The sequence below is a fragment of the Neofelis nebulosa genome, chromosome 6, assembly GCF_028018385.1.
Source record: "Neofelis nebulosa isolate mNeoNeb1 chromosome 6, mNeoNeb1.pri, whole genome shotgun sequence".
Lineage (NCBI taxonomy): Eukaryota > Metazoa > Chordata > Mammalia > Carnivora > Felidae > Neofelis > Neofelis nebulosa.
The window spans coordinates 15865070-16441785 of NC_080787.1; the positions used below are offsets into that span (position 1 = coordinate 15865070).

General features: G+C 45.2%; 2 protein-coding genes, 3 long non-coding RNA genes, 1 other non-coding gene and 1 pseudogene across 16 annotated transcripts; 3 read left to right on the plus strand and 4 right to left on the minus strand.

Moving 5' to 3' along the window:
- Positions 1 to 18139: 18139 nt before the first annotated feature.
- On the minus strand, positions 18140 to 19325 carry LOC131515315 (uncharacterized). The gene is made up of 2 exons (XR_009263554.1): positions 18922 to 19325; positions 18140 to 18809 (listed from the first exon to the last, which is right to left on the minus strand). It is a non-coding gene; the product is annotated as an uncharacterized LOC131515315 (long non-coding RNA).
- Positions 19326 to 19715: 390 nt separating this feature from the next.
- Positions 19716 to 438756, plus strand: ATXN1 (ataxin 1). Of its 9 annotated transcripts, none has more exons than XM_058736063.1 (9): positions 19716 to 19948; positions 28023 to 28137; positions 128896 to 129017; positions 181674 to 181802; positions 237430 to 237490; positions 276824 to 276949; positions 321553 to 321633; positions 412235 to 414281; positions 430852 to 438756. In XM_058736063.1, the coding sequence occupies exons 8-9, from the start codon at positions 412395 to 412397 to the stop codon at positions 431380 to 431382; spliced, it is 2418 nt and encodes an 805-aa protein (XP_058592046.1). In that variant the 5' UTR covers positions 19716 to 19948; positions 28023 to 28137; positions 128896 to 129017; positions 181674 to 181802; positions 237430 to 237490; positions 276824 to 276949; positions 321553 to 321633; positions 412235 to 412394; the 3' UTR covers positions 431383 to 438756. The 9 variants fall into 9 exon arrangements, with proteins under 9 accessions (XP_058592046.1, XP_058592044.1, XP_058592047.1 ...); XM_058736061.1 differs by lacking the exon at positions 321553 to 321633 and adding an exon at positions 27276 to 27322 and having other exon boundaries at positions 19717 to 19948; XM_058736062.1 differs by lacking the exons at positions 19716 to 19948; positions 321553 to 321633 and adding exons at positions 20788 to 21198; positions 27276 to 27322.
- On the minus strand, positions 168192 to 171306 carry LOC131515316 (uncharacterized). The gene is made up of 2 exons (XR_009263555.1): positions 171177 to 171306; positions 168192 to 170532 (listed from the first exon to the last, which is right to left on the minus strand). It is a non-coding gene; the product is annotated as an uncharacterized LOC131515316 (long non-coding RNA).
- LOC131515314 (peptidyl-prolyl cis-trans isomerase A-like) lies at positions 193583 to 195320 on the plus strand (annotated as a pseudogene).
- Positions 427644 to 427769, plus strand: LOC131515625 (small nucleolar RNA SNORA40). Its single transcript, XR_009263679.1, has one exon. It is a non-coding gene; the product is annotated as a small nucleolar RNA SNORA40 (small nucleolar RNA).
- On the minus strand, positions 433833 to 485520 carry GMPR (guanosine monophosphate reductase). 3 transcript variants are annotated; one of them, XR_009263553.1, is made up of 10 exons: positions 485348 to 485520; positions 477204 to 477323; positions 474452 to 474535; positions 471398 to 471571; positions 461380 to 461461; positions 457746 to 457852; positions 448051 to 448093; positions 445687 to 445846; positions 442740 to 445255; positions 442122 to 442260 (listed from the first exon to the last, which is right to left on the minus strand). XR_009263553.1 is itself a non-coding variant. In XM_058736068.1 (9 exons), exons 1-9 carry the CDS (start codon positions 485432 to 485434, stop codon positions 434757 to 434759), a joined length of 948 nt encoding a protein of 315 aa, XP_058592051.1. In that variant the 5' UTR covers positions 485435 to 485520; the 3' UTR covers positions 433833 to 434756. The 3 variants fall into 3 exon arrangements, 2 of the variants coding, with proteins under 2 accessions (XP_058592051.1, XP_058592050.1); XM_058736068.1 differs by lacking the exons at positions 442122 to 442260; positions 442740 to 445255 and adding an exon at positions 433833 to 434847; XM_058736067.1 differs by lacking the exon at positions 442740 to 445255 and having other exon boundaries at positions 441729 to 442260; positions 485348 to 485517.
- Positions 485521 to 556631: 71111 nt separating this feature from the next.
- On the minus strand, positions 556632 to 567304 carry LOC131513412 (uncharacterized). The gene is made up of 4 exons (XR_009262568.1): positions 567193 to 567304; positions 561930 to 561974; positions 561694 to 561849; positions 556632 to 556975 (listed from the first exon to the last, which is right to left on the minus strand). It is a non-coding gene; the product is annotated as an uncharacterized LOC131513412 (long non-coding RNA).
- Between the last annotated feature and the right edge of the window lie 9412 nt (positions 567305 to 576716).

The window sequence follows — 576716 nt, forward strand, 5'->3', positions numbered from 1 at the left end:
GATTTTCTACACCAAATATGTACTCGTTTCGTGATAAAAAATAAGCCAAAACAACCCAAAAACCAAAAAACCCCTAATGCTTTGAAAAAAGGGAAATATCTACTAAAAGGTTTTAACAAATCAGAATGGCCTCACATATTTATTTTATATCCTTATTCCCTAAAAATAGATCTGTATATAGTCTCCACTGGATAGTTTCCATTTCCAGCAATAAGGGGTCACTATTTCCTGGCTTACACTGGAAACTAATCATATAATATAGGGCTGGTTATTTAAGCTCTCTCAGTGTTTCAACCTACCAAATGGTGAGAGTAATAGCTTCCCAGCTCACCTTGGAGGATTTGTTGTTAGAATCGTACAAGATAGGGGCGCCTGGGTGGCTCAGTGGGTGAAGCATCCCGCTTTGGATCAGGTCATAATCTCCTGATTCGTGGGTTTGAGCCCCAAGGCAGGCTCTGTGCTGACAGCTCAAATCCTGAAGCCTGCTTCAGATTCTGTGTCTCCCTCACTCTCTGCTCCTTCCTTGCTCTCTTTCTCTCTCTCCCAAAAATAAAGAAAGGTTAAAAAAAAATTTTTTTTAGGGAATTGTACAAGATAGTAAGTGAACGTGCTTAACCAAGTTTCGAAAACTATACACGTGCATACTGCTCTTCGGTCAGTATTTGAAACGGAGCAGTTACAGATTTTAGAACTTTGTACCGACCCATGTTAGTGTGGCTGGATTACTGAAGCCACTTGTGCTCAACAGGTAAAGAGAGCATGCCTCCTTTATATCACCGCTGCACTCCCCGTGGCCCATCTCCTTACACAGTTTCCCATGTATTCAATGACTACACTTACTGAGCGCCAATAGGCACCAGGGCCAGAGTCACGACGGTGAAAGAGACACTGTCCTTGTGCTCATGAAGCTTACAGATAAGCAGAGGATTTGTGGACAAGGAAAGAGGAAATTTCAACATAGGGCGACAAATGCTGGGACGTGGTGAGTCCAGAGTGCCATGAGCTCTCGTGGGGCCACTACCCAGGTTCGGATGGTCACAGAATGGTTCTTTAGCCACGTAACAGGTAAAATCATGAAAAGGGTGAAGAATGGTGGAGGGGACTGGAGACGGGGGGAAGGGGGAGGGAAACATGTTCCAGGCACAGGGTAGAGCCCTTGAACTGCCCCCCAGAGGTCGAGGAAAAGCAACGGAACTACTTTGGGCTTAAAACAAAACACACCCTAGATCATTTTGAAAATCTGCTTCCTAATGTTGCCTAGGCCAGGCTCAGCATGGGCTCAGCATGACATGTTTTGTGGTAAGTTGTAGGATGACCCCTCCTCTGCCTCAAGCCTCCAGACCACTCCCCTGCTGGCCTTTAACCCCCACCCCCCTCCACTGCCTGGCCTTTCCTTTTGAAAAGATAGCACTCTGAAGAGGTGGAAAGAGGCTTTTCTCTTTTGAAGCAGCAGCATTATTAACAGAGAAGGAAAAGTCTCCCATGAGCTACAGCAAAATCCTGCAGATTGGTTTATGAATCAATGTAGCTTAGGCTAAAGCAACCTAATTTCCTGAAAGCCACTCCGTGGCTTTAGGCTTCCAAAGGGGCATAAAGCTTGTATGATATTTACTCTTAGTTAAAATTAAGTGGAAATGGCCCAAAACAAAACGAAACAAAATAAAAAAACAAAAAAACAAAAACAGAAAAAACAACCCTGAAAAGGAATTCTTCTGGGAGGTCATATCATTAAAAACAAAAATAAGGTCTACAAAGAAATATGGAAAAAAACGCATATATTGGATTAAAGAAGGTTTGGCATTATACACATTAAAATGTTAAATTATTAACTATCTCAGAGTAATTGGGTTTCATGTGACTTTTATATCTTTTTTTTATTGTGAAATATAACACACATTTGGGAAAGTGCATGATATATAAAAGTTTAATTTAGGGGCGCCTGGGTGGCTCAGTCGGTTGAGTGCCCGACTTCAGCTCAGGTCATGATCTCACAATTCGTGAGTTCGAGCCCCGCATTGGGCTCTGTGCTGGCAGCTCAGAGCCTGGAGCCTGCTTGGGATTCTGCGTCTCCCTCTTTCTCTGCCCCTTCCCCTCTCTGTCTCTCAAAAATGAATAAACATTAAAAAAATTTAAAAAAAAGTTTAATTTAGTAAATTCTTGTAAAGTGAACGCTCACATGACTGCTACTCAGGTTAAGAAATAGAACATAGCCCAGAAGCCCTCTCTCCATCGCTTCCCACTCTCAACCCGCCCTCTTCCCAAGAGGCCACTGTTGCCCTTAGGTTTATGATAATCTCTTTTTTTGTGTGTCTTTTTTTTAGTTTCACCACCTAAGTATGTATCACTCAATACTATAAATACTGTAAAATTAACTGTATCTTTTAATGTTTTTTTGAGCTTTAGATACATGGGAGAACATATATATATATATCTCAACACTGTTTCAACTTGTGGAATGTACTGACTATATACATTTTTTTAAATTATTTTTATTATTATTATTTTTTTGCCTCTGGCTTCTATCTCTTAACCTTAAGTTTCTCAATTTTATCCATGCTGCTGACAGTACTGTGGTGAACCCATCTTCAATGCTATTTGGTATTCCAAGGTTAGATGTACGCACTGTATTTGTTCACTCTACTGTTGATGGGCAGTCTGGCTTGTTTTCAGTTTGGGGCTATTAGGAATAGGGAGTTGCTATTCTTCAGGTATCCACGTGCCCGTATTACATGGGTAATACATGGGTATACATCCATGGGTGGGAATCTGGGTCACCAGATACGCATATCGCTAACTTTCATAGATAATGCCGAACAGTTATCCAAGAACAGCAGCAGCAATCAACCTTCCCGGTAGCAGTGTGTGAGAGTTCCTCCTGCCCTGCACTCAAGTTTTATGTAATTTTTTCCTTTAGCTTATCTGAATTTTCTCTTTTTCTCTATAATAAATATCTATATGTGTTTAATTAGCAAAATGGCTTAATTAGGCAAAATGCTATTCTAATAGCTCTTAAACTTGTGCTTCCCAATGAGGGTGTTATTTTTCTAACGTGATAGATAAGATTTGTGTGTGTTCTTTTTATCTTTTTAACGTTTTTATTTTATTTTTGAGAGAGAGACAGAGTGCAAATGGGGGAGGGACAGAGGGAGAGGGGGACACAGAATCTGAAGCAGGCTCCAGGCTGAGCTGTCAGCACAGAGCCTGGTGTGGGGCTCGAACTCATGGAGTGTGAGATCATGACCTGAGCCAAAGTCAGACGCTTAATGACTGAGCCACCCAGGCGCCCCTCAGTTCTGTGTGTTTTTGACCATCGTGCGGATGGAACAATCCAGTATACATTATTTTGTGTCTAGCCTCTTTTTTCCCCCCATCATTGTGAAATTCATCCATGCCGTTATGTGTAAGCGTAACTTTGTTCATTTTCTTCCTTTCTCATCACAAGGAAGAGATACTGACCTAAAGGATCTGATCTTTCAACACTGTTTCAACTTGTGGAATGTACTGACCAATGCCACGCGTGGATTAGAACACTTTAGGGCCGTTTGTGTTTTTGTTGTTTCCACAAACAAAGATTATAGAAAGATTATAGGTTAGAAAGATTATACGGAGGGTGAGTGTGATACCTGTAGAGCTACACCGATCTCTGTAATAATGTAACAATTCCACTCGGAATCGTCTCTCGGTGATAATGAACGTGTTCTCTCCCTTCTTGTCCACCTAAAATGCAAAACTGCATCACATCCCCAGGCTCCACACTTTTATGTAAAATAGAGCTGTCACAGGATTTTACTGAACAGTTGATTTATTTCCGAGGATCATGAGAGTCCAAGGATCAAACTGGCATGTGGCCACAGGAAGAGCCCTTGACCTAAAAGCAGGGACAACTTCAAAGCTGTGTTGGTACATAATGGAACACGGCACTTTTAGCATGAATCATAGCCTCAAAACTTTCTAGGGGAAAAAAAAATCCTAAAACTGTCCTCCAAAAGGAAAGGTGAAATCAACAGTTTATATTTTTTTACTCTTCCAAATAAGCAATGCTAAACCCTTCTACAAAAGCAATTGCTTAAATCTAGCATCCAGGACCCCATTTTCTTCCTTTCTTTTTTTCCTTTCTTTCTCTCTTCCTTCCTTCCCTCCTTCCTTCCTTCCTTCCTTCCTTCCTTCCTTCCTTCCTTCTTTCCTTTCTTTTCTTTCTTTCTTTCCTTCCTTCCTTCCTTCTTTCCTTCCTTCTTTCCTTCTTTCTTCTTTTCTTTCTTTTCTTCCTTCTTTCCTTTCTTTTCTTTTCTTTTCCTTTCTTCTTTTCTTCCTTTCTTTCTTTCTTTCTTTCTTTCTTTCTTTCTTTCTTTCTTTCTTTCTTTCTTTCTTTCTTTCTTTCTTTCTTTCCTCCAGAGCAAAGTGTCAGCTGAGCTTGAACTCTTAGAGTGGGATCTTGTATGAATCTATGTTTTCAAGATAGCCAAACAGGCTCTCTGATAGTAGCTCTCTGAAAGGCTGTGTGTGAATGCGTAGTCAATGTAATTTTTCTTCTTCTTTTTTTTTTCTTCAGGCCTTGAGATGTAATTATTACAGCTTCAAATGTCCCTAGTGATATTAGCTAGATAATCAAATTTGGATCACAGGAATGAAACCACCTAGCGTGTGCTTTCATTACTGCTCTCCTCAAAATAATTCACTGAAGATAATTCTGCCCTCCCCCCCCCCCCAAAAATATGTCAGTAGACCATGGACATAGCCAGCAAATGTAGCAAGAAAGTTCAAAATGGTCAAACTGATTCTCAAAACAAAGAATGCCATGTTTGAACACAACAGGTAAAACATTTTTCCATCACAAAAGTCGAACAAAACATTGCTGAAATCAGGTGCAAAAAATGACATATCAAGAATGCTGAGTAGAATTGCAAAATTTAGGAGACCTCATTGCCAACCCCGATAATGACGAGCTTACTGACTAACTTTCTAAAAGAACAGGAGAGGATAACATTTCTTCAATAGCTGATTGAGGACTACGTTTTTATTAGTGAACTACGTAGGTACCCATTGGTAAAAATACCTATGAGTGTAGAAGTCATTTTTAATAAGAATACGGTTAATCTTGTAGAAACTTAAACTATTTGAAATCAAGATTTCATCAAATTGAACAGTGCTAACATGCTTTTTTATGCTTGCCTTCACGAAGGAGATAAAAAACCCCTTTCCTACTCTTGCCCCCACCCCTACTTCCCATTCCTTTCTCCGGTTGAGGCTCCGAGAGAAATTCTTAGACCAGGAAGGCACTGGGTAGAAAGTTATTGTTCTCTTTTGCCAATGCTTTTTAATCCCTATCAACCGATCTCCTCTGCTATTTCATAAAAAGAGGATCCCAGCTATGCCAAATCATGTGATGGCTATATAATCTCAACACGATCCACGGGGGTTTAAGGACAGAAATTAACAAATGTATTTCAGCTTGAAACCTTACCCGGAAAGAATATCAACTAGTTTCCCAAACATAAATAGACCAGGGATTCCATCGTCTTGCTTTATAAGAACCCAAGAGTGAGGATTACCATGAGAAAGGTTTGCTAGAATTGGATTTTGCTTGTCACAGAAACGTCCACCTTCTGCGGCCGCTCAAGTAGAACGAGCATTGAACTGAGAAATCAATGTCTCAGGTTCCAGGACTGCATTTGCCACCAACTAGTTGTGTAATCTTTGCCAATTTCCTGCAATTCTTTGGCCCAGAGTCCTGTCTATAAAATGAAAAAATTGAACTAGATTCTGTAAGTATCCTTCCAGCTCTAATAATATGGTATTGTATAAGTTATATTTCCAGATGATGATTAAGTAATAGAACACTCTTTTCACATTATTCTACATCCAGTTGGGCTCATCAACACCTTTTCTGTTTTGCGGATGCACTGAGAGACGGTGCTGGGATTGGAAACCTAACTCAGTCCTGGTACCCACTCTCGGGTCACTTCTCAGATGCAGAGTCAGCTGAATATGTTCAGCATCTGATCTCCTTCCGTTTGTCTTAGAGCAATCCGTTATCCTAACGGGTCCTTCTTCAGGCATTGGAATTCCCCTGATGTTCTATGGGCACATTATAATATCAACGTGAAGAGTTTGAGAAAGGCTAGGTGTGGAACTCTGGGCTGCCATATACGTTTTTGTGGCTCCTTGGAGGACTTGGGATCCCTAAATAAATGGATCTCACTCCTTTTAACCTTTGAGAGTTAGCATAGGGCTAATGTCTACTCTAAGCGTTGTAACTAGAGCTCAGAGGACAATCTGAAATGGTAAGTTTTAAAGCATTAGCCCTGAGACCTGACACGCGAGAGGATTTTCCCGCACTCTGAACCACAGCGGATGCCCCGTGCGGAGCTGCAAACGGGGAGCAAATCCACTCAATCCCTACTCAGAGCCCTTCCTGTTTTGTCAGCCAGCATGGTTTCCTAAATCTCAAATTACAGCAGAACTGTTCTGCAATTCCATGCCTAGCTATTTCGGGAGCCTAACACAGCAGGACAAATGTGCACAAGTCCACACAGTATGACAGAAGAATTAAAAATGTATTTACCATCTGTTGGTAGTTTCCTTGCGGGGCTTTTTTTCTTTTCCTCTACTGCAGCCACAAATAGGGTCTTCCTTCCTTCCATGCTCAGAGAGCAGAGTTCTCTCTTCACATGTTTGGAAAGGCAAGGCTTTTTTTTTTTTTTTTCCTTCCCTTCTTTCAAATTCCCCCAGAGTGTTGAACTCTGGGACTATTTCAGGGTCTAGAGCATTTCTTTTCCTTCATATAGAAAGTGGAATGAGTCTGGGAAGAGTTCATAGTGTTTCACATCCTTTATTTTATTTTATTTTATTTTTTTATGGCCAGGTCACTTTCAGATCCGACCCTTGAGTTCTAGGCATGAGCTAGAAAGCTCTGAGGTAGAACACATAAAGTCAAACATGGGCTAACTGAAAGGAAGCTAAGTCCTTACATTAAGCTTGGGAAGTCATGGTGGTCCTTTAGAATCTATTAATCCTGATCATGACAGGATGTGCCGGATGGGAACCAACATTTCTAATAGGACCTAGGAATGTGACCATGGACTTCAGTGAGATCCATTTGCGGCCATGTGGTAGCATAGGTAAACATCGTAAGCTGGAGTATCGTTTTGTTAGTTGGGAAACTAGCTAGCTTTGATCCGAAGCCATTTGGTTAATGTAGGAATGCTCAATTCTCAATAAAAATCACTAGCTTTAATTTCTGAGGTATACATATTATTCGCTCAAAAATAAAATCTAATAAATAGAGATTGGGGAGCGCCTGGGTGGCTCAGTCGGTTAAGCCTCCGGCTCTTGGTTTTGGCTCAGGTCATGACCTCACAGTTCCGTAGGTTCAAGCCCCACATTGGGCTCTGCACTGACAGTGTGGAGTCTGCTTGGGATTCTTTCTCCCTCTCTCTCTGCCTTTCTCTCTCGCTCTCTGTCTCTCTCTCTCAAAATAAATAAACTACAAAAATAAATAAATAGAGATTGGTATTAAAAGTGTGGTCTTAGTCAAAATATTGCAATGAGGTATTATGACTCTAACTGTTCTATTTCACTCAGGTAATGATTTGTGAAAAATTCTCAGGCTGCATAGGTGGGCAACTTCACCTTGAAACCGGTGCTCGGTGACCTTGGACTTTGGGCAGGTCCCTTAAACTTCAAGCCTCAGTTTAATCACCTACAAAATGGGAATCATGGGGCGCCTGGGTGGCTCAGTCGGTTGAGCGTCCGACTTCGGTTCAGGTCATGATCTCACGGCTTGTGAGTTCAAGCCCCACGTCGGGCTCTGTGCTGATAGCTCAGAGTCTGGAGCCTGCTTCGGATTCTGGGTCTCTCTCTCTCTCTGCCCCTCGCCCGCTCATGCTCTGTCTCTCTCACTCTCAAAAATAAACGTTTAAAAAAAAATTTAAAAACAAAAACCAAAAAAACCAAAATGGGAATCATGATCTTTACCTGATGGGATTAGATGAGATGACATTTACAAAGCTCTTACCATGTTGCCCAGCATAGAATAAGAACTTGATAAATGGTCATTTTTATTATGATTATTAGAAACCGTAGCTATGCTACTATTTTTCTCAAAATAGTTTCTCAAAACTTGCTGTCAGTTTCATACGTTCTCTTCAGTTCTGTTTTTGAATTTTTTTGTTTTTTGAATTTCTTCATGAATCCAAGCCTGATTTTGAAATTCAGCTCATTCTGACTTAGCTTTATGGGCTATATCAGATATAATTAAGTCAAAGATCAAGTAAATAGAATATGTACCGTAGCTTGGCATTTGTTTTGGGTTAGCTTCTAATGACATAATTGTTTTTGTTGGGCCTTATACGGCTTTGTACGTAGTAGGTCTTGAAAAATATTGCTTCATTAATTCATTTAACAGCTGATACATCTTTGATGAACATCTATTGTGTGCCAGGCACTGTTCTGGGCATGTGGGTTTTATCAGTGAATAAGACAGACAAAAATCCCTGATCTCCTGACAGTGAACAAAAATAAAAAAATTTAAAAAAAGGAAATGACACAGACCGTTTTAAGGTAATGCTTTTATGGGATAATAGAGGAGGCAAAATGGATCAGGAAAGTCAGAGGGTATAATTTTAAGTCGGGTGGGTCACATTAGGCTTCTCTGGACGCTTGTGTTTTTCTTTAAGAAAAAAGCACTGAAGAAGGTGAAGAAGTAAGCCATGTGGAGATTCAAGGAAAAGCATCTCAAGCAGAGGGACCAGCGAGCCGAAAGGCCCCGAGGCAGGAGAGTGCCTGGCTTATTTGAGGACCAGTGAAGACGACAATGAGGGTGGAGCCCTGGGAGCAAGGAGAGAGTGATAGGATACAGGATCTGAAAGATTGAGGGTGTCCTGATTGTGTGGGGCATCGGGGGCCATGGGAGGACTTTGGCTGCAAGGGGAGTAGAGTAGAGCCATTGGACGCTTCTGGGCCGCATCGTGGCATCACGTGACGCAATCTCGTGGGCCATGGGAGGACTTTGGCTGCAAGGGGAGTAGAGTAGAGCCATTGGACGCTTCTGGGCCGCATCGTGGCATCACGTGATGCAATCAGTTATGGTGCAGGCTGGTAATGGCAGAAGCAGACAGACAACTTGGTGCAATAATTCTAGTGAAGTTTGGTGGTGTTTTCGCTTGAAGGGTAGCAGTCCGAGTGCTGAGAAATGATTCGATTCTGGATATATTTTGAAGGTAGAGCCAATTGGATTTGGGGGCAGATTAGGTGCGGGGTATGAAAGAAAGACGGGACTCGAGATGCTTTTGGACCCCAACAGGTGGAAGGATGGAGTTGACCATTTACTGAGGTTTGGATGCAAGAACTGTAGCCCACACCTCGTGGCGACTCTGAGAACAGATAATTCTGGGCTTATGCTTCAGGCCTCCTATCTGCTGGGGAAAACTGCTTGAAATAAATGAGCTTCCAGTCTTTCTTTGAAAAGATGAGAATCAGAGAGACTGAGGTTTTCATAAGCGCTTTTATAACACTGCAATGAACAGTCAAAAAAAAAAAAAGCAGTCAAAAAAATAAAAGCAAGTAACAGTGTTTTGGTCGTATTTACTTAAAGCCAATTAATTAATTATTTACTGAATGTGAATTAACAATTAATTTGGTTTTTTAAACTTCTCCTCACCCTACTCCACACACAGGAATACACTTTTTTTTTTTTTTTTTTTTGAGAGAGAGAGAGACAGAGAGACAGAGAGAGCAGGAGGGGCAGAGAACGAGGGAGGGAGAGAGAATCTGAAGCAAGTTCCGCACTGTCAGCACAGAGCCTGATGTGGGGCTCCTTCCCAGGAACGGTGAGATCATGATCTGAGCCACAATCGAGAGTCGGATGCTTAACAGACTGAAGTAACCCTTCTGTAGCAGGAAGCTGTTGGTACATTCTGGAACCTGGCAGAGCGAGCTAAGGAAGCCCGTGGAAGACTTGAGCAGAGGCCCACTGGGGAGCACACTGTGCTGCCTCAGACCCCTGGGGACCTCTGTGCCTGGGGCCAAGAGCCAGCCTTCTCTGCGATGATGGGCAGGTCGTTCTGGAACTCTCCTGACAACTCTCCTATCCCATTGGACCCTTCAGACCTCCGGGGACCTCTGTGCCTGGGGCCAAGAGCCAGCCTTCTCTGCGATGATGGGCAGGTCGTTCTGGAACTCTCCTGACAACTCGCCTATCCCATTGGACCCTCTGTTTATTGGTACAGTCATGAGGAAAAGACAACCATACATCCAGAACTGATTACCTGTATCTACACAAGAAAGAGATACGACCACAGAGGTAAATAAAGAGAAGAAAAAGAACATAACAAACCTGGAATCATGGATCTCAGAAAGGGGATGTCTTAGTTTCCTGTGGGTGCTGTAACAAATGACTACACATTGGGTGGCATGAAACAAGAGAAATTGATTCTCTCATAGTTCTGGAAGCTCGATGTCCAAAGTCAAAGTGTCTGCAGGTGTCTGCAAGGTGATGCTCCCCCTGGGGCTCTAGGGAAGGGTCCTTCCTTGTCTCTTCTAGCTTCTGGTGCTTGCTGGCAATTCTTGCCTTTCCTTGGCTTATGGCAGGCTAACACCAGTCTCCACCTCTGTCTTTGCTTGGCCTTCTTCTCTGTGTCTACTCCGTGTGTCCGTGTTTCTCCTATTCTTATAAGGACAGCAGTCTTACTGGGTTTAGGGATCACCCTAACCCAGCAAGACCTCACTTAAACTAATTACATCCGCGACCCCATTTGCAAATACAGCCACATTCACGGATACTGGGGTGAGGACTTCAGTACATCTCTTTGGGGGGATATAATCCAACCTGCAACAGAGGGCAATGGGAGCCCACATAAAGAACTGACCCGCGGGGAGATGTCACATTAGTGGAGGAATGGACAAAAAGAAAACAGTTGCATGCTGAAAATTATAAGCAGAGGTCAGATGGGTTTGGGAATAACAGGAAGTGTTCAGATAAGAGACGCTCTCACTTAGGATACTCTTTCCATCTGTGCATATGGCCCTGGTGGGTTTTTTTTTTGTTGTTGTTTTGTTTTTTTTTTTTCTCTGTCAGAGTTTTAAAAAAATATTGTATAAATAAAAAGAATAAGAAAATAGCACTTCTCTGACTCACACATTGGGCAGGACACAGACTCTTGTGATAATCAGGAAAGACTTCACAGAAGTGTTGATGCTTGGGCAGGATCTCAGAGTATGTAGATAAATCACCATGCAAAGAAGGGGTGCAGGGAGGAGAGAGGGCCTCCCATGCAGACACAGAACACATGCAAAAGCACAGTGTGATTTCAGTGTTCCTCTCTTTACCTCCGTAAGCAGGGTGAAAAGCCTTTAAAGGCAAGGCTGAGAGTGTCTACTTAATCTGCATTACTCAGAAACAGTTATTAAAAAAAATGAAGGGGTAAAATGCTTCTGGTTTTAATAAATGCACAAATAAACACCCAATAACCTGGAAGAACACTAGGAGAATATAGAGGGAGGAGTCAATTATTGGACACATTTGCCAAAACACAAATCTGGAAACCCCACCCTCAGCCAGATCTGGAGAAATCAAAGGGCTGAATGTGGTATAAATTCCTCTGCCCTGATTGCATAAGGAGATCTGCCAACATTTTTTTCTCTGATATATTCCTTTCTGCAGAAAGGGCTGAACCGGGTTCTTAAAAACCTGATCATGAACTGAGATAGGCAATTCTGAATCACCACCATGATCTAGGAAATTTAACTCCTCGCTGATCTTCCCAGATAAGCACCCAAGCTCCTTGCTTCTGACATCTGCATCGGGATCTGGCTGGGATTCTGTCATAGAGCGACTCCCCTTTTTTGGCATAAGAATGTACAGGATGCCAGGAAAGTTCACACGGGGTCACCTAAGTCTCTTTAAATGCATGATGATTCATGGCTGGGGGTGGGGGAGAGAGGACAGTGAGGGGGAAGGAAGTGCTGAGCCGGGAGGCGGAGCGCCGTAATTATGAAATTGACTGCAGAAAACGCTAGCTCTGGGAGTGATGGGATCACGTGTTCTTACTATTGGTATTGAGGCTACAACTTTTAAGCCAGGGGCTGGGGGGAAGGGCCGCGAAACAGATCAGGTCACCTGCTTGGCGTTCAGGAGAGAAGCATCAGATGCCTGGCATGTTTATTAGAACTGCAATGTATTAATTTCTCTTTCTCTCTGACAGAGGAGAAAGGCTCTCTGATGACAGTACAGTTAGCAGAATAAAAATCTGGCTGTAGTGGGATGAGGGAACAATTTGTCTTCTTGTACTTGATTTACTCGCACTCTGGCTGACAGGGCCTTCCATTCTGTGCATTCGTTTCCTACTTAAAAAGGGATTGTTTGTAATTTACAGTTGAAGGTTGAGTGCTATTATTCTGCCCTGTCAGGAAGCGTCTGTGGCAGTGGTTTTCCTTCTATGTCTGTGCCACAGACACCAAGCAAATCTGCGTCTTCAGGCTCCAGTCTTGAGAGCGCCCCGAAATCTGCCAACAGTCAGGCTTGCAGAGGGCCTGGCAGAAAAGGGTTCTGCAGACAGCAGACAGCCCTCGGCGAAGTCCCCCCGCTCTGGCAGGCCAGTTTCCTCCGCGAACTCTGGTTATTTGTGTCAAAAAGCAAAGTTTGCCAAAGCAGTCTTCTCTAACCCTGCCTTTCTGCAAGGGGGTGAACTTGGTAAGACCCTCATGAAAGAATTTTCTTAAACTCGGACCCTCATTTGGGTCCGTTTCCCGTTGCCCGTGTTGACTCAAAAATAGAGCGAGAGAACTTAATAGCTAGTGTATTTTGATGTCGTGACGTTGGAATAACAGAGAGCTTCCATAACAATTTGATGTTTATTTTTTTTAGCCTGTTGCCCATGATCTTATTTTGAAGGCATTCTAACTAAGCTTAACATGTACAACCCATCAACTGGCACTACCTTAAATTCAAACAGTGGCGGTTTGGGGCTTTGATTTTAATTTGGAAAATGTATTTCTTTTGAGGAAACAAGATGCCAAGTGGTTAATGAAATGCTTTTAATAGATTTCCAAGTGCTCCCAGCCAACAGCAAACAAAGTTCAACTCACTCATTGCAAGTCTTAAAATGTTCGTTTTCTTTTCGTATTACAAGAGCTGTGTTCTTTCGATGATTAAAGACCATAAATTCTGATTTTTCGTAGGTCACTGCGTTACATTCAATCTTGGTCAGAGTTACAGTGATGAAAATTTATCTAGGCCTTGCTTGCAAAATAAATAATAGTGGCTAAAAATCATCTCATTTCCTTTTGACATACTCTATTGTGCTGAATGTATTAGAAAGTGTTTTTTTTTTTTTTATGAAATAGATTTCCTTTTGGTGGCCTTGATTTTTTTTTTCAAGTTAAGCAACAATTATGTAATTGTCATTATCAATACCCATCTGTCACTAGAAGGTATCAACCCCATTTAGCGAAACCATCTAACCTCCACAGCAAAACCAGCTAGAACTCTAGAATCCTTGTATTTTCTTTTTTTTTTTTTCAACTTTTTTTTTTTTTTTTTTTTTTATTTACTTTTGGGACAGAGAGAGACAGAGCATGAACGGGGGAGGGGCAGAGAGAGAGGGAGACACAGAATCGGAAACAGGCTCCAGGCTCCGAGCCATCAGCCCAGAGCCTGACGCGGGGGTCGAACTCACAGACCGCGAGATCGTGACCTGGCTGAAGTCGGACGCTTAACCGACTGCGCCACCCAGGCGCCCCTAGAATCCTTGTATTTTCTAAAACAGAGCATAAGCTTCTCCCACGGTGGCAAAGTAACTGAGATCCTCCCAGAAAAGACCAAAGACCTAGTCACAGGTGAGCCTAACAAATTTTGGTCTTGCAGGCCCATACTAGATCGGTCTACCAGTGAGATCACGGCTTGCTCTCAGGGGTCATTTTAACCGGGGATAAGATCCGTGTGTTATATAATACAGTGCAAGGGGGACACCTCTGGAAGGTAGAAAATAATTATTGACTACACTACTACCGAGAGTCATGCCGGAATCCTAATGTCTCCAATTGTGGGTTCTTAGAACTAATTCCTGTACCTCTGTAGTCCTATTATCTCTTACTCGTGCTGTCCATTTGGAAATACAACATGCACTCCATCCACATGCATAGTTTCAAATTTTATGGTAACTACATTACAAAGAAAAAAAGAAACATGTGAAATTAATTATAACGCTGTATTTTATTTAATCTAATATATACAGAATATTTTCATTCCAACATTTAATCAACACGTAAGTATTGAGGTGTATCTATGCGTGTGCATGCATGTATATGCGTGTGTATGTGCACGTACATAGTAAGGCTTTTAAACTCAAGGTATATTTCATACTTACAACATATCTCGATCTGAACTATTCAAGTCCTGAATAGCCACACTGGATAGTGGCTACAATTTGGAGGGCGGACCCGTACTGGGGCATTTGTTTTTATTTCTAATTGGAGACAGAATCTTATTTAAAATTGCCTAATGTGTGTACTGTTAAGTTACAAACTGCCGGCAGATGTGTAATACAGAGGGCTTAATTTCCCTCTTGACTATTGGTGATGTCATCTGCATTGCCCCAAACCAGTCCTGCTACAGTTTGGTGGAAAGTCAAAAAAGATGATTCAGGATCTTTCAGAGTCTCTGCTATGCACAGAGCCCAGTGACTTTAGTTTGGGTGTGGTGAGCTGACCTCAGAGTCTATTGTGTGAGCAGTTTTCACTTTTGTTTTTAGTTTATTTTACTTTTCCGGTCGCCCCAGCTTTTTGTTTCGGAGTGCAATCTAAGGAAGGCGTATTCGTTCTGCAAGTACACTCTGATTTGCTCAGATTTTAAAATGACACATGTAGGATCACACCCTCCCTATAACAGCATGGTCAAAGGTCTGTCAGTGTTTCCATTAAAAAGTCAAACTTTCCAGGATTTATTACATAGCCATAACAAATGGCTCCAGGCAGAAACTTGGCAAATCCTTCTTTAACGTAGGAGGAGAGGCTTTTTAACAATTTTTGAAAAGGAAAAAAATAAATGTTTACCATTTATATTTACTCATGTGAGTTTTTGACAGGAAAGACATTCGGATAAAATGCACATCGTATCTTTGTTTATACAAATTTGAAATATTAATATTAGCTTGTAAGTCAAAGAGTTATGCAAACTGCCCTCCCCCTTTGCCAAATTTTTAAGACTTTAGTATTTGATTCTCACATTTGTGAGTCTGACGAGTATAATGATGTGGGGAGGTGGTGGACCAGTTGACTCTGAGACTTGACGTTTCATCGTGGTAAAAATGGACAGTTTCAAAAGATAAGATTTGTTATGGTGGGAATTCCTTGCAGAGATTTCTTACTCATCTATATTCTCATATACAGGGCCTGATTATTGTAGATGTGCAATAAATCACTGCCGGGCAAATGAATGATCAATACATAAAAAGCAGCTAGAGAATTAAAACAGAGTCTCTGTTCATAAGTGTCTTATTTAAATATTCGCCTATTAAATATTCACTCTCTAGTAACTTGGGAAAATCTTTAAAACTACAAAAAACATGCTGCCAGATCTTTAATGTCTCTGTGTTCTCCCTTATTTTTGAACACCTCAGTGGATCATTATAGCAATTAAATGACAAACGCCACGAACGCACAAGCTGTTGCCACAACTTTTTTGAGGCTTGGCTTTCTCATGTCTTATCCACCGCCCAGGAGTGTTTGAAGATGCGACACAGAAGGCTGTGGGACGTATGAAATGCTGTATAGATGTAATTGAAATGTAAGTACTTACCAGTGCAAACATTAAGGACAGTTCCCTCCCCAAATTACTGTGAAAGTAAAACATGGTGAAAAGTGCACATCCTTTTACCAACATATTTGCTTCTGGATGAAACCGATTTATCTGAAGTAGTGTTGGGTTAACGGACGTTTTTAAAACAAACAGGAGCTATTCTTAGAGTTACCTTATTCTGTCTTGCACTATTTTTTCCCTAGTTTTACGGAGAAGTAATTGACATACATCAGTGTGTAAGTTTAAGGGGCATCACATGATGGTTTGAGTTGCATATATTGTGAAATGGTCATGTTTATCTTTATTTTTGACTGGAGAAAACCTAGGGGAATTTTTCGAGGTATGACTTTTGAAGTCCACTTTAAAAAAAAAAAAACAAAGTCTCAAACTCAAAATAAGTGTATCTGTATTCTATTTAACTTCCAACCTGTTCAATTATTTAGTTGTTATAACCTGGTAAGCTGTTTGCATTTGCTTGGCTTTGTTTTGTTTTGTTATGAACTATGGAAGAGGTTACTTCCGATGAAAACATATACTACACTTTAAAATCCTTTACCATTTGGAGGGTTTGTATGCTTGTTTTATTAAGCACTCTTGTGCTCCCTCTGCTGCCGTGAAGAAAACCTTCATATTCAAGACCCCAGGACACTCCTCAGAGTATCCACTTGGCAATGATCATGCAGACATTTGCATTCTATTGGGGCTTTTCTGAAATACGGTACCATGTGGCCAAAGCATTAAATGTAATAATGTTTCGTTAAAAAGTGCAAATTAGTTAAAAGGGGAGGGAACAAAAGAGGAATAAATAGAAGAATTATGTTCTGTGTCTGTGGGCCAATTCACCTAGACAGAGCCCTGTGGTACAGACGGCGTTCTTCATATTACACTGTGCTTAGGAATCATCAGGGTTGCTGGTTAAAAGGCAGATTGCAATTCAGTAGGTCTGGGGTGGAACTCTCATACTGAATTTCCAAAAAGCTCCCGGATGCTGCCACGGCTCTGAAGATGAGGCTTTTCGAAGCAAAATGTAATACATAATTATAGGATATCGTATTTACCCAATAGCCTACTTTAAGCCCTCAAAAGTAGATACTATCAAAACAATGAAGTAGATATAGGGGATAAAAATGATTTTCCACGGTGTTTGAGCAATGCAGAACACAGAGTAGGGGTAAGGCTCAGCAGGCCTTACCTCACGATTTCCTTTAATTTTGAAATGTGACTTAAGCTTATATGAATACAATAGCAGATAGATGAACAGGACCATAGTAATATATACTTGCTACTAACTTCTTGAAAGCCCTGCTCTTTCCCTGAGGTTTTATCTCCATCAGAAAATCTTGTTTATAAAGAGTCAGTTATTTGTGATTGTACATTTAATAGTTGGCCGTCTGAAAAGAAAACATTCCAACACTAAAGGTAATGAAACTATATCGTGAGAATACCATTTAAGCGAGACCTTGCAGGTAGGAACAGTTAAAGACTTTCATGGCAGTTTATGGCTTTAATCTTAATGGCTAAGAAAGGAAATGACACATTTCTTATTAATTGTCTTTACTGTTTGGGTAATATACATATTTAGCCTCCTTAAGGGAACATTTAAATTAATTGACTAACTCTAATCTGAGTTATGTGTTTTAATTTGTTTAAGGTTGTTAAAATAACTTAAATTAACTGCCTGTGTCAATGTAATAATTAAAATATTAGCTGTTTTTGGCTGAAAATACTCTCAATGGAAGATGTCTAAAAATAGAGTGGAGGTGGATCGGGCAGTCAGAATAAAAACACCTCGGGTAAGCCAAAAACATGGCAACCAATATTTTCTGTTACAAAAATATTTTAGATGAAGTTAGTTTTTATGAAAGCTGTCTCAAACAGAAACGAGGAGCGGAAGCTCTGTTTATTCGCAGGCCAGTAATAATAATATATCTGCAGCACAAAGCATACGTCTCTTCGGTGCTGAACCAACTGCTTCTGATCCTTTCAGGAGCCCACTCTGCCAAGCAGGGGGAGGGAGGAGCTATTCCCCACTTACTTCTGAGATACTAGCCTTCACCTTGACAATGCTTGTCAACAACAAAACACCAGGAAGAGCCTTTTCAGGAAACTGATTTTAACTGTCCACTAGAGGCTGTAATGAGACCAACAATGCCACTTTCGACCAACCTGGGGTTTAAACTGTAACAAGCATTGCTTTTTAAATGGAGAAAAAAAAAAAAAAAAAGAAAAAGAAAAAGTTGTAGAAACGAGTAAGAGTGAACAGTAGTCTTATTTAAATAGCCACGTATATGTGCATGATATTTCAAAATGCGAGAAAAAAATTATTTCCGGGGCTCCACACCTTCCTAGTTGTTAGCAGGCTTATTTTTATTTCTGGAGCACGTTGGCTCCAAGATACAGTTGTTTCAAAGCTGACACATTTCTCTGGGTGATTCTGTACCCTGCTTCGGTTGGTGACTAACCGTTAGGTCATAAGTAAACTCAGCCAAAGGTTTCTCAGATACAGCTTACAGTCAATAGTGGTGGCTTGCAGAGAGAAACTTACGTGGAAAGATCGTGTTTCTAGACACTTGGTTCTAAGCACCTGAAAGAGGTCAAATGCTGCCCCGACACCTACTGGTCTTCCAGAATTATCTGCAGCAGGGAGAACGCCGCACTGAGCTCCCTTCCGCGTGGATGTGCCTTCTCTTTCTCCAGGTGCCACACCTGTTGGCAAGGTGCACCTTTCCACATAAGATTTCCTCCCCAGGATGCTAGCACCCATTGGTGGTACACGCGGAGGGGGCGGGGTGGTGGGCAGTGGAGAACCGCGCTTGAAAATTGAGCGCAGAGGAAGTTCTTCAGCGTGGATTCACCAGAACTGCCATTTGATGCTCGGTTTGCTTTCTGTATCTCCTGCACTGGTTACCTCATTTCCGATTAAATTAATGATCCCGAATTAGCTGCGAGTGGAGCGCGCGGGTCGTCTTCCAAGGCGGGAGCTGGGTACTCCAGTACCCAAGGCAGATTTGCAGACCTGCAGAAAACGAAAAGGAGGTGGCGGGTGGGGGGGGGGGGGCAGGGAGGGCACCCGCTTTCCCTGGCAGGGAAGGTGACGGTGCACATGCGGGGGAGGGGACCCTTCAAACTTTCCTGAGTTGCACGCCGAGGCAATCCCCGCAGCCCCGTGGTCCTGGTTCCGGAACGAAACCGGCTCGGAGGGCTAACGTGCACGGCGATCCGAGTTAGTCCTCTTGGACGATTCCCGGCGCGCCTGGGACGAAGGGCACGTCGGGATCAGACTCGCCCCCCCTCCCATTCCTCCCCCCTGGGGTACTTCGCTGGCTCGGAGCTGAAGCCCGACACCCCTCGGAGAGTCCTCCAGGGCGCCCCGAGTTGCACCCCGCTGTCGCTCGGTCCCCTCCAACTAGGTGCAGAGGCCCGGGGAGGCGCGCGAGGACCGACCGGTCACCGCTAAAATTACCTCATCGCTTCAGCTCCCCGCCCCTTTCCCAAACCTGGAAGAAGCGTCCCCTCCGGCCTAAACGCACCCCCCCCCGCCCTTCTTCCCCTCCCCCCCCCAGCTGCCGAGCCGGTTCGGGCCACGCGCCGCCTCCCGGGGGGCCGCGGAGCCCCGGCAGCGCGCAGCCAAGGGTTAAGGGCGCCGGCCGGCCGGCCGCCGCGCCGTGCGCTCTCGGTGCTCGGAGCGGCTCGCCCTGCCGCCCGCCAGAGGGTGCCCCCCCACCCCCAAGTCGGATCCTTGAGCTGCGGCGGCGGCAGCCAACTGCTCCATATTTGGCTTCTATTACACATTTACATACTGGAGCGAGCGAGCGAGCGAGCGCGAGAGAGCGCGAGGGAGGGAGGGCGGACGGGCGGAGGGAGGAGGGAGGGGAGGGGAGCAGGGGGGGGAGGAGGAGGAGGAGGAGGACGAGGAGGAGGAGGACGAGGAGGAGGAGGAGGAGGAGGAGGAGGAGGAGGAGGAGGAGAGAGCAGAGTATACCGCAGACATCATTTCTACTACAGTGGCGGAGCCGTACAGGACCTGTTTCACTGCAGGGGGATCCAAAACGAGCCCCGCGGAGCAGCCACCAGAGCTACAGCAGCCGCAAGACACTGTTTCTCTCCCTCTGCCCCCCCTTCCCCACGCAACCCCAGATCCATTTACACTTTACAGTAAGTGGCTATTTTTTTCTCCTCTGATTCTTTCTCCCCCCTCCCCCATCCCCTTCGCCCCTTATTTAGATTAAAATTTACCCCTACCGCTGCTCTCCCGAGAGGGGCAAAAGCAACAACCAGCAAACAAACCCCAAACCCCAGTCGCCGGCACAGAAAACAGCTGGAAGAGGAGAGAAGGGAAATCGACGCGTCGTGTTGTGTTGTGTTGTGTGTGTGTGTGTGTGTGTGTACATACAACCTTCTCCCGCTCCAGCCTCCCGGGCCGACACCCCTGCTCGGGGCGCAGGGACTGACGGCAGGGGGCTGCCGGGCCGGTGGGCGCCCGCCAGGCGAGGGGGCGCGCCCGGGTTGGGGGTGCGGGCGCGGGCGCGGGCGGGGAGAGCGGCGGCGGCGCCCCGCTCCGGCGGCTGCTGGTCCGGCCGCGAGTGCGGAGAACCGTGTCCCCCTCCCTCGAGGTGGCGTAGGGGTAGGCGGCGGCGGCGGCGGCGGCGGCGGCGGCGGCCGGGGGTCGCGCTGCCCTCCTCTCCCGCCGCACCCTCCCCAGCCCTCTCCCCTCGGAGGGCGGCGGAGCGAGTGGGTCTGCAGGAGGGTTGGGCTCCCCCCTCCCCCGCCGCGGGTGGCCGCCCGGGCCTCGGAGCCCGGGGCGGGGGGTCTCCCTGGCGGAGGCTGGCCTCGCCGGGTGCGCGGCTACGGGCCGGGACTCTGCGCGCGGCCGGGCGCCGGGCGGTGGGAGCGCGGGGGGCGCGGAGGGGTGGGCTCGGGGGGAAGCCGACGCGCGGGTGCCGGGCGCGCGGCTGGAGTGGCGGCGGCGGCCCTGCTGCCGCCGCCGCCGCCACCGCCGCCCTGTTGGTGCGGCCGCTTCCTGATCATGTGCGGCGGCCGCCGCCCGGAGCCGCGAGCCCGCGAGCGCCCCAGCCCGGAGCCGGCGCCCCCGCCAGCGCCCGCGCGGCAGGAGCGGAGGAGCGGCGGCGGGCGCTGCCCCGCCGGCGCCGGGAGTGAGCGGCTGCGCGGCTGCTGGGAGGGTGAATGAAGCCAGGAGGAGGGGAAGGAGGAGGCGGCGGCGGCGGAGGAGGCGCTGCGGGGATTGGGATGCGCCCTGGAGCCCCGCTGCTCGTTCACTCTGGGCCGGGCCGGAGACTCCACCACTCCCGCGGCCGCCGCCGCCGCCGCCTCCTACGTGGTTCCAGCGCTGCGAGCAGGCCGGTCCCGCAGGGGGCAGGGAAGGGGCCGGCCGGGCGGAGCGAGAGGTGAGGCGGCGGCGGAGCGCGGCGTGAGTGTGAGTGAGTGAGTGCGTGCGTGTGTGAGTGAGTGTGTGTGTGTGTGTGTGTGTGTGTGTGTGTGTGTGCGTGCGCGCGCGGAAGGGGGGCGGCGAGGCCCGTCGCGGTGGGGAGCGGCCCCTCGGTGGCCACTTGGCTGACTCTGCGGCGCCCCGACCCCTCCCCAGCCCTACCCCCACCCCACCCCACCCCACCCCACCCCCAGCCCTCAGGCCTCCTTCCTAAACTCCGGGGCTTGTGCTTTCATTTTATTTCCGACCACGTAGGGGGCTGACTGGGAGCGATGGAACAATTCAGGTTTTTCTAGGGAGACTGAGCGAGGACCTTAGTGGGGGGGGGGGGGGTGGAAGTAGGGTGGTGGTGGAGATCTTGCCAGAAAGCAAAACAAAACCAAAAAAAAAAAAAAAAAATTCAGTGTCCAAGGACCGTAGGGTCCGGTTCAACCCCGTGGCCGTTCTGTTTTGTTTTGCTTTCTTAGTATATAATCCTGCAGATAAGAGGGTAATATAAATACTTCGGGAGATTGAGAAATTGCTGAAGAGTAGTAAGGGCAAAGAAAAAAAAAAGCCAGTCGGAAGCTGGTTATATAATGCGCGATGTGGCTAACGAGAACGGCAAGCTATTTTTATTTTGTTTACCGTATGCTGTGCAGTAGGGACTCCTCCAAACTGGTGCCGTCCCCGAAGAGATTCTGAGCTTCCCTGTGCGAGCCACAAGATACAATTAGCAAAAATTGGAAGACCCTATTGCGCCCACAGAATAAAAACTACTGGCTTAGAGTGGCATACGCCCTGCACATCCTTTCCTACGTGCACGGGAATGTGTATATGCAAATAAGTTCCTCCTCTGGCAATCTAGTAGTCACATCTCAATGACATTTGTGTTTTGTAATGCAGGCTGTTCTTAATATTTAAACGTTGTCGTTACATATCGTGCAGAGCAGTGGGTAGTTACTTGATGGTTATTTTTAGGCACAGCTCGTTACTTTTCCAACGGTGTTGGTTAAGCCTTTTCTGTTTGGAAGGAGCCCTGCAGTTCCTAGAAGCCCCCGTTAAGCCCACCCTGTGGTGTATTTGTAGTTTGATACTTGGGCTTTTTTTTTTTTTTTTTTTTGAGTGTGGCATGAAGCCCATGCTTGAGGAAACCACCCAAGAGAAGGTTGAGAAAATCCTGCACATGAACTCTTGGAAGGGGATTGCACCACAAGAGCTAATGCTGTGGCATTTAATCTCCTCTGATTGCCCTCCAACTGTGCATGCATCAGTCAATATTTTAGCAGCTCCGCAGACAAATGGGCTTGAAAGCCACCTTCTAGGACCGGCAGAGGTTGAAGGGCTCCCCTGAACCTCCCGCCCGCCTGTCTTTCTCATCATGTAGATACGTGTCAGCGGTATAGGTTTTCCCTGCACTTACTCCGGCCCTGATCACTCCTGTAATTAGATCGGGCTGCCATGGCAACAGACAGTGTTCCTCGTCCATTCAGGTGGGTTTGTCTTGTGCCTGGACTATACTCCAAGTGTTTTATGCCCAGTATTTGTGCTGCTCAAGTCAGAGGAGAGGCTTCACTATTTCAGTTGCTGCTGCTTTCAGTCCTTTGGACGGGCGACACTGAATGAGGCTTCTAAGCTACTCAACTTTTATAAAGGAGACCAACAAGCTGTTCTTGCCCGGTGCAGGATGGAAATGCATCTCCCCAGACAGTGAAAGGAACCTGGCACTCCTGCTGATGTTTATTGTGAACAGATCAACAAGTATTTGGTACTTGTGAGAAACCTTCCAGAGTTTCTAAAGCGACATTTCTTTTGCAGTCTGGTGCCTTTGGCCTTGCAGGCCCTTAACCCCTTCAGGTGTGAAAGCACCTACAGGACTGGTTTTCTGAAGGATTTAACTCTGCACAAGTGATTGATTTAGGAAGCATATCCACATGGTCACGTTTCAGAACTTTACTGTTAGAAGAGCCATTATAATAACAAGAAATGGTACTGACTGCAGGAGCCATTCTGAATGTATGCATTTTTTTTTTTGAATGTATACATTTTTAATTTGGACCTCTTAGCCATCCAGGATCTTTTACATCTGTGAGAGTAAGTTCAAAGGTTTTTCTCTCCGGTGAGAGATGATACAGGCCTGTAGCCAGTAGACTGACCACGGGTGGTGCTTTTGCACAATAAACAGCTTGTACTGTATTTTGAGATATAATTTAATGAGCGTTTAATAATTCAGAGAGCAGTAGTTTACTCTTTGCATTAGGACACTACCTCGTTAAGTCCGCGAGGCAGAGAAAAATAACAGAGAAAAAGGAAAGAAAAGTAGCTTTGGTTGCTGAAGCTTTCTGTTCCTCAGGAAATCCACCTAAGCGGGAGTATTTTAATAACCCTGCTATTTGGAAGAAAAAGTAATTGAGAATAATAGTGTCTTGATTTGGTTGTGATCCTGCCAGTGGGTTTAGAGTTTTACAGCCCCATAGCTAAATTGGTAAACCCTTACTTTCCCCTGGGGTAGGATTCATTCCCCCCGGGGGGGTGGGGGGGGAGGTTTACGACTCTCTCCCCGTTTAGTGGGTTTATGCCGTGGGTAACTTGATTGTGGCCTGTTCAGATCAAGTGTTGCTGTGGTTAAAAGGAGCTATTTTTTTTCTAGGCTGTAAATAGATGGGAAGCAAGGATAGGAAATAAGGTCCAGAAGTTTGAGTTTTACATGCTTTGGAGGTCCTAGGTTATATTTGCAGCATACAGAAGATCTCTTCACTTGCAGTAAAATGTGAATGCAGTTTTGAATGCTAAAATAAGTATGAAAAATGTTGCTTGATTGGGAACTGTGAAAGTCAATATTTTCCTGTCTGGATTTCGTTTTAAGAGGGTTTGGGTAACAGAAGTGATACTTTGTCGGAAATATTATAGCTAGGCTCCCGGGCCTCTGAATTGTCTTTCAGTCTTAAAGAAAGATTCAAGACAAACTCTTTAACCACCAGATTGTATATCAAGTGCCTGTAGATGGCCTTACATTTCAATGGCTGTGAGTCTTGGGCAAGGCCAGCCTTATGAGAGTAGTGAAACATTAGTAAACACATTTCAGTGACTCCTGTATTTATTGTCATTATAGAGTATAAGGATCTACATTCCTTTTGTGTAATATGCCTTTATTTATTTATTTATTTATTTCCATTCTGAAATGTCAAGTGGAGTTTACTTTTGCAGTTACCTTGAATGGCAGTTGGCTGATTACTAACACACTGTAACAGCGGCTCATTTTGTTTCCTGTTAGAAGTTAGTCAATAAACATATTTTATTAAAACCCTGAAAATGAGCGTAAGGGTGAATGTTAATTCTTTCAACTACAGTTGTGTGTAAGGAACGACACGGTTTAGACTCTGAACAACTTAAAAATCTTGCATATGTGATGGAGCACAGGGCGAGAGACAGGATATCATTTTTGGGGTGGCCCTAACTAAGTTGATTTCCATTGCTTTTTCTTTTCAGAGTTATTCAGTAATTTGAATGATTGGCTTCTGTGAGAGATTCAGATTTGTACAAGCTTAACTGCTTCAAAGAATGGATTTAATTCCGGTCATACTTTCAAGGTTACCAGAAGCAGGCCCTCCTTATTTTGTTAAAAGCATTGAAAATAAATGAATTGTAGAAATCTCAGCAGAGATAATAATTTCTGTCCTAGGGCATTACCCACAGGACTGCTCATTTTTAACAATGAATTTTGCAGTCCGCAGTTCTGCTGTTCACATTTTAGTTTCATCTAATTCAGTTCAATAAAATGCTCATTCAAAATTTCTTTAAGGGACGATATAATAGTGAGCATGTTGATTGCTGACTTAGAGAATTAAATTTTTTTTAAGTTTATTTATTTATTTTGAGAGAGAGGGAGAGAAAGAGAGACGGAGGGAGAGAGCACAAGCAGAGGAGGGGCAGTGAGAGAAGGAGAGAGAGAGAATTCCAAGCAGGCTGTGCACTGACAGTGTGGAGACCGATGCGGGGGTTGAACCCAGGAAGCGTGGGATAATGACGTGAGCTGAAACCCGTAGTCCGACCCGTTACCAGCTGAGCCACCCTGGTGCCCCTGGGGAATATTTTTAAATGTTGGCTGAAAGACTTGTAATTGGATCAGGGTTTTGAGGAAATATGTATAAATGCTTAAAATTGCAGGAGTAAGAAAAAGATTTTAGGTAAATAATCTTTATTTGTGGAGGCAGTTTGTAAAATCTTATCCCTGTTTCATAAATGATGTATTGTTGTCTTTATCAGTGTAGTAATATGTTTTGTAATCCTGATAGACATGAACTTGTCAGGCTAGTGTATTATCAATGTTTGTAGTGCAGATTAGCGTCCCAAATGTACTAAAACATGTTTAGAACTATCGCAGACAAAAGAGCGACAAGCATTGTATTTTCTTTGATACGTTCGATGTTAGCAGAAACGTCTCATTGATTTTTCTATAACTTTTAATGCATATCATTTGCGGAGTAATGAAAATGCAGTGGTAATTGCCATAATGTAAGCAAAAATGCTATATCCTACCTGAAAATGACTTGTCGGAAAATTCATTGTAGTGTGATCAGAATTTGAGACTTAAGGGGGCAGAGGTTCCCCTGATCATGCTCTTTTGATTCAGGCTAAGAGGAACTCTTATTTATTTATATATTATTTCTTCTTTACTATCACATCAGTTTTATTCAGGCCGTCTTTCTTAGCAGTCTTCCGCTATTCGTGGAACTGTGCTAGGTGGTTCTGCTGTGCTTTTAAAATACGAAGTGTTCTATTTTTAGTGTGTGTTGTAGAAAACGTGCTATAGGTTATTTCTTTCTTTATTATTTTTTTGTATTTTGTTTGTATGTTTTTGCAGTGAATGCACTCTGCCTTGCTGTTGTTCTTGTGTTTCTTCCCTCTGAGGGAACAGCAAGTCATGTTAACTCTGTTAGCTACTCTAACTTGTGCAGCACCACAAATACTTGGGAAAGAAGTAGGCATACCAGTGTGAGGGTAAATTAATATTTTACAGCCTTTGCATCATGTTTGACTGTTCTGTGCACTTCAGCAGAATAGGAGGAGACTGTAATTTGGACTCTATAAAACCTTATCTGCCAGGTGATATGTAAATAGGACTGTGTGCACACACAGATACACCAGCAAACACTCACTGTTAGCTCATCAAGCGAGTGCTCTCTGCAAATCCACGGTGCCTGCGTCTTGCTCAGAAATGATTATCCAGTAGGTTGATGCTTCATTTGAGAGGTTACTAGAAAGAAACAAGAAAGCAGGTACTGTGTAAGAGGAAATCGAATTTGGTGAGCTTCTCTTGAACTTGGCCACCATTTATATGTGTCACGCAGCAGGCTTCTTGGTGGAGGGACAGACTTAGTGGAGTCGTGTAAGGATTTCAAAGATACTGGAATCTAGAACAGCTTACCTACTTTCTCTGCACTCACGGATTACGTGTGGAGAGACCAATGGCTAGAAAACTTCTTTTGCATTATCAGTCCCAGGCATGCAATAGACGCTTAAATAAATACTTGGTGAACGGCCTGGTTAGAAGGAAGAAGGCTTTGGCTACTGTTCATTACTTTGAAACGTGTTGGAAAGTGATCGAGATTAGTTTCCTTTCCAGCTGGGCCGCCCTCTTAAAAATAGTGAGTGTGTGTGGATGAGAATAGTCATGGCTACCGAGATGTGTTGCCATCCAAGGATAATTGGCTCATTTACCTGTTTACGGATTATTCACGTTGGAGATTGTATTCATAACTCCAGAATAGTTTCTTTCTGACATCCAATATAATCCTGGGCTTTCTCCCTACTTCTGTTACCTGGCGTGGGCTTAGGAAACCCAAACTAAATTTAAAATTAGCCCAAACAGCTAATCAGAGAGGGAAAGTCTGCCCAGCAATGACCAGTTTGGGGGTTAGTTTACAACTGTGCTACTGATTCTTTCTACTTAATGTGGACCATTGGGGATGATCAGTATTTGAAAACAGTATTTTCATAGGGCTGCAAACTCTGTGAGCAGATCAAGTCCTCAACTTCTTCCATTTCTATGCTTAGGTCTTTACCTCACAAAAACTACAAGCACCAGGCTCCCTGATGGAAAGGTATATGGAAGATTCATTCATTCTTTCATTCATCCATTCACACATTCACTCATTCATTACACGGTGGATTAATTTTTACTTAACCACGTGCCAGGCATTGTGGCAACTGAAAATGGAATAGACCTATAGTCAATAAGTAAATAATTTCAAGTTCAGCGGAAAGTCTCGCGGAACACGTGCATACTTGTACAGTGTTTTCTGCATTTGATACATTTTTCTATCCCATTAGACCAGTATGCTGATAACTGTGCTGTCCCATGACTGTCCTTCTAATTGCATGTTGATAGTAATATATGTCATATTAAAATTAGACTTTGGCTCGATTACTATTCAATTCATGCCCATTTCACCAGTTATCGCTGTGATGACCAGCATGTGTTTATCAGATGATTGGTTAGGATCATTAGAGAAGAGAATGCCAGTTCGTGGCTCAAATGGGGCGACCAAGCTCTTAATTTGATTGAAGGGATGACCTTTTTGTGGGTTGGCCTCCCTCCGAGCCCTGTTGGATAAAACCAGACCTGCCGTTCGGACTGGCTGGTAACCGTAGTTTCCATAACACGAAAATGCAAACATTTGATGTCCTTGAGGGTCTGGGTTTCGGTGTACAGACAGTTTAAAGTGGAACTGTTTTTTTTGAAGCCGTCTGTTCTGCTTTTCATTGTGGATTTCTTCTCCCGCACCCCCTCGACCACCGCAGGAGCATCGTGCAGAAAGTCGCCAGGCCGGTCGGTGCAAGCTGGGGATCTGTGTGTCATCCTCGTAAGACCGTCTCCTGCTCCACGGCCACTCAAGGGAAGTGCATCCCATGTCAGGTGAGAGTTTTTGCTACGCTCATCTAGGTACCATCTGAGGATAAGGTCTGACCCGGAAAGTCACCTCGTACCCACGCTTTTGCATGCTGTAGACTGTTTGCCGTAACTGCCTTTGCACACTAGATCCAGAGGGAGGTTGAGAAATTGCCACGAGAGTTTTTAAAAACTTGGCTTCAATATCTCTCCTGTTGGTTTAATTTATGTGGTTCCCGAAGAAGTCCACATTTGAGTTGGAGCTGGTTGACCGTTGTGTGGTAGGCTTGAGTCCCATCGTCTTTGTCGTCCCCTTTACATAATGTGATGAGACTGTTTTTCTACCCAACTGTTACCTTCAGTCACGGTTTTTGTGGTACAGCGATTCAGGTGTGGGGAGACAGAGGCCCATTTGTTCAGCGGCAGCCAGGATTTGTCGAATCTTGAATTTCTTTGTGTCTGTTTGGATTTTACAACTTCCTGATTGCCTCACGTACAGTAAATTTTTCTGGCCTGGAGAGTCATGCCGACACAGGGTGTAAACAGCGTTGATGACTCATGGTTCTGTATTGAAGAGAGGACAAGAGGATCCTGCCTAAACAAAATCGGGAGACGTGGAAGTTAGACAGAAGTTGGGGCAAGAGGGCTTTGAGAGCACTGGTGGCTGCAACCAGAGGAGATTATGACATAGATCTCGTCTTTCTGTTTACTTTGGGAACACTCCTGCTGGACTCTTTCAGAGGTTCCCAAGCCTGGCTGGGCAATGGAATCACCTGGAGTGTTTAAAAAGAGGGGGGAAAAAGGATTGGGGCTCCACCTCCTGAATCCGAATGAACCTTAATGGTCTCTCGGAATCATAGTGATGCTCTGCATGTTTGAGAACTTCTGGATGAGGTGGTCTCTGGGCAGCTCTTCCCGGTCACGTGCCATTTGCTTACCAGGCAGGACACGGGTCTGTTGTTCCTATATACCTCACGTATCCAAATCTGGATGTGCAACTGATTTGTTAGGAGGTGGATATTTGCTTTACCAAAATGTTCATTTTAAAAATGATTCACCAGGAGCACCTGGGTGGCTTTGTCGGTTAAGTGCCCGACTTGGGCTCAGGTCATGATCTCACGGTTTGTGAGGTCGAGCCCCGCGTCGAGCTCTGTGCTGACAGCTCGGAGCCCGGAGCCTGCTTCAGACTCTGTGTCTCCCTCTCTCTCTGCCCCTTCCCTGCTCACGCACTCTCTCTTTCTCTCTCTCTCTCTCTCTCTCTCTATCTCTCTCTCTCTCTGTCTCAAAAATAAATAAACGTTAAAAATAATTAGAAAAGAAAATGATTCACCAGCTTTCTTTAAATAAAGAGCTCCCCCCTCTACACCTAAGATCCAGTTTTTAAGCTGCGGATAAATTTCGTGGCATCTGGGATAAGAGCACCGGCTCCAGAAGCAGCCTGCCTGCCTGTGGAACTGCCATTGTGTCCTGGAAAGCCCTAGAACCTTTCTGTGCCTCAGTGTCTTCGTGTATAAGGTGGAGATAAGATTAGAACTGTTTTCTAGGGCTGCTGTAAGAATGGAATGAAATACGCATTTGCTGGGTAGGATAGTGCGTAGCTTATGGTTTGTGATCTGTGAACCTAAGTTATCTTTGCATACGTGCTGCCGAAGCGAGCTCTGCACATAAGTTTTATCTTTGTGATCCTGTAACTTTTGTCTCGACAGGATGATTGTAATGTTCTTGTTTTCTGATGGTTGCTCCTGGACCGTACATGACTAGGAACAAGTAAATACACTTGTACCTTGATCTTTGGACCAACGCTGTAGACATTTGCAGCTTTGCAAAGCAAACGAGCCTTTTATTTATTTTTCTGAATTTTGTGTCAGCCCCACCCTGTTGCTGCAATAGAATGCACACGTATTGTTTTTATACTGTCGCAGGGTGAACTGAGAAGTTGCATGCACAGATGAAGTGATTTGTGGTCTGAGTAAAAATGAACAAAAACCTGAGTCGCAGAAAGGGTCGTCAGTAAGGTCCTCTTGGGGGATGGGGCAGAAGGAGGGAGGCAGTTATCCCAAACACTGTATCCTTGAGAAATACAAACGGGGTCCTTTACATTTTATTGGCTGCGGTCCAGGGAGGGGTTGTTTCAAAGGAAATAGAATAATACAAACCCCCCCCCCCCACCCCAGAGTTATGTGCAAAGCTAAGCCTCTTAAGGTCTGCAAGTGTCAGCTGCATGGAAAGGGGTGAGATGCCTCACCACTGCTTTATCTCTTTGGGGTATTATCATTTGATATGCTAGGCAGAGAATCCTCACCTTCAAGTTTTGGGGAGAAGTAGTTTGATTGCATACGTGGTTAAAACACATGCACATTTTTTTTTTAATGTGCGATGTCTACAAGAGAATTTTATTGTGGAAAAAAAAAAAAACGGGCATCAGGAAGTCCCAGCTATTGGTCAGTATGTGCAGCTGAGAAGACACCGAGGTTTTTATAGTATATTAAGCAAGTCCAAGTGTCTTATGAATACGTATTGTATTACCAACATAGTGCAGAGTCACCTTGAGTTTTAAGCGGCTGACATTTTCTGTGATTGCATTGAAAGGAAGCTTAGAAGCATTATCTAAACATTTTGCATAAAAAACGGCCCCTTTATAATCCTCACAATTGATGGCTGAACCCAAGAAGGGGCACAGGACCATTCGTGCGGTATTCTGTTATATTCATTAAGTTGTTTTTGTTTTTTAATTAAAACCTAGGCTGCAAGCATTTCTGGTTCTGCTTCCTTTGTGCATGTGATACAGCTGGTTATGACCTCGCTGGTTCCCAGGCGCTCTCTGTGTAAAGAAATGATTCATTCATTCATTCACTGCATCTTTTTTTAAACTACTACCCGGTGCTGCGGGAATGAAAACGAGTAGGAGCTTCCAGAACGAGGCTGCCTTCTTCGGGGTCAGGTAGGGGCGAGGAGAAATGCCCGGCAAGACCTAACGAAAGCAGAATGGGGTGTCTTGCCCTTAACCGGGGTTACGTGCTGATATGGAAGGAGTTCACAGTGACGCCGAGTGGGCTGGCGAGGAAAGACCGGGAGGAGGAGGGCTCGTCGGAGTTCAGCTCTTGAAGGCTGGCCAGCATTTCTGTGGGGAGAGGCGGCTGGAGCAGGGGAAGACCCGTGCAAGTGCCTGGGACGTCACTGACGAGGCCATTCTGGCCGAAGCACAGGTGCGGGGGGGTGGGGGGGCGTCTGCGTTGTAGACAGGGCGGGGGTAAAATTGCCGGGAGAAGTCAGGTCTGGAAAGAAGCTTGGAGGAGCCGCAGAGCCGACTTTGTGATCGGGAGTTCTTGCGCCCGCAGGAAGTTTGCCAGGCGGGAAGCGAGGAGGACCGTGTTTCGGGGCTGCCATCAGCAGGCGTGAAGTGCACGTGGGAAGAGGCGGGAGGCAGCGGCACGTGGGTGCAGCACGGCCTTCGGGTGCTTGGCCTTGAAACCCGAGGGGAAAGGAAGGCTGGTGACAGGCGGCAGGGCGCCTGGGGGGATAATGGGGTCCTCTCCCTGGAATCTCAGACGCCTTGCCGAGGACTGAACTGCAGCTCAATGAAACCATGTTCAAACCTTTCTTCCTTTAAGACCTTAAGGAAGGAAGGAAGGAAGGAAGGAAGGAAGGAAGGAAGGAAGGAGGGAAGGGGAGGGAGGGAAGGAAAGGAAGGGAAGGGAGGGAAAGAAGGAAGGAAGGAGGGAAAGAAAGAGGGAAGGAAGAAAGGAAAGAAAGAGAGAGAAACCTGAGCTAATTTTAGCTAAATCTAATGTGTGTATGACAATGAATGCCGCTTTTGAAATTCAGTGCACGCGGCATCTCTTTTCATTTACACAAACGACCCTTCTATTTTCCTCTAAACAGTTTTATTAAGATTTTCAGTGAAGCCCTGTACGTACTGAAAACAATTCCAGCATTTCTTTTGATCTTTCCCACCGTCGATTTATTTATTCATCTCATGTGATAGGCGGAAACCACATTGCTCCATCCACCCAGCTCTGGAGCACTTGTTCACCCGTGGAAAGTCATCTACTGTACTTTGTTTGATAAATCACATTAATATGGGTGTGTTTTGTAACTTTCAAGGCTTTCCGGGAGGCTTTATGTGGACTCTTCTAAATGTGACACACACGCACGCACGCACGCACGCACGCAAGGCACAGCTTTCTGAGCAATTTGGCTTCCCATTTATACGTTATAGAAAATGAAGAAAGACAGAGCAAGTGAGCTTTGACTCCGGGATGAAAAGATGCTAAGAAGACATGGCTGGAGATGATCTGGTTGCAGTTCTGTTAGTGGGCAGTCGGTTTTAATATAATTAGAGAAGACTAGAGGATCATTCAAGATGTTTTTCTTTGACCTGAGTTATTTAGATGGGTTGTCTCTATTCCCCAGACTAGCTCACAATGAGGCAGTGAGTTTCCTACCTTCCATAAAAGACAAGAAGGTTAGGACAGGAGTGAGAGGGCTGGAGAAAACCACTTCAGGGGCAGATCATTCTGTCTGCACATCTTTAATGAGCATCTAATATGTGACAGGCATTATGCCAGCTGGGCTCTGAAAGAAATATAGAGATGCTGAGCCGTTCCCACTTACTGTGTATTAACTCATCTCATCCTTACTGCAGTCCTTGGAGGTAGGTACTGTTATTATCCATTATGTGAATGAGGAAATCAAGGCACCGAGAGGAGAAGTAATCTGCCCAGGGTTGATTAGCTGTTAAGTGGTGAAGTCATGCTTGGATTCCACCCTGTACTCTTCTTTTTTTGTTTGTTTTTAAGTTTATTGATTTATTTTGAGACAGCGCAAGCCGGGGAGTGCGACAGAGACAGAGGGAGAGAGGGCGGGGGAGGGAGAGACTATCCTAAACAGACTGCTTGCTGTTAGCACAGAGCCCAATGCAGGGCTCGATCCCACGAACTGTGAGATCATGACCTGAACTGAGATCAAGAGTCGGATGCTTAACCGACTGAGCCACCCAGGCGCCCCCCACCCTGTACTCTTAACTGCAGCCATGCATTGACTCTTAAGCCCTGAGCCCTGTGTGTAGAAGAAGCTTACAGTTGAGTCTAGAAGGGAGGGCGTCTCTTTAATATTTAAAAAATCACGATAGGGCTGTAGCATCTTCCGCGAGGTCCAGGTCAGGGAAGGGTTCCTGCGTGCTGAGCGTTCCATTTGGATGTCTGGATGCTGGCCTGTCAGCTCAGTGTTGCCCCCAGGCCATCCTGGAGGTGTTACCGTGTTTTTTTTTCACTCGTCCTCATACCTCCCTGAAGTTCCTACGCACTTTGAATAATTATTAATTGAAAAGAGCGATGGCAGCGGCACCAGGCTTATCTGTGTCGCAGGGGATTGGCTTGAGCTGGGCTTCAAATGCGGTTCAGCGTTAAGAGTCCCAGTGAGACGATGAACTTTTGACTCTTCCAAAAGCTTCCCTGGGTCATGGCTCAGCTTGCAAGATTTGGCAGATACAAAGTATTCATCTCTGCAGTTTGCTAGGTGGTGGGCTGGCACTGGATGTAAGCTCTAAGAGCAAAACGGGCGGTGAAAGGAGGTCATGCTTTCGTCCGGGTGGCCGTCAGGAAGCCCCGGGTCTCCTGTCCCCTCCTGTCCGTGCCCCTCCCAATCTCTCATTTTTTTCTCCTCATCTGGACAGGTGGATGAATCTTAACCGACCCACGTCAGAAGGATAGAGAAAGGATAAAGATCACTTTTGTCTTAGCCCGCTTAGGGGAGACCGGTCTGTCTCTTACGTTGAATGAAAATTACAGGACTTAAAAAAAAAAAATGCCTTGAGAGGCAACGTCTCTCGCTTTATAGATGCACGGAACGCAGAGGACTTGGGATTTACTATCCGTGCATTCGCCTGGCAGCCCCAGCCCACATCCCAGCTGTAATCATACGTGATGCATTTTTATTTACAGATTAGGAGGCTCTGACGCTGACATATGACTAACCGAGAAGCTCCTCCCTCCAGCACTAGTATGTCAACTGCTTCAGAGAACTAATTGCTTGGCAATTCCCCTTTGGTAATTCCCTCTTTATTTTCTGATGAGTTACTTAACAGTGATGGGCTTGTAGAGCAGAGCGTGGAGTTTAATGTGTGCTCCAGAAACTCCACTGTAGGCCTGGGGGATATGTTTTTTGAATTCTGTTTAGCTTTGCTGAAGGAACACTGAAACCATTATATGGCCTGTTAATATTTCACTCAATACGAGGTTAAGACGCCGAGCGGTGTGAAATTTTCCAAAAGAAATCAAAACCAGGCCCCTTTTCAAAATGTGCCCCTGTGCGTTTGAAAATTATTAAAAAGGAACTTAATATTTACAGAATGCTTAATGCTCTTTCAAAAATGTGATTTGAAATGGAATGGCTTTCCAGTCTAAGGCAGGGTGCGTGTGGTACGGGGAAAGGCAGAAGGACCGCTAGTTTGGGGACCGAGTTGCCGCCGTTTCCTGACCTGCCCCAAGGTGACTTGGGATGCTCAATCTACCTTGCTGGGCCTCAGTTTCCCCATCTGCAGTAAACAGGGCGGTGAACAACCTGATGGCTCAGGTCCCTTCTCTAACGCTGGGCAGTTCCCCGCATAGATTTTATTGTAATTCTTCCTCTTGGCTCCCCTAAGACCTTTGCTCTGTCAAACATCGTTTGCTGTTGTTTGACGTTGTTAGGTTTCGGATTTAATTAGAATTTACATCTTTAGCGATTATCGTGTCATTATTTATAGAATGAGTCATACGTGGTGCCTACAACCATTTGTCACCCTATCTATGTTGGTTTCATACCTTGATACTTCCTCTGTTCCTTTTTACTGTTCTTGCTTCCCCGCTTCTGGAGTGGGGGCTGCGTTGTAAGCGGAAAGAAACTTTCAGCTGATTGTGGAATTGGTTTCCGCAGGCAGAGCGCAGAAAACTCTGCTCTCTCTGTAGTAATGTCAAGGGTCATAGTCTGCTCTTAATTTGCAAGTAGAACTCCTTTTGATGTCATTTGGTTTTTACCTGCACGTGCAGGCTTGTGTCTGAAGGTAATTCCTTTTCTGTTCTGCATCAGCTTTCCCAATCAGTGTGGGCCGCATTACCTTATCTTACTGGTTAATTTATAAGCAGTTCGTAGGATACCTCTGGATTCGTTACAGTTTAACCAGTTTCTTTAGGCCGCTAGAACAAAGAGAAGAGGGGACACAGCAGAGTCTTTGGTAGTTTTGTTTGTTACGTAGGCAGAGAGGCAGGGAAGAAAAGAGTTCTTAGGGTGGTTGCAAGCGAGGGCTTTGGAAAAAGGGAGGTTGAGATTTGAGTTCGGGCTCTGGCTCCTTAGGCGTGGGGGCCAGGCCACATTGCTTAAATCTGTGATCCTCAGTGCCCTCATCTGTAAAATGGGCATGTAAGACGTTGCCATCTATCTTAGAGGATTGTTGGAAGGATCCAATGAGCATTTTCCCACACATATTGCATATGGTAGCATCTCAATGCATAATGAAAAGAAAGAAGAGGAAGGCATAGAATTTAATAACTGGGGGGGGGGGGGGATGAAAGCAAAATGAAGAGCTGTGTGTTTGGAGGTACTCCGGCTAGCAGGAGCCCCTCCGAGCCCCCTCGTGGTCAGGATTTGAATCCCACACAGGCCTTTAAAACTTGGGAAGGTCTGAGTACCCCAACTCGGGCAGATGTTCCCCACGGTTTGATCTGCTCCACGGAAGAGGGTGTTTGCTCCTTTGTGATTATTGATAGAAATACTACGTTTTAAACATCCATTGCCTATATACGTCGGACCAATAAAAGAAAACCAATAAAAGCAAAAGTTCCCTTTTATCCCACCAGTTCATAAATCATCCTCACCTCAATGTGTTGTTTTCTCGTTCTGGATTATATTTAACACATAACTTTCCTCAGCTTTGCTTTTGTTTTCATTTAGCGTAAACATTCTCATTCGTATCCTACACTTTGCAACGATCCCTGGCAAGGATCGTGTGCTACTCTGTCAAATTGTTTTATCTTAATTGAAGTTCCATATTACGTGTGGACATTTGCCTTGTTTCTAGTTATTTACTGTTATAAAGCAGCTGTGCATATCTTTGTACACATACGTTGTTACTTGGGATGCAGTCACATCAGAAGGTAAACTACCTTCGTTGGGGGGAGAGGCTCTGAGTTGCTTTCTAGAAGGCCTGGACCAGTATGCATTGTTACTAATGATACAGGAATGTGTCTTGCTCCAATTTCATTTTCTGTGGGACCTGCTCTTTTTTGGATACTTCAGCAGGCTTCTTGGTTTTGAACTTTGTATTCCTTTGGTCCCTCTCAGAGATAGCATGTTTCTTTACTCATTTCCATATATGTTAATTTACTAATTTTCTTTTACACAGTTAACCAGTGGAAGTCTTGGTGTTTTCTTTCTTTCTTTCTTTTTTTTTTTTTTTTTTACGTTTATTTATTTTGGAGACAGAGAGAGACAGAGCATGAACGGGGGAGGGTCAGAGAGAGAGGGAGACACAGAATCCGAAACAGGCTCCAGGCTCTGAGCCGTCAGCACAGAGCCCGATGCGGGGCTCGAACTCACGGACCACGAGATGATGACCTGAGTCGGAGTCAGATGCCCAACCGACGGAGCCACCCAGGCGCCCCACTCTTGGTGTTTTCTAATCTGTGTATGAACTCTTCATGTGTTGTAGATGTCGGTCCTTCCTCTGTGGCCATCTTCGCACTCTGCTTTTCTTTTCCTTCCGTCGAATTACTTTTCTTTGTGTGGAAGTTCAAGTTTTTATATGACATCTCTCGTCTCTTCTGTGATCGTACCCGGGGCCACCTGGAAGGGGAGCTCATGTTGTGCACCGGCAGGCCAGCGGCACTGCTGGGAACTGTGCTCCCTCCCTTGGGCCTGAGCTGTCAGTCGGGAGTTTTGGGCCTGGTGAAACGGAGCCATTATCAAAGATCCTGGGTTGGGGTTCTTCAAACCTTTTGCTCATTTAGCCTACAGGCCCCCATGTTGAGGAGGGGGCTCATTGGTTGGAGGGCTGATTTTCGTCCACGTGAGACTAGAGAGGCTCCCTGCTACCCTGCTTCCTTCCTGTTTCCACTCTTCCCCGGAGAGAGCTCTTGGGGCAGGTGGCTGCAAATGGTTTTCTCGGTATCGAGCTTTGGGAAGTCTGGTCTCAAGGTCTGAACTTGGGCTAGTGGCTCGGCAGGGATGTGATATATGCCCTACGTGGCCTCTCTAGATGTCCTCTTGTGCTGATCCAACCCATTTTCCTCTCTGGAGCCAAGATGCACGTTTCTCCCAACTAGAGGTCTGTTTGCATCTGTTTTCCTTCTCTCCTCCCTGGTTGTTCGTGGCGCTCGGGATGAGTCCAGAGCCTGTAGCCTGGCGCTGCAAGCTGGGGGACCTCGCTCGTCTCTAGCCCCCGCATCTGCTGCCCCCATTCACTTCTTTTTAGTCCCACAGCATTGCTTGCCTAGAAGCACCTTTCTCTCCTGTGTCCCAGCTTTTAGTCATGCTGCCCCCTTCCTTGACATCTGCCTGCTCACTCCTGTCTTTCTGGCTAAGTTCCCCTAATTCCTAAGTCTCAACCGAGTCTTTTCCCCAGGGAGCCCTGGGACTAGGTTATGTGCTGACAATCTGGGCTCCCAGCACCCTGTTCTCCCAGCCCTTTCATAACACTTTGTCCTCCTCTTTCCCAGCTCCGTGACAGCAAGGACCGCCCCCCCCCCACCCCCCCGCCGCCAATTCTTGGCATTTGGGATCTCGCAGGCCTGCAGTGAATATATAAGCATTTCCCCTATAATATGGGTTTCTCGGATCCAAACTGGATGTGATTCCATCTATTAAGATATACCATGACTTATCCGTGGAACCAGCATGGAGTCTAGAGGACAAAGTTGTGGACAGAGTTTGCTGGAGTGGCTCTGTCCATCGCAACAAGGGATGATAAAGGTGACAAAAACGTGTAAGAAGGCTGTGTGTGCTAAGGAGAAAGAAAGAATTAAGAAAGGCCGGATGATGACTTTTCCAGAACAAAAACTATGTGGAATAGAAGGCTGGATTGGCTCAGTGTATCTAAATTTCATCGTACTACACAGATCACCACACAAGATGCTATTATTATTGAAAATCAACGTAGGCAAAAATTGCTTTGTTTTTTAACGTCTAAAACTGTCTTTCTTTGTATTGAAAAAATTCCTATTGAATTTCGATGATGTAAGGATTCTTAGAAACACAGCTAGCGGGTGTTGAATGAATGAATGAATTTGAGATTCGCCTCCCTAACACCTGTTCTCTGGCCTTAAGTCCTCTTGTGACCCCAGTCTCCCAACTCAGGTGGAAGCTCCTGGGGAGGAGATGATTTTACCTGGAAGAGAGTGGTTCTGGAATCCTAAACAAGGTTGGTCAAATTGAGGTAGACCACCACACAGATTGGGGAACCCCGTACCCTCTGTGTAACCCACCCGTGATGGGGTTGGAGAGCAGTCTGCCCATGGTATCTGTGCCCCTTTGAGTTGGCTGGCCAGATGGCCATCGCCTCCTCCCTCTTGCATACGAGCTCATCCAGAAGTTGCCTGCTGGTGGTGGGTGAGGCCACCCTTCCTGGGTAGAAGGTCATTTGTGGTCATTGATGTGTGGGACTGTATACTTCTGACAGAGGTCCCGACAGATGTGGACAAGCTATAGAAACTGAAGCGTGGCTGCCTCATGTGATGGGGCGCCCCTACAAGGACATGCCCCAAAGCCCTTTTTACCTTGCTTTGCTCTGGAAAGTTCCAAGGGGGTGCAGAAGAGACTCTGGATGAATTTTGTTTCGATTGCTTTTTTCTTTTCACAGCTCCGTGTTCAGTTCACCTCTGGGTCTTTCCTGGTGCCTGCAGCCCACTGTGACCCCAAGCTGCAGCTTTTGGTGGGGGCGGGGGGAGGAGGGGAGCGACAGCCTTTATAGAAGGAGCTGGGAAAACAATGTTTCCTTTTGCTGCATCTGGTGCTCTGACCCTGACCTGCCACTTTTCATAAGATTAGCAGTTTTGTTTGTTTGTTTTTCCTAAGAGGTCATAGGCCCTTAAGACAAGTTTATTGTCTTATTGGTAGGAGAAAAGATGATCTGGTTATTGATTCAAAAATCTTCTTCCATAAAACCTGGCTTTCTTTTGAGTTTGAACGAAGTATGGAGACAGCTTGGAAGGCCCAATCTTGCTGTTTTATTTTTGCTTTGCTGTTCTAATGAAACGTCTGTAACCCTTTGTATCTCTCGCTGCTCCTCAGAAGGAACAGGTTGTATTTTTTCCCCCATTTCGGTGTCCTCCAAATGAACAGTTACTATGGAAAAAAATCAATAGGGTGCCTGGGTGGCTCAGTTGGTTAAACGTCGACTTGGGCTCAGGTCATAAACTCGTGGTTTGTGAGTTCGAGCCCAGCCTGGCGCTCCGTGCTGACAGCTCAGAGCCTGGAGCCTGCTTCGGATTCTGTGACTCCAGTCTCTCTGCCCCTCCCCCCTCCCCTTGCTTGTGCTCTGTCTCTCCCTCTCAAAAAATAAATACATGTTAAAAAAATAAATAAGTAAAAATTAAAAAAAAAATTAAAAATCAATAAAATCAATTGATTTTATTAGGGAGGGAGACTCATTTCTTTTTTGTCCCTCCCTTCAAGCTTCAGATCCATTTTTGTCATCCTGGAGATCAGAATAGGCCAATGGGGAGGAAGAAGAATGTTAAAATGAAGGAGTCTTTGGAGTGCCTTGGGTGGCTCAGTCGGTTAAGTGTTGGACTTTGGCTCAGGTCATGATCTCACGGTTCGTGAGTTCGAGCCCTGCATCCGGCTCTGTGCTGACAGCTCGGAGCCCGGAGCCTGCTTCAGATTCTGTGTCTCCTTCTCTCTCTGCCCCTCCCCCTGTAGCACTCCGTGTCGTTCTCCCTCTCAAAAATAAATAAACATTAAAAAATTAAAAAAAAATGAAGGAGTCTTTATGAGGGCAACTTTGAAGCACAAGTCTCACCAGTAGTATAGGAGGCTTCTTCAAACAGAACGATGCAGCTCATTTCTTATTTAGGTCCTGGAGAGAGGGTTATTAATCTATGGAAATGAACAAACACTAGCTGTTTGCTATTCTGCTGTGCAGAGAACATTCGGTGACCTGACCAATCTCAGGGTTTCGGTCTCTAAACGGTGCACTTTTTACTCTTTGCCCTGAAGGCTCAGGAAACAATTTCCTTTTTTTAACTTTTCCATTTTAAACGTGCAGGGTGTTCAAAGACTTCACCGGGATGAAAAGTCCTGTGTTTTCCTGTTTCTCTTGTAGGACTAGTCAAAACTACCCTTTTGTCTTGGGGATGTTTTGCAGCCTGAGCCTCTGTTTTACTAAATACAGCCTTACAAAAGCACAATCATGTGGACCACGCACCGTGGCTAGTGTGCCGTGGGGTCTGCTGCAGCTGGTAAATCACCTATCACGGAATTCGGGGGCGCCTCGGGTAAATCGTTTCACTGGACCGTCATAATGACTCCTTGAGTGGAGACGATCATCTTCAGTTTCCCGGGGAGGAAGCAGAATGCGAGAGGTCGACCGAGGTGCTGGGTGCTGGTGGTCGGAGCCCATGTGGGCTGTGCCGTGACCCTGGCATCCGGACTTGGAATTCAGCTCTGTTTACCGTCACCTTGCACAGTCAAGACACCCCAGGACTTATGCAGTTGTGTCCCTGAATTTGTAGTCTGAAAAGACATAACTTTGCTTACTGATGCGGCCCGATAGAGCAGTTTTGAGACGGCAGTGAGAAGTTAGAAGAGTCTGGGCCCTTGAATATATGCAGCCCTGATCCTAAGACGTTGTATCGTAAATTTAGATGTTAGATGTTTTTACAGTGCCTGAACCTAAACTTGATGGACAGAGAGTGCTGTTTCCTTTTGTAGCCACTGGACCTTTAAAGCTAAGCTTCTAGAGCTGTGTTTCCTTTAACGCATCCGTGTCGGCAAGGGTAGAAACGTCAGGAAGTCAAACCGATCTCGTATATGGAATCTTCAAAACGATGCCCTCTTCTCTGAGAATGGATGGGGGGCCGTTGCACTCAGATCACTTCTGTCCCCGAAGGTGCCTACTGTCTTTCTGCGGGACGTCACCGAGAGGGTAGGAGGAAGCTCACGCAGCCCCCTGTGATTCAGATTTGTACGTCCTAGGCTGAACAGAGCCAGCGCAGGACATTGAATTAGTTCCATGACGAGGATCTACTGTCCTACGACCTGTAGAGGTTAATCATGCAGTAAAAATCATCATCCGTCTCTTGGTGCCAGGAGCGTATAGAATCACTGTGGTGAAGCCTTTTCCTTCTTTGCAGAAGTAATTTGGTGCCCGATGGCCATGCTGTTGGTTTCAGAAATACCTCGAGTGTGATTCACTTGGAGACCGTACTGAAGCTAGATTTTGTATGCGGAATCCTCACGAGTGGTCTTGCAAACATGACAGAGGGCGTCTCTCTTTTAGGCATCCCCTCCTCAGTCTCTTTACAGCTTTTTCCTAGGAGTCAAGGTGATAGAGCCTGGCGGGGGAGTTTTGCTTGGTGTTGGAGTAGCTAAGAATGTTTCTCTCTAACAGGTCACAGAGAGTGCTGGTGGACATCTCTTCTTGCCCCAAGATCTTCGTTGGAAGTCCACGGGACTTGGTGTCTTTGCCGTTCAAAGTAGATATGAGCTCGCCAGGAGGCATAATGCGTCACCATTTTATTCTGGGCCACCCTAAAGGATGACACCCAGCTTCAGAGACCTCCTCTCGGACATCATCCCTGAGCACCAGTGTTTTAGCTCTCTCCCATTGTCTGAAATCCGTTTCCGACCGATTCTGAGCTGGCTCAGGCTTAGTCATTAAATGGCTAGGACAGTGTTGAATATCTTCCCCCATCAGCTTGCAGCTATATACCTTCTGTCACTCCAGACCCACAACCGCCTCTTGAGCTCGTGTTGAGTCTTTACACAGATCTGCTCAAAAACAGGCACCGATCCATTCTTTCTAGCTTGGCGTTAACCCCCAGGCGTAGTCCTGGGGTTACCTGGAGTGGAGGCAACGGAGGACAAATTCATCTTGAACGGACGTGTCCGTGCTAGCCTCTAGTCTGTCTCCCTAGCTTTTAAATACTCGAGCGATTGGTTTTGCGTACAAACGTGTGGGTTGTTGGATTGGAATGATTTTCTCCCTGGATTTCTGGTTCTTACCTAAGCAGATATAAAGAGACGGTCTGTCGTTGACTTAAGTAGCCCATTTAAAAAAGTTATAGGCACTTAAGAATGGTAGAGAATAAAAATGTAGGTTTAAAAAAAATTTTTTTTTAAATGGTAATGCAGCCAAAAGGTGGCTAGGAATGTTTTTTTGCCATGAAAGAGTCAAAACTGAAAACTTGCAACAAAGACAAAAGTAGGATAGAAACAGTGCGAACAGAATCTGACCAATATATGCCCCTTGTTCGAGTTCAGCCCATGGAATGTTATGTAGGACAAAAGGAATGGAAGAGATATTTCAGTAACATTTTGTTCTCTGTCAAGAACCTTCTGAAATATAAATCTGCTGTGTATTGGAGAATGGAAAAGCAATTGATTCAAGTTGAATAGCTTTCATTTAACTAGAATATCCCACAGAAAGCTGTTCTTGTTCTGACAACCATATTTTTGCTTTTCTTGACTTAAAGAAAATTGAATTCGTGTTTACATATTTTATATGGTTGTTTTATGGACAAAGACACAGGTCAAATCCCATCTCAACACAGTGGCTATTGTTGCAGCAAATAGAAATATTTCTAAGTGAGATAAAACATTTCTATGCCATGGCCCGTGGCCCATAGTAATAAATACCAGGTTGATATTATGAAACCATTTGCAACTATAAATAATTCACTCATAGATGTGCTTTTTTTTTTTAATTTTTAAAAATGTTTTTATTTATTTTTGAGACAGAGAGAGACAGAGCATGAGCAGGGGAGGGGCAGAGAGAGAGGGAGACACAGAATCTGAAGCAGGCTCCAGGCTCTGAGCTGTCAGCACAGAGCCCGACCGGGGCTTGAACCCACGGACTGTGAGATCATGACCTGAGCTGAAGTCAGACGCTCAACTGACTGAGCCACCCAGGCGCCCCAGATGTGCTTTTTTTAAAAAAAAAAATTGTTTTTTTTCACTTCTAGTCTCTTGCCAACACATATATGCATACATATACTCTTACCTATATGCATAGTAGAGAAGGAGGAATATGAATATATATTAACAGGAATTAACTTTATTTTGGACTTTCTAGAACAGACCACCCTCTTTTTGTTTCTCCTCATGATGGCTCCCTGAATTGCTTCCAACAGTGAAATTTCCTAATTGTTCACAACTATGGATGTGTCCTTCTGGGGTCTTGCTGTGTCATTCAACCCCACTGAAAGCTGGTAGCTGGTGTTAGTGATTTAGGAAGCTGAACTTCAGAATTAGGACTTCCCTCCCCCACAAAGGATGTTCTTTTTTTTTTAATTCCCCATTTCTAGACCTTCTCAAGGAGAAATTAGGTGCTTGTTGTTCTGTTTTGTTTTGTTTCAATTCCCAGGCCATTCTGGCATTGATCCTGCACTCATTATAAATGTAATTTTTTAGTTGTTTTTTTAATGTTTATTTATTTTTGAGAGAGAGAGAGAGAGAGAGAGAGAGAGAGAGAGAGAGACAGGGTGCAAGCTGCGGGGGAGGGGCAGAGAGAAAGAGGGAGACACAGAATCTGAAGCAGGCTCCAGGCTCTGAGTGGTCAGCACAGAGCCCGATGCGGGGCTCGAACTCACGGACTGTGAGATCATGACCTGAGGGAAGTCGGACACTTAACCCACTGAGCCATCCAGGCAGCCCTGTAAATGTAATTTTTAGCAATAACTGTTAACTCTTGAAGTACTTTGGCTCTCTGTGGCCTATGGTTCAGTGGCATCTGATGTTTTCCCAAGTGCATCAAAGACTTAAATACAGAACGCCTTAAAATTTTAAGGGTATTGATCAAAAAGAAAGCTTCTCTAGGTATAAAAGTTTGTTAGGTCTTAATTCTCTTCTGCCTTCACGATTCTTAACTGGATGCCTTATGTTGTGTTTCCTTTCTGTGTTTGTACTAGTTTGCTATTTGGGTTTATTATTTTCTATTTGGAAACAGTTTTTTTTTTTTTAATACACAGTTCTTAAAAATATAAAACACTTCTAATCTGCTCATTCTTACCTCAGCTATCTTTTCTGTCTTATGGCTGGACCATTGCTTCTCTTTCTACTTCTCTTCTGGGATTTTTATCTTGCTCAGCACTTCTAGTGTGCGATTCTGAATTCTATGGTTAGAGTTTCCTGACCACCTCCTCCTTGTATCTGAGTCCATTTCCTGTGCTTAAAGCTTTGGCATTTCATTCACCGTCCTCGTAGTCAAAACTGAAACTTTCAGTGCTAATAAGATGAGTCCTTGCAACACAACTCATTTCTTCCTTTCTATTTCTCACTCCGTTGTTACTTCTCTAAGATGAGAATATATTTGTCATCAGGAACTTCATTTTGGTGTCCCTTCCTAAATACCTCCTGGGTTTTTTTTTTTTTCTGTTTTACTGTTACCCTCTGCAGTTTCGAACTGCGGCACGCATCAACAGGTCTTTGACAAATTAGTTGTCCCTGTGCATAGTTTACAGTATTACACTAGGTGTTTAAAAATAATTAAGCTTCTCTCCGTGTTCTTTGCTGTGGGTCAGGAATCGACTTCCTTTGCCATCCAACACAGGAGTTAATCACAAACGGGTCCTCTGAACCAAATAATTAAAAATAGAGCAAAGTTTCTGAACCAGGCAGTTGGCAGAAAAGTCTGTATTTCCATCTGTGTACAGTTAGGAAAATATTTCATGATGTTCAAATAGCGTCAGCTTTGCTCTCTTGTGTGTGAGAGTGTATGTGTGTGACTGCGTGTAATTCATTGCTCTGAAGGTTTGGCTGTTAGCTCATCATATATATATATATGTGTGTGTGTGTGTATATATATATGTGTGTGTGTGTGTGTGTGTGTGTGTGTATATATATATATATATATATATATATATATGTCACTGGCAAGAAACAGGCAAGCAAATCCAGGTGTCTTGTGTATACTTTTTTTTTTTTTTTTTTTAAGTTGTAGGTTTCTGTGAAGGAGGAATGTTCTGGCTTTTCTTTTTAATGAAAGTTTTCTCTTAGCACGTGACTCAGAAAATTAGAGAGCGTTACATTTTGACTTTGAAGTCTTTTTGCCTTCTGATTCTTGTCTTTTGACTTCCTACTTACAAAGAACCTCTGCTAATGACTTTTAGGAGCTGTTCTTAGATATGTACGCGAATCTGTTTCAGTGTGGAATGTGACAGGAGTTCCTGCTCTCCGGAAAGGGATTTAGGCCTGGGAGTATACATCACCCTCATAAACACTTTATGACATAGGGACAGACATGTGAGTGATTGATTTTGAGAGAAATCTAACTCTTCAACTTGGATTTTCCTTTGTTCTTACCGGGAATCCGTATCTCATTAAACACGTTGAGTTTTGGCCGGTTCTGCAGCTATGATATGCCTTTAAAAATAGAGTTTTTGTTTATAAGGTTTTAATTGCTGTGTAATATAAAGACTATTTCCCTCTGGTATTTTTCTATTGTAACTATCTCTTTTTATTCCTGGAAAATTCTTATGTTTAGGTTGATTTTTTTTTTTCTCCCAGGAGAGCCACTGTATTAAATAACAACTAATGCCTAAAAAATACACCAATGGGAGATTCAAAATTATTAAAAGGAAAAAAAAGGAAATGTCTTAATTTCATCCCTTTGGCTCTGAAACATACATATTTCTCAGTCACCAATTTCTTTATGCTTCTAGAAACTCAGAGCCTTGGCATATGCTTAATACTATGATAATAAATGAAGCAGTGAGATTGACAGCTGTGGTTTGATCATGTTTGCATTAATTGAAATGAAGGAAGATCTTCCATAAACTTCATTAGTAAAGTAGCAGTGAGGGGCGCCTGGGTGGCTCAGTCGGTTAAGCGTCTGACTTTGGCTCGGGTCACGATCTCACGGTTTGTGAGTTCGAGCCCCATGTCGGGCTCTGTGCTGACAGCCGGGAGGAGCCTGCTTTGGATTCTGTGTCTCCCTCTCGCTGTCCCTCTCCTGCTCTCTCTCTCTCTCTCTCTCTCTCTCTCTCAAAAATAAATAAACATTAAAAAAAATTTAAGTAACAGTGAATTCTTGAGTTTAGCTGTAAAGATCCACAGAAGTTGGTAATCGTTTGATCATTTAGACACTTTGTCATTCATGATGTTGGAGGGACCATATGCATCATTTTACGATCGTCATTTTATGATCATTTTACGATCAACTTAATCTTGTTCATTTCTTGTAAACCTACTGTGTGCGTGGCACTGTTTTAAGAAGGAACAGTTAAATTGTAGCCTGTGGCTTCAAACAAATTAATCTGTGATTTCCTTTCAGTATTACTTGGAGGGGGGGGTTAACTTGGGGGGGACAGCTTTCAAAGAGATTTAAATGGATCTTGCTAATTGTTATTCTTTGTCACTGTAAGATATTAGGATTTAACTTCTTTTGTGAACTCCGGATACACGTAAAAGTGAATGATAGATGTCTTTAAACTTGAAAGTTAATGTTGGGGCGCCTTGGTGGCTCAGTTAGTTGAGCTTCCAACTTTTGATTTTGGCTCAGATCGTGATCTCACGGTTTGTGGGATCGAGCCCCACGTCGAGCTCTGCGCTGATGGCACGGAGCCTGCTTGGGATTCTCTCTCTCTCTCTCTCTCTCTCTCTCTCTCTCTCTCTCCCCCCCCCCCCCCATGTCTCAAAATAAATAAATAAACACTTAAAAATATTTAAAAAAAAAGCTTACAAGTTAATGTTGGGTTGGTCTTCTCTTATATGACTTGGCTAACACTGCTGATGCATTTGACTCCTCTGAAGCCATACCTGGATACTCAGGTTGCTCCCACTTCCCTTGTGGGTCGGCTAAATCTGTTTTCCTCATTCATTTGGGCATCTTCTACACGGACATAAGGAATTCGAGTGAAACCGCTTCTGATTGTCGATACCAATACATTATTGATAAACAGATGAATGATTTACTCAGTAAATCATCCAGTGAACAGAAATGCGTTTACCAGATTCATGATCGAAAACACACGAAACAGTGTATGCACTCGATGGAGATCGCTGAGCAGAGAACGGATTCTTTTATGGATAATCGTGGCTGGCTGGCAGGCACACTGAGGATTTAGGCTGTATTAGTCATTGTGCTAATCAGTTAATCCTCACGGTGAACCTCGGGGGGTAGTTCTTATCTCCACTTTATAGGTAAGGTAACGGGGTTAGTAGCTTGCCCAAGGTCAGAGAACTAGTAAGTGGGAGGACTGGGATTCAACTCATACCGTCTTAACTTCAGCCTCTGTGCTGTTGACAAGTTCTACTTTACTGCCTACCACCCATGACGTTGTGGGACTTACAAAATTGTGTTTGTAAGCCTTGAGTATATACAGAAGCATCCTCACGAAACAGGTGAAGTATTGAAAAAGTAAGGATTCGGTGAGCACTCAAGTAACTCTCTACCTGAGTTTAAAAATTACCATGAATTTGGGGCACTTGGGTGGCTCAGTTAAGTGTCAGACTCTTGGTTTCAGCTCGGGTCATGATCCAGTGGTTTGTGAGTTCGAGCCCTGTATCAGGCTCTGTCTGTGCTGACAGCACGGAGCCTGCTTGGGATTTTCTCTCTCTCTCTCTCTCTCTGCTCCTTCCCTGCTCGTGTGTTTGCTCTCTCTCTCTCTCTCTCTCTCTCTCAAAATGCATAAATAAACTTAAGAAAAATTTACCATGAATTTGATGACCTCCATATGGGTCCCTCCCCTAGCCCGTCACCTCCCCACCCCCTGCCGCAGCAAATTTTCCCTAAAGAGAAGCAACGTTTTAAAATATTTCTAACAAAAGTGCACCAGAAAATGCAACCATGCCGGATGATTATTCTTCCTTCCTCGTTCTTCTCTCTCTTCCCTGCTCTGCCATCCCTCTTACTTCTTCCCCCTTTTCTTGCCTTGCTGTCTTGGAGCATAAAGAGGAACCAAGCCAGACCTGCAGAAGAAGGTTCGGGAGAGTGTTCTCTGCTGGGCTTCCAGGCAGAGGTGTCATGGCTGCTGTTGGGGATTCTTGCTGAGATGATCATCTCTTTGTCGTGCTCGAGTGACACACATCTGCCTCCGAGCAAGATGTGCTTTGGAGGGCCCGTGACAAAGACACCAGCACACCACGGGAGGGGGTGATTTAATAAGACTCTGCTGGCAGATTGCTAAAATGCTTCTCGGGGTCATAATTCACAAACACTAGCTCTGTAGACGTGTGGTTCCTTGATGGTGTGAATCTTAAAATAGCAGTACATTTTCGGTAACCCGTGTGAGGGCACGTCATGACACCATCAAACACTATCGACTGGAACATGTGTAGATAGTATAGCCTTGTTGTCCCTTAATGCTTCAATGCAGCCTTTCAGCCAGTAGAAATACCTGGGATAGTATGCAAGAATCAGAATGGGTTCTGGCCTGGTGGGAACAGTATAATTCTTTTCATCAGTTGGAAAATAGAGTCTAATAACTAACTATGTTAAAAAAATGAGCCAGGAGATTTTTTGGTTTTTTTGTTTGTTTGTTTGTAAGTCATACTCGGTTGCATGAGTAATTTTCCAAGGACTGGACGGTTCTGTAGGAGGAGGTGGTAATTGAATGCAGTCTTAGCTCTTAAGGATTTTAGAATTAATGTTACTTTTAGGCTAGTCTTGGGTAATTATAAAAATCTGGAATGAATTTATTTTTTAATATATTTTTACAAAATTATTAAATTTTTTTTTAATGTTTATCTATTTTTGAGAGACAGAGTGTGAGCAGGGGAGGGGCAGAGAGAGAAGACAGACACAGAATCTGAAGAAGGCTCTAGGCTCTGAGCTGTCGGCACAGAGCCCAACATGGGGCTTGAACCCACAAACCGTGAGATCATGACCTGAGCTGAAGTCAGACGCTTAACTGACTGAGCCACCCAGGCGCCCCTGCAATGAATTTAAAAAGCTGAAAAAGAACCCCATCTAGCTAAAGATAAAAATGCTTATAAAGGCACGTGCAAAAATCTGCATGTAATTATTTGCACATATACATTTATATGTTTGTATTAATCTTTTTCTAGTGCAGCACGCATGTGTATGTATAAATATAGTATAACAATATACTATAGTGAAACATATGATATAATATAGGATTACAGTAGGCACCCTCTATAGAACTAGGGTTAGAAGAGCCTTTTATGGACCAGCTGTTTGATTTAGAGCTTTATCATTTGTAGTGACATTTTCCGTGGTCATGTTTTTGGCTTGAAATAATCAGCACTTACAGTAATGAGGCTGAAGTGTGAGTGTCTGTCTAATGTTCTGCCTCTTACCGTTTTGCGCAGAGACAGATCTATGTTGAAAGATACGTATGTGCCTGTTAAGAAGCTTCGAATACGAAGTGAAGAAGCTACAGATGACACTTCGTCGCAGTTCTGTACATTGTCTCAAAAAACACGCCTTAAAAATTTGGAAACTAGAAAAATCTTGGCAAATGCAGCCTAAGAGTGTAGCTGATTTAAAAGCTGCTTTTGAGTGTTCTGGGTACTGTTCTGTGACAGCTCTTACTGTAGGAATTGGCACCAGCAAGGAAAATTTACAGTTTAATACTTTAGAGCAAATAATTGCTTAAGATGCTTTAAATAGCACAGGAAATGTATCGAGTGTTTACTTGACATTTGTTATATTGAACACTAATACTGAAACAGATTCTTTGACCACAGAGAATGCCAGTGTAGGTGGGGTGGGGGTAGATGGGAGACAGAGGCAGGCAAAAACCAGCCAGCATGATTATCTAAAAATTAAATGGCAGATGAGTTTTTCACGATAGAGAGATACCAGGAGAGAGGGAAAAAAAAAAAAAAAAAAAGCTCATTTGTTCAATCAAGTAGTCTTCAAGTATGGTAGCAGAAAGCAAAATGAAACAACTCCCAGAGGTTAGATTTCTCTTGGTTTAAAGGCACGAATCTTGCCACAGCCGCCTCCACCAGGGGTCAAAGCCTCCCAAGCTATTGGTTGGTCTGGTTTATTTTTTAAGGTCCTGAAAGCCAGAGGAATGACCTCTCTTTTTATAAAAAAAGAAAAAAAAACACAAAAAACCAAAACCTCTCTTGTTATCTGTTTAACCTGCACATGCTTGTGAATGTTTTTTTTTTTTTTTTTTTTTAATGACAGCTTTAGCCCTCTCCTTTCTCAGTGCTGCTCAGTACTTGTGATGTTTTCCTCCCTGAATGCATCTCGCCCTCCAGAGTCCTCTCTTCACCCTTGCCAGGCACTCAGTTTATGCGGGTCTCAGAATGGAGTCTCTTGTAGTGAGGCTCTTAGGCGCAGGACGTTTCTTTTTTGCTCAGACTGTTTACCATGCGTTGTGATTCAGCTGTATCTAATGGGAAAAAATAGGGTATATTTTAGGCTCCTAAACCCTCTCCCATTCATATGTATTTGAGTCAGTTATACACTGTTTTAAAGGGGGTTTTAAATGCGTATGTAAAAAACGAATTGGCCTGTGTGATAGGTCCAGGAATGTGAAATTGTGCAATATTAATGAAATTTGTAAAAGCTTCTTCCTTCTATCTTGTCAACATGAGCTGCTTTTAAACACTCCAGGGAATTTTGAAAATAGCAATCAGAAGTCAAAACTTCACCAGGCAGGATGGCCCAGCACCCAGAACACTCGGGGCAGCAAAGAGGTTATATTTATGGCTTTTCCACCGACTTGAGATTTGACCTTGAATAAATCATGTTTAACTTCTCTATGCTTCAATTAACTTCTGAAAGATATGTGTGGTTGTGTATAGCCAGTGGGGAGGCAATCACCGAAGTTCACAAAAAAGGAAAACTTGGAGGAGATTTTTATTGGAAAAGAGCAGCGAGCATGAATGTGAGCCTTGCAGGGTGCTGTTCACAAAAGTCTTAGTACACATGGCTCCTAAGGAAGGTAGGAGGTTTCTTATAGTGGTCTTCCTGTATTTTGTAGAATTAAAAAATATGTATAGGCATTGTTTTACCCTCTAACTCAGAAAGCTTTGTGTTCATACACCCTTTTCTCTAAGTTCCCCCCATGAAAGGGATTTTTATTTACCATGTTGTAATTCAGATTATAATCGAGCAGTAACACAGTTCACTTGATTACACAGAGCCATTTCATTTTATTTTTTTTAAAAGGAATTCTAAGGTCCTATTCATTTAAAAGTTCACTTCTTTTAGTCTGTTCCTACCCCTGAGATCATCTAACTGGCTTTTCATTTACTGGGGAAGAAAAGAAGAAAAATAACCAACACTGATGAAGTCCCCGATATGTGCCGAACACACTGCTAAGCGCTTGGTCCTTAAGTATTCCGTGTGATTTATACTCAAAGGGCCTGTCTCCCCTTCCGGGTGCATCAGGGCCTGACTGCCAGGGCCAGAATCCATAGGAGACATTAAAATATAGCCATTGCGATGGATAATCAAAAGGAGGTGCTTTTTTGGTTGAAGGTACCCAGAGTGCCACATGGTCACACGAGGCAGTGGGATCTCAGAGAACCAGTAGCTGACAGGTGGTCCCCTCCCCCCCCAACCCCCCCCCCCCCCCGCCACTTGCTGACCTTCCCAGCATCAGGTGGCAGTGAGCTTACATAACAGCGCTAAACCACATCACCCTGGTCAAGCCACTGTAGTTATTGCCTCATTTGAGTTACGTTGTTGTAAAAAGGACTTAGGTCCCAGAAGTCGAAGTGCCTCAAATTTGAAGGAAAGACCACGAGCTTTCAACGCTTACTAAGATCCTGACTCCGGAGTCGGAGATGGTGTTTGGGGTGAGTAAATCTACAGCCCACAGCTCCCCGTATAGGGGAGAGAACGTTTCAGAGTAAGCCAGAGAAAGACTATAGGTTTAACACAGCACCCGTGACTCACTTTCTCTTTGCTCTCTCTGTCCAGCTGTTATTCATTTACTGCTAACCCCACAGGAAGGTTCCTTTTGATGTTTTCCTCTGGCTGCTTTGCAAAAAATATAAACACACAACTTGGGAGAATAGGGCGAGAGAGAGAGGAGACAGAGGTCACAACTTTTAATCCTGGTTCTACTGATAACGAATTCTGTGACCAGATACTTTGCACAGCACGGGAAGATGTCTTTGAAATGCATTCTCGGTTGCCAGATGGCAGCCATCACTCAGGAGAAGGGCTTGTCTCAGAGTTTCTCAGACGGCCGCCATGTTGGATTGCTGAGGTACCTAAGGAACCATCCATTTGGATCAGCTCTTACAGACTTTTGGAAGTAACTCTGGAGGTGTGACAGCAGCCTGCAGAATCTTTAGCAATTACAACTGATTTGTCAGAAAGAGAACCAGAAGGAATCAGAGCCCTGTGATGGGGGATGAGGTCCTAAGCTATTCCGAAGCTGCTATCCAAGCTTGTTGGGAGCTTATGCTGTGTGGTCGGTTGTAGTTGGGTTTGCCAGAGTTGTGATATCTCCTTAATTTGAATACCAGCCCTGCCATTTACAAGCTTGGCCTGCTCACTTACTCTCTCTGCCTCAGTTTTTTTCCTCTGGAAAGTGGGGATCGTAACCTGGTCAGGATCAAATAAGTCAATACGTGCACTCTATGCACTTGGCAGCTGGTAAATGCTGTTCATGCTTTACCCTATCATTATGTTTTTCTTCTCCTTTAGAGTTTTCTAATTTGTTTGTGTAGCATTTAGGGCAAGATACCAGGCATTTGGAAGATGGCAGACGTAGGGTTGGTGAGAGGCTGCCCGAGGGTTGCAGAGAGCGTGGGCTAATCCTGGTGTCTACCCCAGGTCTCCAACGTTGTCTGTACATATGTTTCTGAACACCAGGCTTGCTCATATTATTCCCTGAGCCCTCCACCTTCACCTCTCAGTGTTCTGTTCCACTGTGGACATCTGGCATGAGCCTCCCCTTTTCCAGGACAGAACAGTGTCCCCAGCTGCTTCAGCCCAAGCCAGTCTGCCTCCCTACTGCCCTTAGTTTTATCACGGCAGTTATTGCCTTGCTTGGTTACTCAGATGTCTTGCTTCCCATGTGACTGGAGGTTCTTGCCACCTCTCGGCACCCAGGGCGGTGAGGCAGAAAGAGCAAGGGGCAGGGACCAGGGGGCGGGGGTGGGGGGGATGGTGGTGATGAGGACGCACTCTCCTCTCTCCAATGCACTCATCGTGCTCGAGGCATTCGGTCCCTAATCCTCAGAGCCTGCTCAGGTAAAATCAGGGGCTGGACCTTGAGCTTCTTCCCTCGCAGCTTCATTTTAGAGTACTAAATGGTGAATAACGACGTGTCAAATAAATCAACGAATGCCCTTTCTCAGGCTGTGCCATTATGATGGCTGGGGTTATTTTCAGACCCAATAGCATCTCTGCTTGGTGAATGGAGGAAATGGTCTATATGATGAACTTTTCACTTCCATTGGACGGAGGTTTTGTTAATTTTGATCCTTTCAGGGTCTGAATTTGTATCCACGTCGGACTTAAATACAGTCATTTGTCTATGAGAAAAGATTCTCTGTGCTAAAAAGTAGCACAGAGAATATCACAGACTACTAAATGTTAAGAGTACATAATAAGAAAGGGAAAGAGTACCTAGAAGTCACTTTAGAAGTTCTTGTTTGAGGGGCCCCTTGGTGGCTCAGTTGGTTGGACATCTGACTCTTGATTTTGGCTCAGGTCGTGAACTCACAGTTCATGGGTTCGAGCCCTGCATTGGGATTCTCTCTCTCCCCCTCTCTCTGCCACCCCCCCCCCCAATTAGTTTTTCTGTCTCTCAAAATAAGCAAAAAGAAAAGTTCTTGTTTGCATGCTTCCTAGTATATTTCATATATTAGACCACATATATAATTATATAATATTAATATATAAGCTCTCATAGTCTAATCATTAAATAATTCGTTAATCATTTTGAAGTTTTCCTCTAGGTAGTTAACAGATTTAAATTTTTATTTCTTTTTAAAAGTTCATAATTTGGACTTGTTTTCTTAGTCATGTTAGGTGTCTTGTCTGAACCAAATGTGCCGAGCACATTATTTTTTGGTATATTAGGGGAATTCATATATATATATATAGTGGTTGAAATGTTCAGCATCCTGTCTTTGGAATTACTTGGATGTTTCATTTATTCCTTTTTTCTCATATCTTTAAAAAAATTTTTTTACATTTATTTATTTTTGAGAAAGAGAGAGAGAGAGAGAGAGAGAGAGAGAGAGATTGACAGAGCATGAGTGGGGGAGGGGCAGAGAGAGAGGGAGACACAGAATCCAAAGAAGGCTCCAGGCTCCAAGCTGTCAGCACAGAGCCCGACGCAGGGCTCGAACCCACAGACTGTGAGATGGTGACCTGAGCTGAAGTTGGAGCCCAGCTGCTGAGCCACCCAGGTGCCCCTCCTTTTTTCTAATAGCTATGCCCAGATTCAAAATTGCTTGTTCTTTTATCATATTTAAAGTGTCTGTTTACTTTATGGTTTTACAGATATTTGAAAATTTTAAACAATTGTGAAAGACTTTGAACTTACTGATCATAATTTACCGGGAACAGAGGGAGGGAGGGAAGGAGGAGAAAGAGAGAGATGGAACAGAATTTGGCCACTTATTTATGTTTGTAACCATTTTTGTACATATTATAACATCAGAGCAGTGGCTTCGTAATTGAGAAAAATTTGGGGGAATAAACCACTGTTTTTTTCAAACTATTACTACTTCCTGGAAGAGATAGCTTTTGAAATATTATTTGTTATACTAGTTCAAACCAAGGAGGGAGTATGTTCACTGTCTAATTAGGCTCCATATGGCTTGAACTCTTGGGACATCTACCTGAAATAGGACCCTGTTAAGAAATTATTCTGTGTCATACATAATCAGGTTCAGGAGGTCTTAGAAATTTGCATTTTAGAATGATAATTGGCATCATCCTCAAAGACAAGTTCCACAAACTTAGATGTTTTCAGTTTAGCAGCAACACCAAGATATATATGGAATCTTTTATTTTAAAAAAGGGTTCCATGTGATCAGCAGTTGAAGAAAATGTATTTAAAAAAATTTTTAATGTCTATTTTTGAGAGAGAGAGAGAGACAGAGTATGAGTAGGGGAGGAACAGAGAGAGAGGGAGACACAGAATCCGAAGCAGCTCCAGGCTCTGAGCTGACAGCACAGAGCCCAACGTGGGGCTTGAACTCACAAACCGTGAGATCATGACCTGAGCCGAAGTCAGGCACTTAACCGACTGAGCCACCCAGGCACCCCTGAAGAAAAGATTTTTTAAATATTAGTGGGACTCCCCCCCCACTTTTTGTGGTTCACAGAGTATAAGAAGGTTCTTTTTAGTATTTCATTTTAATCCAGTGATTCAAGTTTTTTATGTTATGACCAGAAGGAAAAACGTATGTGGGGAGGAGGCCTTGGAGGAACACGAGGTCAGGAGGGTACAGAAACATCAGCTGCCTTTATTTACCAAATATTTACCAATCATTTGTATTTGCTCCTTGTTTACTTGGATCTGAGTTGATAAAAATAAGGTCTGTATTTATTGAGTTTTCTGTCTTAGAAATGCTTAGGCTTCACTTTGGTGGGGTTTTTTTTTTTCCTTCTTTTAAAATGGTGCAGAAAAATGTCGCAATAAATGTAGTCCATTTGTAGGGATGGTTCCCTCCCTTATCTGGGCAGAAATACCGTTAGAAGAGAGAATGTGGGAGTAGGTACTGGCCAAATATGTACACTGGGTGCAAGTGATGATTGACCTCATTGATCGGAGAAAGGAAGAAAAATAGTTTAAAACGATTTGTCACAGGATATTTCAACTAAGATGTTTTTCTGAATGCGGATTCTGATTTGAAAACTGGACTGAGCTGTGGTTTGTTTCTTCTGAACAAATTTGCCTTGAATTGAAGGGGGAGAGTGTTTCTTAAGCCTCCGTATCTTTAGGCAGTGAGTCATTTCCATGCTGTGGAGACATTTTCTAGCCTTTCTTGCCGTGTAGTTCATGCGTTTCTCTGGATGTTTTGACTCCTTAAGAAACTCGCAATAACAAATTAACAATCACACTCCTCTGGAATGAAAACATGGGGTAGTGGAGTAAGAAATAGCAGATCTGGAAATCTGAATAAACAGAAATACTCAGCTTTCATACTCAGGCTCTAAAGAAGGAGTCCGGTGTTGTCCAGGTACTAGCAAGATACAACATTTAAAGCAATAAAACAAAACAGAACCAAAAACCAAAAACCAAAGAAAACCCCCCAAACCCTACAAGAATGTGCTGTCTGTCTTCATTATCCAAGAGGCTGCGATACAAAACCGTACGGCACTTTTACTCTTCAAAATTTCATCCGTAATTCTTATTTGTAGTCATCTGACCTTCCTTCCCTCCCTGTGGACCCTACATTAGTCAACACATTGGTCTCAATAAAATGAGCTGTATTGGGTTGGGAACCCCACCTCGGCCTGGACTTCTCCATTTCCTCTAGCACCTGGGCCCAGGCCTTGGTGGGAAGGACTTGAATCAGCACAGCTGAGAGACAGTGCTTCCCGAGCTGAGCATTGCACATCCATGTATCGGCCGGGTCTGTCCCATTCGCTGTCCCATTGGAATTTTTAGATCGGAGCCAGGTAGTAAACAGACCGCTCCAGTGGCTGCTTCTGCCCTATTGATGTGGTTCCTTGTTCCGGTCGTGTGGATGGAGTAAACTTTACAACCTCCCAGCGCGAACCCTTGGTCTGCTAAGAGGCCTCTGTCAGGAAAGATGCGGTCACTCTTTTCATCACCGTACATGCTTGGAAAAAAACTTTGATGCCCACAGAATCCGAAAGCCTTGGGGCTCCGGATTTCGCATTCGCCAGGAAGGCAATTGAAGCGCTTACTGAGATTTCATGGACTTTCTGTCGATTCTCAACTCCCGGGTTGGGGCTCGGAATTTCGTTTTTCCTCCTCACCTGTTTCAGATTCTCATGAAGTTTGTCCATACTTGGCCTTGAGTCAGCTGAAAGGGAGTGCCGTTCATTTTGTGCTCAGGACAATGAAGCTCTTTCCTCACCTGTCTGGAATAGCTGATTGGGCTAAACTTCTAGTCTGAGGCCTGTGAGTCAGACAGAGGCAAAGATTTAAATGTTATTAACATGAGAAAAATCTTTTGAACGTGAAGTCATCGTGCTTGAGGTTACTTTGAACTCTCCTCGTAGTCTTTTTTATGATTTGTACCAGAATCAACATGCTTCGGTTTTATGCTAAAAAACACCGTGGAGTAAAAATGGACACAAACTGGAAATTACATGATGGCCAGAAACTTTCATATTAGAGAAATGTTAATACTGCAATAAATATTTAGTGAAGCTGCTTGACTCATGAGCAGTTTCTTTTAATGGTTTTTGGGTTCAGGAATTTTGTTTTATTTTACTTTTATTTTTTTAATTTCCATCCAAGTTAGTTAGCATCTAGTGCAACAATGATTTCAGGAGTAGATTCCTTAGTGCCGCTGACCCATTTAGCCCATCCCCCCTCCCAGACCCCCTCCAGTAACCCTCTGTTCATTCTCCCTATGTAAGAGTCTCTTATGTTTTGTCCCCCTCCCTGTTTTTATATTATTTTTGCTTCCCTTCCCTTGTGTTCATCTGTTCTGTGTCTTCAAGTTGGGTTCAGGAATTTTTAAGTCAGATGCTTTGTAATTTAAATTAATTTCTAAGCAAGGAAGTACACTATGTCATTAATTAAAAATACATACATATAGTTAGAAGTTAAAATTGTGTAATTATCTTAATGCTCCAGAGCATCTTTTCTGACTACACATTGGAACTTATTCTGTTGAATGCAGGGATTTGTCCAGAAAAGCTTAAGGAAATTCAGCCTACGCAGGAAAATTTGCTAGATTTATAAATAAAAGGTTTGGCTAAAGGGATGATACATGACACAATTTTATTTTATCTATAAAAGATCGTATTTGAGTGTTTTTCTCTTGGCCCTTCTTTTAGGATTAAGTAATAATTTGGTTGCTCTAGAGCAGTAAGATTTTTGTAAACTGTGGGTAATTGAACTCATTTTAGCTGCATCAGGGTAGACTACCTTTTAACGAATCCCCAAAAGGTATCTTTTTTATAAAGTGCAAATGTCCCCAGAGATAGCACATGTGAGATGCTGAAGTAGGAAAGAAAGATAATATAAGTATGCCATCTGTTTCTTGAAGGAATGACCTCTTCTATATTGAAAAGTAATGTTAAAGAATTCAAAGTTTCGAATTTTTAGTGGAAATCACTTATACATCATGGCACTGACTTTTAATCCTTAGCAGAATTCTTCTTTATTTCTAAGAAGCTTACATAAATGTTTATATAAATGTAGCCTTAAATATTTTAACATGTCTTCTTCTTCTTCTTCTTCTTTTTTTTTTTTTTTTGAGAACAGAGAGAGACAGAGCATGAGCAGGGGAGAGGCACAGAGAGAAAGGAAGATAGATACAGAATCCGAAGCAGGCTTCAGGCTCTGAGCTGTCAGCATGGAGCCTGACGTGGGGCTCCAACTCATGAACCGTCTGATTGTGACCTGAGCCAAAGTCGGACACTCAACCGAATGAGCCACCCGGGTGCCCCTAACCTTAAATATTTTAAATGTAGCATACCAGCATTATTTAAAGACAACATTATGCATGATAATGCACAATGTTTTTACATAAAAACACTTTATACTTTCTTTGGAAGAAAAATCTTCCTTTTTTTTTTTTAAGGAAAAAAAAAAAAAAGCTCCTGAACATAACGCCTTTTGGAGCAGAGTAGGAAACTCGTATCGTGCTGTGTACATGGAATGAGGGAAGTAACAGTGTCTGCTCGGCTTTAGCAAGTTAGATGCTTCAACTTCCTCAAGAAGCTGAGTTACAGAACCTACATTCTTTTTTTTTTTTTTTTTAACGTGTTATTTATTTTTGAGACAGGGAGAGACAGAGCATGAACAGGGGAGGGTCAGAGAGAGGGAGGCACAGAATCCGAAACAGGCTCCAGGCTCTGAGCTGTCAGCACAGAGCCCGACGCGGGGCTCGAACTCACGGACCGCGAGATCATGACCTGAGCCGAAGTCGGCCACCCAACCGACTGAGCCACCCAGGCGCCCCGAGAACCTACATTCTTATTGCAGAAGTATGATTAGTGTTTGGTGAGGCTGATATAGAGTCAGGTGTGGTAACGGTAATGACTCAGAGGCTTTGTCATTTGACGTATTTTCTCTGTGTAATTTTAGACTTTTCCTGTTATTTTGGAATTTTTTTTCATTATTTACTAGGGGTTCAGCACCCACAGAGCCAAGAAAAGCAATTGTTACAGGGCTCAGCGTACAGAATCAGTTTTGTTGAACAAAAAGGGAGAAACAAAAAATCTTGTTTTTAATTAGGCTTATCCATTTAAATGTATTATTTTTCCTCATCACTCCACACACGCCCAACATAAAAGTACATTTTGGATTTAAAAGAGAACAGAAGGGGCGCCTGGGTGGCTCAGTCGGTTAAGCGTCCGACTTCAGCTCAGGTCACCATCTCGCGGTCCGCGAGTTCGAGCCCCGCGTCGGGCTCTGGGCTGACGGCTCAGAGCCTGGAGCCTGCTTCCGATTCTGTGTCTCCCTCTCTCTCTGCCCCTCCCCCGTTCATGCTCTGTCTCTCTCTGTCTCAAAAATAAATAAACCTTAAAAAAAAAAAATTAAAAAAATAAATAAATAAAAGAGAACAGAAGAGGGGCGCCTGGGTGGCTCAGTCGGTTGAGCCTCCGACTTCGGCTCGCGGTCCATGAGTTCGAGCCCCGCGTCGGGCTCTGTGCTGACCGCTCGGAGCCCGGAGCCTGCTTCCGATTGTGGGTCTCCCTCTCTCTGCTCCTCCCCTGCTCATGCTCTGTCTCTCTCTCTCTCTCAAAAATAAACATTTAAAAAATACTAAATAAAAAAAAAAAATAAAAGAGAACAAGACGTTTTAGTAAAATGGAAAGTTCAAGATTCTTTGTTTCTTGTACCTTCCCCAGCCATTCCCGCCGGTTGGAGCCTGGGCCCGTGGGGGGTGCCGGGCAGCCGCGGTTGATAAAGGCACATCCCCTCCCTGGTTCACAGCGTGCAGACAGTAGGGAGAATCCCTAACGGGAGCCTGGGATCCTTACCACCCGTCTTGCGTTCCCCCCACCTCAGCTGGCGCGGCCTGGTTCGTGGGGTGACCGGGGGAGGGGGCCGTGTGACGGAGCTCGTTTGCCTGACGCCCTGCTAAGGTGGTCGGGAGTCTTCACTCCTGCTCACGGGGCTCTTGGAGCTCCCGTGGCTCCACGGTGACCGACTCACAACACAGAGTGACGTCACACGGGCGTGTGTTTTTCTGGGGAGACGGGTGCCGCTTTCGTCAGATCCCCAAAGGATTGTGTGTCCCTCAGAAGGTCAGTAAGAAGCTCTCGTTTACAATGAAGAGAGATACACAGCCCTTTGTGGAGAGGATATTAAGGCTGAGGTACAGAGAACAGGCCATAGGCTACCTTTTTTGTTCTATCAAAACGGCCCACGGCAGGGTCACACCAAGCTGGCCCCGCACGCACCCCCGGTAGGTACTTAAACCAATTTGTGTATTTTGAAATAATGGGAAAAGCCACGTCTCAGGGTTCGTAGCATCTGCCTTTTGAGCCGACGAGATGCCGCACCCTTGTTCGCCGTAGCTTCGCGTTTTTCTTGTATTGGAAATTGCCCAGTGTGAGACAAATGAGCCGCATTTGGGAAAATGTGTGCGTGACCGAGTGAAGACGGCAATAGCAATCTTCAGAGAACTGGCTTCTAGTTTACATTCGTATTAAGAACTGTGCGGAGCCAGAAGACTTAACATGGTATGGAAATAAGGATCTGGTTATCCGCTCGATGTGTCAAGCACAACCCTCCTGTACCTTTACGTTCGCACAACACTTGACAGTTTGCAAAACTGAACTTAGATGTACAGCTGATAAGGGCAGATGTTCCTTGTCTGGATTCTAGCTGTTCTCACCACGCCGGCCCCGTACCTGGCCTGCCCCATATCTGCAGAAATCTTTTGTTGGGCAAATTGCCTCGGTAGCTTCTCAGAGCAGTCCTGGGGACATAGACACAGCGACTTTTAGCGTTCCTCCCTACAGACTCAGAGAGGGCAGATATTTACCTGAGGTCACAAGGCTGGTGGGGAAGGCATTGAAACTTCTCCTTTACACAGTGCTTTACCTTGATCTAGATAATGAAAGTGGAAAAGCCACCTTTTGATGAACTGAGTTTTCATAGAAGAGAATCAGGGAGTGCTTGTAACCCTCAGATATTCTCAAAAACAATAGGAGCCTGCTTGGCTAAACAGGGAGAAAAGCTGAAGGTAATATGTCTTGTTGGTGTTATCAAGTCAGGCTTTTTTTTTTTTTAACGTTTATTTGTTTTTGAGAGATGAGAGAGACTGAACAGGAGGAGGGGAAGAGGCAGAGAGAGAGGGAGACACAGAATCCGAAGCAGGCTCCAGGCTCTGAGCTGTCAGCACAGAGCCCGACGCGGGGCTCGAACCCACGAACCGCGAGATCATGACCTGAGCAGAAGTCAGTTGCTCAACCGACAGAGCCACCCAGGCGCCCCAAGTCAGGCTTTTATAATTAGTGGAAGAAAAGGAAGATTGTTTATTCATTCCCATCCAACCAGATACTTATTGACTGGCCCTACGCTGGGCCAAGCGTAGTTGTATGCACTGGGGTTATAACAGGGAACAGATGTTGTATAGGTCCCTGCCCTCAGAGAGCTTACCTCCTCACTGGGGACACTGACCACAGAGTAAGCCTGTGTATTTCCAGAGAAACAAAGAGAACAAGGTATGGTAGGGGAGAGAGAATGATGGTGACAGGGAGGCGGATTGTTTGGGTAGGATGTGGCATTTGTTCAGAGGCTGTGACTTATGATGTACAGAAGCCAGCACTGGAAGATTGGGATGGTGAGAGAGGGGTGAGACATGAGAATCCGGAGAAGAGCCTTCCCTGTTGAGAGAATGGCCAGGCTAAGGCCTTGAGGTCAGAAAGAGACTTTGAGTCTGGAGCTAGAAGCAGAAGGTCTTGGATTTCGTTCTAGATGGGATGGGAGAATTCGTTTCCTTGGGCAGCCCTAACAAATTTGTCACAAACTTGGTGGCTTAAAACGGCAGAAATTTGTCCTGTCGTTGTTCCAAAGAGCACAAGTCAGAAATCAGGATGTCTACAGGGCCGTACTCCCTCTGAAGACCCCAGGGGAGAGTCTGTCCTTCCCTGGTCCATCTTCCTGTGTCTCCAACATTGCTTGACTATTGGGAGTATCACTCCAGTCTCTGCCTCTTGTCTTCACATGGCCTCTTCCTCTGTGTCTGTGCCCTGGTTTTTTGTTTGTTTGTTTGTTTGTTTGTTTGTTTATTTCTTTGTTTGTTTCTGTCTCTTTTGAGGACACTGGTCATTGGACTTAGGGCCCATGCAGGTAACCCGGGATGATCTCATCTCAAGATCCTTAACCCTATTATGGGTTCTAGGATGTCTGTCTGCAATCCACCTTTCAGGAACCACTGAGTTCCCTAATGGCTCCCACGACAGGAACCACTGAAGGTGTTTAAGCAGAGGGAGGATGGCATCTACTGTATTTTAAAAGGATGGCCCTGGTGATATGGGGAAATGGTTACAGGCAATGAAGAATCCACCAGGGTGACCGTCTGGGAAGCTATCTCAGTGATCCAGGCAGGGGCAGCGATGGAAAGAAATGGGCAGATTTCTGTCTGCATCACGGGTGACACAGAGGGAGTTTGTCGATGGAGTAAATAGCAAGGAAGGAAAAGAGAAAGGTGCAGGGGGGCAGTGCCTTCTACCCAGAAGGGCGAAAGCTGGTTTAGGACCAGGTTGGTGCAGCAGTGGTGACATCCGGAGTTCTGTTTTGGACATGCGAACTGTGAGCAATGGAGATGTATTTGGACATATGTAGCAAGATGCAAGTTTGAGCTTTGTCCGCCTAGACATGGTTAGCGTCTGACGCCCTCACTTCCACCTCCCTAAGGGGAGGGTTTTCATGGAGCGGAGACGGTGACTCAGTCCATTAGTATGACCATCACAGACTGATGACCACCCGGTATTTCGATCAGGGCCAGAAGAAGAAGGCAAGCCAGTAAGACGGGGCCATGAGGAGAATCTGGCTCAGCTCTCGCCGGCTGTCATAAAGGCCGTGTGTGGTTGGCTGTTATTTCGTAAATATCATCGTTTCCTTTGAAATCTTATATTCTAAGCCCGGCAGGCCTGATTGGCAGAGTCACAGATTTTTCTGGTTTGGGATGATGTGCTTATTCTTAAAGCCATCCTCATTTATTAACCTACATTCATTTTTTTTTTTTTTAATTTCAGTGCTCCAATCATTAATTATTTCTCTTGACGGTTTTTGACAGCCTGCTACTACATTTAGCTGTTTAGCGTGAATGCAAAAGGTGATCTCTCAATTTGCACAAATGGAGTAAAGTTGCTCTTTTTATCCTGTGCTTTGGGGGAATCTGGAAATACAGGTGTGTTTACTCTGCCCTGGGGGAGTTTTTGAGGTAGGAATACTTAATACTTTTCTATATGAGAAGATAGAGAGCTGCAGGGCACTAAAATTTTCTGTTGTGTGGCGTTTTGCTGATGTTGTAAAATTCACTTGAAAGGCTGGATTTCTCTTAATTGGAATTGATAATGTGAGGTCAGCCACAAAATTTGTACTCGTGGTGTCCCAGGCACTGCGATAAATGGGATGGGAGATTATACCCAGTCCTTAAGAAGTAGAGTGGACAGCGGGGAAAAAAATACCCCCCAAACCAAAACAAAACCAAAAAACCCAAAAAAAACACCACCTCTAAAATGATGATGCCTAGAAATACGTAGAAAAGGAGAGTTTTATCTTGCTATGTACATGCACTTAACGATGGTCCTGCCTGGAAATCCCAAGTGACAGATGAGGAACAAAAGTGCACGATTATCCTCATATAGATACATCACATGCACACACGTATGTGGGCACGTTACGGTCAAGGGCAAACCTATCTAAAGACCAAACAGCAGGGGGAAATGTTCTTTCTCACCCAAATCGCAGTGTTAAACCCCTTCGCAGTTCTCTGCGTTTACGTCTTGATAACTTACCAGCGAGCACATAATATTTAATTCCTGGTTGGATTGTGCAACCAGACAGTCCATTTCCAGAGAAACAGTGCGAAATGTGGAAGTAAGCGTTTTCCTTGAGAACTAGCAGCTTCCTTGCTCCAAGCGGTTCTTCTGTGAGTATGAGAATGACCTCTAGGGTAGAAGTTCTGGAACAGAGGGAGGAGAGCAGATTGGGTCACAGTTCACAGGAAAGGAGGGGCTTGGTTCTTCCTCGCAGAGTCTGCCCTTAGCTCTGATGGCCCTCCTCGGGCTGGGGGCGTTGGGCCTCACACATCCTGGCATGATTTAGGGAATCAGGTAGTGACCTTCTCGTGCCCTCTCTTTCATTTTGCCCCGGGCATATTAATAGAAAAAAAAAAATTCACTGTTACATTTTTGTGGCTAAAACTTTTCCAACTCCCGTACTGAGCCTTTGTTTTTCAGCTTAGTAGGACAAAAGGGCTAGCATTTTCTGGACATCATTAAGCCTTCACCATGCTTTAGGTTTCTTTCAAAAAAAAAAAAAAGAACGTAAACTCGATTGCACCCGATTGTGGCAGCTGTACCGGGCACTGCTGTTGGCTCTTACTAACTTCGCTCTGGTTTTTAGATGACTTCTTTAAATCTGGTGCTGGTTTCCAGTCCACATCCACTCACAGGGACGCAGACGTGAAACTTTGTCCCGAAGCATTGAGTTCTTTGGCCTGTTGTCCCAGGAGGCACTGGGGAAATCCGTCGAAAACGAGCAGACATGGAAGGGGTGTGTTAGTCGCCGCAGAGGGCCGCCCGGATCTCCCCGCCCTGGTGGCCACCTCGGCCCTTCAGCCCAGAGATGGTTGCAGGTCTGTGTCCAGGCCTCGCCACGCCGGACTCAGGGAGCTACGTCACGGGAGCCTGGCGTGGCGTGACTGTGCCAGGGAGTTAATTCACAACGCAAGACGTCATTTACATATTCTTAGGTCTACTTGATCAGCACATTCTGTGTCCACGTCCGGCCACGTGGGAATGTAAATAAATCCTAGCTGGAAGCTGCTTTATGGATTCATCCTGAGAAATTGCTACCTGGATGCAGGCAGCAGTCGTGTCTCGGCACACGATGTTTCCTGAAGGGATATCGCGTGGAGGCAAGTGGTCGCTTGGTGAGCGGGGAGTCGAACAAGGGAGCGTGGTGTTACTGCTGAGTGGCCCCACGCTGGCACAGCCTGGTGCTCTGCTCATGGCAGGAGAAGCCTGGTGTCTAACGGGATCAGAAACGCTGATCAATGGCTACAAGTCCCAGGAGACCTCTCGGCAGGGTGGCCTTGCCAGTGAAGCCGGCTCCCTCCCCCCAACAACCTTGGCATTAGCTTTAATGACTATACGTCCCTTTTGAGGACACTGTCTTTTGATCGGCTGCTGTCCAGGGCCCTGGGGGTAGGGGTGGTAATGGTGGGGATGTTGCTTTTCTTTTTTCAGTTGGCTTTGTGCACATTCTAATCCACTACATCTTGTTCTTGCTGTAAACCTCTGACTAGGCCATCCCTTTTCCCCATTTCCAGGTTCCCAGCGGGGAAGGAATAAGTCCCTTGGTGACTTTAGGATAAACATTCCACAAGTTATCCCTTCAGATCAAGCGCTGTGAGTGGCTTAGCAATATGGAGGCATTTGTCCAGAGCAGGGGTAGGCACGCTATGGCCTGCTGGCCAAATCCAGCCTGCCAGCTGTTTTTGTAAATAAAGTTTTATTGGAACGCAGCCATGCCCATTCATTGATCTGCCGTCTACGGGTGCTTTCGCACTACAACCACAGCCCTGAGTTGAGTAGTTGCGAAAGAGGCTGGAGGCCAGCACAGCCTGAAACACTTACTCTTGGGTCCTTTTCAGAACATGTTTGCCAACCCTGGTCTGTAGAATTTGCAAGTCATAATTGCTGCAAGTAGGAACTAGAAGGAACCCCCCCCCCCCGCCTGCTGCCCCCCCCCCCCCCCATTCAGTAAACAGATGGAGGGATCAGAGAAAGAATGTGACTTGCCTTAAGGTCACAGAGCTGGTTAGTGGGAGAGCTAGAAGCTGAATTCAAACCTTCTGGTTCCTAGTGTGAGTTTTTGGCCCCTACTTTTGGAGGAGGAACACTGTGAGCTTTACCGTTTACAAGCCATCAGCCATTACAACATAACGAAATTTAGCTTCTTTCGCAGCTGGCCCTGCCTTCCAAACTGACTTCACCAGATAAAATCACCAGCCAGGCTGGCATTGATATTCATTTATTAATCTTACAAATAATACCTCCCAGATCTAGGAACAGAGATAAGGGCTAGGGACATGGATGAATGAATAATGCCTTTACCCACAGGAAGTGTGGATGAGAATGGTCAGATAATTTGCACGTTGTTTTTTGCAGGGTGTTCTGATAGGGCCGTGCACAAAACAAGGCTGTGATCATGTAGAGGAAGGATGGTGTTAATTTGGCCCTAAGGAGGTAGTGGTGTTGTCAGAGTGGCTTCAAAGAATTAGAGATGTTTGAGCTGGGAGTCTTGCAGGCAGAGAAAGGCGGTAGAAATGGCCTGGGGCCCTCTAGGCATGAAGTTTGGGACTACTTGTCGACCATAGTGAGAGAGTTGGAAAGGTGGATTGGGGCCAAATTGTGGAGCCCATGGCATTTCGTGATAAGGATGTGTAGTTTACATTCTGGAAGTTTCTGACCTATAGATTCCAGAACACGTGGGCAACCACAGTTCTTATAAAAGAGGGCCATCTTGAACAGCATCTTTAGATTTAATAATTAATACCACAAATATAGAAACAGCTTTCTCCCCAATATATGTAGCTGGCTGATACTATGATTCATCAACCAAAAACTCATTTGAAGTGTTATAAACTATAAATTTACACTATTTATTAATAAGTTGATAAATAATTATTATTAAATAACTTTATAATTCATTATAAATAAATAAATACTTCATTGATACTATTATAAATCAATAGCATCTTTTTGCTTATTGGATATTTTCTTGATCAGTAGATACCGAATAAAAATAGATATTGACTAAAAGTAATTGCCCGAAGTGTCCAAAATTGTTGATTAAAAAATAATGTTAGGAACTGCCGCTATTGACAGTCAGGAAATTTTTTGAGTAAGTGAATGGCCCAGGTTCCAGAGTCAAGCTGCTACAAATTTTATTGGCTGTGTGACTTTGAGTATCAAGTTGTTTAATCTCTGCAAGCTTTAGAGTCTTTCCCTCTAAGGGCAACATTTGCCTTTTCAGATTGGTACAGAGATACCATAAATGTAGGAAAAGCCTGTAGCGAGAGGTTGGTGCCGAGCGATGCTTACTGGTTTTGGTGGTATGGGCAGATGTGCCTTAGATCTGACCCAATATGGAGGATGAGTCGACAGCGGGGAGTTGTAAGACCTTTTCGTTCTCCAAGTGAGAAATAATGGAGGCCTGGATTAGGGCAGAGGAGGGGGCCTGGAGAGGATGGGAAAGTGTACATCCACCTTGGGCAATGATGTGGAAAGCGAAAGAAGCCACGTCTGTTCATACCTAAAGCAAGGGGCCGGGCAGAGATTAGAGTTTAGCGAAACCTAATGGCATGACTTCCTGGCACCATATCCTGTGAATTATCTGGCAAGTGCCATGGCTCTTAATTCCTGGAATTGATCTAGATAAGAATTCACCCAGGGTAAATTTCTTTTATTAGCTTAATGAATTAATGAACTCCTCCCTGGAACATGTTGAAACTGAAATTAGCACAGAAGTACCTCCTTTCATTAGGATTTAGCAGAGCCCTGCCATTTAGCCTATACCCATACTAGAACTTCCAAAAGAACGTATCCAAGGCAATGTGTGGCATATTCCAATTTTGAAAAAAATGAACTGAAATTTGCATATTAAATATTTAAGCGCCTATGCTTGGAAAAAGTCAGACAGCATAAGTGTTAAGTGTCATCTGAGAGATTTTTATTTCCTTCTTTGTCATTTCTGTATTTTCCAAAATGAATATATGTATTTTTAATAAGTGCTAAAAAGGAAACCAACAACAGAAAGGAACAGATCAGAAGGGCTTCAGGGAATTTGCTGTTCCTGTCTTTTTGAGTGGCTGTTTACAAATGCTAGTGGTAATGGGTGCCTTCCCAACTGTGTCTCAATTCAGTCAGATGGTGTTCTATATCTAGGGATATGGGGGCTCGCTCATAAAGGTGGGTGGCAGTGAGAAATTAGACTGGCAGTCATACGTGCCGATGGGGCCAGTCGGAATTTGACTATTACATTTTATTGAATTATTTTTGATGTGAAATTCGAGTCCAGGCTAAGACGTAGGAAATTTGTTATTTACCATCGTTTCTCAGTCTGCAGATTCTCACACGCGTGGGTGTTTGCGCACATGCATGGGCATACACCGCCGAGGTGCCGAAACGTTCACCATGAGCAGCAAGAACACAGATCCAGAAATCAGGAAATGGGGGTCTGGTCTCAGCTCTGTTACTTGGTTTTGTAACAGGCTTGACTAAGTCACTAGCCTCCCTGAGCCCAGATTCTTCATGTGTGAGTGAGGAATAATCGGTAAGAGTTCTGACCACCTCACAGGGGTATTTTGGAAATCCATTTTGAACGGATTATAAAATGCCATGCATGTGAGTTGTTTTCAGTGCTGGCTTGGCTGCTCGTCAGCGTTGTGGTTATGGACACGTGACAGCAGCTCTCTGGACCCCAGTGCGATAAACTCCAGATGACCTTGCTGTCCATCCAGCACAGAGATGTGGGGTTCAGAGATGGTGGGTCAGAAAGGCTTGCCCTGGGGGCAAGTGGTTTCCTAACTGAGCAGGCGTCAGAATCACCTGGAGGGCTTGTGCTACCACGGATCCCTGCCTCCCCCCTCAGGGTTTCTGATTTTATAGAGTGAGGCCTGAGAATATGCGTTTTTTAAGTAGGCAGAGTCCAGTGTGGAACTTGAACTCAGGACCCTGAGATCGAGACCCGAGCTGAGATCAAGAGTCAGACAGTTAACCGACTGACCCACTTGATCTCACCCAGGAGCCCCGAGAATATGCATTTCTAACACATCCCCCATGATACTGGTGCTGCTGTCCCAGAGGCCACACTTGAAGGGTGAGGGCGGGTAGCGGGCAGGTGGGAGAACTGTACACACTGTGAAAAAGCACATCACTGAATTACTCAGTATTCACTACCCCCTCCCATGCACGCACACCAAAATCACCCAAACTGGATGTTTTCGGAGATTTCGTTCCTTTTCCTGAATGTTTGGTTCTCTCATGATACCTCAGCCTGTGGAAACACAAAGTGACTTTTGGATCAAGCGGTTCTCGCCTCTGTAACCCTACGTAACATCGGCAAACTTACTACCCCCCATCAGCTCAGAACGCGGAGACGATTGTATTCATACGTGTGTGTGCACCAGAGGCCAGTGATGTCTTTGGCGCTGTTCTCCTTTTTAAAAATGCAGTGAGTAAGCTAATTTTGTAGGAATGTCTCAGAAAGCTATTCCTGTAAACCCAGCATTGTTAAGCTGAGATAGAGGAAGCAGCACTGATTAGCGCAGTGTAGACGACTAATCGTGTAGACGACCCTCCAGATTCAGAAGGTTTGGACAGGAACCCTCTGACTCATCCCTTATGGGTCTGGTGTGTGGTAAAGTTTAATTTTCTCCCGTGGCATCTCTTTTTTCAGCCAGGGTTAATACTTCTATGTGATTCTTTCACTGGAGGGGATGAGTAAGCAGGGGAGAGTTGGCATTCATTGCTTCATCAACTGTGTGTGTGAGTCATCTCCCGCTTGTCTTATTAATTCAACTGGAAGGAGGGGAAATGTTATCTCTGGTTCCTGAGGCCAGTTTGGGCTTCAGTTAACTAGGAGACTCCCTCGAGGGACTCGTGATCGTAGGTTCATTCACTTACTAAGGGAATGAATAGATTGTGAATCTCATTACTGTCGCATGTATACATAAGTGATATAAATGGCAAACTACGGTAACATCGAGATGTTTATTGATGATCAGGCGCCACAGACAGGATGTTAGCTCCGGGAGGGTATTCTATGAAAGGTGGTGGACTTAAAAAAAAAAAAAAAAAAAAAAAAAGGATGAGTTCAGATTCATACCTTTACTGAATGCCTCTCTTCTTGCTTCTGATTTGATTAACGGAGTTATTGAGGGAAGAAGAGGACCGTTTCCAAATAAAATAGCCTCGGATCCTTGTTTGGATTTAATGTGGTAGCCGGGCTATTTTGAAACACAGTTATATGTTTCTTAGTTTCTACTTCTAATGCTCAGTTCACTCGTGTCTTCCTGTTTGGCTTGTACCTTCCCCTTCTGACTCAGTTTTCTCTGTTTCTCTTCTTACTCTGCCAGACCACTATTGTGCCTCTGCCTTTGGCTTTTCTCGCTTACCGGCTCCCTTGTATGGCCTTTTTTACTGAAGCATGTCTCTGTTCACTGTTTCTTTATCCCCAGGCAGACCTTCCAGATGGAAGCTTCCTCTTCCTTTTAATGAATACATTTCATTTTGATTCGGGAAGAATTTACATACACTGAAATACAACATCTATCTTTTTGTTGTTGTTGTTGTTGTTGTTGTTGTTGTTGTTGTTGTTGTTTTTAAAGTTTATTTATTTTTGAGACAGGGAGAGACAGGGCATGAACAGGGGAGGGTCAGAGAGAGGGAGACACAGAATCTGAAGTGGGCTGCAGGCTCTGGGCTGTCAGCACAGAGCCCTACGCGGGGTCAAACTCACGGACCGCGAGATCATGACCTGAGCTGAAGTCAGCTGCTTAACCGACTGAGCCACCCAGGCGCCCCTACAACATCTATCTTAAAGGTGCAGTTCAATGAGTTTTGATAAATGGGTACCTCTGCTTAGCACCCCAATCTGGATGTAGGATGGTTCCATCACTCCAGAGAGTCTTTATTCCTCCTTCCTGTCAGTTCCCGTGGCCCCGTATCCAGCCTCTGACTTCTTATACCATAATGAGTTTTGTCTGTTCTCAAACTCCATACAAATGGAATCATTCGGTGTGTGTTTTCTTGTAAATGCCTTCTTTTGTTCAACGCATTTTTGAGATTCACCCTCATTGTTGCATGCATCAAGACTTCATTATTTTTTAAAATGCTGGCCAGTATTCCACTGTGTGTGGATGCTACAGTTTATCCATCCACCTGTTCACAGACATGTGGGTTGTTTTCACATTTTGACTATTTTGAAGAGAACAGCTATAAATGCTCTCGTACAAGTCCTTTTGTGGATATATGTTTTTATTTCTCTTTGGAGTGGATTAAGTGGGACATAGGGTAAGGTGTGTAACTTTATAAGAAACTTCTCATGAAGCAAGTGGTTGTAGCAATTGTATGCTCCCTCCAGAAGGGTGTCAAAGTCCCAGTCACTCCGAATCCTACCAATATTTATTGTTCTCGTTCTTTTTAATTTTAGCTATTCTAGTGGCTACATGAAGTATCACATGGTTTTAATTGCATTTCCTGATGGCTAATGATGTTGAGCACCCCCCTTTTTTTTAAATATACTTTTTGGCCATATGTTTAGTGTCTGTTCCAGTCCCTTGACCGTTTAAAAAAATTGAGTTGGTTGCCTTTTTTTTTGGATGTGTAAGAGTTCTATATATATCCTGGATATAAGTCCTTTGTCTGATATATATATGACCACATATCCCCCCCAGTGTTATCTCTGGTTCCTTTTTTCATTTTTTAACTGCATTTTTGGATAAGGAGTTTTTAATATTAATGAATTGTAATATATAATCTATTAAGATACATATATTTTTTCTATGTCTTTATAGCTTTTTGCTTACCCTCTGGTTACTAAGATATTCTACTGTTTTCTTCCAGAAGCTTTTAAATTTAGCCTTACTATTTAAATGTATGACCTATCTCAAATTAGTTTTAATGTATGGTGTGAGGTAGGGATCAAGATTCAAAATTGTTTGCATACATTTATTGGAATGTATGAAACAGTTATGGAAAATATTTTCTGTCCTCATCAAATTGCCTTTGTTAGAACTCAAGTGACCGTCTTTGTTTTGTTTCAAGACTCTTCAATTCCATTGATCCACATGCTGTACTAATGTCAGTACTGTACTGACTTGATTAAAATAGCTTTGTTGCAAGGCTGCAGTGTGAGTCCTCTAACTTTGTTCTTTTTCAAGATTATTTTGGGCGTTCTAGCTTTTTAGAATTCCGTATACATTTTAGCATTGACTTGGAATTAAAAAAATGCTTTTTAAGTGCACTTTTGGTGATGGGCACAGGGTATAACACTGTATGTTAACTAACTGGAATTAAAATAAGAACTTAAAAACCAAACAAAATAAAACAAATTGTACAGCTAACAACAAATTCTTTTAGAAGTTTGTTTGGATTGCATTGAACTATGAGAAATCAACTTGAGGACAATTGACCTGTTAACAATTTTGAGAACTTCCAATCTGAAAATATACTATATCTCTCTGTGCTTTTATTTATTAATTTCTCTCAGTAACATTTCCCCATTTTTGCAGAGGCATTGAATGGTTTTTTTTTTTAGTAAAATTTAACTGTATTTTATGTTTTTTGATGCTATAATAAATTTATTTTTTATAGAATCTCATTTTCCAAATTTTTAATGTTTAGATAAGAAATACAACTGATTTTTGTTAATTGACCTTGTATCTTATGGACTGCTAAATTCACTTACTAGTGAGGGCACATAACCATGTTCCTTATCTTAAGGGGAAAGCATTCACCCTTTCACCATTAACTGTGATGTTAACTCTGAGTTTTTCATAGTTGTCCTTGATTGGCTTGAAGACGTTTCCTTCTATTCCTGATTTTCTGAGGGATGTTTATTTATTTGTTGCTATCAGCAAAGGATTTTGAATTTCATGTAGTTCTTTTTTTGCATCTAATAAGATGTCCTATATAGCTTTTCTCCTCTATATGGTGAATTACGTTGATTGATTTTAAATGTTAAACTAACCTTCAGTTTCTGGGATCAGAAAAAGTTACTGATAGTTATCACTATTCTTTTTCCCTATTCTTTTAATATCTTATTATGTATATTTACAACTGGGACCATTAAGAATATTTATCCCTATGGGGCACCCGGGTGGCTCAGTCGGTTAAGTGTCCCACTTTGGCTCAGGTCATGATCTTGTGGTTTGTGAGATGAAGACTCGCATTGGGCTCACGTTGGGCTCGCGTCGGGCTCTGTGCTGACAGCTCGGAGCCTGGCGTTTGCTTCGGATTCTGTGTCTCCCTCTCTCTCTGCCCCTCTCCCCACTCGTGCTCTGTGTCTCTTTCTCTCTCTCAAAAATAAATAAACATTTTTAAGAAAGATTAAAAAAAGAATATTTATCTCTAATTTTCTTCCTTGTATAGTATTTACTAGGTTTATTAAGTGTTGGTGTTACGTTGGTCTCATAAAATGTGTGGCAGACTATTGCTGTCTTCACCATTTTCTAAAATAATTTTTTGTGATATTTTATTTCTTTTTAAAAAGATGTGCAGTTCAGTAGTGAAACCATTGGGCCTGGAGTTTTCTTTGTGCAAAGGTTCTAAAAGTATGACACTGTGATTAAAAATATACAGGAAAGTGTTCTTTTTTCTTTTGGTGAACAGTTCTCTGAGTTGTAACACATACGTAGAGTTGTATACCTTCCACCACAGTCAGGATACACAACGGTTGTATCATGGTGTGCCACGGATTTTGATAATGAATTCAGTTTCTTCACAGAGAGCAAACTGTCCACATTTTTAATTTATGCTTTGTTATATTTTGGTAAATCATGTTTTCCGTTTGTCAAGAAATTATTCCTTTCATCTAAGTTATCAAATTTATTGCCATAAAGTTATTTAGAATGTTTCCTCACTATTTCATGTCTGTAGGATCCCTGAAAATCCCTGAAAGGATCCCCCTTTTCACTTCTCATATTGATTTTTTTTTTTTCTTTTTACTTTAGTGATTAGTCTGGCTGGAAGTTAATCAATTTTATTAATCTTTTCAAAGAATGAACTGCTGCTTGTTTTCAGATTCCTTGATTTCTGCTCTCATCTTAATTTTTTCCTTCTTTGTCCATCCTGTGGGTTTAATTTGCTCTCCTCTTCCTAGATGACTGATTCGAAAATTTTTTTTCTTTTCTGTTAGTAGGTCATTCCTCTTTTAGGATTATCATGTCTACCTAATGAATATACCCTTTAATTATGATAAAATGGTCCTTTACCTCTGGCAATTCTCCTTGTTACAAGTCTGCTGATACGGATGTGACCACAATAGCTGTAGGCTGTTCAGATGTCAAGCACCCATTTGTGGTGAATCCTCCTGGCTTAACTACATGGCACAGATTTAGGTATATAATAAATACTTTCATCGTTACATAACTCAATATAGACGTTCCCCGACTTAAGATGGTTTGACTTACGATTTTTCAGCTTTATATGAGAGCAAAAGTGATACGCATTTCGCAGAAACCGCAGTTTGAATTTTGAATTTTGATCTTTCCCCGGACTAGGATATACAGTGTGATCCTCCTCTCCTCTGATGCAGGCCGGGCTCTGTCGGCCATGTGATCACAAGGGCAGACGGCTGATACACTGACGAGCATTCTGTACCCATACGGTTCTTCTGTTTCTCCCTTTCGGTATAGTACATAAGCGTTCTGAGCACGTTTAAGGTAGGCTAGGCTGAGCTATGAAGTTCGGCAGGTTATGCCTATTAAATGCATTTTCGAATAAGGATATTTTCAACTTAAAGTGGGTTTATGAGGACATAGCCTCATTGTGAATCAAGGAGTATCTGTATTTTGTTATTTTCGTTTTATTTCCTTCAGGTTTTTTTTAATAGTAAGTATTTTTAATTTCCAGAAATAGGGAGAATTTTTAAAATCTCCTTTTTTTTTTTATTTTTAAAATTTTCTCCATGGGTGTTACTTTATTTTCTTTAATGTTTATTTATTTATTTTGAGAGAGACAGAGAGAGAGAGAGAGAGACACAGAGAGAGAGAGAGAGAGAGAGAGAGAGAGAGCGCCAGTAGGGGAGGGGCAGAGAGAGAGGATCCCAGGCAGGCTCCGTGCTGTCAGTGCAGAGCCCAATGCAGGGCTCGAACCCACAAACTGTGACATCATGACCTGAGCTGAAATCGAGAGTTGAGAGTCGGATGCTTGACTGACTGAGTCACTGAGTATTGCTTTAAATATTTTGAGGCCGTTTTGTTGGATGCATATATATTCGTGACCGTAAGACCTTTTTTATTAATTGTTCCTTTTGCCAGTATATAATGTCCTTTGTGGTCATTTATAATGTTGTTTTTTTTTACCTTATATTCCATTTATTTGATAATAAAAGTGCGACCCTGGATCTTGTGTGTATCTCGCTCATATTTTTTAGTTCCTTATTTTCATCTTTGTTTTACACTTCATTTTAAATGGATCACTGTTTTCCCCCCACATATTGTATATAGTTTGGATGCAGTATTACTGTTACTTGAGTAGTGACTTTATACCCAATTATAATTACTTTTATTAATAAGACTTTTTTTTTTTAGCTTTGTCTAATGTTTTCTACGTGCCATTTATTTTTGCTGCTGCTGCTTCTTTTTTTAACCCTTTCCTTCCTTCCTTTGGCTAGAGTGAATTTTCTTTGGCTAATTTAAAAGAAGATATTTTATATTATTCGTATAATTATTCTTACTTTTATCTTAACCTAAACTTAGCTTTCTCTAAGACTTACCAGTGACTTCACTGTTCCCCCAGTTACTCCCCACCTCATAACCATTAGACCTCTCCTGTCTCAGACTGCTGTTTTTCCCAATTTCTACCCTTCTGAGTTTCTCCAAGAGTTCCCCTGACTACTAGTGTTTGTTAATGGCCAACACTCTGAGATGGGTATCAGTCTGCAGCCTGTGCAACTCCCCCAGCTTGTTTGAAACCAGAAGTGACTTGACTTGATCTTTAAGAAAGTTAATGCTTCTGGCAAAGTGAAGGGTAGATTTCATTGGAGTAACATCGGAGGCAGAGGTACCTCTAGGGGTCTTCTGCAGTAGTGCAGAAGAGTTTATGATAGTGGAAGTTCCGTGGAAGGATCGATGTGTTTGTACTTGAGGCGTGTGGGAGAAAGAAGTCGATGGAGCTAAGCCTGAGTGGTAAATATGTTACATTTCTTTATTTTTCAAGTTCCAGTCACACGATTTTTTTTTTAATGTTTATTTATTTTTGAGACAGAGAGAGACAGAGCATGAATGGGGGAGGGGCAGAGAGAGAGGGAGACCCAGAATTGGAGGCAGGCTCCAGGCTCTGAGCCGTCAGCCCAGAGCCTGACGCGGGGCTCGAACTCGCGGACCGCGAGATCGTGACCTGAGCTGAAGTCGGACGCTTAACCGACTGAGCCACCCAGGCGCCCCTTCAGTCACACGATTTCATACGAAAGTTTTGCTGGCAGGGTTAAGTGAGGTAAAACGTGTAGACGACATGACATATCCTGGTATAGAAATGATCATGTAAAAACTGGACGGCTGATTTCCACATTTCTGTCTCAATGGCTGTATGAATGGGCGTAGGAAGGCGGCAGGTGCTCTAGAAGTGTTTTTGTTGTTTTTGCATTGGAGAGCAGGGGATAATATAATTCTTTTATTTGTATTCCTTGTCATTTTGAATTTGAATTGCCGATGAGACATCTAGGTAGCAGATAATTGGGTATATCCGTCTGGAGCTGATAGAAGACAGGGTTTTGAGAGTAGTTAGTAAACTATAGGGGGCCTTCTAGCAAGACGTGACAGGGGGAGAAAGAGAAGAGATCCTTGGAAAAACATTTGTAGAATGGATTTGGAGGAAGAAGATCCATCAGAGAAAATTAGGAGGCCTTGAATCTTTTTTTTTTTTTCAAAGATTTATTTATTTTCGAGAGAGAGAGAAGGGGCAGAGAGAGAGAGGGGGGGGACAGAAGATCCAAAGTAGGCTTCACGCCATCAGCACAGAGCCCAGTGCTGGGCTCAGACTCTCGAGCCATGAGATCATAACCTGAGCCGAAGTCAGACGCTCAACTGACTGAGCCACCCAGGTGCCACTAGGAGGCCTGGATTTTTGTCCCCTTTCTGACACTTAACTAGTTTCCTTAACCTTTTAAGAAACAATCTTTTCAGGGGCTTCTCTCTCTCTCTCTCTCTCTCTCTCTCTGAGCTGTTCTCTCTCTCTTCCATTCTCCCTCCCTCTCTCTCTCCCTCCCCCTTCCTCTCCCCTCCCCCTTCCCATGTTCCCTTCCTCCATTCTTCATTAATTTCACAAATATTTCATGAATACCTGCATAGAACACAGAACCCCAGAGAAGGAGCACCTAAATCAGACTGGGGAAAAGGGAGTCAGAGCAGGCTTTCAGAGCACATGCCCTTCAAACTAAGCTTTTGAGAACGAGGAGTGATTTAGACAGCCTGTGCAAAGAGAGACCGGAAACAAAGTGCAGAATGGTGTATGGACAGACAGAAGGAGTAACAAGCAGATCAGTGAGGCAGGCCTGACAGCGCTGGAGAGGTTCAAGGGCTAGGTCAGGAGGGGCCTTGTGTGCAAACACGGGACCCTGGATTTTATCCGGAATGTAATGCAAACCCCCAAATCCACTGGAGGACCAGAGACACGGCTGTGAAAAGTCACATGTGTGGTTTAGAAACCTCATTTTTCCAGTGCTGTGCATGTGGCATGATAAGGGAGCAGGTGGTGGGCAGGGAGACCAAAGAGGAAACAGTTCTAGAAATTCAGGTGACAGAGGAATGTTTATTTAACGACCGCGGAGCACCTGCTCCATGCTAATCGCCGGCCTGTGTGCCGGGGATCCCGCGTGGGCCAGGACACTCAGGCCCCTTATTCTCAGGAAGCTTGTGGTGACCGTGGAGATGACAGGCGTATAAGAGGAAGCAGATTGGAGGGATGTTAATGAGGTAAGATGTAAGGACCCGAAGGTGAATCAGACCTTGGAGGTGAGTGAGAGGGCAGGGCCTTCTGGTTTGGAGAGCTGGGTGGACCGCGGCACCACTCGGTGCCCTGGGGAGCCCGGCAGAAGAGCTGAGTGGGGCTTCCAGGTGGAGGTGTCCAGCGTGTGCTTGGATAAACAGCTCTGGACCTCAGAAGGGGCCTCTGCGGCTTCTTTGTGTACTAGATGGAAGGATTGAACTAGTTGCTTCACTTACTTGATTTTCTTCCCTTCCATGCCTGCATTTCAGCGTCTGCGTCTGACAGGTGTTTCACTAAAGACCAGACTTCCTTCTACATCTCCGCAGAACCTCATACGGGGCTGGGCAAGATGGTCGAGTTTACTGATTGTTTTAGGTGGATCTGGAAGCCAGTGCTGTCGATTTCATTACTCACTGCTGGTCCTTGCTTTCCCCTTACCCTTCTAGTCGCTACCTCGACTTTGGCTTGCTGTGTAAATTGCTGTGGGTAGTTGTGCCATGGTCTGTCTATCACACGCACTCTGAGGGCTTTGGTCCACTCTGCGCATTTTATAGAGAGAAGAGACCCAGAGGGTTCGTGAGGCTTCCAGCGTGCTGGTGGAGCTAGGATTAGATCTCTTAATTCACTGGTCCCTTTGGTACTGCCTTCCCTCCCCCTTGCAGAGTGAGTTCTTAGGTATATATTTGTGCAGGAGTTTGGAGATGACTAAGCCTGTGTATGTGGCTTTGAGACTTCATGTCAAGATTGCCAAGAAGCATTGGATTCCGTTAGCTGTGACGTAGGCAGGCGGCCGTCCTTGGTGCCACAAGTTGGATTGGGGCAGCTCTCTGCCCACACGCCCTTGTTTGGGGTGGCCTCGGGAGGCTGTCAGGAATCCTTTTACCCCAGGTGTAGAGTCCTACTGTGCTGTGACTTCAAAGCAAAAGCAAAAAGTGCAGAAATGACCTGCCGGAGTGTGAGAAACACTTCTTGCTGGTTAAGAGTTTCAAGTGCGAGAGAAAGAGACGTGTTGAAAGGACATTTACTTTCATCAGCTCAGAACATCTGCTTTTTATTCTTTAAAAGGAAGCAACACCTCAAATTACAGCAGTCCCTAGGCAGGCAAGCACTTGAGATTTTGATCTGTGCAGATTCTTCGAGGGGGTGCCTCCCAGAGCTTTTAGGAGTGATTTGTAGCACTTGACAGATTTTGGAGGATGACAGACAGGTTTTGGGGGGAAGGGGAGAGGGCAGCGAAGACAGGGGAGGAACCGCTCTGTGAAACAGCAAACGAGCCTTTTCTCTCCTACCTGGGTAGAAGTACAGGCTGTGCTCGGCAGACCCCGGAGACCACATTAAAATCGGAAATGAAAACTAAACGCCATGTTTTTTTTTTTTTAATAATTATTATTTTTAATGCAGTGCCCACCTCCAGAGCATTCCTCCAGCGTGGGCTGCATCGTAATTTCCCCTTTTATATAGATTTCTTTTTTTTTTTTTTTTTTTTTTTTTATTGTGCTGAAATATACATGGCATAAAACTCGGCCACGTTAACTGTTGCTGTTGTGGGGTTCCGGGACATCAAAGCCATTCACAGTGGTGGATGTCACAGCTGTCCTACATTTGTTCTTTTTATTTTTTATTTATTTATTTTTCCCGTGGGTAATTATTTTATTTTTTTTTATGAATATAATTTATTGTCAGATTGGCTTACAAACAACACCCAGTGCTCATCCCAACAAGTGCCCTCCTCAATGCCCGTCACCCATTTTCCCTCTGTTCTTTTTGATTTGAGAGGTGCAGGTTTCCCAAATTAAGCACCTTAGGAGGCAAAGAAGCATCACCCCTAACCCCAGAGCCCATCGTAACATAGAATGGAGCTGGTAGGTGCCAAGGGTTTTTTCTTATTCACGTGCTTTTGTTCAAACCTAGCTGTGATACTGTTCTAGGAGGCTGTAATGTGAATTTCAGAGTTGTAAGGGAATTTGAAGATGGTTCACTCCATTCCCCTGTTTTTAGATTAAGAAATGAATAGCCCAGAGGGACAATGGCTTGCTTAGCTGGGTCCAGAGCCCAGGTGCTCTGTCCCCTGAGACCACTGCCCTGGGCTAGTCGGTCTTTAGTTTCAAAATGTGGTATAAAAAATTCATTGGCGGTTTATTTTTAGGGTAATCTCTCTCTCTCTTTCTCTCTCTCTCTCTTTCTCTTTCTCTGTGTGGTTTCTGTGTCTGGATTTTTTTTTTTTTTTTAATGGCGTCTTCAAACAGGAATTTGTTTTAAGCAAGAAAATCACAACCTTATTGTTTACCAGCCGTGACCTTAGACGCTGACATTCACTCCTGTCCTGCCTGTGTTCGGATATCACTATACCCAGGATCTTCCTTCTTTCTCCCCCACCCCCGTTTCTTCTGCTGATTGTAGTAAAACCAAAGTTTAAAGGTGATCCTTGTTTTTCCCCAGTTGGGCTTTTCCAGACAGTTGCTCTTGCTTCTTAAGATCTGTTTCCCACTTAGGGAAATTAGGTGAAAACTTGAGGAAGCAGAGCCTTGCAGTTAAAAACAGAATGTCTGTTTACCACTGCACACCCTCGGGGCCGGCCTGCCTGTTCCGTCTCCTCTCCAGCCTCTCCTGCCTCCCAGGGCCCACCCGCAGGCAGTTCTCACCTCCTCCTGCCCACATCGGAGGTCTGTGGGAGGTGGTTAGGAAGCCGGAGGACTGACGGGGAACGGGGAACTCGGGGGGAGCTGGGGTAAATTGTTTGGGTCGGCCATGTAAGCCTTGTGCTGCTGTGTAAATGGCCACGATTCAGGCGTTATCTCGGGACTTCTGCTGGGCACCAGACAACCCGATCTCCTGGTAAGGTTAAACTTGGCCCTCCCCTCCCTCCCGCCCTCTTTGATCAGCCGGGAATGGCCCCGGGGAGGGAGGGCAGGAGGGAGGGGGAGGCCAGAGCACAGCGAGATGTGCACTCGGCAGAAACATAATAACCACACAGGCGGAACAGGGAGTGTTTTCTCAGTCTGTACCCCAGATACAGAGGAAGAAGTCCATTCCCGAATCCTTGCCCGAGCTCATTCTTAAAGGGTACCTTTAAGACACCTTCGCTGTCAAGAGCCTGCCCAGACCATCAGCTTGGCCGGCAGCCGCGGGGAAAGTCCGAGAAGACCCCGGGATTGGGAGAGAGAGGCTAAAAATTAAAAAGCATGCACTGTCTGCCACGTGTGTTTCGTAAAAATGTAATTGAAGAAGACAAGAGTAAGCTCCCACTGCTGCCTAATAGCTTATTTTTTTGACTGAGAAGAACGTTTCTTTTCATTCAGCAGATCATTTTAGGTGTCATTCAGTTTATTTTAAGCAGTGTGTTTCATCCTGAGCAGATTAAGAATTTTATTTTTTTAAACTCTGGACTGTGTTGCTTCCTACTGGGAACTCTTTTTTTTTTTTTTTTTTTTTTTAAACACCGACGAACAAAATCTATGCGGTCAGGTACTGAATTTTTGCATGTTTGTCTTCTAAGAGGCAACACAGTTGATTCTTCAAAATCATGTGAACCTGACATTTCACTTGGGGAAGTCGAAGGAAGTCGGCGAGGTCTCACGTTCGTTCATGAAAAGACGTGCCTCTTTTTCTCCTTATCACCTTTTAGTATCTGTCCTGCTGGCTGGCGGGCTGTGGTCTGGCTTAGCTCTCTCCCTGGAAGTCACATTGTGCTCCAGAACCCTGTTTACTGTGACCCACAAACAGTTCCCAGGCTTCGCAGCGAGGAGCCAGAGGTAAAGCCATCAAAAAGCAAAACGGTGGTTCAGCCCTCCCCGAAATCCACCTGGAATGAGTCTCTGAATTCAGTTAGACCTGTTTGCTCTCCTTTTGTGTCCTGACTCGCTCCTAACTTGCAGCGCCCTGCTCCCCTTTTTATTTTCACTTTTATCATTTGAGTAGTAACGGACGGGGAAGTAGTTACTCAATTTGTAAAACGTTGGGTGGTGAGGTCACAGATGCCGAGATTAGCCTGTAGTTTGTAACCGTTTCAGACAGACGACAGCAAGATCTTGCCTGTGTATTTCCGAGCTGTTTTCAGAGGACAGCAAGATCTTGGCCTGTGTATTTCGGAGCCGTTTTGTTGGTCTTTTAAACGAAGTGGTAACAGGGAAGAACAGAGAGGTTGCTTTCTGCCATGGTGCTGCTGAATCCTTGAACACAACCCATCAGCAAATCCAGATGCATTTCAGCAGGCATGGAATATTTCTTGTCTAGTGGTGAACTGAACATTGCGTAGAAGAAAACAGAAAGGGGACTTTTTTTTTCTGGAAGTAAAGATCAGGTACTAATTTCTGGACAGACCTTCTGTTGCACGAGTTAAATATTCATTCCTCTCCGGTTGTATTTTCTTGGTGTATTTGAGCTTTCCTGCCATTTTTTGTTGTTTTTTTTTTAATTTGCTTCGTTGAAAAAAAAAAAGGCAGTATGGATCACCGTATTTTGTTTTATTAAGCTGGAAGGACAATCATAGAATCTGAATTTTAGAGTTGAAAGGGTTGTAATCTAACTGAATGTTCTAATTTTACAGATGAGAAATCTGAGGCATAGTGAGGTTAAGTGACCAACCTTACAACACACAGCTTGTTTGTGTGAGGGCTGGGATAAAAACCCAGCTCTCCAGAGACTCCTACTTTACTGTTTTTCTTCACTGGGCATAAGTTTTTAGCTCCAGCTAGGATCTTTTTCTATTATTGGGATTATTTCTGAAATGGCTGGGTCTTGAAAATGTATTATTTCAATCTCCTTGTTCTTATACTTCAAGAAGAGGAACAACAACAAAACCTCCCTCCATGAAATCTCATTACCACGTAACGTGGAGAGTGTATGCACACATGCCAAAACGGTCTTTAATGATTGTCAGTGTGCCCTATCTGGAAGTTTTAATCTTCTTTAGAACAAGGTTTATCTGTTTAAGAAAAGCCCAGGGGTGTGTTAAGTGTGGATGGAGAACAATGAAGCATTACCTCCTAGGTCTTGGGGGACAGAGAGGGAGAGGTGGAGGGAGGGGCGTCAAGCACGTTCTTACTCCCATGGTCCATGAAAGTTGCTCAAATAATTTATCAGTGACACCCTTCTTCACTGCAAGGCACTAATGACCGAGTGATGTGTGTAGACTTGGAGGTTCCGGGCCCTGTTCAAATAAATCACGAACATAGTCCATTTCCAGCGCAGATGAAAAGTTAATCCCGTGGAGGCAGAAGTGGTTACTATTCCCCCTGCCCCATTACCTCTGTGACATTGTCTCTCGCGGTGCCTTGGGGAGAGATGATTGGAAGGGGCAAACACTGTCTCCTGGTGCTCGTAGCCATAGGAAGTCATGAAGGGTAAGATGTATGTGCAGGGTGGGCACTACGTGCTCAGGAAGGGACCTCCTTCTGTCGCCTGGCCAGAGCTCCCGAGGGCCCCGTGGGTCTCCTCCTAGTAGCTGGGGCACCGAGTGCCAGAGTGCCGTGGTTTTGGATTGGTGACAACAATACCCATTGCCTATAAGGACATGATTATTTATTTGTCCTTAGGTGTTAGGAAGATGTTGTTTGATCTCCATTGGGCTTTGTTAGAAGTGTATTAGAAAGTCCCAGGGCAGAAATGTTTGGTCCCTTTGGTGGAGGTAAGTCACTTACTCACTACATGAGTAAATTGAAAACATGTTTTTTTTTTTTAATGTTTATTTATTTTGGGGGGGAGGGGCAGAGAGAGGGGGAGACACAGAACTGAAACAGGCTTCAGGCTCTGAGCTGTCAGCACAGAGCCCAGCATGGGGCCCGAACTCATGAGCCATGAGGTTGTGACCTGAGCCAAAGTCAGACACTCAACTGACTGAGCCACCCAGGTGCTCCCAAAACATTTGAGGATTAAGCCTAGTGAGAGTTTTGTATCTACTATGAGAGATTTGGGGGAGTTGGGGGCAACTACAGGGGGAAAAACATAAAAAAAAAGGAATTTTTAAAAAGGGAAAAAATTAGGCTTAGCTCTTCAATTTAAATTTTTTTTTTTCAACATTTTAAATTTATTTTTGGGACAGAGAGAGACAGAGCATGAACGGGGGAGGGACAGAGAGAGAGGGAGACACAGAATCGGAAACAGGCTCCAGGCTCCGAGCCATCAGCCCAGAGCCTGACGCGGGGCTCGAACTCACGGACCGCGAGATCGTGACCTGGCTGAAGTCGGACGCTTAACCAACTGCGCCACCCAGGCGCCCCTAGGCTTAGCTCTTCAGAGACCACAAAAAAATTTAAAAGACTTAAGTGCAAAAAAAAAAAAAAAAAAAAAAAAAAGAGGGGAAAAATGGTATTAAATAGCCATATTCTAAATAGCACCACAGTAACTGGGATCTGAAGAGAATGGAAAGCAGGGAAGGTCTTAGGGAAGTCCAAGGGGAGATTGTAACAGTTTGGGAACATCCTTGTACGTGGAATTATTTTGCCCTTAATATGTGATACTGTGTTAACAGTATGCTGAGGAATTTTCCCAATTAGCAATCCAAAATGGAATCACCTCACATACGTATATGCTGTCGGTGAGATCCAGTTAAAAGAAAACGTGTGGGTGGGTGGGTGGGTGCATCCTTCTTCCCGCTCCCTCCTCGTCCTGCTGCGGGTGTAAAGTGCGGGTGCACTTTAATACGATGCAGGTGTGGGTGCTATACAGGTGCCCCTCTGTGCAGTGTCTTAGAAAGGAGTCACCAAGTTCGGAATTTCCTTAAAATTCGTACTAACAGAGGTATCCTCTCCATACAGCAAAGATGTTAAAGAGACTTTAAGAGCTGAGAGTGTATTGCACTAACGATGTCCCTCGTCTCCCCTCTCTTAGCTTTTAGGGTGAAAACTACCTTTCCCTTGAATATGAGAAGGAGAGAAACCCCTTTTCCACTGTTCCTACGACAGAGGTTTCAAAACTCCCTTGGTTTACCTAAAACTAGGAGCTTCATGACAGGCTGACCTCTGACCAATAGATTAGAAGGCAGATTTCTTTCTTTCATTCACGTGTTCCTTTCCACTAAAGAATGCGACACTGGGGCGCCTGGGTGGCTCAGTCGGTTGAGCGTCCGGCTTCGGCTCAGGTCACGATCTCGCGGTCCGTGAGTTCGAGCCCCACGTCGGGCTCTGTGCTGACTGCTCAGAGCCTGGAGCCTGTTTCACATGCTGTGTCTCCCTCTCTCTCTGACCCTCCCCCGTTCATCCTCTGTCTCTCTCTGTCTCAAAAATAAATAAACAGTAAAAAAAAAAAAATTAAAAAAAAATAAAAAAAATTAAAAAAAAGAATGCGACACTGTAATTCCTTTGAGTTCCTTAATGATTATTCACTTTTATTTCCTCATGTTTCTCTAGTAGAGATTTAAATATTTAATTTTGTATACTCCTGGAATTAACTGCTTTCAGAGGGTATACGTAGTCAGCATATTTAAATGCATCCGGTGCGGACCTTGTTAGAAGGAAGAAAAAAAAAAAACCCAACCACCTCAACATTGTCAGGAAGAAATTATTGTAAAATGAGGTATAAGGTTTCCTAAATAGAGTACAGGATAGTGGACATTAATGTAACCTTTTTCTTGGAGATTTATTGTCATTTCTCTGAAATGATTGCACTGATGTAGTACGTTACGATGCCCCAGAAGCTCGTGATTCTTCCTGATGTCACGGCCTCTGTCCCATTCACTTTTCTTGGTTGCCGTGTCTTTAGAGCTCCTTTTATTTGCCTGTCTGATCTGTTGTAAACTTAAGGGAAACCAGAGAACCAAGCTTATAAAATTACTAGCCTGGATTGGGTACCTGAATTCTCACCTATTGCTTTCCCCACGCACCACCTTGGCCCATGGTGGTCACGGCCACATTCTGGATGCTGAAGGCTGTGCCAGGCAGGGAGGAATAGGATGTTATTATGTAAAGTAAGGGCTGCCAGTGTGCGTGACGGTTTTTATTTAGTAACAGCCCAAATCGGCATTGGATAAAATAATAAAAATAAATAGGATCCCTTCTGTGCTTTAAACTAATCTTGGTTCAAGTTGAATCTGTAACAAGACGGTGGTCTAGGACTTCAGGGTTTACTACGAGACTGAATGGGAGACCTGTTGGGGGTAGACCAGAAGTTTCAGAAGCAGTCTTCATCCCAGACAGGGGATTGCCTGGCTGGCATGTCAGGGTTCGTGGGTAGAAACTCCTGGGGTACCTGTGCCTTCCTCTCCCTTCAGCTCCATTATCCCAGAAGGCAGGGGAGAGGTGACGATCTGAAGAGCATGGGTGTGCGGCTCTCCCACTTTGCTTCTTCCAGCCGGGAGAGGAGCTGGGCAATTTTATGCACGCACCACAACACTCACTGGGCTCACAATGTAGGTAAGAGGACAGAGTAATAAATTATTCCGTGTGCGTAAGTGTGTGCGTGTGTGTGTGTGTGTGTGTGTGTGTGTGTGTGTGTGTGTGAGAAACATATTTCCCCCCAAAGTGGATACAGAATGAGTATAAATCTGACCTTAGGAACTCAAAATATTTTTTTATAGAAATAGCGTATGCCATAGCTGGGTCCCAGGAAAGCCCACCAAGCCCCATGGTCCCTCAGGGCCATGTCCATCCACTTGGATGTAGTCTGCATAGATCCTTGGTGCCAAAGGCCCTTCAGCTGATGGCACATGGTTATGAAGAATGGCCACTGTGGCTTAGAGAATAACAGTGAACAACGTGAGTAGAAGCGGTTTGTTATTCAACTGGTAAAATGAGTGAGGCTAGCAAAGGACCTGATGGGAAGTGAAATCACTTACTGAAGTGGTTCCCAAGGACCCAAATAAGAACTAAGAGCAGAAGGGAAGTTAAAGGTAAAGAGAATTAAGAGTTCTGCCACTGGAGGAAGAACATTCTAACATCAGGGCTGCCTTAAAAATAGAACAAGCCGATTGATGAGGTAATGAAACCTCCATCACCTGAGATGTTCAAGCACAGGTGAGAGGCCTCTCTCAGGAGGAATTCTCCAGAAGGAAGCCATATATTGAATGGAGGGTTAGAGTTCACAACCAGTCCTTTTTCTCCTAACACTGATATATGGTGTTCAAGACTCGCATTTGTGAGGTAATGTAACAGCATTGAAATAATTTTAACAAAGGCAAGTAGCCATAGTTTCACAACCCTAATACAGTATAACTTTATTATTTTTTTTTTATTTTTTTAAGCTTTATTTATTTTTGAGAGAGAGAGAGAGTGTGTGTGTGTGAGCGGGGGAGGAACAGAGAGAGAAAGAGAGAGAGAGAGAGAGAGAGAGAGACACAGAATTCGAAGCAGGCTCCAGGCTCTGAGCTGTCAACACAGAGCCTGACACGGGGCTCGAACCCACGAACTGTGAGATCATGACCTGAGCCGAAGTTGGACGCTTAACTGATTCAGCCACCCAGGCGCCCCAGAATAGCTTTATTTTTGTATTGGATGCCTCATTGCCTACACCTAATTTCTTTGAAACAAGAGGCAAAACTTAATAAACACAATGTCATTTTACCACTCTAAAGAGTGTAATATTCACCATTACTGATCTGTTTTCACACTTCTAAGTGCTATAATAATACATATAAATGATATATTCACATTATTGCTGTTCAAGTGTTTAAATTCATTATTAGCAAAATCAAAATCATTCGAAACATGTAGCAATCTTACATAGTTTACATTTTTCATTGTTTTAAGATTTTGACAGTAATATTTCTGCACATTGGTGGTCCTCGAGGACTAGGCAGGGCAAGGTTCTTTTGACTTTTATAATTAGCATGCTGGATTCCCAGTTTTTCCTGCCCTAGGGTGGGCTGTGTCTTACAGTAAATTCTGCTAAAGGGTGATTGGAGTTTGGACAGGGAGAGCAGGCTTCCGGTTACCAGAGAGAGCCTGTGACTTACTGTCTGTGCTTTTCCTAGGTCACCAATTTTCACAGAATCTGAGTATAATTAAATACACTTTATAATAAACTAGGCTGAATATAATTTAATCTTTCCCTGAAGGTACTTCGGAGTCTCGGAGTGCTCTGGGGTCATGGTGAACATCAATTACCTTCTCACGGTGGGTGTGCAGAAGGAGGCAGATAATAGAGTTCCATCCGATTGAGTCCTGGATGACCAGACATTTGTTCTGTTATCACAGGGAGTCCAATGTCAAGACTTTGGAAGATGCTTAATGTTAAATTCTCAGGCAGGAGAGGATGTGCTAAAGATGAGCTCGTTGGTTTTGAGAGGTTGAAAGTTGACGATAATCATCCCCATGGATGTGGTAGTTTAGATAGAGCACTCTTTAGTGTCTGAAGCTCTCTCACATAACTCGTCACCCATTATTTGATTCTTACGACAATTCTAGGAAGGAAACATGGCATCTGGCATCCCATTTTTACAGTTTCAGTGACTTGGCCAAGATCCCCATAGTATGTAGGTGGCTGTGGCCACTTGAGTCCAGAATTCAGTGTCCTTGTAAGCATTCCAAAGGATACTAAAACTTTGTGCAGTGTAATATTTTTGAGTGCCTACTGTGTTCTCTGTGATGTATTTGTTAGCTCATTTAATTTTCACAAAAGCCCTACGTGTAGGTGGATATTGGTTCTTTGAATATTATTATGGCTCCCATGTTTAGAGATGAGGACTCTGACACACATAGGTGAGGGCATGCAACTATGATGGCGAGCTGAGATTTGAACCCAGGAGCTTGGGGCTGCGTGGCCCAGGCTCTCCCTTTCATGCCACACTGCCACTCTGTGCAGATCCACTAGTGTGGGCTCAGTCGAGAGGAAGCACCTAATACAGTGCTTGTTCCACGGCCTTTAGTTTTAAAAATAGTTTCTATTATTATTATTATTATTATTATTATTATTATTATATTCACAGTAGCCAAAACCATATTAAAGTTTTTAAAGAACAAGCTATCATATTTGTTTCCCTTTACGTGAACATGTGTGTATTAATTAGATATACTGTCTTTCTGAGTCATTAAAATAGGCAACTGTGATCATTATATTTGTTAATATTATTATACCCAGCTGCACTTGTCTTGACTTACAACTGCACAGCATTAGAGAGCCAGCAAGTTGTCTGAGAACCCAAAATAATGATCCATATTATTTGTCGTATAGTTCCTTTGTGACGGTGATAAAATAGAAGCTCGAACTTAAAGGTGGGAAGAGCAGGGTTGCTGTCGATGGTTGCCAGCAGGCCCATGATACAAACTGCACAGAGCTCCTTAGAAAATACACGGTGACCCCTTTTACTCCGTCTGAACACACAGCGCCTACAGCTTCCGTTTGTCCTCCACTCCAGCCACACTTGCTTGGTTTTGATCTGTTTGTGCAAGGTAATCCTCTCCGTGATTATTTACCATCCTTCACTGTGCTTTCTTGACCGTGAGCTTCAGGCCGGAAGCTCTTTCTAATGCAGGAACTCTATTGGCGTCCCCGTGGTACCTACTTCATAGATGTAACTGGCAGTAACTGCTTAGTAGGTGCTTTATACTTTTAACATACCTCATTTTTATTATAGATACCCCCCCATCTTTTAACATTTTTTTTTTTTTTTTTACATTTTAAATGGGCATTTTTTCACAGCACTGCATCTGTACTTAGGAGCTACGACATCTCTCTTCCTCTTGTCTCATAGGAGTTTATAGTCCTTCTTTCAGTGAATTTTACAGAGTACTCACTTTGTGCCACATACTCTGTAGGTTGAGGGAACGTAATAACGAGCAAAAGCAGACAGGGTTCCTGCGCTCGGGGAGCTTTTCCACTCTACTTGAGGATGGCCATGAGGAAAAGAGCAGATAATGATTTGGGACTGTAACGCCTACTGGGACATTCCCACCAGACATCACCATCATCACTATGGAACATTCCAAGGGTGCATCCCATTTTTTCAGTGCATTCAATTGGAATGAAAGACACGGGTAGTGTCTGCAAACACTCCAGTAGGTTGTAATTTGAGTCTCTTTGTCTCCCTTCTTCCCTTCCCTCATTCTTTTGTCTCATTCTTAGTTTTGAAAGCTTAGTCGCTATTTCCTAGACCTTTCCTAATACATCATTTGGGCGACCCAAAGGCAGGACCCATGGGTTGTTTGAACTGGGCCAGCGCCATCTACAAAGGTGGTGGGAGAGAGGATGCCACTTTGTGTAACCAGGTCTTCCTTGAGCTCTAACCAAATTTGTGTTGAGTTCAATCTTTCTGGACAAGTCACTCTCTTTGCGTCTCCATTTTCTCATTATTAGGATAAGGAGCTGAAACAGAAAGATTTGCTAAGGTTCCTGCCAGTTCTGCAGTTCTGTGAGTCACCTGTTCCTGAAAAGTTGAGTGTACTTATTTCAATAAATGGGAATATATTTTCCAAGGAGCCTTGAAATCTATTTTCCAATTATCCTCTCCCCTGGTTTATAACTTATCATCGATGTGTTGTGGCTTCTAACACTGTTGCTGCTCTAAGCCCATCAAGAGGTTAATTACCTGTGAAGAATGAGATGCTGCTGGAAAGCTGTAAAACGTTTGAGAGAACTTTGGAGCTAATCTCTTTGGTAATGTGAATGAATAAATGCCCTTCATGTATCCAGTTTCTGGGAGGAGGCATAGCGGTATTGGACATATGTACTGGACAAAGTCAAGTTGCGGTAAGAATTGAGTATGGAAGATCGTGGTCAAGCACATCAAGGATCATCTTCTTCCTCTCAGAAGTTATTCAGTTGGAGCACAAATAATGCTTTTAAAAAACAACCAGATCCTTCCATGTTCCCTTAGGCATCCTGAATAGTACCATTTTTTTTTTAATGTTTATTTATTTTTGAGACAAGAGAGACAGAGCATGAATGGGGGAGGGGCAGAGAGAGAGGGAGACACAGAATCTGAAACAGGCTCCAGGCTCCAGCTGTCAGCACAGAGCCCGACGCGGGGCTTGAACTCACGGACCATGAGATCATGACCTGAGCCGAAGTCGGACGCTTAACCGACTGAGCCACCCAGGCGCCCCATTTTTTGTTTGTTTTATCTTGCTCTCCTGTAGTGGGTAAAAACTCTAAACGAGGAAACAGATGAGGAATTTATTTAAAAATTTTTTTAATGGCCAACCCGGTTCATCTTCTTTTCTAGTCTTCTCCATCTGGAATAGAACAGCTCCAGGCCCCAAACTTGCTTTCCTGTGACTTCAGCAGACCTCATGCATTGCAGTTCCATAGCACTGCCTGGCGCTCAAGCTTTGTCTTAAAGAATGAGTATTGTCTTGATTTGCTCTAAAATATGCCAGACAGGAAATGCCCACTGCATATAGGGAGGGTCGTGTGTTTCAACACACACACACACACACACACACACACACACACACACACCACACACACACACACACACACACACACACACACATCACTAAGCACATCTATTCCCCGTATTTCCTTTCAGTAAAGCACCTAGAAAAAAGAGAAAGCTGTCTAACCAGCTTTTGGTGGTTGTCAGGGATATCATTAGTGGGAATCTCAAGATACTAAATTTAATTTTATGAAGTACTTTATTGGTAGTTTTGGAAGGGCATTACTTTTTAGGTAACCCCATTTGTCACTGAACGGGAGGGAAGCAGAGTGGATGCCACCCAGAATATTTTGTGGAAAGCAGACCTATAAAGAATTCCCTCTTTTCCCCATTACCCTTATATTTTTGGTTTGCTGTGTTATGTTGCATCCAGCTGGCCATATTCCATCCAACGGGATGTTACAACTCGGGAAAAATTCTCAGCCTTCAGTGTTAAACAGTACTTTAGCTGGTGCTCTATGGAGAAGGCCAGAGTTGGGGCTTTTGGCCCGTCATCGATAAAGACGTCTCCAGCTAGGGAAGCCTTGAACTGTTAACTTGGTAATCCTTGCACCAGCTTGCCTCTGGAGCCGAGCTTAGAGCCTTTATTCTTTCTGTGACTTCAGAGCTGTTTCAAGAATTCTTTCTTCATTTACTTGGCACTAAACATGCGTTTCTCAGGTTATAGGGAAGGATAGACTCCCAAGAGACAGACGTTGCGTTTCTTTTCAACAAGAAGGTTTTTTAAGTAAAGCTAATAAATGATATGTCTCATTGTCGTGGAAATTAATCAGTATTTTCCCCCCTCCTGTCTTGATACTTTTTACTTTAGATAGCCACTGTGATATAGTCTACACGAATCCCCGGAGCTTGAAAATGAATTTAAGAGCTAATGTTATTAGAAAGTTCTCAAGTCAGTGATATAGGAACCCAGGGACACGTAATCCACAAGAGGTCCCTTGGTGAACTGGGTTTTCAAGGACAGTTGTTAAAGTGGCCGTATGAAAGTACAGTTTCATTTTAAAGTGGCCGTATGAAAGTACAGTTTATATTTTGTTTGGTGAGGATTTCTGGTGGAGAATTTTTTTTTTTTTTTTTTTTTTGGTCTCCTGGTTGCTATGGCAATACTGACTTAACAGAGTTTTGGTGACCTCTCCAAGTACCAAATAAAGTTATGATAAAGGCATGAAAATATCAAGGAAATCATATGTGTCCTAAATACAAATATCTAGATTAAATTTGTATTCATCTTCCTCATGGTGTTTGTTATCGTGTGTGTGTGTGTGTGTGTGTGTGTGTTTCTTCTTTTATTCTAGGCTGCCTGAGGAAAAATGCTGATTCATAGTGTCATTGTCTTTTGTTTTCCCAGGGAAATTCTGGGTCTGTTTCTGAGTTCATTTTTGTACAGCCCCGAGTTCAATCTCTGTAGATAAATCTTTATTTTTTTTCCCTCTTACAGGCACAAGGCATTTTGCTTTGTTTATGTTAATAAATGTCAGGCTAGTCCCAAAGAATTAGAAGAAATGCCAATCATCTCCTAGGACTCTTGAGCATGCTTTTTTCTGCCCCCCCACCCCCATTTCTTAATATATTGAACTTTTTAGAGTTTACAGTTTAGTAGGAGTATGAAGGTGATATCAGAGATTCTAAGATTTTACTGAGAGTATCTAGAAGGTCTTGTCCTTACTGATCGAGAGCACATCTACCAGTTAGCCCCTTGTGGAAATTTTCTCATCCCCAAAGTAGAAAGTTTAATTTTGGAAGAGAAGAAGTTTTTCAGATATGTTATATAGATTTTGCTACAGTGAGGTGAAGGGCACTTTCAGTTGAAAGTACGTGTCCCTATATCCTACACTAGCCAGCAGACAACTTGACTTCCTGGTTGTAATTACATGCCAATGGCTTGGTGGCTGTATTGTTTTAGAAACTGAGTTCATCATGGACTCACTGAGCATGTGCCCTGATTGTTCCCATGAAGATTGTAATTCCATCCAAGGCTTACAGTGTCATCGTAGAAACTAGATGGAATTATAGCCCCGTGCACATTTGGGGAGGCTGTGTTATTTATGGAAATAGTTTATAAAGTTAAATAATTTTGTAAGTATCCTGAAAGTACTTGGGACTTAGAAGCATCATCTTGGCCACATGGAAGGTTCTCGGTAAATATTTGTTGTTTATCTGGTTGACTTCGTCTTTAAATAAATTACATTAAAAAAAAAAAGTCTGGGGACGCTGTGCTTGTATTTTAGGACTTAAAAAAAAATCTCGCCTTAAAATGCTTGTAAGGCCTCCTGCTTGTTAATTGATGGAAAAATTGGCTTCCTGTATGAATATATTTTTTAAGCTTTTTTTGTTTCTAGCCTAGAGTGCAAAATCAAGCGGTTCTAGTGGCCAAGGATCTTTATTTCAGAGAAGTCTGCCTGTCCGAAGTAATTTCATTTTACGTAAACGTCTCTTTTCTACATAATGTTCATAAACCTGTGTCTCGCATGCCTTTGAGGTGGACCCCTAGGAAGTGAATAATTATACAACCAGAAACTTTGGCTGTCTGTTGGAATATTGGATGGATGCCTTTCTTACTGGTCTTAATTAGGGAAAGAACTGTTAAGATAATTCACTAATTCATGGTGTGTTACCAGATTTGAAATGGCCTCTGTTTTTTCACGCCTCTGGACATACTACTTCAGAAAAGTCTAAGGTTGGAAGTTGAGAAAGATACATCATATATTTCAGAATCTGATACGGTTTTTGAGTTGTAGGCGCCATGTTATATATTCTGGGATGCTTATATATACTCTGTGTAGCAAATGATTACTGAAAATGGTAGTGCCTGTGCCATCATGCCCTGCAAGATAACAGTACCAAGAAACGAAAAGTCAACCTATTTTGGGTATTCTTTTCAATTTGCATGTTTGGGGAATTTGCACGCGTGTAATGGAAGATTCTTCAAAGGTAAAGAAATTTCAATTCAGGAAATTCTGTATTATGATATTGTTTTAATTACCAGAAATACATAAAATTTATAGAAGATTGTATTAATCGTCTACCTCTTATGAATGTACTTATCCATGGAAGCATTCTAAGAGTTTGTATGTAGAACAGAGCTGACCAATAGTCAGGTAGAGGTCAAGCCGCTGCTTTCCGCTCTTTCTTAAAGAGTTTGTTGAAAAGGAAAACACCCTTGCCTTGTGAAATTATCCTGTTGTTTGAGGGCTTAGTAACACTTGGAGAATGTTTTAGCTTTTAACAGTTTAAAGGGTGAACAGTGACTGGGCCCTGTGTTTCCCAATTAATTTTGATGCAGACTCTAAGTTTTTCTTTCTTTCTTTCTTTCTTTCTTTCTTTCTTTCTTTCTTTCTTTCTTTCTTTCTTTCTTTCTCTCTCTCTCTCTCTCTCTCTCTCTCTCTCTCTCTTTCTTTTTCTTTCTTTCTTTCTTTCTTTCTTTCTTTCTTTCTTTCTTTCTCCCTCTTTCTTTCTTTCTCCCTCTCTCCCTCTTTCTTTCTCTCTCTCCCTCTTTCTTTCTCTCTCTCCCTGTTTCTTTCTTTCATCGCCTGTAAACATTTTATATGAGCTATATACCTTAGGCTCAGATTTAACTAGACAGTGATACACCTTACAGTTAACAACAAAAAGAGCAGTATTCTCTCCTTGAGCTTCTCACAGGGAGTCAGTCCTGCTGGATCTTGTAGAAGAAGTCGACTTTAAAAGCGGTGAGCTTTTTTGTGCGTGGTGTGGGTGTAGCAGCAATATTGTGCATTGCTTTCAGCAGGGTCTGTGGGTGGGGAAACTGCCTGTGGTGCCCTCACTGTTACTCATTCAGTTGTTCCTCACCAGAAAAGGGGAAACCCAGCACCCGTACCCACTCATTCTCAATAACAGGGCTGGGGGATGGTGAGGTGGAGAGCCACTGTCATTCGGCAAAAGCCTGCGTTGTAGAGTTTATCTTACGATCCTTTTATATTCGAGCGACTGTACAAATGGCACTGGGAAGGACATGGAGTGCCATAGGGAACAGAATTAACAGTGAGTGCACCGACCCGTTCACCCGACATCGACGGTGGACGCAGTTAAGTTCTTTCCATGTAAGGAGCGATTCTTGGAGGGGCGTCTGGGTGGCCCAGTCGGTTAAGCGCCTGACTCTTGATTTAGGCCCAGGTCATGATCTTGCAGTTCGTGAGACTGAGCCCTGTGTCAGGCTCTGTGATGACAGCACTTGGAGCCTGCTTGGGATTCTTTTCTCTCTCTCCTTCTCTGCCCTGCTCGTGATCAATCTCTCTCTCTCTCTCTCTCTCTCTCTCTCTCTTAAAAATAAATGAATAAGTAAGCTTAAAAAAAAAAAGTGATTCCTGGAGCCAGAGGTTGAAGGGTAGTTGTTCAGGACTCTCTTTCTCCCTTGTTCTCTGCCCTGCTCGTGAGCTCTGTCTCTGTTTGTCTCTCTCAAAAATAAATAAACTTAAAAAAAAAAAAGAAGTGATTCCTGGAGCCAGAGTTTGAAGGGTAGTTGTGCGTTTGTGTGTGTGTGTGCGTGTGTGTATGTTATTTATAGAAGTTAACAAATACTTTGTTCATTGACCATTTCCTTGGTCAGAAGATTTCATTCAGTGCACTTCTCCTTTGCTTTCTATGAGACCTCTATCACCTCTAGAATATGAAGGTGAATGAATGAAGAATCTGTAATTTGTTTTTTTATAAAACACCCCTAATTTAAGAAAGGTGACACTTGGGGACACCTGGGTGGCTCGGTCGGCTAAGCGTCCGACTCTTGGTTTCAGCTCAGGTCATGATCTCACGGTTCGTAAGTTTAAGCCCCACATCAGGCTCTGTGCTGACAGTTCTCTCAAAATAAATTAAAAAAAAAAAAACTTTAAAAAAAGAAGAAAAAACCTCAACCTTAAAAAGAAAAGGGTGACACTTAACTTGCGTCTACTACTAAAAATTTATAGGTTATGTAATAAATTCAAAGACATTGAATTATATAGCCATAGGAAGTCATTATCTGTAACAGCAGAGCCTAAGTGGCTAAAGCTTTACTGCATACCCAATACTGACTACAGGTCACGAACGTCACGGGCATCTGGCGACACCAGGCACTGCGTCGAGGTCAGGCTTGTCCTTAACTGCTGTGTGGCCTTTGGCAAGTAACCCAACTTCTCTGGGCCTTAGGAAACATGAGGAAGTTGCATTATATCCGTGGTTTCCAGACGTGGCTTCAGAACCCCTGGGAAGTTCTAGACTCTCCACCAGGTGTCTCCCGAATTAGCCCAGGGCTTGGGGGTGGGGAGGGAGGTTGAAGCCCAGGAAACTGTGTTATAGTAGGCTCCTAGGCATTTCCAGTTCATGGGACCCCTAAATCAACTGATCTTTAAGGCCATTTCCAACTCTTACATTTCAGCCAATCCCTCGAAAAGAAATGGTCGTTGGTCAGCAGGAAGCAATCCAATAAGCCGAGTCTCTACGAAAGAGCACTTTCAGATGGGAGGGGGGTATGGTTTTGGTCATTTCCAAGGGCTGCTGCTTGTTTACTGTCAGAGAACTCGAAGGTCTTTCCAGAGGCATGGAGAGGAGAGCAGCGCAAAGGTTACTTCTCTCTCCCATCTCTCCTTGAGAGACACTAGGACACAGGAATGAAGGAAGTTCCTGGAGTGGAGGGTGACCTCTGGAGTCTTCATGTGATCAGTCATGGGCTGAATTTGTTGACCCCGTGGTCTGCGTCAGAGTAACAGACAAACGATGAAAGATGCGGCCCCCCCCCCCCCCCCCCCGTCAGCATGCCAGACCAAGGAGGGGCTGGGAGCAGTGTACCGGGAACCCTGTCCCTGCTGGCGGCTATGACAGCTCGTCGGCACCCAGATGCACGGCCCGGTACCCCTGCAGCCTGGGCGCAGACAACATCTCAAGGGGAAGGGGACGGGGAGCAGGGGAAGAGAGCAAGGTTGCAGGGACCCGAAACGGTAACATCCATGGTGGCAGCGGAGCCTTTTGCCAAGAAGAAAATTCTCTGGCACTAGATGCCAAGCATGTTTGTACTAGAACGGGGTTCAAAAATTCAGACAGAACGCTGTCTGTTTTTAAGGACTCTCGTGAAAGGTTTGTTTGTCCCAAGCCTACATCCAAGAGTCTGCCTGTCACAAAGAGTGTCAGGGAGCCCCCGGACCCTGCCGACTAAAATCTCCAAAAACATGCGAGGCAGAGGACGTGGGTCTTCAGCTGTCTGATGAGGAATGAGCAGTCTGTCTCCTGAGCGTCTCTGCCTTCCGAACACGAAGGAGGGCTCCGCGTCACAGGTGCCTGCAGGACGGTCAACAGAGGAGGAGAGTCGCGATAACCTTCAAGGCACTGATGCTGAGAAACTGCCCTCTTTCTCCTAACACCCGCGATTAGTTTTTGGAAGGCTGTCAGTGGAGGAACCCAGGGCCGCGAAGCCGGAAAGCAGCTGTGCCCCGATGCCTGCGGGGCGCTGGCCCGTGGGGGACCGCGTCCGCCCTCCACCCTGTCTGCGTCCAAGGTGAAGACCGCGGCATCTTGCTTGCGCCCGGACTCACATGCGCACCTCCAGATCTGCACTCGGAACACACAAGGACGTGGTTGGTTGCGTGACAGAAGGAATCCTTTTTGGTAAAGAATTTTTTTTTTTTCCTTTGCAAGAGCCGTATGGAAGAGAGCAGAGGGAAGGATGCCTTTCCACTGGCGCTTTGGAAACCTGGAGCTCATCAGCTTTCTGGTTGGTTTTGGCTGTCAGGGTTCCTTATGCCAGAGCCACTGCGAGCCAGGTTCCTGAGCTGCCTCCTGACCCGTGTTGGCAGCCTCTTAAAAATAACTGTCATTCCAAGTTCAGCTAAAATGTATAACCCAACAAATAAATACATATAAAGCTTATGAATAGAAGCTGCAAAGTGAGAATTAACGGACCGGAGAGTAACAGCCTTGCCATGAAAAATACTATAAAACACTCTTCGGAAGGTTGTTGCTTGTGTTATTACTTGTACAGTAAATGGAGAGCCCTTGACCCATTTCCCGTGATCCGTGATTTCCCGTTTCTCTGCCTGGAGGCTTCGAGTAGCTGACCCCTTGCAGACTGAAAACAAAAACAAAAACAAAAACAAAAACAAAAACAAAAACTTCGCCACTGGTGTGGCCCAGGCCGTGTGCGGGAAAGCGGCTCAGCGTCCTGCTGAAGGAAAGGAAGTGGCACGTTTACATCATCCCTTCTTTTCCTTCTAGAGATGTCCTGTCTTAGTGTGAATGGGAAATCCTCAAATACACGATCGCATGATTTTTGCTGATCGCGACTGTGAAAAATGAGACCAAGCAGCTGAGAGGAGAAGGCAGGCTCTTCCCGTGGGACCCGATGTTCACCGCGTTCAGACACGGATGTCGTCAGGCGTGAGGGACCCTCTGAAGAACGAGCAGCTCGCCGACACCGATTCCACAGTCCGTTGTTCTTTACCTTTGGTGGTTGTGTTCGATCAAGGCTCTTACCAGCGTTCCCATCAGAGAGGAGAGAAGACATCGAAACCTGTGCGATGGGGACTCGTTTTGTTGCCCAGAGCAGCTTTCATTTTCAGGGCTCGTCTGGGTTCGGAAGAGTAGATGTTGGTGCTTTCCTCGTTCCTCCTTCTCCCCCTCCCCTCCCCGCCCCCGCTGCAGCTTCTGTTATCTGCCATGCATATATTTCATTTGGCATTTAAGGGCACGGTTCTGAAAACTGCTGACAAATAATCTCCATTTCACATTTTGCTGCCACTGTGGTCTCACTGCAAATGCTCTCTGCGTGTTCTTGGGAAGTTGTATAATTGCAGGTGCTCTAGTTTGCTGTGCGGTATGCTTTGGTGACTAATGGCCTAATCAGGACTCGAAAAATATATAAACAGTTCAACAGAAGCAATTGATTCACTGAGCTCTTTTCATCTGGACAAGGGTGAGCTAATGGGAATTAGAAAGACGGAGGTGTGCAGCCTTTGATGCGTTGCTGCGAGAGCGTTCCCACAGACCCCGAGCATTATTTCTGCTCACTGATGCCGTGTGTCCCTTTTCATATGCATGAGCCTGCAGCCGTCCTAATTGGCTCTTACTTGGTATTCCCTGATGTGGATGTTGTACGCCTTACAACTTTTTCCCTTTCCTCTAAACACTCCTGAGTGTGACAGCTTTGGGGAGGAAGCCTGTCTCCTCTTGGGTGTCCCCTGTGTGGGCACACCCTGGGCGTGGTTTCTTAGGATAGGCCATCAGGCAGGACCCCGTGGCTTACCTGGGCACGTTTGCTGTTGACGCAGATTCTTGTTCTCTCGTCCTCAGTGGCCCTTTTCCTTCCAAAACGTCCCGCCAAGATGCACAGGGTTGGGGCAGGGACTGAGTATTCCAGGGAGGACCCAGGCGTCTCCCAGGAGCACTGTCCGGTCGAGGAGTGATAGTGGACATACTCTCACGTCTTCTTTCCTTTGGAATGTGTTAGATGTCCCCTAAGTTCTGTATCGCATCCCCTGCCCAGTCTTTTCACGTGCGGAATTTTCTGTCTCTTAGCTTGACCACTCATCTGATGTCTCAGTGTTTGACGACATCGCTCAGCCCCCTAGAAGCTAGCCTCTCATTGACGTAATAACTCAGAGCATCCGAAAAGGAATCATTAGTGACGGGTTTTCTCGAATAAGACACACGCCTGTTCATTCATAAAGGAAAAAATGAAAGAGTTCTTTCACACGTCCTGTGTCCCACATTCATGGTTCATGTTTGAACTTCTTTCTGGCTGTTTAGGGATTACAGGCTGACAGGCTTCTTTATGTACTGTAGTGAGAGGCCACTCGTCGGTATTATGTTTTGTTTGTTTCATTTTAAGTTGTAAACTGTTGGAGCATAAGACAGTAACCAGTTTTCCATGCCTTCCGGGACTTTGTCGTCCTTCACTCCCTGTCTTGGGTGACGTGGCCTCACCCTTGTGTTGAAACTGCTCTGGGCCTTTCTTCCTCAGAGGATCGGGTGAATGGACCTACACAGTTTGATGTTTGTATCGTAACTTGTGAGCTCTGCCGGAGGAATGTGTGTTTTGGAAAAGTATAGCGGTTGAGAATTTCTTTTGGAGCTCAGCACACTGTGGGTTGGGAAGGGAAAAGAAAGGGAAGGGATTAGAGGAATGTTTGGGCGGCTGATGGGCCTTTGGGGGGGGCTCTTGAAAGCAATAGATGTCAAGGTCATCACCTTGACCCAAGGCTGCCTGCAGCTGTGCTCCCTGACCCGCCACATGGGCCATTTTGGGGGCTGCTCTCGCCAGCAAAGCTGGGTTCAGAGCAGGGAGGCAGGACAGCATCCTCCCATACTTCTTAAAATGCTGCTTACTTTGTTAGGGCTTTATTATGTGTATTATTTTTAATTTTTTTTTTTACATAACAGCTGGATTACAATTTTTTTAAAGGAGTTATTTTTAAAGTTACTCTTAATACCTCTACATTAAGAACTCAAGATATGAAGCCACTTCAACTACCACAATAATAAATGTATTAATATGCATTAAGGTTAAAGAAGCTTAATATTACAACAGAACGGAGCAAAGTCTGCTGGAAAGCACTGATGCTTTAGTGTTCTTTGCCTAATCCTTGCATTTAATTTCAGAGATGGAATGCCGATTTTAAACGAGGGTGGTTAGGGGGCCTGGGTGGCTCAGTTGGTTAAGTGTCCGACTTCGACTCAGGTCATGATCTCGCGGTTTGTGGGTTTGAGCCCCCGCATCGGGCTCTGTGCCGACAGCTGAGGGCCTGGAACCTGCTTCGGATTCTGTGTCTCCCTCTCTCTCTGTTCCTCACTCACACACACACACACACACACATACACTCTCTCTCAAAGTAAGTAAAGATTAAAAAAAATTAAAAATAAAAGAGGGATGGTTGGATCTTCAGACATTTCTGTGCGGACCTCCAGCGAGCTCTTCCTGTTGGACTCCAGTGTGCGTGAGAGTTACTATAAAGAGTTGTGTGCACAAGATCATGTTTGCAGTGTCTTACAGGAAAGTTAAGGGATTCTCAGTTAATTCCGATTCTATGTGACTTTTGCTTAACTTGTGAACTTAACCTTCCACATAAAAACTGTATTCGACTGTTTTTTCCTCCTCTCTCCTTTCGACTTTCCTTTCCTTCTTCCCTCCCTCCTTTTTGGTGGAGTAAATCCTACAGATTTGTGTGTGTGTGTGTGTGTGTGTGTGTGTGAAATTAAAATAGTGGTTATATTCAAATCAGAAAATGACTAGTATACTGAATATTCAGATCTCTTAGAAGAGAAATAAATAATCCAAGTGTTCTGTAAAAGTTGATCTAAATTCCCCACCTGTGTTCCTCCTCAGCTTTCTGTCTTCGGTTTCCCATTTTTAGCTGGAAAAGAATACCAGCCAAAAGACAGCCAGGTTCTCTGTGCCACAAAGCATATCAAACCATCTGTAGATAAGAGAGTAACATTTTGGCCTAAGAGCCACCTTCTAGTATAAGATAGGATAAACATGATAATAACTGATACAGCATAGAAAAGGGCCTTGTTAGTAAGAATTTGAAAATAAGATTTTCCCTGAATAACCAAAGATATTTGGTAGTTGATTAAGACCTATGTGATATAAACAATTATCTTTTCTCAAAAATGGAAAGACATGAAAGCCGGATTAGGAAGAAGGAAGGCAAGGGAAAGATACATTGCAAGTTATTGCCAGAATTTAGAAACACGAACAAGCAAACAACATTTTGGCTCAAACAGCAGGTCTTTTTAGACAAACAGCCATGGATGTGTCAAAGTGGCAAGAAGAAAAATATCTCATGACGCAGCGAGCACTTTCAGACTACCATTGAGTTTTTAAAAAATTTCACAGACAGTTTAGAGGGAATCGTAAATACAGAATATAGGTCGCGGCGATGGATGAAAACAGAATGAATTAAGAGCAGTACTAGCAAATTGTGAACAGTTATATCCAAATTTCCTTGTCATTTGCTCACCTTGGCAATTAGCCAGCCGCTCACAGCTCGGAGCCTGGAGCCTGCTTCGGATTCTGTGTCTCCCTCTCTCTCTGCCCCCCCCACCCCCACACTTACACTCTGTCTCTCTCTGTCTCTCAAAAATGAATTAATGTTAAAAAAAATTTTTTTAAAGGCGGAGACTCCTTCCCCCCCCCATACATCCCTAAGTAATACCTCTGTTTGAGCTTGGAACCCTCCACTTGCAAAGTTCATGGTCATTTCCCAGCCCCCACCACATTCTCCTTGATTCACACCTTATTGTTTGTTTACACATCTGCCTCCCTGACTAAGGGTGGACAGCTTCTTTAAGGACAAGGGCAGACTCTGGTTCGTTTTTACACTTCCCATGGTGCTCTGCGCACTATGGCCACTCAAACATTAGTCATTGATTTTTAAAATACTTCTAGCTGGTCAGTGAAAAGAAAAGAAAATAGCAAAATGAGATAAATACTCAGATCTAAAATGTGACAAAATATTGTAGAGGGGGCTTGAACACAGGACAAAAGGGACATGATATTCCAGATATTGTGATGGAATAGAAGATCAGTCATTGATGCTGGTGTAAAACTTCTCTTTGTCAGCTGAGTGTTCCAGAATGGAGGCCAGTGGTATAGCTAAATTTGTTGGGGAGATGTTTCCAATCAAAAAGAATCATGCTGCAATTCTTTCATTACCATGAGAAATCCATGATAGAAAATACAATTTTTGACCGGGGAATCAGGGTAAGAAACCCAAACTGATATTCTTTTTACAGAAAACATATCCATTCTGCCACTTCTACTGTTTTTTCTTTTATAGCTGTGGCTCACCCTTTGCAATTGTCTGTTGTCCCACCACTAGATGGAGAGTGCGGGGACCATATTTTATTCACATATATTCTCAGGGTCTAGCACAGAGTAGGCACCCAGCAGCTGTTGAATGAAGAAATAAGGTGTTTCAATTTCCCTAACAACTAAAAGGATATATAAAACCAGTGCTAAGACCCACAAGAGTTGGTTTCCTATGCTGGTAATTGTGGGTTTGGAAATAAGGAGCTACTTTATACATTATTTTTATAGAAGTGTGTCGTATACCTGAGTAACTTTCAAAGTAAAAATTTATAGTTGTGGGGTATTAAATCTGGCAAGGACTTAAAACCTGTAGCTGAATCCACTTAAGAGCATTCCCCGGCTCTTCTCAACTAGCCATATAAAAGCGGGGAGTGTGGGTAGTTTCAGCAGATTGCAAGCTCACCCACACTTGCTACTTTATCACTGCGGTGCTGGAGTCATTACTGGTTTGATGAGCGTAGCCTGGTTGGAGACAGAGGCTCCGTGCTGTTACCTGTCTCGATGTTTTCATTCATAATGCAGCACTTTGGAAGTTGGTTTTGCATATTAGGGATAATGCTTAACGATGTCCAAGTTTCTTTACTCCCCACCCCTATCCCATCATTCGCGTCCCTGGCGCTGTGCTGCACCCCCGTTTTAAATAGCATATAATGTTCATCTCTCCCTGAAAACTCTTTCCCTGCCCCTTCTCTCCTCTTATGTGCTGCTTGCCATGAATGCTTGAATTTCACATCTTGGAAACGAGTGGAAAATGCACCTGTGGTTACCAGCGTTGACTGCCATAAGGCCAGTATCATTACAAAAAAGTGGGGGTAGAATCCATAAGAAGTATGGTATTTGGTTCAGGACCTTGGCTCTTAGATCTTTAGAGTCCTGTGATATTTGCAGGCTTTATAAGAACATTGTATACCTGGAGGAAGGCCTCTGAGAGAAAAATGTGGAATTCTAGTCTTAGGATTGATATGGCAGTAGTTGATGGAAGATTAATCTACAAAGATTGTAGTTAAGTTGATTGGTTACTCGTAGGTACCAGGGATGTGTCTGCTAACATTCCTGGAAGAACATTCTGTAAAGTCACCAATCTGTGCAGCTCAGTCACCTCCATTGAGACTTCACAGGGCTCAGTGTGGCTGTGGCTTTCGATCAGACTAATAGTTAATGATCCTTTGAATTTAACATCCCGTGTTGGAAGCTGGTAGTTGTGTTTCAGATTCCGGGAAGAACAGGAGCTGTGTTTCCCATTTACTGTTTTGTTATTTTGGAATTGAAATGCTCAAGTCTGAGCAGACTTAAGAATTCCATAAAGCAGGGTCTTTTAACATCTTTGTTTGACTCATTTTCTTAGGACTAGCAGAGGACATTATCTGTTTCTCTGGTAGACTGGCTTCCTATTCCAGGACAATGGCTGTTTCCCAAGATCTGACTCCAAAACATCTGTCCTGTCATCAATCAGGCTTCTAGTCATCTCCTATTTGATTTACACCGTGTTAAACCTTCTGATGGAAAGGACTTTTATTAATGAGGTTTAGGTAATAAAGTTGCACAGGGCTTTAGAAAGTTACTGGTAACAGTCGCGTAGCAAGCTTTTTCTAGCGGCAGAATGGATTGTGAGCTCACTGGCAGGGTTGGGTTGTGGGTCATCGTGGAACAGCCATGTTTCCGTTGACTGTGGCTGGGAATAAGTGTGGTGGGGCCATTAAAAAAGCCTGTGGTTGAGTTTTGACTTCGAACTGTTTTAAAATGCCAAACAGACTGAATTCATGGGAAACTGGTTTGAATGAGACCAGCTGCGATGTAAGAATATATCTGCATCCATGCTGGAGTCTTCTCTCTCCACCGGAGGGACCGATGGAGACAGCTGCCGAGCACTAGGTAAACAGACGTATGCGTGGGACCAGTGGATCCCAGCCGGGGGCCATTTCTCCCTACCTCCGAGGACACTTGGCGATGTCTGCAGCCATCTTGGGTTGTCGTAAGTGGGGCGGGGGGTGGTTCTATTGGCATCAAGTGGGTAGAGGGCAGGGATACTGCTCAGTACCCTGCTGTGCACAGAACAGTCCCCACAACAAAAGAATTATCTGGCCCCAAATGTCAGTAGTGCTGGAGCTCAGAAACCCTGGCTTCGACCCTCTCCTCTTTGTAGTTTTCAAGGTGATAAACCAGTCTGTCACGGTCGACGGTGGGAAGAGAAGCCACGGGTGAGAATGGGAAGAGCGGAGTAAGGGCAGAAGTGGGTAAAGGAAATGTTTGAAACTATTTGGACCATAGGTCTGTTGTGCCCGAGGGAATATTTGGGATTCTGTCTTTACGTGTATGGGAAGACTGAAAGTGTATGGGCCGCTGGGCCATGGCCTTAGGGTTAGAGGTAATCTGAGTGTTTTGTTTTGTTTTGTTTTGTTCTGTTTTCTTCCAAGAGCCTGCATTCGTTTTTATGGCTAGTGCAACAAATTAGCATAAGCTTGTGGCTTAAAACAACACAGATTTATTATCTTACAGTTTTGTAGATCAGAAATCCAACCCAGGTCTCCCCAGGCTAACGTCAAAGCATCGGCAGGGCTCAGTTCCTTATGGTGAATCCACATCATTGCCCTTTTCGGTTCGGAGGGGCCTCTTGTAATTCCTTGGCTTGTGACCTTTTCTCCATCTTCAAAGCCGGCAACACGGCCTCTCCCTGGACTGTCTCCTGCGGTCACCTCTCCCTTTGCTCTGTTCTTCTGCCTCCCTCTTCTGCTCCTGGGAACCCTTGTGATAGCACTGGGCCCACCTGTATAATCCGGGGCGTTCACCCCAAGATTCTGAAGTGCATCACATCCGTGACATTCTTTTTGTCCGTGGAAGGTAACATTCACACGTTACAGACATCAGTATGTGGACATTTTTTGGTGGGGCATTATTAAGCCTATCACAGAACCCAAAGCATTTTAACAGCACCGGATTTTGCTGACTCAAGCTAGATGTGTAGAAAAGGAGGAATTATGGGGCGTCTGGGTGACTCAGTCGGTTAAGCGTCCGACTCTTGGCTTTGGCTCAGGCTCTGACCTCACGGTTCGTGAGATCAAGCCTGGGGTCCGGCTCCTTGCTGGCAGCATGGAGCTTGCTTGGGATTCTCTCTCTTTCTCTCTCTCTCTCTCTCTCTCTCTCTCTCTCTCTCTCAAAATAAATAAATAAGCCAAAAAAAAAAAAAAAAAAAAAAGAGGAATTATGAGAATTGCTTGAAATAAAGTAGTCCCCCCAGGAGCAGATGGCCCTCCTCTGGCCTGTCTTCGGAAGGTCAGCATTTGCCTCACGCTGCATCGCAGTTTCGATGTCATTGACCTCACTGCATCTCATCACACGGGCATTTTATCATCTCACGTCATCACGGGAAGAAGGGTGGGTGCAAACCGATAAGGCATTTTGAGAGAGAGACCACATCACATAACTCTTATTACAGTATATGGTTATAGTCATTCTATTGTTAGTTGTTGTTGCTCTTACTGTGCCTGATTTATAAATGAAACTTGATTAGAAGACACGGTTTTAAGATGGCGGGATAGGAAGACCCTGAACTTACCTCCTCCCACGGACACAAAAAATACACAGCTACATCTATAATTTTTTTTTCCAAAAAGCACTTGAGAGTTAGGTGAACAGTCCCTCTGCAACAAAACACAAAAGAGACACATGGAGCAGGGTAGGAGAGGCAGAGGCACAGCCCAGTTGGGACCCCAGCCCGGACATGGTGACCATAGAAGCTAGAAGGACCCCCAGTTGTGAACGCTCGCTTGAAGACCAAAGGGATTGTGCCCCGCATCAAGCATGCTGACCTTGAGGGCTGGATCCAGAAACACAAGCCCCCTAAGCTTCGGGTTTTGAAACTCAGTGGGGATTAAGGCCAGGAGAATTATAGAACTCTAAGGAATGGAGATCTTGTTCTTTAAGGGCTCATGTGCAAACCCACTTTCCCAGAGATTCAGCACGAAATCCACAGACTGAAAAGCACTTAGACCATGAGTGAAGGAGACCCACATACATTAAAGCTGCTCCTGGAGAGGCAAGATCCTGCAGGGACTATATGGGGGCGGGGGGATGGAACTGTTGACGGATGATAGTTTTGCAACGTCGTTCTATCTTGCCGGTGAAAGAGCCAACAGGCACCATTTTTGACACCCTTTGTTTGGCCTGCCAGAACTGGAGGGTGTGCTGTACCCACGCTGCAACATAACCAAGCTGGCATGACTGCCCCGTGCCCTGCCTACCCCACACAGCACCAGAGCTTCAGCAGGGCTAGTCTCACACCCTGAGCCCGACCCAACCTGTGCAGCCGCTGAGCCTAAACCAGGTGGGATAAGTGCCCCAAGCCCTGGTCTCCCCATGTAGTAGGTGTGCCACAGTTGGGCTGGCGGGCACCCTGAGCCCTACCCTCCCTTTACAGCAACCAAGCCATAATCAACCTGGATGGCCACTCTGAGCCTGGCCCACCTAGCACAGAGACAGAACGTCAAATGGACAGGCAAGTGGCTTGAACTCTCCTTTCCCTGCACAGTGGCTCAGCCACCGTTGGGTCAGGCGAGTGCCCCAAGCCCTGTCCTCCCTTTGCAGTGGGTGGGTCATAGTTGAGCTGGTGAGTGCCAAGCCCCACGTTCCCCATGCAGCAGCCATGGCGCTGTCACAATCAGGATGACCATAGAGCACCTGGCTCTGGTAGCCAGGGAAGATTGAGCCTTGGGGCCACATGGAACATTCACTACACAAGACCACTCCACAACTGAAGGAGGTAGTTAACTCTCCTGATACACAAAGACCAATAGAGGGATAGGCAAAACGAAGAGACAGAGGAATGTGTTCCAATCTAAAGAACAAGGCAAATCCCCAGAAAAAGACCTTAATGAAGTGGAAGTAAGCAGTCTACCTGATAAGGAGTTCAAAGTCATGGTCATAGAGATGCTCACTTATCTCAGAAGAAGAATAGATGAACACCACAAGAACTTCAATGAAGGGATAGAAAATATAAGCAAGTACCAAACAGAAGTTGTAACGGAACTGAAAAATACACTAGAGGGTTCAACAATAGAATGGATGAAATAGAAGCATGGATCAGTAAGCTGGAAGACGAAGCAATGAGAAATACCCAGGCAGAATGAAAATGAAAATGAGTAGCAAAATGAAAAAAGAATGAAAGAAATGGGGATATCTTAAGAGACCTCTGGGACATGATTAAATAGAATAACATTTGCATTATAGGAGTTCCAAAGGGAGAAGAAAGAGAGAAAGGGCCAGAATAATTATTTGAAGAAATAATGGCTGAAGACTTCCCTAATATGAGGAAAGAAACAGACATTCAGGTTCGGGAAGCCCAGAGAATTCCAAATAATATGAATACAAACAGAAACACACCAACACACATTAAAATAGTAAAAGTGAAGAATAAAGAGAGAATCTTAAAAACAGGAATAAAAGCAAAGTATTATACAAAAAGGAAACCCCATAAGACTATCAGCAGATTTTTTTTTGGCAGAAACTTTACAGGTCAGAAGGGAATGGTGTGACATATTCCAAGTACAAAAAGGAAAAAAATTGTTAAAACTCGAAATCTCTACTGAGCAAGATTATCACTCAGAATTGAAGGAGAGGTTAGGAGTTTTCAAGATAAGCAAAAGCTAAAGGAGTTCATCACTACTAAATCAGCCTTAGAAGAAATATTAAAGGGACTTCTCTGATCTAAAAAGAAAAGGCACTAATCATTAGTAATAAGTAAGAAAACATACTAACGTAAAAATCTTACAGGAGAAGGTAAATACAAAATAAAAGTAGTGGATCAACCACTTATAAAGTAAGTATGAAGGGTAAAGACAAAAGTAGCAAAATTAATTAAAAATACAATAATAATTAAGGGATACATAAAATAAAAAGGTGTAAAATGTGTCATCAAAAATGTAAAATAATGGGGAGGTAAAAATATAAAACTTTGGAATGTGTTCACACTTAAGTTACTGTCAACTTAAAAGAGACTATTACATAAATAAAATGTACTGTAATCACAAAGAAAAAACTTATATGAAATACACAAAAGCAAAAAAAAAAAAAAAAAAGGCATCTAAACATAACACCAAAGGAAACAATCAAACCACAAGGAAGAGAAGGAGAAAGGAACAGAACGACAGAAGCAACCAGAAAACAGTAATCAAAATGGCAGTTAAGTGTGTACTTTCCAATAATTACTCTAAATGTAAATGAACTAAATTCTCTAATCAAAAGACATAGAGTGGCTGCACGGATAAACAAACAAGACCCTTCTGTGTGCCACTTATGAAAGACTCACTTCAAATGTAAAGACACACACAGACTAAAAGTGAAGGAATGGATATGCCATGCAAAAGGAATTGGAAAGAAAGCTGAGGTAGTTAACACTTTTATCAGACAAAATAGACTTTGAAACAAAGACTGTAACAAAAGACAAATAAGGGTATTACATAGGATAAAGGGGTCAGAGTCCAAAAAAGCTGAGAAATCATTTGTAAACATTTATGCACCCAACATAGAAGCATCTAAATATATTAAGCAAATATTAACAGAAGTAATGGGAGAAATAGACAGCAATATAATAATTGTAGTGGACTTTAATACCCATTTACATTAATACATAGATCATCCAAACAAAACAGAAATAAAGAAACCTTGACCTTAAACGATACGTTGTATCAGGTGGATGGACTTAATAGAATATTCTATCCAAAAACAGCAGAATACAGATTCTTTTCAAGTGCACATGGAACATTCTCCAGGATAGATCACACGGTAGGGCACAATATAAGTCTCAATAAATTTAAGAAGATTAAAATCATAATCAGGTGTCTTCTCTGACTACAATGTATGAAACTAGAAATTAATTATAAGAAGAAAACTGGAAAAAACACAGGATTGACAACACACTATGAAACAATCAATGGGTGAACAAGGAAATCAAAGAGGAAGTCAAAAAATACTCTAGACAAATGAAAACGGAAACACAACATTCCAAAATCTTTGGGATAGAGCAAAAGCAGTTCTAAGAGGGATCCTGTAGTGATATAGGCCTACATCGAGAAACAAGAAAAATCTCAAATAGACAATCTAATGTTATAGTTAAAGAAATAGAAAAAGAAGGACAAAGGATCATGGACCACGACCAAATGGGATTTATTATAGGGATGTAAGGATGATTTAACATCTACAAATCAATCAACATGATAGACCACATTTATAAAACACAGGATAAAAATTATATGATAATCTCAATAGACGTAGAAAAAACATTTGACAAAATCCAGCATTCTTTTAGGATACAAACTGTCACCAAAGCAAGCGTAGAGGCAATGTACCTCAAAAAAATATGACACACCCATAGCTAATATCATACTGTATGGTGAAAAGCTGAAAGCTTTTTCTCTAAGAATAGGAACAAGACAAGGTTTCCTACTCTAGTCACTTTTATTCAACATAATATTAGAAATCTTGGTCACAGCAATTAGGCAATAAATTAGCAATTAGGCAAAAAAAAAAAAAAAAGAAATAAAAAGCATCCAAATTAAAAAGAAGAGAAAACTGTTGCTGTTTACAGATGACATGATACTATGCATAGAGAACCCTAAAGCCTCCATCAAAAAACTTTTAGAACTAATACATGAATTTAGTAAAGTTACAGGGCACAAAATTAATGTACAGATGTCTGTTGTGTTTCTGTATGTTATAGAAACATATGTGTTCTATATGTTAATAATGAACTATCAGAAAGAGCAATTAAAACAATCCCATTTACGATTGCATAAAAAAGAATACAATACCTAGGAATAAATTTAACCAAAGAGGTGAAAGATCTGTACTCTAAAACCTATAAGACATTGGTGAAAGAAATTAGAGATGACACAAATAAATGGAAAGATACACTGTGCTAATGGATTGGGAGAATTAATATTGTTAAAATGTCTATACTACCCAAAGCAATCTATAGATTCAGTACAATTTCTAACAAAATACCAATGGCATTTTTCACAGAACTAGAACAAAAATCCTAAAATGTGTATGGAACCAAAAAAGACCTCGAATAAACTAAGCGATCTTGAGAAAGGAGAACAAAGCTGGAGGCATTACACTCCCTCTGATTTCAAACTATACCTCAAAGCTACAGAAATCACAACAGTATGGTACTGACACAAAAACAGACATACAGGCCAATGGAACAGATAAGAGAGCTCAGAAATAACCCCCCACTTATATAGTGAATTAATCTACAACAAAGGAGGCAAGAACCTATCTGGGGAAAAGACAGTCTCTTGAATAAATGGTGTTGGGGAAACTGGACAGTTACATGCAAGAGAATGAAAGGAGACCATTTTCCATGCCATATACAAACTCAAATTTAAGACTTAAATGTAAGAGCTACAATCTTAAAACTTCCAGAAGAAAACATAGACAGTTAAGCTCTTTGGCATTGGTCTCAGCAATATGTTGTGGCTCTGTCTCCTCAGGCAAGGGCAACAAAACCAAAAATAAACAAATGGGACTACATCAAACAAAAGCTTTTGCACGGAGAAGGAAACCATCAACAAGACAAAAAGGCAACCTATCGAATGAGAGAAGGTACTTGCAAATGGTGTCTCTGATAAGGGGTTGATATCCAAAATATGTGAAAAACTCATGTAGCTCAGTAACAAAAAAAGCAAACAACCTGATCAAAAAATGGGCAGGAGACCTGAATAGACATTTTCCCAATGAAGACAACCAGATTGCCAACAGATGCATGAAAAGATGCTCAGTGCCACTAATCATTTTAGGGAAATGCAAATCAGAGCCACAATGAGATACCATCTCACACCTGTCAGAATGGCTATTATCAAAAATGCAAGAAGTAACAAGTATTGGCAAAGATGTGGAGAAAAGAGAACGGTCGTGCAGTGTTGGTGGAAATGTACATTGCCGTATCCACTTCGGGAAACAGTGTGGAGGTTCCTCAGAAAATGAAAAATAGAACCATAGGGTCCAGCCATTCCACTTCTGGGTATTTATCCAAAGAAAACAAAAACACTAATAAGAAAAGATATTTTTACCCCTGTGTCCACTGCAGCATTATTTACAATAGCCGAGGCACGGAAACAACCCATGTGCCCATCAATGGATGAATGGATAAAGGATATATGCATGCAGGGGGATATTATTCAACCATAAAAAAGAATGGAATCTTGCCATTTGTGACAGCATGGATGGATGTAGAGGCTATTCTGCTAAGTGAAATAAATCAGACCAAGAAAGACAAATACAGTATGGTTTCACTTCTTTCAAAAACTTTTTTTTAGTATGATTTCACTTGTATGTAGAATCTAAAAAACAAAGTGAACAAATACAGAAAACAAATAGATAAAGAGAACAAAGTGGTGGTTATCAGAGGGGAGGGATGTGGGCAGATGGTTGAAATAGGTGAAGGGGATTAAGAGGTACAGGCTTTCAGTTATAAAATAAATAAGTCACAGGTATGTAACGTACGTCATAGAGAATATAGTCAATAATATTGAAATAACTTTGTGTTGCGACAGATGATGTCTAGACCTGTCGTGGTGATCATTTCCTCAAGTAGGAAAATATTGCATCAAGGGGCGCCTGGGTGGCTCAGTCGGTTGAGCGTCCGACTTTAGCTCAGGTCATGATCTCTTGGTCTGTGAGTTCGAGCCCCGCGTGTTGGGCTCTGTGCTGACAGCTCGGAGCCTGGAGCCTGCTTTGGATTCTGTGTCTCCCTCTCTCTCTACCCCTCCCCTGCTCATGCTCTGTGTCTCTCTGTCTCTCAATAATAAATAAATGTTAAAGAACCCCCTCATCCTCTGTCATCTCTCCCTGTCAAAACTACATAAACATTAAAAAAAATTTGAAAAAATATTGCATCACTGTCTTGTACAACTGAAAGTAATGTAATATGTTAATTATAACTCAGTGAAAAATAAGCTTTATCATCGGCATATACACATAGGAAAAAAAACGTATATGTAGAGTTTGACACTGTCTGAGGTTTTAGGCATCCAGTGGGGGGCTAGCAACGTATCCTCCATGGAAAAGGGGGGTGGGACTACTGAAATCCTCTTTTTAGTGGTATAATTTCAGTGCTTTTGAAACAATTTTTCTTTTAGCCAGTGTAGTGTGACACAGAAGATTTGGACAATGTTGAAAAGTAATTGTTTAAATTGGTAAAGACACGGGGCGCCTGGGTGGCTCAGTCGGTTAGGGCGCCTGGGTGGCTCAGTCGGTTAAGTATCTGACTTCAGCTCAGGTCATGATCCTGCGGTCCGTGGGTTCAAGCACCACATCAGGCTTTGTGTGGACAGCTCAGAGCCTGGAACCTGCTTCGGATTCTGTCTCCCTCTGTCTCTGCTCCTCCCCTGTTTGCGCTCTGCCTCTTTCTGTCTGTCAAAACTAAATAAACGTTAAAAAAATATTTTAAATTGGCAAAGACACCGTGCAGTGAAAGAAGAGGAGTGGGGGATGGGTGGGGAAGGGTATGACAGACAGGCAAGGGGTTTGAACACTTACATGTACAGGTAGTTATCGCTTGGGGGTAAGGAGAGGACCTGTTAAAAATTCAGATTCCTGGGCCCAAGGAACCTGATTAAGTGGGTCAGGGGTAGGTCTGGGGGTTGCATTTTTAATAAGCACTCTCCTGTGATGCATTTGACATAAAAGGTTCTTGGATCACATTTTGAGAAACACAATGTGAATAACTGTTTTAAAGCAAATATGTATTTTAACAATTCAGTGCAAAATTAAATTGTTGCATAATATTGATGTTAGAGGACAGAGTAAATATTTGAAATCCATGACATTCTTGTCACTTCAGTTATATTGGGGGGGCATGTGATTTGTTTTTTGCATGTCCAAATCCTTATTGTATTAAGCTGTATTCATATTCAAGATACATAGCGATTTTGACCTTTCATTGTTAAGACTGTCATCCTTTCTGTGTGATTAATTGTTAAGTGTTGATCTAAACACCATTTTGGCTTACTAATATTTTTTTGTTTTGTTTTTTAGTATTTACATTTTTTTGAGAGAGAAACAGAGTGCAAGCAGGGGAGGGTCAGAGAGAGAGGGAGACACGGAATCCGGAGCAGGCTCCAGGCTCTGAGCTGTCCACACAGAGCCTGATGTGGGACTCGAACTCATGAACCATGAAATCACGACCTGAGCTGAAGTCGGACACTTAACCGACAAAGCCACCCATGCGCCCCTGGCTTACTAGTGTTTAACAAAAACTAATGACTCTTGAGAATGTCAATGAGTCTCTGAGTCCTTTTTGAATCCGTTACAACCAGGCTATCATTAGGAGGTTGTTTGGAGATAACATTTGTGCATTTCTTTTTTTTTTTTTTTTTTTTTTATTAAAAAAATTTTTTTTTTAACGTTTATTTATTTTTGAGACAGAGAGAGACAGAGCATGAACGGGGGAGGAGCAGAGAGAGAGGGAGACACAGAATCGGAAGCAGGCTCCAGGCTCCGAGCCATCGACCCAGAGCCCGACGCGGGGCTCGAACTCACGGACCGTGAGATCATGACCTGAGCCGAAGTCGGACGCGTGACCGACCGAGCCACCCAGGCGCCCCAACATTTGTGCATTTCTTAACACCCAGCAGTTACTCTGTAGATGTTAGCTCTCGGGACAAACTGATTCGTTTGACCTTTTCCTGGGACTTTCGTTTTAGGTATGAAAACATGAGTTTACAATGCCAATCCATCTAATCCTGAAGGCCCACCGTCTCTGTGGATCCTTCCCTGAGACCCTCTCCCACATAAAATGGTTTCCTCTTCTAAATTTCCAGAGCTTTTCTCGGATTCTCTTACCCTACTGCAAAGAGGCGGTGTCATTTGTGTATATACTGTCTTCCCACATGGACGATACCCTTCCCGAGGGCATGATCCATATCAGATACTTTTCTGCTCTACTTCAGACAAGCGTTTGGCAGAATTTCCTTCCAAAGCACCCATAAGAGAAATGTGTTATGACTTGACTAACATCGAGACAATGATGGCATCGTCTTACAGTTTTTCGGATATTCTCACTGGTTTTAGATATTTAAAACTGTGCAGTGACTTCTTGTAGAACCAAATTGAAGATTAGTTTTCTACTCAGCTTTTTAAAGCTAATCGTGTCATGATCTCAAACATTAGCTGGAGTACATCCACTCAGATGAGGGTGGTTTGTAATCTAGATGATACGCTCCGCATGTAACATCCAAATGAAATCGTAGACTTGAGTTGCTGGCATGTGGTTGTGGTGAGAAGCAGTTGTTATATATTACTTGGTAGAATTCATATTCATATCTTGTCAGTTTACAGTGAGCCAGAGATTTAAAATAACATTTGTTTCTGTTTTAGTAACTGCTCAAAAAAAAATTTTTTTTTAATGTTTATTTATTTTTCGAGAGAGAGATTGACAGAGTGTGAGCAGGGGAAGGGCAGAGAGAGAGAGAGGAAGACACAGAATCCGAAGCAGGCTCCAGGCTCCGAGCTGTCAGCACAGAGCCCGACGCGGGGCTCAAACCCACGAACCGTGAGATCATGACCTGAGCCGAAGTCGGACCCTCAACCGACTGAGCCACCCGGGCGCCCCAGTAACTGCTTTAAAAAAAAATCCCAGATCATTATATTTTTCTTTTCTTTAACTTGCCTTCTGGTAGTGTTTTTAATACATGGCCTTTCAAGCCGTCATGAAACGTGTCAATGCAGCTTGGCAATGGGTTAACAGGACGTGCTTCTAGGATTATTCTTAATGATTAAAAATAAAATTGATTTAAAAAAAAAAAAACCTGACCCCAAATACAGATGAACCAAGAAAACCCAGAAAACAACAACAACAAAATATCTGTGAATGAAATGTTGGTTCTTGGTCTTCACATTCTCCACATGTTTTCTCCAGATCTCTCTCTCTTTTTTTTTTTTTTTTCAGTTTTTCATTTTGTAAAATTTATTTATTTAAATTTGAGTTAGTTGACTTACAGTGTAATATTGGTTTCAGGAGCAGAATCCAGTGATTCGTGTCTTACATACAACAGCCAGTGCTCCTCCCAGCAAGTGCCCTGCTTAATGCCCATCCCCCATCTAGCCCATGCCCCACCCTCCTCCCCTCCAGCAGCCCTCAGTTTGTTCTGTGTATTTAGAAGTGTCTTATGGTTTGTCTCCCTCCCTGTTTTTATCTTATTTTTCCTTCCCTTCTCTTACGTTCATCTGTTTTGTATCTTAAATTCCACATATGAGTGAAGTCAGAGGATATTTATCTTTCTCTGACTTATTTCACTTAGCATAACACACTCTGGTTCCCTCCACGTTGTTGCAAATGGCAAGAATTCATTCTTTTTAATCACCCAGTAGTATTCCATTGGATGTATAAACCACATCTTCTTTATCCATTCGTCCGTCGATGGACATTTGGGCTCTTTCCAGACTTTGGCTATTGTTGATAGCGCTGCTGAAAACATTGGGGTGCACCTGCCCCTTCAAATCAGCATTTTTGTATCTTTTGGATAAACACCTAGTAGCGCCATTGCTGGGTCATAGGGTAGTTCTGTTTTAATTTTTTTGAGGAACCTCCACGCTGTTTTCCGGAATGGCCGCACCAGTTTGCATTCCAGAGGAGTGGGAAGGGAGGGACTCCAGTAGTGTGACCAGGAAGTAGAATTGACAGGATTTGGAACCAGCTCACTTGTGAAATATGGGGGAAGGCAAAGTGCTGAATCTGGAGTTCTCCGTTTGGGCAACTCAGTGATGTCAGGGGACCAGGAACAGGCTCAGTGGATCCCTAAGAGTGACGGGACCTCAGAGTCTTTCTCACCACCCACCACTGCTTTACTGCTTTTCTTTTTGATCCGTAACTTACCCCTTCTTGGTTGGGAGTCAAAGCCAGTGGCTCCTTCGGCTTCACTTGGGTGGTCTGAGGGTCAGCTGCTCAGGGCTGTGTGGACACCACCAACGTGAACGTGGAGGGAGGCAAAAAGGAAGTGTCAGTTTAGAGCTGTCCCAGTGTATAATGTGAAAGACAGTTTAAAATTCTTGCCAGCCTCGGGGGCGCCTGGGTGGCTCAGTCGGTTGAGTGTCCCACTTCGGCTCAGTTCACGATCTCGAGGTTCACGAGTTGGAGCCCCACGTCGGGCTCTGTGCCGACAGCTCAGAGCCTGGAGCCTGCTTCGGATTCTGTGTCTCCCTCTCTCTCTGCCCCTCCCCTTCTCACGCTCTATCTCTCTTTCAAAAATAAATTTAAAAAAAACATTAAAAATTCTACAAGTTTTTCCCAACCTAAGATTGCTCACTTCAGATTTCAAGAGCATTGGGAGAAGTGCTCACCAAATGAGAACATCAGCCCTTTTTTTTTTTTTTTTTTTTTTTTTTGTGGAGCAGCACACTGAGGGGTCTACCAAGACAGAAAAAGAGGACAGAAGAGGACAGTGCTTCATAAACTATAATTACTTAAATGCTGCCCTAAGTAAATATTTAAAATATACTAAAATGGCAACATCAGGAAATATGACTAAGAAGTCAGTCGGCCACACACCCTTTTCCCCACCTTTGTGGTTGTTGAAAATTTCCACCAAGAATGATAAAAAGTGTGAAGATCGGGGCTGTTAAGTTTCAGAGGAAGGCCAAAATTTGCATGGTTCTGTTAATCCAGTGATGGAGCTCACAAATGGAAACCCAATATTTAAGTTAGATAACTAAAGATGAACCATTACAGTGGCTTCCTGTTCTTGACTTCTGTGCAGAGGTTTGGGCATGGTGAAAACAAACAAAAAAAAAAACAAAAAGAAAAAAACAAAAACCAAATCAGGCCTGATCCTAACCCTATCACTTGCATATATACACAGCGTCCAATTTTGGGGGTTGGAGGGATTTTTTGGGTTTGAGAGAAAGGGCGGTTTTGGAGGAGAATGAAATGCCTTGTAAGGCTGACATCGTATAGAAGGATTACCAGGTGTTATTGTGACCTGATATTAGATCATTGCATCCATACAAAGTACGTAGCATAATTTTGCCAAGAGTAATTACGGTGCCGAGAGAATGAGTTGGAATCTCCCATACTCTGTAGTCTGTGGACCACAGACGTATTCATTCAAAAGCTCCATGCCAGTTTGGGTACTCATATTGAAAGCAGAGATACAGAATACTTCAATGGGACCCGAAAGTGCACGTAATGGATGTCGTTAAGAATGGCTGAGCCTGGGGTGCCTGGGTGGCTCAGTCGGTTAAGCGTCCGACTTCGGCCCAGGTCATGATCTTGCAGTTTGTGAGTTCGAGCCCCGCGTCGGGCTCTGTGCTGACAGCTCGGAGCCTGGAGCCTGCTTCGGATTCTGTGTCTTTGCCTCTCTCTCTCTCTCTCTCTCTCTCTCTCTCTCTCTCTCTCTCTGTCTCAAAAAGAAAGATTAGGGGCACCTGGGTGGCTTGGTTGGTTAAGCATCCGACTTCGGCTCAGGTCATGATCTCACGGTCCGTGAGTTCGAGCCCCGCGTGGGGCTCTGTGCTGACAGCTCAGAGCCTGGAGCCTGTTTCAGATTCTGTGTCTCCCTCTCTCTCTGCCCCTCCCCTGTTCATTCTCTGTCTCTCTTGTCTCAAAAAAAAAAAAAAAAAAAATCTCATTCTCTCTGTCTCAAAAATAAATAAATGTTAAAAAAAAAATTAAAAAAAAAAGGATTAAAATAAAAAAAAAGAATGGCTGAGCCTTTAGAAAGGGCAAGACGCAATCAATGGATTTCTGGGTGTACCCCAAATCCGCCTTTTTTTTTTTTTTGACAAGTTAGTATACTATCCTGCTTTCTTCTAAAATCAATTCACATTAGGATGGACCTAATTCTGTCTACTGTGAGAATGTCACAAATAAACTGGCATGGAGTTTTCAGTGAACACCATCGATTGCCGTGCAGACTACTCTTTTTCTCTTTAAAAAATACCTAAAATTTCTGGCTGAATGACACTGCTAATTTTGTCTAATCTTGGGACCGAAGGATCTAAAGACGTTTAAAAATAAAACGGACATAAAATTACACTCGTATGTTCTTCAGTCTCCACCCGATCACGAAAAATACAAGCAAGCCTGATACGTTGTGTTCGGCACTCGGGAAGTGCTGTGAGCTTCTCCAGAAGTTCTTGAGAGCATTCGCCATCTGCTTCTAGGTGTGCAAGACGAGAGTCATACTGGTGAAGCCGTATTCCCCGCTGTGAGGGAGTACACAAGTAAGCCCGTGTGGGTGGGGTTTCCTGCCCAAGACACTTGGAGGAAAGAGGGCTGGAGTAGTTCTGGAAGGGCAGCTGTCTTGAACTGGGAGTTGGAAAATGACTAACACTGATCTAGGAAGGTATTCAGTATGTTTTCAGTGATTCTGGGGTAGCAGAAGGAAAGCCATTGAGGTTAGAGACGTAATGGCCAGAGGTGCATGGTGACCCAGGGTTGCTAAGGATTTAGAAAGCACTTGAAAAAGGTGATTAATACAGACATACATCAGGTATTTCGTGTCTGGGTCTGGACCACTGCAGTAAAGCAAATGTCACCATAAAATGAGTCAGATGGGGGCGCCTGGGTGGGTCAGTCCGTTAAGTGTCCCTCCGCCTTCTGCTCAGGTCATGATATCAAGGTTCATGAGTTCGAGCCCCCCTTCGGGCTCTGTGCTGACAGCTCGGAGCCTGGAGCCTGCTTCGGATTCTGTGTCCCCCTCTCTCTTTGGCCCTTCCCCACTCTCACACTGTCTCTCTCTCAAAAATAAATAAATGTTAAAAAACAACCTAAAGAAATAAATAAGGAGTCAGATGAATTTGTGGGTTCCTAGTACATAACAGTTTATACTATACTGTCGACTATTGAGTGTGCAATGGCATCTCACCTCAAAAACAGTATGTATATCTTAATTTAAAAATACTGCCTTGCTAAAAAATGCTAACCATCATCTGAGCTTTCAGGGACCACAGATCATCCTAACAGACATAATAATAATGAAAACATTTGAAAGATAGGAGAATTCCCAACATGTGACACGGAGATACGACACCCAACAAATACTGCTGGAAAAACAGCGCCGATAGACGTGCTTGAGGCAGGGTTACCGCCAACCTTCAGTTGGTAAAAAATAAAATATCTGATCGGAGCCCTATAGCGAAGTACAGTAAAACGAGGTCTGCCTGCATTTTCTCCTTGCCTTATTGTGGTGCCTTAGAGATGACTGGCATTTTCATTGCCTCTGTTTTCATAGATGTGCTTTCAGAGGAATAAAGAGAGGACACGGGCTGAAGGGACCTCGGGTTTTCTTCACAGAGCATCGTTACGGGTGCTGTGTCCTCATGACTTTTTAAGAATCAGCCGAGCGGACTTCAAGCATCCAACATACGTGGCTTTTGAGTGAGACTTCTTTTTTCCGCGGGATAATGTGGACAGTGTGCTTTGGGAGGTGGAAGGCTGTTCCTGTTATACACATTCATTGGTGTGGGCTCCGAACTAATTCATCGAGCAGCTACTCACTTTGAAACAGGAAAATGAAGAAGGCATTTCATGATTTTTTTTTTTTTTTTTTGGAATCACGGCCAGAGGAAGAATCTGGATTCCTAAACCGTGACCGTGAGCTGGAAACGAGGAGTTAAGTAAGAGAGAATCGTTGGCGTCAGACAGAAGTTGGGAGTCCTGAATCTGTTAGCTAGTTAGTTTGCACGTTGAGTACATTACTTCACTCCATTCACCTATATTTCTTCATTTATTACAAATAGAATAACGGGGGGTGGGGGGCACCTGGGCAGCTCAGTCAGTCGGGTGTCCAAATCTTGATTTCGGCTCAGGGCACGATCTCACAGTCCGTGGGATGGAGCCCCACGTCAGGCTCTAGACCACAGCGTGGAGCCTGCTTGGGATTCTCTCCCTCTCTCCCTGTCTCTCGGCCCCTCCCCCTGCTCACTCTCCCTGTCTCAAAATAAGTAAACTTGAGAATAAAAGATAGTCTCAAAATAGAAAACAGAGGTGTCTACCACTGAGGGGGATTTTAAGGCTACAAGGAGATAATGTAATTTGAGGGCTTAACATTCAAATATTAGCTATTATTATTATTATTATTATTATTATCATTACATGTGTACGTTAACACCCAAAGATAGCCAGTGTTCTTTAGTCATTCTTAATAAGTAGTTAATGGTTTATAATTACATACTTACTTTGTTAGCTGATTTCATGCAACAGGCCTTTCTGAATCTTTCTCAGGGCACTTAGAAAGTTCATTGCCTTCAGCGAAAGTAGAGCCTTACTAGATTATTAAGACCTGGATTATTAAAAGAAAGCATTTGCTGGGGCACCTGGGTGGCTCAGTCGGTTCAGCATCTGACCTCAGCTCAGGTCATGATCTCAAGGTTCGTGAGTCTGAGCCCCACGTCGGGCTCTGTGCTCACAGCTCAGAGCCTGGAGCCTGCTTTGCTTCGGATTCTGTGTCTCCCTCTCTCTCTGCCCCTCCCCTGCTCGCACACTCGTGTGCATGCTCTCCCTCCCTCTCTCTCTCTCTCTCTCTCTCTCTTCTCAAAAATAAATAAACATTTAAAAAGATGTTTATTTAGGGGCACCTGGCTCTGTGCTGATAGCTCAGAGCCTGGAGCCTGCTTCAGATTCTGTGTCTCCCTGTCTCTCTCTGCTCCTTCCCCCCACTCAACCTCTATCTCTCTCTCAAAAATAAATAAATAAACTTAAAAAAAAAGCATTTGCTAAAGAAGTCTAAAGTGTACACCTTTCACACAGTCTTACCTGGAAGAATCCAAGTAAACAGGTGTTTTCTTTTTTTTTTTTTTAATTTTTTTTAACGTTTTATTTATTTTTGAGACAGGGAGAGACAGAGCATGAACAGGGGAGGGTCAGAGAGAGGGAGACACAGAATCTGAAACAGGCTCCAGGCTCCGAGCTGTCAGCACAGAGCCCGACGCGGGGCTCGAACTCCCGGACCGCGAGATCGTGACCTGAGCCAAGGTCGGACGCTTAACCGACTGAGCCACCCAGGCGCCCCACAGGTGTTTTCTTGACAGTGTGCCCTTTCCTCCTGGCCCTTCGGAGTTCATGTCATGGCCACAGCCAGCCTATACTTCAAGCAAACACTATAGCACAAGAAATTGAATGCATAGGCACATTTGAAAACTTAACTTTTCTCCATTAAGCCAGATATTGGAGAGATTTGCAGAAGTTCAAATCATTGTCACTCTTCTTAATAACCTTTTTGTCTTGGAAAATGTAGTTGCTTTTTATGAAGAGACGCTATTTTATGTAACATGCAGTGGGTCTGTTATCATTTGTAGCCAATGAGTGAATTTTAACATAGTTCAAAACTGTTTTAATTTGTAACACAGCGGATATTGTTCAATATCATCTGCCTCGTTAAAAGCTCTTTGGGGTCCTCAATACATTTTAGGGGTGCAAAGGGGACTTGGGACCAAAAGTTTGAGAACCACTGGCTTGGCATATTGGGTCCTAGGGTGCATTTGGGTCAGTGTGCATCTGCCAGTTGCTTACGTCCCCTGGGAAAATTGTCCTGTGGTCAAATGTGTTTGGGGCCAAGATGCATGCTGCTCTGAGACTTACAATACATATCAATAGACCGAAGCCCCTCAAAGTGTTTCCCAAATGTATCTGAATCTTTTTAGTCCGCGTTTTATTTTTAGTATAGCATGACATTTCACCATGGAATATATCGTCCCATTGAACACACCGGCCAATACATGTGATATACCACCCTCTCCCCATTTCTTAAACATAAAAAGCAAGATTCATCAAGTACTTTCCTTCAAATCCATGTGTTACTTAGAGGAAGGCCCATGAAAGTTTACTAATTGATCTCACCGACTCTCTTTTTAAAAAGAAAAACCACGCATCCTTCATCACTTTATACTATTTGGCTTATAATCGGCAAAGCTGACGTCACGGTGCAAATTCATATGTTTGCACAGGTGTTTGAGACATTTTTGTCTGTTGATCGGTAGCATCTGCTCTTTGTGTCACAAGACAGAGTCATGCCATTTCCACACAAACTGTCCAAATTGCAGCCTAGCCGGGGACCTGTCGCTACTGTTTGGTATTTTTAAATGGATATATATCCATATCCATATATATATATATATATATATGGATATGGATATATATATATGGATATATATGGATATATATATCCATCTATCTATATAGATAGATGGATATATCTATATAGATAGATAGATCTATCTATACCATATATCTATATAGATAGATAGATAGATAGATGGATATATATATACACACACCTGTGCTGATACATCATATGTCTTTCTAAAACATAGTCGCTCTTTGTAACAGAAAGGTTTATAAGTGGCAGGTGTTTTTTTTTTTTTAATTTCTTATGATTCTTTCTTTCTAGTTCTTTGGTTTCCATTGGTTGTGGGCATAATTGTAACAGCTAAAACAAGAGAAAAGCCTTCCACAGTGTGGATGAGGAACATGTTCCTGGCTGCACTTGATGGACATTGTCCTCCTAAAAAATAAGGACGCTACAATAACCAGCAACAGTTCCTTTCTGACAACAGTGACGTTCTAAATTTGTAACGACACAGAGGTGCAGAAGTCACGTCTTTCACTTTCTGTATTTCATGTCTGTGTTGGGGGAAGAATGGAAAAGTCTTAATTTGTTGTAACCATTAAAAGGATGATAGTTACTGTATATTGTGTAGTTCAAAAGCTTTTGTTCTTTATGTTTTGGCCTTGCCAGTTCCTACTTAGAAACTTAGTATTTGTTGAATCCTTGGTGACTCTCTATTGGCAACTGAAAATTGATTGTCCCTTATTCTGTAAAAAAAAAAAAAAAAAATTCAGGCAGAAATACCGTGGCTGTCTTATCCAGCGTCTTGGTGTTTTCTTAGCACTGAGCAGTTTTAGCGAGAGGTCTTTAAATGTGCAAAAGGACATTCAGTCTATCGGAATTTATATTAGAGCATTTTGTAAACTATGCTGGAAATTCTCTCATAGTTAAATTAACCAGATTAACCAGACTGAAACTGAAGAACCAGATGAAGGTTACTCTTCAAATGGCAAGGGGCCACCTTTCCATCTTCTTTGACGGCTCAGTATATATCATTAAGGTATTTGGGGGATTGAAAATAGAATCACAGAACTACGTGACAGGGTAAGAAGTTTGGTAAAGATGCACTTGGCCATTGTTTGTATAAACTCTATGATGTTAACACTTCCTGCAAGGGAGAGTCATATTTTAGGTATGCACATACGAAGTGGAAAAGGTTATCCTCGAGGGGTCCGGTCATGCATCCACAGAGAGCTTCAGCTCTGGAGTCAGATGGCCCGCGTTGGAGGCTCACCTCCGTCACATTATGTGTGGTGTTGGGCAGGCGATGTAACTTCCTTGCAACTGTTTCTCCAACTGTAAAAAGTCATATAAAATTCATGGAACAGCGTCTTAACACATTATGACTGCATTAGTTATCTACTGCTGTGTTATAAATTACCCTGCAACTTGGGCGTTTCAAATAACAAATACTTACTATCTCACAGTTTCTGTGAGTAGGAACCAAGGCACAGCTTTGATCCGTGTCTGTGGCTTGGGGCCCCCATAAGGTTGCAGTCAAGCCATTAATTAGCCCAGGCTGCAGCCTCATCTGAAGGATGGGATGGGGGTGAGGCTGGGATCTGCCTCCAAGCTCATTCGTACAGATGCTAGCAGACCACATGGGCCCCTCCACAGGCTGGCCTCACAGCCTGGCATTGGTGGGTGACCCAGGAGAGAATGTATGAGGACATTCAAGATGGATGCCAGTCGTGTAGTCACCTCATCTTGGAAATGGCACCTGTTACCTTTGCCAGCCTCTGCTTGCTAGACGAGAGTGACTCAATCCAGTCCATACTCAAGGGGAGGGTATTTTAGACTTCCGTATCCTACCATCTACTTGTATCTAAGGATGTCTAATAGGCATCTTAAACCTAACATGCAAAAATGGAGTCCCCGGCACCTGCTTTTCCCACGATCTTTTCTGTTTGGTGAATGGCAACTCTGTTCTTACAGATGATCTGGTCAAAAATTTGAACTATCCTCCTTAACTCTTTTCTTGCTCTTATACCCCTTGTCAACTTGACTTTCAAAATATATCCAGGATCTCACCAGTTCTCACTACCTCCTCCCCCAGTTCACGTGTTGGGTGTCTCACCTGAAGTTTTGCAGTAGCCTACCTGGGCTCCCTGTCTTCAGCATTGTCCCCTTAGGGCCTGTTCTTCACAGCAGACAGAATGATCCCTTAAACATAAGGCAGAGCATTAGACTACTCCATTCACAATTCTCTAGTGTCTTCTCCTGTCACTCGGAGTAAAAAGCCAAAGTCTATGCAATGGCCCACAAGGCCTCTTGTGATTATCAAATTATTTTTCTGTATTTAATTGTATAAAATGATGTTTGTATAATAAATACCCATATACATATGTCTGTGAAAGCACATATTTGTATGTTTAATTGCTTAATTTATCTAGAATCTATTTTCTGAATCATGTAAGATGGGGATATGACTCTTTCCAAATAATGAGCTAATTTTCCTGGCACTATATATTGAATAGAACACCCATTCCCCACTGGCATGGTATTCCACCACGAACCTGGTAGGTTTTTTTCCCCATGCAGTCTAATTGTTGAATTTTAGAATAGTGATATTCCTAACAGGTCCTATAAGATACAATTTAGAGATTTCATTTGATGTGGGATACTCAAATACATATAAAAACCACTTGAATTCTAGTTGGGCATTAATTATGGAGAACAGTTACTTGTGTCCTTTTATATGAGAGATAAGGAACTAATTCTACCTGGGAGATTGTGACTTAAATTGAAAAATCCAGTTAGCTGCAAAACTCAGATGAAAAGAAAGGGGAAAAAAAAATCCTCATTGCTTTTAGGCCACTGTTTCTGACACATGTTGATATACTTTGCTGTCGCTGCTTAGAGCTGTTGAGAAAATTATCACAAAAATGCTTATTGAATTTCAGACCCTGTAAAGGATATCATCTGGATTGAGATCCTTGTTTATCCAGGTAACTTTCAGCATGCAGGCGTACCTGTGAATGCTGTAGTCCCCTGGTGTTCTTTTCTTCTGTCTAGACTTTTGGTCTTATCTCTGTTTATAGCTTCCACTGGCGAACAAGAATGGGTATGCAAAGGAGATTAAACTGTTTTGTTGGTTGTTTTGTGGTGTTTTGTTGGTTATTAGCATTAGCCGCCCTGCTGAAGAGTTTGCTGGAAGATGGAAGTATGTTGAAATTCTCGCTTGAAAGGAAGTGTATAGAATGTTCAGTGGTTTCCTTTTGACAAAAACGGTCTCATACCTGGTGCACGGTGTGTCATTGAGGGTCGACTATAAATCACAAAACGAATTGCTTCAACTCCTTCACATCTACAGAGATAAGAGTGGGAAATCGTGTCACTGAGATCCGTCCTTGTCCCTCCCTTTTTCTTCCTCCTCCACAAGACGTGTGACTTGCCCCGTGGGGACTTGCCCCTTGGCTCTGGCAGCCAAGGAAGGGCCCTGAGCTAATGAGGGAGCCGTGCTTCCTCTCCTGGGTGATTTTACTACCACCTGGTGCCAAGATAGAATCCAGAAGCGAATGTCTTTCTTTAGGCAGAAACAGCACAGAGGAAGAGAGAGAAAGAGGGCCGAGAGAAAATAGAGAGCTTCTGGTAAACTTTGAACCAACACCATACGTGGCAGTCAGTGAGCAGTGGGCACGAGTGATTTCCGCCCAGAGTCTGGTCAAGGCGCAGATGAACCTGCTGTGTGCTCTCGGCCTCCCTGGGCCGGCAGCTTCGTTTGCGGAAGAATCTTGAACTCGACGACAGAGACCCCTCCGGGTCGAAACCGCCGAGCTGGAGAGCTGGTAACAAATGAAAGAAAGGCAGTAATTTATTTTTAGTAAAAGAAGATTGATACCAATAACTCACAGTGGGCTTGCCTAAATCCTCCTCTTCCCTTTCCAATGCTGTTTTTACCCAAACGGTAAGCTAAAGACAGTTTGTCGTGCTCTGAACTTCCTGGCTTGTGTTGATTTGTTAGCAATATGTTGCTGTTACACATTTGAGTGGGAGCTGAGTTACATTGCATGAAAAAGCTGCTCTAGAGGCTAATAAAAATCGTGACAACCCCACTTTCGGTGGGTATTGATAGCATCAAGAAAATAAAAAAGACTTTGCCATTTTCAGGCAGTCACTCTTCCAACTAGACTGAAAATATAATGGGCTTCAACTCAACTCGCTCGTTTAAACATTACCCCAGAGCAGCTTTCTCTTCCTCCTCAAAAGTTCTGAGTGCCTACACGAATTTAACCACAGACAGACACAACCCCCTCCCCCCAAAAGGTCTTTTCGAACACGTTGAGTATTTTATCAAGCAATGGCTTCAGAAGGCTCTCAAGGAATCGGTAATTCACGCAGTCACCTTGTGAGACAGGAAAGTATATATCCGCTACCTTACAGCTGGGTCATCGGATAGTGACCTGGCAGTGGCCGCGGGACCTTTGCAAACACGTGGAGTTTGGAGTCACAAGTGGGTTGCAGTCATCCTGGTGAGAGAACTGGATGGTGGTCTTGCTGTGTGTTTGCAAAACAGATGAGGAAGAGCTCCTAAAGGGCTAGAAAAGGCTGCAGACGGTTTTGGAAGGCCGTTTCCAGTCTCAAATGGCCAATGTCAAAAAAAACCAGCAGTGGGGGGGGGGTACTTGTTAGAGCATGGGAGGAGCTCGAACAAAACCCCGTGACAGGTGACTGTTATAAGTCACAAGGCAGAAGAGGACTCTCCGAAGCCACCTTGTCACACACGGTTCTCATGTGTATGCTTTGTTGGCACCTCTGAGGAGGGGTAGAGAGGCATGCGCATTTTAACCATTCGTTTCATATTTAGCGTGTAAAGTAAATGCCGTTTTCCAGCTTGGGCGGGGGGCAGTTCTTGATCAAGTTGTATCGAGACTCGGCATGAACACCCATGGATTAAATTACCTGTTTCCGGTGCAAAATAGAAAGTTTCCTCTTTCTGACCCTGTCTCTTTTTTGTTGTTGTTGTTCAGTCCTAATCACCCTGTGTTTAAAGATGTTAATGTTGGCTCAGTGAGTCTGAGTCTTTAATGGGCAGAATCAGATGACTTTTGATTTGACACGAAACTTTCTCCCCTTTCTATCCTTGATAACTGCCCATCAGTTATCTCTAATTATTAAACGTAAGGAATCCTTCTGTATATATTTATTTCAGTTAGTAAACTTGCAATTCTGCAAGCACGTTGCCGGTGGTTTATATCCCAGCTTTCAAAATACGCTACCTATCCGACAGGTGTTCCGTTTTCTTTCTCCCTTCTCCCTTCCCACCTCTAGTATTTCAGGGTACCGTATGTAGATCAGTCGTGTGATAGCTTCGTTCTGATCATGAACATGCTTGTTTGAGGTTATAAAGAATACATCTGAGAGAGGTCAGGGATTTCCCCCTGAATATCAACTAACTGCTTGAAGTGGCATTTTTCATTCTGACTTGTTTTGTTTTCTTTTCCTGTAGCATACTGGAGCAAAATGAAAGAGTTTATTCTGAGGCCTCTGATGCACTGCTTCCCCAGGCCATGAGGAAGAAAGAGTGGACTTCAGCCTGTATGAATGGTCTTGAAACACGAATGGTTGTGGGTGAGTCTTCCAAAGGACTTGGCATTCGTTAGCTTTAGATGTCATCAACCATCGTTTATTCGGTGGCTCAGGACATTTTTTTTTAAGGGCATGGCTGTTCCTCCACAACCCAAGCAACAGGATGTTTGAGAGAATGTTGATGAAGAGTCCAGAGAGCAACGAAATTTACTCAGTGTGTTTCTGAAATTTGCAGAGTAGTGGGATCTGAGGACAATGCATTTGTGGTTAGAGAAGACCGAAACAAACAAACAAACAACTGTACACACAAACAACCAACAGACTACACCTTCTAGACATTCCTTTTAGCTGAGAGCATAAGGAATTAAGCACACCCGAGACCCTCGATTCACTCTGAAGGCAGATTTGTTACCCCGTAGTGGAGTATCGGGATGGGCAAGGTGAGAAGTGCTGGGAGTTTCCGTCTTGCTCAGTAAATAGTTACTGAGCACCTTTTAAAAACCGTACGTGGAGCCCTGAATGACAGCCTTGGTCTGGAGGTAGAATTCATATGCTCCAAACTGTTAGCAAACAGCAGATAAGTTCCCAACGAGACACAAAAATATTGTCGTTTTTCCAAGGAAGGTTGATCAGCCTCATTGGTTGTAGTTCTTGGGCACGGTCCTCACACGGAAGCTACTTCTGCACATCTATCTTGGTGACCTTGGACAACTTACTCGTCCTCGTGGAATGAGTCACCTGTAAAAATGCCAGTGCACGCCTTCATGGTCTCTTGCAGCTCTAAAATCCCACAGCTGACTCTAGTGAAATTAACGAAATAATTAGACCCTTGGGTTCTCGCTCAGCCAAATCAATTGTGAGCCCTTGGCAAGTAATCTTTGGCAGGGCTGGTGCTCGCTGGACGGGCCAGTGTGGAGAAGAGGGGCCAGGCACTTGGTGGAGGGAGGGCCCTTCTCCCTCCTTCCCCCTACGATCTTGCGAACCAACCCTTTGGTCAGAGAGGCCTTGCGGTGTCTGTGGTTAGTAATGTCTTGCGGCATTAAAGACAACGTGGCACGTTTTTATATGAATGTAATGCAATGTGATATAATACAGTATAGTATGATGTAATGTCGTCCTTTATTTTTCTGTCGTGGATCTCCCTCTTCCTTCTCTGTTGGCTGTCACTATCTTACGGGTTATCTGCCAGTCTCTGAACCCCACGAAGCCCCAAACTTTCTCTTACGTTGAACAGGATTGATTATTTTTCTTTCTTACTGAACATCCCTGTTCTGAACAGAGCTCTGAATGACACTTTAGATGATGCTCACATATCACTCTTGTTAGCAGCCTGCTGTCTGCTTCAGAGTGGTGCATTATTTGGGTTTCATAACAGCATTTTTTCCCCCCTCTGACAAATGTTAAATTACGAAGTGCAGGAAACCACATGAATGCGGTGGGATGAAAATGTGAACACAGTGTTATCTGGAAACGCCAGTGTTATGATTCTTTCTCCTGGTGACAGTCTCCTCCCTGCACTCAACGTATAAAGCCTATTTACCTGTTTGGTGGCCGCCTTCTAACTCCTGTCTTTCTCTTCACTAATACTGTGTGCCACCGGTCCCCGTGTCACACTGAGTCGGGAAGTTTGTTTAAGACGACTGCCTGGGGCTGTCTCTTTCTCTCCAGGTCCTGCCTGACCACTGAGCCCGGCTCACATTCACAAAGCCTTCCCAGAATGCTCTGGCCTCTATGAGCTCCTATAACATTTAGAACTTGCACCATTAAAAAAAAAAAAAATGTATGGCTACCTATTGCTTTGTGGGTGTTTGCTGTCACCCCATCTGGGTTGCAGGCTGCTGGAGGGCAGGGATCACATCCGAGCCCACAGTTTCTCAAAGGTGGTCTAGCCCCAGGACCTCCTGCAGCAGAATCACCTGGGCATACAAAGCAGCAGATTCAGCAACACCAGGCTCGATGAGTCAGAATTTCTGGGGATGTCGAGCCCGAGAAACTCACCGCAGACAACTCTAGAGCGCACAGAGGTTTGTGAAAACTGCCTGAGTTTACCTCTTCATCCTCCCCCTGTACCTACCTCCTCACGCGCGGCATAGGGTCTAGATCTGAGCACATCACAGATACCTGGGACGTATGTGCTTGCTGATCTAAACAGCATCCTGCTGTGATGGTTGCACTCGCTCTTCAGTCGCCCTAGCCTTTTTGGGATGTGAAGTCTGCATATTCTCTGAACCCTTAGAAACCTCGTTTTGGCTAAATGTGTAGTCCCCTAGGTCAGAGGCTCTTCCGGAAGCCTTCTTTTTATATCTCCTCTTCACGCAGTGATCCTGCCTGTCCCTATTCATGGAGCAGCCCCTGCCCACGTGCAGCCCAGCAGTAACGTCAACTCTGGGGACAGGGACCGGAGTGTCAGGGCAGGAGACAGAGCTGAGGTGGGAGCAGCGCTGGGCTGACCTTGATCGCTTTATCCTCGGATCCCAAGGCCACGCCTGCTGCCCTTGGCAGTATGTTTTGAATGCTATTTCTTTCAGCTGTTAGGGCTCGGAGGTTGTCCACTTTGGTGGCAGGAGAGCGATCCCATTGCTGAAAGCAATAAAGTTAAGCTGCAGTGGACAGACATCAAAGCAGCCCCGGTGCCAGCAGCAGATTCAGAATTTGAATCTGATGACAACAGACTGCGTGGTGACACAGGCCCCCTCCTTCCCTTCTCCGCTTGCTCCAGCAAGGGCGAGCCTGGCAGAGGAGATTGGCTTCTAGTGCAACTCCCGATGCCCTTGCTGGTGGGTCCGGCCCTGGGACGAGATCTGACAGAAACCCAACCAAAGAGCTCTTGGAAGCCCAGCCAGCCTGTAAGGGAACCAGTGGGCTAATCGGGAAATGTACTAGCTGTGAACACAATCACTACCAGAGCGCCTGGGTGGCTCAGTCGGTTGAGCGTCCGACTTCGTCTCCGGTCATGATCTCGCAATTGACGAGTTCGAGCCCCACATCAGGCTCTGTGCTGACAGCTCGGAGCCTGGAGCCTGCTTCGGATTCTGGGTCTCCCTCTGTCTCTGCCCCTCCCCTGCTCATGCTGTCTCTCTCTATCTCAAAAATAAATAAAACATTAAAAAAAATTTAACACAACCACTACCATTCAAAATTTTTTTTAACATTTTCTTTAATATGTTTTAAGCTTTATTTACTTATTTTGAGAGGGGGTGTAGAGAGGGAGGGAGAGAAGAATCCCAGGAAGGCTCCACGCTGTCAACGCAGAGCCTGACGTGAGGCTTGAACTCACAAACCGTGAGATCGTGACCTGAGCCGAGATCAAGAGTCGGACGCTCAACCGACTGAGCCACCCAGGTGCCCCAAACCTTTTTTTTTTTTTTTTGTGCAACTTTTTGTATGTTTTCACTCTTGCTTAGTCACACACAGTGTTACTTAAGAGAAGTTGTACCAATCTTGAATTACATTTGTGTTGCAAGGCACATTCAGGCACAGTGACAGGATGCGTCTTCTCCCACGTGTCTGAATAATTTTGCTGATGGGGGGTTTGGAGAGCAAGAAGGTATAACAGGATGGGTTGGGAATGGGTTTTTTTCCTCATTTTCAGCTAAGGGGAGAAAAGAGAGCACAGGTTTCCGAAGCAATACTGAGAGCAAAAGAGGCTTTGGCTCACGTGCTTGGTCGAAATCTGCCTAGATGTCCTCTCTGTAGCCTCTTCCGGTTCAGTGGGGGTGAAGCCTGCCTCTGTGATGCAGGAGCCAGGTGCACAGGCCATCGGTCACGGGAGAGAAACATGCAGGTGTTGACATCAGTGTCTTGAGACTTCATTAAAGGTTTTGAAGTGGAGGAATGACGAGGGGCAAAATTAAAGAAATTATAAGACATACAATTTTAGTGAACTACCAAAGGCATTGCTATTTTGGAGGTCCTTAACAGTGCGTGGAATTTTTCCTGATGAGTAGTCATCCGTGGTTGGGAAAGAGGAGCGCTGGTTCTAAAAGAACGTTTGACTACATCACTTGTGTTGTTTACCACGAGGCATTCTCGAGAACTGCAGATTTTCCAAATGGCTTCCTAAATCATCGGCGCTGCTTTTGCAAGGCAGATATAAACAGGGAACAGTCAGTCCAGTACCCTCCCTGAAGACCATCACTGGAAAGCTCTTTAAAGGCTTTCTAGCCTAGAGAAGTTAGACAGCCGTCATGCACCCAAGCTGATGTTCTCTGTAAAGCAGTACTAAGCATGCCTTCCGGGTGATGTGTTATAACCCTCTCTTCTTGCTGATAACTATCATGGGCTCATTGTACCAGTCCTTCAGAGAAGCGGTGTGGTTTTGTATAACTGAGTGAAACCACACCAGTTCAGGAAATGCAGTGAATTGCCTTATAATAGGCATCATCAAAACAGATGGTGATTAACTTGGAAGGTACCCTTCCTTGGTGACAGTTTGAAAGCTTTGAAAAGAGGTGTTTGCGGTGCATCAAAAGAAATTAGGATTAAACTGCCACATTTGCACACGGTTGGCGTGAAAACTGAAAAGAAACTCATCAGAGTTCCTTACTGCACAGGCTTTCCCTGAAGGCATCCTCACATCGTGGCTTCATTATCCATTCCACTCTAATGACTAACGTTGCTCTCTCTTCCTCCCTGGAGTTTAAGACCATTGGCTTCCAACTTCCTCCCAGATGGCTCTGGTTGGGTGTCATAGGTACCTCCAACTTGAGTCTACACCCCCTCCTGTCTCTGCCCCGTCTCCCTTTATGGGTTCCTTGTTTAAAGAAACAGGATCAGCGACCAGCCAGTCATTGATGCTGGACGCCATCTCCTCTTCCAACGCTTCGGCCCTTGACCACCTGCTAGAGTTTTACCTCTTGCTTATTACTTCACGGTCTTCCCACTCTTCTCCATTCCTCTGCTCTTGTTCTGTTGCTGTCGTTACCATCGCTTGCCCGACCGCTGCAGGCACTGCCCAGAGACTACATTTGCCTTAGGTCTTTCTTCCTGTATTCCATTCATCCTACTGTTTTGAGACTTTCCTTCCCAAAGATAAGGGTCTGGTTGAATCACTCTCATTCCTAAAAACCCTTGACAGCCTGCGCAAGTATGGATCCTTTCATGTTAAGGATCGAACTCAGACTTCAAACTTGTGTTTATGATCGATTACATGTCGATGCGCATTGATTACAAAATCATGATGAAATGTGTGCCTGTGCCTGTCAACAAAGCCTGGAAGTAAGGAAAGCAAAAATTAAGATGTTTGTAGGATTAGAGCGGTTGGTACTTTTCTTTAGAAATAATACTCCTCTGGTGTTTTCCATCGCAATGAATGAATATGATGAAGTAAAAGGAAAGATTTAAAGGATTTTGTTAGCTTCCCTTTCCCTACAAGATAAAATGGTGACTTAACTGCATGACATTCAAGATCCCTGGGAATTCATTACCAAGTCACCATCGAAATCTCGTCCCTCCCTCCCATCTCCCCACATGACACTTCTTGCCTTTCTAAATATACTGCGTACTTTAGCAGCCATGACTTTTTCATGTTGATTCTTCTGCCTGAAATTCTGTTTCTCTCCCCAGTGAACATCATTCACTGATGCCTGATGGGAATGTCCTCTCTTCCTATGTGAGCTCTGTGGATGGCAGTTCTTTGATTTTGCAGCCATCTCTGTGGATGACCCACAAGGGTGGAGATTGGTCTATTTTAAACCTTGTATTCTAAGTAGTGAATCCATTCCTGTGCACAGTATGGCTTAATAAATATTTACCAAAGGTAAAAAGAGACAACTCATTTAGAAGTATACAAGTAGGGGGTACCTGGGTGGCTGAGTCGTTGAAGTCTGACTCTTGATCTCAGCTCGGGTCTTGGGGTCGTGAGGTCAAGCTCCGGGTTGGTCTCCTTGCAGGGCGTGAAACCTACTAAAAAAAAAAAAAATAGACAGGTAATCCTTCAAGTAAGATTTAAAATGTTTCAGATCATCTCAGTGCTAATTACGGTGTTGTAAAAATTATAAAAAGTTGATGTTTTAGGTTAAATGATCTTTACAAAAGTCACCGGACTCGGCATCATACCATTTTAAGTAAACCAGTAGAGTGAATCTTTGGTATTTGAAAATTCTAACATCAGGTAGAATCACTTCAGCTCCTCAGGAGCCATATTTGTGAAGTTACTAGAAATTGCTTTTTACTGTTCTATGTCATGAAAAAATCATATCGGCCAAATCAGAAATCCACAGAAATGACACATCCAGTATTGGCAACTTAATATGAATATGTGGTATTTTTTCCTGAAGGGGATTGAAAAAGCCAAGACTGGGTAACATTAAAGGATTGATATAACATTTTCAATTCTGAAAGGCTATTCTACTCTAGAAATATACTTGTTACTATTTTTTCGTTTCTAAGAATTCTGTTTGGTTAAAATTGCAAAGGAGAAAAAAATATCTTGGCTGAAACAAAATGAAAAGTCATCTCCAAAATTAATTTGGCATCCTCAAAAGTTCCTTTGCAAAGGGAGGAGGAGGTTTTTTAATATCACATGTTAAAAATGCCACTAAAAAAAATCATCATTTGCACTTGTGAGCAAGGAATTCAGAATGGTATTTAATGGAGATCAATGTGCGAGGCATGTCACACATCTTTTTAAACAATATTTTGACATTAGGGGAAGGCTGTTTAATAGTGTATATTATTTTATAATATGTATTATACATACCATATATATTTTTCCTATTAATGTTTTGGTTAGCATCAGTAAGTCGGGATAGAGAATTTCAGTTTAAGATTTGCCACTTTTTCTGCGTGATATTCCTACCTGACCTTCAGTTTGCTTGCCCATGAAATTGTGACAAACGTTGAACTACTGTTGGAATAATGAATTTAGAAATTGATCAGTCAACAACATGTGCTGATTGACCGACTAACAAAACCTTAAATACCGTATCACTTTGCAGCACCTCCTAGAAGTTGATCTTTGTCTGTTCTGCACAGTGAAGAACCTTTGCTGAATTTGTTATTTTTCTGTTCTGAGCCTTGCATTCATTTGTTTTTATTTTATTTTTTTAATGTCTCTTTATTTTTGAGGGGGGGAGCGGGGGAGGGACAGAGAGAGAGGGAGACAGAGGATCTGAAGTGGGCTCCTTGCCGACAGCAGAGAGCCCAACTTGGGGCTCAAACTCACGAACCATGAGATCGTGACCTGAGCCAAGGTCGGGTGTTTAAGCGACTGAGCTGCCCAGATGCCTGCTTTGTATTCATTTAAAAGCCTGAGCATTTGGCTGTTTAGAAGATGCACCAGGAAATATGTGTATCTGAAACAGGTATATCAATGTATGTCAACTACACTTCCATTAAATACACACACACACACACACACACACACACACACACACAACGTTAGCTGTTATGGTCCTGTTACTTTCATGGTATCCAGTTAGACTGTTACTCAGTTTGTAATAAAAATTTTCCAGCCTTTATTCTTGGTGCCTTCCTCCCAACTGAATTCATGCGTCTTTGCTCTGTTAGGGAAGGCACAGTGTGTGACAGAGCCCGGTCCGGGAGGGTGAGAAAACGCTGTGGGAACGCAAAGGGATGAGATGGCTGGTCCAGCTATAAAGTGGTGAGGACGTGGTGGAGGGGTTTGGAGCTAGACTTTGAGATATGGCTAGGATCCCGAACGGTAGGAGGGTGAGGAACGAAAGCGAGGAGAAGGAAGAGGGCACGTCGTGGACCGGCTCGGGCCCAGTGTGAGGTGGGTGAGAGAGAACGATGAGAGATTGGGGAGGAGCGGGGCTGCTTGAGTAAAGACGGTAATAATAATGATTAGTGTGAACTCTTTTTTTTTTTTCTTAAATTTTTTTTTTTTTCAACATTTATTTATTTTTGGGACAGAGAGAGACAGAGCATGAACGGGGGAGGGGCAGAGAGAGAGGGAGACACAGAATCGGAAACAGGCTCCGAGCCATCAACCCAGAGCCTGACACGGGGCTCGAACCCACGGACCGCGAGATCGTGACCTGGCTGAAGTCGGACGCCCAACCGACTGCGCCACCCAGGTGCCCCTAGTGTGAACTCTTAATGGAGCAGCTGCCTTACAGCAGATTCTGTGAGTGTGCTTTGCAACTCCCTGCAACACAGCCCCATTTTACAGGTGAAAACAGTGGGTTTAATCCCATACTCAGGGTTGGAATTTGATCTTAAGTGGTGGAGAGCCATTCATTGAAGGTTGTGGAACAGGAGAAGGTCATGATCAGACTTGGCACCGATTTACTCACCTGCTCTGATAGCCTCGAAGTTCCCCGTAGTTAAAGACAGGTCTCACACCGCCGCATGTTCCCTCAAGGAGTGTCGCTGACCTTCAGCGTGGTGGAGACCCCATAAACGCTGGTGGAGTCTACTTTATTTATTTGTTTTTTACCATTATTCATTTTTTTGAGAGACAGAACACCAACCGGGGAAGGGCAGAGAGAGAGGGAGACACAGGAATCCCAAGCAGGCTCCAGGCTCTGAACTGTCAGCAGAGTCCGATGCGGGGCTCGAACTCCTGAACCGAGAGATCACAACCTGAGTCGAAGTCGGCCGCTTAACCAGCTGAGCCACCCGGTGCCCCAGAGTCTATTTTAAAAGCTTCCTCAACAAAACTTAGGAGGCCCTTCTGGTACATTTTCCCTTTTAAAGAGGAAGCTAAGAAGAGAGAGTTAATAAACTATTTCCTTTGTGCCCGTACGTGTTTCTTCTCCTCTGATCCTCACAAAATATCTTAAAGATAATGAGTATGACTTTTACATTTAAATTATATGTTATCATGGTGGATGAGTTATTGGTGCTGAAGACGGTCACACAGCTTGCAGGAACCAAAGCTGGGATTTGAATCCTGGACTCCCTGATCCCCTTGCCTGTGCTCTGTCTTCACTGCTGCCTGTCAAACCACTTCTGATTTCCAATCCGCTCGACGCTTCCCCCCCGCCCCCCACCCCCGCCACTGGTTTAAGGCCACTTTGCTAGCACTCTGTTGATTTCAGAGAAACGAAAGCCCACAAGGACCTAATCTACTTGGTAGAAGTTGATGGGAAAGAAATTATTTTCAGCTTCTTCAGGACCAGTATCCTTCTAAATGATGCGGCTGGCAGGTGGCCATTTCTAGGAACCCATCAAATTATCCACTTGGAAGAGCCCGGCATCCTGTGTGGGGTACCACGCAGAGTGAAGTCACCCTTCACAGTAAAACAGAGTCTGGGGGAGAGTATGTTGCAAGCACCCTGGATATTTAAGGGAAGCACTTTGCTTCTTCCATTTGATTGACACCAAATTTATTATACTAGAAAACACTCAGCAACAGGCAGACAGCATGTGCTTTCAAATGCTGCCGGGAATTTGCAGTGACATTTACTGAAAGGGGAAGTTTAAGTCCAACAATCAAAGGTCATGGTCTGTGAACCTACAGGCACACATTATGTAAATGCAGCCCAAATCCAAAACCTAGCTTGACAAGGTTTGGAGTGGTTATCTGCTCCATGAAATTAATCTTCAGTAAGATTCTCCAAAACATCAGATGTGCTTAAAGCGTTTGAATCAGGACTTGTAAACACTTGACACCTAACACTGGTACCAAAGATCAGGAGTTAGCTCACCTGCTGCTGGGCCCCCTTTGCAGGAATGGACAGGGTTTTCTCTGTTTTCCCGGGGAGCATCCCCATGGGGATTGCCTGGCAATGCCCTCATCCACTTGGGAGAGGCAGTGAGCTAACGGTACTCTGTCTCAGAGACCTAGCCACCCTAACACCCCACTTTCAAAGTGTCCTTAATTTGAGTTTTAATGATATATTTTTAATTGCTGGGGCGCCTGGGTGGCTCAGTCGGTTAAGCGTCCGACTTCAGCTCAGGTCACAATCTCGCGGTATGTGAGTTCGAGCCCCGCGTCGGGCTCTGTGCTGACTGCTCAGAGCCTGGAGCCTGTTTCAGATTCTGTGTCTCCCTCTCTCTCTGACCCTCCCCCGTTCATGCTCTGTCTCTCTCTGTCTCAAAAATAAATAAACGTTAAAAAAAAATTAAAAAAAAATAATTGCTTAAACATTTTTTTTAAGTTTATTTTTGAGATGGAGAAAGACAGAGTGAGAGCAGGAGAGGGGCAGACACACACACACACACACACACACACACACACACACACACAGAATCTGAAACAGGCTTCAGGCTCTGAGCTGTCAGCACAGAGCCTGACTCGGGGCTCGAACCCATGAACCGTGAGATCATGGCCTCAGCCGAAGTCGGATGCTTAACTGACTGAGCCTATTAAACACCAACTCCCTATTCCTTTCTCTCCTCAGCTCCTAGTCACCTCCACTTTACTTTCTACCTTGACAAGTTTGCCTATCTTAGCTCCCACATACACCTGGAATTACACAGTATGTGTCTTTTTGTGTCTGGCCCTTAATTTATTTTTAACAGTGTTTCAAATAAACTTGTCTCATGCATTCACTTTTAATGCCTTATTGGATTCATAATTGTCATTAAGATATGATTCTCATTCTAATATAGGAAGCTAGGTCCTATAAGAATATGAGTAAGCAACAAGCTTTCAGTTATAAAATAAGTAAGTCACAGAGATTGAAAAGTGTAGCATAGGGGATGTAGCCAATACTATGGTAATCATGTTGTGTGGTGACAGATGGTGACCACACTCGTCATGGTGAGCCCTGAGGGATGTATAGAACCGTGAATCAATATGTCGTACACCTGAAATGGATACACTGTATGTTGATCATACTGCAGTTGAAAACAAGGAGTAGGAGTAAACAGAAGACGTAGAACAATTTTTCATGAGCAGTGGGAGAAAATAACGTTGGTGAAACAAAAATTAGATGCCTCAGAGGCATTCCTCTTTGGAATTGATTCCCCCTTACTCGGGTGTTGCCCCTCTTCAGCCTGAATTCTCTGCAGAATTTCGACAGGCAGGCTTGCGTGTCTGTAATGCCTCCTAGGAAGAATTTCGGAATTTGCCAGCCACCATCTGTAGACTGACTTGTCTTTTATTCTTCTTTTCGCTGATTTTTCAGTCAATCACTCCCGTCTCCTTGCCTCTGTCCGACAGCCAGCCGAAACATGTGATGACTGCCGTTGGAAAACGGGTGAATCGCAGCCCTCTGCTTGCGGTGATGTTGCACAAAGCAGAAGTATTCCTTTCTGCATAGAAACAGAAGCGTTGTAATTTTACTGCAGCAGTGAAATTGTAGTAGAGGTGAACATAAGTCTTCTTCTATTTACATCTTTAATGAGCCACAATTAAAAGTAGTGGGTTGGCGTGTCAGAGTGAATGTGTTATTTTCAGTTTTCTATTCTGGGGATTGCTGCTCCTGGGCTAAGCCACACTTCCCTGGCACCCTGGGGCTCCAAGAGCCTTCAGCAAGAAAGCCCAGAAAGGTCTAATCTGCTTCCTGAAAGTTAATGGAACAGTAATGACTTTCTGCTGTGCTAAGGTAGAAATGTGCTTCAGATCCCAGAAGCCTGTGATGCTCGAATCTTCTGTCATGGTACATCTTTTTCTTCTCGTGGAACGCTCCATGGATTGATTCAGTGTTGAGGTGCTCAGAGAGTCCTCTCCCTTCTCATTTTGTCTGGCCGTGATTAAGAGGTACTGGGGTGCTCTCCCTGCACTGGAGACCTGGTGTGGGGCGAGGCAGAACATCATGTTGCAGAAGGCCCTTTCCCCGGCTCTGACTGAACCCAGACCTAAGGCCATTCAGTTCAGGGGCGCTGTGCTGGACCGCTCCATGCTGTCCTTCCCCACCTCGGCCACACTGAAGTCGAACCGCTGAGGTTAGTTGCACTGCAATGCTGACCTGAGACACTCTCTTAGGAACCCTTCGATGGGTTTCCACAGATGAGGCATCGGTGCTTAAGAAATTACTGTGGGACAAGAGGTTTTCCTGACAAGGGAGTAAAACCACATACTGAGATTCGTTTAATAGCTCATCTAAACCATCATGTGCAAACCTTTCTGTTTACCTACTTGAGCTCAGCAAAAATGTGCACATAGGTATTCAGTATAGTGTCAGAGGACTGTAGGGAATTACGTAGATGTCGGCCATTGGCAGTGGCCCCACCCTCGTGATGTGTGCCTGCGCCTGATTGTGTCACGGACCAGCCACACTTGTCTCAGAGCTAGCGATGCTTCAGCCCGCACAGGCCCTTCCTAGGGCCTGGGGTTGAATTCTAGGTTGGTAATTTTTGTGAATTCTTTCTTAAAGATACTCACCCCACCAATACTCTCTCCCGTTACCTGCCTAACTTTATAAGCTTCAGACCCCACACATTGGATCCGCCCCTGATTAAGCGTATGTAGAAACCATGCCTGTCCATATGGTAATTACATAAATTCACTTCTCTTTCATGTTACTTGTGAAATTCCCCCCAAATGTGCCAGCTCACAAAACAGGAACATTAACGGTCTATGTAGAGCCTCTGGTATCATACCAGTTGTTTCCAAGGAAATTTGTATCTTGGACATTTAGCAAATAAATAATATGTTTAACTGATAGTGATTATGTCCTAAATTTCCCGAAGCGATGACTAACAGTTATGATTCACATATTCCTGGGAATCTCCCTTCCCCCAACTTGCTGTCTGCCTGGAGCGGTGGACGGTATATCAGAGTTTCTTAGGAATATAGTACAGTAGAACTGCATAGCTTCTGACCTTCTCCCTGTGCCACGTAAAGAAGAAGGAATTTAGTGGCTATTTTGTGAAACGTTTTTTTTTTCCCCTAGCTTGACATGGTTATTTGAAGGTAAATAATTTTCCTTGCTAAGGAGTCACTTGTTACGGGTGACTTTGATTTGACAAACAGGTGTTGATTTCTAGTGCAGAAAATTAATTTCTTTCCTCCTCTCCCAAAGAGTTGTTTTATGATTCCCAGTCTATTGTTAGGCATAAAAGCTAATTTGGTTTGGATTATTTGTTTTAAATGTACCTGGTATTCAAGCTATGATGATGTTTCCTACTGAAATAGCACTGCCATGACCTGGGAAGAAGAGACTCCAATTAAACAAAGCCCATTTTTTTTTTAAAGAGAAGAATAAAGTATTTGCCTCTAAAATGGTTTTAAATTAATTAATGATATTCATGAACCATTTAAATTTTTTCTGAGTCAAATATCGTAAGGAGGTGTGATGTCATAGACCGTTAAGGGTGAATGACAGTCGGTGTAGACAGAAGGTCCCCATGCATGATGCAGAGCAGAGTGACCACAGAGCGCAAAATAGCCAAATATATTTTGTCCTACCTGAAAAAGGAGGCCTGTTCCAATGGCCTGTTTGACAACAAAACTTATCTAGGTGACTTAGGCACAGTAGAGGGCCCGGAAGGGGGAGAAGGAAGCAGATGGAAAGGTGTAGAGTTAGAAACGCCCTTGCTTCGGGAAGAGGGCGTGGTCACCATCTAGGTTTCAGTTTTTGCCATACCACAAATTTTGTGACCTTTGGAAAGTTACTAACCTTTCTGGAACAGTTCCCTCCTCTGCGAGAGGAGGGCAGTAGCCTGGATCATCCTTGGAGGTTCCCTTCACCAGTGCCATTCTGTATCTGAGGATTAAGCGACATCAGATTTGCATGGGAAACGAGAAGGATAAGAACAGACGCACAACAGGTGGAAGGGGGCAGGTATGTAAATGGGGGTCTGGCACGCAAGGGGGAAATAGCCCTGGTGTGAATTCAGGTGTGCATCTGTGTCCATGGGCAAGTGACTTTTACTGGAGGAACTGAGCGTTGCTTGAGGTTAGGGTTGAGCCCTGGGCAACTGACTTGCACCACATCTCCCAGGGAGCCCTGTTTCCCTTTGCGTGGCCTGTGCTCCTCACCCTTCCCTCAGTGCAGGAGGCTTTGCAGTTGAGGCTGTGCTGGCCTCCTTGCCTCCTCACCCCTCGCATTCTCACCTCGCCTTCATTTGTCCCTTCAGGATGCTTCTGGAGGTGCTCATGGGCCTCGGGAGATTACCTTCCTCATGCCGAAGCCCCGCTGAAATTCTTTGTCTGCGAACTGTCCCGCTTCGAGAATCAGACACAATTGTGTTTGTTTTTTGCCTGCGCTCACAACATGCGGGTGCACCTTTGTGGTCAACAGAGTAGGTTGAATGTGAAGAGCCGGGAATCCTTGCCAGGTTGCTATGTTGTTGTTTAGTTAACACTGAACTTGGTCACATCCTCAATTTCTGGGCAGCGTGTGAGAATAGTTCCTTCTCCCGAGAGTTTATCGGACCAGTGCGGCTGTAAGCACAAGACAGTAATAATAGCGTGCGAATGCAAGCATTAGACATTTTCTGAGTGCTTACCGTGTACCGAAGTACTGGGCTAAGAAGCACTTCATACGCACTAAATGTGCGTGTCTGCAAACATAACACAGCGATGAAAAACAAACGTCTGATCCTCACAACTCTAAGAGATTGGGGATCATTATTATCTATGCTCTACGGATGACAGAACTGAGGCCCAGGAAGGAGAAATGACTTGGGCCGAGTTACAGGCGTAGTTACGTGTGCAGGGTTAACTTTTTCACTAAGAGCAGTCTTTGTTAGTGCGAAGCGCGAAGTCTGGCGCGGATGCCAGAACGAGTCCGGGTTAGTTTAGATGGGATTAAATGAGAGAGTGGTTTCAACGGTGTTTTATAGGAAGGCAAGTGTCATGATGGTGTGATGTGAAGGCAAAAGGGCATTTCAAGCTAGAGGTGATTGCCTGTGAGGATCGAAGGTAAAGAAGGCAGACGGCGAACAGGTCCATTCAGTTGGAGGGAAGAACATCCCTGCGTGTGATCAGAATCAAACGAGCAGAGCGAGGAGCTGTTTTGTTAGCTGTGGTGTAGGCATTGCTGTAATTAGTAGCAGGTCAACACCTTATAAAATCCCTCCGGAGCGTCGAGACGTGTTTCTAACAGAAACGTGTAAGTCTGCAAAGGAAGTAAGGTGCAGGTGTTAATGTCCTGCCCTTAGGAGATTTCTTCTTGGCTTCTCTTTACCAAATGACACGAGCCTCACACTCCTGCCTTGAGCTGTCACCGTCTTTGCTCCGATTTCCATTAATTAGCTTCAGGTCTTAGGTCTGTAGTCCCTTGAAGTTGCTCAGACATATTTGCTCTAACCCCCCTCCCCGCCACGGGCAGCTTGGGATGTTTGTCTTTTCGGACACGTCTGCCTTGCCCCAGAAGCCACATTACACACTGAGGGTGGCAGGTGCCTCTCGGGGAGGGGTGTGTAGCAACATCTTGTTGGCAAACACACATAGGCAGTGGTGGCTCCTCCAGGGCTCCAGGTGGTAGGCGTCAGGTAAGAGATTTGAACTTGGGCCAGAACTGGAAGCAAACTGGGGTGACCTGGATTTGTGGGTGCTTGGGGAGAAAACATTAAAATGAGGAATTGTGTGGGTAGTAGGTCATGTTTGTTTCAACGGTTTTCCCCTCCAAACCTTGAAAAGAAACAAAGACGACGTGGGGAGAGATTTCTCCAGGCTTGTCAATGGCTGGTTTGTGTGTCGAATTAATTAATTGACTGATTACTTTATTTGTAGTCTTCCTTGTTTGGAAAAGATTTATGGCCGTGCCTTAGATCCCGGAATCTGTCAAACGAGAAAATCTTACGAAGTAGTCAAGTTAGCGGGTTATACGTGCCTCTTTAAAAGTTTCTTTATAAGATGATTATATATCAATGAGAGATTCAGGCAAACCATAAGAGATTCTTAAATACAGAGAACAAACTAAGAGTTGATGGGGGAGGGGCAGGGGAGGGGGAGAAAGGGTGATGGGCACTGAGGAGGGCACTTGTTGGGATGAGCACTGGGGGTTGTAGGTAAGCGAGGAACCACGGGAATCTACCCCCAAAACCCAGAGCACACAGTATATACACCGTATGTTAGCCAACTTGACGATACGTTCTATTAAAAAAATAAAAATCATAAAAATAAAGAATAAACATGAGTACTTAATGTATTTACATTTCTCATCTGTTTCCCCCTTTTTGAAAAACGCGCTTTTCTTTTACCTTCAGATTGTTAGACTGTTGAGCAATTTTACATTTTCTAGTTTCTGTCCAGGTCGCTGTTTGTGAAACTCTAGTGTTGACATGGCAACTCTAGTTTTTTGTCTTTTTCCTTAAAGCCCCTCCTGCCTTTTGGAGCTCTGTGGACGCAGCAGCAGTGAGGGCCCCCTCCACCTGCGAGACCCTTGCCGCCTCCCCACCCCTCATCCCTGGGCTTCATTATGGAGTCCTGCTCTGCTTGGTAGCATGACCCCGAGAAAGTTCCGTGGTTCCGTGGTTCCGGGTCATTGACAAGACTCTTGCCTCTAGGCATTCAGATCAGAACTCTGGAGAGCAAGGACTTCCTGTCTCCCTTCTGCCCACCAATCTCCAGGAAATACTAGAGTTACCTCGTGCTTACCTCCTATCTTAATTTATCAGGCTCTCGTGCATATTGCCACAGCGACTCCTCATTTACGGCTCTGTGGGGAGGTTTCGTCGGATGAGCAAACTTTGCAGTGTCACCCCGAAGAGGTGGCGAGACTGACTCAGTGCCTCTCTCGCTGCCCCAGGAAGAGTGTCTCCAGCCTGTGGAACACAGGCCAGTGGCAGGCGGTTATGTGGAGAGGCAGGGCCCATAGTCCCCTCCTCGTCGACCAAAGGGTAGAAGAGAAAGGAACTTTACCTTGTGCCGGACCCCCCGTTAGGAGCATTGCTTATGGCCTCCCATTTCAACCTCATCACACCCAGGAGATGAACACTATTGCTTTTGATTTACAGACGATGCAAGACAAAGGCTAAGAAGAGTAAGAGAACGAGGATTCTAAACCAGCCGTGCCTGTCATTAAACTCACACTCGATTTTCAAGCATGAACTGGTTATTTTTGAACTTCCCTTCCTCTTTCCTTCTGATGCTTGATTTTTAGTTATTTTATGGCAAATTGAAAAATTCCTCAAAGGGTGTGTACGGGGGGTAGATAGATGTATCTGAAACAAAACTGTTATTGATTAGCCCTTCTAATGAAGTTTTGTGGCTAAGATGAGCATCACCTTGGGATTTCAGGTCATTGAGTTGAATGATTGAGAAATTAAGAAGGGAGAGTCCCGCAGAAATGGGGATCATGAAGCCAAGGATCTCAACGAGAGGTGGTGGGGAGAAGCATGTAGCTCCGGGGCCTATGTGGAGCGGACGGCGGGGGGTTGGGAGGGAACTGGGAGGATTTAGCTTTGGACCTGTGACACCTGTGGTCTGTGCCATAGCAGGAGCTGCCCAGAATGCGGCACCAATATCCAGGGGTCTCAGGTGGCAAACATGGGTGCTGTTGAGTGGGAGCAGATACTGAGATTTGTGACCAGGGGTGACCGGAAGTGGCCGCCTTTCTAGACCTCTTTCTACCTCGAAGGTCTCTGTATGAAGCACTATGCTCATGACGCTGCCAGATCTTGGACGATTGCTGTCCATGGCAGTGGGAGGAATCGCGGGCTCGGGGTCAGAGAGACAAAGTTCAGATCCAACATCCATCACTTGCTAATTGCGACACTCTGGACAGGTTGCTGCAAGCCTCCTCTCTTTGACAGGTACAATGGGGAGAATCATTCTGTCTCATAGGATTGCTGCCCATAGAGCAGTCAGCACAGTGCCCGGCACATGAAAGTACCTAATTATTATTCGTTTCTAAGAGCATGTATTATTATCTAAGAGCAACTAAGAGCACAGGTGGTCTTTTTTACTGTGGTTACACAAGCTGTGGCCTACCGGCGAAAGGGTCCCTCATAATTCAGCGAAAGAAATCCTTGAAATTTCTGTTACAGCAAAAAAAAAAAAAAAAAAAAAATGCAAATTACTACCCGGTACATTTCTGGCAGCCATATAAGCCATTTACATAATGAAACCTCTCTAATATTATTTCTATTAATAGCCACACTTCTAAGTATCAATCTGACCATTTTGTATTTAGAATCATTCTCTCTGTGAACAGATTCCTTTTATTGCCGCGTCTTCTTAATATCTTGTGACAAGTGTCGTTATCTCTTTCCTCCATAGTCTAGTGTTTGCGGTTTCGTGAACTCTTCAAATGTTAGTTTACTACCCAGGAAGCTCATTTTTAATAATGCATGCCTCGAATGTCAGAATGCTCTCAAGTGCGGACTTACAGATGAACGTGAAGTGCTGTGGTAAGGAAGGTTCTAGATTGGTACCCAGGACTAGGTTCTCTGCACCTTTATGCTCCGATGTCATCCTTTGCTTGGATGTGATTGCTTCTGTTAGCTGTTCCCCAACGAATCCCCTGTTGATCACCCTACTAAAGTACTTCACCGTGAGTTTGTCCATACGTTTGGCCCACACTGTCATCTACCCACTTAGACCTTTAAGTTTCTTTATCTGCAGGTGAAGTGTGTTTTTGGATGACATGACTGGTTCTATCAATTGGCCTCGCAGCAATGACTTGTGTCCTTCGTTAGGAAGAACTCTCCTTGAGGGCATATATGGCTTTTTCTCCTGTTTGCTTCTGACCCCCAGCAAGAGGGTCACAAAATACAGGGGTCCCCAGATGCTGGTTGAAAGAATTAATGAGAGAGCACCTCGTGAGGAGAAGCCCACGGTTGGGAGGAGGTTGCCTTGGTAGGCAAAAGTTCTAAGCCCCGTTCAGCTCCGTGATCCTGTCAGTGATCAGGGCTTACGTGGCGGGAAAAACATGGCAGCCACACTCTCGGGATGTATCCTCATCCTAAACTTTGTAACGTCGAATAAATGGTCAGGAGTTTTTCCTGTTCAATGATCCTTTCTACTAGGGGGTTGCAAAGGCTCTAAGCAAGCGACATTGATAAACCTTAAAAACGCTTCCTTAGGTTTTTGTTATTTTTTTTTTTTAAGTTACTGCTTTTCTGTTGGTCTTTGAAGTATGGTTTTACTAATTTGAACTCTTTTTATGGCCAGTAAGGGAAACTCATCAGAGGCAGCTTCAGACAAATGGGGCTTTGGCCAAGGACCCGGGAGGCTCTCATGGATTGTAGGGGAGGGTGGGGGCTGGACCTTTGTGCTACGAAACAAAACCAACCCCAAACCACAACCGACAGTCCACAGGGTATCTGGGGTTTGGGTCATGTAGTATGAACAGGACGGTTCCCACCTGTGTGGATAGGCAGTTTCTAGAAAAACAAATGCTGCTGGACAGACAGTCCAGTGTGTGTCTACAGAGATTGTACCGTGGGTGTGTGATTGTGTCTTTGTCTTTACCGTGCTGCTGTAGAAGATTTCGTAATCATTAGTGCTAAGATTGCTGGAGAAAAGAATTAATTAAGATACCTACTGTCCCATTGCAGTAATCTCTGTTTGTAGGGCTCATTAAGGTCTTTGCTCAGAATAAGCACGTCTTTTCTGGCTGGCACACGCTAACATTCACACAAGGTGCAGAGACGTTTTTCTGCTTGTTCTTGTCACTTCTTCACGTCTGGGTGCTCCTGAGATCTACACTTGTATCTTAAAAGGAGCAGAGAGGCACGTCTGGGTGGCTCAGTCCGTCAAGCGTCCAACTTGATTGCGGCTCAGGTCATGATCTCACAGTTCGTGAGTTCGAGCCCCGTGCTGGGCTCTGCGCTGACAGCACTAAGCCTGCTTGGGATTCTGTGTCTCCTTCTTTCTTTGCCCCTTCCCTGCTGTCTCTCTGTCTCTGTCTCTGTCTCTCTCAAAAATAAATAAACAAACATTAAAAAGAAGTAAAGCTGGGCGTGGTCAAGAAAGAGATCAGGCACGAACCAGAAGTGGCTCCGTGGGCTCCCGATTCCTGTCCTTAGCACTCTTTCTGCCACTTCACGTTCACCCTTTTGGGTCTTTCCCACAACGACCATGTATGTGCAAGGTCATAGCTCTGTCCTTAGTGTCTATACTTGTCTGTGAGGGTGGCCATAACGGAGTAGCACAGACTGAGTGGCTTAAACAGCAGAAATGTATGTCTCACAGCTCCGGGGGCCGGGAGTCCAAGATCAAGATGTCAGCAAGACTGGTTCCTCCTGAGGTCTCGCTCTTTGGCTTGGAGACGCCCGTCTTCTCCCTCTGTGCTCATGTGGGCTTCCTTTCCAGACTGTGTGTCCTGATCTCTTATAAGGACACCAGTCACACTAGATTGGGACCCCACCCATTTGACCAGATTTTACCTTAATTACCTCCTTAAACGTCCTGTCTCCAAATACAGTCACCTTCCGAGATACTGGGCAAGTTCAGACTTCCGACATATACATTTGGGTGGGGGGGACACAGTTCAGCCCATGACAGTCTACGTGAGTTGATTTGATTCATTAATTAAATGCACTCATTGGTGCCTTATGGATTATATTCATCATCCAGTCCTTAAATTGTCCATTCCAGCAGCGTTGCAGATGTCAACTTGACTATCATATGCAGCCAGCTAATTTAAAATGCTGTTGCCACGTGCACCGTGGCATGGTGCTTGTCACGGGGGAAAAATGGGCGCTAGAAACTCACTCCCTGTCTTTTTGGGGGATGGGGGCCGTCCGGGGAGGCAGACGTACATAAAAAAGGGCTTCGTTAAGTCTGTTCCGAGATGGGAAATACAGGTGCCGTCTCTGGATCTTTACTAAAAATCGCTTATTTCTATTCAAATCTTCCATGGTGGCAAACTCCCATTTGCCTCTCAATGGGTGTTGGAACATTCGCGTGTCTGGAATGCTTGGTAACCATAGTTCTGAAGAGGAAAGCCTCACAAGCTATTGCTGTGTTCTTTCCAAATATGTTCTTTCGTGGCCAGAATGGTCACTCACTGACTGGGTTCCTTATGTGTGCCGGGTGCATTTTACTTACTTCTGTATGTATGCATGTATGTATGTATTGGAGAGGGCAGAGCCACTCTTCTGACCAGCCGTGTCGTGTGATGAAATGGTTTGATACGAAGCCCCACCCATCTGTCTCTACGGAGACCACATCGTAGTCCTATTTTTGTCCCTGATGTCAGGCATAGTGCCTGGCATTTAGTAGGTCTTCAGTAGATATTTGCTGAATAAACGCGTGCTGATTGAAAAACGGTCTATTATGAGTAGCTCCCAGAGAGACTGTGGGCTTCTGAGCAGGAACCTGATGAGTCACACATTGTCTGCCTGACTCAGTGCCACGTAAGTGATAGATATGCCATCGTTAAATCCTCTGCCCCCCACCCCCACCCCTCTCCCAGCCTGGCCTGTCATCCTTTATCAGGAGCCCTGGAAGGTTCTTAAAGACGGGAAGACAGATGCAGGTTATGGCACAGACATACAGTAACAATGTAATCCACGCGGTTTACCATTTTGGGACCTACCGACATAAATTAACACTCGTTCCCTGTCCCCCGGGGGGCAGAGTACTCTCTTCTCCGCTTCTGTAGTCACAGCGCCTTCATTACAGAATCCCAGAGAAGCGAATTAAGGTGAGCTGGGAGAGAAGGGGGAGATACAGCTCGCTGGATCCCCGTGGGAGCAGGACTGGGCAAGTGGTTCTAGACACAGAGACAGCATCGAAGGAGGCTCGCCTGTTTCACCGCTGCCAGTGACCGGCGACGGTTTTTATTGTTTAACGTTTTGGAAAGTGTCTTCCGAACCTCAGGCTGCTCGAGAACAAGCATTTCACGGCGGAGATGATGTCAAGTGATAAGAGATGCCTCGGAGGGTCAGTGGCAGGAAAGGGTGTAGCTGCAGGAACGTAAACCTGCAGAAGTCAAAAAATTCAGGAGTTTAAGTTACGTCGCAAGTATGACTGCGTCCCCTTGGGGGTACGTTAGCATTTTCGGAACCGGGGCACATTCTGCTAAATGGAAGCCCTCGTTTTCCGCAAAGTCGTATTGTCAAGGTTGCGACGCGCGCAGTAACTTCAGACTCACGTGGTTTTTTTTGTTTTTGTTTTTCAATCTTCTTCTGACCCACACTATATGGTGTCGTAGCATCTGTGTGCCGAAATTCTGGATCGCTCGAAGAAATAAGGAAAGCGGTAAAGAGCTCAGACTGGGGTGCGCGATCTGTGTGACTTCATGAAAAAAGAAACCTTGTCTTTGCTTGAACAATAACCTAAGACTGAAACAAAACACAGCCCCCACTACCTCTGAGATACACACACGCAGTGTACATATCGGTATATTAGTGTCATATATATATATATATATATATATATATATATATATATATTAGCGCAAACTACACATACCATACAATTTACCAGCTAAACCATTTTTCAGTGCCCAGTTCAGTGGCATTAAGCACATTCATACTATCCCCGCCAGCCGTCTCCAGAACTCTTGGTTTTGCAAAATAGAAACCGTACCCATGAAAACGCTAACTCCCTATTCTCTCCTCCCCCCTGCTCCTGGCAACCACCTTCTGCTTTCTGTGTCTATGAATTTGACTATTTTAGGTACTTCACATAAAGGAATCATAAAGGATTTGTTCTTTTGTGTCTGGCTTATTTCGCTTAGCTGATGCACTTTTTTTTTTTTTATTGTTTATTATTTTTGAGAGAGAGAGACAGAGAGCAAGCAGGGGAGGGGCAGAGACAGGGAGACACAGAATAGGCTCCAGGCTCTGAGCTCTCAGGATAGAGACCAACGCGGGGCTCGAACTCACAGACTGTGAGATCATGACCTAGGCTGTAGTCAGCCGCCCAACAGACTGAGTCACCCAGGTGCCCCCCGATGCACTTTTAGTAACAGCTTTATTGAGGTATAATTCACATACTATTAAAATTCATCTCTTTAAAATGTACAATTCTGTGGGTTTTAGTATATTCATGACTGCTATATTTTTGAAGAGAGTAAATCCAGTACTTTTCTCTTAGTTCTCAAAAATGCAATGCATACATGCCTTTTATCGGACAAATCTAGTTACAAAAATGTCATGGAATAGGGGCTCCTGGTGGCTCAGTCGGCTAAGCCTCTGACTCTTGATTTCGGCTCAGGTCTTGATCTCACAGTTCGTGAGTTCCAGCCTCACGTCCGGCTCTGTGCTGTCAGCACAGAGCCTGCTTGGGATTCTCTCTCTCCCTCTCTGCCCCTCCCCCTGCTCGTACTTTCTCTCTCTCAAAATAAATAAATAAACTTTAAAAAAAAAGAATCTTAAAAATGCCGTGAAATAAAAGGAACAGAAGGCTGGGGCAAATATCTAGATTATTGGCTTGGTTCAGATGAATTCAGGTAGCCAAAATAGTTTTTTTTTTTTTTTTAATTTTTTTTTAACGTTTTATTTATTTTTGAGACAGAGAGAGACAGAGCATGAACGGGGGAGGGGCAGAGAGAGAGGGAGACACAGAATCGGAAGCAGGCTCCAGGCTCCGAGCCATCAGCCCAGAGCCTGACGCGGGGCTCGAACTCACGGACCGCGAGATCGTGACCTCAGCTGAAGTCGGACGCTTAACCGACTGAGCCACCCAGGCGCCCCTAGCCAAAATAGTTTTAAGCCTGTCTGCTTTATTGAAACATCTTTCTTTTACATCATGGCTCCAGCAATGTGTGATTATTTATTGGTGGTTCTTGTGAGGGAATTGTTTGCGTGCAAATTGATTGTGACGAGTTAGCCAGAAATTCAACACAACTGACATTCCTTCCGAGTCTGGATTTGTTCAAAGACCAGTTTTGAATTGGCTAAGGCAATAAATGGATGGATGGGCACTTGGGTTATTTGAGATCTGGAATTCCCAGGGTCAGAGGGGATATTTTGGTCTAAGAAAAATGGCATTTCGTGCATGTGTATTGCTGGGGGGGAGTGTTAATTTGTGTAAACATTTAGGTAACAGTTGAACATTATCCAGTAAAGATAAATGTGTTCTACTCTGACTCGGCAGTTTTGCTTCTAAATTTATTCCCTAGAAGAACTTCTTTACAAATGTACCAGAAAACATACATGCCATCCATCACAGCTTTGCTTATATTACTAATGGTTTAAAAAAAATACACCCAGGGGTGCCTGGATGGCTCAGGCAGTTAAGCATCCGACTTTGGCTCGGGTCATAATCTCACGGTTCGTGAGTTCGAGCCCCGCATCGGGCTCTGTGCTGACAGCTCAGAGCCTGGAGCCTGCTTCCGATTCTGTGTCTCCCGCTCTCTTTGCCCCTCCCCCCCCAAGAATAAATAAACATTAGAAAAAAAAATACAACCAAACCACCCAAATGTTTATCAAAGTAGTATGGATAAGAAAATTGAGATATAATCAAAGAATACTGTACAACAACGAAAATGAGTGATCTAAAAGTGTGTAGAACAATCCAGGTGAATTTCAACAACCTGATATTAAGTCCCCCCCTTCCCCAAGAAAAAGTAGGTTGAAGAAAAATTCATATGATATGAATGACTCTGTTTGTAAAATTCCGAAAATACGCATAACTAAACAAGCAAAGTAGAATTTCATCCCGAGACAGTTAAGAAAAGGCTGAAAGCCTAGAAAGACATCCGTTAAAACCCTGTTCCCTCCGAGCTTAGGTGGAAATGAAAACCTACCAGCTCTTTCTGCCACTTAAAGGCTCCTATGAAATTTCTAAGCACCCTACATAGTAACTCTTGAAAATTCCACGTACACACGATTAGCAGACTAAAACCCAACAGAAGGACGGCTGGGTAACCAACAAATCATGCATGCAGAGTATTTTTATTTCAAATAATTTACATTCCTGAAATAGAATTTTCGGAGAAGCTTTTCTCGAATGATGTTAGATTGACGGATATACCTAAAAATAGAGCTGTAGTTTTTAATAAATGAAAATTAGTCAAGATCCTAATCAGTACTTCCTGTATTCGGTACTAACTTTGTCACTTTATTACTTTTGTTAACAAGGGTGGTGCCCATTCTCACATCCCTTGTATTCTGCTTGTTTGGATGTCATTGTGAGACCACCCCACCACCATCCGCCATCATCATCATCCCCATCATCATCAGGGCACATGCTTTTGCAAGCTCTGAGCTTATAGCTACTTACACATGTCGCATCGAATGCAAGCCTGTTCCCGCCTCAGGGTCTTTGCCTTACTGGTCCCTTGACTTGATCCTCCTCCCCCACACCCCGTCTGCCCCCTGGCCTCATGACTCACCCTCTTACTTGATCCGGATCTTTGCTCAAATGTCACTTTAACTGAGAAGTAACCCTTCTCAGGGGGTTGTAAACACCCCCATCGCTTTCCATTCCTTTAACTGGTTTAATTTTTTTCTCTATTGCACTTGGATGTGTTTTTTTTGTCTCCCTTCTTCCACTAAAATCTAAGAGGCTTAGAGTTGATGTAAGTGGGGGCTGTGCCTGCTTCAGTCACTCTTGTCTCAGCGTCTGGCACTGGGCTGGCATATCTCAAGGCTCAATTATTACACAGTGAGTGAATGACTGACTGAATCATTCCAGTAACTCTTTGAGACAGATACTGCTACTGTCATTCTAAGCACTTTTAAAAATGGAGGGTCTGATATCTTAAACCCCTTGCCCATATGCACCCAGCTGGTGAGTGGTGGGGGCTGGAATTCAAAGGCGGAGCACCTGACACCAAAGCCTAGTCCTGGCTCTCCTTTTCTGCCTTCTGTCATCTGTCCCTGAGGCTGATGTGACTTTTTTTTTTTTTTTTTTTTTTGCATAAGAGCATCTTTCCATCTTTTCAGATGATCGAATCATCAATTGTTGAATTCCCCCAATATACCTTTATAACGAATAGTTATGGCCCCTTTTAGGGCTCTGTCTCACGTATGCAAAGATTCCTTCCACATTTCAGATTCAGCAAAAAAAAAAAAATAAAATAAATAAATAAATAAATTCTTTTTTGTCCATATTGCCTTCTCCAGCCTCCCACGACGTGTTTAGTGCAGTTGTCCGGGCTCTGAGACCACAGCGGGTGTGTGAGAGCAGCAGACAGGACTCTGAGTAGAACGATTTATAGATAACCCGCTGAGCTGTGTTATCTTCTAAATGCATGTGTCCTTAGACCATTTCTGATGGCATCTAATGACCTTGCCTGAACATGTGCTGCCTTGTAATCTGCGCTCATTTGTCACTTTCTAGATTTTGTCACTTTCTGCCAGATTCACTAAAATAACACGGATGGGGAAAGCAAAATAAATATGAGGGGTGCCCGGAATGCTTTATTTCTTCTTTTAATTTTCTTTGACTTGTTTTGGGAGCTAGGAGCTGGCTCTAAAGTTAAAAATAAAACAACTAGGGTTAGGAGCTGACGTTGTCACCTTTTTAACAGAACCTCAGATGTTGAGGGGGGCCCCTGAGAGTTCTGTGGTCAGTGAGGAGAAGCGTAGTCTTGCAGGACTCTATGCTTGGCTGGCGGGTGACGTGGGTGGCCGTCTTAGAACCTGGCTGTACCTACTCCCTTTTGGGGGTTCCTTCCATAGCCCAGCTGCCTTTCCCTCAGTGCTTTGCTCACCCTGCTGTAAGGCTGTCTATGCCACGGAGAATAAAAGCCTTTTCTGGGACCACACATTGGCCAACTGATTATCAGCAGCCTCTGTTCTCCTAGATTATCTGGCTTCCTCATCAAAACCATCTTTTTTGACCTTGGTTGGCCATGGTGGACTGCACACAGGGCTCAAATGATCTCTGTTGAGGCTGTGTATTAACTATTGCTCAAACTTGTCAGAATCCTAGGACATGAGGATCTTAATCTTGGTGTGTGTGTGTGTGTGTGAGAGAGAGAGAGAGAGAGAGGTGGGGGAAGGGAGAAGGGGGTGAGAAAAAGGGGAGGGAGAGAGAGGAGGGAGGGAGAGAGAAAGGGAAAGAGGGAGACGGGCAGAGAGAGAGGAGAGAGGGAATGAATATGAATAATGAGCATTTTAAATCTACACCCATGGACGATTTCTGCTTTTTCTTTGGCATAGGAATAAGCCCAGACAAAGTCGCTTCTGTCGGAAAAGTTCGGAGGTGGCTACTCTTGCTTTAAAGTCAAAATAATACTAATATTTAATGAGCACTTATCATGGTCCAGATACCATACTAAACACTTTACATACATTGTAAAATTCAATGGTCACAGCAACCCCGTGAGGTAGTTATTGTTATTCGTCCCATTTGATGGATGAGGAAGTTGAGACTCCGAGAGGATAAACAGTGTGCCCAAGGTTGCAGAATGACAGAGCTTTGAATTTGAATCTAAGCAGTCTGACTCCAGATCCTGTGCCATTGTTTCCCTGATCACAGAAATGGTGTATATTCATTTTAGAAACCTGGAAAAACAGGGGGAAAAAAAAGTGAAAGGCAGATCACTCGTAAGATAACCATGAACATATTTTGTATTTCTAGTCATATACCCTCTTCTAACTGGCATCACGCTGATTGTACCACTGGCCCATATAAGGGGAACGTGTCGCTAGGCCATTTTCAATCCCACATTGCATGACTTTATTGCCTATATAGTTTTACATCTCTTATAGATACTAGGATTTACACAAGTAATCTAATGTGTTGAGCATTTAATTCCCCAGATTTTTTGCAGTCATTAGTGATATACTGTGCTATACATGTCCTTGAACATGTATCTTTTTTGAACATCTCTGATTGTTTTTTTAGGATAAATCTTTAGAACCGGAACTGTGGGTTCAAACAGTAAGAGCCTTTTTAAGATTTTGATACATTATTATTAAAGTACTATATTTTAGCACTCATCAACCGTGAAAAGGAATGTCCATGTGTCTGCATTCTCGGACAGCACGAAGTGCTGTAATAAAAACACAAAATCAAAAACCTTGCCAATTTGAGAAGTTCAAAATTACATCTCGTCTTAATTTTCTTTTGTGTGTGGTTTTGAGCGAGGTTGGACATTTTTTTTCATACATTTTCTGTTTTATATATATATATATTTTAAAACCAATTATGTTCTTTGCTTATTTTTTGTATTAGGACATATATTTTTTACTTATATATGTGTTCATTTTGAATAAGGATGTTAACTCTTAGTTCATGATGTTACAATATTTTTCCCACTTTGATGTTTTCCTCTGAATTTTATTCACGGTGAACTTCACATACAGATATTCCAAACGTATGTAGTCCAACATATTTTTTTTTTTCTTGTAGACCTAGAAAAGCCTTCCATGCACTAGGATCAGATGAATATTCACCTATAATTTGTTCTAGTTTTTTTTATTGTCTCGTAGTTTATATTTAGAGCTTATTTTGATGTGTGATCTCAGGCATGAGGATCAGATGAATCTTGCCAAAGAGCTCATCAGTTTCACACGTCATTTATTTAATACTCTTTTACCCTACTCGTAGGAAACACCATCTTTATCATGGACTAGGTCCTTTTATGAACTTGGGTATATTTCTGAGCTTTATATTCTGTTCTCTCCATCTTTGTGGTTTTGCATTTTAGTTTGGTTCCATGGCTTTCATCAGTTTTTAACATGTACAGTCTTGGATTCTTCCATAGAACTTTCTTTTTCCAAGAGTCCTTAGCTATTTTTAGCCTATTTATTCTTCCATGTAAACATAAGGCCAATTTGGTCAGATTGTAAAACGTCTTTTCAAAATAAATTTTAATGGTCACAGATTGTAAATTAATCTGGAGAGAATTGAAGTCTTTACACTTTTGCAAGTTTGGATCCGGGTAGTTAGTCTCATTCAAGACTTGTATTTGCCCCTCGGTGAAGTGTTGTCTATTTTCATAGGACTTGAGCAGTTCTTGTTAAGTTTTCCTTAGAGATTTTATAGAATTGTGCACTTGGTCATTATTTCTCTCATATTTTTAGCTCATTGCTGGTTTATACAAAAACTCCCTCTGTGTGTGTGTGTGTGTGTGTGTGTGTGTGTGTGTGTGTATCATATATATAAATGCTTGTTGCGTGCATGTGTACACATACATCTTGTAATAACTGGCCATCTTCTTGACCTCACAGAGTTGTAGTAGTCTTTCAGCTAATTCCTTTAGATGGTCTAAATAGGCGATCATAGCATTTCTAATAATGAAAATATTGCCTCCTACATTTTAACATTCTTAACTTTCATTTCCTCTAGGACATCCCAATGTCATGTTAAATAATAATGGTAGAGCGGGTACACTGACTTCATTACTGAATTTAATTATTGACGCTTTTAACTTTGAATAAGATGTTGGCTATTGGTTTATGGCAGACAGATTTATTGTGGCAAATAAGTGGTATTCTGTTCCAATTTTCAATACCCCTTCCCACCCCTTCCCACCCCTTCCCCCTTCAATACCCCAATTTTTTTAAATGTCTTTTTAGCATTTTCAGTAATAACTTTTTCTATTGAACCAGCGATGCTGTGAATGGCATAATGTATAATCTCTATATACATAATCTCTGTATAATCTCTATATCATGTCCATGCCTGGGGGCTTTGAAATTACTTGTCCCCCAAGTTATTTAACTCAGGTCCTTATTTTTTTTTATTAATGTTTATTGATTTTTGAGAGAGAGAGAGAGAGAGAGAGAGAGAGAGAGATACACACAGAGCGTTAGCAGGGGAGGGGCAGGGAGAGAGCAAGACACAGAATCTGAAATAGGCTCCAGGCTCTGAGCTGTCAGCACAGAGCCTGACCACGGGGCTCGAACCCATGAACTATGAGATCATGAGCTGAGCTGATCAGATGCTTAACTGACTGAGCCACCCAGACACCCCAAACTCAGGTCCTTATTTAACTCAGGATGAAAGCCCATCCCCCCCGGCCCCTGCTTAATACACACAATATTTTCCTGATCAAGATTTTTACTTCTCAAATTAATACTAAAGATTTTAATTTTTCTAGGGTATCTGCCATTTCTGTATTTAACATTTCATTAACACAGAGCCAAATTTACATATTCTTTTTTTTTTTACATATTCTTAAAATTAAAAAATATCTTCAATATTTTTGGTTTCATTCTACTCCCTTTTAATTTGGTTTAGTTGATCAATTCTTTGGAACGTTAGCTTAACGAGCAATAAGTCTAGTCTGTTTTTTGGATATTTTCAAGGGCCACCTTTTGACATCTTTTCTATTTGAAATTTTGAGTTCGTTTCTGTCATTTATTTTTGTGTGCTCTGTCTTCATTTTGCTTTCCCTAGGTGCATTTCCCTTTTCTAATTTCTTGAGTGGATTGCTCTTTTAAGGATCTTCTTAATGATGAAAATATGTAAGGTATTTGCTGGAGTGTGGACTGCCTACACTTTAATATATAATGTGATCCTTATCTCTATGGTCTCAATCTGCAGTTGCATAATTTAGCATTTCTTAGGCTCTCACCTGTTTCGAAGAACGTTTTGTAAGTGTACATGTTTATTTGAATTGTTTATGCTTCTGTCTGCTCGTTGAAGTTCACTGCGTTGTGATCATGGAATACTGAGGTGTAGTCAGGTTTCCTAGATGTCTCCGTACGTGACTGACTTCTGCTGATGTTCCACGGGTCTCTATATAGAAGGTGCATGCTGTAATTACCAGGTTGATGTAGTCATAAGATGAGCCTTATTATTATTTTACCCTGCTTCCCTAGACTCTTATTAAATTTCCATCTGCTTACTTTTCCAAAGACGGAAGGCAGTGGGGTACACGTTCACAACACCATTGCATGACTCTCAGTCTCTGCTTATCTTTCTTTACATGTTTCTGTCCTATGTTATCTAGCTTGGCACATACGAAGTTAGCATTTCTTTTGCATGTACCCCTTGTCAGTAAAAACCAATACTCCTGTTTAATGTGTTAAATATTTAATTCTGATTTTATTTTCATGTATCGCTTTTCTTTTTTTTTTTAGTTCCATTATATTTATTTTTTAATACTTTAATTTACCTTAAATAAACTCTATGCCCAACCTGGGGCTTGAACTCACGACCCTGAGGTCAAGAGTCAAATGCTCTACTGACTGAGCGAGCCAGGTGCCCCTAACATTGCTTTTCGATATGTAGTGTCCTAGTGTTCCTTTGCCCCAGTCCTCTTTCTTTTCACTTAGGAAAAATTCTTTTTCAATGTTTATTTATTTTTGAGAAACAGAGATAGAGCATGAGCAGGGGAGGGGCAGAGAGAGAGACACACACACACTCAGGATCTGAAGGAGGCTCCAGGCTCTGAGCTGTCAGCACAGAGCCCGACACAGGGTTTGAACTTACAGACCGTGAGATCATGACCTGAGCCAAAGTCGGACGCTTAACTGACTGAGCCACCCGGGCGCCCCTCTTTTCACTTTTAGAGCTTTCTTGCAGGTGGCATAGAGGTCATTCTTAATTTATGACTCCACCTGAGACCCTTTCCTTCTTGAAAGAGAATTAATACCTGCCTTCAACGTTGTTCTACTTGGTCTCATTTTTGGCATCGTTTATTCTTTTTCCTTTTATGATTCCTTGAGGTTTCTCCCATTTTCCATTTTGCGTGACAAGACTTATCCTCTGACAGTTTTCAAGTTAGAATGTTTCATTTTCTAGTTATCGAATTACATTTGAGGAAAAAAATGACCTGTATTTCTGTAAGGGCGATGTCAAGAAGCCTTTGACCATACTTTGTGTGAGACGAGATTAACACATTTTTGTTCTCCTTTGGGATTCTCCTTTCCTTTTAAATATTTTGATTGAACTGATTATTATTTTGTAAATGTGGTACAAATTTTCTTGTAAGAATTACCTAGATAACCTGGATCGTTTTCTAACTATATTCGGTTGTTTGCTGTTTCTCTGGTTTGACTACATATTATGAATTATATGAAAGCATAACTGCTCCTTTATCTTGTTTTTTGAATTAAATTTTTGGTTGACTAGAGAGCTTCTTCAAATGCAGTTAACCCTTGAGCAACATGGGTTTGAACTGTGCAGATCCATTTATATGCAGATGTTTTCCTGTGAATGTATTTTCTCTTCCCTATGCTTTTCTTAATAACAATGTCTTTTTCTGTAGCTTACTTCATTGTAAGAAGACAGTATATGATTCAAAGACAAAGTCTGTGTTAATCGACTGTTGATGGTATCAGTAAGGCTTTCAGTCAACAGTAGGCTATTAGTAAGTAGTTAAGTTTTGGGAAAGTCAAATTTATATGCAGATTTTCAGCTCCATAGGTGTTGCTTAAGGGTCAACTGTATAATATTTTTATGAAGTTCATTTTCTTAGTGGTTCTTCACATCACTTTTTAGCTCTCATACCTTCACAGAAAACTTGCTTTGTTACAATTCCTATATCAAGATTCTTTACCATCAGGGCTGTGCAGCTGGTTGGTTTATTCCTTCCATTGTCAACTACAAGTCTAAGGCCAGCCTGATTTTTCTTCCGTCTTATAACCTGGGTGCCTGTATTTTTTCCCTTCCTCATTGGATGCTAGTGATCTTCTTACTTTGACCTCAAAATTCAAACGTTTCACTGGAAAGTAAATAGAAGACTGTTTTCTGTAATTTATATATGTGCATATACATGGATCTATGTGTCTGTGTCTGTTTTCATTCCATTTGTTTTCTAGTACAGAGTGAGCTTTTGTTTTTTTGTTTTTGTTTTTGTTTTTTTTTTTTTGTCTGGGAATCAGGTATTTCTTCAACTCAGAAAAGTTTTCTTACATGATGTCTTTAATAATTGCTCCTGTGGTATTTGTTCTGATTACTCCAGGAACCACAAACACCTATATCTTGGCTTCCTATTCTGTCTTCAATATCCATTATAGTCTATGTTGTTGTCTTCTTGTGCTCCCTGTGGTATAGTTCTTGAAGTCTGTTCTTGACATCACTGATTTGACTTCTGAGTTTGTCTTTCCTTGTTGTTGGTCCTAAGGTAGCTTTAAATTACACTTTTGAAAATGGACAGTCGAAAAAAATCCATAATTTTTTTGTAATTCAGTCCATTTCTTTTTGGTTTCATTCACGTGTCTTACCTTAATCTTTCATGTTTTGTTCCAGAGTCTGGGTTTTCTCCCCCCACCTTTTTTTTTCATTTTTCAAGCAAAAATCACATCTTGCTTGAAACTTATTTCTATTTCCAGCAGTAAATCTTTTTCAAAATTAGCTTCTTCCTTCATTTCTTGGATGTTTTATGTTGTTTTATCTACAGGTCTTTATTGGCCCAAGGTTGCTTGTTTTCTTCTCATGGTGCTGAACTACTTTTTCAAGAAGGAGAGTCACAGGTCACATTTCTGAGTCAGCCTTTTATGTTATGCTTTGTATGTTCTATCAAGGAAAACTGTCTTAAAAATGATGGCAGGTGTCTGGTGCCTTTCTCTATTTTCCAGCACTGACGGGAGCATATTTTCCCCTATATTTACATTCTTTTGTTAGTGATGTTGAGTTCGATAATGTGCTCTGAAGGCAGAGAGAGGGGGGCAAGAGGAGAGACTTCTTGAAGAAAATCCGATATTTAGGGGGCACGTGGGTGGCTCAGTTGGTGGAGCACGTGACTCTTGATCTCGGGGTTGTGAGTTCAAGCCCTGCGTTGGGTGTAGAGATTACTTAAAAATAAATTCGTGTATATAAAAAAAAGAAAATCAGATACGTAAGGATCTAAATTTCCAAAACACAGATGGAGACAACTTTAAATTGTGGAAAACATTTATGGAGTTCTCTTAAATAATGAACTCCCCCAGGACACTCAGCACGTAAAGTAACTTATAAAAGTTAGACTTGCACATAAATTGTCAGACACACAGTCTTTGTTTATAGTAAGCCGCACCTGTACCTCTGTAATAGTCCCCATGTGTGTGAAGCTGCATGGTCCAATTAGGTACAGAAGAACACCCAAGTCACTTGGCCTGCAGTCATGTTTGTGATTCAGAGCGAGGTCCATTTCACCCTTTGCACTCTTCCTGGCAGCATTTGGCATCTGGGTTCTGGTTTTTCAGCCTAGCACGTGGTTGCTTCCCTCCAGAAGCTTCGGTGATCCTTGCAAGACCTCTCCTATGAGGGAGAGCAAGCATGCCGGCATATTTTTAAGGAAACAAAGAACAGTAGCGCCCCATGTCTTTGAACAAGAGTGGAGAAATCGTTCTTTCCACATCTGAACACAGTGTAGTCAGAAGCAACTAAATTGTAGGCAAGGACACGGCGGGGGTGGGGGGGGGGCAGGGGCTTAATGGATCTGAGGAGCTTTATTTATTGACTTGTATTTTCTTTCCGTTATTGTCAATGAAGGTGACTCAGAAAAAGAGAAATCTTGGAGGGAGAGAGAGTGAGGGGGAGGGAGGGAGTGAGAGCAGCCACATAGGTAGAGCCAGTTTGCTTGCTTGCTGGAACACCCGGTCACAGACAGTTCTAGAACAGAGGGAGGGCAGCATGCTGGGGCTCGGTGGAGCAGACCTGGCCTCAGTGTTATGGCCCATAGGCCAAGTCAGTGGTTCCTACTGAAATGTCACTGTGCACGTTGTACTTTTGTCTGGAGATCCGTTTATAACTTAAGGCACAAACTCCTGACTTTTTTCCCGATGAGACTTTAATCTCTCATTTACTGATAAAATTATATATGCCGAGGAGATGTGAGAGGAAAACAGATGAAGAATCCTTTGGGCTCACCACAGGTTGAGCAACTTCCTTTCCTCTGCAGGCTTGGGCATTTCAAACCTTCTCCTGGGGGTGCCTGGGTGGCTCAGTCGGCTAAGCAACCGACTTCAGCTCAGGTCATGATCTCATGGTTTGTGGGTTCGAGCCCTGCGTCAGGCTGTGAGCAGCTCACAGCCTGGAGCCTGTGTCTCCCTCTCTCTCTCTGCCTCTCTGCCACTCGTGCTCAGTCTCTCAAAAATATATAAATGTTTAAAATTAGAAAAAAAAAAACCACCTCTCCTGGATGCCCCAGAAGCACCTGTCGTGAGCTGCAGTCCTGCAGTTGACCACATTAGGATCTCTGATCAATTTCTTATAGATTTGGATGTGAAAAATGAGCGAGGAACCATCCTTACAGATCCAGAAGGAATGATATGGAGATCCCCTTGACCTGTGATATCTTTGTTTTCTGGGAACACATTTTGATGTAAAGCAAGAGGTATTTCCTAATGATAGACCGTGGTTGCATCAGGCAGATGGGTGCATTTTCATGTGTTTTGACATGCCAGATGGAAACACACCTGGCTCACCTGGCCCCTTAGACTTCCCACCCCAGGATTGGACATGAATGTAACACTGACAATTTGGAACGTGCTTTCCAAGGTTATCCATGAACTAACATACACTTGGCCTTGGAAACACTTTACACATCCAGGTATCCACCACATGTGTTTAAAGGTGGGGCTTTCTTAGTGGCCTTGGTTGATTATTGAATATTGATTGAGCATAGGTATTGTGCTAGTTGTTCTTAATAATTTCATCTCCTGTCACAACCCATTTGCCTAAGTATCATCATCCTGCCCATTTGTGTATGGTTAAGGGAATGTGGACTTGGAAAGTTTCTATAACTTGTCCTAGGCCGCCTAGCTAGTAGGCTTTGAGGCTCATCCTGGGATCTCTGACTTGATAACCTACACGTTTTCTTTTTCTTTTTTTTAATTTTAGAGAGAGAGCATGAGCAGGGGAGAGGGGCAGAGGGAGAGAGAAAAACACCTTAAGCAGGCTTCATACTCACGCAGAGCCCAACACCGGTCTGATCCCACGACCCTGAGATCATGACCAGAGCCGAAATCAAGAGTTGGATGCTTAACTGACTGAGCCACCGAGGCACCCCGATAACCTACATTTTTTTCTACTGCACTGTATTGGTTATGGATTTTAACAAAGACTAAGTTCTTCTAAAGATCACGTCCTCCCAAAGTCCCTTAACCGAGAGTTCCAGCATCTTTATTCCCAAGCTTCCTCCTTTCCCCAAACATCATACCTGTTTCCTATGCTCCTTCAGTAACCCTGAATTGTGAGCAAATGGTCCTACAGAATGAGGGGGAGGGGGTTGTGTCCCTCAGTGCTGTCTAAGCTGTAACGATAAGCCCTGAGGTAGTGCCAGGATCATGAGCTGTATCTCCAGCCAGCCTCGTTCTAAACTGGTTCTCTTGCGGCTTTGGGAGAGCTGTACCCTCTCCAAGCTTCCACATCTGTGAAACGAAAGGTCGAGAGTAAGGGATCTCCCTAAGGTCCCTTCTAGTGCCCAGATTCTGCAGTCACATGCACCAGAAAATAAGAAGCCTGAACATACAAAACAATTTAGCATTGTCATAAAATGTGACATACACAAGGGAGTTAATGGAACACATAGCTCATGATAACATTTCACTGATAATGTGCTGCATGGTAATTGGCTATTAGTGGGAGCAGTTCACGTAAGTGACTACAGTTTGTATGATTTTTACACAATGGAAACGACTTGTAATCATTTTTCACTGATTTGTTTACTAAGATCTATAAACAGTGGGTTTTCTTTCTCCTGATATGATATGTAATGTGATACATACATGTGCATGCAATTTACATATAACACGCAGACGTCCGGGGTTCCACCTCTGATAATTGGGCTTCTCTGTATCCTCCTCTTCCAGAACCTAAGTGTGAAGCATTGTCCTTATCCCATTATTATCTTTTTATCGAGGGGCTCTTAGGACGCCTCTGCAACTCCTCCCCATTGTTCAGATCTGGTTAAAGGGCCTTTACCAACCTCCCCTTCATGAAGTCTAATCCTAGCAGAGGACTGGACAAGCAGACCCCTGGTGTGTGGGTTCAGCTTCCATGGCCCCTTCCCACGAGGTCCTGTTCTTTTTGGGGAGATTGTGCCTCCTGGTGCCACCCTAGAGAAAACCCAGATGCAGGGACCAATGGGGACCAACCCACGTCTCTCATGTTACGGCCGTGCTGCCCGCCAGCACCCTACACGCTGCCTGCCGTGAATCTTGCCTGTGGGAGCCCCCCTGCGCTCATCGCTTCTCCAGCCCGGGTGCTACTTCGCCTTCACCCCAGAACTTCCTCTCCCTGGCAGCCCCTTTGCCCCACTTGGCCCTCACGCCTCCCTTGCTTCTGACTGTTCTGGAGGAACCTCCTCATTCCGTTCTCGCTCTCAGGCCCTCTCTTGCCTCTGTAAACCTCTGCCACAGCGTTTATACTTGATTTGTGAGACTCAGCTCAGACGTCCCAACAAAGCCTGAGTCAAGCCTAGTGCTTCGGTGAGCTCACCCCATTTATGGTGGGGTGGGGCCTCTCTCCCTGCTGGGTCACCCGCTCATCTCAAAACTTGCCTTTCCTTGTGGAAATTTGTTTTAGATTCTGTTTTGACTGCCAGGGGCTCAAGGCTGGGTAAACTCAACCGTGGGGCTGTTGGGAGGTTCTGCCGTGAAAATTCTATTACAGGACGGAGGGTGGGACTGGGGAGAGGCGGGCTCAGTGAGGGATGCTGCTGTGCCCGCAGGGGGCACAGGGAGGGGAGGGGGGAGGCGGCAGGGAGGGGAGGTGTAGAGAAGGGCTTACAGGCTCTGAGGCAGGGAAAGAGCCAGGGAGAATGGTAGCTGAGAGAAGGAATAACCCCAGACCTGCCTTCAGGGGGTGCCTGGGGCTCTGGGGCAGAGGCCACAAGCTGGTGAGAACCAGGCTCTTACAGTTCCCAGTGATTCTGGGTGACTGACTGTGGCTCAGTCAGCCCTGGGCACCCACCTACACTTGGGAACCCTGGTGTCCTTTCTGAGTGTGGTGTGTATTCCCTAAGATAGCAACGTGCCAGCCTCTTTATACTCATGATCTCATAATTATATCATATTCCATTATATTGTAATAATTCCTGCTTTACAAATGCACAACTGAGTCTCACAGAGTTCGCCCATGGTCATAGCGGGGTATGACCCCAGCTTGTGATTTCATCATATTTCCATCATTACGGCAGGCCTTAAGATGACGTGAAATAAACTTTTAAAAATAGGGGAATTACGGGGCACAGGGGCGGCTGTCCGGCTCTTGATTAGGGTCAGGTCACCATCGCAGCACCGTTCATGAGATCGAGCCCCACGTCCGGCTCTGCGCTCATAGCGCGGAGCCTGCTTGCGAATTCTTTCTCCCTGTCTCTCTGCCCCTCCTCTGCTCCCACACGCTCTCTCTCGCAAAATAAATAAACTTTCCTTAAAAAAAATAAGGGAGTTACTGTAATCTGTCTCCCAATGCAGAATGTTGGCTGCTGGCCCGGGCTGGAACTTTAAGGAAAGTAAAGCTTTTGATTCTTCAGTTTAAAAATCAAAAGTCTGAAAGGACAGATATTTTTTCAGAGGGCAAAACAATGATTGAAGTATATTCATACTGAAACTGTGTTTCACTGGTGTGAATGCTGACGGGGTAGGGGTGGAAAAGAATTACAGAGCAGAAACCCCTAGGGCCTCAGGGGAGGCACCGTAGGGGGACCAAAGGGGAAAGATCCTGTAGACAAACTTTTACCTACTTTCCGATTTGGGTCAGCACAGCTCCGCTTCACCTTCCTCTGGGATCAGAAGCATAGATGTTAGGGAGTTACTTTGCTTATGCTGAGCTCCCAAAGGATAGTTGAGGGTGGGGGTAATATTAGCTCCTTTCATTTCCTTGGCATGGAACTTGAAGACTTCAAGACTCATGCATTACTCGAGAAGCCTCTCACTGTGACACGCATGAGAATGCTCTACCTGCAAAATAGATTCCCACTTGGACAGAACCTTCCGGTTGCATTTCTCCTCTGAGTTATTGCAACAAATAGATTTTAAGCGTTGCCCCCCCCCCCCCCATCCTGTTAGAAGGTCAGAATGGAAACAGCGGGGTGTTAGCAATGCTGCTGGAAGAATCAACTGGCAGCCCCCTGGGGAGCCCTGGGTTCCACCTGTTATCCAGTATCCTGCCTGCAGATTGTTTTCTTCCTCTCTTGGTATAAAATCAATTCTGGCACTGAGCAGTTTGCTCTCTGTGCCTCATTAGAGTGAAGACATTAACAGTAAGAATTATGTGTTCAGTTTTAGCATTCGGATCGGGGTTTTTTTTTTCACCCCCCCCCCCTTTTTTTTTTTTTTTTGGACAACCTGTATAATTTCTGGAACAAGCCCGGCTTTGTTATGCTTCCTTAATCTTACCTCACCTGGCCTAGATAACGTGCATTCCAAATTGAATTGAGAGTTTGCAGTGAGGCAGCTTAGCAACAGGCTCTAACAGCTGGGTCATTTTCTAAGAATCAAAGGACATGGCTTCAGTTTCCAGGTCTGGCTTTGGCCTGCTTGGTGAGAGCTGACATTTAACTTGTCTCAGCCTGTGCTCTTGGGGATGATTAAAGTTGCTGCCTGATTCATAACTTATAGGGGATTACACTTGTGAAGTATTTTGAGGCCCTTTTCTTTCATTCATTTATTCAAACAAACATTTGTTGTTGAATGAATGGTGACTTTGATTTAAAAACACGACAGACACAAAACACTGGCAGCTTGTAGATAGCAATTTTTTTATTTGCTCTCCTAAAGGAATTTCATTACCAAATCCTCGTGAATCTCGAACCTCAAGAAGAATAATCCTTTCCTTTGTTGGGAGTTTTAAATTTAGAATAATCAGACAATAGTGAAGCATTCTGTTCAAAGCATTCCTTTTAGGCTACCCATTTATTATACACTGCTCTTAAGAAGAGATGAATTTGATTAGCGTTGAACATTCAAGTCGGTGTTTTTGCATTGCTAATACCAGGGAGAAATTTTCAAAAAGTTGTGCCTGCCGTTTAATATTATCATATAGTCAACTTTTAATTATCTGTACGGATGGGAGTATAATCAGCAATGTGTATACACTAAAATCATTTCCCTTGGCTTTGGGAAACATGGTATGATGCTTTTATATACCTTCCTTTATGGTTTTGCTCACACTGGTATTACAATTATGTCACATTCCTTGTGCACACGGCTCATCATAGGAAGGAAGAAGGGGCGCCTGGATGGCTCAGTCGTTTAAGCATTGACTTCAGCTCAGGTCATGATCTCACGGTTCCTGGGTTTGAGCCTTGCGTCAGATTCTGTACTGACAGCCCAGAGCCTGGAACCTGCTTCGGATTCTGTGTCTCCCTCTATTTCTGCCCCTCCCTTGCTCGTGCTCTGTCTCTCTTTCTCAAAAATAAATAAATGTTAAAAAAAAATAAATAAAGGAGGAAGAAAAAGCCCTATAGGAGGGGGTTAGGGAAAGGTCAACTGGAATTTAAAACATTTATTACAGATAATACATGGAATAAATGATCCCAAGGTTGTTCATTTTGATTATCAAATAGAAAACAACGGCCCTTAATTCACTGCAACTGCATAAGAGAAAAAAGCACAATAAACCATGTACATGATTATCGTGTACCATTATCGGTTCTCCGTTCTGCATTTTGAAATTTTGTAAAAGCAAAAGTACCCGAGTCGCAGCCCAGTAACACTGTAGCAACGAACGCTGTCAGATGTGTGGCCTCCAGACCGTGCTGTACCCACCGCTGGGGTTCCAGATAGGCCTTTTCGGGGGGAACAGAAGAGCCGAAGTCTTGACCTATTAACATTTCTAAATAATGTCACTGTTGTGTTAGCTGTTACTGTTTATTACTAAAAATACCTCCTCCCTTTTTATTATTCAGGTTAAGCTTGTTTTTATCGGCAGCAGTTACAGAAGGGAATTTCTAGAGGGTCTGCCTTCTGCTTAATGGTCTTCTGAGTTTCAGAAGTCTTCTCATGGTGAAAATACAGTCTGCAGCAGCCTGCTCTAGAGCCCCTCCCCTCCTACCATTTTTAGCCCTCTCTGTGTGGCTCATTCACCTGAGTGATCGTGAAATTGCTTAGTTCCTGCTTCGCTAGCCAATGATGGCTGGCTCTTCCGTGGGAGATAAGGGAGGATCCCTAAGTGTGAAGGTGCTGATGCATCGGAAAAGGAAACCATCTTCGGCTACACAGTTTGGGGTGGGGCCAGTCCTTGATAACTCAGTAGGGAGGTCTCCAGCCCCACTCACCTGGCCTGTGGGTCAGTGGAACCTGGCTGCCATCACTGGGCTTCAGCAAGTTGGAAATCTCACTTGGTATCTTCTCCTGGCTTGCCTGCCTGCCATCTGGTCATAGTTTCACCTGCTCCCACCCTCTTGCAGGTGACGTGGTAGCACAACTGTTGACATGCACCCCAACACCTCATTGCCCCAGCTGGACTCCCAAGCAAGGGAGAGCCCTGGGAGGGGTGAGGTGTGGCTCTTTGTGGAAGGCAGCTTCTAAATTCATGTTCTCGCCAGCCAGTCAGCATTGCAAATAAATGTCACCTTGTGGCCACCATATGCCCTGCAGCAGAACCGATCTCACATTCGTGAAACAGATGCCATTACCTGGCCCCAGGTGCCCTTTGCTCCCTGCTGCCCCCGTCTCCATCTCTACTGACCTTCTCATCACGTCCAAGTCCAGAAGCCAGCTTCCTCCTGTTGTTCTCACTTACGCCCTTGTTCTGACCCGCTCTTTACAAAAGGAGAGGAAAACCAGCGGCCCAATGTCTGCTATGAGTGTGGTTTGGGCCACATGTTATATACACAATTGAACTTTAGCTTGGCATCAGCTTTCTGAGACAGGTGTTTGTCTCATTTCACAGCTGATGAACTTGGGAGTCAAGCTAATAAGTAACTTCCCTGAAGTTACACAACTGGTAGTGGTAAAACTGAGATTAATACTCAGCTTTGATTCAAAACCTGTTCCCTTTCCGTGTGTGTGTGTGTGTGTGTGTGTGTGTATTCCTTTTTTTGACTATCTGGATACTTCGCTTCCAAGGTAGCATATTATTCTGAAATTTAAAGAGAAAGAGAATCTTTAAGCCAAAGGAAAGATTCTAATGATAGAGTTGCAGGTATCAGGAAGGTGCTGGAGGGCTGTGATCTTAAAACCATCCCACACTGGCGACCAGCCCCTGCAAGGTGTGACAAGCTATGTTCCATGCATCAAAGCATCATTCTTAATTGACTCCGCTTCTTTTACTTAATCCTAGACTGCCTGCTTCTATATCCAGCACAGTTGAGAACTCCCTTCTCTTTGCCGTGCTGGCCAGAGACGTGTGCTTTTCTGGTTTCCTAATAAAACTTGAACCGAGATCGGGAACCCCAGATATTTTACTCCCAGCCTTCTCGCTCACGGTGGATTCGGCAGCACTCCATTTAGGAGTGTGCGTTCCGTTACATTGAAAACGGCTTTATGTTGTTCATCAGGGGGCCTCGAGAGCCATTCTTCCCCAGGAAACATTTTTCTGCCCTGCTGCCGGAACTGTGACCAGCAGAAGGTGCGGTCCCTACATGCCCAGCAGGGCTAAGGGGCGTGGGTGAGCACATCCGTCTTATACCCCCGAGACGCCCGCCGCTGACGAAGTTCCCTTACTGAGCCCAAAGGAATTTTCCTCCTTCCACCGGAGGTGTTTATAACCTCTAATTTGCTCACCATGCCTCTTGTAGAAAGGAGTAGGAGCTCAAGCCGCTGGCAGCCTGCCACGTTGCCGCTGCCGGCTCGCGTCCCGGAGCGGTGGCGCTCCCGTGTGGGTGCGGGGATGCACGGGGGGCGGGCGGAGGGCCGCCGGGGAGGGAGCGCCGAGGCCCCGCCCTGCGCCGCGCGCCCCGGAGGTGTGCGCCGGGGCCGAGCGGCCAGCCAATCAGGGGGCGGGGCGGGGCAGCCAGGCCGGGAGGGGAGGAGCTGAGGCGAGCGAGCGGGTGGGTGGTCCTGCTTGTTGGAACAGCTCCTTTGCAAAGCTCTTGTAATCAGTGCTTAGCCCTTTTGTACTCCGCGCCTGACGGTGAAGGGCATGGCCCTCGCTGCAGGTGGGTCTCGGGGAAGGGCTCCCCTTTGTGCCGCTGTGGTAACCTCCACCTGATGCTGTGGGCCTGGAATTGCGCTCTGACCTCATTTCCCGTAGGAGTGGAAGGGTTTGGGAGGAGGACTAATTAGGACCTCATTAAGCACTTACCACCAAGTACAATCATTTTCCCGAAAAGGTAATCTAGTCGCGGAATAAAAAGCCAGACACACTTGTAACATAACGTCGGAATACAGACTCATTGTAGATGAAAGCTTTTTCTAGTTGTGGAAAATGGTCGTTTTAAGAGGATCTTTACGTATCAGTGTTACAAAGGGATCCTTTATAATTATTTTTTAATGTTTATTTTATTTTTGAGAGAGAAAGAGAGAGAGAGGGGGGGAACAGAGGATTTGAAGCAGGCTCTGTGTTGACAGCAGGCAGCCCCAGCGGGACTAGAACTCATGGACTGTGAGATCATGACCTGAGCGGAAGACTCACTGCTTAACTGACTGAGCCACCTAGGTGCCCCCAAAGGGATCCTTTAAAATGTAATTTTAGGGGTGGCTGGCTGGCTCAGTCTGTAGAACCTGTGACTCTTGACCTTGGGGTTGTGAGTTCAAGCTCACGCTGGGTGTAGAGATTACCTAAAAATAAAATCTTTTTAAAAATGTGATTTTAATATGTTTGCACATCTTGAAAGTTGTCTCATAATCTGAGTTTCACCTGAGGTTACAGACACATTTCCCCTCCCCCACCCCATATTTGTGGACATCCAGCAGCAGATACTAAACGTCAGAATAGGATTGCTTTGTTTACCACACTTGCAGCAGAAAGTAACTGGGAGTTGGAGAGCTTTCTTGACCAAGAAGGAAAGGGTCACTCCTTTAACGCTGCCTGGCCAGGTTCCAGCTTATTGGCCTAAAAAGAGAAGGCACCACCGGTGTGATTGCTATAAGGCCCCTTGGCCTTTAATTAAAACAGGGAGAGAATATAATAAGAAGCAAAAGACATCACTGTAGAGGCAAAAAAAAAACCCCAAACCAAAACAAACAAAAAAACCCCAAAACCCCCAAACCCCCCATGTTCAGAGACATCCACCATATAGTTGAAGGCCTCGTGCTGCCTGCTGTCAGACATATCCTTCCTTGCTTTTTTTTTTTTTTTTTTAAACGTTTATTTATTTTTGAGACAGAGAGAGACAGAGCACGAACGGGGGAGGGTCAGAGAGAGGGAGACACAGAATCTGAAACAGGCTCCAGGCTCTGAGCTGTCAGCACAGAGCCTGACGCGGGGCTCGAACTCACGGACTGCGAGATCGTGACCTGAGCCGAAGTCGGACGCCCAACTGACCGAGCCACCCAGGCGCCCCCCTTCCTTGCTTTTTGAGGCTAACCAGAATGGAGAAAGAACGTGGAAACATGGTGAAGATAATTTAACATTCAGGTACTGGCTACTACTGATAACAGATGGCTGTGGGGAAGAAAGTCGAAACTATGGACAACACTGTTGGCCAAAAGCTGACTGTATTTCATAGACTTCCGTTCGTGTTAGGTACAGAAGGTAGACTAGTTCCTCTCGCGATTCACTTCAGTGTCCGCCGTGGAGTTGTCTTGCTCAAACCCCGCCAGGTGTGTTGGCATACTGCAGGGAAAAATCTAGAACTGGCTGGTGTGGAGTTCGTACTCTGAGCCAGGACCGAAGGGGTCAGAAGCCTCAAGCTCTGACCTTGGTCTTTTGGAGAAGGAAGAAACCTTTTCCTCTAACCTTACACCTGGCAAAACCTAGTAACAAAGGTTTAAAAAAAAATTCCTATTCTAAAATAAAAGCTAATAAGTCTTTTCTTTATCTGTTTTGGTTATCTGTTCCTCTCTAATATTGAAGGAAATAAGGAATTCTCTCAATTTGCCATAGTTTTGTGTATTTTAAGTTTTGTACATGACTTCCTGTTCCAAGTGGGCAGTTTTGGTCCCCAGAACCTAATGTATTTATTCTAAAGCATTCTCTGACACCTTTGGCAGCCATCTTGCTTAAGAATTGAACAGTTGGGATGGGGCACCTGGGTGGCTCAGTTGGTTAAGCATGTGACTTTGGCTCAGGTCATGATCTCCTGGTTTGTGAGTTCAGCCCAGAGCCTGCTTCAGATCCTCTGTCCCTCTCTCTCTCTGCCCCTCCCCTGCACTATCTTGCTCTGTCTCAAAAGTAAATAAGCATTAAAAAAAAAAAAAAAAAGAAAGAAAGCAGGGGCAACTGGGTGGCTCAGTTGGTTGAGCATCAGACTTTGGCTCAGGTTATGATCTCACGGTTTGTGGGTTCGAGCCCCGCATCAGGCTCTGTGCTGACAGCTCAGAGTCTGGAGCCTGCTTCAGATTCTGTGTCTCCCTCTCTCTCTGCCCCTCTTCTGCTGGCACTCTGTCTGTCTTTCTCTCTAAAATGAATAATAAAACATTAAAAAAATCTCCTTCTTGATTTTAATATGGGAAGGACATATTGGGAAGTATCCCCAGAGAAACTTGGCTTATGTGTATTGTTTCTAATGGAAACCTCATTGTTTATAGTAGAAAGAAAAATTAAAAGTAACACTAGAAACTAAAATATTTTAAAAGCCATCAGTAGAACCATATTGAAACATTCGTACAAGGGAATATTATACACCAGTAAAAATGTATAAAGCACAGGTAATTGCAACACCATAGTTAAATATTAGAAACAGCTTTATGTGGGGAAAAATAAAAAAACATTAGCCACAGAAGGCTGCATACAGTATGATACACTATAAAACGCCAACACTAAAGTGTATATTTTAGGGAATGATACATACAAAATGCAGGGTTGTGGTTACCCCTGGAGAAGAGGCAGGAGAAGAGCTTAGAGAAATACCAAAGAGGTGTATGCGGCAATCCCAGCAACGTCTTACATAGGACAGTAGACTAATGAACATTCTGTTGTTAATGCTTCATAGATTATATACACATTGCATTCACTCTTTTGTAGGTTTCAAATTGTACATAATGAAAATAGATAGTTTTTGGATTGAATTCTTTCCCCATTTTTATTGAGCTACAATTGACATACGGTGCTGTATAAGTTTAGGGTATACAGTATTACAGCCTGACTTACATATATCGTGAAATGATTACCAGAATAAGTTTAGTTAGCATCCATTATCTCATATAGAAAAAAAAATAAAGAGAAAGAAGAAAACACATTTTTTTTTTTTTTACCTGTGAAAAGAACTCAGGATTTACTCTTAACCACTTTCATATATTACTATAGGGCAGTGTTACCTATAGTCGCTGTGTTGCGTGTTATGTTTCAAAAATACAGATATTGTTAAGGTGATAACGTATAACGTAAGCCAGAATTTTCTCGTATTACTTCTACAGTCTACCTGTCTCATATTATAGTCTCCAGTGTCTTGGCATCGCACAGGGGTGGTTAGAAGGTGTGGTCTCGCAGTGAAATCTCTGGGGTCATTTGTGTGGCCAAGGATATAGAGCAAAGCTGACAGTAACCACTAAGTGGAATGCGACAGAGGACACAGAAGCCCCCTTTCCTCCTCTTCCAATGAATGCTTAGAAATTCTTGGGGCATAGAGGAAGGCGGACCCAGCAAGTAAGCCTGGGTGACCTCTTGGAAAATCTGCATTTACTGTCCCAAGAGTGCCGAATGGTTTCAAATGTGGACAATCAGCTTGGATGGGTTATTATGAGAAACTTGTTCTTTTCCTGCCCACTGTTTTTTTTCCGAGCGGGATGTGGCCTTTCTAGCGAGGTAGGATTCGGCATGTGTGTGATGATGTAATATGTTACGCGGCCAGGCAAACTGTCACAGGCTCAAAGGTTCAGGCTTGCAGAATTAACCGCGGATACGTGAGAAATTGGTCCATGTGGGAGTAAGAATTACGATGAAAATGGAAAATGGAAGCCGGAGCTGTGCTTGAGGACTGAGGTTCTCTGCTGCTGAGACACATCATCGCTGAAGTGCTAGCCAGTTCTAGAGGTGGGGGGTGGGGGGGGAGCAGACCTCTCCGGGGAACCTGCAGCTTATTCTTAAGCGGCTGAACAGAATAAGATGTGACAAGCTGGTTTGTGGAGGTTGAACCTTACTCTTGATTTCCATTAAATGAATGTGTGGAATCAATACCCCACTCAACGTTTGTCATGGGAACACCCAGAGGCCCCTGGGTGGCTTGATATTTTTCAGACTAATTCTCAGACAGGAATGCAGCGTGGCTATTTTCTGAAATAGTTTCAACATCATTTATGTAATGTCGATGCATCTGGAAGTGAAAATGCTAAGAGTTTCATTTCACTAAAAATGGAAATTTTTTTTTTTTTTTTTTTTTTTTTTTACTTTAACCTTTAACTTTAGATCACAATTAGTGACCTTTTCGCCAGGGTGTTAAGAGTATCAAAGTGTGTATATTCATTGACACATTGAGCCAGTATCTACTGAGAGAACTGTGTAGGCTGTTAGGAAAAAATGCAGAGAGATGGTCAGTGACTCTCAGGAGCTCACAGTTGAGAGAGGAAAACATTACATGGCAGGACAAATACGGTCTGTGTGGGAGCATGTCACAGGATAAGTGATGGCTGAGCTAGATCTTAAAGGAAGAGTAACATTTGAACGACTGAGAAGGTCGTTCAACTGAGGCACCGGCATAATAAATAGGGAGGAATTTTGCCTTATGAATTTCCAAGATTTCAGTGGATTTTATGACACGAACGTAAGTATCATGATCATGAAGTTAATAGTAAATTCGGATAAAAATTGTCTAAGTAAAGGGGCACCTTGGTGGCTCAGTTGGTTGAGCATCTAACTCTTGGTTTCAACGCAGGTCATGGTCCCAGGGTTGTGGGATTGAGCTCCACGTTGGGCTCTCCATGGAACATGGAGCTTGATTAAGACTCTCTCTTTCTCCCTCTGCCCCCTCCCCTGCTTGCTCTTTCTCTCTCTCAAATTAAAAAAAAAATTATCTAAGTAGACTTTTTTCTTTTGCTCAGTTTGTTTTACCTTTCCATCCTAATTTTGTTGCAAAGAACAACTTATCTGCATTATGTTAAAGTGCTCAGTGGTGATGACCGATGAATGGAAGTATAACTCAGTTTAAAAGTAGATTACTATTCTAGTGGTAAAACAATTAGAAGTTAAGAATTTAGCATTTTTATTTTTTTTTAATTTTTATTTATTTTTAATTTTTTTTTAACGTTTATTTATTTTTGAGACAGAGAGAGACAGAGGATGAATGGGGGAGGGTCACAGAGAGAGGGAGACACAGAATCTGAAACAGGCTCCAGGCTCTGAGCTGTCAGCACAGAGCCCGACGCGGGGCTCGAACCCACAGACTGTGAGATCATGACCTGAGCCGAAGTCGGACACTCAACCGACCAGCCACCCAGGCGCCCCAAGAATTTAGCATTTTTATAATATTTTCCCTCTGTGACTCTCGTACATTTCAGATGATGGTTAAGCCCCAATTAGAAATCTATCTTGCTGTGGGTTTTATCATTTGTCACAGTGATAAAGATGAACTGAGAATAGAAATCTCAAAATGCAATAATGATAGTACCTTATATCTCAAAGAGCATTCAGTATACAAAATACTTTAATATTCATTATTTACATTTGGCCAATATGCAAGAAAATATACTGGTAGCACTTGTAAACAATTCATCCTCACGTTATTTGTTTTTCCAAAAAACTGTTGCAAAAAACTGCCTTGCCTGTTTTCCCCTCTTCTGCATAGTATATTTCATTAAATTTCAGCAATTCTAAATCACAATGACACATGAAATGTGTTTGCTATGAAATCAAACGTTTTATGGCATATTCATCAAGCAAATACATAATACAATTTATAAAATCACATTACTCTGTCCAGTAATTAAAAGAAAAGGATGAATCTCTATCTTGGTTTTTGCTTTGGGTTTGTTTTTTTTTTTTTAGCAAAAGAAATAATTTACAGTAAGCAATTCTAATTATTTCAGCTAAATGTTTATAGCATTTGAATGATAATATTTGTTTCTATCATTTAGATTTTATAGATGGGTTTTGTACAGAAAGACTTCTTTTCTGTTGATGCTTTTGTAACTTACACATACATGGCCGATTACTAAAACAATAATTTGTCCTTCAGCGATAGTAAGACTCTTCTTTTTCCTTAGCTTGCTAGATGCAAATTTTAGCCACTTTTATGGTCTTGCCGAGATGCTAATGCTAATTAATGTTTTAATAGGACAAAACGTTGGCCAATAAAACTATTAAATTTTGAAGCATGGATTGTAAATTCAACTTGGTTGCCCTAATGATGATGTTGATAGTGATAATGATTATGCAATTAATATTTATAGAGTGCTTCTAGAATACTGAGCTCTGTGCTAAACATTTTACTTACTCTATTCACTTTCCCCAACTGCTCAGTTACAGGAGTGTGTTCCTATGTCCACTTTACAGATGAAGTGATAACCATTGTGTCTCACGGCATTGAATAATAATTAAAATATGCTATATTAATAATGTATTTCAGGAGTGCCTGGGTGACTCAGTCAGTTAAGCATCCAACTTCGGCTCAGATCATGATCTCATGAGTCATGATCTGATTTGCAAGGTTGAGCCCCACGTCGGGCTCTGTGCTGACAGCTCAGAGCCTGGAGTCTACTTGAGATTCTGACTCCACCTCTCTTGGCCCCTCCCCTGTTCATGCTCTGTCTCTCTCTATCTCTCAAAAATAAATAAACCTTAAAATAATAATAATATATTTCAAATATTCAACTCTGAAGCTTTACATATATGAAATTTGTACGCATATATAATAGATATGTGTGTATATGTGTGTGTGTGTGTGTGTGTGTGTTCATTCAACAAATATTGATTTATAGACTATGTGTTATAGGCTGCTGTGCTAATCTCTGGAGATGGTTGATGAGGTAACACCCCTCCCTTACCTTTAAGGGACTTTCAGTGTATTGGGAGAAGTGGACTCATTTAAGATACAAGTACAAGGAAATGTGACCATTGCCTTGATAGGGAAAGGTCCAGGGTGTTGTAGAAAAGTGGGGAAAGAGGGCACCGGCTTCCCAAAGTATTAGAGAGGTCTTCACAGAAAGGAGTCCTGTCTCTGAGACCTGAAGAATGAGTTTAGAAAGATGATGTGCAGAGGGGACAGATGGGACCAGGGTGTGGACAGGAGCCAGGAGCAAGGCAGGGCTGGTCAGGTCAGGAGGCCACAAGGATTCAGAAGTGCTGAGTGGCCAGGGTGACTGGAGGTGTGACACAGCTGGCCGGGGAGGATCACAAGGAGCCTTGCATGCTGTCCAAAGGAAGGCAGGCCTTCCATTCTGTGTCTTGAAATGCCATCAACAAATTAATTCAGCAAACACTATTAAGGGATGTTCTTCTTCTCTCCCTTCCTCCTTCCTTTTCTCATTTATTCATGCAGCAGATTTCTACTGAGTGTCTATAATGTGCCAAGCATGTGTTGAATACAGAGGATAAAAGGATAGACAAGAGTGTACACAGCTTTCCTTTCCTAGAGCTTACTAGTAGGTAGGAGAAACAAGCAATAATCAACAAATCTAGAAAAAAAAAAGTAAAATTATAAAGGTGACATATAGGAGCACGTGGGTGACTCAGTTGGAGTTGAGCTCGACTCGTGATTTTGGCTCAGGTCACGATCTCATGGTTCATGGGTTCAAGCTCTGTGCTGACATCGCGGAGCCTGCTTAGGATTTTCTCTCGCTCCTTCTCTCTGCCCCTCTCCTGCTCACACACTCTCTCTCTTTCTCTCAAAATAAATAAAATAAACTTAAAAAAAAAAAAACAGCTGACTGGTATATAAAGGGACAGTGCTTCTGTCAAAGCGTGTGGTAGGAGGTAGTGACCTGGCCATGGAGGCCAGAAAGGCTTCTCCGTGAGGAGGAGGGCTGAGCTGAGATCTGAAGGGGAAAAGAATACAAGGTGATCTGAAGAGCGTGACTTGGAGAAAAGAGGAGATCATGTGCAAAGGCCCTGAGGCCTAGGAGAGCAAAGTGCTTTTAGAGAATTAAAAGTAAGCTGGAAAAGCTGGAGTGCAGGCTGGAACACGAGGACTAGACCATACTGGGCCCTGGAGGCCACACTAAGAATCTGGCTCAGTGGAAAGCCACTGCCTTGCCTTAGGCAGGAGAATGGGCTGCAGGGTGGGTGGCAGGAGTAGGGGCAGGGAGACCAGTGCAATAGTCCCGATGAGCTGTGCTGGTTGGTGGCCTCGAACAGCGATGGTGGCATAGGGGAGAGGCACGAGGGTGTGCACTGATGGTAGAACCCATGATGGGTAGTTGCTTATGGGGCATCATTTGGGAGAGGAAGATGTAGCCCATTGCTGAGCTAAGAGAATAGAGAGGGTAGAATCTGTTGCTTGGATTTCCAGAAAACAGGCTGGGGGAAGTGGACATCACAAGAAATGGAGGTTTGAAGTTGGTCTTGAAGAATGAGTTGGCATTTTCTAGTCGGCAAACGGCCTTTGCCAAGCAAAGGTAGCGGCATGCACGAAGCACAGAGGCATAACCAGAATAGTGCAAATAAAACCTGTGTGTATATATACACATGTCCGAAAGGGAAATTCACGTAGGACCCATAAATAACTTTGCTGCTTTCTTGATATGCTCCCATCTACTCTGTGTTGCAGTGATTTTAAAACTTGTAGTAGATAGAATCTGTAAGTAGCTAAAAATGTTTTAAGTATTTTTTTAAACCAACCCATAGGCATATTATAATGTATAGAAATTTCTCTCTTTACTTCCATGACTTGAAGATTGTTTTTGTTTTTGAGAGAGAGAGAGAGAGAGGGAGAGAGAGAGAGAGCATGAATGGGGGAGGGGCAGAGAGAGAGGGAGACACAGAATCCCAAGCAGGCTCCAGGCTCCGGGCTGTCGGCACAGAGCCCAACGTGGGGCTGGAACTCACAGACCATGAGATCGTGACCTGAGTTGCAGTCGGACGCTTAACCGACTGAGCCACCCAGGCGCCCCGTCTTCCATGTCTTAAATTAGGGATTCACATATGGCTCTTGATTTTATTAATCTGAGATTTTAATTAATCTGAGACAGCTTTAATTAGTCTGTCTTCTTTCCAATAAAATGTAGCCAGTTTAGGGAGGATTTTGGATTTTAGGTTTTTCCTTTGTGGTTCAGCATCTGGATTTGGGATTAGATGGCATTTTTAATTTACCGAAATAACTATACATTTGCTCTTGATTGAAATAGGAACATGTTGATTTCAATTTATCTTGGGTGTTAGAATGGATGGGGCAGCCACATCCAAAAAGAGTTAGTGATGCTGAGACCTACATAACATACCAGCTCTGGGGAAAATAGGGTGATGATTTGATATTCAATTTTTTTGAGATAAACACAGGAATGTTGATAGCAAGATCAGTTTTGGAGATATGGTGTAGCACTGTAATTATAAGCATGGCTTCTGTGAACACTAGTGGCTTAAATCCTAGCTGTAATATCTACTAGCTGTACAAACCGTCAGGTTTCTTGTCAATAACAGAGATAATAATGATTGGTGGCCACTTGGAAGGGTGCCATAGAGTGGGGTAGTGTGCATAACGCCAAGAACTTGGGTAGTGTTCAATAAATGTTAGCGATGACTTTGAATTTTATCACCAATACCGTGCGGCCCCTGAATCATCAACAGAGAGACACTTCTCCTTGCAAAAGTGGAAGTCAGGCTCTTATGGTGAAAACAGGTACTGAATTCACTTCACTTTGTGTCTGGAAGGAATCTTAGGGAACCATCCAATTCAGTCATGGTTCTGACATTTTCTGGAGAACTATTTTTTTGTTTTTTAATTTCTCTGAAGTTTTGGAATCATTAGTCAGGGAAGGAAGGGAAGGAGCCACATCATCTTGATGGTGACATCCCTGAGGTTAGAAGATGGGGTGCTGGGTGACAACCCCTGGCCGGAATCCTCTCATCCCTGGAGATGCGGACCTACTATGGGTCTGCTTGCTGAGTTTTTGACATTTTGCCATAAGAGGTGTGGGGGGCGGGGGGAGAGACTGTGCACCTGTGTTTCTCTTTTCTGTGACTTCATCTGATGTGAAGGAAGGACACAGAGAGCTGCCTAACTCAGTGGGAAATTGTGTTTATAATTGCAGGTCTAGGCATTTTCCAGTGACTTTCTCTACTGCCACTGTTGCTACTCAAGCAGAATCTGCGCAGAAAGATCTGCTGGGAAAGAACTGACTGCTTATGTTTCTCCATTGTGATGAAAGCACATGTTACAGGTAAAACCTCCACAATCCGTCACCCATGATAACTATCGCTTGATTGTCAGGCCCCCAAGATGGTGGCGGGGAGGTCTGGCTGTCTGTTCTCAGAGACACGGAAACACACCATGCAAATGTAAAATCTCTGTAGATTCACATAGTCGCCACCTGTTGACTCTTTCTGTGTCTTACAAAAACGGAACCCTCGCTCTTTTGTGGGAGAGAAAACAGCTTCTAATTATTTTGAGGTCACTGATTAGGATGGATGGTAAGGCACTGGTAAGAAAGAGGTATTTCTGATGATGGTGTGCGTAAATTCAGCTAGAGAGACTACCATTGGATGGTCGTAGGGAACACTACAGTATGTGCTGTTACCTAACCTTTCTGTTCCTCTTAAAAATGGAATAATGCACATCTTTTCATACCAACAGATATATATCTACAGCACGATTTTTAGCGTTTATGTAGTATTGTAATATTATATCGTGTGCCGTTGAATACATATCCTAAAATATATCTAATTGGTCACCGGACATTTAAGGTTTATGGTTTTCTTTTTTGGCTCTTATGCTGCCAAGAATGTTCTTATAGCTTTATATTCGTTGCCATTCCTAGTGGCTTCCTTAGGATACTCCCTTATCAGTAAAGTTCAGAGCTTAAAAGTGTTCCAAGTATTAAGACCTTTTGATACGTGTTGCCAAATTACTTTCCAATAAAATCATACCAGTTTATATTTCCAGAGGCAGCGGATGAAAGTTTCCATACAATTTGGCCAGTGCTGAAAATGTTCAAAACAGAGAGTCTTGCCAAATGATGATGAGAAATGGTATCTCCATGTGTTGTTGTTATTTTTTTTTTTTTTGTAGGGAGGCATTGATTTGTAAATTTATAAGTCATACTATTTTGAAGAACTTTTCTCCCGTGGACAGCAGCATGTTTAAAACTTACCGTTTGTTTTTTTTTTTTTAATTTTTTTTTCAACGTTTTTTATTTATTTTTGGGACAGAGAGAGTCATAGCATGAACGGGGGAGGGGCAGAGAGAGAGGGAGACACAGAATCGGAAACAGGTCCAGGCTCCGAGCCATCAGCCCAGAGCCCGACGCGGGGCTCGAACTCACGGACCACGAGATCGTGACTTGGCTGAAGTCGGACGCTTAACCGACTGCGCCACCCAGGCGCCCCAAACTTACCGGTTTTTGACAGTTGAGAAATAATGCTTAAATCAAGACGGCATGGAAGGGTCGTACGGAATTTTAAGTTTTCCTCTTCCCTTTGGCCAAGTGGTTTTCAACAGCCACGATATCACTGGAGAACAATACTGTTTCAATGGGAAACTTCGTTTTTCCATTCTTGAGAAAAACTAATGAATGGTCCGCATTAAACATGGATCAGAAATTATACTCAAATTAAATACACACACATGTCCAACATTGGGAGCATGACTGAATATAATTATGCTAGCTCCATATGATTCAGAGGTTGTAGATCATGGTAGAAAAGACCGTATGTAGGCTCCAGACTGCTTGGGTTCATAGTCCAGCTTTGCTATTTTGTTGAGGCGTAACGTTGAGCAAGTTGCCTTACGTCTCGAGTATCTGAGGTTATAAAATGTAGATAGCGATAGCACCCATGTAAGAGGGTGGTGTTGCAACAAAATATATGTGAAATGTTGAAAATGGTTAAAAATCCTGTTTCAAGGGGCTCCTGGGTGGCTCAGTCGGCTAAGTATCTGACTCTTGATTTCGGCTCAGGTCATGATCTCACAGTTCATGAGATAGAGCCCAGGTCGGCTCTGTGCTGACAGCACGGAGCCTACTTGGGATTCTCTCTCTTCCTCTCTCTCTGCCCCTCCCCAGCTCATGCGCGCGCGCTCTCTCTCTCTCAAAATAAAAACGTAAACTTAAAAAATCCTGTTAGAAAACAATATTTAATGATAGCAGAAAATGGTCATGGTAGAAGTAAAAAGAAAGCAAAATATGACGCTTAACCAATAGTGTCATCCAGGCTTGTAAAATTATTGTTTGTCTTCCTCTTTCTTTTCATCCTTCTCTGATATCCTCCCCGCCCCCAAAAAACTTCAGTATATTTCTGAATGGCCTTAATTTGAATTAATGGGGTAATCCCAGTCTCGGAGGAACTGACCGAAATCTGTAAGCCAGAGACCCATTTACCACGGCGCTGTGACATCCATCAGTGTCACCTGGCCAGTGGGACCCTTGGAACAGCCCTTGCGTATGAGAAAGAATGAAATCTGGCCATTTGCAGCAACGTGGATGGAACTGGAAGGTATTAGGCTGAGCGAAAGAAGTCAGGTAGAGAAAGACATACCGTATGTTTTCATTCATACGTGGATCCTGAGAAACTTAACAGACGACCATGGGGGAAGGGAAGGGGAAAAAAAAAGTTAGAGAGGGAGGGAGGCAAACCATAAGAGACTCATAAGGACCGAGAACAAACTGAGGGTTGATAGGGAGTGGGGGAGAGGGGGAAATGGGTGATGGGCGTTGAGGAGGGCACCTGTTGGGAGGAGCACTGGGTGCTGTAGGGAAACCAATCTGACAATAAATTATACTTAAAAAAAAAAAAAAAGGAACAGCCCTTGCGTGAGACCAGAACCTTCTCCCAGCTGCTTGTTGCCTTGCTTCTGAGCTACAGTGAGCACCTCGCCTCCAGCAGGCTTCCTGGCCCCTTAGAGCGGCACACGGAGAGTCTCCAACTGTCTGGCTCCGTGCACGACCTCCCAGCCTCATCTCATTCCCCCTTTAAATAAGCTTCCTTTCCCTAATTCAATGAAAGAGGAGGTAGAACGAGAGACCACCAGCTCTCAGGAAACCTATGCTTCATCCCGCATAAACACAGGAGGGAAAACCATTGAGTTGTGAGACCCCTCCATCCTTGAGGTGCATCAGACGGTTGAAACATGGAAGTATAAAGAGGCAAAGGATTCATTTTGCGTTAAGGAGACAGACGCCAGGCAACTTGACTGGCTTCGGCGAATGTGTTTCACCGGCCACCCTTGCGGCTCCTGTGTATGCAGACGTCACCTTTGCTTTGGCCCACGTTGGCAGTCTTAATTTGAGCAGCCCTGTCTTTTTCAATAGAAGGAGGACCATCTGAATTCCGAATTAAGACAGTCTAGCTTAAGAAGTCCTCTTTAATGGCTCACAAATTCTCCTCCCATAAATGATGATAAGAGTGAAGAAGAGAGTTAAACTTGCATTTATACACAGACATATGGCATCTCGACAAAATTAGTAAGTTCGCAAAGGGAGAGAGGACCACAGTTGTGTCGGTAAATATAGGTCAGGAAAAGAATTCATAATGTCCTGCCAGACTCCAGGGAGGCGCTTCATGAGTGTAGGTAGGACGGCTGCACGTTCACGGTGGTGAGAACGGCAATTAGGTAAACATATGGAGCGTTTGGTATTTGGACAGCGCTCCTGTTCCTCCTAAACTACAGAATCAACAGGGACTCAAACAGAGAGGAGGAAACGGTTCTTCTGCTGGTGTGCACAAGGGCAGGCCTGTTGATCGCCAAGGGCTTACCAGAATGGCTGTCTCTAGGGAGGCAGACGAGCGGGGGGATGTTTAACCACATGTAACTGTGCCATAGCCCCGCCCCTGTGGTCCCGCCATTTTTGATGGTCTCCATAACCACACCATATTTGCAATCATGTAGAAAACCTATCTGCGAGGCCAGGCCAAATCGCCATTGCAAACTCCATTCGTACGGTCCCCCCAGGGCCTGTGGGGTGCCTCAGGGCTCTGCCAGTACGGAGCGACAGCACAGTTTTTGAATCGCAAGAAACCGAGACCATGTCTTTGACTTCTAACCCCATTCAGTCGTGTGTCACTCATGACTAATTCATGTATCACTCATTGCTAATTTATTCATTAGCAAATACCTCTTTGGGGAGGGCTGGTATGAACGAGTAAGGTTCTAAGCTTTGGGGATATGGAATGGAACAGACAGCCATGAGGCCTGCCCGAAGGGAGTTCACATTTCTAAGGGAGGGACACTCGACAGCATCATAACCTAGTTTGAGTAAACACAGAGCTGAACTGGGCCATTCTCAAAGAAAGCGTAGAGTGCATCTGAAATGAGAGAAACCAGTGGAGAAAGACCCATCGATCCGGAAGGCAGAAAGAACCAGAAAGCAGTCAGCAACTGGCAGTGAGGCTGTGGTTATGGACAGTGGGGCCAGATTGGGAAGGAAGATGGTGAGGAGAGGAGGCAGCTCTAGAACCCTGCTTGAGTGCCCACGGTCAGGGCCAGCGAAATTCAGGCAACGATTGACCCCTTAGTGTAGGTAGTCTAAATAGCGCCTGCTAGTGGCAAGCCATCTTGTAAGCAATTGCGAAACGGATGTGCCTTAGTCTGTGACTGTATAAACCTGTCAGATGGCAGAGTGGCTGGCTCCTGCTATATGGCGGAACTTTCTTCGTTCAGCCACCACCCCAAGGAAGAATGGTTGCCTTACCCGCACCTGCTTACCTTACTCTAACTCTGACTAACCACCTCCTTTTTCTTGCCGTATCCACCATAATTCATGTTACAGGGTGAGATTGAGTATATAATGAACTCTACCTTCTGTGCACAAGCATAATGAACTTCACGTTATTACCTTTAAACGGATTTAAGTTCCACATCAGTTGCCCCACCTTGGCCTCCCCAGGACTCGGTGCTCTTCCCCTCTGCGTGTTTGTGGGATTATGGTTCTTCTTACCTTCTTCCCTCCATTCGTGGGTGCTTTTGTGGTCTCTTAAGAAATAAAATCCACTCAGAGATTTCTTTTGTCTTCTTTGGCCCGCAACATGGCTTTGGTAATGGCTACATTTCTAGCTTTGGGTTGGCTATCATTGGGGCGGGGGGAGGGGGAGGCTTTTTCTCTATTTTGTCTTTCCCTGGTCAACTGCTGTCTTCTGGGGCTCTATCATACACTTTACCTCAAAGCTTTTTCTTTCTCTGACAAGCCCGATTCAATTGTTTATCCCACGCCCCAACCCAACCCACCCAGCCACCCAACACAGGCATATACTGTGCATTCTGGGTTTCGTAATGCACACTTCCATGGTTAAGAAAACCCTATTGATAGTCATTAAATATTTACAATAGAGATCTCCTCAACACTTATCTTTCAGCATAAATATGTTCTTCCCTTTTCCACTCCAGTTCCTGAAAAAAAAAGCCTCCATAATTCATAGCCAGTTTGGGGGAAGGTATTATTTTGAAACACTTAATGATGTGTTTCATGGCAAAATGAAAAACGTAGAGACAAAGACTCAAGAGTACATAGTGTTTTAGATGTAGGCATAGCTTTTCAAAACGATTTTGGAGTATATTAGAGTTTCTGCAACAATTTACCAGACTTCTGTATAAAGCACTTTATTCTTTGAAAGCCTTATAAATAATGTGATTTACTGTGCCAGTGTGCAATCACATAGTTCTTTTACCTCATGAAATAAGGTAGAATATTGTGTCATCTGACGGAGTAAAACACGTTAGAAAATGGTTGACAATGGGGCGCCTGGGTGGCTCAGTCGGTTAAGCGTCCGACTTCGGCTCACGTCATGATCTCGCGGTCCGTGAGTTCGAGCCCCGCGTCGGGCTCTGTGCTGACGGCTCAGAGCCTGGAGCCTGTTTCAGATTCTGTGTCTCCCTCTCTCTCTGACCCTCCCCCGTTCATGCTCTGTCTCTCTCTGTCTCAAAAATAAATAAACGTTAAAAAAAATTTTTAAAAAAAATAAAAAGAAAAAAAAAAAGAAAATGGTTGACACCAAAGCCCGCTATGTTGTCTTTTGGGACCCTCAGGTGAAATGCTGCGGGATTCCCTCCCCTCTGATACACGATGCTGCTCTCCATATTGTTGGCAAACTGTAATGTCCCACGTGTGAGCACTGAATAGTAGAAATCTCAAAGTGTCAGTATTCTGGGGTACTTTTCAGAGTACTGTCTTTTTTTTTTCCTCTTAGAGTTTATCAAATGAGATGAAGCATTTAGATATGTTTCCTAAATTCTAGAATGTTCACTATCACAGCTTCTGATGTTACAGGATTTGGAGGTGGAAGGAGGCATGAAGATTCCCCTAGTCCCCTTTCCTCCCTGACTCAAGACCCCCTCCAAATCCTAATGCCTTTCATTTTGCCCGTGTCCAAACAGTGAACCGTTGACTATTGAAAGAACCATTATTATTGTAAGATTTGGAAATTATAGAGCTTCTTGGGAGTGATGTACTTTTTTGTTTGAGTTAGTAATAAACAACAGACTCAGGCCCCTATGTACCAAGCAGTATCTAGAAAGGTCATCTCTTTAGATTAAATGAGCAATATATCAATGACATTTATTTAGGTTTTCATAAATGTTTTAGTAAAATTTGGGAAGGTAGTTTTTATGACTTGGCAGCTATATGTGGTCCCTCCTGTTTTCTCTTCAAAAAGACTCTGTCTTCTCTCTCCCCCATTTTTCTTTTCTTTAAAGTGAGGACAGCACGTCCCTGTGAAGATTATATACATACAAACCTTTCCACATTTCCTGGCCCGGAACTATTTACTGCTACTATTTCTACTCTGTTTCTTCCTCTGTTTTACACTCTGGGTTCTTGCTGGTAGAGATCAACTTTGATCCTGAGTCTCTGAAACAAATAAATGTTAACTAAACAGAGTAAGAAATTTAGTGCTGATATCCCATGCTTTAGAAACCGGGGCTGTCTTTGGTCCCACGGGCAGAGATGTGATCCTCCGAGTGTGTCTGTGGATGAACCTAAGTCCAGTTAGAACGTCCTTGGCCTTGGGACCAGGAGGACTTTGAACAAAGTACCCACTTACTCTGTGCCTCCCAGTTTTATATCTGTAACGTGAATGGGTTGCTCTCTGAGGCTTCTTCCTCCCTTCTAAAAATGATCATCTTACATTCCGGATGTTTTAAGGCTTTGAAGACCCTGTAGAAAAGAACCTGTAAGTCATTGTCTATAGCTTTTATGTCTTAGTCCACTTGAATATGTGCCTCAACTGTTTTCTGGTGTGTTCCCCCCTCCTTGCTCAGGGGGAGCTGATAACCTGCTCCTCCACTGATGACGGCAAGACAGAATAAAACCAAGCACCCCCTTTCCTACACAAAGGCACTCCCCCCCCCCAGATGCTTAACCCCTTAAGCTAGTGTTCAGACGGCACAGCGGGACATCACTTACCGCTGAAATACAGCCATCTCTGGAATGAATTTTGGCAGCTGAGTAATAGTCAGGCTGCGGCACTTATATGACAGTTTGGGGAAGGGAGTGAGACAGAAATAGCAGATTCCAAAATAATCCAATTAAAACAGCAGGAAAGTGGAGTTGGGTGGCAAGAAGGGAGGGGTGGTACGCCCGGAATCCGATCATCTCTGCGGTCGAGACAGCACGGACCTTAGCCCCGGGAGCACTGTGCTGACCTCAGTGAAGAATTTCCTACACGCACACCGAAGAGGGGTCTTGTCCGATGTCCCATTAAGCTGTCGTGTCGGGATTTTCTGGCTCTCTTTTCCTAGTGGTCTAGTTATCGGGCTGTGTTGGCACGTAAATAGATGTGTCTGCTTAGAACTACTTTTGCCTCCCGTGTAGGATTGTATCACGTTCAGTATCTATGACATCAGAACGAACTATGCTGGGAAGCCCTCCCGTCAAGGCACCTTTTGAATGGCTCAGGAAGGGTCAACTGGCAGGACCAGACAACCCCTCCGTTTAGTTCAAGGGTCTTTATAACAACAGTGGCCGGGAAGGAAAATTCAAGAAATGTGCATGATACACAACAGCAGGTGAATAAAAGTGTAGAGCTCTTTAGATTTTCTGGGGTGGAAGTAACCTTTCTGATAACTATTAGAGTAAGAACATGGGAGTAGCAGTGGTCAAATTGAAAAATACTGGGCAGTGTGTGCAATAATAATAATTTAAAAAGCAAAGGTTTGTCAACCCAGAAATAATCAGATCATTAGATAATAGGACCTCGGGTCTCTCAAAAGGGAGGTTCCAGGGGACAAAGGAAGCAGGTGCTAAAGGAACGTGGGCATTTTAATTTAACCAGAAAAGAGAGACCTTTAAAAAGAAATACAGGGGCTACGTGATGATGCTTCGTGGGTTCAAGGCCCGTGTCGGGCTCCACGCTGCTGGTGCGGAGCCTGCTTGGGATTCAATTGTATCTAACGGGGTATGGTCAAGACCAAGTGAGGTGGTGCATACAAAATGTTTTGTGAAAAAAAAAAAAAAGAAAATATTTTGTGAAATCTGAAGCCTTCCCCGTGCTATGACAGTAAATGTGCTCTGTGCTGACAGTGTGGAGAAGGCTCTGGGGGCCTGATCCCCTGGGAGAATAACCCTCGAGAGCCAGTCACGGACAGGCAGATTTTACTGTGTAAAAATTTAAATATATTCATGAATTATATTTTCTGCTCCTCATTTTTCTGGCCCAGAAATTCTTCTGTGTCTATGGGATTTTTCCAAGAATTTTCCAGTGAGTTCCGTAAGAGAGCCATCCACTCTCCAATGAGCTTTTCCACCGCGTGATTGTACAGTAAATGTTTTCTCTGAGGAAACCTCGAATGACAGAGTAAAGAGAAAGAATTCTGGGCACCTGGGTGGCTCAGTCAGTTGAGCGTCCGACTTCGGCTCAGGTCGTGATCTCACCGTTCGTGAGTTCGAGCCCCGCGTCGGGCTCCGTGCTGACAGCTCGGAGCCTGGAGCCTGCTGCGGATTCCGTGTCTCCCTTTCTCTCTGTCCTCCCCCACTCATACTCTGTCTCTCTCTCAAAAATAAATGAAGGTTACCAAAAAAAAAAAAAAAAAACAAACAAAACAAAATAAAAAAGAAAATAGTCCCCATTGCGGGAGGTCCAGGTAGAGACGGGAATGGGGTCGGTGGGCTAGCTACAAGAAGAAGATAAGTAGGACGCTGAAGGATGAAGGCTCGAAACGGAGAAGGTTAGGCTGGGTAAATCCCTGCAGAGTGTGGGCTGACGTGCCGAACTTTCCTTTATGCCGCCAGCAGCCCATCTGTCTTCATTGGTTTCTGTGTCTTCATCACAGACTCCATGAAGTGTCTACTTGGCTTTCCTTTTCTCTTTCTTTTTTCTTTTTTTTTTCTTTTTTTTTTTTTTAGCTTTTTATCTTAATCCCCTCCCAAAGGTAACAAAAAGAAGACCACTGGACCTGGATGCTGTTTGTGTGTGACATGCGTGGCAGGCAGGGGAGCAAGCTCGATTTCTGAGTGGATGTGAGCGCGGGGGTCCGTCTGTATGCATCCGAGCATATTTGTGTGTGCATCCGTGAATATCCGTGCATTTGTGGGGATAGCCACAGACACAACACACGTGCGCCTCTGTTCTGTACATCCTAACACGGAGAGGACACGTTGACGATAATGAGAAAGGGTGACAGGAAACCGTGAAAGTAACATGCCTTCCAGCAGCCTTTACTGTTGCAACCCAAGTGCACGATGCAACTAACATTCGGTGTGCGGGGAGAGTCTTTGCCTGTTCATCATTTAGAACAATAGTAGGAGTCACATATTAACAGGTTTAAGTGTCAGTAAGTGTCGAAAGATACAAATTCTCTATTGTTGGCAGCTCTTGGAATACCGACCGGGTATTTTCGTATTGTAGCCCTGGTGGCTTGGAGTTCAAAATGCTTTGGATGAAGAATGTTACAGAGTGTGCTCTCTGCGGCAGAAGACGTGCCCTGGTTGTTTGTTTATTATTCCCGAGGACATTTTCAGGTCTGAACTATCACACGCAGAAAAGAAGCGCTTTGTTCGGGAAATACAGGAGGAGCGGCACGAGAAAATCGAATTAAGTGAAGAAACTTCGGGAGCCCATCTTTGATTGATGGTGCTTCTTACGTATTCTTCATGATTCCCTGTGAAGGCATAAAAACTATGAAATTGGATTTGGAAACTGGATTAAGACAAATGGCTCCTCAGACTTTTTTACTTTAGCTCTTTCCAATTTTCCTAGGAAAGCACATAGTCGCTATATAAAGAGTCTGTGTTTACTACATTAAATCTTCCTAAAAAGCGTGCCCTTGAGGCTTGATTTTAAGAATTAGTCTAGAAGATGCAGGGGCAGGCTACACCTGCTAACTGTGTTACAGTATTTGTCTTTAGATATTTTATGTGCACACTTGCTTTTATAGAGTGAGCAGAATACTGCTTTTCTTTTTCTTTTTTTCTTTTTTTTAATGCTTATTTTTGAGAGAGAGCGAGCATGCGAGCGAGTGACCCGGGGGGCGGGGGGAGAGAGAGGGAGACACAGAAGCAGAAGCTGGCTCCAGGCTCTGAGCTGTCACCACAGAGCCCGACGCAGGGCTCGAACTCACGGGACCGTGAGATCGTGACCCGAGCTGAGGTCGGATGTTTAACCGACTGAGCCACCCAGGCACGCCCCTTGAATACTGTTTTTCTTAAAAGTTTTTTCTGCCTGTCTCTCACCATAGACTTCTTTCTCCAGGTAGAGTTTACCATATTCCCGTTTGAGCTATTGCTTTACTCCTCCAAATACTTTTTATCAGGGACTCATAGGTGTTCACACGAGTCTCTGTTCACTAGACTGTAAACCGCTTGAGAGAAGAAATTGTTTTATTTGTTGTAGCACAGAAGGCAAGGCCCTGAACATTACTTGTCGAATGAATGAATGAATCAGCCACTCAATCAGTCAGTCACTGAATCTGACACCTACCGTGTACCTAGCATTGTCTTAGACCCGAGGGAATGTGAAAAAAGTGTAAGACATGGCCAAATCTGCTCTGATGTCGTAGAAAAATCTGGCTGAGGGTTAGGACAGCCTGAGTGAGGAAATCATATTGGATTACAACCCCAAAGAAGAACCCATGAGTCCATAGTGATATCAATAAATAATTGAATGAATAAATGAATAAGTGAGGCAAAAGAATTCTCCTTACAGAAGAATTCAAGTTAATAAATAAATACATGAGAGGCATCATTAGAACTCCTCGCAGTAAATGCCACAGGAAAGTTCCACGGATGGATGCTAGGATTGGTGGGCAAAAGACTAAGCAGAAACGGGATACTTGTAGCATTTTAAACTATCTCCCTCCAAAACATTTAGTAATTACAAAAAGGAATAGGTCTCTCTACCTGGAGAATCCTCACAGACATACCTCCACTGAGCGATCAGGGTTAGCATTACCAGGAAACCATATTTGACATTGTATGCCCCTTCACAGGAAATGCTGAGAAGGCCCCCCCGCCTCAGGCGACTGCCGTGGTGTTCTTCCCAGTCCTGTGTAATCCCACTCTCCTCAAGAGAAAATATCCAACCCAGTCGAAGGACATTCTAGAAACCAGCTGACGAGTACTCTCCGGAAGTGTCATGGTCTTAACGCTAAGGAAGGGTTGAGGAGCTGTACAGGTGAAAGGAGACCCAAGAGACAGGATGTGTCCATGTCGTGTGAAAGCCTAGATTGGTTCCTGAGACACAAAAAGGACATGAGTGGAAAACTGGTGACATCGTCATAAATTCTGTGATTTGGTTGGTAGTGTTGACCACGTTTAATATCCTATGATTATGTAAGACTTGAACATAAAGGAATGCCTAGTGTTAGGGACAAGGCAAGTGTGTACTATTTTTGCAACTGTCTATAAATCTAAATTTATCTTTGTGAAAATCTAGCTGAGGACACAACACCAATCCGCAAGAAGCAATTGCGGAACAATAGGTGACAGCGTGCAACCGAGAATCCGTGGGGGGTGGGGGGCACGCGAGGGTCATTGAGCGCTGAGAAGAAGGGGGCATGGCTGGGGGCACAGGGGTCAGGACAGGTTTCATAGGAGAAGCGCCTTGAGAGGAGGTGTAGAGGTGACGGGGGGAGGGGGGACACACAGGGATGGGTCCAGGAGCAGGGAGAGCAGGGACACAGGCTCGAGGGAGGGACGCAGGCGACCCGGGTGGGGTAGGTGGAGAGGCAGGCCGAGGGATGTGGGTGTCATTGCTGGAGAGCAGCAGGAAAGAAAGCTGGGCCCCTGTGGGGAAGACAGAGCAGAGGGTCATGAAGATGTGGCAGACGGGGAGGTGACACAGAGTTCCAAGTTCTTGCTCCAGAAAGTGCCGCCATGAGACAGTACACATGGGAAATCGGTGACAGGGTATCCAGGTGGCTGGGATTTGGGAAAGAGGAGGCCAGGTGAGTTAGGAGTTAGAAATAGGTAATGAGGGGCGCCTGGGTGGCGCAGTCGGTTAAGCGTCCGACTTCAGCCAGGTCACGATCTCGCGGTCCGTGAGTTCGAGCCCCGCGTCGGGCTCTGGGCTGATGGCTCGGAGCCTGGAGCCTGTTTCCGATTCTGTGTCTCTCTCTCTCTCTCTGCCCCTCCCCCGTTCATGCTCTGTCTCTCTGTCCCAAAAATAAATAAATAAAAAAAAGTTGAAAAAAAAAAAAAAAAGAAATAGGTAATGAGACCTTGCAGATGACGACGCCCTGGAGCCGCCACCCAGAGATGGTCAACTCCACTGTAGTTTCCACCATCGCCATGGCTGGGGAGCCTATGGGCGGCGTCTCCTTCGAGCTGTTTGTAGACAAAGCAAGGGGAGAAAGGATTTGGGTATAAAGGTTCCTGCGTTCACAGGATTATTCTGGGATTTACGTGCCGGGGAGGTGACGTCACACGCCATAATGGCACTGGCAGCAAATCCGCCTCTGGGGAGAAACTTGATGATGAGAATCTCATGCCGAAGCACACGGGTCCTGGCATCTCGTCCGCGGCAAATGCTGGACCCAACACAAACGGTTCCCGGTTTTTCATGTGCGCTGCCAAGACTGAGTGGTTGGATGGTAAGCGTGTGGTCTTTGGCAAGGTGAGGGAGGGCAGGAATCTTGTGGAAGGCTGTGGAAGGCTTTGGGTCCAGGGACGGCAAGACCAGCAAGAAGGTCACCATTGCTGACTGAACAGATCTAAAAAGGCTAACTTGTGTTTTATCTTAACCACCCGACCGTTTCTTCTGCGGCTCAGGAGAGCACCCCCTCACCCCCACCTGCTCGAAATATCCTGTAATCTTTGTGCTCTCGTGCATATGGTTCAGCAGGTTTCGTGTTTTTTCCTTACTGCCCTCCACATCTAGCTGGATTGCAGAGCTAAGCGTATGACAACGAAGTGAAAAAAATAGCAGCAACAAAGAAATACGTCATGAGAAGCAATTCGTCCGAGGCCTGGAGTGGGAGGGGTGGAGAATCAGAAGAGGAGCAGGCATCGTATCTAAAAGCATGTCAAGAGGTAGACTCATAGAACGTAGTGATGGGTGGATGTGGGGCCCGAAGAGGGAGAAGTCGCAAAGATGATTCCCGGGTCAAGCTCACAGGACAGGTGCCGCTGGTGTCCGTAATTGAAATAATTCATTCCGCAGATATTTCAGTGCCTACGTTGAGACATTCTGTGTTCTAGGTAAAGGAGGATGAAAAAGAGTGTCAATGTGATGTTTCCCTATGAAACACAAGCAGGAAAGCCCATGGCTTGAGCTGGACTGAATGACTTCACAGATGACCGGCTCAGACCCACATATGGTGGCGGGGGCGGGGGTGGTGGGGGGCGGGGGGGGTGTGTCTCTGTCCTCCAGTTAAAAAGAAGGGAGGGGTTGCTGTCTTCCTAGCAGCAGCCGTGAACGGCGTTAGGATATTTTTCAAGTTGGCGCTTTTCTGTGCTTAATAAAGACGTCAAGCCTACTGTTCAGACTCTACTCACCAGAAAACTCTCTCTAGTAAATCACCATTCTACTTAGGAAAAGCTCACACGTACTCTTTTAACTCTGCCAAGATAGAGATCCCTGGGTCCCAGCGGTCCCAAATACGAAAGCTAAAATACCGTAAAAGCACAATGAACTTGACGGAAGAAAAAATGGAAAGTTAAGTTTGTGTGCTGAAGTTTCGAGCTCCTGCTCTTCAGGCACTATGTCTTGGGGACTTGTTTTATATACTGGTGCCCATTGAGCAGACCCTTAATTAATGTTCTCCTGGACAGGTTTGGCTGTGTCATTCTTCTCTTGGGCTTGTCCCTTCTCCGTGTTACTTAGGACGGGGTTTCTGTATCCTTTATTCCTTTGTGTTCATCAGAGACTTCACAAATTTCCACCCATACCTCAAAAATGACTATACAAAAATGTCCATCGCTCTCACAGTTGACATTTCAGTTATGTTTCTTAAAAACTGAGCACTGACCCCCCTTTTTGGTATCTATCAGTGATTGGGTTAAATAGACATTTTACTGAGAATAGGAAATTAAAGAGAAAGTTAACCCCTTTTACGGTTAACTGTAAATGGAGGTCACTTGTATCCTGGCAAGCATGGAATTGAGGTGGTTCTGATTCGGGTCCAGAACGAAGCATCCCGTGTCACCTTTGCAGCACGTTAACTTAAGCTCCAGGTATCTTCTGAATGGCGAGAACGCTCCGTGAAATGTGAATGGCCTACGCGGTATTTAAGACATGGTTTAAATGGCAATGGGTCTCCTCATACGAATAGACATCTTGTGTGTAATGTAAGAAGGAGTTCGTCTTTTGTAGAGTGTCGACCCTGGTAGTGGCAGAGCACTCTGCGAGGTGACCACGAGGTCCCCTCTGTGGGCCCGTTGTGGAAGCCTATACGTGCAAACTAGGAGGGTAAAGGGCCTTTTTATGTTCTTTGTGTCGACTTCAGTATTGTTTTCATCGGGAACATAGTTCTAAATTGTAATTGCAGTTCTAAATTGAATTGCGTTAAATTGTAATGGTTCTATAGAAAAGTTCCATGTACAGGTGCTTACCCTGTCCCGTGAGTCTCTCCACAGCGCCATATAATACAGGCCAGTCTGCACCACCCCCTTCTCAGAGCGCCTGGTGCAATTGAGTAGAGTGCATTTCCTACGGTGGGGGTCCAGTTGTCCTTTGGTGGCAGAAGTGGGAGTCGTATGCTGAGCTCAGGGAACCATTCCGGACTTATTCTCGAAAGTTGTGAGGCCAAGGCAGACAGAACCTCAGCCCGGTGACCCCGCAGCAGAGCCCCTTAGGCAGTGAGAAACTTCCCGGGCTATCCTTTGTCACAGAGTTCTTACTCATGTGTTATGCAGATTAGTTCTTTTATTTTTTAGGACGCCCCACAGGAAGCACGGGAAGCACGTGGTCATGTAATCTAGTGGACCTTTTACAAATGCAACAGAGACGAGGGTGGAAAGTGCCAGATAATTGCTGTGGAAGAAACAAGCATAGAAAGCCAAGTTTTAGGAATGAACATAATCTGTTTAAGGTTAGATCTGAATTTAGAGTTTGTGCCCTCCCCTGTGGCATTGAGTAATGAAATAAGGGGGAGACCTAACAGAGCAAGAGGTGGGTGTGGTTACACATTCCTTCCTTTCTTCACTGTCTCCACTATTATCTCCCCTTTCGCATTAAAAGTAAGTTAAATGAATGAGAATGAAGCCAGCAAGCTGTTTTAACAACTTTCAAGTGCTGTCACTTGTGTGAATTTTGTCATGACAACAACATGATCCTGGTTTTCTTGCCCAGTACACATGCTTTGGCGACCCTAACCTACTCATGAAATCTGCAAATAATGGGAAAAAGACTTCCTAGGAAAGAGAAAAATGGGTGATAAAAAAAAAATCCTGCTCTTGGCTCTGTGGGTGAGGCCCTGAGATGCCCGGAGTCTGGTTGGCTGAGCAGGGCACTTAAAGTAGGGTTAATGATGTAACTAGTTTACTTACCCAGTTCCCCAAGTAGATTCAATGGAAGGAGAGGGGTTTCTCATGTTTTAAATATATCAACCACAGTGAAGGAAGTAGAAAACTGGAAGCATTAAAACAGCTCAGCAGTGTGGGGCCACTCATTTTAGAGAGACAATATCTGCGCAGATTTTTCAGGGTAGGTCAACATAAAGGACGTTTTCCTGAGATGCAGCAAAGCAGAGAGGACACGGAGAGCAAGAATGTGGCATTCCAACACCCCAGCTGGTCAGAGTTCACTTCCGGTGTTCACAGGTGGGGGTGGAGACATCCACCTGGCCATGATCCCCAGACCCAGGGTCTTTCCATCTTATGGCTCAGCCGTTCCCTAAGGTCAGTGGGAGACCAGAAGGTTCCTCTGCAGCCAGTTTGACCAGCAGTGGTGGGGGAAGTGAGGCACTGAAAGATCTCGCTGGAGGTTTGTTACGCTCTTGTTCATGTTCCCTTGGCCAGATTTAGTCAGGTGGGCACACCTAACCGCGGGGAATGCCGGGAAATGCCAACCTTAACGCTTGGGAGGTCAGGGAAGTGTGTGGAACACTAACCAGCCTCTGCCACAGCTGGGTACCTTCTCGAGCCTGATGTCAGCCTTTACATCCGGTCCAGCCGTGCCCTGGGGGCATACCTGCATTGAGTACCGGGTATTTCCAGGCACCCCACCCCTGTCCTGGGAAAATCGGGGGCCTGCTGAGTCAGTGTGTCAGGACCCTTTTTTTTTTACATATTTTTTTAATGTTTACTTATTTTTGAGGAAGAGAGAGAGACAGAGTGCGAGGGGGGAGGGACAGAGAGAGAGGGAGACACAGAATCGGAAGCAGGCTCCAGGCAATGAGCTGTCAGCACAGAGCCCGATGCAGGGCTCGAACTCGTGAACCATGTGTGAGATCATGACCTGAGCCCAAGTTGGATGGACGCTTAACCGACTGAGCCACCCAGGTGCCCCAGGACCCTTTATCCTTCACACCATCTTTCTCTGAACACACATTCCCTGATGTCATCTTCAGCGTGGAGGGAGGGGGGGGCGGAAAGAGCAAGTAATCCTGAGTGGCCCCACATGGAAAGACGAGGAAGCTTCTAAACACGGCCACTAGAGGATGGCCTCCTCACCACCATCCTGGGCTTTATCTGTGCCGATTGGTGAGGAAACCGCTTCTACCGAAGTTCTTCGAACTGCACCGTCTGGGAGCCGAGTCCTATTAACATAACTAAATTCCGAAGGAATTCCTGAAATCATCTCAGTCCTTCCAAATGTCCCAGTGTCTGTGTTCTGTCCTCAGGGCTGCGTTGTAGCCCCATTCTGCTCTCCGGAGCTTGTACCTCCCACCAAACTCTGAAACAGGTGTTTACTGAACTGAACTATTGGTAAGCTTTTGATGTCACATGACAAAAAACAAGAAGGGGAGTTTCGGGAAGGGGGGCTGGGGGTTAACTATATAAAATTATTTCGGTGCTCTATTACATAGGTTGGGATGAAGTATTTAGATGGGGGGTTGGGGCAAAGTTGGGGGGTGGGAGGAAGTCTATATAGAGAGCAAGGCAGGGGCACCTGGGTCGCTCAGTCAGTTAAGCGTCCGACTTCAGCTCAGGTCATGATCTCACGGTTCATGGGTTCGAGCCCCACATCGGGCTCTGTGCTGACAGCTGGGAGCCTGGATCCTGCTTTGATTCTGTGTCTCCCTCTCTCTCTGCCTCTCCCCAGCTCACACTCTGTGTGTGTGTCTCTCTCTCTCTCTCTCAAAAATAAACATTAAAAGCATGCATAAATAAATAAATAAATAAATAAATAAATAAGAGAGGCAGGCAGATGCCAGAAAAACTTAGGAAGTTCCAGGTCAAGAAGAAGAAACGTCCTTCTTCTCCCCGACCTGCTCTTGATTCCTGTACCTCCTGTTCCCTGCCCGCCACAGGAACAGCTTGCTTGAGAGCTGTCAGTACCGAAATTTGTCTGCATCACGGGCTTAATAGCTCTTGTTTGCCTTCCTACAAAACTGAGCACTATTTATAAACTTTGCTTCTCTGAGAAAACGAGTTTGGGGTTCCAACCAACTGACTTACAAATGAACTTTCTGTACAGAGCTCATTCATAAATTGAGGACTGCTTGTACTGGGCTGGTAACCCAGAGATAACATTTATCTGTGCTTTATCAGTACGGGCTTGTCAAGCTAACTTATGTTTACTCTTCTCTGCATTTGTTTTCATGATAGCCTTGCTCTTAAAATTTAATACTGTATGTTTGGAGAAACATTTCCTTTGGAGGTGCCTCAACTATTCATGTGAATTGGAATGGTGATTTCATTTTATCTACCAATTTATCTTTAGTAGGATTCATGGCTATGAAAATCTTTTGTGCAGGGAGTCTGTAAATTGTAGAAAAATTGAGAACGATTTAAAGGAAGTAGGGGAAAGAAAGAATTCTTTTCTTGTATTACCCCCGGTTGTCAGATATCTTGCAATGTAATTACTGTGTTGGTTTGTAAAGGTTAAAGAACGCTGAAGTTTATAATTCCCTTTTGCGTATGTGTTCCACGCATACAGGGGAAAAATCTGACGCATCAAAACAACATGCCTTAACGTAAAAGTAAAAGTTCTGAGCATTTTATGGTTTGTCGACACATAGACATACATAATTCGTGGATTTTTATATTTGCTTTTACAAATACCCGATGAGTCAGTTATTTGTTCGTGGAGCCGATTTGCAGATTACAAACTTTGTTTATTGCAAATCTGTTTGTAGGTGTAATGCATGCACAGAGCTGTTGTTGGTAGCATCATATTGTAATGCAAAAAGGTAAAAACCCTGGTCTTAGAGATGCTCCTTCTTAGGAAGCATACAACCCATATCCAAGTAAAAAAATTCTGCTCTTAGCAGAGCAGCTGACAGAATATGATCACAGACGTTACTGATGCTGTTCTGTTAGAAAGCAGAAATAGAATGCCTAGGACAGGGCAAGATTGTCATAGATTGTCAAGGTGATGTGCTGCTGTATTAAAAAGAATACTTTGTTCCCCCCTCACAATGCACCCCTGCAATGGTAAGAATCTGTTTCGGCTCTTATTCTGCCTTGCAGTTGAGGCTCAGATTCCGATACTGGTGTAGTTAAAATTTAGTGACTAGCAGTCATGTTTAATGGTCTTCCCCTTCTGTTTAAAACCGTACTGTGGCCCTGGCTAGAAACATTTCCTTTTAGTTTACATAAGTTTATGCATTCTGTTGTATCTTTGGCTGATTTTTCTTTCCTGTCAAAACTATGAGAATAATTTTCATGTCATGATCTTTCTGCCCTCTCCAGCCTGCAATCACTTTCCCCCAAATTGTCCTTGTAGATTTCAGGACACCTTTATATTAAATGATCAGTCATTGACTAATACCTTTGAAAGGATTTTACAGAAGCTGAACTGCCAAGCTGTAGTTTAACACAAAGAAGCCCCCGTGAGCGTGAAAGAAAGCCCTTTATGAACTGTAGAGTAGTGCGGAAAAGTCAGGCATTATAATGAAATACTGTCAGGTTATTACTGAGCATTGACTGTCAAAACATGTAAAAGACAATGTATATTTTCCCATAGGTACACTTGCTTATAACGTTTTGAGAGTAGCTAGAAGTTACTCCAATACTATATGGGAGTATCTGGCAGGGAAAGAAGGGTGAGGAATCCAGAGTTTTAAAAGGCCAACAAAAATCATTAATTAAGGGAGAACTCTTGAAGCTACCTCTTTAAGACCCCACCGGATGCAAAAACATGAAATGCTGAATGTTAGAAGAGAAATAATTAAGTTTAATGGATTTCTGTTTTATGACCAGCTCAAGTTTACTTACAGCTTTCTAGATATCTGGAGAGACGCGAAAGCTTTATTGTTGTTATTCACCTTAAATCTTATATAATCTGCTCTTAATTTCCAATGTCCTGAAAAATACTTTTTCTCTCTTTCTGGACACTTCGCCCCCACCCTCCTACCCCCCTGCCAGCGCCCTGCCAGAGAAAAAAGAGCCTGTAGTTTTCAGCACTGATACTGCTTGGATTCATTTGTAGATGAAACATACCAAGTGGGGTGGGAACTTCTTCATGAAAATTGGGCCCAATGGGCTACGTGACAGTCACTGAACATGCTTGTCTTAGTAGAAATTTATCTTTTACAGCTGACACGCCATTGAGCAGAGTAACCTGTTATAAAACGTGGCACTTAATCATTTGTGTTGTGTCTTCAGCCCCGAACATCAAAGCTGAAACATATGAAGCGACGTTCTTGACCTTTAAAGAGACTTCATTAACCCTGTGTATTAAAATGGTTTTCGATGAAAGTCTTTGAGAAATGCTTTCGTAGTTGATTTCTGGAATGCTCGGAGAGTAAAGGCAGTTTGTGTGTGTGTGGGGGGGGGAGGAGTTGGGGGGGGTCAAAAGCCAACATTATCCAGAGACCTTACAGAATCATGCCGAAATAATAATAATTGTTGTTGTTTGTTACTGTGATGATGATTATTATTGCAAATGAGTAAATTGGCATTCTGATTTCTTAGTTTGAGTATTCCCTGAAAATCACTGTTGCCTCGTGTGGAAAAGGTGGACTTCCTGGAACCAATAATATTATGGAGGTCGCGGTGCAGGCAGTTATTGGCGTGTTTATCAGATAAATCAGACATCAAATGGGCCATAGGCTGTGGTTCTTCAGTACATTATCCTGGCAATTTTTATTCCCTGAAGAAAATCATGGTGCCTGTTAACCAGAGTAGTTTGGAGAAGGCATGGCTTTTAGGTACCCCGTTCCCGTGATTTGGAGAAGCCAGAAGGCAAGGCTCCAGAGCACCCCCTCGGTATTTTTTCATAAGCTTTAAACTGGGTATGAAAAGGCCTGTCCACCTCAAAGCTTCTGCCTGGGAAGATCAAGCAGAGATTGATTTTTAGCCACTGTGCTCATGGGGGAACAGAATGCAGTAGCCAGGATTGAAAGAAGCAGATAGAAAGAAAAAGCGAAGTAAGCTCTCCGGCACCCACCTGACAGTGTCTCCAGAGGAAAAGGATCGATATCTTCTGATATTTATAGTTAAAGAAAGGGCTGGAATTCTACCTTGCGTATGGTCTATCCATCAGGACCTCTCCCCCAGGGAAGACAAATATTCTTTATTCAGGAAATGGGAAGCAGGAAACGTTAAGGGCTGTCTGGCAGGTCGTTTTGCTACATTCACAGAGTTGTGCCTTTGTCACCTGCCCCCGAAGGAAACCTTCTAGACATTAGCAGTCACTTCCCATTTTCCCCCAAGCCTTCACCCCCAGCTCCTGACAACCACCCATCTGTTTTCTCTCTTTGTAGCTTGGACTCTCCTAGACATTTCGTATAAATAGAATCACACGGGATGTGGGCTTTTGTGCCCAGCTTCTTTCACTTAGATAATGTTTTCAAGCTCCATCCTCCCGGTGGCAGGTAGCAGGTCGGTGGCTGGTTTCTGCAGCCCTTCCTTGCTCTGACTGAATAATATTCCACGGTATGCATGTACCACATTTTGCTTATCCACTCGTGAGTTGATAACCATTGGAAGTGCTTCTGCTTTTCGCGTCATACGAATGATGCTGCTGTGAACATTCCCAAACTAGCTTCTGTGTGGGCATGTTTTCATTTCTCTGTGCAGCTTACTTTTTTTCCAAGTTTATTTACGAAAGAAAGAGAGAGCGTGTGCACGGTGCGGGGGGGGGGAGAGGGGGCAGAGAGAGAGGGAGAGAGAGAATCCCAAGCAGGCTTCCGACACGGGACTCGATCCCATGAACCGTGAGATCATGACCTGAGCCAAAAGCAAGAGTTGAACGCTTAACTGACTGAGCCACCCAGGCGCCCCATCTGTGTTGCTTAGAAGACATTAAATGACTTTTTTTTCCTTTTCATACATCGGTTTGCTTCACTACAGTCTCTTCTTATCTATCTCACTCTCCTCAAAATAATTTTCCTGAAAAAGGTGGTTGTAGAACAGCAAGAACCTCAATTAATTTGTTTACTAATCACCAACCACCAGACTCTCTCCTAAGCACCCCACATGTGTTCCGGCATTTCTCAGATGGCCTTACTTTCCAGACACCACGGAGGAGGTTTCGACGACGGGCTCCGGGCTCCCCTAAAGCCTGAGGCTATGCAGCCGGGATGTGGGAGGAGCTGGGAGTTGGACCCATTGCTCTCTTAATCCAATCTCTGTATCCATTGCTCTCTTAATCACAGAACTCTCTGCTGCCTTCCTCATCATAAGATTAAGCCACCTGTTCAGGCACCTGTTCACCTCTCAGAGCGTTCTTCTTTTCATGAGCCCCCCTCTGACTTGGCCGTGGAAAGTAAGAAATGTGGTTCAAGACTCTTTATCGGGTGCCCCCCGTCTTCCTTGACAGAATGACCATTTCCCTCTCTGTTTGAGTGAGGTGCTCAGTTCCAGCCTGGCTCTTTTTTTTATTATTACATTTTTTAATGTTTATTTATTTTTGAGAGAGAGAGAGAGAGAGAGAGAGAGAGAGAGAGAGAGAGAGAGAGAGACAGGATCCAAACTGGGTTCTGGTGATAACGGCACAGAGTGGACTCGAACTCACAAACCATGATGAGATCATGGCCTGAGCCGAAGTCGGACACTCAACCGACGGAGCCACCCAGGGGCCCCCACTCTCTGTCTCCTCACCTTAACCTCACCTCCTTCATGCCAGTCCCGCACATACTGCCACACCCATGCCCTGTTTATCAATTCGATCCAACCTGCTATGCACCTGTCGAAATCTCAGTATCTCAAACAAGGCCACTCCCTTCTCTGGGCACAGCCTGGGGCTGCCTGCTTTTTCTCCCTTCCCCCGTCCTCCCCTTCCCAGTCTCTTCAAAACCTATCATCACTCCTGCCTTCTGCACAAGGGTATTTATTCCTCTTGTTTTTTGGAAATCTCGAGACATAAATCCTTCACCTGTCTCTTCTCTTCAGTTCTGTGCCAGTCCCACGGCTCGAGCGTTCCAGTGGCTCTGACCTCCAGTATCAGGTACGCCACACCAGATACCCAAGGCATCAGGAACTCAGAGGAGTCTCTTTGGAGGCTACCCAAGAGTTTATAGAATTCTTCCGATTTTATGCTTTCAGCACTTTCTCTAAGTCATATACAAGCTACACTAATTCTCACTCCCGTTCCCTCCTTCATGAACGTGGAAGAGAACATAAAAATGTCATTTGTCTCATCTGTAGGAGAGGATAGATTTTGGACTAAAATAAAGTTGGGGGTTACCTGTGAATTTCAGCAACCCCTGCGCTCATGGCTGTCATGGCTAAGGAGGCATACAGGGGAAGCCTTGCCCACTCTTTTGTGATGACAGATGTGTGTCGAAGGGAATCCGAACGTTCCACTTGACAGAAGAGGTTACAAACAAATGGATTTGCTACAGGCTCCGTGAGAGAGGTAAAATGAGGAGTTTTGGTGGAGTCTGAAACCCTTCACTCTGGCTGGCCCGTCACTGCTCACCAGTGTGTTCTGCCTGAGTGCACAGGGCTCCTTCGGAGGGGAGTCGGAGAGGGGACGGGTGGGTACAGATGGGTGTCCATCCTTCTATCTTTACCCTCCTCTCCCCGCCCCCTTAGAACGAGCACATTAAGGGAATGTCTGGTGAATTCACTACAGTGTGTATCAGGACATTTTTACAGCTGTTTTGTTCTGAATTTAACCGATGGCCAATGAGAGACTTAATAATTCAAGCGAGTAGAAATAGACAAAATTGGTCTGTTTTGTATCCTGAGGATAAATCTAAACAAACCTACCTAGTTGGGACGCGTCCAGCTGTCGCAGCAGCCGCATTTGAATGAATTATGAATGAATTATGAAAATCCATCTGGTCTTGGAGGGTAGTCCTGCCCACTCTGGAGGTACGGGGGCGCCGGGGTGGGGGAGGGTGGCCTTACAAAAGCCCCACGTATAGGAAGCTCCACGGAATGCATCTGTTTTGCAGAAGTTGAATTGGTCTCCTGGATGGTCACTTGGGAGGACTTTTGTATAACTATGTTTTTCTTAAATATGCCTATATTAAAAATAACCCCCAGATCTCTTGAAAATTAGATCCCATATTTTGTTCATTTCGTATCTGTGTCCTTGCCGTACTTGTTTTCTTTCTTTTAACCACAAATTTGTCTTAAATCACTAAATGTATAGAAGGGGCACAGTAGATGTCCACAGAAAACTAAGTCTCTTGTTTCTGTCTCCGAGGCATCAAAATTCGCTCCTGGAAGCAAGCTCCATTAACATTTTCTTTCTTACCATTACCGTTACTTTGAAATACCTTTCGGATTATTTTATAACTATATAAGCAAAACTGGGTTCTTGTTTTTTTAAACAATGTTTACACCGTACAAACTATTCTGCTCTTTGCCTTTTTTTTTTTTTTTTTTTTAACCTGTGTATCCTGGAATATCTTTTTGTCAGAACGTAGAGAGTAGCCTTATTCTTTATAATATCTAAATTGTATTCCATTGTATGGTCCTGCCACACTTTATTGAGTCCCACATTGACAGACTTCTGCGTGTTTCCAATTATCTGCTACTATGAACAAAGCTTTGGTGAATTACTTTCTATAAATAGCATTTGATATGTCAGCAAGGATCTCTGGAGGAGAGATTACTCAAGTGGAATCAAAAGGAATGTGCAGCTTTAATTTTGGTAAACCTTGCCAAATTGCCCTCCAATTTGGCGCTCTGTACCAATGCGTGCTCCCACTAGAGCTGCGTGAGTGTGCCTTTTCTCCACAGACAGTGTGATTAAACTTTGTGGTCTTTGCCAACCCAAGGGGTGAGAAAATACTATCTTTTAGTAGCTTTTAATGTGACTTTGCTCATTATAGCGATGATTGAATATGTTTCCACATGTTTAAGTGCCATTCTCGTTTGCTTTTCTAAAAAATGTACGTTCACATTCATTGCCCGTGTTTTACTGGGTTTTTGGTCTTTCCGTCGAATCGATTTTTAGGAGCACTTAGGAGCTCAAGAAAACCAGTCCTTTGGTCTTGTACTTTTTTTATTTATCTGTTTCTTTTTTTGATCTATTTTTTTTTTCATGCGGGATTTGTTTTTAAAATTATGTTGCCTTATCAGATTTTTTTTTTTTTTTTTGGCTTTTAACTTTTTGATGTACTTAGGCCTTCTCCAGTCGAATATTATATTTAAAAAAAATGGTCTCCTGGGTTTTTGCTGAGTATTTTTTAAATCATACCTTTTATTGAGGTACCATACAATGTACTCTTTTAATGTGCACTATTTAGTGGTTTTAGTGCATTTACAGAGTTATGTAACCATCACCACAATCTAATTTCAAAACGTTTTCATCATCCCTCAAAGAAACCCCGTCCCCATCAGCATACCCCATACCCTCCCTCCCCAGCCCTCAGTAACCACTAATCTGCTTTCTTTATTGGTTGTGCCTATTTGGAAGCCTTCATATAAGGAGAATCGTATCACATTTAGTCCTCTATGACTGGCTTCTTCTACTTAGCATCATATTTTCACGGTGCTTTCTAGGATTTTTATGTTCCTCAGTAGTATTTAATTGTTTTTCATAGATCTTGCCTATTTCTCATCCAGTTTATCGTCTAGGTACTTTATATTTTCGCTGCCATGAGAAGTGGGGACATCTTTTTACTGGCTGTCATTGAGGAAGGCTACTGATTTTTGCATATGACTTTTGTTAATTACCTTAAGGGATTCTCTAATTGTCTACCATTGCTGTTCAGCTGGCTCGCTCAGATTTGCAGCCACAGCATATGCAAATAATGATTTTACTGCCTCTTTTTCCGATTTTATACCCCTTTTTTTCTTTCTCCTTTATAATTAAATTGGCTAATTCCACCAGAACAGCGTTAAATCACAGCGATGATGGTGGACAGCCTGGTGGTGTTTCTAACGTTAATGGAATGCTTCTGATGTTTCCCCATTTACAGCGAGGCTGCCTTTGGGGTTGGGCATGTTTAATGCCCATTTGGTGTTTGCAGGGCTTTCCAATGAGCAGAAAGCAATTTAGAAGCGCTGGGTCTGACTGAATTGTTTGCAGGGGTGAAGGTTGCTCTCCTAACTCTCCCGCAGGGATGAAGTGGTAGGCTGATTTTCCTCACCAGCACTGAGGAGTTTGAGTGGGAAGTCCGTGCTGTAAAGGAGAAAGGTAGCAATTACACTCCAACCTCGTGCTATTTTTCTTTTGCCAATCAAGTGAAAAGACTAAGAAGCTATACGAACATGTAACACCATATTTACCAATCCGTGAGGATTAAATGAGGGCTTTTGCTAAAGGAGATATGGGGGAGAGGAGGGAGAAAGAGACAGAAAGGAAGAAGAGGTAAAAATGTCATTTTCTTTACTGTCCCAACCCCCCCCCCCCCGCCCCGATTGAGCCGTGTGATACGGCAAAGTATTTCTGAGGTCAAAACACTAATTGTCAGCACATACGATAAAGGGTTTCAGAAAAGGCTAAGCAGAAATAGTGAAATCTTTTGCCATTTGTAAGCAGAACTGACTAGTAAGGAGTTCCAAATATTGAGAAATCCTTGAAGGGAAAAGGAATTCCTGTTCAAACATGTTTACATGTTGATTCTTTTTGATGTTGCCATTAAGAAAGTGTTTGGATCTCTCGCAAAGAAACCGGAGAGGTATTTTATGTGCTAACCCTGAACCTGACATTAGTAATAAGTACTAGGACGGACTGTCCCTTGCATTAGCACAGCTCGAAAACAAACAGAAGACAGTGACCGTTGAGGCCTTGATGCCTGTGGGAAACATTTAATATACAGAGTTGGTGAGTTGTGGTTAAAAACCAAAGGAGTTTAGACTGGCTCTACAAATTACAGAAACTGACGGGTGATTCTGGGGACTCACTGTGCCATCGTCTGTATGATATGCAGGAAAGAGAAAGTCGTGGGGAGTGAACAGACCGCGTGGGTATGCCCACCCAGAGGACATGCCCACCCCTGACCGGCATCTGCTGGCCTCACGCCAGAGCCCCGGATGTGACTTTCGCATCGCAGGAAATCCCCGCTCTGGGCACATGTCTCGAGCGTGTTTCTCACCTTCTTATTGGGTGCTGAGGAGGAAAGAGCTTGGAGCAGAAGCATCTGCCGTTTGCTGACTGTGTGAACTCGACCAAGCTACTGAAGCTTTCCGAGTGAGTTTAGCTGCTCGTCTGAAGTCATGCCTCCGATTCAGGATTTGTGCAGATTTCGTAGCGATGCACACATCTAGTACAGCCTGGGGCCTCGTGGAGAGCAATTGCTCCATAAGTGTTTATAGACAGGCCAGAGGAAGCAAGGGCAGAGGGAAAGAAGGAAGAATTCCATGTGTCAAGTGCCATGACCCTGATACGCAGAGAGTACTGGGGAAGCTCATAAAGGGAATCACATCCAGGACTGGAATGGAGAAGTGTTTATAGGAAAGATGTCTCAGAGAGATGAGTTATGAGGAAAAAGCAGGCAATGTGGTCTAGGGAATGGAGAGAAGGCCAGCATTTTCAAGGGCGTAGGCTTCAGGGAGTCAAGGAGTCTGAAACCCAGGGAAGCGTTAGTAAGAGACTATGGCCGAGGCGGTGAGAAGAGGTGGGCAGCGGGACGGAGCAGTGGCAGCCCTCGGGTTGTGTAGGGTCTTCTTTGTCATGCTCGGAGGGTGGCTCCGATGGTGGTGGCTGGAAACATGAGGGCACAGCTGCATTCGCATTTTCGAGACCTAGCCTCGGTGTCTGGGGGGCGGGTTTAGGAACTGGCGGGAGGGAAGGGGCTCTGAACCGTGGCACTGATTTCTTCCATATTCCCCACAAGTCGTGGCTCTGTGCTGAGCACATAGTAGGCTTTTCAAGTAAGACTTCTGGACGGACTTGAACAAAAGCTGTCATTTTGCCCGGATCGCCTTTTTCCATGATTCACTTGCTTTACAATTTATGGAGTATTCTCATGTGGATTTGATCATTCCCCCCCCAAGTTATTTTTCACCCTCGGTTAAATTATCTTAAACCGTGCGTGTCGTGGCATAAACATACCCTAATCTACTTACAGTGTATCGTGCAAGCGTCAGTGTTCTAGAAGAGATCTTACGTAAAGGGCACTCGCCTAGAACTGCATGAAAATTACTACTCGCTGGGTTGCCCTCTCCCACCAGAAAATGGTGTATGTTCAGAGGGATAATTGTTCCCAGCCCTAAATGCTATAGGCTTTGCTCACACTTTCTTTCAAAGCTTTCCCTTTTTAAAGATTCTTGCAAGCCTCCTCGGTCTCTCAAAGGAGAAAGCTATTAAAGCTGTTAGCTCCTGATTGACTTTGAGCAGAGCAAAGTCTCATCACTGCAGAGACAGTCTCATCACTGTCTCATTCAGGGGAGATGATGCTTTCCTAGTTAGGATGGCCACAGGCAGTAACTGTGGCCATGGGCCATGGAGGACCACGGTCAGCGCCAAGTGGAGTAGGAGATGGTGGTATTGACCATGGACTGGAGGAATAAATAAAACACTGGGTTTTATATTCAACCCGTCAACTAATATTTTTTGAGATGCCACTGTGTTCCAAATAGGGTGCCAAGGACTAAAGATGCTAAAACAGGACAAGAGGAAACTGGTCCCTACCCTGTGATGCTACATTATGGTTATTGTAGCAGAGGAACAAGTGACTAGTCAATTACAATACCTTGTGATCGATAGCATGAGAGAATATAGTGGAAGCATCTAGGAGGGACACCTGATTCTCACTTGGAAGTCTGTGGGAGACCATGATGAAAATTCAGGCAGTTTCCTAAATAGGAAGAGGAATAAGATATACCTTAGAGAGTTTGGGGGTGATGGTTTTTACCTCAAAAAATGGGCATAGTATGGATTTTGCTATGGATTTATTACGGACCTTTAATAAGTCCATCAAAATGGCCTTTGGGTCATACAGTATGTGGAACGTATGCTTGGCGGCCATGATGTGAGTCGACAGGGCCGGTGTTCTCCTCAGACCCAAACTGTGGTGTTTTGTTTTGTTTTGTTTTGTTTTGTTTTTACTGTGTGTCTTCATATTGTCAATTGACCAAGAAGCCCAAATCCCAGAGGCCCACGGCCCGAAGGAGTGGAATCTGAATAATATCTCTGAAGAGATCTACGGGTATTGGTATATGTGCAGTTGCCACAGGGAACGTTCCTGAAATCGAAGCCGTTTTGCTCTGTGTGGTTTTTAACAACTTAGTATTCTGTCATCTGGAACACACGGGGCGGCCTCACCCTTGGACGGAGGAGCCCAGGTCAAGTTGCCCCCAGTGAGAATTCAGCGTCTGATGGAGGTGCTGTCCTGAGCATGAGGGTTGGCGGACAGTTGTGGAAACCCAGAGTGTGTTTGAACGGCACCCGTGTGGACCAGCCGGATGAGACGTAAGGGTGAGACCCCCCCACCCCCCCCCATGAGACGACATTCTGATCGGGTCCTGGATAGTGGACCGCGACGGCTCCTGCCACAGCCGAGATGAACGTTGAACGTGGGCCGATGGAGGTGGGCTTGTGGAGAGTATGAGTGTCTTTCTAAATTCGGCCTGTGGAGAGGCAGGCCACCTACACTCTAGATTCTTGTGTTTGGAAGCTGTGTCCGGAAAAGAGCAGCAGAATTCTTCTACCTTATAAATGATGCTTTATTCAAAACCCACTGTATGAATTAATGTGCGTCCTCTCTGGGAAAGCAAAGATTTTCACACTGTTGTTTCTTTTGAAGTAGCAGAACGGCAGTGTAACGGGAAAACACATTTATTCCTCCTAAACGGTATCTTGAAGATTCTTCGTCTTTGGGAGGAAACGCCCTACCACATAGTCTTTTGGGAATTCAGGGGCTACTTGCTGTTTAGAAATGGAGTGAGCTGCTTAGAGCGAGGAGTGCGAGTTGTTTTGGGTTCAGGGGCGTGGGATGCTTAAAACATGTAGCAGTTCAAGAATCTTATTCTGTTTCTAGAGCCAGCCTCTGCAGGTGCAAGGTGGCAGCTTTGATTGGCAAGAAAGCCATTGCGTCTTGTCGTGGAGCGTGTGTGTCCTTGGATGGTGCCTAGCGACACCGCCCCAGCCCTCCCACCACCGATGCACACGCGTGCCTTCTTGAACACGCTTAGATGCATCCTGTAGTTAAGAGCCCGGACGCAAGTTAGAGAGGAATGACTAACACAGAGTTTTTTCTTTTTTTTTCCAATTAAAGACACTGCTCTTTTTGCTCTGCCTCTTGAACATGACTTCTCTGTTACTCGTTTATTTTCAGTCTCCTCAAGGGAAATGTCGATTTTTCACACCCTCCACGTTTGGTAGAGTCACAGGACGTTAGAGCTGGAAAAGCCCGTAGAGCTCTAACACGCCCAGTAGGAAGTGCGAGCAGGATCGCCGTGTCAGGATGCCCAGCGGGCGTTCTGAAAAGCGTCTCTGGATCTTGGAAGAGCGGTCAGGGCCGGACTTGTGGGTTTGCGAGTCCCTCCCTCAGAGGCAAGAGCAGCAGATGCATCTAATGGGGTCATTCCCCTGCTCAAACCCTTGGGGAGCACCTTCACGTTTGACAGAGTCCTTGCAATTACTCAGAAAGGCCTTTGAGACCCTCCCAAGGTGGCCTCCCCGTTCGCTTTCCATCTCATCTCCTGCCACCACCTCCCCCCACACGCACTTCCAGCCACAGTGGTCTGGTGACCACATGGCGGGGGACACGTTTGTCACCTCTCTCTTCTAAAGCCGTTAGTTACCTCACCTTCCACTTCCTTCTGGAAGCCTTGCCTCGTGAATTGGGGTGAAGTTACCTCACCTTCCACTTCCTTCTGGAAGCCTTGTCTCATGAATTTGGGTGAAAGACCAAAGGGAATCTGTGGTCTGCCATGATCCGGAGAGTATATTCTCCGTCACCAGTCACAGATCTTGTGTGATTTGCTTGGAATAGCCTTTTACCAACTTAAGGGACATCTGACGTGATCTACGCTGGCCCCTGTCACAGTGCAGGTGGGACGTCCATCCTGACACACACATGTGCTGCTTCTTCCTGTAGTCAAACATATGGAAATTTATCCAAAGTTTTTCTTCTTACCCTTCAGGTTACATTATTTTCTTTGCAGTTTCACGTGTCTCCGAGGATGTTGATACTGAATTATCCTTTTTGTAAAGTCATACGTACCCATTTTTGAATTAGTATGTGGAAATTCTTTTTTTTCCTTAATTTTTTAAGTGTTTGTTTATTTTTTAGACCGAGACAGGGCGTGAGCAGGGGAGGGGCAGAGAGGGAGGGAGACACAGAATCCGAAGCAGGCTCCAGATTCCGGGTTGTCAGCATAGAGCCTAACACGGGGCTCGAACTCACGAACGGTGAGGCCATGACCTGAGCCGAAGTCGGATGCGTAACCGACTGAGCCACCCAGGCGCCCCTGTGTACAGAAATTCTTATTCTGGCTTCACTGTCACGTCATTGGTTTGTTTGGGCAAATTACATAACCTCTGCCTTCATTTATCATCTGTAAAATGGGCCTACGAGTAACTCAACCTGGTTTTTACAAGGATAAATAAAACCTAAAATTAAAAAAACATTTTGAAAAATGCCTTAAAATGTGGAACGTAAACATATAAACGCACTGCTTATAGTCAACAAGCAACTTTCAATCCTTCTTGATAATTTCATGCAGATTATGTCATATTATGTGTTGCATAAAAATACAGAACCTGCTGTCAGAAGACAGGAGTCCGTATTTCGGCTCTGCGATTTACTAGCTGGGTGCCCATGACTGAATTACCTAACCCTTTTAAGCTTCCGTTTCCTCCTTTACAAACTGGGAATCTTTGACATGGCTGCCGTCGATTAGAGTCGTTGAATAATTGTTTTCTGCATCTATCATATTTGCAAGATGCTTTGTAAAACGCAAAAGAGTATACTTAACAATGACCATGATGGGGCTCTCTCGTGCCCCCGTCATTATGCTGGCTGTAGAAATAGGTCAAAAATATATTTTGACTCCCTTTTCTGAGATACCTCTCGGCTTGCCCCAGACGTAAAAGGGATGAAATGAAAGCAGGAGCGGGAGAGCCGAACATGTAGAAGAGGTTGCAAAATTGGCAGAGGCCGTGGATGACTTCTGTCCTATCCCGAGGTGGAAAGGGACCAGGTTGACAGGCAGATAGCGCGGCAGCCATGTGGCCAAAGCTGAGAACAGGTGCAGGTGGGAAGGTAGTGGAAACGGCCTGGATAACACGGTAAAGCCAAGTGACGGTTTGCTAGGGTGTGTGTGTCCACAGGCTTGGAGTGTCTATTCCTGAGTGTTCCCTGCGAGCAGTGGTGGATAGCCTACCACACTGGTGGCATGCATTGTGGGACAAGAGGGACCTCACGGGAGCCGGTTCGGCTTCCCCCCCTTTACCTCTCTTAAGTTGGGTGGGGATAAGGTGGTGTTGCGTGTTGAACTGCATCCCTCCAAAAGACGTTGGGAGTCCTGACCCCGGTGACTATGCAGGTGGCCTTATTTGGAAATAGGGTCTTTGCAGATGATCCAGTAAAGATCAGCTCATTAGGATGGACCCTCGTCCAACACGACTGGTGTCCTTGTAAAAAGAGGCAATTTCATGGGGCGCCTGGGTGGCTCAGTCGGTTAAGCGTCCGACTTCGGCTCGGGTCATGATCTCACCGTTTGTGAGTTCGAGCCCCGCGTCGGGCTGTCAGCACAGATTCGGATTCTGTGTCTCCCTCCCTCTCTGCTCCTCCCCCGCTCATTCTCTGTCTCTCTCTCTCAAAAATAAATAAACATTTAAAAAAATTTGAAGGAAAAGAGGAAGTGTGGGCATCAAGATAGAGGTGCTGGGAGAATGCCACGTTGAGGCTGGAGTTATGCTGTGACAAGCCAAGGAATGCCAAAGATGGCCTGCCAACCACCAGAAGCTAGGGGAGAGAGGCCTGGAACAGGTCCTTCTGTCTTGGCCTCAGAAGGAACCCACCATGCCGCCATCTTGACAGACTCCCAGCCTCCAGAACTGTGAGAAATAACTGTGTGCTGTTTCAGCCCCCCCAGCGTGTGGTGCTTTCTTACGGCAGCTCCAGGAAACCAAGGTGGGGGGCCATTTCCCCAGACCCGGCTGCTTTTCACATGACACTGGGCCCATCGTTTGGGTTTTAGGGTGAGGTTATACATGGAGTGAATTTGTTGCCAGCATATAGTAAAAATGAGAAGAGTTTCTGGGGTTTGGCTTTTGAAAGCAAGTGCAGTTAAAAATTTTTTGTTCTTTAACATTTATTTATTATTGAGAGACAGAGAGACACAGAGCGTGAGCAGGGGAGGGGTATAGAGAGAGAGGGAGACACAGAATCCGAAGCAGGCTCCAGGCTCCGAGCTGCCAGCACAGAGCCCGACACGGGGCTCGAACCCACGAACAGTGAGATCATGACCTGAGCCGAAGTCGGCTGCCCAACCCACTGAGCCACCCAGGCGCCCCCAAAAGCGAGTGCATTTAAAGCCTCATCTCAAGGTCTGGGGCTGACTTCGAATGGGGTTTCTTAAACGTGATAATCCCCTCCCCGCATAACCAGTTGCCACGTATTCTTGTCATTTACATAAAGCCCTGCATTCGCTTATTATTTTTCCAGTCTTAGACACTTCCTTGAGAACATTTGCTGTTCTCTTGTAAGTCCCCTTCCGTTAGGGGTTTGGCAAGCCCGGGACAAAGAGAGGGAATGTTTCTTTTTTTCTTTTCACTTTCCTCAGACTTGCCTGTTCTTTCTCTGAAAGATGCTAGAATTCCCCCCAGGGAGAGGGCCTGTGCCGCTTTCCTCTTTGGGAAATGTTGACTTATATTCTACAAAACATTTGTTTTTCATAGAAACTCTCATTTCAACATGTTGAAATAGTTGGTTCTAATTTATATGTGAAAAATAAATAAACTTGTCATGGAAATGCTCTCAGGGTACAGTTACATAATAATTATGTGTGCCCTCCCCCAGCATCTTAACATAGGGGACTTCACCTCGCAGAGGAGTTTCCTGGCTTCTAACAGCTCCTCCCAAAAGCTACGAAAACACATTAGCAATCACTGTGACAAGTTGCAAGTAACTGTTACGAATATGTCAGAAGTAATTGTATCTCTTAGTGGCGGTTTCATATCTCTGCTTAATCGCTGGGACAATTAAGGCTCAGAAAAGTGGCAAATTAAAATGAAAATTAGATTAAAGTGTAGGATTTTTGTGACTTCTAACCAGAGTGATGCTTGCTTTCTGTACTCGTGTTTTTACCGCCCGGGGGGTTGCGAGGGCAAGAGAGACAGGGGTGCTTGGATGACATTTGACCCCAGGCAAGAGGACCACTTCCCAGCCCGGGGTGGGAAAGTCTGGTGCTCTGTCGTTCTTTGGGACTCGTTTGAAATTTTCCACGAACCCGTCGAGAGGGAATGTTAGGCTTCCAGAATGGATACATTTCATTCTTCCCGTCCGCTCTTCTCCTAGATGCTATTGTGGAGCTCACTTATCTCTCCCGAACAACAGACTCATTCCTCTGGAAGAAAGTGTGCCGTTCCCGCCGGTGTGATCCTAACATATGTGCTATTAGAGACTTTCGGACGCCTTCCCCATTTTTTGTTTTGTTTTTTAAAACATGTACAGATAATACAGTGGCTGTGTGCTTTCATAATACGTTCAGAAGCTGCTCTCTGTTCCTCACCAGTTTGGATTGTAAAAAAAAAAAAAAAAAAAAAAACAGTACAAAAGATTAGAGTACTTTAAAATAAAATTTCAGCTAATTATACATACGACTGCATTCACTGAATGTGAATATTTTCAGGGCTTCCTTTGCTACTGAGTGCCACCTGCTCGTGATTTAAATGGGCACAAATTTAGTTCCATTAAACAAAATACAGCCACTCTTCTCCTAGAGCACAGACGCCCCGTTCGGTCCTATTTTGGACTTGGGACACCCAATCTCGTGTTCCTTTGTCAGCTCCGGGCCCGGGTCGGCCACGCCGCAGGGTTGAGGACTTGACTGTGTTGCGATCTTGCTTCAAAAATTGTAGCAGGCAAACAGGTCGTGGTGAAGCGGTCTGTGTTTTAGAAGGATCCTTAGGAACCAGGTGGCATTTGGGCTGTGGTTTCAGCAATTACCAGGCCTCTGAATTGAGGAATTCATGCCTTAGCTTTTGCAGCTCATTAAGGAGACTTTGTACTACCTATTGCCAAAAAAAAAAAAAAAAAAAAAAGAAAGAAAAGAAAAGAAAAGAAAAAGAAAAAAGGAAGAAGGAAAAGAAAAGAAATCTTCCCTCGAAATGTTATGTTTTTGACCCATATTTTGGTCACCCCAGAAGCTGCTGGACTCCACCTTGTTATTTAAAAAATATTTTTTAATGTTTATTTATTTTTGAAAGAAAGACACAGGGCGTGAGCAGTGGAAGGGAGAGAGAGAGAGAGAGAGAGAGGACACAGAATCCGAAGCAGGCTCCAGGCTCCAAGCTGTCAGCACAGAGCCCGACGCAGGGCTCGAACCCGCAAACCGTGAGATGACCGGAGCTGAAGTCGGATGCTTAACCGACTGAGCTGCCCAGGCGCCCCTCCACCTTGCTATTTTAAAGTTGTAAGGTCATTTAGGAAGAATTTCTCCATCTCCTATGAATCTGGAACATTCATGATCTCCGTACGTCCAGACAGGGTATTTCTTTGGGGTTTGTGCTGGAGCCACATTCAAATCCAGCATGAATTTTCAAGCCCTTTTCCAAGAAGGCTTCTGTGACTGGCCTCATCTGCTACATTTAAAAGATTAAAAAAAAAAAAAAAAAATCCCACAGGATGAAGTACACGTTTGCCATGCGTAGAGAAAAGTGATTTCCTTCCGGGCACTTCTTTGCCTCCAGATATGTGGACCTCACGTCCTCGATGTGGTCTTGGCCGCAGCCGTTGGTCAAGGAAGGAGGAAGGAGCTGTGTGTGTCTCCTGCAAGTCCTCCTTTTTCCTAATCTTTTCTCCTCTCTCCCCACACACACCCTTGCCCTAAATTCCTTTCCATTTTGCCCTTTCAAAAAACTCCTCCCTCCCTTAGAAAAGCTAAAAATAATGGTAATGCTTTCCAGTGATCTTCCCTTATTAGTATCTCAGACACAAGGCTGCAGGCAAAAAGGAAACTCTTCATCGCCGCACCTGCTCAGAACTGCCTGTTTGCAAATCGGGGCTCACCCCAAGAGTCTCTGGTGGAGATCTCTCACCGGAGTCCCTTCTTTTAGCAGGACTTCCCTTCACATCATCGCATGCCAGCATGCTGGGAAAACTGCCTGCCGTCTCTAGGTGCACTGACCCCGTTGCCCCCTCCAGAGGTAGGTTCGGAGATGTGGAGAAGCAAAGACTTACCTGCACCCCTCCCGCTGAGATCAGGGGGAGCCTCAGGCCATTATGGCTGCACTCCAGATTTTAAACCCTCAACTGTTGTTTATTAAAGATCACAGACCCATTGTTGTGTTCCGGGGAGGGTGCCCACCTGCAGACAGGGGCCCCGAGGAAGTGGGGAGGCCTGGAGAGGGGGGGGAGTCCACACAGCGGTCCCAGTCGTGCGCCATAACTTGGCCGGCCTGCCCGGACAGCTGGCGCTGGTCACTGTGGGAACAATGCAAGGAAGGCCCTTGTCACATTCCTCTGGGGTCAGAGGCACAACCTTTCTAACACTCTCGGTCCCTGCTGGCAAAGGGAAAGACAAGAAGCTTGGAAGCAGAGGCTCAGAGAATGCGGGTGACTTTAGAAATCCGTGAACTCCCTGGCTTTGCTGACTTCCACGCGGAGGCCCGGAGAAGTCCTGGGACTTGCTCAGGCCCAGCCGCGAGCTGGTGGCAGACCCGGGACTGGAATTTCCTAACTCGCGGTCCAATTCCCTAATGTTTCTCTGAACGTCTTGAATATTTCAGGCCCGTCATGAAGAGGAATTCTTGGTCAGGACGTTGTATTTCGTTAGGTTTTTCACATGCTGTGGTGGAGTTAGGGTTCAGGGGTGACAACCTCTGTTGCTTTTGGCTCCAGTCCTGTAAGCTAGGGAAGCCAGCTACCAGCATCTACAGTGACCGTGTGGGAAGTCATTGGTATCTAACCCCAGGCCCAGAAGTTAGGGTTAATTTTTAAGGGTCCATTTTCAGCTTGAACGTGAACTTCTGAAGACACTCGAAACCGTCTAAATTCCTCTGAAGTCTGACCATCCTTGTACTCTTTCTTGAGAAAGAAATCATAGTGAAATCATAGTGGTTAGGACCCATGAAAACACAATTACTGGATAAAATTTGTCACAGATGCCCTGGTTCAAGGCACAGTTAGGAGTTCAGTTTACAGGTAGTTGGCCAGTCTTTTTCTTGGAGTGTGCTTTCCCGTAAGGAGTCTTACGCGAACCTTCCTTTACAATACACGCAGGCCGATAAGAGGGATTTCTTTTAAGATTTTTACTATTTTAAAAATACACGCTGGGGGCGCCTGGGTGGCTTGGTCGGTTAAGCGTCTGACTTCAGCTCAGGTCATGATCTCACGGTCCGTGAGTTCGAGCCCCACATCGGGCTCTGTGCTGACAGCTCAGAGCCTGGAGCCTGTTTCAGATTCTGTGTCTCCCTCTCTGTCTGCTCCTCCCCTGTTCATGCTCTGTCTCTCTCTGTCTCAAAAATAAATAAACGTTAAAAAAAAAAAATTAAAAAAAAAAAAAATACACGCTGGCACATGGGAGAAATGCATGTCCGGTCCCCACCTAAAAAGAATCAGAAACAACACTCGGGAATGTACCCTTCTAATGTTTTGTGGTTTTTTTTTTTTCTTAACGTTTATTTATTTTTGAGAGACAGAGAGAGACAGAGCTCAAGTGAGGAAGGGGCAGAGAGAGAGCGGGAGACACAGAATCCGAAGCAGGCTCCAGGCTCCGAGTCGTCAGCACAGAGCCCGACGCGGGGCTCGAACTCACGAACTGTGAGATCATGACCTGAGCCGAAGTCGGACACTCAACCGACTGAGCCACCCAGGTGCCCCGGGAATGTACCCTTCTAGATAATGCTACTAATTGTCCCTTCACAAGACAAGGCACCATAAATTTCTTCTCAGGCAAAGCAGGCAGGCAGTTCCGGTGATATGCCACTTCCCCGGCAGAAGGAGGTGGTGGAAAGGGACAAGCAGAAAGCAATGTGGCCCTGTGTGCTTTGTGTCTCCTTCATTTCCTGAACTCTGTGTGCTGGCATTCCCAAAGACCATTTGTGGACATCCTATGTTAATGTCTCACTTCTGTTAAAAAAAAAAAAAAGTTCTTTATTTCCAAGCAGACTTTTCCAGGTTCAGACACATGATTGTCTTCTTTGTTTATTTTTTTAAGTTTATGTATTTATTTTGAGAGAGAGAGAGAGAGAGCGGGTAAGGGCAGAGAGGGAGAGGGAGAGAGAGAATCCCAAGCAGGCTCCCTACTGTCAGTGCAGAGCCCGAGGCAGGGCTTGATCCCACGAACTGTGAGATCATGGCCTGAGTTGAAATCAAGAGTCGGACGCTTAACCGACTGAGCCCCCCAAGCGCCCCAAGATTGTCTTCTTTAAGAGGTTGTAGCCTTTGGTCTGCTAGGAAGTTACATTTGGCTTCTGGGAGGGCACTGGGGCTCACCTCCAGTGGGACTGACGAGGAGCTCCCACAGTATTTGGGAGGGTTGAGAGCTACCGTATTTTCCCTTCACTAAGAGCCCCTCTACCGTGAGACAACCAAAGACCGAGGCGTGTCTTCTGAGCCCTGGGATGAGGCAGGGAAGGGCACAACACAGGGGAGGGAGAGGAGGAGAAAACGCTGTGTATCTCTTACCGCGATCATTTTTCTCTTTCCCCTTACCGAAGCACAGTGCTCTCTGCTATTTGGAGAGAGCAATTTGGATTTATATTAAGGGATGAATAAATATGATGCGGTGATGAAATCTCATCTGGAGTGAATGCAAATCTGGTATGCTAATGATCGGGCGGCTGTGTCTCACATTCAGGCAGAAGCAGGGGGCCCCTGGGAGGCCTGGGCGCCTCTCGGGTCTCTCCCCCATTCACCCATCACACGTTCCAGAGAGACGTGGGCAGCCGGGAAAGGGTTATCTTTTTTTTTAATCTCTCGGGGTTGCACTTTGCATCAGAGGGCCTTAAAACACTTGGTAAGCCTTCGGGTGATTCTGGGCAGTAGGATTTATTTTATTTTCCATAAAGGGCCTTGAGAGAGAAGTTTACACAGATGCGTATATGAATCCAGAACCTGAGCATCTTACCGTCTTGCGTCATTTGGCATCTCACGAAGGTCCTTCTGTTCACGCCCTACTTTTGCCCTTTATGGTTTCGGGCGCTCAGGGGCAGGAGGTCGGAAATCCCTCGTTCAACCCGTGCTGATTGCAGACCCTGAGCTAAGTCGCCCGGTGTGGGTGGGACACAGCTTCCCTGTTTGTCGACTGCGGAGGCTGGACTGAAGGCACAGAGGTGCCCTCGGGCTCTGACGATCCGTGATGCCCAGCGCCTTCTGCCTACTGAGATGCAGGGCGACAGGACACAGATTTGCCTGCAGTCCCGTCCTTGTGAAACTGCGCCCTCCCCCCGACCGGCTTGGCCACCGCTGTTGGGATCAAGTCTCCCACTTCGAAGAATCCCAGACTTGATCCACGGTGCCCAGGCCTAGAGAGACCCAGAAAGGTCCCTGAGCACAGTCGGCCCTCTTCTGCTCCGGTTGGTGATGAAAAAGTAGGTCACAAGAGGTTGCCCCGTTTCCAGTGATCAGCCGGGGAAACCCCCAGGGCCGAAAAGGGAACAGATACAGAACAGCCCCAAAGAAGGAAACGCAAAGAGGTGCACGAGAAAGGAGGCCAGGAAAGGGTGTCTCTGAGCCCCATGTCTATTGAGAGGGAGGAGAACCGGGCAGGAGGGAGAGAGAAAGCCGTCCTATACCGATGGGACTTGGAGATGGTTGGTCGTCCTCTGCCCAAGATCCAGGGGGCTTTGGGCAGAGTCCCGTCTGCTCCTGTGCTTTGCTGGGGCCGGGGTGCTGGCAGTGGTGCGGGCCATGCTGCTTCTCCGGCTACACTCCGCGGAGCCCCGTGGGCTGGGGGGCCGGCCCCAGCCTCCGTCCACCAGGCTAGCGCCTCCTTCACCTCCCTTCTGTTCTGAGTGTAGGCAAAAAGATTTTGCGTTCTTCAAAACCTTTCGCAGTTGGAAGATCAAAGAACCGCCGGTAAGTCGAGCGAGAGCTCGTATTTAAAGCGGTATGAAAAAAAGTAAGAAATAAAGCCATGTGGCCCAAGACAAGTCCTTTGGATTCCCTGCACTTCCTTTTTCTCACCTGAGGCCGAGGTTAGTTGTATGCCCTCGGTCTGCCTCACGGAGTGATTTAAGGATTAATTAGAGTCAGTTACTCCCACCTTCATTCCACAGAGATAGGTCGGACACCTCTCCGTCTGACAGGAGAGCATTTCGGGATTAAATATGTGGGATAGTTCTTCACGAAAAGGATCGAGCACGTGCAAAAACCCACAAAAGTAACTTCCCCTGGTGCCTGTTGCTGCTGTTGGTGACTCTGCGGGCTGTGTGACATTTTAGGCACCTTGCTTCACTTCGTCGTGCCTCGGTGTTCCCCGTCTGCGCAATGGGAACGATAATAGCACCTATTGCTGCGGGCTGATGGGAGGGCCAGATGAGTTAACGTTTGTAAATTAAATCGAACAATGACAGAGTAAGCAGTCTCCGGTGTCTGTTACGGTCAGTGTGACTGGTTTCTCCGCCAGTGCATTGTGGGATCGGTTCTTGGCGGAGGGCTGCTGTTTCTTGGTCCCCCGCATCACAGCCCCCAGTAATTATACCTCCGTTTTTGTCTTCCCTCCTGCCTGGTGAGACCCCAGAAGATGCATCCTGTGTTCAAGAGGGAAAGTGGGGGGAAATGTCACGTCAGAGAGAGAGTGGAGACAGCGCTCTGTTTCTGTTGTACGGATTCTCTCTTCTCTCTCCCTGTTTCCGGGGCTGGAGTGCTGCTTCTCCCAAACCAAACAAAGGCTGTTGCTTTGCAGAACGGGTCTTTCTGTGTTCCGTGTGTCATCTGCCTTTAAGGGTGCAATTTGCTTCTGATGTGTGCAAGGTGCTCCCTCGAGAAGTCTTTGTTGGTGATGTTCAGAGGCCTCCCGTATTGATTGGTGACATAACGGCTCTATAGTGGGTGAATGAGGTCATTCTCATCCTGTTACTCAAGCCGGTGACCTTGAGGCCCATCGGATGACTAAGCCACCTAGGTGGATCCCTGGTTACAGAATGTCCTTGTTTAAAGGTAATCCGGTGTGAGGGTGACCTAATAGTTTTAAAGCAAGGACTGCAGGCGAATTGCATGCCCCTTAGTGAGAGGCGGTCTGTTTAATAAGCTCGGAGGCCACCAGGCCTTGGTGGCACTATTTGGGGCTGGTTTTCGGGAGTTCCTTGATCTGCGTTCCTCTCTTATCTTTTCTCATTAGATCCCAATTCTCCGTTAAACTGCCACGGCAGCGTGTATTATCAGCAGTGTGAAGTTGAGAGCAAAATACTGAGGCCTCCGAGCTAGTTGGCTGGCTTGCTTTTTCTTTCCTTTTTTAAAATTCAGCAGTAGGGTGGGACAGAGCTGAAAGGGAAAAGATGTTTAATACTACAAGAAAAGAGAGGAAGTAAGCATGATGATAAAATCTGCATGTGAAAAACCCTTATTAAGAAAAGGAGAAGTGGACTGCACGGTTAGCTATACATTTCATCTGGAGAAGCACATTAGTCTTGCAAATAAGGGTTTCTGTCTGCTGCTACCGCTGCCCTGGGTGACCAGGCCTTATGACATTGGAATCGGTGCGGGTCTTAAATGAGCCGACCCTGGACGGGTGGGCAGGTGAAGGACAGTGAGGCGGGGGGAAGGGGTGGTCGGGTTCATTACTTTGGAATCACTGGTAACAATGAACTGTTTGGACGTTTGTCTCTAATAGCAAATGCCGATATAGTACTTAACTTTGTGCCAGTATCCTTGCGGAGTGCTGGTCAACATATTAACCCTTTAACCGTTGTTTTGCAACTTCTGTGTCTGAGCACGCTGAGGTTAAGAAGTTTGTCCGAGGCCTCCAGGCCCCCCCGCCGGCGTTGGCTCCAAACTTGGTACCCTGAGCACTTCGAGCTTCTCACTGTCATGGGGAGTCCGGGTCGTGGAGGTGCAGAGAAGACAGGGAATTCTTGTCCCCGGTGGGCATATTTCGTGTGCAGGTCAGAGGAATGTAATGACTTCAAAGGGCTTTCACCAAATGCACCCATCTGGCCAGTTTCTGCAGCTACCTACAGCTCACCACGATCAGGTTGGCAGACTGAGAAGTGCACATGCTTCCTGCGAAGTGAGACTTTCTCTGCCAGCAGAGTCTGTTTGGGCCCGGACCATGCTTCTTTTCCGATGAGAGGGTGTTTCCAAGCCACAGCTACTCTTGCACACGGAGCCCTTCTCTGAGGTCAGCAGAGAGCTGGTGCTGGCCCGTGGTGGCCTCGCCCGGCAGAACGGAAACGCTCCTTTCTTGGGGCCGTTGGGGGAAGCTGTTGATTTGCGGGGTGGGAAAGCAAGACAACAGCCCGGGCAGTCTTAACATTTGCCAGCACTGATGAATTGGCCACGTGTCTGAACTCAGGACCGTGCACACCTAAAATGATCCGGAACAGATTTTAACTTTTACAAAAGATAGTAACAATCTGATATTGGAATCGGAAGAGGCACATTTTTTTTTTTTTTTTCTAAATCATTTCATTGACTCCTATCTCAAGAAAAACCTCATGTGAAGCAAACCAAGAAGAGGTCCTCAGGTAGCTGAGGCCCAAGTACGAATCGCAGGTAGAGTGAGTAAATGAGCAACTTCATGGAAATGGTGAAAGAAATAAATGCATTATAAATGTGCCACTTAACTGAGATGTTTACCGACTGGAACAACAATGATGTATTTTTTTGGTCTATGATAAGGACAGCGTTGAAATCCATCCAAGCCCCGAAGATGATTGGAGGGTCCGTGTGAAGTTTAACGCTCTGCGGAGCCTAGAACTCGTATTACGTATGGCTTTTTTTTTTTTTTTTTTCTAATGAATGAACATTGGCCTCAAGTCGGTTACTTAACAGCCTAATTGCAGCACATTGGCAAGATGTACGTCTCTCACTGCGGGGTGGGTGGGAGGAAGCTTTTAGGTAAAAGAAGTTAAAAGGAGAAATCAGGACACTAATTTTTAAAAAGCGGGACGCCAAAAAAAATAATCAGATACGTATAAATTTGGGTCAAATAAACAATCCCTGAGAAGCCTCTTTATGATGACCAGGCACAGTGGTTCACGGGAGGCTCCTTTAAACATAATTTGAAACATCCAGAGAAGTTGAAAGAGTTGTACACTTAGTGCCCATCCATTCACCTGATTTTACCTCCTTGTGCCTCAGTGTTCCCATCTGTGCAATGGGGGTCATAATAGAACCTATGTCTCTGGGTTGTTGGGAGGGCTAAGCGAGTTGATATTTGTAAAGTAACCGGCACATACTATATACTCTTCAGTGTTTGCGGTGGTTACCATTATCTTTTATTTCAATAGCGCATCGTGAGGCCGATGCTGCAAGGCAGGTTCTTAACGGAGATGCCACGTGTGTTGTTTTGGGTCCGTAGGATTCAAGTCCCTTGTAATTCGGATTCTGGTTGTGCCACATAGGGGCTGTGCCACCCTGAGTAACTCACCCAGCGTCCTCCTCGTAAGGTTTCCTCGTGCGGACAGGAAATCATGACAGCGCTACCTGGCTTTATGGGGCTGTTGTGAAGATTCATGAAGTTCCAACTTCTGAAAGTCGTAGAAGAATTCACTGGGAGTTTCAACTTGAGTTCCACGAGTGACTAACTCTGTTACGTTGGGGTGGATAGTTAGAGTGTGGTTGTCGCCCTCTGTAAAAGGGGAGTGGAGCCATTTTACAGCATTGTGGGGGTGAAGCAAAATAATCCATGTAAGTCACTTGACAAGAGGGCAGTTCATTAGTAGTAGCAGTAGTGATAGTCGTCGTCGTCGTAGTAAGTCAGTCAAGTCCCTATTTCATTCACATTTCCGTAATTTTCACCTGACGTCCCTTTTCTGTGCTAGGATCCCTTCAGGAAACCACGCTGCATTCCCCATCGTGTGTCCTTCGGCTCTGCTGAACGTGACAGTTTCTCTGACTTGTTTTTGATGACCTTGACAATTCTGAGGAGTGCCGATCGGTCGTTTTCTGGAATGCCCCTCAAATGGGGTTTTTCCTATGTTTTTGTTACGATTAGAAAAACCCCACTTGAGGGGCATTCTACAAAATGACTGATGAGCATTTCTCAGAGTTGGGAAATCGCCATCTACAGAGCGTAGACGTCAAGGGCGCCTACCCTCAGCGTGACTTCCCATGACCACCTGGCGCTTGATCTCGCCCAGCTGAGGTGGTGTTTGTCAGGTTTCGACATTTTAAAGTTACTCTTTTCACGCACGCCCCCATCTTGGGAAAGAACCCACACCAAGGAGACTGGTGTCTTATTTATTCAGTCATTTCTTTACCAGTATGAACTCGTGGGCGTTTGTTTTCTACTTCAGGTTATGATCTAGTACAACGCTGTGTGCTTTGTTGGGCCAGTTGCGTGAGTTTGGGCCATTGGCAGCTCTTTCAAGAACATGAGGGATTCTGTCTCCTGTCTCCCTTTGATACGCTCCCGTCGTTGTGTTTTTGTTTCTGAACATCTTCATGCTCACCTTGACGGTTCCCTGCCACCATCTTGGAATCCGCCATTGCTCCAGTTAGCCCCGATTCCTTTGATTGAGGAATGGTGTTGGGAGCCAAGTTCCGGGTACCGGGGCTTGCAGAAATTTTAACGCTCAACAAGTATTCGTTCCCTGCCTCCTTTTGTGAGAGTTTGGCGTGCACGGGGGTGAGCAGCTGGTGAGCTAGCTTCATGCCAGCGGGTTGCATTCAGTTCAGGCCGGGTCAGACCCTGCGCTGTGCTTAGTTAGCACTGTGAGAACGTCCCCTGCCCTCATGGAACCCGGCCTCCTAGAATCCAGTGGGAGGACAGTAGACCGTAAGCGCTGTAGAAATTCCAAATAGAGAAGAGCCAGTGCTGTCTCAGAGCAGTTGAAGAAGCCTCCCTACATAAGATTGGACTTGAGTGAGCTTTATTCCAGAGGAGGAGACTTAAAAAAGAAAAGAAAAGAAAAAGATGTGGCGGTGAGAACAGATATCTTTTGGTAGATGGAAAGAGGCGTGATTAATGATGGACTTTAGCTTGGTGGGGGGGTGGTTATTTTAGATACGAAACGGGGTTTATGGATCTTGGCGGGATGAGGGAAACGGGTTTCAGCCAGTGGTGTGTTGGGGCCGGTTCATGCTGCCACTCCCAAGCCAACTCTTAGGTTTTGAGGAATTTTGAGAGCAGGTGGGCATTATACTGCATGCTTAACATTGGCCGTGGTAGGAATGTTTAGACTACAGATACCTGCAAACACTACAGATCACGGCTTTTCTGTCCCCTCCAGCTAGTTACTGAACATTTTTCTGCACGTTGCTGGCTTTAGCTGTCTAAAAATCTGGCATAAACCCTTACCCTGCATGTCTTTTTTTTTTTTCTTTTTTTGTCTTTTTTTTTTCTTCATATATACGTTTTGTTTCCTGCTCTGAATTCCCTGACAAGAACTGTAAAAATGGTTCTAATAGAGATGTGTGCCCTCCAATGAAAACTACGTTCTACTACAGGTTGGTAAAAACTCTGGTCACCAGAAAACGTTGTGGGTAGCTGAGGTATATGGACACTCTGATGGTCATTCTGGATAACTGAGCTGGAAATGACACAGCCTTCTATCTGGTCTGTGTAGTGTGGGAAGACTCGTCCTCACCTAAGGGTAGTCACTAATGTCGTATATCAACAACGTGGCTGCCAGACTTTTCTCCTCTCTTAGGGCTGGGCTAGCTTGGAGGTATCTTCCTACTTCGTATCGAAACTGTGGGAAGAAGTGGTATCGTCTTCCTCTGGCTGAGAAACCATGACTCGGCCTCATGATTGGCGCAGGTAATGCAGCCCCATGTCAGCTTGACTTTTGCAAGGATGACACCTGAGTAATCCTGGACTAACGCGAAATAAAGATAGTTTTCATGAGGTCACCTCTTAGGCGTGCTATGCGGTATGAAGTGTTCTGCAGAATTAGACTCAGAAGAGCTTACATTTCATGCCAGTCCGTGAAAGGTGGTCACACATGTGTGACCAAGGAGAGCGAGGTTAGGGATGGAGATAGAGACTTCCTCTTACCTGGAGATTGTGAGTTTTTCACTGTTCTCATAAAAGATGGGGTTGCTTTGCCTTCATTACAGGGATTTCTTTTACCTTTCTTTGCCCTTCCCTGTGGCCTTCCGTCCCTAACTTTTACTCCTGCCTGTAATCGACTCTCCTCCTGACCCACTGTCGAGTCGCGTCTCTGGGGATATAGCACTCAGAAAGAATATTGCATGAATCCTGCCCATATCACAAATCCGTGCGGAGTTCCCCCTGAATCACAGAAGCCCTCATATTCTCTTTTAGTCCAAATGATTCCTAGATGTGAAGGCTCTCAGATTTTAACTGATTTCCGAGAACCCTCAAATTCCTTAGCGGCCTGCCATAAACCAGCCATCTCACGCAAGGCTCACTTGGCTGTCTTTGGGTTTTCCTGGTCCAAAGAGATCATTTGAAAAGCTCCCATGGAGGGCCAAGTGCTCACAAAGTTTTTTTTTTTTTTTTTTTTTTTTTTTAATTGTGAGAAAATGTATGTAACGTTGAATTTTCTATTTTTTTCATATTTATTTTTAAGAGAGAGCGAGAGAGAGGGAGAATGCCAGCAGGGGTGGGACAGAGAGAGGGACACACAGAATCCAAAGCAGGTTCCAGGCTCTGAGCGGTCAGCACAGAGCCCGACGCGGGGCTCGAACTCACAGACTGCGAGATCATCACCTGAGCTGAAGTCGGACACTTAACCGACTGAGCCACCCAGGCGCCCCTAGAATTTACTATTTTTAAGTAGCAGTTCACGGCCGTCAAGTACATTCACACTGCTGTGCAGCCGTCCCCCTCCATCTATCTCCAGAATGCTTTTCATCTTCCCAAACTGAAACTCTGGACTCATTAAGCAGTAAATCCCCATTCACCCCTCCTGCCACCACCTCCAGGCATCCCCTGCTCCACTTTTTATCTCTATGGCTTTTACTATTCTGGGTACCGCATACAGGTGGAATCATGCAGTGTTTGTCTTTTTGTGGCTGGCTCATTTCACTTAGCAAACGTCCTCGGGGTTTGTGCATGTTGCGGCCCGTGTCAGAGTTTCTGGCCTATTTAAGGCTGAATAGTATTCCGTTGTATTATCTACCACATTTTCTTTATTCACACTCGAGCCGCTGCTTCTGCCTCGTGGGTTTTGTGCATCGTGCTGCCGTAAACCTGGGTATACACAAACGTGTGTTCAACCCCCAGCTTGCACATCTTTTGGGCACACATCCAGAAATGGAATTGCTGGACCATGTGGTAATTCCGCGCTGAATTTTTGGAAGGACCTCCATCCTGTTTTGCACAGCAAACGCACCATTTCTCGTTCTCACCGGCGGTGCGCGAGGGTTACGATTTTTCCGCATCCTGGCCAACACGTGTTGTCTTCTGTTTTCATTGCTTTGTGTTTGTTGTTGTCATGCGTATAGCCATCCTCCTGGGGTGTGAGTGGTCTCATTGTGGTTTTGATCTGCACTCCCCTAATGACGAGAGATATCGAGCAGCTTTTCATGTGCCGGTTGGCCGTTCGTATGTCTTCTGGGGAGGAATGTCCATTCAATTCCTTTGCCCAGTTTTTAATCAGGTTGTTTGTTTTTTGTGGTTGCACAGCGCTCGTCTTGATTACCTGGATAGTACACTACTTCAAGAGGCTACTGGACATTTATCTGACGTTCTGTGGGACAGCCTATTCTGTTTGTACGTACGTTAATGCCGAGATAATGCACGGAGACTTGCCGGTCTGTAAAACTCCACCTCATACTGAAAAATTTGCCCTTGCTGCTTATTGTGGGGGAAGTTTAACGGTGGATACCACCAACACAAGCCATTCACAGCTTTTGACTACTGGACGTTATTGCCATCTAACTTTGTGCTGAGGTATTAACCTTAAAAATAAAACTTTCAGTTCTTTGTCGGCAAAAATGGGTTTATTGGGAATAGCAAAGAGCAGCTGTTGGGGGCATGGAAGCTACGGCAAAACCATGGACAAGTCCAGCGCACAAAAGAAAGGGACGTTATTTTATGGAACAGGAGGACGTTGGGAGGAGTTGTTTGGGGTGAAAATCTATTAGAGAAGAGCACGTGTTCAAGGTCATGAGCGTTTCTCACTGGCTGAGTGTTCGAGGGGTGGTTGAGTGCTAGCCAGAGCTGTGAGGTGCATCTTTCCCTGGTGGGACCCGCGACTGTTGGTTCTTTCCTGCTGCTGATTCTCGCCTTGGGGTCTGTAATGGACAATTTTCCGACGATTGATGTTGCGTAGTACAGCTCCCCTTCTAGTCTCCCAAGTCCACTTGAGTGACGTTCCCTTTGTTAGTGTTCACATAAACGAAAACACAATCTATTATGAGGAAGAGGAGAAGCAGAGATGATGTCTTATCATTTCCCAGCATCATGATATTCTGGACCAGGGGTTGACAAACTCCGGCCTGTGGGCCAATTCCCACCCGTACCCGTTTTTGTAAATAAAGTTTTATTGCAACACAGCCACGCCCATCGGGATCGTATTGTCTGTGGCTTCTGCGGTGCCGCAGTGGGCGGAGCTGAGCGGTCGTGGTGGAGATCATCGGGCCCTGAAACGTTTGCTACCAGGCCATTTCCTGAAAAAGTTTGCCAGCCCTTGGCTGCTGTCGACACTTGAAAGGTGCCATGTTAAACGTCCTGTCTGTGATACAGAGATGTTGACACTGCGTTTTCATTCTATAGTGAGCACTTTGAAAACTATAAAGATCACATAGATACGAGTATTACAGCTTTTAAAGTATTTCCTGAACTCCAGCTATATGTGTCCCAAAATTGTGTCCTTAAGGCCTTTGTGATTTGATCGGGGCACCTCCTATGCCACTGTCCGATGTGCCTGAAACGTCCCTGACGCAGGCAGCACATTTGAGAGCCGGAGTATCTAACTCTTCCCTTTCCCCCCTGTGCCAGGTCCTATTTACATTGAACTTTGGTGAAGGAGCCTTGGTCTCTAACTCAGTGACGGAGGCTGCAGCCTGGACAGGGCCCTAAAGTGTAGAGCATGAAAAATATGCTGCCTTTCACCCTAAAAATAGCATCGGCTTCTCTTGCTCCCTCCCCCAAGTCAGAGGGGTGGCTTTGCTAAGGCAGTGACTGCCCGGCTCCGGAATTTTGAGATCCTGCTGTTTGCTGACTTTGTTTCGTTTTAGCCTTTTGGCGTTGCTTACAATAAACTTACGCTAACTGCTCGAAGAATCGTTCAGGTATATGGACACTGCCTTTGCAAAGTCTACGTAGTGTGTTTTGGCAATTCAAGAATAGTAAACATTGGGTATAAGATATTGTATAGAGGGGTGCCTGGGTCGTTAAGCGTCGGCTTCAGCTCAGGTCATGATCTCACGTTTCGTGGGTTCGAGTCCCATGTCGGGCTCTGTGCCGACAGCTGGGAGGCTGGAACCTGCTTCGGATTCTGTGTCTCCCTCTCCCTCTGCCCTTCCCCCACTCATACTCTGTCTCTCTCTCTCTCAAAAATAAATAAAACATTAAAAAAACATTTTTTAAAGATATTGTATATATTGCTTTATTACATTGTATATAATATCCTTTTTTTTTTTTTTTTAATTTTTGGGACAGAGAGAGACAGAGCATGAACGGGGGAGGGGCAGAGAGAGAGGGAGACACAGAATCGGAAACAGGTTCCAGGCTCCGAGCCGTCGGCCCAGAGCCTGACGCGGGGCTCGAACCCACGGACCGCGAGATCGTGACCTGGCTGAAGTCGGACGCTTAACCGACTGCGCCACCCAGGCGCCCCATGTATATAATATCCTTTGAGACCACCAGAAAATCCCCCCCCCAACACACACACACCACCACACACACACCCTCACAAACACAGATACCCAAGAAATCATCAAGCTGGGAGTAGCAGCTACCTGAAAACGTTTTCTTATACACAGTGGTTGGTAGGGCAGTCATTTGTATAATCCAAATAGGATCCTGATAACGGATGCACCTGGCGAGATGTCACATTTTATTGCAGATATAATATTTATCTAAAGGCAAAATATACAAGTGCTTGGGTGTCTCAGTCTTTTGGGCATCTGACTTCGGCTCAGGTCATGATCTCGCAGTTTGTGAGTTTGAGTCCCACATCCGGCTCTGTGCTGACAGCTCAGAGCCTGGAGCCTGCTTCGGATTCTGTGTGTGTGTGTGTGTGTGTGTGTGTGTGTGTGTGTGTCTCTCTCTCTCTCTCAAAAATAAACATTAAAATTTTTTTTTAATAAAGGCAAATATATAATCTCTGTCCCATTTCATGGAATCTTACTGGCCCAACTGAAATGTGTCGGTGAAATGATAGGCATTAGTTGTAATAGTGCTGATATATTAAGAACTTTGTGGTCCTTTTTCTTTACTTTTTGAGAAGGAAAAATCTCCCCCATAATCTAGCAATCAGTATTTCTCTCCAAGAGCTGGTACTCCAACCTATTGTGATTATAATTACTCTCCTTGAAAACCAGTCCCCAGATACTATCCCCCTCTTCTGTTACAGGCTTTGCTGTTGAGGTTAGATCTAGTGGGAGGGCCGTTTTGCAAATGATTGTCTTCCCTCGGTATAAGGGTATGTTTTTGTTTTGATATTTGTATATTTTTACTTCCCAAGAGCAGATCTCCACTATATTTCTTCATATGTATTTACCATTCCAATGTGAAGATAAATTCTGCAATTCAGATCTTGCCCCTTGAAGTTCTAGGGACTTCTCAGAACAACTTGGTGTCATTCGTGCATGCCTTCTTGTTTATGGCCCGGTGAGAATTCATTCATTTCTGCGTATTTTATATGCCAGGCACTGGCCTAGGTGTTGGGAAAACAGAAATAAATGATGTAAATTCCAGGCTCTCGGAGCTGGGCTGCAGTTTAGTGGGGGAGATGTGTACCCACAAAGATGCATTTTGGAATACGGGATGTGCTCCTTGTAGAGCGATGTATGACACACAATATTAAGTCTGGAGGAATCTGTAAACTTACTTAAATCCTTACAATGAGTTAGACTGTGGATAAATTTACCAGATGAGAAACGCACAAATATTACTTTTTCTACGGTGAGGTAATAAATGGAAAAACTGAACGAAATAAAGTGCATCTATTGTAACCGATGGCCCCCAGCAAGGCCAGTGCTCTCGCACCGCTGTTGTTCCTTGGCATTCTTTGTGTCTGGGTCATTAACATTGCGTTGAGGTCAGATGAGAGTGTGTTCCATCTGCCACGCTTTGATAAGTAAAGTAAAATGCTGATGGAGATCATTTAAGATCGTCTCTGTGCTGTTGATTGCATGCTTGTGGCTCATAATCAGAATGATGCAAAGTAATTGTTAGACCAACTTGCCAAGGCTACATTTTGTGTCGCTGCAACTGTCAGCACTTTGGTCCTGCTGTTCTGCCTGGAGAATGCTTGCCTGGCACCTGTTGGGCAACTAAAGCACTGCTCACCACCGCATGTCCTGGATAACTTTTGTTCGGGCATCCTTGCTTGCTGCCTCCATTAAACAGCCTGAGGGGCGCCCGGGTGGCTCAGTCGGTTCAGTGCCCGACTTCGGCTCACGTCATGATCTCCCAGTCAATGAGTTTGAGCCCCGCGTCGGACTCTGGGCTGACAGCTCAGAGCCTGGAGCCTGCTTTGCTTTCTGTGTCCCCCCCCCCCCCCCCCCGCCACCTCTCTCTCTCTCTGCCCCTCCCCTGCTCATGATCTGTCTCTCTCAAAAATAAATAAACATTAAAAACAACCACAACCACCCGAAAAAGGAGTTTCTGCTTATTTGGTGAAAGTAAGTGCTCTTTTGTGTGTGTTGCACAGAATGCTATTTTACTGCAGCTTTTCTTATAAAAATCCACATGTGTGGTGCCAGGACACTCAGGACGTGCTTGTAGCTAATATTAAGGAATCCAGTGTGTTTGCCTAGGATGATACTACATGATCGTACAATGAGAAGATACGCATTTCCAAAGTCAGTAGTCCAAAAATAGATTGTACGTGCGGGACATAGAGTATTAGCACAGTTTTCCTGGCTAGATCATCATTGCCAGAGGTATGCAGTTGGACGAAGATATTAGAATTTAAGGTACAATTTTCCATGTCTCTACAGGTCTGAGATACGGAATGAGTATTGGGCCACCCCACGTGCACCATCAGAAGATAGGAAGGACCCTTTGAAAGCAAATTTAAGAATGTGCATCATTTAGCCTTGGAGACACAGCATGACATACAGCATGGCCCGGCCCTCTGGTTCTTTCTCGTAGAGAAAGCAGAGACCACAAGAGAGTTAAGCAAAGCGAAACCTCTGTTCTTATAAGACGTTCACTGTCAGATCTAGGGACAGCTCACTGGCTTCTGAATTTTGCCATCAAAGGAGATCTGTTAAGAGTCGCACAGCCCATATTCTGTGCTAGAACGTCCCTAGTGTGAGTAGCGGGGGAGATGTTTTTCAGATTCCATCCAGGGCTAAAATTTAAGATCTGTGTTCTTATCTCCTAATGTTGACTCTTCATGTGGTCAAGACAGAACAGTAGAAGTCTCTTCCAAGAGCATGAGTCTTTCACAGACCGTCACTTCCCCTAAAAATTGCATCAGCTGGACAGGGGATGGGTGAAGTTTGGGGAACTTTGGTTGGAAGGTAGAATGCAAAGTGGCCTAGCACCTGTTCATTGGCTGTTTCAGAAGTCAAACGGTGATGTCTCTCTTCTTTGTTTCTTCACGTTTGGTCTCTCTGGGATTTCCCAGTTGGTGTCAGATCTGGCATTCCTCTGCTGCCACAGTTAAGTCCTGTCTTTCTCTGTTGCTCCCTGCCAGTCCCCCACGTCCTGCCTGCTTGTCCCGGCAGTGCTGGCAATCCTTAGAAGGGTTGATTATGTTAACGACTGGAGGAGGAATTAGCACCCGTGCTCTTTGCCGGTTGTGGGGATACGTCCACTCCCGAGCCTCCCCTCAAAAGCGGTATTTTCCTAAAATTTTGCCAGTCCGTCGCATTTCGAGGTATGGCACGATTTTCTCAATCAGGGACGAGGATGTGTCGTGCAACTCAAGCAAAACTGTATCACATATGTTTTAGCAACTCAACCATTCCCTTCAAGAAGGAAGCTAGATTAGAACTATGGAGGCTGCACAAACACTCCACCTCTGGAGGTTTTCTAAACATGGTAAATTCTGATTGTTTTTCAGGTTTTGAAGTTTATGTAACGCGATGATGATTTTTAAGCCCAGATCCACTCAAGGATCTACAATGTTCAGTTTACCTTTCTGTCATGAAGTAACTTTACCGTCATCACACTGAAACAGGACACGCTTACGATTTTGTAGCTGGAGTAGACACCTCTATCCATCACTGGCCCCGGGCTTTGAAGTGTTGTCCCCTTCCAGTAGATTGGAAACTCGCTGAATGCTGTCCTTTGTGATATTATTCCCTGTGGTGTTAGGGCCGGTGTGTAGTCTTCTAAGGGACACCCACTCAAACCCAAACAATTTTTCGTGAAGACCTCTGGTGTTTATATCGTCTGCTTTTTCTGTATCTTGACAAAAATGTCAAAGGAAAGAACCATGTGCTACCACACGTGGTACCACATTTCTCATAAATGTGGGGCACTCTGGTAGATTCTGTACCACATTTCTAAAGAGGTTTGTAATATAATAAGTAAAATATTATCAGGCTGAAAAACAATGTGAATACTACCATAGTATGCTATGACTAAACAATAGGTATGTATATAATTTTACTTATTTAAGTATACGTCTAATAAATTCTGTGCACTTGAGTGTAGGAAAGAGCCTAGAGCCTTGTGAGCCAAAATGTGCATAGTGATTGTTAGTGGGGCCTGCTGATTTGCTTCCTTTGGGCTGTTTCCTCGTGTATATTATCTAATTGTTCACGGTAAATGTTCTACTTTGCTCTCATTTGTCTCATCTAATTTTGAGGGGTTGCAGAGAAAGAGAGTGCAATACAGGTGCTCACGTTTTGATAAATTACGAAATTATAAAAATCCCTCCTGTGTCTTCTGGATTGTTGCAGACAGAGAAATGTGTTGCGTCACCTAGCGTCAAAGCGTTTTCTTTCTCCTAAGTGCCTTCTACGTCCCAAGCACCCACCGAGAGCTTGAAACGTGATACACGGTGGGTACAAGTATTGCCCCTGAGGAAAGAAAGGGTCCTGAGCGTGTAGGCGCCTTGAGTCCCACAGCTGATGTGCGACTGGCCTGAGATGCCGACTCGGGTCCGACTCCGAAAATCAGCTTTTCTGATCCCTGTGGTTCTGACTCTAGACATCTTGCCACCGTGAGGATGAAAACGGTTAATTTATGTGAGCGGATTATTAAAGTGTTGCTTTAAAAAGAAGGTGCTGAGAGATGGCACCAGCGTTGGACCCTCTTTTGCTCCTGCGTTGGTACCCTGGAGTGTTTTCAGGTAGACCGTGGACTTCTCCAGAGGCGGAACCACATGGTCTGGGGAGCCCTCCCGTCCCCCAGCACAGCCTGAAAGTCTAGGAGGCAGGTTTCTCTCTCTGTGGCTGGGAGGTGCGCCTTGGAGATTCTGAGACACTGGGTCTGGGAATCTGCCACCCGTGGGTGTCCTGAGGAGGAGACTGTCCCTACTGTCTGAACGGCCGCAGCGCTCTCTTCCTTGTAGGGCAAGAGAGGAGAAGCAAGCAGTGGCTTCTTCCAGCTCGTAGACTTACTCCCAAATGCTCTGGGATCATGTGAAACTTGCCACTGTCGGGAGCTAGACCAGCTCTGCCTCACGTTCCCTCCTAAGCCTGCAAAGGCGTCTTGGAAACAGTCTCTGGAAATTTTTAAAAACTTGGATCTTGAGCAGAGTTCCTTATGTGACAGAGATTACACAGCCTGTTGAAGTCACCCCTGAGCTCCCTTCGTCTTTCAGGCTTCCAACATTCACATCCTCTCCGTTCTTTCCCACACTTGATCCCAAAACGCCGTGGCTTCTTCATGGGATTACTCAGTCGGCCCGAGATGTGGCCTCCAGCGCCTCTCGACCAAGTCCACATTCCCATAGGAACCCAATTACAGATCCCTGTGGGGTTACTGACTTCAGCGGGGGTGCACGGAGTTGTGGGTGTACATTTTGTGGTGGGGAAGGGGTGTGGGGAGAGGGCACAGGGCAGTTATGGGGTACACTTCATTAAGGCATCTTCAGTTAGCCCCACCGTGGGACCACAGACAGTCCACCTGAAAAATGGGATTTTAACAGATCCACCTGAAAAATGGTTTCCCGGGCACCACCATACACATCACAAGGTTCGTGCATTTCGTGATAAAGGAATCTTGCACGGGGCGCCTGGGTGGCTCAGTCCGTTTAGCACCCGACTTCGGCTCACGTCATGATCTCACAGTTCATGGGTTCGAGGCCCGCGTCAGGCTCACCGCTGTCAGCTCAGAGCCTGCTTCGGATATTCTCTCCCTTTCTGCCCCTTCCCTGCTTGTGCTTTCTCTCTGAAAAAGAAATAAATCTTAAAAAAAAAAAATCATGCACATGCTTACTTTCTGCATATTAAATGTTGAAAGCTCCTGTTTTCAAAATCCATGTGGTTGCCCAAACAGTCAGATGCCCACCATCCATCAGACACTTGCCATGCACCTACTAAGTGCCCAAGTGCTGGGAGCTGGGATTTTTTATAATCTCTAGGCCTGCACACCTGCACTGACCTCTAATACAGACTTCATGTTGTTCATTTAAAATCTTTTTCTCTTCCAGTTTTCCAAAGAAATTAGTCCTTTTTCTTGGTGAAAAGAAACCAGTCTGCCGTTTTCCTAGGGTGAGTGACCCTTTGACTCTTTTCTATATTTTTACTTTATCTTTCGTAACGTGTATGTATTTTTAATTATATTTTCACATCAAGATTTTGTCCGGTTATTGTGATGCTCCAAGAAAAAGTGCTTCATAGCAGGTGTTCTCTAGAAGTTTCCCCCACTTGGAACTGAAAGGTTCAGATCTCTTGCCTTCAGAAGGGAAGGCTTCTCTCTCGTATCTTTCTGCCGTTTCTTTTTGCCACACGCGTTTTGCCTCTTATGAATTAGTACCATCGTCGCTGTTACCTTGTGCAGCTAGCAGAGAGGATTAAGAGAGAAGGCTCTCGGTTTTCCCCCCATGACTTGCACAGAAATACAGCCGTGGGCAAGGACAAACCGTCCGTTTTGTTCATGTGACACACTGTGTCATGAGTATCGTGACAGGGAATAATAGGATGTGAACAGTACATGGGACCTTAGAGCCCATCTGGCAAAGGCCCTGTGTACAGATGGGGCAACTGAGGCCCAGAGGGCTTCGCATCCTCTGTCCAGGGGCTTCTCAGACAGCGGTAGAGCTGGAGTGATGAGATGCACTTGACTCCCAGCTGTGTGGTGGTTTCCCCTGGTTCCCCGCCCCCCTCCGCTGCCCCCGACCCAACCCCACCCGGCACAGCACCGTCTTTGGAATCTCCTTTCTGAGGATACAAGGCTGCAGGTGGTTTGACCTGATAATATCCCTCTAAGGCACCTATCAAGAGGGATGCTGTTTAACTATTTAACTTTCTAGGAATCCTCCCTGGCTACTACCGAGAGGGGTTGGCCGAGCGGGCGTACCCGGGACACTCCCGTCACGGACCTCATCTGGGAGGCGATGTTTTGCTTTGCGCCTCCCAAACCGCCGCGTCCCCAGTGCCACGACACGAGCCCAGGCTCAGCGGTGCGTCTGTTCTGCAGCTAGAAACCGTGTTGCACCTTCAGGTGCCTGCTGGCCAGCTGCGGACCTGCACCCCCTCCCACCCCCACCCCCCGGGACTGTCTGCACCTGCAGAGTAATGCCTCACAAGTTCCTGATGGTGCAGTACAGATTTGACCTGCAGTCATAGACACTTCCGGAGAAACATTTCATCATTAAAAAAAAAAAAAAAAGGTTGTACTGGTTCTCACATGAGAGTGCTGTTGTGGAGTACGATGGAGAGAGGAGTGAGACAGTGATCGTCCTCGGGAACCCCAGAAGGCGGGCTGATCTGCGGTCCTTGCAAGGGTGCCTGTGCCAGAGCTGGCTCTGGACCGGGTTCATTGGGGTCGGAGAGCCAAATGCGCGTATTTCCAAAGCATTCCGTCTCAGCGCGGGATGGTCCAAGTGTAGTATTGAGAAGCTGTGTCTATTGTTTCGTCCCACTTGGCAACTTAATCACCGTATCGTAACGAGTGGGAGCTTCCTTTCCACCCTAACGGGAGTCATCATTAAGGAACTCGATGGCTTCGTATCGGGGACGGAGACGGTTTGATTTCTAATGGAATCGGGAACATGGCTTTGCTACTTCACTGGCGATCATCTGCTTCCTACCCTAATCCTGACCCTCCTGTCCCGTCCCCAGATGCACGGAGCGCAGGAATGTGTATTTGTTAGGGGGCGCAACTTGAAGGTTTCCATATTCTCATCTTACCCAAGAAAAGCCCAACAGCTTTATCCCCAGAGCACACACCACCGTATATAATGTGGGGACGTGAGGTCCCCTGCTTCCTGGAGAACCCAAGGGTCTCTGTGGGATCAAGAAATGGATAAGACTAAAATAGACGGCAGTTAAGGGCCTCAGCAACGTGGGGAAGGGCCAGATCCCACACCTGCTTTGTACTTTTCACTTAGAGAAAGAAAGAAGGAAAGAAAGAAAGAGGAAGAAGGAAATAGGAAGAAAAAGAAAGAAAGAAAGAAAGAGGAAGAAAGAGGAAGAAAAAGGAAAGAAAGAAAGGGAGGGAGGGAGAGAGAGAAAGAAAAAGAAAGAAGAGGGAGAGAGAGAGAGAGAAAGAAAGAAAAAGAAAGAGGGAGGGAGAGAGAGAGAGAAAGAAAGAAAAAGAAAGAGGGAGGGAGGGAGAGAGAGAGAAAGAAAAAGAAAGAGGGAGGGAGAGAGAGAGAGAAAGAAAGAAAAAGAAAGAGGGAGGGAGAGAGAGAGAGAGAAAGAAAAAGAAAGAGGGAGGGAGGGAGAGAGAGAGAGAAAGCAAGCAAGTGAGCGGCTGCTAGTGAGACCTGAAGCAAGAACGGTAAAGCTGGGGGGGGGGGCGGACCACTTGGGGCTACCCGGTCCCCACCGGGGTCATGAATGGCGCGAAGCTGACAATCAGGAGGCGTCAAATCATCCCCCCAAATACGGCAGCCTGTTGACTGTTACCAGTTGCAGGGAAATTGAACAGAAACCGAAGCCATGCGTTTCCTACTTAAAAAGCGGGTAGGGGCCGGTCCCCACACTTGGGGTTTGGATCACGTAGGCCCACGTGCCACGTGCGTGGACACCTTGTAGAACATGAGTGGCTGGGCTCCGTTTCATGGTATGCGGAGGGCTGGGCCCTGGAACAACACTGTGGTTGTTTCCGAGCTGGAGCAGTGCCGTCGATGGTATCCCTTTAAGGGAAATCCAGGGAAACGCGCTTGCCAGTGATGTGATTTTCTTTGCTAGAGGCCAAGTCGCAATGGCATGTATCAGTTCCATAGCAACATGTCTGTGCAGCCAGAAAAAATATAATGACCGTGGCAGCCAGCGTATCCCAGGGCAGGACGAGCACAGCCCCGATGCCCCTTTGGATCCCCTGCTCCTCACCCGGGCCGGCCTCCCCCCTCCTTCAGCGCTTCGGGACTCCATGATTGTTACTAACTGACCCTGCTGTTCACGCTCGCCTACGGTCCCCGTCAAGCTCAGCACTTGACGAGGGACGAGACCATGTCTGTGGTGAAATCCTGCGGGCCTGGGGTGTCGGCCGAGCTGGCAGAACCTCGCAAACCAAAGTAGGTGGAGAGTCTGTGCTTTTCATCACTGCCGTGGCAAAGCAGCCCTGTCCGCACAGCGCGGCGGGGAGAGCGTTTCCTGTATGTCGCGGTCAACTGCTTCTGGCTGGAAAGTGGGCAGTGGACCGGAGCGAGTGGGAAATCTAGGGAAACAGAGAACCCTTTTACTGTGCTCCTCAGATTCAGGAGACGCTTTCCAGGGTAGAGTGGGATGCCAGGAGGCCAGGCGCAGTAGGACTGCACGAAGAAGTCCAGGGCGCATCGCTGATTTTCTAGCAGCTTCCACCAGAGGTGCAGTCTCTGAGTGTGGTTCCTTCAGCACGTGTAGTTGGGGTTTTAACCTCTCTCTGATGTTTTCCTGTCTATAAACTTCCCCGTGAGGGGCGCCTGGGGGGCTCCATCGGTTAAGCGTCCAACTTCGGCCCGGGTCATGATCTCACAGTTCGTGCGTTCGAGCCCCCCGTCAGGTTCTGTGCTGACGGCTCGGAGCCTGGAGCCTGCTTCGGATTCTGTGTCTCCCTCTCTCTCTCTCTGCCCCTCCCCTGCCCATGCTCTGTGTGTGTCTCTGTCTCTCTCTCTCTCTCAAAAATAAACATTAAAAAAATAATAATAATGTAGAACTCCTCCATGAAACCGTTGTAATCACTCTTGATTTCAACAGATACTCCTTTCCCCTGAACTCCCGGAGCATTTTCAGAAATCTTTACCATCTATTTGACAGGTGTCTTGTATTTCCTTTTTTCATGCATAATGCTTTGGGGATCTGAGCAGTCTTTCAGATGGAGGGTAGGGCATTCAAGGTCAGGAACCAATCATCTTAATCTTTGTCTTTCTTCCTTCCTTCCTTCCTTCCTTCCTTCCTTCTTCCTTCCTTCCTTCCTTCCTTCCTTTCCTTCCTTCCTTCCTTCCTTCCTTCCTTCCTTCCTTCCTTCCTTCTTTCCTTCCTTCCTTCTTCCTTCCTTTTCTCTCTTTCTCTCTTTCTTTCCTTCCTTCCTTTCTTTCTTCCTTCCTTCCTTCCTTTTCTTCCTTCCTTCCTTCTTTCCTTCCTTCCTTCCTTCCTTCCTTTCCTTCCTTCCTTCCTTCCTTCCTTCCTTCCTTCCTTCCTTCCTTCCTTCCTTTCCTTCCTTCCTTCCTTCCTTCCTTCCTTCCTTCCTTCCTTCCTTCCTTTTCTCTCTTTCTCTCTTTCTTTCCTTCTTCCTTCCTTCCTTCCTTCCTTTCTTTCTTTCCTCCCCTCTTTCCCTCTTTCCTTCTTTCTTTCTTCCAGTTCCCTAATGCTCAGAACCGAGCCCTGTAGATAGTAACCAGGCCATGAATATTTCTTCCTGATAACATTCTAGTCCCATCCTGTCTCATAAGGAAGTTGCGAATCAAGCGTGCGAACACATGGGAAGTGCTTTGGAATTCGTCAGAGAAAAGATAAATTCAAGGAATCCTTTTTCTAGCATGGTTGTAAAACAACGTGTACACATGCAGTCAGAAGGTAATATGGAAAGATTTCACATTCTCTCATCTTCCTCCTTGTGGCTGCCACCCATGAAGTGGGGTTTGATGCGGGTGCTGAAATCGTCCCTGTTCTCCCCCCATCCCCCGGTACTTGTTCCCGCTATTGAATTTGCCTTATTATACCATTCGGGGCAGACTTCTCAGACACACCCCTGGCAATGTCTTTGCAGCTATTAAGTAAGAGATTTGAAAGATTTTTTCATTAAGGTGACAGGTTTGATAGATGAGGATAGTGGTTCCTAATTTAGTTTTGAGGTCTGTTGAGGGAGGGAAGGTTTTTATCGGATGAAAACTTTTATCTTAATAAGAGTGCCCTTCCCTTCCCAAGTCCTGCGGCAGCAGAGAAATGAGACTAAGCACAATAAGGCACATGGAGGCCAAAATGCACCTGTGTGACAGCTAACAGCAACGGAGTCAGAAGCTGTGTCTTAGGTTGTAAGCCAGACATGGGCCTCCCGCTCCCTCGTCCCCAGTCTGGGTCTAGAACAGTCCACCTGCAGGAAGATTGGGAGTCTGTGGGCCACGGTCTGCGTGAAGAAGGAGGGAAAGCGTGCTCAAAATTTTGAGTCTCCTCAGTGGTAGATGAAGCCCAGCCAGTGGGGTGAGAGGAGGTTCGGGGAAAAACCCGGCATGGAGGACGGAGGGGCTGGTGGTGTTCACTCTGGCTCTGCTTATACCTCTCATGCTGTGCGCGCTACTCTGGGCAAGCCATCCCCAGCCTCACTCCAGACATCGGAGCCACTGTGTTTTCTCCATAGCTCTTTGATTTATAGACTTGTTTACTGGGTTTCCTGTTCATCTCCTCGATTAGAATGTTAGCTCCCTGAAAGCAAAAACCCCATCAGTATCCTCAACTGCCGCCTCCAAGTACTTGAAGCTGTGCCAAGTTCATAGCTGTGAACGCCATAGCTAGCTGTGGCGTTTGATAAATATCTGTTAGATGAGTCAGTGGGGTCTTATGCCTCTTCTCACGTGCCTTGATTGCCTGGATGCCCCCGTGCCCTCCCCTGCCTGGCAAATACCCGCTCGTTCCAGGAGGCTCGGTCCAGCTATCGTGTTCTCTGCAGAGCCCTTCCTGGCTTCCCTTCTTCCGAGGGGAAGGAGAACCTTCTTGTGTGTAGCTCACCAGTTGCCGGCAGTTGCACACGGCACGTGTGCGTGCGTGTGTGTCCATGTGTGCGCGTGTGACGGTATCTGCCGTGTGAGTGTGTGCATGTATTTATTCTCTCTCTCTCTCTCTCTCTCTCTCTCTCTCTGGCTCTTGGACCCTTCGGTTCACTTATTTGCTTATGTATTTATCACTGTTACTAGATTTTAAACTCCTTGGGGATGGGACAGCCTCTTGTTCTTATTCATCCTTGTCCCTCTAATATCTGCCACATAGTAGGTGCTCAGTAAATAATCGTATTAGCATTCAGAGTACTTACACCATGCCAGGAACCACTATATTCTGGTACTGACAAGCACTTTCCCAGTACCTTATTATTAGCTGGTATGATTCTTACAACCACTTTACAAGATACATTTTTTCTTAGTTTATTTATTTTGAGAGAGAGAGAGAGAGAGAGGGAGAAAAAAAGTGCATGTGCATGAACGGGGAGGGGCAGAGAGAGAGGAGAGGGAGAGAAAATCCCAAGCGAGCTCTGTGCTGTCTGCTCGAAGCCCGATGCGGGGCTTGATCCCATGAACCTTGGGGTCACGACCTGAGCTGAAATCAAGAGTCGGAAGATTAACTGACTGAGCTACCCAGTCGCCCTGAGATGCATTTTTAACTCCTGCCTTACAGGGGGGCAAATGGACAGCATGCAAAGAGATAAGGTGACTAGTAAGGTTCTCACAGCTAGTCGATTCCATAGCTGTTCTCCTCTGCTGACTCTCGGAGAATGATTGTATGGTTAAACGAATGAATGAGAATCCTAGAAGCCCAGACCGATCTCATGTGATAGGGCCACAGACACTGGGATCCACAAAATCAGTGAGGAAGAAACGATTAGCAAACAACCTATGATTAGCCATGGTTGACATAGAATCCTGAGGCCAGGGCTGAAGTAAATCCACACATGAATCCCTAAAGTCTTACTGTAGCTATCAAGCTTAATTCATAATTATCCATGCCAGCCAACATTGCGGTATTGGTTAATGAAAGTAAACAACTGCCATTATATTTGGGGAATTATTTCCTAATATTAGGGAATTATTCCTAATATTTCCCGATTATTTCCTAAAATATGAAGGCATTAGTCATGAATTAAACAGTTGCTGTGTTTAAGGCTCATGCCCAAATTTGGAGGGAATGGTGGGGATGTGAGCTGGAGGGTAAAGAGGAGAACCCCAGAAGTGTAAACCAAGGTCATTGTGTATGGAGGGCTCCAGCCTTGTTGGAAGGACAGGGCATGACCACAGGCAAAGTCAAGGAAATTTAAAGAAATTAAGGGCGGTCCATAGGAGAACCATCACGAGGCATTAGTACACATGCTTGTTTGCCAAATGGTAACATTAGAGAAAATGGAAGCTGTTGTATTAGTCAGGGTAGGGCAGGGCTGTGCTGCGTGAACAGTCAACCCTATAGTCTTCACAAGTTTAGCTTTCACGCCTGCAGGGTCCGCTGTGGATCCGGTGAGTCTCCAGTCCTCCAGGCATCGCTCTGTGATGCGGCCTGCTCTGCTCTTTTTATGCGGCTGCCTAGCGGTCTCCTTCGTGATCGCAGGGAAGAGGGAGAAGCTGGACATTTGCACCAGCAATGAAACGCTTCAGAGCTTTGCCCTGGAAGCGACACACGCCATCTGCTGTGCCCAAGACACTGCTTCCAGCTTTTTATACAGCTCGTATCATTCTAGCCCTCTCGTTCATTTTTGTCTCTCTCCCGCCCGGCACACAGTAGGCGCTTCATGAATATTTGCAGGCTGAAAGAATGAGCGAGCATAGGAACGAACTGTCACTCACGCCTGATGGTATTTATAGCAGTAAATGCATATGGCACCCGGAAGCCCAGACTTGGTCAGTGGGTTTTACTAAACTTAAAAGGACATGCGAACAAGCCACCACATAGCTAGCGTTAATGAGCCATGGTGAACGGAACATCATCAAGACACGGGCAGATTACATCCAGTAGGGCCGGTGGTTGGGCTCACGCCCCACCTTCAGCCCCGCCTCTTAACCACACCGCTGTCTAACTGTCCACAGCGTGACTTCACAGTTCACGTGTCGTCTGGTGTCAGCCTGCCTTTTCTTGCCTTGTTCTTTTTTTTTCTTCAATTTTTTTAATCTTTATTTCTTTTTGAGAGAGGGACAGAGACAGAGTATGAGTGGGGGAGGGGCAGAGAGAGAGAGAGAGACACACACACAGAACCCGAAGCAGGCTCCAGGCTCCGAGCTGTCAGCACCGAGCCCGACGCGGGGCCCGAACCCACAGACCGCGAGATCGTGACCTGAGCCGAAGTCCGACCGAGCCACCCAGGCGCCCCTCGCTTTGTTCTTGTTGAATGAAGTAGGGATCACTGCCTTTATTTAAAAATTAAGAAACTTAATGAGGGAGAGAGAAGTTAATCTGTCCAGAGTGCTTCCATGATTCTAACCTGGGTGTCTTTGACCACGCCGCACCGTCTCTCTCCTGTATCAGGCTCGCACCTTCACCCGCTGCCTCGCCTCCTAGGGTCCTGGCGGGTACGCAGCAGCCCAGCTCCCAACCGGAGCGGGGACTGGACCGGGGTTCAGACAGGAGCAAAACATATACTGAGCGAAGCACACAGCAGCTGCATGTGAAAAAGAAACTGGAAGCTGTATGTATGAACCAATACAGGACGGAGAGTGTATGGAAAGAAAGCAGAAAACTGCCTTGGGAAGGTAGTGTGGCGGTCACAGCGCACGTGTCAGACCAAAGAATGGGTCTCTCGACCACATCTCGCTACGTAGCAGTTGGCCAAGAGAAACCAGCGCCCAAGGAGGCACCCGTGATCATGACCGCTAACCAATCCTAGAAAACGGTGCTTGTTTATTCCCGGTGTGGGGTGGGGGTGGTGGACAGGGAGGGGGCTGAGCCCTCTGCCTGTCAGTGTGTACACATGAACGGGACAGTGCTGTGGAGAGGGTCCTGAATCGGGGGTTGGTGGTCCCCGGAGGTTTTTCAGCAAGCCGGTCATGTGACCAACCGTGTTGCAGCGAGACGAGCTTTACCGCGGTGTTCACGGCCCATGAGGTGGTGGGGAGAAAACCAGACACGGAGGCCCCGGTGAGGAGGTTATTAACAAACATAAGGAGCTGAGATTTTAAGAGCTCAGGTGGGGGCGTAATGAAGGGACAGATTTGGGAGACGCTGGAAAAAAGAGCCGAGCGACAACAGCGTGATCATTTGGACAGAAGAAACAGGCTGTGCAAGGTGTCCTCCCTTCTGTAGGTTTTGGGCTTATCTCAGTGTCATTCCGTGAGTTGGGGCTTCCCAGGTAGAACTGCAGCATAACCGTGGACCGACGCGAGCCTCTTGGAGTGACTGCATTATCGTGGTCACCCCCGCCTTTCCACGATCTCTTCCTTCCCCTGCCCCTCCCTCCAGGAGGTCTAGGATTAAATCTTAAATCGGCAGCAAACACAGTGTTAGGCTGAAATTTCATTGCCGTCCTGGCCCTCTAGTGGAGATAAAGTGGTTGAAATGAGGGCCAGCAAAGTAAAATTCGATGTGTGGTTCTGCGTCTCACCCCCAAGAAGAGGGGGGCTCCCGGCCCATGCCGTGAAACCTCTCTGGCTCCCGCTGGCTTGCCTTGCTGTTAGACACAGCCTCCCCACGGCTCTGGGAAACGAGTGGGGGTGTTTTGCTGGTTAGTCCAGCTTTTGCATGGTTTTTCTGCGCCTCGCAAGGCCACCGCGCCCTGCTTCCTCAGTCCTTCTGGTCCGACGGGAGAGCCAGGCTTGATTTGAGAGACAGGAGAGAGAAATGCTGTGTGACGGACGGCAGAGAGGAGGAAGGCACCGAATGCCGTTATCCTTGCCAGGGTTCGTCACGTCCCCTCGCATGGGTGCAGGTGTCTAGGGACAGAGGACAGTCTAATGAGACAAGGTGAGGCGGTGTGCAGGCCGCAGGCAGCAGCTCTTAGCTCAGAGGAGCCGGACAAGAGTGCCCGGGCTCCATTACCCCCACATCCCTTTTCCCTGCACGTCGGCTGATGCCAGCCACATGCTACCAGGGGAGAAGAGAACTCCTAACACCTCGTCCTTTCCCCCTGCTCTGTGAAGCAGGCACCTTGGCCAGAGGTGCAGGAAGCGTAACAGAGCAGGAGGGCTTTGAAGTCTCTGTCCTCTCCCGCAGATGCCCTTGGCCCTCCTGATGCCGTCGGTGTTGGGTAGACCCTCCTGCTTTCCTTGCTGCTGTCTTCTACACAGCCCCTCCCCCTTCCTACAGCTGGGCAAGGCATAGGGCCCCCTGGGCGTGGCAGACACATGGCCTTCCAGGTCTTTCCAGTGCCTCTTATGTGCCCATTAATTCGCCATGAGTCGTTCGACTGATCTGTAAGTAAGTTCCTTTGGAGGAGCTAGGTGATCGGGACCTTCTATCATCTCAGGGGGAGGTGTATCTTTAGACGCATGGCTAACCTATTAGTCGACTAGACTTCCGTATTGTGTGTTGCAGGAGAAGGTAGAAGCCGGCTTTAATTTTTGTCCCCCATCTTCCGCAGCTTCGAGGGGCAGTTTCGCACTAGCCCTGGAGACTTGAAACATCCCGAGTCTCCAGTGATATCTGTATTCTTTTGATGTAGTCCATGTGGAAAGTAAAGCAGGGTCGGGCTGGCGAGCAAGCTCACCAAAGCGTCTGGGGGCTTTTGATCACTTTCCATCAGGACGAACGGTAACCTGTGTCCCGTCAGGGTGTGTCTGAGAGGCCGTTCGTGGTTTAACGAAGATCAACACGTTGCTGGGTATTTAATATGTCTTCCTCAAGTCAGGAGCTGAAACCTTGAGACCTGAGATTAGATCGGCACAGAGGGGACTCTGGACGCCCCCCCCTCCCCACCCCCCACCGTTGGCCGCACCTCTGCAGTATGCTCGCGCCGAAAGGACTGATGCCGAAGACACGCACAGCTTGAGCCCGACGGGGCCCTCGGACCCGCGCCTCTGCTGTGTCCTGTTTGGCCGGAACAAACCCACGCGGAAGGAGGGCACGTGATGCCAGCCACCACATTCCTAGAAAGCGACGCTTGCTACTCACTTCCGGTTGGGTGCCGATGGCGGTGGGCACAGGGTCGGGGCCGCCGTCCCCGTCGCTGTGGTGCCTTCCGCCGAGGCTTCCGGCTTTGGTGCCCGCCCTGACCTGCCGTCGCTCGTGGTGTCTGGAGACCCGTGGACGGGACCCTGAGAAAGCGGATCGCAGGGCCCGCTGCACACATTCCTCAGCCCCTTCTGGTCCTCTTGGCTGTTTTTTGGACATATTGGGAAGAAAAAAAATTAAAAAGCTTGCCTTCTAAACTTGTTTCTATCTTAAAAGGGAGTGCCTCTCAAGTGCTTAGAGCTTGGAAGTGCTGTGTTGTTTTTTGGGGGTTTGGTTTTTTTTTTTTTTTCATTTAGTAGGAGGAAAACGGGTGCGCTGACTTCATCCTCGGAGTACGGGGTGCAGGTTCCTAGCGGAGCGCCCAGTAAGCACAACGCTGGCTTTGGTTTCCATTTAAGGTGCACTCCTTTCCGTGGAGTTGAGAGGTGACGGGAGATATGCCTGTTTTCGCGTTCTGCTATTTCCTGGTGCTGTCAGCATAATGCATTGCGCGGCTCCAAAGCATTTCGAGCAAATTGTGTCTTCTGCGGGAGCTATTTACGGGTTCTCAAACAAATGGTGCTTTCTGGGGAAGGAGAAGTATGTATGAAAACTCTGTGGCAGAGCCCTTTGTCGTGCGGCGTCGGGGCAGAACTTCTGAGGAGCTGGCTTTGAGGGGAAGGGCATCCCCACCACCCTGAGGCCCAGTGGAGGGCGGCCCTCCTGCCTTGTGCTGCCAGCTACCCTCTGGCTGCCTCAAGGGCACCCCGCCCGGTGATGAAACCCCAGCGTCTGCACAGAGATTCGAGGGGCCTGGTGAAGAGCAAGATGGAGGAGAAGTCAGAGCCTCGCCCTTAGGGGCTCGGAGCAGGAGGAAGCCAGGCTGCCTGGGAGGCCCCTCTGGGTATAGGGCAGCCACTGAGGCCTCAGACGGACACGCTCACTTCCCCCTGGTCCCCCTCAGAGCGAGCGCCGTCGCCTGCAGGCCTCCTGCCCTCACTGCCCTGACCCCTGCTCCCCGGGAAGCACTTTCGCAGTAGACGTAAGATCAGCCCGAACGTCTGAGAACACGCGTCCACAGTCCTGAGAGGAGACGGAAGTCGTGTGCTTTTCGGTTGTTGCTGCTGAGGTGATTCCGAGGGAGAAAAGGAATCCCGGAAGGTTGTGGACGTCTGAAGGGTGGAAACAGCCACCTGAAGGCAGTGTTGCCTGTCAGCCCCCAGTCCTGCTGGATGCTCCACTTCAGGCTTACTCACTTTCAGCGGCCATTGTGTTCAAAGACAAACGAGGTTGGGTGTTGTGTCCGCGTCCCCCGAAGCTGTGAGCTCCCTGCCCATTTAGGAGGCGGGAGTTAATTCACAAGCAAAATAGCCTTCCGTGGGAGGGATGGGTTCAGGATTGTGTTCGCGTTGTCGTGCCCTCTAGCAGCCAGCACGGTGCCCTTTTCGAAGGCCTTTCCCGGCTTCCACAACTCCCGGATGCTCCCCACATGAAAACGCCCCCTTCACAGTGGTTGAGTATGTGTCCGCTCAAGTCTGTCTCCTGACTGTGATTTGTCTATCGTGTAGGAAAAAGAAATCACAAGCTTTGTTAACAGAGCAGAGAAAGGAATGCTATCGTCCCGTCAAATCGGGGTACGTCTTACCACGGCACATCTGAATTGTAAACCTACTGGATGTGACACAGGAGTCTAAAACTTCAATGTGAATATTTTCACAGCCAACTGATGCATTACAGGAGGAAAATTATGTCACTGGCAGTAGCGGGCCAGCCCTGTGCTGGCTTCCCACCCACAAATAGACACGCTTCATGAAACCGCAAAACGTTCTCAGCCATTTAGTTGGCCAACGCACAATTTGTTTTCCTTCCTCAGAAGGTTGATATCGTTAACCGTCTGCTGTCTATATAGCTTTGATATGGTTTTATATAGGGAAAGCATTAGTCACTCGCAATTATCTTTGAATGAATTATGTAAATCATGTTTTGGTTTTGATACTTTGTTTTTCCAGTCAATTCAACCGGAGAAGTGGCTACTGAGTGGATCCTGTGAGCTTGGTCATGTACATAGGAAGCACCTAGGAATCTTACGAAATGCAGCCACTGACTCTTACGGGTCTAAAGTGGAGTCTAAGATCCTGCATGTCTAAGACAGTCCCAGATGACATCAGTGCTGCTGGTCCCGGGACCACAGCACAGCGAAGTGATAGGTGAATAGCAAGGTGATCAGTGATGGAGACAGTCTGTGCCGGTAAAGGGACTGGAAAACGTTTACAAGTAATTATGGCCTTAAGACAGAATGTGACAATATGTATGATAAAATCGAAAACATGCGTTCTATGATCACTTCTGATCGGGAAGAGCGGGAACATCTTCGTGGCGAAGTGATTCTCAAATTGGACTTGAGATATGGGTTAATTCGCAACAGGGATAGGGAGGTGGGTGTGGCAAGGGCAAATGAGTCAAAAAGCACAGATTCTGGAAAATGAAGAGTATGTGCGGGGCTAAGAAGCAGCCCATTTGCCTGTGATGGGGGAAGCGTGAGATACAGTCGGAAAGGCAAGTTGAGGTGCCAGTGTGGACTGTCAGGTAGTCTAGGATGAAAAGTCTGGACTTAATTCAGGAAGCAAAGAGGAACCAGCAACAAGGGATTTTGAACCAAGAAGGCAAATTGATTGAAACTGGGAGGATAGACTGGAGTGGGCAGTGATGTCATTTTCCAGACAGGAAGGGATAGGACAGACAGCATGATGAATATTAGCTTCTGGAAGAATGGAGGGTAGAGAGGGTGTGGAGAGAGAAGGATCAGAAGGCTCCCAGGAGGGTCCTGGATGGTCAGAAATATGGTTGCACAGTGACCATAAATGGGAGAGTCAGATGAGCTGTTGTGCACGTCTGAGCAGAAAAATGACCTGGGTGAACACACAAATGTCACTTCCAAGAGGCTTTCCTTGTCTGTCCTGTCTCAAATAGCACCTAGTCCTCTTAGCCTGCTTTACTCTTTTCATGACCCTTTCCACGGACATTATTCTCTCTAAATTTGTTTGTGCCATGTTGCTCCCGGGAGCTTCTACTCTACTGGAAGAAACGGGATAAACATGTACACAAATAAGTATAATTAGAAATGAAGGAGAGAGAACAGTCACACATGAGAAAGAAGAACAGGGTGGGAGGGATGGCTCCAATTTAGATTAGGCGGTTAAAGAAAAGCTCTCGTAGGAGAGGACATTAAACTGAGTATGAGAAGGGGCATAGTATGGGAGTTAGAGTGCAGGCAGAGAGGAGAGAATATGCAAAGGTCCTGAGGTGAGAAGTCCCGGGTGCATCCAGAGATCGTGAACTTGAACCTGTATGGCTGGAGGCTAGAGCGAGTTAGGAGAAGAGTAGGAGACGATGACGTTAGAGTGACAAGCCATGGATAGTGCAGAGCTTTCGATCTGGAAAGGAGATCTGAAATGAAGGTAAGGACATGCTCACCAGGAGAATTCCCAGGTTTCTGGCTTGAGGAGCTGACGAAATGAATGTGCCATTCACAGATACGGCGGGATACGGCGGGGAGGGGGGGGGCGGGGGGCGGGGGCACAGGCACGTGGCAGATTTTTGAAAATGTTGAGTTTACATGAGACAAAAAAATTTGTTTCCAATTTCAACATTTTATTTATTTTTGAGAGACAGAGCGCGAGTGGGGGAGGAGCCGAGAAAAAGAGGGAGGCACAGAATCAGAAGCAGGCTCCAGGCTCCGAGGGGTCAGCGCAGAGCCCGACGCGGGGCGTGAACCCACAAACCGTGCGATCGTGATCTGAGCCAAAGTCAGACGCTTAAACGACTGAGCCATCTAGGTGCCTCTACATGAGACTTAGAAAAAACAAAAACAAAAACAAAAAGCTGCAGTACGGTACTCCCAGTGTAAAATTAGCCATCTTACATCATTCCTGGATGTAAGTTCAGTAGCGCTGAGTACATTGATCTTGTGCATTCCGTCTCCAGAACTCTGTTCATCTTCCAAAACTTAACGCCCATATTCATCAAACAATAACTGCCCTTCCTCCCTCCCCCAGCCCCTGGTCAGCCACTACTCTACTTTCTGTCTCTATCAGTTTGACTGCTCTTAATCCCTCACGTAAGTGGAATCATGCATTATTTGTGCTTTTGGGTCTGGCTTATTTCAGTTAGCGAGGCAGCCTCAAGGTTCATCCCTATTGTAGCATATGTCAGAGTTTCCTTTTATTTGTCCATTGATGGACACCTGGGTTGCTTCCCCTGTTTGGCTATTGTGAATAATGCTGTGAACGTGGGCGGTCAAATACCTCCTTGAGATCCTGCTTTCAATTCTTTGGGGCATATACCCGGAAGTAGAATTGCTGGGTCATATGGTAACTCTATTTTTAATTCTTTGAGGAACCTCCATACTGTTTCCCAAAGTGGCTGCACCATTTTATATTCTCACCAGCAGGTGCACTGGGTTCCAGTCGCTCCACATGCTCACAAACAGTTATTTTCTGTTTTTTATTTATTTATTTTTAACGTTTATTTATTTTTGAGACAGAGAGAGACAGAGCATGAACAGGGGAGGGGCAGAGAGAGAGGGAGACACAGAATCCGAAACAGACTCCAGGCTCTGAGCTGTCAGCACAGAGCCTGACTCGGGGCTCGAACTCACGGACTGTGAGATCATGACCTGAGCCGAAGTCGGACGCTTAACCGACCAAGCCACCCAGGCGCCCCATTTTCTCTTTTTGATGGTGGCCATTCCAGTGGACGTGAGGTGGCGAGAATTATTTTGAGTGGGTATTTCAGGTAGGCGGCTGAGTCTTCGGGTCTCCACATCAAGAAGAGATCTGGCCTGAGATACACCATAAAGTTCAAATTTAAGCCATCTTCCATTTTTTTCAATGGGTTTTTATGTCAACCTGACTGGAAACATTTAAGAACTTAGAGATCTTGATGAAACAATCAGATTTGTACTTAAACTATTCAGTCTCACAAACATGTTTGAGGTCATATGTAGATGAATGTAGAAATAGTCCTTTTTTCTACTTTTCTGTTGTGTGAAGTAATTCATTTAGAACCTTCATCTACAATGCTGTATCTTCATCATCTTACGAACCACTTTGCGAGTCATCTCATATAGTTAGCTTTCTAAATCACATCGTCTTGACTTCTATCTCTGCCATTTAAGATGTGCTGTGTTTTGAATCTGTGTGTGATGCTATCACCAGAAATTTTATTCCCAGCCTCAAGTACCTCTTTCTATATGTATGGATTATATTTTTATAGTTTCCTGGCCAAAACCAAATCGCATAGCCAAGCTCACACAATTAATGTGACCACGGACATAGGGGAGGTATGGTGTTCTGGGGATTATTACTGTAACATGGGTCCCAACTGATATTATTGAGAGACTTTTTTCTCCATTCTTCCAATGAGTATGTATTCACGAATTATACAACTACCACTTACCATGTTACTTTTGAAAGCAATCTTTAAAATGCTTTTTAAATTCATAATGGCATCCAGTATTTGTGACTGTAAAGCCATACTCCCAAGAATAGTTCCTAGTTAAATGTATTTTCTCTTCTTAAAAAAAAAAAAATTCTGTTAGGTGACTTTTATAGGTGTGCGAAACCAGCAGTCGGTCCCACAGGTTTCAAGGGAGTGTGTTTTACATAAAGAGAACTTTGTGGTTTCAAATAAAATATTTATGGAGCAGCAAATAATATGATAAGCTTTAGAAAGACTCAAAAATTAAGGGAAGTCATTCTTTTCTGAGCGGTGCTTTTGGGAAAAACCTTACCGTATATCAGGCATACATGATAAAAGATAAACTTGGGGAGCCTGGGTGGCTCAGTCGGTTGAGCGTCCGACTTTGGCTCAGGTCATGATCTCGCACTCTGAGTTCGAGCCCCGCATAGGGTCTGTGCTGACCGCTCGGAGCCTGGAGCCTGCTTCAGATTCTGTGTCTCCCTCTCTCTCTGCCCCTCCCCCGCTCATGCTCTGTCTCTCTCTCTGTCAAAAATAAACATTAAAAAAAAAATACTCATCTGGTATGTTTGAAGTTTAGTCTTTCCTAGAGGTATGAGAAATCTTTCAAGGTTCTTTCTGATCTTTAAAACTGTGACTGAGGGATGCCTCATACCTATCTGTTCATCCATTTATTTATTCATTAATTTCAAGCATCTCCTAGAGATCAGAATTTCTAAGTATAATATAATAGAAAATCTTTGTTTTATCAGTTTGGCAACAAAGGGAAGAAAAGCAACAGATAGTAAACCAAAAGGGTTTGTGCTATTTCAGAAACCGGACAAATCTGTATGGTCAGTTTCCAACACCAAACTCATCGATTTGATTCCATGATTGAAATCCATCATATTCTAAGACTTAAAGCACGACGATCTTCGACAGTGATAATTTGGATTGGGAAGGCAGCGTTCTAAAGAGGTAGCCATAATAACATGGAGGAGTATATGTGTTCAGTTGCCAGCTGGCCATTTGTCTCGCCATCCGTCTACCCATCTAGCCATCCATTCATCCATCCATACATCCTTTGGTTAACTTTTACCTGTATCAACTTATTACATGGTATAGGATGATATTTTTAATAATCATGAACATGAGCTTTCCTCACTTAGGTGAAAATGAGTACTGCAAACAAAGTTCTCCCTCTTATCTCAAAGTTATGGGCTTTTTTTTTACCCTCATGAGCCCCACTAGACCATAGTTCGTCATTGAAATTCCACTGAAACAACTAATGATAATGTTCATTTCACATCTTTGACCTGGGAATTGCAAAGTGATTTACTAACAGTAACTCATCAATCCTCTTAACACCTCTGAATAAGACATTAATATTTTTTAACTCAGCATAGAAATGGCTTCTGCTTTCCAGAGAATTTGGATGCCTTAGCTCCCATTCAGTGAGTGAGGGGAAGAATTAACACTAAAGTCATCCTTTTCTGAACGACTGCTGGTGGTCTGACCTACACAAGAATGGCATATTTTCTGGAAATTAAAAAAAAAAAAGAAAACACGGGGAAGGGGCAAGGGCGCCTGGCTGGCTTAGTTGGAAGAACGTGCCACTGTTGATCTCGGGGTCATGAGTCGAGCCCCATGTTGGGTGTAGAGATTATTTAAATAAGTAAAACTTAAAAAAATACTAATATGCTCAGGAGTTGGGGTGCCTGGTGTGTCAGTCGGTTAAGCTTCTGACTCTTGATCTCAACTCAGGTTTAGATCTTAGGGTCGTGAGTTCAAGCCCTGTGTTGGGCTCTGCTCTGGTCATGGAGCCTACTTAAAAGTAAATAAATAAAAAATGGGGAACGGATATGGGGAGAGCATCAACTTTGCTTATATAAGAATATTGAATAAAACCGTACTAGAGAAGGACATTTTAGAACCCCCCCCCCCCCACAGGACAGTGTTCCTTAAAACTCTGCCTTCATCCGATTCTGTGCTCAATGAAAGGGTGGACCTGAAAGGATACTGCCCGCTCTGTGGTACTCCAATGATGAGTCACAGCATGTGAACAAATGAAAACAAATCCCCAGCTAAAAGGACAACTTCTGTGTTACCCTGGAAATATTTCTCATTTTTCCAGGGCTTCCAATGTTCTTCCATTCCCGTGTAAACTCAGCTTATAGTAAACCCCGATGCCAAGATTTTCAGTCAGTTCCCTGCCAAAACCATGATGCTCTCTCTCAGCCTGGGACGAGGCACTGTCCCGCAGAGGAAGTGAAAAGGAGAGTCATAAACCGAGGAGCATTTCTCAGGGGAGTCAGAGGGACGGTGTGCTTTTCATGGTAACATCATCCACTGTCTCTGGGCATGTGGAGGCTTTTAAGAGAAAGAGAATTTTTTTTGAAGTTTTTAAAAATTTTAATTCCAGTACAGTTAACCATACAGTGTTATATTAGTTCCGGGTGAACAGTATAGTGATTCAACACTTCCATACATGACCCTGTGCTCATCTTGAGAAGTATACTCTTAATCGCCTCCCCCTACTTCACCCATCCCCCCGCCCACAGAAAGCAGAGGTTTTTGGGAACTCATTTGTGTGAAGCAAGACTGAAATAACTTAAATGTTTAGGGGCGCCTGGGTTGCTCAGTCGGTTAAGCATCTGACTTCGTCTCAGGTCGTGATCTTGTGGTTCGTGGGTTCGAGCCCCGCGTCGGGCTCTGTGCTGACAGCTCGGAGCCTGGAGCCTGCTTCGGATTCTGTGTCTCCCTCTCTCTCTGGCCCTCCCCTGCTCACACTCTGTTTCTGTCTCTCAAAAATAAATAAATGTGAAAAAAAATTTTTTTTAATGTTTAAAAGATAAAAGTGTCGTAGTTTATGTCTCAACCTTCTTAAATCATCCCTGAGACCCTAATTTGCTTTCTTTATATTGTTGGTTCTCACTGAGCAAACCAGCGAGAATAGGGGCCTTGTAGCAATGCATAGGGGTCAGTTATAGGACGGTGTTTCAGGAAATTCAAGTGCTCTGTAAAGAGCTTCCGTTTGTTGAGAAACAGGGACTGCTTTTTCAGCAAATCTGGCTTGTGTTCATGTTAAATCCCCCCCCCCTTTTTTTTTGTAAGGGGGAAATTTCCAGATCTCCTCGCTGTATTTAATTTTCTATTTTACATGCTGCCAGTGCACTTTTCTTCTCAGGTGAAGCCTACATGTGTTCTCTCTCTTACTAACTTTTTAAGTTTTAGGATGTCCAGCCTGACCTAATGATAGAATACTCAACACTGGTGCTGATACCAGGACCCCTGGGCACAACCGATGGGGACCTTTTTCACACCATTTGCTTGCTTCTTGGTGAAGGAGAGCCCGGCTGGTACAGTGCTGGTGGGTTAAGCTTGGCACAGGATAGGCATACTCGACCGTTAAGAAGGTTGACTTCCGGGCCACCGATATGATGCCTTTTTTCGGGCAAGGACTCAGGGGCTTCCTCAGGTGTATCTAGGTATCCAGGCTGACCACAGCTGGCAGGGAGCACTTTAGATTGTGTCTGGTGGGGTTTTGGCCCCTCACACAGTGACCTCGGTTCCCTGGAGGGAGTACGTAATTGGCTGCCATGAAGTAGAGAGCAGTAATAATGATCCAAGTTGGGAAGCAGGACAAGAATCACAGTGCTTCAAAAGTGGGAGTAGGAGAGCTGAACGCAGGAGGAGGTGGGCTCTCCCCATTATCTAGAGCCAGAACCAACCGTGCAAAGGAGACCAGTTGGCCCCTTAGCTCTTTTCCCGGTGGGGATTCTCGCACAGGGTCAGAGCGCTGTTAAACATTGGCGTGGGAAGGAGGTCAGGAAGAGCTTCACCCTGTTTTAATTTTAATTTGCCCCATGTAATTTATACATGGGGGACCTGGAGCCAAAGCCGTGGAGAGATTTTCACGGGCTGGGAGTTGGCACTGGATCCCAGCCCGGTGTCCCGGTCACCTGCTGCCCATTGCCGGCCTTCCTCCATTCACCAGAGTGACTTTTCACCCTTTCCAGCCCTTTTCTGTCTTTATATTCCTCTAAGTGTAGGATTGAAAGTGCAATCACGGTATGTCAGCATTCTAAACCAGAAGACTTTCTGTGCAAATACGAAGTGCTTCCCAGCTTGCCCTAATTTCCCTGATGCCCTGATTATATAAGATGCACCACGGATGTAATGATTCGTTTCCGGGGGGCGGGGAGCAGGAGAAATAGGAAACTGTTACCACTTTTTTATGTACTCTTCTTATGCGAAACAATTTCTAAGTTCAGAAATGTCAAAATATGAAAAGTAAAATCACGTGGATATCACATTTAAGCTATTTGTGTTATATATAGGCTCTTTTACACACGTGATCCTTAAAGGCATGCTTTCTGTGAAGCCCAGGACAGTCCCAGGGGTGAAAGCTGACTCTTAACAATTCATGTTAATAAGAATCAGGGAGGGCCTAGGAAAGCAATTTAGAAAATTCACTTTGAACAACCTAAACTCCTAGCCAGTAGCTGAACTACTGGCTAGGAGTTTCATTGACCACATGCCTCAACCACATTGACCACATTTCTCACTTAGGAACATCCTAAGTGTGGATGAAAAGGCCTGAGATATATAGCAGGTGGGGGCAAAAGGGAAGTGAAGAAGCTGGGTGTTCCACACTCTAGATCATTAAACTACATTACTGAGAATTTCTTAAATGTATGTACGTATAAGAATTTCAGTTTTGCAAAATGAAGAATCTTGGAGACGGATGGTGGTGATGGTTGTATACAGCATGAATGTACTTAATGCCACTGAACTACACACCTACATCTACAAGTTTAAACATCTACAAGTTTAAGATGGTAAATTTTATGTGTATTTGATAATTTTTTTAAAAACATGTTTTTACATATATATGGGTATGTGTATTTCTATAAATGTTTTCCACCAGTTTGATTAAAATGCAGCAAGCCATGTCATCTATCCATCCATCTATTCATCTATCCATCCATCTGTCCATCCATCCATCCATCCATCCATCCCTCCATCTATCCATCCATCCATCCATCTATCCATCCATCTATCCATCTATTCATCCATCCATCCATCCATCCATCCATCCATCCATCCATCTATCCATCCATCTATCCATCTATCCATCCATCCATCCATCCATCCATCCATCCATCCATTCATCCACCCATCTATCCATCTTTATTCATTCACTCAACATTTATTATGCCCCTATTATACACCAAGACCTGAGCTAAAAGCTGGAGTACAACTATAAATACAATATACTCTTTATATTTATATTTACATATATCTTCATGGGCAAAACTGAATGCATATCTGGAGTTAAGATGGTGTCTAACTGTGCGGAGCAGTGGGGTGTCTTGGTACTTCCCACGTAGATGAGAGACCTAACAGGATCACTTGCTGAGGAATAACATGGACAAAACATGGGAAACAAACAACACGGGACACAGTGTGTGCAGTGAACAGTTGGTACTCCATCACTCATGATGCATCATGTGACTGGTGGGGTGATGAGCTCGTAAGGCTGCGAAATAAAGGAGCAAAGCATAGAAGGTTCCGTACACCATGTTTAAGGAGTATGGACTCCTCAGACCGTTGGAGGTCAGATCGCATTCTGGAGTGGTCTAAGGATTCCTCAAAGCCCCCAAACCCCCAGGGGTCTGCCTTCCGAAGTCCTTGGTTGTGACGGGTGGAGAGGTGGAGGAACCAGTAGGTCAACGTGAATAGCTTCAATTTTATTTGTTTTATGTACAGTTGATCTTTGAAAAACACAGGTTGAAACTGTGGGTCCACTTACTCATGGATTTTTTTTACAACACATCACTGTAAATGTATTTTCTTTTCTTTGTGATTTTCTTAGTAACATTTTCTTTCCTCTATCTTATTTTATTGTAAGAATACAGTATATAGGGGCACCTGGGTGGTTCAGTCGTTTAAGTGTCCGACTCCGGCTCAGGTTATGATCTCACTGTTTGTGGGTTCAAGCCCCGCATTGGGCTCTGTGCTGACAGCTCTGAGACTGGAGCCTGCTTTGGATTCTGTGTCTCCCTCTCTTTGCCCGTCTCCTGTTTACGCTCTGTCTCTCAAAAATAAATAAACATTAAAACAAATAAGAGAATACAGTATATAGTAAATACAGCACACAAAACATGTGTCAATTGACTCTTTTGGTAAGGTTTCCAGTCAGCACTAGGCTGTTAGTACTTAAGTTTGCAGGGAATTAAAATTATATGTGGATTTTCAACTGCATGGTGGATTTCTATGCAGGATTTCGTTTGAAGACAGGATTCTGGCTAAAAACACAAAGCAAATCATACATTTGGAAAAAATTGCCATTGGTGATGAAAATTTACCAGAACTTCTTAGAATTGGTTGCAAGTAGTTTTCTTGTTTTAAAAGTCAATATCCTGTATTCAAAGCGATGGGTATGTTTTATCCATTTCTGAACCACGCACCTCACCTAGCGGCCCTTTGCACATGATGCACGTGCAGTGAAATGTTCAGGGCGAATTATTTTAGGGATATGATTTAGGTACTGTTGCCATGGGGTCAATTTCAATAGTATGTTGCCCACTAACTCAAAAGGAATTTGTAGAAATATAAACGAACATTCCTCTTATTCTCTTTTTCCTTATGTAAAAATTGGACTGCCCTGGTTACTTTTTTCTCAATTTCCAGTGTGTTGTTGAGATAATAACTTTTATCACTTGCTGCCTCAGACCTGGTTGACAACTCTGATTCTGTATGTAGGATTGAACTTTGTAGAAAATAACACTTAATTGTATTTTTTTTTAATGCTTGAAATGATATTCTGGGCAAGTTTTGTTTCTTTATGGACTATAGCCAGAATCCTACTGTTTTCAATTTGTTTAAATGCAACAGCTTATACAACATATGTACATGTTCAGTTGGAGATAAAGGATATCATTATTTTTAGCCTATTACAAAGAAAACCACATTCTCTCTTAAATGTCTTGGCATAAAGTAATTTGAACACGATTTCTGCACAAATCATTTTTAAGAGATTGGCTGTCAAGTATATTTTTTAAAGTAGCTCTCTCAGAAGAACCAATGAGACTTGGCAAATTTAGATACATTCTTAGCCTGAAATGTGGTGGAAGATGTCAGTTTTTAAACAGCACTTTGAGAAGTAGTTAGCTTATAAGTACAGCAATTCAGAGCACACAGAGAATGATTTTGAAGAGTCAAGTCTTGATATACTGGAAAGAACGTTGACAGATTCACCACAATTAGGAGATGAGCAGGTACAGCTCCCACTTGTGAAAACTTTTCTCATCTAAGGAACTTCTGAGACTGGTCTAAGGAAACCTTCAGCAGGGGCGCCCGGGTGGCTCAGGCGGTTAGGCGTCCGACTTCGGCTCAGGTCATGATCTCGCGGCTCATGGGTTCGAGCCCCATGTTGGGCTCCGTGCTGACAGCTCGGAGCCTGGAGCCCGCTTGGGAGTCCGTGTCTCCCTCTCTCTCTGCCCCTCCCCTGCTCACATTCTGTCTCTCACTCTCAAAAATAAATCAACATTAAAAAAATAATAATAAAAATCAGAAAACCAGAAAACCTCCAGCAAATCCTTATTGCCTTCTAGCATCTGCATCTATCGTGCGGAAATTCTCCCAGCTTCCTCTGTCGTGCGCAGGCAGAGAATAATAGCCTTGTCATCCACCACCTCTTTTCTTCAGGATAAGTACATTAGGCCTATGAAAAATGACAGGACTGAAATGTGTTTTTCCTTCATGCCTGTTGTGTGTGTGTGTGCGTGTGTGTGTGCCTGTGTGCACACACGTGCCCTCTTACGTATGTGCACACAAGCATTCATCTCCAGATCCACACGTTTGAGTGGGCATGGTAGAGAAAGGAAAAGTGACTTGAAACTCTGCTTCAAGCCTTTACCACCATCCCCGATGTATTTTGACAATTCTAACTTGGTTCTGCTATCGTGCAGAGGTTCGTTATTGTGTCCCGGACTTCAGCATCCGGGTATCAGGTATCAGCTTGAAGTTGTACCCTCGCCACTTCAAGAACCTGAATATTTGAGGATTGAAGCTTTGTGCCTCATGTCCTTCGGCCTTGCTGTTTTCAGCCGATGGGAGTTTTGTAATCATATGTAGGCACCAGATTAAACGCGCAAATGAATGACATGTTAGTCCCCTCGGTGTTTGTTATTTTGGTGCCATAATAAAGGCATTTCATTGCCCGTTGCCAATCTTACCAGATACTGGAAAGAATTATTGCTTCCCGACTGTCTCTGAAAACCCGCCCCAGGTGCATTTTTGGAATCACGTTGTAGCTTCCTGAATTCAGATATACCCCTGAGGCCTACTTCCCTTGTATGGACACACACACACACACACACACACACACACACATACACACACACCCGTGGCACATAGAAAGCAGTAAATATCAGGGGCAGTGCCCACCATACTCTTGAGTGAGGATACAGCCCCCAGCCCCATCCCGGAAGATGAGTGCTGGATGGAAGATACGAAATTGCCGCTCCCTTTGTGGATCTTGGTACCAATTTATACGACCATACCCATAACACTTGGCCCTTTTCAAATTACTGGGAGGGCTCAAATGACACAGACTTTGGGGTTGACAAGATTGCATTGAAATCCATCTGTCACTTGCAAGTTTCATGGCCGGGCTGTTGCTTAATCTCTCAGAGTTTGCTTTGTCTTTGGTCATGGGGAATCGTAACAAACAGGGTTTGGGGGAAGATTAAATGAGAACTAATGGAGGAAATTCAGTTTTGTTATTTCTGATCTGAGATTATAAAACTTAAAAGAAAGAAAAAAGGAAGAATGTACGTCCCTAACGCATTGTAGGTGGTGCAAGGTGGCACGAGGGGCTGGCTTCGAAGTCGGCGGTGGGGGGGAGGGGGGGGAGGAGGGAGTAAGTAGCCATTTTTGGTGACTGACTTTAGGGCACTGGCTCTCTGCTTTGGCTGCACATTAGAATCCCATTGCCTGGCTGTTCAGCGTCTTTTGTGCTTTCCTACAAATTTTAGGATTGTTTGTTCTAGTTTCGAGAAGAATGCCGGTGCAATTTTGATTGGGATTGCATTGAATGTGTAGATTGCTTTGGGTCGTGTTGACATTTTAACAATATTCTTCCAGTCCATGAGCATGGAATGTTTTTCCGTTTCTTTGTATCTTCTTCAATTTCCTTCATAAGCTTTCTATAGTGTTCAGCATACAGATCTTTTACATCTTTGGTTAAATTTATTCCTAGGTATTTTATGGTTCTGGGTGTAGTCGTGAATGGGATCAGTTTTTTTCAACAATAGCCAAATTATGAAAAGAGCCTAAATGTCCATCAACTGATGAACGGATAAAGAAGATGTGGTTTATATATACAATGGAATACTACTTGTAAATGAGAAAGAATGAAATCTGGCCATTTGCAGCAACGTGGATGGAACTGGAGGGTATTATGCTAAGTGAAATAAGCCAGGCAGAGAAAGACAGATACCATATGTTTTCACTCATATGTGGATCTTGAGAAACTTAACAGAAGACCATGGGGGAGGGGAAGGGGGGAAAAAGTTACAGAGAGGGACGGAGGCAAACCATAAGAGACTCTTAAGGACTAAGAACAAACTAAGGGTAGATGGGGGGTGGGGAAGAGGGGAAAGTGGGTGATGGGCAGGAAGGAGGGCACTTGTTGGGATGAGCACTGGGTGTTGTATGGAAACAAATTTCACAATAAATTATATTAAAAAAAAAAAAAGAATCCCATTGCCTGGGCTGCACCCCAGACCAATTAAGTGAGAGTGTCTGCAGGTGGATCCCAGGCATCAGGATTTATAAAGCTCCCCAGGCGATCACACGGTGCAGCCAAGTTTGAGAAACGATGCTTTAAGGGGATTTGAGTCTCTCGTTCTTCCAGTGGTTGAATGGATGATACCTGGAATCCTAAACTTTAGCTCTTTTTGCTTAAAACAGGGACTTGTACATCATACTAGAAGTGACTTACTATAAATTAGAGTTATTACATTCTCTCCAAAGAACCAATTTAATTGGTATTGGGGTGGGAAAGAGAACAGAGGTGTCTAGATAATCTAAGGACAGAAGCAGCTCACTAGAGGGGAATAGACACAGAGACAAATGAACCAAAATAATAGAAAACCAAGTGATTTCAAACTACTTGCTGCTTTTGGAAATTAGTCCCTGCAAAAGTACCACCCAAGAGCCGGTTGACTTCCCTGAAAGTTCAGGATTGTGGTCCTGGTGGGTCAGGACTCTTGAAAATTTGTTACATCTTCAAAATGTATTGGGATGTATTCACTGTCACCAAAAAGTCAGTTAAGTTAATTTGCAGAATTGTTTTTCAACAACAAACAAGCCTTTTTTAAAGAGAACAGACTAAAATAATTCCATACTCAATACCTCTTTGACCTCTTTTCAACAAATGGTGCTGGGACAACGGGAAGGGACATATGAGACACATATAAAAAAATGAAGTTGGGGCACTGGGTGGTTCAGTCAGTTAAGCGTCCGACTTGGGCTCAAGTCATGAACTCATGGTTCGTGAGTTCAAGCCCCACATTGTGCTCTGTGCTGACAGCTCAGAGCCTGGAGCCTGCTTCGGATTCTGAGTCTCCCTCTTTCTCTGCCCTTCCCCTGCTCACACTCTGTCTCTCTCTCGCTCTCTCAAAAATAAACATTAAAAAAAATTTTTTTTTAAGTGAAGTTGGCACCTTCATACCATAAACAAAAGATTAATTACGATGGACCAACAGCCTAAGTGTAAGAACTAAGCTATAAAACTCTTAGAAGAAAACAAAGGAGTGGATCTTCATGACCGTGGGTTTGGCAATGGATTCTTAGATATTCCACTGAAGTCTAAAGCAACAACAACAACAAAACAGATAAATGGGACTCCATCAAAATCAAAAGCTTTTGTGACTCAAAAGACATTATCAAGAAAGTCAAAAGACAGCCCACAGAATGGGAGAAAAGTATTTGCAAATCATGTATCTGATAAGAGTCTGGTGTCCAGAATATATAAAGAACTCTTAGAACTGAACAACAAAAAGACAAACAACCCAATTTTTAAATGGACAAAGGCCACGGAAAGACCCTTCTCCAAAGAAGATCTGCAAATGGCCAACAAACACATTGGTAAGACGTTCCACGTCATTAGTGGTTATGAAAGTGCAGTCCAAACCACAGTGAGATCCCACTCCATACCCATTAGGTTAGCCATAATGAAAAATATCAGGAGAATAACAAGTGTTGGCAAAGAGAAGAGATTGGAAACTTCATACATTTCTGTAAAATGGGGCAGCCACCGTGGAAAAAAAGTATGGCAGCCCCTCAAAATGTTAAACATAGAATACCATACGACCTGCGAGGTGGACACCCAAGAGAATTGAAAACAAGAATTCAAACAAAAATAGGTATACGATTGTTCATCGTAGCATTCTTTATAATAGCCCCAGTGTAGAAATAACCCGGATTTCCATTAGCTGATTAATGGATACACAAGATATGGTCTGTATATACACTGGAGTGTAGCCAGTCTGTAGTCAGGAAGGGACTGCAGTACTGATAGGTGCTTCAACACGATGGATCCTGAAAACATTATGCTAAGTGAAAGAAGCCAGTCAACAAGAAGTCGTATATTTTATGATACCATTTATATGCAACATCCAGGGTAGGCAGATCCAGAGAACAGAAAGTAGATTAGCGGTTGTCATGAGCGGAGAGGAGGTGGCAATGAAGTTTCTTTTTGAGATGATGAAAATCTTCTGGAATGAGATAACGGCAAAAACCACTTTCTTGTACACTTTAAAAATGAATCATGGTATGTGAATTTCACTTCAATTGCAAAATATCTCTCTAACCGCCTCTGTTCAGTAATCTCTAATCCTGCTGGTGTGGGTCTTAAGCCAGTCACTTAGCCATTACCGGAGGCCTTGTTCCATGCATCATCCTTGTGATTCCACTCTGATCCTATACGTTTTTCCCTCCAATGGACCTTCCAGTGTTTGGAATTAGAAGTCAGGTTTCCACTGTGGCCCTGCCACGTAGCTGGACTCATCCGTCACCGCCTCACCAAGGACTGTTCACTCTTGAGAACAGATGGAAGAAGTCACGTGGCATTTCCCGGCAGGCACAGGTGATTCCTGTAAACTCACAGTGAAAGTCACACGTACAAAAATGTAAATTTGTGTGAGATGTAATGCTGTTACTCACAGAGCTTAAGTGCTTTTAATTCTGGATAATAGATAGTCAGGTCTGATAGCTTTAGAGATTGATCTCTGAGCCTACTGAGGGGTCCACGGTGGAAGGAAGCTATATTCATCATTCTCCTAATTTGTTTCTTTTTCTTTCTCTTTTCTTTTTTCTTTCCTCTCTTTTTCTGCCGGGGTCAGCAGAAATGGGAATCTTTTTTTTTTTTTTCTTCGTAGATCAGTATTATTATGATTATGATTATTTGAAAGACCTGTATAGGAGGGATGCTGCCATCTGAATTAAAAATAGCATGTTATGCCCGCCCACACACAGCACTTGAGAGCTCTGAATGCCTTTTATAAATGCAGACTTTCTGCCTGGCTAGATAAAAGAAGCTGTCACTTCATTTCCATAACGAAGTCATTCCCAGGAGAATTCCATTGTTTTAGCAATAGAATTTTGGTAAAAGACCTCTTATTTTGCCTGAAAAAAGGTAACAAAAATGAACTTTTGAGAGCTTATTCGACAAAACAATTAAGGAGCGAGAGATTTTTCTTGTCTTTTGATATATTGGGAGTTGTTAAGTATGAGAATCCCCTGAGCCATGATCTGAGGATAAACCCCTAAACCCGGAGAATGAAGGAGGAGGGGAGAAAACCTCTTGTTCTTTTTTCTGATAGAAATGAGTGTGGGGGGGGGGGGGGCGGGGTGCTGTTCCCTGAGAATGTGTGTTCTCCGGCCGTGTGACAAACATGTTGGTATAAGTCTCTGGAGTTTTTAATATTTATTTTTAAAGAGATGCAGAAAACTTTTAGGGTGTTCAGTATGTCAAGAAACTCCTTGGGATTTCTGATGAAACCTGATCATCAGGTGTTTTGACTGACTTTCAGGACCCTGCAGGCAAACCCTGCAGGCAATTCGTGGCCCTGTCTTGCTGGGGTCCTTTGCTCAGAAAATAGTAGCTGGTATTTCCCTTTCTTTGGGCTTAACACAATGTAGCAAGTGGACTAGGAGGGATTTCTTTATACAGCATTACTTGCGATCGGGCTCTGGCAGGCATGTGTCCTTGAACTTGCGCTTAAGCCACCCCTGCCCCCCACTCCGTGTTCCCCACCACCAACACACAATGGATCTGTGCCTCAAATACGGCATCGAGCCTTCACTTCCAGATTCACAGCAAAAGAATAATTGTATTTCTTGGTACTTCCCCGGCACCAAATAACCCACATCAAAGTATACCTGCCTTTGGTGTTTCAACAGGTAATCCCTAGATTTAATGCCAAGTGGCATTTCTGTTCCTTGCTGTTTACAGCTGAGACCGTTGAAATCTCAGTTTTAAGCTAGAGTAGTTTTAGTAAGCCTCCTCCAGAAGGAGAGAAGTTCTCAACACTTTTGTCTTGCAGTACTTTTGTTCTGATCGCATCAGAAGGTTGTAATACTTAAACAAGGAGAGAGCTACCTGGAATAGTAGGAGAAAAGAGACTAAAATATAGGGTCATTATATTTGTTGGCTTTATTAATTCAGTGAGACAGACCAAAAAGGAGACAAATGAGGTTCACTTAATATAATTACAGAAAGTTCTCTCGTCCAAACACGATGCAAAAGTTGCAAAGTTCTCTCATCCAAACACGATGCAAAAGTTGGGTAGTTAAAACTGTGGCTGATGTGGAGTTTGGGAAAAATAATTCTGTTTTTAAAAAGTCTTTGAATAGCTTTTAATCATGTAACCATACTAGAACTTCTCTTTTTTAATGTTTAGTTATTTATTTTAAGAGAGAGAGAGAGAGAGAGCGCGGGGAAGAGTGGCAGAGAGAGAAGGAGAGAGAATCTTAAGCAGCACAGAGCCCAATGGGGGGCTTGATCCTGTGACTGTGAGATCACGACCTGAGCTGAAATCAGGAGTCAGATGCTTAACTGACTGAGCCACCCAGGCACCCCACCATACTAGAACCTCTAAAGCGTGATTTGAAGTCCTGGTTGTTAGCCGTGCATTTACGTAGTAGTATTTCCTTAAATCAAAAGGAAGTTGTGGCTTTGATAGGATGCTTCCAGAGTTCCGGGTTTTAATACCTTTGGTGAGCTCTATTACTATGTGTGTCTGTTCAAAAGTATGGAGGTGGAGGGATATGTGGATTCTGTCTCGTCTTTTTACTTTGACCCATCATTTGGTATCTTGTGAAGTCAGACCAAATAAAATGCTTGTAGATGTTATATACCTCTTCATATTATGTCAAAAAGAGAACAAGAGGGAAATATTTAAATCTCTTTCTTAGAATTATCACTCATTTTGTTCTAAATCTTGTTCTCATTTACTAAATTTTATCCTAGAGCGAGAAGGGCAGACATTGAAAGTCAGAGCACTCCTCACAAAGGCTGCAGATGGCCCATAACTGCTCATAATCTGTAGCGGCTTTGTAAATGATCGACACATGAAGCACCGGCTTTGTCCCCACCTTCCCCATTTTTACCAAGCCCTTCTGCAACACCCAAACTAAACACTGCCCTTCTCAAGTAGGCATGAATAAAACTCCTTCAGGGAGAAGCCGTGTGATGACTCATGGTGGTGTGAAACAGACTTGTAACCCAGAGAATGTGTAGCCTCAGTGTGGTGTCCGGGCTTCTTGAGCAAGATTCCTTTGTGTCCTGGGCCAAGTGCCTTCTGCTGGGCTCCAGCCACCTCTCATGAGCAAGGTTTTAAACAAACAGGGCTGGGAAGAAATTGTCGATTAGGAGCAAGAGCCATCTTGGTCTTGAAAATTACAATTTCCTAGAGATGTCGTTTATTGACAGCTCTTCAATGCAGATTAGGTATTTCTCATATGTATTTTCATTTTATTTTTTTTTCTACGCAGACATACTTTTCTCTGGATGCATTAATTATATTTCCTAGCAAACTTTGCTCCGTACCCGTTAGGAGATGTAACCTGCATACAAATACAGACACCTGCCGAGTCTGAATGTGTGCGGGTAAAGCCTTACTTTGTGTGATAAGCTCTGCTGCAGTAGGAAACAGTGGCATGACCAACACGAATTATGATTTTTTAAGTTTGATCGTAGGATTTTTCTCAGCGTATTTATCTCTCTGATTTTGTGCTCTTTAGGCACATACTAATCTTAGTTTTTATTGCCTAAACACAAACCAGTTAATATCGGTAGAGAATGTCCCAAAGGCATGCTAGATATCCAAGGATTACCAGTATGGAAAAAGAATTTATAATGGATAACTCGTCAAATCATCAAACATTGATTGAATAGGGATCCCATGATACGAGGAATCAATCAGATTCAACAGAATACCTTTGGTTTGGGCCACATCCCACCCTACACCTCCCTGCAGCTTTTCCTGAAATCTGGCTGGGTACTTCTACTCTCTGGAAAGTTCTGCACTGACATTGCCTTTCAGGGAAAGAGAAGCTGTCAGCCCTTCATGACTGACGCTTATGCTCCTTTGAGAGTGGAGACAGAGACTCCGGACCTGCTGGGCTGTGCACGCTCATCCCAAGGAAGCGACTTCCAGCAGCCCCAGTGGCTTCTCTTTCTTCCTCAGAAAGAAAATACAAAGAGCCAGCTTTAGTCCTGAGTTGGAAAAAGAGGCTCTTACAGAACATTTCATTGATGGAGCAGTTTCCATAGAGGCTTACGTAATGATGTTTCTCCCAAGTCACCAGAAAGGGAGCTCTCCTATTTGGGAACCGCGGAGTAAAGAGACTTGAGGACATGTCAGAGGGAAAGTAAAATACCACATTCTCAGCCAGTTAGCCAACAAGCATTTATCAAGTGTTTAGCATTTGTAAGAGCACCATGAGGCTTACAGAGAGGCAGGTTATAAACCCTGCCTACGTAGAGTTTGGTGCAGTTTGCCTAAGGAAGTGGTACCTGTCTTAGCATAAGGAATAAAATTATTAGTATGCTAAAGAAAAAGGATAAAAAACTGCTGGAGTTCACATTTTCAAAAAAGCACAGTAGTGGCCTGTTACCCACAGGGTAACACCACCACTCCAACACCCCCAGTGAATGCCCAAATCCATGGATAGTACTGAACCCTGTATATACTGGTTTTTCCTATATGTACATAATTATGATAAAGTCTCATTTATAAATCAGGCACAGTAAGAAATTAATAACAGTAGCTAATAGCAAAGTAGAGTAATTCCAATATGCTGTAATAAAAGTTATGTGCATGCGGTCTCTGTCTCTCAAAATATCTCCGTGTCCTGTACTCACCCTTCCTGTGATGACATGAGATGACAAAATGTCTCTGTGATGAGATGCAGTGAGGCAAGTGACGTAGGTGCCATGACGCGGCCTTTAGGCTACTGTTGACCTTCTGACTTGACATCGGAAGAAAGATCATCTGCTCCCAGATGGACTGTGGGGAACTCGAACTGTGCAGAAAGCAAAATTGCACCTAAGGGTGGTGCTGCTGTACTTCCGATTGAGAAAGTTGCAAAATGGCAGGAGCGAGGAGGGGTAGGACTGGAGTAGGTCTGTGTAGGCGTGGCTTGAATTATGACCTGTGGAGTAGAAATGTGGGCTCTCGGAGATGAAGGAACAGCACAGTCTGGCCGGGACAGTGTGCACCAGGGGGAAGACAGGAAATGAAGCCAGAAGACGTGCTGGGACCAAACTGTGAGGGTCTTACCGCCAGATTGTGGACGATTTCAGAAGTGTGACCCAACGGCGATGACTCAGAGGGAGAAGACTGAAGGCAAAAAGAGTCGAGTCTGAGTCGGCATGGCAGTGTGGGGATGGGGTGCAGTCTTGGTAAGACGTGACAACCTATAGACAGAGGAAGGAAAGGAAGACAATGATGCCCTTTACCAAGAATCAGAAATAAAAGAGGAGGGTTGGTTTGAGGTGGGGAAATGGGAAGTTTTGAAACAGACATCATTTATTTCTACTGCGTGTATCCAGCACCTGTGGGGTGGGGGTGGGGGTGGGGGGCTGCCAGGGCCAAGGATATGGACTTAAGAACTATATGCAATAAATGGAAATTATCACAGAAAGAAAAGAGGGCTGAGCACGTAACCTCGGGAAATGCATACCTTAGGGTTAGAAGGAATAACAAGAAGGGACAAAAGCCAAGAAGGAGGAGCAGGAGAACGTGAGGAACACCAGATTAGTTCCATCTTAGAGGAATCAAGAGTCCTAGGATATTTTCGGGGCGCCTGGGTGGCTCAGCGGGTTAAGCATCCGACTTCGGCTCAGGTCATGATCTCCAGGTCTGTGAGTTCGAGCCCCGCGTCCGGCTCTGTGCTGACGGCTCAGAGCCCGGAGCCTGCTTCGGATTCTGTGTCTCCCGCTCTCTCCGCCCCTCCCCCACTTGCACTCTGTTTCTCTCTCTTTCGAAAATAATTAATAAAACATAAAAACTTAAAAAAGAGTCCTGGGATATTTTGGTGGCAAGAGACCAATAGATAAAATAAAACTCGAAGTGATTTAAGCAAAAAAAAAAAAAAAAAAAAAAAATTATTGTATCATATGTATTCATTTTCTATTGCTGCCTAAAATATTAACATAACTTAGTAGCTTAAAACCACACCCATGTTATTGTGGCTTCGGCAGATACCATCGCTTAGCTGGATGCTCCACACAGGGTTTCATAAAGCTGAATTCAAGGTGTTGGTTGGACTGCATTCTCATGTGGGGCTCACCATCCTTCTTCAAGCTCGCGTGATTATTGGCAGAGCTCATTTCCTTGTGGTCGTAGGACTGAGGCCCCCTTTCTAGTGCTGGCTCTAGGCTGGGTGCCGCTCTCAGCACCTGGTGTCCATCTCCAGAAACTTGCCATGGGGTGCTGCCCCCTCTCCCCGTATGTCCTCTCATTTCGAATCTCACTCTTGGAAGAGCCTGTCCCCTGGAAGGGCTCACCTGATTAGGTCAGGCCCACCAAGGATAGTCTTTGTCTTTCAAGGTCGACTGATCTGAGACCTTAATGTTAGCTGCAAAATGGCAGCACCTGGGTTAGTGCTTGATCGAATAACTGGGAGAAGGTGTGTGTCCACTAGGGCAGAGGGCCATCTAGGGGGCCACAACAAAACTAAAATGTCTGGGGGTAAATCGAACTTTTGGCATGGCTGTAGTGAAGGGACCTCAGTGTTGTCAGGACTCACACTTTGTGTCGTTCAGCCTTGTTCTCTATCACAGAGCCTCATTCTCAAAAGGGCTTTCCTCACAAGCTTTTGGGAGTACATACTTTCACATTCCAGCCAGTCTGAGGAGGGGCCTCTGGTTGGCTCTGATTGCCTATTCCTAAAATCAGCCATCGTGGTGAGAGGGATACGTGTTCTGATCTTCCAGAAATGGGTCACGTGCCCCTCCGGCACCCAAGGCACGAGGTCACCCCGGTTCGGATGACAAAAGAATGGGGGAATTGTTCCAGAAAGATGCTGTTCAGGCAAAACCGCCAGTCTGCTCAGTAAAAGGAAAAGAAAACTCCAAGAACTATGGATGAGCTGTACCAAATACTAGAAGAAAGTCTGTTAGGAAAAGGCCCCTGCTTTTAGGAGACAGGTTAAGCTGTACCTGGTGAAATACTGACATGAATTTATACCACACTTGAACGTGTTCATCAGTGAACAGGAGAGAGACAGCAGCTATTTGGGAACGTAGCGGAGACTGTTGGAAGGTCTCCTAGGGATAGCAGTGGCTGGGTATGTCTAGGCCAAGAAGTTTCTGGTAGAGAGGGAAGAGACCGGTGGAGACATGAGTGACAGAATTGGCCCTAACGGAACCTGAAGCCGGCGGGAAGACAGCGGGCTAACAGTCCGAGACTGAAGCAACAAAAATGTTCCCCAGATTATGAGGTACGCGAGCCTTTTTGGTTTTGGGGCCGATTGCCGCCTCTCTAGAATAAGACAGGTATGATTCTTTCCAATATGGCCATCTTACAGTGATTAAATGCACCCAAAAGGTTCTTCGCCTCTGTCTGCCCATGTCCTTGACCACAAGGCTTACCTTTAGAGCAGTGGTTCTCAAAGTGTGGTCCGTGGCCCAGCAGCACCACCACCACTTGGGAACTTGTGGGAAATGCACATTCTCTGGCCCCACTCTGGGTCTAAATGAATCAGAAATTGGGGGAGGGGGTGGGGGGCGGGCGCAGGCATCTGCGATCTCCTGGTGTTTCTGATGGTGGTTGAAGTTCGAGAGCCACTGTTTCAGACCACCCATGCCTCCACCCCCCGCCTCCATAATCTACTGGGGTTTCCTTGACGGTGGCTTTGGGAAGCTGTGAGAAGCAAGGCTATATATGGCAACTGTTCAAAAGCCACTAATGAGTCAAAATGTAATGGAGTGGAAGAACAACAGAGAGAAGGTGAAGTTCCAGCTTAATTGTTCTGTAGTTCATGGAGGGCTTTCATGTGGATGGTAGGATGATCGCGTAGGCACTTGTGGAGGACGTGGAGACCGGTGGAGGAGACTCCGTGGAGGACGGAGACCGGTGAGAAAGGCTTAAATTATAGCTATGGAGTGGTGATTCCTTTGGAGTTAGGGTTAAGTCGTAGAACAGGTTTTGGATACGGATCATTTCTTTTAAATTCAGGCTCTCCTACCAGACACTGTTAGGAGGCTGCAAAAGAAAGTCAAGGTTTCTTTCATCTAGGAGTTTATAAACTTTTTAAGCCTTCAAGACTTAAGTCAAGCCAGCGGAGTATAGAAAGACAGTCTAATGGAGTGCCGAATTGAAAAGGACCTTGAGTCAAAATAATGTGGAGGAGACTGTAAGTGGTGTGGGCAGTCAGGGGAAGGAGAAATTGGCAATGAGTCATTTTCTTCTCTGGACAGAGGATGAAACTCTCAGCCTCGCATAATTTCCCAAGTCTGATGGCGGAGTATTGGACACTCAGTTTCAGGAAGACCTCTTTCCTGCTGTCTCTCTTTTCTTTCCCAGTTTGCTAAAGTTTGTCAAAACTGCTAAGTCAAAGTGAGGATTTCTATTTCGAGACTTTGAACTTGAAGGATTATTAAAGTTGTTGGTTATATGAGAAACTTGTAGGAGGCATTGCATTTTGTCCTGGATGCCTTAAATGGGACGAGACTTGAGTAGAAGTTTGGCCTATTTGTTTCAACCACTTTCAACCTTACTTCATTCATGGGGAGAACATGAATGAACCTGTCTGAGGATACCTTAGTTTTGCAGGATGAAGAAAGCGAATTAACTGATTTTCCTTAGTGGAAGGAGTGAGTTGTACCAGACTGGAGTTGATAGGGAACAAGAAAACACTTCAGATGAACACAACATTTCCGCTGCTTTTTACTGCTTTGCATCATGGAGCTTACCTGGGTAAATAAACCGATAACTAAACCGAGAACCAAATGAAAAGCCTCACAGGACACTCTTGAAGGTGGGCATAAATGCTGTTTGAGTCCAAGAGAGAGCCAGTAGAAACCACTTGATAGGGAAGCAGAAGCCAGCAAGTTTGGAACCTCATCCAAGTCACTAGGAGAATCTTTCCAGAAGTTTGCACGGAACGTGATCCGTTTTTAGCTGTTTCGGGGGGAGGGCTTTCTTAACTCCAGCTGTGGCACGCAGGTGTTAACAGAGAGCTTCCTTTTATTTCGCCGTGATGACGGGGTGACGTGCGATGCATTAGGAAACCAGCCGTTCCTTTCCTGTCACATCAAGTATCCTACCTGCACTGAACTGTGCTCCTCCAGCAGAAATTCCTAGTGTTTGTTGTTCTGACGGCCTGGCAGTCGGAAAGAAGGCACGGCTCTTATTTCAAGGTATCGAGAGCAGTTCTCTTGCTCATTTGTTGATAAAGGAGACCCAGTTGAAATGCCAGGAAAAAACAAAAAAAGATAAAATACCAGAAATTAGTCGTGCAGCTCCAGTCGGATCACACAACCCAGAGGCTGTTTTCTATACCTGGCAAACTTCCGCTCGCCTCTGTTAGTGTTGTAAGAGAAGCCTTCCTAAGCCCCTCCTAAGTGAGGAACTCCCATTGTGATGGCAAGTCACAGTGTTTCTTTTTCCTTGATGCCTTCTTTTCCATGCCTATCCGATCCTCAGATGTGACACAGAAACTAAAAGTGGAGTGCACTCATTCTGTCACGTCTGTCCCTCTTGAGGCAGTGAGCTCCTTAAAGGCACGGTCCCGGTCTGTCTTGTTCACCATTATGAACGTAGAAGCCGGTGAGTAGAGTAAGCACCAAGTAAAAACTTGTCCGGTGAATGAATGAATAAGAAAGCACGCTGTATACCTGAAACTAATATAATATGGTGCATCACTTATAACTCAATTAAAAAGAAGAAGAAGGAGAAGGAGGAGGGGGAGGAGGGGGAGGAGGGGGAGGAGGAGGAGGAGGAGAAGGAGAAGAAGAAGAAGAAGAAGAAGAAGAAGAAGAAGAAGAAGAAGAAGAAGAAGAGGAGGAAGAAGAAGAAGAAAGAGCTTGGTAAACTGCAGTCACTATGAAAGCCCAGGTTAATTATCATAGCAGTCACCTCCTTTCTCCCTTCTGTCCTAACTTTTTGGGGGACAGTTTTTTTTTTTTTAGTTCATCTGAGGTATACTTGTCAGTGCTTTCCGGATTCTCAATCTGATTCGCTGTCATTCCTTTTGGCCTCTTTCTGAGACGAGGACCACACTTTGCCCTCAAAAATAGCGTTACCCCCACAGTGCCAGGACTGGGTCCCGCCCTCGCTCGGGGCGCCCTTCTGGCTCTAAGAGGGGAAACGTGGCAGCCGCCTGTGGATGATTGGGAAGCAGACAGGGGTCTGGCGTAGCGCTTCAGTCCAACGTGTCTCGTCGTCCCCGAGACCACTCATGTAAGTCCCTGTACCTCAAGCACGCTCCTCGAGAATACGCAAGTCAAAATAATGTGATACTATTGGCCCGGCGAAAGCTGTTCCTGGCTCTGTCCTAAAGGAGGGGAAAAAATCAAGAAGTCCAGGTGTGGAAAACATTAAGGATCAGGATATGAATAGGTCTTTTCTTTAAAAGCAACAAACAAACAAAAATTCTCCAGTCCTTCTCCGGCAGGGCCTCAGCGTGCCTCTTCTGTGTATGTGTGGAAGTGTTATCCTCGGTGGGCGGGAATGGCAGACAGCCAAGTGGAAAATTTCACAGCCCTGCAAACCTCCAGCTCACTAAACCCTGTAAACCAGCAATCGGAGGGAGCCGTGTGGCAGGGACCAAATAACGATGCGCCTGCACATGCCTCAGTCACCCACCTTCCACTCCCCCCTTCCCTTTGCTTCCGGCTCTGATCCAGCCTGCACTTTCTCTCTCTCTCTGAGCCTCCCGACAGCTCTGCTTCCGGTCCTTGGGCCTCCCTGGACCCCTCGATGGAAGGGGAGTTGTAGCACAGCGGCCCGTGCAGACTTTTGCACGTTTCGGTGCCCCAGGGATAGTTGACTGTTGGTGCCTGGCCAAAACTGGCTTTTAAATCCTGGCTCCGAGCTCAGTAACAGGCTTATGACCACTAATAATACTTGGCGTTTACATAGTGCCTTTCTTCCCGGGAACTGTGAGTACTTTGCAAGAGTGATCCTACTGATCTTTGCAACAACCCAGTGAGGTATGAAAACGGCAGAAGGTGATGGTCCTAGCTCCCTCCCTTTTGCAGAGAGTGAAATCAACTGGCATGTTTTGAGGCTGTGTTGCAAATTTGCATCTCAGCTGGGATTGCATCAGAAGTCTCCCAGAATTGTCTTCAACTTTATGGGTGGCAGTGGTGGGGGAGGGGGCGGGGGTTGCGGATAGGGACAGGGCAGGGAGGGTCGCGAGCGACCTGGGGGGAGAAGGCTGGCCAGACCACGCTGTGTCTCCTGGGTCAGGAGCAAAGATACTACATTTCTCTTTGAAGGCAAGGGTACTGGAAAATGGCCTCTGGTGAGCTGTCAGTCTAATTGATCTGATCGCGAGACTTCTTTTGTTGAGATAAGGAGTGATTGGATGATGCATTTACCTTTTTCTTTTTCTTCTTTTCTGCTACCCCCGTGCTAGGTATTTCTCACCCCTCTGGAAGGAAGAAAGAACACGCCTGAGCCGGGAGCACTCCAGCGTCTTGTGGGAAGTCTCCATGGTGAAGGATAAGCCAGGGCTACCTGTGAACAGCGCACAGTGAATGTTGTAAGTTAACCAGAGCGCTGCGGTGGCTTGCCTTGGAAGGTTTCGTGAATCATTGGATGTCACTGAGCCAGGGCGATGAAGGGGTATTAGCCTGAGTTCTAAGTGATCATCCAATTAATTTCTTTTTTTAGAGGAGTGGTTCTGTCTTTCTTTGCCGTGAGCCTGTCTTTCTCTCGGCTTCTGTGGGGCACTGCTCATTATCTACGTCTGGTGTCCAAGAGACGAATATAGTGATTCCTTTCGCTGTTGGAACGCCCTTTCTCCTGGTACACTTATGCAGTGTCAGGTTCAGAGCAAACTCTTTCAACTGGGCTATTACGATTCTTTTAAGTTGGTGGGTAGGGAGTCAAATCCTCTGGGCTAAGGATCAGCAACCGGGATTTCCACCCAGCAATTATGTTTATTTATGTGAAGTTTTTTTCTGGAATGAATTTTTTTTTTTCTGGCTTTCAAAAATCTGAGGTATGCAAATACAGTCGGTGGTTTTTGGGTGCCTCTCTTATTCAAAACGGGCTGATTTACTGGTTGGTATTAGGGTGCAGGGGCAGGATTTGGGGGTTAGTAAAGCATCAGCTGCCGGTTGCTTTTCACGAGAACTTTAGTATCGAGGAGTTGAAGAGATAGCACACTATGGATATCAAGGAGCTTATCTGCCACAAAACTCAGAAACTGGACCAGCTGTGTTGCTTTCTGGAGATTTTACCTCATTGCTAAATTGTGTCCAAAAAAGAAAAGAAAGAAGTTGACAAAGTTTTAATGGGGGAAAGAATACAGCTGCAGGAAACCCAGGATTGGCTGTCAATGTATTGTCTTCAAGTTTTAGAAAACTAAGAACCAGCTTTGACCAGGACTCTGTGTGTGTGTGTGTGTGTGTGTGTGTGTGTGTGTAAAATACATACATGCATATTTATATGCATACATATTTAATATATATCACGTATTTGTGTATATATTAAATATACATAAATACGTATATTTGTGTGTATGTATACATCTATAATTTTATATGTTTTTAGCTTATTCAAAACATTTTTTTAATGTTAGTTTTTGAGAAAGAGAGAGAGGGAGACAGAGCATGAGTGAGGGAGGGGCAGAGAGAAGGAGACCCAGAATCCGAAGCAGGCTCCAGGCTCCGAGCTGTCAGCCCAGAGCCCAATGTGGGGCTCGAACTCACAAACCGTGAGATCATGACCCAAGCCAAAGCTGGATGCTTAACTGACTGAGCCACCCAGGTGCCCCTCTTTTTAGCTTCTTAATAATTCAGTCAGGAAGCTTTTCCAGGCATTTTTTTCACCTCTATTTTTCCAGTTGCACAAATGATTTTGAAAGAGTAAGATACTGCAGCGGGAGGAGTGCGTATATCAGGGAGGGAAAGCATTGACACTGAAAAATAAAATTTCCACTGCATTTTTTTAATTTCATGGTTTTCTGAAAATTTGTATTAAAATAGGCTGCTTTACCCGTATTTCCTCAGAGTTAAATAGTCCTGTTAAAATAAGCTTATTAAATTTAAAATCTCCCAGTGCCACATGTCACTGGTGGAAAACACTGGAGTTTTAGTGTGTTAGCATTTTGTGCATGTGATCATTATGGTTCTGGTGGAAGTATATAGCTCCCAGAATCAACAGACCCGAACTCGATTCCTGGTCCTATGGTTCATGTCAAGAAAGTCTGAAACCTTTGGCAAGTCACTACCCCCCATGAAGTGTTATTTTGTTAAGTCTATATGTTACTCTTTTATTTTGTACATCTATATGCAACAACAAATAACCTGTTAATGGATAGGTTGACATCTTCGTTTGGGGTCCCTGTAAGGGGCACAGTGTTGTGTAAGGCACTTGAATACTTACTAAAAAATCTCTCTTATTGTAAAAATTTCTGTCACTGTTGGGGTACCTGGGTGGCTCAGTCGGTTGAGCGTCCGACTTCGGCTCAGGTCACGATCTCGCGGTCCGTGAGTTCGAGCCCCGTGTCGGGCTCTGTGCTGACGGCTCAGAGCCTGGAGCCTGTTTCAGATTCTGTGTCTCCCTCTCTCTCTGACCCTCCCCCGTTCATGCTCTGTCTCTCTCTGTCTCAAAAATAAATAAACATTAAAAAAAATTTTTTTTAACTTTCTGTCACTATTAAGGAATCATTTGGATCCTAGAGTAGTAGTGCATTTTACTAGAAATGATCTTCCCAATCAGGTGGCCTTGAGAATACACTTTTGGTGACTTCTTTATCTCTGGTGACATTTTAGAAAGCATTTTCATCTCAGGAAACAAGTGTCTTATGGAAAAAACACTCTAGGTTTCAGGTTGCATTTAAATGAATAAATGCAGATACTAAAATCAAAATAGCTTTTGTTTCAAATCTGGTGGGTTTTTTTTTTTTAAACCGTTGCTTTGAAATGCTCATGTGATACCCTGTCAAACCCCAAACATTAAATGAGGTTTTCAAAGAAGTTCTGAAGTGTAAACTTGAAGATGCCACATGGCCAACTAAAGTAATTTTAAAATCCTTCTGTGAAGGGAGTGTGTTGTGAGAAAGGAAGAAAGTACTAAATTCTAGTGAACTCCTTCTGAGCTTAGGACTTCCTCTTCCAGACTGCATTTGCTTTGTAGGGAGTGGCAGGGGGGCAGGGTCCCAGTTTTCTCAGCAAGTTGTGAAATGAGTCATCTTGGCCATTAGTAATCTTTTAGGATCCTAGGGCTTTTTTACATTGAGTTCATACTTTGGGGTCCTTGGGGTCCGAAAGCCTATGCCGTAGGGAAGGCAGGAGATTTTCAAAGAACATGTGCTCGCGCATAGATGGTGTCGGAATGTAGAGAAACATTGGAGGAACTGTCATAGCAGCTATTGGAATGGGTGGCTTCTGTCCTCAGAATTCCTTGCAGATTGCACCACAAACATATTGCCTCTGCAGGACCCCTCGGCCTGTTGCCACTAACCGCCTCTCAAATCTGCCACCGTCTTTCTGGCAGATGAACGTCGCTCCTGGAGGTGTCTCAGACTGTGGTATCTTTGTACAAGAAGGGGATGGTAAGGAAAACTTACCTACGGGTCAGGAGATCCGGGTTTTCTGCATGATGTTGCAGTTAACCTTGGAACTTTGGAACCTCTGGAGCCCCAGAGGCCTGATTTAGGAGGAGTAACATGAGAAAGTTGAGTTAAGTGGCCTCTGGTGGTTCTTCCTGCCCTACATGTCACGTTGCATAATGTATCAGCTTGGAGGAGGCAGGCTGGACCTTGCTTTTACCCCGTTTGGCTTCTAAAAGTCAATGATTTGGCACGACTTCAATTTACAACCGCTTTTTTTTTTTTAAGTTTATTTCTTCATTTTGAGAGAGAGAGAGAGAGAGAGAGCACAACTGGGAGTGGCAGAGAGAGAGGGAGACACAGAATCCCAAGCGGGCTCTGCTCCATCAGTGCTCAAACTCACGAACTGTGAGATCATGACCTGAGCGGAGATCAAGAGTCAGGTGCCTAACCAACTACACCACCCAGGTGCGTATAACTGCTTTATAAAATGTTGAGCATAATCTTATGGCAAAAAACCCACGATAGATAGATAGATAGATAGATAGATAGATAGATAGACAGATAGAGTGTGAGTTTGTCATCATCATGACATCCTTTCCACAGGACCCTCCCAGATACCATAGGACAACTCAAAGGTGTTCATTTGAGTGCCTTCTAAGAGTACAGTTTTAGTCATTTAAATCAGTCGTTTAAATTAAATTTAGTCATTTAAATTTAAATTTCGTCATTTAAACCACAAGTCATTGGTTTTTTTGAAAATTAAATACGAGCCACTTTTGAAACTAAGTTTTTAAAAACTGTCCCCCTCCACTCAAATATTGCTTTGCGTACATGCAAGGAGGCAGTGCTGATCTCTATTTCTTTCTTAAGCTTTTCTGCTTCTCGAGTTACCTTTCAGAGCAGCCTCTCCTGACCTGTGTAACACCCACCTCGTCCCTCTGTGCTCGCTAGCCTACTTCATTTTCCTTTGAATCACCTATGTATTACATATTTACTTGTTAATTGTCCATTTCCTCAACCAGACTGTAAGCCCCATGAAAGCAGGGATATTATTATTATTATTATTATTATTATTATCATCATTATTATCAGATGGATCCACAACACCTGTGGCTGAGTACTGAGCGGGTACTCAGTAAATAGTTGACTGAATGTCTAAGGAAAGTGTTAGTTACCCCTTAGAAAAGGGAATATAAACACGGTTCTCATGAGACTTGCTTGCATCTGATAGTCGTTTCATCATGTTAGGGGGGTGGCCTGGAGAGATCATCTATTATTTTCTTTTCCTTAGAAATAGACACTAAATGTCTGTGATGGGTATAAGTAAATGTGGTAAAGGAAACAATTTGTTTTAAAAAATGTTTTATAGAACTATCAATAGAGTTTGGGGATTTTCTGATACTTAAAAAAAAAAAAGTCCTGCATGGTGCTGCACCTTGTGTATTTCCTGTCATTTTCCATTTGAGTGGTTCGCTTCATCAGTTGTGTTTGAGCCGCCTGACCTGGCTTTCTGTGAATGGTGGCGGTTTTGTCTCTTACCGTCACACCATTTCATTACCTTCGATGCTTACACTTGTTCCCAAAGCGGGAGCCAGGCTTGAAGGACAGGATCTACCTAAAAAGAAACTCACCCTTTACTGAATAGCATCATTTACATTTCCTTCACTTCTGGATGATGCACAAATTGGGTCAAGGAAATAGTATGCCCATACCAGTTAGGTCCATCCAACGGCTCCACGGTGTGAGAAGGGGAATTCACAAAGGCTTTCTTAGGGTGGCATCATCCTACATGGCTTTTGAGGGTGACAACAACAAAGGCTTCTTGGATTTTTGTGTGTTTCTTGACCCCTTTTGCCAAAGAACTTCTGAGTGCAAGAGTTACGTTTTTCCTCGGAAGAAACAGGAGGGCCAAAACAAACACCTGTGTGCCTATTTAGACAGCATTATGCTGTCTTCCTAAGCTTTGAAAAACGGCAGCTGAATTTTTAATCCCCAGAGTGAGAGAATTACATACACACGCTCTGATAAGAGTGATTTGGGAATTTCCCACGTGTCTGTCAATTTGTACCTTTTAGATTTGCCATCTGTGACACCAAATTCTCTAGCACTATCATAAAAAAGAAAAAAAACCCCAAACCCTGAAGTAGATAGGGGGATCAGGGGAGAAGGGGAGATTTTGCTGTGAGAATAATGAGAAGCCCCTCTCGATGCTTTTAGTCCTTGCTCTGGACGGTCCTGGGGATGGGAGTGCATGCTGTGAAGGCTCTGACTGAGCCATTCTGTGCAAGTACTCGGGGCCATCTTGTGTGGCCTCGGGTCTCCTGGCGTTTTCAGCCTTACCCTTTTCTTTGCACTTCTCAGACTTCCTTTAACCACGTCTTAGTGGTGGTGTCACTAGTCCCTGGCCATTGCCCCTTCGGCAGGCCCTTGGAGCGACTGCTTCTGAGAGTTGATGTCAGAGGTGCTTCCTGAGGCCTTGGCAAAGTCCAGCACGTTCCAGACACTCCCCTTCCCCTTGGCTTCATTTTCCCCCAGCCCTCAGCCTCCCCCCTCCTGGCATCTCTGCATCTTGGGAAGGAGAGGGAGATACACAGGACACCCAGACGTTGTGGAAGTAAAAATAAACGCTCGTGCATCTTCTACAATATTCGTGCTCTGTTGGGGAAAGGACACGTCCACGACCTGGTGAGGCTGCTTTCCAGCCGAGTAGTGCTGAGGTTAAAAGGCTTTGTGTTCTCTTTAAGATTGGAATTCACTAAATAAAGGATACTTATTAATAAGACTGCTGCGTGCCAAGGTGTGCTGCTTGGGAAGTCCGTTAGGGAAACAGTGATGTGTCATCGATATTTGCTGCTCTCGGAGACTTTGCTGACGGAGCCCTGGGTGGGGGGCTATGGACTTGGCATGGGAGTCAGGTGCCCCAGAAGGGATGGTGGGTAAGGGTGTTCAGAGCTGGGTTTTCAGGGAAGGCTTCAAGCACTGATGCACATCAGAATTAGACCTTGAAGCAAAGGCAGGACTTTAGCCCGATGTCTGTGTGTGCTTTGAGAAGGCAAGGGAGGGAGAGCAGATACAACTAGTCTCTTACTTACCTGCTCCTGCGTCTGGGCAAACGAGACTTCATGGTCAGAAAGTTCTCTCCATCAGAAACGATGTTGTAAGACAGCCAACAAAGACATAGAGTGGGGATTTCTAGCATCAGAGAACCATTCTCCTTTAGGATCAGTCTTAGATGTTTATTTGCAAAAGCTGAAGCAAGCCCTCGGGTCACTTAAAGAAATGATGCCCTTCAACCCAAGTAAGTATAGTGTTTTGAACTTGAACTTGAAGACAGAAACCACACCCAGAAGTAAAAATACTTCTCAAGGGGTGTTTTTTGAAGCACCCGCTGGTGAGGAATCCTTGTGCACCAAAGCAGTGACTAGCTAGTGGGGCTGTCCCAGGAGGGAAATAGCCTCTGAAAATTCTTTCAGATAGAGATCAAGCAAGTCCCATGTTCCTGGACATCTCCGAGGTTGATCGGATCCATCATCTTTGTTAAAATATGACTGATGTTACTTATTTCTTACACACTATATCATACCTTAGACTTTGAACCCCTAAAAGAGTGTTGTTTTCTTTTGCTTCCCTACAGAAAAGTGAGGTGCAAACAGGAACAAAATAACATTGTTTTGTCAGAAAGCCTGAACAAAACCTATTGGTTCTTTCTCACCAGCAAAGAAATTGTTCCTTGGGACCGATGTCGAAAAAGACCAAGAGAAAGATAACTTTGTTCTTTTAATTCTCCCCAGTTTTTCACTTTGGTAAAACAATCATTTGTCAAGTACCAGAAAATCATGTAACCGCTCCCCTGATGAATATTCATGTTAAATTTCAAGTGGTAGCTATACAGTAAATCGTGCTAAGTGGAATCTTATGGGAAGAATTAACTCATCACCTGTACCTCTTGAACATTAAGCTAACTTTTTGCAGGCACCTAAATACATATGTTTGCCTGATTCAGAAAAAGTAATTTTCAACAAGTGTAAAATGCTTTTTAGGGGTGTCTGGGTGGCTTGGTCAGTTAAGCGTCCGACTTCGGCTCAGGTCATGATCTCACGGTTCATGGGTTCGAGCCCTGCGGCAGGCTCTGTGCTGATGGCTTGGAGCCTGGAGCCTGCTTCGGATTCTGTGTCTCCCTCTCTCTCTGCCCCTCCCCCACTTGCTCTCTGTCTCTCTCACTCTCTCTTTGGAAAATAAATAAACATTAAAAAAATTTTAAATGCTTTTTAGGTGGCGTAGTAAAATTCATTGTTTGAAGCCTATGTTGGAGGAAGTTGGTTTTTCAGTCTTTTTTTTTTTTTCTATTTGTGCTTATGTTCTAAAATGACTTAAGTAGAACCCCTCCCCCCATGGAAATTTTAATGGGATACAAGTGGCAATCTTTTTAGAATCTTCCATTTCCAAAACTCAGGCAAGTTCTTGTCACCCTTTGGACTCTAAGCCATCTTCTTCCATGTAGAAATTCCACGTCTTTCCCTGTGTCTTTACAACACACATATTGCTCACCATCTCCCTTCTGGCCTCAAGTGTCGGGCCAGGATGAGGCTTGTCCACCATGCCGGCCGAATTCCCTGCAAAGGACCCTTGCACGAGTACCTGGACCTTTCAGCCTGCACACGGCCATCCTCGTGGACTTTGAGACGCTGCACTCTGTGCATCTAGAAATGAAAACAGTTTTGCTAGAATAGTTTTCTAAAATTTCCGTTAGTTTGCTCTTCATTTCATTTTCCTTTTTTTCTTCGCCAGCCTTTGTAGTTTGCATAGAACTGAAAAATTGTAATTTCTCCAGGGCTAAAATCCAAGACTTTAATAGGCAGTCTTAATGCCCTGGGCTTCTACGAGTTGCTACCCGTTATAAGCATTGTAAAACTGACTCTGCGGAACAAAGAGAGCTGGGCACAAAGACTGCTCCCTTCTTCTACCATGGCAAGCCCTAGTTTTCCAGTCTTCTTTGCCTTTTCTTCTTTGTTTGCCAAGAAAAGGGGGCACGAGATTAGGATGTTATTGTTCAGAAAGGGGACAGCTGTGGCCTGTACAAACAGATTTCTTTTCCCTTCCTTTTGGCAACCTCAGTCGCTCTACCTGTTTTCTGGGTCTCACGCTTCTGCTTGTGAACAAGCTCCCTTCCCCCGTTTTCAGGACACTGAGAAATTCACCATACAAATGTCCGTTGGTGACTGACTGCGTATCTACCGGCTCCCATAATTCATAGTAGAGTCATTCGGCCTTTCTGTGAAGTGAGTTTCTTGCCCCTACTCTGTCACCAGCACACGGGGCACAAGTGCAGATGAAAAGATAGCATGTCAAGGTGAGGGCGATGGGTCCTGTCAGCCTGTCGCTCCCTTTAGTAGAGGAGATTAGCTGCCAAGCGGTGTTTTGTTGCTGTCATTGGAGTTGGAAATCCAGGTTCCCAGCACTCTGGCGATCTATTTCTGTGCCCCAGCAATGACGACACCTTATCCTAGCAACCTGCGGGCTGGCACTTCTCTAAAGGCAGGCGAGGGAGTGGCAGTGGAAGACGGTGGCCTCCGGGGGGTCAGAAGGGAGTTGGCAGTCACGTTGCTCGTGGAGGAGTTTCCATTTCCTTCATCTGGGAAGGCCTCCAGGAAGGGATGTCAGTATCCTGGGACTGTCCCTTACTGAGGATAGTGGACCACGTGGTCGTTCTGATACAGATAGCATGCATGACGAATAACCGACCGATGAGTGGGTAGTCCAGGCGAACGTGGGGACTGCCAGGCCAGGATACTAATCCATCTCAGAACATTGGATGGTATCAGTTTTGCTTGTGAGTTGGGTTAATGTTCTGGTCATTCATCAGCACTGGCGTTCAGAGTTGGGGACACGGGGAGCTGTTTGCGAGGAATCGGGTCAGGAGAGGGAGCATAGAGGGAAACACCACGGCGTTTGATCTTGGTTCCTTTTCCTGTTGACCCTTCTGGCCTGAAAGCAGCCGGGTGTCACCAGAGCTTCCTTGCTGTGCTCCTGTAATTGATCCACGTACCCAGCATTGAAAAGGAACACTACTAACCTTGTCCTCTTCTTCTTAATTACTCTCTTCCTCCCTTTATGTCAAAATGAATTGGCACCCAATAATTTTTTTCCCCTTTTCTGATTTGGATCCAGAAGAACGTAGAAATCCTGAGTATTATATCTTAAAGTCTCTCACCTAGTTGGCCTTGTCTAGATGAAGTCTAAAGTTAGGCCACCAATCGACTTTGGATGCCTTGGGGACTTTATTCTATAGGCACTTCATTGTGGAGGCTCCCAGCCAATGACTCTGGATGACATTTTCTCCTAGGGTTGCTTCTGTCTGTGTTAGCACGGAGATGTTAGGACATTTTTCACGAAGAAAGAGCTAAGGGCAGGTCTACTTGGAAACCTTACTGAGAGATGGAAAGCGAGGGAATCTGATAAACGGGATGTCCCCGGGACATTTGAAACTTACAAATGATATGAAGTATCATTAGTACTTTTCCTTTCATTACCGAGAGAATTTCCGCGCTGTCAGAAACCTCTGATCATTTCCTCCACTGAATGACCATACTTGTCTAAGATGTAACCGTATGGTACTGTGTCTCCATGCCGGGGAAGCCAGTTACGGGGTCACTGAACATTTTCAGCGTAGCTTTTATACACTCGGCAGATGCTGATTCCCTCTTCCCTACCTGGAATAAGGATAGATGTTGAAGATCCAGGACTGGAATTAAGAGAAATGATGTGGGGACAAAAAAGAAGCATGTAGGTAGCTGTTTATACTCTCAGAGCATCCTATGTCCCCAACATGTTTCTTAACAAATAAAATAGTTCAGTTCTATTTGATAGTGGGTGGTGTGCCCAAAAGGTCATCATTTAAGTTGTTGAAGTGGGTTTTTTTTTAATTTATTTTTATTTTTGTTTTTTTCTTTATTTGAGAGAGAACGTGAGTGGGGAAGGGGGACAGAGGAAGAGAGAGAATCTTTTTTTTAATTCTGTTTATTTTAGAGAGAGAGAGAGCAGGGGAGAGGGGCAGAAGAAGAGAGAGAGAGAGAATCTTTAAGCTCCATGCTGAGCATGGAACCTGACATAGGGCTCGATCCCATACCTCTAGGATCATGACCTGAGCTGAAATCAGGAGTCAGACACTCAACTGACTGAGCCACCCAGGGACCCTGGGAGGGTGGGGAGAGAGAGAAAGAGAGAGAGAGAGAAAGAGAGAATGAATCTTAAGCAGGCTCCAGGCTTAGCACAGAGCCCGACTTGGGGCTTGATCCCATGACCCTGGGACTCAATTGACTGAGCCACCCAAATGCCCCAAAATGGTTTAAATTATAGAAGACCCTGTATTCCTAGAACAATAAATACCTATTATATGCTTTTTGATATTGTAGTGAAGTAGAGGTTTTTTCTTTAAAAAAGAAAGATCGTTATGTAACTCTTAATCCAATATTTAATGGTAAATAGTCATTCTTCCTCTTGGTATGCAGGCAGAGAAGACCGTTCTCTCACATTGATATGAATAATGAATGCAACTAATGTGAATTATGATAAAGTTGGAAGAGTAAAACCTTTCTCTCGGTTTGATGATTGCTGTTTTTTTTTAATGTTCATTTATTTTTGAGAGAGAGAGAAAGAGAGTGAGCAGAGGAGCAGCAGAAAGAGAGGGAGACAGAGAATCCCAAGCAGGCTTTGCGCTGTCAGCACAGAGCCCGACCTGGGGCTCACATTCACAAACCGTGAGATTGTGACCTGAGCCAAAGTCAGATGCTCAGCCGACTGAGCCACCCAGGCACCCCAAGGTTTGACGATTGCTTATTTTTTAAGAAACTGGGTATGGCAGATGATACCCAATTAGGCCTCGTGGACCTCCTGCTTCATATGTTTGTTTTCACAGCCTACCTAGATTCACAGTAGGCTCTCTTGAGTTTGTTGTTGTCAGTCACAGAGGTAGGCATGACTGTAAATGGTAATAACTAAGGAAAGGCTAGAGATGCCTTGGGTTCAGTCCAGGGGCGGGAGCATCAGGCTAAGAATGGACATCTGGGGTCTCCTCCCATTCCTGCCCCTCTGCGACCATGAGCAAGAGCTCTCTGTGCCTGTATTTCCTTGTCTTCCAAAGGAAGATAGTTATCACTCCCACTCAATGGTATTAGACTTAAAGGTATTATTCCAAATCAGAGACATTTGGAATCCTATTTGGGTTCAAATCCCAGACGTGCCACTCATTAGCTATGTGTCCTTGGGAAACTGCCCAACTTCCCCAAGTCCTGTTCCCCTTTCCTTTAAAATAGGGTTGGTCAGACCCACCTTGCAAGATTGCTGAGAGAATTAAATGAGATAACATGTTGTTTTGGCCCAGTGGTTGCTCCCTAGTAGCTGTGGCAGCTGTAGGATGATAAACTTCACAGAAGAGAATTTATCATGATGTGTTGCTGAAATGAACAGGTAAAGAACTACTATTTGCTGGTCTCTTTGTCGTAGAAATGGTCCTTCTGCAATACCAATTGTCATTAACCGTCAACGTCGTTGCATTGATAGTGAAATCAGTTATGTATTGTTAAAACCTTCTGCTACTTTGACATCTATGGTAGATTAGTTACGATGGTGTAGGTGATAACACTGGTCAGATTTATCCATGTGCATATCTGCTGAGGGCCCTTGGAATTTTAGGTGATTTTTTTCATATTAGTCAAACTGAAAGGCCCAGTAGGTTTGGAAGATATGATAGTCTCGTCTATAAAAAGAGTAGGGAGATTCCCAAAGGCTGTTGAGATGAGTGAAACTCTAAAAAAGAAAAACATTATTATATATTTTTGTGTAGTTACCATGTCTAGGTGCTGGTAGGTAAAAATGACCTAGTGCAATTCTTTTGAGTGCAAGATAGAAAAATCCAGAAGATAGATATACACGTCCCTGCCTCTTCTTTCAGCAAATGTTTGCTGAGTGTGTGTTCTAAGGAGGACATCCGCAATGGCTGAAGGAGCTTTCAGTTACTAGGAGGGATGAGAAAATAGGCAACCACTTTATACTGTTGCAAGTATAAAGCTCCATCAGTGGTACCCACGGGATGCTATGGATACAGACCAGTCTGGCAACTTCCGGAGTCAGAGAGGCCTTCATCCTCAGACCTGAAGAATGGGCGGGTGTTAGGCAGGAAACAAAGAGAGTGTATTGGTATGTACGTACTGTGTAACAAACAACCCCAACATTTAGTGGCTTCCTACAACAAACATATTTCTTGTGATGCTGCATGTCAACTGGGCGCTTCTAGTCCAGCCCACTTGGCTCGGACTGGTTGAACCGTGATGACCTCATCCCGACGTCTAGCTGCTGAAGGAGAGGCAAGCTTCATCTGGGATGGCTTGTGCCTGCTCCACGTGACCTCTCATTCGCCAGCGCGCCGGTCTGAGCTTCTTCATATCGCAATCTCAGGGGTCCCAAGGACAGCAAGAGAGGACAGACCCCAGCACACAAGTGCCTTTCAACCTCCGCTGGCAAGAGCCTTGCTCATCTCCCTTTGGCCAAAGCCAGCCGCCTAATGAGCCCAGATTCAAGGGAGGAGGGAGACAGCAGCTTTGTTGCATGGTGGACAATGTGCGATGAGCTCAGGGGTAAGGAGAGAAGCTGGTGCATTGGAGGCACAACTAATCCAGAGTGGCTAAAGCAGAGCCGGCCAGAAGCGTCGGGCTAGGAGGCCAGACCGTGAAGTGCCTTCTCAGGAAGCTCTGCCGAGATGCTGGGAGTCTGTCTGGAAGACCGGAGAAGATTCGTCGAAGGATTTTAATCAGGATGTTGACCCAGTCAATAAGATCGACAAAAACGTGGTTGGATGGCAAAAGCCTGAAAGCATTTCTTAGCCCGGACAATTGAGGGGCGTTTCCAAAAAGATGTCCCAGGGGTAGCTCGGGGAAGGCAGAAGTGCTAACAGCTGAGAGCTGGTTCCAAGTTGACGTATGCTTTCTAAACAGTGTGCCCAGACAAAGGGCGGTGGTCCTCCGAGGTAGGTCCAGGAAGACAGAGGTGCAGGTCATGAGCCCTAGACGTATGAAGTCTGCAGAACTCAGAACACCTTGAGGGAGTTAGATCTTGCTGGCAGCATTTATCACATCAGCCACTCACTGGCGCGCTCCCGCCAGACCCCTGTGGACGGGGATTCCCAAGTATCTGCCAGTGGGTTTATTGAAAGACCGTCTCTGAAAGCGCCGTCTCCTGGCGGGCGATTTTACGACGTCACCCCCGTTGAAGACTCTTCTTTCCAATAGGTCTCCCAGCGACCCCAACACAGACAGTGTGTTCCAAGGGCCCTCGGGCACTGTAAAAAAATCCTTCTCTGCCCTCTGACGGGACCAGGTCTCACCCATTAATTTCTAGAACTGACCTTTTAACTGTACTATGAAGTGTAACTCTTTATAACTACTAAAATAGAAACGACTGTTTCATTTCACTAATTCGAGTCACCGAGAGTGAGAACTTGTGGTTTTTCACCGATACGTTCGGGGGCCAGTTTGTTGTCACTGAAGGTGCCCGATATCAGGGTGGGGTGGGGACGACGGGATGTTTCAGGCCTCCGACGGTAACTCAAAGGCTGAAAGTAATTATCTTTTATAGGTAAAAAGTGGGGAGAGGGGCGCCGAAATGTGCATGAAGGAGATAATAACTTGCCATGTTTTCTTTCAAACTTTTCAGTAAAAGAAGAAAAAAATAATAATACAGAAGAGTGTAGGCAGGGCGGTTCAGGCTGCCTGGACAGGTTCTTCTGTCCTTGCGTGATGGACAGCATCCTTAACCATATAGCTGAGAATACTTGGAAAATGAGGGGCTAGAGGAAGACAGGAAGGCAAACTAAAAACCCAGAATGTGATCCGGTGAGGGCAGGTGGAGCACTTGGTGAGCTGAGTCCCATGTCTTCCCCATTTAAAGGGTTCCAACAGCCTTTTATAAATCACCTTCCGGTGAGGACCCTTGGCCATATGAGCTCTTCATTTCGTGCTCACTGATAGGGGAGCGTTATGTCAGCATCGACTTCAGTCGGGGGGCACTGCTCTGCACGGCCGCACGGTTTAGCGCCTGTACGTGCCAGCTGTGACTGGCAGGCACTGATACCTCAATGGGATGTATTTTCAAGGACAGGAAAGGGTTTGAGGAACCCCAGTGTTGGGTCAAAGGCCGAAGGCATTTTTTTTTTTTTCCTGCTGAGAAACAGCAAGCATGTTAGGTGTTTGTATCAGAGTCTTAGTCAAACAATTACATGGAGGACTGATAAAGAAACGTGCAGCGGGAGACCTTGTAATTTAAAGGGCCCAGATTTGGCGAGTGGCATACTCACGTGACATAGAAATGAAAACATGGCATGTTGTGGAATCCCTAATCCTGCCTATTTGCTTTAATAGCAGATCATCGCATAAACACTGACTCATTGCGTTTGACACTAAAAGAAAGATTTGGTGCATTGTGCTCCATCTGGTCCGGCTTCCAGCACAGAGACTAGAAGAGTACCCGTGAAAGAGAGAGCAGAACAGTATGGGTGACCGAAGGAACATCCAACTCCCATGCTTCTTCTGTACAGAGCCGTGACCGTATATGAGGTTTCGCATGGACTGTTAATCCAAATAACGTGTTTCCCTTTATAAATATGTATTCAGTCCGTCCTGGAGTATATAGAGTATAGAGGAAGCAAATAGAATCTTATTTTTGAAAATGGGGTGATGATGCAGGTGTGTGTACATTCTGCCACCTGTGTATCATTCCACTACATTCTGTCAGCTTCTTTCCTTACCCACCTGCGCTTTCTATGGTACTTTAAGTGATGCGGCCACGCCGATCCACGGGAGACCAGAGTAGTGCACAAGGAAGGTCAGCACTTTGATCAAAACCACGTCCTGTTATGTATTATTTAGAAATGTTAATAATACAGTGAAGTCGGGCTGAGTGGGACTTTTTTCAAAGATACCCTGGACTGCTTCTTGGGTTAATGCACAGAGGCAGTCATTGTAATCTCAAGCCCGGCAGCCGGGAGGCTTGGGATGACTCCAGAGAACATGGCAGCCTTGTGCTCAACTAGCTGTCTAGTCTCACTCTGTAATCCGGCCACAAGGATCGCCGTGAGCTGCAGTTTTCATTTGACATAAAAGGCCCTCCGATCCGGTCTGTCTGTCTCATCGGTGCCTCATTCACAGACCTGGAGTCTTCCAGCTTCGCCTACTTGCTGCAGCGAACTCAGAAATGCAAAGCTCTGGAGACCTGTGTATTTACTTATCCCAACTTGATCTTAAATTTGACTACCATATTTCAGTTGATGAAACTGAAAACTCAGATCAGTTTCTGTGATAAAATAGGTCACCATGGTCGAAAATATTGGGCGGAAGTTGTGTTGATCTTCTGATAAAACTCTAGGTGTTAAGTCATACCTTTTGTTTGTTCGTTCGTTCGTTTGTTTGTTTTTATTGCTGGGGATCTTTCAGATGGAAGGGTGAGTGTCCGAATGAGGAGCCACAAATTGTATGAAAACCCATGGCAAAAGGTCATGTATGGTGTGGGGAAAATTTCCAAGTAGGCACAATCTGATCTCAGCGGTTCTAGAGTCTGCAGTCAGTGTTATATCTTCCTCTTCTCCTTTTCAGACCTAACCTGGCCCCTCCCCTCAAGTGCCTGAAATCAGTTCATGTACCTGGGTTGACCTGTGGAGAAATCACACATGAAGCCGATAGGGACTTTGGCCAGGATATTTGCATTCTGCAAGGGCTTGGGGACCTAAAGGTTCAATTTGTTTAATGCAGGAATTTCAGCCAGTCCTGGAGGAAATCTTCTGGGTATCATTTGTTTCCAACCTATTATGAAGCAGGCAGCTACCCACCTGATCAATACGTATACTACCCATTCTGACTTCTATACTATCACTCTTCAGATAAAATAACTAATAACTTAATAATAATTTCATTTATTTATTTATTTTTGAGAGCGAGAGAGAGAGAGAGAGCAAGCGAGCGGGGAGGGGCAGAAAGAGGGAAAGAGAGAATCCCAAGCAGGCTCTGTGCTTGATCTCGTGAATCGTGAGATCATGACCTGAGCCAAAATCAAGAGTCAGATGCTTAACCGACTGAGCCACCCAGGCTCCCCAGAATGTCCTTCCTTTTTAAGGTTGAGTAGTATTCCACTGTATGGATAGACAGACCACATTTGGTCCATCAGTGGACACTTGGGCTGCTTCCTCTCTTTGCTGCTGTGAACATGTGTGTGCAAATATCTGCTCAAGACCTCCACCGGCTTCCTTTTATGTGCTTGCTGAATGCAACTGCTCGAAAGAGACACATACCTACTCTCTTTGAACCCTTTCTTATGATAGAACAAGGTAGACCTTCCGCCTGCTGACCTCACGTGAAGTATCTTCTTGGCCAGTCTCTTACCGAATACCTGAAATGCCACCGGTCCTGGTCTTCAAGTATTGACCAAAACTCCCTGTTGTTTTCTATCAAAATCCTAATGATCCAGTGGCAGAGGCCACTGGTAAGATAGTCTCACCTTGGTGTGAATTAGTTTAGTCGGATCCTCTCTTAGGAATTTCCTCTGCCCACCCCGCCCCCGCGGTTTGCTCCTTATTTATAGCCTTGCCTTATTTCTGCAAGTGTCACAGCCATATTAAAATTGCTTATTTACAGTTTGTCTCTTCTGTAGAATAGAAGTTTCTTAAGGACAGGACCCTTGTCCGTTGTTTGATGTTGGTTTTTCAGGCTTCGGTAAAATGTCACACACAGACAGCTCTAAATAAACCATTCATTCATTCATTCATTCATTCATTCATCAGATCTTTTTTTGACTGCTCACTCCGTGTCTGTGATTGAACCTTAAAAATGCTGCCTTTCTAGAAGTTTTGGGTAGCCAAAGAGCAACTTTATCCACTGCACAGGTTTGGCAGATTTTAGAAACCTTCAGATCAACCTTCCTGCACTTGTAGGTGCAAAGCCTTCGTCTAGAAGCGAGGATCCACCTCTCATGTAGTTTTCTATCACCAACCTACCTAGTTTTTTGTGCTTCTGCTCAGAAGAAGCATCAGTCTAAGTAAGTTTCTGTTCTTCTGTTCAAAAGTAAGACAACAAGATGGCCATCTATGTCCCCTCTACCTTCTAGAAGTGACTTCTAATGGACTATGCTTCCCCCTTGCCGCTGAAGGACCGTTTGGTATGCATTCGTAAGTAGCACGGAGCTTCTGGGTGCTCTGAATTGCAGTATTTCCGACATCAGTCACATACATCTTATAAACGCATGCATCCACTTAGCATGTTGCTAACCTCAGTTCCCTCAGAAAGGGCACGAAGGTTTGACTGCTTCGGTTAATATGCTCCTCTGGGTTGATTTGTAACTGTGTACGTCCATGTATGTTAGCAACTCATGGCCCAGGGGTAACATCCACTGGCTTCCTGGTTTCAGTGACAGTTCATTAATCCCTCGGCGACTCCCTTGCAAACAGAAGTTATTCTGATAACCATTAGATGGTACTTCCCCCCTTATAAGGTAACGGTTATTGCCTTATAAACTAATTTGTTAGTCCTAACCTAAATTATTACTTTAAGTTCTAGCCTCAGAGTTTATTAGTTCTCAAGGATGTTACTATCAAGGCTATTAAGACAAATGATTGTCCTCATTTATATTGTCATTGCCACCGTTATTCTGTGACGATTGCCATTGCTACAACTCCCCGTTTGGTAGGTAAACAGAGTGAAACTATTTGGTGGTCACTAGGTTGAACCGGAAATCGAGTATCTTACCAAGAGCATATCCGTGTCTCAGAGGGAACAGGAAAGACACGAATACATGGGATCTTCAGACAATCTTTAGTCTTCTTTTAGGGCGATAGTTCACCTTCTTCTCCTATTAAACTTTGGGACAGGGCTGTTAGCGCAGGTGAGAAAGGTTAAAGCCAACTGTTCTAAGTCTTCTGGCTTTCTCATACTCCTGTTTGATCACAACAGAAATGAAAGCTGCAGGAAAGATACTAGCAATATGCCTAAAAAATGAACTACAGTTAAATAGCTATTGTGAATCTATGCCCATAGAAAGGGAGTATTCGAAACAGATGGCTTTTGATTAAAGGTACTTCCTGTAACAGATTTCGAGATGAAACTGCTTAGGGAAAATGGTAGACCTAATCTATCTTTAAAAACAGTGCCGCTGGGACACCTCTTCTGTACACCCCCTCCCCACCCCGAGGACCACCACTCCCCGCTCAGGATTTAAAGCAACAGTTTGATGGATATCTCAGAACAAACCCGAAAATCCGACATTGGCGACTGGAACGCACATCCCTCTGGTTTGTTGATGGGGAGCACGTCTCTGTTGTAGAGTAACTGTGAGTCATGCCAATTCCTGGTCATGCTGCTACAGTCTCTTCATAAATAATTTGCATCATGGGGTGTTTCTGCGTATCTTGTGCACTTTACTGTTAATTTTAGCTAGGATTTTTTTTTTTACAATAACAACTTTTTAAATAGACTAATCAAGACACCTCCTCCAGAGTCAGGGAAACAAATGCGAGGAGTGTGGGGGGCTCTGTCTCAACTCTCCCCAAGGCATTTTCCTTTGCTGCTGGGCTCGCTGCTCATGCCATTACTTTTTTGTGACTTTACGTCCTTGGAATTTCTATTCCTTTTTTTCCCTTATGCATCAGGATATGGCTGTTGATGTAATTTATGTCATGAGAGGCAGTACCGCCGATCTAAAGCAAGCGTTAGCTTTCATGTAAGGCGGTGACTACTCGACTCTTAACAAGGAGAACATTATTGGGAACTTGAATGATGGGATGGAAAGAGTCTTAACTCTTTTCAGTGAAAACATTAGTCTTTCCCAAGTAATCTTTGCAATCACTCAAAGAGGAGTTAGGAAAATACAGAGCAGGAGCATAAAAAGTCCGCCGTGGTGTTGTCACCCGTAGACGTTCACCACCGTTAGCATTTGGGGTTGTTTTCTGACAGACTGTTTTCTGTATACACACAAATAAATACGGTAAAACCTTGGTTTGTGAGCATAAGTCATTCTGAAAACCCACTTGTAATCCAAAGCACTCATATATCAAAGCGAATTTCAAGAACCATTGGCTCAGTTGTGATCATGGAATGTTCGGCATCACGTACGACTCCTATTACAAGACATTGCTCGTTTATCAAGTTAACATTTATTAGACGTGGTTGCTCGTCTTGCAAAACACTCGCAGAACAAGTTACTCGCGATCCACGGTTTTACTCTACATGTAACTTTAGAAACTGGAATTATACTTCACAGGATCATTGATATATTTTTGGCAACTTTTTTTGACTTCATAATATGTCATGAAAATCTTCCCTTATTAATGAGTACAGATCTTTTTTAAAAAAATTATTTATTTTGAGAAAGAGAGCTCAAGCAGGGGAAGGACAGAGAGAGAGAGGGAGAGAGAGAATCTCAAGCAGCCTCTGTGCTGACAGAGCAGAGTCCGATGTGGGGCTCGAACTCACGAACCATGAGGTCATAACCTGAGCCAAAATCAAGAGTCAGAAGCTTAGCCAAATGAGTCACCAGACACCCCTAAATACAGATCTTGAAAACATTTTTATGGCATGGGAAAATATTTTTATGACATGGATAGAAAAGGACACGTCCTCCGACTTAGCCAACTGTACGTCCCCTCTCTCCTCCCTGTTTTTCTCTTTTTCATGCTTGTCTTTATCACAGACATCTTGCTCTGCTCCTCTGGCAGTCGGATGGGAAATCTCGGTGAGAAGAGATGTAGGAACCTTACTTGATAGAGTGTTACACTCTTTTTTTTTTTTTTTTTTTAATTTTTTTTTCAACGTTTTTTATTTATTTTTGGACAGAGAGAGACAGAGCATGAACGGGGGAGGGGCAGAGAGAGAGGGAGACACAGAATCGGAAACAGGCTCCAGGCTCCGAGCCATCAGCCCAGAGCCTGACGCGGGGCTCGAACTCACGGACCGCGAGATCGTGACCTGGCTGAAGTCGGACGCTTAACCGACTGCGCCACCCAGGCGCCCCTAGAGTGTTACACTCTTGACTTCCTTCCTCACAGTCGGGACTTTTGAGAAATTACTACTTTTCCATCTTGATTTTTTTTATCGCAGCTCACCATGTCTTTTCCTGGAAATTACACTTTCCCTTAGATCCTCAGTATCTTCTGTTTCCCTTCCACTGGACTGGTGATGGTGGCCTCACGTGTGGCGGGGGCTCCCTGTCTCTCGTGTTTCCAGGTAGCCTGGACCTAGCAGAGACCCTTCCTTGGATACTGTACTGATTCCATTATGGCCCTTCCCAGTTGTCTGGAGTCACCCTGTTTGCCTTTCAGATTCCATTTTAAACTCCGAATTGCAGTTGAACACCTCCAGCCTTTACCTCCAATAATTTTCCTTGTGACCTTATTTATTTACTGTGTGACCTTTCTCTCTCAGTCCAGCACAGAGCCTGTGCTACTCAACTACTCTTCTGAGGACATCTCCCCACCCATGCAGACACCCCCACCTGACTCCATGTCTTCCTAGTTCTTGACACCTAGACCAGTCACTTCTGGTCCTTCAAACCATGGCTCAGAGTCGTCTAGATGGCGTCTTGATGGCGTCTTCTCTGGTTAATTTCACTTGGCTCTAGGCAATATCTGGAAGGATATTGTTTTTTGTTTGTTTTGTTTATCTTGTTTTGTTTTTTAAGTGTTTTAATTTACAGACTCTATTTCTTCAGAGCCGTTTGGGGTTTGTAGAAAAATTGATTGGAAAGCACAGAGATTTCCCACATTCCCTGCCTCCTTCCCACACAAAGTGTCCCTTGTTATTAACGCCTTGCAATAGAATGATGCATTTGTATGAACCAATATCGATATATTATTTTTAACTGAAGTCCCTAGTTTACAGTATGGTTCACTCTTTTCTGGGGTATGTTCCATGGGTTTTGACAGAGGTGTGATGATGCGTATCCAGCACTAAGATATCATGCAGAATAGTTTCCCAGCCCTGAAGATCCCCTGTGTTCCATCTCTTCATCCCTGCCTCCCAACCCCCGAAGCCCAGATCTTTGTACTGTTACCTTAGTTTTGCCTTTTCCAGAATGTCATGTAGTTGGACTTCTACGGTATGTGGCCTTTTCAGATTGGCTTCTTTCACTTAGTAATATGCATTTAAGATTCCCCCGTGTCTTTTCATAGCTTAGTAGCTTGTTTCATTTTATTACTGAATAATATTCCATTACATGGAAGTACCATGATTTATTTATCCATTCATCTACCGAAGGACATCTTGGTTGCTTCCAAGCTTTGGCAGTTATGGATGAAGCTTCTACAAACATTCAAGAGCAGATTTTTGTGCGGACATACGTTTCACCTCCTTTGAGTAAAGACCAAGTAGTGTGATTGCTGAACCGTATAGTAAAATTATGTTTCATTTTGTGCGAATCTGCCAAATTGTACCACTTTGCATTCCCACCAGCAACGCGTGAGAGTTCCTGTTACTCCACATGTTCGCCAGCATTTGACATTGTCAGTCTGGATTTTGGCCCTTCTGATAGGCGTGTAGTGGTGTTTTGTTGTTGTGTTAATTTTAGACTTTCTGATGCCCTGTGATGTGGGGAGCATCTTTTCATATGTTTATTTCCCATCCATGGGTCTTCTTTAGTGAGGTATCTGTTCAGATCATTTGCTTATTTTTTAATTGGATTGTTTGTTTTCTAATAGTGAAGTTTTTTAATAGCTCTATTGTTGCTGTTATCAGATAGATAGATAGATAGATAGATAGATAGATAGATAGATAGGATAGACATATATCATATCATCTATATCTATATCTGTATCTATATATCTATGACAAGTTGGTCTTTGTGCTACTTGAAGGCAGGTTCTTCTTCCTTGGTAAGCCCATCTGCCTCCCAGGGCCTTCTCCACACAGTACATGCCCAGTTAATGCAGTCTTCCCAGCTCAGTACCCGCCACATGTTTTCTTGGCTTCAGATCTGTTTTTCACCAACTTAGGACCCATCTCACACGTCCTCTCTTCCCCCGCTGACTGTCATACGTATTTTTGCCATACACAGCAGTGATGTTCACTTCTGAGTCCTCCTGAAATCTACTTTTTTATGTATCCAGGCTGCTTATTTCTTGTAATAGCCAAGACAAGGGCAAGAGTCAACAATGTACAAGATGGTAGTTTGCATAACATAGATCACAGCATTTAGGTCCAGTTCTGAATCTGAACTGGGGGTAAGTTTAAGAAATTCCTTGGTTTGGGGGCACCTGGGTGGCTCAGTCGGTTAAACATCTGACTTTGGCTCAGGTCATGATCTCGCGGTTCTGTGAATTCCAGCCCCACATCGGGCTCTGTGCTGACAGCTCAGAGCCTGGAGCCTGCTTGGCATCCAGTGTTCCCCTCTCTCTCTGCCCCTCCCCTGCTGGCACTCTGTCTCTCGCTCTCAAAAAAAAAAACCAAACAAACAAACCCAAACATTAAAAGAAAGTTAAAAAAATAAATTCCTTGGTTTCTTTGCTTTAATTCGTAAGTTTCACTCTCTGCTGTGATTTAAAAGCATATTTTTAAAATGTTGTTTTGATGCCTGTTTGGTTTTACCTACCGACTACAAAAGTCATTTTAACTTCATCTTGCTGACCTGATAAAAACATTAAATCTATGGCAATAAAAGAGTATAAGCTGATTTGCATATAATAGTGGGAATTGCATATAACATAAATGCAATAATAATTAAACATGGGAGGAAATCAATACACATGAGTGACATTTCTAGACATTTCTAGACTACAGAACAGATAATGCAGAGCTTCTCAAGCCAGCGTGTCACACATAGGCTACCTGTATGTCAGAGTGTTGATCACCTTAGCCCTTGGGCTGCCTTGAACCCTGACACTCCAGAGCCCTGGGCAGAGGGAGGAGAGAAGAGAGGGAGCCAGGATGTATTGATATAACATGGAGTGGGGAAAATAGTGATCTGGAATGCAAAAGAACCCAGTTCGTTGTCCACTGTCTACTTAGCTCACTGTTCTATCTATACACCTGAAACAGTGTTCGATAAATAGTTATCCGTTTAATTCATGAAACATACCAGAATTCTAAATTCATTGAGCATGTTACTTAATCTTCTCTGGGCCTCAGTTTCTAGAGTTGGAAATATGATTTGCTTCTATACAACAGAAATAAATTTGTGTGTAGGTAATAGGGCCCCTGCTGTGACCCGCAGTGACGTGACGTGCGTACTGGCTATCCCATGATGCAGGGTACAGAGTAGGGGCTCCTTTTGGTTCCTTCTTACCCTCTCCCCTTTGAGTTATTTTTAAGTCCAGCTGATGGTGATAATGAAGATGACGACTATGATGAGGACGATGGTGATGACAAAAGTGATGTAATTCGTATACAGTTCATAAAGCTTACTTACTGCCTTGCGGTGATGTAACCCCCAGAGCGCTGCTTAGACCAGTCCTTCCTCTCAGCCCCATTTGAATAAACAATCCAAGTGACGCTCAGAGAAGCGACACAGTCGTGTAAGATTGCACAAACGGCACGTGGCAGAGACGGGCCTTGAACCCAGACGCTTTAATGTTCTGACTTCAAATCTCAAAGACTTTCTTCTGCACCAAACGTGATAAAGTTTCATCTAGATTCACCTTAAAGACTAGATTACTCCCAATCAGTATGTTATTTGATGCAAATGATGGCGATAAAGTAAATTTAAAGGCGCCTAAATGAGGTAAACATTCCTAAACCTTAAAAAGAAAAAAAAGAAAAAAAAAAAAAAAAGGCAGCCAGCGAAAAGTAGGCTTGCGCTAAACTCTAGCGAGAATCTTTAAACTCCGTATCTTGAGGTGCCGAATTAGTAGTGGAGTTTTAATGTGAATTAATTGTGTGTAACATTTTCGAAAGATACAGTGGTAAAAGCATAAACGTACATGCTGTTGTAAAACTTGGTGAGGTGTCGGGGCGCCTGGGTGGCGCCGTCGGTTAAGCGGCCGGCTTCAGCCAGGTCACGATCTCGCGGTCCGTGAGTTCGAGCCCCGCGTCGGGCTCCGGGCCGATGGCTCGGAGCCTGGAGCCCGTTTCCGACTCTGTGTCTCCCTCTCTCTCTGCCCCTCCCCCGTTCATGCTCTGTCTCTCTCTGTCCCCAAAATAAATAAATAAAAAACGTTGAAAAAAAATTAAAAAAAAAAAAAAAAAAAAAAGGGGGCGCCTGGGTGGCGCCGTCGGTTAAGCGTCCGACTTCAGCCAGGTCACGATCTCGCGGTCCGTGAGTTCGAGCCCCGCGTCGGGCTCTGGGCCGACGGCTCGGAGCCTGGAGCCCGCTTCCGACTCTGTGTCTCCCTCTCTCTCTGCCCCTCCCCCGTTCGTGCTCTGTCTCTCTCTGTCCCCAAAATAAATTTAAAAAAACGTTGAAAAAAAATTAAAAAAAAAAAAAAAAAAAAAAGGGGCGCCTGGGTGGCGCCGTCGGTTAAGCGGCCGACTTCAGCCAGGTCACGATCTCGCGGTCCGTGAGTTCGAGCCCCGCGTCGGGCTCCGGGCCGACGGCTCGGAGCCTGGAGCCCGTTTCCGATTCTGTGTCTCCCTCTCTCTCTGCCCCTCCCCCGTTCATGCTCTGTCTCTCTCTGTCCCCAAAATAAATAAATAAAAAACGTTGAAAAAAAATTAAAAAAAAAAAAAAAAAAAAAAGGGGCGCCTGGGTGGCGCCGTCGGTTAAGCGTCCGACTTCAGCCAGGTCACGATCTCGCGGTCCGTGAGTTCGAGCCCCGCGTCGGGCTCCGGGCCGACGGCTCGGAGCCTGGAGCTTGTTTCCGACTCTGTGTCTCCCTCTCTCTCTGCCCCTCCCCCGTTCATGCTCTGTCTCTCTCTGTCCCAAAAAATAAATAAAAAACGTTGAAAAAAAAAAATTTAAAAAAAACAAAAAACAAAAAACAAAAAACTTGGTGAGGTGAAATGAGATGAGAACGGATGATGTACTATGAGAACAAGAGGGATGAACAGGCAGGTTTATATAGATACTTTAAATTCATTTGATGTCATCCATTTGACAGCAAAGTATGCCTTTAAAATTTCACACCAGTGAGAGGGAAAGAAGTCAGCAATATCTCTTCTTTTTTACTCTTTTATCTGAATGTTAAGTCACTTGGTCTATTCTCGTTTTGATTCACAAATGAGTTTTCAGAAACTACCCTCCTACTGCTTTTTTTTTTTTTTTTTTTCACGAGAGATCCATTTTTCCTCTGAAGACTGATCCACGGTCATTGGGACACGAGATAGATACCTCTAAATCTTTCCCATTTTGTCAGCTGGGATTTCATCTTTTTGTAATGTGTTTCTTTTTGAGAGACAGAAAGAGAGTGAGCATGAGCAGAGGAGGGGCAGAGAGAGAAGGAGACAGAATCTGAAGCAGGCTCCAGGCTCCAAGCTGTCAGTATAGAGCCCGACACGGGGCTCGAACCCATGAACTACAAGATGGTGACCTGAGCCAAAGTCGGAAACCCAACCAACTGAACCACTCAGGTGTCCCCCTGGAATTTCATTTTATACTCTCTACGACTGGAGAGGTTTATTTTCTGATAAGATACCATTCATGAGCAGTTATGGATTCTCAACTGTATCTGGGCATCACATGGTCATACCCTGAGTTTATTGATTCCCTAAATATTTACTGAATGCCAGCAGCAGGCCCTATGCCAGGAGAAGGTAATATAATTCTTGGCCTCAGGAAGCTCCCAGTCTTAACATCATGCTTCTCTTCCACCAAAGTCCAAGCCTTCTTTCTATGGATCTAATTGAATGCTGTTTGCGGATTCTCCTCGCTCTAGTGAGCGTCCGTCTTACACATTAGCCATATTACAAGCTCATGACTTGTACAGAGAAGGAAAGAGAATCTGTGAGTGGCTTGATGTTTGGTCCCCTGCGTGGAGGACTGTGCCCATGATGCTGAGGGACACAGCCACCTGTGTGCCTGTGTTGTGCTCACAGCATCTTGTAGTGGTAGAGGACACATACCTTTGGTATCTTAGAAAGGCAGAGAAAGCAAGTCTAAAGATAGGACATGGGGGGGGGGGGGATGACAACCTTTTAACCTTTTAAACAACCATGTTTCAGTTCACTTTGTTCCCGTTTGCCCTGAGAAGGGGGAAAATAAAGAACCCTAATTACAAACTCCTCGTTTCTCTCAACTATACTATTTTCAATCCTATATAATTTGTACAGCTGAAGTGGCAGACGCTTGCTTGTACATGTGAAGAGAAGGTGCTCTCAGTTAATGCTTAGAGAAGACTGACCCTGATTTAAGCAAAAGCAAAATTCTCCGTGGCCCTTTGATGCATGACTTGTAATCATTGCGGAGCCGCCATCTTGTTCTGCATGGCCTTGTTCCTTGGCCTTGCGGGAATGCGCCATTCTGGAGCCCCTGCTCCCTCACCTCCCGGATCTCTTTGTCTCTTGGATCAGGTGACTGAGGTCACAGTCACAGTCGCCGTCGCAGATGACCACTGCAGTGGGACCCATGGCTGGATTCCTGGAAGGGCCTCTCATGATGCTTAGGAATGGTGTTCGCTGTATCCCTCACCTGAGAAGTTCGTTCCCAAGATAGAAATTTGATCCCTGTGGCTGGAGCAGCCTAGTGAGGATTTCTACCAGGTCCCAAGAAGAGGTCAGAAGCTGTTCACTGAATACTTAGCAAGGGGCTAGATGACTTGTGTGTATGATTTTTTTATGAAATACAAAGGCATCTCGACAAACTCTTGGGTGAGTATTGCCATCTCTCTGTTGCACATAAAAGGGGCTCAACAAAACGGAAGTGACTCAGCTCAGAGCTACCCTGCTAATAATAAACGTACTGGCTTTGACCCTGAGTCTCTCAGAGTAATAACCCATGTCCCCTTCACCACAGCACATTCCCTCCCTTGAATCAGAGAGCACTCGATGGGGAAGGGAGATGGCAGGAACCGCTTAATCACTGGCAGATGAAATGATTTCTGCCCCCACTCTTCTACTCCCTGGGAACCTATCCACGTGGGTAAACGCATGTCACATCACCGATTGCCCCAGCGCTTTGCCTACTCAACTCCACACCCAAAGACGGCATGGTTCGATACACGACTTATATCCAAGTGTTTGCTATCATGTGGAGGAAAAGTTCCATAAGAACTCATTTTTCTTCTTTTGTTCTTCTTTCCTGCATTGAGGCATGACATAGCCGTCGCAACAATCACCCCCAGGTTCAGATATCATTCTTTCCCTTTACTTGATGGTTTACAAATATTTTTAGTATCGGCTTCTTTTTCAAACACAATGTTGCATGAAACCTCAATATATAAAACTGCTAAGGCAAAATGTTGGTAGTATGATGTTTGTTAGATCTCAATGTATAATGCTGACTTCTAAAACCAAGAAGAAAGAACAATGAGGCTTTGTGATGAACACAGAAATTTGAAATCAGTGTTACAGATGACAGCTGCAGGCTTCTCTAAGCTCAGTTTCCAATTTATCCCCTTTTGTTGGGAGTAGTTTGTTTTTTTCTTTTTTAATATTGTTGCACGCTACTGAGAAATCCTGGTTCCCTAAACTAAGGAGTTGCAAATAAGAACAGTGTATTTTAGGGTGTTTTTCTCAAACAGATACCTTGCAATCTCGGGATATTTTTTTCACTTAAACTTATTTAAGACATATTCACTTAACACAAAAGGAAGAGTAGAAATGGCTCCTTTTAAAGTTGAAGCCATTAACACTATGAAACAATTTGCATTCTGTAATTGGTAAGCTTGCAATGTGGGGAACCAATGATAGCTTCCTTGGCCACTCTGAAATTTTCCATTAGAGACGGAAAACACTTTTCAAATTATAACATTAATGAGATGCTCTTCAATGTCTATTCAGTTTCAGAAGCCACAGATTTACCTTGTTTTTCATGGCGAGTGCCCTCTGACTTGGGATTTCATCACTGACAATTGGCCCACCATATATGCATGTTACCTTTGACACCTCATTGCCCATAAATCACTTCACTGCACCGTTTTACACGATATGCGTACTGACGTATTGTTGCATGCCAAAATCCACCAAGGACAAGAACCCGGGCTGTGTTGTCTGGCCTGAGCCAGTAATTGAGTAGGAGGCACTCATGCTATATTAGGGTGCTTACTGGTGAAATTCCATGTGAGTGGACATAGGAAGCCCTTAAGTTTATGTGCTAAAAATAAAAAGGGAAAAAAGGAGGGTGGGTTGCAGTGTTTCTACTTAAAGGGTGGCAAATATATGCGTTGAGGTGACAGGAGAAGCTTTGCTTTGGGATCTCAACAAACCCGGCTGCACCCGTCAGCCAGTTAGTCATCTCCACCATGTCATAATGGAAGTTTCGTGTTAACTACCAGGGTGACTGAGAGTCTCATTCTGGAGAACTCTACTATTGTCTCCTTTAATCTGCACAACAAAATCTAGTAAATATTGAAGATAGACTTACTATCAAGATGGAATTAAGGGAACACTGCACACCAGCAAGAACACTTTAGATTCCTCTCCAGTTGGGTTGTCAAAGTGGTTTGGATGGTTTGGATGCCTACACACACATCTGTTGTAGATTTCCTCTTGTGCCTTAGTCTAGCCCAGTGGTTTTCAAACTTGACTGTTCATGACAATTAGGGGACAGGGCGGTATAAAAAAGAACCTTTTCTACTGTTCGTGGTGGGCAATACAGGGGACATCTATTCACACGTTAATCCTTATTGAGTGGCTTCTCTGTGCAAGGACTGTATGGATGCTGGGTTGGAGCAGTGAGCACAACTCCTGCCTTCCAGAATTATCACTCTAGGGTAAAGACAAACATTAAGCAAATAAGAAATGCACGATATAGTGTCTGCTGTGAAGAAGGCTCTGGAGAAAATGTATAGTTAGATAAGAAGAGACAGAGGGAGGCTGCTCTCTTAGGGTGATCAGAGAGAGACGTATGAGCGGAGACCTGAATGAAGGGGATGCATTTTGTGGTTTGCCAGAGGAGAAGCGCTCTAGGTAGGAACAGGGTTGTGTCTGACCCATAAAAAAAGAACAGGGAAGCTGGTATGTCAGAGCAGAACAAAGGAAGGAGATAGGCAGGAAATAAATTTGTGTGTGTTGGGGGAGGCATGGGTGAGTGAGTGAGGGGTATCACGTAGTTGGGATCAGATCCTATAAGGCGTTCTAAGCCTTGACGAGGACCAGGACTGTAGATTTCACCATGAATGTGGTTGGAAGCCTCTGGAAGGTTTGAGTAGAAGACCACTAGGATCTGATTTACACCTTAAAACCTCACGGATAGGGGTGCCTGGGTGGCTCAGTCAATTGAGCATCCGACTCCTGGTTTCAGCTCATGTCATGATCCTAGGGTTGTGGGATCGAGCTCTGCATTGGGCTCTGTACTGAGCGTGGATCCTGCTTGGGAGTCTCTCTGTCTCTCCCTCTCATATATGTGTGTGTGTGTGTGTGTGTGTGTGTGTGTGTGTGTATACATACATATATATATATATATATATATATATATATATATATGTATGTATATACCTCAGAGATAATTTAAACCCCACACACTTTGCGCTGGGTAAGAATGTTAGAAGCTAACTCCTGCATGAAGTAATATCCTACTGTACAAGGTGTGGAGTGCTTTTTTTTCTTAATTATAGTTACTAAATAGTGAGAAATACAATTTATAAATAAAATGCATGTGCTCCGAAGCCGCTTGGTAGAATGCTTGGGGTTTTGAAACAAGTGTAAAAGCTAGATGCTTCAGTAAGACTTAAAATAGAAATCCTATACAGAGCTTCTAAGACTCTAACTAGCACCTCAGTGCTAGTTACTGAGTGCTTACTGAGTGCTGACTCTGTCCCTTTCTGCTCCTGTGTTCTTTAGCAGTACCTTTGCCACTGAGGTCTAGTTTTCATTGTTCATCATCCTGGCAAGCTGTTTGCTTACCGAAGAGACACAGTCATTCAACAAACCGCCAGCTTCTAGTGAGAAGTGCCATTATCGGAAAGAAGCGTGTACTTTGTGTCAAGGATAGAGAACCCTCTTTTTGGAAAATAGGTCTTGTGATTCTAGGGATAGTTCTTGAATGACGTGGTAACTGGGTTCAGGATCCCTTACTGGTTGTTTTTTTTTTTAATAAAGATTTTGCTTATCTTTTGTCCTTGGCTTGGTTTCCATAAAAGAGGCATATTTTTGTGACTTTGTCCAAGTTACATTGAGCTCTTTCCTCTAGTTTATTAACCCCAAGTGCTGAGCAGACATTAGAAAGCATGATCTATTGCCCTACTCTCATAATAACATTTTTCAAGTCACTTGTCTGTTGACATATGACACGGAGAGAAAACATTTTACTGAAATTAAACAATAGTGTGTGAAGGATATTTTCGGTTACTCTAAGGTTCTTTTAGTAGGAAAAATCATTTTTAGATTGTACTGTTGTCCAATCTAAGGGTAATAATAACTATTATTTAACACCCTTTGAAAACTGTAGTAATTTATTTTATGCAAATACTTAAAGGCAAAATGCGATGCACAGATGACCACATAGTGTATTTAAAATACGGTTTTCTGGGCTTTACTCCCAGGTGTTCTGATTCAGAAATCTAGGGTTGGGCATACTTTTAATTTTATTAAGTACCCCCAAGTAGACGGATGTAGGAAATGTGACTTTAGTAAATATTCCAAGGGACAGCTGCGGAAAACCACGTTTGAGAAACGCTGCCGACTTCCTGAAGGCACGTTAACGCTGTATTATAGAAAATATCAAACGTGTCCAAAAGTAGAGAAATGGTCAAATGAATTCCCATGCCCTCATCACTTACCTTCAGCAGCTACGAACATAGTTTCATCTACACCATCCCTGCATCTAGATTATTTTGAGGCAAATTCCAAACATCATAAATATTTTAGTATTTTTTAATGTTTATTTTTGAGAGACAGAGACAGGGTGTGAGTGGGGGAGGTGCAGAGAGAGAGGGAGACACAGAATCCGAAGCAGGGTCCAGGCTCTGAGCTGTCCGCACAGAGCCTGACGCGCGGCTCGAACCCACGAACAGCGAGATCATGACCTGCGCCAAAGTCGGACACTTAAACGAGTGAGCCACCTGGGTGCCCCAATATTTTAGTATCTATATAAACAATTGGGGTTCTTTCTTTTATACAAAACCACAATAGCATCATCACAGCGATTCCTTAACATCATCTAATATCCAGTCAGTGTTTATATTTCTTTAGTTGTCTTATAAATATAGGTTTCTGTTATGTTGGTGCAGGGTTTCTGTGTTTTATGGGGTTTTTTTCTTTTACAGTTTACTTGAATCCAGATATAAATAATATTTCTGTCTCTTAAGGCTCTTTTAAACTATTGGTTTCAGCTCCCATCTTTTTTCATGTTGCCATGTTTTCTGTTGAGGAAAGCAGACCATTTGTTCAGTAGAGTTTCCCACCATCTGGATTTTGATGAGTGCATCCCTGTGGTGTTGTTAAACATGTTCCTCTGTCTCCGGCATTTCCTAGGAATTGCTAGGAAGTTCTAGAGGCATTGTTTGCTTTGCTTTGCCTGACAACTTCATAGCTGGCATTGTGTGGTATATTTCCATCAGGAGATGGAGATCTTTGTCCACATTCGTAAGTTTATTAGAGATGGCAAGAGGTCATAGTCTAACTCTGTTATTCTCTGTTCATGTCTTAGAAGGAATCCTTGTTCACGAAGAGAAACTTCCCCTCATCTGTCTACTATGTGTTTTCTCAGTGCTCCAGGTTCTATATAAAAGGCCAGACGAATACTTGATTCTTTCCCTTTCTTTACCAGTTTGCAAAATAATTTTTCTTCGTGATGTCCTCCCAAGTCACCATTTCCTAAAAGTATTACTGCTGTGAACATAGGGCTTTAAACATACCTGGTGTGTTTCAGTCATCATAGTTATTATTACTGTTATTGTTACTCAAATTCCCTAATATTTGACCATTGATTGAAAACCTACTCAGTTTCACTGCTGAGTCCTGGTAATATAGTCCTAGCTGTGTTTGATATGGTTTTCCTTGCTTTTCTGATATGACAGGATGCTCCAGGCTCATCCTGTACATTCCTGCCCCAAGCCTGAGATCAGCTTCTTTTCCAAGGAAAACCTGGTTCCTTTCGGTGAGAAATGGTATTTGGAGACCACGGTCTGGGCTACAGGGCTAGTCATTGCATCTGGGTTTTGTCAGTGGGCACAGAGAGGTAGGAAACTTCTTTCATGTGTATGTGTATGTGTTTGTGTATATGTATTATGGGGTCTGTATGTATTTTCTAAAATAAAATACATCATGAGTTTCCGCTGATGTACCATGAGGCTTTTCTTAACCTCATTCATCTTACATCAGTTTCCTTTCTTAAGCTACAAATAGCGATTCTCAATCACCCGGACATAATTCACTCACCTACTTTGTCTCCCACAACACTCACTACTATTTCCAAATAAAAATACCCGCGACCCTCCCGCCCACCAATATGGTCGCTTTTAACTTGTAACTTTTTTTTTTTTTGTTTGGTTTTGATTTAGCTTTTAGTCCAGCGAGTGGGGGATAAGCAGTTACATGATAATGTGTTCACGTCACTTGGATTAGTTCCTCTTCGTGTGTTTGTAACTGGATATACATTTACATCCACTGACTTAATTTTATCTGAGACTTTAAAAAAATTTTTTTTAATTAATTTATTTTGAGAGAGAGAGAGCATGAGCAGGGAAGGGGCAGAGGGGGGGTTGGGACAGAGGATTCAAAGTGGGTTCAGCAGAGACCCCGATGCGGGGTTCAAACCCACGAATCACAAGACCGTGACCCAAGCCGAAGTTGGGTGTTCGATGGACTGAGCCACCCAGGCACCCCTATCTGAGACTTTTAAAGGAGACATTGAGAAAATTATTTTTGTTCAATAAGTGTGAGAAAATATTTAAATTTTCCTAAAAATCAAAGCCACAAAAGCAGGTGAGGTCACTGAAGTCTGTTACACATTCCTGTCCCTTTCACTCTATTTTCTCTTTTCTCTATGCATCACCATTTTTTATATATCCTTCATTTTTTCAGTATAAGCAATTATATTATTCAGGTAGGTTTTTATATTTTTTGCCTCAATGAACATATTTATAAATTCCTTAATATAATACCCTTAATGAACTACACTCTTTTTTTTAGGTATTACCTTTTGGTTCCCTGCTATGAGTGATATTGAAATTTCTAGTAGCCCTTTCTTTCCTCTTCCCTCCTCTTTCTGTGGTTTGATTTGAAGTACTGTGCTCTACTCCCACTTAGATCTGTGTCCGTGAGCTCATTCTCTTTCACACGGTCCCCCATGTTTTTTTTTTTTTTAAATCATTATACTGCCTACATGGTCAGAGTAGATAACCATACTCTATATTGTATATTGTTATATATATATAACAGTACTGTCCTCCTTGGTCATCTTTGAGAAATAGACCCATAGCTGATCATGTGTTTAATGCTCACCCATCCTTACATCCATGCCTTCCCAGCCACTCTGATTGTCTGCACCTTCTCCCTCATGGATAATTAAGGAAGGACTTTGGGAATAATAACTCCTCCCTAGGCCTTTACAGATTCATAACAGATTGCTGTTGATTTGAAGGTCATTTTGGCTGGGTGTAAAATCCTTGGCTAGGTTGCCTTTCCGGAGTGTCACTCTCTGGATTTCTACCATAAAGCCTGACTCTTGAAAAGTCGGTTGACTCTAATTTTCTGTCTGTGACAAGTGAATGACTTGGTCATTTTGCCTCAATTATCGATTATCCAAAGGATTTTTTTTTTTTTTTGGATCTTTTTTCTAGGTCAGTTTTTCCATGGTGTGTCCTCTAAATATATAGTTTCAAATCTTTTTCTACTTCTGGAAAGTCCTCATGAGTTACAGTTTTAAGTATTTGTCTGTTTTATCACTTGGCTTTGCTTTTGAAGACTCTTACTGGAATGTTAGGTTTGATTTTCTTTGCCCGTCTTCTATTTCAGAGGCTTTGTCTTGAATCCTTTCTATCTTTTTCTTTGTTTCTTTTTGATGTCCCAAACTCTTTTTTCTTTCCAGGTGCTTCTTTTTAATTTTTTTCAAAGTTTATTTATTTTTTTGAGAGAGAGACAGCATGCATGGGGGAGAGGCAGAGAGAGAGAGAGGGAGAGAGAGGGAGAGAGAGAGAGAGAGAGAGAGAGAGAGAGAGAGAGAGAGAGGATCCCAAGCAGGCTTCATGCTGTCAGCACAGAGCTTGATGTGGGGCTCAAACTCACGAACCCTGAGATCATGACCTGAGCCGAAATCAAGAGTCAGATATTTAACTGACTGAGCCACCCAGGAGCCCCTCTTTCCGTGTTCTAATACTTCTTGGGCATTCTCTGTTGTGTGTGTTCCTTCTTATGTTTCTTCTTGTTTAGTCTTTATTTCTAAATTATTTTTTTTCTTTTACTTAAATACTTCCTTGGTTCTATCGCCCTTGTATCCAAATACTACTTTTCCCCAATCACTCCATTTCTGAGTTTTTGATTAGATTTGTGTTCCCTTGTTAACTTGTTTTGTTTTCTCAAGTTTCTTTTAGTTCTTTTGAAGTATTAATTTGAAGATTTCATCTGTTTGGGGGCATGTCTCTGTGGGAAGCAGGTTACTCTGATTTTTATTCCTTTTCTTTTTCTCATAATAACTGTGCATTGGATTTGACCACGATGCTATTTGGCGCTCATTCTTAAGTGAAATGAATGTGCCTGAATTTAGGGGCAAGGGATGGGCCAGAAAAGCTTTTCTAGCTACTCAGCTCTAGAGCTCCCTCTTCTGTTGTTCCCATGAAATGACAAAATAAGGTTCGTACATTCTTAGCGGTCTCCTTGGCTTCCCTCCACTTGTATCCTTTCATCTGTCCCCTCACTTTTCTTTGACCTCGCTCAAGGTGGATTTTGCTCTCAAAAGTTTTTCCTCAACTCAGTAGTTGAGTCCTAGGAAGAAGCTTAGTTTTATTGATTTTTTTTTTAAGTTTTTTTATTTTGAGAGAGAGAGAGCATGAGCAGCGGAGGGGCAGAGAGAGAGGGAAAGAGAGAGAATCCCAAGCAGGTTCCGCACCACCAGCACAGAGCCCCATGCGGGGTTTGAACCCACGAACCGGCAGATCATGACCTGAGCTAAAACCAAGCGTCAGACGCTTACCGGACTGAGCCACCCAGGCGCCCCTTGATCTTAACAGATTATCAGCTCCATACCACTCAGACACTTTTAGACCCTCCTGTGGTCTCTTCCTTTCACCCCATGAACTGGATTCTGCGGGACTCCTGGCCAGTTTTGTTGCTGGGCTCCAAATAGCTCACCAAATTGCTTATCTTCCAGCGAGGATCTTTTGGAGATTTGGGGCTTCTTACCATAAAGCCTCCTCACTGCCTTTTCTCCAACTTTCTCCTACAGAGGTATCACTGACATTGTTACATATGTCATTTGTAAATTACCAAGGTCAGTAGCCCGTAAACCATTCAAAGATACAAGGTATGTCGGGGTTAAGGATGGGTTAGGATTGTGGACTGTCAGTAAATGGCAGCTCTGTGGTGGAAAAAAAAAACCCATTGGATCTTTCTGGTACACATGCAACCGATCTGGGCAGGTAAGTCATTCTCTGCCCCTTTCTCTCCCCGATAACCCGACACCCCGGCAAGTTCCTACCTCCCCAAAGCGACTTGTTAAAACTTTGCAAATGTAGTTGCCCAGTTGCCATTAACCATCACATTTTCTTTCTTGGCTTTTAATAGCTGGGATAGGTTTACAGAAAAGAAAATGATACACTTTTTTCTATTTTGTGCTTTTCAAATTCTTTGAGGCCCTTCATGGCGTGGAAGACAGGATCAGCAAAGTCCGTAGCGTCTGTTACATTTGGCACCTTTTGGCAAAGGGTCTGCTTCCTGTGAGTTTAAATTTAGATCCACTGAGAATCTGAGAAATTCGGTAATGAAAGGAGAACTTCGGATTTTCCTCTTGGGGAGGCTTTCTTTATTAAATTCCATGAATGATTCTGTTCAGCTTTATTCCCATCTTATGTGAGAGACTAGAATAGCAACTCGAATTGCTTCTTCCTCTCCCAGAGTTCTTTCTTCATTCGGCATTGACCGAGTGCCTCCCAGGTGCCAGGCTGGAGGGCATTCTCCACGTAACCGCCAACCTCTTTTCTCCATCGTATTATTTTAAGAGTTTCTTGGTAGCCCGCTCACCTAACAAGGGCTGTTAATGAATTTGTCTGTTTCTTAAATATTTTTCTGGCATCCTCCTTGATGGGTTTTTAAGTGAAAATCATTCTGGCATAAAACAGACAATGTAAACAGTAGAGCGGACTAGTCATATAATTATATATGCTCAGAGTATGAGAGTCTACGGAGGGAAAATAACCTGGCATTCTTTAGTTCACTGCTAAAGATGACTAGGTTTCTCATTTAAAAAAAAAAAAATTTTTTTTAATGTGTGTTTATTTTTGAGGGAGAGACAGAGAGACAGAAAGACAGAGTGTGAGTGGGGGAGGGGCAGAGTAAGGGAGACACAGAATCGGAAGCAGGTTCCAGGCTCTGAGCTGTCAGCACAGAGCCCCATGCGGGGCTCGAACTCATGGACCGTGAGATCATGACCTGAGCTGAAGTCAGACATTTAACCAACTGAGCCACCCTGGTGCCCCTGGGCTTCTCATTTTTAACTAAAATCGACTATTTCTAAGACAGAGAGATTGAACATCCTCTTTACCTTCCTCTTTATAACTCTGAAACCTGACCCAAGAGCTGGCATTTTCTGTGTTGTGTTCCGAATCAGAGCCCTGTAATGTGTCGCGCTCGTAATATTTTAAATAGGGACAGGAAGGGAGGACAGATAAAGAAGAGCTGTTTAATTCAGCCAGAGGCTCTTCGACAGCATCCGTGATTCTCTTTCTTGGCTCTGCAGATGGCAGGCGTTTCAGGCCCTCTAAGCACGACCCCTAAGGAGGCCTTGGCCATGGTCACCGCCTCTCCAGCTAGCACGCTGCTGTGCCATGAGTGCGGGTGTCAGCAGGGCCACAGTTAGTGTGGCATCCGCTCCTGGACAAGACGGCCCTGTGGGCAATGCGTTTCTAGATGCAGGGAGCTCTTCTGAACCGTCTGCCGCTCAGCTTCCTCGGTCATGGCCAAATCCTACTCTGCCCGGAGCCAGCTCAGCCATTTGGGAAGCAGTGGACAGAAAGCACATCCGCACGTGCGCTGGAACAAAGAGGAATACCAATCCTTTATACGCTAATGAAATCATGTAAGAACAGGAAGAAAACACAAGGAGTTACGATTTTCTGTGTTTCTCGCTGGCAAATAGTACAGCAAAACTCTCCGGGAGTCTCGTCCCTTCTGTTAAGTGTTTGGCGGAAGAGTAGCGAACAGGGTTATGAATTGTCCCTTTGCTCACCAGCCACCTCTGGCCTCTTGTTCCTGTGGCCCAGCTGACGGGCGGTCTGCTCGACAGCTTAGTACACGGGGCATGTGACAAACGCGAGCGTCCCCTGAAGGAGACGGAAGTCTGCCACGCACCTGTGCCGTGCAGCCCTCACGTGTGTGACGTTTGCGTGTGCGGTTTGATGCACCTCGGCCGTGGCCAGAACCTTCCATGCAGCCTGTGCACCTGTTACCGAGCGGAACAGTGAGGGTAGCAGCAGGTGGATTCTCAACATTCGGCAGCCCCAGAGCTCAGTCCTCAGACCTCTTCGGCTTTCCCGTTGATCTCTTAAAACCGTCTCAAAGCTGACAGCTTCTCCAGCCTGCCCTCTCCTTTCGGTGTCAGACTCGGATATCCCCCCACCCGGCAAGCACCCCCATTTGTATGCGCCCTTGCCCTTCTCCCTCACCGGCCGCTCCCACTCTTCCCACCTCAGGAAATGGCAGCCTCCTCCTTCCATTTGCTCTGGCCAAAGGCTCTGAGGCTGCCCTTGACTCCTCTGTCTCCTGCACAACCCACCCCCAGAGACCTTATTATGGCCGAAAGAGCGCATCATAGCCACCCTTGTCCCGGCCCCTGACTTCATTTCCTGCTCTCTCCCTCCCCCCCCCCAACTTAGCAAGCCCCAGCCCCAGCCACACCAGCCCCCACCTCGATGCTCTTTTCTTACCATGTCAGGCAGGGGCCTACCCCAGGACATTTGCGCCTTCAGTTCCTTCAACCTGAGATGCTCTTCCTTAAGACACCACATTGCTTTCTTCATTTTCTCGAGGCTTTTGCTCAAATGTCACTGTCTCCATGGTGCCTCTTTTACTTTTTTAATTTTTTTATGTTTATTTATTTTAGAGAGAGAGAGAGAGAGATACAGAGCACAAGTGGGGGAGGGGCAGAGAGCGAGGGAGACACAGAATCCGAAGCAGGCTCCAGGCTCCGAGCTGCCGGCACAGAGCCCGACACGGGCTTGAACGCATGAACCATGAGATCATGGCCTGAGCTGAAGTTGGACGCTTAACCGACTAAACCACCCAGGCACCCTTCTATGAAGTGTCTCTTGACAGACTTTTGAAAATTGTGTTCTAGACCCCTGCCCTAGATCCTTTTCCTTTTTCTCCGTAGCATGTACCACCATTTAACGGAAAGCATTTCATGGTGAAACTGTGTGTTTATTTCCGTGAGGATGGGTAATTAGTTTTTGTCGTTGTTGATCATTCTGTCCCAGCGTCTAATGCAATGCCTGACACGGAGATCCTCAAGCAATAAATTGGTTAAGAGGGCGTGGACGGCAATAAAAGACTAGCATTTATTGAACAACTACTATGCGTCAGGCACTGGGCGAAGTGCTTTGTGTTTCTTAAGTCTCCCAACAGCCCCGTAGGTAGGTTATTTCTCTCCTTGTACGAACGAGAAAATGGAGCTCTAGAGAAATTCAGTTATTTGCCTTCAATCTCACAGGTCAATGGGAGCAGCCAGACATGAGCCTGACTGTGCCCGTCTGCAGAGCCTCACCCTCTGCTGCCCCTGGTAAAAGACAACCCATACATGCTCCGCTGGCTCCGGCTTGGCCCTTTCCCACTCCAGTCCACACTCCCATCTCCTGCTGAGGTCGTCTGTGATCTCCGCGTCCTTGGATGTGTTGTGTGCTCTTACCGGTCTCTTCTGACTTGATTTCTCAACCGCCTGGCCAGTGCTGCTCATTCCCTCCTTTCCACCACACCTTCCTCCCTTGGCGTCCTTCACGCCATTTCTCTTCTGATGTCCATTCTCCCCCTTCTGGTCCGTTCTACCGAATGCCGTTTTCGGCGTTCCTCCTCTGCATGCTGTCTACGCCCATGTGCCAGCGTTCCTCGCGGCCTCGGCCTTGGGCCTCTCTACCCGGCGGCCCGCCTGGCAGCGAGCTCCATTTAGATATCACAAAGGCACCTTTGCTGGACATGTTCAGGGCCAAAGTTATAACCCTCTCCCTCCCACCAAGTCTCATCTTGGTCCCGTTCTCCACCTCGGCCACGGGCATCATCTGGTTACCCAGGACAGACGCCCAAAAGCCATCCTTGAAGTGTTCTTCTCTATTTTTCTCTGCCTCTGCCACCAAGTCCTACTGGTCCCGTGTCTTAAATATCGTTTGGATCTACCTACTTCTCCCCATCCCCCCCGCTTCCATCTCCCTCTAGGGTAGCCCGCTTCGCCGACCCCCTTCCACCATGTCGAGCGATTCCCCATCACCCTGCACGTTTCTCTGAGAGCTGTTTTCACACATAAGCTTATTTATTTGTGCCATCATGTCGTATCTTTCCTGCCCGACCAGAATGGAAGCTCTCTGAGTGTAGGACCCTGCCGGTTTTCTTCATTCAACCTGTACCCCCTGACAGCTTAGCGCTTGACATACAGGAGACAGTCTGCACGTATTTGATTTGTTGCATGAAAAAAGAAGGCTGAGAGGAAGTGAGAAGAATATTCAAAAGCAGATAGAAAACTGTGCTGTAGAGTATAGACCCATAACAAATAGATGGTTATTTCTAGTGCTGAGTCATCAAAGAAAGGTTAAAATTTGTTCATTATTTTCCATTTTAAAAGGCAGGTATGGGGGCGCCTGGGTGGCTCGGTCAGTTAAGCATCTGACTTTAGCTCAGGTCGTGATCTCGCGGTCTGTGAGTTCGAGCCCCGCGTCGGGCTCTGTGCTGACAGCTCAGAGCCTGGAGCCCGTTTCAGATTCTGTGTCTCCCTCTCTCTGACCCTCCCCCGTTCATGCTCTGTCTCTCTCTGTCTCAAAAATAAAAACGTAAAAAAAAAAAAAAAATTTTTTTAAAGGCAGGTATGTAGATATAAAACTAGGAAAGAAATCTTTGGGGTATCTGGGTGGCTCAGTGGGCTAAGCATCTGACTCTTGGTCTCGGCTCAGGTTGTGATCTCACGGGGCATGAGTTGGAGCCCCGCATCGGGCCCTGCGCTCACGGCGTGGAGCCTGCTTGGGATTTTGTCTCTCCTTCTCTCTGCCCCTCCCCTGCTTGTGATCTCTCTCTCTCTCTCAATAAATAAACTTTTTTAAAAAAAGATTAAAAAAAGAAATCTTAGAAAAATATCCAGTCAGTAAGCAAAGTTTTAAGAAGGCAAAGAAAGGGGCGCCTGGGTGGCTCAGTCGGTTAAGCACCAGACTTCGGCTCAGGTCACGATCTCAAAGTTTGTGGGTTTGAGCCCCGCGTCGGGCTCTGTGCTGACAGCTCGGAGCCTGGAGCCTTCTGCTTTGGTTTCTGTGTCTCCCTCGCTCTCTGCTCCTCCCCCACTCACACTCTGTCTGTCTGTCTCTCTCTCTCAAAAATAAACATAAAAAAAAAAAGGTGGAGAGATTAAGTTAATTTATGGCACTGCTTCATTTCCTGACAATGCAGACAAATGTTTACATCCAACTGTGAGTACAAATAGCACGTCCTCACTTATCCGTGCCAATAGAGGCTGAGGCAACACAGATAATTGAAATTACAGTGCATGAGGAAGGGGATTGATTGATTTGCATGCTTTTCCTTAATCATGGAGGAATTGCCAGAGAATCTAAAAAATGGGCAACAGGAAAAGGGAGAAACAGTAAGAATCTTGGATAATCCCCCACTGGATAATTCAGATTTAACTGGGTCTGTTTTGATGTGTGCACATGTGTCTGAACACGGAAAAGGACGAACCCACAAAATATTATAAATGCCAGTTTTCAAAGGCTTTTGGACAATGCAGCTCAGAGCATAAGGTATCAAATTAATTTAGGGTCTCACTTGTTTCCATCGGATTTGGGCACATTGAATCCCGAGATAATAGTTTGGCGTCCGTGTTCACGGCACTTCTCGCTTTTCAAAGATTCTCTGAGGTTAGAGGATGTGTGGTGACCCTCGTCTCCCAGATGAGGAAACAGGGGCACAGGGCCCATCTGTGGCTTGCCTGGGCTTTGGACATAATTCCTCGGAGAGCCTTCAAGACCTAGGTCCACAGACTGCGGCCGCAGCATCCCTAGTTGTGCTTTTGTTTGAGAACTGTTCTTATTTTCGTTCTCTTTCATGCTGTTTAATCCAACCTGTTTCGTCCCGCTGCCCATCACGTCAGACCGAAGAAAGAACTTAAAACAGGATGGATTGTGTTTGACAGGAAGGAGCTGCACAGCTGAATCCCATCAAGCACAAATGTGCCCGTGGCCCCAAAGGCACTAAAACATGACAGCGGTGTTTTATGGCAGCCTCACCTGGGCTCCGTGTGGCAAGACGATGTTTCACCTGGAAAGACATCTCTCTTTGTTTGTAGCAGCAGGTCTCAGTTATTTACCGCCTCTAAGATCTCCTAAGACCACTTGGCTTTCCTTTTCTTCCTTAAAGGCCAGATATAAAGTTTAACTTGATATCGTACAGCCTTTTCCCCCGCGGTCCACGCGGAACTTGGTTTATCCGCTAATTGTATTAACGTTGCCAGTGAAGAAGTGTTCCAAAGGTGTGGATCACCAATTACCTTCTGGCAGAGCCATTATGAACTAATGACCAGTAGTAGGTATGTGCTCAGCCTGCCCACATGGAATGCAAAAAAGAAAATAAGATTTTTTTGCCTCCCGTTTAGGTAATTATTTTTTCAGTCTTCATAGATGTTTCCAAGATCTCTCCAGACCTGCCTCTTTTCACCCAGCTCCCAAATCTGATGCACAAAGGAAAATAATTTGGGTCAAAACCCATCACGTGTTCGTTGTATTGACGCTGTAGAGGAAGTTAAACGCTGCACAGTGAAAGGCCTTCGCACATCTTTAGAGCAGAATATGATTGTTGCATGTTACTCTGAACCGAGAGGTGAGGATTTAGCTCTGTAGTGCCTCAGAAGATATCAAAAGAGTTTTAAAACATTAGTTTTGAGAGATTGGAATACACAGAAACTCAGAGTGTTTGAACGTCGGCCCAGACGTTGGCAGACTTCCATTCAGATTTCGTTGTGAGTAAAATGTGTACTCAGCAACTAGGTTCAAGCCCTTAGTAGTTTGTAAGCACATCTCTCTGCTTTTTCTAGATCGTTGCAGAAAAAAAATAGGTTAAGCAAATTTTGTGGTGGAGCTTATGCGTGCACAGACATGTATAAAGCCTCTGCATCTTCCAAACTTGGAAAGCATATTTTAACAGCACAAGTATATCTATGCGTTTGATCTACATCAGAGCCTCTCACATGCTTTTTAATTATACCGTTTAAATGTTTTACCTATTAAATCTGTTTGGTCTTCAAGCTGTAAACATCACACACAGCTAATAAGCTTTAGGAAAGAAAAGGAAATTGACATTTAGTATAGAGGTTCTACAAAACCAATGAAAAACTATGCAAATGAGCTATAGAACAGACAGATTTGCATATCCTTGTTGGTTTCATGATGATATTCTCAGCATGAGCCTGGCAGACTTGCCTTTTTACCTCTTGGGATGATGCATGTTCTAGCGGTCGAGCCCTGCAGGGTCAATTTAACAAGTGTAACATTGTGATTTTCCATGCGGTTTCTCAGAACCACTGAGCAAAATGCTGCGATAAATAGTGACAGAGGAAATCGATTTTTGAAGTAAATACTTTTGGAGGACGGGGGGTTGGGAGGGACATTCTACCGCTCTTTAATGTTGCCAAGGTAGGACAAGCAATTTTTGGTACTGGTGCTGTGGCATTTCAAAGTACACACACACACACACACACACACACACACACACGTCACTCACTCACTCTCCAATTCTGCCACTCTCTTGTTACCATGATGCTCACCCCCCAAAACTCCTGCTCAGAGACTGGATAGATTTTGCAAGCCTCCTTCGGCTGCATCAGGGTCTCATCAGAAAAGGAAGCTAAGGAAATCTGCCTTTGCCACCGTCCTGTTGGAATAATAAGTAGCCTGGTTAATAGCACAAAGTGCCAGACATTGATATATGGAAGCATACTTGCATAGTGGCTAAGAAGGATTTTGATATTGTCAGGACTGGGATTTGAACTCAGCTCTGGCACCTCTCCCTACCTTGGTTTCTCACCCATAAATGGGCATAATAAAGTGGTAGGGAGATTAAATGAGAGAGAGTAAGCCAATCTACTCCCAACTACCTCGCTTATAGTAAACACCTAATAGATAGTACCATTATCTTGAAATGCTTTCAAAATTATCACCATGTTTTACTTTGTAAAGTGCAAATTTAAAAAAAAAAATCGAAGTAGCTTTCTGAAGAAGGGAAAGGAAATGAAATTCACCCCTGAAATGTACTTGGAGAATTTTAGAGGGTCTTTTCCAAGTTGTTATAAAACACCTCTGAAGTAAATTTGCCCATTTCTGCCCACACCAATTCTATAACATTCCAGGGATAAAATCTGCACTTGGGTTTAAAAATAAAACGGGTAGAACAAACTGAATTAGAAGTCGTTGGCAGACATCCCCCCCAGCAGAATGTTCTCTCAATTGGTGGCATCGCAATAAAAGAGAAAATGTATATATTTTTTTAAATCTGCCCTCGCCACCGCCCCATCCCTCCAGCCAGTTGGATTTCTCTCTTGTAAAAACCCCAGTATCCTTGGATTTCATCTCACCCCTCCCTCTGATATGTGCACCCCCCACCACTCCCACCCCCTGGAAATAAACCACATCCGCATAGACACATCCTCCTTCCCGAGAAATCGCCGGGCAGCATTGTCCTCTGATACCGTATATGTGCATACTGGACTGCACGGAGGGCCGTCACAGAAACACGGGAGGCTCTGATGTGTTCAGTTGTGAAGACTGCCAAGAAAGAGAAAAATTCTCCCATGTATTCCCATCTCTCCCGCCTCTTTTTTCTTCGGTAAATATTCAGGCCCTTTTCAGAGAGGCTTTTGATAATGCGTTATCCCAGCAAATGCCACTAACCTGCATGTACATAGGACTCCCCAGTCCTGTAGGAATGGCTTCGTGAAGAGAGTCCGATAAGATGCAGTTGTAGGATTGGGTGGAGGATCCTGTCACCACACACACACACACACACACACCACAACACTCACATGCATGCGCACGCACACACACACACACACACACACACACACACCCCAGCCACCCCCAACCCCTCATCACCATAGAAATTATGTAAAAACTAGACGTTCTTCTCTCCCTCACACAGGCAATCTCATCTTTCCCAAAAATGGAAGGGGAAAACGCTTTCTTTGGCTGAGCCATATGCAAAAAATTATGGAACATCTGTGTAAGTAACAACATACAACAAGAGAAATTATTGGTGGTAAAAGGCAAAACCCTTGTTTCAAAAACATGTCTGGAGATAGTGTGTATACAGAACCTTGCTTTGTGTTAATTACGCATAATAACTGTCAGCTTTGCAGACCATGGGCTGGGCTCTCAATAACTCAGGGTCTTTTCCTGTTTTGTTCTATCCTCCCTTCCTTCCTTCTTCCTTCCTTCCTTCCTTCCTTCCTTCCTTCCTTCCTTCCTTCCTCCTCCTCCTCCTCCTCCTCCTCCTCCTCCTCCTCCTCCTTCCTCCCTCCCTCCCTTCCTTCCTTCCTTCTTCCCTCCCCCCTTCCTCCCTCCCTTCCTTCCTTCCTTCCTCCCTCCCTTCCTTCCTTCCTTCCTTCCTTCCTTCCTTCCTTCCTCCCTCCCTCCTCCTCCTTCCTTCCTCCCTTCCTTCCTCCTTCCCCCTTCCTTCCTTCCTTCCTTCCTTCCTTCCTTCCTTCCCTCCTTCCTTCCTCCTTCCCCTTTCCTTCCTTCCTTCCTTCCTTCCTTCCTTCCTTCCTTCCTTCCTCCTTCCTCCTTCCTTCCTTCCTTCCTTCCTTCCTTCCTTTCTTCTTCTTCTTCTTCTTCTTCTTCCTTCCTTCCTTCCTTCCTTCCTCCCTCCCTCCCTCCTCCTTCCTTCCTTCCTTCCTCCCTCCCTCCCCCTTCCTTCCTCCCTCCCCCTTCCTTCCTTTCTTCCTTCCTTCCTTCCTTCCTTCCTTCCTTCCTTCCTTCCTCCCTCCCTCCTCCTCCTTCCTCCCTTCCTTCCTCCTTCCCTCCCCCTTCCTTCCTCCCTCCCCCTTCCTTCCTTCCTCCCTCCCTCCCTCCCCCTTCCTTCCTTCCTTCCTTCCTTCCTTCCTTCCTTCCTTCCCCCTTCCTTCCTCCCTCCCTTCCTTCTTCCTTCCTTCCTTCCTTCCTTCCTTCCTTCCTTCCTTCCTTCCTTCTTCCTTCCTTCCTTCCTCCCCCTTTCCTCCCTCCCTCCCTTCCTTTCTTCCTCCCTTCCTTCCTTCTCTCTCTCCTTTTTGACTGATGTTGAACTAACTGTATAGCTTTATTTCAATAGTTGCTATGACCTGGACAATGAAATGAGAAACACGGGGGACTTGGTGGCTCACGTTTGAAAATGCAGTGGTGGGCAGATGGCCCCCTCCACCCCGGATCCATCCACAGTTAGCTTCCAATGGGAATCGAAGACCGAGGTGTGGGCCCCAGCCGGCACACAGTCTCACTGTGTGACCTTGGCAAAGGGCGCCCTTAGCCGTTTCTGCCTCGGTGTCTCCACTTGTCAAGGGCGACAGGGTAACGGTTGTGCTTGCGGTTCTTACGCGGATCGAATGGGACTAAACTGTGCAACTCGGGTCCTGTCCTAAGAGAAGTTCTGACGCTGTTGTTTTGTTCGCTGAAAGGGCTCTCGGCATCTCTCGAGCACCATGTCGTCGGCTATCTTTGCGTGTCTGCCCGTGCCAGTGGGAGACGTGGGGTCCGTCCAGTCAGTGAAGGAAAAGGCGTTTACAAGACGGGTTGTCTCTTTATGGAGAAGGGGTAATGGGGCAGAGTTGAAATCTAAGGTTCTTAAGAAGCGAGGCATACCACAGCCACAGCTCAGCAGGTGCCCTCTCTTCACCAGAAACCCCCAAGCTCCCCGCACAAGACGAGGAGGAAGCAGGTGCAGGGACTGGTAGCCAGGGTGATCTCTGTCAGCCTCCCTAGCCTTTCTTCCCTCCGCCCCCCGTCGGTAGCCCATGTTCCAGCCACGCCTAACTCCCATTGTAATTCCAACGTTCCCTACGCATTCACATCTGTGTTCCCCTTCATTCCGACCCAGCCCACGAAGCACCCCCCTCCAGACTTCAGCATCCCCACTCAACACCTGTCTGCTCCACAAACCCATCTAACCACAAAGCCAGCCGGTCCCTCCTTTGGGTTACCAGATCCCATTTTAATTTTTTTTTAGACTTCTTTGCTATTTATGACGCTTAGCACCGCCTGCCTGAGAGCGTCGTTGGCTGTGTGACCGCCGGAGCAGAAAAGGGCAGCCCCGCATGCCAGTTAGACGTACAGGCGCTGGCGTGAGCCTGCCCGGGGTTCAAATCCGCCCTCTGCCATCTACCAGCACTGGAATCGGGCTACACAGTTACCTTCTCCGTCTAGTTTCCTCCCTTGCAAACTTGGCTGAAGAGGAGCTACCTCACAACCTTGTTGCGAGGCTTGGATGAAAGCCAAGGTGTTACAACGGTGCGTGAGCACTTAAGAGACATTGGCTGCTGGTAGTCCCAGCATACAGGAGAAGACGGGCCGTGTCTTGTTTATGCTCGTATGCTCTCACTCTACACGCAGAAAAGACCCGATCCGTAAACAGCAATGTCAGTATCAGGTACACTGAGCAATGTGAAATCTGTTCATTTGAGTCAGCTAAATAATTCAGAGTGCAGCAAGCCTCCTACAGCCCCCCATCCCTCTAGTCACTGAAAATCTGTGAGGAATCAAGAGTCTTTCAAAACAACCTCAGAGCCCTGTGGAATACATTTTCAATCGTCTTTATACGTCTGCTTTCTCTTTTGGGTGCAGACAGTTAGCAGAGCCCGATTATAAGGCATGCATATGTATGCAACATTATTTTGCAGGAGCTGAATGAAAGAACGCGAGTTGTATCCTGCCTGAATGTTTCCATCCAGGCTTCTGGGGCTTAAGGCCCTAAACAGCGGAGGCAGTTAAGGTCACTTTAAAAATGGAGCCCTTGATGCTGTGGCCCCAGCTTTAGATGCATTCACAACAAATCAGGCAGAAGAAAGTATGAGAAAAAATCAGAAATGAGAGCGACCTTTTCTTGGGGCCTTTGTAATAATGTTGGATGTGTGAGAGTGTGTTTTTGAGTGCTTGCATGCGTGTGCGTGTGTGTGTTTAACTTTCATGCAAGAAACAAGAGAGTAGTTTCCCCTTGAAACCAGCCAACCCTCCATGAAGCTTATCTCATTGGTTCTGAGTTCACCCCCCACGACATCCGTCATGCACAGGGCAGTCCCCCCATAGCAGGATTAGCCAGTACAAAATGTCAGTAGCACCGAGGTGGAGAAACGCTGGTGGGGGATGTCTATCCTATCTGCCCCGGAGACGACATGGCCCCCATCAGAGGCCACCTCTGGACCTGGACCATCCACTTCCACCAAAATCCTACCCCAACCCCTGCCGTTCTTCCTGCCTCCCCCCACCCACCCACCCAGGAAACCCAGTCCATGAGGATAGATTCAGGGGCGGGGAGCGGGGAGGGGGCTTCAGGTGAGGCTATAGAGGGGCTTGTTCCGACTCTGTCCTTTGCCGGCAGATTATTTCTACTCACTTAATCTGAATCCTGCCTCGAACTGGATCTTTTACTACTGGGTTTTTTCTCAATTTTATGGTTTCATAAGACAAGATACATGCAGAAGTGGGGAAGGGTTAAAGCAGGAGGAGAGTGCTGACTGGAGGGAGAGGGAAACGAGAAAGAAAAAAGGAGAAAGAGAGAGAGAGAGAAGGAGAGAGGGAGAGAGAGACAAATGAAGACCTGCTTGGTTTAATGGTCTGGAGTTTTCAGCTAGAGGTTTGTTGCCAAAGTCTTGCCATCCTACACACACACACACACACACACACACACACACACACGTACACACACACCCCGCTCCTCCACCACACGAAGGCCAGGTGGCTCCTGCTTACATACATGGCTTGGCACTTTTACTCTTTGGCTAAGACCATTTCGCACATGAACAACACAGCCTCCTCCCAGAGAGTTGTCATCCATCTGCTTCCAGAAGGGCTGTCTGTTTCCCTCCGAAACTGGTCCAATCAACATTTTCCTTTGGCCAGAGTGGCTTACCAGCAGCTTCTCCATAAGGTCCATAATTGCAATTTCTCATTCTCATTTGCCTGGCTGGCTTCACCCTTCTGTCCTCTCTCCCCGCCTCCCCAGCCAGCCCCCCCCCTGCCCCCCGCCCTCAGCCCCCCTCCTTTTCTGTGAAGAAGCCCTGTCAGAATGAATGACAGAATCAACTTCCTTCCTACCAAACGGCTCATTACTCATGACTTGAAAGCAATGTTGCCTTCTGTCCTCACAAGGTTTTGCAGATTTCCCCCAAAATGATCCTCCTTCCAGAATGAAATAGCGGATGAATGCCTTGCCTCTCACTCTCTCTAAGCTATGCTACTGTAGCAGTGTTGTGGGCAAATATGCCATTGAGTCTTCCCTTGTGATCTACTCCAGCCTGTCTTTCCCCATATGCTTGCGGCAGACCGTGGTTAATAGCGGTCTGTGAGCATCTGAGGCTAGCTTGGAAATCTAACTGTAATGTCACCATGCCGAAATGGTGAACACTCTCTCTTCTTTCCGGAGCACAGGGTCATTGCTCGCTGGCAAACAGGTTATGGGACATGGGCCACCACCCGTGACATTGCCTCCATGTTTGCAGTTGAACAAGGGAGCATGTAACGGGCACACTGTGTGCGTGTGTGTCGGGGGGGGGGTGGGGACCAATGTCTCAGTCCTGCCACCTCTCCCACATGACTTCTCATTCCTAAATTTTGGAAAGTGAGCAGCACAAGTAGGATGGATATCGTGAGAACCAAAAAGCAAATCTGATAATAAACTCTTGGGATTTATAAGAGAAATGTCCACGCTGAAGGTTTAGGGACCCGTTTTACAATGGAAAGATTTTATAAAAACATCTGAAATCTGCTCTTTGGAAGGAGAAAGAAAAATCGGCAGCATTCTTAAGAAAGTATGGAGAACCTACAGCATCTAGGGAGTATGAATTATACTTTTCTGTGGTTCAGCACTGGGTAAGCAGGACCTATAGCTAGACTTTGTCTACCGTAATATGTTTGGAACATTTCTAGACCGTATGTTAAGGGGTAGACACTGTTAAAATGCCACTTTCCAGAAAGGCATTTTGAACAAGTACACTTGAGTGAGGAAAGCAGGTGCCTTTTGGGTCACTTTTGGTGAGCAGCTTGGCACAGTGAGGCAAAGCGGGCTCCCTTTTTCCCTGAAGGTGAAGTTTGCAGGTATGGAGGGGTCCTAAGACAGAAGGCACCTGAGGATATTTGGTTTGGATCTGGTCCATGGAACCCTGACATCAAGCATCTTTAAAATATGAAAGAGTTAGGAGATCTAGTGCTTTGCAGCATTTTAGATGAAGAAAGGCAATAGCGAGGATATTGTTCTGTGTTGAGTTGATTACTTTTGTACGTAATGGGCACAGTCTTAGAGTCCACAGACGCATCTGGAAATTCGCATTCATAGGAGGACCTGGGTAGACAGTATAACAGGGAGCTGCCGACCCAGACCTGGCCCCATCAGATGGTCCTGGAAGGTCTTCAAAGGAGACATAGGACCAACAGTGGGGCTGCTTCCAGCCAGGCTGGAGCAGCTCTGAATCGTCTTGAAGGTCCTGGATGGCTCCTTAAGGGAGTCATGGAGCACCCACACTCCCATCACCCCTAGAACATGTCTCTCTTTTCCTCTTCACCTTGACTTCTAATCCATTCAGAGAGCCTAGCTGATTCTCTCTTTCATAAAGCCATGCCCAGGGAGATCCTCCAGAGGCTTCTGTGAACATTCCCCTGACCACCCTTCTAACTGGGGCAGCTCTACCTTCTAATGTGGAGGTAAGGACAACACGGAGAATTCCAGTTGATTCTCCACGGAATAGCCAGTTGGTTGTGTGGCATGATCTGTTGTGTCCCTGTGCCTGGAACAATGGGCAAAGCCTGGAAATAAGTCAACACCATATCAATACTACATAGGCGAACTTTGCCCATGCCGCTGGGGTCAAATAGAGAGGTACAGTCAGTAAAGTCAGGCTCCCAACGAGGCTGAAAAGTCAACTGTGATTATCCACATGGGCTGTGTGGATGGTTGCAGATGGCCGAACAATTGTGGGTGCAGCCCACCCCTACACACTTGTGCGTGCACACACACACACACACACACACTCATGTGCTTCTCGCCTGCCTTCTTTTGAACCCGTAGCTCTGATTTGTCTTATAGCAGCAATTACCTCAGAGCAACAGTCACAAAAGAAACGGAAAGCCAGCAAACCTGAGTTCTAGGCGGTGCTCACCACCTGCTCTCAGGACTGTTGAGATCATACTCGAACAGTAATACATCAGAGATGGCATTTCAGTTTTCAGACTTGTCGATTAACAAAGAAAATATTATTCAGAGATTGGTGTGTGATTATAAGGATTCTCTCCATCCCCCAGCCCTATCACTCAATGTCCCTTCATTAAAAATGAATTATAGGGTGCCTGGGTGGCTCAGTCGGTTAAGCATCTGACTTCAGCTCAGGTCACGATATCGTGGTTCATGGGTTTGAGCCCCGCGTCGGGCTCTGTGCTGACAGCTCAGAGCCTGGAGCCCGCTTCAGATTCTGTGTCTCCCTCTCTCTCTGCCCCTCCCCTACTCACCTTTTCTCTCTCTCTCTCTCTCAAAAGTAAATAAACATTTTTTAAAAATTAAAAAAAAAATGAATTTTAGAGTTCCCTCTCCAAAATTCATTACCTGAATCAGATCACAGGTCAGATGACAATACTCTTCTTTTTGTTGAGATACAATTGTACACATAGCCTCCTGCAAGTTCAAGGTGCATTTGATACATTTACATTTTGCAATAGGACTTGTTGATTTGACACGTTTACATTTGACAGTCTGATTCCCACCATAATTAGCTAACACCTCTAATGCCTCCCATAATGATCATTTCTTCTCTGTATGGTAAGAACAGGGTCTTTGTAAGGTATATGAAGAGCAGAATGGTGGTTACCAGGGGCTGGAGGAGGAGGACTGGGGAGACGTTGTTGAAGGCTCCAAACTTGCAACCACTTGTAGATAAGTAAGTTCTAGAGACCCGTTGCACAGCATACTGATTACATAGTCATCAATACTGTATTGTAAACTTCAAAATTGCTAAGACAATACTTTTTCTTTAAAGCACCTTACTGGAAATACTTTCTTTTTTTTCCCATAGTGAACCTTTAACATCTCTGGTTTCCCTCTGGCTTGTAAACATATGATAGAACTGAAATGAGACCTCATTGGTCCCAGTCAGGAAAGCGGAGGGGACAGAGGTGACACAGATCGAAGAAACATCTCTCCCCTGCAACTGCTGTTACCATGTGTTCATTTTTGGGTCGTATTTGCCCACCCGGGGAGGAGGAGGAGTCACAACTGGGTCTTTATCATGAAAGATAAAAGTGTAGCTAGTTGGATGGTGTCCATTTTTTATTTGCTCAGCGACCGGCGGGGCCTCTTAATGTTGCCGCCCCTGGGTTTATTAGTGAGAGTTCGCTCTAGAGACAGGAACAGGACTCACGGATGCTCCTCACCAGGTTCCAGAGGCTCAGAACGCTTCTTTGTCAAGTGTCTCCAAGAAGTGGGGAGCTGTGCAAGTCAAGGAGGAAGAACAGCACTAAACACAGCCATGTATTAGCTGTCTCGGAGCGTCCGGTGTTTTCAGACAAAGGTTTGGAAGGTTCCGGTGGGACTTGACTATGGCGGAGTTTAATGTGTCGTACTGGTGGTTGTCCCAATGACTGCCCGCTTGGTCTGTAGGAATGTGAGCCTACGTGTGCACACTCACTCCTCCCCCACATGCACGTGTGTTTGACCTTGCCCTCGCCCTTGGGATTGTGTATAACCTCATCATATAATACAATGACCTGTATATATAGGAGGCAGCCTGGTGTTTAACTCTATGGTTTTTTGTGTTCAAAATACTTTTTTTTAAAGTTTATTTTCTTAGAGAGAGAGAGAGTGAGAGAGAGCGGGGAAGGGGCAGAGAGAGAGGGAGAGAGAAAGAATCCCAAACAGGCTCTGCACCATGAGCACAGAGCCGGATGTGGGGCTCGAACTCACGAACCACAAGATCATGACATAAGCTGATACCAAGTCAGACACTTAACCGACTGAGCCACCCAGGTGCCCCTCAATCCACGTTTTGAAAAACACCTTTTTCAGAGGAAACGGAAAGACTCAAACCCAAGAAGTCTGAACACTTACACATCCCTTTTCACCTCGTAATCTCAGAGTCTTATTTATCTATTATTTAAAATTTACCTATTTTAGGGGCACCTGGGTGGCTCAGTCAGTTGGGCGTCCGACGTCAGCTCAGGTCATGATCTCGCGGTTCGTGGGTTCGAGCCCCATGTTGGGCTCTGTGCTGACAGCTCGGAGCCTGGGTCCTGTTTCAGATTCTGTGTCTCCCTCTCTCTCTGCCCCTCCCCTGCTCACGCTCTGTCTCTCTCTGTCTCTCAAAAATAAATAAATGTTAAAAAAAAAATTTAATTTACTTATTTTAGTCCTGGTTTATCCCAGGAGGGGCGGGCAAATGTAACTGTTAGTGCACTAAGTGATTTTGTTTCTTTTTTTTTTTTTCCCTGCTCTGCCCTTGCTAATGTTAAAACGACACCGCCGGTTGATATGTGCCGTGTTAGTTTTAGTGCAAATAATCTCGCCCTCTCAAGGGCGTGTGGACTGATGTCCTCCCACACCATATTAGATACAAACCTAGAGCAAGAAGACCAGGAACAACAACAACAAAAAGCTCACGTTCCCCTGGCCGCTTGAATTGGATGAACCTCGTAAATAAATACCAAGTGGTCCCCTGTCCTAAATGTGCTTCCAGTAAATTCCAGCTGGGAACCTTCCGGTTTCATGTGCGCGTCGAGAGGAAATCATAGCAATCGTCGTACCCAGCAGAAGGGGTTTTTACGCCCCCGGCCAGGAAATGTGCACACATCACATGGACATCGGGGTCAGACAGGGTGACAATCAGCTATGCAACTAACGAGAAATTATGCAAAATTAGATGGATTATGTCCATGTTTTCAGTTTTTGTCTCTTAGCAGTTTAAACCTTTAATTAAAATACACATGACAGGGGCACAGTCTGTAACTATCAGATTTTATATGCTCTGGTTGTAAGGTAATAGCCTTCCAAGTTATTTTTATGGGTCATTCTATCTGGTGGCAACTTAGAATATAAAGCCACGTCCCAGCTTCCCAAAAGTAATGTCTGTTTTCTCACTTTCTAATAATTACTTCAGGTCTGAGAGGAAAGACTTGTCACAGTGAATACAAATTAGTCCGCTCCAGGGTACGACTAACCGGATTGTTTGGGTCTGAGTTTTATCCCTTTGGGGCAGAGTAACAACATCATTTATGGATGTCTGCCTGTATGCATGCTGTGTAGACTTACTCAGGACACCAGCACAGCTTCTAGGACAGTCTTCCTAATACAGTTGCCCCTTGAACAACGCGGGTTTGAACTGCACGGGTCCACTTAGGCATGACTTGTCTTCAGTAAATACAGTGCAGCACTGTAAATGTATTTTCTCTTCCTTACGCTTTTCGTAATAACATTTTCTTTTCTCTAGCTAACCTTACTGTCGGAATACAATAGGTGGTACATACAATACGTATGACATAAGTGTTAATTGACTATCTATGTTATCAGTAAAGCTTCCGGTCAACAGTAAGCTCTTCGTAGTTAAGTTTCGGGGGAGTCAAAGTCACCCGTGGATTTTCAACTACGGGGTGGCATGGAGTTGGTGCCTCTGACCCCCCCACATTGTCCAAGCATCAACTGGACCCCGTATTGTCTAATAGCTGAGCTGTTGTTAAATAAAAACGTGCATGTGTTTGGAATCGTTCCCCTCCCCCCATCCTCAACCTCTTAAGTGATACAAATAGTAAATGCATCTTAGTATTTATTTAGGAAACTGGCATTCTGGGACTGGCTTACAAGATAGCTCATTTGTTTGAAGGTCCCCAGAGACAGCAGAAGTCATACCACCGTATCAGCAGCCGCCTTCATAACACAGAAGTAAAATTCAGCATAGAACACTCCAACTCGGTGTTTATGGGGAACACCGGTGCTGTTGTAATTTCCATTTGGTTCAAATTATTTCGTGGGGATCTACCTAATTGGCATTAACGTGTGGCTTTCCATCATTGTAAGGGCACTCTGACGTTGCAGCAGAATATTTGCGGGCTATATCCTCCAAGGCAGCGATGTGGTGTGTGTGTATATATGTTATATAAAATGCGCCATCACCCCGAATCATCCCTGGTCCTTATATCTCTCTGCACCGGAACTAAATGCCCTCTGATGGTGGCCAGCTAGACCAAAGAATGAGGCTGTCTCTTTCAAAGCGCTGTAGACAATGGGATAAGCAGCGGTTACTGGTCAATTATCCGCGCCCCCCCCCCCTCCAACACACACACACACACACACCCCACAGGCTTCCACTGCCCTCTGCTGGGAGTGAGGCTGGATCGGAGGAGAGATGTGGACTTTGCCAGATGCTGGCAGAAAGCCCCAAGATTCCTTCCACTGTGTCTCTGCCTCCCTCCCGGCTTAACCTTGCTTGCATCTTGGACCTCAGCGGTACACATGGCCAGCTGCTCAGCACACACATCCAGCCATGTTTCCCTCATATCCCTTTCTCCTCGAGGCTCCCCTTGCACCCTTTGTTGTCATATTTGCTGATTTCTTTTTTTTTTAATATTTATTAATTTTGAGAGAGAAGAGCGAGCACGAGCAGAGGAGGGGCAGAGAGACAGGGAGACGCAAAATCCGAAACAGGCTCCAGGCTCCAAGCTGTCAGCACAGGGCCCGATGCGGGGCTCGAACTCATGAAACATCAGATCATGACCTGAGCTGAAGTCGGATGCTCAACCGACTGAGCCACCCAGGCACTCCCATTTGCCGATTTCTTTAAAGGAAAGCATAGAATGTGGTCCATCCTGGGTCTCGCAGCTTCTGAGAATGGCACCTTCCGTGCATAGCACAGCACCCGACAAGGGAGGAGAGTAGTCCTTCTTATGGCAAGCCATGTGGGCATCTTCAATCATTCATTCTGAACATTACTTTTAAAAATATAAAATACGCTAAAAAAATTGGATAAGTAATGGGCAAACGAGTGGAGGCTTGGTTATGAATTACAATAATGATTCTAATAGATACCATTTATTGGCACATTATTATGTGCCAGGCACCACGCTAACATAGCTGCGTGTATCAGCTCATCAGAACCTCATGACAATTGTGAAGCATATGTACTCTTATTATCCTCATTCAATAGAAGAGGAAGCAGGGACTTTGGGTGGGAGGTGGCATCACTTAAACCAAATCGCGGCTGTAAAGGAGGAGCTGGTTCAGTGAGGGCTGACCAGTGAATCATCTGTGGGCAGAGCAGGAATAAAGTCCCAGGCTGCGGGCAAACATGAGGTTCCCACCCAGATGCCGTGTGGTAAATCCCATCCCCCAGAAGGTCCTGAAGTAAGAACATGTGGGCAAAACTCCACACCATGACTTAGGTCCACATCAAACCACTTCTGTCTGTCCAAGGAACTGATAGAAGTTTGTTATGTCCTTGACACGAGATCGTTACTGTTAGCACCTACGATTTTATTGTGAGCGTTCCGTGATCAGGCAGTCCCAATCTCACGAGCGATCCTTGCTTCTCTGTTTCTTCTTTGATTTGACTTATGCCATGCCATGCATTACAGTGGATCTGTGCACGTTCTCCTTTATTCCAAAGGCCACACATTTCTGAAAGCCTCTGTGCTTTTTCAGGGGCGGGAGTGGGTGGTTAATGCGCCTGAGCAGAGAAGCACTGCTTAGTGTGGCCAAAACAAAACCCATTTCTGTACAAAAACTAAAACTTTTTACAAGGAACCAGGGATTCGTAGTTTAGAGGAAGCACATAATAGCACAAGGGAACAATATCTACTTTGGCAATGAAAATAATTTCAGAAACTGCATCTTCTAGACATAAACAGTTGAGCAGGAAGAATTCTCCATTAATTCTTCCATTTAATGAACATTTGAGCACCTATTATGTGCCAAATATCTTTTCCGAGCTCTGTTACAATGTTCACTTCTGAATCTTTTCCTGAGCCAGAACAATTCAGGACATGCTTCCGTTAATCACCCCAGCTCACTTCTCCACCTTTTCATTCATTCATTCATTCATTCATTCACATAGTTTTTAACCTCAAGAGCACTGAGGTTAAAGATGGAATTGACATAAAGGGCTTCTGAGAAGTTGATTTTTGAACCAAGTCTTAAAGGATGAATTAGGGTAGTAGCAGGTGGAAAACTGGAGAATCATATTCTAAACATAGATGTCCCATTTTGCTCACATTTGTCTCTTCCTGATAACGAGCTAAAATTTAGAAGTCCCCAACCGGTTGCTGCAAATCATTATTCCATGCTAGATTTATGTAGTCCTGTCTTTCTATAACAGTCTGTAAGTTGTCAAAAAGTACACATGTATATAAATTGTTACTGAATATGGTTTGTCTTGAACTGATCATCGTTGCCAGTGTATGTTCAATAATGTTGTATGGAGTTTGGCTATATTGTTCTGCTGCATATCTACTTATTTATTAGACTTAGATCTCCGTGTCCTGTTGCATCGAGTGGTAGTATCCTGTAATTGGAAGATGTTGATGATGTATGATTAGCCTTCTTTGGGGAAGAGTCATGGCTTTGTTCTTCAAACCCAAATGGCGTCAGTTTTTTGGTAGCTAGATGTAGTATTCATAAACTGAAACAAAACAAGGAAAGCCATTAAAAAAGTTGTCACTCCTTTTATTTATTGAAGAGACATATAATCAAATGCTTTGTCATTCTGATTTCCCTTAAGGATCGTGGCTTGGAAATGATTGGCGTTTTCCAACGTATATTAATTTGTTCACTCTTGTATTCGTTTGTGTATTCCCTCAAGACTTGTTAAAGGCCTATACGGTGCGAGGGGCTAGGCCACCTTCTACTGAGTATACGGTGAGAAACGAGGTAGGGTTTCTGCTTTCCAAACACTGAAGGTCTACTGGAGGAAGGCGGACATAGCCATAACACAAGGAGAAAGAGATGGGAACCTTGAAAGCAATAGGTTGAAAATGGGATGGGATTCGGCGGGGTCTGCCCTCTGTTAAATAGAATTCTATATACTGAGAGGAACAAGAACCATAGTTGGCGTGTATGGAATACTTAGGACGTAGCGGCACTCTTTCAAGTGCTCTTTGTGCGTTGTCTCATTAAATCCCTGCGACAGCCCCGTAATGTAGTCACTCCCCTTATATCTCACAGACTGCCCTGTGGTATCATACTCTGTGGTCGCCCTGTTGTATACTCCATGGTTATAGCAAAAGCTTTGTCTATCAAAGGCCACACAGATAGAGGGTACAAAGGAAAGTAAGTGTGTAATGTGACATTAGTTATTGGGCCAGTAAAATCTCTCTAATTTAGATTGTTCTGGGTGGAAGTCATTATTACTTACATAAGTGACTTCGGTGCTGGCCCCGTGTCCCCTCACCAGGCACGATTCTCCTTGCACTCACTTGAAGAGAGGGAAAAAAATGATTCAAAATGTTCCCTCCTTCCCTGTCCTGCCTTTAGAGAATTCTTGCTTCTAGAAGAGATAAGAGGGAAGGAGACTCTCAGAATCCATTTTGTTCCATACTTAGAACAGGAAAGCTCTAGATAACAGTGGAACAGATAAGGTTTGAACATTTCTTTGGGCAATAACTAAGGGCTTTTGTGGGTTTTTTTTTTTTTCCATTAAGAAAAATGTTACTTAACTTACCTCGTCTTCATTAAACAGTCAAAGGTAAGTTAAAGTTGTCACATGCAGTGGCTTAGCTCTTTCCCAAGGCTGGAGTAGGGGACTCCAGGCTCCTGCAAGTCTCACTCATGGGTCCCTCTTTCCCCTACATAATGAAATGTAAATGTTAAAGCCCCCCCCTGCAGGAATCAGTACATTCCATTGGGATACAAATGAATAAGGCCTTCCATAGCGATATCTAACTTCTGCCAGAGTGATCTTAGGAATTTGAATTCCATTTTTACTTTTATTAGAAATTATGTTTGGGGCGCCTGGGTGGCGCAGTCGGTTAAGCGTCCGACTTCAGCCAGGTCACGATCTCGCGGTCGGTGAGTTCGAGCCCCGCGTCAGGCTCTGGGCTGATGGCTCGGAGCCTGGAGCCTGTTTCCGATTCTGTGTCTCCCTCTCTCTCTGCCCCTCCCCCGTTCATGCTCTGTCTCTCTCTGTCCCAAAAATAAATAAAAAATAAAAAAATAAAAAAAAAATAAAAAAAAAAAAGAAATTATGTTTTAAGAGCTATCTTGACAAAGACATAAAAGAAAAATGAATTTCTCGTGTTACAATTATATACGCATATAGCAACTGTTGTCTCGCTGCTTAATATTAATTAATTGGCCATCATTTTATTTTATTTTATTTAAGCCTTCCTGTTTTAAAATTATTATTTCTGTTGGAGAAACCAAGGCATAAGGTAATTTGCCAGAGGACACAGTTGGTATCCTAGGTAGGAGAATGGGTACCTTAGAGAGCTGTTATAAAATGAAATGAGGTCATGTTCTGGGCTCCTGGTGTAATGCCTGAGATATAATATACTCAGCCAATTATAGCTGACATTATCATTCTAGAATCCAGATAGCCAGACTTGCAGTCCATTGTGCTGAACACAAATCCACAGATCCTTTAAATCGTGCAATCTTATTAACTTAATTTTCAAGAGCCAGGAAAAAAAGGTGGGGGGGGGGGCTTGTTAGGAAATATTCCAGTCTACCAGTATATTTATGAAAAGAAAGAAGAAAGGTCATCATCATCACTTCCAGAAGCTTCCCACTGCATATTATTTTCAGGAAGCTGGTATCAGCTTTCGAAGGCGTGCCTGTGTTTGGATAGATAAATAAGTACAAATGAACTCAAGTCAAGAGGCCCAAATAAAGAGGTGCTGCTGGGTGTAGCCCTTTGTTGTTGTTGTTGTTCCGTTGTGTATTTTTAAACCGGTTTATGGTTTATAAGCTGAGGCAGCCACGAGTGCCGGGTTGAACTATGAATAAGTCTAGACATTTGGTTATCTTCTGTCTAGCATTCATTTGTGTCGTGGGCGTCACACTCCGGGGATTAGTGTTTCATTATGCAGAAGCTGTTTTATCTTTGGCTTCCTTATAATAGCTTAAAGTGAATTCTGAGTGGAGAGAGTGAGGGCCATGGCTTAGGCACTACAGTGATCATACCAGAATGGGGCGGATGGATTTTCACAGGGTCCGATAAGCACTGTGACCTCACGTTCTGATGGTTCGGTTGGCTAGATGTGTCTGTCTCGCCACCTCATTCAGTGCACGGTCAACCTAGGAATTGACCAGGATTCCCCAAACGGTGAGAGAGGGAGAAGGGTGGAAATCACTTCCGTATCAAGTATCTAACACCTAGTAGAAGTGTTAGCGGGGAGTGAGACTATCTGTGCCGTGCGAATCCAGGGGCCTTTGGGACACCTCTGAGTATGTAATCTCTGACTGGCCACATTTTAATTAGCTCCTTTTAGGCTACAGAAAACAGTTCAATTTTTACCCCTTACATTAAGCATCTCTTCTATAAATAATCAACATCGTATTTAACAACGAAAACAAAAAGACTTGGGCTGCCCAGGTGGCTTAGTCTGTTAAGCCTCCGACTTCGGCTCAGGTCATGATCTCACGGTTGATGAGTTCGAGCCCCGCTTCGGGCTCTGTGCTGACAGCTGGGAGCCTGGGGCCTGCTTCGGATTCTGTGTCTCCCTCCCTCTCCGCCCCTCCCCCACGCTCACTTTGTCAGTCTGTCTCTCTCTCTTTCAGAAATAAATTAACATTAAAAAAAAACTAAAAATAAATAAACATTTAAAATTAAAAAAAAAAAAAAAAAAGACGCATTGCTTTCGTGAGACCAAGCTTGCCAACTTAGCCCTGGAATGGCCTCATCCGTTTCAGTCATTCATTTATTGTCACCCCCAGATTCACATTCACACTCAACCATCCCTTAAACATTTGTTGCGTATGATCTAACCGCTAGCCAGGCTTCTCTTCCTGGGCCCTCATGGTGTGGCTGTGAGCCCACAGGACAAAAGGGTCAAATTCAGAGTAAGCGGATGTTAAGCCCCAGCTGGTAAGAAAAAGGATGAGTCATGAATCTTCCCTCCTACAAAATGGCCAAGCTATATTTTCGCACCTAAAAACCAGTCTTTCCTTTTGAGACGCAGCATGGTGTGAGGTAAGAACATGGACTTCAGAACCAGACAGGCCTGGGTTTGGATCCTGCATCCATGGTATATTAGCCGTGCCCTTTCGAGGCTGTTCTTTGGAGCTTCACTTTGTCTTGAAATGCAGGAATTGTTCCTACTCTGTAGGGCTGTGTGCAGATGAGATCCAAAACATGCAGCATAGTGATTGGCACATTTAAACAAAGTGCTTAGTAAGTACTGTTTTCCTTCCCCCTTCTTCATTTCCAAGCTGGTTGGGGTGGGGGGTTGAGATGACTCTTTTCCTCTTCTGAACAGACAGAAACCTTATCACCCTAATGCCGGAGGGTGGTTAGGATGTTCCTTCCCCGGGCAGTCATGGCGGGGCGGGACCTCGATGCCAGAAGGTCTGGTTCTGTGCCTACCCACCTGCGTGGCAGGTATCCAGCGTTCACCCCCACCCCAGAGACTGAGTTTCCCCCTTTGATGACGCCTGCAGCTCTCAAGAGAGACAACAGCCCCGCCGTGTGGCCCGGAGGGCAGCAAAGTCCCTCACCCAGGCGTTCCCTCCCGGGATGCCATTGTTCCATTGCCAAACTCATGACCTTTGGGGAATTTGAAAATTTACTAGTCTGTAGGGGGAAAGAGACAAAGAGATCCAAGATGAGGCTTTGTATAAGTAAAGGGCTTTTGTTGTGATGGTGTTGAATTGGGTTTGGATTTTGCACACCCCTCAAATTTCTTAGGGTGTGGGTGAGGGCATCCTAGGAGATTTAATTAGTTCCTTGAGAGGTGCTGAAGTTTGTGACAGTGAGGCCCATTTTCTTCTATTGTCCATTGAGGTGGGGGACCCTGGAAATTAAATTTCTGGAAGCCTGAGACTGTTGCCATGGATAGAATTCTATGGATATTTGAATATACTTTAGCTACTTGGTGGAGTTTTATTTTGTTGTTTTGTTTTTGGAAAGGGACATCTAAAGTAGTGTAAATCTGGGCAGAGAAGGAGTGTGTGCAGTCTAGTTACAGTGCTCTAAGGGGCTTCTGAAATAAGGAGGAATGGACTGCAGTATTAACCTCTTTGGAAATAAGGACACACAGGAGGCTGCCTGAGGCAGTGCGTTAATCGTAATAGCGTCTCTGACTTATTTCAAACTAGATCTCCTAACTTTGAGTCTTTGGATGCAAGATCTAGACCGGATGCCTAGAAGCATGAACAGCAGGAGGAGAGGCTTTTTCATTGGCAGAGTTTTGTATTCTGTAGTTCACAGTGCAAGGAATCAACATTCCTATTAACTTCAGCAGATGATCAAATCTGAGAATCTGCATGCAAGATCCAACAGCATGCTTACTGCCCTGATCTCAGCAAACCTGTATTTCACGCATTTAGTCGTGTACTCAACTAACATTTATTAGCTCCCCAGTGCAAGATCCTGGGAGATAGGGAAACGAGTGAAAGTATACAAGTGAGCCTCAAGAAGGCTGACAGTCCACTGAGGGAGACAAGCCACATATAGGAACAAGACATAGAAACACAAGGGCAAATTGAATCCTACATTATGAATCAGGAGATCGTGGGCTTCAGTCGGTGGAGAAATCACATCTTTCTGAGGATATCAAGGAAAAGCATGTACTGTGTCTAAGCCAGGACATGGAGTGACAGGGAAGCCCCCTTCCTTCGCGCTGTGAGCCAGCAGTATCCTTAGCACGCAATGGCATTCGTCTTTCTACCAGGTCAGTCACGGGCAGGAGCTTGGTCACCTCGAACCTCCTCACTGGTCTGCATATCGGCCATCCTGTGTCTTTCCTCCCATCCTTACCCCCGTCCCCTCTGCTGACGTCTTAAACACCTAGCCTACGACATCAGTGCTTCCTAGGAAAGTAGGAAAATAGAAGGTCCCCATGAGCTCGACTGTGTGTAAAATTTCTGCAGGTTGCAGCAACAGCCACAGCCTCAAGAGCTTTGTCACTGCCTCTGAAGAGGGCCCTGAAGCTCCCGTCGTTTGCCTACTTACTCATTTATTACAGATCTGTCACTGACTTTCATTCAATATCAGCGTTGAAGTACCATGTGGTATCAGTAAGATTAATAGGGACAGCCAGAGCCCAGAGTCCACGAGACACGAAAATTATTTATGTGTAATTATTTTTGGTTATGCACAATGTATCATCATTTTCTTCAGGCGTAGAGACGAATATCGGCAAGCATCTTCTAGACTTTTATTTTCCAAGTATTTTCCTTCTTCAGCACTGGCCATTCTCATCCAAGAAAAGGACAGTTAACACTGGGAGAACCTTTAACTCAAACGCACTTTCTCCTATCGATGCTGTGTATGACCTCAATCTGGGTGATTCTTAAGATGCTTGTCGCTCACTGGGGGTTCCCGATTTAAAGGGAACTCATGATAAAGACTTTGGAAAACAATGAATAATTTAGTAAAGCAAAGGATTGCCCTGCGGAGTTGTATCATATTTGGGTTTTTATGTACTCGAATGTTGCGCAGATACAGTTGGCTCGGAGCGGGGATATGTTAGAAGGCATCCCCCGACACAGGTTTAGACAAACCACTGGTTGAATCATAATCTCCAAAATGTAGCTACCTCAGAAACAGCCTGCCAGAGTCTGTGAAGTGAGTCTTAGTCAGAAATCCCATGCGGGCATCAGCGAGGAATGTCCTCCCGCGCCTGACCTTTGCACATCAGATTTACTCTTCAGGGGTCATCTCAGGCTCTCCTACGTGAAAGGACTTTCAGCACTTGCTTGATTGTGTAATTGGCTGATGGGAGTGGGTCTTCTGTCACCAACTAGATTATAAATTCCTTCAGGGAAGAGGCCTCAATTAAGTACAAAGTGGAGTCATGGTATTTCAAAATTGCAAGTGGTAAGAAAGGGTAAGGAAGGTAGCTAGAGGTTGTGACTTGCCCGGGGCCACAGCAAATCAGAGGCTGAGGTGATACCAGGACCCAGGTCCCTACACGCCTGCCCCAATGTCATCTTCCGCTTCATAGACACCATTCCGTTAAAGCTCTTCCTACATGGGGCACTTGGGTGGCTCAGTCGGTTGAGCCTCGGACTCTTCGTTTTGGCTCAGGTCGTGATCTCATGGTTCGTGGGATCGAGCCCCGAGTCGGGCTCTGTGCTGACGGCATGGAGCCTACTTGGGATTCTCTCTCTCTCTTTCTCTCTCTCTTTCTGCCCCTTCCCTGCTCACCTGCCCTATCTCAAAATAAATAAGTAAACATTTTTTTTTTTAAAGGTCTTCATTCAGTTTTCAAGGTTTGACGTTTCTTGGTGATTTGACATCTGTCCTCCACAGCCAGAGAACGGGAACGCAAGCTCAGTTCTTGAAGGGTAGTTTTCAGATGCTGAAAACCTGCTTTAGAGCCAACTTGAACCTGGGACTTGTTTTAGCTTCTTCTCATCCAACACCATAGTGTCAGCCCAGACGCAGCCCCCGCAGAAGGCCAGCAGGGCGTTACAATTGTGTGGAACTTCTAGAGGACGGGCAGTTGTTTAAAAACCATAGACCAAGGCATGTGAGACGGAGTGGCCAAGACGGGCCTGCATGTCTAGAAGCTTTGAAAATGGTCTCAGAACAACCTTAGACTTCCGTAAACCAGCTTTTTAAATTACAGAAACCACAAGTCAGATTCTTCATCAGGCTTAAAAAGTAGGTGCATAAAGGACAATTACAATTATCATGTGGTTTTTTTTTTTTATTTGCTTTTATTATTGTTGTGCTTTGCACAGAGAGGGCGAGAGCAAAGCAAAGGCAATTCTGTAGAGCAGAGCAACTTTTCCAGGTAACCACCTCCTGCGGGTTTGTAAATGTCGGGGCCAAGTGGAGTTCGTTTTGGAAAATAAATGTCACCAGCAAGTCAGAGTCATTTATTCCTTAGCAGAAAGTATCGATCCGGTGACATTGTTCGATTATAATGACTGTTTCTATTGTGTTAAATGACGGAGGTATATTTAACCGATTTAGGTGAAGAATGGAACTTACGGTGTCGTTCGGTTACCGCGGGGTTAGAGCCTCTGTATTGTTGTGGCCACTTCATCTGTTCCACAACCAGTATTTATTAAGCGCCTACTACATGCCAGACTTTCTGCCGGGTTCCGAGGTGAGAACGAGGTGTTGGAACTAGACTGCGTTCAAGTTCTACTTCAGCTACCTGCTAACTGTGCGAATTTGGACAAGTTGTTTCCGAACGTTATCGTCATTTTCTGTGCATCGAAACCATGGAGGATCTGATAACAATTAAGTGACAATGATCTTAAACAGAGTCTACCTGATGATGACTCCTAAGTCATTGCTAACTTTTGTTGCCATCATCACATTCCTCCTCCTCATCTTCAGGATACCCATTCGATGAAGGAAAACGTTTCAGACAACAGCTGTTTTATTAACATGTTTCCCAGTAGTAGAATGTAGGCATGAGAGAGAGAAAATGTGAAATGCTTTGGTGAGGCTGTTATTTCAAACGATCTATTTAGAACCTGGGGCACCTGGGTGGCTCGGTCAGTTAAGTGTCCAACTTTGGCTCACGTCATGATCTTGTGGTTTGTGAGTTCGAGCCCCGCGTCGGGCTCCGTGCTGACACAGCTGGGAGCCTGGAGCCTGCTTCCGATTCTGTGTCTCCCTCTCTCTCTGCCCCTCTCTCGCTCATGTTCTGTCTCTCTCTCTCTCTCTCTCTCTCTCTCAAAAATAAATAAAAATTAAAAAAAAATTAAAACAATCTGCTTAGAAGAGACACTAGCTCAGATTTCATACTGAGGCTACGTTACAGGAATACTCATTGATATACCTGTGATATAACACTTTCCTCCCCAATCTCCCGTCCACCCCCACAGCGTATGTGTCCTTCTGCATATTCCTGGGGTGTCACCCAGGTTCTCCTAAACACCTTCCAAACTCAGGTTCCAGCCCCATGGCGCCCCCTCCCCCACTCTCCTCCCTCCATCACTCTGTGTTCATGGTCTGGCCTTTAGACACCCTTCTGGGATGTTTCGTCGGCCCCTGTTTCTTCCCGTGGTTGTCAAAAGGGTTGGTGATGGGTCATTCGTTTACTCCCTGGCCAAGCAGAGATAGGGGTAGTGCAGGGTGTCCCCTCCACTCCTGAGTGTTAAAAAATTCTCTTTTCAGACCACAGAACATGGCAGCCTTGTGTTCTTCACGAACCTAGTATTCCCTCCCACTCCCATCTCCAAGAGGCTGGCTTGGTAGATGTGCCCAACGTTTATCCCTTTTTATGGACAGCACTGTGCCCCCCCCCTTCAATATCTCTCACTTGACCCCTCTACTCAGGGTCAGATCCTTCCTAAAACGCAAGCTGCTGAGAAGGTCCAAGAATGACTGAACTTCAGGTTCCATGGGACGTTCTTACCAGTTTTACTGGCAGCGACTGTCTCTTTTTCTCCGCATCAAACAGCCTCCGCACAGATAGAACATCGATCCACCTGCCTCTCGTGCTACCCAGACTTGCCGGGATTCACAGTGGGAATGCAGCCCCCGTGGGGCTTCTGGCCACGTGTGACCCAATGATGGAGACCTACTCATCTGGGATTTCAGAGCACGGGCTTCCACCCTCCGTCCACAACGAGCTAACAGAGCTGTGCCCATGGGCATCTTTGTCATCGCCTTGCTTTTCAGCTTCAGCTGGAGTATAGTTTTCACTAAGCACCTTGCGGTGTCTAACTGAGTTGACATTACAAGTAAACAGGATACCGTGAATAAAACCATCTTCAGCATCCAAAGGGCAACACATATGCGGGACGTACTCCTTAGGACCGACTGACTGGGAGAAGGACATCTCTCAGGGATCTCAGTGTGCCATGGGGAGAGGAGTTACTGCCGTTCATTCTAGTGGCCATCCATTCGCACATCAGTACCTATGCGTTCCATTCATGTTATTTTCAACTTTTTTTTTCAACTTTTTTTTACATTTATTTATTTTTGAGTGACAGAGTGAGACGGAGTGAGAATGGGGGAGGGGCAGAGAGAGAGGGAGACACAATCCGAAGCAGGCTCCAGGCTCCGAGCTGTCGGCACAGAGCCCGACGCTGGGCTCGAACCCACAGACTGTGAGATCATGACCTGGGCTGAAGTCGGACGCTTCACCAGCTGAGCCACCCAGGTGCCCCATCCGTGTTATTTGGAATCACAAAGACATGACCTTAGGGGAGAACACTTTTTCTCAAAAAATATTTTAATAGTGTACTTATTTCAGGAACCTGAAGTTACAACTTTGGAGAAAGGGTAGTGCCTTTACCTTAAGCCAAGTTTACAGTCATTCTTGCCACCTCCTCTGTGACCTCGGGCACGTCACGTGACTTCCTCATTGCTGATCTCTGACCTCCTCCTGCTGTGAAGTTTCACCAATCCGATTCTGTCCTGTGGATGGTCTGGTGGTGCCTTCAGAGGTTACGAATGCAGAATATTTGTTAGGTTTGAGCTCACTCAGTTCCCATTGACCTTAAAGAGAAGACGGCCCAGGAAGTAGCCGTCTGGTAGTAAATCAGTACAGAGCTAGCTGGAAGTTTCCTTTAGGTTCTTGAGAAATTATTCAACCTGGGTGCTTCTGGGTATGATTAATTTAGAAAGGAAAGGAGTCCAGAAATCCTGCTTACCTCATTATTCCTCCAAGCTTTCCATTTCTTTAGTTTCTTGTTTTAATTCAGTCAAGGAAAACTGCAGAAGGAGAAAAGAAAGGAAGAGACAGACGACAGGCAGTGAGGAGGGGGAGAGGTTTTAAGAACCATCAACTCCGTCTGCATTTAAAGCAAGAGAAAGCAAATTAAAAAAAGCATTAAAAAGAAATTTAAAAGAGGCGCCTGGGTGGCTCAGGCGGTTAAGCGTCTGACTTCAGCTCAGTCACGACCTCACAGTGTATGAGTTGGAGCCCCATGTCAGGCTCTGTGCTGACAGCTCAGAGCCTGGAGCCTGCTTCGGATTCTGTGTCTCGCTCTCTCTCTGCCCCTCCCCTGCTCATGCTCTGTCTCTCTTTGTCTCAAAAAAAAAAAAAAAAAAAAAAAAAAAAAAAAGTTAAAGCAAGAGAAAGCACGCCCCAAACATTTATTTGTGGCCTTTCCTCTCCCAACACGGACAGCACGCGTCACAAATGGTCCCTCCTGTGCTGGTTAATGCACTCTCCTCTCATGAAGTAGGAAGCAAAGGTAAAGCCTGGAAGCACAGCTTTAGCCCCCAGTCCCGGTGCCTTTCACCATTTTCTGCGTCTCTGTCACCTCCAGTAAACGTACTGCCTTCGTAGGAGCACTGATCTCGCAAGTGTCCCGTAAAGGACATTAGCAGGATTTTGCACAGGGTATCATCAGTATCAGCCAGGGCTGAAGACGGGAAGAATAGAGGGCAGGAGCTGTGGTTATGGCCCCGGCCATCCTCCAGCCAGCCATGGCAACCAGCAACCTTGGCCGCTTCAGCCGCCAGAGGGATAGTTTGGGATAGTTCATCTCTGAGAGCTCTCCTAGTCTAGCATTTTATGGAACCTCGGCTTTACAAACAGATTGTTTTATTGCTTCCTGTATTACCAGTCTGTTTGATTTCTGTGCCCAGCTCCCTGAGAGCATTTTGAATTATAGCACGGATAATTTCCATCCACAAGGTATGTGACATCATAATGGACATTGGAGAAACACCGTCAAACCGGCATTAACTGGAGTCGAAATCCCTGGGTCGGGAAATTAAAATAAAGATGTTTCGGATAAAACACAAAATGGCATAATAACCTAACTATTATGCTCCAATCGACAGCTCCTTAAGAGTAGAGACCGTGTCTTTAATCAGAGGTTGACATTAAGTTTTGTGTGCCTGTGATGTACTTATTAACCCAGAGCAGATTTCTCTTCTGTCGTGTGTGCTGAGAGGCGCTTAAAGGCAAACGCTCTTCCCACCTGGATCACACTCTGACTCCAGGGCGGGGAAGGGGTTGTGCGAATGTGATTTCTCGTTGGCAGGTTGCATTTGGTATTCTGAGAAGCCCAAATGAGAAAGTCTTGCTTCTGAGAAATTAGACATATGCCATGACACCTTCCAAATCTAGCGCAGTGGATTATGTTTTAGGTGCTCAGTAAATATCATTAAGCGAAGAAGGGGAGTTTCCGAGACCCGAGCCGGGTGAATGGAGAAGTGATCGTTATGAATATAAGATACAGGGCGTGCGTCTAGGCTGGACACTCTTCCCAGCCTGGATGAACAGCCCCTTGCTTGCCGTCCTACCCCTGGGGCTGAAGGATGGACTATCAAAGATGCATTTCACAGGAAATGCATCAGAACTGCCTCCTTGAGGGGCGCCTGGGTGGTTCAGTCGGTTGAGCGTCCGACTTCGGCTCAGGTCATGATCTGACGGTTCACGAGTTTGAGCCCCGCGTGGGGTTCTGTGCTGACAGCTGGGAGCCTGGAACCTGCTTCAGATTCTGTGTCTCCCTGTCTCCCTGCTCCTGCCCCACATGCACTCTGCCTCTCTCTGTCTCTCAAAAATAAACGTTAAAAAAAACAAACAAACTGCCTATTGAAATGTGTGCATGTGCACGCAGGCTGGGGCTGGGGACACTGCTTGAACACAACCCGGGGATGGTAACCGAGGAAGGGACGGTGCCAGGCAGGCTCTGCCCTGCTCCAGCCAGCTCGCATTTCAGCGTCAAGCAGGGGGGCTGAGTGGGAGAGCCCTGAGAGTGTCGAAATGTCCCCTCACATGTATATCAGAGAGCCTATGAGGTCAGAGCCTGTCATCTTTGGGACCAGAAGGCGGATGTGAGCCATTCCTCCATCACAGGGGGCTTTGGGCAGGAAGAGGGGGACCGGAGAGCCTTTCCTCCCACCTCACCTTCCAGTGGGAAACGGGAGAGCAAAACTGTGCCCCCTTGCAACAAGGTTCACTTTCTCTGATCCTTTTGTTATGTTCTTCTGTCTCTTAAATACTCTGCTTAAAAGAACTTTCTAGGAAAAGATGCCAGGGTATGCTTTTCAGAGGTCATGTAGAAGCCAAGAATAATTGGCCTTCCTTTTTGGCTAAGGAGTCCTGAGTTGGGGATAGTTTTCTTGTCCTCCACCCCCCCCCCCCCGCCACCACCACATCTGTATTAATATCGTTAATTGTCTGGTGCTCTGGACCCACGTCCGTATGGACACAGCGCCTAGCACAAGCCAGACTTCAGCACACGAGCCTCCCAAACCTTAACTTCTCTTTTTAATTTTAGAGTATTTAATTTTAGCATTTTTTCCTATCACTAGATGTTGAGAGCTCCCTCCAGTATCACTACGTTGTCATATTTACTTTAAGCTTTTTTTTTTTTTTTAACGAAGATCATTATTCTTTTAATCGTAGCAGGGAGAGTATTTTATTTTCTTTGCACTGACTCCAAGAGCTGCACACGGAGCCCTGAAATGTCATGTGCGTCCCCAGAAGCTGTAGACCGGCCACTCTGCATGTCTGTGCTGCTTTTAGGACCAGGAGAAGTGGGGGGACACGGGAGGATGACAAGGCAGTCAGAGATGACACTGAGGAACAGCACAGTAAGTGTGCTGTGAAAGTGGCTTAGCTCAGAGAGCCTGTCACCTCCCCTTCTTTAGAAAATGGAAGAAGCCCAATCTTTCTCCTGGGAAGCCAAGGCCCTGGGATTCCATTCTACTGCCTGCTGTCGTATGAGGCGGCCCTAAATGCCTTCTGTGTTTATGGTTCTGGTGTGAAGGCAGCGAGCATGTCCAAAGTTGGATGCGCTCTGCTGGGTTTGGGATCTGGCAAAGTTCTACTTCATGCCAGAGCCCCAATCTTTCTTTTTTTTTTAATTTATTTTTAAGTTTATTTATTTTGGGAGAGACAGAGAGAGAGCATGAGCAGGGGAGGGGCAGAGCGAGAGGGAGAGAGACAGAATCCCAAGCAGGCTCCGCACTGTCAGCACAGAGCCCAACACGGGCCTCGAACTCAAACCGTGAGATCATGAGCTGAGCTGAAACCAAGAGTCAGACACTTAACAGACTGAGCCACCCAGGCGCCCCTAGAGCCCCAATCTTTCTGAGTGTGTGGGGGGTGTGTGTGCATCATAATATGTTTCTCTATGTACGTACACGTATGCACCTGTACATGTACGTAAAATCAACAAGACGCTCAAAATCCAAAACACTCTTTTCATAGAGTCATTGACAATCCTTTATCTACAAATTGGAAATCAGACTGGGTTAAAACCACCTCCCTCATTAGGTTGGCAAGAAGAAAGGTGTAGGGCATCGTAAAATTTTTCTGTAGAGGTAAGACATCACTGGATGCCAGGGAACAAAAATAATTCTCATGCTCAATCCCGCAGAAAGCTTAGACACTCCGAGGCCCCAACTTTTGCCATGCCGCATTGCCCCCTTCATTTTGTGCAAGGGAGAGACAATAACCCAGAACACAGCAGGAGCCGGGCTGACATCAGACGTTCTCTGCTCCTGCTTAATGTCAGTGAGCGCAGAAGTCGAATAGATGAGAACGGGAGAGGTCTGAGCCCATGTAAATGATTCTCACTTGAAAGGGGAAACAGCTTTCATAATTTGTTCCAGCGAAGCCTTGCATGGATTACAGACGTGATCCTAAACCGTGGGGAGGATCTCATAAGTAATGTTTTATGTTCTCTCTTGTCTCTCCTCTTCTGTTGTGCTTGGCTCGCGGGTTGTGTGCGTATTATTAACCGGAAAATTGCTCTAAGCTGGTTGTTTTTTAAAACAATTTCAATTGTTTTCAACCATTTTTAAAAACAAGTTCTAGCAAAACTATATGCTCTTTCTGACCAATAAACACTACCCGTTTTACGAAACTACGTGAAAAGGGCAAATAGAAAGAAAGGGAAACAGTCATTAATAATTCTCTGCAAAGAGAATGCTCTCAATCCCAGGGAAGTAAGTGACCAGCAAATGTTAGAGCAAGAAACAGAGAACAGGCAGCATAGGCAGGTCTTCTTTTCTTCAGCCCTGGGGTCAGCTGGTGATGGAGAAAAAGTAGCAGCCGGAGGTTCTGGAATCTAGGGATCCCTAGAACACAACTCTTGGCCCTGAGGGGGAAAAAATACTCAGTTATGTTGGTGAGAGTTCAACATGATACTTTTATTGCAACTGTCTGGAACTGAACAGTTAAAAGTCAATACTGAGAATTTCCTCTACCTAGAGACTCAAAATGTTTCCACCAGTGGGCACTCTTCCTACTAGAGGGAGGCAAAACCTGCCAAGGTCACTTCTGGGGGTGATCAGACCTTTTCATCATCTCGTCTGCTCCAACTAAAATAAAAGCCTCAGTGTGGGGAGCCTGCGTGGTGCAGTTGGTTAAGCGTCCGACTTGGGCTTAGGTCATGATTTCGCGGTTTTTGAGTTCAAGCCCCGCATCGGGCTCGGGGCTGACAGCTTAGAGCCTGGAGCTTGCTTCAGATTCTGTGTCTCCCCCTCTCTCTGCCCCTCCTATGCTCCCTATGCTCATGCTCTGTCTCTCTCTGTCTCTCAATAATAAATAAACATTAAAATAAAATAAAATAAAATAAAATAAAAGCCTCAGTGTCAACTATACTCAAATAAGAAGAAAATGAAATAAGATAAAATTGGGACGCCTGGGTGGGTCAGTCGGTTGAGCTTCTGACTTTGGTGCGGATCATGATCTCACGGTCTGTGAGTTCGAGCCCTGCGTCGGGCTCTGTGCTGACAGCTCAGAGCCCGGAGCCTGCGTCGGATTCTGTGTCTCCCTATCTTTCTGACCCTCCCCCGTTCATGCTTTGTCTCTCTCTGTCTCAAAAATAAATAAACATTAAAAATAAATAAAATAAAATAAAATAAAATAAAATAAGATAAAATAAAATAAAATAAAATAGTCCCAGCCACAGATCTCTCAGTTTCCACACTTGGGACGACACGAGTGTCGTATCCTCGAAGAAGTCTTGGTGGTTAAGTAGTTTCTGCTGGCCTTGGAAGCGTTAAACTCTCGTCAGGGTAAAGTTCCACCTCTCCCCATCTGCTTGACTTATGGAGATAGTGACTGTCCAAATAATGACAACATGCTTCGCATGCCTAGTGAACGAGGAAAATGAGCCCCATTCGCAGGAGCACACTACTAATGAAGTAAGCTTCCTGTTTGGCTAACCAAACTTATTGTCCTGATAACTTAGAAGTTATATATCCGTTTCACCCCAATTTTTATGCATTTGTGAGAAGCCGCCAAGGTGGCAGGGGAAGAGAGCTCAGAGGTCAACACCGACTTTAGAACTTCCTCCGCGAATTTTTTTCCCCCTTGTTTCCTTCTCTACTCCGTACCCTGCTTCTAATGAAACTCAGGGTTGTGAGGCTTTGGGACGATATCTTCCAAAATTAGATTCTACTTAGGAAGTCAAGTTTCTAGGGACGCCTAGGTGGCTCACTCGGTTAAGCATCCGACTTCGGCTCAGGTCCTGATCTCATGGTCCGTGAGTTCGAGCCCCACATCGGGCTGTGCTGACAGCTCAGCACCTGGAGCCTGTTTCAGATTCTGGGTCTCCCTCCCTCTCTCTCTCTGCCCCTCCCCCGCTCGTGCTATCTCTCCCTCTCTCTCAAAAATAAATAAACATTAAAGAAAAAGTTTAAAAAAGGGAATCAAGTTTCTATAAAGTGGATGTTCATTCAGAAAGGAAAATGCATTCATGTGTCCAGCGTGAGAGAGAGATGCATGTGAACAGTGAGCACGTAGACTTTTCAGTATCTTCAAAAATTATTTTTTGCTTATCTGATTTTTTTACAAAATTGAATTCTTTTGCTTCCTTACTTTTTCCCCCCTGCGCATGGCACACTACTCGGCCAGTTACAAACATAATAAAGATGTGAGAGGTAAAGATGTCGCAAGCTGGGAGAGGAAGAGGCTGAGGGCCGTTTTGAAGGTTTCTGGGCTTTAAGAGACAGACAACCAGGCGCGACACAAGCAGCCAGGAATGCGAATCTGGTCAGTGACACGGGGGGCCTTCAGTCCAGGAGTGAGTAGTCACATTCTGTTGGAGGAGGCCACCCAGAGAAAGCCCAGGGCTAGGAATGTTGTAGATCGGGGACAGGATTCCCTGTAGCAGAGGAGGAAAGAGCAAGGGACGTGAAGAGAGAGTGGTCGGGGAGCCAGAAAACGGTAGACTTCCTGCCATGACAACACGAGGAAGGATATTGAGGAGGGCACTCGTTTGGAGCCCTGGGTGTTAGATGTAAGTGATGAGTAACTAAATTCTACTCCGGCAAACAAGATTTACTAGAATGTAAATAAAAAGTTGAAGAAGAAAGAAAAAGCGAATACAAAACCGAAAAAAAGAAAACACAAGGAGAGCACATACGTGGCGGGGAGGGGGAGGCGCAGGGACCCCCTTTGGTCCCTCAGACCTAAGGTCCTCACCACGCAACCCAGCCCCTTTGACTGCTGTCGTCACAGGCTCACCGTCCTATGTCTGCCCCCCCCAGAATAGAGCCACCCTCATCGAGAGAAGAGGTGGGAAGATAACCCCAAGGAGGAGAGTATCCACGGGAAGCTTTCTCTCTATGACCGAGAGAAGCTGACCTTGCTGGGAGGGAGGCGTCCCCCCTGTCAGAGCCAGCCCCAAGCTTGCATTCCGGGGTGCAGAGGGAGGACGACGTTCCGAAGAGAAAATTCCTGCACCACGAATAAAACCCAAAGCCCATATACTTTCAAGGACTCTTAACCTCTTAACTCTTAATGTTGAGACTTCTGCCACCGCCCCTAGGGTCCTGAGCCCCACCGTCCCCAGGAAGGGGGGGTGACACCAACTTCTTGAACTCCTCTGTAGACATGTATGTTTCATCAGAGGTGGTAACAAGGGGTTGCTTAGAGGCATTGGAGGACTCTCCTAATTTCCGTCAGTCCTCCCATTTTTATCAAGAACAACTGGTCATCTCTCCATCTTATGTGAAGAGCCATGCGTATGTGGCTTCAAAGCCAGTCTGATTAACCCTCCTGCACACGGATTGTCTCCCATAGAAGGAAGTTCTCGTAGGCAGGCTTCAGGAGCCACTGGTAGATTTCAAGGGTGAGGTTTTTTTCATTAGTGGGAACTAACATACATATGTCAAATATTTGTCTTAATATAAAGACACTTTAAAATAACTTTTCTAGGGGCTCCTGGGTGGCTCAGTCGGTTAAGCGTCCGACTTCGGCTCAGGTCATGATCTCGAGGCTCGTGGTTTCGAGCCCCGCGTCGGCTCTATGCTGACCGCTCGGGGCCTGGAGCCTGCTTCGGATTCTGTGTCTCCTCCTCTCTCTGCCCCTCCCATGCTCATGCCCTGTCTCTCTCTGTCTCTCAATAATAAATAAACGTTAAAAAAAATAATCATAAAATAAAATAACTTTTCTCGGGGCACCTGGGTGGCCCATTCAATTGAGCATTCTACTCTTGATTTCGGCTCTGGTCACCATCTCACAGTTTGTGGGATCAAGCCCTGCATCAGGCTCTGAGGCTGCTTGGGATTCTCCCTCTCTCTTTCTCTCTCAAAAAAAATAAATAAACATGAAAAAAAAAATTTTAATCTCTCAAAATAAATAAATAAACATTTAAAAAGTTAAAAATAACTTACTTAATGTTTTTTAAAAGGAAAGAATATTTTGACATCCCTAAATGAGAATAACATAATTTCAGAATAAATCATAGAAGTTTAGTGTTATGATAAAGTTACTACATTGTCATCATCTTTCTTTGTTTCCATGGATTGGGCCTGGTTCTCAGACCAGCGTGTGGGAACTATTGGGTTAGAGTATTAGCCAACAAACGTGGCCAAAATATCCCACCCTAGCAAAGAACAGACCATGATCGTCTTTGAACCTTTCTCTGGCTTGTGATTCTTGAAACTCCTTGCTGGCACCAAAATACAGACTTTCTTTCCCGCTCCTCGTCTAGCCTATAATCTCTTTGAGTCTAGAAAAACAATATGGTGTTTTTGATATGTTTTGCACAGAGTTGGGTACGAAAGAAGCACACCATAATGTTTGATGAATGAATGAATGAATGAATGATCTGAAGGGGAGAAATTAAGGAACAGAAAAGATTAAGGAACCAGGAGTCCTTGCATAAGATGGCCCATCCATGTGGTCACTGAAACATTGCACGGTTGGGGTGAGGCCTGATAGGAATGCCATCAGCCAGGTCTCCAGACCATCTGCCAAGGCTGAAAGTGACCTGAAAATGGGTACCTTGAAGCAATAAATAGGAGCAAATGGCATGTCACGGGGCTGGCTGTGGAGTCAGAAGAGAAGGGAGTTTCGAAGGAGGGTACAAGCCCCTGCATGGGGCTGAGAAGGGTGAACTGCCTCAGCCTACAGGTGCCGTAGGATGGACAGTAGTCTCTGCAGGAGCCCAGAAAAGTCGTAGGCGGGAGAGGGAGAGCTGCGTTTTACTACATCTTCTTTTTTTTTAATTTAAAAAAAATGTTTATTGTTGAGAGAGAGAGAGACAGAGCACGAGCAGGGGAGGGACAGAGAGAGAGAGGGACACACAGGATCCGAAGCAGGCTCCAGGCTCCGAGCCGTCAGCACCGAGCCCGACGCGGGGCTCGAACCCACGGACCGTGAGATCATGACCTGAGCTGACGTCAGACGCTTAACTGACTTTTTTTTCTTCATTCGTTTTGATTCTTAAATTCCACGTCTGAGTGGAATCATAAGGTATTTGTCTTTCTCTGACTTATTTCACTTAGGATTATACCCTCCAGACCCATCCATGTTGTTGCAAATTGCAAGATTTCATTCTTTTTTATGGCTAATATTCCACTGTATGTATATATACCATATCTTCTTTATCCATTAATCTCTTGATGGACACTTGGGCTGTTTCCATAGTTTGACCATTGTAAATAATGTTGCAGTAAACATAGGCTCGCCTGTATCTTTTCAAATTAGTGTTTTCATATTCGTTGGGTAAATAACGCAGAAGTTGAATTACTGGATCGTATGGTACTTCTATTTTTAATGTTTCGAGGAACCTCCATACTGTGTTCCCCAATTTTCATTCCCACCAACAGCGCACCAGGGTTCCTTTTTCTCTACCTTCAACACCACCTGTTGTTTCTTGGGGTTTTGTTATCGTAGCCATCCTGACAGGTGTGAGGTGATTTGTCATAGTGACTTTGATTTGCATTTCCCTGAGGATGTGTGAGGTTGAGCATCTTTTCATGTGTCTGTTGGTCAACTGTACGTCTCATTTGGAGAAATACCTCAGCAACCGCACTGCTGACATTGGGACCAGATAAGTCTTTGTGGGGTGGCCATTGGGGGAGGGGTCATCCTGTGCCTTGGAGGATATGGAGGATCACACCCAGGCCTCTACCTGTTGGATGCTGGTGGGCACCTCCCTTCATCTGTGACAACCATACATGTCTGCACACATTGCCAAGTGTCCCTCGTGGGGGACAACACTGCCCCTGGTTGAGAACCAGTGGGTTAGAGGGAGAATTAGGTGATTTCCCAACCCCCCATCCTGTCTTCTGGAGCCGTGGGGCCAAGAAATGACTTAACCCTGATATACTTAGAAGACAACACATTTTTCACTCTTTCAGCCTTTGGAAATGCTGAGAAAGTGTTTGCTTTTAATTTGACAGCCTGAATTACTGTAAAATGTCCTCGGCACAGACCAGCACCTCGGCCCCCATTTACTTACAGCTTTAGTAGAACAGTAGGGAAATTTCTTTCCAAGAAAATGTTGGCTAAGTCACCAAACATGATTGTAAGTCATCCCCACACACCCACCAAAATTGTGAGAGAAACTGGAAACTCTGTCATCTATTCTCAGGATCCCCATATTAGTAATTCACCAATGACCTCTAAGAATTTCTTTGTTTCCGTTAAGTGCTGCCGCCTTTAACTTTTCTTCTCAAATGCTTTCCGCCCACAAGGTCGGTCAGTTGACAGTCTCAAAAGTCCTGACAAGGGGACAGATGGGATTGCTGTTTGCGTTGTTACAGTTATTTCTGCTTAATGTGTTGAGAAAACATCTCAAGGTTTTAACCCTGGCTGGAGTCTCAGGACTGAGACATTTTAACGGACTAGCACTTAATCTGTCCTCTGCCGGTGAACGTGAACTGGAGGCCCGAAGGCCCACATTGTACCATCGGTGAAACTTTCTCTTAAAGCCAAAGAAAACTTAAATCCAAACAGGATTTTGTCTCAAGCTAAAACAAAAATGTACATCATGTCGAAAGCCTCCTCCAAGTGCTACAGTTAATAAGCGATGTTGTGTTTTTACTGGAAAAGCATGTATCTAGCCAGGCATGCTTCGCATTTTTTCCCAGGATTTAGTCATAAAATCATTTTAGACATATTGCAAGGAGAAAATGTGTACATAGCTGATAAAGGGCGGCAATTTTTTCCCGTTTTGGTGTGTAGCTTCCTCGGGATGGAGAAAGCAACTATCACATACATATGCACACACAAGCACGCGCGTGTGTATGTGTGTACATATGTGTGTATGGTGTGTTTTGCCCTCATGGAGTGTGGATGTGTGTATCTAACACAAACTATTCACACACACGAGCATACCCACACAGACACACGCATATGTATCTCTTTTCACCACCGAGTACAAAACCTGGCTTCTTTATTGACTGTTCTAATTTGATTTAAATTGGATATTATAGACCTTCCCCCCCTGATTTGCACAATTTACATCCAAAGTATAAAACACTTCCTAATTCTTCCCACATGCCTACAGCATCCTTAGGAATTCAAACCAAAGTGTGTTTGGATCTGATTTATCTAGGACATGATGGCAGTGTAGATGTAGTTTCTGCCAAACTAGGGAGCAGGGGTGCTGGGCGGGGGGAGGTCTTTATTCATAAACATAGAGATGGATGGGTGCATCATCATTGGCTACGTTGCTAACCGAAGGAAGGAGGGAAAAAGGGAACTCAGATGTTGATCGTTTGAAAAATTCCCGTTTGCAAAACAGATCAACATAAAAGCAATAATCTGCGATGGAGTCTAACGAGCCCTGAATTTGGATTTCTGGGTGTTGGGTCCCAGCAGGGCAACTGACTGGATACATGACCTTGGAGGGGTCGCCTAACCTCACATTCTTCATCTGTGAAGTGGAGCCAATGAAACAACACAGTGGTGGTTATGCAGACTCATAAAGATAATCCACGAAATTATGAGAACATTAGGAGGGATTACACAAATGTCAAGTGGCATTATTTTTCCCTGCAGATACTGTTCTCGTGTGAGTTCTTGCTGATGCATGCATAATTCCATTTCTGAGTCAGACCGATTTCAAAGCAGATAATGGAAATAGTAAATCATCGGTAGATTAATTGGAAACTCGAGGCCAGTTCTGACTTGGGTATGCGGTTGGGTGGAACGTGCAATGCGTGTAGTGATGGAAAGGTCACCAGGCCTACGGTTCTGCTAGCCCTGGCCCCCACGAGGAAGAGTTCTAGTCCCCTTAAGGGAAAGCTGGAATGAATGCCATAGTGTGCTGATACAGATTTAGCTACTGGTGAGGGGACACCAGGAGTTCTGATTAATAGCATTTGCTGATTTCTGTGCTGGGAACATTCCCACGGTGACCACTTCCAACGCAGCTGACGTGACATCATCGAATGTGAGGTTGGGAAGGACGCATAGTAGCTCACCATTACATACATATTTCCATCCTACAGGTTGATGGAATTCACCTCAGCTGAAGGGCAAATAGAGTCACACATAGTAAGGATAAAGTAGAGTAATAATAGCAAAATAGAGTAAAATCATTAGGGATTGATGAGTTTTTAATATAACTTGTTCAACTGTAAGTTTATATAATTTAATTTTTAATAATGGCTGCGTCTAACACAAGGCTTGAAAATTTTAAGCCCCCTCTTGCAGGCTAGTACAAGCTGGGGGGCCAACAAGACACCCTTTCTCGTCGGCAGCTACGTAAAAGCACAGAATTGTACCATGACCCAGCAAGTTCAGGACCATCCTGGAAAACCAGCCTGGGAAGTGCAGCCATAAATGGGTTTTTATTTCCATGGATTTTGGATGAGCTGTCCGTTCCTCGCCCCACGTTTCCTAGTACATTTCTCTTTGGTTAACAAAATGAGTATTGGTTTATGAGTGTGGCTTATGGGTCTAGTTATTAAGGTTAGTATTTGAAATAGTTTCGGTTTTTTAATTGTTGGAAAGACAGTGAAGACTTAGAACTGAATTTAGTAGGAACTCTTATTCTCTTTGTTGGTCCTTAAGACAAGAATCTAGAAAATACTCCCAAAGAGAGAAAAGTACATTGTCGTTTGTTTGCTTTAGCTGTCCTGAAAGATCCAGGAGGCAATGGTTTGGGGGGGAACAAAGGATTAAACTTTTAGCTCATTCATGGTGGACACACTTGGGGAAGGGACCTAGGATGACCGGTGCCTTCTCCCATAACCAGAGGTGATAGGATAGCTACCTCATGTCTGACCAGCCACACTGTGACTGTGGAGAATTTGGGAAGCCTAGCTCGAAACAGAGGGAAAAAATGTAAAAGCAGCCTTCATACTCAAAACCATCACAAGGTCTAAAAGCCAACAAAACCAATATTTCAGATACTGAATTATTAACTTACTCCTAGATGTGTTTCAGTCATTGAACTTACCTTGAAGACAAGTGTGTAAGAAAACTGAAGAAATGTACAGACCCATGAGATCTGGGCCAAGTATAGATTAAGGGGGTAGGAGGGGGGGGGGTACCAGAAAGGGCAGGGTCCCATGTTAGAATCCACATGGAAAATGTATAGTCCTATATTGTAGATTGATTGCAAAAAAATTTTATCTTTATTCAGTCACATGTGTAAGCCAAGAATTTCATTTTGTTTTCCTGAGCAGGACTTAAAACATTAATGCCATAGGCTCACAACTAGCATTTGCACTGGTCATCTATCGTGAATTCGGTAGATGTATTTGCAGTCAGATAACGTAGCAGGAGAGTCAGCATTCTTAAAATAAAGCAACTTATAGGTAGGCGACGAATCACTAAATTCTATTCCTGAAATCATTATTACACTATATGTTGACTAACTTGGATTTAAAATAAATTTTTTAAAAAGTACAAAAAAAAAAAGAAAAGAAAACCATTTATCCATAATCGTCCTATTTAATGATTTGTAAGTCATATGCTGTTTCCGTATTGGGGAGATACATGATATTTTAGTAGTTCTAAAAAAAATAGCCTTCATCCAGCAAAAATGTCAGTGTGCTATTGTGTTTTGCTTATGAATTCACTCGGATGGAATGTTTTAAGAATTTGAAGATTCTCGGAAAAAAATGGTTATTTCCTTTGGGTGTGTTTATGTTAAGGGGAGGGAAACCATGTGATTTCCTAGGACAATGGCTCTCAAGTTATGAGCTGAGGAGCATCACCTTGACGGCTTGTTAAAATACAGATTGCCCAACCCCACCCCGGAGTTTCTGATTCGATAGGTTTGAAGTTAAGGCCTAAAAACGTGCACTTCTAACAAGTTTCCCTGCGATCACGATGCTCTTGGCTCTGAGGACCACACTTTGCGAACCACTGACCGGTGATTTTAGAGATAAAGAATGGGTCGGGAAGATGTCTAGTAAATCGGTACGCATAAAGTGGTCATGAACAGAACTTCAAGCATCAGGGGGCACCTGGGTGGCTCTGGTCATGATCTCACGGTTCGTGAGTTCGAACCCTACATCGGCTCTGAACTGACAACACAGATCCTGCTTTGGATTCTCTGTCTCCTCTCTCTCTCTGCCCCTCCCCCGCTTGCATTTGCTTTCTCTCTCTCTCTCTCTCTCTCTCTCTCTCTCTCAAAAATAAACTTTAAAAAAAAAAGAAGAAGAAGAAGAAGAAGAAGAACTTCAGGCATCAGGATTCCAAAGAGGAGGGAGGAAGTCCGGCCATTTTAGGAACACTTAATTTATGCCTGGCAGTTATCCAGTTTGCAGCTGCTATAATGTCATTGAGGTCTAGCTGACTTTTAAGACTCGTCCATTTCCACGTCTGTGGGTATCGGCTGGGCAGTCTGAGTTCTGTCTTTGCTCTTCACAACCCTCCCCACGTGTCACGTCTCTGCTGGTAACATCGGAATTTCCCCCAAACTGAAGAGCCTGAAAGCAGCCATCTGAAAAGAGGGCGGTGGCAAGGTTATTGATGAGCGTTAGTTAGTATCATTTCTACTGCCGACCAGGCGAGCAGAACTTTCTGGCATATTCTTGATCACCATTATTCCATGTTTCCTTTGAGGGATCAGAGTTTCCTGCTGCTGAGCTCTGCTTTCTCCCCTGCCAGGCCCTCTCACTAGAGTCATTGTGCAGGGGCCACTGATCTTGGTGACGTGACTGCAGGGTTTCCACTGGAGAAATCAATCCCCAGACTTCTGGGCAGAGAAGAGGCTGGGCCCCCAGAGGCCAGGTGGAAACACCAGGCTCAGGCCAAGGGTGCTGACGTCTCCTCTCTGGGCTGCTGGGTGGGCCTGGAGGACAGAGAAGAGTCTACAGGGGTGAGAGGCCTGGAGGCTGTGTTAAAGCCCTGTCGTCAGCCGTTGCCATGCACACACTCCATGCATACAGATTCATGGGGCACACTGCTTTTCCAGAACCTTCTAGTGCCTTCCAGAAGACTCAGTCCAGAGTTCAACTCTTTTAGAGTTGACTCTTTGGAGCAGCAGACTCTTTGGAGTCTTTTAGACTCCAAAGTACCCGTTAGAAAACCTACATTTAAACTGATCTCCCCTGCAGGAAAGAACAGATAACAAATTTGTGAATCATACTTAAGTTTCTTCAGTCACAGAGAAACCTGTTATTTTTAAAAAGTGTATCCTAAGCCTAAGTGACCAGCATCCTTTGGGGAACTCGTTTTTAATGCCATTTCCTTTGCATCAGTGTTAAGAATTCAGGCTTCACAGATGATCGAAGATGTCTGAGAATCTGTGTTTACTACAAGGCATGGCGGTGATTCTGATGGGCAGCCATGCCTACAAGCGTCTCATTGAATAGAGCCCGGTCTTGATGGGGGAGGATTATGCTGCTGCTGCATCATGAGTAATTCAAAGAAAAGCTGCTTTAAAAAAAAAAAAAAAACTGTAATAGTAATCCATAGCTATGATAGTTTTAATCTCAACAGCGTTTATTGTTTTCAAAAGACCTTCATAGCAATCATTTCATGTCCTTCCCAATGTTCCTGGGGAGCAGAAGACAGGACTTGTAGTATTGGAGCCATCTTACATCTGGGGTGCTGCTACGGAGTGGGACCAGAATGAGAACTCACCCTTCCGGTCTCCTGTCTACCATGCATTACTATAAAATCTCTGGTGCTTGCCTGTGTGTGTGTGTGTGTGTGTGTGTGTGTGTGTGTTTGATACCTTGAGTCTGTCACCTTGCTTTTTAAGAATGGATTACTGCCGCCATTTGCAACAACATGAATGGCTATAGAGGGTATTATGCTAAGCAAAATAAGTCAATCAGAGAAAGACAGATACCATATGATTTCACTCATATGTGGAATTTAAGAAACAAAACAAACAAACAAGAAAAAAGAGACAAACCAAAACAGACTCCTAACTATAGAGAACAAACTGATGTTTGCCAGAGGGAAGGTGGGTGGGCAGTTGAGTGAAATAGGTGATGGGGACTAAGGAGGGCACTTGTCGTGATGAGCTCTGAGTAATGAATAGAATTGTTGAATCAGTACATTCTACACCTAAAACTAATGTAATGCTGTTTGTTAATTACACTGGAATTAAAATTTAAGAAAGGAATGGTTTACTGCCACTACCACAGATGATGAGGGTATAAGTGGAGGTGAGAAGCCAAAACTGAAAAGAGACAGCAGCTAAGGTGCACCCAGAGGGTCTGACAGCCCAGATTCTGAACTAGGGAGCAAGGCCAGAGTTCATTGGTTTCAGGGCTGAGTAGCTAGGGATACAGTGTAAAGTCAGGCATCTAAAAATCAGATTAGTCTATGAGAGGAAGTTATTTGCATGCATATCGTACAAAGGGATATACCCCCAAAATGTATATGCGCATGCATACAAAGGTCCCAGTGGGGTCCAAGGTCCAGGTGATGGAGGGTAACAGAGATTAGTCAGGAAGGCAGTGGGGCAACAGACCCTGAAGACATGGTAATGAGAACACCAGAGTTCAGAAATAAAGACTTCCATTGCCAGAAGTCCTTGGGAAGTGAACCAAGAGTTTGGCATTATGGGTCAAGAATCTCCTACTTACAGGACTAGCATGAGCGCACCCTTGAGTCTCCAGGTTCCGACCAGTTGCTAGTTTAAAGTCTGGGAAGCTCAGGTGAGCCAAACATTGCACCTGTACTTTGTTACATCCCCTTGAGCGAGCCTCACTTGCCTCCTCTGTGAACTACGGAGTTGGCAAACTCACAGTCTATACGTTTCTTGCAGCAAGGAAACGCGTGGGATAGTCCCACTCGTTTGGAATAGAGCAAATGCAATGCCCGTGTTAGTCATGGGACTCCTGCGTGTTTGGCCAGTGCTTCCCATTGACCCTCCCCTCTTGGCTGCTGTTTCTTTGTCCTCCAGAAGGAAAATGAACAGAAGATGTGTCACATGCTAGCTTATTATCTGCTGGGTAGTTCTTGTAGTGAAAGGATGACCAATAAGCTGAGAAACCAAGACCGCTGCCTCCTCTCCATTCATTCAGGGGCTTTACAGCCTCGAGGAGGACAAGAAATTTAAGGGCGCTCAAGACAGAAGGAACTCGAAATCAAGAGTCGGACACTCACCCGACTGAGCCACCCAGACTTCCCTCTGATGCCTTTTTAATCTAGGCACACTGGGCTCAGGAAAAAAGAAGGATGATGAATGGTAGTTCAGCAAAGGAAGGTAGCATTGGTCAGGTGGGCATTATAAACCAAGCAGAGTGGAGACTCTCCTCTCTGCTTTTGAAAAAACCGTGCCGATGATACTGTATTTCTCACAGTCGTATCTCCAGTTTACTTGCCTGCACACTGTTCTTTCATTTGATCCCCACCACAAGCCTGTGAAGTAGCCACAGAGGCGGCAGAATACAGATCATCTTAGATTAGAAAAGTCTAGTAACCCGTGGGCAGAGGCCTGAGAATTGGACACCAAGTTACTTGAGGTCATGCAACATTCCACTAGCTGAGCTTCGGTAAGGACGCGGCCCCCGGTGTCTCCTTTTTTCCTAGTCCCGTTGAATCATGCCAGCTTTCTGGTATAGTCCATAACATGGCAGTAAAAAGGCACTTGTGAAATTCCCGGTCGTAACAACAGCGGACTTCCCCTGAAAGGTACACACCAGACCTGAAATCACATATTTAATTCGAAGTAACAGCGTTTGCCTGCACCCGAATTCAGAAGTCTACCTCCTTGTGCACTTGGGTCTTGAGAGAGTCCATACATCTTATGGAAATAGACATGATCTGGTGCTGTTGAAAGGAAAAAATGTTGGATCCTCTGTCGTTTCCAGGATGTTCATGTGTTTTTAGGTGAAGAATTGCTCTCAGGGAAGTTCTGTACTTGGGTAGCAGGGACTTTGGCACAAAGTCGATGAAATACACCTGTCGAGTTGTGCGCCCTTGCTGCTGATGGAGTTCTTCCCATGATGGCGGTCGACAGCACTGCATGGGGACCTATAGTCCCTTTCACCTTGGCTGCAGGCTCTTTGGTTAGGGGACTCCATCCATGGTCAAGTCTCTGGCCCAGCTCCTCGGCATCCTCAGCCTCCTTCCCCGTGCATACCAAGCTTGGAGTTCATGCCAGTATGAAAACCAGGATGATTGTCTAATGGTCACGTCTAGGGACTCGAGGTTATGAGAACCTGGGTTCACATCTTGGCTCCTGCACTTCTTGGGGCTTTTTTTCTCTCTGGATGAGTTTCCTCATGGCAATTAGAAGAGAATACCTACCAAATTTGTTGTTGCAAAGATTCAGTTATGTATTAGATATACGTCACCTGGCATAGACTGAGTGCTCGGTAACTGTTGGCTGTCAATAGTACTATTATAGACAGTTTGCAGGTGTGAGACCTTGACAGGGAATGTCTGATAACCTGCGTATTTTATGAAGAGAGAGGGATGAAATACAGAAAGACCCTAGGACGGTACTGTCTGTTCTGGAAGGTATTTACATTGCGTGTCTCCTAGCAAAGCAGGCAGGACGGTCCTGAGCCATGCACACTGTCTTGTTCATGACAGTACAAATAGTACCCTCGTTTGTCCCCGCCCACTACATTCTAGTCACGTCCCCCGAGTTATCGTGAGAATCCAGAATACCCCCATTCCCTTTCAGATGTCCCTGGGAAGGTAACACCCTCCTTGGTTGAGACTCACTGGCAGGCACAGTCTGAGTTTGACTCTCAACTGGAGTAACACAGCGCTGCCTCCGCTCCAGCAGCCAGTGGAGAGATCGGACCCCGAGCGTAGGAGGGAGGAAGTTCTGATCTCTCTAACTTGTCTCTTTGATGCAGCGCTCAGTCGTACGTGTGTCTCCAGAGGGGCTATCGCCAAGCTTTCCGATGACCCTACAGAGAGCAACAGCGGTTTACTGAGGGAGGGAGGACCTTGGTTCTGCTTCATCCAGGTGCACATACTTGCCACAGGACTGTTGGTTAGTTTAAGTGCTGGTCCACGACCACCACGGAGCCATTCATCTTCCTAATCAACCTGTAACTCGGAGACTTGCTCGATCCCTTGTTCCCAGTGCATTTATTTAACAAACTAACGTTTATTAAGCATTTATTCTATGTCAGGTGCTGTTAGACACATCATACCCTGATGATGAAGATGTGGCCCTGGTCCTCAAAGAAATAACTTAGGCCCAGCTGGGAAACAGCTCTATGTAAAAGTAATACAAGGGAGTGAGTGGTGGCCTATTCCCCCTTGGAGCCAGTCTGTTAGCCTAAGGAGCTATGCTAATCGCTCTACACGTACATCTTGAATTCTTGAAGTGCACGTCTTTATTTCTTTTATTTCTGCCTCCGTTGTACTCCTTACAAAGGGCATTTCTCCTTCCCCCGGGGACTTATCAGTGTCAGAGACTCAGCCCAGGTGGCCTGGTGGAGCAGGTCAGGATAGGTCAGGGAGTGCTCACATTTGCTCTCTCGACTTTCTGGAGGAGCGCCACCTTCCCGCAATGTTTGATCGTTTGATCATAGATTTCTCCTTGTTTCTCTTATGCAGAAGTTTTGTGTTAAGGGCTCCATCAGATCTGAAAGGGAATGTTTAAGATCGCAGCATAACCGTCCTAACTATCTTGTGCCTTTGCAGATATGTTAAAATGTTCTCAGCCACCTCCAGTCCTGAACTCCCATTTTTCACAGTTAACGGGCTGTCACGGCTCCCCAGCCGTCTCCGAAGCACCAGCAGGAGTAAATGCAGAGAACTCGGTGTCGATAGCCCTTACAAGCAGATGGCACATCGTCACCTCAGGAGGGCAGGATGGCAAGAAGGAGTGATTGATGGGAACTTGGTGGAGTTCACTTCATTAGTTTTGCATAGATTCCTGAATTGTGGCTTCGTTACTAGAAAAAATAAAGTCTAATAACGCAGACTGTTGTAGAGCCTGGAATGTGTCCTTGTGTTTGAGGATTACCGCTTTGTCCTCTTGGAACCCCAAAGTATCTGTTTCTACCTAGACCTTCCTTATCTTGGGGGAAGATTGATAGCCTTCAGGGTGAAGGAGAGGACAGAGACCCTAACCAAGATAGGAACAGGCAATAATCAGATGAGTGGACAGGAGCCCTATATCAGGAGAGAGAATGTGTTTGAGATTAGCGCCTTATCAGGGAAATGTTTGCACTTATCTTATTCTTTGAATAAGTTACAAGACATTTCTCTTCGTTCACGAAGACAAGCTAGTAATTCAGAAAATGCGGATGTGTCGTCAGATGGAGAAAGTCGTTTTTGTGTGTCTATTCAGCTCGCCAGATCAGCTGATGTGGACTGAGTGAGTAGTGGATTGTTGACAGACTTGACTTCGCTACCAAGTGAAAAATCTTAAACTTTTCATCCCAAAGGTAAAATGGGAAACGAAGTCACCGGGTTAGAAAGACGTGATTACGTCAGCTTTCCCGTATCCCCGTGTGAATGGCACTAGCCAGCCGGAAGCCCCGTCTTGCTCGTTCGTGCGTCCCCGTGCACCATTCGCTAACCGTGGTGTGGATTCTGCCTGTGCAGTCTCTCTCCTCCGTGGCTCCTCTCCTCTGCCCCAGGCTGGAATTTGTGATATCCCGATAGCATGCGGCAAGATCCTCCTGACCATTCTCCCTGCCTGTAGAACTTGGTCCCTTCCTCCCCATCCTCTACCCTGTGACCAGAGTGACCTTTTTAATATTAAAAATGTCCCAGCTGAACCCTTCAGAGATGGTCTGTGACCTTCAGGAGGAGGGGTGGGAAAGACCACTGACCCGTTCGTCTCTCCCCTCCTGGACTCTTCGCACATGTATTTCCCCAAACGTGACACGTTCCCTCACCTGCCTTTGCACATGCTCCTTCCTCTGTCTGGAGCTATGTTCTCCTTGGTTTATTTTTATTCTCCAAAAACTCAACATCGCTGTCACCTGCAAGGAATCCACCCTGACCTCTCCCTCCTGGTCTCACCGAGCCGTCCTGTACGTCCCACCCATGAAGCACACCGAGCTCGTTGCTAACAAGGGCTGTGTCTTTCAGATCTTCTATTTCTCGTGTCTGGTACGGAGCAGGCAGTCAGCGAACAGGTATTCGGTGCATAAAGTCTGAAGGCTGAACTAAGTAGGAATGGCTCTGAAGCGATATCACCCTCTCCTACTCCTTGCCTTCCGTGTCATTTGCTCTAGTTTCTATCTTCACGGCCATCCATTCTGAGTAAGTTCACACACTGTTTTTAAAGAACCTTCTGGGGACCCACTGTTCAGTTCTTTTATCATGATTAGGGTCCGTGTCCGAAACAATCAATGGAAGAGTATTTCTGAAAGCTTTGTTGGAGATACATAGAGAAAGCCAGGAGAGGCAGATACATTTGACAAAGCTCAGTCTCTTTCCGGTAGTGAAAGAGATTGAATAATCTTTGACATTCAAGTCGCGGTGTCAAAATATCATTATATAAATTGCAGTAAGGCACACGAGCCTCTTGAATTACCTGGGTGTACAGAGTAGAAGTTAAGACGGAGTGCAAAGAGAATAAAGCCCATCTACATTATGTAATAATCACTACGTGGTAGTAACGACCACGACCGTTTGAAAATCGCTGTCATGAATTGGCGTTTGCTAGTCTTCCGATCACAGCTGAGTATAGTAGCCCCGGGTTTTCTCTTTATGTGGGTAATTCCTCGATTGAAATGAGACTCCCATGCTCATGAAAGTGAAGTGAAATGTTCTGTACCTGGCATCGCATCCATAACCTTTTCCATGACGAGTTAATCTTTACTTTTCTTTTTTATTTTCATTTTGAAAAAAAAAGTTTTTTAATGTTTCTTTATTTTTAATACATGAAATTTACTGTCAAATTGGTTTCCGTACAACACCCAGTGCTCATCCCAACAGGTGCCCTCCTCAATACCCATCGCCCACCCTCCCCTCCCTCCCACCCCCCATCAGCCCTCAGTTTGATCTCAGTTTTTAGCAGTCTCTTATGCTTTGGCTCTCTCCCACTCGAACCTCTTTTTTTTTTTTTTTTTTTTTAGTTAATCTTTTCTTGACGTGCAGGTGCATTGGCCCTTATTGGGCCGAAAGAGTGCCCCAAGTCAGATGGGTTTCCTCCTGTATAATCCCTCCCTCCATTTAAGGCAGGGGTGGTAGTATCTTAGTCATCTTTGTCCCCAGGTTACTAGCTAAGTGTTTGGCACTTAAATGTTAAATGAATAAATTGTTTACGCAAAGCTCTTAGTGGAATGATCTAATGACCATAAACAGGAAAGTGGGGTGGGGGGGGAGACTTACATTTTAAGAATTATGTGTTAATAAGCGGTGAATTATTTGAATATAAATCCAATATTAATTATCATCAATAATGGATGAAATGTATCAAGGATTTCCTAGGAGCACTCGAAGCTCCACTGCCTCTCCCGTTAAGTGAAAGACTGAATTTTATCGTTTGGAGGGTGGGGGAGGGAAGGAAATATATTAAGAGTGAATTTAGTAGCATGCAGAGTTCGGCTGGAACAAGTTTGGTGGGATGGAGTATTCCAAAGTGGAAGTCCTCCAGCCCTGTCTGCATTAACACAGAATGTGCCACGAATAAAAGAAAAACAATTACAAATTGTAAATATTTGCAATCCTCTCCCTTCCTTGCCATCTTGAGAGGACTAGTTCTGGGCTTGTTTGGGCTGCGATTTGTTGTGAGGTCAGAAAGGTGAATGAGGAAGCTGAGATTAGGCCAAATTGCCCCCAAGGGAAAGAAAAGGTGATGAATGGGGCAGGGGTGGTGGTGAGGGGCCATGAGAGAGAGAGAGAGTGGGGTGAGGTGGGGGGCAGGCTGAAGCACGATTACCATGTGAAATGGAGTTCTTCGGGAAGAGAGGTACAAAAAGGCTTTTGGGGAAGTCCTTCTGTGTAGGGACCCACGTCGTGGCTCCCCACCTTCCTGTGACCCCGCCCTCCCGTCCACCTCTGTTCTCCACGCCTTCCCAGAAAGCTTGGGTCAAGACCTAAAAGCTTGACACCAGCTCTTGTGGGCGTCCAATTTCTCTTTCTTTTAGATGGGGCCCAAACCATGCAAGCCTCCACCTGTACATGGGATACAGGTACAGATGTTGAAGTCAGCGTTTGTGCTGTCATGGAGGAAGAGAAATCGGGAAACTGCTTTAAAAGAGTTTTGGATTTATTTTGACAGAGATAGAGCAGGAGAGAGAGAGAGAGAGACAGAGAGAGAGAGAGAGAGAGAGAGATAGAATCCCAAGCAGGATCTGTGCTGTCAGTGCAGACCCTGACACGGGGCTCGATCTCACAAACTGTGAGATCATGACCTGAGCCGAAATCGAGAGTCGGATGCTTAACCGACTGAGCCACCCAGGCTCAGTTTTTAAATACATTTTAATGATCGTTTAAAACATCGTTGTCCTCTTACCCTTCCCTACCCCTCGCTTCTTTGCATTATTAATTTTTTAGCTAATCCTGTTTCCAGAAAAAGCAGGAACTTTCAAGGGAACTTTGGTTTCTGACTAGATAAAATCACTATTAAAAGCCAATTACCGGGGCCCCTGGGTGGCTTAGTTGGTTGAGCGTCCAACTTCAACTCAGGGCATGATCTCGTGGCCTGTGGGTTCGAGCCCCGCGTCAGGCTCTGTACTGATAGCTCGGAGCCTGGGGCCTGCTTCGGATTCTGTGTCTCCCTTTCTCTCTGTTCCTCCCCCGCTCATGCTCTGTCTCTGTCTCAGAAATAAATAAACATTAAAAAAAATTTTTTAAAGCCAATTACCAATTAGTAAAGCCCAAATTCAGGCTGTTTGATCTATTCTTTTTTTTTTTTTTTTAATCTATTCTGAATAAGCTTCCATTCTGTATTACTCAGTGTTTTCAAGCTGTAAGCGTAGGGGCGTCTGGGTGGCTCAGTCGGTCAAGCATCCAACTCCTGATTTCATTTCAGGTCTTAATCTCATAGTTCATGGATTCAAGCACCTCATTGGACTCTGTGCTGACAGCCCAAGCCTACTTGGGATTCTGTCTCTCTCTCTCTCTCTCTCTCTCTCTCTCTGCTCCTCCCTTATTCATTCTCTCTCTCTCTCTCTCTCTCTCTCTCAAAATAAACTGAAAAAACTTTCAAATTGAAAGCTGTAAGTGTAGACATAGATGAGTATAGAAACATCAGTGGCGCTTAGATCAAATATGGAATAATGACCCTCCATATCTGTCTGACCATCGGGACCTTCTCAAACTAGGAGGTAGTGTGGTACATAACTGAGAAATAACGGAGTTCACTGTCATGCCCAGTGTGGGCAACCTGACTGAAAGAGAGGCAGCTCAAGCCACTCTATAATGCACCTGTCTCGGGCTTTCAATAAGAATTCTGTAGCTTGGGCGAATGGGCACAGGATAGGCTGAGAGGAACCCAACAGTGTTGATATCATTACTTGATAACTGAATTCCAGTCACTAGGTGATGAAGTCATTCCTGTACATGCACACAGCACTATTCTATGCCTGGATTAGTTTTGCAGGGAGGCTTTCACAAAGCACCACAAACAGTGGCTTAAAGAACAGAAATTTCTTCTTTCCCATTTCTGGAGCCCGGAAGTATAAATCGAGGTGTGACAGGGCCATGCTCCCTCTCTGAAGGTGCTAGGGAAGGACCTGTTCCGGGTCTCCCCGCTGGCTTCTGGAAGGTAGCTCTTTGGCTTGTGGACGGTATGACCCGAATCTTCCCCGTGTGTGTCTGTCCAGACGTTGCCAATTTACAAGGGCACAAGCTATAGTGCAGAGGGACCCATCCTACTCTGAGATGGCCTCATTGTAACGAGTGACTTCTGCAATGACACCACTTCCAAATACAGCCCCATTCTGAGGTACTAAGGGGTAGGACTTCAACATACGAATCGGGGGGGGGGGGGCGGGGACACGATTCAACCCGTAACAGTGCCCCGCAAGGGACGGTTTGGGGGTTCAGGCTGACTCTAGCGGCCCTGCATTCAACAGAGTCCCCTTTTGGGGAGGGGCATAACAAGCATTCATTGATTTCAGGAAACAGGGCCTTCCCCAGTCTGTGATGTAATGTCACGCTCCCCCAGCAGCTATTTCTGGCCCACAAGCCTCTGAACATTTGAATGCGCGTGTGCAGAAAAGACAATCAGCCAGACAGGTTTCTACTCCCACTTAAGAGCCTTCACATGGATCAGTCACCCACCCTAAGCACCACGTTAGATTTGACATCTGAAATGTGTCTGGCATTTTCAGGTAGAGAAGCCTTTATAAAAACATCGCATGGAGGCCGATTCCTTACTCTCTCCCTGGAAGAGCCCAAACACGGAGATCTAGACGCAGGGACCTGCAGGGGTATGAGACCGTAAATAACCAAGCCTCTGAGTAACTCTGGAGTGAGGGCGCAGTGTTTGAAGCCTCATTCTATTAAAGGATTATTAAGCCTAATTTTTCGTACTCTTAGTCCACTCGGTACATAGTAGACACTCACTGAAATTTGTGAGCAGATGAGAAATGGAGTCTCCACTCCCTGGGCACGAGCGTCACGGTCCCCACATCTGTGCCTTTCTCTGTTCTAAGAAGCGGGGAGCTGTGCTCGCCCAGTAAGGGAGCTCACGAGACGGTGATGATGCCTGGATTACATCCTGAGTGAAGTCAGAGAAGTATATAGGTCCAGGCTTGTGCAAAATCCTTCAGCCCAACCAACGCATGGCCTTGGGTTACAGAAACATCGCGCTGCCCACTGGGCACAAGGACACAGTCCCTGCTGGGCTTCCTGTGTCCTTACTTTGTTCCTTCTTCCTTACTTTCCCTTACTGCCTCTCTCTGTACTTCCTAAGCCACTTAGTAAGTATATGCCTTCCAGACCCAGCTGGAGGAGATCTCCCCAAATGACCCATCTGAACGTGTCCCATACACTTGTAGACAGAGCAACTCACTAACGCCTTGGCTTTCCTACCAGCCTTTCGTTGGTACCTCGGGAGCCATTTATTACCCTGCATTTTATCCATCTCTGTTGCCCTCGTACCTAGCACAATGCCTGGCTTGCACATAGTAGATGGTTAGTATGTGGTCACTGATAAGCCAACCGAATGAATGAATGATTCCCTACTCTGTGCCTGCATTGCGCTGTTCTGAAGTGTCGCGGGGGACTCAAAGTGATATAATTGACGGATGCTAGGGCATCTCCTACGTCCACTGGAGCAGCCTTGACACAGAGAACTGTGACGGTTTGTTTGGTGCCTGTCGCCCCCCACCCCCACCCCCCACATAATGATAGGCTCCTGGAGAGCAGGGAATGTCACCTGTTCATGTGTGACCCTCCAGCGCCTCTCCCGGCCCGTGGAATCCAACGGTGATTGGAAGGACAGAGGGAAGAAGGAAGCTCTTTTCAAATCGTGCACTTAATTTACACAGAAAGGCAGGACCTTTGCCTTTAGATCTTTGCCAGCAGGAAGAGCAGGAGCCTGGATTTCCATCGGGAAATGAACTTGAGAACGATGAGCGTGGAACATGGTCACGTGACCAATCGGCTGACTTGCCCACCTGAGCCTTTTGAGGGTGTGACGCGTCCAGCGGAGTCGTTTCAAACCCACTTCCTCTGAGGTCAGCATGTTTCGTGGCATTTGGCAGAAACAAGGATATGTTGCTAGTCATTTGTAATTATACACGGGGTTCGTTTTGATTTTATTTATTTAAATATGCAGGGATTTACATGGTACAGTTCTTGAGGACACTGGAAATAAACTGATGGGAGTGTAAATGGATGAATGAAGGAGTGACTTAAACAACTTGGAAAGTAGATTGCTTTCGGCAGGTGTTTCTGTGTGTTCCTCACTTTTCAACATCTGTAGGACTCCACACCACGTAGCTTCCTTGAGTGAATGTCACCACAGTAGGACAGGGGCTTTTAGACTGGACAGTACTAAAGACAGGTTGTTTGGAGACCGAAAAGGAGACTTCGGTGCCAACATTTGGCTAAGAGAAAAAGTGAATGCAGGGTTTGCCAGCTGATTATTCCAGTGTCAGAGAAAATAATGTCAATGGCGCTCTTAAGAAATTTATTTTTGTATTCTTGGTTTGTATGAAATGAAGGGAAACTGGGTCTTGAGAAGCTGTAGTTTTCAAATCAAAAGGAAAGGAACAAGCTGGCGCGATCCGCTTTTGCCTTTGAAGGAGCTCGGCGTGTGGGTGATGTCTCCCCAGTGGTGCCCTCGCCCCTTCCGGCACACAAGCCCCCGGTCGGCTGTGCCTGTCCTGTCATTGCTGTGTTTTTTGGCGGGGGAGCACTGTGGTCGGCATAGCCCACGGTCCGTTCAGATTCATATGCCGACCGATGAGGAGTTCTGCTGGATCGCGTGCAATTCTGTGGGTAGACAGACCGGTCAAAATGTAATCCCCACCGACCCTCCGCGAACGTTCCTTTTCATTTCAGATATGCTGTGGGCGCAAAGGAAGGATCTCGTCCAAAGTGCCTTGGGGTTTTGTTCGGTCCGGAGAGTAGTTTTTTCCTCTCTTGCCTATAGCCATTTTCTTAACATTACTGAAAGGACTCTTTTCCTAATGAAGCATGAAAATTGATTGTATCTTGCCAGGAGGGCTCTTCCTAAGTCTTAAGATATTAAAGATTTCATGAGAACCACATGAAGAATATCTTCCTGAATCATTTACATTTTCCCCTTTTGTAGGCTTATGTAACCATGCAGAAAATCTAATAATAAGTGTGCTTTTAGTGTGCTGTGTGCCATTCTGCAGACAGCAGGGCTGTGGGGGCAAGAAACCAGTGCCCAGGGTTTGTGGATGGCAGCAAAGTGTACAAGGGTCTGAAGAAAGCCCTACTGGAAAAACCTATAGCTAATTGGACAGAGGATCCATTTTTGGTAGGCTCTTCTTTCCCTGTGCAGTCTTCATTGTTGTGGGAGAAGACAACCGTGGCCATGGCCATGGGCCTTTCTTGGAGTGCGTTTTCCAAAGCTAGTCTCTTGGACTATTTTGGGTCTCAGAGCCATGTTGGTCTCACACAGGTGATGCCAGCTCCGAATAGGGCAAGGGAAGCTAAAGTCTGGGTTAGAGAGAGCCCTTAAACTCGCGACATAGGACGGCAATAAACAGGGAAAAACGAAGACACCTACGATGCCGTTGAATATGCCCAACATCCGTTTACAAATCAAAAGAAATGGATAGCGTCCAGCCTTTCCCATGGTCCAAGATTTAATAAAAGGTCCTATCCAGATCCCCCCAAAAGTCCCCCAAAAGAGGGACATTCGGTGCGCTGGGGAGACGCACCAGCATCTGTAGTAGATAAAGGAGCTGCGGAATTGTGGACCGCCGTTTCCTCAGAGACCCTTCTCCTGCAGATATTTGCTTTGGACCCTAGGTAACAGGGCTGTCGTTCCTAAAGCTTAACTATTTGCGCCTGGGGAAAAAATAAAAACAGTGAGGTGGCTTAGTCATGGGAGTCAGTGAGGTCCAGCCCGGGCAGTAACGTATCCCTTCCAAATCCTTGTGCCTCCCCGCTAATCCCAGAGTTTTTGTTTGCCCTTTGATGTGGTGGTGGGGTCTGAGCTCGTCCAGGCTCTGCTTGCGGGGGGCAGCGGGGAGGAGGAATGCCTCCTTTTGCCCGGGGGCTGGCTTCCCCCACCTCTTCCCTCCAGGGCACGTCTGCAGAGTCCCCAGGCATGTCGGGAGTGGGTGCCTGTTCCCCCGCGGCCAAAAATGTGTTCCTCGGAAGGCTAAGTTAGCAGGGCTCACCGATGCCATGAAACGAGGCAGGCTTTTTGCATCTCTGTGAAGTTAGACGGCTTCGGGGTCTCGGGCTAATGTCCCGCTCTCCTCTTTTCCTTGGGAAAATAGAAGAAAATGGGGGATTTCACCAAAGGTGTTATTATGTATGTCGTTCAGACGGATTTCCCTCCTTTCGAAGCTTCGCCTCCAACAATATTCCCATAATGTGTGTGTGTGCTGGGCTTCGCACCTTTTATCCCAGGCTCCCGCTCATCTCCGTGTCAGACAGAGGTGAGGGCCGCTGGTCGAGGGGGCACCTTACCCCCCAAACCACACAGGTGTCCGCTCAGCACTGCCAGCCCGGAGTAGGTCGCCATTGATGATGCATCGCCGTCTATACCTTCTGAGACATTTTCTCTTTAATTGATGCTCACTTGGACCTATGATATTTCATTAAGGTCCAGAGGTGCTCATTAAAACGAGCGTCGGATAGCATGCTGGATGTGCCTCATTGCTGTGAGTCCAAGAGAGGGCTCTGTGGAACTTGTTATGGAGGGCATTTATAGATTGTTCAATTAGAGGATTAGTGTTGTGCTAAACCATTTTCAGGTTAATCAGTTGTGGGAAACCAGATTCCATGTTTAAGCAGGCTTGAACGATGGTTTCATCGTAAGAAAAGTTGTTAGGCCACTGTAACTTCTCATAAACCCTCTAGCTTTTGCTAATCGACGGTACTGTGCAGTTCGGTGCTCCGATTTTGTCCTGTGTGAGCCTTTCTTCATCTGAATTGTAAGTCCCTTTTGAACAGGCACAGGGTCTTTGTGTGTCTGTGTGGGTCTGCGTTGTGTGAGCCCCCATCCTAAAAGCTTCTGGTGTCATTCTAGGTACCTGTCAGCTGCTAAAGAATTTGTTGATGTCAAATTAAAACAAGTTTAAAACAAGTCAAGACTGTTGATCAATCTTGTTGATGTCAAGTGATTATCAGCATCTTTAGAATGTCATTGCAATGTGTCATCACAGGGTTCACGTCATGGTGACGCATGTAAAAGGTTCTCTCTCTTTACAGAAAAACACTGATATTGCATGTTGATCTGTGACCAGGTTGTTATCAACCACAGGAGAAGCGCTACAAAGTTCATATGGAATTAGAATGGATACACAGATCCAATCTGGATGTAATGCTATTGACCTGATAAAGACATGACTTCCAGACCTGGAATGGCCCTGGCTCCTTTACCGAGAAACATGGGTGGCCCAGATCAGAAGGTCATTTGCCTTTTCCCTTTTCCCTTTTCCCTTGGCAATCGCTCCTAATTGCCTTTTGCCCATGCACATTAACATGACCACGAAGCAGATAGAAGATAAAGTAAGTAAAAACCGTATCATCGGGAAAACTAAGGCACAAATAAGAACTGTTCGCTCATTTGCACGCGGTGTCCGGACCATTTATGAGTAGAAACCATACTACCAAGCCATTATGGATACAAGAAGGCAGGTGTAGGTTGTAGATCTCTAGGAATAGAATGTGCCTGAAACAGATGTGCTCATGTAAAATGCCCAGGACACCCCCTGAGCCTCCTTGAAGGAGAAGTTACCGGAGCACTCTCAAAGCCCCGTACCCTTCTCCACTCGGGCCTCTTATCCTGCCTCCTATCACATGCCCCCTTCCGGCCCCATGAAGCTCCTATCCCTAATTCTCCACTCTTCCATAGCCATCTTCTCCAGCGTCCTAAAGGAGTCCACTGATTGTGCACGTGGGCCCTTACCATTTAAGACGTGACAGCTACTGCCAGCCATTACCAAATGGAATCCACTCTATCCAAATGGATAATTTGAGGGCTAGAGGTGTGATGGACTAAGTGGAATCATACTGCATTTCTGTGCCTCAAGGCTTTGAACTGTGAGCTCCCCCATCCATGCCACCTGTGGGCTCCTCTCCTATTCACTCTCAGCCTCTTTGTTTTTCTCTTCTTTCTCTCTTCTTTCTCTCTGTATCTTATGCTTCTCTTAATTGCCTTTTCCCTCCTTTCTCATTGGTCTGGCCTCGGGTCTGGTGAGGGAAGGGACTTGAGAGGGTACAGGCTCCACGCGAAGCTTTCCTCCAAAGCACGGTCTCCTTCTTGGCATTCACTTTAGGTGTTCACCTTTCTGTTTTTCTAATATTCTTTCCAGTTGTACAAAAGAGAAGTGGGTAGGTTTGGAAAATGATGTGACTGATTGATTTTTTTTTTTAATCTGATTTTTTTAAATGTCTATCAACAACATTACATGGAGGCTCAGGGACTCTGGCCAGCCCCAGATTTAAGCAGAGCCATTATAGTACAGAAATCTTTTAGCATCATATGGCCCAGCAAGGAAAGAAGTCAAAGAAATGTGTAAATTTGGGACACTTGGGATTAAAACAAATTAAAACATGTATATCAATTCAGTTTAAATATTGGCTTAAAGGGGCGCCTGGGTGGCTCAGGTCACGATCTCAGTTCGTGGGTTCCAGTCCCGCGTCAGGTTCTGTGCTGACAGCTCAGAGCCTGGAGCCTGCTTCGGATTCTGTGTCTCCCTCTCTCTCTGCCCCTCTCTCACTTGCACTGTGTCTGTCTCTCAAAAATGAGTAAACATTAAAAAAAAAAAACTCACAGTTTGGGGGCACCTGGGTGGCTCAGTCGGTTAAGCATCCAACTTTGGCTCAGGTATGGTTTTGCCGTTCGTGGGTTCGAGCCCCGCGTCAGGCTCTGTGCTGACAGTTCCCAGCCTGGAGCCTGTTTCGGATTCTGTGTCTCCCTCTCTCTCTGCCCCTGCACTGCTCATGCTCTGTCTCTCTCTCCTTCAAAAATAAATAAACATGAAAAATTTTTTAACAAAATAAATATTGGCTTAAAAAAAACAGATTAGCGTATTGCCTATCTTTTGCTGTCACATTTCCTCTTACCTGACCAGCCGAAGTGCAGCTAGTGTTGATTAGAAATATCAGCATCTACAGAACATATCATCGGTTTTTATTTGGTGCAATAAACCCTCACTCATTCACATGCTTAGAGAAAGTCAAAAGCTTAAATGGAATGCAGCTACATCATTTTTAGTTCCTGTATTGGCTCATACTTTGCACCTATAGGTGTTTGAAAAGACACTTATTTTTAGTTAACAAAACATTTGTGTGCCGTTGGGTATTTTTTGATGGTTCCTTCTTGTAAGTAAATTAAATACTATTCTTAGAGTAGGGTTTATACCATTCATTTGCTATGTAAAACCAATCTTCCTAGTTAGTGTGAAAGCTCTACTCAAATATATCGCATTTCTCTGACTTCTGAGGCTCCAGAATATAAGCTCCCAAACCTTAGGGACACTGTCTCACCCGCCACCCCCAAGGCTGCCTTTTGGAAAACAGCCTTCAGCTGCTTGGGACTCAAGTTAGTATTTGCTGGACTAATTAAGGTTTGACTCCATTCATTTATATGCCAAAATTACTTACCATTTGCCAAGTGCTTTTGAATTTGACGATTGGTTACAGACTGTGCTGAGGGTTTTTTTCACTTTTATTTTATCCCTCCTTTAACTCATCTAAAAAACTAGTTGATTGCATCCTGTAATTTTAGCAATACAATGTTAAGTGGAGGAAAGTAGAGTTTAAAATGTATCCAGAATTGGGGCGCCTGGGTGGCTCAGTCGGTTAAGCGTCCGACTTCGGCTCAGGTCATGATCTCACGGTCCATGAGTTCGAGCCCCGCGTCGGGCTCTGTGCTGACAGCTCGGAGCCTGAAGCCTGCTTCGGATGCTGTGTCTCCCTCTCTCTCTCTGCCCGTCCCCTGCTCATGCTCTGTCTCCGTCTGTCTCTCAAAAATAAATAAATAAACTTAAACAATGTTCAAGCTGTACAGTAGAAATGTGTGGGGTTTTTATTTTTGTATTTTAATCCCATCGTAGTTAACATACAATGTTAAGCTTTTTATTTTAACTTCAGCATAGTCAACATCTGATGTTATGTTAGTTTCAGGCACACAGACTAGGGATGCTGCACTTCTGTGCCTTGCTCTGTGCTCATATCCCCATCACCGATTTTGCCCACCCCACCGAGACAGCTGAGAAAAAACGCTGTCATTTCTTCTCTCACAGGTGTCTCAACATTTGTAAAGACCCTGTTTGTTTACCAGGGGCTTTCGTGACATTACTCAGGTTTTTGTCTGTGTGTTTATTTTTGAGAGAGAGAGCAAGCGGGGAAGGGGCAGAGAGAGGGGGACAGGGGATCATAAGCGGGCTCTGCGTGGTCGGCACAGAGCCCGACGCGGGGCTCGAACTCACAAACCGCGAGATCATGACCTGAGCCGAAGCTGGGCGCTCAACCGACTGAGCCCCCCAGGCCCCCCAGCGTTACTCAGTTTTTAATGTTTTCTCTTGAGACTTTGTAAAACCAACAGGAGAGCAGTTACAGTAGCTTCTGCTCTTTAATAGATGTATACCTCTCAGGTCTTTGGTTGTTTATTAGTGAAGAGAAGAGTGGACCCAAAAGGAAAACAGTTACATTTTTAAAATGTGTCCAGGGGGTTAATGTGGAAAGAAAGGCGCCTCATGAACTTGACAGTTGATGCGTCGGCCCCGCCGTTCTCCGTCTGGTTGCCTGGAGCATATTATTTAAACTTCTGCATCAATTCCCTCTTCTGGACACTGTAATATTCATAATACCCACCTCGTGCAGGATTCCTGGGAGGAGCAAATCAGATAATAATGCGTGTGGAAGTGCTCTGAATGATAATCATGACGTTATTATCACCGCTAGCATTATTTCCCCGCCCGCAAAGGCAGAAGAGGGAAGACGCCGATGGTCTCTTTATCTGGCACAGGAGCCAGGAAAATCCAGGTTTTCTCTGCTTTGCCCTCCAGCGTGAAGAGTCAGAAGGTAAATATCAGTATTGCTCTTCATAACTAATGGCCTCATAGTTCGTGACAGGTGATTGCTTGGTTTCTGTTAGCATTTCAGAGACCATTACACACAGCAGCTCTCCTTTGCAGGGGTAGAGAAAACTCATTTTCTAAGGCAAATAGTCTCAAGTCAAGGGTTCGGTCCTGGTGGGATGAAATAAAGAAAGGCAGTTTATCGTTAAGGTAAGCTGGCATTTCAGTACATGTTGGGAGATTTATCAGGATGGTGGGGGGGGGGGGTGGAGAGTCTCGAAGACATGACGCCCTTTTGCACATGTTTCAATGCCTATAATCGGTCGGAAGCCAAAAGTGGAACCATAGATGCCTGCAAGTGTTCGAGGTTAACCCCACCCGCGGGCATTCACCGGATACGTGAAAGGGATCACACACTGTGAGATTATGACTCTGCTGCTCCGTGGCTCATTGTCCTTCCAGATGTGGGGGCCGTAACTAGGGTGCAGAAGAACGTGTGTTGGAGATTGGGTTTATTGTCCACCTGGATGGGTGGAGATATTCCTGGAAAGGGAGCGGAATGAGAGAGGTGACGTTTCCCATTTACCCATCCGTCTGTTACTATTTTCTTTTTTTTTTTTTTAATTTTTTTTTCAACGTTTTTTTATTTATTTTTGGGACAGAGAGAGACAGAGCATGAACGGGGGAGGGGCAGAGAGAGAGGGAGACACAGAATCGGAAACAGGCTCCAGGCTCCGAGCCGTCAGCCCAGAGCCCGACGCGGGGCTCGAACTCACGGACCGCGAGATCGTGACCTGGCTGAAGTCGGACGCTCAACCGACTGCGCCACCCAGGCGCCCCTCGTCTGTTACTATTTTCGTTTTGAATATTGCAAAGCAACAAGACTGGAGTTGTAGGGTGGGCAGGTGATCCAAAGTCGGTATAACACAGAGGAATTAAACTCCCTTCTGCTTTTAATGGCCACTGAGTGATTTGTGGGAGTCACGATTGTAGGGTCCGTGAAAGTGGACGCACCAGGAAGAGACAGCTGATTTTTTTTCCCCCATTAATTGAGTTCGATAAGTGACTTTTGTTGGTTTCGTGCTATCCGTTAGTTTCAGAGGCCTATTCTGCAAAAGCATCTAGGGCTGTTTCATGGCTATAGCATATTGGTTATCTTGCATATGTAGTGAAGCAAAGATACCTTTTAACATTTCAGATCCTGACTCATCCCCCAAATTTGAAATTTTTTTGCTTCCTGAAACATCAGGGCAAATCAACATAGTTTTATACATTAAACACTAGGATACAGATGAAGACAGGTACCAGCTAATGAACATAGCAGGAAAGAAAATGTTCGCACATCAATCCAGTACTATCCCTTCTCAGTTTTTTGGTTTTTTTGTTTTTTGGTTTTAATATCTTACTTCCTGAAAACGTGTGATTTAGCCATTTGGAACCCTTGGAGGTTCAGAAATTCACAGGCATGTGAAATATAAAACCATATTCATTTAACAAATACTGATGGGCATATAAAATAGAACCTCCATCATCTATCTTTAGAAGTAGAAGATTAAACAGAAGTGTAATTAATTTGCCAACCCTGCTTCCCTGATTGAGACATTTATCACAGTTGATCTTTAATCATTAGACTCCTTATCTGTGAAATGAAGTCTATTATGACCTCTAAGGTCTATTTGTTATAGAATTAGGTACAGCTCCATGTCACGCACGTGCACGCACACACACACATGCGCGTGCACACACACACACACACACACACACACACACGTAAAGGCTAAAAAACATAGACGCTTACTTCTCCCTCATGTAAAAGAGGTTGGGAGGTAGGATTCCAGGAAACATATGGCAGCTACCCAGGCTCAATTCTGTCATTCTGTACTGCCATCTCTAGTATATTTCTCATGCACAAAATGGCTGCCTAAGCTCCAGCCTTCACGTTAGCATTCCAGCAAGTGGGAAGAAGGAAGGGTGAAGAACGGCCTAGACCTCTTTTCAAGGATACTTGCCCAAGGTCCCATAGCACACTTTTGTTTACTTTTGTTTACTGCTGCAAGGGAGGATAAAGATCAAAATGTCTGGCTGCACAGCCATATGTCTGGTTCAGAATCAAGGTTTCTACTCCCAAGGAAGGGGAGAGAATGGATATTGGGCAAACAATGATTAGCCATAGGTTTTTAGCTCAAAAAGCCATAATCCCATATTTCTGGGGAATATGTGACGTATGTAGCCAAGTCTGAATGTGTACAGATGGGACACCTCGAACCTCACTGGCCATACCTTTTATTGAGACCTGGGATTGTATTTTCAGTCTTGGGATCAGAATCCTTTGGTCGATTGTGTGCGTGTGTGTATGTGTGTGTGTGTGTGTGAGAGAGAGAGAGAGAGAGAGTCAGTCTCTTCTGCAAGGCGTGATGAGTATAAACGCACTCACTCAGCAATTTATAGCTGCCCTTGTCCCTCTTCCTTCCCCCCAACCCACTGTCAGCATCACAGCGTTACCCCACACCTTCAACACTCCCTATGATTAATAGTGACCGGGAAGGGTGTGCTAGCTTTCCAGAAGAGTTGTTTGCATCTGCTAAGGTTCCTTGGGGTCACAAAGGCCACTAATAATTGCAACACTGTTGTGTTATGCTACATGGCTTGTCCGTGGAGACGGGTGCAGGGCTGAAGGAGAAAGGGAAGGGTTCCCTCAGCATAACGGCGGGAGAAGATCACTAAAAGTTACAGCTCTCTGGTTTGGGATCTATGCATAAGATCATTCCAGAAAGCAAGGGAGGAAAAAAAACCACACATTCATATTTTTTAAAGTCCCCCGTTTTAGTAGCTGATGGAAACTAGAAGTCTTCTATTCTGGGCCAGAATCTCCACAGGATGTTTGTGCCTATGGCACACGTGGGTTGCTTGAAGGTTTAGGTCTGTTTTATCCGCTACATGCATATGTTCAAGTGTGTGAGATTTCTTGATCAATCGACAGAACCCAAACGTCCCTTTTGTGATAGTCTAAGTCCGTTCCTGCACCTGGTGGTGACAAAGAGGTCAGCTGATGGGGTGCCCGAGCCGGAATTCAGCTAGGGGACAGTTTCTGAATTCATGTGAATTGCTTGTGTGATATAATGTCGTTTCCTAGGAAACTGCCAGCATCTAGCTAACCTCCAGGAGGGCAAGCGGTCAGGAAGGTGGAGGTGCTGTCAGCAACGTTATTGTTGTTTTTAACAGGCAGACATGTCATGAAAACTCATCATAGAGGTCCCCTTTTCCATACCTCAGTGAAGCCGCCTCAGGAATAAAAGGTGAATATCTGAGATTGTGTCTTTAAACGGTATTGTTGGTCTGATCAAGATTTAGCCACAAAAATAAACATAATCCCTGATGCTGAGAAAAGGTCAGAAAGAGTTGGCACTCAGAAGAACAAATGAAGAAGCAGAAAATAATTTTCTTTTTCACATTGGTGGAGATGGGGAGCGGACACAGATAGGACTCTCGGGGGATCCAGCCCAGGCAGGTATGTGAGTGCGTGGGATTAATGTCTAGACGCAGACAGAAGTAATTCTGTGTAAATGCAGAGAAGCTCCAGGAGGTTCCTAGAGCAGGAGAAAGGGAAGGAAAAGATCACTTAAATATGAGGTCAACCCAGATTGCTTGGGTCCAGCAAGATTCCCACGGTCTTACCCAGACACAGCTCTAAAGCATTGGCAGCATTGAATGCACTCTCTGGACGACAGTCTGTGCTATGAATTGAGCAGGATTGACAAAGAGATGAAGAGTGAAATAATTTTTCAAGAAATTTTCCATTTGGTTTTGTCATAATTTTCTTCCACGCACAGATCTGGCTAAGCCCTGGAGAGGTTAACCCCCAAATGTCATTTAGATGTTTCTGGAGTATAAAGCAAATACTGAAAACCAGTCACGCAGAGGCACCTGGGGGTGCTCAGCAGGTTAAGCGCCCGACTCTTGATTTCAGCTCAGGTCATGAGCTCACGGTTCGTGGGTTGGAGCCCCGTGTTGGGCTCTGTGTTGATAGCAGCGTGGAACCTGCTTGGGATTCTCTCTCTCTCTCTCTCTCTCTCTCTCTCTCTCTCTCTCCCTGTGCCCCACTCACCTATCTCTGTCTGAAAATAAATAAATACACTTGAGAAGAATATATAAAAGAAAAACAAAAGAAGAAAATCAACCATGCATTTGAGTCCTGCTTGCTCTACTATTAAAAAAAACAAAAACAAAAACAAAAACAGGGGCTCCTGGGTGGCTCAGTTGGTTGAGCGTCTGACTTCGGCTCAGGTCATGATCTCACAGTTTGTGGGTTCGAGCCCCTCATCAGGCTCTGTGCTGACAGCTCGGAGCCTGGAGCCTGCTTCGGATTCTGTGTCTCCCTCTCTCTGCCCCTCCCCTGCTCACACTGTCTCTCTCTCTTCCTCAAAAACAAATATTAAAAAAAAAAACACAACTCAGTGCTGAGACAACACACATCTGTGCTTTCTTCCCACCCGTGCACACTTCTAGCTTAGCACCCATCATGCCGGAAAGACAGGAGGAGCTACATTCAGACTGTAGTCACTATGCTTTCCCTCTGCCCTCCCCCCCCCCCCTGCCTTCTGATTTGAAGGAGACAGGGCACCAGGTCAGGTTCTATGTCCTATCCCACAATTGTAATGGTTCCCCTCATTCATACAACGTTTGTCAACACCAATGAACAGACCCTTCTAGTGTCATAAATGGGATGAAAGTAGGTTACTAATGAACAGTGTGGTATTTATCTTCTGCCATAACTTTCCATCGGGCTAAAAACCTGGGTCCCTGCAATATTAGAGGTACAAGTACCTTTGAGAAGTAGAGGCAAGCCATCTTTATTCTCACGGCCTAAAAACACCTAGAACTTTGGCATGAAATCATTTCAAACATGGTGCCCCACGCTTAGTCAACTGTAGGCTATTCAACTTGGGGAATTGTTTTTTGTAAACTGGAGAGTCAGACTCGCGGTGTGTCAGCTGCCCAAGTGCCAGTGTTTCGTGTAATTAAAATGCCAACAGGTCTTAAGTCATCATGCGGGGTCCTCATTTAATAGACTCTAGCTATCGAACTTAGGGAACCAGACACTTTCAAGTTCTGAGCTTGGAAATTAAAGCTAACTCCTGCTGCCGAAATGCCTTGTCTCATCATCAGAATGCTTTCTAGGGCCCGCCTCACGCGGATGCCCCGAGAAATTCCCTTCAGCTTGGCCATATTAGGTAGGGGCTGAATTTCAAAGTCACCCCGCAAAAAGATCTCATCAGGCGTCGGGGCCCCAACATCAATGACCTGTGGTGCTGGGAGTTGTCTCAGCCAACCCCTCATCTGAATCCTGTCACCCTTTACGTGGGTAACATGAAATGCTTACCACCTCGGAGCGCCTGGGTGGCTCAGTGGGTTAAGCGTCCGACTCTTGATTTTAGCTCAGGTCATGATCTCACAGCTCATGGGTTCGATCCCCACATCCGGCTCTGTGCTGATGGCTCAGAACCTGGAGCCTGCTTCCGATTCTGTGTCTCCCTCTCTCTCTGCCCCTCCCCCACTTACAGTCTCTCTCTCTCTCTCATTCTCTCTCTCTCTCTCTTTCTCAAAAAATAAATAAACATTTAAAAAATTGCTTACAAACTCCCAACTCCACTCTCCACCCCAGGCCAACCCAAGAAGCAAAGCAGAATGGAGAGAAGGCTGGTTGAGAGGAGGCACATACGGGCAATATTTGAGAATACAGTGAAAATCAGCCGGTTCGATATGGTGGGAATAGAAACATGTTTTCAGTATGTTAATAATGTGTGGAGGAATGTATGGAGGAACGCTTTGGCTTCTTCTGTGGCTAGACCGCCCATGCCGAACAGATCAATTCATGTCAGAAAGGGCTGGCTTTGGTTTATTTATACCACGGCCGCGTCCCCATGTCGCACTTAGCAGAACCTTGCATCAACCTCTAGATTTGTTTTGTGGCCTTCAGTGGAGGCACCAGAAAAGCCCGGTCAGCAAATATTCATAAGCAGTTAGGATTATTACAAGGCACGATATAAGCACGTTATGGGATTCACTGGCGTGACACATGTTTAGTGTGTGCCCGTCCAGCATGTATGGGGCGCTGTGTCGATGGTGTTAGGATCGGGAAGCAGCAGAGGCATAATCTTGCCCTCGGGGAGCTGAGAGTCTAGAGTTTGATGCCTTCCGTTTTCCGTGTCCCTCCCTTTGTATTTCTAACCCTGTGAACTAGGCATGTAGCAAGCATTCGTTTTGCCGGAAAAACTCTCTTAGAGGTGAGATAAGGTGGTAAGGGAGATGAGAAAAGCAGGCAGAGATAGAAACGGGGAAGATACTGTTACAAGGAGGCAGCATACGTATATATGCTGTGGCTCTCTCTCTTTGTTACAATACATCAGATATTATAATGGCAACTGGGAGAATGCTTACTTAAAAGAGATGTTCCACAGAAAACACTAACTAGCATATAGTAAGTGCTTTATAGATCGAGTTATTACTACTCCTGCTTCTTGTCATTAATGCATGGTAGGCATTCAAGAAAGGCTTGTTAAATGAGCGGGTAGGGGATTAAAGTAAGTGCTGGAACTTAAACCGATATACATAAACTGCGTCTGATATATATGCCTAAATGGAGAACCTTGTGTAGCCAGAGTAGGAGCAAGATACTCACATTATAGTCTCTCAAAAATGATCAGAAATCTTACCCGAGCCACAAACGCTTCAAAAGTGTTTCTCTGCCCCCACATCACCCTCCATTTAGAAAGAAATGACAGGGGCACCTGGGTGGCTCAGGCAGATAAGCATCTGGCTTCGGCTCAGGTCATGATCTCGCGGTTCGTGAGTTCAAGCCCCGCGTCGGGCTCTGTGCTGACAGCTCAGGGCCTGGAGCCTGCTTCGGATTCTGTGTCTCCCTCTCTCTCTCTGCCCCTCACCCGCTCATGCTCTGTCTCTCTCTCTCTCTCCAAAAATAAACATTAAAAAAAATTAAAAAGAAATGACAGGGCAGCACCTGGGTGCCTCAGTCGGTTGAGCATCCAACTTTGGCTCAGGTCACGATCTCGTATTTTGTGAGGTCGGGCCCCACATCGGGCTGGCTGTTGTCAGCACAGAGCCCGCTTTGGACCCTCTGTCCCCCTCTCTCTGCCCCTCCCCCACGTGCATTCTCTCAAAAATAAACATTTCAAAAAAGAAGAAGAAACGCCAGCAACATCTCTGTGGTGCTGCTGGCGGGAAGAACCACGGGGATATTATGTCTTTCGTTTTGCCCTGGAGAGGAGAGGTGGTAACAGGGGAGGGGCCAGACAGGAATGAAGTGGTGATGGCAGTAATGGAGGCCAAGGCGGTGAGAGGCAGGTGGGGGCCAGGACCAGCAGGAGAGTGTGAGCGTTTGAAGACAGTGCTGATAAGCGGACACCTAGGCGGCTTCCCTGGAATGTTCCCTGATGCCAACTCTGCCCTTTTTCTGAGATACCAAGCCGAAAACCAGCTTCTTGCTCTGGGAGCCTAAAGCTCCAGGTGGTTACAATGGTTCCTCAGAGCCCGGCCTCCAGTGGCATCCACTCAGGAGAACTCGCTACTCTGTTTCTCCAAAATCACGGCTGATTCATAGGGGGGTTAGGCAAGAACGACCTCCATCGTCGTCTCCAGTTTCTGCTCTGGTTCCGCAGAGCACGAGGTGCTACAGATGGTCATTAACGGGGCTGATTCGGGTCAAGGAATCCATGGAATCTTCTGGAGTCACTCAACATTCACCAGGTGATGATGCTGCGTGCGGAACTGTTCCCTCGAGGCTTGGGTGCACACAGTGAAACCCTCCCGTGGATGACTCCTGTTGAGTACAGAAACACTGACCATTTAGGATTAGGAGATCCTGACTCGAGGTTGGCCCCACAGAAAAATCAAATATAATGATTCACGTAATGAGCTCAAACCAGGCAACCAAATGACATGAAGTCTGATGTGAAGACAGCTGGGGGAACGTGGGAGGAGGAGAAGTTTGGAAAGAGAGAGGACAGTGGAAACTTCTAGGAGTGAATTTATTACTGAACATTTTTTTTTAAATATGCAGGTTGAAGTTGAGAGTCATTTTGTTTATACCCTAAATGCTGCAATGTCTTTTTCCTTAATTTGTTTATACAAGTTTTAGGGGCCAGTTACATTTTTAGCATACAATCTACTTTTATTCCCAAGAGCTGTCCCTAAGACAATCCATCAGATATCTCCTCAAAGCCCTGGAAGAGGGGATAAAAGGCATATTTTAAAAGGTGGGTGTGTATGTGCAAAATATGTTTGTTTTACAGAGATCTTAAATGCTGTAGAAATAATTAGCCATGTGCACGAACCAAAATAATTAATACCAAATGGTACAATATCCTTTCTGAATCCTGTTTCAAAACAGAACTGAATGAAACATTGAGTTCTGTCTTCTTTCTTTGCCTTCTCCAGTCCCCCCCCCCACCTCCATTACTCCAGATTTTATAATAATCAGTATTCCCTTCTTGGCTCTGAATTTAATGTCCCTATATAAAGCCATCCTCCTAACTATTCCTCTTGACCTTTAGAAGCTTCTTGTCTTTGGACATGGCATTACTTGCTGCCCACAGGGGCCCAGAAATACTAGCTACTGAGCCCTTCCATTGCCTACAGTAAGTCAAATGCATGTTGTACACGAAGAAGCCGCTAGCCTGGGAGTCATTTACCCAGAGTCAGCAAAGATGTTCTCACCTGCTGGATTCAAACTTCGTGTCTTGATGTGTCATTCCATAACCAATGGACGGGGCTATTCTAGAATCCAGAATGTAGGTAAGAATGTGTTGGGGTGGTGGAGACAGACATCTAATTGTGTGTGTGTGTGTGTGTGTGTGTGTGTGTGGCCTCCACTGTACCTTTTCAGATATAAACTTGCTAGAGTGGCTCCCTAATCATGATCTGCATCATCTCTCATCAAGTAGGTTACCATCAGCAGAGTTGAGATTGGGCAAAGGGTTCCCAGGAGCGAGCCCTGGGCTTAAAACCAGTTGAAGAGAGAGCAAACCGCAGGCTCCATGTTTTCCAAGAGGTTTACTTCCCTTAAATTGAAACATAACCGTGTTTTCCTGGCTTTCAGGGCACTTGTACAAAGCCCATCTTCTTATTCAAGCATTTGCTTGATGATGCGGGAGGCTCCAGCCAGTGTAATCCCAAGCATGAGATTTTCAAATGCTGAATCTTACTCAAGCACATAATTTTCCGTTGACATATGTAACTTTAAAATAGGATAATCAATAATGCAAATTTAGCCACTGAATCTAGGGGCTGGAAAACACATTTCCACTTGGTGTATCCATTCTCCTACTTTAAAGTGAGACTGTAAACTGTTCTCTTTGAAGTCATCTGTGTCCACACAGCTTAATCCAGTGGTCATTAACACACATTCTGGGTTAGTATCTTTTAGAAACTCACCAGTGCTTATAATGTTCAGCATGGGTTAAGAACCCCTTGTCTAATCCAGTGGACTTTCTTAGGCCATGTCTTTCTAGTTTCTCTGCGACATTTAACATAGTTGATGGCCTTGGGCGCCTGGGTGGTTCAGTCGGTTGAGCATCCGACTTGGGCTCAGGTCATGATCTCACAGTTTGGGAGTGTGAGCCCTGCGTCAGGGCTAGCTGCTGTCCGCATAGAGCCCACTTTGGATCCTCTGTCTCTGCCCCTACGCTGCCCTGCTCACACTGTCTCAAAAAAATATGTATATATGTAGATAGGTAGATAGATGATGGCCTTAGTTTTTTTGTTCCACCTTCTTGACTGTGTTTCCTCTCTTTAACCAAAGTTAGGTGTTTTCCCTTCCTTTTCTCTGCTCTCCCTGCCTCAACTTCCCTCCTGGGACACTGGCATGAAGTGTTGGTCTCCTCAGCTGCTCCCCATCCCCCTGGATGAGTGCCATCTGTTTGCCTTAGAGCCTCGTAAATCGGAATGAGTCTTAAATTGATTACCTTCCCCTCCTCCAGAATAATATCCTTTTCATTTTATTCATCTGATAATGCTTGTGCCTTTCATATTCCCCTTTGAGCACCCTCTTCCTATGGCTTCAATTCAGCTTCTTCCAGGAACTCACTGAGCCCTGCCAATCCTTACCCTCTTTTCCATACTTGCCAATGCTACGTTAGTCAAAACCCTAGGAGCCTACAGTGACTTGGCCATAGGCTTCTGGGTAGTGAGACAGGCGCAAAGTACCTTCTGCGTAGAGTGAAAGGTGCGATGAAGTAGGAGCTGGAGATGTGGAACTCTGGTCTTGATTCTCCCTTTAATTAAAACACACTCTAAAGCTGTTTGACCTTAATAATAGGCACTATCTCTCTGGGCCTCGGTTTTGCCACCTATAAAGTAAGAGGTTCTATTTTGTAAATGGAGTAACTAACCAGAGAAAAGCCTGTGTGGAATTTGTATGCACTCCTTAGAGATCTGGGTTTCTTGGCCGTATGCTGACACCAGCATTTGAAATGCTGACGAAAAAGGTAAAAAGGGATGGTGCTACATCCCGTTTTACTGTCACACGTAACCCTCCGTCTCGGTTATTCCGTGATTCCTGTGCTTGCAATCTGGACCTCCAGAACAGCAACGCCAAATACGGGAGGGGCTTGGGGTTTTTATGTGTTTCCTGAATACAGTCCAAATTTCGTTTGCTCAAGATTGATCTTCCTAAAAATGTTTGGCAAATGCCTAATTTGAGAATTAGCTTATTGTCTTTGAGCTGCCATTTCAAAGAGAAATCTGGTCCTAAAGAAGTTTTACTCTGTTACTATGCTGGGATTTTTATTTTATTAAAGAAAAAATTTTTTAATGTTTATTTATTTATTTGAGAGAGAGGGCACACAAACACGCACGCACACACACACACACACACACACATACATACACACACACACACGCAAGTCGGGGAGGGGCAGAGAGAGAGAGAGAGAGAGAGAGATTGAATCCTAAGCAGGCTCTGCACTATCAGAGCAGAGCCCAATGCAGGGCTTGAACCCACGAACCGTGAGATAATGACCTGAGCTGAAATTAAGAGGTGGAGGCTCAACTGACTGAGCCACCCAGGCTCCTCCCCAGAGGAGAAGGCTCCTTCTGGGATTTAAAAAAAAAAAAAACCAGATAACCCAGAGTTATGCATACATGACATGCTTTCCTGCAAGGAATTTCCAGCAACTTTCCTGGCATCATCTCATTTATCCTTATGATATTTATTTATTTATTTATTTATTTATTTATTAGTTTCAGGAGAGGTCACACTGTTCTTGGCAGTTTACAAGACGAGTAACTGAGGTATTGTAATTTAAGTCACCTCTCTGCCAGTTTTCTGCCAAGGAAAATTGAAAAACACTATGGAGAAAAATGCTCACAATTATTTGAGCCCTGACTATAGATTTTGAAAAATTTATTCATCGAACGGCAAAGTACGTTACTATTCCCAGAACATTGCCAACAGCAAAGAGATTATGCTCAGAATCAAATACAGCCCTGTTTTCATTTCACCTCTGCTTTGAAACTCAGTGAGAGAGAACAGTAGAGCCATTTTCCAGCGAAGGTCAAATTAGGTCAGAAAAACTTTTTATGTGGAGCCTTCCAAGTCATGGGATGAGCAGGGAAGAGGTAGAGAATCCATGACTTGTGCGATTGCTTAGTTCCTGATTCTTCTGTCCAAAGAGTGTTGGATGTATTTTGCACACTGTGGGCAGGAAACGTAGGAGGGAGAAGGGAGTCACTCCTTGGATGCTTCCCATGTGTCCAGATAAGAAATCCAAGTAGGGGTGCCTGGGTGGGTCAGTCCATTAAGCGTCCGACTTGATTTCGGCTCAGGTCATGATCTCACGGTTCGTGGGTTCAAGCCCCTCTACGGGCTCTGCGCTGACAGCTCGGACCCTGGAGCCTGCTTCAGATTCTGTGTCTCCCTCTCTCTCTCTGCTTCCCTGCTCATGTGCTCTCTCTCTCTCTCTCTCAAAAAATAAACATTAAAAAAATTAAAAATAAAACAATAAACCCAGGTATTCGCTTATTCGCATCCAAGTCACATGATGTTGTAAGCAAGAGGTGCATTCGAGGCAACGCACCTAAGTGACTTCTTTCAGTGTGTATGTGAGTTCGAGCTCTCAGGAGGAGAAATGGAGAGTGATTCCAGGGAAGGAGTGAGCCCCATCAATGGCACACCCAGAGTAAGCCCTCAATCTGCTATTTTTAAGAAGTGGCATTTGGAGCTGGGGGTGTTTGCGGTGTTAGGAGAACACGGCGGGGGGGGGGGGGGTGCAGCCCAAGTTGCCAGTCTGAAGGATGGTGAGGATTCGTGGAGCAGGAAGGGAAAAGTCATGCCTTGCGCCTGGATGAGGCTTCCTCTTCCCCACCGAGCTCATCCACCAGGGCCGAAGCTGCTCTTTTTTGTTTCTTAACTTAGAAGAGCCCGCTAGGAAGGCGGCAGATGAGTCACCTGTCTCCAAGAGGAGGTGTTCTCAGCACTGGGGAAAATGGAAGATGGCAGGCAATTGCCACTGCAGTTTTCCCTAAGGTGGAATTACCGTGACTTCGCGCCCCTGACTGAGGTGCTCCGCGCACGAGGTCGTGGACACGTAGTGGCGTCCGTGGGCAGCAGAGTGGACTGCATCCTGCTCTCAGCAAACCGGATCCGTCCAAAGGAAAAGGCCCTGGACATTCCTTTTATTTATTTATTTTTTTCTATTTCGTTTTGCAGCGAGTTTCAAGGCAGTTGAACACTGTCTGTGACGGAAGTCTTCGCCGTTAAAATAAATACCTGTTCTTATCGATCGAGGCAGGGAGAAGAAAGGGCAAGATGTTCACAGCAGGATTTGGAGGCTCAGGGTTTGCCAAGGTTGGATGTGTCACAGGACACAGGAGCATGGGGCTGGCAGGGGCTGGTGGCCGGGCCTCCGATTACATTCTGGTCTGTGCTTCTGACCGGAAGCTGGAACGTGGCACCTGGTCCGCAAGGATTCCTGCCCGTCGGAGAAGCCAGAACCCTGGCTCTTAGGTGGAGTAGTCCTTGTTCCTGTCACAAATTGGGGAAAGAGCCCTTGTGGCATCAGGCACCAGCCAGGCTTTCCTCCTGATCTAGATGCTGACCTCTGGGCAACTCAGGGCTCTTTTCTGAACTCTGCCCCCTTCTCCCCCCAGTCATAAGAAATTAAGTTCTCCTCTAAACATCGCGCACACACACACGCACACACACACTAGCTTTTGCTCTCTAAGGAAAACAAAGTTCAAGAAAAGCAAAGCCCATACAGGTCAACAGATAGGATTGGAGCTCAGTACGTTTATAGGCTGGCCTGGAACTCACTATTTCATTCGTGTTTTTCTCTAGTTGGAACACTTCTATGCTTTAAAACCAAAGTGTCCATGGCTGTATTGTGGGGTGCCTACCACACGACAGGCACTGTCCTAGACACTAGGGAGGGGGCGCTATGTACATGAACGTGTGCGTCCCTCAGGGATCTTAGAGTCTGATGCAGTGATTCTCAGTCTTAGCCGAGATTCCGTGTGCCTGGTTCCCGTCCCCCCCCAGGCCTTAGGACATGTTGGTTTGGGTGCAGCCTGACTAGCAGGACTGTTGAAAATCTCCCCAGGTGATTCTGACAAGCTGCCAAGGTTAAGAACCATGTGTACCCATGTGTAGGAGGTACCCAAACTTAGCAGCTAATCAGAATCACCAGGGGAGTTTTTAAAAATATAGATTCCTGGGGCCCAGCCCAGATCAGCTACATCTGGGAAAACTACAGAGAAGGCGTATTTGTATAAGGTCACCAGAGTTTCTGATGATCAACTCAGAGAAACGTCACTGTCCTGTTCTCGTGCACAGTGGTGATCTAGAAATGTCATGGCTTTATGAGGGAGCTTATAAGTCCATGCATTTAATGAAAATATCATCGTGCACGCTGTCCTTGAGGGAAGTGTCAAATCAGCTGTGAAACAGGAAACAAAACCCACCCGTCTAACACATTACTCATGCCCAGCTGTTCAAGGTTTGTGCACGCCTCCCCAGGTGGTCCCTTCTGGTGCCCAGTGGAGAGCTTTGTGGGAAGTTCTCAGAGGCTAACCATGTGTCTGTCTTACTATATGTTTATGAAGGGTTTGTGGAATCGTTTACCTTGGAAATGCCACTGATTGATTCGGTCACTGCCTGTTCCTGTCTTTTACCACCCCTCCCCATCCCATGAGTTAACCAGAGCAAAATGGAAGCAAACTAGAGATTTTTTTGAAACTATAGAAAAGGGAAGGATCCCAATTTTTTTAACGTTTATTTATTTTTGAAAGAGAGCGAGCGCTGGGGAGAAGCAGAGAGGGTGGGACAGAGGAAGTGGGCTCTGTGCTTGACAACAAAGAGTTCGATGTGGGGCTCAAACTCACAAACCATGAGATCACGACCTGAGGCAAAGTTGGACATTTAACTGACTGAGCCACCCAGGTGCCCCAAGATCCCAAATGTTGAGACACGTGCTTATGAAAAAATTTTGTATAATATAAAATAGATATGTTTTATAGTATATGTTATATATAGAATATAGTATATAATATATATTTATATCATATATGAATATATATGATATTTGTGTGACATACTTTTATATAGCATGTGCAATATATTATATATAAAATGTCTATTTTTGTATTGTATATAATATATACTATATTTCACATATAATACATATATACATATTTTGTGTATGTATTTTATACATTTTTATAGGAAAAGCCTAACCTGTTTTAGTAAATTATCTCACACTGAGCTAAAGGCTTTTCCTTGCATTTCCCCACCAAAAGTATAGTCTGTAAAAGAGCAGGAATGGGGTGGCCCTCGGCACACATCTGAAGCTCCGTAGTTCATGCCACGAAACCAGGGGGTGCTGATGGGTCCACACTGAAACACAGAAGGGAGGCCCAGGTTGACATCACTCTGTTGGAATTACGTTATAAGGAACACTTATCGATCCCGCATATTAAAGAATGAAGCAGAACTTTTAAAATATCAATCAGGAAGGGGTGCCTGGGTGGCTCAGTCTGTTGAGCATCTGACTTCGGCTCAGGTCATGATCTCACAGTTCTTGAGTTCAAGCCCCACGTCGGGCTCTGTGCTGACAGCTCGGGGCCTGGAGCCTGCTTCGGATTCTGTGTCTCCCTCTCTCTGCCCCTAACCCATGCGCATTGTGTCTCTGTCTCTCTCAAAAATAAATAAACATTAAAAAAATTTTTTTAAATATCAATCAGGAAAAACAGATTTGTTAGAAGAAGAACAACAGAAGTCAAAATGGACACACTTGGTGGCAGAATTATCAGAGCACGCAGACCGTTTCCTTCACCTTGTAACTATAAAGGAAAAAAGAACCGATGTTGATGTAGGAAACATTTCTTAGCCAATACGTATGTCATGCACAGTCCATGCTTACGCACTGTGTGAAGTGCTTAATCCGTAGTACCTCACTTAATGCTCACCCTAATTCTGCAGGATAGGTCTGTTTACCCCCATTTTTTAAGTTTATTTATTTGTTTTAAGAGGGGGGGAGGGGAAGAGACAGGGAGAGAGAGAGAATCCCAAGCAGGCTCCACACTGTCGGAGCAGAGCCCAACGTGGGGCTTGATCCCACGAACCAGGAGATATGACCTGAGCTGAAATCAAGAGTCGGGCACTTAACCAACTGAGCCACCCAAGCGTTCCGTTTATCCCCATTTTAAGATGAGGAAGTAGAGGCTTAGGTTATGTAACTTGCTGTGACTCAAGCCCTCTCCCTGAGCAGAGGCACTCCTATCAAGTATGACATAGGGGACGTCCCGAAGCCACAAGCAAAGCCTAGCTCTTTCTCTGGGCAAGGCCAGGTTCCTTACTGCACTGTGGGTACGGAAAGAAGTGGGAGATGTGAGGCTTTTATGCCCAGTGGCTGAGATATTTTGAAGAAAGGCTGGCAAACTTGGTGGGGTCAGTGAACCTAGGAGTTAAGTGGTAGGGAGGCACCAAAAGTGAGGATCAGTTCTTATGCCTGGGGAAATGGGGCGAAACCACTGGACCAATACGGAACCAGAATGGACGCTGGTTTGAGAGGCGTGATAGGGAAAGTTAGAGCATCCACATGGAAATTCACGACAGGCAGTCAAAGGGTTGCAACTCAAGTTCAGATAAGAAAACATATTCGGATTTTTTTGTGATAAACATTATACTTTCTCACGTGTATTGTCCTGCTTCATCTCACAGCGATCTTTTGAAATCATTATTGTTTCCGTGTTCCAGATGAGGAAACGGAGGCTCAGAGAGATTATCTTCTGAGGCCACAGTATTCATAAGGAAAATGAACTCTCTTGTTAACAGGGCATGGACTGACTTTGTTGCGTTTCATTTGTTCATTAAACATTTTATTGCCTATTTAGATTATAGTCCTCCTATGCTGCCAGCTTTCCTATTAGGGCCTTAACTAAAATGGCCGGCCATTGTGTGTGTGTGTGTGTGTGTGTGTGTGTGCATTTGTAATGTGATCGAGATTCTGGTGAGGAGATGGGTGTTCTAAAGAGGTTAAATAGGAAAGAGATCGATTTCATTAGTACTGAGTCATTGTGCCTAAAGAGTGTCCTGTGCTCTATGTTCAAAGAAGCCCCAAAGCTTCTATTTATACTGCAGGAATAAAAGGCAAATAAGACCCACCAGCCCAAATTTAAAACATGAGTGCATTTGGATTTTATTTTTGAATGTCGATGTCATTGACCATTTGTTTTGCAGACAAGGCTTTGGTCCAGTTAAGGAGAAAAACTTATCAGGGCACCAGCAGGGATTATTTCCTAGAAGACAATTTGAGAGACTTAGTAAACTTTGTGAAACGCTCAGACTTAAGATCCCTCGTTAATGGAGGTGAGGCAAGGCACCTTTTAATTAGAGATGGTTTTACCTAACATCTTTGCCGGAATCGACGGGTGCCTGTGATTCACAAAGTGACCGGGGAAAGAACTCAAGAGAGGAAAGTAGTTTTGTAATACGCATGAAAATGTGACCTGAGCGAAGGAGGCCCTTCTCAAGAGATCATCGTAACAGCAACAGCCCTGATGTTCTTATAGTTCTTGCGATATGTCAGGCCCTGAGTTAGGTTCTTTCCGTGGGCGAACTCACAGCCAGCCTATGAGGTGAATGTTGGTATTACTCCCACCTTAGAGATGGAGGGACAGAAACACAGCTGGTGGGTAGTGGAATCAGAATTGTAAGTGTGGCAGTTAGGATCCCACGCCTGTGCCCTCAAGTCCCCAGGAGGAGGTCATCTGATGCTGGAAAGCTGGGCATTGCTAGAGGTAACTTATTTCGAGATACTCCAGCCCGTCGGCTAAGAACTGACCACATGCCCCCCACGCACTTCCATAATAACTCTGCGAGATAGGGTTTATTATTATCTCCATGTTCTTTTTTTTCAACGTTTTTTATTTATTTTTGGGACAGAGAGAGACAGAGCATGAACGGGGGAGGGGCAGAGAGAGAGGGAGACACAGAATCGGAAACAGGCTCCAGGCTCCGAGCCATCGGCCCAGAGCCCGACGCGGGGCTCGAACTCACGGACCACGAGATCGTGACCTGGCTGAAGTCGGACGCTTAACCGACTGCGCCACCCAGGCGCCCCAATTATCTCCATGTTCTTAAAGAGGAAATCAAAGCTTGGAAAGTTGAACAGCTCCCCTAAAGTCACCAATGACCAAATGTCAAAAGCCGGAAGTCGAGCCTAGATCTGTGCGACGCCACCGTCCCACCATGTGTTGATGGCCCGGCAAGGACAACTAGAGACCATCGTAGGACAGGCAGAGCATTTCTTCTCTTTGACCAGCTTTTCGTCGTAACGTCTCCTTCGCCGCACGTCCAAGATGTACTGCGGAGAAGGGTGATTCCCTTGTTCCCAGGCCCTAGGTTCAATAAAAGAACCTAACACTGCCCCTGACCTCTTCCTGCCAAATGCCGTCGATTTGACGCCGTGCCTCGCTTTAGAGGGCGCTGGCATCCTTCCGGGGAGAGCGTAAAAAACCGTTATTGAATGAATACCTGATTAAGTTCATGACGCTGAGCCAGGGGAGGAGGAGGGGTTTGGCAGCTGAATTCTGTAGGGTTTCTGGCAGTTCCTTCAGCGTCCTCTCTGCTCCACCAGCTCTGTGCTGGCCGCACGGGAGCCCCAGGAGAGGCTGCACTTTTTGATTGAAAACAGCTGCAGGTAGCCAGTCAGCCCATCGTACGTTCTGCTGGTCACCGGACGCGACTCGGACTTCTGGGGCCCCACTCTTCAGCCTCATTCTGAGATAAAGGAAGGGAGAAAGTGGGTGTCCCGCTTGCTCTGCTTTTTTCAAAATGAACAATTCATCTTTGGAGGGTCAGAACCCAGCCACCCATTCACGGAGCGTGAGTCATACCCCTCATTTTAAAACAAACATTTTGTTTCAGAGAAAATTCTTATCTTGGCTGATTTACAGCTTGTCTCCCTGTCCTTTCTCTGCTTGCTTGAGGCTGGTTTCAATAAAATGGTTGTCTTTGTAAATACGGATTCCTTCCAGTAAATCCAAAGACTACCAGAAGCATTTCCTTGGAATTGATGGTAGGACAATCTGGACATAGTTTTGGATAATTGGATGTGGATTTTCAGAGGCCTTCTCCTCTAGCACACATCTTTAACAACATCTCACACGGCGTCCTTGTACTTCCTGCCACAGGAAGGATCGGAGGTTAATAATCTCACATGAGAATTTGTGTTTGCAATGGAATCTCTGAGTGCAGATGCTTTTCAAATGCACAGTATTTTATGTTCTCTGTCAGGAGTTCAATTTTTGATCCAACACTGTGTCGTTACATCCGAAAACCTAGGAGAAAAGATCCGGAAACGTCTTGCCTCTTGGTAGCCAACCTGTAAGAAAGACCAAACTGCAGTAGACAGACAGAGGATGAGAACGATGAACCAACCAAGACAGGACAGCAACCCTAGAATGTCGAGGGTATGAAACTGCAGTCTGTGCCCAGCACGGGGCCGGCAGGGGGGAGGTTTGCAATCTAACGAGGAGGATGCATGAAAACAAGTTTAAAAGTGCAGTGAGTGCCCCAGAGTAAGACTATGGTAGTTATGGGGCGCCCGGGTGGCTCTGTCGGTTAAGCCTCTAACTCCTGATTTCGGCTCAGGTCTTGATCTCACGGTTCATGGATTCAAGCACCTCACTGGGCTCTGTGCTGACAGTGCAGAGCCTGCTTGGGATTCTCTGTCTCTCCCCCTCTCTCTGCCCCTCCTTTGCTCACACACACACTCTCTCTCTCTCAAAATAAATGAACTTAAAAAAAAAAGACTTCAATAGTTAGGGTTCGTGAGATCGAGCCCCAACTTGGGCTCTGCACTGACAGTACGGAGCCTGCTTGGGATTCTCCCTCTCCCTCTCCCTTGCTCTCTCTCTTCCACTCTCTCTGCCCCTCCCTTGCTCACACACACACACACACACACACACTCACACTCTCTCTCAAAATAAGTAAATAAACTTAAAAAATAAAGAGACTCTGGTAGTTACGTAAGTATTGGTAAGCCTTAGAGAAGAAGATGGACAAGACTGCGGTGTGGTCTTACGTGGCTTTGCTGAGATTTCAGGAATGTTTACCGAAGAAAGTAACAGGGTGTCTGCTATGGTCAAAGGCGTGGAGGGGGTGGCCAGTGGCAGCCTAGGGGCCCGCCGGGGACGTAGCCAAGCAGACAGCTGTCGGACCGCGTGTTTCTGGTAAAATAGGGCAGCACGTAAAAGGACACTAAGGAGAGGCACAGGATACGGGCTGGGGGTGGGAAGAACCTACGGTAAGTGGTGTGTAAGGAGACACGTGAAAGATAACGGAGGACAGTGGTTCTCGAAGTATGGTTCCCAGGCCACTGGCATCTGGGCCGTCTGGGCACTGGCGATGTGGGCACCACCGGATTAGGAGACAGCCAGCAGGGTGCCCTGTGGAGGGGTAGTGGCTGGCGTGGGAGCAGCTCCGAGCAGATGGAGGACGCATCCCCAAAGGCCTGGAGCCAGGCAAGTTTGAGGGTTGGAACGGGACGCAGCTGCGCCCGCTCGCGTACGTATTATCCGCCGCGTTTTCGCGCTACAGCAAAGGGTTGAGTTGTGCCGGAGACCGCATGGCCCACAGAGCTGAAAATATTTACTCAGTGGCCCTTCACCACGGCTCGGTGTCCCTGATGCAGAGGGTGGGGCTGACACACCCGGGTGATAAAGTACAGGGGGGACGTCGGGGGTGGGGATGCCAGCCGGCCCGCCGTCCTGAGCCAGCAATGGCAGGGTAGGGAGCTCGGCGGGCGATGCCCCCCGAAATTGATGCTCCTTAACTTTTTCTCACTCATAGTTGCCGTTGGGGCTGTGGAAAAGTGCATTACCACGTGGAGGGCTTTGAAAGAGGCCCTGACGTCCGGCCAGGGAAAGCAGGCTGCCTCTAGAAGGTATTTTTGCCAGCCGTGGGCCTCCAGGCAGCACTAGGGGGCAGGAGCCCTGCCAAGTTGAAAAACGAAACTGCGCTTGAAGCTTCAGACTTTTTAAGACCGTGACTTGTAATTTTGAAAAATTCTCTTTTATTGCGATAAGATATACATGACATAAAATCCCCCGTTTTAACCACTTCTAAGCATCTCGGCGACACGAGGCACGTTCGCGTTTTCAAGCAACCATCACCGCTCTCCGTCCCCAGAACTTTGTCGTCATCCCGGACTAACTCTGTGTGCACGCGGAACGGGAGCTCCCCTCCCCTTCTCCCTCCCCGGGAACCTGAGTTCTACTTTCTGTCGCTGTGCACGTGCCCGTTCTAAGTCCCTCCTCTAAGGAGATTTATACACTGTCTGCCCTTCTGCATCAGGCTTCTTTCGCTGAGCACGGTGGCTCCAGATCCGCCCATCTGGTAGCACGGATCAGAATTCCCTTCCCTTTGAAGCCTGAGTAAGAAATCATCCGTTGTACGGCCATGCCGCATTTTGTGTATCCACGTCTCTGTGGATGGACATTCCAGACATCTCTACCTTTTGTCTACTGGGAAGGATACTGCTATGCACGCTGAGTCTCTGCTCTCAGTTCCTTTGGGTGTGTGCCTCCAAGTAGATTTGCTGGATCACATGATGATTCTACATTTAACTTCGCGAGGAACCACCAGAGTTTTCCACAGCAGCCGCACCACGTTACAGTCAGTCCCACCAGCGAGGCACGAGGGTCCCGGTTTCTCCGTATCTTCTCCAAAGCTTGTTGTTTCCCTTTTGTTTAAGTCATGGCTGTTCTAATGGGTATGTGGTCGTATCTCACTGTAGACATGTAATTTCAAAACGCAGTGGAAGGAGGTGAGAACATCGTTTTTATGTTAGTGGAGGGGGGTAGATGATCAGAGGCTGTCTTTAAGCGTCGTGGAGGCATTCCGCCAAGGAGTGGACTTAGCATGGAACGAAGATCGTATGTCTGATCTCACCTCTGGCTGCATGTTAGAAGCCCCTGGTGCATAAATGCCAATGCTGGGCCCTGCGGTCTAGGCGCATTCTGATTTAGCTGTCTAGAGTGAGTCGGGACGTTGGTATTGTTTTTGAAAGCAACCTGGGTGAGTCTAATGTGCAGCCAGGGTTGACTTCTTGATCTGCAGGTGCAGCGAATAAGGCCCTGAGACCAAGGCTCCCGGATGTCTTGTCCCAGCCCACAGTTGCTGCCTCTGGGCTACCTGCTATTGCACACAGAACCAAGAACACAGTGAAACAGTACTGTCCCAGGCACAGGCATGACTTCCCTTGTGTTCTATCAGAAGCGCTTCGTCAACAATCTGGAGAGCCGGGTGATGGGGCCCAGCCCTCCACTTGGTCTGGTGGGATGGTCAATACCCAGTGGCCATGGGAGATGTCCAGTAAGTCAGTGCATTCAGCAGACTGGGAAGACTGAGACACCAGTGAGTTAGCTGATGGGTTTCCCCCATTGCTCCAATACTTCCGACTCTTGAACCACTCAATCCTCTTACGTGCGTGTGCCATTGGGTAACTGCCGTAGGGAGGCTTTCTTGACTGGGCCCTGGCCCAGATTGGATGATGCTGGGTAGCATGGAGGTAGGAGCACCTACCTTTCTGTTCCACTCATTTGCCTGGCCACTGTTAGATTTGGACGGATCTAATCTTTGGTTAATGATTTGTTCTCACCCATGAACCCTGGTGGACTTCATTGATTAAGTCTATTACTTGATCTGTTTCTCTTACGTGTATAATCGTCACAAAGTATAAGAAGGAGTTTATGGGCCAAATAGAAAGTCAGAACAGTTCCCACAAGACTTCCCTCGATTCTGACACCAGTTACAACTTTGGGAGAGGGTGGTTCCCCAAACCACTCTCAGGTTCCACAATTCACCAGAAGCACTCACAGAACTCATGGGAAGCTGTTTTACTCACAGTTACAGATTACCACAGAGAAAGGATACAGACTGAAATCAGCCAAGGGAAGAGGCATACAGGACAGACTCCGGAGGGGCCCAAAGATTCTGAGTTTCTCCCCATGGAGCTAGAGGGTGTTAACCTCCCCTGTTCACAATGTGTACCCATGGAATATTGCCCCCAGGGAAGTTCACTCAAGTCTTGGTGTCTAGAGTTTTTATTGGAGTTGAATCACATACCATCCACATGGCCGCTCTTTGTCTCCAGCCCCTCCTGGAGGTGGGGTGAATACCTTTAATGGTTTGTTCCTCCAGATGTTGGAATGATACTGCACGGCCCAAAGCCCCCATCCTAAGTCACAAGGTTAGGCTGTCTGGAGGCCAACCTTCCCCCCGCCCCGCGCCCCAGGGAAACACACATGCTCCTATCGGGCAGGACATCCCAGAAGCCTGGTAGCTGAGGCCAGACCTGTCTTTGAGTAAGGTTAATCCTGCACTACATACCAGCAGATCCACTCACAATCCAAGAGTTGGAACCCAGGTTTGTGTATAGATACACCAAGATTTTCATCTTATTTCTGCCATTTATGAGCCACGTAGCCTTAGGCAAATCGCTTACACCCTGAGTATCACACCCTTGTCTTTACAACAGGATGATCACACACTGGTTGTTGCTTGTGTGTAAAGCATTCCTGTAGCCTTATACAAAGACAGACTCAGTGACCTGTGTCGTGCCTGCTTTGCCTTGGGGAGGCTGGGTCCCAGGACGTCTCAGGGCCTTTGCAGTCGAGAAGACTGAAATATTGTACAGTATCCCAAACACTGGAAAACAACCGTAGAAGGGAAACCAACATTTACTACCCTGGAGGAATGCTTTGTTAGTTTATGGATTATCCAGGGGTTTCCACTTCCCTTTCATCCAGCCACATCAAGGGCAATGAATGCTTTGAGACCCTCTTAGAATGTCTCAGTCGCAGAAAGGCATTTTTCTGACTTGGTGGGGATTTTCACATTCTCTGTTCATACACTTGGACCATCTGATCTCCCAGAGATCCAGCCCCTGGCGCCTGGTAGAATCGAAGCCTCCTCTGGCGACTGCTGGTGCTTTCCTTTGTGCCATGTAGCAAAACTTAGGAGAGTGTGTGCAGGGAGACAGCTGGCAACCTTCCTGTGGGATGTGGAAAAAGATTCTGCACTTCCCCACCACGCCTTTTGGGGATTACTCATCCAAGAAGTATTGTGGAAAAGCAGGCGGAGTGGAAGAAGGAACCCATACACTTACCCTCTACCAGGAAATGCCTATAGCTTGAGGTTAGCAAACCCCCTTTGTGTTTATTCTACTTGTATATGTTGAGTTGCTTGCACGCTCTTTGGTGTGAAGGGGGGCCTGTGCATTGGGAACGATTATCATTCCCTTGATCAACTGAAGAAAGAAAACAAATTGTCCGTTATCCGTGACTTTCTCTTTTGTATAAATCACAGCGTGAGGGAAGAAACCCCAGATGTTTGAAAGGATTGCTAGTTGGAAGGTCCTCTGTTGGATTTGAGTGTGGAAGCAGGAGCGATTAGCAGCAGACAAGTGTGGGAAAGAACTGGGAACTGACAAGAAAGCATTTGCTGAATTATAACGACGATGGCTACCATTTATTGAGTGTGTGCATTGGCAGAGATATTAATTACAGCATCACACACTGTTGAAACACCCGCCTCCCTAAACTGGGCACATGTATAATTTGAGTAAGATAAAGATTACATTGAAAGAGAAAACATATTACATAGGCACTTAGGGGTGAAGCCAGGTTTAGAACCTACAGTCTACTGCCCATAGCTTATTCTTCTTATTATCTCTGTCCTTCTTAGTAGGAGTAATAATAATATGGATGTGTTACCTTCCTGTTAGTAGTTCCATAATAATATTAATCCGTATCCTGATATTCCAGGTGTGCCAATGGATGTGGGCACCGCGTGAATTCTGTACTGAGCTATACCCCTGTAGGGCTAAGAACATTAAATTGAGAGTCAGAAAATGAGGGGCATCTGGGTGACTCAGTCGGCTGAGCGTCCACCTTCGGCTCAGATCTTGATCTCGCGGTTCGTGAGTTCGAGCCCTGTATCGGGCTTGCTGCCGTCAGCACGGAGCCCGCCTCGGATCCCCTGTCCCCCTCCCGCTGCCCCTCCCCCACTCGTGCTCTCTCAAAAATAAGTAAACATTTAAATGCCTAGCCAACTTGATTGCAGAAAACAGAATATTTGTCGATTTCACATAGTCTCTCCAAATTCATGATTTCCCTCCTCCTCCTCCTCCTTCTTCTTCTTCTTCTTCTTAAAAAAAAAAAAATACAGATTCTTGTCCTTCCAGCCCCGACTCTAACTGTGTTTATCTGCACCGGTCGCAGCCGTCCCCGGGATGAGACCACAGAGGGGCCAAGCACCGCTGCCCTCCGAGCAGGTCACTCTAGGGCTAGGCGAGAACCACCAAGTGCAGAGTGCCGGCAAGTGCCCGTGCATCTGACTGTCCCCAGCCTTCAGCCAGAGCAGTGAATAAACAGAGACTTGGGTGTCCCAGGGTGGCTAGTCTGGCACACAGGACACTTTAAAGCAGAAAGGTATTTGCTTATGTATTGAGCCGGGGAAGGTCGTGACAGAAAGGCATTTCCAGCTTTTCTTAAAAACTCAAACTCTGTTGGACAATTCATTTGGGACCAGTTTCAACCCAGATGGTTATCCCTCCAAGTGATTATTTTTCCGTCTTGAGCCTTTCCAGGAATCCCAGCGTGGGCAGGCTGCCAGAGGACTCTGGCTACCCAGATGCGGCAGTGACATTGCACATGAGCCGACTTCCAGGGACAGCACAGCCCAGCTGCCGGCCTCGCCCCTCTCCCCCTCCTCTTTCGCACATCCTGTCCTCCAGCGCGCGAACATGCGCCATGTCCCCACGCGGTGGACCCCACCCGCGTGGCAGATCCCCTCGTGTTTCCACAGGGAGGCAGAACCCACTAAAAACACCGTCTGGTCTCACTGTCCTCGTGTTGGCCCGGGGCAGGAATGGCAGAAGCCAGGAATCTGAGAAAAGCTTTCGCCTAAGCTTGGTGAAGGCCGTCCCTCCGTGTGGCTGACAGCAGTAGGAAATAGCGGAGCCCCACTTAGGGACAAGGGACACGGCGGTTTAGCTACTTGCCGGGCGGAGGACTTCAGTAGGAGAAGAACAGCCAGAGCAGCCCTGAATCTTGAGGATTCCCCTCCAACATCTCGGTCAGGGCTTTCAATAGGAGGAAAGACTCCAAGTCTTTAGATGTGGCCCCAGCCAGGGGGCACCCAAATGGGGCCGCGTCGTTGCCAAAAAAACCTATACGTGAGCAGAGCCCCCCAGACTGTTCTTCACGGTGCTGCTAATATGGAGAGCTGGACCGTTTCCTTATCCTACTAAAAATCCCATCCGATGGGGCACATTCCTGTCTCCACAGCCAGGCACTGCCTCGGAGGGAGCCGCCGTGTCGTACGCATTGTGGCCACTGAGGGGGAGGACACGTGCACCTGGAGTGCAGACTTGAACTTAAGTTTTGTGGCACTAGACGGGGAGAGAGGGTGTTCGTGTCCACGATTCTGAGCTACACAGGATGCTGTCTCGGGGGTCTCAGTTCTACTATGATCCAGATCAGAACTGGGTGGGTGGCATTGAGCAGGGAGCCGGGTGGTGCTGGGGGTCCCCGGCTCATCTGTGAGGTGACAAGATCCGGATCTCTCCTCCTTAGTCACCCCAGCCCATGGCACTGAGTACCACGTGGTCAACTGCAGTCCGTGATTAGCACCGGCTTCCGTGCCCAGGCTCCGTGGCCGTCTTTTCCCCTCTCGTCCCTGTGCATCCTGTCTTTCCCGCGTGGAAGCTTTGCCATCCGGTTCCCATCACCATGGTGCAACCCCGTACATCAGTGTGCCTGACATCATGGTTGGAAAGAATAAAAAAGTGGTTTCCAGTGCTGGCTTCTCCTCTGACTGTGAGGCCTTAACCAAGCCTGTGTCCCCCCTCTGAAAAACTAGAGATGAAAATACAAACCTCAAGAGATTGTAGGGACGCCTAGGTGGCTCAGTCGGTCGGGCGTCCGACCTCAGCTCAGGTCGTGATCTCTCAGTCCGTGAGTTCGAGCCCCGCGTCGGGCTCTGTGCCGACAGCTCGGAGCCTGGAGCCTGCTTCAGATTCTGTGAATCCGTCTTTCTCTGCCCCTCCCCCACTTGTGCTCTGTCTCTCTCCCTCTCAAAAATGAATAAATGGGAAAAAAAATTGTTTTAAAAAGAGTTTGTTGCACAGGGTAAATAAGATGCTTCAGTCGAGTTATTGGCCTATGTTAGACGATGGATACATAGAAGCCATACGTGTTAATGTCCTAGGGCTGCCTAACAAATTACCACAAATGTGGGGGCTTATGAAACGGGAGAAATTCATCGCACAATTTTGGGGGCCAGATGTCTGAAATCCAGGTGTTGACAGGACGCTGCTCCCACCAGAGGCTCTTAGGGAGGATCTGTCCTTGACCTCTCTGGCTGCAGGGGGCTTCAAGTGTTCCTTGGCTTGGGGCCGTAAAACCCCACTGTCTCTCCTTCCGTCTTCACATGGCACCGTGTGTCTGTGTGTCTCAAATCTTTCTCTGCCTTTCTCTTACAAGGAGACTTGTCATTGGATGGAGGGCTCACCTGGACAACCTGCCATCATCTCATCCCAAGATCCTGAAACACATTCCCTTTTATTCCAGATAAAGTCGCACTCATCACTTCCAGATGGCCATACGTTTTGGGCGTCCTCTGTTCAGTCCACTGCCCTATCTTGTTAGTGGCACAAATTAAGGTACCCGTGTACCTTTTCCTTATGTCCTCAAGCACTTGTGTGGATTGCAGACGGTAGGCTGTTATTCTTTGATGCTTCTCTTCGCGCTCGCTGCGCTTCTGTGAAGGGCAAGGTCCGTGTCACCAGAGGCAGAGGAGAGAAGGGGGGCCCGCGTGTGGGGGGGTATAGCTAGCAGCCTCTTCTGCAAAGTTGTGCTCACCTCTCCAGTGGCCTCTGGCCTAGAGGGACCTGGAGTGGACCCTTCGTTCTCTTCAGAAGCCACCTCATTTTGGAGCAGGAGGCCTGCGCCGTGAGGCTCTATGCTAGGCAGAGCAGAGAGAGCATACAATCACTCTGCACTGAGGACACAGCAGAAAGAAAGTTGGAAAGTAGGCTAGGCTTATGAGCAAGCCAGCTTGACACGGGTGAAATCACAGTCTCAAAATCTTCGTAATGAAAAAATATGTAAAAGTAGGGAGGATGAGCACCTGGGCAGGACAGGGGTCTCCTCCACTTATCTGGGACCATCAGTCTCCAAACTCAGTCTCAACCCTTGGGGTGTCACAGGGGTCCCCGCCTCAGTAGGCAGCCCAACCTATTCTTGACAGTTCTAATTACTTGCTGATTTTCACTGTACCTACTCAAGTAATCTGGGGCTGAGTTCTGTGCTCCTGCCTTCCAGGGACAGCCCTGTACAGACTGAGCACTGCTCTTATGTTCTGGTTTCTCCCGTACTTCCCCAGGCCATATAGCCTCAGCTGCCTCTGCTGTTACTTGCCTGCCTTGTGTCCAGACCTCTCAATAACCCAGTCGGTCCGCCCTGGACCCACTTCATTGTGCCCTGACCCCCTGCCCCAGTACTTGGACTGTAGATTTACCAAAATACAATATTGCAGGATTTATCCCTTTTATTCTGAACGTTGCGTTATCAGTGAAGCTTAGAATTACTCCAGCCTTGCAGGCACCACACCAAACTGTTGGTTCATATGAAATGTATGGTCAAACAAAAAATTGCTAGGCTCCTTCCTTTGAACCAATCTGAGGCCAGATCGAGAGAGCAGCCCCTGCTACCGAATGAATTGAGCTGTTGAAACTGAGGGCAAGCGTTTACATTTATTCTCAGCAATCTTAATTTTCTTGGTTTTGTGCCATCGCTCCCAGCTTCTGAGGATGTATAGGTTCCCCTCCCGCTGTTGGAAAGCGGAGTGTTCCTATGAAAACTCTTGTAAGCCCAAATGGCATTAAGCAAAGAAGTAATTACCATTAATTTACCTGGAGAACGTTGTAGCATTCCCAGACCCCCCAGAATAACCTCTCTTAGGCTTTTCTGATACCTTAGGACACATCTTGCTAACAGATGCACCAAGTAAATCCCGATAAAGCCCAGATGCTCGAAGAGCACAGTTCAAACTATGGCCGCTGGATGCTGAGAGGCCGGGTGTAGTTCCCCAGAAAGGCGCTTGGTGGCGCTACTCACGCTGTTCAGGGTGCGCGCTGCCTCCACAACAGCTCACGGCAAGACAGGTGCTGAACGCTGGGGGTTTTTTGTTTTTTGTGGGTTTTTTTTTTTTGTTTTTTTTTTGGGTTTTTTTTGCTTTTCGCCTTTTTTGCAAAAGCAAAATCCTCTTTGGAATGCTTTCGGTTTGCAAGAGCAGGTGCTAACGTAGGTCTTTAGTAAAAGCCAAGTGTAAGGCAAACTTTGACAAAGTGGAGGATACCTGTATCTGAATATTAATCGCAATAATATAGAAAACGTCTCTTCTAGCTTTCTGTTACCTCTAACTACGATTTTTTTTAACGCTAATAAAATGTTGGGCAGAATAGAACTAAAAATAGAGTTCTGGCATACCATTTGCTCCACAGTGACACTGAACAGTTAGAGCCTACTGTCCATGTTTGAACTAAGGTGAGTCTCTGATGAATGAATCTGTGACCCACTTCCCTCGGGGCACACTTGTCCCATCCACTGTGAAGGTAGCTAATTGTGCGGTCATCCCACCCTAACCTCTCTCCATCCTGGAAGCCCCACGGATGACAGAGTTAGGCCTGCTTTTCATAGTTAACCTGAATGAAGTACTGTGTGGAGTGAACTACATACGCCTTCCAGTTTAGCAGTAGAACAGAAAGGACACTGGCAAGCCAGGACTTCGAGAATCCTGGCGGAGCCCCGGTGACCTCCCCTGTCATGGCCAGGCGTTCTGTCTCCGAAATGGTCCTGCAGTTTTTCCAGAACTGACCCAGATTCATCAGTTCATGCCTCTCTCGTGCACAGACGTGCGTGTCCCACAGCCATGGGATCCACTCAAGCTCAGAAACTCACACAGTTGGGTGTGCCGGGCAGAGCAGTTCCGTTTACAGCCATGACCTGGGAGAGCAGTTTTAGGACTGTATGTATCCAAATCCTAGGAGTGGCTCCCGTTGAAAGCAGTTGTTATTTACAGGACTTGGACTCCATGGGGACACATTCCCACATCCTCCAGCTCAGAAGCATCTCATTTTCCTATCATTTCTGAAAGACCGTAATGGGGGAAGTTTTTTTGAATTATAGCGAAGATGTAAGTGTGGGGCTTCTTTTGTTAAATTTTGTTTTGCGTCTTGATGATTGAGTCTCATATAAAATTGATGATAACAGCTTTTTTAAAGTGCGTTTCCATATATTTTGTGAAGACACAAAGAACAGGAAGAAAAGGAGCGTTTGTTACTTAGAACTCTATTGAGTCTCAGTGACCCCCAAACAAACACCGGCATATTTCCTAAATATTAGCTGCTTATCGCCAAGGCTCCATCCAGTCTGCGTTTGCTTTCTCAACACCCCCTTCATCAGAAAGAGAGGCTAGAGAAGTTTAATTTGCTTAGAAGCTTATGATTAGAAAATTTAATCTCATACCTGAGTTTCTGAAGCCTTCCCGTGCATATGAATCATCTGGCAATCTTGTTAAAATGCAGATTCTAAATCAGGAGGGCTGGGTGGGGCCTGGGATCCTACATTTCTAAAGTTGTCGGGGCTACTGGTGTTGTTGGTTTGAGTCCTGCACTCTGGAGAGCAAAGCCTTATTACACCGAGTTAAACGATAAAATACGAATAGGGCAATAGGTTAAAATGTAGATGAGCGGAGATTCTCAGGCAAACCGTATGTGGTTCAACCCTCAATAACTTTGTCTCGATTCATCCAGTAACTTTCTTAATAATAATGTTTGAACAATAGGACGTGTATATAGGGTTCTTTGGGAACTTAGCGTTTGGAAAATAGTGTGTGGCCTCATGTCGTGAAGAAATCTTTCTGTTGTTCATCCAGAAGTGAGCCCCCCAGGGGCCCAGCTAAACTATTGTGTTTCAGCCCCAAGAAGGTGATTAGGGACACAGAGGCCATTTGTCTGCAGCTAGAAAAAGACGCTACAAGGGAAAAATTCCACTCTCCTTTTTTTCTCTGTTTCTCTTTTTTTTTTAATCTCTTTCTCTCTCCTTTCCTTTTCCCTTCTCTGCTTTTCCACCTTCACGTTATATACCTCTCCATTCTTTCAATTCCATGAAGAATCAAACCCCGTTACCGGGGACCTGGTGGCAAACTGTGGCGCCCTCTGGTGGTTCGCTGAAAACACAGCAAGGCTCAATCCCTCCCCTCGCAGTGCTTCCTGATGGCAGCTTCAGATAGTACAGAGCTAGTGGGCACGGAGATGGGACACATGTCCCGGAATTGGAGAGCCCCGTCTCCTCCAAGCTGCAGTGGCAAATAGGAGACATTCTAAATTCTAAATGGAGGAGGAGGATGGGTTGAAATTTGTATCAGTCTGGCTCTAGGTCGCTCCAGTTCCCGTGGTAATCTCTGGATTCTTGATTTATCATTAGTATTATCTGCAAAAGACATTTATCAATGGCTCGCTTTTCAGAAGAATAAATTTGAATCTGTGCATTAAGGCCAATATGTCCCGGTGGTCCATTAGCAGAAGACCAGCCCTGGAGTCTGTACAGAGATCTTTAGGGCCAGCTAAGCCAGTGTCTCTCAAATAAACACTATAAATAAACTAAGGCACTACTGAGAACCAAGTCAGCATTCCTTTTCAGATTCACTAAAGCTGGGCTCTTTAAGAAGTACCTTCAGAGGGGGTTTCTGGTTTGGGGTATTGTGCATTCGGTTGTACAGGCAATTTTACATTTGCATTGCTAATGGACCTCTTCTGAATGTGTTTGACATTTTGCTTGGCTTTGAAAGGACTTTCATGCTGCTGCTTTTTCTTCCCTCGAGCTGCCTTGGGCTAATTAACCTATTCCCTTACTGGCTGGGCCTACTATATGCAAATGTTCTCATTTTGGATTCTGACATATCACTCTTGCATGAACATCCCTAATGAAATCCTGTGGGGTTTTATGGGAGCAGTGCTACTGTGGAACCAGCAGGGGGCGCGTGGAACGGTTTGCTTTGAGTGGCTCTAAATGACTTCGCTAGTTGATGTGGGAAAGTGGGAGTTAGACAATTCTTTAAGTGACTCTTGAGATCTAAAGCTAAAAGATCATTGTCAGCACTTGTTCAGCAGCCAGAAGGGGCAACTGATTTTTTTTTATAAGTTTGTGATTTAATTTTATTGTCATTGTTTTAAACGTAGCACTGGCCTCCTGATTGATTTGCAAACATTGTGCGTAAATTATGTGCTGCACTGTTTATAAAAGAAGGCTACACAGAGCACGGTTATTCTGAACGTATAAAAGCCCTAGGTCGGGAGGGGAAATAAGTGACATCATTTCTTCAACACAGGTATTTCTCCGGCATGAACGTACTAGATCTTTGCACTTTGTTTTTTTGTTTCCATCCCGGGCTTTAAAGTGCCTCTCATGTCAAATGAGAAACCCTGTTCTTATTGAAATGACCTTTGATGTTGAGACCCCAAATTTACAAACTTCCACCTCGTGTGCCCCTGCCCACCACCATTAAGGACAGGCACTGTCTTTTGAATAATCTTTTCATTGCGATGTTTGGTAACGATGTTGAAGCAAGAGTAACAATGGCCGCTAAAATCATCGGCCAAAAAAAAGGTTACCGATTAGGCTGGGGTAGTGCAGCTACATAGGAGAGATGGGGATAAGCTGGTACGGGCAAGAGGAGAGAAAAGAGGCCGTGTGACGGTGGGGATGCCCCATTGCTTCAGCGTCAGCAAGGATCAGATGCTGAAGGCTGCCTGCTGCCTTGTCGTGCTTGTTTTAAAATCAGAGTGTACAAGGGGCACCGGGGTGGCTCAGTCGGTGAGGCGTCTGACCTCCGCTCAGGCCACGGCCTTGTGATCTGTGGGTTTGAGCCCCTTGTCAGGCCCTCTGCGGTCAGCGCTGAGCCTGCTTCGGGTACCCGTGTCCCCTCTCTCTTTGCTCCTCCCCCACTTGTGCTGTCTCTCTCTGAAAAATAAAAGAAAGTAAAAAAAAAAAAAAAAAAAACCAAATAAATAAAATAAGTAAATGATGGGGCGCCTGGGTGGCTCAGTCTGTTAAGCGTCCGACTTTGGCTCAGGTCATAGTCTCACAGTTCATGAGTTCAAGCCCCACGTCGGGCTCTGTGCTGACAACTCGGAGCCTGGAGCCTGCTTCGGATTCTGTGTCTCCCTCTCTCTCTGCCCCTCCCCCACTCGTGCTCAGTCTCTCTCTCTCTCTCTCAAAAATAAATAAACATTAAAAAATGTTTATAAAATCAGATTGTAGAAAAGAGGGTCTGGGTAGGTGAAATGCTAAAACCCAAAGCCCTGTGCCTCAGTTTCCCAGGATGCCCACACGTGACAGTGCTGTGTCTACAGCTGGTGCCTGCAAGGGGCACTCGCATCTGCTCATTAGCCCGGTTCCTGTTGGTCCCACTGATGTGCTGCCTGTTGCCAGTGGGTGTCCATCTGCCCACACAGTCACGGTGACTCCAAGTTCACCGGCCACTGAGGGACTGAGATATATGTATGTAACTGGCTCCCAGCCCACTATTTATAGATCGCGATTGAGGCGCATGGGGCTGATTGATCTGAAAAGAGGTTTCATCTCTAGGGTTAATGGCGGGTTGGCCTTTTCCAAGGAGAAAGGGAGGGAGCTGGTGTGAAGAGAAAATTCAGAGACTACATGGAAAAAGAGAGAGAAAGAAAGAAATAAGAGAGAGAGAGAGAGAGAGAGAGAGAGAGAGAGAGAGAGAAAGAAAGAGAAAGAAAGAAAGAGAGAGAGAGAGAGAAAGAAAGAAAGAAAGAAAGAAAGAAAGAAAGAAAGAAAGAAAGAATAACCGTCATGAAGGAGAAACCTTCAACGTAGCCTCCCTATTAGTGCACTTTTTTTGTGTGTGTAACCATAACCATATTCATTTTTTAACTGTCTCACAGATTTCTTTTGGCTTTCTGTTACCCTATGAGTAGCTGTACTGGGAATTCTTTGGAAACTTGTAGAGAACAAGATTATTTTTGGCTGCCTCTGCTGAGTTGGCATGTGGTACTGTGCATGTGTGCGAGGGAAGAGAGAGTGGCTTTGGACCAGAGTGTGGACCCTGAGTCAGGCAGAACCTTTGAGTAGGAGCCCCGGCAGGTGAGGCATCAGACCTTACACCTGAAGCTGACCCGGCACTACCCCCCCCCTGACCTTACTCCTGAAGATGGCCTGAGACTCCCCCCCCCCCACGGGCCCCCGACCTCCGCCAACCCCAGACCTTACACCTGAAGGTGGCCTGGGACCCCTCCCCCACTCCTCACCTGCTCCTTCCCAGCACCTGCATCTGAGGCTGACTTCCCCTAATGTCGCCCTTCCTGTGGGCTTCTCTGGATTTCCCAGCAAGGCAAAGAAGAGGTAAAGAAGGGACCAGCATTTCTGAAAAGGAAATTTAAGAACCAAATCATCTCCCCTGTAAGAAGCAAAGAAAATAGGGAGAGAGGGTATTGAGAAACGCAGAGGGTCTTAGGGGAGCTGTTCATGCCATCAGAAGGTATCTGCTGTGAGGTTCTGACCTCCCGGTTTCCTCGCGTTTACCTGATGTGCTCTCCAACGTGGCCAGTGTTTTCATGGGCTTTCATGCTGGGGCCCGTGATCAGGTTTTGGGGAATTCACGTGGAAGCCAGAGGCCTAGTCTCAGTCTGATGTTCTGATTTCCTTTCCCTCCTCTTCCCCTCGCCCCCCACCCTGTCTGCCTCTTCCCAGATTCCAGAGCTGCTGCGGGCCGATCGCACCCACGGGGAGATGATTCCTCATGAAGAGCCTGGATCCCCTACAGAAATCAAATGTGACTTTCCATGTATCAGACTAAAACCAGAGCCAGCCAGACAGTGAAACAGTCACCGTGGAGGGGGGACGGCGAAAAATGAAATCCAACCAAGAGCGGAGCAACGAATGCCTGCCTCCCAAGAAGCGCGAGATCCCCGCCACCAGCCGGCCTTCGGAGGAGAAGGCCGCCGCGGCGCCCAGCGACAACCACCGGGCGGAGGCCGTGGCATGGCTCCCCGGCAACCCGGGGGGCCGCGGCCACGGGGGCGGCAGGCACGGCCCGGCGGGGGCCCCGGTGGAGCTGGGTTTACAGCAGGGAATAGGTTTACACAAAGCGCTGTCCGCGGGGCTGGACTACTCCCCGCCCAGCGCGCCCAGGTCCGTGCCGGCGACCACCACGCTGCCCGCCGCGTACCCTCCCCCGCAGTCGGGGACGCCGGTGTCCCCCGTGCAGTACGCTCACCTGCCGCACACTTTCCAGTTCATCGGGTCCTCCCAGTACAGCGGGCCCTACGCCGGGTTCATCCCTTCGCAGCTGATCTCCCCGACGGCCAGCCCCGTCACCAGTGCCGTGGCCTCGGCCGCGGGGGCCACCACTCCATCCCAGCGCTCCCAGCTGGAAGCCTATTCCACTCTGCTGGCCAACATGGGCAGTCTGAGCCAAGCCTCGGGACACAAGGCTGAGCAGCAGCACCTGGGCAGGACGTCGGGGCTCGGCCCCCCGGGGTCCCCCCCTCCCACCCAGCAAAACCAGTACGTGCACATCTCCAGCTCTCCGCAGAGCGCCGGGCGCACGGCGTCCCCTCCGGCCATCCCCGTCCACCTGCACCCGCACCAGACGATGATCCCACACACGCTCACCCTGGGGCCCTCCCCCCAGGTCGTAGTGCAATACACCGACTCCGGCGGCCACTTCGTCCCGCGGGAGGCCGCCAAGAAAGCCGACAGCGGCAGGCTGCAGGCCATGCAGGCCAAGGAGCTCCTGAACGGCGAGATGGAGAAGGGCCGCAGGTACGGGGCCCCGAGCTCCGCCGACCTGGGCCTGGTGAAGGCCGGGAAGTCGCTTCCTCACCCGTACGAGTCCAGGCACGTGGTGGTGCACCCGAGCGCCGCGGACTACGGCGGTCGGGACTCCTCGGGGGTCCGGGCCTCTGTGATGGTCCTGCCCACCAGCAGCGCGCCCGCGGCCGACCTGGAGGTGCAGCCGGTCACGCACCGGGAGGCCTCGCCCTCCACCCTCAACGACAAAAGCGGCCTGCATCTAGGGAAGCCCGGGCACCGGTCCTACGCGCTGTCACCCCAACAGGCCCTGGGTCCCGAAGGCGTGAAGGCCGCCGCCGTCGCCACGCTGTCCCCCCACACGGTCATCCAGACCACCCACAGCGCCTCGGAGCCACTCCCGGTCGGACTGCCGGCCACCGCCTTCTACGCGGGGACCCAAGCGCCGGTCATCGGCTACCTGAGCAGCCAGCAGCAGGCGATCACGTACGCCGGCAGCCTGCCCCAGCACCTGGTGATCCCCGGCACGCAGCCCCTGCTCATCCCGGTCGGCGGCGCCGACGTGGAGGGCTCGGGAGCCGCCCCCGCCATCGCCACGTCGTCGCCCCAGTTCGCGGCAGTGCCTCACACGTTCGTCACCACCGCCCTCCCCAAGAACGAGAACTTCAGCCCGGAGGCCCTGGCCACGCAGGCCGCCTACCCAGCCATGGTGCAGGCCCAGATCCACCTGCCCGTGGTGCAGTCCGTGGCGTCCCCCGCCGCCGCGCCCCCCACGCTGCCCCCCTACTTCATGAAAGGCTCCATCATCCAGTTGGCCAACGGGGAGCTGAAGAAGGTGGAGGACTTGAAGACAGAAGACTTCATCCAGAGCGCCGAGATCAGCAGCGACCTGAAGATCGACTCCAGCACCGTGGAGAGGATCGAGGACAGCCACCACCCGGGCGTGGCGGTGATACAGTTTGCCGTCGGGGAGCACCGAGCACAGGTAACCTTCACCCCCTCCCCCTGCGCGCGCGCACGTGCACACACACAGTCATGCGGTCCTCCCTGGTTTCCCCGGCAACATGAGCCTCTTCCAAGAGGCAGACTGCAACGGGCTGTGCGGAGAATTGAGGGTTTTCCTTCACCCCTAGACTCTGCAGGACCATCACCTTTCCCAGCCAGGTTCTAAGCCCCAACGCCCCAGGGCACTCGTTTGTAAGGAATTCACTTCTGTGCTCCTAGACGGGAGGGCTTAGGAAAGGTACGGTCCTCCGGAAGATTAGAAAAATCACCACTGGGCGTGTTTTTGGTTTTGTTTTTGTTTTTTATTCTGTAGTTTAGATGAGGAACCTCGAGTGCGAAACGCGGCCGGCAGGCTCAAGCCTTTCTAGGGGTCACTGTGCCCTTCTTCTGTGCCAGGAAAAGGCAGTGCTGGTCCGGGTGGGCACCTTAGACAGAGTCCCCACGTCCCATTCCAACATCCGTGTTTTAAAATGTTATTACTCTTTAGGTGTGGGGAGGCTGACAGATGGGGGGCACAGCCGCCATTGAAAGGTGGCTTGTTCTACTCGGATCCCAAGAAGATGGGCACGCCACATGGGGAATCGCCAGAGTCAGTCAGGAGGCAGGGGGACGAGGAGGGAACATGGGCAAGAGCCTTTATTGTGGGAAGGAACGAGCAGGCTTAGGATTGGCTGGTGTGGATAATTTCAGGGGGCTCTGGGGCAGAGCTGCCCCTGGGTGTCTGCTACCTGGGCCTGGGGTGATTGGGGCAGGTGGATAGGGGCCCCGAGGTGAAAGCCCAGTAGAGGCGGTGGTTGGGGGTGTGGGTTTTTGGTTTGCATGTGAAGATGTCTCTCCCAGGCAAGGAATCAGCTAACCCTGGGAGGGGCATCCCCTCTAGAGGCAGCAAGGCTCCGAGATGTCAAAGCATCGGAAAGTAGAAAGTAAAAGGCACAGTTAACATAGTCCCAGAATCCCAGGTGATCTCCTGGGCTCGCGGTAAACAGGAACCACCAGCAGTAAACGCAGTCGTGGTGAGTCGCGTTAAAGCCTGGAACTATTATTGACTCTCTTAATTTCCGTGGGCTCCTTCCGTGCACTCTTTTAAGTCTCTTAAATCACGTGAACACCTTTATTCCGTGGCCCATTGATATAAAGCACTGTCCGGGTGACTTGGAGTCCAGCAGGTGTGGCCTCCAGGCTGGGAGCTTCCTCGGCCGTTGAGCCCATGTCTCCTGGGAATGTTTCCATTGAGGGCTTTGAAAAACCCCAGAGGTGACAGCGCTGCCCTCACGTTTGAGTTGAAAACGGTCATAGTGTAGCTGATATTTGGGACATTCAAAAATAAGTAATAAATAAATAAATAAATAAATAAATAAATAAATAAATAAGACAAACTAGTTCATGGTTTAAATTGTTTTGAGCAGACTTTTAAGAGATCAAGTTTTAGGGGAGGGGGGATTTTCGAGGGTTTTCCAGAAGGGCTTGGGAGTGACCAGATGTCAGGTCTCGCACAATGTCAGGGGGCCTGCGATGCCAAGAGCTTTTAGTCCCCAAAGATTTCTTTTTTATGGTACAGCGTCACTATAGGCTTGCGGTCTTTGGTTCGGGACCAAGTAAGATGTCTCAAAGTTCAGATTAAAAAAAAAAAATGCAAAACAGCAGGACTTTTCTTTTTTTTTTTCATGTTTTTATTTATTTTTGAGGCAGAGAGAGACAGAGCATGAGTGGGGAAGGGGCAGAGAGAGAGGGAGACACATAATCTGAAGCAGGCTCCAGGCTCTGAGCTGTCAGCACAGAGCCCGACGCGGGGCTCGAACTCACAGACTGTAAGATCGTGACCTGAGCTGAAGTCGGATGCTTAACCAACTGAGCCACCCAGGTGCCCCAGCAGGACTTTTCTTTTAAGCGGCGTCATTATTTCGAACTCCCTCCCCGCCTGTGGTTGCCGCTCTCTCCCTCCTGCCTATGTAGTGTTGGAGGTGGGCACTGGAAGGAAAAAATGAGTTGTCTTGTAACAGGCTCCAGGTGAAGCATGGAAATAAGCAGGAATGCAAGTGAATGTGTTTTCTCATGGCACCTTTAATCCTTAAAGCGTTACTGTGAACGGGGGAAGGCACAGGAAGAGGCGTTACTTGGAAATGCTCCTGGTTTGCACGTGAACCTCTTTCACCCCGAGAATACAGAACGGCTCCAGCCGTTCTCATGGCCAAGGGCTTCCCAGGCCTCTTTAGCTCTCGAATCAACCAGGCAGTTCTGGAGAGGAAGCATCTCTATGTTTTCCCTGCCCGATACTTTGCACGACGGACGCTCGCATGATAGAGTCACTGGCTTCCCTGTGAGTCCCATTTCCTCCGGCAGCCAGACCACGGGTCTCTTTGCCTACACACGACCAAGGTGCAAATGAGGAGGTAGGAGATTTATCATGGCCTGTTCGCAGGTCTGTCCGGGCAGCCCCGCGCGGGGGTGTCGCGTGCCGGGAAGGACCGCTGCCTGCTCAAAAGGTGGCTTGGTTTTTGAGCTGTAAAAACCGAAGTGCAAGGCCCCCGACACAGCCAGTGATGTGTCGCTTTCCCCAGAAGCCTATCAGAAACAGGCTGACATCATCACTGCTAAAATACTCCACCAGCTGTGTTTGCCACTGGTGACAGGAGAGAATCAGAGAGAAAGCAAGAGGGGGGAAGGAGGAGGGGAGCCAGGGAAGTGATAGCTGGATGTAATTTACGTTCCAAGGGCCGAGAACTTTCCTCCCTCATCCGTGTGGCGCTGAGGATTTTTCTGCCCCCACCCAGGCCTGGAGAATCAGCCGTGTCTTCCCGACTGGCTAGAAATCACTAATGCACCCACGGGGAGATGTAGGAATGTGCAAAGTGTTTAACTTAACTAGCAAAAAAAAATCACCAAATTGATTGGGGAAGTGGTGGGAGGAGGGATGGTTTTCTACACCCCAGATGGATGGCTCTATGACTCCGGGCTTCAAATCCTGCGTGGAAGGGCTGCTTGACCTCAGACAATCTACCACGAACCTCCCCTTTGGACGCAGCGGGCCACGGTGGGGAAGGCCCGGGCCTGGTCGAACTACCCACCTTGGCCCGGCGAGCCAAAAATCCACACGGGGACACTGAGGGCATCTCTGCTGACCTCGTGCTCGTAATCAGCACCAAGACCTCATGGGAACCAAACCAGCCCGTGTGAAACTGAGAGGTTTCTCGTTTGGCTGATTATTTGGAGGAGCTGAACTAATTACCGTTGTAGCAAGACGCCCCCAGTGTCGTCTCCAGCTGAAGCTGCAAACGAGGCAGCGTAGGAGAAAAACACTGCTGCCTGTTGGTCCCTGTCCCCGTGGCTCTGCCGTATCCAGCGTGGTCATTCTCTCTGCCCAGGCAGCGTCTCTGCCCCCTGTGCCCAGCCTGCTGCCGTGGGAGAAGACAAAGGGAACTTCAGGTGCGATCCGGCCTCTCGGTGGCCACTCTGGGTCTCCTTCCTCGTGTTCTGCAGCACAGGTAGCACACTGCACCCCAGACAGGAGAGCCCCCCGCCCCTGCTGCCCTCACGCTTGGTGATCCTGCGTAACAGCCCCGGTGGACGACAGGATCGCTTTCCTCGGGCCTCACTCCCAAATATAACAATCCACTTGAAAATCTTTTCCAGGATGGAGCCTGTAAGTCTGTGGCGAGTCCCAGAGGGGACCCCCCAGCACTAGCGTGAGCCAGCGAGGTTCGCTAAGAGAATGGGGCGTCCTCTGCGTGGGAAGCAAGTTAGCTGGTAGGAAGATGCAGGATCTACAAGTAAAAGTACCTGAGTCAGATCGGCCTTCCACTCCAACAATAGTGCGGGGACCTTGTGCACATTGGGCACCAGTGAGTGCACAGATGCTTTATCGTGTATGTTGTCTCAGCCTTCCAGTCGGCTCTCGTGGTGGGAGGAATTAGGGTTGTTGTAAGGATTAAAGAAAACGCGTTCAAAGGAACCAGCACAATATGTAACGCCCAGCGGGCCCTTGAGAATATTACTGCCCCTCCCTTCTTCCAACTTATGTGGCTTTGGCCCTGAGAAGCGAAAAGTTAGCTTCGGAAAAATAAATGAAAGGCTTCACGCTCTGAAAACAATTTATGGGGCGCCTGGGTGGCTCAGTCTGTTGAGCGTCCAACTTCAGCTCAGGTCGTGATCTCACGGTTCATGGGTTCGAGCCCCTCATCGGGCCCTGTGCTGACAGCTCGGAGCCTCGGATTCTGTGTCTCCCTCTCTTGCTCTGCGCCTCCCCCGCTCACGCTCTGTCTCTGTCTCTCAAAAATAAATAGATGTTAAAAACTTAAAAATAAAATAAAAAGAATTTATGGAAGGGGAGGCAGTCTAGAAACAGTCCAGAAAGAAGGGTGACGTTCTCTTAACACGCGCAATAAGCCATTTTTACCCTGCCTGTATTCCTGGGGTGTATTCCCATGAGTGGCCCCCCTGAGCACCCTACCACAATTCCTCCAAGGAAGCCTAAATGACCTGCTAGCCAGTATGCATAGAGACCAACTGTATTTTTCTGAGCATGAGCTGGACTGGAGGGATGCATTGGTGGCCCCGCCATCCACGCAGTAAGAGACCCGGGAATGGAGGTTTCGGGCGCCTCTCTTTTGCCGGGTGCCCGCTGGGGGAGCCCCTGCCCAGGACGGCCCCTCCCAGGGAGGCTTCTGGTTCCATCTGACTCTGTCTGTGAGCAGTCTCCCCACACCCCTGTCTCGGGCTGCCCAGGCTCAACTTTGCTAAAGAGGGACACAAAGCTGGCACAAAGGAACTGTAGTAAATTTTATTTTAATTTTTTTAACGTTTATTTATTTTTGAGAGAGAGAGAGAGAAAGAGAGTGAGCTGGGGAGAAGCAGAGAGAGAGGGAGACACGGAATCCAAAAGCAGGCTCCAGGCTCCGAGCCGTCAGCACAGAGCCCGACGCGGGGCTCGAACTCACGGACCGCGAGATCATGACCTGAGCCGAAGTCGGACGCTTAACCGACTGAGCCACCCAGGCGCCCCTCATTCCACTGTTTCTAACTCGACAGCTGTGTTGTGTGACTCATCAGTGGTAGCATTGTGCTTTAATGGATTAGCTGGTGCCTAAAAATCGCCAGGGCCCTCGTGTGAGCAGCACAGAAGTCTGTGGAGTCCCCTAGCAGCCAAGGCAAGCCGACCCGCCAACATTACACGTGTGGGGCTTGGTGGGAATGAATCCTAATATATCAAAAAAATAGATAGTGACCGCCCTGTGTGCCAAAGCCTGGAGCTGGACCTGTGGCCCGGTTATTGGTGCTAATCCTCCTCTCTGCGTGAGTGCCAGAAAGGCTCCGGCAGAGAAATAGCATCAAACCACAATTTGTTTATGTGTCTGTGTCCCCTTTAAAAAAAAAAAAAAAAAAAAGGAAGGAAAAATGCTCCCCTTTAGCCTATGCATGATATCAGTGCCCCCAACCAGGTGGTCTTACGTGTATTATTGAAGCAGCCTCTCGTTGTTGCTTATAGCCGGTTTTTAATTAATTAGGCTTTATTGTTGAAAGTAGTTTTAAGTTTGGGGGGGGGGGGTGCGGTGGAGCAGAAAGTACACAGATTCCCAGACACATAGTTTCCCCTGTTATTAAAATCTTGCTTCTACGTAGTACGTTGGTTACGGTAGTCGAGCCAGTGTTGATACGTGATTATGAACCTAAGTCAGTAGTTTTCATGAAGGCTCACTCTTTGTGCTCTACATTCTGTGGTTTTGGCAAATACCTAATGTCATGTATTCGGCATTCCTGTATCATCCAGAGTGGTTTCGCTGCCCCCAAAATCTATGTTTCACCTATGCGTGCTCCCTGTCTCCACCCCCGTCCTGGAGCCCTGACAACCACTGATCTTTTCACACGTCTGTAGTTCTGCCTTTTCCAGAATGTCATATAGCTGGAATCACACAGTATGTAGCCTTTTCAGACTGGCTTCTTTCCCTTGGCAATACGCATTTAAGGTTCTTCTATGTCTTTTAGTGGCTTTGAGACGGCATTTCTTTTTAGCCCTGAATAACATGTTGTTTTCCTAAGGCACGCTTTTTAAGACCCCGGGGGGGGGGGGGGGGGGGGAGGGGCAAGTGGGATAGAATCTGTCACCCCAGTGACCTGTTGAGTCAGATCCTAAAGGGGCCTCCCCCGCAGAGGAGGCTCTGGGAGTCAGCCTGCAGTGTATGAGAAGAACCCAACGTATCATTCAGGATTTGTGTCTGGGGGTGTCTCTGAACCAGGGTGTGGGTTTACTGAAAACCCTGCAATGTTTCCACCAAAGCCTGAGTCAGGTTCCGTGTTTAATGTGATTAAATGTTTAAATAGAACACTCGCGGGGCGCCTGGGTGGCTCAGTCGGTTAAGCGTCTGACTTCAGCTCAGGTCACGATCTCGCGGTCCGTGGGTTTGAGCCCCGCGTCGGACTCTGGGCTGACGGCTCAGAGCCTGGAGCCTGCTTCCGATTCTGTGTCTCCCTCTCTCTCTGCCCCTCCCCCGTTCATGCTCTGTCTCTCTCTGTCTCAAAACTAAATAAACGTTAAAAAAAAATTTTTTTAAATAAATAAAAAAAATAAATAGAACACTCGATATTCTTCCACTCGACTGAAGAGTTGTGACTGCTTTTACTAGTGATTTTTAAACACCGAAATAAGTGGGTCTCTCACTTAGCCCTGCTAAGTGGATCATCACTCCAGCGTTGTCTGATTTTCTGGAGGTTGAGAAGGTAGGTAGTCATGCACACTGGCCTTCAAGGAAAGTAGATGGGCGCTTTTTTTTTTTTTTTTTTCCTGCTGGTAAAACAGGATGGAGAATTTCACTTGCGCACGAAGTTGGCGATTGCCAGCGCAATAATTTCACCCAAAGCAAGACATGTTCGTGGAAGCCCAGCCTCTGAGAGATCTCATTGATCCCGGATATCGGCGGAGTTTGGGCCAGTGCCAAGCAAAAATGTTTTGTAAAACAGATGTCCTTCACATTTGTGAAGACAGGGAATTCTTGTGGAGGAAAGGGGAGACATATTTAAACAACAGACGTTTTGTTTTCTTTATATCTTGTTTTTGGTGATATGTACATATGTGTGTATATAGACAGAGCACCAATCTAAGATAGAAAGAGACAACCAAACGGCATAAATATGCGGCTCTGCATGCAGTGTTCAGATGCACTGGTAGTTGACTAAGTAGTTAAAGGAATTTTATTACACTTACACACAGAGGAGCTAAAAATGATCTTCAGAAGCCAGTCATTAGCCAGACCAGGAAGGTGACATTGAATAAATACTCATCAGCCCAGAAGTGAGGCTGCGTTGCCTCCCTGTCTTGATTCACCCGTCCTGAACAGAAATCGGAGGGGATTGTTTTAGAGGTTGGTTGAAGGGGGCTGAAGAGGTGGGGGCAGCGAGCAAAGGGGTGTGCCTGCCGCAGCAGGAGGAGGGCAGGAAAGGGTGGGAGAGGATGAGAGGTAACTCGCCCCTAAAAAGGAGGGTGCTGGCTACAAGGCCTCCAGACATGAAAGACAGAGGGGCCTCAAGCTGACATAGGACAAAAGCTATTCATGGTCACATTTTATCCTGCAGACTGCTCAAAGTGTTTGGGAAAGAATGTATTTATGGGTTGAAAAAAAATGGGCTGTGGCGAGCTGCCAGAAGTTATGTAACGTGCTTCGGTTGTATATGACACTGCCCTCCTTAATATAGTTTCGTTGGGGTTTAATCAGAGACCGTTTGCACCCCAACATGATCATCAAATGAATTAGTGATCGTTAGCCCCTCTGAAAGAGCAAAAGGGAACCCAAGAGTGGAGAGAAGGTAACTGAAGTATGATTCGGTGAGGTCATGACCAGCCTGACAGGGGAGTGATGAGTTAAGGCAGCTATCGCTCAGCCCAGAAAGCTGCCTGTTCAGCGGGGAGCCAGACCCAGGGAAGGTTCTGCTCCTCTCCCTGGGGAGGACGAAAGTCCAATTTAGTCCCAGCTGGTGAAAACAAGCAAGGTCAGGCAGAGCCTTTCAGTGTCTAAACATTGACCTCTGTTGGCCAGTGGTGGCATTGCAGTGTTTTTACACACAGGAAGCAAACGGGGCTGAACATGCCAGAAAGTATCCCACACTCTGGGGATAGAACAATTGAGCAAAACAGGCAACATCTCAGCACCCCCCCCCCCCCGGAGCATATGGTCTTAAGGGAGCCTGGGGGAGTCGGTAAAACAGGCAAACAAATGTATAAGCAAATTTGTATTTTGTTTTCATTTATTTTTTTATTTTTTAACATTTATTTATTATTGAGAGAGAGAGAGAGAGAGAGAGCATTAGCGGAGAAGAGGCAGAGAGAGAGGGGGAGACACAGAATCTGAAGCTGTGCTGACAGCTCAGAGCCTGACACAGGACTCGATCCCACGAACTGCAAGATCATGACCTGAGCTGAAGCCGGACTCTCAACCGACTGAGCCGCCCAGGCGCCCCATCAGCAAATTTTTTAACTAATGCACCAAAAGATAAGAAGTGATAGGAGAAAAAATAAGACAGCCCAGAGAGGGTACGGATACTAGGGACGGAGGGTCATTACTTTAAATAATGGTCAGTGAAGCTGTCTCTGAAAAGGGGAATGGAAGACCATGGTCCACAGGGCAGAAAGGACTCCACACGGAGGGAACATCCAATGCCCAGACCCAGATGCTCAAGTGTCTTTAGAGTTAAAGGATCAACAAGGAGACAAGTGTCGCTATAGTGCAGTGAGTAGGGGCAGGGGCACACGCAGGCCACGTTGGGCTCGTCATGGCAGCTTTTTCTGCCAGGGAGAAGCTGGCTTGGCCAAGGCAGTGGTGGTGGAGGCAGTAAGAAATGGTCTCGTTCTGCATATATTTGGAAGAGGGAACCAAGAGGATTTGCTTGTAATTTGGAGGTGTGCCGTGTGCTAAAGAGCCCAGTACATTGTGACTCCCAGGCCTTTGAGTGGAACCCCTGGAAGATCGGGATGCCATTCACGGAGAGGGGGAAGAACAGAGCAGGCGCCATTGGGCAAGGGCACATCAGGAGGTCAATCTTGGACACGTAAAGCTTGAGTGGCCCATAGACACCCAAGTGGACGCCATCAGCTAACATGGTTGCCATTATCCAACTACGCCTTTGTGAAGTGACTTGTTTCATGTGCACGTCCTGCCTCCCCACCGAAGGCGAGAACTGGATCTTTAACCCCAGGAACTCCTCTCCAGTCCTTAACACTTAGCAGGGGCTCCGGGTTACATAGTGAACGTGACTGCAACCTCTGGAGTGTGAATCCTTGATCAGTAATATTTTGAAGCTCTTGGTACCATAGGGAAGACCCACATGGGTCTCCAGGGCAAACAGTTCACATAGTCGTTGTTCTGGTTTAAAGTAACATCATGTCACCGAATCCCACCATCTATGTTTCATATGGAAAACAGTACCTGTTGGCAATGGCGGCGTGCTTTGAGGTAGATAATGCTCTTCGTCAAGGGAATTTCAAGCAGGTAGACCTTCCCACGTGTATTCTGATGGAAAAATCCCTTGGTGTGATTTCTTCAGGAACTATTAATGATCAGTTCACCTTTAAGAATGCTTACATCCTTCTGACAAACCCAATTATGCAATAAGAATAGGTTTGTTATGAATACTGTAGTGTGCTTATTTGAGATATGTACAACAAGAGTTTGACTTTCACCAAAGAGAGAGAAAATTCTTATTTTAGGGCACATATGCAGACAAAAAAAAATGCATTATCTAGATAATTCAGTCTATGTAATTAGTGAGGATAAATCTTAGCGAGGATAAGTAATTAGTAATTAGTAAGGACAAAAAGAACATTTGGCCTAAGCCATGCAAGTCCACTGCTTACAATGATCAGATTATCGAATAGCCTTTTTTTAAAAAAATATTTATTTATTTTTAAGAGACAAAGTGCGAGTGGGGAAGGGACAGAGACAGAGAGAGAGAGAGAGGAGAGAGGGAGGGAGACACAGAATCCGAAGCAGGCTCCAGGCTCTGAGCTGTCAGCACAGAGCCCGATGCAATACGGGGCTCGAACCCACCAGCTGTGAGGTCATGACCTGAGCCAAAGTTGGACGCTTAACCGACCGAGCCGCTCAGACACCCCTATTGAATAGTCTTTCTCCCCTAATTTGCATAGACCCAGCTGAAGATGGGCGATGTGGCATCTTTTCCCAGGATAACAGAGCTTCTCTGGGAAGAGCCAAAGCCAGAATTTAGGAGGAAGGGACCAAGAGCAAGCCTTTGAAGGGGTAGAGAAGATTTTCCCAAACCTATCCAGGTAGAAATAAATTCTATTATCATCAGCCCTTTAGTCCACATCTCAAATATTCTCCTCTCTCCTCCTCTCTTTTCTTACATGAGTTTTTAGGTTAGGCTGTTCAAGTTATAGACCACGTTGCAGCATTTAATTCTAAGACTTGCCTTTGGAGTTTTGAGATGAAAGAGTAATGAAGGGCTTTCAAAATGCCCCCAAACATTACGGTGTGTATAATGGGAAGCATATGGATCTGCGTCATAGCTGTTGGAATCGTCAGTGATGTTACCTCTTATAAAGGCCTCGAAGACAAGCTCTTCTTAAAAATTAGTCAACAGATACTTGGTAACGTGTAGACGTTTGCAGTGAGATTGGTTTACGCGTAGACAGTAAATGTTGTATTCAGAATATGAACTCTTGGCTGCTCTGAGGAGTTTCTAGAATATGGCTCCCACACCAGGAACCTGTCCATTAGTAGATGTTGGGCTGTCTGTCAGCAAGGAGACAGACTCTACCCAGTAGAAGGGATCATCTAGGAAAAGGCAAAGCCAAAAAAGAGGCCATTGTGTTTAGAAATAGGATTTATGATATTAGGAACATCACATTACCTCCGACTGGTGTTAGGCAGAGATAAGCAAATACGTTCTTTTTTTTAAATATATAGGGGCGCCTGGGTGGCTCAGTCGGTTGGACGTCTGACTTCAGCCCGGGTCACGATCTCGCGGTCCGTGAGTTCGAGCCCCGCGTCAGGCTCTGCGCTGATGGCTCAGAGCCTGGAGCCTGCTTCCGATTCTGTCTCCCTCTCTCTCTGCCCCTCCCCCGTTCATGCTCTGTCTCTCTCTGTCTCAAAAATAAATAAACGTTAAAAAAAAAAAACATTTTAAATATATACATACATACACACACACACACACACACATATATATAATTTATATAGAATATATGTTATATAAATTTATTGTCAAATTGGTTTCCATACAACATCCAGTGCTCATCCCAACAGGAAACAAATAGATTCTTATGAGGTATTTACACTTGAGAACGTTGTTTCTGTGACTTTCAGTTGCAGCTAAAGAATCCCCACTTGAGGGGCACCTGGGTGGCTCCGTCGGTGAAGCGTCCGACTTCGGCTCAGGTCGTGATCTCACACTTCGTGAGTTCGAGCCCCGCATCGGGCTCTGTGCTGACAGCTCAGAGCCTGGAGCCTGCTTCGGATTCTGTGTCTCCCTCTCCCTCTGCCTCTCCCCTGCTTGTGCTCTGTCTCTCTCTCTCACTCTCTCTCTCTCTCTCTCTCTCAAAAATAAATAAACTTAAAAAAAATGTTTTTTAAAGAATCCCCACTTGAAGCAAGATTTGTTCCTTCTGGATGATGTTAACGCTCTAAGAGGTTTGAGATGGGATTTATGGAGCCAGCTCCAAGTGGGTCCTTCCCATTTGGAACTCAGTGGGCGTCCTGATATGATACTGTAACTTGTAGGTATATGTGTACATACATATATGCAAATATACATGTGCGCGTGATGTAATGCAATTCTGTAAGTGAATAGCAGCCTCATCACCCACTTATGTAGGGAGACTAGAATTGTATGAGTAGATGTAAGGCCCCCAGTACTTCACAATTTTCTGAATGATGAAATAAATCCATGAGCTCATGCCATTGGATCTTATTTATTTCAAGTAAACATTTACCACTGTTGGGGGGAGTGGGAATGTTAAATTCCTCTCTTTTAGTGGGACTATAATAGCTTTGTTCACAGGGGCAGAAAGCGGGAGCATATGAAAAGAAAGTGGGTTTGGAGGGCCAAAGACGGGGACTAAATCACTATTCCATGATCTTACAGCTAGGATGTTAGGCAAGTGATCTAATCTGTTGGAGATATAGTTTCTTATTTGTAAAATCGGAACAATAGTACCTTTTTTCCCTAGTCTATTGTGAGCATAAACAAAGTATTTTTTGTGAAGTCCGTACCTAAATGTTTGACAGGTAGTAGACATTCAAGAATCTTTAGCTCTCTTTACATTATTAAAATAGCCCAGAACAATGAAGTTTCCCCCCCGATAATATGCACATTTATACGGGCTCCTGTTCACATGCACACTATAGTAATAAGCTTGCATATAAATTCACTCCAGTTGTCCCCTCTATAAATACTATGCCTTTTATGGAGCAAATACTGTATATCACTTAATAAGTGTGTGTAGAACCAGATAAATCGTAGTTATCCAAAAAGATAAAGTAGATAAACTAGAAAGCCACAATCCATATAAATTACATGGAAATGTGCTACTTTGGGGGTTTGGGGATATTTCATTATTTTTTTAAGTTTATTTATTTATTTTAAGAGAGAGAGAGAGAATCCCAAGCAGGCTCTGCAGTGTCAGCACAGAGCCTGACACGGGCTCAAACTCACAAACCATGAGCTCATGACCTGAGCCAAAATCAAGAGTCAGAAGCTTAACCAACTGAGCCACCCAGGCGCCCCTAGGTTTTGGGGGTATTTTAATTACTTACATGTTTGTGTAGGTGTGCCTGTGTATAAAATTCAACAGAATGTTTTTAATATTATTATAGTCAATATTATTTTGACTTACCTCCATCTATCATTTTCATTGTTCTTCCTTCTTCCCTGCATCTGCAAACTTCCACCTAGATTGATTTTTTTCCTCTACCTAAAGAATACTCCATAGCATTTTCTTTAGTGCAGATCTCTGGTGGTGAATTCTCTTAATTACTATTCATCTGGAAAATGTCTTTATTTTGCCTTCATTCCTGAGGGATCCTTTTGCTCAATATAGGATACTTGGTTGGCAATTCTTTTTCTCTAGTGCTTTAAGGATATTCCATTGTCTTCTGGACAAAACAGTTCCATTTTTTTGTCAGTAACTTTTTCATTTAAGGAATGTCACGTGATTCCTCCCACTGTCAGTCATCTTAGTTCTTCCAAAGTCGGAATCACAATCTTCAAAATAGCCGTTTTAAAAAGAACTTGTGTTCAGTCCACAATTGTCACTTTCACTGCCAAGTTCTTTCGGTTGGGCTTTTCTGATCTCTGCTTGAATATGAACACACATCAAAAATTCCCCACCTGTAATCTTTGCACTTGATGTTGGGCTTGCTTAGCTCATAGACAAAGACTTAGACAAGTGGGAAAAATAAATCCTCTTCTGCAACCCAGAACTCATCGTTGAATGTGAGTTTTGATACAGATAAGAAGGAACATGATACTTAAAATAGTCCCTTGGGGAGCCTGGGGGCTCAGTTGGTTAAGCGTCAGACTTCGGCTCAGGTCATGATCTCATGGTCTGTGGGTTCAAGCTCCGCATCGGGCTCTGTACTGACAGCGCAGAGCCTGGAGCCTGCTTCCGATCCTGTGCCTCCCTCTCTCTCTGCCCCTTCCCTGTTTGCACTCTGTCTCCCTCTCTCACCCAAAAATAAATAAACATGAAAATAATTTACAAAAATAAAAATATTTTTCCTACTTAGGGGTTAGACCTTCTTGAATCTGTGGATTGTCGTCTCATACCAATTTTGGAAAATTTTTAGCAGTTATCTCCTAAAAAATGTCACTTCTGCCCCGTGATCTCTCTCTCCTCCAGGTGGAATGCAACTTATTTGTCTGTTGGGTCTTCTCAGTGTGTCTTCGGAGTCTCAGGGATCTTTGTGTCTCTGTGTCTCATTCTGCATGGTTTCTTCCGAAGCTCAAATTCAGGAATCCAGTTCATTAGTTCTGTCATCAGCCACATTTATTCTGTTGTAAAATTCATTGCGTTTTTGATGTTAGTGAATATATGTTTCTTCATTCTGGAGTTTCCATGGATCTTTGGAACACAGGTTCTAGATCTCTACCAAAATCCTCAAGCTTGTCTTTAATCTCCTTAAATACTATAAGCATAGGTTATTTTTTTTAATATTTTTTGAAGTTTATTTTTGAGAGAGAGAGAGAGAGTGTGTGTCCATGAGCAGGGGAGGAGCAGAGAGAGAGAGGGAGAGAGAGAATCCCAATCAGGCTTCACGCTGTCAGTGCAGAACCAGATGCAGGGCTCAATCTCACAAACCTGTGAGATCATGATGCCGACTGAACCACCCAGGACCCCCCCTTTTTTTAAGTCCTTTTAAAAAATGCTTATTTATTTTTGAGGAGGGAGGGGCAGAGAGAAGGAGACAGAATCCTAAGCAGCCCCCACTGTCAGCGCAGAGCCCGATGCAGGGCTCAAACTCACAAATGGTGAGATCACGACCTGAGTCTAGGTCATTTTAATGTCTGCGTATCTGATGACCCTACATCAGAAGCCCCCGAGGGTCTGTTTCTATTATCTGTTGTTTCTACTGGTTTTTTATTCACGTCCTCTGGTCTATTCGTGGACCTCATCCCTCTTTTTTAATTGAATGTCTTTCTTTTACTTGGAAATAATTGCAAATAATTATTTTTACTTGGAAACAATTCAGACCTTACCTGATTTTAGGGGCTAGGATGATTAAAATCTGAGCTTCAGACTTTGAGAAGGCCTGTCTGCTTCTGGCTCACCTCACTTCTAGAGTGTAGAGCACTTTGGAGTCACAGCCCAAAAGAGTGGAGCTCACCAGAGAGCATCCTCCCCTTGATATACCTGAAGGGTACCCTGAATTTCATTCCCTTCTCCTCCCCACCCCCACCATGCTCTTGAGATTACCAAAAGTCCAGACCACTTGGTTTTGAAACTACTCCAGTCTGGAATGTGCAAATGCCCTTGGAGGAAAATAGCCCTAAACACCAGGTTTAAATCTCTAGACTGTTACCCTTTCCCTGAACCTTCCCCGGTGACTTTTCACTACCTTATTTTCTGTCTAGTGCCATAAGAAATCGTTTTTTTACATTTTGCCCTTAGTTTTTGTTTACTTGGGTTTTGTTCAGAGTATTTGGTTGTCCTCAGCAAGAAAGAAGATTGGTCCGAATTACCTATGCTGCTACTTCTAGAAAAGCCACTGAAAATTGCCTCTTTAAAACGACTTTATGGGTTTTCTTTCTTTTTTGTGTAGCATAAAGTTGAAGAACATAAATTTCTAGGAAAATTAAACTTTTAGAACCTCAAGTGCATTTCAGCCTTACTTAATGGCAACAGTAAGACCTTCACTGGACAGTTTGCAAACCCCTACACCCGCTGTCTCTTTGCCTTTTGTTCATGTATCTTCACTTCCAGGAACGTCTTCTCCTTGCATCCACACCTGTACTCCACCCTGATTATTTCTTAAAACTCAGCACAGTGTATTAGACTTCCTTAATCACCTCTTCTTCAAACCGGTCTATGCCTTTCCTCTGCCCTCCAACAACTTAATATTGTAGTAAAGTATTATCACCCCACTCGCCACATTGATTGGCAGTTACTCCGTTCATGGACCTCTTCTGCCTGCTTGATTGTGAACTACTCTGGGACCAGGACGTTTTCAGCTTATTTACTTGGCATAGTGCGTGCATAGCACACGGTGGCAGAGAAAACAGCAGCTTTTGGGAGGAGAGTGAGCGCCCCCCATTTTGGGGAGTGGTTTTCAAACCAATGCACAGCCTGATTTGAGTACCTGGAACTTGACCTTGGACGGGCCAAGTACTTGCTCTCTCTGCCCAGTTTACCCTCTCCCCAACACTGCCCACCCCTCAATCCTCTCGAAACGCTGCCCAGCCTTCGGGGTCCCAGGAAAACGGGGAAGCCCTGCCTGTTTCCTCCAGCCTTCACCGGCTCTGCTCTCCCCGGGTTTTGAGTACAAGGCTCATTTATCCGATAAATATTTATTAAGCATCAGCCATACACCAGGTCTCCTTTTAGGGGCCAGGGATACAGTGATATAAACAGGTAAGTGCTGCCTGGTGGACCTTACATACAGCCTCATTCTGATTCCTAATCAGCTCTGTCGTACGTGAGAATGGCATTTGCCCAGTGAGCGGATAAAGTGCAAGACTGTATCTTGTGCTCCAGGGCTGAACACTGAGCACCTGTTCCATTGCCCTTGAGGGCCGATCCATTTGTTTTAAGGGAGGCCAGCTATAGAGCTGATACTCAGTAAAATGATACTGTCAACACTAAATGGACTTTTTTTTTTTTTTTTTTTTACTGGCTTCTACCCAGCACCTATATATGGTAAATACAGGTACAGGAAAAAATTAAGGGCCTCATTTGCGTGTGTTGGCGGATGAGGATCGTGGAACAGTCTTATTCCCTCCCCCGCCCCCCTTTGGCTTAGGCACGTGGGCGTGTATGAACTAAAAACAAGACTAAAATGTCTTCATTTGTTTCCTTCTTCTTTGCTCTCTGTCTCTCACTGTCTCCGCAGGTCAGCGTGGAGGTTTTGGTAGAGTACCCTTTTTTTGTGTTTGGACAGGGATGGTCATCCTGCTGTCCAGAGAGAACCAGCCAGCTCTTTGATCTGCCGTGTTCCAAACTCTCTGTTGGGGATGTCTGCATCTCACTGACCCTCAAGAACCTGAAGAACGGCTCTGTTAAAAAGGGCCCGCCCGTGGATCCGGCCAGCGTCCTGCTGAAGCATTCAAAGACGGACAGCCTGGCGGGCAGCAGACACAGGTACACCGAGCAGGAGAACGGCATCAACCAGGGAAGCGCCCCGATGCTGTCCGAGAACGGCGAACTCAAGTTTCCAGAAAAAATAGCATTGCCTGCAGCGTCCCTGCTCACCAAAATCGAACCCAGCAAGCCCACGGCAACCAGGAAGAGGAGGTGGTCGGCGCCCGAGACCCGCAAACTGGAGAAGTCGGAAGACGAGCCACCTTTGACTCTTCCTAAACCTTCTCTAATCCCTCAGGAGGTTAAGATTTGCATCGAAGGCCGGTCTAACGTAGGCAAGTAGAGGCAGCGTGGGGAAAGGAAATTCGGCTCTCCCTTCTCATTTGTATCCAGATTACTGTACTGTAGGCTAAATAACACAGTATTTACATGTTACCCTCTTTAGGTTTCTGTTATAACCTTGTCATTAGAGTTACAGCTGGTGTTGCAGCAGGAGACCGGGGCACGTGCTTTTCCAGGAGTGACAGCGGCAGGTGGGGGGAGGGGGGAAGGGCAGGGCCCGCGCAGGCTCCGGGCGTCCTGGGAGAAAGGAACGTGGCTTCCGAGCACCTGCCTTTTCCAGCTGCGAGGAAGCCGCGGCCCGGGCGCTGACTTCCGCCGGTTTCCTGTGCAGGTTCTGCGGGCAGGGAGCTGCCGGGGAGGGGAGGAAGGGGGCGTGTGGGCGTGCACTTGGGGGGCGCGGGTGCAAGGCGGGGGTGGAGGGTGTCTCCTTCCCTCTGCCTCCCTCTGCTTCCCTCTCTCTGGCACGGGCCTGGAGGTCCCGCCAGCAGGGCAGGGTCCTGGCGAGGGCCTCACGTGCAAAGCAAACATCAGGAACCCGGGTGCAGGGCCTGCTAGAGAGGCGTCCGACAGCAGACGGAAAGCCAACCGTGTAAAAGGACCTTTTTTTTTTTTTTCCCCTCCAACATATTTTACAATAAAAGCAACTTTTAATCCTATAGAGATATATTTCCCCCTATGGGGCCTGACTGCACTGATATTTTTTTAGAGCAACTGCCACACGTGGGATTTCGTTTCTGCTTTACCAAGTGCAGTGATGTCGCCCGGGTGTCACGGTGGGCAGCGCAGCTTGGCGCTCCGCGCGGCGGGGGGCGGGGGCGGGGGCGGGGCGCTGCGGGGGAGCGGACCGCCCACTCTGGATTCTGTGCAGTGTTAGGAAAACCAATCAGGTTATCACATTGACTTCGCTCAAACCGCCCTGCGGAGAGCCGCGGAAGCGCTCCTCATTGGGTTTGCAAAATCTGGTCTTTTAACTCTAGTACTGTTTATAGTTCATGACTATGGACAACTCGGGTGCCACGGGTGCCACTTTTTTTCAGATTCCAGTGTGACGTGAGGAATTAGATTTTGAAGATGAGCATATATATATTACTATCTCTAAGCACTTAAAATGCTGTTCACACTTTATTACCAAGCATCTTGGTCTATCATTCAACAAGTACTGTATCTCCCTTTAAACTCTTTGGGAAGAAAAAACAAAACAAAACAAAAAAAATATATAAGTTGCTTTCTTTTTTTTTTTTTTTTTTTTTTTTTTCAACACTGTAACTACATTTCAGGTCTGCAGAGTTTCTCACGAGCAAGATATTGGAAGTTTCAATGTGGTTTAAAGGGATGAATGTGAATTATGAACTAGTATGTGACAATGAATGACCCCCAAGTACAGCCTGACAGGATGTACTTTTCACTTTGATGTTTGAGAAAGAAGTGAAGGCATATATGCAGAGCTGGCAGAGAAACTGAGAGAAAAGGGATGGAAAAAAGAATACTCATTTTTGTCCAGTGTTTTTCTTTGTAAGATGAACTTTTAAAAAACCTTGCGATTTGCACATCTTGAGTTTATAATTTGTGTGATATTCCTGCAGTTTTTATCCAATAACATTGTGGGAAAGGTTTGAGGGACTGAACGAGCATAAATAAATGTAGCAAAATTACTTTCTAACCTGCCTAAACTCTAGGCCATTTTATAAGGTTATGTTCCTTTCAGAATTCATTTTGGTCTTTCTACATCTGTCACAAAAAAAAAAACCAAAAAAAACCAAAAAAAACACAAAAAAACAAAAACAAACAAAAAAAAAAACAGGTCTTAGCAGGACAACTCTGAGAATTTTCTTCAGACTCGTTGAGAGAGTTTTCCATAAAGACATTTATATATGTGAGCAAGTTTTTTTTAAATTACTTTATTGTTGTTATTAATGTTATTTTCAGAATGACTTTTTTTTTTTTTTTTTTTCCATCTGAAATCAAATCGAGATTCAATGTTTGGTACAAACCCAGAAAGGGTATTTTACAGTTTAAGCCTTTCATCCCCAGAGACCTGAAATATTGTTTGTGGGTTTTGGGCGTGTGTCTTAAAGTGCTTTAAAAAAATTACAATAATAAGGTTTTATAAGTAACGAGAAATTTTTAAATATTCTCACTTGGAGTGGCTGCAACTTATCTGAACAAATACTTCATCAGATCTTTCTCTTACTGCTGAAAGTAGTACTTCTTCCATTTTACAAATTAAAAAAATAATTTCTAATAACCCACATTTTGGCTATCTAGTATCTCATTACATTTAGCTCTTACAAGAACTTAATGATATTTATAAACCATTTTCTGGGGTGTACCAAAAACATTTGCATAGGTTTAGAATAGCTAGAACTTTCTTTGGATTTCATGAGCCTCTCAGCATGCTAGCAGAGAGCTGGGCGAGCCCATTCTTGCGGTCATACTGCTTGTTTAGAGCTGGTTTTTGTTTTTGTTTTTAAAGTTTCTGCTCAGAGACCTTGCTTAATCTTCCATATATTCTGCTCAGGGCACTTGCAATTTTAGGTTTCGTTTTTCTTTTTTGTTTTGTAACCTTTAATGGTAAGAGGAATATGGGGCTGCCATATACACTTCGTCCTCCTCAATAGCACTATTCACAGAAACTCACGCGGACGCAGAAACACGCATCACCGCCTTTCGACGCAACTTCCAGTACTGTGCTAACTGGATCCTCAACACCAACACTAAAAATGGGAAAACAGACACGGTTCGGAGCAATAGGAACATCATCGTAATTTTTGTGCTTCTATTTCAGGTATAGGAATTCTTAAATAATTGGTTCTTTCTAAACATCATCCCATTTCACGCTCTGGCTTTTTTGGTGTGTGCAACACTTCCCGTGCCAACAGGTCCGACCAGGGTGCTCTAGTTAAAGCCCATTCCCCATCCAGCCCGTCTTCCCCATTCTGGCCAGAGAAGGGCTGGAGGGAAGGAACCGGGAAGGAGAGCAGCTCCCGCCGTGAGCTCCCCACCACGGATGCTGAGTGCTGGGGAGGGGAGCTTTCAGGAGCCCCATGTGTATGTCACCCTGTTGCAGAAAGAGCCAGTAAAGGAAGGCTAGGGGACCAGCCCGAGTCCCTCTGTCACCGTGAAGAATAGTGAACGCGCAGTGTGGGGAGGAAGCAGGTAGATTCATTTCTAAGGCACACCGTGGAGCAAAGAGAACCAAGATCCACCCGTTCTCCAAGGTGTTTTCCAGAGCAGGTGGGTCCCTCCTCCGGTCTGTGTCCTGGAGACTTTGAGCTGTGCCTCAGAGCACGGGTGGGAAGCGTGGCCCGATGTGTGTGTGTGCGCTCTGAACATGCAGCCAGCCAGTGGCCATGGAGGGGCCCCTTTGAGCAATGGTCACCACTCCTTAGTGGCAGCTTTCCCTTCAAATAGGAAGAACATCCCAAGGACAGGGAACCTCCTCTTGTTGGCAGACATCGGCCAGCTCCTGTGTAGCAAACATGACAATGAGAAGCATAGAAATTCTTCAGTGCCGTGCAGCTCACAAGGATCAGCCATGTGCCTCTGTACTATGTCCGCTTGGCAATATCTACTGACAACCATCTCCAGTTCTTTCTTTCCTGTTTTCCATTTCTAAACTAATAACAGCAGGCCTTTTGCGTTTACAGTGGAACACAATCACCAAGAAATCAGTCAGGGCGAAAAGAAAAAAAAAAAAAAAAAAGAAACCAACAATCAAGAACCTCTCTTTCTAGGGATTTCTAAATACATTAAAGGACTGTTCCTTAGAATGTTTAACGTAAGAATTATTTCAGTTTGTTTGGGCCACATTGCGGGGGCGGGGGGAGATAAAAGATGGATGCCACTTACCTCAAACCTTTTAAAGTGGAAATCCAAATTGCATTTTTGTTGGGACTTTCAGAATCATTTTCGATGTTGGTCAATTTTTTGTTTTGTTTTGTTTTGCCCAACTCAACCCAGTTGGGCGTGGGAGGATTGGATTTTTTTTTTTTTTTCGTTGCCGTGGATCCCATTTCTAAGTCTGAATTGTGACCCGCTATGTTTTCTGTTAGGTGAGTGTGTTGGGTTTTCCCCCCACCAGGAAGTGGCAGCACCCCCTTTTCCCCTACAAGGAACTCTGCGGAACCTTTCTCACCTCTTACTCAGGGACGGGGCTGGTGTGTGTGTGGTACACTGACGTGTCCAGAAGCAGCACTTTGCTGTGGAGGAGGCTTGTACAATTTCAAGGAATGTTTGGATTTCCTGCATCTTGTGGATTACTCCTTAGATACTGCATAGATTGCAATATAATGCTGCATGTTCAAGATGAACAGTAGCTCCTAGTAATCATACAATTTACTCTTTGCACATAGTTTGATCTTTACTGAAATGTGTTGCCAAAATTTATTTTTGTTGTTGTAGCTTTGGAATTTTTTTTTTTTGTCTGTTTTTTAAGGAAACAATTGACAATACCCTTTAACATCTGTGACTACTAAGGAAACCTATTTCTTTCATAGAGGAAAAAAAAAATCTCAAAATGCTTTTGAAGACACTAATGCCATGTATTTCAGATGTGGGAGAAACAGCAGAGTTCTTGGACAGGAGGCCAGGCTTTGTGAGCCGTGTTGGTTGTCATGGCTACTGTTTCGTGAACCGCACGCAGCTCAACAAACTGGTCTGTTCTCTCCCAGAACCCTTTGCATTTCTATTTCCTAGTCACCCATGATGATTCCAGGTGGAAGAAGGGCCCGCAGTCTCGTGGCCCAATCCGGCGCCTTCAGCGGTGATATAAAAGGAAAGGAAATTACGCTTTTTATTTTTTAAAGTGGAGTGGGGGCCTTTGCTTCCACCTTTGTGTTTTTAACCCAGATTTTCTGAAATAGAGAATTTAGGAACACATCAAGTAATAACTATACAGAAAATATACTTTTTTATAAAGCACATGCATATGCTATTGTGTTGGGTTGGTTTCCTCTCTTTTCCGCGGACAGTGTTGTGTTTCTGTTGATAGGGAAACTCCAAAGAATTTGCACACCTCCACTCCGGAGCTGAGATTTCTTTTACATAGATGACCTCGCTTCAAATAACGTTACCTTACGGATAGGATCTTTTCTTGTAGCACTATACCTTGTGGGAATTTTTTCTTTCTTTCTTTCTCTCTCTCTCTCTCTCTCTCTTTTTTTTTTAAATGTACACCTAATTTGAGAAGCTGAAGAAGAAAAAATTTTGAAGCACTCACTTTGAGGAGTACAGGTAATGTTTTCAAAAATTGCACAAAAGAAAAATGAATGTCGAAATGATTCATTCATTCAGTGTTCGAAAGACATGGATCTGTTGAAACAATGAGTTTCATACCTTGTTTGTAAAAACAGAAAAAAAGCATAAAGGTTGAAAGTTACATGTTGGTTTTTTTTTTTTTTTTTTTTTTTGTATATAGAAATTTGTCATGTCTAAAATTATCAGACTTGTGTGGTTATGGCCTGGAAGAATTACTAGGTAAAAGGCTCTTAAACTATACCTACGCTTCCTTTATGTTTTTGTTACATAGAGCCCTCTTCGGAGGGAGGGCAACTCTGTATTCTGAAATTTGAGAATACTGTTCATTCCTGTGCTGAAAGTACTTCTCTGAGCTCCTTTCTTGGTTTAAACTCTCAAGCCATTGCAGCTCCTTTTTCTTCAGAGATCTTGTTTCACATTGTCAGCACTTCCTGTTTCAATAAACCCAAAGAATATAATCCTGAACAAGAAGTGTTTGTAACAAGGGATCCTAGCTACCAGTAAAACAGAACTCATTATGAGGACAAAAAAAAAAAAAGAAAAAAAAAGAAAAGTTCAGCCTTCTTTCTCCACCCCCCCCCCGCACCTCATTTAAATGGGGGGTACAAACAAGAATTTCAATTGCAATGCTTCATTTTACTTTAATTTGGGGGTTTTTTTCTTTAATCTTGAGGCCAAAATACCCAGTAAAACACGGAACAACTTCTCAGAAGAGTCCTGTTCTGTCCCAGACACAAAGCAGCCAGCAGAAACTGGACAGCTGTGGGGACATTGAACAAACCCACCTACAGTTCTTAAATTCAGAATCTCAGCCCCTCCCTTACCATTCAATGCAACGTTTCTGGTAGCTGACATTCACCTGTACGATGGCGGGAGGGAACAGCGGCTTCAGTTTTTCACGTCCTTCGTGACTTGCGTACAAATGGTTCAGCTGTATTAAGATTAAGTGCATTTGGCCAATAGGTAGAATCAACACAGCAACAGTCTCTAAGAATTTCCGTCACTTTTCTTATCCGAAAGGACTTGAGTCTTCCACTGCAGATAATCGGAGACTTCACCCAAGTTTTCTTCCCCTTTAGTTTTGTTTGCTGTCTGGATGGCCAACGAGCCGGTCTCCTTTTCCATGGCCAGTCTGAAGGTTTGCGTTGGAAGTGCTGCTTACAGCATTCCTTGCCGGGCTAATACACCGTCCTCCGGGAATATCAAGTCTGACGTGACTGACGCTGGCTTAGAGCTGTGTCTTTACACGGCCGTTATCAAGAAGCTGGGCATGTACGTTTCCTCTGGTTCTTCCAGGAACCACTGCTCTCATTATCTGGTCCAGGAATGGGGTAAACTGTTCAGTCCGTGAACATTTAGTTTGACACCTATACATTCGGTCCCGCGAATACTGCCCTTCTGGGGTGGTTTCTTCCGGCTCGGTGTTCACCTGTAAACCCATGTAGGGTCAAGTGAATGGAGGTCTCGGGAGAGCCCTGCCAGTATCCGTGGTGGCCTTGGTTTAAGACAGTCCTAACTTCTGGCCAGTGGGGCCCTGGCCCCGGAGCCATCTCTGAGATTCGTACCACTGTTTTACTATCAGATCATTACCCACCAAACTTCCAATCGTATGCCTCCCACCGGCCAAGGGAAAAGAGACACCAGAACTTTGGGGCAATATCAGACTGACACGGCCAGTACAGAGGAGAACTAGGGAAGGAATGTTTTGCACCTTACTGAAAAGAAAACTTTTAAGTGCATACATAGTTAAGAGCTTTTATTGTGACAGAACTTTTTTCCATATGCGTGCATACTCTCTGTAATTCCAGTGTAAAATATTGTACTTGCACTAGCTTTTTTAAAACAAATATTAAAAAAAAAATGGAAGAATTCATATTCTATTTTCTAATCGTGGTGTGTCTATTTGTAGGATACACTCGAGTCTGTTTATTGAATTTTATGGTCCCTTTCTTTGATGGTGCTTGCAGGTTTTCTAGGTAGAAATTATTTCATTATTATAAGAAAACAATGTTTGATTCAAAATTTGAACAAAATTGTTTTAAACAAATTGTCTGTATACCAGTACAAGTTTATTGTTTCAGTATACTCGTACTAATAAAATAACAGTGCCAATTGCAAATGTGTGTCCTTGCCTCTGTCAGGTGTTTCAAGACAAGGTTGAGAAAAGAATGGTAACCCCCGCCCCCTCGCCAGATCAGCCCCGCGGTGATCGCCGAGTCCCGTGGCAGTGGGGAGTGGATGCAAGGCATTGCCTTTCCTAGGAATGCTTTTCGGGGAGGTGGGGAGGAAGGCTTGGCCACGCAGGAGATGAGAGCCTGAGATAAAAGGCACGTTTCAACACCCGCTTTGGGCTTATTCAGTTCACGTTTATTTCCTCCTAGCTGAACAATGCTGTTTACAAGAGATCTTTGTTTCTAGACAGCATTTGGCAGCTTCACGGGACTCCAGTGGCCTTATCCATACGTTCTGGAACAATGTTGCTACACACTGGTTAGTGGTCCCAAGGTGGAAAGTTCCTTCGGATTTCCTTGAGCTCATGCCTGTTAAAAAAACTCAGCAAGCCAGGGGGACCTCCTGACATGCGGAAAAGGAGCCCCCATTTGTCTCAAGAGCGCTGCTCGGTAGGTTTCCCCTGTGTCCACTCTCAGGGAGATGCGGCTTAGTTACCCCAGAAACTAATTCCCCGGAGACCCATGCCCGCGGCGGCGCCCCCCCCCCCCCCCCGCCCCTCATCTGCACGTGTGGCTATCAAATCCTTCTGCAGAGACGGAAGGGAGTTCTCAGTGCTAAATTCAGGGTTCTCACTGAGCCCAGGGAGGAGCGGGTAACCCCTTTCCTCTTGCTGTCTTCCTGGTTAGATGTTTGGGGGCGGGGAGCTCGCCAAGACTCTCCTCTGGAGACTTGGCATTGAGGCCCCGATGAGCTGTGAGCATTAGTGCTGAAAAGAGTATGCACGGCACCGGGGTGGGGGGGTGGGGGGGGGGGGTGGATCCGGGGGACCTTGCAGCCCACGAGGGGGTGGGTCCTGCCCCTCCCTCCAGGGCGGTCTGGACGGACGTGCCACGTGCTACGGGCAAGTCTAGGGAAAGCAGCCTGAGTCACCGCCTTCCCCGCTGATGTAATACTCGATGCTTACGGTTCTGAGAGGTTGGGGCCCAGTGGCTACAGACTTGGCTCAAATGTTCACACGAGGGGAAAAGCGGTTTCACGTCCGGCAATGGGACGGGCCTCGAAACCACCAGATGCATAGCAGGAACGGCCCCTGGTGCACGGCGTCTCACTCGCGGACACCTTCCGGCACCCACTCCTGCACCGGAAGGCCTGGGGGCGGCGGTTGAGCACTCGGGCACCCAGCGCCGCACCTAATACCCCATCCGGGGCTCCCCGGGGCCCAGCGCTACTGGAGGCAGAGATGCACGTACGAAGGCAAAGCACGACGGGGCCTTCGAGGAGCTTTTTGCAAAATCTCTGCTTCCAAGTGATTCGCTTCCCTCAACACTAGCTCAGCAAGGGACCTGCCTCCAGCAGGTGAAAACCAAGAGCAGAGAGCGTACAAAATCTTTACACAAGATGGATAAGGCAGGCACAGGCCTCTGCAAAGACCACAGCCCATACTGGGTCGATGGGCATCCCCGTCCCAGACCCCTCTGCGTGTAGCACCGCAGCCGGATGTAAGAGGGGGACAGGGGTGAGCCCAGGCTAAGCAAGGGGTGCCCAGAAAGTTCCCTTACTACCGCTAGTACATTTTGCATGGATTTCTTTTAAGATCTCCCTTCTTTTACTTCTCTCCCTTATTGCAACAGAGAATCTCTTAAACTCACGAGCTTGAGTAGAAACCATCTTCCACAGGAACAGTGTGGGACTCAGACCTCAGACAAGCAAACGGAAAACATGGGGTGCCTCCAGCAAAACCCCACATCTTGCTCTATGTTGAAACAGCCTCCAGACCCTCATCTCAAACGTGTAGCCAATTCACGTTTCCACAAGTACAGTAACTATTCCTAATGGAGTCAGGGGCGAAAAGTTTTACAACAGTGTTGAAGGTGCTGAACCCATACATGCGTTCTTAGAAGACTACAAATGGATGGATAGTTTCCTGGAACATTATGGTTTCGATGGATTCTTTGTATGGTGTCAGTCACCGTGGACATCGGTGTCCTTACCACGGTAGCACTGTGTGATCCTTCTCTATTCCAGGAGAGTCACTTAATTGTTTAAAGGAAAATGCACTCTCGCGCCTGCTCTAAACCTTGTTTAAAAGAAAAGAAAGTAAAACATCCTGGTCTGCATATACTTTCCAGTCTTAATCCTCAAGCAATGCCTCCAAAGAAGTGGCCACTGTTAACAAATCCACGTTCACGGTTTCAAGAAGTGCCATAGTGGACACTCCTCCAAGGCCCAGGTCCTTTCTCCCAGAAAATAGCATTGTCACCAGTGAACTGACCACTTTACAATAATACCTTTCTTGAGAATATTGATGGCCCCGAGAAGGGAATAATTCTCACTCCTAATTTAAGTCAATGACTTCCGGGAAGCCACAGGTCAAGGTGTTTGCGGTCTTTCAGCGGGATTCCACTTGCCCAGGTTTTGGTGGATGACCTTTCCACCAAACATCCCACGGAGCTCCAAAATAACTTACAATCTAAGAGAGAGGCCAGCCTGACAGGTCGACACGGAGGAGGGAGGAGATGAAGGGAAAACAAAACGCAATGAAAAACCGGGACAGGGACAGGGTCCTCACTCAAAGCAGCATCGACCTTATGGTGACAGATACCTGTTCCCAGAAGGCACGTGTAACGCAGGTGGTGAAAACGTGCCACCATGCCTCATGAGTAGCTGCACGAAGCCAAGTCTCCAAGTTCCGGTCGGGTGCTTTTGGTTCTTTTCCAGCAACCGAAAGCAGAGGAGGGTTGGAGGGTTACCCTGACAGGCCTGGCCGCCCTCCCCTCCCATCCCCTCCCCTCCCCTCCCCTCCCCTCCCTTCACCTCCCCTCTGTGACTGCTAAGAGCCAAGCATGGGAAGTAGGTAGAAAACCCCCAGCTCCCTTGACAACCTGCTTCCTGCAAAGGCAAACTCCAGCACTCCAAGTCTTAAGATAATTGCATTATATTAAAGTGAAACCATTTTTCTTTAAAAAAGGAAGGAAGGAAGGAAGGAAGGAAGGAAGGAAGGAAGGAAGGAAGGAAAAGGGGAGTTGATTTGAACAATGAGGTTATGAGTTCCAGGCAGCTGGGCTCTGACCACAGACCCGGGCAGCGCCCTGCTTCCGAGCCCCCGGAAGGCACTAGGGGAGCCCCAAAGCCTCCGGATGGCAGGTGGGGGAGCAGGAGGCAGGAGTCCAACATTCAGGAGCAGCCAGAATCTCTGATGTCACAGGAGGAGGTGGGAGAGCAGGTGTGCGTGGAAGCTCCCATGAGCCAGAAGTCACCGCATCCTCAAGGTTAGCTGAACACCGTGTTGTGCTGTTGCGTCACCCGGATGAACGTCGCCCTCCTGCTGAGCTCCTTGAGTTTGGCGGCCCCCACGTAAGTGCACGTGGACCTCAGTCCCCCAAGAATATCCCGAATAGTGTTTTCTACATCCCCTTTGTAAGGCACTTCCACGGTCTTGCCCTCGGAAGCTCTGGAAGAAAAAGGAAGCTTTTCTTTCTAATCGGTTGTTTCCTCCCCCCGTAAGAACCCAGCTGTAATTACTCCCAGCTTTAGCACTTGACACAGCCCCCAAGGCACTCAGGTGGCTCCGTGCCACACCCTCTGACCCCAGTCCCACATTTGCTACAAATGCCGACCGGCCACACCAGCATCTCAGATGAATGCGTGCCTCCCATGCGAAACGCACAGCCTCACTGCTGGCCACCGGGAGCGTCTGGAAAAGGAAAGTCCTCATCAGCAGCCTTGGAAGAAGTGACCTTCTCGGCAGTAGCCTCCACTCTGCTCCGTGCTACTCCTCCTTAATCCCTACACCGGCGTCCAGTTGACCCCGAGCCCCACATGCCCAAGGGGAAGAACAGACGTGGCGGATTACCTCTTGAACAGCCTCCCCGCCAACTGCCTACAATTAAGAGGTGAAGGAGATATCAATGCAGACAGTCTCCCACGTACCACGGTTTGACTCCGCCATGGTGCGAAAGCAATGCGCATTCAGCAGAAACCATACGTCAAATTCCGGACTTGGATCCTTTCCGGAGCTGGTGATGTGCGTACAATCCTCACCTGTGATGCAGGCCACTGATGGCCGCAGCTACGTCAGCCCCGGGATCGTGAGGGGTGAACGGTCCCAATACAGTGACCAACCACCCTGCACCCGTACGACCTGTATATACTGTTTTGCAGTAGGGTATCTGACAAATGACACCAGACATTCAACACTTCATTATTAAAAAGGCCTCGTGTTAGAAGATTCTACCCAACTGAACGCTAACGTGAGTGTTCTGAGCACACGTAAGGTGGGCTAGGCTGAGCTACGACGTCCGAGGGGCTAGGTGTATTAAATGGGTTTCAGTTTACGATATTTTTACCTTAAGATGGGTTTATCAGGACATAGCCCCGTAAGTCAAGGAAGATCCACAAAATGGACAACTCAAGCCCTGTTAGGCTGCATGGACATACAGTCCACACTTGCTTCTGGAGGGCCATTACAAGAAGGAAATCTCCAATCTATGCAAAACTCTAGCCTTCATCTAAGGCTCGGGCAATCTGGAAATTCTGACAATTAACCAAACGGTGGACTCTTCTTTCCTGGTCTCTTCAACTAGAAAAGATAGCATCTCTCAATCAGAAATTCATTACCTAGGATTTCAAAACAGCATTAACTCTTGTTGCGCTGAAATCCACACATCCAAGGCTACCCTTAAGTGCAATGAAATCTACCCGCTTAAACCACTGACTAGACCAAGCTGGCCTCAGGGCTGGTTCAGAGCACCAAGCTCACGGAGCCCGTCACTGGCCACTCCCAAGACGATTCACATCACCACGCTCTGTGACCAGGGACCAACATCTCTGCCCCTGTGCCCACAGTGACTGCCATTTTGCTTTTTACAAGAGATTTCCATGGCCTGCCCGGGGCTTGCTGGAAACCATCCAGACTCTCATCGTTGCTTCTCTGCTACCTGGTGATGGCACCTCGTGCAAGTCACTTATTGCTGAAGCCCAAGTCTTCTCATCCGTAAAACGAAGGTACTTTGATCTGTCTCCCAGGGGCAGCGTGAGGACTAAATGGTTAATGGCTGGGAAGGAAGCAGCAAGGCATAAACAAGCTCTACCTTACTTAAATACAACGTCAAAGGGGGACCATTCTTGTGAGAAGACTGTAAACTGCCAGGGAAAAAAAGAGAAAGAAAGAGGGAGGGAGGCAGAGAGACAGAGAGAGATGGCAAAAAACAGATGCAGCCCGCAGGGCCCAGGCTGCCTCCAGATTGAGGTTCTAATTCCTTCAGCACTTCCCTTTCTTGTCTAATCGGCTTCCAGAACAGTCTTGATATGCTTGAGTCTTCTATTTTCGTTTTGCCTAAACCCTGCTGAAATTACAGATGGGTTTTTCTTTCGGCTCCTTGGCTTCCGTGTGTGCTATAACCTGGTCTGCCCTTCCCTGTCTACTTTCCGTGGAACCCAAAACGGATGCAACAGCTAGAGGGCAATAAATGTACTCCAGGCGAAGCATCTAGCTGTTGCCGAACCACAATGGCTCCGCTTAACGTACCAGCACCCAGCAGACACCGCACAGGACCTTGGGTAGGGAGGGTGGTTGCTGGTAAAGCGTGAAGCTTCTGGGCCAGAGGTCCGGGGTGCCACCGAGGCAGTAATCCTCACCCTGCCCGCCCTCACGAGCCATGCCACCTCTCCCATCGGGCACCACGTGGGAGGGACAGCGTCCTCCTGTTCTAACCCAAGTTTCCCGGATGATGGTAGAAGCGTGGTCCCCTGTTCCTGTTCCCCACCCTGCCTTCCCTAGGCTGCAACATCATCGTGACGGAGTTTCCTCTTCCAAAGGAGAAAAAGACTGGAGAGAATGGGAACGGACATCAGTCCGCCAGGATCCCACGGAAGCGCGGAACTCTGGCGGAGTCCCCCACACCTCCCACCTGCCCGCCCATGAATCTCAGCGGGGTTCTGGGATCTGCCCTCTGGCTCAATCGCACTCTCCCACAACACCTCTGCATCCCAGAGCCTCGAGAGAAGCTTTCAAGTATGGGCTGAACGTAAGAAATGGAGGGTGTCCAGCAGCGAGGGCTTGAGTTTCCATGGACGCAAGACCTTCTGTCCTGTCCGCTTAGTGGGACTTGTCATCAGGCTAATGCCAACGAGAAGTAATAGCAGCTTCTATGGAACAGGGCCAGGCAATGATTATGTGCTGTCCTAAGGCTCTTAAAACACACATGCAGACACGTAAAATGGAGGCGACACAGAAAATAGCCAGGTTATCTCTTGGGATCGTGAATTTGTAAAACAAAAAGGCAGGAGTCAGCCTGCCTTCTGCGGTGAGCGACACAATTAAATGGCTAAAAATGCTGCCCCTGTGTCAACCATCAGAGCGTGGAGGCTGCGGACGGTCCCACTGCAGGGGAAACACGGCACCCTTCCGGAAAGGCCTGACCTCCATGCAACGGCGTGCACCACACCTGTTTCACAAGCAACGGGAAACCCATTCTTCAGCCCAGTGCTTGCAGCCTGAACTCATTCCAGGCAAGAGACTGGCAGTTACAGGGCTGGCCGAGCAAAGGCCCAATCGGAAGGACAGGGCAAACACATTCCTGCCCATCCCCTGGAAATCTGGAGTGTCACCTCCCAGTCTGGTCGCCCCCTTGTCACATTTCCCACCCCCCGTGCCAAGAGACTTCTGCTCTGCACGTCCTTTGGAGGGCCCCCAACACAGCAAATGCTGGCTGGATAAAAACTGGGACTGTTTAGAAAGAAGCAGGGTACGTTCTCTAGCTCCCTCCCACGGCCCATCGGTATCAACAGAACTGATATTCGAGACCTGCTTCCGTCCTGTTTCTGTAAATGTGAGGCCTCAGCCACAGAGGGCAGGGCGCTGGCGCTTCCCCTTTACCTGTATTCGGCGACCCCTCCTGCGTGTTTCTTCATCGCGGTTTCGGAGCTCATCCCGTAGAAGAGCTTGAGTTTCTGCCCGTTCTTCTCAATCACCTCTCCGGCACACTCAGTGTGGCCCGAAAACATCCCTCCCAGCATGACAAAATCGGCTCCGGCCCCTAAACTCCCAACAGTGAGGACAAGAAGAAGGGAGAAGAGCTCAGAGAAAACCGCTCAGAGAAAATCGGCTCTAGAAGGATCTACGTGCCGCTCCAACTCACCCTTCCTTTGCTCCTAGTGATAATCAAGTGGAGAGTTCAACCTCTCCCTTTTTGGAGAAAGTTAAGAAGTGAAGATGGGCACTGGACACCCAGAGAGAGAAATGCTGCCCACTACTGATGATCGGGGGCTAATGCACTAGAAAATCCTTGATGGTAACTGATGGTCAACTTGACCACCTTCCAAGCAGAGGTCTAAGTCTGGTCATCAGAGCAGCCTTGAGAATGGGGCAGCATTTTCTCCAGCGTGTTGCCTAATCTCCTCCACAGTCACTCCTCTGGTGTTCCCAACAGACATCTGGTCTACCTTGGGCCATCGGCACTCTCACACTCTGCCTGTGTCAATCACGAAAGACCTCAGAACAGACTGAAACTCCTACCCTGGAGACGGGGTATTAAGAAGAGAGACCTGGGGCGCCTGGGTGGCTCTGTCAGTTAAATGTCCGACTTCGGCTCAGGTCATGATCTCGCGGTCTGTGGGTTCGAGCCCCGCGTCGGGCTCTGTGCTGACAGCTCAGAGCCTGGAACCTGCTTCGGGTTCTGTGTCTCCCCGTCTCTCGGCCCCTCCCCTGCTCATGCTCTGTCTCTCCCTGTCTCTCAATAATAAATAAATGTTTAAAAAAAAAATTAAAAGAAAAAAAAAGAGAAACCTAAATACTACACACGTATGGCACTGAAGCTGCCTCTCCAGTGTTTATCACAGGGCACGGCACACGGTCGACCTAGAGTAACTAGCTGTCAAGAAAGGAAAAGGCGTATGTGGAAGAACTAGAAATCTCACCGTTCCCCATCCCGTTCCCGGATGGCTGTGCAGTCTCTCCACTGACTATGAACTTCTGAGGCCTATGGAGGGTTTACATCCAGAACACGACGACATCAGGGTTCAGATGGATTCAGTAATTAGGATAAAGGGCAAGGAGGAGCAGCAAGCATAGGAACCCCTGAAAAGTGGTCCTGACCTCTTCCATCGGGTCATGGACGCATTTACGGGAGGACTGTGGGATCTGCATTAGGCAGGCCGCGGCCTTCTGTTCAGCGTCTCAGAGAACCAGGCCCTGCAGGGCTGGCCCCCTGGCCTGGCATCAGACAAGCCGCACACAACGGGCCCCTTCTACCTGGTGGCAAGGCTTACAGGTCCTTCACTCCAAGGTCCCTAACCTTGGCCCCTCCTGCCGTGACCTTAAAGGGGCAGAGGAAAACTAGCATCCGGCCAGGCCTCCCACTGACCACCAGAGGGGATCCCCCAAACCAGGAACTGTTATCTACCGGGCATCTTCTTAACGACCAGTCACTTACCGACCAGGAGTGCCAGCTCCTACTCTGTGTGGGGAGCCCAAGCCGGAGCACCCAGGCAGCAAGTACATTGAGTGCAAAAATCAGTAACAAAAACGTCTTTGGCTAACGGGGGTGAGCCCAGTAGTGTAGGGGGGCTCCTGACTCTCCCTGCTCTGCAGCGGCCTGTGGGACCCCGACCTCGTCACTCACTTCTCAGGGCCTCGGCCTCAACTATCAAGTAGGCATCCTGGATTACACAGAGATGCCCCCTAGGTTCCCTTCCACAACCAACACGCTTGATGAACCAGCTCTCACTGACGGACGCAGTTGGCCACGGGTAAGTGGCGAACGGAGGGCACGGCACGTGGAGGCACTGCCTGCCTACCGCTTTCCCAAGGAAAAGCCAGGTGGCCCCGGCTGCCCCCTGCTGGGAAACAGGCGCCTCGGCCTGTGGGGACAAAGTGCTGGGGCGGGGGCGGGGGGGGGGGGGGGGGGCTCTGGTCCCTCCCAAAAGATTCCCCCTACTTCAGTCCTGGAGACCCTCCCTGAGGTCACTCTGGGCCCGATACTGGCTTCTTCCCAGGCACCCTGAGCCTTCTACACCTGGCTTGTAAGGATGTCACCGCGTCTATACCCCAGGATGCCAGCTGGGTCTGCTCAGCCACCAACCAGAACCAAGCCCACATGGGGACTGTGGCCAATCAGGGCCGAAATCCAGGGATAGGAAATCAGCACAGGCTCAGAATTTCCCCAACACGCCCCGCCTCTTCATTCAGATTCCCATCAGAGGCTCTGGGGGAGCTCCCTGCCCTCCCTCCCTGTCCCCTTACCAAAGGCTTTGGCGACATCTCCTGGACAAGTGCAGCCTCCGTCCTTTGAAGAGGAAAAAGCAAGGAGAGGGCGTCAGCGGGGTGCTCAGCCAGGATGTCCCCTCCCCCGGGGTGACTCGGTCAGGTCATCTGAAGGTGATATCCGGGCGCACCCCCAGCCAAGGGCAAGCCCCCAGCCAGAAACAGCGACCCTCAGAGCCCGAACCCAGCACTCCCGGGTTACCGTGTTCTGACTCAGTTTGCTCCCGTTTGCACCTTCCGTCCCCCCACCCCAAAACCCTACCGTGTTCCCCCTCGGGGTCTGCCTTGCCCTGGAAGCCCGGGGCAGGAGCCACTCTGAGACCTCGCCCCCCGCCAGCCCCTCACACAACACACCGGGCCTGGGCCTTCCGAATTCATTGCTCATCCAAGCAGTCACCTTTCCCTCCTGCCTGGCGGGAGGTGAGGTTTATTTAGGACAAGAGCGGGATTATTTGAAGAGCCAGGGAAAGGACACTGAGTTAGCTCCTGCGTGATTCCAGCCGCTCCACGCACCTCCCGCTCATCTTCATGAAATGTGCCCAGTTAACTTACAATCAAACATGCACCCTGGATCCCCCTCGCCACCCACAGAGGGCACACGCCTGGGGCTAATGCCTGCGGGATGGTCACCTAGGGCCGCCCGGCAGGTCCAGCCACGGGGGTTATGTTTACACACCAGCAACGCGGTGCGAGGCTTCCAGGACGCAGAGCCCAAGGCGCGTCCCTACAGACACAGGCTGCTGCCTGCTCTTCGATGCAGGAGTCCAAGGAGGACGGCGAGGGTGGCCGGGAGTTGCAGCCAGACCCCACAGACAGAGAGGCAAAGAAGCAAAGGCCCGGGGGCAGCAGGGGCAGGCCCGTGCCGAGGGCTGGCATGACAGCCAAGCCCTGAGAGGGACCCGCCCGCAAAGGCGTCACGCCAGCCTTGGGAAGGACACAGAAAACACAGGCTGCCCGGGCCACCTTAGGTCACAACTGGCGGGAAGGTGTGTGCGCCCCCGGAGTTGGGGGGCATCTAATGAACGGAGATGAACCACTTCATGAACAGCGCCTCCAACAGACAGCATGGTGTCTCTGTGACTCAATTCCCACCCCCTTTTTTTTAATGTTGTATTATTTTTATTATTTTTTTTTGAGACACACACACACACACACACACACAGTGTGAGCAGAGGAGGGGCAGAGAGAGAGGGAGACACAGAATCTGAAGCAGGCTCCAGGCTCTGAGCTGTCAGCACAGAGCCCGACGCGGGGCTCGAACCCACGAACCGCAAGATCATGACCTGAGCAGAAGTCGGACGCTTAACTGAGCCACCCAGGCGCCCCCTGAATTCCCCCCTCTTTTAAGTCCACTTTTTAGGCCTGTCTCTCTAGGAACTAGAACTCCATTTCTGCTTCATTACTTCTTTGCAGTTCGAAGCAAAAGGTAGGTGTGGAAAGCTTGTCTTGTTTCTTTAAGAATCTTTACCGAGTACAAATGCTTCCTCAGTCAAGTCCGTTACAGGCACACCTCGGAAACATTGCTGCTTTGAGTTCCAGACCACTGCAGTAAAGCGAACATGCCAACAAAGCAAGTCCGGTGAATTTTCTGGTTTCTCAGCGCGTCGAACAGCTACGCGTACGCTGCTCTGTAGTCTACCAACGGTGCAACAGCCTTACATTCTCAAAAAAAGGTGCACACCTTCATTAAAATGTACTTTATTGCTAAAAAATGCTAACCATCCCCTGAGCTTTCTCGGCAAGCCGGGACCGCTGATCACAGATCAGGCACAAATATAATAATGAAAAAGTTTGACATCCGGGGAGAATGAATCAAAACGCGGCACAGAGACGCGAAGCAGGCAGATGCCATTGGAAAAATGGTGCCAACATACTCGCCCAATGGCGGTTGCCATAAACCTTCAATTTGTAAAAACAAAACAAAACAAAAAAAACAAATAAACAAACGTTGTATCTAAGAAGAGCACCGAAGCTTAGTGCAATAAACAAGGTATGCCTGTATTCACGAGCAGCTTCTCTGATCCCAGAGGGCCACAGGGTGCTGAGGAACGGTCATTTCGGAAGTAGTGTCTCTGTGGAAGTTACGTGGCCAAGCCGTCCGTGCGAAGACAGTGACAGGACTTGGGATTGTACCTCGTGTCGGTGCTTTCAAACTTCAGCACGTTTACTTTCTCTATCAAAGGTACAAGCCCCCGTATGCCCTTCGCTCGTCCTGCCGATTTTTAAGTGCTTTATCTCGTTATCAAAACCAGTTTCACATGACAGGGTTTCAAACTTATGACCTCAGAAGAGTAAACAAATTCATGTTCCCATGAAGCTGGATGTTATCTGACTTACAGCACAACACACACACACACACACACACACACTCACACACACACACACTCCCCAAGTCTTGTACTCACTTGCTTGTGAGTCGCCATGGACTGCCAGGGTGTCTCGAGTGGGGCCCCCACACTTCTGCATTTTTGTGGTTAGTGATGAGGCCCTGGGCTACTGGGACCCTCAAAAAGGAGCTCTTCTCTTCCCAGGATGGGCCAAGACAAGATGCCCACAGTTGAGAGGGCGCCTGGGGGGCTCAGTCGGTGAAGCGTCCAACTTTGGCTCAGGTCGTGATCTCACGGTCCATGAGTTCCAGCCCCGCATCGGGCTCTGTGCTGATGGCTCAGAGCCTGGGGCCTGCTTCGGATTCTGTGTCTCCCTCTCTCTCTGCCCCTACCCCGCTTGTGCATTTCCTCTTTCTCTCTCCCTCTCTAAAATAAATAAACATTAAAAAAAATTCTTTAGAAAAAAAGAGGGCTCCATGACGTGTCACGGAGAGGAAATCACACTTACGGCATCTTCTGTTCGGCCCGTTTGTAAAGAGACAACGCAGCCCAAACAAGCCAGACTGTGCATTTAACCCAGTGCAATCCAATGTCACATAATGCTTTAGGGCAAAGGAAGCTGCTCCCTGCTATCATTTCCAGGTAACTTGCAAAAGTTGTTCAAAGCACCCTTTCATGTACCTGGGAGGTAGGGCAGCCGGGGCAAATCTCCACAATCTAAAACACGCATTCGCTTTCACTTATAAACATTCACAGCTGCTGGGAGGTTATCAGAAACAAGGTGCCAATGTTCGAAGAGCCTCTTGTTTTTGTTGTTCCAGAGTGTTCACATTACATTTTAGTAGAAAAAGCATCACATGACATGAGTGGTAGGAACTTGATCTGTGAAGCGTCAGCCTACCTTTTCTTCTTAAAAATACCTGCTCTTCCCTGGGGGCGCCTGGGTGGCTCGGTCGGGTGAAGGTCCGACTTCGGCTCAGGTCATGATCTCGCGGTTTGTGAGTTCGAGCCCCGCGTCGGGCTCTGTGCTGACAGCTCGGAGCCTGGAGCTTGCTTTGGATTGTGTCTCCCTCTCTCTCTGCCCCTACCCCACTTGCGCTTTCTGTCTCTCAAAAACAAATTAACATTAAAACAATTAAAATAAAAAAAAACCCTGCTCTTCTCTCAAGTGGAGGCTGGTGAAGCAAGGAAGATACAGAGGGAATGCAAATCAAGCACCTACCATGGGCCAGGGGGGTGCTACAAACTTCATTTTTCTATTCAAACACCACAAGAACGTAAAGTTGATATTTTGTGGGTGGAGGGAAGCATGAGGGGGGCTCAGGAAGGTTGGGTGACTTGCCCCAGGTCACACGGCTATAACAACGGAACAAGGTTAGAGCCCCGGGTGAGTACACTCTAAAAACGTCTAGAATCACCCTTATCAGAACAGGAGCAGTGGTGGTTATCTTTAGAGGACAGCACTTCTAATAATCTTCATGTTTATCTGTATTTTCTCACTTTTTCTAGGCTAAACCTGTTTGGGGGGGAGGGAGAATTTTTCAGGCGTCAAAAAAATTCAATTACCTGAAATTTCTTTGTTTAGGTCTTTGTCTTTTTTAATTTTTAAATGTTTATTTATTTATTTTGAAAGAGAGAGAGCGAGCAGGGAGAGGAGGGCAGAGAGAGAGAGAGAGGGAGACAGAATCCCAAGCAGGCTCCGCTCCATCAGTGCAGAGTCTGATGCGGGGCTCAAACTCACAAACCAGATCACGACCTGACCCAAAATCAAGAGTCGGATGCTTAACCGACTGAGCCACCCAGGTGCCCCACTCTGTTTAGGTCTTTCTAAAGAATGGTCTAACTGCTCCTAAAGTGCTATATTAAATCATTTAAATTATCGGAGATTTGCTGACCCATCTTTTCATCTCCGCAGAGGGTCCGTGGGCGAATGTGAGCACTAGTGACCGAGTACAGAGAAGGAAAGGGTTGGGGACTACTCCGAACCATCTGGATCCTTACCAGCCCTTCCTGATGCAGGGCCTCCTGAGTCTTGATAAGCATGCTCTCTCGGTCTTCATAAAATGTGCTCATTAAAACGCTGGAGCTTTTGGGGAGCCCCTGGCTGGCTCAGCTGGTTAAGCGTCCAACTCTTGATTTTGGTTCAGGTCATGATCTCGCGGTTTGTGCGTTCGAGCCCCACACCGGGCTCTCTGCTCAGCACAGAGCCTGCTTTAGATCCTCTGTCTCCCTCTCTCTCTGCTTTGCCACCCCGCTCACACTCATTCTCTCTCTCAAAAATAAACATTAAAAAAAAAAAGAAAAGAAAAAGAAAATGCTGGAGCTTGAGTTAGAAGAAACAACCGTGATCCCAGTCAACGTAATCCCAGGACTTCTTTCTAGGTCCTGTGAAGCACCAGTCCAGGTTTGCTGGGTTATCGGGGGGAAAGCAAACTCAGTGGTTGTTCGAAGCTCCCCTTCTAACCTTAGTGCACCGGGGACTGTCCTCTCCCCACTGGAAGGCATGCGTGGGGGCTGTGTGGGGAAGGACTAGCTGGAAGAACAGAGGAAGGTGATGTCTCCCCGCGCACTGGGATGGAAAACCGACGGGGTCCCGTCCCCACCCTGCATCTTCTGTGACTTCAGCCAGTCTTTCTTTTCCACTCTCCTTGAGCCTCCTTCATTTTCCAAGCTGAGTGGGGCAGGGGGCGGGGGATAGTCAAGGGAAGATTGGATGGAGTACTGGAGATAACAGACCTCTGTGTGAGTGCTGGCTCTGCCATTGCCGGCAGTGATGCTGAACAAGTCACTTAAGATCCCGAGGCTTTAGTTCCTCCCCTGGTTCTGATGGCTCACTTTATGAATCAGCTAGACTGGGCCACGGAGTGCCTAGAAAAGTCTGGGTGTTTCTGGAAGAGTTGTTTTGTGTGTGTGTGTTTATTTTCGAAAGAGAGAGCATCCAAGAGTGTGTGGGGTGGGGGTGGGCGAGAGAGGGGGACAGAGGATTGGAAGTAGGCTCTGTGCTGACAGCAGACAGCCCAATGTGGGGCTCGAACTCACGAACTGTGAAATCATGACCTGAGCCAAAGACAGACACTTAACTGATGGAACCACCCAGGGGCCCCAGGAGGGTTGTTTTTTTTTTTTTTTTTTAATGAGATTAACATTTCAATTGGTAGATGGAGTAAAGGAAATGGGTGGGCCCCATCTCATCAGTTGAAGATTTGAATGGAACAAAAGGGCTGACCCTCCTCAAGTGGATTTTTCCTGAGTGACTGCCTCTGAACTGGGACAGGGGCTTTTTCCTACCTTTTAACTCCCAACTGAAATGAAACCGTCAGCTCTTCCTGGTTCTCAGGCCTTCAGACTCCCACTCAGACTATCACTAGACCATCAGCTTTCCAGATGCCTGGCTTAGCAACTCACCCTGTAGATCTTGGGGCTTCTCACTCCCCCATAATCACATGAACCAGTTCCTTATAATGAATACTCCCTCCCCCTCCTCTCTTGCCACACACACACACACACACACACGCACACCCTATTGGTTCTGGTTCTCTAGAGAACTCTAATACACCTGTCAAGTGACAATAACAGCTAGTTCTCCAGGCTGTTCCAAAGATTAGAAATTGTAAGTGATTTGTGCCAGGAAGGTAATAGATGCTCAGTAAATAATAGCCATTCTTTCCTCTAGGTCTGTTTCCACCATTAAAATCCTCTTTTGTGTGATGTCCCTAGCTGACGGTGGCAAGACAAAACCCAGTCACACTTTAATCTTCACCTGCGCAGGGGGTGTCCTGAATTTATGTTCTCTGCCTCTTAGAACCCCATGTGGGCCATAATAAATAGAAACCTAATTCAAGTCCAGCCTCTTGAGTGTAAGCGCCTGCTAAGAGCCCCATGCTGTGGCTTCCTTTTCTGAATTTCAACGGCATGGATGTGCAAATTCAGCAACTAAAGTGTAAAATGAGACAGCTGGAAGGAAACCGGACAGAGTAGCAAATCCAAAATGTCTGATGGGTTTCCAGGGGGTTTAGGGATGGCTGGCAAGCAAGAGAAGCCTACTTGTGAAACCCTATCAAAGGGACAATGGAAGAAATGGCTGCTGAACCCCAAGACACTCAGCTAGCCAGGAGGAATGAGCTCAGGTCAAGGATACCGATCCCACGTGAGTCTGTGAACTTCACCTGGTTTTCTGGCCACAAACGGAACTTCTGACCCCATCTGAGAAATTTCCCACCGTTACTGAGAGCCTCGAAGCACTGGGACCACAAGCCTGGGCTGTCACTATCACTAACTGACAAAAGTCAGAGAAGCTGTTCCCTGGGGACCGGCCGATAAAACCTGACCCAAGGCAGGGTAGCTGAGCCTCCACGACAGAAACCAGTGGTTCTCCAAGTTGAGAGCACATCACAGTTTCCTGGAGGGCTTCTTAAAACGGACACCTGGGCCTCCCTTCAGAGCTGCCGATGCTGTACGTCTGAGCCAGGTCCGAGAATTTCTAACAGGTTCTCAGTTGATACTGATGCTGCTTGTCTGGGCACTACACTGAGAAAATCGCTAAGGTGAACTGTCAATGAGGTGGTGCTGTATAAAGAGATCCCAAGTTGATTTTCAGTGGCTGGTGTGCAAACAGAGCAAAAATGAGCCATCAACTAAGCAGGTGTGAAGTTTCCAGAAGGACACAAGTATGGGGAACTCAGAACACGTTCATAGCAGAACCATTCATTGGACATTCACTGACCTTGGAAATGGTGGCCATTCAAGAAATATATATGATACGGGGTCCATAAAAGTTTATTTATTTCTGAGAGAGAGAGAGAGAGAGAGAGAGACAGAGTGCGAGTGGGGGAGGGCAGAGAGAGAGGGAGACACAGAACCCGAAGCAGGCTCCGGGCTCTGAGCTGTCAGCACAGAGCCTGATGTGGGGCTCGAACTCATGACCCGTGAGATCATGACCTGAGCTGAAGCTGGATGCTCGACTAACTGGACCACCCAGGTGCCCCCGGGGTCCGTATTTTGATGAAGACTCTTAATGGTGAAAATTATCATGTAATAGAGATTCATGAGTAAATTACACATGGTGCTTTTGTGGCCAGCTTCTGAAGAGTCGAATTTGCTAAGATGGGGTCCAGGGATATCTTTTTAAGAAAGCTTCTGTGGTGACTCTCATGTAGCCAGCCCAAAACAAGGCCAAAGTGGGGACCTAAGGACCACTGTCCTACGTCATACTGGAGACTGACGCAGTTTGAGGATCTCAGGGAGCTGGATCACTGCATTCAGCAAAGGGCTTTACGTCACAGTGAACGGGTGTTCATCTGGGCCCCGGGACAAGCGCTCAGGGAAGGGGTAATGAATGGAGGTCCTTACAACTGTCAGCAACCAATAAACCTTCTGTCATTTATTCCAGCTTCTAACACATAGTAGATGTTCCATAAAAACTTGCTGATTGGATGGACGGATGGATGAAAAACTTGCACGAAGAATTAGGAGGAGGACAGGAAGTCTGCACTGGATTGCAAGGTAAGGACAGGACCCCAGCTCCGGGGAAGCAACAGCGACAGCAACCCAATTGCCACGGTGAGGCTCGACACGAGGGAGTATGCACGTAGGGGTTTTTAAAGAGTATTGTTATGTCCCCAAAGCAAGTCCAGAAATCAAACATCAACATGCCGAAGTGCTGAGCTGGAACCAACACGACATCATTCTGCAGGGATATGTAATTTGTTTGATGCATTTGTGTGTTGTTTTTAAATCACCTGTCAATTATTTAACGTGGGAGCCCAGCTTTGCAACCAAACCGTGAAAAGAGTCAACAGTGTTACAGGACCACTAAAATCATGCCACTAATTCAGAATTTGCAAAGAAAATTATACATATGTAATTTTTATAAACTTAAATGCAAAATAAACATGTTACATATATAAAACATGCACATAAGTGGAATATGTACCTAACTGTATATAATGTAATGAATGTATACTAAGGGAACATGTATTTTTATATTTACATTATATATTCTTGATTATATATTTAATTATATAGTAATTATATATTACATATATTTTTATGTAAGTACGTAATATATTTTATACGTTTATATTTATTTTATACACACGTACAAATTTATACGTGTGTGTATATACACGTATTTATAAAAACATCCACATAAGTGGAAGCTGTGGTTGTCTTTCAGACTAAATCCCACATGTCCTGTTCCGAGCATCTTTTTTTTAAAATTTTTTTTAATGTTTATTTATTTTTGAGGGACAGAGTGGGGAAGGGGCAGAGGGAAAGGGAGACAGAATCTGGAGCAGCCTCCAGGCTCTGAGCAAGTGTCAGCACAGAGCGAGACTCGGGGCTCGAACTCACAAACTGCGAGATCATGACCTGAGCCCATGTCGGACGCTTAACCGACTGAGCCACCCAGGCGCCCCTCGAGCATCTTATCTGGAAGGGAAGAGCAGGGGACCGTCTCTGTGACTGTCTGCATGGCAGTCACCACAGCTGCAAAGGTAGTGTAGAACCACGGCTGAGGTGAGGACAGATTTTAACTCGGCATTCATTCACTCACTCCATCCTTGATGTTTAGAGGCTGAGCACCACGCCGCAGTCCTTCCGGGAGCTTCCTGGAAGAGCTGCTAGATCACGCTCCCTGCCTCCCCTCACCCCTTCCCGTCTTTTCTGAGCCCACGGAAATGTAACCTCTGCCCCCACCAAGCCACTGCATCGGCCCTCACTCCGGTGACCTGTCACTGGCAGCATTTCACAGCACTGCAGGTGGGACTAGCTAACATGAAGTCGTCCTGGAGGAGGGTGCGTCCCTAATCCAACACGACTGGAGTCCTCCCACAAAGGGGAAACGTGGACACACGCACGCACGCACACGGGGTACACGCCACGGGAACACGAGGCTGTGGTGCCACCAGCCGAGAAACCACTAGAAGCTCCAGGGGCCGGGAACAGAGGCTCCCCCACGGCCCTCGTGACCCCGCAGATACCTCGATCTCAGACCTCTGGCCTCCCCAACGGGGAGACGGGGAGTTTGACTCTCGTTTGATCCACCCAGGTTGGGGTGCTTTGTGGCCAACTAATTTGCGGCCCCCTCGTTCTCTCAAAGCTCCCCGCGTAGCCCCCATCCTGCTGCCTACGGCCTTGAGTTGGTAGTGACTAATGTGCCTGGGGAGCAGGGCCTGGGTCTCCGCCAGATGTCACCGCTGTGACCAAGGTGCCCGGCTCACTGCCAAGCCCACGGGATGCCAAGTGGGTGAAGGGCCAAGGAGCAGGGACCTCCCCGAAGCCCCGAGGTGTTCCCACGTCCACCCCCCCCCCCCCCCCCCCCCCCCCCCCGCCCCGCCGGGCACTTACGGAGATGATGTGCCCCTTCAGGCCGTGGGCGGAGTCCGCACACTCGATCACGGCACTCAGTTGGGGGTAGCCCACCCCGGTCTTGGTGCGAGTGGTACACACAGAGCCTGGATGGTGGGAGAAGCGGGGCCCAAAGAGAGACGGTTAAGAACGAGCCTCCAACTCCGGCAGTGCCGGCGGGGAGGGGGTGGGGGTGAACTTTCTTTCCGTGGAGGCGGGGCGGGTGGTTAGAACCACACCATCTGGCCTCGTCCCTTCCGGTCCTCACCGCCGTCAACTGCGGCTGCCCGGGACGCCCTCTCCCCACACCCTGTCGCTGTCACTCACCTGTGCCATCACCCCCACCGCATGGCCACACAGACCGTCCCTGTGTACGCTCCGTCCGTCCCTTCCCACGTCCCTCACTTCCCCTCGCAGCCACAGTATACCTCCAGGGACCCCTCGGTCTCCTCCCATGGCCTCTCTACCTGCAATGTTGGTCAATCTCTAACTTCTCCGAGCCTCACAGCCTCGCCTACGAAATCGGCAGCCTGAGGGTGCAATGGGGATGCCACGGGGCCCGCGGGGCTAGCAGGCAGCCCTGGAGAAGAGGGAGCCGCACCCACCCCATTCCTGCACCCTCTCCCACCCAGGTCTGTCGACCGGCCCCGGCCTCTTGGGCTCCGCGATGGCCCACCCTGTCCAGAGCCCCCGTCCAGCCTGGGCTGTGGGGTCCGCTTCCGTGTCAGGAAGCCTCCTGAAGCCCTCTGCCCCCTTTGACCTCTGCCCTCTGCCTTTCCCACGGTCAACCCCAGTCCTGGCTGACCGGTCAGCCGGGTATTATCCAGCTACGTCCAGGCCGAGTCATGCCAAGAGCACCACCATCTCAAGCACACGTACCCCTGCTCAAGTCCCGTCCCTCCCTCCCAACAACTTAGCACCCCCTACACCCCAAGATCGCCCGGACTGAACTCCCGAATGTCCACCTGCCGCCCTCCCCTGCCACCTCTCCGTCCCTCCTGCTCCCCACACGGCGGCCACGCCGGCCTTCCAGCCTCTCCGGCAGAACGAGTTTCTCCCCACCTCGGGGATCCTCTGTACTCGATGTTCCCTCTGTCCAGCACTCCCTGTGAACCAAGCCCCCGGTCCTGCCAGCCCTTCTCATCTTTCAGGCTTCATCTTAAATGTCACCACCTCAGGGGAGTTGTTGTTCTGACAGGGCACTCGCTTCACAAGAAGCATTTACATAATGATTTGTGTAAGAATGCAGGGGATCTGTTTTCTCTGCTGGACGGTAAGCTCCATGGACATTCGTTGTTGCAGATCCAGCGCTGAGAACAGAGCCTTGTACATAGCAAGGGGGCTATAAATAGTCGCCGAAAGAATGCGTGAACTTCAGATAGATGAGTCACCCGCATGCTTCACAGCTCAGTGGACGGGGCTTGAACTCCACTGCTGTCACGCTTGGGGACAAGGTGCCTAGAACGCCTTCCTCCTGTCTTGACTCTCCACCACCACCAGTGCCTTCATGCACGCCCCCCCCCCCCAAATCTCTCCCGGCATCCTCAAGGACAGGATCAGACAGAGAACTGTGTTTATACTTCCAGGACTGGATTCAGCAAGAAAACCAGAGGCGCGGGGGGTCCCCCTTTCCTCCTGCACCCATCCAGCCGCAGGGCAGAATACATCCCTTGACGTCTATCCTTACAACAGGTGCTGCCGCAATCCCACAGCCAGTGAGCTCGTCTCCCCACCAGGCACACGCTGCCCCAGCTACCAGCCCTGCATTGTGCAAGGCAGAATTCATTTCATAATTTCTGCTTCATAACTGGCTTCTCGCCTTCTCTCCCGCTCCACTGCTAGATCCTTGCAGGAAGGCAGGGACGTGCTGCAGGGGCCCAGAGCTCCGCCCATGTGAGAGACCTACAGAGGGTAGGCCGATCACCTTTCTTGGAAATGGCCATCAAACAAGGCGTGGGAATGGTCTTGATTAATGCTCAGGTCAAAAGGAGAAGCTGGATACATGTTTCTCCTCCCAGGTACAGGGCCAGGGTGCTCATTGTTAATGCTGTCATTCGCTTAGAGAAAACCCAGTGTTTTTACGCTAAAGAATTCACGAAATTGAACAATCATCTGCAACGAATTTAAAGAAGCCATTCTGGAAAAGCTCCCTACTCTGTTCAGAGAGTCCTTTCTGCTTTTATAGACAGCCCTGCCAGGGCTGGGAGGGCGGGGAGGGCGGCCCACACAGGGATAACGGAAAGACAATAAATCTTCTGGGGAAACAGCATGTATACACAGAGGATGTGCATGAAGGAAGCAAGTGTAGCTGAACGCTCAAGATTACATCAAAAAAGGCTCTTTGAGAGCCGAGTGGACTTCTCACACACCTTCATATCCTGGACAGCACCTGCCCAGCACAATGGCGGCTAGCACACATCCGGGAATACGTACTTCTGATTAAGCAGGTGACTGGTGAGTGCCCTGGGCTACTGGGACCCAATTCTATCATTAGCCCAGTCTATGACATCCTAAGTGGGGAGCTCCTTATAAGTAAGAACTGGGTCTTATCCTCTCCTTGACTTTTCAATGGCCAACACTCAGTAAAGACCAAAGGTGCTTTCCTCTTGCTCAGAAGACGTTGTTAATTGGCTTGTGTGGCACCATCAAATGTTGACCATTTTCCTGTACGTTAAACACTCAAGTTCTTTGATGAGCCTACGAGACTCTTCATACACATCCTGTTCCCGCAAGGCTGTAACTGTGCCAAGTCACAACCCAACGATGTCTTCTGTGAGTTCCCACACTCTTCTCGCATTGCTTTATGGTTTGTTTCCTTTTTGGGTAGTGTTTGTTTGAATGGGTGATATTTTTAAAAAAATCTTTGCTATTTTTTATTCCCAGCTGAAAATGTATATCTTCTTTCTTTCTCTCCAATGTTAGTGTTTGTTTAGGAAGGGATGTGCAAGGAAGAATATGAAAACATGAAAGTTCATGTTCATGCATAGCCAAAGGGGAAGGTGAACACCAACTGGCCCCAAGAGAAAATGGCGCCACCCAATAGAAGGACAGAAAGGCTCTGCCTTGTTCCTCCACTCAAGATGCCAATGGGTGGTTCTAGGAGAAAATGCCTAAGAGAATATGGGCAAAATCCAAAATGCATTATGTATCAGGTGAGGAGCCGGGAGTAGTAACTGGCCGGGCCATGGGTCAAGTTCAAATGTGGCCTCAGAGCTGCATGCCTACTATGTGCAAGGTCTGGAGTCCCTCAGACCTTCATATAAACTGGAGGCGTTCATGTCCATTAACCGTCCCCATGATTCTTCACCCCCTCACCTTCCTCCTCAAGGAATATAGGATCATTAACGAAATCTGCATCCTCTTCTTCCGCGTTAACACTCTGAAACCAGGACCTCACGTTCAACCCACATCCCGGCTCCTTCGGGACGTTCCCCGGTGGCAGCCCAGTGACATTTCCTACAAGACCTTCTGGAAGCTCAACTTCCAAAGGTGGTGGGATACTTCCAGAAGCAATGTGCTTCGCCCTTGTGGCGGGGTCACCCACGGGCTCCCTTCTGGCCATCTCCAGTGTCCCCAAGCCCCCCATCCCAGTGCCCTGCACACAGCCTCTGCTGGCCTTCCCAGCAAGCCTTACCTGGTCCGACGCCCACTTTGATTATGTCTGCTCCAGAAAGAATAAGCTCTTCCACCATCTCCCCTGTCACCACGTTCCCGGCCTGAGACAGAAAAGCACACAGCCCGCAGTCACAAGCTACTCCTGGTGATACAAAGATGCGCGAAAGAAGAACCCCGTACCTGGCCACACAGCTGCGCATGCCCCGAAGCCACAACGCCGCCTGGGGCCCCAAAGAGGGGGGGAGGGGAAACAATGGACTCAATTCCTGATTCTAGATGAAATCTCAAGTCGGCGGGAAGGGATGTTCCCCGGGTTCCCTTCTCTACTGACTAGGAACACAGACTCTCAACACGTCATACCACATTTGGGTTTGCTAACAGCAGGAGAAGGTACGCAAGCTGTCACGTTAGAACCACAAAAGACCCGAGATGATCCAGGTCAGAGCTTCTGAACGTGCCCAGGGTGGACAAAACAAAATCTCACGGAGAACCCAAATGCATAAAATAAGCAAGGAAAGGCTCTTTCAGATGGTCATAATATTTGCTGTTGGGAATAACATGTTTTGGAGACTATAAAAACCCCTGAAGGACCTTTAAGGAACTCTAGGGGCTCAGGCTTAGGAAACCCCGCGATCGTCTCACCGGCTTACGGATGGGAAAACGCCTGGGGGTCCGCCCCAAGGCCGGTGCTTCCCACCCGGATATGAAAGGGCAGATGAGACTTTAGTGACCACAGGCCTGGGGCATGCTCCGACTTCACATGAGGCCGCGGCCCCCAGAATAAACATGCACACCAGGACACGGCGGAAGCCAGAAACCAGAAAGATGCATCTGGTTTGGACACTGTACAAGTTCTTTCACCGCAGGAGCCTGGGAGCACGAAAATAGCCCTTTTCATTACGACTCACTGCCCTGCGGATTCTTCAGCTGGTACACAGGATACTTGGCAAGATGCCTGACTGAATTTTCACAACTGTACAAAGTCTTATTTTGGGAAATGCATCCCCACTCATGTTACTCTTTTTTTTTTTTTTTTTTTTTTTTTTTTTTTGCTTTGAAGCCCCGTTTCTTTTCAGTGAATTCATTCCCGGCAGTAGGGAGGGGGGGCGGGGAGCAGGTTTTCTTTTTTTAACCTAGACAGAGTGACTTTTAACTCTGTATAAAATATCTTGGAAAGGTTAATGAGGAAGGCTCAAAGCTGCTCTAATCCAACAACATCTGACAATGGAAAACGCTGGATGCTCCAGAAACAGGACCAGAGCATTGAGAATACCAGGTACAATAAGGGGGTGGGGGGCATTGCACGTCACTGAGGGACAGAACCAGGTTCCCACAGACAACTGGGGAAAGGGATCTTCTGGAAACAAGAGATAGATTAATGTTCACGCTTGTCCCCAAATCCAGCTTCCGACGGATTTAAGAGTTAAATTATAAGTGGAATCCTCCCAGATTTAGAATGCCTTGAATACCTGTAACAAGCATAAAAGTGAAAGATACATGTGTACCTACAGACACACACATTGCATACAATCGACAAAACTAAGAGGCGAATAACATAGCAGAGAAAAATAATACCTGTATGCATGACAAAGGGTGAACTAACATTATAAAACCTCTCCCAAATCTTCAAAAAAAAAAAAAAAAAGAAATGCTAACAGCTCACAGAAGAACTGCCAAAGGACATTATTTATAAAATAAATAAATAAATACATTAAAGTGGCCAATAAACACAGGGAAAGTGCTCACTCTCACAAAGAATCCAATTTAGATTCAGATGCCAGTGAGGTACTACCTTTCACTTAAAATATCAACGAAAAAAAAAATATCAACGACTATAAACATTAAATACTGGGGCGCCTGGGTGGCTCAGTCGGTTGAGCGCCGACTTCGGCTCAGGTCACGATCTCGCGGTCCGTGGGTTCGAGCCCCGCATCGGGCCCCTGTGCTGACAGCTCAGAGCCCGGAGCCCGGAGCCAGTTTCAATTCTGTGTCTCCCTCTCTCTGACCCTCCCCCATTCATGCTCTGTCTCTCTGTCTCAAAAATAAATAAACGTTAAAAAAAAAAAAAAAAAACCAACATTAAATACTAAGGAGGAAACAGATACCATCTGTCTCTGCTGGTGCAATGTCTACTTTAGTACAAGTTTTCCCGGAAAGCAATTGTCCATATAGAACAAATGCAAAACTACATACATCCTCTGATCTGGTAAGTGTACTCCCAAAATTCTCTCCCAAGGGAGTAATCATAGCTGACGTCAAAGATTTAACGACAAGGATGCATATTATTTATTTGTAACAGTACAAAACTGCAAATCTACTACCCAAAATGGGAATAGTTCAACAACCTGGTGTTTTCCCACCTACGTGATGTTTTTAAGGTTGGTTAGATGGCATTGGAAAATGCTTAACCGATTTCGGTATAACGTTAGGGGGAAGAGAAGGAAATAGTAAGATCTCAATTTTGTTAAAATCAACAGGGGCCCCTGGGTGGCTCAGTCAGTTAAGCGTCCGACTCTTGGTTTTGGCTCAGGTCATGATCTCATGGTTTGTGGGTTCAAGCCCCACATCGGGCTCTGTGCAAACAGCATGGAGCCTCCTTGGGATTCTCTCTCTCTCTCTCTCTCTCTCTGCCCCTCCTCTGCTCACGCTCACCCTCTCAAAATAAATAAATAACCATAAAAAACATACTGAAAAAAAATAAACTTAAAAAAAAAAAGGACAGGTGAGTTTCCACTTGCAGGTGCCAAAAGCTGGCCCATCAAATTGGAAACCAAGAACGGCAAAACTAAGGGAAAAAGGAGAAAGGCAAAATCAGAAATGAAAATGACAACAAGGCACACTCTAGCCCAGGAATGGCCGCAGTGCCCACCCAGGAAGCTGTGCACAGGGGTGACTCAGGGGTGATGCGGGGATGATGCAGGGGTGTGGCGCGGGCCAGGGTGATTAGCGAGGGTCCAGCCCACCGCCTACATGCCACAGATAGCGTGACTGGACATGGCTGCATCCACAGCACATGTTCATCTCCTGGCACACAAGACAAAGCACAGGTTCCGGACCTTCCGGGGGGGGGGGGGGGGGCCAAACCAGGCAGGCCATTGCCGCCAGGCACCTCTCTCCTAGGGGAGGCTGAGCACGTCCAGGACCCCAACCCTGCTCTGCCAGCAACCACCGTCCCTCCGGGTCAAGGAGAAGCATGGGGGCCCAGAGAAAAGCCTGCAAAAAGCAACAAGATTAGAGAGGTCCTCGGGCAAAAACCCAAACCAAGACTGTTTTGCCCTAATGTTTCCAGCTTCCCTGCAGACCCAGAGACCTAAGGCAGCATGAGTTCAGAAAGACCTGGGGTAGACTAGGGCCCCACACTTACCGAGTAACCAAGTAGTAACTCTGAGTTTCCCTTTATCCTGCTATGAAGCGGGACTAACCACACCCACTTGGTGCTGTCACGATAAGGTTTACAAAGAAAGTTCTATTCAATTCCTAGACAGAGCCCAGCTCTCAGTTGGTGCTCAGTAAAATGTTGGTCCCTCCACTTAAGAATGGTTTCTTAAAATAAATAAATAAATAAACAAACAAACAAATAAAATAAATTAAAATAAAATACATTAAAATAAAATACATTAAAATAAAATAAAATAAAATAAATTAAAATAAAATACATTAAAATAAAATAAAATAAATTAAAATAAAATACATTAAAATAAAATAAATAAAATAAATTAAAATAAAATTAAAATAAAATAAAATAAATTAAAATAAAATAAAATAAAATAAATTAAAATAAAATAAAATAAATTAAAATAAAATACATTAAAATTAAATAAATTAAAATAAAATTGGGGTGCCTGGGTGGCTCAGTCGGTTGAGCCTCCGACTTCAACTCAGGTCATGATCTCGCGGTGCGTGAGTTCGAGCCCCGCTTCGCGCTCTGGGCTGACGGCTCAGAGCCTGGAGCCTGCTTCCCATTCTGTGTCTCCCTCTCTCTCTGCCCCTCCCCCGTTCATGCTCTGTCTCTGTCTCAAAAATAAATAAACATTAAAAAAAAATTAAAAAAAAAAAAATAAATAAATAAAATAAAATAAAATAAAATAAAATAAAATAAAATAATGGCTTCTGTTTTGGGGTGCCTGGATGGCTCAGTCGGTTGAGTGTCCGACTCTTGACTTGCGCTCAGGTCATGATCTCAACAGTCATGAAATCGAGCCCTGTGTCAGGCTCTGCACTGACAGCCTGAAGCCTATTTGGGACTCTCTCTTTCTCCTCCTCCTCTATGCGCGATCTCTCCCTCTCTCTCTCTCTCTCTCTCTCTCAAAAATAAATAACATTAAAAAAAAAAAGAATGGTTTCTGTATATTGTTACTTTTTAAGACTTCAATGTGGTCAAATGTACGTAACCTAAAATACTGTTTTTAGCTATTTTTAATTTTAGCTATTTTTAAGCAGACAATTCAGTGGCACTGAATACATTCACACTGCTGTGCAGACATCACCACCATCTGTTCCTACAACTTTTCATCATCCCAAACTGAAGATGTATACCTACTAGGCAGTAACTTTTCAGGGCACCTGGGTGGCTCGGTCGGTCAAGCGTCCGACTTCGGCTCAGGTCATGATCTCACGGTTCGTGAGTTCGAGCCCCACGTCGGGCTCTGTGCTGACAGCTCGGAGCCTGGAACCTGCTTCCGGTTCTGGGTCTCCCTCTCTCTCTGCCCCTCCCCACTCTCGTGCTCGCTCTCTCAAAAATAAACGTTAAAAAAGTTTTTGAAATAAATAAAACAATAGCTTCTCTGCCCAGTTTTGACTGGCTCTTCTGAGGCCCTCTGCCAAGAAAAGTCCTGTCTCTAGGAGGAGATAAGGCAGGGGCCTGCAAAGAGCCGTAGGCCAGGTTTGGCCCATGGGGCCACGGCCTGCCAACTTCCCATAGAAGGTGATGGAATGCTGATGCCAGTACCTTCTCCCAAGCACGCGCACGTGTCTCTACACCTACCCGTGGAAGCAGGAATAGGAGACACTACCAAGGCAATAGCCATCTTTCACGGCACATTAAGCCGAGTTTGCTATGGGGCTCTCAGGCGTCACCTGGATCCGAGGCCCTGCGTGGGCTTCCGCCACAGTTCCGGAAAGACGGCGAAAACAAGACATCCAGGCAACTCGGCCTGAGAGGTTATGGTCCGTCAGCCATGACCACTTCCCGCGCTTCAACGAGTAAGGCTGCCCACGGCTGACAACCGGCAGGGAATTCTACGGAGCGTCCGCCTCTTCGGGAAGAGGGACAGCTCAGGAGGTGACCGTTGAGTGCCACCGCAAGAATGCAGACAGGTAACTGGGCCACTGGCCATGCACAGAAACGAGGAGGCTGCGCCCACGGCTACCTGGGCACCGGTCAACGGTGGCTAACGTGGCATTGTCCCGGGGCGTGCAGCTAGGTCTCCAGTCTACTCTGAACGGGTCAGGTGTCACAGACCTACCTCCTCCGGACAAAGTCAGAAAGAGGCACCAGCACAAAAGCATTTTTCAGCGGGCTTGGTTTCCGGCGGGCAGTGTGGTACAACCAGAAGATCTCAGGTCCCGGAGGCAGGCCGCTTGGCTCTGGACCCCGGGCTCACCTCGCGCTGGCTGTGAGATCCTCAGAAAGTTCCCTAAGCTCTCTGAAATGGAGTTTCACATCAGTAAGAGCAGGTGCTCGTAACCATGCTCCAAGATTTGACAGGATTCCAAGAGCAGGGTCTCATCCACACTCAGTGCCTTTTTCTACAGCACCCGGTAGGCATCATTCTCTTTCCTCTCTGGAAGCCACCAGGCAAATAAATGGCTCTAGGACTCACCACACCGTTCTAACAGCCAGCACTTCTACAGGACCCTTCTCTGCCAAAGTGTTCTAAAAATCCCTGCTTTTTCCCTCCTTACAAGTGGCAGGGAGTGCCTTAGCTGAAAGGCAAGGAAAATGGGTGTGCACATAAATCCGGAATGCACAGGAAACAGGGAGCAACAGATAAGCCTTTGCTCTGAATGCACACATCCTGAACTGCCAGCTGCTACCAAGACCCCTTCTTTTCTTTTTTTTTTCGTATCTTTATTTATTTTGAGAGAGGGAGAGTGCAAGCAGGGGAGGGGCAGAGAGAGAGAGAGAGAGAGAGAGGGAGAGAGAATCCCAAGCAGGCTCTGTGCTGTGAGCACAAAGCCTGACGTGGGGCTCGATCTCACAAAGGGTGAGATCATGACCTGAGCTGAAATCAAGAGTCAGACCCTTAACCGACTGAGCCGTCCAGGCGCCCCTACCAAGACCATTTCTTCTTCGTTTCTTTTTTAATCTTTGTTTTGAGAGAGAGAGAGCACAAGCAGGGGAGGGGCAGAGAGAGAGGCAGAGAGAATTCCAAACAGGCTCCGTGCTATGAGTGCACAGCCCAACACGGGGCTCGCTCTCATGAAGTGTCGTGACCTGAGCTGAAGTCAAGAGTCGGACACTTAACCAACCGAGCCACCCAGGCACCCCTACCAAGACCGTTTCTGAGTACCTCTTCTGTTCACCGCATTGGAACGATCATAATGACGCTCAGCATCTATATTATAGACCCTTCAGTTCCAAAACCTTGGACAAATGGTAATGCATCCAAAAGCCATGAGAGAAATTACACTTCCCCAAACCAAGGGTGTTAAGAGTCCTGGAGGTTTCCAAATGAATGGCAGATTTCAAGGGTCAGTGCGAGCAAAGAAGGCCTTAGAAATAACCGTCTACCTTGCCAACGTCCCCCGTTCATTGCTGGGGAAACCAACAAGAACAATAAAAACACATCCCAGAGCCAACCGGCAGATGCTAAAGGGGCACTTGCTTGTGGCGGGTGCCCACAGGGCCGTGGGAACTCTGCGCCAGTCTCTCCCCCCTAGCCTCATCCCCATAGCAACCCTGGGGCTCTGTACTCATGACACTGCCCCTTGCCTTGTATTAGCAGCCTCCCTCCTCCTGCACGGCCCCTGTCCCCTTGTCTGCAACCCTGAGGGCTGGAACACGGTCTCTCTGGGCTCTACAGCAGGCAGCTTGCCTCAGCTGTCGGCAGGGCCAGCTGTGAGCGAAAGCTCATAGCCCACTGGAGCACAGGATAGAAAGCTCTCGGGCTCCAACTGATTTATTTATTTTTTTAATGTTTATTTATTTTCGACAGAGAGAGAGAGACAGAGACAGAGTGCGGGCAGGGGAGGGGCAGAGAGAGAGAGAGAGAGAGAGAGGGAGACACAGAATCTGAAGGAGGCTCCAGGCTCCGAACCACCAACACAGAGCCCGACATGGGGCTCGAACTCAAGAACCTTGAGATCTTGAGCTGAGCCGAAGTCGGACACTTAACTGACCGAGCCACCCAGGAGCCCCCAACTGATTTCTGCAATCACTTATCCTTTTGAAAGAAGGGGCACATGTTTTCTCTGCCTTCTTAAAACAAAAACGAATAATCTTCCCATCCCACCTTCCGTTTTCTTCCCTATCAACCTTCCACGTCTACCTCAGTGCTCAGGGCATATGCCCCCCAACAGTCCTCACAACTGACAAACAACTGTGTGTGAACCCCACGCCGTGTGACCCCCTCCGTCATTCTCCGGCTGTTATTATCCTCGACCTCCTTTCTGTCGGTGCAGAAAATGAGACTCAGAAGGTCAGGTGACTTCCCCAGGGTGGCTGAGCTCCCACCAACTCCAGGGGCACTCAGTTAGCGATTCTCAGGGTGTTACAACCGGCGGCAAAGTAGAGCAAGGGGGAGGGGCAAGGGAGACGTGTGGGAGACAGAATTACGGATTTGTTCCAGCAGGAACAGCATACCTGCCCTGCCGCTTCCATAAAACCATGCGGCTGCGTCTCCATATGCTACGGAGCAAAAGACGACACAAGAGCCATGCGGGCAGGGTTACCGCTTACACAAGGGGCAAAACCAGGCACGATTAAACAGTGTTAAGAAGAGATCAATGGTGGTGAGACCAGAGACATACAAGGAAGGAAGAGATCACTAGAGTCCAGGGGGGCGGGGGCAACCCTCTTGGGTGGGAGTAGGGGCTTCTGGGCGTAGATACACTGGAAGGCTTGCTTAGGCTAGGACTATTTATGAAACACTCAGGTTCTAAGCACTTTTCTGTAGGTATGTCATATTTCACAATTTAAGGCAAGGATTACTAAAGAGAAAGAAAGGGGAACCACTGAGTCGCCTTACTAAATCCGTGTCATTTCTCATGCCTGACCCTTCGGAACTCTCCTGCCAGTGGAGGTGAAGGACGACGTCCCAGGTTTATCAGTCGCTTCTATCCCCAGCGCAACTGACACACTGGAGGTGACCTGGAAAGATCTGGAACGATCTAGACCACACCACCACCTCAAAGCAGAAACCTAAGGAATGCCTGATCTTCTTCTCTCCACAAGGAATGAACAAAGGTCTCCCCAACACATATTTGTCATGCTCTTTCTCCTGCCACGCAGGCAGTGTTTCACAGAATCTACATTTAATATCCCATACTGTTTAGGGCTACCAGGTCTCAGCTGAAGGGCTGGGGCTTCCGCAGTCCCGGGAGTCCAGCCTTCTACTCGCTCTTGCGTGAGCAAAAGTTACCACCGATGGCTGTCACCACAGAAGAGCCTCAGGACACCAGATATTAGACACCAACAGACCCGGCTTCAAACCCCAGCTTAGCTGTTCCACATTGGTATGACCTTGTGAAAACTCCAAGTGTATGAGCAGATCAGAGCCTAAGATTCCTCATCTGGGATACATCTGGGATAGCAGTTCCCACTCTTAAACAGAAGAGAAAGAACAGATGTGAACTTTCTAAAACCTACTAGGTATTCAATAAGCAGTATTACCGTTATGGAAGAAAGCAATGACACCACAGCACGATTAGGGAGGGTAAAATGAATTTTTCAGTCTCCCACCCAACTTCTCCTACTGTACTGCTAATCGACCTTGAGGCAACTCTTGATTATTTCTTCTCCTGTAATTGGAAAGCACGAAAATACACACTCAAAAATCCTTGTCAATTCTTAACAGATTTAACTCCACTAACAGAAATTATTCCTGGGTGCCAACTTCCTTACGATGCCGAGATACGAGGAGAAATAAAATTCAGAGTTTAAAACAACAGAGACACAGGGAAATTACCTAGTGGCCACTCTGTAATCATCATGTTACCTAAGACAGTAAAGACACACACAATTACGACACAGATTTTCCAAAAGCCCAATTTTAACTCAAGAGCCTCCGGTCCCTTTTTCGGTCAATCCACCTTTGCTGGCAACCACAAACACACTTTCTGACCAGCGAAGGTGCTCCTAATTAGGAAGGGACACAACAAAAGACAGGCAAAGTCAAGAATAAGGGTCGTAGACAAAGCAATACTCCAACTGGCTGGCTACTGTTCCCATGAGGCGCTTCAATTGCTCTGGTAGAATTTTCCACTGGAAAATTAGGAGAGGGGTACAGATGACCTAAAAAGGTTGCAACCTAACCCCAGGTTCATTGTTTTCATTTTTTTTTTTTTTTATGTTATTTAGAGAAAGAGAGTGAGAAAGAGAGAGCATGCCCACGCAAGCAAGGAAGGGGAGAGAGAGGAGGGACAGAGAGACTCTTAAGCAGGCTCCGAACTGTTAGTGTGGAGCCTGATGCGGGGCTCGAGCTCACGAACCACGAGATCACGGCCTGAGCTAAAATCAAGAGTCGGACGCTTCACCGACTGAGCCGCTCAGGCACCTCTCATTGTTCTCATTTTTTAAAAATAAACTCCTTAAGTAAAGAGGGTCACAGAGACCTTTGTTCAAGGGGCACACACGTTAAGAAACATTTGATTAACATTTAGCAGAGATAAAAAGCCAACACCCTGTAACGTTGATCTGGATTTTACTTTTTATGGGGAGCCAGTCTGCAGACCTTCCATCGCCGCTGCCTCTTCGTGAGGATTCTCCACTCGTCTTCACAAGAAAGCACCGACACAGCCCCCCCCCCCCCCCCGCCCCGCACACGGAGCAAGCCACTCTCTGCTCCCCCACCCGGAGAGCCCTCCACCATACCTACCATGATAGTGTGTTCTGGAAATCTGGCACGCACCAGCTTCACGAATTCCACAAAATGTTCTGAGTACCCATTGGCCACGTCCAGGCAGATAAACTTGACCTGTGGCACGGCTTCCAAGATGCTGCTCATCTTTTCCAGGTCGCTCTTCCCGCTGCCCGAACTCACGGCTACGTGCTGTGGGACACGTGAGAAGCGCAAGGCCTGAGGAGTAAGTAACATTCAAAGGCAGACCCTGGCCCCCACCCCCCCCCCCGCCCCTGCTGAGGACGGTGAAGTGACTCTTTGAGGTGTACCCAGGTCAAATACACACACGGCAGATCTGCTCAAGAAACACAACAGCAGGGGCGCCTGGGTGGCTCAGTCGGCTGGGCGTCCGACTTCGGCTCAGGTCATGATCTCCCGGTTGGTGAGTTCGAGCCCCACCTCAGGCTCTGTGCTGACCGCTCAGAGCCCGGAGCCTGCTTCGGATTCTGTGTCTCCCCGCTCTCTGCCCCTCCCCTGATCATGCTCAGTCTCTCCCTCTCAATAATGAATAAATGTTTCAAAAAAAAAAAAAAAAAAAAAAAGAAACACAACAGCAGAGGTAAGGGAGACTCGTGATCCATTCATTAGGTTAACTACACTTTGCTTGAGTTACCTTTCCCCCCATTAAAGTGCATATATCCTTAACTTTGAACCTCGGCCACAGAATCTTCCAGTAAGTACATTTTTTTTTAAATGTGTATTTTTGAGAGAGAAAGCGCCAGTGGGGGAGAAGCACAGAGAGAGGGGGGCAGAGGATCCAAAGCAGGCTCCGCGCCTACAGCAGAGAGCCTGATTCGGGGCTCAAACTCACGAACTGCGAGATCACGGTCTGAGCTGAGATCAAAGTCGGGCGCCCACCCTACTGAGCCACCCAGGCGCCCCTCCGGTAACTACATTTCTAATTATTCAGGAAACCTAGTCCTTGGCTTTTCCTTGGTTTCTTCAAGCCGTGTGGAACTCTGAACCGTGGAGCTGCTGGTGTGAACTCTCTTCTAGGAGATGAGGAGAAGCAGAAGACTAAGACGTGGCCAGTCAACACAGGCTTCCTCCTGCTAAAGCTGCGGCCGTCACTGAGCATCTTGTATAGCAAGCAGGAGGGAGGGGAAGGTGTCTCAAACTCCTCTGACAGAATTCCTTCCTCTCTCTTTTTCTCAAGTTTACATATTTATTCTTGGGGGGGGGGGGGGAGGGAGGGGCAGACAGATGAAGAGAGAGAATCCCAAGCAGGTTCTACACTGCCAGCCCAGAGCCCGACGTGGGGCTCGAACTCACAAACCATGAGATCACCTGAGCCGATGTTGGACACTTTCCCCACTGAGCCACCCAGGCGCCCCATCCTTCTTATTTTCATTTTTACTCCCAATACGATAATTTCACAACATGCAAGTCATAACCTACACAAAGACCTCCAAGACTCGGGGTTCCTATTAAAAGGGAAAAACATCCAAACGGTGCAAGAACCCATGAGCCTAAAATGATCCTTCCCAGCCGCACCTGTCCCTGTTCACATCTGGAGCCACCGCATGTCCCTTGGGGAACACCCTCTTCCCCAACCTCCACAGCACCGACGCTCTCCAACCCACCCCCCCTGCTCCTATGAAAATCTGCTCCTTGGGGAAAAAAAAAAAAATTTGTTTTTAGTCATTTATACCTTAGTGCCACTAAGCCATGGGATTGTGCCCGGAGTCGGCATCTCTCCTTTTATATTTTATGTCACTTCTCTAAAGCCAGAAGTCACAGATGGGGGACCTATCTGAATATCCTTTGTGGCTCCCCCCAAATCCCAACAATGTAGTGACAACCCAGATACTAAGCGTAAACAGCCCGGTCACTCGATACGTGTGTATTCTCGTTCTCTGCGTCGACACCCGTTTCCACTGCTCCCACTGACATTCTGACCAGCTCCGGCCCCATCCATCCCTCCCACGAGAGCAAGGCTACCTTTCCCATTTTCCCTTTCGTTGCTGTTAAAGTCTGGCAAGTGAAACTCAACATTGGTTCATTTGTCTCCGTGTCACCGAGCATTTGACATTTTTCCCCTTTTCAATTCGCCTTTTAATTTGGTGGGGGGGGGGCACGGAGGCAGAGTAGGAAGTCAAACGATCACAGTTGGTCACGAAGGTCAGGGTGCCAGCTTAGAACACGTTGCCAGAAACTCCCATACAGGAGTCAGAGGTATGACCAACAACAACAACAACAACAAAAATCATTGCTCTCCGAACTCCTTACAGAGAAGGGAAGAAGGTGGCACAATTATAATTCATTCAAACACAACGTGGGGAAAAAAAATGAAAAGATCTGGCAGCAAGCCAGAATTATTGTATCGCCCAAACCACCTTCTCGCGAACCCACATCTCCATGCAGCACAGCCGGGGACGGGAAAAAGAGAGCAGTGTAATAAGCTCAAAAGCAGCACCGTATGAAGTCATTTTCCAATCACACATGATCTGATCACAGGGGAGAGCGACTCCAATGCCAAGAGACTTCTCTGCTGGCACTGGCTCGGGATGTGCCGGGTGCCAAGTCAGGTGCGTTACATAATAATAGGGATTTTCCTTATTTTCAAACTGCCTTTTTTTTTTTTAATAACAGCTTTATTGAGATATAATTACACACCTCACAGCTCACCCCGTTAGAGAGTGCAGTCCAAGAGTTTCTGGCACATTCAGAGTCACGCATCCGCCCTCACGATTTTAAAACACGTGTCACCCCAGAACCTCGGTCGCTCCCACACGCTTTAGCCCTCACCCTCAAATTCCCGCCCCCCGCCCGCCTTAGGCAACCACCAAAATCTACTTTGTCTCTGTAGGCTGGCCTGGTTTGCCATTTCATGTAAACAGACACAGACTTTCGTGCCCGGCTTTTTCCCTCGGCGGAATGTTCTGGAGGTTCAGGGGCCCACTACGGCCTCTCCCCAGAGCTCTAAGGACTCCGCATGTCTGTCTGCAGGTCAAATCCTCTCGACTACCCTGAAGTCTGTCTCCCCACCCCCTGCAAGCAGTGGAATTTATAACCAGGGTGTAGTCTTACCGGCAGACATTCTGGGTGATTAGCAGCAAAGAGCTTCCATTCATCCAGGGCGTAGTGCTTATGAATTGCCGTAAACATGGAGTGCTAGGGAACAAAACAGCACCATCAGCGCAGGAGGTCAAATGAGTCAGCTCTCCTGCCTCCGTGTGGCAGGGGTGACCCCACAACACAGAAGCATCAGGCGTTCCTGATGTTCACGCCTGATTTGCTTTAAATATGCTAAGAGCCAAAAACAGACAAGGTGTGACCAGTGAAATCACAAAACCGCGTTTTCCATTCTAATCCGATGGGACAACACTGCCTTGCGGACTCAGGAGGCCCTGCCCGGAGGCCGGGGAGGGAGGGAAAGGGAAGAGTTCTCAGAACCCTGTCCAGACCCACCACCTGAGTCAGGCACAGAGCTGAGGACAGCAGCTGCCCTGCCCCTAAGGGTCGCCCGAGGGCCACCTGCTGCTTAAGCCAATCCAAAAGAACCTCAACTGACACCTGAAAGCTTTTCTTTGCGTTCATGATCTAAACATGTCTTGCTAAACACAGGCGGTTGTTGGTATTTTTGAGTGAGGGCGGGAAGGAGGAAATTCTGTAACTTACAATCCCCAATCTAGGACTATCAAGCCGATCCAACACCGACACTTTGCTCCCAAGCACTCTGCACACCATTTCGTGCCATTTACCCCCTCGAGCAACCTCATACAGTAATTCTGGCTTCGTGGACAGAAACGGAGCTTAAGGAATTTAACAGCTGCTTGGCCAAAGGGGGGCAAAGGCCCGAATCAAACGCCTATCTGACTGCAGAGTTCGGGTTCCTTCTCTGTCAGGACCCTCTCCTAACTTCCCTGGGTTGACTTCCCCATCTGCAATTTCCCATTCTAAAATTCCATGGCTTTATTAACTCACACTGTCTCAGTGGATCCTAGAAACAGAAAGCTCACAGTATCCACACATGGTTTCAGCATATGCTATTTCACTGTATTCTCAGCGTACCTTGTCTCAAGAATGGTGAGTCCTTCCTTCCTGTCAAAACGGGCAGGGCACAGCAGGCTCTATGTTCTTCAAGGACTAGTAATCTGATAATTAATCAGGATTACTCATTGCTCCCTGATCCCACCCACTTTTATACTAATACATAATTCATTAGTAGCAATGGCTGATCACAGAGCAGGGCAAGGAAAAGACAAGGAGGAAAAAAAAACCAAAAAACAAAAACAAATTCCTTTAGCAATGAATTCACTAGCCTCCGGGTCGAAACTCGGTGGGGGCTGAATAGAACTGATCACGGAATCAGATGGACCACCCCCGATTCCACTTTCCGAATTCATAATTTGTTTGAAAATCTTCCTTCTAATCACTGGCTAATAATGAATCCTAACACCTCCTGAGGTTTGGCTTGCTGCCCACAGCGAGAAGCTCTTTCAACTAATTGGATTTATCTTTTCCCTTGGCAGGCATTATCAATGGAAATAGACACACACACTCTGTGCACATCGGAAGCAAACATTTCACATCTCAGATGAATAAGGTGTGTTGCATCTCAGACGTAGCCGCGTGGGACAAAGGTCCTGCTCACAAATGGCTTTTCTTTTATTTTTCCCAAGGCCTGGCTACTAACTATTCCCCTTATAGGAGATGAGACTAGTTAACTGGCTAAACTGGACCTTGTGTGGTTAGGTCTGTTAGGTTGTTACCTGTCTGTGTGAGTTGGGAGGCAAATCCCTTATTTAGGAGTCAGTCTGGGTTTGAATCTTGGCTCTGTCTCTACCCGACTGGATGCCCTGAGCCAAGTGACCTCTCCTCTTCCTCTCTGCCTCAGTTTCCTCGTCAGGAAAAGGAACACACAGGGAGGAGCTGTCACAACATTACACACGTTGTATCCACTGGCTGGCACATCAGTGCCCCATAAACGTTTCGTACATAATTAGGTAATAAACGCTATTGCACAGACTGCATACAAAGGCGGGTCTGCCCTAATTTATTTTATTTTTGTAAATATTTACTTATTTTCGGGAGAGCACAAGCTGGGGAGGGGCAGAGGGAGAGGGGACAGAGGATCCTAAGCGGGCTCTGCGCTGACAGGCTGATAGCAGAGAGCCCCATGTGGGGCTTGAACTCATGAACTGTGAGATCGTGACCAGAGCCGAAGTCAAGACGCTCAACCAACTGAGCCACCCAGGTGCCCCCCGCCTTAATTTTAAAGGCAAGGTCACTCTTCTATAACACGACACTGGTCTCACTTGACAATATCTCTAGTTTCTAAAACTACCAGGAGCATTTTCAAGGAAGAAACGGGTGCAGACCTAAGCCATCTCCTTGAACGCCAAGTCCAGACTCTGTCTTCTTTTTTTTTTTTTTTTTTATTTATTTATTTATTTATTTATTTATTTTTGGGACAGAGAGAGACAGAGCATGAACGGGGGAGGGGCAGAGAGAGAGGGAGACACAGAATCGGAAGCAGGCTCCAGGCTCCGAGCCATCAGCCCAGAGCCTGACGCGGGGCTCGAACTCACGGACCGCGAGATCGTGACCCGGCTGAAGTCGGACGCTTAACCGACTGCGCCACCCAGGCGCCCCCAGACTCTGTCTTCTGACGGAAAAGAAAAGAAGTACCTCCCGGCAGCCATCAGACTCAGAACCGAACAGTTCGGCCACAGTAAATGATCTGGAATGTCTCACTTTTCTCCTCTTCTTTGTGTCTGAGTGAGTCCGGGCTGGGCTCCTGACCACTTGTCCAGGGTGAGCAGTAGAGTCATCCTACCTGTGACATCACTGCTGCCATCTCGAATGTCCCCACGGTGTCCATGTTGGCCACAATGATGGGGATCCCCGAGTAGGTCTGCTTCGAGTTCCGAAACGTGAAGGTACGCTCAAGATCCACCTAATTGGCAAAAAGGGAACCAGAAACGATGTGCTCTTCAAGTGATCCATGAAGAAGTTCTAGAGTTTGGAGCAAGGGCGAACAACAAAAAGCAAGTGCGTGTCCCTCGGTCCGTTGGTGTCTTAGGGGCTGAGCCACGTGCCCCCAAAACAGGAGGGCTCCTGAGGAGTCAGAGTAACAGATGGTCACCCAGGGACAAAGCCAACGCAGTACAAGGCACTGGTGGCCCGCCATCGATCCAAACCTCAGAATCGGAAGCTCTCTCCTTCAGCTTTACTCCCAACCCACTGCCTGCCACCTTCCGCCCCCAGCCCCATCCATCCTGGCCCTAAACACCCACGCGTATGCTACATTTCCCCACTTCCAGGCACCGGAGGGACCATTCCCCTTCTGGGAAAATCCGCTCCACCCTTCCCTGCCAGGCATGACTTTCCCTTTAATTCTCACCCACGGGGAGAAGCAGACACTCCAAATTCACCCGCAACGAGCTGCAAACCATGAATCCCTTAACCTGTCAACCTTCTCAGCTTGCTTTGTAATTCTGAGCATCCTTCAAAGAGCTGAGAGGAAGTACAGGGAGCCAGGTGTCTAAGCAAACACACACTTGTTCCTTTGACGCGCAAATGGTGGAGGGAGGGCCCTCCAATTCTCCTGTCACTCCAACTTCGGGGCGTCGTCGTGTCTAACCCAGCCCCAGCGGTCGGGGATCCAGGACAGGTAAACCAGGATGGTGGGAGCAGCCAAAGTCTGCTAGGCACGCGCCAAGAGCGAACAGAGTCAGAACCCCTTCTTTGTCCCAGGCAGATCCGAGACCTGCCTGCTCACAGGTTTATTCTTCACCCTTTTCCCGCCCCCCCTCTTACCACAGGAAGGTCACCCCCCGCCCCTGCAGGCTCCGCTGCCCAGGCTGGTTTCTGGCCGGGTTCAGCCAATGGAGAAACTGAGTGGGAAAGTGCAGGACCGTGCGGGACAAGGGAGGAGGGCCTGTATGCAGTCAGCGCCGTTCTCCCAGAATGCCTCGCCTCTGCCTCGGCCTGCGTAGCCTCGGTTCCAGCTGTCAGGGAGTGATCTCAGGAACATCACCTCCTCCCCTTCCGAAGCCCCTTTTCACTGTTGCCAATCCTTAGGGTGCCTCCACATCTCACGTGGCATCTCAGCTGAGTTCGGATATCTTGCATTATATTTCCTGTCGTACCTACTCAGCACTGTTTGCCCCCTGGGCTGGACCGTGAGGGACCCAGGATCATCCTGAAAGCAGGTGCTTCCCCAGGAGAACTGGCAGGAGACACACAGGGGTGGATCTCTGGTCTCTGAAGTAATTTCAACCTACATTAATCCTGGATAGATCACCAATAATATATACATATATGAATAGATCAGCCATTAATCATTGAATAGATCAGCAATAATCATTCCTTACCACTGTTGGTCTAGTTCCTTCTCTTTTCATTTGAGGCAACTTTTTTTTTAAGTTTACTCATTTACTGAGAGAGAGAGAGAGAGAGAGAGAGAGAGAGAGAGAACAAGTAGGGGAGGGGAAGAGAGAGGGGAGAGAGAATCCCAAGCAGGCTCTGCATTGTCAGCACAGAGTCCAGTGTGGGGCTCGAACTCACAAACCAGGAGATCGTGACCTGCGCTGAAACCAAGAGTCTGACGCTTAACCGCTTAACCGACGGAGCCCCCCAGGTGTCCGTCCCTAAGGCAACTTTCACTTTGCGATCAACATGTCAAAAAACACCATGGGACACGTCACTTGGCCTTTCGTGCTTGCTCTCTACACAGCTCCCAGAAGGCTTCCTGGGTGAATGGTGTCCTATGTCTGCACCGGCCTTAAACAGCAAAGCTGAGGGGAAATGAGACGCAGGAACTTCCTGACAGGTGAGGCAGCTTATGGCTTTCTCTACTTCCTTCATTATGACCCTTGGCTGGACTTCAGCGAAGCAAGTTAGATCTACATTCTGAGAGATAACCGAAGGGGTCTAATTAATTGCAACCCTCTGTGCTAAAGGCACTCCACCATTCTGGCTTGGCAGGCTTAAAATAATCTGAATTCCTTGGTCTCAAATCACTCATACTCCTCCCAAGACGCACGGGGAGGGCAGCCACACTCTGAACCCAGCTGAGCTCGCAGTGGGCTTTTCTCAGCACCCCAAAACCTAGCAGCAGTATGGAAAAAACAGAGCCCTCCTTGGAAAAAGATCAGCCTTGACGGTGAACTCCTGCCCTTATTTTTCGTCTTCCTATGGTAGATTCCATACAATCCTTAATTCTAAGAATGAGAAATAAAACTGTCTTCCCCAAGTAAAAATAAACTATTGGTAGTACATATGGGGAGTACAAAATAAAAAGCCTCTGCAGAGCGAAGGAAACAATCGACAAAACTAAAAGGCGACCTGGGAGTGGAAGAAGAGATTTGCAAGTGACATATTCGATAAAGGGTTAGTATCCAAAATCCATAAAGAACTTATACAACCCGACACCCAAACAATGAATAATCCAATTAAAAATGGGCGGAGCACGGCGGGAGGGGGGATGGGTTAAACAGGTGATGGGGGTTAAGAATGCACTTGCTATGATGAGCACCAGGTGACGTACGGGATTGTTGAATTACCGTATTGTACATCTGAAACTAATATTATGAATGTTTAAAATTTTTTTTAATGTTTATTTTATTTTTGAGAGAGAGAACTGTCAGCACAGAGCCCAAGGCAGGGCTCAAACTCACAAACCGCGAGACCATGACCTGAGCTGAAGTCAGGTGCTCAATCAAGCTACCCGGGCACCCCTAAATGATGTTTTAACTAATCTTCCCTGATCTTACCCACACAAACAAAAAGACACACCCCCCCCCCCAAAATACACCTGTTGTTCACCAAAAGAAATAGATATTTTAAATATTCCAGCCTCCTGGGAACAAAACTTGGTATTTAATCTGCCACAGCTGGTCAATGTACCAACTACAGCACCTCCAAATTCCCACTGTGCTAAGCCTGATTTGTAAGGGAACACAGAGTAATGAACTATCCCTCCCCCACCTCAAAAATGCATGTTTCTCCTGCCTTTAAACACACCTTCATCAAAGTCAGTCCCACAGCCCAACATTTGGGGGCCAAAAGCACGAATGGAGGGGCGCCCGGGTGGCTCCGTCGGTTAAGCGTCCGACTTCAGCTCAGGTCAGGTTCTTGTGGTTCGTGAGTTCGAGCCCCCCGTCGGGCTCCGTGCTGACAACTCAGAGCCTGGGGCCTGCTTCGGATTCTGTGTCTCCCTCTCTCTCTCCCCCTTCCCTGCTCATGCTCTGTGTCTCTCACTCTCAAAGATGAATAAACGTTAAAAAAAATTAAAAAAAAAAAAAAAAAGGCACGAATGGAGACCCACCTACCACATTCCTAAATATCTCAACGTTATGATCGAGCTGACAGGCTTCTACATAAGCATAAGCCTTCTACACTGTGTCCTATCCTCCAACCTTGACAAACATTAATGACCTGGAAAGTACCAGAACATCGTGTCATGGGGAGCGAGCCCCTGGCCTCCGGTCCACACCCTCTTCTCATCCCACCCAAATCTTGATGTGCACACACAAACCCCCCAGTCTGCACACGAAGCTCCATGCACACACACATCCATTCTCACAAACAGCTGCCGCCTGGCCACTGCCTGAGGTTGGAGTTGAGCACACCTGCATCACGGCAGGTCCCTGGGAAAACACAGCCTGGGAAGGGGCCTTTTCTTGAAAGCCTTGGAATTAGCCTGCAGTCATTTGGGCAAGGAAATCCAGGACTCTGAGTCCCTGGAACACGGCCTTCATGAAAAGGCATGGCCCTCTGGCCCTGTCCAGTGAGGAGGGTATAAGGGAGCAGAGGTGGGGTGTGGGGCAGGGCCCCTTTTGCCTAGATCTATAGGTGGTACTGTTTAAGCAATGCTCTTATTAAATAAAGGATCCATTACCCGTCTCACCTATAAATGGTAAGTCTACAGGGACAATCCCTCTTATCTTTTTTTTTTAACGTTTATTCATTTTTGAGAGACAGAGAGACAGAGTGCGAGCGGGGGAGGGGCAGAGAGAGAGAGAGAGACACAGAATCCGAAGCAGGCTCCAGGCCCTGAGCTGAAGCACAGAGCCCGACGCGGGGCTTGAACTCACGAACCACAAGAACCTGACCTGAGCTGAAGTCGGATGCTTAACCGATGGAGCCACCCAGGCACCCCCCCTCTTATCTTTATAGTTCTAGAGAGTGGCTTCAAAAGTGTGGAATAAATTAATGTCTGACCAAGAAGTAAGAATGGTATTGTAGCTTGGCCCCCAGCCTTTCTCAGGGCAATGCTTGGTGAGCCCCAGCCCAGCTCTGTGGATGAGTTCTGTCCCTTGCAGCCTTCGCCACCAGCTGCCAGGATTTCGAGAAGCTCGGGCGGCTGTACATTACCAGGCAGCCACGGGGTTCTCCAAATGGAAAAGACCCCAGCGGTTAGCCCAGCGTCTGTGTGCACACGAGAATCTGCACAGGAGGATTTCCAAAACATATATGCTCAAGCCGCTCCAAACTTACTGAGAACCTTTGTGCTGGAGACAGTATGTGTATTTTGGAGTGTCTCCTTAGGTGATTCTGAAGCATCCATTAAGAACAATTCTACTCACACCCTCTAATTTCATAGAGGCTGCTATGGTTTGAGCTGTGTCTCCAGAAAAGATAAAAGATCTGTAATAAGGTCTTCGCCGACAATCAAGGTAAGATGAGGTCAGCCCAACAGGGCCCCATCCCAACATGACTGGTGTTCTCAAAATGGGAAAATCTGGACACAGACACACAGAGAGAGGGAGATGTAAAGATGTAAGGCAGAGATAGGAACTATGCATCTATGAGCCAAGAAACACCCAAGATTGTGTGTAAACAACCAGAAAAATGGGAGAGAGAAATGTTACAGACTCTCCCTCACAGCACTCAGAAGGATCCAGCCCATGGACATTCTGATCTGGGGCTCCTCGCCTCCTGGACCAGGAGACAATACATTTCTATTGTGTAAGCCACCTCGTTTTCTGGTACTTTGTTACAGCTGCCCTGTGAAACTAACATAGCGCCAAGGTACTGAAGTATACAGTGCACAGCCTGAGCTGAAATTCAGGTCAGCTTGCTCCCAGCCAAATATCCTCTCCACTTGCCGTGCTCTGATCCCCTGCAGGCCAACGTGCAGTGGACCCCTGAGGGTTGACCAGACCTTTCTGGAGCCGATCTGCCTCTCCCTGGACCACTGGTGAAAAAAATCACTAGAGAGTTTTAAAAGAAGACTGAATTCTCATTGTGTCGTGTCTTCTCTGTCCTCGGACAAGTGGCCAATTCTCTACTGCAAATTTCCTCATGGCCTCACTTCCAAAGTTATGGCTGTGTTAGTAAATTTGTTTTTTGTTCATTTTTTTTTAAATCTTACCCTAGCTTAAGGGCTCAGGTGGGACATCAGAGACAGAAATGGGTTCTCAGGAAGAACTGCTCGGGGAGTCAAGGAATGTCTGGATGTCCCCAGTGCATCAGATAAAGCCAAAGTTTGTGCTTACACGTGACTTCCTTTGAATGGATTCCCCAACCGTCCTCAAGGAGCCCTGTGGGACTTTATTCTCCTGTACCAGGGGCTTGTGAAGATGTGTGTAAATGCAAAGAGTGGACAGCTGAGAGATGACTGCCCGTCTGGCACAATCACAGGAAGGCCACCTGGGCCACCTCCACCTGGACCCTTTGCCGCTGGGAGCTGACCTCAACTTCATTTTATGTTTATATTTGCGGAAATGCCCTTACCGGAATACTAGAACATCTAAGTGGGTGATCATTCTGCCTCTCTCTCCATTTTCTGCTCACTGGCTGATATCCAACACCAGGCCTGGCTCTTAGCAAAAAACGGTCGCTGTGATAAATCTTGTCAAGAGTCGAAACTCCCTTCCCAGAGCCAGACTCTGCTCTTACAGGGTATGTTTTCTCTCCTGGCTCCACTCAGCTCTGCTCTCTGGTTAGGCTCAAAGACTGTCATTTACCACTTTCAAATTTGTTTTCAATTTGCATGCAGGGGGGCACACATTTTTAGGCTTATATCTGATGGCACAACGAAAAGTTTTTAACTGCCTGTAAGACATTTCAGGCGTCCACAAGCAAACTGAGAAAACACTGAGAGGGGATTGGAAGCCTGCTTAGATCTAGAGCTAACTAGATCCCTCAACATCAACTAAAGCAGGCAGATTATGGGACACAATCAGCCAGGCACCTACGCTATTAGGGGAACCAACTGGAAAGGCAATCCGGTTAACTTAGGTTTCCATGCCCAGAGCTGGCAAACTCCCACAGAAACGGAACTGTGAAAACATTTCCCAAGGGCACAGAGTTCTCACTGCAATGTGGACACGTAGATTGCAAGGTGCCATTGGAAGCTGGGACATTAATAGTTTCAATCGGCTCCAAGTATGAAACCAAATGATGCAGGACATCATACTATTCTCTGGAAAAGAGTAATTCATTCTATTACCTAAATTCTACATGTTCTACTTTCTCCAGATCCTTTCTGGCTCAGAAAATACGTACAATATATCCTTGTTTTAAACACCCACTTGGCTTAATAAGTTTCTCTCTCCTAAGTGGATTCTGAACAAATACTGAAAGAATGTTGAGGCCACCTCTTTATCTGTCTGCCCAGAAGCCCCACCTCCTGTCTTGTTCTGGCCTTAGGCAGTGGCTACCTATCACCCACACCATTTGTTTTTCTTCCAAAAGTCGGCCACTCGTTTAGCACCTTTAAGGACCAGAGGAAGGACAGGAAGAGGGTGGTCCCATCTAGGGTGATAAGGGCTAACCATTCCCGGCCTCCTGCAGTCCTGCCCAGACCCACCCTCTCCAGGTCTCTGGGTCCGGCTGCCAACCCTCCTGCTTGAGGTGTCTTGTTCTGGTCACCGGCTAAAACAGGACACGTCTTTAATCCAAACAAGCCCTCGGCTGGCAACCCCAGGCGCTGCGGTTGGGCCCGGGCACAGGCACAGGCGGGCAGCAGAGTTCCTGCAAGAGGATTTATTTATGGTCTCGTGGAGTGGAGCCTTTGGAAGAGTGTGCTGGCTTGGCCTCCTCCTGTTTACTCCTGCGGACCCCACCTCCACACGGAGTCACTTCCTCACCTCCTTCTCCAGCTCTCAGAAGCCAGGCAAAGCCACGGTCACCAGCACACCCTCCTTCAGGGGGCTCCTTCCGTGCAACTAGTTTATCCTTCAGGCTGTGACCTTCCTCAGCCCCAGCCGGGGCAGCACCTTCCCTCTCACTCGGGGCCATAGCCAGTCTTCGATCTCATGGACGCAGAACCAGCCAAACTGCCCAGGGGGTCCAATCTGCCTCTCACCCTCGCACCTGTGCTGGGGTGTTTTCTGCCTCCCTACAGCTGTCCAGTAAGTAGAGTGGCGCCAGGCACGCGTCCCCAGCCTCACTCCCAGCAAGGTCACTGAAACGTGGAAAGTAAACCCTGAACTTTTGCCGCTCTGGAATCTGCCTGTTTTTCAGGCATTTTTTAAAAAAAATTCCATTGCTGGAGCTGATACTAACGCAGCAGTCGGTTCTCCGCACTAAGAGACAATGCCAAAATCACAAAGCTCTTGGTCGCTGTCGTCCTCTCCTTTACACTTGGGCTCCACTCTTGTCATTTCTGCCCTACGTGCACCCCTCCAGCCACCCTCCCATTCTTTCTAAATCGGCTGGCCACTTGATCTTTGTTCCCCTGTGGTCTAGTCTACTGTGTACTCCCCCCAGCCCACTCAGCCGGACGTATTTAGAATTTTACGCCGGAGCTGGGTCCCTTAAAGACACCTCAAGTCCTGGCGGGGAACCAGCCGGCTCTCCCCTCTCTCAGCAGATGGGGAGGGCCAAGGGGGTCAGCCTCCCATCCACCAAGAGACACACGGAAAAGCCGGCTGGGTTAGCACATCCCTCCTCCTCCCACCGTCCTCCCCCACCCCAGCTACGCGGAAAACAAATCCCACCCTCACTGCGGCTTTCGAAGGGGCCCACCTCGGCTCGGCTCCTGAGGCTGCTTCGCTTGGGTCGGAGCAGGACATCCTTAAAGTCCAGCTTCAGATCTGCATCTATGCGGGGCATGGTGCAGATCCGCGCGCTGAGGCAAGCCCGGCTAGAGCTGGCAGCTCCTTCCTGCAGCTCGGGCGCCGGGCGGTGCGGGGGGGCGGCCCGGGCGGGGGGAGGGAGGCGGGGCGGGGCGCGAGGCGGGGCACTGGCTGTGGGCGGGGCGAAAGGAGGGGCGGGGCGATGGGCGGGGAGGGGGCGGGGCTTCCCGCGTGTGGCCGCTAGCCGACCAAGGGGCGCGCACCTTGCGCCCTTAAGGCCCCGCGAAGCGGCAGTCGCGCTCCACCCACCCGCGCGCTCCCTGGGCCCGCCCCGCCCCCGCTCTGGGCAGCGGGGGAGGGGATGGGGGAGGGGGATGGCGGGGTAGGGACAGACCCGTGGCTCGCAAGTTGGCCAGCGTGACATTTTTAACAAACCTTCCTCGCTCCCGCTTACAGACTTGTTGGTTGCGGTGACCGAACTGGCCGGGGTCGGTCGGGGAGGCCGGGGGAATGCGCATGGTCACGTGGGTCACCGAGGTCTCCCCTCCCCCCACCCCCATAGGGAGGAGACTTGGCCTGTGACTGCCTCCCTTGAGGGAAAAGGCCGCTCCTGGGAGGTTTTGCTGCTTTCTCTCATTTCAAGCCCTATGTGCCCATCAAGTGCTGAGTCAGACCTCTGGCATGCCAAAAGAATAAATCCTGGGGAAGTTGGATAGAATTAAGGAGAAGATTGTGGGCAGGTAAATCTATTTGGCGACCCCGGGGATGAGGCCATTTGTTTGTATCCCCTTTGGATGTCAAGGGTATGTTTGTTAGAATAAAAGCGGTGAAGTGTCTAGTCAGTGCAGATCCTGGACTTTGAGGGACCTGACTCCCCTCTGAGGGTTGCCTGTCATGTCAGTTTATTTTTAACTCACTTGTCGACTTGACTGTCGGGAGCCTTTATTATACATTAAGGATGTGCTTAAATGCTAGGCCTGCACCTTCTGAGTCATTCAGAACAACCCACTGAAGAGGGAACCACTTTGCAGATAAGGCAAATGAGGATCACATTAAGGAAATGACTTGCCCATGGTGGCCTTAAAGTTAAATATAAATTGCTCGGTCGTTAGAACTTACTGCAACCTTAACTAAGGCCGCTTTTGCCCTGAGGCTTTGCTCTGGGGGGGTTCAAAAGCTGACTCCCACTGCTTGCTAGCCGGGTGAACTTCCGGGAGTCGCTTTACTTTTTTAAACCTCAGTTTTTTAATAGGTTAAAAGAGAAAGAAGAAAAAGATTTAATGTCATCTCCCAGGCTTTTGTGAGCCTCAGGGTGTGTGTGTGTGTGTGTGTGTGTGTGTGTGTGTATTTGCACGCACAGGCACACACACACACACACACACACACACACACACACACAATTTATGTACCCTGAATTATTGAATCCCCTGAAGCTAATATAACACTGTTAACTAACTGGAATCAAAATAAAAACTTAAAAAAAATAAAGTGTGCTTACACAGGCAAAAAGAAATGTATGTCCCCTAGTTGCTCAGTAAACGATAACTAATAAGGGTCGCATGTTACATTATGTGCCTTCTACTTTCCAGCCTCTAAGTACGTTGCTAAAGGCAGGAATCGTCTTTCACTTTCTTGCAGAGGACTGCAGCCTCTGGCTGTTCTCAGTGAACTCCTATTCGGTATGGCTCACCGGAGAGATACATCACAGCCTTCATTTAGCACAAATGTCTGCAAATTACTGAGGCCTTCGCCCATCCCGCTTGCTCTCACTCTCCTTGCTCTCACTGTCCTCGCCCCATGGGAGGTTCTTAAAGTTTCAGGGAAGGAAATGAAAGTTATCAGGGAGAGAATGAAAGTTACCATAATTAGTTGGGTCAGTGAAATTTTTATGGCCCTTGTCAAACCGCTGGGAGCCAGGCAGATGTGCTACTTATTCCAAAATAGTAAAGAGGAACCTACTCTAAGAACCTAATCTGGGGGCTCCTGGGTGACTCAGTCAGTTAAGCATTCGACTCTCGGGTCATGATCTCACAGTTTGTGAGTTCAAGCCCTGAGTTGGGCTCTGTGCTGTGTCAGCATGGAGCCTGCTTGGAATTCTCTCCCCTTGACTCTGCCCCTCCCCGACTCATTCTCTCTCTCTCTCTCTCTCTCTCTCATTCTCTTTCTCTGTCTCTCAAAATAAATAAATAAGCTTAAAAATAATAAAAAGAGCCTAATCTGATCATGAGTTTCTAATCAAAGACCAAAGTAAGGGGGGGGGGGGGGATGCCTGGCTGGCTCAGTCGGAAGAGCATGTGACTCTTAATCTCGGGATTGTGAGTTCAAGCCCCACGTGGTATGTAGAGATTACTTAAAAATAAAATCTTTAAAAAAAAGTATAATAAATGAAAGTACTTAAAGTTGTAAATGGACTGAGTAATAGATATTCAAAGACTTTTAAAGGTGATTGTTACCATTTGGTAGATGTAGAATAACATTTTTAAGTAGACTATATAAACTCAACAAAGAAACAAGTTTTTAAATTTGCACTTTGGCTAAATTCAATGGTTTTTTTGTTTGTTTGTTTGTTTGTTTGTTTGTTTTAAGTCAAAATACCTGAATGGCTATTTCTGAGATCTGCCCGCAGGGATGCAAATAACTCATATATAACACCGGTTGTTCCCCAGGCCAGACATTGTACCAAGTGTTCTATGTGTGTTATTTTTTAGTTCTTCCACTCGATGACACTAGGAGATGGTCGCTATCACTATCTCCTCTTTACAGGTGAGGGTGCTGAGGCTACAAAAGCACAGATTGTAAAGTTAGCTGGGGTAAATCAGCACTCAAACCCAAAGCTGACTCTTCACTGCCATGCTTCCCCCAGGCTACATTGTCACATGTCACAGAGTGTCCCCACTACCAGAGGTTCTTCACCTTGGGTCTAAAACCCCAAGAGGTCTCTAAGTTCAAGGGGTCTGAGAACTTGAGTGGGAAAAGAGTTATGTCTGTATTGTCACTAACTTCTCATTGAAATTTAGCATTGCCTACAGTTGTGAATGTGGGCAACGGACAATAGTTTACTAACACCACCTATGACTCTCTCATCATGTCACAGATATTTTCATCCCTCTTTATAATCATTGAGACCCCTCCTCTCTACTTCAAAAGTATGGTAGCTATTAAATATGCCATCAGATCTTGTCATTTAATGCATTACTAAAGAGGTATGTAAAATACTGTTAGAAGTAAGCTCATCCACCCAATCAGAGGAGGGATGCCGAGACTCAGAGCACAGCGAAGCCAGGCTTTAATCAACATTCTTGCAAGAGCAGGTGTCTGATGGACAGGCACACTGGGGGCAGTTACAGCAGACAGTGTATCTCCTAGCAGGCAAGTCCCTCCCCTGGTTCCTCATTGGCTGAATACTACAGTGGTTACAGCCTTACCCAGATGTCGCTTATGCCCATGTAAGGCAAAAGGTAGTCTGATTGAAACAAACGTACATTCCCTGAGGTGACACAGAGACTTTCAGTCCCTCCTCTGTTTGTTCTTTGGCACATGCTCATTGCAAAGCCCCTGAAAACAAGCCTGCTGCAAAACGGAGAGGGGAAGAAGGATCATGAAGTGAAGTGTCTAAGGGTTTGGGACCCCATTGTTGGGCGGGGGTTCCAATAGGTTTTAAACCTACTGTTAACTAGACAGCACAGCTTTTACTTGGTATTTCTGAAAATGAATCATCTTCATTACTTCTCACAAATACTACAGCCCAGTTTGTTTGTATCTAATACCTGTATTGCAATATAATTCGTTTCCTTGGCAATCTTGTGTGTTTTATGCGATGCACTTAAAAATATTACTCTCAGGGGGCGCCTCGGTGGCTCAGTTGGTTAAGTGTCCTACTCTGGATTTCGGCTCAGCTCATGATCTCACAGTTAGTGGGTTCAAGTCCCATGTCAGGGTAGATGACAGTAAGGAGCCTGCATGGGATTCTCTTTCTCCCTTTCTCTTTGCCCCTCCCACGTGCTTGCTTTCTCTCTCACACACAATAAAAAATATATATATTATTCTCAGGTTTGCAATTTTAGTTAGCTTTTTAAGAAATTTTCTGTTTCTTTTTTTTTGAAAAATTTTGTACTAAGAGACCGTATTCGATTGTTTTTGCACGATTAAAAAAAAGAATGAGAAGTCCTCCAAAGGTATCTCTTGTCACAAGAAAAAGGCTAAGAGCCCCTCCCCACTCCCCGCCCAGATTCTAGGTTTCCCACTGAACTCAGAATTAAGATAACTGCTCGGGACCACAGGAGGTCCAGACAAGCCAGGCGCCGAGGGGGGCCTCTCTCAGGATCACACAAGGAACGATGCGTCCTTAAAGTTTCCTTTTCCGGCCCCAAAACTGCGTCTTCCCAAGAGTGGGGTCCGTGTCTCTATTGCTTGTTTACTATTTTTATGAAGGCTTTATTGAGATAGAGTTCACACACCAGACAATTCACTTTTCTAAAGTGCGCACGTCAGTCCTTTTTAGTCTATTCAGAGTCGCGCTTCGATCACCACGATACGTTTCAGAACTTTCGCATCACCCCAAAAAGAAATGCAGCACCCGCTCGCGGCCACTGCCCATTTACGCACTTTGCCCCCACCCCCCCCATAATTTCAGGCAGCCACCCCATTAACTTTCTGTCTGTCTGGATTTTCCTATTCTGAACATTTCATATGAATGGAATATACACTGTATGGCCTTTGTCAATGGCTTCTTTCACTTAGCATATTTTCCAGGGTCGTCTACATGGTGGCACACACAGCTATTCCATTCCTTTCTGTGGCCAAAGAATATCCTACCAGTCCTCTTACGTTTTGAACCCCGGATGCCTCGTTTGCTTCCCCCTAGCCCCAGACATGTAACGCCAGTCATGAAGTACTGATAAAAGGTTCTTCTGATTTCCCAGGAAAGAGATTTCTGGAGGAGGATGACATACCTCCATGACAGTATCGGAAGTTTCTGGAGCTGAGATTCTGGGGGACTGCGCACCTTAAGAAGAGCCTTGCAGATTGGTATCGAACACTGAGCCACACTCCACAGGGGCCAGGCATGGGGTCCCATCCAACCTTGCGTTCCAGATACCATCTATGTGCTGGGCTTCTCAGGGGGGCTTTGATTAAGGGCTAAGCAGACATAGAGCAGGGCTGAATATAAATTCTGAAGGTCTTAGGGTATAAAAGCAAAACCACAGCTTCTGTCTTCTTCCCTCTATTCCTTGACCCTTCAACACACTACAGACTTCCCCCCTACACACACACACACACACACACACACACACACACACACACACTTGAAGCACATGGCTATCTAAACCTTGTGAATTGTCAATAACATTAATATAATGTAATTCATAGCAGAGGCCACAGCTGACAGCCCACGGAAGGTACGCTTGGTTTGGCCAAGGAACAGAGAACTTTTTAACGTTTTCAAAAATGTTTATTTATTTATTTTGAGAGCATGAACGTGGGAGGGGCAGAGAGGGAGGGAGAGAGAGAATCCCAAGCAGGCTCCACACGGTCAGTGCAAAGCCTGACGCCAGGCTCAAACTCACGAACTGTGAGATCATGACCTGAGTCAAAACTAAGAGTCAGACGCCTAACCAACCGAGCCACCCAGGCACCCCAACATTTTTGATCTAGCTGCCAACAGCTAAACACTGAGAATTTTTACACTGAAAATCTGAATGACTAGCTCGCTTTTAGAAATTGGGAGGCCTGTCCTAATTGGGTCATCATCCCCTCAGAAAAACACCGTCTGCTAGAAGTCACCAATGTTGTCTCCTTAGATGGGGCAGAGGGTCTCTAATGACTCTAATGACAATTAATTCAACCTTCCTGGCACATTCATAGTCATGTAAGTTCTCAGCCCCTGATTGATAATATATGCTGAGAACAGTGCCTCGCTTTGTACAGAGAAACTAAATATAAATTTAATTTGCTTGTCTTTTGGGGGCACGGAGATTTGCATGTACACGTGTGTGCGTGCTTATTTAACTTATTTAATTAGACAAGCCAATGGCATCACAACAGCATTTAGACTACTAGATACAACACCACAACAAGGGGATTTGCCTGTAGGATATGATTCTACCTTTAAGATAACACTAGAAATTAAAACTTATCATTGTATTATTCTAAAGGTTGTTATTATTACAATGAATCAAAATTAGTCTGGTATAATCATCATCCTGGTGATCTCATTTCTTTTTTTTTTTTTTAAGTTCATTTATTTATTTTAAGAAAGAGAGAAAGGGTATTTGTACATGAATGGGAGAGAGGGGCAGAGAGAGAGGGAGAGATAGAATCCCAAGCAGGCTCCACCCTGTCAGCACAGAGCCCAGCATGGGGCACAATCTCACCAACCATGAGATCATGACCTGAGCCAAAATCAAGAGTTGGACGCTTAGCCCACGACGCCACCCAGATGCCCTATTGATCTCATTTCTTTTGATTAAAATCTTCAGTGTTAACTAATTTGGATGTAAATTTTAAAACATAAAAAAGAAAATTAAAAAAAAGAAAAGAAAAGAAAATTTCAGTGTTGAACATCACATAGAAGGGAAGAAAATAATCTGCAAATTAAAATCCCCTGCAGAGTTTGCCTTTACATGTTAACATGGTGTTCGGCCAGTTTATTGGAAATGTTTTCTTGCACATTTTTCTCTGAGGTAAGGTCTCCATTTCTTAACTAAATTTTGTTTCCAGCCTAGGCAGTGTTATCTGAAAGATTACTTTGACTTTGCCTTTCTTGATATTGCCATAATTTCTACCTCTGAAGATGCCTTATTTTTTTATGTTTATTTATTTTTGAGAGACAGAGACAGAGCGGGAGCGGAAGAGGGACAGAGAGAGAGGGAGACACAGAATCCGAAGCAGGCTCCAAGCTGACAGCTGTCAGCACAGAGCCCAATGTGGGGCTCGAACTCACGAACCATGAGATCATGACCTGAGCCGAAGTCAGACACTCAACCAATGGAGCCACCCGGGCACCCCTGAAGTCCCCCCTTTTTTTTTCTAACAAAGTCAAATACCTTGAAATATTTGGTAACACGCCAAAATAATTATATTTTCAGATAAATACAGCCACATGCCCACAGGTGACAGTTTCTCTCTGCTTCCAGAGTCATGTAGGAGGCCGTCCCGCCCCTCCTTTGGGCGTGCGGTCCTTGTAAATCTCAGACCACAAACTCCGTGTGCCAGAAATCTGTTCCTCTTTACTTTCTTTCAGATAACTTGGACTTGGTTTCTAGCTTCCTGTCTTGCTAAGATGAAGGCAGGGTTTCGTTTCCAGTTGTCACCGGGGCCTCCCCTACACCAGGTGTGTGGGTCTTGCAGCGACAAAGGATGGAAGCTGACTCTGCATCCGTCATTGGCCACACTAGTGGTCCCATTGTCTCAGTTCCCAAGGTCCCTGTGGTCCTGTGGCTCTGATGCTTCTTTGCTCCTTGTGGGCAAAGGCATTTTGCTGAGACTAGGAACCTATGCCAGGGGCTCCCTCCTTGCTCTCTGTGCCACATCTCCCAGCTGCTGAATAGGGAAGGGGCAGGTTTGCAGAAAACCCACACTTCTTTCCCGAATCCAGAAGAGTAGTGCCCTTTTCTGCCTCACCCATGTTCTCCGTAACATGCTGACTTTCTCTCCCACTTCCCCCCCCCCCCCCCCCCCCCCGCCTACCCTGGGGACACCCAACACAATCTCCTCCATGTGTTTAGGCCTTCACAAAAGGCAGGAAGTGTTGTGGGTTTTTACTTTCAGCTCTACACAAATTCTCTAGGTAAGAAAATATAGGGGCGCCTGGGTGACTCAGGCGGTTAAGCGTCCAACTCTTGATTTCAGCTCAGGTCATGATCTCAGTTTGTGAGATCAAGCCCCACATCAGGCTCCACATTGTCAGTGCAGAGCCTGCTTGGAATTCTGTCTCTCTCTCTCTCTCTCTCTAAATAAATAAATAAATAAACTAAAAAAACAAAACAAAAAACAAAGAAAATATGAAGAGCTTTAATGTGTGCTTGAAATGAGAGAATCAACACTATACAGAGAACAAAAAAATTAGTAGTTCAGGAAAGGTACCTGCCTGCAAGGTATCGGATTACCAAAATACAGCTAATAAAGGTGACATTTAAGTGCATTTTCCTTGAAAGGAAAAAGGAAAGAAGGAAAGAAACAAAAAGGAAGTCATTTCTTTTATTCCTTCAGGAAGTTCTTTGACCAACCTTGAGCCTGCTGACTGTTCTAGTTAGACTGTTTGAACACATCAAAGCAAGTGAGTGCAAAGTTACTTTTTAAAGCAGAGTTATTGAGGTGCCTGGGTGGCTCAGTTGGTTGAGCACCCGACTTTGGCTCAGGTCATGATCTCGCGGTCCGTGAGTTCGAGCCCCGCGTCGGGCTCTGTGCTGACAGCTCAGAGCCTGGAGCCTGCTTCGGATTCTGTGTCTCCCTCTCTCTCTGATCCTCCCCCGTTCATGCTCTGTCTCTCTCTGTCTCAAAAATAAATAAAACATTAAAAAAAAATTAAAGCAGAGTTATTGTCTATAAAGTTCTTTAAATATGAACAGCTGCTGTATACAGGTCAGATGTCACATTCATTTAATTTTTTTAATGTTTATTTATTTTTGAGAGAGACAGAGTACAAGTGGGGGAGGGGCAGAGAGAGAGGGAGACACAGAATCTGAAGCAGGCTCCAGGCTAGCAGCAAAGAGCCCGACCCGGGCCTCGAACCCACCAACCGGTGAGATCATGACCTGAGCCAGAGTCAGCCACTTAACCGGCTGAGCCACCCAGGTGCCCCCGGATGTCATATTCTTGAATGAGAAAGCCCATGACAGTTGTAAAAACTTACGATAATACTAGCTAGCTTTTGTTAAATAATTACTATGCTCTAGGCATCGTAAGTAAGTATTTGTCGTATATTACATCATTTAATCTGCAAACAATCTTATGCATTAAGTTTACAAATGTGGAAACTGAGGCATGTGGATCAATTATTTAATTGGCTTCAAGATGAAGGCAAAGATATATCTGCTCCCAGAGACCCAAATCCTAACCAGTATCCATATAGCTGCCCGGGTGCGGAAATGCTTTATTGTTTTTTTTTTTTAATTTTCTTAATGTTTATTTATTTTTGAGAGAAAGAGACAGAGAGTGAGTGGGAGAGGTGCAGAGAGAGAGGGAGACACAGAATTGGAAGCAGGTTCCAGGCTCTGAGCTGTCAGCACAGAGCCTGATGCGGAGCTCGAACTCACAGACTGCGAGATCATGACCTGAGCTGAAGTCAGACGCTTAACTAACTGAGCCAGGTGCCCCCAGAAATGTCTTATTAAAACAAGGTCAAAGTAGCAAAAGGAAAAAAGGGCTAGACAGTAGCATTTTCACATTACTGGTATTTACTGAACACCCACCAGGGACCAGCACCCGTGTTCTTACTCAGAATTGCTGAACTAGACAATTTTAAGAAATAGAGGACAGATTCCTTTCACTGGTTTCCAGTTTGGACTCATCACTGATCTCAAGTCCCTGTGGACGGCAGATGTGTCCTTTACATGGACACGCTATTGTGTATCTTAATATTTCTTTAAAATGCTATTCCACTATTTCTTTTTTCTTTCCTCTGTAATCTACAGATTTTTTAAAAAAAAGTCAAATGGGGTGCCAACGCACAGCCAGGTTTATTCTGGGGCCGTTGTTATTTTTAAGTATTGGCTCAGAATGCCGTGTTAGCCATGAAGCCCCATCTCTGCATTATCCTTCTCCTTTTCTACTATGCCCAATTTAGATCCTGTGTTAGGAAACCAAGTACTACCCTAATTGCGTCCTATCAATTACAAGTCCTGTGCAAGAACTCTCCGGGCACCGGCCACCATCACTTCCAAATTAGGACTTCTCGGTAGTCGCTTCTCATTATTTACGGTAGTCATGTTCTCTAAAGTCACCTCAGACCCCGAATTTCCAAACACTGACCTGCTACCCCCAGAGGAAATACAGGGTTAGCTTCTCGAAGACCTCTGTGGCCACAACATTTTTATGAGCAAATCGATACATAGCCTTGTTTATTCATGTTTCTGCTTGAAAATGCCTCGTTTAATATCTAGTGCTGATGCATCGCCACGGGACTCACAAGCAACGGCACCGGATCTCATGCCCAAAAGAAACTTACGGAAACGCACATATTTGCTCCACAAGACACATTGCAGCCCCGTCACGCTTACAGACACTCGACGGTGCTCAGCGTTATGCTTGAAGCCATTTTACACAACCACATTACCAAGAAAGAGCATAAAAATGTCGAAAATGTGGCGTTAAGTAGACCGCAAAAAAGACACTCGCTCATCGTTTGAGAGCTGAAACAAGAAGGCGAAACGTCACCGTGTTCAGCCTCAGCTGGGAACCTGTGAGTCGGGCAAAGCAAATTTTTTGCCTCTCTGCACGCCCCCAGACGACCAAGAACTGCAGCGAGTATTGATCTGGGAGTTACAAACGCATGCTGTAGATACAGAATCTGTGAATAATTGAGGATTGACTGCGTTTCTCTGCCGGACGGCACCATGAGTTCACCTTACTACATGCGCCTTATTACATTACATCTGCACGGAGGTGGCGATTTCACCCGACCTGTGGATAAATCTGTTCTTAACTATTTTACTTTAACAAATCTTAGCATTTTGCCACCTCTGTTGCGGAAAGTTATTTTTTATTTTTTTATTTATTTTTATTTTCTTTTTAATGTTTTTACTTATTTTTGAGACAGAGACAGAGCATGAGCGGGGGAGGGGCAGAGAGGGAGGGAGACCCAGAGTCCGAAGCAGGCTCCAGGCTCCGAGCTGTCAGCCCGGAGCCCGACGCGGGGCTCGAACTCACGGACTGTGAAATCATGACCTGAGCTGAAGTCGGACGCTCAACCGACTGAGCCACCCAGGTGCCCCTGGAAAGTTATTTTTTTAAAAGAAGTGAAAAACGGACTCCACTGTGCACCCCACTTGCCCTTTCTCTTCCTCTTGCTCCAAAGCAGTCACTGTTCCAAAGTTCAAGTGCGTGTATTTGTACGACAGGTACCCACGGGCGGCAGAGCTTCAAGTAAAAGGTATTTACCGTATTCCCAGTACCGTGAAAGAGCTTCACCCTGCAATGGAGTTGGGGGATAGAAAGCGGAAAAACTCACACATGTGCTGTCAGGAAAACAAGACTTAAGGGGTGGAAGACTGGTTTTCCATAAATGCCCCGTTTACAGAAAACAAGAAACGACTTAGGTCAGGTTGATCTCGCCAAAGAAGCTGAATTGTTTGTGTGACTGGACCGGTTTTGTTTGCCCAAGGAATTTTCAAAGCTGGTCTCCATTTGCTTTTGATTTTATCAGACTCCAACTGAATTCTTTTCTCTTTACATCCCCTATCCTTACATACTGCCCACCTCAAGCCCTCAACGGACCCGACTCTAGCTTCCTGTATAGTTTGCCTGTCCTGATCCCAATTCCCCTGATATTCATGAATAAACTCATCTTTTTTTGAGAGTTTTGAGCTTGTCACGGCTCACTTCTCTTTTTAGGCTGACAGTATCCTACAGTGTTTTCTTTCCTTCTTGCCTTTTCTGTCCACAGGACAGGTCTAGAGTTCCCCATATCAACCAATGGAGCAAAAAAGGATAATTCTCCCTCAGGGGAGGGGCAAAGTACTTTTGAGTAATAGTATCTATGACAAGTTTGGTTCTTTTCCAAATGCTTCTTTTATTTACTTTGCTTTATTTTTTATTTTGAAAAATTATAAAGCTGCAGAGAAGTCGAAGAATAGTGTAGGGACTACCTGTATAAGCCTCGTTTAGATTCACTACTTGTTAACATTTGGTATCTTTTTTAATTGTATTTATCTCTAATATATATTGTTCTGGGCTGAATTATGTGTCTCTAAAATTCATATGTGGAAGTCCTAGCCCCTGGCACCTCAGAATATGATTGTATTTAAGTGTAGAATCTTTAAAGAAGTCATCAAGTTAAAATGAGGCCAATAGGGTAGGCCCCAATCCAATACCACTGTTGTCCTTATAGGAGGAAATTAGACAAAGGCACATACAGAGTAAAAATGATGTGAAGACACAGGGAGAAGACGGCCATCTCCAAGCCAAGAAGAGAGGCCTCAGAAGAAACTGAGGGGTTCAGAACAAGTCTCCCCAAAGCGTGCCACTTTGACATGTGGACTATTTTTGAGCTGAAGGCAATCAAGGCCTGGCAGGCTTAAGAAAAACTTTTCCCCCTCCCATAAGTACCTAGAAGAATTTAACTTGGGGGTCTTTCCCAGAATAATGTTTTACCAGAGATGAACTTTACCTGGCAGGGCAGACATTTAATTACCAAACATCTGTTCTTCCTGTTGTCCTGTGAATTCCCACCCCCACCCCCACCCCCCCGCCCCTTTGGGGCCACAGGCCCCTACCCCATTTGTTAGCTCATGATGGCATATAAACCTCATTTTACCTTTCTGTCTTTGAACCTCTTATGTATATGGGGCTCCCATATGTATGAAATTAAGTTTGTTTTCTCCTGTTAACCTCTCTAATGTTAGCTTGATTATTAAACCAGCCAGAGAACCAAGAAGGGTAAAGGAGGAATTTTTCCTCCCTAACAAAACTAACATCAACAACACCTTGATCTTGGACTTAAAGCCTCCAGACTATGAGAAAATAAATTGCTGTTGTTTAAACCACCCAGTCTGTGGTATTTTGTTCTGAAACCCTAGAAAACTTACACACACACACACACACACACACACACACACACACACAGATATACACATACATATAGATGCATACAAACATATAAATAACCATTTAAAAATAGATTGCAGGCATCATGATAGTTTATCCTATTTCAGCATTCAAGGACCTGAGGATAACATCATTCTCTTACATAACAAAAACACCCTTATCATATTTAAGAAAATTTAAATTTAAATTAAAGAATCCCATCTAATATACTTTCTATATTAAATTTCCCCCATCGTCTCAAACTATCTTTTACAGCAATGTTTTGTTTTCCTTTTTTGCTTCAAGGTCTGATCAAAGTGTATGAATTATGGTTGCTGATCACGTTTCTTTAGTCTCTATTAATTTAGAAGAGTCCCTATGTCTTTGTTGTTGTCTTTCATGACCCTGAGTTTGGGGAAGAGGATGAGCCAGGTTTTGAAGAATGTCTCATGTTCAGGATTTGTCTGCTTGTTGCCTCATCATCATATTCAGGTTAAATTTTTTTGACAAGATTGCAACATAGGTTATGCCTTACATACGTCTCTTACCTTATATCAGAAGACGTAGACAGGTCTTCTCATTACTGGTCATGTTAAGTGTCTTCATTTACTGTGTGTACGTGTTAAGTTTTTATTTTCTAATAGTTATGGATTCACAGAAAGTTACAAGACAGAGATCACGATACAGAGATCACATATACCCTTTACCCAGTTTCCCCCACTGGTTGCATTCCATGTAACTATAGCGTAATATTGGGGCACCTGGGTAGCTCAGTGGATAAAGGGCCTAACTCTTGATCCCTTGCTCAGGTCATGATCTCACAATGGGTCATGCGGATCCAGCCCCAAGCTGGGCTCTGCGCTAACAGAGTGGAGCCTGCCTGAGATTCTCTTTTTTTTTTCCCCCTCTCTCTGCCTCTCCCCTGCTCACCCACACTCTCTCCCTGTCTCTCTATCTCTCTTTCAAATAAATAAATAAACATTTTTAAAAAGCCATAGGGTAGTATCAAAACCTGGAAGTTAACACTGTTTGGATAGTTCTGTGTCACTTTATCGCATATGTAGATCACTGTCACCAGCACCACAGTCAAGAAACAGAACTGTTCCATCACTGCCAAGATCTCCCTTGTACTCCCCCTTCATACTCTTCCCACCCACTACAAGAGTGTCCTCTAAGTTGAATCATAGGGTGAGTATAGTTTTAATGTGGTTTTTGCTGTTACCAACAACAAAAATCTTCAAGAGGCAAGAAATAAAAGGACCAACCACTCCCCCGAAGTTGGCTGACAACTTCACTTTAGGTAATCAACGTATCAACATATGGCTTCCCTTGTAGAGTTGAAAACTACACAATACCGCCTTTCTCCCTCACACACGCAAACATACACCATTCCAGAAATTTTGGGGGGATGCAGAAAGGAGGGAGGCCCTTCCATCCACGGGTGAAGAGACTTACGGTGCACATTTGAAAAGCAATTAAAGAACACATTTGAGAACGAAAGGTGAAATATATCTCTGAAAAGACATTCCGGTGAGTCTTTGAAAAGGGGACTCACAGTGTTATTTCTGAGAGTCTACCTTTTTGAAAAGATAATGTGATTTTTATCAAGATGGGATAGAACTAATCTCCTTCACCATTCGATTCTCCGTGGACACACGCATTCAAGCACTCTTAACCATCATTCTGCCAGGTGATAAAGCTTAAACAATTTAGGAAGGAGCTGAATGTCCTTTACTCGAAGGAAAATAACCCGTGGGTTGAGGGAGTTCAGTGCTTTCTGTGCAAGTGGAGCACTATTCCCGAGGGATCTGGAGCACATCAGAGGTTTATGGAGCTTTAGAAGAGGGAACTCAGGAAACAGGGCATGATTGGCTGGGAGGTCGGAGATTTCCTTATGAGGCCCAATTTCCTCAGGTAAGCTCACTAAAGTGGAGTTAGACGATGGTGACTGGTTTACACGAAGTGTCCTTGACAGGTGTTTCCCATAAGAGCAGGCTGACTTAGGTTTATTATTTTTAAATATTTATTTATTTATTTATTTATTTTAAGAGAGAGAGTGCACTCACATGTGCATGAGCGGGGCAGGAACAGGGAGAGAGAGAGAGAGAGAGAGAGAGAGAGAGAGAGAGAGAAAGAGAGAGAGAGAATACCAAGCAGGCTCCATGCTGCCAGTGCAGAGCTTATCGCAGGGCTCGAACTCACAAACTGTGAGATCATGACCTGAACTGAAATCAAGACTCGGATGCTTGATTTCGACTGAGCCACCCAGGCGCCCCCCCCATGACTTAGGTTTAAATTTGTGATGAGGGCCAGGTCACTGGGCCTCCACTTTGTGGGTCTCAATACATGAATGAACTTTATCGATTCCTTACCTACACTCCTTACATTCATTGGACTGTAATTATAGTTTTCCATGAAGGACAGTTACCATCACCATCACGGCAACGAAAACTTGCGGGAGACAGCAAGGTGAGATGTTCTTCATTTCTTTTTATTTCTCCCCCAAATGTAGATAGTGACTTTGGCTCAGCACATCAAGATTAAGATGCAAATCCTGCTCATAGCGGAATCTTTTTTATGTTGTTTTTATTTCCATTTCCCTCTCTCCCTTAGGATTCTCAAGTCAAAGGCTCCAGCTTCGTGTCTGGATTTCAACCAGAAAACGCGTGTATTTCTTTATTTGCTTTGCCTGTCAACGACCACCAGGAGAGCTGCTCCGGGAAATGACCACGGCGAAGGCTTCTTATTTCCAGCCCAATACGCAGTAGAATCAGAGACCCACCTCTGCGTGTCAGAACAACCAGGGACTGTCCCATATCCTCTCTGATGGGCAGAGATTTTGCTTCAAATCTGTCGACCTCTTCTTCCCTTCCGCATTGTCTCCAGAGTATGGGCCCCCTTAAACAACGTCCATGTAGCTCTGGGCAGTGCTCAGGACAGCTTTTAGAGCAGGGTCTCCTACAGTCAGAATGCCTCTTGGGTTTTACCTGTTGTGCTGAAATTTTCACTCATTTTTGTTCTTCCTTATGTTTTGAAACTACACCAGAGCCTATAATTTTATGTGTTTGTTTTGCCTCGGACGCCTCCTTTAAGTTTTGATTTGGGTTGCTTTCTTTGGCCAGGAAAAATTGAGGAAGACTTTGAATTGATCAAAACCAACAACAAGGGATTAAACCAAGGATCACTAAGTATTCTTTCTCATGTACCATTCTGGGGTAGCTCCACCTTTCATTGTTCTGTTTTGTTTTTTAATGTTTATTTGTTTTTGAGAGAGAGAGAGAGAGAGAGAGAGAGCACAAGCAGGGAGGGGCAGAGAAAGGAGACAGAGGATCCAAAGCAGGCTCTGCACTCACGGCAGACAGCCCGATGTGGGGCTCGAACTCACGAACCGCCAAGATCACGACCTGAGCAAAAGTCAGCCGCTGAACCAACTGAGCCACCCAGGCGCCCCCACCTTTCATTGTTTTTAAGCTCTTTTTAGTTGTGAAACAATTTCAATCTGCAATGGAGTCGGAGGGTATGAAGTGGAAAATTTCGCACATGTGCTGTTAGGAAAACAACTTAGATATGTTAGGAGCGCTCCTCTACGTGGGATTTGTTTTTTTTAAAACTGTCTTATTTTATGGGTTTTGTTGATGGTACTATTTTTCCTTCATCTCACTGCCCCCCTTGTCTTCCTGACTTTTTTTCATTTTTGTTTTCAAATTTTTCCTATTCTCAGCCCCTTCCCACTTTTTTGCCATTTGTGTGGAAGCTACAGATAGTAGCTCTAATCTTTGGTGATTGTTCTTGAAATTTTTGACACATAAAGCGAAAAAATGTCAAAGGCAAAACAATCTGTATAGTACGCTGTCTTCGAGAAATGAAGAGGCAAAAGTGAGAATACATATTCACATTTTACTATATTTACAAAAAGAAAAAGGATAGACATAAAAAAAGAACAAATAAGACAGTATTTAAAAACCCAGTATAGATCAGTAACAGCAATGGATCTGACTAGATTAACAACCTTACTAAAATAGAATAAAGACCAGGCTACGTTAAAACAAAATTAACTAAGACAGAAATTGATAAAAATGCTCATCTATAAGACACTGTGGGGATTGAGAGAGATTAGAGAAAAGAAGAGAGTTTTTTAATGTCATTTGGAGTTTGGGGCTATATGAAAACATTAGTTGTTAAAACTACATAATGAAGTTAACATCAAGATATTTTTATCACGTACAAATTTTGACGTGCACGCATAAATATAGTTGTTTGAGACGGTCTGAAATTACTATCTTTATCTTTCTCCCAAACACAATGTGTGCATATCAAACTTTATCCATGAAACAACCTTCCCACATCCACATCACTATTATATAGACTCTCAGTCTTTTACACCTTTAGTTATATATATATATATATGTATATATATATGTTATATATATATTATATATTATATAATATTTAATATATATAATATTATAATTATAATTATAATTTATTAATTTTAATTTATTATAATTATAAAATTATAATATATATAATATATAATATATACTATTATAAATATATAATATATATATATTTTTAATTTTTTTTAATGTTTATTTTTATTTTTGAGAGAGAGAGAGTGAGACAGTCAGAGAAAGAGGGAGGCACAGAATCCGAAACAGGCCCCAGACTCCGAGCTGTCAGCACAGAGCCTGACATGGGGCCCGAACCCACGAACCATGAAATCATGACCTGAGCTGAAGTCGGACACTTAACTGACTGAGCCTCCAAGGCGCCCCTAGTTATATATTTTTTTAAATACAAGATTCTTGTTTTGTCTTTATATCTTATTTTATTCTCGTACTCCATTCCCTAGGGTTTGCACAGTTTGGATTATGTGTTCTTTGAGTTAAGTGCCTCTGGGTGGACCCGATGTGTGACGTTGCTGATTCTTAACCACACCCCCACTCCACCCACTCAAACAAGAAACTATGATATGATAGGGCTCATATGAGTATTAGTTCAAACTCTGTATCCCACTGACCTTGAAAGTTCTGGGTTTTCTTTTCTTTTCTTTATTTTCTTTCTTTCTTTCTTTCTTTTTTTTTTTTAACATCTATTTATCTATTTTGAGAGAGAGAGAGAGAGAGACAGAGACAGAGAATCCCAAGCAGCCTCCGTGCTGTCAGCGCAGAGCCCCACGCGAGACTTGATCTCACAAACCGTAAGATCACGACCTGAGCCAAAATCAAGACTCCAACACTTAACTGACTGAGCCATCCTGGTGCCCTGAAAGATCTGGGTTTTCCACTTTTCCCAGTGTATTGCTACTTAAGTAAATGACTGTAGATCCCTTTGGACAAGACCTGGGGCATCACTACTGTAAACATTTGCTTTGGGGTGGCAAGGTCCTCCCTCCCTGGGACATAGCCTTTCTCAGTGGATTCTGGATGTAAAAACTGGTCCAGCTCTAGAAACTGGGCAGGCGATTGTGACTTTCCACTGGGCATGCCTCCATTCTTGATATCTGTCTCTCCTGCCCCCTCTCTTAATGTCTTTTGATACTAAATGATTCCCTGGATGGCTGCCCATCTCTTTTGCCCCTAGAAACACTATTCTATTACCCATCTGCATGAAGTCCTTACATCCAGAAACCTGGGCTTCTAAGCTTCCCTTGGAGTTACAGGCCCTCCCCAGCAACTAGACAGAGGATCGAGTATGTTCTCTCAGGGTTACAAACAAGGATCCATTCATGCCCTGGCCATGAACTGTGGTTCTTAGACATTTTAGCAGGCTGAGAAGGAAAGTGCTAAGCTATGTGGGAATGTGGCCCAAGTAGTTGCATGAGATTATAGCTTTCTTTCTAGACAAGCATCTTGCCACCCCAGGAGGATTTAGAATTAAATACAGAAATATTTAAGAGTATCAAACCCGTACTAGTATTTTTCTTTTGAGCATTTGTACATAGTGTCTTTTAAGTATTTACATGTAAGAGAATTTGACCTTTGAGAACAATGGGTCGACCTGGTGACTTCAATTTAAAATGTGCAATTGGGGTGCCTGGGTGGCTCAGTCGGTTAAGCGTCTGACTTCGGCTCAGGTCGTGATCTCATGGTTCGTGACTTCGAGCCCCGCATCGGGCTCTGTCCTGACAGCTCAGAGCCTGCAGCCTGCTTCCGATTCTGTGTCTTCCTCTCTCTCTGCCCCTCCCCGGCTGGTACTCTGTCTCTCTCTCAAAAATAAATAAACATTAAAAAAATAAAAAATAAATAAAATGTGAAATTGAATAAATGAATTAGATTTTGAAGGGTAACAGAATGTGCCGCCCCAATATATGAACATAGACGTTAGAACATTTCTATCCCAAATATGTCAACTAGGCATCCTGATGATTTTGAAGTATAGACACCTGAAACAACAAATACAGGGAGAGGTCTTTCTCTTAAAGACCCTCCAACAGGAATTCAACTATCCTAAGTCCCTAAGCCTCCTTCCCCTGGAATTTAATTAAACAGTGAAGATTGTGTCTTACCGGAGAAGGAGACTAGAAGTCCATACCACACCCAGACAGACTTTGTCACAAAACTCCTGCCTATTCTTTTACGGGCCCACTCATCTTTCCTAAAAATCATTTACTACGACACCTGCACCTCCCCTCCCCTTTCCCTATTAAGATGGTACTTAAGCCTGAACTCTAAAGCCCCCTCAGAGAGCCACTCATTTTTCCCTGGGATCCCCCACGTATATGTGAGGTATAAATGTTAATAAACTTCTGTTTGTTTTTCTCTTGCTCATCCGACTTTTATTACAAGGGTCTCAGCTAAGAAGTAGAGAATTATATTTTCTCCCATATAATTTGCTCTTTTAAGTTATAATCTTACCAAGTTTGTAAGCACAGCTAGAATATTCACAAGAACATGAGGCCCAACCTATTTAGAATTTTAATTTATTAGATTTACGAGTTATTTAAATACAGAGGACGTTTTTATCTGTTAAGTCAAACAATTGAAGTACTAAAAGGAAATTGAATATATTAAATTTAAATATGCGGTGTAACATGTTTGAAGAAATTTAATTAAATTTATAAATAGGACTAAACATTTTCAAAAGCTTCTTCACGGTAAAATTTGCTAAACTTATAAATAGAATAATATGATTAGGAAGTGGAATTTGAAAGCTTAAAGAATTTAGGATTTAAAAAATGTTGTTAATTTAACAAATTGTATATTAATTGTCAAATCAATATAGTCATTTGAAGATTTTTTTTTTTTCTCCTGCACACAAAAACTACACTCAGGGCACCAGAAAAAAAAAAGCCCTCAGATTTAACTTATTTAATGTCAGTTATCTCTTGATAAAGATATGATTGTATCCATTTTATAGATAAGGAAATTGAGGCTCATTAAGGTGAAGGAATGAACATCCTACCAGGATTTGAACTCAGGTTTCTGGCACCAAAGATTAAATGCTCCTTCTGCTATACTATTCAGTTCAACCTCACATGATCCGTGTGGCACCTGGGTGGCTCAGTTGGTGAAGCATCTGACTCCTGACTTTGACTCAGGTCAAGAACTCACAGTTCGTAAGTTTGAGCCCCCGTCATGCTTTGCCCTGACAGTGCAGAGCCTGCCTGGGATCCTCTCCTTTCCTCTTTATCTGCCCTTCTTCCATTCACACAGACATGGGTGCACTCTCTCTTTCAATAACTAATATACTTAAAATTTTTTTTAATGTTTATTTATTTTTGAGAGAGAGAGACAGAATGCAACCAGGGGAGGGACAGAGAGAGAGGGAGACACAGAATCTGAAGCAGGCTGCAGGCTCTGAGCTGTCAGCACAGAGCCCCACGCGGGGCTCGAAGTCACGAACTGTGAGATCATGACCTGAGCCGAAGTCAGACGCTTAACCGACCGAGCCACCCAGGCGACCCTAAAAAAATAAATATGCTTTTTAACCTCACATGATCCTAAGTGGGTAAAATTCAGAAATGGGCTGAAATCATTCTCTTTTTTGCTTTTTTTGTGTGTCCAGCTAATAATAATTATAAAGAATGTGCTTTTCATAACATGGTGTCATGCCTGGACAACTGCATCCCAAATCAGAGCTAAACAGATATAAGAAGTTTCCAGGATTAAATAAAAAGGCAAAGATGAGCCAGGTCAACGGTCATTCACTTAAGTATGCAGCTTAAATAGCATGAAGTAAACACATGTGTAACCAACATCCAGGCCAAGAAAGAAAATATTTACAGCACCCAACCTTCTACCTTGTCTCCCTTCCTCCCTCCCTCCCACTCTCCCTTACCTCCCTCCTTCCATCTTGCCCTGACTGTGACTCAGTTGTACTTGGCTCCCTGGGAAGCAGACTCTGAGGCGGACAGCAGCATGCAAGAGGCTGGAAAGGGGAGGAAATGAGATTGAGAAGTTGAGCTGTGAGGCAGCCTTAGCAGAGGCCACACCGGGTTTATGGAAAGTTCTAAAGCAAGGATAACCCTTCAGATGTGTCCAAACTTGGGGCATGAGGGTTGGTTCTTTTAGCCCCACCTTGACCAGTCATTGCCTGCAGAACTGCCCGGAAGGAGGCGTGATTTTGAGGGAGGTGTCTCTCTTCAACCAAGGCAACATCCACAGGAGGCAGATGGCTGAAGGTTGTCTGTTGACCCCACTCCCAGGAGCTGGGGAATGCATCCTGCATTCTTGAAGGGGGATCTGGGCCAAGAACTCCAGGGAAATGATAAGAAAAAAAATGGTGACAGTGGATATTCTCATCCTTATTTCTGATTGCTGGGGGAGCTTCAATAAATCACCATTAAATATCATACTCGATATACGTATGCACATACTCCTCAGATTAAGAAAATTTTATTTCTGGGGCGCCTGGGTGGCTCAGTCAGTTGAGCGTTCGACTCTTGGTTTCTGCTCAGATCATAATCTCACAGTTGGTGAGTTCGAGCCCCACAGCAGGCTCTGCACCCTAGACATGGAGCCTGCTTGGGATTCTCTCTCTCTCCTTCTCTCTCTCTCTGTCGCTCCCCGGCTTGTGCTTCCTCTCTCCCTCAAGATAAATAAATGAACTTTAAAAAAAAGAAAAAGAAAACTTTATTTCTGTGTGTTGAAAGACGTATCTTGAATGGATCTAGAATTTCATCAAATGCTTTTTCTTTGAGATGATTATATGATTTTCCTCTTCCTTTCAGTTAAGGTGGTGAATTGTTTTAATCTGAGCTTTGCCTAGTAAGCCAAACTTGAGTTCTCCAATTAAACTGAATTTGTGGTAGAGCCACTGCCCCGTATTGGCGTTCTTGCTTCTGCGGTTTCAGTCACACGCGGTCAACTGTGGTTTGGAAGCAGGCGATCTTCCTTCTGATATGTCATCTGGGCGGAAGGCGACATCACACCGCCTACGCCATTCACCTCACTGCCTCTCAGCACGTAGGCATTTTAGCACCTCACATCAGAAGAAGAAAGGGGAGTACAGCACAATAAGACATTTCGAGAGAGACCACGTTCACGTGACTTTTATTACAGCATATTGTGCAGGTGTTCTATTTTATCACTCGTTACGGTGGTCGATCTCTTCCTGGGCCTAATTTATCCGTGAAACTTTATCGTAGGTATGTCTATGTAAGAAAAACGTGCTGGATATGGGGTTCAGTGCTACCCACGGTTTCAGGCATCCTGTAGGGGTCTTGGAACGTATCCCCTGCAGGTAAAGGGGGACCACTGTAAAATATATTTATGTTTTGCTGGATATATTTATTTATGTATCGCTGGATAATATCAAACTCTTTTTCTGAGCGGTTAGGACAATTACCGCGCCTCCCAGCAGTGGATGAACGTTTCCATTGATCCATATCTTAATCAACACTTGTCACAAGATTAAAAAAATTTTTTTTAAGTTTATTTACTTATTTTGAGAGAGGCAGGGACCGTGTGAGTGGGGGAGGGGCAGGGACAGAGGGAGAGAATGAGAATTCCAAGGGGGCTCCGCACTGTCAGGGAGGAGCCCAACCCTGGCCTCCATCTCACGAGGTGTGAGGTCATGACCTGCGCTGAAATCAAGAGTCAGGAGCTTAACCGACTGAGCCACCCAGGCGCCCCAAGATTTAAATTTTTAAACATAATTCGAAATACAGAGAGTGAGATCCTATTGTATTTTTAATATGTATTTCCCACCCAACCTTTTGCTATAAGCCAGGGCACTGCAAGATAATGTCTCTATCAACAGCTCTGAGAAGCCAGGAAACATCAGTGTCTTGTAAATTTGTTACCATTGTAAGGAAACAGGATGTCCATACCAGCCTTAATCTTTCCTTTCATTTGGGCTTGTTTTGTTTTTTTCTCTTTTTTTCCTTTTTTCAATATTTTATTTTTTAATGTAATCTCTATCCCCCCAATATGGGGCTTGAACTCATGACCCCGAGATCAAGATTTTCACACTCTGCCTACTGACCAGCCAGCACCCCTGTTTGGTTCTTATTTTGAGTTCTTGTGGTACCCGCTTAGCTTATTCATTTTGTCTTTCTTCTTTTCTAATATTTGCTGTGGATGTTAAAAATTTCCCACCAAAGACTGCTTTATCTGCAACCCGTGAATCTGATTTGTAATATTTTCATGAATTTCTAGTTCAAATTTTCTAATTTTCTATTCTCTAATATGATATCTTTATTGACCCATGAATTATTTAAAAATAATTTTAAAAAATTTAAATTATTTAAAAATATTAAAAACAAACAAATGTTTCTTGATTTCTCACTTATAGGGATTAATTTTTTTTTAAATTTATCTAGAGCTTAATTGCTGTATGTTAAGAAAATGCACTATATAGGGGTGCCCGGGTGGCTCAGTCAGTTGAGTGTCTGACTTTGGCTCAAATCATGATCTCACGGTTCGGTTCATGAGTTGGAGCCCCACGTCGGGCTCTGTGCGGACAGCTCGGAGCCTAGAGCCTGCTTCGGTTTCTGTGTCTTCCTCTCTCTGTCCCTCTGCCTGCTGAAGCCGTCTCTAAAATGAATGAATGTTAAGAAGAAAGAAAGAAAGAAAGAAAGAAAGAAAGAAAGAAAGAAAGAAAATACACTATGAGGTCAACATTTTGAAGTTTGTTGAAACTTGCTTTATGGTCTAGAAAATAATCGAATTTGAAATTTTGAACAATGCTCAAATATTTGCCTAAAACGTGTGTAATTCTGGAGCTCTTCAGTGCAGTGTTTTAAAACATACTGATTAAAGGTGACTGGGTGGCTCAGTTGGTTAAGCAGTTTACTTGATTTTGACTTAGATCACGATCTCACTGATCGAGCCCCCACGGGGCTCTGTGCTGACAGCACAGAGCCTGCTTGGGATTCTCTCTCTACGCCCCCCCCCCCCGCCCTCCTTCACTCACTCACTCACTCACACATGCTCTCTCTGTCTCTCTCAAAATAAATGAATAAACATTAAAAAAGAAATATGCTGATTAGATGAAGAATATGTTTTATTCAAATCTCTTACATGTTTGCTGGTTTTTAAAAAGCCTGTTCTATTAGTTACTGAGAAGTATATTAAAATCATATTTAGTACTTGTGGATTTGTCTTGTTCTTTTTTCTGTTCCACTAATGTTTGCTTTATATTTTTTGAGGCTCTGTTATTCCATATATGACATTTTAAATTGTAATGTCCAGTTGCTGAATTGAACCTTTATCATTAGGAAGCAACTTAAAAAATTCTCTACTGAGGCGCCTGGGTGGCTCAATCAGTTAAGGGTCTGACTCTTGATTTTGGCTCAGGTCATGATGTCACGGTTCACGAGATTGAGCTCTGCATCTGGCTCTGTGCTGACAGCAAGGTGCCTGCTTTGGATCTCTCTCTCCCTCTCTCTCTCCGCCCCGCCCTGCTCATGCTCTCTCTCTCTCTCTCTCTCTCTCTCTCAAAATAAATAAATAAAACATTACAAGAAATCTCTACTAATATTTTTTGCCTTCACGATCATTTAGTTTGATGTTAATATAGCTATAATAGCTTTAAAAATTTTTGTATTTGTTTGGGGCACCTGGGTGGCTCGGTCAGTTAAGGGTCAACTCTTGGTTTCAGCTCAGGTCATGATCTCACAGTTTTGTGAGTTTGAGCCCCGAGTCAGGCTCTGCACTGGCAGCTCAGCCTGCTTGGGTTCTCTCTCTCTCTGCCCCTCCCCACTCTTGTTGTCTCTGTCTCTCTCAAAATAGATAAACTTACAAATAAAATAAAATTTGTATTTGTGTTATATGTTTTATATATTATATTATATATAACAATACATATTATATATTATATAAAACATATAATATATAACATTTCTCTGCTGTTTTACTTTTGATCTTTTTGTATTTCTATATTTTAGATTTGTCTCTTTAGATAACATTTTTTGGATGCTGGTTTTGTTTTTTTTTTTCCCCCCGGATTGGTAATCTTTTTCCACTTGCGTTTAAAGAAGTTACTGGTTTATTTTCATTATAATCTTCTATTTTATTGTACTTTCTTAGTCTAACTATTCTATGTTCTTTTTGTTGCTTTCCTTTGGAACTCAGTTGAGAATTTTTTAAGCTTTTTAAATTTTTTTTACTATTTTTTAATTTTTTTAATCTTTATTTTTGACAGAGAGAGAGAGAAAGAGAGAAAGAGAGACAGAACATGAGCTGGGGAGGGGCAGAGAGAGAGGGAGACATAGAATCTGAAACAGGCTCCAGGCTCCGAGCTGTCAGCACAGAGCCAGACGTGGGGCTCAAGCCCATGAACCGCAAGATCATGACTTGAGCTGAAGTCAGATGCTTAACAGACTGAGCCCCCCCGGCGCCCCAACCTGGTATTTTCTTAATATTAGACTTGGGTTATGGGTTTCTTGTGAAGAATGCCACAGAGGCAACCTGCAATCATGGCTCTCTATCAGGGGGCTCATAATATCAATATAACTTGTTACTGGCAATGTGAACTTTGCAGACATGGTTCAGGTGATGTCTTCCAGGTTTTCCCACTGGGAGGCGATCGTTTTCTCTTTTCCACACCATATCTACTAGAATCGAGTCTCTGAGTCCAGCCCATACTCAAGGAGAGGGGATTTAGCTCGATCTCTTGGCAGAAAGAGTGCCAAAGCATTTGTAAATATATGTGAAAATTGCCACAGTAATCAGTAAATAATTTGGGGGAGATATATTTGGAAGCTATACAACTATCCATTCTACTCATTTAAGTTTCTTCTACAAATTTTTTCAGGTGTATATGTCATTTTTAGTAATCTCTACACCCAATGCGGGGCTTAAACTCATGACCCCAAGATCAAGGGTCACAGGGTCTACCGTGTGACAGAGCCAGCCAGGCACCCCTCTCCTACTACTTTTTGGATTCAAGACTGAGAAATTTTAGCGATTTGTTTCTTCCCTCCTGTACTGATCTGGATGTCACGTAGTGCTTCTGGAATTCAGTTACTAAAAATTATAACATGTGTGATGAACTTATTAACATCCATGTTTTGTTAAAACCTTTCTACCCCATCTCCAAATAATACAAGGAGCTCAGAACCTCTGAAGTCCATCTATCCCATTCCTGACTTATCCGCTGCTTTTGTGTGATATTTTGAGTCTTTTTCATTTACTTATTTTACCCCAACAGCTCAGTAGGTAATATCATTGTGTGTGTGTGTGTGTGTGTGTGTGTGTGTGTGTGTGTTTGAAGTTACCCTCTAGTTACCCTGGCTCACATATTTACCACTTTATTCCTTCTCGCCTCTCTTATTCTGAAGAATATTCTTCAGAATTTTCTTGAGTGAGCATTTGCTAGATGTGAACTCTCAATTTTTGTTTATCTGAACACGTCTTTATTTTGTCCTCATTGTTTGAAAGATATTTTTCCCAGGTGTAGAATTCTGGCTTGGTAGTTATTTTCCTCAGCGTATTGAAAATCTTTCTTCACTGCCTTCTGGTCTCTGTTGCGTCTGCAAAGGATTCACGTGCACATCTCTCTGTTCTTGCTTTAAGGGACGTCTCCCCCCTCTTTCTTTTCTGGTCTTCCATTCTGCTTGGTGGTCAGACAGCCATCTTGGTACTCATCGGAGAAGTAGGGAGACTTTAAGGCTTCGTGTACACCCCCTTCATCCTAATTCTGATGGTGTGGTCCTTTGGGGTCCCAATTTAGCATGGGCAGGGTCATCTGTCAGACCCTCTTCCTCATGTGGGACCTGGGCCTTGACTGCATTCTTTCACCTATAGCTGCGGAACTGAAGCCAAGGTGAAGGGTGTCAGCAGATGCTCTCAGGCACATGAGAGGTTTGATGCTCCAATAATGTGTCTCTTCCTCTAGGTACAGCCAAAAACTGGCTCACGAACTTCCCACTGTCTCTTGGGCTCTACCATGCCAAACAAACTTAAGGTTGTTGTTGGTAATTTAGTGTTTTTCATGATTTTTCGAGGAAGGGTTGATCCATATGACCTGGTCTGTCATCAACCAGAGGCTAGAACTTGACAATGATCACTTAATCAGTAAAATTTACAGATGAACAGTGACTGGGCCATCTGGGTCATTTGTCACATACACGTTTGAAGGAAAGTCACATTTGATTAAGTATGGCTGCTAGCCCTTTCTCTTTCTTGAGTGATTATCTCTATCTGCCCCTGTACTAAACCTTTGAGGTGCACTGCCTCCTTTGATAATAAAAACCTATCTATGAGCTGCAGCCTATTTTTATTCCCATTCAACAGATGGAGAACCAAAGGGGGGAAAAAAAAGCCACTCAAACCAGGTCTTTGCCTGATTTCAGACTACCTCCAGGCAAATACTCTTACCTGTAGTGCCTCCCAAATTAAGACAAAAGCTCATGTTGAATTGGGTAGAGAGACCCCTTCAATTAATTATCTTGGACATAGCATGCCACACCTATTAGGATGCCTATTATTTGAAAAACGGAAAATGATGGTGAGGATGTCAAAAAATCAGAAGCCGTGTATCGCTTGTGGGAGGGACTGTAACATGGTTCAGTCGCTATGGAAAATATTTGTGGCGGTTCCTCAAAAGGTAAACCTAGAATAACCATACGATCCAGTAGTTCCAGTAAATACTCTGTCGACCAACAAAAGGCAAAACTGGAAGCTGCAAAATAAAACGGGTGCCTTTATTTGGGGGTTTAGGGATTGTGACCGGGCAGACACGGCAGCGACTGAAATTGAAAGCAAGCTCTTTCGAGTTTTTAAAGAGGACAGAGGGAATTTGCATAAGCTGTTTTGAATGACATGTGATTGGTGCTGGTGTAGCTACCGTTACACTACTCGCTACGTGATTGGTTGCTAGGGCTAGTGCCGGGCAGAAAGTCCTCTTCTGTTGATTATAACATGCAGCGGATGCCTTGGCTTTTAGCTGAAGTCAGCAGCAACTTCAAGAATTTGAGATAGAAGGTACACCTAAATCCCACCTCCCTGTGCCCCTAACTCCTAAAAGTGACACTTTAAGGGGTGCCTGGGTGGCTCAGTGGGTTAAGCGTCTGACTGCAGCCCAGGTCATGATCTTGCCATGCAGAGTTCAAGCCCTGCGTCAGGCTCTGTGCTGACAGTTCATAGCCCGGAGCCCGGACTCTGTGTCTCCCTCACTCTCTGCCCCTGCCCTGCTCTCTCTCTCTCTCTCTCTCTCTCTCAAATAAATAGACATTAAAATTTTTTTTAAATGACACGTTTAGCCATGCTTTCTTCATTTGGAATCTTCTGCCACAACCCTAAAGAACCAAAAGTATTGGGAATGTTCCTTATAGCATTATTCACAACAGCCAAAAGCCGGAAACATCCCCAAAGTCCACCAGCAGAACAAATGGATAAACACAAAGCGGTATATACGTTCCTTTAAAAAGAAGGAAAGTCTGACACAGGCTACAATACGATGAACCTTAGGAACCTTGTGCTAAGTGAAATAAACCAGTCACAAGAGGACCAATATGTGATTCCACTTACGTGAGGAAACCAGAATAGGCAATTTCATAGAGACAGAAGGGAGAATAGGGGTTGGTAGGCGCTAGGAGGAGAGAGGAATGGGCAGTCGTTGTTTTAAGGGTACTGAGTTCCGCTGGGGATGAGGAAAATTTTCTGGAGGAAATAGTGACGGTTGCATGACATTGTAAATGTCCATAATGTTGCTGAATTGTAAACTTGAAAATTGTAATGTGTATTTTACTACAACAAAAATTACCACCAAAACAAAATAAATGCCGTAAATAATTTGTTTTAAAAAACGCATCTCATTGATATAAAACACTTCATTCCTGACATCCCACATTGACCCTCTTCTTTTAAAAAAAATTTTTTTTAAAGTTTATTTGAGAGACAGCACATGAGTGAGCAGGGGCGGGGCAGAGAGAAAGGGAGAGGGAGAATCCCAAGCAGGCTCTGCTCTGTCAGCACAGAGCCTGACATGGGGCTTGAACCCATGAACCATGAGATCATGAGCTGAGTCAAAACCAAGAGTTGGACACTTAACTGACTGAGCCACCCGGGGGGCCCTTGACCCTGTTCTTCTAAAGCAGCAGTTTGGTATGTGGAAGAACGTGGTCACAAGGCCATGGCCATTTCCTGAGAAATAGTCCAGGTAGGTTTTAGAAGTTTCCATCTGATGCAGTTAATCTATGCTTAACTCCCGATGGGTTTGAAATGGTGCACCAAATTAAAAAAAAAAAAATCTTCTCAAAAGGATAAATAGATCAGGGGATTAAGGAGAGAGGAAAATCATATTAGGAGAATAAGTAAAAGCCAGGGGTTAATTTTCCACAGAGAACTGTATCACCTGCTCCTTGCAAGAAGCTGAAAAAGTCCTACAGGTTTGGCGCTCAGATTTCGAGGGATCAAAACAGTGGGAGGAGAATTAGCAGCCACAGGATCCAATGTCCACACATAAAAAGCACCGTGGGACGGAACGAATGGTCACCATCCCAGAGATGGAAACATGAGGAATTTTGCAGGACCCTTTCTTATAACATTCATCTGTAAGCTAACCCACAGCAGGGAGAACAATTCAGTAGGGTAAAAGACTCAATAAGATAACTCAGCAAATAGTTCTTCATTTGAGTCACCAAGCAGTTTCCATAAATGGGACAAATTCTTAACCTGTCCTCAAAGATTTCATTCAGGTACTAATTTTAGAGTGGAACCCTCCAGTGACTGAGAAAGAGCCAGTGTTACAAACTCACCCTGTTAACCTAAACCAGACCTATCGTGTTTAGTCCACGCTGTGTTTTGTTTTTGTTTGTTTGTTTGTTTGTTTTCCCGCCTTTCCCCCCTTTCTTTCTTTCTGTAATTGAAGGTGCCTGCAGGGGGCGCCTGGGTGGCTCAGTCGGTTGAGTGGCCACCTTCTGCTCAGGTCATGATTTCACAGTTTGTGAGTTCGAGCCCCCCGTTGGGCTCTGTGCTGACCGCTCAGAGCCTGGAGCCTGCTTTGGATTCTGTGTCTCCCTCTCCCCCCCGCCCCCTTGCTCTGTTTCTCTCTGTCTCAGAAATAAATAAACATTAAAAAAAAAAAAAGAAAGAAAGAAAGAAAGAAAGAAAGAAAGAAAGAAAGCACCTGCAGGTTGCAGATCATATATTTTCCCGTTCAGAGTAGGCTCCCCAAGTTCCCAGTGTTATGACCCCCCAGCCTGATTTACACATTTATTTTGCTTGCCTGGTCTCTACAGACACTTACTTACAACTTCTGAATGATTCCCTAGCTCTTAATTATGGCTGTATGATCAACTTCTACCCTGACTTTTAACATTACTCAGCCGGTTAGGGTTAAGTGTTACAGAGCTTGAGAGCTTTTCATAGGAGAAATGCTTTTCTTTTTTTCCAGACCACACTGACCTTTACTATACGAGGTTGGGCATAAATCAGTGTCCCCTCCCTTTTTCCCTAAAGGCCTCTGTCCCCGTTTAACTCCGCATTGTTGATGATGACAATCTCGTTCTGCATTTACTGATTCATTGATTCACATAGCGACGCTCTCCAATGCCACGAAGAAACTTGAGACAAAAAAACAATCCAATGGAATTCCTACTTCTCGACTGGGTCTCTGGGAGTTAACAGAAGCCAGGAGCACCAGAGACCCATTTTAGGCAGAAGTGTGTTTTGGAGAGGGAGCAAACAGAATGACAAAGGCTCGGGGTATGTGGGGCATGTTTGGTAAACTATGTAAAATATTAGGATCTTTTCGCATAAAAGATGCCGTCTCGTCTCTGGGTGATAATTCTCTCCTGAACTGGAGGGAGACTGGTTTATTCCATTAGCTCAGTCTTCTTCAGTGCTGTGTCTCATGGTTTACCCTGTCTCTCCCCATTCTAAATTTTTTTTTAACGTTTATTTATTTTTGAGACAGAGAGAGACAGAGCATGAACAGGGGAGGGTCAGAGAGAGGGAGACACAGAATCGGAAACAGGTTGAAGGCTCCAAGCCGTCAGCCCAGAGCCCAATGCGGGGCTCCAACTCTCAGACCGCGAGATCATGACCTAAGCCGAAGTCGGCCGCTCAACCGACTGAGCCACCCAGGCGCCCCTGTCTCTCCCCATTCTAAAGCATCGCCTGGTGTTCTTGACGGCTTTGGCAAAAGGAGGTCCCCTGCTCAGGTTTCTAAAGTCTGCTATCGGCTGGATGTGAGGCCTGTTGCATTCTTGCCCCTCACCCACAAGGCGGCCTGGGTCTCCAGCAGGGAGAGTTAAGCTTTCCTTCCAGCTCTTGTGCAGCTCAAGAACTAATTTGCTTTTTATTCCTTGGAGGTTACGAATATTTGGAGGACAAAAAGGAGCAAGAACGCAAGCAGGAGGGAGGATTTCAACGCTGTTGTCATCTTTTCTCGTCCCGCTTTCCATTTATTATCGTTTTAAGACGGAAGGGGTCCTTTTCCGAAAGCAGAGCACAGTAAGAAACCAAGCAGTGAACTCCTCCGGGTTTCCCAAGGAACAGAGTTGTTTGTTTGTTTTTTCCTTCCAGTACCAGAGGGGACAAACTCAAATCAAATCTGGTCTCCTGACTCCTCACATAATCCTATGGGTATCTAAATAATTAGCTTCTCTACACTTTCCAAATCAAGAGCTTACTTTCTGCCCCGCGTTCTTGTCTTTGCAGGGCTGCAGTTGTTAAACAGGCAGCAAGAAAAACAAGCCCAAAGTCAGACAAAAAGCAGCTAAATAGCCACATAGCATCTGGCTTCTGCAGACGTTGAACGAGACTATGATGTCGCCTGCCTGGTGTTAATGAAGGAAGACCTCACCACTCAGCTCAAGCTGGTTCAGGCGCAGAATGTGTAAAACAAGATGGTTGCCTTTTTAATTTTTTTTCCTACCCAGCTGACTGACTTCTGGGCCATTCCATAATAAGTTGCCTTTACCTTTGCTTCTATTGATCCATGAAATCTTTCCCCCTTTACCTATCACTTCTCAAGAACTAAAAGTGTCCCATTTGTTAAGAACCAGTAAGATTTGATCTCCGAGAAATCTAAATTTCTATTCTTCTGGACATGTCGGATTGTGTGTGTGTGTGTGTGTGTGTGTGTTCATGTAGCTACTATAATATCTGGCATAAAGTAGTTAGGCACGAAAGAGCCCTGAGTAATGCTCACTCAGGTTTCTCATTCTTTATCAGAATTGAATTCAATTGTATCAGGGGTCGGGAACACACATGCATATCAGGGGCAGGCAGGAAAAATAAATTAGTTGACCGGTTCTGGTACAAGTGGTCGTTTCTTGGCCACTTCCCTTATGCTTGGACATAGGACTGAGGAGATTCTAGGGCTGCGGCAAATGTTTTCTAGACAACTCATAACTTTGAACAGAGTTCAAAGTTCTGGAAGCAGAAAGACGAGAAAAGCATTTTGGGGGTAGATTTACCCCCAGATCAGTGGTTCTCTACCGGGAACAATTGTGCTTCCTCTGGGATATTTGACAAAGTCTAGAGACATTTGTGGTTGTCCCAACTGGGAACGTGGAATGCTAGTTGTATCTGGAAGGTAGAGGCCAGGGATGTTGCTGAATACCTTGGAATGCAAAGGACGCCCCTCGCCACAAAGAATCATCTGACGCCAGATTTCAATAGTGTCGGGTATAGAAACCGTGCCCTAGCTGGATACAGATTGTCACCTTCAAATTTTGTTTCAAGCATGGCTCCAAAATTTTATAAAGCTGTGCATCCTCCTGTGTATTGTTTTGAGTAACCTCTACACCTAGCGTGGGGGCTCCAACTCACAGCCTTAAGGTCAAGAGTCAAATGTTCTACCGACTGAGCCAGCCAGGCGCCCCTCCTTTTGCATATTTGTAACTGATATCTAAAAATTTTAATCATCGGTTTAGCCGCAAAAGGTGTAATTCCTGGCTTATTTCAAGTGAAACTGTTATATGATTTAAAAAGTTTATCAAATGAAAACTAACACCACGACTACTTGGCCCACCAGCATTCACTTGAAAAATATGTGGGAAAAAACCCTCTACTGTTAGAGTAATATCCTCTTCTCATAACTTTTGTAGTAACTGGTAACCTAGTAAGTGAAATGTTTCTCAGAGTTCTGTGAGTCGCTCTAGAATGGCATTCCAATCCAAGGAAGGTTGTTGTTGGAATCTCTAGAACTGGTCGGTCAGAGCGCAGGTGTTAACCTCTCTTGTGACTGGTGTCTGAAGTGGCCTTGTAGGCCGTTGCCCTTAACCTATGGGAATTGCCTGGTGGGGCGCAAACCGCCCCCACCTCCCTCTCCACCTCACCATATAGACATTGGAATTGGATCTGGTACCTTTAATTGTGCTATTTTCCTGGAGGAGGAAAACATTAAGGCTGTTTCTCCGTTACGTGAATTTTTGATTTTTAGACTATTTAATGTGGAAGTTCGCTGATCCAAAGGGAAGGGGTTAATCTCCCTATCATATGTCCCTCTTTTGGATGTAAGAAGTGCATAGGATTTATACCTATAATTTGTCAGGCTATCACAAGCTAATACTGGTGGCCTCAAATAACTCACTCCTCTTGGTTTCATGCCCTTGAGTTTCCCCTTCTCCTGGAATCTGGGCTGGCCCTGGAAATTGCTTTAATCCATAGAATGCGACAGAAATGATGCTGTGCCCACCTCCGGATCTAAGCCTCACGGAGGTGTGGCAGCTTCTTTTTAGTCCTCTCGGGACTGTTAAAAAGTCCACTCCCCTGCTGCAGAGACCACAGAGAGGTCACGCGAAGAAAGCAAAGCCCTGAGAGTAAATGGACAGACGGAAGCCCAGCCTTCCCAGCTGAGTCCAGCTCCCGTCTGACCTACCAGCTGGGTGCGGCCATGTGAATGACCACTGACAAGACAGAAGAAGGACTTCCGAGCGGAACCCAGCCCAGACTGCAGAACTGCGGGCAAACAAAAAGGTTTAGGCGAGTAAGTTTTGGGGTGATTTGTCGCTCACTGATGGAGAACTGAAATTGGCCACTGATGTGCCTTCCCAAGGATTAGACTTGTTCACCTGTAAAAGATTGTTACGCGCTGAATTGTGTCCCCCTAATAAGATACGTTGAAGTCCCAACCCCCCAGGAGCTGTGAATAAATGTGACCTTTTTTGGGAATAGGGTCTTTGCAGATGTGGTCAGGTTAAGACAAGATCATGAGGGTGGGCTTCATCCAGTGTAGCTGGTGAACTTGTAGGACGAGACAGAGACAGAAGGAGAGGGCCAGGTGAGGGCGAAGGCAGAGATGGGAGGGACACGTCTACAGCCGAAGAATACGACGCATTGCCCGCGATCCCCAGGAGCTATGGAGGAGCACGACACAGATTCTCCCTCAGAGGCTTCAGAAGGAACCAACCTTACTGACCCCTTGATCTTGAACTTCCAGCCTCCAGAGCTGTGAGACAATAAATGTCAGTTGTCCGAAGCCACCTTCAGTTTGTGGCACCTGTTACGGCAGCCCTGGGGACCGAATGCAGGGATCTCTGCAGGCAGTAGACATGGAGAGAGGTGGGGAAGGAGGGGATCTGTGTGGTCAGCGCCCCGGCCCCCGAGAGCGAGTGCTTCTTTAATTTTGCACTTCGCCCTGGTCCCCAGCAGCAAATTACGAGGTGGAGATGATATGACTCCTAACCAATATTTGTCCAGTGGCTTTCTAGTTTGTGCCACTTGTCCTGAAGCCTCCGTGCAAGGCTTTCAGTGTTCACCGTGGACTTCCCTCAGCCAGGAGGGAACAGGATGGCTCTCTTTACCTTCTAGGCTGAAGGTGCCTCAAGGTGTGGAAACCCACCTCCCTTACATGATTTGCGGACCAGTGGGAGCCACCTTTTGTAGTGTTGGTTATGACACGGTTGGGGTTGTACTGGTGTCTGTTCTCCATCACGGAGCAAACTTGCAATGAGATGCCTCCATCCCCAGGGGTGCTGAGGTTGAATACATAGCCCTGGAGGGTGATTAAGAAATATCTATAGGCCTCTGCTTATCTGGAGAGAAGCAGTTATCCTCTGGTCCCTACCCTCCAAACAAAATTCCTTTACATAGAATCAGCGTCCCGGCAGGAACAACCATGTTTGGGCACCCACACCCTTACTGCAAAGGAACTTAGAGGAGAAGTTAATTTTTTTCTTGAATTTTTTTAGTTTTTTAAAAAATTTTTAAAACTTTTTTTCAGGTTTACTTACTTTTGAGAGAGAGACAGAGAGAGAGTGTGAGTGGGGGAGGGACAGAGTAAGGGAGACACAGAATCCGAAGCAGGCTCCGGGCTCCGAGCTGTCAGCACAGAGCCCGACGCGGGGCTCGAACCCACCAACTGTGAGATCATGACTTGAGCTGAAGTTGGATGCTTAACCAACAGAACCACCCAGGTGCTCCAGAAGTGAATTTTTTTTTTTGGGTGGGGGGTGGTGAGCAGAGGGGCAGAGAGAGGGAGACAGAATCCCAAGCAGGTTCTGCATTGCCCAGGGTGGGACTTGAACTCACACACTGTGAGATCACGACCTGAGCTGAAACCAAGAGTCCGACGCTTAACCAACTGAGCCACCCAGGCGCCCAGGGAACTTTTGATCATGACATCAGCGTGTCCCTCTGGGTGCTAGACTGGACTATGGGCCGAAGTCGCGATGGCTCATCCATGACAACTCGTCAGCTGAATTGTGGCTCCCTGTTCATCATGGTCATCAGAAGGGACTCAGGTCACTTAAAGCAAATTTACTTAATCTTTGCATTGAGCTCTTCGTTTTTTGTTTTTCCTTTCTACCTTGCTAGGACTCTGAGGACGGTACAAGTTACATGGCCAATACTGCATACATGTTGGAAAATATGTGCTTTAGAATGAGAATTCTGGGCCAAGTCCATGTTAATAGACATTTCCTAGCAAGGTAATTCCCAGGCGAGACTATTCCTGGAGCGTTTTTTGCTGTAATAATAAGTAGTTGCCTTCCTGCAGGGGAAAGCCTGAGGCTATCCAGAGACTAGAAGTGTTACAGCTAAGACAGGAGACTATCTTATTGACCAAGAAAGGTTACGAGAGTCAATTTGCAAGGTGGGGAGGGGGTCAGGTATCGTAATCTCACAGTTGAGTGCCATGTGGTGATTGGACTGGCTGCCTTGAATTAAAGGGGGCATAAAGAGGGCCAAGCACATAATGAGAAGTTGCTAGCTTGGAAAAACGACACACAAGGAAGCATTTTTGATCTGTTCCCTTGTCACCTTTTTGCTCAAGCATGCCACTGAGTGTTTTTCATTGTCTTGGACAGGGAGGAGGACAGAGGGGCCATGAAAAGCCTACCTGGCTATTCCTAGAATTTGTGAACAGATGGAGGAAGCAGCCTGCTGGAGCTCAAGAAGCCTTTTCTAGAACAGGCCCTGTCTTGCAAATTGGAGGTAGGGGCTGGATGAGGATATCTCAAGGTGCTGAGGTTGAGGGCTGACGTTGGGTGGGGGAAACGTCTTTAGCAGCTGTATCCCCCGAAGCATTTTCCATTTGAGCCATCGTTGACATGGCTTACCAAAGACTTCCCAAGTACACAGTAATTGTTATAAATCCAGCAAACTGAAGTAAACCTGAAGTTCTTTTAGATGTGTTAATACTGAGAATGACTTGGGACGATTTCACCTTAAAACCCTATGGCTTGGGATGCCTGGGTGGCTCAGCCGGTTAAGCATCTGACTCTTGGTTTTGGCTCAGGTCATGATCTCCCACTTCGTGAAATCCAGCCCCGTATCACACTCTGTGCTGACAGCATGGATCCTACTTGGGATTCTCTCTCTCCCTCTCTCTCCGCCCCTCCCCTGCTCGCACACAAAATAAGTAAACTAAAAAATAAAAACAAAAACAACCCACATGGCTAAATCAATCGCACAAATACAGGCTTTAAATTGTAGTGAAAAGGCTAGCATCTAGGCAAAAAATCCTCTCACACACTACATGCACATAAAATACCAAATATGCAGATATATGCTTTCTCAACACAAATATACTGAGACTAATGTTCTGACTCTCTTAGGCATTACTATACTTAACTCTAACTATCCCCAGGGCAGAAAAACAAAACCAGACAAACCTTATTTAAGGAAGATGGTGACTCTACTGGTTAACTGACATTCTCTACTGAGAGAGATTTAAGTCTGAAGGTCGGATTCTCATTGATGACCCCGATGGAACATGCTGATTCTTATTGTTGCTGGATGGTTCTATACCAAAGAGGACAGTGGTCACTTATTCCTCTACTCTGGATTTTAGTTATACACATGACCTGATTCTTCTGTCTCCTTTGGGAGGCATAGGAAGGGGGCTCCAGCCCCAACCGTCTTGATAAATTTAAGACATGTGAACGTACTTTCCTGTAAACTGGAAGACCTTTGAACTTGATGGGTTCCTACCAAGTTTAAAGACCTCCAGGCCTTCGGGAACCTCCCATTCTTTCCTTTTTAAAAAAAGAGAAGACATAGCCCTTTCAGACACTGAACATTATACACAATTAAATTTTGTGTTTTTATGTGATTTTCACTGACTTGAGGTTATGACTTACGCAGCTGGTCAAGTGATGTTCTCTTTCAGTCAGACAAGGCTTTTTAATCGAAATATTTATATTTTCTGCTTCCTGTATTCTTTCTTGGTATAATAAATAAGTCGATGACCAGGCTCAGTAAAAGTGTATTCTATTTTATTCACTTGCTTTTACAAGTTAAAAAAAAATTTCTTTTCGGGCGCCTGCGTGGCTCAGTCAGTTAAGCATCCAACTTCGACTCAGGTCATTGACCTCACGGCTTGTGAGTTCGAGCCCCACGTTGGGCTCTGTGCTGACAGAGAGGAGGCTCTCAGATTTCGTGTCCCTCAATCTCTCTCTGCCCCCTCCTCTGCTTATGCTCTCTCTCTCAAGAACAAATAAACGTTAAAAAAAATTTTTTTTTTAATTTCTTTCAATTCTCACTTTTTGCATATCCGCACGGAGCTGGTAGTTTTTCAAATGAATGAAATTCAAATTAATGAATACCAGAGGGCACAGGCATTATCCTCTTTTTGAGGCTTGTACTCTATCAGCTTTGGCAAGTGAGACCTTTTCATACGACCATTTATCTTCGCAAACTGTCCTGTTTGCCCATACGAGATCTTCCAGCCCTATTTCTGTATCTCTGCCCCAGAGATGGAATCAAGCATTTCTCCAAAGAGCCTTTGTAGTGGAACAGAGTGTTACATAGTCACGAATCTTAAGTACAATTTTGCATTGTGGAGCATCTTTTTCATGGACTGTTCAGACACCTAAAAAAATTACATAGGGGGCACCGGGGTGGCTCAATCGCTTAAGCATCTGACTTCAGCTCAGGTCATGATCTTGCTGCCTGTGAATTCGAGCCCCGCGTCCGACTCTGTGCTGACAGCTCAGAGCCTGGAGCCTGCTTTGGATTCTGTGCCTCCCTCTCTCTCTGTCCCTCCTCTACTCATGCTCTGTCTCTCTCTCAAAAATTAAAAAAAAATTTTAAATTACATATGAATACTATGTTGTATCTTATATTGATATTATGTATTATATAAAAGTTACACATATTATTCATCATACAATTATATGTGTAGGTATATACCGTATATACAGGCATATTTTCATATTGATTCTTCTTAAATTCTTGCTTTTAAAATCATTCACTCTTTTCTCTTGTATAGAAAATGTTTATTCCAGGGACACCTGGGTGGTTCAGTCGGTTAACCGTCTGACTTCAGCTCAGGTCATGATCTCCCAGTTTGTGGGTTAGAGCCCCATATCGGGCTCTGTGCTGACAGCTCAGAGCCTGGAGCCTGCTTCGGATTCTGTGTCTCCCTCTCTCTCTCATTCCCTCCCCCACTCGCGCTTTGCACCCCCCCCCCAAACATAAATAAACGTTAAAAAAAAATGTTTATTCCTAAAAAAACAAAGACAATTTCTTATTTGTTTTGAAGAAAATACAAACAATAGTGTCAATTAAAAACACAAGACAAAGAATAAAATTGCTGGCTGACGTTCAAGAATTTTTACACCATTCTTTTGTCTTTAGAGTGTATCCTATGCAAGACATTCCATTAAATTATTTGTTCTGGAGTCACAGATAATCACTCATTCTAGATGGCTCTCTAATTACTCATCTGGTAGACAGTTTACTCTAGCTACTTTGGCTCCCTTCGGATGTTAGGGAGTCAGCACCCAAACAGGGCATAGTTCTATTTCCTAGGAGGTGGAGTCTTTTGGCTCCAACGCTCACAGTTCTTTTCTGGCTGGAGATAATCAGCTACCAGATTCAAGAGAAGAGTCCCCTCCACCAGACCACCTGGGGATATCCAGAAGGGTTAGCGCTCACTATCATTGGTTTGTGCTACAATGATAGAATACATAATTATAAATACAAGACTTGATTTATACACGCGTGACTTCCATTCCAACAGACCAAATCTGGCACCTATTTAAAACATTTCTAGAGGGGTGCCTGGGTGGCTCAGTTGGTTAAGCGTCCGACTTCGGCTCAGGTCATGATCTCACAGTTTGTGAGTTTGAGCCCTGAGTCGGGCTCTGTGCTGACAGCTTGGGGCCTGGAACCTGCTTCGGATTCTGTGTCTCCCTCTCTCTCTGCCCCTCCCCCACTCATGCTCTGTCTCTCTCTGTCTCAGAAATAAATAAACATTTAAAAAAATTAAAAAAAAAGAACCCAGTATTTCTACCTATTTAATATTATTTTGTAAATTCTACTAAAGCCAGTCCCATTCATAAATATTTAAAATTCACCCCACACTCTTTTTTCTGAGCTACTGGGTTTTCTTCATTTTATAAAATACAACATTATCCTATTAAGTTAATATATCATGTCCTGCCACGGTTTACAATGGATATATCTAAATGATTCTCCCAATTAGTGTTATCTGGTCCTAGTCAATTTTTAAAATTTCCTGTAGGGCTATGAAGGACATACCTAGAAGTATTAAACTGCACATAATTAGCAAAGAACAATATGTAAAAATTCAGAAATAAATAAACATTTAAAAAAATTAAAAAAAAAGAACCCAGTATTTCTACCTATTTAATATTATTTTGTAAATTCTACTAAAGCCAGTCCCATTCATAAATATTTAAAATTCACCCCACACTCTTTTTTCTGAGCTACTGGGTTTTCTTCATTTTATAAAATACAACATTATCCTATTAAGTTAATATATCATGTCCTGCCACGGTTTACAATGGATATATCTAAATGATTCTCCCAATTAGTGTTATCTGGTCCTAGTCAATTTTTAAAATTTCCTGTAGGGCTATGAAGGACATACCTAGAAGTATTAAACTGCACATAATTAGCAAAGAACAATATGTAAAAATTCAGTTCTTGAAGTTTGGACTGAAATCCTCCTTTGACCAATAGGTCAGATTTTACCTGTGTCCAGATTTATCTATGCCCTTATTATTATCTTTTTTTTTTTTTTTAACTTTAGAGAAAAAGAGAGAGTGGATAAGCAGGGAAAAGGGGCAGAGAGAGAATATCTTAAGCAGGCTCTGTGCTCAGCTCAGAGTCCAATGTGGGGCTTGATTCCATGACCATGAGATCATGACATGATCTGAAATCTAGAGTCAGACACCCAACCGACTGAGCCACCCAGGCACCCGATCTGTGCCCTTCTTTTAACTACACAAACCTAGTGCAGAACTCCAATCTCTCCAGAGGCATCTGGGTTTATAGAAATATCTACTGACTTAGGGATATACAAATATAAAATTCCCACAGTCAATTAAGAATGCTATAAAATATAATCAAGAGAATATAAAAGTAAAACACAAAATTGTGTTCAATTACTAGACAATGCCAGGTGTCACCCTGCCAAACCAGACCCAGAAATTTCATGTGAAACCTTTTGTATAGCTTAATTTCTGGATTATCTGAGTTGTGCCAGAATCTGTTTAGCCTAAATCTTCTTCAGTGGAGAATGTCAATTAACTGGTAGGGAACTGTCCTTCTTAAACAAGTAAGCATTCCATATCCTTCTTAGGTCCTCTTTTAAAAAAGTTTTTTTAGTGTTTATTATTTATTTGTTGAGAGAGAGCATGAGCAGGGGAGGGCAGCGAGAGTGGGAGACACAGAATCCAAAGCAGGCTCCAGGCTCTGAGCTGTCAGCACAGAGTCCAACACGGGGCTCAAACTCACAGACCAAGAGATCTTGACCTGAGCCAAAGTGGGACATTCAACCAACTGAGCCACCCGGGCGCCCCTACGTAGGTCCTCTTTTTGATAAGTGGAGGTGGAAGTGTCTTATGAGGTTCAGATAACGAAAACAAGGTACTGATCCCCAGCAGGTGATTTTTCAGACATAAGTTAGCAAGCTTCAGAAAGGCTATTATTGAAAAGGGTACTTTCAACATCCATTTGAAATATGGTATTCATCAGCAAAGTATCTAGGATCTATATGAGATTTTAACGGTTCCTTGGGAGAGGAATACTGAGTTTTGATACAGGGGTTATGATATAATCTGGGGGAGTAAAACCCTACTAATTTCCTCATTGGCTGAGACTTTTAACTTTTAGAGTATGTGACAATAAGTTTTGTTGATTGTGGAGGGCTGATTTCCCCACGAGACTTTGACTTATACTTGGTCCCATCTGCAAACTTCAACACCCACGAGCAGTTTAACCTTTGATCTATTAAATCAAAAAGGTGACTTCCTTTTCAAGTATTCTAGTTTTCTATCATAGCAAATACAACCTTCCCAAGTACTTAAATTACTCCAATAGAGCTAATATAAATACAGCAAACCTTATAAACATAGTGAATCTGAAGTTCTCTTAAACCATCGTCTATAAACACAGTAAGTGTTCAACCTAAAGTTACAAATCCAGGTATGATGAAGGCTGCTTGTTCCCCAACATTTATTTTCTCTTTTTTCCCCACGGGACTAGAGTCCTTGACTTTCATCTGGCTACGTGTCATGGGCTACAAAATAGACTGCAGTTTCTGGCCTCTCTTGTACAGAGATGTAGCCATGTGACCAAGTCCTTTCTATAAGTACCGTTTTGGGCTAACTCATGTCCCTGCCCCACGGATTCATATGGTGAAATCCCAGCCCCAGTACCTTAGAAAGTGCCTTTATTTGGAGACAGGGTTTTAAGGAGGTAATTATGGTTCAATGAGGTCATCAAGGTGGGCTCCAATCCAATGTGCTGGTGTCCTTATGAGAAAGTGGGTTGATTTGGAGGTGCAGAGAAGAGAGGACCCCCTGTGAGTCAAGGGCAGAAGCCTCAGAAGAAACAATTCTGCTGACACTGTGGTCTTGGAATTTCAGCCTCCAGAACTATGAGGCTATTCCTTTGTTATGGCAGTCCTAGCTGACTTATACAATATGTAAAAAGGAAGTTGTTTCTGAAAGTCCAGGAAGCGTTCCTGAAGGTAAGACACATGTCCTCCTTCCTTCCTGTTTCCTGCTGGCTGCAATTAGGATGTAATGGTGTCTGTCTCGCTCCCCATGTGACTTCAGTAGAGCCACAAGACAGAAGGAGCAGTGTCTCTGTCGTTCACCGTGGAGCCCATCCCAGCCCTGGGAGTGTGGCTTCTGGACTTCTTGATTATAAGAGAGAAATCATCTTGTTTAAGTTAGTGCTTTTTTGACGTTTTTATTTTTCATAAATGTCACCTTAACAAATATACTCCAGTATCTACTTCAAGTTGGAATTACAGAGCCAAATTTTCTTTAGAAATTAAAAATACCTGAATACTAAATATCCACACATTTTTGCTTAGCTCAGAACATTAATACTACAGTTTTGATTCCCTCAGTCATTTTAAATATTGGCAGGTAACACGTTTTAATGCACTTGAACTTAGCAATTACTTCTGTAATAATTATTTCTAAATATGTTTGCTTGCCATGGTTCCTAGGAGAACTTTATGTTCTTACACAATGTCAAGGGTTAACTTCCCATGTAACTTTTTGGATAGCGCCTCAACTTGCCCGAGGTTGTAAAACAGCCAGCAATTGTTAGCATTTCTGTGGGTGACTGTGATGCAATGTACTGAGCTCTAATCATGGTCTATAACGGGCACACGAGAACGTGTCAGTAGCTCCTATGTTCCCATGCCTGGGGATATCTGGGTGTACCCATGGAAGCCTGCCATCTACATGCAGACGACTTCCTTGGTCTGATTATTTTTCTCTTAAGACTTTTAAACGTCTTTTCTGGCCAACTTGAGAGACTTTGAACTTGATAGAGTCTTAAAATTGTTCTCGCAAACTTCCTGCCTCTTAAGACCATGCTACTCTTAACAGACACCAAAATGGTAGCTAATTGAATTTTGGATTACTCTCACAGCTTTATCTGACTGAAGGTCCCAATTTTCAAGGTCATTGTGCTGGCAGGACACACGTGGGTCTGAAACTCAGCTTTGTCACTTGCTAGCTGTGGGATGCTAAGCAAGTTCCACGTCCTGTCTGAGCCTCTCTTTGCTCATATGAAAATGTAGATAATACTTACACTTCTATCAAGGGGTTTACTGGGAGGATTAAATAATAGAATATATATGTTACAGAGCCAAATTTTCTTAGAAATTAAAAAAAAATGGGGCGCCTGGGTGGCTCAGTCGGTTAAGCGTCCGACTTCAGCTCAGGTCACGATCTCGCGGTCCGTGAGTTCGAGCCCACGTCGGGCTCTGGGCTGATGGCTCAGAGCCTGGAGCCTGCTTCGGATTCTGTGTCTCCCTCTCTCTCTGCCCCTCCCCCGTTCATGCTCTGTCTCTCTCCGTCCCAAAAATAAATAAACGTTAAAAAAAAAAATTTTATAAAAAAAAAAAGAAATTAAAAAAATTTTTTAATATATACATATAAAAACATATATTTATATATAATATAATATATTACATATTATATATAATTATAAATATAATATAATATTATATATATAATTATATATATTATATATAATAACATATAGTAATATAATAATATATATAATATAATATATTATAATTATAATTATAATATAATAATAATATATAATAATATATAATTTATAATTATAATTATAATATAATAATAATATATAATAATATATAATTTATAATTATATTATAAATTATATATAATTATATAATATATAATTATATAATATATATAATATATATAATAAGACTATAATATATTATAATCATATATTATATATAATTATAATATATAATTATAATATGTTATTTAATCTTTATATTAACATATATTATAATATAATATTTATATTATATTTATTTGTATATTATTCATATATTTATTTTTATATTATATTATATTATATTATATTATATTATATTATATTATATTATATTTATATATATAAGGTCTTTATCATTGTGCCTGGAACACAGCATTTAAAAAATGGTAGCTATCATAATACATTATCGTTAATATTGTTTTATATGAAAATGAGGGGCGCCTGGGTGGCGCAGTCGGTTAAGCGTCCGACTTCAACCAGGTCACGATCTCGCGGTCCGTGAGTTCGAGCCCCGCGTCAGGCTCTGGGCTGATGGCTCGGAGCCTGGAGCCTGTTTCTGATTCTGTGTCTCCCTCTCTCTCTGCCCCTCCCCCGTTCATGCTCTGTCTCTCTCTGTCCCAAAAATAAAAATTAAAAAACGTTGAAAAAAAAAATTAAAAAAAAAAAAAAAAAAAAAAAAAGAAAATGAACTCAGGTGAATTAATGAGCAGTGTGAAATGTCCACACATGTTAAAGATTAAATATAGACTTTCATATACATTTTATTCTTCCCAGGTCTCAGTCTCTTGTCTCCGAGAGGAGGGGAGTCTGGAGCCTTGAGCAGAAGCTGTAGAGACCTGAGTCACGTGTTTCCAGTGTCTCAGTTGGGCCGAGGGTCTGGCCTGCAACTGTTTTCTCCCGCCTCTATCGCTGCATCCGCCAAACGCTGCCTCCCTTCATCGTACCATTTCTTCTCCCTTGTTGCCCTGGAAACGGCTCCTCTTCCCTGTCCACCCCCCCACCCCGCCCCACGAAGATTCTATTCATTCCTCTGCCTTCTTTCAACCTCTCTTAAAACATAAAGACAACGTCGTCAAATGAAAATTCTGCCTTGTAGGAAGTCTTCCTTGAAAACCTTGAACATTTACAAATATGTGTATTTACTCACTTTTTCTTTGGTGATGAGTCAACCTCCCTTTTGGGGGTGGGTTGTTGACGCATTATGTCTTCTATCTCTAATCGAATTCAAGATACCTCGAATTTTTTTTGTAGCGTCTGGTGTATTTGATTGAATATAGTCTTCTAGTATGTTTATATTAGTATTAAAATTATTTCGTGTCATCCGCCCTGTCTCTACAACGTCATCGAGCAACTTAAACCATAAACACTCACTACAGGCAGCCCGGTCATAGAAAAGAGTGAGTTCCACGTTTCGGGTGGCCAGCTATCCATCTCACGTCCTATCTCGCGTAGTAAAAATTCCGATACAATTAAGCTTGATTTCAGGCCTGACATGTAATAACCTGAGCTTTCAAAGAGTCTTAGAATAATTCTATTTCACATCTGGAAGAGTTCTCAGGGATGAACGGAGCCTTAGATTCTTAGGCGATGATTCACTTAATCGGGAGCAGAAACTCATTCCCTAACCAAAGCTCCTTCCCATCTGAAAAAAGAAACATGATTGCTTGACAACAGTCGGGATCTCTGGTTCCATTGTTAGTATTACTGAGTATACCTGCACACAGAAGATTGGGGCTCCCAAGCCCGTGAAATGACCCTGCTACCTCTCTTCTTGGAGATGTGCCCAGCTCATTCTCTTTAGCCCGTCCATGGTCAGGGATAGAGGTGGAGAAAGTGACCCCTCATGCCTCACCTCTATTCAGGACAGAGTACTGTGTCGGGGACTGGACTGTTCATGGGCAGTGAGTCAGCATGGGTCCCCAGGCAAGGAGACTTGACTTTTTGAGTCCCTTCCTCTTTGGGTCCTAATATGCAAAAGCTGGAAAGCTCTTTTGTCACCCCGTTGCTATCTCCTAGCCCCACCCATCCTGGCTGTTTCTTTCTCATTAGAGTAACTCACCCCTTCATTTCCTCTTCCCCCAGCCCCTATGTATTCTAGATTCAGCGAGAGGAAAGCAGGCCTTCAGGGTTAGCGTCCTAGTCTCCTCCTTAGTTTAGCAGGTTCTTTGAATCTTGGTTTCTGTTCAGGAATGGGCCAGGGAAGGGCGCCCTGGGGTTGATGAGAGAAATACACACCCAAAACACAAACATATTACTTCAAAATTCTGCCAAATGATTTTTATAAATGAGATCACTTTATAGCTGGAAAAAGTAACAAATTTCATCTGGTTCTTTCATTTATTGGAGGAGAAACTGAGGCCCAGAGATGTTATAGGACTTAAGTCACCTGGTTTGTGGCAGAGGTCATACAATAGTTCGTATCTCTGTGCTTTCAGGCCAGTATGATTTCCAGAAGACCGTGCTGCCCCTTTGTAAGAATTCAATTACCATACTTAAAGTTCCTAATCAACCATAGATAAATTATACTGGCTTTTAGGGTATTAATGAACAGGGCACAATCTTGTTCCCTGTACAAGAAGAACTTGAATACCCATGTTTCTCAAAGAATTCAGGCAGGAATATTTCTTCCTGGTTGGTTATCTGTCACCAAATTGAAAAAGTGGCTTAGTGGAGATGCTCCCTCTAGGTCAGTGTGTAATAAAGCAATAAATCATTAACCAATCAAGCCGTGTCACTCCTGGCTGAAAAACTGCTACCAGAGCTCAATTTTTCTGAGCAGGCTGGCAAGAAATGCCAAGATTGCTTATCCTTAACATACAATGGAAGCGATTTCATTTTACATAGCCTCTCGGTATTCATTATTTCTTCCTGGTCTTGGATGCCAGAGGCTTCTTTTAATTACCTTCAATCTTGATGTGTCACATTCTGCCTGAACCTTAGGGTTTCTGGAAGAAATTGAAAATAGGATTCAGATAGCCAGGCTTCCAATGGGTATTTTCCAAAGTGGTATCTTTGCAACTTGACTTCCCTTTGCTCTGGAGAACAGACACTGTGGGTTAGTGTGCCATATACACCACTAGAGGGCACTTTGACACTTGATAAAAACAAAACAAAACAAAAACCCCAACTACCGTATTTTAGAAGCTCCAAGTTGCAATCATCTGCGTCTGTTGTTGTGTCCACACGTTAGTAATATTTTGTGGTCGTTTTAGTGAAGTGCTCTCCTTGTACAACAGTGGCACTGTGTGATCCTTAACAGAAATTGGTTGATGCTAGTAAATTAACGGGAAATTGATGAAGGTTGTTACGGCTGGGCAGTGGGCACAAGTCTAAATGCAAGCAAGGATCAGAAAAGGACTCAGTAGAGCCAATGCCCTAGATGAGCTGCCTTAGTAGGAAAGCACCCAGAATCATAATATGATTTACTAGACAAATAGGGCAGACGTATAGGGTGAGCCCCACCCCGTGCTCGTGGCTGGCAGTCATCAAGGAAATTTAGATTCTACTGAGGAGGAAAGGCAAACACTGATCTAAGAAAAGAAAAAGAAAAAGAAACAAAATAAATAAACTCTCTAGGAGTAAAAGGATCAAAAGAACTTTGGTGAAATAGATCTACTGAGTACTGTAGGGAAGAAAAGAAGGGAAATAGGTTTTAAAGGGTTAAAGGTCACTGACATTCTCCTACCCTCGCCCCGTGTCCCAATGTTCTAGAGATTATTGCATTGAAAACATCTGAAACAAGGACCAGACGAGGGTCAGAAGTAGAGGTGGGTTATGATCCTTCCTTCAGACAGGAATATTTGAAGGGACAGTGGGTGGGGAATTGTCACTACATACATACTTCCTGAGAAACTTGAACATACTCCCAACACAAGCAAAAGAAAGAACTGGGAGTTGGAAATTTTGGAGAATGACCATAAAGCGCTATCGAGCTCTGCAAAAAAGGGAAACCCCACCTGGTGATGGCCCGGTGACTTTGAGGCAGCCAGCCTGTCCTCTCTGCCCGTCTCAGTCTGATCTGTCCATCCCTTTCCACCTCCAGAACACAAGCCTCATCCTTGATCCCTATGGTTCCAGAAATGATCACTTCACTTAAAGTCTCAACTTATATTTGCCTTGACAGAAACTCTACTTGTTATCTGTGACACACGGCTAATTTTCAGGCGACCTCCTCTTGATTCATTTTGATCTATATCACCATTCCCACAGAGGGCTTCGGTTGCAGTGGTATGCCCACCTCCAGCCTTGTTTGCTCTGGCCTTTCAAGTGAGACTTTTGGAGGTCAAGGCCACTTGCTTTTTATATTCTCTCATAAGCCTGGAAGAGAGCTCTTTACACAAAATCATAATGTTGTAAATTTGAAGTCCTGCCTACCGGTCAACTAGTCTACCCTCCATGTAGATGGTTAATGTTGAGTGCTCCATGGCTATTGAGATCCTATCAGCCTTCTAAACTTCCTTTGTTCGTGAGATGTTTAAAATAAAACTACGAAAAACATTTGTAGGTAGGTTTGTGCATGAACATAAGTTTTCATTTCTCTGGGACAAATGTCCAGGAGTACAGTTGCTGGGTCATATGATAGTTGCATGTTTAATTTTTTAAGAGGCAGCCAGACTGTTTTCCAGAGTGACTGGACCATTTTGCATTCCCACCGGCGACGTACGAGCAATCAAGTTTCTCTGCATCCTCAACAGCATTTCCTGTTGCCACTATTTGTTATTTTAGTTATTCTGATGGGTGTGGAGTGATCTCACTGTGGTTTTACTTTGCATTTCCCTAACGGCTAATGATGTCAAACACACTTTCATGTGCTTATGGGCCATCTATGTATCTTCTTCTTTTTCACTGTTGAACGTGGAAGGTTCTTTTTTGTTTTTTAAGTTCATTTCTTTATTTTGAAAGAGACAGAGAGGGTGCAAGTGGGGGAAGAGCACAGAGAGAGGGAGAGAGAGGATCCCAAGCAGGCTCTGCACTGTTAGTGTGGAGCCTGATGTGGGGCTCAAATCCATGAAGCTGTGAGATCATGACCTGAGCCGAAACCAAGGGCTGGATGCTTAACCAGCTGAGCTACCCAGGCGCCCCTGAATGTGGAGAGTTCTTTGTGTACTTTCCATATAAATCCTTTGTCAAATATGTGATTTGCCAATATTTTCTCCCTGTCTCTAGTTTGTCTCTTCATCCTCATAACAAGGTCCTTCATGGAGCAAAATTTTTAATTTTGATGAAGTCCAATTTGTCAATTTTTCCTTTTATGAATCATGCTTTTGGTGTTGAGTCTGAGAACACTCTACCTAGCTGTACATCCTGAAGACTTTCTCTGATTTTTTTTAATATCTTTTTTTTAATGTTCATTTATTTTTGATGGAGAGAGAGAGACAGAGCATGAGTGGGGGAGGGGCAGAGAGAGAGGGAGACACAGAATCGGAAGCAGGCTCCAGGCTCCGAGCTGTCAGCACAGAGCCCGACGCAGGGCTCGAACTCACAGACCGCGAGATCATGACCTGAGCCGAAGTCGGACGCTCAACCGACTGAACCACCCAGTCACCCCTCTCCGATGTTTTTTAACTAAAAGTTTTATGATTTGATGTTTTACATGTAAATCAAAGATCCGTTTTGAGTTAATTTCATACAAAGTGCAGAGACTTAGGTTAAAGATCAGTTTGTTTGCCCATGGATATCCAATTTCTCCAGCACCGTTTGTTGAAAAAACTTTTTCTTACATTGAATTGCTCTTTTGCATTTGTCAAAAATCACTTGGACATATTTGTTTGAGTCTATTTCTGGGTTGTTTATGGTGTCATTGATCTATGTGCCCATATTTCACCAATACCATATAGCCTTTTTTTTTTTTAATAAACCATAACTTAGTTAGCTTTTCATATTATTCTTTTCTCCTTTTTTCCTCCAACTATACTGAGATATTGACATATAACACTGTGTAAGTTTAAAGTGTATGACGTGATGATTTGATAGAAGTATGTATTATGAAATGATTACCGTGTTAAATTTGGGTAACACATCCACCACCTCACCTAGTTACTTGTGCGTGTGTGTGTGTGTGTGTGTGTGTGTGTGTAGGATGAGAACTTTTAAGATTTACTCACTTGGTAGGGGCGCCTGGGTGGCGCAGTCGGTTAAGCGTCCGACTTCAGCCAGGTCACGATCTCGCGGTCCGTGAGTTCGAGCCCCGCGTCAGGCTCTGGGCTGATGGCTCGGAGCCTGGAGCCTGTTTCCAATTCTGTGTGTCTCCCTCTCTCTCTGCCCCTTCCCCGTTCATGCTCTGTCTCTCTCTGTCCCAAAAATAAATTAAAAAAAAAGAAAAACGTTGAAAAAAAAAGATTTACTCACTTGGCAACTTTCAAGTATAGGATACAGTATTCTCTACTGTAGTCACCCCAAAACCACATGGTCTTGATTACTGTAACTATATAATGTCTTGAGATCAGTTACTGGTTCCTCCTACTTTCTTCTTTTTCCAAATTGTTTTAGCTATTTTAATGTATTTGCCTTTTCATATAAATTTTAGAATAATCTTGTCTTACATCTATAAAGATTCTTGCTTGCATTTTGATAGGAAATGTGTTAAGTCTATATATGAATTTGGGAAAAATGACTTTGCTACTTTAGTGAGTTTTCCAATCCATGAGCATGGTATATCTCTGAATTTAGTTAGATCTTTATTTTTTTAATCAGCATTTTGTAGTTTTCAGCATATAAATCCCATACATATTTTGTTACATTTATACCGAAGTATTTCAGTTCTTTGAGTGATTATAAACAGTATTGTATTTCAATTTTGATGTCCATGTGTTCATTGCTAGTATGTGGAAATGTGATTTATTGCATGTTTACCTTGTATTCTGGAATCTTGCTGAACTCACTTATTACTTCTAGGGATGTTTTTGTGGATTCCTTGGAATTTTCTATAGATAATTATGTCATCTGCAAATAGGGAATGTTTTATTACTTCCTTTCCAAACTGTATTCCTTTTCTTTTCTTGCTTTATTATACTGGCTACAACTTGCAGCACTATGTTGAATAAAAGTGAAAGAGCAGACATCCAAAAAAGGGGAAAGCAGTCTTTCATCATTAAGTGTAATGTTTGCTGTAGCTTTTGGTAGATTTAAAAAGTTAAGTTGAGGAAGTTCCTCTGCATTCCTATTTTTCAAAGTATTTTTATCATGAGTGTGTCGAGTCTTGTTAAATGTTTTTCCCTACGTAGACTGGCAAAATCATGTGGTTTTTATTTGTTAGCCTGCTAATATGGTGGACACTGGTTAATTTTTGAATATTGAATCAAGCCTGACATCCTTGGACTAAGCCCCGCTTGTCCTATAGTTCTGTTTATATGTTGCTAAATTCCATTTGCGAAGCCTGTATTTTGTTAAAATTTTTTGCATCTCTGTTCATGAGGGATACTTATCTGTAGTTTTTTTCTTTTTGCACTGTCTTTGCTTTTGTTGACAGGGTAATACTTGTTTCATAAAATGAATTGGGAAGTGATCCCTCCTCTTCTATTTTCTGGAACAGATTGTGAAGAATTAGTGTTGGCTCTTGTTTAAACGAATTCTCCAGTGAAACTCTCTGGGCCTGGAGATTTGTTCTTTTAGAGTTTTTAAATTACAAATTCGACTCTCTTCCAGTTACAGGGGCATTTAAATTATCCCTGAGGTGCTCTTCTCTCCTCCTCCTTTCTCTTTTTCTCTTTTTTCTTCCTCTCCCTCTTCCTCCTCCTCCTACCTCTTTAGTCTATTTCCTCTCTCTTGTTCAAGGTGGATAATTTCTTTTTTTTTATTCCTTTTATTACTGTATAACTGACATATAATGTTATATTAGTTTCCGGTACACAATATAATGACTTGCTATTTGTATACATTGTGAAAAGATCACCACAATAAGTCTAGTTAACATCTATTACCATAAGTAGCAAACAAAATCTTTTTTCTTGTGATGAGAACTTCTAAGATTTAGTTGCGTTGGCTCATAGTGGAGGTGGGGTGAGGGTGTGGTGGCCTCATTACCTCTGGGTAGTGGTGACAGTCCTGGCTCTCCACTGAGCCTCCTCTGATACCATCCCAGTGGGAAGGGAGAGGGGTACTTCATCAGTGCCGGCTGGGGTAGAACGCTCTCCATATGTCCATGGACACAATGTTGGCGGATGGGTGGGAATGAAAGTCCTGGCTCCATACTTGCCCTTTTCTGACCACCCCTATGTGTTGGAGGGGGGCTTGGGGGTGCCTCGCTACAGTCTGGGGGACGTGGAAGTCTAGGGTCTCCTCTTGGCCTTTGTTGGCATGGTGGGGGTGTGGTCACGGAGTTTTCTGTGGCGTTTGGTTGGAGAAGACCATTATTATCTAAATGTTTTCTGACTTGCTAGGCCACCCCCTTCCTGGTCCTTTTGCCAGGGAGAGCAGGCTTTTGTTCTGCCTTCTCTTCTCTTTGTCTGTTGAGGTTTCAGAGTTTCTGACTTCTTCAGCTCTGAGTCTGGGATACACGAGGAAGAAAGAAACCCCAGGGAAGCCACCACTGTGTCCTTCCTTTGGTCCTGAGGTTCCTCCCAGCCTGCCTTCCTCTCTCCACCTTTCAGAGTTTGCTTATGTTTGTCTTATATATAATGTCCAGAGGTTTCCATTGTACTCAGCAGAAGGAATAGGGAAAAGTATATGTTCTTCCTCTTCCCAGCAGAGGAGTTTGATTTTCCCCTCTCTTAATTGAGGATATTAATCAATAATGTTCTCTCAAGAATTTTTCAGCTCAAAAAATTCTGTTAATACATGGTGTATTAAATCCTTGTGTGCCTTTTTTGTGCTAACTAGGGGATTGTAATCACTACACCATCAACGTGTTTTCTGGTTCCAACTTTATAACGTGCCCACTCATCCTCACATGCCTTCCGCGTGTGTTTTCAGAATTCTTCTTCGTTCCATTTGCAAGCTCCTATCCCAAACAAGATGGTTTAGTCTTTAAAATTGGCTACACTGGCAGGAACAGCAGTGTGAAAATTTGTTCAAATGTTAATGCAAGCAATTGCTGTTAACTTCCCATTTACTGTGATACAAAAATGGGAAACTTTATTCATTTGGCCAGCATTTATTTTCCTCCCAGATAGAGAGCTTCCTCCTGGCTCCCTCACACTCTTCCTCCACCCTTCTACCCTTTTTCCCTTTACCCAGACATGTCCCTACAGAAATGTCCTTCATTCCTTTCTTTTTATTTATTTATTTTTGTAGGTAATCTCTATGCTCCACATGGGACTCGAACTTACGCCTCTAAGATCAAGAATCCACGTGCTCCACCAAGGGAGCCAGCCAGGCACCCTACTCTTTGTTCCCTTCATTTCCTCCATGTTCCTACGATCCTCATTTAATTATTTACTAATGGGTTTTCCTTTTACATGACAAAAAATATAATAAAGCTTCTTTACACTGATTACCTAAACATTAAAATTTGATCCCGACAGGACAATAATTATTCTGTACTTTAATCTATTTCTTAGTTGTATCTTTCGTAAGGATGATTTTGTTTCAATATAACCTAATTGTTTTATTGAGATATCATTCATATCCCATAAAACCTCCCATTTTAAGGTGTACAGTCCAATGGCTTCTAGAATATTCACAGGCTGCGTGATGCCCACAAAGCGACTGAGGGAGGTGGTGAGGGAAGGACTTACAGGATGGAGTTTGAGGTAGTGGGCAGATGTCCACGCTGTCCTAAAGGATATAGAAATAAAGGAGAGTGTGCAGAGCTGACAAATAAAGTCACAAGAGGGTGGGATCTCTTCCACACTCAGACAGAAATGCAGAGGAACAGAAGATCCCAGCAGGTAAAAGAAGAGCGTGTCACTTAGACGGGTCCTCGTCCTGGTAGAGTTTAAATCCAATAGGAGGGCAAAGCGTCGTGCACAAAGCAACTGCGGGCCCTTTCAACGTGGCTGCACTGGTGAAACTCAGAAGGAGGGAGTTAGGGACACAGGCTGTCACTGCTCAGCTGGCAAAGCTTGCCCCAGGCCAGCAGGTCTGTTGTTGGCACAGCCCCGGCCTCGCCTCTCCTGAGCCGTGGCTCATACTGTCTTGCCATCCTGAATCCATTCCTAGACCTCTCCCGTCCTTCATTTCCCACCCCGTGTCCTCTGTGCAGTGTTCCCCAGCGATCCTACCCGCAACAAGCTCTCTAGATGCCCTGGTGTCTTCAGGGGAACCTTATGATGCAGGAGTCCCATGTTTGCCAGCAGTCTGATCACCTGCTGCTGGGGAATCTTGACCTTGAAGCCTAATGAGTAACCCTGCCTCACCTGTAGCTGCCAGCAGTATTTCCTTCCAAGTGATCCCTTGGGTGGACCTGTCTGCTAGGGCTACTTTAACAAAACACCACAGACCGAGACGCTTAAACAACAGGCGTTTATTTTCTCAAGTTCGGAGGCTGGACATCTCAGATCAAGGGGCTGACAGGCTAGGTTTCTAGTGAGGTCCCACCTCCTGTCGTGCTGTTGGCCACCTTCCCGCTGTGTCCTCACCTGGCCTTTCCTCTGTGTGCATGTGGAGAGAGAGATCTTTTGCATCACTTCCTCGTCTTTTAAAAAAATTTTTTTAACGTTGATTTATTATTGAGAGACTGAGAGGCACAGAGCGTGAGCAGGGGAGGGGTATAGAGAGGGGGAGACACAGAATCTCTTCTTCTTCTTCTAATGACATCAGTCCCATCAGGTTAAGATGCCATCTGTGTGACCTTATTTAACCTTAATTGCCTTCCTGGAGACTCTATCTCAAAATATCATCACATAGGGGTTTAGGGGTTCAATGTATGCACTTCAGGGGAACACAATTCAGTCCATAACACTAAGAAAAGACTGGGGGATTCCTGCCATAGAGAACAAAATCTAGAAAATAAGACTTGGATTCTTCTATATTTGGCTCAATGGAATAATCACACACACACACACACACACACACACACACACAGAATATAGATCAGTCATTTTCAAACATTTCTGCTCACATATCACAATTTTGACATACTAGCTGATTCCTTGCATTAGACTGACATCTAAAAATTTTCATTGTAGGGGCACCTGGGTGGCTCAGTCGGTTGAGCGGCCGACTTCGGCAAATGGAACTGTAAAACATTTATTACCCAGTTATTCAATTATTCAAATTGTCCCTTTCCTTTTGGCCTCCCCAGCAAGTTTTACGCCTCAGCACCACACCCCTAGATAGAATTCTCCATGTGAAAGAGGGAAGCCTTTCCTTGGCAAAGAGAGAAAAGTGTCAGGGTCAAAAGGGAGGCCTTGACCTCAGCTTGCTCTTAAGAGTACTCGTGGGGGGCGCCTGGGTGGCTCAGTCGGTTAAGTGTCCGACTTAGGCTCAGGTCATGATCTCACGGTCCGTGAGTTAGAGCCCCGCGTCCGGCTCTGTGCTGACCGCTCAGAGCCTGGAGCCTGTTTCAGATTCTGTGTCTCCCTCTCTCTGACCCTCCCCCGTTCATGCTCTGTTTCTCTCTGTCTCAAAAATAAATAAACGTTAAAAAAAAAATTAAAAAAAAAAAAAAGAGTACTCGTGGATGTTCGGGACCCAGAACAGATTCTCCTAAATGATCCTGACCTGTGTTATTTTCCCCCAAGGTGAGCTGTACCCCAGTTGGGAGGAGGAAGGCATGGAGAACACATCACAGAGTTGGGGTTATGGAGTCAGACAGACAGAAGTCTGAATACAGACTCTGCCGTAACTGTCAGTGTGACATTGGGCACATTAATACGATCTTGCTGAATCTCAGTTTCCTCTTCTGTAACAAGGATAACAACGTACTTAGTGTTGTTGTGAGGGTCAAGTAGATGGTGCAAAAGCAAAGTGCTTGGAACATAAAAAGCATGGGCACTCAACAAAAGTTTTCTTGGGACGCCTGGGTGGCTCAGTTGGTTAAGTGTCCGACTCTTGATTTTAGCTCAGGCTATGATCTCACAGTTTGCGGGTTTGAGCCCTGCATGGGGTTCTGTACCGACAGTGCAGAGCCTGCTTGGAATTTTCTCTCTCCCTCTCTCTCTGCCCCTTCCCCGCTTGTGCACACTTTCTCTCAACACCTAAATAAATAAATAAAACTTAAAAAATAATTTCTTGTTTCTCTCTTTCCCTCCCTCTCCCCCCTCCTTTCCTGAGCCCCTCTTCCTGCTCCTCCCCTCTGTGCAAGGTTCCCTTCAAAGCACTTTGCATGGATTATTTTATGTTGGCTCCTGGCATCTCTATGAAGTATGGACTTTTATTATTCCCGTTTTACAAATGAAGAGATTGAGATGCCAAGTAGATTAAAACCTCAAAGTCACAAGTTTAATAGATGGTAGAGAAGGAATTCAAACCCAGGCAGACTGACCCCAGACCCAGCACCCTTAGCCACGACACCTCACAATGGTGGCACAGAGAACCCTATTCTGTTCCAGTGCTTGGAGTACCTATCTACTGGCCAGTTCTCTAATGAGTGAAAACTCCAGAAATAGGAAGCTTCCTTGAACTTTGTTCAAAAGTTCATTCAAACCAATCTTTGGTCTCCTGGAGGTTTTCTGCCCAGCAGCTCCCGAACAAAAGTCTCAATTGTCTGGTCCGTGATCCCTAGAAAACTAGCTGGGGAGATCGGCATGACGTAAGACCCTTTTCCAGTATTTCCAGGGATCGTCGGGCACTGTTTTTCCTGCTTTCTATCCCAGTGAAGTACAGACTGGCCCTGACTCTCCATCCTGGACAACCTTCTTTTTTCTTTTCTTTTTCTTTTTAATATTTATTTATTTTGAGAGACAGAAAGAGAGAGAGAGAGAGAGAGAGTGTGAGCGGGGGAGAGCGTGGAGCCCAACATGGGGCTCAAACCCACAAACTGTGAGATCGTGACTTGAGCCAAAATCAAGAGTCAGATGCTTAATCGACTGAGCCACCCAGGCGCGCCCCCGACCCGGACAGCCTTCTATGTCCAGGGCTTCAAATTTCCAAACAGATGGTCTGACGCGGCCATATTGCCTCCTGCTGTGGTCTCCCGGGTCCGATTTCTGTGCCGGACACTCCTGAACTGATGTGGGGTTAAATCAAATTGGTGTTAAGATCTTCAGGTACTGGGTGGGGCTCCGTACTTGTTGCTGTTCGTTTTCATTCGATTCCAGCAGTTGCAACATGGCAGTGTTCGTGTCCTAGGCTGTCGTTGCCCACCATTCAAGAAATTTGGAATCGGAGCTGTTCGCAGAGGTCCTGTGGGCATCGGGGAGGGGGTCAAGGGAGGTCGGAGTCATGCTTGGAAGCATGAGCTGCCAGTGGAAAAGCTTGGCTCTTAATTACGTCCGGCTGGCCAATGAAACAGCCCCAGTTTGGTGACGGGCTGTCCAGGCCAGGAGTCTGGCTAGCAACAGTCCTGTACATCTGGAACACTGTGGCCTTGTCTCTATGGTAGCTTATTTTGGGCTTCATGGCTATTACCCAGAGTCAGGAGTCATGTCTTTCATTCTGAGACGTCTACACCCCCAACCACAGGCGTGTTTTCCTCCAGGGCAGAGGGCAAATGCAATTACATCTGTGACCAATTTGCACAGCTGGGAGCTCAGCCTCCTGACAGAAGCATTTATTTGAGATTCAAGTCTCCGGGGAGCTGGGGAACCATACAGGAAGTAAGGTCCGGCAAGCATTTTGTCCACGTCCGCTAGCCTGAGCCTTGAGAACAAAGGACAACAACAACACAAAATCAACTTTGGCTTTCATTAGCTCCAAATGAGACCACTCTCTCTACGAACCCGGGAGAGTTTTCAAGGCACAGAGGAGAATAAGAATATTCCAATAAGACATGGGCGCCATTGACCTTATACACACAAAGCACGCACGGTGCACACAGAAGTGTTGGAAGGGAAAACTTCTTGGAAGTCAAGGGCTAAGGTCCAGCTGTGGCTCTCCCCCTCCTAACTGCGGCCTCCTGGGCAAGTCAACTCACTCACGCACGTTCTCTTTCATGCAAGAGAAGGGCAGTTTTGGAGCCCGTGAGCTTTTTAAAAGCATCTAAACAAGTTGGAACTGGAAAAAAGAATACCACCCTCAAATTCAAAAGAAAACATTGCCAAGCAGAAAAACGTTTGTCTATAAAAAATATGTTGTTGTGTCTGATTCATTAATTTTTAGATATGTATATTTTTTTGGAAAGAGAGAGAGATAGGGTGCAAGTGAGTGAGGGACAGAGAGAGAGAGGGAGAGAGAAGCAGGGCTCACCCAAAGAGGGGCACCAGCTCACCCAATGCAGGACTCGAACTCATGAACCGTGAGGTCATGACCTGAGCCTAAGCCAGAGGAAGTCAGATGCTTAACAGTATGAGCTACCCAGGTAACCTAGATGATATATTTTTTAAATCCATGATTTAAAAAAAATTTTAAATGTTTATTTTATTTTTGAGAGACAGACCTTGAGTGAGGGAGGAGCAGAGAGAGAGGGAGACACAGAATCTGAAGAAGGCTTCAGACTCTGAGCTGTCAGCACAGAGCCCGACTTGGGGCTCGAACCCACGAACAGTGAGATCATTACCTGAGCCAAAGTTGGTTGCTTAAACAACTGCCACCCAGGTGCCCCTCTAAATCCATAATTTGAGTTTCTCACGTTATAAGAATTCCCAAGTAGCCTCAATAATCACTGAGAAGTCACTGTTAATATACACGATGTGTTATTCATAGCCAAGTGGGTTTTTTTAAAAAGTTTATTTATCTATTTTGAGAGAAGCAGAGAGAGTGCAAGGCGGGGAGGGGCAGATAGAGAGGGAGAGAGGGAGAATCCCAAGCAGGCTCTATACTGTTGGTGCCGAGCCCCATGCAGGGCTTGAACTCACAAAATTGTGAGATCACAGCCTGAGCTGAAATCAAGAGTCAGGCACTCAACCAACTGAGCCACCCAGGTGCCTTGACAACCAAATGACTTTTAAAGCAAAATGATGAAAATTGTGTCAACTTTTTAGAGTAAGAATTGAATCTGAAGAGAGCACACTTTAATGTTTGATCATGTGATGTGGGAGGGGGCCTACACAGGTCTTACGACATCCTTGACCTTCACCTGTACAGCCCTTCTCACCTGTCCAGTTGCCTTCTTAATGACATGAGGCCATCAGGTGGATAATCCCGAGGTTTCTTTCAACTCTAGAAATGCCATCGCCCACGTGGAACACTGTCAGGGTGATCGTTATGGATACATTGTCCACGAGGTTGAGCTAATCCTTTGGAGTCCGGGCTATGCTGGAATGTACTGTTAGTGTTGTAAACGCTGCAGATATTCTGGCTGGGAACGGGGGTAAGAATGCAGGTGAGTTTACCTGTGGTCAGCTTTCTGCCATGCCAGAGCTACCGGAATCTTGCACAAACCCAAAAGTGTGAGCTAGAACTGTCTAACGACAGGCCCTCGCGCAGAAAGGCTCAGGTGCAGGGGCGTCCCGTTAGCACCTCTGTTCTCATCGACAACACCATGGTTGAACCATGACATTGCTGACATGCAACCATTTTTGACCTCCAAACACGACGACCTAATACTTGCAGCCCGTGGCCCCATCCTTCACAGCCCTTGCAAGGACAGGTTGATGTTAGACGATCGAGGTGATGTGGTGCTTTTCTGTTGGAAACTTCAATTCCATTTTAAAACACCAGCTCATCATTTTCCCAGTTACACTGTAAGGTCCTGGACTTTAAAATGACTGCCCTGCACTGGGGTCCCTGTCCCTCTCCCCTGAGCTCCAGAGAATCTGAGGCCTTTGGATTTCTGAACTGATTGAGGTTCCTTTGCTACCACTCTGCTTAGTCCCTTAGGTTTCTAGATGCCCTTTCTAGAGTTTTCTTGAAGGAAAAGAGAGCCCTATAAAAACATTAAATATGCAAGCCTGCGGGGATGGTCTATGGACTCTAACTCTCTAGTGTGAATCATAGGGCAGTGGGGCGCCTGGGTGGCTCAGTCAGTTAAGTGTCAGACTCTTGACTTCAGCTCAGGTTATGATCTCAGGGTTTGTGGGTTCGAGCTCTGCATCGGACTCTGCTAACTGCGTGGAGTCTGACTGGGATTATTGATTTCCTCTCTCTCTCTGCCCGTCTCCTCTCTCTCTCTCTCTCTCTCTCTCTCAGAATAAATAAACAAACTTAAAAAAAATCACAGGGCAGAGACTCCGGCTATTGTTTGTTGGTTTCTTTTTTTTTTCCTTCTAATTTTTATTTTTTATTGAAGTACAGTTGGCATACAACAATAAATTAGTTTCATGTGCAAAACATATGTTGATTTCTTTTCTTTCTTTTTTTTGATATTTTTATTGGGATATGATCCACATACCATACAGTTCACCCATTCAAAGTATATAATTTAATGGCTTTTGGTATATTTGCAGAGTTTTGCATCCATCATCACAATCAATTTTAAGCGATTTTCATTACCCGAGAAAGAAATCCCTCACTGCTTAGCCACCACTCCCCGTTCCCCCACCCCATCCCTTCCAGCCCTAAGCAACCAATAACTGACTTTCTGTGTCGATTGATTTGCCTCTTCTATGCATTTCGTACAAATGGAGTCATACAATATATGGACCTTTCTTATTGACTTTTCTTTCACTGAGTATATTGTTTTCAAGAATCATCAATGTTGTAGCACTTTTCTTTCTTTTTCTGACTTCTTGAGGCTGAAAAATATTCTATTATACAGAAATACTATGTTATTTATCCGTTTGATGCTTAATTTTGTGTCAACATGACTGGACTAAGGGAGGGCCACATGGCCGGTGAGGCGTCGTTTCTGGGTGTGTCAGTGAAAGTGTTTCCAGAAGATGTTAGCATTTGAAGTCAGTAGACTGGGTCAAGAAGATCTGCCCTTACCAGCGTGGGCAGCCATCATGTAGCTCATTGGGAGTCTGAATAGAACAAAAAGGCAGAGGAAGACGAATTTTCCCTTTCTTCTTGAGCTGGGCCCCCCATCTTCTCCTTGTTTAGGACATCAGAGTGCCTGGTTCTTGAGCCTTCAAACCCTGGGACTTATACCGGAGGCCTCATGGATCTCAAGCCTTTGGCCCTGGACTGAATGATACCTCTGGCTTTCCTGGTTCTCCAGCCTCTGCAAGCAGCATATTATGGGATTTTTTCTAGCTCCAGAACCATCTAAGCCAATTTCTACAGTAAATCTCCTCTTTATCGTCTATCTATCTATCATCTATCTATCCATCCATCCATCCTTTTGGTTCTGTTCCCTGGAGAACCCTGACTAATACGTTTGTTGATGAACATTTGGGCTGTTTCTACCTTTCTGCTATTATGAACAATGTTGCTGTGAATGTTGGTGTATAAAATTTTATGTGCACATGTGTTTTCACCTCTCTTGGGTATATCCCTGAGAGTGGAGTTGCTGGATCATATGGTAACTCTATGTTTGAGGAACTGCCAGACTGTTTCCAAAGCAATTGTACTATTTCATATTCCAGCCAGCAGTGTATGAGGGATCCAATTTTTTCCACTTTGTTGAGAACTTCTTTCTTTCTTTCTTTCTTTCTTTCTTTCTTTCTTTCTTTCTTATTATAGCCATCTTGGTGGGTGTTAAGTGTTATTTAACTGTGTTTTGATTTTGGTCTGTATTTCCTGATGGCTAATCGTGTTGAGCATATTTTCATGTACTTATTGGTTGTTCATAGATCTTCTTTGAAGAAATGTCTCTTCACATCCTTTGTCTGCTTTTTAAATTGGGTTATTGGTCTTTTTTGTTGTTGAGTTGTATTCATTCTTTTTATGTTATTAGATATAAGCCCCCTACCAGATATAAGATTTACAAAAATTTTCTTTCATTCTGTGGGTTTATCTCTTTACTTTCTCACTAGTATATTTTGGGACACAAAAGTTTTCAAATTTAATTATGTCCAGTTTATCTATTTTTTCTTTAATTGCTTATGCTTTTGGTGTCATATCAAAGAAACCATTGCCTAACCCAAGGTCACAAAAATTTACACGGATGTTTTCTTCTAAGAGTTTTATAGTTTTAGTTATCACAGGTAGGTTTTTGATCTGGTCTGATTTGTATATGGTGTGAGGTCAGGGTCCAAATTATTAAAAAAATTTTTGCGCATGTACATCCATTGTCCCAGCAACATATGTTGAAAAGACTTTTTTCCCCTAATGAATGGTCTTGGATGATCTTGGCATTCTTGATGAAAGTCATTCGACTATAAATATGAGGGTTTATTTCTGGACTCTCAATTCAATTGATCTATACATCTGTCCTTATGCCAGTACCATACTGTCTTGATTACTGTAGCTTTGTAATAAACGTTGAAGTTGATGTCTCCTCCAACTTTGTCCTTTTTTTCAAGATCACTTTGGCTACTCTGGGTCCTTGGATTTCAATATGAATTTTAGAACCAGCTTGCCAATTTCTACAAAGAAGTCAGCTGGGATATGATGGGAATCACACTGAACCTATATGTCAATTTGGGAAAAACAGCCATCTTTACAATGTTGTCTTTTGACCCACGAACATGAAGGGTCTCTCCACGTTTTTATTTCTTTCTTAATTTCTTTCAACAGCATTTTTTAGTCTTCAGAGTACAGGTTTTATCCTTTTGTTGTTGCTGTTGTTAAATTTCTTCCTAAGTATTTTATTCTGTTTCATGCTATTATAAATGAAACTCTTTTCTTAATTTCATTTTTGGTTTGTCCATTGATGCAGCATAGAAATACAATAGATTTTTATTTTGATCTTTTATTCTGCAGATTTGTTGAATTCACTTTTTAATTTAAAAAGTTTTCAGTGGATTTCTTAGGATGTTCTATTTTCTAGATTGTATCATCTGAAAACAGAGATAGTTTATCTTCTTCCTTTCTAATCTGCATTCCTTTATTTCATTTTTGCCTAACTGCCCTGGCTAAGGCCTTAGCTTTGTCTCAGCTGTCTAAGGAGCTGGATTTCTGTTATTTGCCGTCACAGGAGGCTGAATTAGGTGCTCTGACTGCTTTAACTGTGCGGTTAATGCTTAGTATTCAGCCCACCACCCCAATCGAGAGATACACACTTCCCAGAATATATTTCGGCAGAGTAACAAAACGTATCAGGCACTAATCAGACATGTGCTAGGCCAGGTCACTACCCTGTTCCTGATGGGGAGTTGGGACACCAGGAAAGAAAGACAAGTGGGGCAACTTTCAACATGGAACCCTTTCTGCCGGGGCTAATGTCTAGCCGGGGCTAGGTCAGCCACAGAGGAACCTGTCAGGAGGGACAGATGGGGACTCGCATGCAGCCAGCACTGCAGCCACGACCTGGACAAGCCTCCCGGCTCCTTCCCCCCATCCACCCTGCCCCCTTCTGCAGGCTGGAACAGAGAAGAAAATCCCTGCTTTTTCAGTGTGCCAAGCAACTGAGCTATTTTCTCTTCAGACTCGGAGTCGACAAATTCTGGAGCCAACCTAATTAACGAGGAAAGCTCCCAGTCAGGCGTGTTTTGCTGGGCCCTTTCCACCTCTCTGTGCCTTCAGCACTCCTCTGAGTGGCTGGGCTGGGAAAGACATCGAAAGACATCTCTGAGTTTGTACATATTTGTGGTGGCTGTTTGCCGCGAGGGGGGAAACAGAGCCCTCTCCCTCCCTGGGGCCAACGCTGCGGCTTCGGCAACTTCAGAAACAAGATGAAATAAACATCTTGCTTCGTGGGCAAACCGTGCGGGGCCGGCTTTGTGTGGGAGACTGAGAGGGTGCAGAGGCCATTCAGAGGCTTGCCGGAGCCTGAGAATAAACTGGCTTTCACGGGGCTTCTGGACACGATCCAGTTCGAGGCGAAATCCACCCCGATCTCGCTGAAGTGCACCATTGAGAAAATGGCTTGAAAATAGGTTGAATGGCATGGGGAGCAACATTGGTAGAATGGCTCTAATGAGGCAAAAAATGTGGTTTCAAATGCCCCTGTCTCTGAGTGCCACCGCCTGGCTTTGCCAGCACATGTCAAGCCCGCTCACTGGAGCAAACTCAGAGCGACAAGAGGGACAAGAGGCGGTGCTTCGGCAAAGTCTGAGCCGGTGAGCCGTGTTCACATCCCAGCCCAGAAAATCCGCTCACGGTGAGGAGAGGTGGGTCTGAGCCGAAGAATGGTCTGGAGTCCTGAATGCTCAGTGGGGCTGCGGGGAGGGGCAGGATGTGTGCAGAAGGGAATCTCTCAGGTCTCCAGCCGGGAGAGTTTTTGGCGGGGGGCCTTGCTGTTGGCTCCCAGGGAGGTGGGGGGGGGGCGGCTGTTTACTGTACAACGTGACCCTGATTATTCAGGGGCTGACTATCCACCTCACGGATTCCCTGGCCTGGTGCCTCTCCTCCTCTTTCCAAGTTGCCTGACTTTCGGTGATGTTGCTGCTCTGCTGAGACCAACGAGTAGAAAGAATGGAAAGAGAGGAAAACAATCTTACTACAGGTTAACAGGTCCCATAAACTATCTGATCGGGGAAAGGGAGCCAACTGCGTGGTCACAATAGAATCTGGGGCTCATTGAGAGGAATTTCCTTCTCCGTTCTCGGTGCGCATTATCTTGGGTGACTACCGCCATGGGGTCTCCCTGGCACATTTACTGAGGGAATCTCCATGTGGCAGTGCTCGCGAGGAGGAGACAGGAAACGAGAGCAGCCAGCTGCAGGGATGTTGACCGCAGGGAGAGTCCAGCGAGGACGCGGACCTTGAAGAAACATCTGGGCTTTGTGAGGCCTCGCCCACGGCTGCTGGTGTGTGGGCAGCGGGATGGAAGCCCCAGCCAGCTGCTGGGCCTCCGAACATGATCAAACACTTTGTGATGATGACTTAAGGGGGTCGATTACAAATGCCCAGAGAGAAGAAGTAAAAATACGGAGGCGTGAGGACGTTTGGTGAGGCCAAACCCCAAGGAAGTCATGGAAATGGCAAGAGAACATATCACTCCACGGGAGAAGCTGGAATAACCATCGGAGAGGAAAGCGGGGGTGACCTCTCCTAACGTTAGTGGCAGAAGAGGGCTCTGAGTTAAAAAAAAAAAAATCTCGCGTTAAGGTTCCTTGAAAGGAACGAACTCTTTTCTATTAATACACTTAGGCTTAGGGCTGATTAAGACCATTACTTTGAATTGTAATCTCTTCATTAACTTCTCTCACTTTCCTTTATTAGTGACCAATTATATCTTTTTAAGTTTATACAATGCATGTAATAAAATGATGGCAATTCTACTTTAAATTTGTAATTAGGATTCTTAAAGAGTTGCAACTGGGCTTTTCACAGAGAGCGCTTCCCCAGGCCAAGACCCTTGTCTATTCCTCTAATACCCCCACTTAATTCAACATCAAGAGCTTAATTGGGATGAAAACAGAACAGGAGTTGTATTTCAGTCTTAAGTCTTTAACCTTGCTCTTACTTTTTGTCATTGTTATCAAATTGAAGAAAACTCGAGGTTCAAAGAGCTAGCTACATTTTTACTGTTAAGGTCGACAGAAACGCCCACCAAACACAAGGTTTGTCGTAAACTCACATAACTGACCCTGAGGGCCTCCTCCCCTCCACACCCCTGGGATGTTTACAGGGAGAAAAAAAAAATAGTTTGACAATAATAACAGTCCTTAAACCTCTTTGGTTCCAGTTGCCTTTGAGATTCAAATAAAATGTATAGGCCTCCTTCCCAGAAAAGTCTACATGAACACGAAAGCACAGATTCCCTAAAGCTATCCGGCCCTGGTTAGAGTCTCCAGCAGAAACAAAACAAAACAAAACAACAAAGGATTGCCCAAAAAATTAGGCCAGGAAGGCCGTGGGGAGCTCTACAGAAACAGAAGTGCAACGAGTAAAAAACAAAATTTATTGAGAAAAACGCAAAGAGATCGCGGAAGCTCCTTACGGTAACACCGCGTGGGAGAATCTTCTCTTTTAACTGCCGACGCACCCACAAAGGGAGTCGCGCCCCAGAGTACAATGGTCCGCAAAATTGCTGTTAAGAAACCGTGCGGTGATGCCAAAAACAATTTGAAGCAAACACGTGAGACGACGGCTGGGAGGAGAGAGTCTGAATTCGAAAGACCCCCCCCGGGGGGGACGCTCTGTGACAGCATCGGACTTGACAGGCAGAGAGGCATTTACTTCTGCTGTCATGTCTAAGCAGAAGTCTCAAGACGACATAGTTGGTATGCTCCTGAGATGCCACAGGGCGTCAAAGGAAGGGCAGGCCTATGTTCAAGCCGCCAAGAAGAACTTACGGTCAGAGTGGTCAAGGTGACTCATGACTCCTTTTATATTCTTAATAAGCCAGTGCAGCTCTCCTCCGCTATTGAACAGCACAATTCTCAGTGTGCATTCAGAGTGTCCGCTGTATTCAGGCAGACTGTACCTTGGGGGCCTGCCACAGCATATATTTAAAGGGGGGGTGGCAAAAACACGTCTTTAGCCATGAAAATGGTAGATGTAGTTTGCAACTGATTAAGAGCTGTGTCGAAGAGTCTGTGACTTGATACTTCCTAAGATAACAGGAAAGGAATCAAAGGCTGCCAACAGCTATGTCTTTGTCCAAGTGCAGTGTCATTGCTATAGTGGTGAAGACGAAACTCACAGAAACGTTGCGATGAGTTTTCTTAAAATTTTTCTAACGTTTTTATTTATTTTTGAGACAGAGAGAGACAGAGCATGAACGGGGGAGGGACAGGGAGAGAGGGAGACACAGAATCGGAAGCAGGCTCCAGGCTCCGAGCCGTCAGCCCAGAGCCCAACGCGGGGCTCGAACTCACGGACCGCGAGATCGTGACCTGAGCCGAAGTCGGACGCTTCACCGACCGAGCCACCCAGGCGCCCCGAGAAACGTTGCGATGAGTTTTCAAAGACAATACCGTTTCACGTTTCCGTATGACTGATCCTTGTCTTGATCTGCAGCAGAAAGTTGTATGTGGAGTTGATTCGAAGTGAATGATCGGAAATCCAGCCCACACGGCATTGTATATTCACTCTGTGAGGTCTCTTGTCTTTTCCAAACATGTAATGATGCTATAGAAAATAGAAAATTGAAAATATGTAAATATAAACACAAAATTAGAAAGGCGTTGTGCATGGTGAAGGGTAACGCTGACCACTGTACCTGACAAACTCTGATATCTCAATGGGGTAGTACGGTAAGAATTTCTTTCTCACTCGTGTAAATTTCAACCGGATGATCGGGGAGCTGCCTTCCATGCAGTGATTCGGGGGCCCATGTTCATTCTGTTTTGTGGCTCCCCCATCTCTTAGGAGTCTTTCACTTCCAGCCAATGACCAGGAGAAAAGGGGAACGTAGCACGTGATGTGGGAGCTTTTTTGAGACAGGCCTAAAAATGTCACGTATCACTTCTGCCCACATTCCTTAGCCACAACTCAGTCATATGGCCATACCTCATTGCAAAGTATGTTAAAAAATGTCTAGTTTTGTGCCTTGAAAACTGAGAAAATAGATTTTGGCAGACACAAAATTTCTGTTTACTTAGTCAGCCATGTTTATGGTCCCAACATCTCCATGGAGATACACATTTCCATAGACCAATGGCAGAACAAAAACACAGAACAATAAACAGGAAGTGCAGTCACTGGCCACTGCCCTGCAGGAACGCAAGCTTAAAGGGTAGCAAAAAGGCTCGGCTCCTGAAAGGTAAGTGGTTCTATCGATGATTCCCATAAATTGGGAGGCTGGGGATAGACTCATTGCTTGAAGTCAGGCTAGGGCTCTGACTCAAGAAAAGAATCTACAGTTGACTCTTGAACAACATGGGTTTGAATCTCACAGGTCCACTTATACATGGATTTTTTTTAAATAAATACAGTACAGTCCCATAAATGTATTTTCTCTTCCTTATGATTTTCTTCAGCTTTTATTTTCCCTAGCTCACATTCTTGTAAGAATACAGTATAGAATACATATAAATGATAAAGTATGTGCTAATGGACTGTTTATGTAAGCTTCCAGTCAACAGTAGGCTGTTAGCAGTTAAGTTTGGGGGAAGTCAAAAGCAATATGCGAATTTTCTACTGTGCTGGGGGTGATGACGGCAGTTGGTGCATCTAATTGCTATGTTATTCAGGGGTCAATTGTATTGAAAAATGCTGCCCAGTGGAATGATGTATAAAATATGGTATGTCTGGGGGGTGGATGGGCATAGACGCAGCCTCTTAATTAGAAACTAAGGAGAGCTTCCATCTGTGTCTATTTCAACAATATCATCAAAGGGCGAGCCAGACCCATTCAGACTATAATGAAGGAGGAGGAAGGCAATCGCCAACTCCTTAGACACAGCGGGGTCGGCCCAGAAAGAACAACGTGAGAAAAAAGTCAAAGACAAGATTAGCCTGCCAATCAAAATTCCAAAACATACTGAACTGAAAAAACAAAAACACGACCACAAAAATAGCTTCCAAAATTAACAATCAGAAAGTAAATAGATCCTGGATAAATTTGTAAAGGATATCCTGAAGAAGACCTTACAATGGATATGTGGGGAACGCTCAGAGAGATAAAGAAATTATATTGATGAAGCAGAATAAGAAATTATATTTCTTTTCTCTAAATGTTCGTTTTTGAAAAAGAGACAAGGTGCGAGCCGGGGAGGGGCAGAGAGAGAGAGAGAGAGAGAGAGAGAGAGAGAGGGAGACACAGAATCGGAAGCAGGCGCCAGGCTCCAAGTTGTCAGCACAGAGCCGGACAAGGGGCTTGACCTCACAGACCGTGAGATCATGACCTGAGCCAAGTCAGACGCTTAACCAATGAGCCAGCCAGGTGTCCCAAGAAATTATATTTCTAATGTGAATTATTTTCACATTGTTTCACTAATTATTTTATTTCACTAATTATTTTAGTAAAGGTCTACTAAATATTTTATTAGGACTCTATATAATATGGTTATTTTACAGTTATTTTTAAATGGTTGCATGCTATGTTATCATTTGAGAACAATAACTTAAACAATTCTATTAATATTAGACACTAAGATTGCTTTAAGTTCTGTCTGGATTTGCTATAATTTGCATTGCATGTAGTATGTATATATACATTCATATACATATAAAGTTGTACTAACTACACACATTAAAAAAGAAATGCTATTTCTAAAAATCAGGCAAATATAAATAATACGGGAAGATATGAAAAAGAATCAATTAAAAATCTTAGAAATGAAACATATTCCTTTAAACAAACACTATCACTGGAAATTTTAAAATATTGGGAGTTCTTTACAAAGTGAAAATTGCTGCATATTAAAAACAGGATACTGTTGGGGCGCCTGGGTGGCACAGTCGGTTAAGCGTCCGACTTCAGCCAGGTCACGATCTCGCGGTCCGTGAGTTCGAGCCCCGTGTCAGGCTCCGGGTTGATGGCTCGGAGCCTGGAGCCTGTTTCCGATTCTGTGTCTCCCTCTCTCTCTGCCCCTCCCCCGTTCATGCTCTGTCTCTCTCTGTCCCAAAAATAAATAAAAAACGTTGAAAAAAAAAATTTTAAAAACAGGATACTGTTTAAGTGGTAGATATAAATCTATCCATTAGAAGTCAGGAGAGACTGAAAATAAATAAAGATTCAACTCTAGAGCCTAGAAAAACAAGAATAGGGCAAACCTAGAACTGGTAGGGGAAAAAACAAATAATGAGGAAGAGGATGCTGGGAGAGGGAATGTCTTCTCCCATCAGGTCACACCTTTAAAATTCCTTCTCCTTTCTGCTGGCCGGAGTATGGAGGCAGTGGTGAGACGTGTGAGCCATCTGACAGCGTGGATGGAAGCCATGAACGGAGGTCGGTAGGACAAGATGGACCCTGGTTCATGACATCACGAAGGCCCCACATCCGCCTGGACTGTTTAAACCATGAGGGGAGAGAGAGAAATACAGCTCTGTCACAGTGAAGTCCCTGCTCTTTTGGCCTTTGTACATCCAACATATACAAAGATACATTTAAAATATGAAGATTCAGGGGGCACCTGGGCGGCTCAGTTGGTTGAGCGTTGGACTTTGGCTCAGGTCTGATCTCGTGGTTGATGAGTTCGAGCCCCACATAAGGCTCTGTGCTGACCACTCAGAGCCTGGAAACTGCCTTGGATCCTCTGTCTTCCTCTCTCTCTCTCTGCCCCTCTGCATTTGGCTCTTTGTCTCTGTCTCTGTCTTAAAAATAAATAAACATTAAAAAAAAAAGAAGAAGATTCGGGGCACCTGGGTGGCTTAGGCAGCTGAGCATCTGACCTTGGCTCAGGTCATGATCTCCTGTTCCGTGACCTTGAGCCCCATGTCAGGCTCTGTGCTGACAGCTCGGAGACGGGAGCCTGCCTTGGATTCTGTGTCTCCCTCTCTCTCTGCCCCTCCCCTGCTTGCGCCCTGTCTCTGTCCCTCTCTCTTTCAAAAATAAATACACATTAAAAAATTTTAAATATGAAGATTCAATCCAGCAATATAAAAACACGAGGAAGGTTGGGTGCACTGTTATTTTCTTCTTCTTCTTTAAATGGCACCACTGATGTGAGTTTTTAGTGCCCTCAAGGGTAGCTTTTGTGTGCAGAAATGATTGTTCAGGTTGGTTTGTCCTCTAGGAATTCATATTCAATTATTAACATTGTAACTTCAAAATCATAGTTTATTTTAGAAATTCTATCATTTTATTTATGCGAAACTCATATTTCTAATAACTTTTGAGAGAACGTTCAGTAATATTTGTTTTCTCCTAGAAACTTAAAACATTTCAATAGAATACATCATTCTAACAGGCCACGATTTTTAAATGTCTTGTATTTTATTTCCTTTCTAGGTACTTTGATGGTTAGAGTTACGCAAAACCGTCTCAAGTACTTAAGTAGCTCTTAAGAAATAAGTATATTGAATTGAACTTAAAAATATTGCAAAACTGAACTTTAAAAAAAGTCTCCAATACATAAAATGCCAAATGTATGTTGATAATGATAATTTCTCTCCTCCTCCTCCTCCTCTTCCTGTTTTTCTTCTATTGTTCTTACATGTTCTACTTCAAACATGAGCAAGCAAGAAAGAGTAGAATACCCAGCACCCAGATTCAGCTATAATTCAAAAAAATGTTTACCCTTTTGTTTCACTTCTTTGTCCCCTTTTATTGGCTAAAATAGTTTCAAAACCAACTTTTAAACCAAATTGCTAACACCTTGCATGTTTCTTCTACCTCTCTAAAGATAAGGATATTTTCCAAAAGACCCAGTGTCATTATCGCTCCCCACAAAATTTACAGTCACTTTTCTCGTGTCACCCAATCCCAAGCTCATAATCATTTTTGCCCAACAATGTTGAAAAAAATTCTTGTTAGCGTTCAGGCGAGGTCGCACAGCACATTTGATTATTACACCTTTTAGGTCTCCTGTAACCCAGAGTCGTGTACCTTCTTTTTTTCTTTCCTACAGAATCTGGGTTAGTTGTCTTGCAGAACGTCTTATACTCTGTACTCGCCTGTGAACTTGCTGGTGTCATTTAACACGTTCCTCTATCTTCTCAAATGCCTGTAAAAGAGAGTTGTCTCTAGAATCTCCAGGTCAGACTTTTTAAGATAGCTTTATTGAGTTACCACTCACACCCCATGCAATGTACCCACTTGAAATGCACAATTCAGCCATTTTTAGCATATCATCAGTCATGCACCCATCACAACAATTAATGTAAAATGTTTCATCACCCTCAAAAGAAACACCATCCCCATTCTCAGTCATTCCCCCTTCGTGCCCTCATCCCAGCTCGTTCTGCTTTAATGGATTTGTCTGTCATGCACATTTTGTATAAATGGAATCATGATGTATGTCATTATTTATGACCGGTTTCTTTCATTTAGCACGGTGCTTTCAAGATTCATCCCTATTGTGACCTCAATCGGTACCTCATTCCTTTTCATGGCTTAATATGGCTTAATAATATCCCATTGCATGGCTAGACCACGTTTTCTTTTTTAAAGATTTATTTTTTTATTTTTATTTTTTTTAATGTTTATTAATTTTTGAGTGAGAGAGAGAGAGAGAGAGAGAGCACAAGCAGGGGAGGGGCAGAGACAGGGAGACAGAATCTGAAGCAGGCTCTAGGTTCTGAGCTGTCAGCACTGAGCCCGATGCAGGGCTTGAACTCACGGACTGCGAGATCATGACCTGAGCCGAAGTCTGAAGCTTAACTGACTGAGCCACCCAGGTACCCCTTAAAGATTTATTTTTAAGGCATCTCTACCCCCAACGTGGGACTCAAACTCACAACCTTGAGATCAAGAGTTGCATGTTCCACTGACTGAGCCAGCCAGGTGCCCCCACATTTTCTTTATTCATTCATCAGTTGGTGAATATTTGGGCTGTTTGCCACAAATAAATGCCCATTTTTATATGTATGAGCTACCTTAAAAATATCCTTCTATTATTGAATATTTCAAACATATGAAAAGTAGAGAAAAAATGTAATGAATTCCTTGTACTTCTCAGCCAGCTCAACAACTGTCATTAGTTATCTTTTCTGTTGGTATCATCACCCATTTCCCCAACCACTCACAAATATTTTGAAGCTAATCTCAGACATCATATGATTTCATCTGAAAATATTTCAATATGTATCTCTAAAGATAAGGACTCTCCTTTTTAAACATAATCACAATATCATCATCATATCCTGAAAACTCCACCTATAAATCCATAATATCATCAGTGTTCCTATTTTCCTGATTGCCTATAAATGTTCTGATTTTTGTTTTATAGTTTGTTTAAAATAAGGTCCAAAAAGGTCTATACATTATCATTGGCGAATAATTTCTTTTTTTTTTTTTTAAGATCTTAGTTTTAAGCAACCTCTACACCCAACACGGGTCTCAAACCCACAACCCCAAGATCAAGAGTCACATGCTCCACAGACTGAGCCAGCCAGACACCCCTCATTGATTAATCATTTCTCAAGCCTTTTTATGAAGGCTCACTTTTAATGCTTAATGTCATTTAAAACAACAACAACAACAGGGGCGCCTGGGTGGCTCAGTCGGTTAAGCGTCCGACTTCGGCTCAGGTCATGATCTCGCGGTCCGTGAATTCGAGCCCCGCATCAGGCTCTGTGCTGACCGCTCAGAGCCTGGAGCTTGTTTCAGATTCTGTCTCCCTCTCCCTCTGACCCTCCCCCGTTCGTGCTCTGTCTCTCTCTGTCTCAAAAATAAATAAACGTTAAAAAAAAATAAAATAAAACAACAACAACAACAACAAAGCTCATTGGTCCTGAATTTCCTCTAGTTTGGATTGCACCCTCATGGTGTCAGTAGGCATGTTCCTCTGCCCTCTGTATTTCTTATAAAATACAGGAGTTTGAACAGTTTCTGTTTGGTTTTTCTGGCAGGACTATTATATAGGTAGTGTGGATAATCCCCCCGAGGGGCAGATAATGTCCTTTGATTGCTGCCATTGGCCATAGTTGATCATTGCCTAAAGACACTAATTCATCAGAAGTTTCAAACTGTGATATATTTATAGTATTTCGTCTTCATTTATCAGCTAGATTACTGCTTTAAAAAGAAACTTCCTCTTGTTAAATACCTGGTTACACTAAGATACAGTTCCTATGGGAAAGGCAGGAAGAAAGGTTTGATTTTTTTCTCTCTACTCATCAGTTTTCAAAAATAGTGCATTGGTTCCCTATTGCCTTGAAAAAATATCAGCGTTTTGGGCTGCCCGGGTGGCTCAGGTGGTTAAGCGGCTGACTTCGGCTCAGGCCCTTACGATTCCGGAGTTCGAGCTCCAAGTTGGACACTGCAGTGACAGTGCAGAGCCTGCTGGGGATTCTCTCTCCCTCTCCCTCTGCCCCTCCCCCACTCACACTTTGTCTCTCTTTCAAAATAAATAAATAAACTTAAAAAAAAAGAGTATCAGTGGATTGCTGTTTGGGTATTATTAGGTATTATTAGGAACTGATCGGTTTAGATATTTTGGGTGTGTTTAAATAAACATACTCTACATGTTTAAATCTATTTTAATTACCATTCTTATTGTTGCTCAAATGTGTCCCTCTTTGTCCAGTAAGAGCTTCCAATTCCATGTGACACAATCTCCACAGTTTTTGATACACTTCTTGGTATTTGGTATCACGAGATGTTCTAGGCTTGTCTTGCACCAGACCTGGAATGGGTCATTTCTTTAAGGTGTCTCCCCCTCTTTTTTTAAAAGTGGCAGATGGAATTTAGAAAACATGATCTAAATCTGGACTTTTAGAGCTTCATATAGACACAATCTCCTAGGGTTTTAATTAAATATTTCATTTGACAAGAGAGAAAAGCATTTATTTTGAACGTGGCCAATCTACCCTGTGAATCTGTTTTCTCATTTGCAAAATGCAGCCTATACTAATCATTACTCACAGGTTTATGGTACCGATTGAACAAATCAATACACGTAAATGATCTAGAATAGTGTCTGCGATAGGGAGCACCTAACAAATAAAAGCCACTATGGTGTCCTGCCTAGCATTAATTTAATATTCAGATTTCAATATATGGAGATTTATTTTAAGATCAAAATGTTATTCTTTTACAACTCATAGCTCCTCTTGATGATGTGTCCTGACACCCCAAATTTCCCTGACCTGATTTGAGCATTCAAACTCTCATGCAGCAGGGTTCAACTAAGGAAGCCAGGGGAAGAGCAACCAACTCCAAAGTTATTTTTTGCTTCTTGGAAGGCCATCTGCTGCCGTGACCCATTTTACAACGTGCAAATTCATCAGCTGAGTGCAATTTCCCTTCAATCAGTGGCCCAGTAAATATAATTACATTGCTAATTTTAAATTTCAAATGGTCAGCTCAGGTTGAAGAATGTCCATTCAGCAGTCAAGATTCTGCACCTAATTGAGAAAACAGAGGGCCCACATGCCAGGAACTTGACAGACAAGTGGGAAACAAGTTTGTTTTCTTTTACCTATTAAAGAGCCGCTGGCATACAACAAACAGAAATCTTTCCAAAGCTTCCCCCACTCCCTTTTTTTCCCCATTCGAAAGAACAATTTGACATTGCAGTGAATGGATAAGGGAAATCACCTTCGCACGCCTGGTCCTTTCAAGACTGGACTGATCTCTATAAAAAAAAAAAATGTCTATCCTTGAATAAAGTTTATGTAAAGCCCACATGAAAAATAAATTAATTCGTGACACCTAAATGTTTTCAAAAATAATGTATTGGTTTCCTAGAGCCTCTAAAGAATATCAGTGTGTTGTTGGACCGTATAGCACACCAAAATTACTTTGCAAGACGTTATTAACACACTCGGTGAAATTGTCCTAAGACTGTAGGTTAAAGTATTACGTCAATATTCAATTTCCCGATTTGATAACTGCTTTGCCCTTAGAAAAGACACACTCAGTAAAAGTAGTAAAAGGACACAATGTCTGCAAAGCGTTCCGGAATGAGCCAGGAAAAAATTAATGTGTGTGTGTGCGCGTGTGCACACAGAGACAGAGAACGAGAGTCCATGCGAGTGCGCGTCCGTGGTGAAAATTAAAAATTGGTGAAAACAGGTGAATGTGGGTAAAAGGGACAGGGGAGTTCTTTATATTATTCTTGAAATTCTTCTGTAAGTTTAAATTTTTCCAAAATAAGACGTTTTAAGAAATAATTTAAGAACCCTGTAGGTGACTTCACAAACCCAGGCCAAAAAATTAAGTCCATTAGAATGAATTATCAGCCTATAGAGACGTGGGTTACCGAAGCATGCACATTTATAGGTCATTGTCTGAGCTAAGCATGAATTAAAACCAACAATGCAAGCCTCGATTCTCGCGATACCTGGAATAACAGATGAAGAACACAGATTGGAGTACTAATGTTAATACTAACACTAACACGAATATGAAGACAAATACTAATACTAATATCTTGGCTATTAGAAGGAATTAGCAGAGCTGGCCCAGTGTTTGAAAAGCCTGCTGAAATGTCAGGGGAAGAGACTTAACCTCTGAAGGCAACGTAGCAAGTCCTTCTCATTACAGCAGGTCCCAAAGTCAGCTCCTTAAGAATCTTAATCTTCTCCCTTGGTCAGAAGACTGCTTTCCTTTTTATCTAATATTCTAATCCTCATTGCTGGACATGCAAATAAATCTGCTTTGTATTAAAAAAGAAAACTGACATGCTACCAACCAAGCCTTGCCTCAAATGCTCCTTTCTGTAACTGATGCAGCAGAAAGCACTCTTCTCCTTAATGGTTCTTGCGTTTTTGTATTTACCTCCCGTTAAGGGTGGAAGGTCTTCCGTGATTCCTCCAGAGAGAACGTGGTGTTTTCTCTTCCTCTGACTCAGGAAGTAACCGCGGGACAGCACACACTTCATCTTGTATATTTTGCATGTTTATTGATATGGCTCTCTCTCCAAAGGCTGAGTTCCTAGAGGGTAGGGAACATGGCTTACTCACCTGTTTATTACCCCAACAGCTCTGGCTCTGTTGTAGGCTTTCAATACTCACGGAATGAATGAAGGAAGGAATGAGCAGACAGGATCTGAGCTTGACCTGGATGAAATGAAAAGGAACAGACATTCAATATAATTAGGATTTATTGATTGGACACATCTGAAATCTGAACCAAGAGCACTAATCTAGGCACAGTTATTTACCAGTGGGTCAATTTTCCCACGTTAGCGGTAAGATAGACACATTCTCAGAAGGGAAATACCGTGGCGATACATCTGAAACACATAGGTACCGAGTATTATTTCTGCCCCTGAGGGCATGTTTCCTACGTGTTCCCAGTGAGAACGAAGTCCAGAGTGAGGAGTTTCCACGCCTTACACCACCAGACCCAGTTGAGTCCCCTTGGATTTCAAGTTGACAAAGAGTTCTCACCGAAAACGGCGCCATGTCACGATTCCAGCTTCAGAGAGTATAAATACACCAGGCCGAAGATCAGTTGAGCAAGTTTGCCCTTCTGGGCCTGTCCTCACACTTACAGAATAACCAGAACAACACCTACTATGTCGGCCAGGGTTTAGTTGCAGAGAAAAGAATCCATGCTAGCGTATTTGCACAGGAAGAGATAGCAAGAGGCTTACCGATTGATCGAGACACCCGAAGGAGCAGACGCCCCAAAGCCACGCCTCACAAACAAGTCTAAGGGAACTACTGCCTCTTCTTGGATCAGGAAGCCCTGAGCCCCTGAGCTACACCACCTTCATGAGCCAGGGGACCTTACAGTTAGGAAGCCACCCAAGGTTAGGAGGCTGGCCGTTGCTGTCTCACCATGCCTGCTACGATGACTACCAGTAAAATGAATGCTGTGCGTTCTGCTTTTTAGCACCAGGTAGCTAAGACTGGATACAGGGGCCTCTGCCGATGCTGCCCGTGGAAAGCGCCTGCCTCCACCACTCTACGGCCTATGGAACCAGCAGGTAGGAGCCTCCCATCTCATTCCCAGTTTCCAAATCTCATCCGACGGGGGAATCCCAAATCCCGGACAGAACCCCAGATACAAGGCAGTCTGGAAAATGCGGTGTTTAGCTTTCCAGCCTCCAAAGCGGAGGAAAGCACACCGGAAGGCAGCTGGGGTGAATGCAGGGTACCTATATGAGTATCAACTGCCTTTTAGAGCCAGGAGACTTAGATGAGATTTATCGAGTACATAGTACAAGGTCTAGCGCACAGCACTTCTCAGTAAGTGGCATTCATATTGACTCTAAAGAACTTGAACAGTCATCTTTGTGCTGCAAAGCTGTAATACGGCTACAGGTTTAAGAATTAAAGAAAACGATGAGTTCTCCATCATGACGGACTCTGGAATAGGACAGTGGAAGGCTATTTCTTGGTGAAGCGGACACTAACATTTATTGATAGCCTAGAAATGTGCCCGATAGGATGCTCCTGATTCAAATTCCTCATCTCGCTTTTCCTCACAACTCCACTAGGTTCCCATTTATAGAATTTGACATGGAAGCTAACTAACTTGCTGAAGGTCCCACAGCTGGTAAGACAATGGGACATGGACTGAGATCAGTTGACTTTAGAAGATGTGATTTTCCTGAAGTCCTGGATAGGAGTACAGGTGCACCTAGCGGGTGAGGGGACTGGCTAGGGAAGACAAGGCCCAGGCTTCAGTGCTGATCTCTAGGATGGAGGTGATCAGAACTATTCATGTGCGGTCAGGCCGTCTAATGGAAAGGTAAGTAAAAGACTTAGGCCTGTGCCTGACTCATGCTAAGTGCCCCACATCCATTAGCTATGATTAGTCATGTGGAAAGACATTTAAACATTCACCGGATGTAATATTAGCTGGCTTTGCACCTTATGGAGCATCCATTTCGAAAGAATTTTGGTTCATGGGTCAATATGGAAGGCAAGAGTTCTCCACGCGTCTCCATGTTGAAATGGAAGGAATTTGGGGCGCCTGGGTGGCTCGGTCGGTTAAGCGTCCGACTTCGGCTCAGGTCGTGATCTCACAGTCCATGAGTTCGAGCCCCGCGTCGGGCTCTGGGCTGACAGCTCGGAGCCTGGAGCCCGCTTCGGATTCTGTGTCTCCCTCTCTCTCTGCCCCTCCCCCGTTCATGCTGTGTCTCTCTCTGTCTCAAAAATAAATAAACGTTAAAAAAAAAAAAAGAAAGAAAGAAATGGAAGGAATTTCTAGCTTCTACAATTTCCACCATGTACCAGCATTGCAACTTTGAGTGACTCACTTAGTCTTTCTTGCTTCTGTTTCTTCATCTACAGATGAGAATAATAATTCTACCAATACTATGGGATTGTCCCAAGGATGAAATGTTTAATGTATACGATGCACTTCTTGCTTTGGTTACTTTTTGCTTTGCAAAAAGGGGATGAGAAATATATAATTATTTTCATCTTCCTTTTCGTATCCAATATTATCTCATGAAAATCTTTAAAAATCATCTGGTATGGCACCAATTTACTCATTCTAGTGACTGCATAATATCTATAATGCAGATATATAATAATTTACTCACTATCCTTCTACGGATCATTTTACTGACTGTTTTATTTATAACTTTTCTCTAATAACGATGTTTTAAACATCCTATGCATGTGACTGTCTGCAAAACGAAGCTCTGGTGCATAAATAGGAGGTATACAGCTCGACGAATTTTTAAAAACTAACATACGCATATAACCGGCACCCAGGTCGAGAAACAGAATATTGCCTGCTCGTAGGAAGCATTCATCATACTTTCCTGTGGTCGTTAACATCTACCCTCCTGATTTCTCTGAATTTTGCGTTATTTTTAACCATATATAAATGGGGTTAGGCATTCGTGCTCTAGCATGCCTGGCTTCTTTTGTGCGATCCATGCACATTGATGTCTGGAGTTATAATGTGCTCATTCTTATCTTGTGCAGCATGCTATTAAATCAATATGACAATTAGCCTCTTCAGTCTACACCTCATGAATGTTGGGGCAGCTTCTGGCCTTGGGTTTATACGAATGGTGCCGCAGACAACATTCTTATACGTTTCTTCTGGTGAACGTATGACACGCTTCTGTGGGCACGTACAGAATGTGGTATGGCCACCTCCCAGGGCATACGTATGTTCAGATTTACAAGACACCGGCAAACAGGTTTTCAAGGTGGCTACATCCATTTACACATCTACCAGGAGTATATAATAGTTTTGATTGTTCCACACTCTTGCCAAAACTTGGCTTCTTCTTTTTTTTTTTTTTTTTTTTTTTTTTTTGGTACATAAGTTTATTTCAATGGGATACGTTGTCAGGAGTGGGATTCTTGGGGCAAAGCGTATATATATTTTCACTTCGGCACAGGTGGCCAGATTGTTTTCCAAAAAAGTCTGTTTGCCTGCACATTTTCACCAGAAATATAAAAGAATACTCTTCTCCCTCCATTGCTACAAACAATAAATAGGATTGCTCTTTAAGTTTTGCCATTCTGATGGGTGTAAAAAATACGACACTGTTATTTTAATTTGCACGCTCTAGTATTAGCTAATTTTTATATACATTGGTCACTCAGATTTGATCTTCTATGAACTGTCTTTCTGATAGGAAAAAGGTTATGGAATTTGTGACTTATAAGAAAAGATTACGGGGCACCTGGGTAGCTCAGCCATTTAAGCATCCTGGTTTCGGCTCAGGTCACAGTCTCATAGTTGTGGGACAGAGCCCCGCGTTGGGCTCTGTGCTGACAGTGTGGAGCCTGCTTGGGATTCTCTCTCTCCCTCTCTCTCTCTCTCTCTCCCTCTGCCCCTCCCCCTCTCAAAATAAATCAACTTAAAAAAAAAAAAAAGAAAAAGATTTAAAGAATGATGTTAGCCCAGAGAAGAAAAAGCCTAACGGGAACTGTATTAGCTGTCTTGGAATATTTGAATGCTCACGTTCTAAGGGATTTCATGTGCTCTGTGTATCTTTAGAGGGCAGAAATGGGAACTAATGAATGAAAGTTTTAAGGTGTCATATTTTGAGTTAAGAAAGCAATAGTGTTTTGAGTTAAGAAAGCAATAGTGTGATCCCATTAAACAACAAGTTTTCTCTGAGGCTGTAAATTCTCTCCTGCATGTGTCTGCCATGAGGCTGCCTGCTGACGTGTTGGGGGTGTGCTGGAGGGGATTTTTCTGATTTAGATATGCCTGAGGATCAATTTAAAAAATTTTAAATTCAGATTCCCGGCATCCTGCCTTGAAGCTTTTAAAAGAAGGCCTAAGGCAAAGGCCCAGGGATCTGTATTTAAATTTTTTTTTTAATGTTTAATTATATTTGAGAGAGAGAGAGAGCAGGGGAGGGGCAGAGAGAGAGTCGGAGACAGAATCTGAAGCAGGCTCCAGGCTCTGAGCTGTCAGCACAGAGCCCGACGCGGTGAGATCATGACCTGAGCTGAAGTCAGATGCTTAACTGATCGAGCCACCCAGGCACCCCCAGGAATCTGTGTTTTCAAAACACTCACCAAATGATTCTGATGTAGCCTGTGTACAAACCAACATTTGAGAAACACTGAAGCAGACAACCTCTAGAAACTCTTCGAGTTTTGAAATGATGCATTTTTTCAGCTGTAGGTTAGCGATGTCATTTAACATGAAATAGAGTAAGAGTCGGATAGTAAAGGATTGTCAACAACCCCATCTACAGTTCTTTGACCCTACCTAAGGAAATGTGAGAATTATATTTTCTTCTACAACCGCATGTGTCTTAACTATAATCCTCAGACAAAGGAAGCGACTTGTAAAATTATGAGTTACAGTTAAAAATTTGCAGACAAAGCATCTTTGGAATTCGGCATTTGAGGGTGGGGGTTGGGGGTTCTCAGAAGTTAATTCTATAAGGAGAGAAACTCCCTGTTTAAAATGAGTTATCAGCATGCGGAGCCTGGGTGGCTCAATTGGTTAAGCGACCGATCCTTGGTTTTGGCTCAAGTCATGATCTCTGGGCTTCTGAGTTCGAGCCCTGCACAGGGCTTTGCGCTGACAGCACAGAGCCTGCTTGGGCTCTCTCTCTCTCTCTCTCTCTCTCTCAGCCCCTCCCCCATTCACCTGCACTCTCTCTCTCTCTTTCAAAATAAATAAATAAACTTTAAAAATAAACAAATAAATAAAATGAACCATCAGTAAAGAGAATGATCTTTGGGTCTGACTCACTCTCACCCTCAGTCTCCTTATCCCCGAAGTGGGGACAGCAAAGCAACACGAGCTACTTGGAAGGGACTTTCCCTTGGGATTAAATGAAATAGCCCATCAACTGCCTACCACGGCTCTTGGTACAAAGGAAATACTTACCTAGTAATTCTTGTGCGTTCTTTCTTCCACAGTGCCAGGACTCTATTTCTAAACATAAGCGTGTTTTCTTCTTTCAACCAATGCAGGAAATCAGGAAGAAAGTTTGATCTTGATCAGGTGGTTTAAAACTATTACAGGTCATTGCCAGAGGGGAAGGGGCGGGGGGGATGGGCGAAAGAGGTGAAGGGGATTATAAACTTGCAGTTATAAAATAAATCAGTCACAGGGCTGTAAAGTACAGTATAGGGAATACTATAATAATTTCATGTAGTAACAGATGGTGACTAGACTTATCATGGCGATCATTTTGTAATCCCTATAAATGCCCAATTGTTATGTTGTGTACCTGGGACTGATACAATAGTGCATGTCAATTGTGCTGCAATAAAAAATATTATAAGCATTTCAAAACATTTGGCTCCTTCTTTGATAACTACCGAAGGTACACAGTGTTTTCGGTCTAGATGTTGACCAAACATTTCAAGGATATTTGAAGGAAAGGATTTATCTTCAAGGAAGAGAAATATTTGATCTTAATAGGAACGCTTCAAAGGTCACGAAAGGAAGGCTGTTTTCAGAGTATTTTCATCTATTCCAAAAAGATCGAATAAATTAGCCTTTTCTTTTCCTTTCAACTAGTTATGTTGGGATTCAGCTATTTCCTCTGGGCTAATATTCAGCTGGTGTTAAGCCTCATGTCTTCTATGAAATGAGACACTGAAGCCCCAAGTTGCCCAAGTGTCTACTGAACGCATAAGGAATTTGGAACTTGGCCACTGAGTCTCAGGTTGGAGTAAGGGACAATCATCGTGCAAGAGGAAACACCTAGAACTCTTTCCCTTGGACCAGGTGAGCCAATGGGTAAGTCAGGCTCAGTTTTAATCAGGTTCCCAGAGACAGGGAAGCTGTGTTGTTGGTTTTTGTTAGATAAATACTTGGCACGTCATAGGCTGGCAATAAATGTATCTCAGATAAATGAATGAATGAAGCAAGAACTAGGAGCTGAGAATTGTAAACAACAAAGACCAAACTGAAAAAGCTGAAACAGCAAGGCAGATTGATCTCGTTCTAGGCAAATGGAAAAGCAGAAGACACCAAGCAGGTTCCTTATACCATAGTCCAATACTATCTTAGCATATTGCCAGGCAATGAATGGAGAAAACATCCCTGGAATTCTTTTTGCAAGAGTATTGTGTAGGTCGAGAAGAAATACTTTAATAAGCCCTCTGAGGTGGTAGGTGAGACCCCCACGGGACCTGGCATGGGCAGTTGTCTGGATAAGGCAAGGGAGGAGGGATGGCTTTATGATCCAGCATGATGGCTGAGGGGAGACGGGGTGGTAGAGAAGTCCGAATTTGCCAGAATGCCCCTGGACTGCAATGTGAATAAAGTCTACAGAAGAATCAGAGATACGTGCTTGGGTGAAACTTCATGTCGAACAGAGAGAAGGGGCAGCTTGACAAACTGATATGCACAGAGGACGCAGTCCTGGAGGTGAGAGCGTTGAAACTGAGAAGTGCAGGAGGAAATGAGGTGCAAGGATGTGCAGGAGTTGGGGCGCCTGGGTGGCTCAGTCGGTTAAGCTTCCGGCTCTCCGTGTCAGCTCGGGTCATGATCTGGCCGTTTGTGGGTTCAAGCCCCGCGTTGGGCTCTGTGCTGACAGCACGGAGCCTGCTTGGGATTCTCTCTCCCTCTCTCTCTGCCCCTCCCTGCCTGCTTCTCCCTATCACTCTCTCTCAAAATAAATAAATAAACTTGGGGGGAAGAAAGGGATTTGCAGAAATTGTGAGGAGACCTTTGGATTCTCTCAGGCCATAGAATGAAGTTTATCGGGTCTCTGGGCAGCAGTGGTCAGGGAGGCTGCTGGCATCCTGACTGCATGAGTGGGCTCTAAGAAATGACATCCTTAGAGGAACGTTGACTGGCCCTTCTATTGGCTGGGTCTTTCCCTGTGCCAGCCATGGGTGCTTAGTTTATCGAATTCATATCCATTGACAACTTGACATCCATTGTGTTCCTGAGACTATAGCAGGCAAGGGAGATTTGAATAATTGTAATAATGGTTTACACTATTATTGATACATATTAATAAGGTATATGCACACACATATGTACATGTGTATTTTTTTTTCTCCAGGATTTTACAATCTGGTAGGATGGATAAGGCAAGCTTCCTAACATCAGTGCGGAGAAATACCTAAGTATCCTAAGATATAAAGGCATCACAAAGGCTCAAAAGACGAAAATCACTTCAGGCTGGAAAGGACCCATGAAGGAAGCAGCTTCTGAGAAAGCTGGACAGTGAAGCATGAGTCGGGTTTCAGCAGGCAGAGATTCTAGGGGAGGGCGCTCCAAGGGTTTGAAACAGCAAGAGGAAAGCAATGGAAACGAGAAGAGGAACATGTTTTCCGGAGAAAGCAGGGCAGGGCTTTTCGACTGAGCAGAAGGGACACAGACTCTTTTTGGTTCTTGACCCCAGGCTTCTGGTCGTGAAGCTACCCCTGTTTCTCAGAAGAGCCCAATCTGTTTATTGCCAAGCTATGGCCCATAAGTAGTAGTGGCTGAACTTATTATTCAGTTTGCGACTTAACCTAGACCTTGTGCTTTTATTTGGGGCTCATTTCACTGGTCTTTCAAGCTGGGTTTGAAGATAAGTTTATTTTAGGATTATTACTTATGGAGCTTCAAAAGGAGAACGGCTCAAAACACCCCCTGAAACGTTCACTGAGCACGTATAATATTGGCTGGTTTCTACCAAATAAAGGCCAACATTCGTTCATTCGTTCATTCCTTCATTCCTTCATCAAACATTTATTGAGCTTATTCATTGGGTCTGAATGTTCTTAGATTAGATAGAGGGCAGCATAATAACTGGAGTCCAGAGTTCATAAAAAGAGACCAAAGTGATTACCACATCCAACAAAATGCCCTAGACCTTTTGGACTTAATTTGTGTCCTTGGGTTTCCAAATATTCTAAGACTATTAGTGCAGGGTCACTCCTCCCCCATCTCTAAAATATACACACGTGTGAGACTCCCAGAAGCTGACATTGCTTCCACCAAGCAAAAAGGAAAGCGTTTTTGTTTTAACTGCTGCAGAAATTCTGCTGGGGAAAGTCAGCAGAGTATCAGAGCAGGTCTCCCGTCTGGTCTTTCTGCCGTCTGCCCCAAATGAGCTGCTGTTCCTTTGGGCTTTGTGATGGTGCCGGGATTCAGTCAATGCTGCCAAAGGCTCCGAATCAAGCTGGCAGGTTGAGGCCAGAGGGGTATTCCCCCCCGTTTCCTACCCGAGACCTCTGAGTCCACCGAAAGCCTTACTTAGGAAGCCGGAAGTTGGGCCTCCAGCCTTGTTTGTGTCCTTGCAAGTTGATGTTCTGGACCGAATAAAGTAGTGACATCTGCTCAAAGGCCGTACTGCTGGAGCTCAAGCATTTGTTTTATGAACTCAGATGGTCTGTGTGTCTGGAAATGATTCCACCCAAAACCAAAATGAACAGCCTACCGCGTAATACGTGCTTTGCTTTCAAAGCCTCGTTATTTTCAAGCATCTGCCCAAGGTCCCTTTGATGTAGCTCTTTTTGGAAAGCCTTTGGTTGTGTAGAAACATAAGCCCCAGTAAATAAAATTTAAACAATTTCGAGTTGCTGAATTTTAGATGTAATTTTTTTGTTGGCTCCAATATGGCTCCCTCTCTATCGCTCTGATAAGGTTGACCCCGTCATTCTTATTTGCAAAGTTTGGGCATTATTTTCCTTGGGTTTCCAAATGCTTTCTCCACCCCCTTGGGCATCTTTTCTGAGGGACCTTTATTTGACTATGAGCTTCATGGCAGCAGGATTTTGTTGCACGAATAAACATTACCCAAGCATGAATCAGCCATCATTTTAAATATTTCAATTCAATGTATTTCACCTAAATTCAACTAAAATTTAATTTTTATGAATGCAGAAAAGAATGGGAAACTGGACAGAGTGACCACACTTTTCTTGGGGTCCCCAAGGGTCAGGACCTGTTGGAAAGTTCTGACAGAGGTGCAGTTTTGGGTCACTATTATTGGCCAAGCATCTGGGCTACGGGGAAGATAGGACAGCTGTCAAGCTGAGAACACTTAATTCTATATCACTTTTTCAACTGAAAGAATCTATAACTCTTCATGGTTTCTGTGGTGGGACATGAAAAGGGAGGCTGATCTTTTAGAAAGGACAGTTAAATACTAAAGATGGAAAACCAGGCAGGGAATCCAGTCTTCTCAGTGACATAGGAACTCATGGACATAGATGGCCGTCTATCCAGGCACGTCCCCTCTGCCCAGTGACATTCCTGTCCTCTATACACTTCAGATCAGGCCATTTCATTAATGTGAGGTTAGTATAGGCCCAAACAAACAGCATTAAAAGTCCGCAGGAAAGCTGGGCCTCATTAACACATAACTACCAGAAGGAGGAGGGTTGGGAGAGCTATATTCAGTGGTAATTTTAACAGGACGAGTCATGAGACAACGTCCTCAGGCAAATGGCACTCTGGGTGTCCCTGTATCTCTCACTTAACAATGTATGTCTTTGTTTCTGCATATGCAAACAGCATTTCTGACTGTATGTTTTTTTATATTAAACGTAATTTATTGTCAAATTGGTTTCCATACAACACCCAGTGTTCATCGCAACAGGTGCCCTCCTCAATGCCCGTCACCCACCCTCCCGTCCCTCTCACCCCCCATCAACCCTCAGTTTGTTCTCAGTATTTAAGAGAATCTGACCATATGTTTTAAGGGGGTGTCTAGGGACTGGTGCAGCTTGAAGTACTATAACCCTATAAGATGAAAACACAAAATTCCTCAGAGCCCTTGGGTTGGATGCTTTGTGTCTGCAGTGGTTACAATTAGTTGTAATAATCCTGACCACCAATCACCATCATCACAGAGGAACAAACACTCCATTTGAACCCTAGAGAAATATTAGCTCCTCATATAATAAAGTCCAAGGTACTTTTATAGAGTTTTTTTCTTCTTCATCCTATCCTCAGATCTACCTCCCCCCCCAAAAAAAATCAAATTTTTTGGGCATTTCTGTTCAGAAGCCCCCGTGGGTTTTAGTCCAGCTCTTTAAAAAATGGAAGGGGGTTTCTAAATTAGGCTGTGCATCTTGAGACTGGCACCAAGGCATTGGATTCTCTGGGGGCCTTCCTATTTCCTACCTTGTCCTTTCTGGCTTCCCTCATGGATTGCAAAGTTTCCTTTGAGTCAAACAACCTGCCCAAGCTGGCTTGTCCCGGCTTTTCCATGGTTGAGGAGACCTCTCTGAGAATCTCTCTTTCCGTAATAACATCGGTACTTCTGTTTTGTCCTAGTCTAGGCTTAGAACCATTAAGGGTGACTCAAGACACCGTCCCCCTCACATAATTCCAACCCAATCAACGTAAGTCTTACCCAATTGAGACTCACTTGACACTCTGACGTCCTTGTGGTACTCTCTGTCTCTCTTTTTTCCCCTCCTTTTATCTGGATATAACTTGCTGAGGATTCATTGTGATCATAGAACATGTCCAAATCTCTCCCACTGCATTTTCCTTGCTGTTCCCATTTTGATTAATTTGAAAGAGATGCCTCACACCTCCTGTTTCTTTCAGCTCTTGTTTCTGAAGAATACTAATTCTTTCCAGGGGACACTCTTGCTGCTTTTATCTAAGGGGGTCTGAACGGTTTCCCTGTAAATGAAAGAAGGATGCTGAGCTCCCATCTGAGTACCCCAGGCCCCCAAGGCAGTTAATTACTAGCAGAATGTCTCAGTGAACTGTATTGTCCTTGTATTTCAAAGAAGCACATTGGGTAGAAGACATTTTTCTTGAGTAGAAAGAAGAAATGTTCTCCTATCCCTAGAGCCAACTCTGCCCCTGGCATTGCTATAAAAGGAGAGAGCTTCTAACCACGGAAGACCATTCAATAACCCACTACAGTCCCAGACACAAAAGTGGGCAAATCTGCCAAGAGTCGACACTTTCCGGTTACGTGCAATGAAAACCATCTGTAAGCAGTTTATTTTGAAATCATCCAATTGGGAAGAAAACTGCTTCTTGCAAAGTCTACTTGTCAGTTTTGCTCACTAGCCTCAAATCACATGGGATGTGAAACAGTCATTTCATTATACCACACACAGCATCTGTAAGACACAAAAAGGTATATGTGCCCTCTCCATTCTCACTCTCTACATAGCCTATGCGCATAGCTACACTCAACAATGTTCAGAATAGGCTTTTCTGGGCGAGGGGCTGGACCACCAGCTGGCACTGTAATGGTCCTCCGATGGCCGTTTATTTTAGTTTATTTTATTTTTCTAAGACATTTTATATTAATAACAGTCTATTTTAAGCTGATAACTTGACTTCAAATGAATACAGAACTCTACATTTATACATTCCCACCTTCATTTTATAGCTTTGAGGTCACAACATACATCTTTTTACATGGTGTATCCATTAACAAATTATTGTAGTTATAGTTATTTTTTAATTCTCTTGTCTTTTAACCTTCACATTGGAGTTATAAGTGATTTACCCACCACCATTACATTAGAATATTCTGAATTTAATCATATATTTCCTTTTTCCTTAGTTCTATTGAGATGTAATTGACACACAGTATATATTAGCTTTTACCAGTGAGATTTATCCTTTTGTGTATTTTCTTGTTAAAATTTGTATCTTTTTGTTTCAGCTTAACCGCCCCCCCCCCCCCATAACATTTATCCTCAGAATGCTCTAACGGTGACAAGCTTCAGATTTTGCTTCTCTGAAAAACTCTTTATCTCTCCTTCAATTCTGAGGGACAACTTTACTGGATAGAGTACTCTTGGCTGGCAACTATTTTCTTTCAGCACTTTGAATATATCATGCCACTCCCTTCTGGTTTGTGAAGTTTCTGTTGAACACTCTGCTGATATTTTTATGGGGGTTCCCATATATGTAACACATTTTTGCAAATTTACTCTTAATGTGTCTTTGTGTGGGTCTGTTAGGATTCATTTTATTTGGAACCTTCTGGGCTTCCTGGATTTGAATATCTGTTTCTTTCCCCCAGGCTAGGGAAGTTTTCAACTATTATATCTTTGAATAAACTTTCTACCTCTTTCTCTCTTCTTCTTTGGGACCCCTATAATATATATATATTTGTCTGGTTGATAATGTGTCATAAACCCCTTAAGCTGTTTTAACTCTCTTTTCCTCTCCTTTGAGTAGATGAATCCCACTGCCCTGTATTCAAGTTCAGTGATACTTTCTTTGCTTGATCTAGTCTGATGTTGAAACTCTCTATTGATTTTTTTTAAATTTCTTAATGTTTGACTTATTTTTGAGAGACAGAGCATGAATGGGGGAGGGGCAGAGAGAGAGGGAGACACAGATTCCGAGGCAGTCTCCAGGCTCTGAGCTGTCAGCACAGATCCCAACATGGGGCTCAACCCCACCAACTGTGAGATCATGACCTGAGCTGAAATCAGATGCTTAACCAACTGAGCCACCCAAGCACCCCTCTGTTGAGTTTTTCTATAAATCAGCTCTGTGATTTCCATTTGGTACATTTTAAAATCAATTTTATTTTATTTTATTTTTCATCATGATAAACATACTTTTTAATCCCCAACCCCTATTTCACTCATGCCTCCATCCACCTCCCCTCTGGTAACCATCAGTTTGTTCTCTATTGTTAAGAATCTATTTCTTGGTTTGTCTCTCCCCTTTTTTTCTTTGCTTATTTGTTTTTTTTCTTAAATTCCACATGTGAGTGAGATCATATGGTATTTGTCTTTCTCTGATTGACTTATTTGGTTAGTGTTTGGTACATTTTTATATTTTATATCTCTTGGTTGTAATCTCACTTTGTCCATACCTTGTTCTTTGGAGCTTAGTGAGCACCTTATGATTATTATTTTGAATTGTCTATCACTCATCTATGTTTCATTAAGGTCTGTTCTGGAGTTTTGTCATGTTCTTTATTTGGAACATATTCCTCTGTTTCTTCATTTTCTTTAACTCTCCATTGGTTTTTGTGCATTAGAGAAAACAGTTATCTCTTCTGGTCCTGACAGTTTGGTCTTGTGTAGGAGATGAACCCTGGCAATTAGCCTGGTCTGAGCTCTTGGTTGTCTCACTTTCATGATAGTGATTGTTCAAACTGCCTTCTTTGTTCTTGGTACTTCCCAGTAGTTGAGGGTATGCCAAGACCCATCAGTGTCCCAAAGGGACAGCATCATAGTGAGTATCTATGTGCAAAATTATTGGAACCCAAGCCCATAGACAGTATCTAAGAAAATATGTAATCAGGCCCCTTCCAAGGAGAAATTTGGAGATGGATATTTTTGCTTGTTCTATCTATACTTGGCCCAGGTTTATAGCCATGTGGGAGGGGAGTTGTTCTTGTGCCCATTAATAACTGCTTGCTTCTTTGCTACAGTCCTGAGGGACTCATGAATGCAAGCCCCATTGGCTCTCAGAGCTAGGTGATCCAGGGGCCCATCTCTTGGGCAGCAGGTGCAAAACCTGAAGGACCAGACATGTGTACAAGCTCTTTCCAAGAAGATACAGACAAATAAGAGAAGTCTAGAGAGAGAGAGAGCGAGAGAGAGAGAGAGGATAGGTGTCCACAGGATTCTCTGGTCTCCATAGAGGATCCTAATGGTTATTTATTAAGTACTTATGGACTGGTGACATTTCCTACAGCTTAAAAAACAGTCTTTTCCATAAGCCACAGATTCTAAAACTCAAATGCAGAGAGGAGTCAATTCCAGAACCTCCATCAGTTTTATCTGAGGGATACCTGGCTGGCTCGGTTTGAAGAGTGTACAACTCTTGATCTTGGGGTCTTGAGTTCAAGCCCTGTGCGGAGTGTGAAGATTACTAAAATAAATAAGTAAACGAACTTAAACAAAGAAGGCCTATCTGATTGTGGGAAGAATCTTGGTATCCAATGGCTCAGAACAATTTTTTGCCAGTGTTCCACAGAGAGGATGGGCATCAAACCCCCAGTAAACCTGAGGTGGCTCCAGAGTCGCCAGCAACCTTAGCTAAGACTAATGCCTGTGCAGATGCAAAACGAACCGAAATCCTGAGTCAGAGGCAAAGAATAAATCGTAGATGACACAATTCTCTTAAAGTAGCTCACAGAAGAAACTTATTCCTTTTTTTTCTTTTCCTCCCCTCAAAAGTCTCAGATGGGAGAGAAGATCTCAGATGGAAGGTTTTTTATCTGCTCCCTAAACCGTTAAAAATAGGGGTTTTTTTTCAAGGAAATAAAATCATGGGAAACGTTAAATCTGCATTGTGCCTCACCTTCTGCTCTTGCCTAAATACATCAAGAATGGACCTGATCTAGGTTCTCGCCTATAAAGAATGATGTGGTAGGAGTCTACAGCCATAAAAAGGTTGAATCCCAACATACTCATTTCTGTTTGTCTCCCAAGCTATCCTCCACCAGGATGTGAGACGATGGTATTGAGGACTGCCACTTTGGAGCAGATGTTGAACGCACATCTTCA

Excerpts from the sequence above, each read along its gene's own strand:
- ATXN1 (XM_058736063.1), top strand. The coding sequence starts at position 412,395 with ATGAAATCCAACCAAGAGCGGAGCAACGAATGCCTGCCTCCCAAGAAG. Across the intron at positions 414,282-430,851 it reads TCGGGGAGCACCGAGCACAG|GTCAGCGTGGAGGTTTTGGT; the intron begins GTAACCTTCACC and ends CTGTCTCCGCAG.
- GMPR (XM_058736067.1), bottom strand. The coding sequence starts at position 485,434 with ATGCCCCGCATAGATGCAGATCTGAAGCTGGACTTTAAGGATGTCCTG. Across the intron at positions 448,094-457,745 it reads TGAAGGGGCACATCATCTCC|GACGGAGGCTGCACTTGTCC; the intron begins GTAAGTGCCCGG and ends TCCTCTTCAAAG. Across the intron at positions 442,261-445,686 it reads GGAGGGGTCGCCGAATACAG|AGCTTCCGAGGGCAAGACCG; the intron begins GTAAAGGGGAAG and ends TTTTTCTTCCAG.